A 576716-nucleotide genomic window follows, 5' to 3' on the forward strand; every position below is an offset into this window, starting at 1 on the left:
CAGCATGGGCATTTGTTGACATCCCGGCGTTGGGGCTTTTGTTGTCTAAACATAACCACGTGCAGCATAATCCCACCATGAGCTTGAGACATCACGGCAGTAGCATACCGCAGTATGATGAGTTGGGATGAGAACATGTTGGGTGAAAATGTGTCCAGCAGTGCACAATTCAATATATCCTTATACAGTGATGAACTAATGAAACAATCTTAGCTTTGGGATATAGATCAGCATAAGCAAGACAATGCACATCAAGGTAAATGCTTCTCTAACTTAACCCAAAATGAAACTGATTTGTGCAAACATGTTCTGAAGCACAATTAAAGCATTTCAGATCACTCATTGCTCTACCTAGAAATTTTTTTACGTGATGAAGAACACACTGGAACACAGTAGCCAGCTCACTCTTTTTGGAGAGTTAGTAGAAGTGTTTTAAAACCTGAACAAGCCACATTCCCATCTACATAACTGCTGAAAGAGAAGATGAGTTCTCATAAAATTACTCAAGCACATTAAGAACATTTGAAGAAAATCAGTGGCACATTTACTGAAGTGGGTTGCCTTGAGAGGTTGTAACTACTTACCAGGATTTTTTGGCAATGTGTTTCCATTTTGTGGTTCAGGAATGTTGTCATGCTAAAAAAAAAAATAAATAAAACAAATTCAAAAGTAATGACATTTGTGCTTGAATCTCAAAATGAATACGAATAGTTAAACACATTTTCAAAATGTTGCAAAACTTTTCACTCATTTATGTATATTTCAGGTGGACACAGTGGTTGCGCTTGTATTTAAAAAGAAAGGATTTAAAGCATGCTTTACAGGATAAAGGATGCGCACGGATAAAAGCAAACATTTGTGTCTTTATTGCAGAGGATGTTCTCAGTGTGCCTGTGGTCGATAGTATTGATCAAAAGCAAGACGACTGCTAATGAACCAAAGATGAAACCACAAATGACTATACAATCACCAGAGAATGTACCACATGCATCACAAACCCTGTTATGTGGTCAACAAAAATGATTCAAACTCCACAGGATATACCTTAAATGCATTACTCACCCATACACATGCAGCCAATCGGTATTCAATTGCAATAACTAGTAACTGAGTTACAAGAGCCACAGAGCAAATCATAACTGCATTAAAACCCATGAACAGAGGCACAAACAAACCCCATGGAAGGCGAGTGATTGAATAAGAAGAAACCATTTTAATATTACCTTTATTCCTCTGCTGCTTTGATTCTTCAGACAAAGGGACTATACTCCTACAAAACGCAGGCACTGTGAAGGCTGGTTGTTATTGTCTTTCATATGAACTCCTGGATAAAGAAATGATAAAGGTAGAGGATATAAAAGTTGGCATCGTAATTTACCCTGCCACTCCTAGGGTGAGTCATGGGGCAAGCCCAGGACCATGTAGTTGCAGGTTTTTTAAAAAGAAAGTGGCAATTCAGTGGCAGAGTGTACAGATAATTATATTTTCCTACCAGTCACATTTTACAACCGGGTACTTTGGTTTTAATAATCTAAATTAGATAAATGCAACAAAGAATCAAGACAAAAAGTTGCAGTATTGCATAATTTATATATATATATATATATATATATATATATATATATATATATATATATAAAGTATCATGTATAGTTTGCACACGTTGTACAAACTATACTTACTCATTCACCAGGTAAACATTGTTGCATGCAAGTGTGCTAATGTTTGGAAAAGAAAAACAATATTTGATTTGCATGGAACAAGTAAGGCATGTGTGAGTAAGTATAGTTTGTACAACGTGTGCAAACTATACATGATACTTAACACAACAACTTGTTAGCCAATGGAATAAGCGTATGTGTATGGCCTTCATTTTTTTCCCTTTTTTTAAAAAAATCTTTTAACATAATGATTTAGTGTGATGACTTACCAAGTAGAAATACCTGACAAATGTTTAAGAAAACCCACATTGTTTCTGACCTTACATAACGTAATAATTACATAGCCTCCAGTATCCACTGATTTAATAACAGAAGCTTATATGGCTTTTAACTCAAAGGCACAACCATAGCAAACAATTTGAAATTGAGCTAGTCAGAGAGCAGCTTCAGAATGACTTCACAGAAATGAACACCATACTGCAGGCACTGAAAGCCACATTAGAAAAGAAATTCAAACAAAACACTGATGGCTACAAAATTGAAATGAACAAATTATTGAAATTTCTTTATGCTGAAGCTGGTAGAGTCAAAATTATTTTACAGACTTTATAGATATAATATGAACTAAACTATGCACAGATGTCTTATTATTCAGGAGCATCGCAATTATCGTCATCTCAAGCGCTTTTTGGATAAAAATATCCATTACTCTGGTGGGACTAGTAGATAGAACACAAGGAGCCTGTCCCTCCAAGAAGAGGCTTTCAGCAGCTGAACAAACTTGCGACCGCAGTAACTAGATGTCAGCTGACAGCATCATAGAGCGACAAGTCTGCACATAGAGGGGTTTGAGGTGGATGGGTGGGTCAATAAAACATTGAACTTAATATTGATTTTTTTTTAAAGCTCAATCATTACCCAACCGTAGTCACATATTTATTATTGTAACCATGATCACAGAGATCCCCACAGCTTAATTATGGGATTGTTGGTAAATCCAATCTGATGCTCCACGCCAAAATGAGACTGTGTTGTTCAAAGAAACAAATTGTTCTGTTTCTACAAGAAATTAATGATAATTCTTTGGAAGAATTTTGCTATGGCAATTTGGGGATCAAAACATCAAAGAACAACAATAAAGAACATCAGACAGGATTGTGTTATTGGAAATCAGGCGATTTATTTATGGAACTAATAAGGCCCATCAAAATGGTTGCAGTGAATACTTTCTCACATATATGCAAATCATACTGAATGCTGTCATAATGCCGCCGCCTGTATGTTTTTCTGTTGTTGCTTTGCAACTCATTGTTGTAGTCTTTGCAACTCATAACAGCTTGTGTTACAGGAATAATTTATTACTACAAACAACACATACAATTAAGAAGCAACAGTCAAAGTCATTAAAAATTAACAGAAGCTCCCTGAGTTTCATATCCTTTATTGATCAAACTACTCACAGGCACAGCAGCATACTGACAACATCAGCTGTTCACGCAGTTTCTCTCACGCATTAACAGAAACCTACTTGACTTATTAGTTTTAGATTTGTGATATTTCACTGGTAAAATCAACTCAAGGCGATATAAGACAGCCATCATTTACAAAAACTCCAGCGGTGCATTCTCTCCAGTATCTCCAGTCAGTACATTTATTTTGTGTGAAAGCTTTAGAGAACCCCCTGCTGTTTTCTCTGATATCTCAGTACTATTCTGTCAGCATTTTTCATCCACCAGTAGCAGCTTTTCTGTGAATCATCATTTTAGTAACAGGCTCACATGAGCTGAAAGCGGTAACTACTGACTTGTAAAAAAGTTTTGGTGTGACAGTGATAAAATATAGTGCACAAAATTGTTCATAGAATAATATTACCTATGCTGTGAAGCACTTTTGACTGCTTCTTTGCATGAAAGGTGCCTCTCAAAGTCCTTAATATAGGATAATAACATTATTTTTTAGCAACTATATGACTGAAGTTTCAAACTGAGGCAGGTACGTTTCTTACAAAACTATAACCAGAATCTAGACAACAAGACGGCAACTTATTATTATTACTGTCATAATAGGTTGCATAATAGGTTGAACTGTTTCTTCATATTTGTGTATCTAGTAGATCATGTTTTCATGCTATAATGTTCTTAAAAAAAACATCTCATACAGTCTGTGCTGGAAAACCTTTATTCATTCTCTGGCTGAATGCTCTGTTTACGTGCCTTAAGCCCCTCTCCCAAAAAAGTCCAGTCTTCAATGATTGGTCTGTGTTTCTGGGGTCTCCCGAATCGTGCTCTTGGCACACACAAATTTGGTGGGATAAATTAACAAAATAGGCAACAAAGTTTAAATGTTTCCCTGACGTTAGCATTTAGCTACATAAAGCAATGTTGGCTATATTTAGAATGATTTGATGCCTTGTGTTATTACTCACAGAGGTTACTTTTACATACATTTACTTCTTTATTTGAAACTTCAGTCATGTTTAAACATCCGATATTGTCACATATATGACAGAAAATATGGAGGAGAATGATGGGCAGACATACATCGCTTATCATGTTCTCTTATTATAAGGACGTCTCTCAGTAATTATTATTATTATTATTATTAAAGCCAACTCATTACATTTCATTATTAATGCAGGATTAAGTGAAACTGGGTACTCAATTTCCATCAGAATCACACAAAAATACATTAGGTTTACACTGCACAATGGGAAACAACTGACAATGACTTGCTTGCGTTTCTTTAACAACACAATCTGCAGGCACAAGGAAGTGCACACTTGTATATTATGTATCATCATAGATCTACAGTGTAAATTTCTGACTGGGTGTGGTGCTGCTTCAGTCTATGTAAACACACTGTCTCGAGGAATAACAGCCACATGGGGGAATCCGCACCTCACAATTTACGTTGATGCCAAAGGTCAGCACCAAAGCAGGAAGTAGTTCACCATTTGTATGATGAGGCAGAAAGTAAAGATGTGGAGGTCAAAGTGGTGGATGGATGTGTAGGGTGTTATCATCCAGTCTACCCTCCAAACTGCAACACTACTTACAAACACTGCACTGCGTAAAACCACGGCTTGTTTCTAGTCATGTCTCTCATGTAAGCCTTCCCTTTACTGCACAGAGTATGTTATTTGAATTTCAAACACGGTGTTCATTTCACAAAGATGCCTGAGACCAGGCAGTTAATTTTATGCCAGTTCAATGAGTCAAAGACATACATGAGCAACTCAAAAACTCTCCATTACTACTCCAGACACCTGGAAGCTAAGCAGTGCCCACCACAGACATCTCTCTGTGTTATCATTATCTTGCTCCACAGAAGGTGAGTTTAAAGTGCCATATTATCATGAGAGAGAAGGTGCACAGGGGCACGCTTCACCTTAGCTGGAGTTGAAGGAAACCCCATTTGGGCTGATAATAACAGGATTTCAACTTGAAGAAAAGATTGAGGGAGTGATGTGTTTTCATGATGTCAATTTGCAGATTTCAGGAGCTGCTTGTGCGTGCCAGAGAGACCCATTGTGTGAAATGTATAATTGGCTAATGGGTTTGCAGTATCAAGGGTGGCAAGGAAAGGTAATTGGATGATATGACTTTAGAAGTAGCTGTAATTGGCTAACATCAGAAATGCTACTCAGGTCTTCTGGATTGTAATTGTTAGCTTTGACTTTAGAGGCATGGGCAGGGGGTAAAAACTAATAAGCCTAAGTCACTTCAGAGCCCTAGGTGTGCTCGTAACCTGGTCAATTTGATTTCAGAAGAGAGATGGGAAAGGAGATTGGAAAGGTTTTTAATTGGCTAAAGTCCTGTTCCATTCCAATTATAATATGACAATATCGACCATTCCTGATGAATGTAGGTAGGAACCTTTCTTGTCCATTATTACATTGATAGTGTGTCCCATTAGGCTCAGTAGGCCTGCCACTTTCAGAAGAGGGTTGTTTTTTAACTAAACTTGGTTTCAAGTGTTCACTAAAGTACAAAAACAATGCCAGTATAATAGCTGGATGAAAGATAAAATGCATTGCTCAACCTGATTAAACAGTAAATGTAGAGTCATTTTGTTTAGTTTACTTTAATAAATTTGTAAGTGATGTATTTTTTTCGCATATTTGTAAAGCAATCTAATTAATTTGCCTGAACTTAAAGAGCTTTAGTTTATTACAACTGGGAGATTAATTCTGCAACAATGAACATCAGTTCTGTTAGTTATGATAGCTATACATCAAGCAACCCAATTGCTACAAACATTTTGCCATTTAACATTTCTGTAAACCATGGATACATTACATTTGTACTCTGTTAAGTAGCGGATACATTCAATCTTTGTGTTGTTTGTGTTACAGTGTAAACAACACTGTGGTTAATTTGTGGTAAGTGGTGGTGGGCTGTAAGGAAAAATTAAAAAAATTAATTTTGGCAAAAAATACCCCATATCTTGGTAAAAAAAGAAAAAACAACTATTTTCCCTGCTTAAAAAACAGCTGGATAAAACCATGACAGGTCATGGTCAAAGCACCCAAATTTGGTTCACAGTAAGCTGCTGGGAATGCAGCAATGACTTGCTATAATTGTTTTGTTTTTTTTTTCTTTTTAGGTCTTGAACAGTGGTCTGCAGAAGTCTGCGGCTTGGCAGGCATTTCACCCACAAAGTTGGCTTATATTACATCAGTTTACAAATGGTGATATGATGTGACATTTTTGTGGTTTGCAGAAATGTACAATGCTAACATTTCCCTCTGCCAATTGTGTTGTGCTGAGATCTCAGAACATGGCAACATTTCTAAAAAATAAGCTCAGCAGGGCAAGAAATTCAAGTGATCAGATGTGCATGAAAACAAGCCAATGGTTCAGTGAGATTATCTAAACCAATGTTTGGAGGTAAAACCAAAAATGAGCACATTCATAATGAGACTCAAAATGCTTTATTGGACAGGAGCAGTGAGTGTGCACAAATTATCAAATTATCCAGGAAGTTGGTTGCTATTGTGAAAAATTTCTTACAGTTCATTGAGTTTGTTTGGTTTGGTTGTTTGTTGACAACCTCAATGACACACATGATCTGGTACCCCAATTATTACCTTGGTTAATACATTATAATCATTGGCGACAGCACTGATAGCTGAGGCTCTGACATTTAAACCTAAAATAAACTGCAGTTTTCCTTGTGTGCCAGTGCCAGTCAACTTTGCAACCAAACTGAACTATGTCACCTCCCTGGCCAATGTTTTTTACAACTTAAGATTGATGTATTTTGTGTATATTTTTATATTTTTTGGAACATTTTTGATGGAATAGACTATGTTACCAGTATCCTGTGAGGATAGGATTGAATTCTTACTCGCTCTATTCAGGGAAATATGGAAAAGTTATAATATAAAGTGGGTGCATGTAAGGTTAATGTTGTTAAAGTCCCTATAGCACTTTGTGGCTCAAATCCATGGAGATTGCCTGCATTAAAAGATACATACACCTACAGAGCAAGAGTGCTAACACTCCATATATTTAAGACTGTTAAACAAACTTTCCCCGCAGAGTTGTGAAGTGTTTGAGTTAGGAGGATCTTAATACTCGACCTGACTCTAAATTCCACACTGTGCTCCATCGTAAAAGCTATGGCCTCCTGATGATCACAATGATCGCCCTTAGGCTGTGTATCAAATGGCTATCTGTGTTTATGTTTTGAAGTGTTTCTGCGTTATTACTTGAGAAAAGCAAGCTGAGAATTCATACTGTGTGATAGGCTTGAAGGGGAGCGACACGCTCAAAATGAGTTGTTCCAATGGATGTTTTCAGACAAATTCTCCTGACACATGCGTAGGAGGTATATGATTTTCAATTAGTGAAACATATATCATTATAAGCTTACAGCAAATGTCTTTTCTAATAACATTTAGGATAGTTGTACTTCTTCACCAGTGCTGTGCTCATGAATATTCATTTTCTCTGCTACTACTAGAGTTCAATAGAAAGACAATAATTTGTTTTCCAATGTGCAATTGCCTCAATATAGCAAACATATGTGCTTCTCCCCAGATACTGTATATGCACTATGGAACTTAGGGATAGTTATTACATTGTAAGAAAACCTAATTTATAAAAAAGGAAAAGTGAAAGTGTGTAGTGACTTGTAAATTAATGAGTCAGGCTGTTCCAAAGTCGAGGAGCAATGACGGCAAAGTCAAGATCACCCCTTAGTTTTAAGCTTGGATATTGGAGTAGCTAATAGTCTCTGCTCTGAGCACTCTGGATTTCTTGTGATGACTAATCCAGCAATGATCCTGGTACTGTATATTCCTCCTCCTCTCTACACAGAAGTTGGCGAGCCCTCAATCCCCATGGTCTAACTAGCTAATGAAAGAACCTGTCAATCACACATCGAACATGCTGCTCAGGGAAGAGCAACATTGAATTTACAGTATAAAGTATTTGACCATCTATGACACTGGAGAGGCACTGACATTTTGAGATGCTGACAGGTACACCAAAACAGTAAAGCATAGGAAACTGGCCATTTAAGCAGAAGCCCCAGTTGCTTTTAGCAGAAAAACAAACAAAAAAAAGTGTTGTTGTAGTGGCACTGGCTAATTTAATAATAATCATAATTCTGGATGAATACATAGCATAAAAAACCCTGGGTTGCTGCAGTTTATAATTGTTCTACAATTCAAAGTCAGTCACTGGATAGAATAGTGCAAATGTTTTTAATTTACACTTCACTCAAGAAGACACTCAGGGATGTCCCTGTTCTTGCAATGTCAAGTACTGCAAGTGTTGGAAACTAACAATGTGGATGCCTCTGGCAATGAAAGCAAATGCCACACATTTAATGTCATGTGTGGCTGATTGCTTGTTGGCCCACTGACATTTGATTGTCAACATTTGCACATAGTTGGCATTGTTCTAAGCCAAACTGCTGGGAGAAATAGTTAGATGTAACACAGAGGTATTCTCCCTGACATAAAATGCTAACTGTAAGCTCGCCAGAGGAGGCACCTGTTGCTTGTATTTTATTCAGAGGAGATGGAACCTTGTCAACAACAGACTCTCAATATCTCAAGCATCTTTCCATGAGGATTACCAAACATGAACACAGCAGAAAGATGCAAAAAAAAAAAAAACTTCCTTGGCAGAGCATGCGTAGCATAGCAACACAAACTGATAGTACATTCAAACGGAAATTGACCAGTATAACTGCAAATTGATGTCATGTCTGGTCAAGTTACCTAGTTTATTTTTTTAACATAAGTCAGTAATAGTTTAGTTGCACTTCCTGTTTCATTTTTATTAGTCACCTCTCCCCACGTTTTCAGATCTCCACTTCTTGCCCTTCTGTGATTGTCTGCTCCGCCCTAATGTGTTTCACCTATGCCCAATTATTCCGGACTCCCTGGTGTATTCAGTCAGTGTGCTCCCTGTTCCCTGTGCCGTATTGTCTTAGTACCTTGTGTCTAGTGTTCCTGTACACTTCCTTCCAGTTTTCCTGGTTATTTAGAGCCTCACTCGTGTTAGCTTAACCTTTTCCCTAGCCTTTTTTGGATTGTGTTCCTGTCTGACTGCCTGTGTACCAAACTATATGTGATAGTTAAGATTTTGGATTCTCCTCTGAACTTGTCTCCTGATTTATGTACTTGAGCTCCCATTGCTGAGAACTAGTCTTGTCATATGAGGAAAACAGGTGCTCACTCAGATTATCACCTGTTGTAAAATGTCAAATATCAAATTGTAAAATTGTTTACTTTCTGCTTAAGCATCTGTCCACAGAAGTTGTTGCCTCTTCATTTTACACCAAATATGCAAAAAGCAGTTTGATCTTTAATTTTTCATACAGCTTCATACAAACAAAGATCAGATTCTTCATTTGTAAAAGTTTAAGGATGGTCACATGCATTCTACAAGCCCTTTATAAACCCATAATTTACCTACACAGGTGTTTCACTTATGTGGTCTGATTAGACCTCTGCTCTGGACTGTGTGGGTGAGTAGATAATCTCTTGTCAGTTTTTCCAGTTACTCGGGGATCATAGTTTTTCCCAGTATAAGCAAATGATGAGCACATGCCAATCAGTGACCATCACTTGCCAGGGCAATATTTATGCTAAATTTGGGCAGTGTCGGATGTTGCGTTGACAGGTGATGTCAAAAACAGTTTAGCTATCTAGCCAAATAAAATAATAAATTAAAAAATACTGCTAAATATGATTTAATTTGTAAATTTACCATTTTTTTTTATGTTTAATTCCTTTCTCCCAACTCTTGCCAGCCAGGCAGCATCTCTCATGTAGGCCAGTATTTTTCATACCCAGTAGCTTAAAATAATTGTTTGGTTAGAAACGGTAACAATCGATGTATTCCCAATCTTGGCTCACTCAGAAGATTATAGTCAATGACAGTCAAGTGAGGTCAGCTGCACATACTTTTCTGCTATCAGTTGAGGCAATGACTTATGACTTTGCTGGTCAAAGTTCACTAAAGTTAAAGTTAAAGATGTGAATTTGCTTTGCCACTGGAAGAAACGTGTTTTATTTGTCCTATCACTCACATTGAATGGCAGTGAACAAAAGGCAAAAATTTGCCAATGTAAATTTCAGTCATGTGTTACCGTGTCCTCACAGAGGCCTAGTAAACTACTATAAGTGAAAACACCCATGAAGGTGTGTGAGACTTTTGACAAAATAAGCCTACTACTACTGTCAGAAATCTGTGCTGTAATCTGTGTGTGTATGGGTGTAAGTGTGAGTTTATGTGTGTGTTCTGAGACCTGAATGAAGTAAAGACCATATGTTCAAAAGGCTGAACTCAGAACATATGCCCACAAGCTGTTTCCATCTCACTCTTTCCATCATCTGCTCAATTTCCCATTTACTTAATTTTTCAACCTCTTTTCCAAAAATGTTCTACAAGCAAAAACAGTGCAGCGAATGTATTTCTGCATGTGTGTGAGAGAGAGAGACAGAGAGGGAGCTGGCTAATCCTTTTCACTTAGCAGCAGAGTGTCATTGACTGTCATTGACAACAGAGCAGATACCCCAGGCCACCATGCTCTTCCCCTGGTGGCTGATGTACACAACAACTTTAACAACAATAACAACGACATCAAGCTGCTCTCACTCTCTGAGCCTGACAAGAACAGCTACTGGAGGGCATTCCCGCTGCCAAGGTGACTTCTGCTGGATGTGTGTGTGTGTGTGTGTGTGTGTGTGTGTGTGTGTGTGTGTGTGTGATGGAGTATGAGTGTGTCAGAACAGTTGTGGGCTGAATAATGTGGTTTCGGGTAAGTGAGTCTTCCTCTGAGTGTTCTGATATAGAAGAAGCTCCATTGCTGATCTACATGATGATGGTACCAAAGGACAGACACACCACAAGTAATAATGGATGGCTGCATCAATTTTCTGTTGAGCCCAGAAACTCATTATCCACTGCCAAGCATGCTTTATAATGCGTTTAGCTTGCACTACTTACTGTGTGTTCATGACAAATTTAAAAAAGGGAATGTGAAAAAAGAGATAGAAAGAGAAAGATATTGACAGAAAAAGAAATAACCTCTATCTACAAGTTACTGTGTTTTTTCCATTACAATTCATTGGTGCAACACTCTTATTTATCTATTTTTTATTACTTATTTTTCTGTCCAGTACTCAGGCCATCAGTCTAATCACCATGCATGCATATTGATAATTTTTGCAGTAGGCCCAGTTGGCAAAATGTGTCACACTGCAAGGTGTAGCAGTAGAACTATTACCGCATTTACTTATAATTAATGTAATAACTATTGGAAGGAATGGCTTTTTGTTCTCTAAATGCACTCTCAAATAAATGATGGTGCTTTAATTTAGCAGGGATATAATGACTTGTGAGTGACATTTCTCAGAAGAATTTAATTATGTTTCAGACTTTTGCTTTATTTTAAGTTACTCAGTGAACCTTGACTAAACTTTATGCTTTAAATGAAAAGAAAAAGAAAAACATTAGGCTTTAACTGTCAAATTTACGTCTGGCTCATTCTAAGAAATTGAAAAAACAACAATTCTTATTTTTAGGTGATTATACACAACAGAAAACATACTATGTTCCATTTCTGCAAATACAGTATATCGCCCTACATCCATCCTGTTCTCATTTCAAAGTCATCAAATACCAATGCTTTTGCAGTGATTTCTGTGTAAGTTCCTGTCATCAAAAATCACCTTTTACGGCTTTATGATACGCTACTGGACAGTGTCAGCTGAAATCTATTTGCAGGATTATGATACACAGCTGGATGGCACCTGCCAAACCAGCCGCTAGACAGTGTCAGGTTGAAATGCCTCTAGTGACGACGTAATATAAGGAGCACAAAGGTCCCTATAGGGCAGCAGGGGTGGTGGATGGATCCCTGGTGTTGGTATCGGCATCACGGAGCACAAAAGGATACCGAGAGCCAAATATGTAGAGACGGAAGTCCACTGACAAAGTGGCGATATGTGATGACATGAGATGAGAACATGTTGCTGTATTCTACATAATTAACCATTTTGAAACCACCTACGGGAGATTTTTGTTTGTTAATTTAGCTATATTTACTTTGCATAACTATATTTTTATAGGTCGGCACAATTTAATTTACATCACAGTTTTAGCTCCAACACACAGAGTTATACCTACAATATGCTGTGGGTAGACTGATGAAAAGATTATGTTTTTGCTTTGTCTTTCCTCTATCTCCTGTTGTCAGGAACATCAGAGAATATTTGGACCTATCCACTTATCTGTCATTTCCAAACATAAATGGTCAGAATGGTTGAGGCAGACAAGGAGGTGTCCTCTGTCCACCAAGCTCAGTCTGGAAAAATGTAGAGCTGCTTCTCATCTTATCCCTACAAGATGTCCCTAACAGCATTTACAAAATTTAATCAAGACATACATGTGCTAAAAACCTTAGTAGGATCCTGTTAACATGTCCTCCTCAGTGAACCACTCTCTTGGTTCAGATTTTTGTCATTTCTAGGCTTGTTAACTGTAACTCCCTGTGTTCAGCCTCCACTCTTATACCCTAAACAGAGCAAAATACCACTGGAGTCTAATATACTCGCTGCAACTCAAGATTTACAAACCATGACAGATGAAGCGAGTCACAGTGAAAGCTGACAGTTACACTAAAACTAGGTCAACTTTGTGGAAGTAAACAAGTTAAAAAGAACCAACGTGACATTCAGCTTACCTGCTAATGTGTAATCAGAGTGATATGTTTTATTCAGTTGTCTAGAATGTATGTTTCTACAGGCTGTGTGCTACGCGAAGTTAACAGTTTCCTGTCTCGTGCTTCAAACTTAACAAAGAGATATGAAAAATGTTATTGATCCTTTCATCTAACACTGAAGAAAGTGAAAAAATCCTTTTTTTCCACAAAATTTTTAATGAATGAATGAAGGAACTTTACATGTAATTCTGTTTTAATATGGGACTGTCAGCATTAGTGATGTTCACAATGTGCATAATACAAAACATGACAGTGGATGACATTAAAAAACTCAGATCAACATAGATTTATTAGAATAAATGTACAACTAAATTAAAAAAATGCAAAGTGTTTCTCAAAAAAAGGGATTAAAAGCAACATTACTGCTTCAGTGACTAAATATAGAAATATGAGCTTTCAAGTGATGCATTACTAAAAGTTTAGATACAAATAACAAAAATAAATAACTTTATATTTACATTAGAATACAAGTGAAACAAGTGGGCTGACAGTGCCTCACATTTGAATAGTAATAGATTTCCATTTAGAGGTCCAGTGTGAGTTGCAAAAGTGGAACAGTTGTGGGCTGCATAATGTGGCTTTGGGGGGGGGCTTCCTCTGAGTATTCTGATATAGAGGAAGCTCCACTGCTTATCTATTTCATACACGATAATAGCAAAGGCAGATGCATCACAACTATTTTGGGATGGCTGTATTTCCTGTTCACCCTAATGAAAGTATTAGCCAGTGTCAAGCATTCATTTTAATGTTTTGGCTTTTTGAGAACTAATCTTTGTTTTAGACCTTGAGAATTAGGACATTTTTGGAAAGTGGGGACATTTTGACCAGTCCTCACACACAAAGGGCCAGCTTGAGGATTCAAAATTGGTTTCAAGGTTCAAGTTAGAAATAGGTTTAGGTTAGATAAAAAGAAGATTAAGATTGGAGTTAGGCTTTTACTAGTAGTGGGTGGGGTTAGGTGTAGGGTTAGGGAAGGCATTATGGCAATGAAGGTGTAGAAGTACAAGGTTTTGTGTGCAAGTAAAAGCAGCTACAGACACATTAAAAAAATAGAAAGAATAAAATATGTGTAACTGTATAATTAGACAGGAATGTAAAGTACTAATGAGGAAGATAATCAGAAAAAGAATTTTCAAGGTCAACTACACAGTGTCTAGGATATTTCATTTCATAAAACAGCTCTTGTATTTATTCAAGCTTTGTACTGCACACTACATCCCCAGCAATGTCACAAGCAGATTTCAGCCTTATGAGCAACATTTCAGTGAGAACGAATCTTTGTGCACTCTTTTGTCTGGGTGCCTGTGGCTAACATGATTCCAATTTCATAAAGTAAATGGAGTTACAAAGCAGACAATGATAATCAGACTTAGTGACATGAGAGAGAGAAGTATTATTGCGTCTGAGTATATAATAGAGGAGAGGCTGGACCATGTGTGCAGATGCTAATTTGTTCCTTGTTTTCTCTTCCCTATCCCTGCTAATCTCATAATACATTTTCACATTACTTTATCTTTAAATTTACATCAAGACAGTTCCTTTCCATCCATTTTGACCATGGTAGCCTCCCTCAGGTTGCCTGTGGTAACTTAGCCAGGGAACAGAACGAGTCATTTTCAATTTCACATTGATTTGACTCAGATTGCCCAGTGGGTTCAATTTGCTCTTTGGGTCGCTGAGCAACAGAGTACACCAAGTCACACTGGGGATCTGGGACTCTGCTGTCTGCACACGCCCCCTTTAAATTGACCCCAGACCTGGAAGCTGAATTTGAAGAATCATCTTTTGAACAGCTCTCAGTTGTTAATTCGGTGTGTTGGTGGCGAAAATAATTAACATACAGACAGCCTGGATCAGTCTGGTCGACACGTCTGATTTCATCATAGTCACCAGCCTTGAAGTAGAAAACAGTGAGAAAAAGCAGTTGTAAGAAACACTGACTGAAACACAGAGTTAAGCAAAACTAAAACAATGTGGCAAGCACACAAAAAGGTCACCAACATTTTGTAACATCATTAATGCCAATGCTCGGCACAGAAAATATGCCACATCTTCTAAAACATAGATGCTGCACACACATATTCAACTCACTAGCAGAGAGGATTTATACAATCACCAGTTTCAAGGTTCTGCTGTCTCTTGGCCAGGTTGCTTTTGAAAAAGAGATTTTATATCTCAATAAGCTTTACCTGGTTAAATAAAGGTTAAATAAAAAAATAAATAAGAATAAAACACAAGACAGGACACAAGACTTATTTCACAAATTCAGTGTCCAATTAAATATCTCACTCAGATATAGCATTGAGCAATGTCCAGAAAAGTTCTTGCACAACATTATGCTGTCACAGTGACCTTTGACCTTTTGGATATAAAATGTAATCACTTCATCATTTCATTCTGGAACATTTCTGTAAAATGTTATCATAATTAACATGTAAAAACAAATTATGTTTTGTAAGGTTGAGGATATCAGGTTCATGGGAATGAGACAGACAGGTCACAGACTGATGGACAGACATGACATATAAAGTTACTTTTTATTGAACAGAATTCCTGATCTTAGAGCCTTCAAAGTAAAAGCACAGCTAACCTATTGATGCTTCCTTCTTACTATTTTCTTATTGATGATCATCCCAAGATTTCTGCTGTTTCTAAAGTGATATCGGAAAATATAGAGACAAGTTTTATTTTGACCCATGTTTCTGCAGTGTCTGGGCTGATACTAAAATCTTCAGATTTGTCTGGATTTAGCTGGCTATTTAAGTGACATCTAGTGTTGAATGTCAGAAAGAGAGTTGTGTGGGTTATCAAAATAGACAGTCTTGCTGAGGTCAATAGAGGGACACAGCAGTGTGTCATTGCCATAGTGATTAAATATTATATGGTGTACAGTTAACAAAGTTGGTCACCACAAAGTTGCCTTGAAATGACAAACAAAGTGCAAACCTGGGCTTCAACATTTACATGCTACTGGAATAAATGTAATTATAGACTGTCATATGCTGAAAACAGACCTGATCCTCTTGATTCTTTGCACATCATTTTTCTGTGCATACTCTGTAGCTATGCAGGCCATGACAATTTCCAAATTATGATTTTCAAAAATGCTGCTGTGTGAACAGAGAATTTAGCTTTGTGTCAGAGTGATGATACAAGCCTTCATCCCACAACATTTAAGGTTCTTCTTTCTTTTGTAATTGAAATGAAAACAATTCAAAAGTTATGTACCATACAAATAGTACAGTAATATTATTGGGTTTGACTTACAAATGTAACAAAATTAATCCAACTCTTTTCCCAATAATGGTCAAATATTACCGTTTTCATCTTTTGACTGTGATATTGAGCAGAATCACAGTGATGGCAAATGGTCGCTGGGGTTGAATAAGAAATGGGACATTAGTTTCAGACCTTAATGGCCTGTCTGGTACTCCCAAATTAACCTAAAAGGTGCACGTAGATCACCCAGCTAAAATGATTTTGTCCAGTATAAGTTTCTGTCTCCATTGCAACTGTAAAAAAACAGAAGTGTTTTTCAAAGATATTCTAAGTGTTCTTTGAGTTCATAAATTGTGAGCTCAGCATTGTAAAGGTGTCCTAAATTGCATTAAAGTAATAAATAAGAAAAGACTACCAGAGCTGTTTGAGAAAAAGGCTGCTTGCACAAGCTGAGGGCTTGTTTTTGTAGGTACTTAGTATCCAGTCAGTTTCTGAGGGAGAGCCAACAGAAACTAACACCCCTTAACATGGTTTCAGAACCAACATAAAGAAAACTCACCTCTCGTGTGTCTTCTTGTGGCTTACCGGCCCTTGACTTAACTTCTGTAAAATCATAGGACAAGATTTGTTAATTTGTCTGGTGGCTTCATTAATGTAGGCACATATTTGCAACGTGTGTAGTGGTTTGTGGGTTTTACTCAGTTGTTTCATCAACTTGTACACAAGCATCAGTAAGACCATCAGCATGGCTGTTATGGCGATCACACCTGCAATCAAATATGGTACATTTCCTGGACAAAGACAAAGAGAAAGACAAATAAAATAGCTTGATTGCACTCCCTTGTCGCATAAAGCACAGCTTTCTCCCCATATACTTTTTGCAATGAATAAATCTTTTAATAATCTAAAGAGACATTTACATTTTTAAAGCAGACAGGACACTATGCCTTTGTTTATTTGCTATAATTGCAATTTATGGGTTAAACAGATTATAATTTCATTCATCAATTAAGCATGCAGGTTTTTTCACAATGTTTAATATCACCACCTTCATGTCTGTGCTTGATGCCATGGGTACATTAAATCAATTAATCAATTGCATCTTTACTCGTATTAAAATGTAAATGTCTACATAGTATAAGTAATATGTATGCAAGTTCAGAAAAGTGCACATACTGGTTCCTTGTGTTGCTGACACATTTGGTAATGTTGTATTAAGGGTCGTGTGTGAAGTAGACATATCAGTAATAAAATCGGAGCTGTCTGAAGACCTGGTGGAGCTGTTTGTAACTGTAAATGAGAGAGTGGAACCAACAATGACTGTTTTTGGAGTTGTCGTGGGACTGGAAGACTCAGCTGAAAATAACAGACACAGAGTTAATGTATCAACATGTGGAACAATTATTATTTTTTTTGCCAAAGAAGAGGTATTTTTCAAATTAAAAAAAAAATGAGGAGCATAAACCTACCATTCGTAACTGTGAGATTCACCGCCAATAATGAATCACCAACATATCTCTTCACTCCACAATAATATGTCTTAGAGTCTGACATCTTGAGATCAGTGAAGGTCACAAATAAAAATTCTCCTGTGTTGTTTAACTCTATTCTGTTTTCATATGTAGTCTTTCCAGGTGCTGCTTGGTTGAGGATGTGTTCCTCTTTTTTGCATGGACTGACACAAAAGTACTTAACATTATGTTTTACATCTGTCCAAACGTTCCAGTCTGAGCATTTGATTGTCACATTTTTCCCAGCACGGCCAGTTATGTTGAGAGGCTTCATAGCCACAACACTCAGAGCTACAAGTGGAAATAAAGGAAACATTTTTGTCATTGTCTGAATGTTAATGCATAACTGACTGCACATTTGTATACTGATTCTTTTAGTTGGCAAAACTCAACAACTCATTTAGCAAAATAAAAGAATAAGCATTTAACAACTACAGCTTTTATACACAACCTACAGAAGATACAAATACAGAATACAGAGAAAAAATAACTTACCAGAAAGAAGACAAAAGTACACTGAAAGTTTAATCATAGTGAAAGTGACAGGCAACAAAGGAGAAAGCAAGTGTGGAGGATCAGGTCAGTCCAACCAGTCCTAACAGTTTCTCCTGACTTCTCCTTTCTCACATCATTTCAAAGGTTTGAAGCCCCCCACCCCCTTTCCTTAGAACAACAGACCACACACACACACACACGCACACACACACACACACACACACACACACACACACACACACACGTGCAAAACAACAAACCACACAGATAAAAAACAGGACAACCCACAGAGTAACCTGAATGTAATTGCAAAATGACCTCAAATCGAGTTAGTAGCTGCAGGCTGGAGGAAAAATAAAAAATAAATTTAAAAAAAAAAAAAAAAAAAAAAAAAATATATATATATATATATATATATATATATATATATATATATATATATATATATATATTATGATGTAGAAGGTTTAGGTGTCCTACTCTTACACCTTAATTCGAATTTTATTTAGTTGAAAGACAATGCATACGTGCAGCATGTCTACAAAAGACCCATTTTTTAACTTTATGGCATTTAAGTGACCTTAAATGCCATAAAGTTAGCACAAGCTATGAGGAAAAAAAGAAATGTAAGGAATAGGAGCATTATACGATAATGATACTTTTGAAAAACAGATGCAACAAGGAGCTTAAATGTCGCTATGAATGCATGTGGGTTTTTGTCCTCTTAAAATTCTAATTTAGATAGTAAAAAAAGGAAGGATGAAATTAGCTATAAATTCCAAAACTATTTGTTTTTATGTATGCTGTAAACATGGATTTCTTGTAAAGTTGCACATTTTAACTTTGTGGTCTATGGGGATTGACTTACTTCCAAAGCCAACCTTGTAAGGCCATTTAAAGAACTGCAGTTTTTTATCTTGGTTAGCTTGTTTTCAGCCTATGACCTTGGAGTTGGGTGCTGAGGTTGATCGATTGGTTCAACACTATGGCCCAGGCTGTTATAATGATCAGCTATTGGAAGGACTGCCATGGCATGTGGTACAGATACAGTATTAATGGACCTTAGAGGATAAAGCCACATGACTTTTGTGATCCTTTGATTTTTCAGGGTGCCACCAGAAAGAAAAGTTTTTGTTTATCCTGCAAAACATATCAATATATCATGTGCAACTTTATTCTACCATGTGGGACTATGAAGCAAAATTTCAAAAAAGCATATCACCAAACTCACCAGAAAAGTTTCAAATCTCTACAAAAGCATGTAGAGATTTGAAACATAGTGGAAATGATGGGCAACAAGCAACAAAGCAAATGTAGAGGTCAAGTCAGTCCACCCATAGTCTGAAGAGTTCCCCTTCACCTCCCCTCTCTCTCACCTCACCCTTTCAAAGCATGCATTTCCTCCCTTTCTTTTGAATACACGAGTGCGTACACACGCACACACGCACACATTTGCAAACAGAGTAAAAGAGCAAACCATTAAAAACAGGAAACAGCAAAGTGCAAAGGTTTATATATGCACAAATTTGACACTTAGAAACCACAAGCCTAAGTATCCTTGGCGACATACAAATAAAGCCTGCATGACAAAAGGCAAAAAAACAGTGGACAAAAGTCCAAGTAGTTGTTTGCCAAAATTTTAAAGAAATTTCCTCAAGTTGTTCTTGAGATGTTGTTTTCACAAGAATGGGATGAACAGACAACCATAATGCTGCCGACCATGTGCAGAAACATAAAAATTTAATAAGTTCCTTTGTGGAGACCATCTCTTTATCTCAAATGTGTGATAAGCCCCCAAATTGTCACAGTTTTATCAGAATTTTGACCATTGCATACATTTTCAATGTTCAAAGTTCAAAACATGTATGCATGCTTATTGATAAATATTGATAATTTGAGTGGATCCAAATTTATGCGCCACTGTTTGTATCCAAGGCTGCTGACTCAAGAGCAGAATTCTGGGAAAACAAAGAAAAGTCTAATGTTGAAGAATACAGAGAGATTACCATGTGGAAATGGAAGCTACACATATAGTGGCATTCATCATATGCACATCATATCAAAAAATGTGGGACAGTTTAGATAACTCAGCAAATAAATAAATCAAAGTTGTGACATAACCCTGTGGATGGGTGGAGAGTTTGATACATTTGGACAAGCACTTACATAACGAGCTGTATGTTATCAGACTAAAATCAAAAATACATTTAACTGACATTTTTGCAACATACTGAATTTACAAAGGTGCCACATACTGTATCTTTGTAAAAGGAACCAAAGTGGAATAAAGTTTAGAAGTTGCCTACCAAAGTGAAAAACGTATATATAATAGAGATATAAGAGCTCCTTCTGCAATCATTATTCCAAGTTGTAAATTAGCTGTGTGGAGTGCCATACCATTTCAATAGGTGTGATAGTGCTGTAAACTTTGTCTTCATCCATTGTCAGGCTTAAAATACTTGTTAGCAGCCATCTTCATTATGGGTATCACAACATCCACCATCCTGTCCTCATTTTGATAAAAAAGCTCAGCTGATACACATGTAGATAGCCAGTAGCTCCTCAAATCTTTGCTATTTGTTTGCCATATTTTTCTATTTTCTTGACTTCATGACTTTTCTACAATAAAGAAGCACTTATCATCACCAGAGAAGTTCTGTGGGCTTTGACTGAACTGAATGCAGCAGACTGCAAGAGGATCCCCACCAAAGGTATATGCCAAGTGGCCAGTCAGACCAGAGGGGAGAGACGAAACTGAAAGTGACGGATGAAGTGAAGGAGGAGAGCCAGCATCAGGGCGAGGCTGACTGGATTTGGACTGAGAGCTGTTCCTCTACCAAGCCTTCTTCTGGCTAATGTCTAGTTGCAGGAGAATAAAGTGGATTAGATGCAATTGGGGCTCACTCAGCAATGGGGAATCAGAGACTGCTCTGTGCACATCTTCACAGAGACACAGTTAACTCCTAACAAACCCTGGATTGCTGTTGCACTGAATGGGTGGCCTTGCTCAGAGCTGACAGGACTCAAGACTCTGATGCAAATTCAAAAAATGCACTGCAGATATTGTATGATGCCATCAGCAGCAACATGCCCAAGCAAAAGAATGGAATAGTAGCTGGTCGTTTTAATTAACTCCAAAGATGTAGCAGGATCAAAGACAAATTGTAATTTCATTTTTTAAACTTTGTTTAAATAATAAATCTACTTTGTACCTTAGAGCTTGTAGTCTAGACTATGTCATACATATGAAATGTACAAATGGAACTTTTCCATGGCTTGCAGAAACGTACAATGACAACATTTTATTCTTATTCTTTTAATGTAGGTGTATTTGATCATTGTTTCAAAAATATTTATGGCATGATTCTTTTCATTCAAAAGCAAAAAAAACCTTTTTCATTGGAGACTTCTAAAACTTTTTTCATTCATCACTTTACTGCATACTTTTCTTTAGGTTATGCCTTTAGAGCTAGATAATCATTAAGTAAGTAACATTGGACACATTATTGATGTTCTGCATCTCAAGTTCAATTAAAAATTAAACTTATAAATACTACAAGGCCAGTTCAGATCAGTGAACTTACAGACTCCATGTGTTGCTGACGCAGAAAGCATTGTTGTATTAAAGGTTGTGATTGATGTAGCAGTAATAATATCTGAGCAGCTTGGAGAAATAGTGATGCTTTTTGTGACTGCATATGAAAGTGAAACCAACAACGACTGTTTTTGCAAAATAGCTTGAAATAACACACACTTTATAGTAATCCATCAACACAGGCATACATGTTTGTCAAAAAAGTGGTATTTTTTTTTAATAAAAACAAAAAAAGCATACTGTAGGTCTGCAATAATTTCTTTTAATATGATCCATGTTATTGTTTGCCAGATAACATGAACACACCAAGCTGACTGAAACTTTTTAAACTTTTTAAGGTAAATAACTATTATGATTTAACAAAACAAACAAAATGCAAATTATGCATCATCTAACAGTTACAGCATTTATAGACAATCAACAGAGCATACATGTTGTGGTATTTATACACACAGAAATTACAGAGAATGCAGAAAAAAAGTAACTTACCAGAAAGAAGATAAGAGTATGCAAAGATTTTTATCATAGTGAAAAAGATGATCAAAGAAAAAAAATAAAATGTACTAGAAACAGGTCAGTCCAGCCAGAGTTTTTGAGTATGTTAAAGTATTTAAATTCCCATTGCATCATTTCAATGTAAAGGTTTAGTCTGACATGTGTCAGCTGAACAGCAAACAGGCTCTGTATCTGACACTTTTAAAACCTCAGTGACCACATTAAAAGCACTTGACAAAGAAAGCAAAGAATGACTGCCAGCATATGAGGAAGAACCGCTTTAGAAAATAATTCAATAATCTATAAAGTAAGTAAAAACAGAGGTCCCATTTTCAAACATTAATGTATTGTCAAAAGGGACATTTTCCATCCACTTTCAATTTTGGTATAAAAAAACATGAGCGTTAATTCCAAATATTATTATTATTGTTGTAGTAATAATAATAATAATAATAATAATAATAATAATAATAATAATAATAATAATAATAATAATAATAAAATAATAATAATAATAATAAAAGATGATTGTGGTTAAGTGTGATGGATTCAGAAAATACATGATGACAGAACATTAACATCGTTGCATAGGCACTGCAAACTTTTCATCATCTCTGGATGACTTTAAACATACTGACATACTATATATGCACATAGAAAATGATATGTTTGTTTGACCTGTGCACTGCTCCTTATGTCTGCTGTGGTCTTTCTCACTCAGTGTACTACATCTGCAGATAGGTTATACCTCATACAGACAATAAGAGTACCTTGTGCATTAACAGTATAAAATGCAGTTTAGAGTGGCAACATTTGTTTATTTGTTGGGATCCCCATCAGCTGTGCCTTAGAGCACAGCTAATCTTCCAAGGGTCCACATTTTAAAACACATATTAAACATTTCAGTACACAAAATAACACATTAAAAAAAGATACATTTGACATGACTATAAACACAAATAGCAAACATAGGATTGAGAAAAAACAATGTGATATGTGATTAATGAATATATACATGTATGAAAAGAAAAAAATTATTAAACTCTCTCAATGTCATGCCTCATCCTTATGGTTTAATTGTCTTTTTTGTTCTCCTTGTGTTTTATTGTTTTTGTACTTCCTGTTTTATTCTGAAACTCACATCTTGTCTCACTTCCTGCTCCTGTGTGATTACCTGCCTAGCCTTAATGTGTTGCACCTGTGTCCAGTTGTCTCCCTCTCCCTTTAGTGTAGTCTCTGTGTCCCCTTCCTTCTGTGCCAGTTCATCTTGATTTTCTGTCAGCGTCCCAGCTGTCCTTGTGTGAGTTTTGTGAGCCTTTTTGACCCGTTTTCTGTTTTTGCAATCTGTCCTTTGCCAGACAATTTTTACCCCTGCCTGAGCTTTGTTTGGATCTTTTGTGTAACAACCTGTTTTCTGGCTATTAAAGGACTAACAGTTTATTCTTTCCACATGGTGTCTGTGTCTCAATTTGGGACCAAGCCTGTGGTGCAGTGTTTGTGACACTCAATATAGTTTGCAGAAAAGAAAAAAAAAAATACACAGACACACAGCATCTTTCAAATTTGATTTTTTTTTTTTAAACGTGTTTCCTTATTTGCTTTTTTAACATCCATTTCTGTGTTAATGTAGTCAGTAATAGAAGTAAAAAATTCCACACTAAATTAAGAATCAACCTTCTGTTGCCTGTCTGGTGGCATTAAATTACACTAAACTGTGTTAAAATGACTGTGCTGATATGATTGTAAAACATTCCATGTCAGAAATGCAGTGTTCATCCTGTCTTAAACTTTTGGCCAGTGAAATTGAGGTGCATGTTATTTATGTTAGTGATATGTGGACAGTGGAAAGCAAGGTGTGCCACTTTGTTTTGCATTAGCTGGAGTTTAATTTGTTTTGGTTTTTTTTGGTTTTTTTTTTTGCTTTTGGTAGTATTCACCCATATTATGCAGCAGTAATCGAAAATAGAAAAGCAGAAAATGGAGCGTTTTAGTTATATCAGCTGTAAAGAATTTTCTTTATCACCTTTTACAGCTAATGCCTTGCCCATTCTTTTTGACAATAGTGCCAATGTGTTCCAGTTTGCTTTTAAGGATCCAGGTATCATCTGCTTGCAGTTGTATACAGGCTACAGTAGGTGTGGGCACAGACACTAAGAAATAACTCACCGAAGAGAAGACAAGAGTAAATAAAAATTTTCTTGCGCTTGGATATGATGCGGATCATCACTTTCTTAAATAGACCAAATATTCTGACAAATTGACTTTTAGTGTATTGAATTCTGAATTGTTTTTTTTCTAACACTCCCCGAAGGAGAAATATTAAGAACAACATCAGTTCGAGGAGAAATTATCCCCCCAGAACTGGAATAGAAAAGAAGTGAGAGAACTCTTCCTTAGGATATACAGTGCTTCACTGACTTGACACATGAATATGAAAGACTAGGCTTTGAGTTGCTATGACCTTTGGAAGGCACGGACATGATATTAAATATTGCCAATGGAACATGCAAGTTATTTTTGGTTATCCTGCTGATGATCCAGTAACCCACCGGGGATCATCAGAGAATGAGTCCACTGCCTTGTGATCTGCCCACTGACTTCCTTAGGCCAGAGCAGCTGATTGTGTTTTCTTTGTTTACTCAGGGTGGTGGCCATAAACAGATTGCCTGGGAACCGGACAAATCTGCAAGCTCCTGTTTATTTTCTCTGGCAGATCTTCAAGTGGCCTGAGATATGCCTAGCCAATCGCAATTGTTAATCTACATGGGGTGTATCTGAGATGAAGACTATGAAGAGGAGCGTCATTGAGTCATTTTCAACTAGATTTAACGCCTTGCAGTTGTATGCCTCTGTGTACCAGTCAAGGGTGCAGTAAACAATTCACATCTGTGTCTGTGAATGAAAACATGGATGCCTGACTCACACATCTTAAGCCCTGGCAGCCCCAAAGATCTGCAAAATCAGCAAAATTTCAAGGTGGGTACATAGGGTTAGTAGCACCAGTTCAGTACTTGACCAAATATCTCCCCATCAGTTTGACTTTTGTATATGAAAATGCCAGAAAAGTGAACAAGTTGCTTTTTTTTTTTTTTTGCAAAAAGTTTATCACAGTTGATCTTTGACCTCTTGGCAGAACTTTCATCAACTATATCCCATAAGATATTTATATAAAAGTGTGTATGAATTCTTGAGGAATCGCCAAAAACATGTAATGTGAGGTCACTGTGACCTAGACCTTTGACCTTTGACCACCACCAGTCATCAGAAGTGTCACACTATAATATATTGTCCAAACTTTTGGGTTAAAAAAAAGTAGTTTTAGTAGTATGTCATCCAAAATATCACAAAAGAGTCATTGTAAGTATGTTGTCCAACTGTAATAGTATGGTATTTAGTCAAAAACATGACAAAAAAAGTAATTGTATATAATATGTCATCCAAAATATGACAAAAAGGTCATAGTATAGTATACCATCTAAAATATAGTAAAATAGTCATAGTATAGTTTTTCTTACCAAAATAAGACAACAACATCATAGTATTGTATGTCATCCAAAAATGACAAAAAAAATACATCATAATGTATACCATCCAACATGGTATGTCATCTAAGGTATGGTAAAGTGAGTATAGTATGTCATCCAAGCCATGACAAAAAGTCATACTACAGTATGTAATCCAAAATATGGCAGACAACATCATACTATAGTATGTCATCCAAAATCTATAACAAAGTCCCACTATAGAATGTCATCAATATGACAAAAAGTCATAACTTTCATATGACATCTAAAATATGACACAAAAATTCAACTTAAACACAAGAAACTTGTGCTCCAGAAAAAGGGATAAGCACTCAACGAAGAACCTAGGATCACTAGCCAGCTATTATGGCCTAAATATAAAGGCCCAGTGAGAGCAGTGATAAACTAACAATTCTTTGGGGTTATCAGGTGGGAATCCTCCTTTCATCTGTGTTTCACCTAGTTAGTCCCACAACACCTCAAGGAGGCTAGGCAGTGAACTCTGGCATCCCAGAGCCACTCCCCTAGTGCCATCCCTCACTGCTCCTATGCAGCCCAAACAGCACTGCCACCTTCAACAGACCCAGGCTCATTTATGCAAGCTCCAGGCAGCGACAGTGCCAATGCTACCTTCCCTAGCAACTGCTACATATCTTACCTTACCTCTCTTACCACATGGCTTATCACAGCCTAAAACAGCATCGCCAGCTGTCCACAGACGCAGGCTCCATTTATGCAAGCCTGAGATAGTTACAATGCCGATACTACTAGACACAAGGCTAAGCTATCACAAGGCTATCACATATACAAGTCTAAGCCACCACATGGCTATCACAGACACAAGCCAAGCTACCACATGGCTATCACAGGTACAAGGCCAAGCTACCACAATGGCTACTCACAGGGACACAGCCAAGCTACCACATGGCTATCACAGATAGAAGGCCGAGCTACCACATGGCTATCACAGATACAACGCTAAACTACCACGGGGCTATCACATATACAAGGCTAAACTACCATGTGGCTATCACAGCCCGAACAGCACTGCCACCTTCAACAGACCCCAAAAAGTCATACTAAAGTATGTTGTCAAAAATATCATTAAACAAGTCATTGTATAGTACGTCATCAAGAATGTGACAAAATGTTATAGTATAGTGTGTAGTCCAAAATATGATAAAAAATTCATTTTGTAGTATTTTGTCCAAAAAAATGAAGAAAAAGTAATAATGTAGTATGTTGTTCAAAATATAACAAAAACGGCATACAATAGTATGATGTCAAAAATATGACAAAAAGCCAAAAAAAAAAAAAAAGCCAAAGCCAAAAAATGTCATAGTATAGTATGTAGTGCAAAATATGATAAACAAAAGTAAATACTATAGAATATTGTTCATTGTATAAAAAATACTTCCAACTATAGTATTACATCAAAAATATGACAAGTATTACTATTATATGTTGTCCAAAAACACGATTAAAAAAAGTAACACGACAGTATGTTGTCCAAAATATGGTAAAGAAGTCATACCATGGTATGTTGTCAAAAACATGACATAATAGTCATACTATAGTATGACATCCAAAGTATGGCAAAGAAATTGTATTAAAGTATGCTGTCAAAAACATGGCAAAAAAGTTTTTGTATGGTATGTCATCCAAAATATGGCAAAAAAGTCATAGTATCATATGTTAACCAAAATATAACAAAGAATCATACTAAAGCATGTCGTTCCAAAATATGACAAAAAAGTCATAATATAGTATGATATCCAAATATATGTCAAAACTCATTGTATAGCATGTCATCCAAAATATGATAATAAAGTCATTTTATAGTATGTTTTCTGAAAAAAAATGAAGAAAAAAAATAGTATGGCATTTTTCAGTCATTTTTTCGACAAGCTAAATTATTGTTTATTTGGCGTTGTTTTTGCAGCATTCTATGCTATTGCTTGTCTCAACATTGCTATTTTAAGCAGTTTTCAGCTGTTTTCAGATGTTTTGGGAAATTGTCATATTTTGACTCTTTTTTTGGGTATGGCATTTACGGTTGTTGACATGCTAACTTATTGTGTTTTTGGCTGTTTTTGCAGCATTCTATGCTATGGCGTGTCTAGGCACACTATTTTATGCAGTTTTCAGCTGTTTTGGAATATGTCATATTTTGACATTTTTTGCCATACTGCATTAATTTGGTCATTTTTTCAACATGCTATATTATGGTGTTTATGGATGTTTTTGAAGCATTCTATGCTATTGCATGTCTCAGCACACTATTTTAGGCAGTTTTCAGCTGTTTTTTGGGACAAATTGAGTATCTGTTGGTGTGTGGATCACCAGTCTCTTTTGTCTCTTCTCCGGCAGAAGGTCAGAGATTTAGGTGCCTTTGATCAAGATGGACGGAATACTTTGCCCCCGCTAACTGCAGCCTTTGACAATGTGGACTCGCCACCTAGTGGGTTTCTGTGGTACTGCACTAGAGTGGTTCAAATCGTATTGGCTGACAGAAGTATGAGAATAAGCCTTGGGAAATCAGAGTCCAACTCTGCTCCATTGCCGTATGGGGTTCCACAGGGGTCGATTTTAGAGCCCCTCCTTTTCTCTTTGTATTTACTGCCCCTGGGCTCCCATCCTGAGAAAGCATGGCATCTCTTTCCACTGTTATGCTGACGACAGTCATATATGTGCCACAGAAAAAGAAAAAATGCTTTCTCTCTCACACTACTTCTCGCATGTCTTAAAGACATCAAAGCCTGGCTGGCTTTGAACTTTTTAAATTTCACTGAGAAAAAAACAGAAGTGATGGTGTTGGTCCCAGAAGCCCTTGTGGACCCCTTCCTGTTGACTTGGGCCCTTTGGCAGATTATTTAAAGCCAACAGTCTAAAACTTGGGTTTTAAGAGGGACAGCTAAAATTACTGTCCATCTTTGTCTTGTCCAATTGGATCGGCAAATTTGTTCTGTAGTGAAGTCCAGCTTTTTTCAAATTAGGCGGGCTGGCAAAGGTGAAGCCTTTCCTCGCACAACAGCACTTTGAAACAGTAAATTTTATACCTTCATCACATGCAAAAAACGCAGCCACGCGCCTATTAACTGGAGTATGTAAGAGGGACTCCCATCCTGGCCTCCCTCCACTGGCTGCCTGTGCTAGGTCTTTAGAGTCCATTTTAAGATTCTTTTATTTGTTTTTAAATCTTTTATATGTCTGGCCCCATCTTACCTCTCTGAGCTCCTTCACCCCTACACCACTGCTTGGTGCCTCAGATAAGCTGATGTGCTGCTCCTGGAGGTACCGAGGTCAAAACGGAAGCTCAGAGGTGATAGACCTTTTTCTGTTGCTGCTCGCTAATTCTGGAATGAGCTTCCCCTTCACATAGACAAGCCTCCTCACTGTCCATTTTTAAAACTCATCTTGAAGCCTATTTTTACTTCTTAGGGCTTTAAAACCCTGGATGAGACTCTGCTTCTGTTTGTGTTTTATGGTTTGTTTTTAGTTATTGTTTTTACTGTCTTTAAATTGTTTTTTAAACAATGAAACAATTCTCTCTATACCTTTATACCTGTTTTATTTCATCCAATTTTTTAAAATTGTTTAATGTCTGCGTTGTTTTCTATTTTTAAGTACAGTAAAGTCCCAAAAAAACAGCGTATAACACTTGGTATAGCATATAAAGGCAGGTTATGGTATACAGTGTTAAAAAACAATCCCAAAAGGCCCCAAAACAATTAAAATAGCATGTTGAAAACAACAGCAAAAAAGTACGGCTACAATATAGCAAAATTTTCAAAAATTGACATATCAAAATAACACTAAGACTAGCATATAGAGGCATGTAAATAGTATAAAGTTTGAGAAAAGACATGCCAAAATTTTTTTTTAAAAAAAAACCAAAACAGAAAATTAGGATGTTGAAAAACAAGACATAAAAAAACAAGACTACAGAGAAATGTCAAAATTTTACATGTCCAAAAAAAACTCAAAACCACTTAAGACAGCATGCAAGGCATGTTATAGTATACAGTGTTTGAAAAAGAACATCCAAAAAACGACCCAAAAACCCATAAAATAGCATGCTGAAAAAATAACTAATAAAAGCAATGAGGCTATAGCATGGCGTCAATGTCAAAAAGTCACTAGGTCAAAAGTCAAAAAACAGCTGAAAACAACTTATTATAAAATGCAGAGGCATGCTATATCATGCATGTTGAAAAAACATCCAAAAAATGGTCGAAAACCACATAAAAAAGCATGTTGAAAAAAAATGACCAAAAAAGCAAGGCCTATAGTATGTGCAAAAAAGTCAAAATTTCAAGCCAAAATTTGACATGCCCCACAAACAAATGAACACACTTTAAAATGTCATAAAATATCGTGCTGAGACACGCCATTGCATTTAACAGTGCAAATATGGTCAAAAACACCCGAATTTAGCATGTGGAAAAAATGACCAAAAACCAAGGCTATAGTATGGCAAAAATTTCAAAATTTGACATGTTTCAAAAACAGCTGAAAAAACTTCAAAACAGCATAAAATATCGTGCTGAGACAAGCCATAGCATTTAAATGTGCAAAAATGATCAAAAACACCATAATTTCGCATGTCAAAGAAAATGACCAAAAAGCAAGGCTATAGTATGGCAAAAAAGTCAAAATTTCACATGTCCCAAAAAGAGCTGAAAACACTTCAAAACAGTATAAAATAGCGTGGTGAGACATGCCATAGCATTTAAATGTGCAAATATGATAAAAAAAAACACCATAATTTCGCATGTCAAAGAAAATGACCAACAAGCAAGGCTATAGTATGGCAAAAAAGTCAAAATTTGACATGTCCCAAAAACAGCTGAAAACACTTTAAAATGTCATAAAATATCGTGCTGAGACACGCCATTGCATTTAAAAGTGCAAATATGGTCAAAAACACCCTAATTTAGCATGTGGAAAAAATGACCAAAAATCAAGGCTATAGTATGGCAAAAATGTCAAAATTTGACATGTTTCAAAAACAGCTGAAAACACTTCAAAACAGTATAAAAAATCGCGTGCTGAGACAAGCCATTTCATTTAAACGTGCAAATTCGGTCAAAAACACTTCAAAACAGCTGAAAACACTTCAAAACAGTAGAAATTAGTGAGCTTAGACACGCCATGGCATTTAAAAGTGCAAATAAGGTCAAAAAGACCATAATTCGGCATGTGGAAAAAATGACTAAAAAAGCAAGGCTATAGTATGGCAAAAAAGTCTAAATTTTTACAGCTGTCAAAAACAGCTGAAAACACTTTAAAATGTCATAAAATATCGTGCTGAGACACACCATAGCATTTAAAAGTGCAAATATGGTCAAAAACCCCATAATTTTGCAAAAATGTCAAAATTTGAAGCCAAAACATCAAAAACTTCATCATTGTCATCTCAAAAATCATCAAATAAGCTAGGCTTTAGTATGGCAAAAAGTCAAAATTTGACATGTCCTTAAAACAGCTGAAAACCCTTCAAAACAGCACAAAATAGTGTGCTGAGACCTGCCATAGCATTAAACCCTGAAAACATGGCCTAAAACACCATGATATAGCATGTGGAAAAAATGACCAAAAAAGCAAGGCTATAGTAAGGCAAAAAAGTCAAAATCTGACATGTCTGAAAAAGAGATGAAAACACCTCAAAATGGCATAAATTATCTTGCTGAGACATGTCATTGCATTTAAAAGTGCAAATCTGATCAAAAACACCCTAATTTAGCATGTGGAAAAAAATGACTGAAAAAGCAAGGCTATATAGCATGGCAAAAATGTCAAAATTTTGCATGTCCCAAAAATAGCTGAAAAGACCTCAGAACAGCATAAAATAGCATGCTGAGACATGTCATACCAATATAACAAACATTATTACAACAGCCCAAAACACCATAACATAGCATCTAAAAAAAAAAAAAAGACTAAAAAAGCAAGGCTATAGTATGGCAAAAATGTCAAAATTTGACATGTCCCAAAAACAGCAGAAAAACACTCAATATAGCACCTAGAGGCGTACTATAGTATACAATATTGAAAAAACATCCAAAAATGGACAAAAAAACATATAATAGCATGTTGAAGAAATGACAGAAAAGGTAAGGCTATAGTAAGGCAAAAATGTCAAAATTTAACATGTCCAAAATACAGCTGCAATCCACTTAGTATAGGACATAGAGGCATGTTATAGCATACAGTGTTGAAAACACATCCAAAAATGCAGTTATCTGCTCTAAAGGCCTCTGAGGGAAACTATGATTTGTGATAATGGGCTTCATAAATAAAATTGACTTGACTTGACTTGAATTGATTGACACACTTGACTTAAGTTATACACTTAACAAAAAGTTACAGTGGTTATCTTCAGGCAAGTAAAGTTACTGAAAAGAATAGCGATGCCTTACCTTAAAATGACTCAAAGTTCGCTCAAAATGTACATGGCTCCAAACACCCATCACATGGGGAAAGTCCTTTGATTTGGATCCTCATACAAGGATTCATAATATACTTTATGAAAATACACACACAACGCTCCATTAATGACAGTTCATGCTTAAATTTAAGTTACAAAGGTTGGGTTTAGGCAAGTAAACTGAAGTTAGGTTTAAGAGGAGGAACGTCTCTTTTTTTTTTTTGTCCCCAGGGGAAATTCTGGAAAGCCCTGTGTTATGTCCTTACAGGGACTGCTTCCTGCCCAAAAATGTCATTCACAAATTACTGGCTCATGTTCTCGATTTTATATCATGGGCAGCTGGTATTGTTTGAGTTTCTTGAAGATGTTTCACCTCTCATTCCGAGAGGCTCTGGTCTTCAAAAAACTGGACCCTTGTAGTAAGATAGCATTTAGAAATACTGTGACATAGATGAGTGAGAATCTTCACCAACATACTCAAGCATGATTATTATGTAAAGATTTTGGTGCATTACTTGTCATAGGGAAATAAACAGTGCATAAGCACAACAAGCCTAAGGGGTTGGACCTGTCACTGGTAGCTCAGCAACATATCACATGTTGATAACCAATGGACAAGGCCCCCTGGAAATCAAAACTGATTTTGGAGGTTCTAGACTAATTCTCATTTTCGCGATTGGTCTGGTGATGTCGGGCTAACCAGCAGATATTCCACACAAATCAATGTTAAGGACACAGACTGTAACATCCTGGGGTTGCAGCAGTAGATCACACAGATTATCCGGACATTTCAAACTTTTATTTCCTCTCCACATCACTGCATTCTCTCCCATATTCCACTTTGTGCTATCCTAATCTACAAGGCCAGATTTCTGGAGATTTTATTTTCAGAACCAAAAAAACAGATTTTTCTGTATAATTAAACAATATCAGTGCCCCAGTCATGTAAACAGAAGTATTTCTGGAGGACATGGGTTTATGTTTTCATAAGTGGATGATTCTTATTAAGTAGCATTATTATACCATTAGTGCATGCTTACTAACATCAAACTTAGTTAAACATTTAACATACACAGAACTGTAACTAAAATAGATTGTTGCATACATTTCTGCATGTCATTACACACAGGGAACACTGTGTTCTAGCTTTTTAAAACTCAGAAGTGTTTTCAAATGAACATAAACAGCCCTTTGGGGCATGCTTGGAAAGCCATACAATCACAGTCTTCTTCTTTGCATTTCCCAGGCCAGTTTGGGACACATTTTCCTTTTACTTTATCTCTTAGGCCCGCCAGTTTGTACTATGCTCTTCTGATGAGTCCGTATGCTGTGCAGGTAGGTATATTTATGAAGGATGAGAGAAGCAGGTTGAAGTGGCCATGACTGACGCCAGCAGTAACAGCACTTACTGATAACTCATTCCTCTTACTTCAGCCCATTTCACAATTGTGCCTCTGGTTATGAAATGGCCCAAAAATGTGTTGGCCATTCATGGAGCACCTTATCTCACCTCTACCTCTCCACTGTCATTCCTCCTCTTTCCATTTCATCTCCCCTTCTTTCTTCTCTCATACGTAGTGATTAAGCAAACCATTCTCCTCTCCTCGGTAATGTGTCTCAACAGGCAAGGAGGAAATGAGAGAATATTATCTCTGTCCTCCACTGGCTTTGACGGCGCTCGTCGTTCAAATACACACTTTCATCATCCACTGACAATGCTGGGCTTTTGCTGTCTGTGCATGTGTGTGTAGTCGGGTCATAGATAAGGAGAGGTTTGTCAGGGCAGCTCATGTGAATGCTGCCATTTGACACTGCTACACAATGAGTCAACCACTGTAATACTGTCATACAAGTAAAGGGACAATGTATCTATCAATAATGTCTCATTTGTACTGTATCCACCCGAAGGACTATTTTTTTTTTTTCAGATAAGAATCAGCGACCACGTGAACAAGTTTACAGATTCTGAAAAGGCAATAGCACGGCCATTTGTGATGATCAGCAGCCAGTCAGGACTCTGAGCTTCCTTATTTATCTGCCTATGCTGTATACCACTAGTGGTAATTTTACCTATCATGTTCATTAAAGATACATGCCTTAATATACTTGCTTCCTTTATTCTATGGATAATCAACTGAACACCTCCTTGTTATCAGCATGGTCTGAAATAATTGACATTAATCAACAATACAATGACCACCTAGAAAAATGCTGAACATATAAGAAGGAAAAGGTAAACTACTTTAACAAGCCATCTCACTTTTTTACTGTTATGCAGCTGAATTCTCACCAGCTACTTTCTCATTACAAACCCTCCTGCTACCCAATAAGCTTTTAAGAAAAGCTTTGCTTCAGAGGGTTTTCAAGTTCTCATATTAGGATTATAGCTTCATTGTATAAGAAATTAGGCCTCATGTTTGCTAACTCACAAGAAAGGTTAGGTCTCATTATTTTGAGCTGCCATGATGGATGAGCCTTCTATGGATTTTGCAGCAAAAACCTTTAAGAAATTACAAATGGATGCTGTTTTTGTTATCCGATTTGCCTATTCATTGGCTTCAAAATTTGTAAGATTGAATGTGCAAATAAGATTTCATAGATAGAATTAGTGTTCCCAGTGTTCTCTGTAATTAGAAGGAATATGGGTTTTACTTTGTCACGTAAATAGACAATACTGACTTTTGATGAGGACTAATAATATTGTAACAACACCACAAAAGCACTGCTGCAAAACAAGAACATGTGGTTGTTAGTCCATGCCCCCAGCCCTCATTCTTTATGTGTGGATATTACATATGCCCACAGGTGTGCTCACCATGTGGAAGTTTGCCTGTATTACCTTTGATTGATTGACCCTGAATATCTCCATGATTCTGCCCCAAATTTCCACAGCTGACAATTTAATTTGTCATGGCAGGGAAAGTTGGGAAAGGTGTTAATAATGATGTAAAGTAAGTAATGGCTCTGTTTTGTATCTCAGTATGTCATGGTGCATTATTTACACCAGTGCAATAGTGTGACATGTAAAATTGTCTTTTCTGGAGGCTTCAGCACATCAGGCATGCGCACCTCAAAAGCAACTTGTACTTTACATGTGTTTCTTCTGACTATCTCTCTGTATCTCAAAGTGCAGCTGCAGTGTGAGAAAAAAGAAAAAAAAAAGAAATTACTCAACCTGGAAATGCATAAAGAGACAACAATTGGCAAAGTATAAGAATAACAACACTATAAAAGAAAATGATGTAAAATGAAATGAGCACGGGTGATGAGGAGGATTCAGGTGGTCTGCATGTTATAGTGAAGGTGAGAATTGCAGCCAGCTCTCACTTTCATAAAGTTATCCCATTACTGTCAACAGGCTCATGGGTCAATGGGCACATCTGAAACGACAATAAAATAAAGTGCTGGCCACTGAGTGCTTTGCATCCTGATAGGAAATCATGCACTTGTGTATTTCAGTTATCTTTGTGTGTGTGTTTCTAAAAGATGTTCCATTTCATGGTTGATTCCTGAACTCGCAATGCTTCAACACATCATTTCATAACTACCACTTAGAAGCAGTGACAGAGAAGAAAGGCAGAGGAGGGAGAAGACAGAGGGAGAAACAAAACAGAGAACTTTATGTTAGAGAAGAATGAGTGGGGGCGAAAGATAAAGATACAATGGAGGAGGAGAAAACATGCCAAATTAACAAACAAAATGATTAAGCGAGATGGATTAATACTTATCTAAACCTCCACCCCTAAAAGAAAATTTAATTACTGTAATGCTGCATACATAAATGTAATTATAAGATCAGTAGTAGATAATAAGAGTATCAAAAGCGGATTGACAATAAAAGGCAAGAAACAAGTAAGGAGGAGATGAACATCTAAACTTATAAGAAAAGAGAAACAGTGAAAGAAAAAGTAGGAGGCTGCATACTGCTGTGAGTCATCTGTTTTTTTTTGTTTTTTGGGTTTTTTTTTTATTAGGTCAAGACTGCTGCACCCCAAAATATCAACATAACCATTTGCTGAGCTGAAGCCGGTTATTAAGAATACCTTGATCGGAATAAACCAGCCTACTCAGAGAGCCATATTACTGTAGAAAGGTGTTGCATAACCCCTGTATAAACTCATCATGTTGACTCTTCTTTAGCCTACTTTTTTAAGAAACCACAATTTTTCCCCCGCCTTTAAAAAAAAAATGCTTTTGTTGTAAAAGCCTAATAATGTGCTGGATTCAAGGAGTTTAAAATGAGGAGAAGCCACAGCATCATATTATGTTATATAAACAGGGCACCACATATTTGCAGTGAATGTGGTCTGTAGTTGCCGAAAGGCTCAATAGCTGGTGCACTATAGTAGAACATAGGGGTGATTCATTTGTCAGCAGTCGGCCTTGGGATGGAATATCTTTGTATAAAAAATACAGATATGGGTGAGGATTACAATTCTGCATTTATTGGAAAAAGTCTGTAACAGTTTGTGATAAGTCTGCTTCCAGTGACAACTTTTTCTTTGCTTGTCAATAAGCCAACTACCTTCCAAAAAACCAAGGTCTATGGCAAATATATAATTAGAATTACTACTGAGCTATCCAGTCAAGTTGCACGCAGAGTTTACACGATGTCACAGTGAAGTTGACCTTTGACTTCTTAGACACAAAATTACATCACTTTGTTTCAGCCCATCAGATGTATTTGCAAAATGTTTTCATATTTACCTTGTGAGTGCATTACTTATCGCGTTTTGAAGGTCAAAGGTCAACATCATTGACATTGGCATTGGCATTTGACCTTCAAACCGCCAAATTCTAATCAGTTCATTATTGAGTCATAGTTGGCGAGAGTACCAAATCTGAAGGAAATCCTTTAAGGCATTCTTGAGACGGACAACCTGAAAATGTAATGCCTCCAGCTGCGGCTATTGCCTGTCAAGAGACACATTTCCTTTCTCTTTGGAGGAAACATAAAAGCTCTGATTACAAATTTCACAGCACTGACCACTCAAGAGATTCTTTTTAAAAACAATACTATTTTATTTTGTATTTTATTGGTATTGTTATATACATGGCATAATTTGTGCTTTTTTTAATATCAAGAATAAAACCATAAGGGAACACATCAGAAAATTAAACTTTAAACCAGGATTGAATCGTTCTTTTTTCCGCTGGATATACTGAGAGTTCTACAAAATCAGGAGAGAAGGGGAGGAAAAAAGACAGGAAACTAAATAGATAGATAGGTAGATTGATAAATATATAGTTTTTTCCAGAGACACTTGCAGATGGTCCACTGAGGGTAGTGTGAACGTTCAGACTGTGATGTGCTTTTACCAACAGCAGCAAAGGCACCTGTGTATCACTTTGTTTTAAAAAAAGAAAGTACGCCTCAGGGCCTTAATCCAGTTGAGTTCATACACATACAACCAAATCCATACACAATTTCTTCCAGGGGGATTTCTGCCACACAAATCTGCTGATACTCAGCAATCATGAAGGTGGGGCACCAGGTTAGCAAGCTCAAGGCCATTCACACTGATCACCCCTTCTGAGACTGATTGAATACATCAAAAATAACCTCTTAAATCATATTTTGGACCTTTTTGACATTTCTTGCTTAGGTTGCAGAACTTTTGGAAAGGGGGTATAGTGTGAGATTGAAGGGACAGTTTTCCTGATATTTGAGTTTGGGATGGCCAAGCGAGATTAAAGAGCTCAGAAATAACAAATAATATGTGGAGAAAACATCAAGACGTCATTTGGTGAGTGATGGGTAGGAGACAAAAGGCAAGCAAAGACAATATTTAGAAATTCAACTGCTGAATAGAAAAGAGAGTGAAAATAGAGGAGTAATGAGAGGTAAAACTACTGCAGCAGAGAGAAGCGTTAGAGGGAACACAAAGGAGAGTGAGACCAAAGAGTAGAACCTTTTTCAATGACACAGAAAAGTGACATGACTGAGAAAGAAGAGAGCTCGGCAAGGAGAGCAGAAAGGTCATGCAAAAAGAGCAAAAAAATTCTGACAGACAAGGAACGCAGGATGATGTATAATGCTCCATAACAAGGACAAAATTGGTCTGGCCGTCGCCCGATTGCTGCCTCTGCCAGACTGGAGGTTTGGCTGGTCTGCTATAGCATCTACCTAAGCCTTAATTTAACGTAAGACTTAACTCACTTTCCTCTTTTTCTATTAGCTTTCTGTCTCTGATGAGAAAACATTGTAAGCCCAGATGACTCCGGAGAGACGGAAACCAGAAGATGTGGAAACATACGATGAGAGGGAGAAACCCTGCATCTGGTACTGATGGATACTAAAAATGGGTATTTAACCAATCCAGCTGAGGAAAGCAGATAGAGCAATGTTTCTGTTTTTTAACCAGACCAGTGGATTAGAGAGGATAGGAAAAATTACGTTTTCTTTACCAGTCCAGTGCATGTAGGCGCATAAACAGAACAAAATAACTAGAGCATGGAGGAAAGATAAAGGAGAGCAGCAACAAAATATGGAAAGATAAAGAATTACAAGGTAGGGAAAACAATAGGGTACATAGCGGTAACAAGTGAAATATTTTAAAATAGATGGGGGGAGAAGATGGTGAATGCAAGGCTAAAGCACAATTATTTGCATTAGTTATCCAATGAAAAGAGGGGTTTAAGAGCATATTCACTATCAGGTGCAGATTAATGCAGATGGGTCACACATCAACATTTGGGTTGAAAGACTAGAGGGGGTGGAGGGGGAAGGCCTTTCTGGTATAGATTGGTCCGTTAGCTAGCCTTAGCTTCCCACTAGACTAAACCGTTGTCTGATTTATTTGTTAGCGACCCGCAGGGCTTGACCACACTGATGTCTCTTAGCCAACTTGAGTCGTTCTCGAAGTCCCTGCTGGCGAGTTTGAAGTCCATCACCATATCTGTATCAGTTTTCCAGCACATTTTGGTCATACAGTGAACACACAACTCACTTTTCTTGTAAGAGAGTTTGCTTTTCACAGGAAACCTCCAAATGTAATCCTTATGACTTTCATAAACCATTGTAGCAACAATTGAACAATGGCAAAGACAGCCAACGAGAGCCTTGGATTAAGAACGTCCATCCATGTCCATGAGTTGTCGTAGCATCATATCCACCAGCTTACCCTGGCTTCAGCTCCGGCCGCATCATCCATCCTCTTGACTAGCATTAGCAACTGACCAATCCATAGTTATTTGGTCGGCAAGCTGGCAATACCTTTTCACCAAGCTCTGGTCCATGTTGGCTCAGTCCTTTTGCTGGCATATTAGCTTCACACCAAGCCACAGTCCTTGTGAATTTGGTCTGTCAGCGAGCACTAGCTTCCTGCCAAGCTGTAATCCATATAATTCCATTGTTTGACAGACATGAAATTCTCGCCATGCTACAGTCCATATTGATTCGGCCCATAAGCAGGCATTAGCTTCCCACCAAGCCGTTATCCGCGGTGTTTCAGTCAGTTGGCTAGCATTAGCTTCAAACTAATAGTTCGTATGTCCTGGGTGTCTGTCAACCTCCCACTTTCAGCTCCAGAGACAAAAGTTACTGGTGGTTTGGCAGGTAGAACCTTTCTCAGCCGGGGACAGGTAGAGCTTGCCGTTAGCGCAGGCACAAAGCTCGTACACAGTCTGTTTAGTGTAGGTGGTACCTGGTGGTGCCCCCTCCAGGGGATCCACAGCACTGCCGAGGGGAATGTTGCCCAGCCTGATGGAGTTGGCGTCTAAAAAGATCTGTGGAGACAAAAGAGAAATAATTTAGAGAATTCTGATTTGGGGACAATGGATGGAGAAGAAAAGAAAGAACAAAGACTACAAAAGGAAAGGATAGAAAAATTATATATAAAACATGGAAAGAGATGCACAAAATGTGATGATACTGCTGCAGGGGACTGAGCTCACATGGACTGTCTTGCTTAAAATACCACATAGAAATATAGAAGGGTAAAAAGTTATGTTTTTAGGAAAAAAAAGAAACTGGGGTTGTGGATACAGAGCAAGAGAGAGCAATTTGCCGTCGGGGATGACTATACTGTCTGTGGTCGACCGGGGTTGTCATCAAGAAAGATCTTTGGAGACAGAGTGGGAATTTCTATTTAGAACGGGTCTCTTTTGATGAAGAGGTAGAGTGGGAGTGAACTAGGCAGAGGGCAAGATACGTGAAGAGAAAGACAAGGGAATCAGTGGGAGAGGAGTGAGGGGAAGACAAAAGAGACGGGGAAAGACAGACACAAGGGAAAGCATGAGTCAAGAAAAAATCCACACTTCAAACAAAGAAAACTTTTACACAAGCTAATTTGCTGCGATATCACATTTACTATTATGTATTTTTCCAAACAAATGAAAAAAACACTGCCAAACAAACAAGATCACTAGACAGATTTGAAAAAGCTGTGCCAGTTTCTTTGGATATTTCCTAAAAACAAGTGGCCGCTTCTAAGAAAAAGACACAAAGAAGACATCGTCCTCCAGATAAAATCAAGTAGCTTATTAGTATTAAAATAAAACAAGTTTAAAGATAAATACACTTGACAGAAGACATGGTTAGTTTATCTGCATTGTCATCGCCTTGGTCATTTCTGCAGTGTTTGGACTTAAATGTCTGAGCTCAGCTTTCAAAGGCTTGGTGCAAAAATATTGGAAAAAAACAAAAACTACAAAGAGGGTTTTTAAATGATTTCCAATGCAAGTAGACCTTGACTTGGAGGAGTTTCAATCAGTTTGTGCTGAAGTGTAGGTCAGGGGGTTTGCTTCTTGGTGGAGGCCAATGGATTTAGCAGATCATGTGCCCTGTCAAGCTTATCTTAAATTATTGCAAGAAAACACCAGCAATAAACAAACAATGAGAAAAGGTCACTCGCTGAAGAAGATACAAAAAGCTGCGCTCACTCTTACTTTGCAGCAATGAGGATAGATTGGAGGATGCAAGGCTACCAAGTGGAGTGGGCAAAGTGGAAAACTGACCTATGCTCCCTGATCTTGATAACTAGTTTACTGTATGTCCGATGGCTCGCGTTAATCTGACCAAATGCAAATTTGTTTGGGAAAAGGTGCCATTAAATGTAAACTCCCACTGAAGGGCATTGAAGTGATTATATTTAGGCAACATATAATGAAGCTGGCATGTGTAGTCTTCTGTGTGCACTGTACTTGCAATGCTTTCTCATACCAGAATACATACAGAAAAGTACACTGCGCACGCGTCACCTTCTGCTGCTGCCAGGAACACTTACACAAGTTGACTTTTTAATCTAGTTTTTAAAAGTTTTAGCCTCTTTATATGTACTATGTTTTAGACATAGGTTGTTTTATGATGTATTTTTTTTAACAGACATTGGACTCGTGAATCTGAAGATTTAGAGAAAGAAGCTGAGCTGCAGCCTCCACACATCACAATTCTGAGATCCTATGGCTATGATAAACAGCTATGGTACACACAACTTTGCTATGGACCATCAACACCCAAACTCCAGTGCCTGGAACTGCCTCAAAACAACTTGAGGTCTGGGGCTCCAAAAGTCCAAAACATCAGGGACCCTCTCCCTCTATCTGGGCACAGCGGAGTCACAGCTTCTCATCAGCTGGGCTGGAGTGAAGGCTCCAGTGGTGTACTTGAGATACTGCATTCAGAGGAATGAGACTGACAAGGTCATAGTGACCTTCGCATTTGACCTTAGACCACCAAAATATAACCAATACATTCCTGAGTCCAAGTGAACATTTGTACTAAATTTGAAGGTGTTCTTGGGAGATATTGCATTCACAAGAATGGGCCAGATGGACAGACAGACGGAAGGATGGACAGCCGTCCATACAAGAAGGGACAGCCATACATACTGTACAACAACAAGCAAACATAAAGCCTCTGGGTAAGGCTATGGCTTTTCTTTTTTTTTGATTTTATATATCCAAGATTTCTCTTGGCTACAATGGCAGAATATAGAGTAGTAACCACATGACTGTTTGGATACACAATGCAAAGAGAGCAGGAAGAGCGGGGGTTCAGTGGGGGCCCACAGCTCATTATCCCTCCTTTGGGTTAATCCAGTCATGAGAAGATGAGACATATTCAGAGGAGAACAAATATGAGAGAAGCACCACCAGCTGTAGCACATCTGTTCCAGAGAGGAAAGAAAGACAACTGTCAATGAGAATAAGAGACTGTCTGATAAAACGATGGACAACTAAATAAAAGAAAGAGAAGAAGAAAGACACGGATGGAGACCCCGAGAGACAGAAGTGATTTTCTTTTTCTGCAAAGACAAGAACTTCTCTTTTCCTCTCACTCACAATCCTCTCTCTTCCTTGCTCCCATCCTCCTCCTTATCCCCCATCGGCTTCCATCCCTCCTGACCCTTACTTCTTTCTGCATTCCTTCAGTCCACTCCTCTTATCTTCAGATTGATACAAGACAAGTTTCAGATGTGAATCATTACACAATCTTGGTTTCTATTGACTGCTACGCCTGCTTATTTATTTACTCTGCAATCTTCGATGTTCAAGGAACCACTGCTCTCTTGCTTTCTTCTCTCTCTCTCTCTCTCTCTCTCTCTCTCTCTCACACACACACACACACACAAACACACACACACACACACACACACACACACGCACACACACACACAAACCAAGGCTAGGGCGATAATCTCAACAGACATCTGCATCCCCATTATTCATATTCTTCATTTTAGAAATGAGGAGAGGAGAAGTGGAAAAAGTGTGCAGAAAATAGCTATGAGTGCAAAAAGACAGAGGGGAAACAGCAAAAGAGGGGGATGAGAGGCAGATGAAAGGATGACAAAGTAAAAATGTCACATCAGAAGTGGCTGGAAGAAGATGGGGGACACAAAGAGAGGGAGATAAGATGAACGAAAGAAAGAAAAAAGGAGAGGAGAGGGATTCGGATATCCCAACAGCTAGGAACCAATTAGTATAACTAATGATTTCACATTGGCTGACAGGGCACATCTCAATCTGTACAAACAACATCCGCACATACAGCACGCACACAAATACACACACACACAAACACCTGCATGATGGAGCAAAGACGAGGTATACTCATGTTGCCTTTGAATATCTGCACGGCTAAAAGCAGTACATCTATTAGCCATTAGCCTGGAGATAGACAGGCATATAGCAGACTGAGGTAAAGATGGTGTCATCCAAAATCGCCTGAAGGTCTTCACTCACTGATGTACTCAAACTCCACAAGATCTCCTGTATCATTAATTTCCATTCTTCCACCTAAAGGTTCCTTGGAGTTTAAAAGCCTCTGGAAATGTGTATATTAAAGTTTAGTGTCTCATTAAATATCTACAAAATCTGAGTAAAAATAAATGTTCCTAACAGTTAGAAAACCGAGTTCAAAACAGCTCATGAAAACAAACAGCTTCGAGGATAATAGCATTTCTCAAGACTGTGTGGGCGTGGCCAGTCACATTTAGATTGACACCTCCTTCAATCCCACCTTGGTCAACTGTCTCTCGTCTCCACAACAGCCATGTGGCAAAGCAGAGTCGGCGGGGTACAGCCCTTATCTGTTCATCCCTCTGACTCTGGCTGCGTTTGTAAATTCAATCTGATGAACTACACAAAAAATGAGAGAGCTGTTGTTCGATGCCACAGAGCGTTCTATTTCTTCATCAATCAACGAACCATTAGGTTCATTACACATTAACTGCATTCGGCGCTTTGCTGCTCCTTCTCCCCAGACAGAGTGCCAGAGTTTGGTTCTCTGGATAACGGAACAGTACATTCCAACAGCGCTCCGAATTTACGTACGGCCCAGTTTGTGCCAGAGTGCACTCTGGCACCCGGAGTGTTTTTGAACGATCTGAATGTCTGATCCACACTTATCTCACCCTGTCAATTAAAAGTATGATGATTTGTACAGTGCAATTGAGGAGGTTGACATGGGGTGTGATATCAGGTGCTAATCCTGTGTTTTGAATGTTGGTGTCTACATATGCTTCCCAGACAGGATTAATGTCACCAAACAGAGCATGCAAAATTGGAATCACTCAACCTCCCAAAGGGAAATAAATCCTACTCAAAGCGTCTTAAAGACACATTACTTCAAATTTCTTGGCACAACAGCTCTAGTGGTAAAAATGATCACCTCATGTTTTTAAGAATTTGGTAAATTTTTAAACATTTTCAACCGGGGCTGCCTCCTGAAAGTCAAAGATTCAAATTATCAGTCTGAGAGCCCTCAGTTGAGTGAGATTCTGTCAAATTAAGCAGTTTTTTTAAAGTCTACTTCTGGGGGATATCTTTGGGTTTAAAGATATAGCTGCAGAGTAAATGCTGATCTCTTTCCCTCACTCTCCATTACAGACAGCTGTGGACCCAGACCCAGGTTTATTTGGGAAGCTTTAGGTGCCACACATCTATTGCAGTGATTTTCCGGGGTCTGCATTTTCAAATCTTATTAGGGAAAAGGTTGTTAGGTGCAAAGGAAACATGATCAGAAGTCTGTTTGGCCACAATTACCAATAAGAGTAAGACCCATATTGACAAAATACTGTAAATTTTCTTTAAGAAAATTAGTCATATATTTTTGGCCATACCTTTAACCCTACAAATTAAAAATTCCTGCCAGGCAAAAAAAAAATCCTTTCGTCATTACAAAAATATAAAAAATGATTGTGGACCTGTCAGCTTATAAGTGTAAACACCATGGAGCTCATGTTACTTTAAATATAAAAAAACCCAAAACAATACAAAACAAAAAAAAAACACTCCCTGTGTATTATCATCATAATTTCCAAAATTTGAAAAAAAGTTAAGTTTTAGTTGTTTTTTTTAAAGAGTTCTTTAATAATAAATAAATAAATTTAAATTCCAAGAGGCAGAATAGTGAGCCTCTTTGAAGCTGCTATGTACAGATATCTCATTAGCCTGCCATGCCTCATTGGTTTTAATAAGACATAGTAACAATGACAACAAGTCTCTTTAGGAGCCAGTGAAAAACGAATATGTGCACTTTCCTCCCCATGTGCTGGACAAAGGAAAATACCACACTACAACTCTAAATGTCAAGGTATGCCGTTAACAGGTCCCTGGTGCACACCTGTCATCTTCCCTTTGACTCCCCAATAAAAGCTGCCAGGGTTCAGTTACAGACTTACAGAGGAAAGGACTCAGTCACGGTTGGCAACATAACCCAAATCTAATTCCAACAGCCTACTTGCCACAGCAATGAAAACCCAAAATGAACTTGGGCATGGAGACGGGGATGGGGGAATGAGGAGAGATGGGCACATGTTTATGTGAGGAAGTGCCAATGAAATTACTGCTTTCCCTTCCATAACATTGGAAACATCACAAAAACAAACTGAGGGAAGGAGTAACAGAGGAAGGAGGGAGGGAGAGTTGAGGAAAGAGTAAAGACAGATGATGAGGATGTGGAGAGTAGGAATGGATGGAGAAATAAACAAGGAGGGAGGGAGAGGATGCTTATGAGATTGAAAAGAGAGGCGATTATTTGAGATGAGAGACTTACAAGGCGGTATGGAGTGAGGAAGAGATCAATAGAAAGGAGCTGAGAGGTGAGGGGTGAGACGAAGGCAGATGGAAAGAGAGATGTGCGGTAGATGGACAGATAGATGGATGGATGGAAAGAGGGAGGGGAAGTAGAGGAAGGGGAGTGGAAGTCATTTGTTGTAGCTTAAGGTCGGATTAGCGCTGACATTCATCCCAAATGAAAGTGTCTGTAAGTATTAGGTTGGCCCGTTGTTAGCAGTCTGTGAGGATATGTACATGTGAATGCATGTGTGAGTCTGGGACATGTGTCTGTGAATATAATACTGTTTGTGAAAAGGTACAAAGGAGTGCTTGTAGTCAAGTGCATTGTGCTACTTATATTCAGTGACATGCCTGCATTTTATGTATGTATAATTAGACTGATTCACCTGCGGTATGTTCCCCTGTGTCTCCCAGTGTATGAGTAAAGGAGTGAAGGAGCTGGCTCTATTGTAGCCTTTTTGTTATGTTTCCTTTATGGTGCTACCAAGCCAAGAGCAAAAGTCCACCAAAAAAGCTCTCTTCTGACGTTTTTCTTACTTTTAAATCATTAGCAGCACTACACACACAGATGTTCTGGACTCTGCCTTCTTCAGCATAAGTGTGTTAAGCAAAAGTCTATTACCAGTTATTGTATTGACCACGACTACGTGCCTCAACCATTGATAAAACCTTAACAAGTAATCATTTAAAAAAATAACAGAAATTTATTTACAAAAACATTTTTTTTTCAAGGTTGATTTGTTGAAATTGTACAAAACGGTGTTGCACAACGAAATGCAGCTGGACTGCATTTATGGTACACAAGAAAAAATGAAAAACAACAATATAAAAACAGTATTGAAATCCTGGAGCCTGACTCTTTTACGATTCCCAAGGTGTGCTTAGCAGGCGTCAACCAAAATGCCTCTGGACACAGCTGTAAAGATTCAGAGCGATAACCAGTGTGACATTATGCTGCATGACACATGCAAGTTGGGGCAGTGCTTGGTTCATTTTCAAGCAGGACAAAAAGCAAGATGAGGTCTGGTCACAACTTTTCTCAAATTACAGCTAAACAGTACACTAAAATATGTTTCTGAAAACATTTGAGGCAGGATACAGGCGGTGCGGAAACGGAATCTTGATTCATATCTGATATCACTCCCTAGTTTGAAAGTTTGATCTCAGTTTCATGACCCTGGTGTAATGCAATAAATGGAGTAGACTGGACACAATTACAGCCACTTACTGCAGTGAAATATATGACACTGAATCTTCCGAATGTGGACCAGTGACTTTCATCTGGCGACCATCGGCCAGCTGCAGAATTCTATGGCTGGATAATATGCACAGCAGCATCCCACATCAGCGAGACAATGTCCATCAACAATGCAAACACAGAGTCTGCCTCCCCTTGTCCCTCTGGACTCCTGTGCTCTGTTGGCTCGGAACACGGCCCGCCCGCAAGGTGCAACACCAACAAAGGAACCAGGTCTCTGCAAAGATGGGGGCAAACAGTATCTCTCAATACTGGGCCAGCCAGTAGTCCTTTTCATTAATTCCACTTTCCTGCAACCGAATAACAGCCAGAAACAGGGTCAGACTAGTTCTTATCCTGCCTCTCTGCCCTTCTCTTGCCTGCCTGGGACACTTGGTTCGGCTTGTTGCTTGTCTTGCTAGGTGGTTAGAAGATTCCTTGAGTATAGATCATCTCAAGGTCCTCAGCACTTAATCCATACCGTGTGCTTCCTTCTTCCAAATGCGAAAAAACAAGTTCAAACAAAAAAGTAGAAAAGTTCATGGAAGGCTGCCAAATCTTCATGCACCATAGCCAAAGTTTAAGGGTCAATATACTCCCTGATATTTGCACCAGAAACCTGGTAAGCACATTTTGAGGAAGGCAAACCGTTAACATCAGATTGCTGCTAATTATTGAATTAAAAGAAGAAACTTTGCCGTTGCAAGATATCTGTCAACCCTTAGAGGACCTAAGAAAAGGAGCGTTGTTTATTGTCATCCTACCATGTTACCACATTTTATCAGATGATTTTTGAAAGAGAAATGTAATATTTTATTTAAAGTGAAACCTAAAAAACATCCTTTTATTGATGATTTTCATTTAATGTGTATGTAAGGCAATGCTCATTTTTTATCCATTGAGTCTGCTAGTCCAAATGTGCACATGCAGCAGCATGTACATTTACAAAGATACTGGCAGTGTTCAAAATATTAGGAACACCGTACAATAGAAAAAAGACACAAACTAGCATGATCACGGAGGTGAATCTAAACCTCACAGTGACACTTAACTGCAAGGCTGTGGGGATGTTCATAATCTATTTTCCACTCCCTGCAAACATATAGAAATGTCTGTGTCTGTCTCTATGTGTATGTGTCCCTCATGCATTTGCATGTCTGTGTGGGTGGCTGGGTATGTGCATGCAGCATGAGTGTATGTGTGTCTGAGCCCATCTCTTTCCGACATCAGTTTAGCAAGCACGTGGCCCTGGCGTCAAGGAGAAGGGAAACATGCGGGAAGCAGCAATTATAGAGGGTCAAAACATTTTTCATGGATGATTTCCTTTGGCACAGCTGAGGAACAGGCAAAACAGGGTGGGAGGCAAATGTGCTGTGAGAGAGGAGGAAAGGCGGCAATGAAAGGACAATTTTTTTGTCTAATGAAAGGGGGTAGGGAGGTGAAGAGAAAGACAGCAGAGGAGATATGAGGGTTAAAGGGTCTTCGGGGGAGTTCAGGAGGAAGAGTGTTGGGAGTGAGCAGATGAGTAGTTTAGGAGGAGGCTGAAGTGTATGAATGTGTTTAGGGGAAGACTGGGACAAAGAAGGAGTCCATTCTGAGTGGACAAGAGAAGAAGAGAGGTGTGAAGGATAAAAAGGGCTCGGAAATGTGGGTGAAAAAGTACAAATAGGGCACAAAACTTTATTTGTGGTTTAGCTTGAGCTTTGACTTTATTGCAGCTCTCTACCTTTCTTTTTTCTACATACATGTGTCAATAGCACTGTATAAACAAATCATGAGCCAGTATGTGTTTGATGATACTAAACTGACATAAAAAATAAAGGATGTACTGGGACTGAAATTCAGCCCGGGGCTTTGAGATGGAGAGGTCTTTTATGCTAGCACAAACAGCACAAACAGAACATTTTTTGGCAGTGATTTTAACAGTAATACAGTTTTCTTGGTATAAAGAGGATCTAATGATGCTGAAGACCTTGAAGACACTTTAGGAGGTCTTGTTGACTTATGCCTCCTCAGTTTGTAAAAGTATATCACCACTGCACTGAATCAAAATAAGACTTGGGGAGGCAGGCCTTTGTGAACTGGAGCACTAAGTCACAATATACTGCCAACTACTGCTAACATCTATACTAAAATGTGTGTAGTCAGACAATAGAACATAAGTCCTTTCCCATTGCCAGTGGACTAGAGCCATGTACACGGCTCTATAGCAGACAAGTTTGCTCTCCTGTTTTTTTTGTTTTTTTTACTGCAGTGTCAAGTTTTTGATCCATGTTTGAGTGCTACTTACATGGAGACAGCCGGTATTTTATGGTGGTGTGTCATTGCATCTCACAGGTAAAGGGACTAAAATTATCATGTTCACACAGGAATTGTATTTCCATCACTGCCATTTACAGCTGGAGCCAGTAAATTCTTATAACTTCTGCTGAGTTATTTGACTGGCGTTTGAATGCCAATTGTGTCCTTTCCCATTACATGCTAAGCCAGATGTAAACTGGTATTATTGGGTTTTTTTTGTGTGTGTGTTTTTCTGCACCACCTTTTTCCTCATCTCCCATCTTCTTTCTTTTTGTCATTTTCAATCATTACATTAATCACAAAACTTCAAATAGCTGCAAATGCTTTGCTTAGATGAAAATTCAGAAAATCAAAAGACACCATGAAGTAACCATTTAATTCAGAAAATTGAAAAAATAAAATCTCTATGACCACTGGCAAGTTTGGAATGGAGTGGAATTAGAGGGTCCCCAGACCACCTGATGGCCAGCCCACCCCTGCTCATCAATAGTATTACTTTTGAAAAGGATAAAGCCGAGGCTGAGTGAAATAATCTAAATCAACTCAAATTTAATGCTCACAAGAGACAATCATAGTCACAAGCACACATCAAACTCTTCTATCAAACTTGAGGCCCACAGCCTTTTATATTATACTGACCTGGAACCAAGTGGACTAGAAAGTGTCAACTTTAAGGCCTATAACTGAGAGGATGGAGGAGTAGAGGAGTGCAGGGAGAGGGGTGTGACAGAGGTTGAAAGGACAATAACAGTACAATCTCACCAGCACACACACACACGCACTCAGTAACACAAAGAACTTTGCACACACAAACACACTCACTTCCACCTCTATGTCCGCCTAGCTTCAACTCACCTTTCCTCCCATTCTTCGTTTCTTTCTCTCTCTTGCTCCCACTGCACTCACACATGGAACACATGCACGTGCGCGCGCACACACACACACACACACACACACACACACACACACACACTCCAACAACACAAATAGGTGGGAGGTTGTGAAGCTATCTGAGTGTATTACACAGACCATTAGGCGTGTTGAATGGACAGACGCTGGAATGGGAGCTGACAATGGACTAAATGACAGAGGCTGGAGAGAGACTGAGAGTGTAGTAACCCAGATGTAGCGGGGACATGAAGCGATATACGTCTGCTCTACTGTACCACACACACACACACAACTGCAGAAACAGACGAATGCATTTACGCAAACATCCACAGGTAGAAAGGAATAGAGAAAGTAGCAGGAACACACTTATACACACAACAACACACAGACACAGCCGCAGAATAAAATGGGCGCAAACACGCGCTGTGATAGACGATGACACAAATAAGAGAGAGAAAAACAGATTAAAAACTCCCACACACATTGAGAGACTGAGGTGGAGTTACATCAGACTGAAGGAATCACAAACAAACACACACACACACACACTATGATGATCGCCTCGGGCAGTGTGAAGTATAGGCTAATGAATTTTCCGACGTTAATCACACCTTTTGAAAAACATCCACTTCTCCCAGATATTGGCAGGTATCTGTTAATCTGTTATCTCTCTTTCAGACACACACACACACACACACACACACACACACACACATGCACGCATGCACACACACGCGCGCGCGTATGGTAGATGCAGACTCTCAAAGAGCGGAGTTGGATGATGAAAACAAGTTTTGGAAGTAAACAGAGAGGCTCTAGAGACTGAGTGAGGATGGGACAGCTGTGGCAGCGTGCTGTGCCTGCACTTTGTGTGTGTATGGATATGTGTTTGAGTTGGTATGTGTGCACATGCGGTTTAATGCTATGTATATGAATGTGTGTGAACATCTAGTGTACTGTATTACATAAATTTGTTTGAGTGTGTGCATTTCTAAGTGATTATTTCGTGTTTTTTTCAAATACGTTTGCATTTATATATTTGCGAGCCTTCCATGGCATCAGTGGGTACGATAGGGAGTTACCCCCTGCCAGCATTCTAATTCACTCGCCATCCTGCCTTACCCGCAGGTAAAACAACAAGCAGTGGAAAAAAAAAAAAAGTCAGTCCCAGTGTACCAGCCCAATAACACCTCCAGGCTACAGCTTCTTAATAAACCCCAGCATTGTGTCAACAAACAATAAAACTCCATGGTAACCTAACTTTGTTAAAAGTTTCTGTAGTTAACCCAATTTCACCTCACTGAAGTCAGCAGCAGTGTGAAGCAAATGATCACTTCTGAGTAAATCATTTACACAAAGATGTGCCATGCAGGGCATTCAAGGTTTCTTTACGTGTCTGAAGAGAGTTAGAGGTAACGCTGATACTTTGCTTAAAAAGCTGTTGAGAACTCACATTGTTCTGAAAAATACTGTAATTCTGCACTGTATTTACACTCACTGCTTTTATTGGCACATTCTGACTGCCATACCATCTATTCTTCTCTTGTGTAGCGATGGGTCTTCTTTGTTATTTGTAAGGCGAGAAAATACTTGCACCTGTATAACCTGCACTTCAAGAAATAATGGATTTATTAACAGAGACTGGTGAGATATAGCTGGAGAGGCTGGCTCTTCAGGTGCATTGTCAAGTGGAATCAAACCCCAAAAAACACCCTTGAGACCATAGCAGCAATCTGTACTATATATAAGATATCACTGTTGATGTGCTGCACTACTTCCTGTTGATGGAAGTGGTGTCAAATGATGGGCACCATTTTCTGAGATTAATATTGACAGTAGTATAAATGTATCATCTCATTTCAAAAACAGGAAACAGGAAATAATCTAATCTTTTCAAAAGATATTTAGTCACACTTTTATGAAAATTGTATTTTCTTTATAGCTGACTTAGCATGCCTGTACTAAGGTGATAAACTTCTTTTTTATAACCTATGCATGTGTAGCCGATGAATATTGACAAAACCCCCTTTTTTTGTCATTGAGTTTTGTGTTCTTTAATTTAAGTTATAATGAGTTTAGTGTCGTGAAGAGAAAGCTAACGCTAGCATGCTAAGTTAGCTTACATAACCTGACATGGTTTTTCGCTTTCGCTGTTTGATGTTGCCATTTTGTTTCTTATCAGGAGGTATGAGCTCCACTGCCATCAATGTACACACACAGCTCATTGATGTCATTCTGTTGTACCACAGTAAAGAGCCAGTTGTTTCCTGAGCCTGTTGCATTGATATACCAACCCAGAACACAGTGCAGAGAGAGAGAAAGAGGGAAAAGTCACATGGGTTACACATGAGCACCTACACCTCTTGTTTTTGTTCAACAGGCCCCTTAACAGCCAAGGGGCCATTTATGTGCATAGTTAGTTATGTGTAAGGACATGAATGGAGGCTTCTGTCTGTACACTCGTCCATATTTGTGCCTGTTTTTTTTTTTTTTAATTTTTTTTGGATCTTATGAATATGAACAGATGCCGCTGGAAAGTGTACTGTATTTCAAGTGAGATGTGACTATAAGAAACAATAAAGACATTCAAAAAAATGGCAAAATGCAACAAAAATTGGTTATATAGTGAAAAGAATTCTCCATCCACGTCACAAATTATTTAATGGCCTCGACAACACAGCCTCCATTAAAAGGTACATTATTCTGACCTCCTCCATAGTTACCCCATTTGTTAGTGTTTTGAGTCTGCCCTATAGTGTCATCTATTAACTGTATCTATGCCAACATTAGAGACGCATAACCGCAATGATGTTTATAACCTTTGAAACTGGCATATCTAATTTTGAATATCAAGGAAGTATAGATGAATCAACACCCAGTACTAGGCTTAGGTAGTATCTATTTTCTTCATACCTTATACCTTCCTGACATTATCTATTTTTTCATTCCTTATACCTTCCTGACATTAATCGAGGTGTATGGTATATGACGAAGATGTCATTGTCTAATCTACAATACTAATATGCCATTACCCTACTTAGTGAAGTCTTTCTGGATTTAAACTCTTATGGTGGATAGAATAATGAATTGATAGGAAATAAGCATCCTTCTTGGAAGAGGGCACAATGACACTTTTTGCCATGGCAGATACCAACACTTCAGTGAGCTGAACTGAGATGATGTGTTGAATAAAATCATGTGGCCAATAAACTGTATTGTTGTTGAAAGAAGTCATCTTAACATAAAGTGATGTGTGGCAATATCCCAAACAGGGACAGAGGCATTTTTTACTAGTCCTTTCTTACCACTAGTGGTGCATGCTGTGTACTACAATACATTGTCTTGATACAGCATCTCTGTATAACTTTCATAGAAAGGGGCGTCTGTGTCGTTGATGGTATTGAAAATCATAACTCTGGGATTTATAAATACCTCTGTATGCCATAATACCACCTTGAGGAAAGCTACCAAAAAATTCTGCACATGTGCATTTGGGGAAAATGCATGTTTTTGACTATATATAGCTCTGTTAGCAGTGGATTTCCCCATCACTGTCAACCAAAGTATTAACTAGTATCCTCCAGACATGTGGTGTCATCAAAAAGTGACAGAATCATCGCTGGCCTGCATAAATACTCATGATTTACAGTTGCACGCAGGAGCTTCCCTTTAAAACCAGAAAAAAATGCCACTTATGTGCCCTACTCGAGGGCATTTAGACAGTATTTGCTGAATGTGTTGTGTATCACTCCCCAGAGAGCATTTCTGTGCTGTCTGCTCCTCAACAAACAGCAAACAAACATCAAAATGTAAGCATTTTGCACGCTAATTGGTGCTCTAGTTTATCCTGCTGCATTGGACCTTTCCACTTGACTGCACATGTAGTCTTTCTGACACTATAAGTGTATTAAGGAGAAGTTTGTTAGATTTCTAACCCTATGACAAGGATCCTGTTTAATAATAAGGCTACAATCCAACAGTTACTCAGAGCTGTCAGTGGAAATAAAAGTTTACTTTAGTGAATTTAGCCAGCCAACTTGAACATGTCTCATGTTTAGTAAATGTAGGTTCCAATGTTTAAGTTTTGCGGGGGCGTCTATTCTCTAAGGAGTTGTCTATTGAAATGAATGGTGAGCTAGGCCAAATGTCTCCAGTATACAAACAGAGAGAGGATGAGAATGAGTGATGCACAAAAAGTTGCTGACTAGAGCTGCGGTTGCATAAAGCGCATATCATGAGACGAGTAGGAGAAGCGATAGATTGATGGAAAGTTAACGTAGAAATAATCAACAAAGGGACGAGTACAGAGGCAAGGGAGAGGGCGAACAAACTTGGAGAGAGAAGAAAATGGATGGACAAGAAAGAAAGATGGTAAATTAATGTAGGATAGAAAGAGAGATGGAGAAAGAGAGGAAGGGAGTTGATAAAAAAAAAAAAGCCAGGAGGACTGCAGGAATCCTGAGAGGATCTGTCAGCTCTCGTTGGCTTTGATTTTAATGGAAGCCAGCGCTCCCCTACCTCTAACCCATTTGGCCCTAATTCCAGCGCTGCTTTCCAAACTTTTTAAACTTTAATGGCCCCTTCTTAAGTGCCAGCTGCTGACAACATTGATTTGGCTTTAAGCCTCGCTGTCCTGCACGCCTTTATTTTCTCCCGCAAAATCGACAGAAACATCTATTTTCTGCCATCCTCCTCCACCTCCTACTCATCCGATCCTCCCTTCATCCGCTCTCCTCTGTTCATTTGATGGTGTCAGCGGTCGGGGGAAAGCTTGTATGAGAATGGATGAAAAGGAGCACTATTTGGCTAAGCTGGCCTTTTTAGGGATGTGGGTAGGTATTTTTGTGCTGTTTATTAACAGGCTGGGTTGGTAGATGGAGATGTGATACTTCCTTGCAGACTGTGGGTGATAAGTTTTACAAGATCACATCATTTTTATGTGTTTATGACCAACCAATTCAATATACTCAATTTCACACTAAATGTTGACTTTGACAGGCAAAAGAAGTATAAACTTGCAGTGGACAGACGGCATATACCCTTGCTGGGAATGGTATGTATCGCCTGGTAATTTTGATGAACATGACAACCATTTAAAGTAATCAGAAGTCGGCAAATCATCAGATATTAAAGATAATAAGAAAATGTTTTGCAATTAGGCAACAACAACACTTACTTTAGAGTTAGCAGTGGTATTTCTGCCCACCTTTGAAGTGTTTGACAAAAGCAAGCACCATTGGATAGCTCCCACAACCTTTATGACCTGGACAGCCATCACAACAAACTTTATAAATCATCTGCTTAAGCTGGAAAAGTTGGCAGGATGATGCTCTAGACTGTATGATGATCAGCCAATAGTTTTAAAATCTTCACCAGCTAAAAATATAATATTAGATGAGAGAAGTTGCTGCTGGACAATTAAACCACAAAATAGTCTTTGACATTGTCTTTGAATTACAAACACAACAACTTGAAACTGAATGTTCACAATTCCCGCCTAAAAAAAAATGTTATTCATTAGAAAGTATAATGAACTGTGCAGGGAAATGAACTAGCATGTGATGCATGCAGATCTGAGCAATAAGTAAACTGTGGGTTCATTTTCCCAGCTCTTCAACATATAGTCTAAACCAGTCTTTAAATTTGCAAGGGGCAAATAATATATAGAAATCTGTAGAAATTTGTCTCAGATTACTATAATATATTTTTTTATAAATGTCAGGAGAAAAATTTGCCTTGGAGTTAAATCCACGAAAATGGCAGCAATCAAATGTGTGTCTCTAAGCTAGCAGATAAAACGTGTCCTCATATAAAATGGACCCTGATAAAATGGACTGCCTGATGACGAGACTGTGCTAGACATTGCGTCATTAGGCACTACTGTCATAAAATGGTTTTGGGGTATATTGAGATTTCTAAAGAAGAGCCAACAAAGAGACAGGGTCTGTAGACGGATGGGAGAAAAAACGAATAAAGTAGAAACATAATTCAAAAGTTTTGACTTTATGTCTGCCAGTTTGTATTTGTTGCACTGATTTACAGTATCTGCCCTTCAAGTTGCTTCTTCTCCTGTCTCTTCATGTCTGTCTGTCTCTTCACCTATCTGACTGTCTTTACCTCCCTAAGAAGTTTCAAAAACAGGTGCTCCGTGGATCCAAGGACAGAAAACGACCCAAAAAGAGTGAGTGGTTAGACTGAAACTTACAGTCTTCATTAGGGCATATAAAAACAAATCTATTCAATTGGTTTAATATAGATATACAGTATATTTAACAGACATAAGCAACAATTTTGATGACAATCATCTGCACATAAAGTGCACAATTACAGCCATAAACATAATATGCAAATAGTGTAACCTGGAGCTGCTGTTTGTGTGGACACAGCATCTTCTTGGTATTTTAGAAATTCTGCTATACCCATAAGTAAGCATATGAATAAGAATGGTTGCAGGGGCAGAAAATCAAGGTCTTGACAAAAAATTGATGAAAAAACAGTTAAAGTTAAATGAGTTTGCAATTTATGGGTGTTTTTTGCATAGAAAAGTGAGAGAGGAAAGTCAAACTCCTGAGAACAACCTTTGAGTCACTTAGTGTTCTTTCAAAAGGTGAGAAGATGTCAATTATTTTAGTTTCTAATGACAAACTGAACAAAATGAGGAATTCTGAAGTGATCTTTAAAGTGCGAGAGAATATGTTCTGGTTGAATTATATGTTTAAATGCAACTCTCAATAAAAGTTTTGAATAGCAGTTCATCCAACTGGCAATGATTTATAACTTAATTTAGAAAACTTTTGTTTCAATATTCATTTGAGGTGGTGCCAAACAAAGTAAATATATTCCTCTTATTATCTCTGCCAGGCGTGAGCCTATGGGATCATGAGTTTGGTAGTGTGTGTGTGCGTTTAAGTGAGTGTGTGTATCTGTCTGTCTGCAGCTGATCAAACATAACTGGGCCAATCACACTAACATTGCATGCATTTATGATTGTTGATATGCTCAAGGCCCTTTTTTGGCTGCAATGATTCACAATTTTTAAAAGTTTTTTAAAATTGTTTTGTACCATCATCCACTGCTGACTCCTGACTCCTCCTAACTGGCCAGAGTTTTCTGGAAATCAGTCTGACTTACAACAACAACCCTTGATGTCCGTGGCAGGCCACATTTTGATCTTTGCTGTTGCTCAAAAACTGACCTCCATGAAAAAGTTTGATCTTTTCAAGAGTTGCAGTTGTGATGTGGTATTGTTCCGTCCACCATGCAGTGTAAAACCACACCAGGAGCATTTCTGCAGTGGATCGTTTTGCTTGGCAAATTTCTAGACTTGCATATTTTGTTGATTTGGTCATTTTACCTTGACATTTGTGCTACTCCTATAAGTAACGGAGGTATGTAGTTAAATGGTTAATTTTTTTTTTTATTTTTTATTTTAGTTGTGTTTATTGACATTTCCTACTAGGGATATAACAATTAATTGACACTCAATTAATCAGTTGTTAAGAATTTAATTGAACATGTGAGATTTAATCAATCAACTGATAAGATATGCAATGCCGTCAAATTGTAAGCAATATGTTGCTGTGAGCTTTGATTTAAGAAAAAAATCCAGTTGGTATTGATCAAAATAAGGAAAGTTTTTATGTTGTTTTTTTTTTTCAAATAATGATTGATCGATTGATAGTTTACCAATAATCAGTCGGGACAGTGCTTACAATTTGCAACCCCATTTCCTACTTTGTTGTGCTGTAGCCTACAGGCAACGAGACAAAGTAATACTATTTAAAGTCCAGTTATAAATGATGTAATCATCAATGATGATTTGGCTTGGAGCATGGAGTTATTAAAAACGTATTCATTCTCATGATTACATTGTATCTATATCTCACATACAGTGCCTGTTAGCAGGAGAACTTGATCGGCTCTGTGCAACGTGCTGCAGCTCAGATTTTTATTAACTTCCGAGATATTTCTGAAAGGTGCTGTGGAACTGAATTGTCTAGAGTGGCCATGATCAGCTCAGGCGGGCGACCGGTGGTTATCTGCACGCTGAGTGCACTTTTTTTTGTTGGGTGTCTTAAAAGGCTTTTATTGGTTGGTGCAGCTTGACAGAGCTTTCACTCTTTGCTGTTTAGGAGAAAGTTTCACATCAAGTCTTAATTGAATCTGCTGGTTTGATTAGTTAATCACATCAATAGAATTCTTGAGCTCACACACTTTTTCTTTCTGGGACATTCTAATTATTTGGAGAATTTGAGCCTTTCTGAACACATTTACACACACTGATAGGGCTTTCTGTGGCACTCACTAAGCTTTACCTCAGTGAGCTGAGTGAGCTGTTTTTATCTGGATATCTGGCAAACGGGTACCATAGTATATACTGACAAGGTTGTTCTTTCATTTTTTCAAGCCTAGCCAAGGACCCACACCACAATCCTTGTTACACCCTGCTTCATGCTATTGTTCACCATCAATAAGGAGACATCTATTTATGCAGGGATGACAGAAAGAGAGAGAGTGAGAGAGGGTAAGAGACAAAGATAATGGATGAACAAATAACAGAAAGAGACAAAAGAATATATGAGTGAGAGAGAAAGAAGAGAAGACAGAAAAGAGGTAAAAATTATAATCCTCCCTCCCCTCCCCTTTCCCAGGGAAGTGACAGCCACAGTGATGTATAACCCTGGCAGTGGAAAGTTAATTAGATAGGCTGGGTTACTTAGAGATGAAGGACTGAGAGGCTGAGAGGGAAAGGAGGGAGGTGGAGGATGAGAAGAAGATGTAGAAGAAGAAAGTAAAAAAAACAACAAAAAAACAAATGAACAAAGAGAAGAATACAAAGGATGATGGTGACAGATGTGAGTGAGTGAGACGAGTCAGGGAAGAAAGTAGAAAATAGGGAAACATGGGAGAGAGATATGACAAGAAGACAGGTAATAGGGGAACGTTGGAGAATGAGGGACATGGTGGGCTAGAGCCTTGAGCCTTGCGCCTTGACACTCAAATACAGCCATAACAATATGACACACACATGCCACAATGTAAGAAGGTTAAAATCCACAACATAAATTATTACAACTGCCTCAGTCCCTCTCTGACAATGGCACCCGGTGTGCTCGGCTCAAGGACACACTCTAACATGTCGTATGCACTGCTGAGCAGGTGACTGCGTGGCTGCCCTCCATCAGGGAAGTGCATGACATCCCCCAAAAGAAGAGGATGTTAAAACAACTGGCATCAGAACAGTCACATCTATCTGCCTTCAAAATTGTTTTACTGGAAGTCAGTGCCCATTCAATGACTAGCCTTGGAATTGTTATACTTTTGAATGCTATTTAACCCTTTGAAACCTGAGAAAATTGGCTTGATTTCCTTTAGAGACATTGGAAAAAGACAACTTGCGAAGAAATGGCCCAAACATTAGCAAGAAATTAGTGATAAGTACAAGGAAATCGCCTATAAATTAGCAAAAAGACAAAGGTTAAAGGGAAAGAAAGAAAAAAAGCAACAACACAAAAACATGGAAATGACCTGAAAAAAGAAAACAAATCTAGAATAACTCAAAAAGCAATTTCCTTTTCATTTCACTCTTATATGTCATGCTTTTCATTATTATAATTATTATTTTTTTTATAGATTTCCCCTAGCTTTTTTTTCTTTTTTCCCATGACACATTCCCCTAGTTTTTTTCTAATAGTAGTTTTATAAATCTACTAATTTCTGGCAATTTGCGGAAAATTTGTTTTCCCTCTTGCTGTGAAAGAAATTACACCAGTTTGCTCAGGATTGAAATATTTGGTCGCACAACAAAAGTGATGTTGATCCAGGTTTTAAAGGGTTAACCACCTAGCCCACTACCAGTAATGAAGCTATGGTTGACACAGAGTCTGTTGCTGTCAGGGGGAAAATTCAATTACTCAGTAATTTGTACCTTTAAATTATAAACTCATCAATTTATTAATTTTCTCCATGGTTTATCTTGTCAATAGCTGCAGTGAGCAGGAGTCTATCCCATTGCACTAGGTTAGAAGATTTGTTGCCTCAATTTAGTAAATTGCCCCCTCAAAATTGCTCTCTCAAATTATTCATTTTATTCCCTTAGTCATAGCCCCGTTGGCAGTCTTTGACGGACTGCTTGTACTGCAGGTATATTTTGATGTTAGACTGAGATATGCTGACCTTTTGGCTATCTTTGACATCCCTCAAACGTATTTACGGGATGAGAGACTGTTGTGCTTTTAAAACCATAAAACTGTGGATATCATCCAGTTAATTAAAAAAAAAAAAACACAGCCTCAAGGTCCTGGAGTACTTCCTTGCAAAAGATGGAAGAAAAAGAAAGATCTTATTACTATTTCAGTGGTGAGTCTTTTTGCTTTTACTCAAATGCTATCACGGTTTTGCATTTAACATTAACCTCACGGTAAAAAATATCTAAATAAGACCTTAAAGTCAAGGTAAACAACAGTATATATATTCTGAGTTTGTCGTACCATTGAAATATGTTTTATAAACTTTCCAGCCAAATTCATATGATTAAAAAAATCCCCAAGTACATAAAATTTGATTTGAAGAAATAAAAAAATAAACTCTGAAACACTGGAAGCAATGTTGAAGTATTGTAGTAACAAGCTGAGGCTGTGCTTGTGACATTCATGTGTGACAAAGTGCCAGAGCAGTGTTTAGAGTAAGTTATTATTAACTTACAGAAACACTGCATGCAATATTCCACCTTCCACCTTCTCTTTCCCTCTTTTCATCTCTCTCAAATATGCACAAGCTGTGGCACTGAGCCGTTGTCTCTGTCCATCTTAGCTGTCTGCCCTGACAATTTTGCTACTATAATGCAAACAATAGGCTGGTTGCTGATGGGGTCTCGTTCAGGTGGTTTAACTCATATTTTTGCAGTTTGGTCCTAGCAGATGAGGTTAGTACGGTATTACTAAGTACTACTAGCTAGCTAGCAAAGTGTAGGATTTGGTACTGTGCGTGTTGTAGCTCTAGTGTTTATAGAAAGTGGGGGAGGTTATGACAAGGATGGCTTCTATTTCCATAGTTCAGTATAGTACTGACCCCAATCTTGTCACGTCTTCTGCAAATAATCTTTTAGCATGTATCATGTGTTAGACTGACTTTACCAAGCATGTGGGTCTAAGGTTTACTAACTCTAAAAAACTCTGACTGATCCCTTGCACCATCTGTTTACCTGACATATTATTTGTATCTGAGCTAGTTTGATATTCAGTAATATGTAATGAAAGCACACTGTAGGCAGAGTAAAAGAAAAATAAACTCTAGTGATTCATCGAACATGAGTTGATATTTTGCACAATAAAAATTGCTTTGACTTGAGGGAGACATTTTTTGTAATCTTTTGAGGTTGGATTTTGTCTAGACATTTGATTTTATTTAAAACAAGAATCTCTATGGATCAAACTTTTCCAAGCTTTCTACAAAACTTTCTGTAATATATTGCCACTGCCACTATGCCTGGCAGCACATATTAATTATATATCTGAAAAGTCCAGCATCTTTGTATATCTGACACTCTGTCTTATTATTTTGTTACCAATATGCCAGACATGCCCCATGAGTTTGGCAACCTCTGTTTGCTTTAACTCAGACCTCCAGTGTCTGGCCATATGGATCAAGTTGTGTACTTTTCAAAAGTGAGGTCCAGTGGACGGGAACAAGATAAGGAAATGAGAGGGAAGAAGAAGGGAGGAGGGAAACAGGGACAGAGAGGAGGGAAAAAAAAAGAATGCGATAAAGGGGAGGAAATGAGAAATTAGTTTAGAAGAGGAGCACCAAACTTTTACTGTTGTTTTCGGAGACCTCTGGTATCTGTGTGTGTATGTGTGTGTGTGTGTGTGTGTATGCATGTTGGGCTTTGTGATAGAAGATGGTGTGTGTGTGTGTTTATGTGTGTGACTGACAATGACAGTGAGATCAACGAACGAGAGGGGGCCATTCTTCTGTTAATTACTGAGTTAATGACACACTATGCTCCAGCGAACATGCAACATGGCAGGCTGATATGCGTGTGTGCACACACATACACACACACACGCAGACACACACACATACACAAACACACACACAAGGATAATGGCTAAGTCTGCTTCTGTGCTCACGCAACGTGGCAGACTGCTATGCAAAGAGCTTGACAGTGAGATAGCAGGCTAACAATGATACACACACACACAAAAACACACACAGCAGCAGCAACTGACAGGGAACCTCATCAAACCTGCTTTAATGAAGTCACTTCTCCCAAATAGAAGAGGGGAAAAAAGGAGGGATGAGAGGAAGAGGAGAGAAAAGGAGGACAAGGTCGCCTGGATTGATGACGCTCATTAGCCTAATAAGGTACTTTAATGAAGCGGGCCCAACACTATAGAGTGCCGTCGAGTCTAAAGACACACACACACACACACACACACACACACACACACACACACACACACACACACACACCTCAGTGGTTTTGCCAGTGTTTGTTGTCCCTTGTATTTACACATAAACATAGCTATTTTTGTCTATTTTTCTCACAAACACATCACAGCACAAACACACACATACATGAATTGTATTTTCAGACATACAAAAACACACCGATCACTTCATCCTCACACACATTTTCACACAGAGACTCTCGGAGACAAAAATGCACTCACCTCTCCCTCTGAGGACTGCAAGAGGAGGTCTTTCCTACAGGACGCTGTAAAGTCTCCCACTCCAGCATTGACCTCCACCCCTCTGGGGGCCTCCAGGGTCAGAGTCCGAGTCGGCGACTCCAGCCTGCGAATGAAAAACACACTTAAGTTATGCTGGAAGCTGTGGAAACACACCTGCAGAGACATACAGTATGAACAAAAAGAGTGGCTTTAGCCTGATGCTTCAGCTACGATTAGACTATTAGCACAGGATCAATAAAGAGTTGAGTATGAGAAAGGTTCTCAATCCCCCAGCTGCTTAATCAAAAGCAGCACAGGACAGTGGTTGTTCTGGTAGAGCTAATAAAACAAAGAAAAAAATAAAGACTCCCTAATTCAATGTTAGTCTTGATTTAAGACCTCTGTGGTGTACAACTCCCTGAAGTTACATGAAGTAAAACATTAAAGGACATGCTGATCCTTGAATACACAACTTATCTCTGAAGAGAGCTGTTTTCTTACATTGTACATCTTGAAATTCCTCAATAAGATTGGTTTTGGACGGTTGATGATGAAGACATCTGTGAACACTGTTTGTCATAATCGCTGCAGCTTTCACAAAAATCAACAAAGGACATGCGTATAATCATGCAGTGAAATGTTGGATAGAAAGCCAGTTTTGGCGGGCTCAGACAACAGGAGTTTTAAAATCCTAACCAATTTTGAAATTGGGTTGCATCACCCACAAAAGAAGAACATCCACAGCTGTTCTTTTCTCAAATCTCAAACACAGACTTGCTACAAGATTTGTAAACAGAGGTGCTCTGCACACAACAGAATATTAGTAGGATTGTCATGCTGGAGGGAGCATGAATGCACCGCCCTGTGTAATCTCGTGATGGTGAAGGAAATGGTCAACAAGGATTTTCTATTCTTCAGTGAGAACTGAAGCTGAGATTTTAACTGTCAGTTTTCGTATCTGTTAAGAGCTGTATGCCAACTAACGTTAGCGAAGGCTTGAATGTTGCTTGACACATCAATCAGCTCTCCGTACTGACTTAATCATAGCCGAAATCATCCAAATTTGGATTCCAAAATATCCAACTGTTGTGAGCAGTTTGGGTGGTTTAAGACTGGATCTGTAAACATTGAGGAATTTAGGATAAACTGTTATCTGTTAAACTGGCTCCTGGTTTGTAAAAACAGAGGGAGCAAGCACTCCACACCTCAGCATTACCATGCTGTAGAGAGGGGTTGATATCAAAACATGTCTCAGCCACATAAAAAATAGCCTTCCTCTAAATACAAAATTTATCTAAGTGGATGCTGTATTGAGAGTGTTTTCAAATTGAAGCTTTGTTTCAGTCGGATGGAGTGACGTTTGCTAACAGCACTGTCTGACTAAAAACAGCTGATTGGCGGCTGATTAGAAGTGTAGTGATAAAGGAAAAGGGTGTGTGATGGTGAGGTAAAGTGGTAAATACGGCATCTATTTGGACTGATGTAGATTTTTTTGGGGAGCCTTTTGAAAGTGGCTAAAATATGTTTTGATATCAACCCATGTGGGGTGCACACCCCATTTGTTTCTGCAAACCTGGAGCACGCCGACCACCAGCTACTGTTCCACTTTCAGAAATAACAAATAAAAAAGTTTTGATCATTTTATTAAACTTTTTGATATTAGACCACAGCTGCGTAAATAATCAGATTCCTGATGTGTTCAGTGACATGGGGGAAGCTTTCAGGGTGTCTGGCTCAGCAATACAAAGTTATTTGGTGAATTCTTTGGTGCACATTAAAAGAAAGCAACACTTCAACTTCCGATCACTGTGTTGCATGTGGAGTGACCTGAAATGCTCACTTTCTTTGAGAATTGCTGAGTTTTTGTTTCACTTCTAACTGTGCGGTAACTCTTTATTTCGTCTTTGAGAAAACCTACAAGACTGAATATGAAGAATAAAGAAGTGTTTTACTGTACCGCTTCAAAGTGCTGTGGCTATGGTTGGTGTCACTCCCCTTGGAGCGTAAGGGGTCAGTAGCTAAGTCTGCGACTCAAAGTTGAAAACAATATGAGATGATTAAACAGCGTGGTGGTGTTAGATAAGCACAGTGCTTCGCTCAAGGGCATGTTGGCAAGTGAAATTAAATAAAGAGCGCTTTCGGCAAAGCAGAGAGAATTACAATTTATGAAGTGCGAGCATAACAAATTAAACAGCACGCTCACAACAAAGATTAAATGAGAAAAAAATGCTTTGCTATGAGGGCACTTTCCCAGGCGAGCTTTGCTCAAGGGCACTTCAGAAGGTTGGTTTCCCAATCCCTACTGAAAGGTTGAAGGGATAAAGCATTTAAGCCAAAGGGTAGATTAACTGAACTTATGACGTGCGTCCAGTCTGTGGCCAAACAACAGAGAGACATAAACAAGCATCAGTGCCTTGGCCAAAGGCACTTTGGCTGGTAGTGATCGTACCAGACTTCCTTTGTAAATGTCCTTCACTTCACTAGAGTCTCCAGGATGGAGAAAATATACAGTCTCCTCACAGGCCTGCTGGTGAGGAATAATTCTACATTTCAGGGTTTTTATTTGAAGGAATAAACATTATCAGACAAAAAAAGCTCCTTTAAGCAGTTGTTTTCTTGCACCCATGTAATGAACATGCCCTTTAAAAGACATTTCTAGCTAAATTTCACTCCTTTTAGCTGTTTTCACTTTCAGGATGTTTACCCTTTATTAGATGGTTGTTTCATTCTATTGCAAAATACGATTCAACTCGAGAAGCCATTTAGTAGTGTTGCATTTTTAAAATGCGTAATTTTAGAGAAAATAAAAACAGCAACTAATTGACTGGGTTAATTCCATTAATTCAAAACGCATTGGATTTTAGCCTATTCTTTCATTTAATTGCAACAAGCTGAAGTGCAGCAGATTACTCGAGTTAATATGTCACTTGGTTTAAAAAATCGCTTCAAGCAGGCTGGTTTACATCAAAATGAAGTCATCTCACCCCGCCAAATTGCTACTCTTATTTCAATGAAAATGGGAGTTTTTGAGTGCGTATCACACTAAATGACATACGATGTGCCACGTGCTTTGTTTGGTGTAATGGAAAGACCTTTACAAATCAAACCATTTCCTCTGTCAGCAAGTCTGGGTTTGCTGTTTGTCAGAGCTAACTGCAGTATTTATTTTAGGTTGAAGGTAAAGGCATTGGCAGTGTAGAGGAATGGTGAGGTGGATTAAAGGTGAGGGAAGGTTCGCCGCTGTGCAGTGCTGAGCATCCGAGTGATATAATAAGTGTTGGAAGCAGGCGCTTCACATTGGGCCTTGACTTATTGATCTGTAAAAACAGAGTGTGTGCTGCAGCAGTCAGAGGTTAAGACCAAGAGAAACAAAGAGAGAGAGAGACAAACAAACAGACAAGAGATTAAAAGAGAGTTTGAGAAAAGGAAAATAGGAAAACGTACCCTGCTATTCTTGCTATTCTTATTCTTTATGCTATTATTTTGCATCTGTAGTAGAGAGAGAGAGAGAAAGAGAGACAGAAAGAGAAAGACCTATAGAAGCAGCGAGATGTGTCAGTGCACAGCCTAAGACAACTGACGTAACAACACACAACAGCTGGAGTTCATCTCCACACAGAACACACTGCCTTTTCATTTATTACTTACTTTACTTACTTTCTTACTGATTTTGAATAAATATATTGTTTTATATTGTTTCTTTGTGGATACATATGAATGTTTGTTATATATATATATATATATATATATATATATATATATATATATATATATAGATAAATAGATAGAGAGATAGAGAGACAGAGAGAATGTATAAAATATCTGGAAATGATTTTTTGTTTGTTTTATGAAATTTTTTGGCAATTATATATATTTTGTCCATGCCAATAAAACAGTTTGAATTGGAAAAAATGTGTGTGTGTGTGTGTGTGTGTGTGTGTGAGAGAGAGAGAGAGAGAGACTAGTCAACAGCGGTGATGTGAGGATCTTTGGCTGGTCTGACAGTTGAGGCAATTACAGTGATGCTGCTGCAGGCTAAAACCAGCTCTTGATGGGCAGGCACACACATACATACTGACTATCTATCACTCTATGTCCCTCGCCCCTCTCGCTCTCTGTTTGCTTTCACGTCTGTTTTAACTCACCTGTCTGTTTCCTTCACAAACATGCCATTCATTACTTTCTTTATCTCTCTTTTTCTCTTTTTTAAATTGCCCATATAGACATAATGTTTCAAAGCTGTACGTTTACCACATGAAAAGCTCATATCTCCAGGATGTCATCCATTCAGTAACACAGTTTGACCAACACAAACTTTTTAAAATTTCAATTTGCCATAAAGTGGCACAGCACTGACACTTAAGGAAAAATGTAATGAAGAGGGAAATGTACAAGTGTCCAAGTGGGAGATTCTGTAACTTGTATGATAATGTGTTCAATTCTTAAACCACAAGAACAAATCAATTATGTCACTGTCAGTGGCTGGCAACAGGAAACCCCTGAAAAAGCTGCTGTGTGATGCATTATAGTGAGTGTGACCAGGATGAATGGGTTCCATAATAAAATTGCCATGAACATCGATTAACAGCTGAAAAATTGGGTTTGAGGTTTCATACAAGTTTCAACTTGATTAACTTTGGATAATTTATGTGTTAGAGGACAGTCTGGAGGCCAGCGTTAATGCTGTGTATTTTATTGCTGTTCTGTGAATGATGATGTTCTTAATTTATGAAAGTGTCTAGTGCTCATGCACTTGAGGTACAGTGTTAGCAATCTCATATGAACCTTAGAGTTACTTGTTAAGTTGTGAATTTGAGGAAATAATATCTTAAAAATGGTTCTGACAAAGCTTCAGCTATAAACATTTTGTGTGTTTTGTGTTTCTAATTTGAAAGCAATGCACACCAACAACACTCAACGAGTTTGAAAATAATATAATATTAAAAGACTACAGTCTGACATCCTCATATCTTAAGATAATGTGAGCTTTAGTCACACACTATAAGCTTTTGCAAAGACAGGGGAACTTGGAGGGTCACTATTCAGAAAACTACAACTTGATTCCTTTTGAGATCTTTTTTTTTTTTAACATGCTCCCAGTGGAAAATATTACATCAAACTCCCTTAAACAAATATGACATATTAATGTGTACACAAAAAAAATCCACTTAACTCCAGAAAAATCTGATAAAATATGCCTTATAATAGTCAATTCTGCATCAAAACAAAACATAAAGATAAACTGTTTTTGCATACAAACTTTAAATTTGGGATTTTTTTTTGCCTCAACTTACTGCTTTGGTCCACTGTGCTTTTTTAGGGGGAAGAGACCGTGGGAATGAGTTTGAAAAACTAAGATTTCTCACAAAGGTGCCATTTGGTGGATCAGACACACTCCACAACTCAACCACACTCTCTTCTTCCTTTTCCACAGTACAAGAGAACCAAGACTTAGCAACAGTGAATACACTTGAAAAGTTGTTTGGTGAAAGGCTGACATAAGGGGGGAAAACCATGCCTGCTGGACATCAGGATGGTATAATTGCCATTGTAAACATGTTGCTATGCTCATATTAGCGCTCAGCTATAAGCGCCTATCAAAGCACAGCTTCACAGAGCCAATGGCATGGCTGTTCACTCTAAGTCTCTACTATACTTTAATGCAACATGATTTACACTAAATACATGAATGTAAACAGTGTAAATGGGGATGCAGACAAAATATGAGGTCAAGTATTATTTTTTTAAAACCTGAGTTTTGTTCTATAAACATTTTAATGCTTTTTTCTCATTCAAAAAAAGGTCTAACCTCTGATTTAAGTGTTTGTTTTTTTCACTGAATGCCCTCCATAAATAAAAAATATTATCTTACACTAAAAAAAAAGCCCTTGTCTATAGTCTTTCCAAGTCCCTCAGATAAATTATTGACTAACATAGTAGACACACACACAGCTCCATAAAGTTTCTGGTCAGGTTTCTGCATGGTTGTGTTTTTTCATGGTGAAGATAGCGGGAGTCTGCAGTTAAGCTGTTATCTTTGCAATTCATTATTAGAGAAAACTGTCTTCCCTCCCTCTCTGCTCCCAATTTGTACATTATTCCTCGCTCTCTCTCTCTCTCTCTCTTTCTCTCTCTCACGCCGAACATCCCTTATGCCCTCCTCTCTCTCATAGATCGGTTTTGACCTTCAGTTGCAACAAGGCCATTTTATGCAGTGCCATATTTGTCCAACCTGACAAGATAAGCAGGACTGAAATACATCAAAATGAAATGGTTCCTAATTCATTTCTGGGGGAAAACAGAGGGTGAAGTGGAGAGTTGGGTCTTAGATATTCAAAAAGAAAGACAGAAAAGATAAAAAGAGACTAATTTATGCATGTTTTAAGAAATATGTTATCTAAGAATCCTCAGATAAGAATCTGTCAGAAATATAAATACGGAGCTACAGAACAATCAGCAATCCCATTTGTATATTTCCATGTTAACATTTATATCTTACTTTAAATCTGTCCAGTCCACCACTGCCTATTAAGTGAATGTATTCCTAATTCCCATTATGTTTATAAAACTGACTGTGTCTTTACTGTGAGAAATGGTATCTTGGGTCCAATAATTGACAGACGCTTGTTGAGGATCCATGTAGAGGCCCTGAAATTGGATCTATTCTGAAGTAAACTTGTTTCAATTTAAGCAGTGACTCCAGACTCAGCATTAATAATGCTTGCTCAAAATGCAATTACCTGAGGATTCTTTTAAAAAAAAGAAAACATATCTCAGAAGTCCATTGTCTGACATCAGCTCACAGAACCAGTTCTCCTAGCTCAAACTACCACAGGCCTTTTTCTAAACAGCGATTAGAAAGGTGTTACTTACAACATTAACAATGACTCCATTATACTCAAGTGTCCCAGTAGACCATGACTGTGTGTCAACAAGCCAGCATGCAACAATATCAGGACCCTGAAAGCCAAGCAGCTAAATAAAATTCACCTGTCATATTTTATTATTTACACCTGTGCTTTTCCCAATGCATACTAAAACACAGTTGTTTAGCTGTTTTCTTGCATCCTGAGCACTCATAACTCATAATCTCACCCAAAATTTGGAGGAACTTTTTTTTCGCAAACTGCATTTCAAGGCTCTTTGTATTTACAGTGTTATTTTCCAGCTTCCTATGTGGCATTTTGGCTGTAAAGGCCAAGCATAAATTTTGAAAATAGTGGCTTGTGACATTCTAAATAAATAGTGCATGACCCAAACATCAGCTTGCTTCTTGTGGTTTCAAAGTCAGCTTAGAATTAGAAGGAAGTATTTGATGCAGTGTCTCCCTTTCACAGTCTGAACTTTCTGCCACATATATATACAAGCAAAATCCTCAGGCTTTTCAAAATACTTTCAATATTCTGTTTCTGATGTCAGATCGTGATGCATTTTTATTGGCCAACTGCTTCAGGCACGCTACTGCAAGTCTTTACATTACATACACCTCTACATGAGCTACATGCTAATATCAGTGATGTATCAGTGTAATCTTAGTTGCCGGTGTTGTTAATTTCTCTAAAATTTTAGAACATATTCCTGCTGGAGCATGTAAGTGTGAAACAATTTTGGTTGCAAAGCTTTTATTGGGGATTTTCAGGGTAGAAAGTGCTGCTATATGCTGACCAATAGAGTAGGGGTTTAAAGAGACAGGTGCTAAAACACAGCATATCACATAGAACATAATGAAAGGTGCTCCAGCACAAAACATTACGTATTTCTTGACCATGTTAACAAGTAGCAGAAACCCAAAATACAAGTATAAAACCTGAAATATAAGTACAATATAAGACCCTTTTCATTTTGAGATTTGTGTGTGTAAGTGTGTGTTTGTGTGTGTGTGTGTGTGTGTGTGTGTGTCTGTGTTTGTACAGTGACTGCCTGAATTACAAGTGAAGCATAGCAGTGAATTTCTCTTGTGTAACACACGGGTGGTAACCTGCACAAATCTCCTCGATAACATTTTCTAGACTTTCAAAGATATCCATGAATGCTGTTATGGGTAAAACTTACACTCATATCAGCATTTCAGTAATATCAGGAATATTCAATTTTGACTTGAGAATTTCTAAATGTCAAAAGGAAGAAACAGAAAATGTGCATATCATTAGCGCATGAAGGCTGACTCGATCGAATTTCCCTTGAGGTCATACATCCTACAAGCTTATTTCTCGTGCTGTAAGATGAAACTGCATTCTTTCAAAAGAAATGATTTCATTCTGAGTATTTCTGAAAGAAGTGTGGGAAGTTGTGCAAAAAATCTATCTGGAAATGTTCAAATTGGCGCTTTTTAGTGTGATTTGTATTTCCCAGAAGACTTGGCTGACATTCATCTTGCCCTTTCCCTCTTCAGAGCCATTGAAAGCCACACCACCTTATCGCCACCTTGCCATTTGGGACGCAAACCTTTAACCTTTTCACACTAAATGCTCCGTCATCTGCCTCAGTGCCCTCTGCCGTCACTGGCCAACCCCATCCAAGAGGCACTTTAACAACTTTTTCAATTTCAAAAAGTGATGCTGAGTGATGCATTAAAATAAGACTGAAGACGGGAGAAGTGACAGCCTTTGACTTTTAGAGAGTTAAATCAAGACAGAATGCAGAAAAATGGCATTTCTCAAGCTTCCTGACTTTTGCGGTGACTGTCTGGGTGAGGGAGGGTGTTTAAATCGCCCCATGAATCCTGCAGGTGTGTAAAAAAAAAAAAAAAGAATAAAAAGAGAAAGCCTTGGGCTGTTTTAAAAAGTTATAAAAGTCCCTACTGAGTTACTGAGGTGGGACAGGAGAGAGTCAAGGTACATTAGAGGTTTGTCTTTGTGGAAAGAACGTGTGTGTATGTTTGTGTGTGCCAGAAAGAGCAAGAGACTTAGGTGTGTGTGTATGTGTATATACGTGTGTATGCAGGTGTTAAAGATGAGGTTATGACCACTGAAGAGTAAATGTTGTACCTCAGCAACTCTGGGTGCTTAAATTTGAATTTCAAACAAGGGATGTGTGTGTGCTTATGTGCTGTATGCATGTGCAAGGATCATAGTGCGCGTGTATATGTGTGTGACTGTGTGTGTGTGTGCATGTGAGTGTATACACAAAGATGTAGCCTTAGATATTAAAATATCAAAGATATAATATTTGAAGTTTTCAGATAGCATAGACAGCATGGTCACAAGCACTACTTTTATCGCACCTTGAAAATCTGTGTGTTTGTGTCTCCCTTTAATGTTCAATGACTGTTCACCTTTACACAACACACTGCTTGACAAATCCTTGAGTTACTCTAAAATGACTTGCGGAGGCTCTCGCTGTCCTCCTCGCTGTGAAATGTAGCCGAGGAAATGGCTAATGGAGGAGCGCGTAAGGAGAAAAAATGTCAAGTAATTTCATGCCTTTGTGCCTCCGATGGGGCGCCAAGCTGATAATTTAATCAGTAGTGAAAGACTAGAAAGCTTCACTCCTCCACAACTTCAGCTACTTCATCCAATGTTCATTGGCTTGTTTTTGCTTGAAAAGAGATAAAGTTGGAGACCACAATTTAGACAGGAAAGAAAGACGAGGGTGGCTAGAGAATGGATGGATAAGAGGGAAAAAAAATGTAAAAGTTTTCAGTATTGTGTCTAGTCCACTGGTATAATGGTGATACACCTTCCTTGGACCAGCGTACTGGGTAACAAATTAACCATCTAGATCTGTTTTCTGCTTATTACAATTTTAAAGGTACATTAAGTGACACACTGAAGAGATCTGACATGAAAAGGTCTATGGTTAACTGTTAAATAAGCCCAAGTACAGCGATTTATTTACTGATGGTCCCCAGAGGTCAAATTTGACCTTCTTCCACATCTGAAAATAAACATTATGTCATGCCCTAACTATGTTAGAAATGTAATGCTTTTCTTAAAAAGTGCATGACTTTTGCAATTTTGGGAGCTTTTCCACTGTACTAATTGGATATATCATATGGTAGCGGCATGAACTGCAGTTCAGAGGCAACAGCTCTGGTGGACATTTCTGCAGTCAGCATGCCAGTGAAATGCTCCCGAAAAACTTGGGATATCTGTGGCAATATGTTGTGTGATCAAACTGAACTTTTTAGAGTGGCCTTTTACTTTGACCATCCCTAAGCACACCTGTGTAGTAATGATGCTGTAAAATCAGCATCCTCGTTTGCCACACCCGCCAAGTGGATTATCTTTGAAAAGAAGTATATGGATCTGTGCTTGTATAGGCTTATTCTGGTTGTGCGACCACTCAAAGCGGTTTCACATTACGAGTCACATTTACCCATAAAGGCTACTACTCAGTTTTTAACCAATCAAACGCATTCTCACAAGAATACTCTGACATGTGGACTAGAGTGGCTGTGGATCAAAATACCAACCTTCTGATTAGAGGATGACCTGCTCTGCCACCTGAGTCACAGCCACCAGGTCATTAACATGGATTTTGACATATTTACAACCCAAATTTGAAAGAATAATTTATTGAATGTGAAAAAAAGTCTTAGATCTTTCACATAAGTCAGTGAAAACAGGTGCAAAAACAAGCGTTGTGTTTAAATTATTTCTCCGTAAACACCTATATTTAACTGTCTGCACACTGATCTCTCACTTCAACTCAACTTTTAACAACTGAAGCAAAACTTTATTTTCTTGTGTAACTGTTACAGTGCTATCCACATATTCTGAAGGCCATAAACTAATTTGCCCCATGAGGAAAAGAGTTATACTACTGAACTGTTTCAACATCAAGACACAGGGTTGCTTGCTGCTTTCAAACAGAAGAGAAAGATGAAGGACCAAAGAAGAAACAAAATTTCTTGTTTTTCTTTGACACATGAAAAAACACAGGCAAACAGAGAAAGGTATATATGTGTGTTTGCTTTCCTCCCAATTGTAGATACAAGGTCAGAAAAACAGCGGGACAGTCTATGCTTTGCTTCATTAACATTGTGTCAGTATTCTATACAGCAGAGCTTGACAGAAAACACATCTGAGCAAAGAAACATTAGAGCTCCGTCACAAAGACAATAAAAAGACTACTGTGTTTAGTCTGTGAAGTGTGCGTTGCCTTTACCCATCTGCGGCTCCCGCCTTTTGTAATGCTACACAGCTTTTTTAATGATGTGATAAGGAGCAGGCAGTCTTCAAACTAAGAAAACTAAGAAACTAACCTTTATCCGGGTGTAAGAAGTCAGATATGAAGATATTAATTCAACAGAAATAATATCCAGCTAACTCAAAAGTATACCTTTGAACAGTTGCTTGCCTAGCGATCAATCACTCTGGCAAACTTGAGTCTCAGTGTGACACCGGAAAGAGACATCATCTTAAGAGGCAGCAACAGGCCCCCACCGCATTAACGACATCTGTATCAACTGTAATACACTCCTTGTCATTTAATATGCCTTGCAAATGCAGTGCTATCTTGTATTTTCGAGAGATTGGATGAAACTTTAATGATCCCTGTGGGGAAGATGGGTATTTGCAGCAGAAGAGAGAAGGAAATAGATAAGAATAGACCAAATTCAGAGTACTGAAGATAATTTGATAAGTAATTTCCACAGCAGAACATACCAGGATTAACATAACAGATAAAAAATAAAAAGACAGCATGTCCTCACAACAGAGATTTACAGGTTCAAAGAACATATCTGCAAGTGTGCAACTTTAGATGTTCCCATTATTGGTTACACAGATGGAAGAACATATGTTGGGAAATGAGATTGTGAATGTCACTATGCTCCCATAAAAACTGATAAAGTACCCCTGGGAAAGGCACCTAACCTCACTATTCCACTTTAATGTATAGAAACCACTGCGTAGACTGCATTTTGTGCTGATTATATGAAAAAAGCTCATTGCACAAAGTGCAAGAAAAAAAGAAAAACAGGCAACATGAATCAACAATAGGAATCATAAAGCAAAGAGAAACAGAGTAAATGTGAAATTTTATTCAGTGCAACTTAAAGATATACTTGGGATTGGCCAAAAATCAGTACTGAATTGAATTTATTGATGATAGTATTGTTATGTTGTGTGTTTTGGCAATATTGTGTCAATACACTGGCACCATGTATTGGTATCATATAATTTATTATTACTGCAAATACAAATTAGATTTCTGTTAGTCTGACAGAACAATACAATTGTTTGTTTCTTCAGTCCAATAGATTCATATTGCTGCAATATAAATAATTGAAGTGAAAAAGACTAAATCTTTAAAACTTTTATATAAAAGATATGTTGATCTACTCTTCTTCTTTGAGGACATAATTTACAGGTAATAGAAGTATAAGTTTTCGAGATACTCATATAGCATATTTCAAAACAATTAAAATCGCAACAATATTGTATCCTGACTAAAGTATTGTGATAATAATGTATCGCTGGATCTCTGGTGATTCCCACCTCTAAGATGTACTATGCAGGATTTTCCTAAAAAACTATGTATGGACTCATACTAATCCCCCTCAATCATCACTTCTGGCCCACAATATGTAAGCCGCTTCCTCTGCAAAAACTCTGCCCTCTGTCTGTATTTTCTTATTTTCTTGTTTTTTCTGTGTTCAGGATGTTAATGGGCGTGTACTCAGGTGAGGTTGGGGCTTTATCAAAAGATAGTGACCTGTTGCAAGATTGTAAGTGGGAGCATCCAAGAGACACAGCACTGTAGAAGCACAAATACAGCAAGGCAAAACACCAAGACTGAATCTGGGATTAGGTTTTAGTTTCACTTATTACACTCGTATTATTTGAGGATTTCCAATTTATTCATTTTTGTAACCAAGACAGATAAAATAGTCTGTGCCAGCCCTTGTTTTTCCATTATTTTCTGACCTTTAATACATGAAACCTCAACTCCTCCTATAACCTACCCCTTTATGACCAACACTGAAATGGTTCCGCTCTGTTTTTTCTTAACCTAAATCGTTTTCGTTTTCAGTCGTTAAACAGTGACAAAATCAATGGGCGCTTCATATTCTACAGGCTGGAAATTGAGGATCGTAAAATGGCCCATGTATGTTTTTGGGGTAAAAACAAATAATACTGCTAGAACAAAATTTTGCAGGCAAACTCTTTAATCTATGATTTTGGTACTACTGTTTGCCTCCATTGTGCATGGTATAATGCCTTCTGTGGCATCTTTGATCACAATGGTTCCATTCAAAATTGGTGGAAACGCAAACTGCCTCACTAGACAGCATCAAGGTTCCAAAAATCCTGAACAGAACCAGTTCAAGAACCAGAACTTATTTTGGTGGAAAATAAGCGTGAGTACCAGTAAGTCATTCCAAATATATATTTCCCATGATATCGAGAGCACTGAAAACACAAAGAAAGAACAAACAATTGCCTGCCTCTGCTCTTTTGGCATTTATGGCACCTTACACAGTAAGTATTTGGGTTAAAAAAAGGCCTTACAATGCAGACATATTTGTGAGCAAAGTAGTTAAATTTCTACTTTCTGGAGGTTGTATGAGTGTGAGCTGAGCATGCAAATGAATAAATCTGTGATTTATTTTTAGGGCAAGTGAGGACAGGCTCAAGTTTAATTAGTGAGGCGAAAAGTGTGTTTCAAGAAACTTCGTCTCCTGCATCTTTCAAACATGAGGTGCAGGCAGATGTGACTATTTAATTCTGAGCTTTAACTGCAGTGGATGTCATTAGAAAAGATGTGTTATACTAACATAATAATAACACGATTCCTTGAAAAACATAATACAGGAGAGGAAGAGCAATACATGTGTAGTAGATACAAAGACAGATAATATAGTTCATACCCTCCCCCTAGTGGACACAAAGAAGAAAAGAAAGAGGAGTTATGAAGTGACGGAACGGAGGATGAGGAGAAAAAGAGGGGAAGCAGAGAGAGTGTGTGTTGAGAATGCGGGAGAAAAGCCTAAGCAGAGACAAACACAATCATAAGATCAACTCTGTGCTTTACTCTCCTTCTCTGTCTCATTGCCTGCCCTCCTGCAGTCATCCTATTAGCGTTTCTCTCGTTCCTCCTCCTCGGCCCTCACCTCCTGGCTGGATTCTGTCTGTGTTGCTCTTTCTCTCTCTCTCTCCTATCTTCCCCTCCTTTTCTTTTACATTTTCTTTTTCACCCCACCTCCCCTCTGCCTCTCTCTCCCCACTCCCTGACATAATTGATTAGAGCTATTTTTTAGTCTAACTCTCTCCATTTCACTCTGTCTTTAGCTTTAGTCTCATCACTTCAAAATGTGACCTTTGACGAGGTTAGCTGAATACTGAGTTCAAAAGATTCCCCTAATGAAGTTTTAAACCTAGCCAAGTTTTAAAACCAAAGCCTTAAAGATCCATTTAAACTCAAATAAGCTCTGTTTTTATTACAAATTTTAAACATAAACTATAATTATTGAGGGGCAACAGGAAATACCCTTTTCTTTATTCTACTTGTGTGACTACAGTCTGTTCAGAAAATGTATTGTTGTGATGTAACAGATCATACATGAGAAAATTTCGTAATGATTAAAACCGATTTAAGTCTAAAATATCAAAAATAATGTAAGTTGGTGTAGAATACAAGTAAACACAGTGAAGCTCATCAAAATCCTGTAAAACCTGGGCCCTATTTCAGAAAGCAGGATAAGTGAAAACTCTGAGTATGTTGAGCCTGAAATGAGGGAAACAGGTAACTCTGAGTTTTCCGTTTCACAAAGCCAGTTCAGCGTCACCCTGAGTCAGTTACTATGGTAACATGTTCAGTGAAGCAAACCTGCTCGCAGGCAGGATTGCCTCCTCTAAGCCTGGGACTGATGACCAGTGAGGAGCAGGAAGTAGAGACACAGCATGTACTTTTCTCAATGAAATTTTGGGTGTTGAGGCACAGATTAATTAAAGGCTGTTGCGTCAGGAGAGGGGGGGTCAGACCCTGTTTGGATGTCACATCCTTCCTGGAGGAGTATGTATATGAAGGATAGCATGTCACTTCACCGTCTGTCATTTATCTGTGCGATCTTCTCCGCCCACATTTATCAAATATTACACATTGTGGATTTGCTTCAGCATAAGAGGATGTAGCAAATTATACTTCCAATATATGAACATTGTTAATATATTAAAAAGTTTCTACATTTTCTGTATATTAAACACAATGCAGTTAGCATTTTTCCATTGATATCAGCATCTATCATAATTTATAGTGCGTACTTCTACTACTACTACTTATACTTCTTTTGGCAGCTGACAGCATGTAGAGCTCTCTTTTAATCACATATTAAGAAACATTACATGTGTTGAAATTATGCTTTTGTGTAGCCTAATAACTGAGGAAATGTCTATACCGGTCAGTATCTTGCTCTCTTTCAACCTTAAATCGAAAGAATCAGCAAAATGATGTTGTGATCGCATTTTGGGTGGTTGAAAAGAGGGTGGATAGAGGTCTATATTCATACTGAATTAATATAGGCCTAGATATACTGAATATTCATTCTTAATATCGGCCACTTTTCAACTAGAAAGTCGTGTCTCGGTTCTTACTGGGAGATTAGACACACATGTCACCGACTTGCGATCATTTTGTGAAAGTGATTGATGAATGAGAGTGGAGTTCATCAACTTATTTAAAAGTTATGCATTAACATGCTCTGCAATCTTTTCCTGCCATCTCACACTGTTTACTTACAGCTTCTGTATTAGATTTTTTTTTTTTTTTGAAAATGTGTTCATATTCCGCATACGTGGTTATTAAAATCTCTAATTTAGTTAGGGTGAAATAAGTAGCTCTGCTCTGAATTCCGCTTCTTGCTATTGTGAATCGTGTTATCTGTGCTCCACTGATGATGGCTTTCTCTGCTTACCGTGAACGCGCCTCCCTCAGGCTGAACATACTCAGAGTTGACTGATCTTATTCTGATTCGCTGTTCTGGAACCGAAAACAACATACAGTGTTCTGTTGTTGTCGTTTTGTTATCATCTGAGCCCTATTTCAGAGAGCAGGCTCAACAAACTCTGAGCCTAATCCCGACCTTGAGCCTGAGCAGAGAAACTGAGGGTTTTCCAGTGACACCTGATCACTAGCAAAAGACAAGGACCAAACAGTTCTGGGGACTCCCTGAGAGGAACTACCCACTGGGGAGCTCCACCTATGTACCAAAAGCTACACACTTCAATACATACATAAAAGTGATGCCACAAGAACTATGATTGTTCCTTTTTCTTGTTGAGCTTATACACTAACAAGAGGGGTTTTACTACTATGGAAAAGTTCCGGTCCGAAGCTGCTTCAAGTCAGCCAAAGAGTGTCTAACCATCATCTATTGAAAACACATCAACGATATTTCCTCTACCTCTCTGTCACTAGAGACATATTTCATTCAAATGATTTCTTTAACTACTGTCAGAAATATGCACTATTTTCATCAAATTATTTCGTAAATAATTTTGATTTTGACAATTACTCTGCTGCTGGGAGAAGTTAAGATTCCATCCTGAAAAAAATATCCAAATTTTGTTCCAAATTATTCTATCTGTCCAAAGAGCAGGGTTTTGTCCTTTTATCAGTTATTTGTTTCATGTTTTGCATATTTCATGCAAAGACATTTTCAAAATGTCAAAGTTCGATAATTTGACAGTAGTTAGTAATAGTTAGAAATGCACACTGGTGCAGCAGGCCATAAAAGGCCTGATCCAAAGTCTTTATGTCCTTATTAGTCAGTCACATTTTTCCCTAGATACAGTATTACCCCAAGTCAGCAGGTGCAAAGCTTTGCAGTATCCTTTGGGAACAGTAGCATACTTTATCACTATTACCACGGCTAGTAACACAATTTATTACCAATAACAAGTTGTGTAACATAGCTACCAGTCAGAGGTACATTTCCTGTTTCCAAATGAAATAAAAGAGTGATGGTGGCTTTTTCGAGTAAAAACCCCGAGGCTAGTCTCAATATGTTTTACTGCATATTCTCCATGTCTCTTTTTACTTCCCTGCTTTGAATTTCTACCATGAAGTCAGATTTTCTCATAATAGTCTGAGACACAATACAGCTGCTTGGCACTGTGTTTGGATTAGGAGCATGTGCGTGCATATATACAAGGTGTTTGGATATTTGCGAGTGTGTCTTAGTATCTATGTGTGTGTGTGTGTGTGTGTGTGTATGAGAGAGCAAGTGAATTCTGTTGTTTTCCTAATGTTATTTATCTGCTGTGATTTCAGTGTCTCGCCAAAACAGCCTCTAGCCATTTGTAATAGTCTTTATCCACAGTGGAACATTTGGCTCTGTCGCAAAATCTGATATTAACAGCCGTCTATCTTTGCAACCCACACACAGATACACCCAACAGCTGAGCTCACACACACACACACACACACACACACACACACACACACACACACAACACACACACACACACACTGACACAGTGCTTACATTCACACAAGGAACAGATGTGTGGCAATATGGCTAGACTGTTGAATATTAACTGGCTGTTGTTGTTTTCACATATTCCCCCTCAAGATGTGTACAACAGCATCCAATGATAAACAGCAGTTGATAAACAATAACTGACAAAGATAAACAACAATCAACAAAGACAAACAGAGATGAAACAACAATACAGTTTACTGAGGCGCAGTTTGAAAGCTCTGTGAACTAATTAAAAAAATCACACACACACACACACACACAAAAAAAAAAAAATCATTGTAATCACCCAATGACTTGTGAGGGCAGTAAGTTAGGACAGGAGACATCAACACTAACATGGTGAGTGCTGTACATATTTACAGCAAGCATTGTGAACAAGGGTTCCCCCACATTTGGATGGACCCAATTTCAAAACTTTTCCATGACTTTTTAAGGACCTATGACAAAATTTCTATTACCATTAATAATGCATAACACAAACTTTGCTCCATCTCAATACAATTTCTTGTAGTGGTGCACATAGATATGGAAACTTTTGATTTATGACCCTACATGTTAATTCCAGCTTGCTGGACTGTGGGGGGGGGGGGGGGGGGGGGGGGGGGGGTTTGAAGATACATTCATGATGGTAAGCAAAATGTTGTCACGCATTGGCGCATGTTAAAGCTACACTTCGTCAACAGCTACAAAAAATTAATTTGCTGTCATGTTACATTACATGGAAGGTTATCCATGGAAGAAACAACTTATTAACAAATTTATTACACAAAATTTCCAATAACTGTACTAATTCAATGACTTTCCAGACCTGAACAACAAGATTGTGACATTCAATGACTTTTTCAGGTTTTCCATGGTCACTGGAACCTTGTTTAACACACCTTATTCTGTTGTTGGTGTTACATCAACATTCAAGAGGATTCCCTCTGCAGGGCATGCTTGAAAACTTAGTACTTGTTAAAGGTTAAGAGAATACTGTGATTTTTGGCTAAATATAAATACATTAACAGTCACATTAAAGCATTAGAGGGGATATGTGTACTTTTTTTTAGCATTAAACCAAAAGCACAATTGCTCAGGAGAAACTAAAAAAAGGTAAATCCCAATTTCTAGCATCAAAGTCATGAGCATTGTGAGCCTACCACCCACCCTGGCCACCTACCTCAGACTTGTTTACTGTACTAAAAGGCAGCACTTCCTACGCTAGAAAAAAAAAAATGCCAGTGAACATAATGCAGTCAACAGTTCTGTTTCCCAAAAACATAATTTGACAAAAACAAATAAGTACTACATACATTGATTTCTAGGAGACAGGGTTGGTTTGTCCTCTGGACAGTTCCATAATTGGAAAAGGCTTCACTAATCTTAATGTTGGAAATTTGCCCAAACTGTAAAAAGCTCCTGCATCTCTTCATCTTACCACTTCAACAATGTGTGGCTTCATCTTTTTCTTCTTTTTGCTCACAAACCAGAACTTAACTGTATGACTAGATAGCTCCTTTGTTGTGTTTTTAATCCAGTTGCTAAAAGTTACTTGCTCATCACAAGATATAATTTAGTTTCAAATGTGCTCTTTCTTGCTTTGTCTGAGATACAATCAGTTTCGACCTTGCAATGTTTTAAACTCAAACGCCCTGCAAAAAGTTCCAGACAGTCATGGTCATTAAAGAAAATATCTAATATCTGCAGGCTATGCAGATATTAAATTGTCAAGTATATCTTACCTCAGTTAAATTGGATTTATTAACGTATATCCCACTGATGTACGGCATAGCTGTATTATATGGGAAAATAAAAATATCAAATAAGAAGTAATAACCAACCACCATCAGGAAAGGGGACGAGGAATTTGATCAGGATATCCCCAATGGCTGCAACGTTATCACATCAGCTCCCTAAAATGTAGGACACTTATTTCCAAATGTTGACATCTGGGAGAAAAAAGTACTACTTTAAATTTGTAGAACATGGCAATCTAACAAACACACAAAAACACACAGAAATTCAGATACATTATGGATCGTTCCCATAACTGAGCTCGCTTGTTATTCGGCCAGCCTTCCGTCTCTCTTTGTTTTCAATGATTTCCCTGTGTGTCTAATCGATGGGAGACAGAACAGAGCAGGGCCGGGCTGATTGTCCTTGTTGTACCAAGGAAAAAGGGAGGTGTTAGATGCATCCAAAATCCAATCGCAAGACAGCAAATTAGTGGAAAGTTAATGTGTCTTTTTAAGGGGCTCAAATGTGGTTTTGGTTTACCCACCTGTTGACAACTCAAATGTTTTATGGAAAAAGTTGTAAAAAAAAAAAAGTGAATAGGTGGTGAATTTAGCTGTTATGTAAAGATTTTGATCAACTCTCAGCATAATCATTTTGGGAGACCAACAGTCCAAATTTGTAAAACAGCATTGCTTGTGGTGATCCCTGCTGAAAATGTGAAAAGAATGGAGAGAGGTACAAAAGATCAAATCAAAGCCTAAGATTTTTTTTTTCTTCTGCCAAACTTGCAATCGATCCTTGTATCAAGTTGACCCTAAGCATAAAAAAACAGGCATTGTTCAAAAACCATCATGTGTGTGAACTGCTATTCTTTAATGGGAACTCTAGTGTGAAGAGAAGCTTTTCCCAAAGGCACAGTTCAAAGAGAATGTGGCTCTTTCTAAATTTTAATGATTTCCAATTACTTTGACACAAACCCCAACTTTTTAATCAAAAAACAGCTAGGGGCGGGCTTACTCTCTGAGTTTTTGTGGAGCTAATTAGGTGCTGTACTTTGCCATCCCACACCATGCCCCTCCATCTGGCTGCTTCAGAGAAGAAAACCTGGTTAAATCAACTCTGCTCTGAGACTCCCTCAAAATGTTGCATGGGAAGAGAGCCTAATTCATATCACATTGTTGTTTCTACCAGGCACTTGAGGACTGTAACCTCAATCAAGACACAAATGTGAAGTATACTTCTGTAATGTGAAGGTTCAAGGCACTGTGGGCTATTTGTTAAACCTCTGACTTTGGCCCATTTAAATATTCAAGATAATGAACATGCTGTGTGCTTAGAATCACATATTTTTTTTATTCTTCTTGTCTGTATCCACTGGTTTTAGTCTTTTTTTCTTGATGGCAAGATTATTTTTTCAAAGCCAGATGTGTACAAAAACAACGGAAAGCGACAAAAGATAATGCAGGGACCAAAAAGATTTTCTATATATCTACTGAATTAGGGCAAACAAAGCCATACAAAAACTACATTTTGCTTACTTTTCCACCTGTGAACAGCAACTTCAAAATGCACACGAACGTTGTATTGTCCTGGAACGCACACAGAGACACGTTTGATCTTTGTGAATGAAAATGTCATAGAAACTGCAGATTCAGAGCAGGAAATCACACAATTATGTAATCTTGATGACAAATAAGACTGGCCAAATTGTTGAGCAAAATATTGCAGTGAAATAAACATGGTTGGACTTATAAACACCATGCTTTTCCCAGTTACACATTGTGGGTGGACAAACAGTCACTTCCTTTATTCCATCCATGTAATTTGCATTTTGTTTGAAGAATTCTCACACAGCCTGCTACCATACAATAATACAACACACATTTTAAAATATAGCCAGTGTAATAAGCAAACAAAGACACTGAACTACAAGTTACTCACCTGTTCTAAAAATCAATGGAAAAAGCGAAATGCAATCAATGCACTTAAAATTACTGCAGACGCCATACAAGTTTGAGCAGAAGAGTCCATTAAGTTATCATATATATATGATAACTTAATGGACTCTTCTGCTATATATATATATATATATATATATATATATATATATATATATATATATATATATAGTTCAGTGGTCTCCCTGACCCTGAAAAAAAAAAAAAAAGCAAAAATCCACACTTTAGGACACAAATGCATGAGGACACTCACTAGAAATAGGTGATAGATTGCTTTCCCATTAGACCAGAACTTATTTACTGCTGTTTAGTAGACGAGTTTGCCTTCTTGTCAATTTTTTTTTACTGGTGTGTTAAGTACAACATTGGTTGGGAAACAGGTTAGTGAACAATTAAGCAGCATGGATACCAGTCAAAATGTTTTAGTGATTATTCCTCTACTCACTGCCAATTTAATTTGAATTCGTGTTCGAGCACTGCATGGTGGCCCGTCATTGCATCTCGCCGCTAAAAGGGCTAAAATCAGTGTGTAAAATCAACAAAACCTGATTGTTGTATTTCCATTATGGTTGATCAGAGCCGAACAGAGTTGGAAACAATGGATACTCACAAATACAGAGACAGTGATCTAGGTGTTAGGGCTGATTGTATCCTTGCTTCCATTACATATAAAAGCTACATGTTAGCGGGTGTTAGTGGTGTCAGTGTGGGAAAGTGGTTAAAATGATACAATGCATTTTCTGACCAAACATCAACTTTAGTTGTTTGGAACCGTATTCAGATTTGAGTGAACTGTTGCATGCATGGGTGAGAAAGGAGAGGAAATGGAGGCCATAGGGTGAATCATTTCCACAATTCAAGGACTCTAAAACTTTATAGTCTGTAATTGGGTTAAATTGGACATACCCCTAGAACTCAGAGTAATTAAGCCACATTAGCACCCATGTCATTTAGGGACCTACTACAGAGAAACATGTAAAACAACTTTTGGCCCCAACTAAGAATTAGCAAACTACAGCTGTGCATTCATGATATGGAAGGCTAGGAAGAAAAAGACATAGAGTAAACTGGAGGAAGTGGAGGAAACAGAGATTCTTCTCTCTAAATTTTTTCATCGACACGTAGAGGTCAGTATCTTACTTGCTGGGATGGAGAGATGAATGGCAGACATGAGGGCAGAGTACCTTATTTTGTTTGAAACAATGGATCTCTCTTGGTGTTCAGGACTCAGAGCCCTGCTGGCTATCATTCTTGTTATTCAATCAGCTGCAGTTTTACACCAGGTTAATGCAATTGACAGCAGTAACCTGCCCACTAAGAGAAACCAGCAGCTCTCCCGAGAACCGGGATTAAAAACCACTGGATTAGACAATGAGAAGGACAGAACAAAGGGACCAACCGACTCCACCAAGCTACTTTCAGGGGTTGACCTCACTGTGGGATCTGGCTTAATTTAGACAGAAACATACTGTAGAGGGATTGATAGAGAACAAGAACAAATCCACCTTTGACTCTGTGAGGGTTTGATCTCCCAACGCAAAGCTTACTGAGCACAGTTGGTTTGGGATATAAAAAATAAAAAATATAACCTCCAAGAGTATGAAATAAAAATCAGAAGGGTGAAAGAAACATTCTCATTAAGAGTAACACCCTCGGGGAGTAGTTGTGGAGGGGAGGGTTAAACAAAATCCTAGTCTCATAAATTGCTCTGTTTTGGGGGTTTCCCACTTGGGAAATGATGGATGAATAAAGCAGTCAGCTATGGGGCTTGAAGTAGTGGTGGTCACACTGGAGTTTAGGTATCATCATTGCTTGAACTGTGGATTTCTAAACCCCAAAGAAATTAGACACTCCTCCATTTCACTGATATTTTAAACGAAAGAAGGTTGACTAAAATGCTGTATAGACCAGATATTAGGCACCAGTGGTCAGGGTAATGATTTGCACCCAAAGTGCAAAAATTACACACAGAACCCTAATGTGCTAATAGTGTAACCTAGAATTGAAGTATACCTAAGAATAAGAATACAATTAAGAATTCCAGGGGAAATAAATAAATGGATACAAGTTGTTATGCTAAAAATTAATAATAATATATATTTTTTAAAAAAACAGCGTTGAAAACTAAGGCAAAGCGTGACATATGGAAGTGAAGTGTTTGTTATTTGAGGGTGTGTGTTTGCAGAGAGAAGTGAGAGAGGAAAGTGTGTCAAAAGAGCGTGTTACCCTCCTGAGGACGGTTAATTATAAAAGGAAGAAGTAAATTTATTTGCTATACAAATAATCTAGTATTATGGCATCGGATATCAACTATTTTAGTTTTCTAATAGCAAACTGATAAACTTGTGAAGTGATCTTCAAAGTGTAAAATAAGATGCTCCTTTTGAATAAGATGTTTTAAATGCACATCTTAAAGTATGAGTGTAGCCTATGGCTCCCAAAACAAGGGAAAATGTAATTGTCAGCTGTTTATGCTCTGGGATGTGGTTACCATGATGTCAACAAATGCACATGGTGGGATGATGCAGCACAGTCCTTATGTTTACACAACAGCACAAGGAAACCAACAATGGTTAGTATTAGGTACCAAAGTAACGGATGGTTAGGTTTAGGCAAAAGAGGCACAAGGGAAGGTGTCCAAAAAAACTCAAATCCACACGAATCATCAGTCAGAGACGCTCAGTCGGCTAAGATTGCTTAAAGTCGTGCAGTCATTTTCCTGTGTAGTGTACTTCTGGTCCACAGACATTTTGGTCCACTGATGTTGCCTCAGAGTAAGCGCTCTTGACTTTCACGCTATTTTATATATATATTACGCTACTTTGCAGTTGCAGATGTGCAGACAGGGGCAGGGAGGGAGAGAGAGACCGCCGTGATCGCAAAAATGTGTGATCCGTCATTAGTCCTATTAGCTCGTTTACTATATGATGCTGAGCCCTGTTCAAACTTTAAAACTTTATATGGAAAACAATATCTGAATATCTGTATTGGCATAATTCTGAATTGGGTACAGCCCTAGTAAACACTTTATGAGTGCAGCGCAGAGCGTTTTGCTAGTCAGTAGAATACACACACATGGACTGACAGGGGCTCACATGGACTGACAGGGTCTCACATGGACTCACAGGGGCTCACATGCACGCACAGCCAGACCAGCTACCACAACAAAGAATAGAGAAACTTGGATAACGGCATACATAGCATGACTTCATTCTCTGCTTGGGACGGCATTAATCCATTAAATCTTAACATAGCAATAGCTGTTTGCTGCTATTTTAAGGCTCCGTATGTCCTAGCCAGCAGCTTCAACCTTGCCTTGATATATGTGAACCATCAATGATTGTGTGGCCAGAATCAGGAGTGGACAGGAAATAGCACTGGCAGGGTTGTGAGCATAAAATGCAGAAGATAGCATGGTGTGTTAACACCAGCAGTCCACAAAGCTGTAACTGCTATAGTCACTTTCTTACACTCACTGTATCCAAGCAGCATCCTCTCTACTCTGATTGGATTATTTTGTAGTGCAGTTATAAAAGAAGAAGATAAACAATCAATATTTCCTGCATGAGGTATCAATCCCACCCCCTCTCTCTACTGGACACTGGGGAGCGTCACGATTCCGTGCGTCCAAGTTCAATCTGATTGAACTTTGGAGCAAAGCAAAGGAGGTGGGTCAATTTAGAAGGCAAATGTGTCTTTCGCTGTCCCACATAGAAATAAATGAGAAGCAAATTTGTATCAGTAACATCCTCTAACATCTTCAGCATCAGAATGGCCGCTGATTTTTATTAAACTCTTTTCAGACTTAGTATGAAACTAAAGTGGATAACAAAGATTGATGCTGCAGATAAAAGGTCAAGTAAGTTGAGATTTTCCTTTTCTTTGCCACATCACGAACACCAATCTGTAGTGTAAATCATGTAAAGAAGTTTTTAATAACTGTCTTTTGTGTGGAAAATGGTGTGTGTGTGTGTGTGTGTGTGTGTGTGTGTGTGCGTGTGCTCTTTCTATAAAGACAAATTATTTTATATCTGGCTCTGTATCTAAGGAACTTATTGTCCCGAGCCCACTTTTCAAACCATTACCCCAAAGTATTCAGCCCATTCTTAATAAAATCCTTTCCCATGCCCCTGATTCTGATAGGGCTCCGAGTTCTTCCGCAGTCCTCTTTAACTTTCTCGGATGGAAGGATAGATAGATGCATGGAAATAGAGCGAGGCATGTGGGGGAAGGGGCACACAGCACAAATCCTCCTCCGATGCCCTTGCCTGTGTTGGGGCTAACTCTCCCCAGGGAGCCTTCTCATGACCCCAGGACTTGGATAGAGGAGAAGAAGGCACCAAGGGAGGGATAAGAGGATGAAAGAGTGGATAGAAACAGGGAGATATTGACTGTGCGGCAGCTTGTTTCTCTCTGCTGTGGAGCCAAGCATCAGATGAAGTTAGAGACCTGAGGTAACCCACTGTCACGAGCATCAGGGCAGCGATGCTGCTGGGTGAGAGTCCTCAAACCTTTCGGGTCAGTTAATTGTTGATTGATTTTTGTGTTTCTGTCAAAGTAGTTCTCTTCCATGCGGTTGTGTTTTGCTGTGGTGCTGCCCCGATGGGAGTCATCCACTGGATTATGCTTTGTTACGCATGTTGTTGTCAAGGTGACCGCTGCACTATAAACTCGAAGATTAGTTGAGGTCGGTGTTCTATTTCCCCCTTATTTTGAGTCAATACCTGTGCAAGGTTTCCCACAAAATAAGAATGAAATGTGTGTCCCTTTTTTATCATATTGCCTCCCCTCTCTCGACTTTAAACTGACAATGTTGCAGGTCTGGGTGCGCAGAGCAGGTGGAATTCCTCATGAGTTCTTTTTTTTTTCCTCAGCAGCAGTTTTTGAAGTTTGAGTCACGAGATGGATAATTGATCTGGTGATTCAGTCAGAGCTGGTCAGATCCGATAACTGGATGAGATGAGCAGCTGCTGCATAGGCAAAGGGAATGCAAACATTTCTTTGAGTTTCACTTCATGTGCGCCTAGTATTCTGCTGTTCCATTTGTGCCCAGAATATGCTCTGCGCTCTGGTAAATGTGATGCAATGCATAACTGAATGGTGTATATATATATATATATATATATATATATATATATATATATATATATATATATATATATATATATATATATATATATATATATATATATATATATATATATATATATATATATATATATATATATATATATATATATATATATATATATATATATATATATATATATATATATATATATATATATATATATATATATATATATATATATATATATAGTGACCGCTCTTCTGGAACGCTGTACCTATAACATGCTGAAATAGGATTAGTTGAGGGTATGGTAGTTCATATATTCACCCTGTATGGGTACTGTAGTCTCCAATTACCTAGAGTTGCTAAACATGATTTTCCCACAATATAAGCCAAATGACAAATGTGTGTCATCTTTTTGTATCAGTTTGAGTCCCTCTCTCATACTTTTAAATGACAACAATGTTGCTGAACCTGGTTGCGTAGAGCAGGTGGTAGAATCCTCATGCAGTTCTTTTTTTGGCCACTCTATAGCAGCAGTTTTTGGACAAGTTTGGAGTACTGCGTGGTATATTGATTGGTGTTCAGATCAGAAGATGGTACAGATCGTTAACTGGATGAGATGAGCAGCTAGCGTGCATAGGCAAAAGGGAATGAAAAAATTTCTCTTTGAGTTTAACATTAAAATGTGCAGATAAGAGCTCCATCAAGTATGTCTGCTGTTCCCTTTGTGCCAGAATATGCTATGCGCTTCTGGTAAATGTGACAATGCTTAACTGAATGGTATATATATTACTATATATATTTACTATATAGATTATACTATATATATATATATCTGTTGATGACCTGTTGATGACCTAAACATGCTGTAAGATTGTCCACCTATCTAGTCTATATGTCCATGTATGGGTACTGTAGGCTCAATAGTAGTTTCTGAACATATTTTTAACAATAATGCCATATGTACAAATATTGTCATTTTTGCCAGTTACAGCTTTTTCTCAGGAAAAGACAACAATATCCAGAACCTAAAATTTCACCATCAAAAATTCTTAAGAGAAATATGTTGTGGCCACCTATACTGCTTTTTGGACAAGTGATCACTGGGGAATGTGGTACCAAAAACCACAGCTTAACACCAAAAATAGGTATTGAAAAAAAAAAAGAAAAAACTAAAATAGGATTTAAATTAAAATATGCAGATTACAGCTCCATCAAGGCTGTCTGCCTGCCGAGTTGTCAATCTAGCTTTCCAGCCACTCATCTGTCTGTTTAGCTGTCCTTCATTTTTTTACAGACTGATTAAAGTCCTTCCCTCTTTACCTTAATCTCTGTCTACACCTTTGCAACTTGCTGTCAGTGTTTATTGAGTGATTTCATGGCTCATGTCATTCACTTTTCCATAAATATTGCTTGAATTTTTCAAATGCTAACACTTCCTCCTTTTCTAACCACATCACAAGTGTATTACATAGAGTGACATACACCCCAACAACAACGAGTACAACACTCTCAGGTTTGATGTTGTCATCGCTATAAAATAGTCACATGCAAGTAAAATATTGTTAGCAGAGCATATGATATGAAGGAAAAGGGAGCTATACGGTAGTTGACCAACAGATACTGTAGTTTATCAAAAAAGTGAAAAATGTTTAAAATATTGTTTTTTTTATTTTAATCAATCAATGTCATGAGTTAGTTGCATCATGAGCAAGTTACATCATAGGTGGTTCAAATGCAAATATGTTAGGAGAGGGAGAGAGAGAGAGAAAAAAAGGGTTAAAGAAAACAACAATTGTGAGAAAATGCAGGAAACAACAGAAACTGGGGTATATTTGTGAGTTAAGACTAAATATTGAAGAAAGCCTGAAGTTGAAGCCTTAAATCACAGTCGATACACACACACACACACACACACACACACTCAATCATGGAAACACTTAAGATAACAGGAAACTTGTTTGAAAGTCTATTTATGACTTGATTTGTCTTTGATTTGCTCAAAATGCACCATAAAGATGACTTGGGATTTGACTGATGTCACTCAGGGCTGAAGTATGGTTTGATTAAGGTCATGAAAATAGTACAGCATGGAAAAACACTTATGACTAATTCATTTCAAACAACAACAACTGTGTTGCCACTGTGGAAGCTCAAATGAGTACACACTCCCATGTTTGCATCTGATTAACACTAAATTCCTTGGTTTTTATTCCATGCTTTCACCAGCATCCTGATGCCAGATGCCCTTAGCATTGTTGTTGTTGATGCAATAGGCATCTTCTGTGGATGGTAATGCAATATCAGTAACTGAGAAGAAGTTAGGCTGGAGATAAACGTAAGCATGATGGCTGTCACGTGTCCCCCTGCGTCGCTTGGCCGCATTGGCTGTGCGCACATGAGATGCAGTATGTATGGTATGTATAAACTGCAGGGACAGTGAATAGGCACAGCCGATGTAACTGTGTAGACACAATACAAGAGACATGTACTCCCCATTGTCCTGACAGGCTTGATTTAGAGACCTTACGTCCGACCAAATTGTTGCCACTGTCGCCTTTTCTGCCTTGATCTCAGCATTACCATGATAGTAACCTCCTCGAGTGTTGCCATGACTGTTGTTGACATCCCACACATCCAATGGTTGTATATGGCCTGAGCTCTCTTGTGTGCCCTCTAGAGATATCCTCCAGTAACATGCATCGCCTAAAGGCAAGTATGTATACAAGAACGCTCATGATACAGCTGGATGCACCTGGACTCGTACATGAATGCAAGTATATCTCCGGCCCAACAGACATTACTGATATGTGATATAACAGGATTTGTAAGGTAAATTGTGCTGACGTAGGTCTTAGTCTAAACGTAGTTGGTCTTTCTGTTAGGACAGCAGTTCTGAAATGATTTGCAGCCAAAAAGAATAAATATATTTAAGAAATGGCAACTAACCAATAAATTAAGGGAAAGTAATGTTCTAAAAGAGGTCTAGGGTCAGGTTTCTTTCCCATTTCTACACAAGTGATGGTTAGGAAGTAGGTCAGGTTAAGGTCAAATATCCATAACAACTGACTATTCCCAAGGGATCTAAAACCTTCACAGGCACTCTTATTCACCAATTTTTATCTTATAAATTCTGGCTCTCAATCTGATATGTTTTATGTATCAACATGCTGAGTTTATCAAAGCTAGAAAAGGGACAGAGAGTGAAAAGGAATGTGGCACTGAAACGATGGAGGGGTTATGAGTGTTGGCAAAATATTGAACTTGGGAAGAGAGGATCATGGGAGCAAAGATACACTCCCGTAGCAAATGTGTCAATGTTGAATCCAGTGAACTTTCTTGACACTGATTGATCTTTTTAGCCAGTAATCAAAACATACTGTCAATACATGGATGTTTGCACTGAGGCAAACGTGTGGGTGACATTATGAAAAGTAAAAAAAAGGTATTTGTATATGTATTTAAATGCACAAGCCAATCTGACTGAGCATCCATGGGGTGTGCTGGTGCCCAACCTAAAAACCTAAAAACCATGGGACTCACATGATCTGCCATCAACAACCTGGTGCCAGACACCACAGGACACCCTCCAGAGGTCCCGTGTCCATGCTTTGACATGTCAGAGCCAATCCAAGCAGGCCCCACCATAGATCCAGGGTACCAGCATGTCCCACCAATGCTCGATCAGGTTGACATCTGGGGAATTTAGAGACTAGGACAAGGACCATTCCTTGAGCTCTTTGTCACATTGCCCGGCCATTTCTGAGCAGTTTTTAAATTGTGGCATGGTGCATAGTCCAACTTCGCACTGTCTGTTTTTTTAGCAATTCAGTCATGTATCCAAAGCTCACAGAAAAAAGAGTGATCATTTATCATCTGAGATGAGTTGTGTCAAGTTATTCCAGTTATATAGTATGTCCAGTAAGTATTGTTACCTTTGCATGTGGGAACTTTTCTCGGCTATCTAAGGCTGCATTCAGCCACAAGTTGTACTGATAATGAAAAGCACATTTTGTTATCACAGAGACTCTCTGGAGTCACTGCCTCTATCAGTAAAATGTACCAGCTACAACAGCCAATGTGCTCTAGTCAGAGAAACATCCACTAGCAACTTTTCCAGAGCTACTTCCTCCATTTTCAGTCTGTTTGGTGTTGTTGTTGTTGTTGTTGGCTGCCTGCGATTTGTCGATCCGCGTGTCTTTTTTCATGTTATTTAGTCAGTCACTATCGTGAATGCTTCTTTAAGGTTTTGAACTGTGCTGCTTTAAAAAGATGCCAGGCACAGCATTTTTCTCCAAAGCGACTGCTTTCTGTCTGCCTCCCGGCCGCTCCCAGTTCACTTTAAAGTGGAAAAAGCAGTTTGGAAAAAAAGAAAGAAAAAAAAAGCACAATAGTGTGAACACGACTCACAGTGGCGATCACACTGTAGGCTTTTAGAACGCACGACATCGTGTTCCTGGAGTGTTCTCTGGAAAGCCAGCTGCTGAGCATTTTGTTTCTGTGCTGCTAGCATAACCCAGTTCCAGTGCTGTGTTGTGCATTCATGCCTCTTTAGTTTTACTCACATCTGCTAGCCACGACAAGACTCCTGTAGCTTTTTAACCAACAACAATCGAAGTCTTAACTGCATACCTCTTTGGTCACTTTGATTGGCATATTGGATGACTTCAAGCCTTACTTCTACTCTGACTCAATCACAAAGGCAAAAACAAATGCTTAAATGTGTGTTTTTGCTGAAAGTTTGTTTTAGCGCAAGTGCTTTTATTCTTATAGGATTGTGGCATTGACCTAACACAACACTGGAGTAGTGTTTGATTCTCAGCTTGTCAAGTGCTTGTTCAACTTGCCATCAGGTTTTTGTTTGCCTAAATATAACTTGACGTAAAGTGTCTGATCCAATCTTTCATCCACTCCTTTCAGCCTGTTGCATTGGTCATTCTTTTCCCAGCCTACAATAAAACCAAATTACTTACAAATGACTGTGCAACACTAAAGAAATATGCAGTGTAGTATGCAAGATGCAGATTGACCCAGACTTTATCTTTCCTGATTTGGATTTCTTGACCTATATAAGTTATCATGTAAAGTGTGCGCCATCTATCTTTCTGTTTCCCTCTTTTCTTCTCCCCCCCTCGCTCACTGTTAAACTGTAAGATAGATCATTAGCTTTAAATGGACTTCAATCCGCTCATTACATGTCCCATTTACCTTCACTGCATAACGCTCTACTTTTCATAAAGAGACAGAAAAAGAGGGGGAGATGGTGGCAGAAAGAAGGGAATGCACACGTGGGAAGATCTAGACAGAATGAGAACGACAAAGACAAAAGTGGTGTAAGAGAGTTAGTCAACAAGAGAGAGTTAGGAAGCAGAGAGATGAGGACAAAGATACCATGAAGAAAAAGGCAGATAGAAAGATAGAACGTTTCAAACAGAGAGGGATTAAAATCTTGAGTGTACAAAAAAGGCCTGTGAATCAGAAAAAGAGAAGAGAACCTGCACTTTCTATTTTGTGCTGATACAATCTCTACTAGTGGCGTGAAATATCTATTCATATATACCTCAATTAAAAAACGAAAATAATTTTCATTCTAATAACTACGCTTGAGTCTGTTGTTTCTTTCCTTACCATTTAACAGCTAATGACTGACGACAGAGAGGGGGGAGTATGTGAAGCATGTAATCACCTTTTTATCAGTGTTATTTTTCTATGGTTTTCATTAACCCTGCAGTAGGTGATGCAGTAGAGAGGTCAACCCAATGTGTGTGTGTGTTTGTGTGTGTGTGAATGTTTCACTTTATGCACATCACTTGCTGTTCTTGATATATTCATACAGTTACACTAGCAGAGCTGTGTGTGGGGTGATTAGTGGTTTCACCTCATGCATGCCATAAATTTGTGTCTTAATGTGGGTTTTAATCCACGATTCTTTGTGTGTCAGCTTGTGCCACTTAATTGGTTGGTTGAACTTCATGTGCACAAGGTGCGATAGTACATTTATGTTGTGTTTTCAATAGATGGTTTGCATTTGTTTCATTAACGTGTGTCTTTATTTTTTTTATGCGTGCGTGGTTAATTTTATGTTAATATATGTATATGTCAATGTTGTTAAAGGGGAATATCACCTAAATTGAGAATTCCATTATGTTATTTCCATGGCAGAGGAATGTTCAGTCAATATTTGTGAACATGAGCTACTCCCTCTCAAAGCCAAAAAAACAGACGAGTCTCAAACTTGATAAACATGATATCATCTGGTATAAAGGTTGCTACATGCACGATGAATGGGAGATTTATTTTGTGGACCCTCAGGATGTTTGCATTCAGTTTTATTCCCAAAATAGGTTTATTCTATGGGAATGGGAATGTATTACCATCATCGGCGAGTCGGCCATTTTGAAAAGGTAAGGGTACGAGTGCCATTAGCTGGTTGTTTACTGTAAATATAGAAAAGAACTGCTAAACTAACACGAAACATAAACTATATATAGCCAGACACAAAGGCAGGCTAACATTGAGTTTCATTTTGCTAGATACTGGAAGGTTAATGTTTAGCCTTTGGTTTGTAGCCTTTAGTTAGCATAGCATTGGCTAGCTAATCTTTCTACATGTGATTGTGTATATGGTATCTGGCTGTAGTTCTGAGGGTCTTGTACCTATGCGTTTGCAAATTAGATGTGGGCCTTAAAATATTTTAAGGTTTTGCATTACTCACAGCTGGGGGCGCTAATGTCAAACACCAGAAAGGGACCACAACGCTAATGTTAATGTAACAAGTGATATAATTAAATAACTCAAGTTTCTACTAATTTACTCCTTTGCCTTTTTTTCTTTTTAATGGCCATGCTTTTTTTGCACAAACTTGTACATTTCAGATGTTTAATCATTAAAATAAGGTTTTGAGCAGCAGCTATGATAGCTACAGATGTTTATCCTTCCAAGATGGCAGCACCCAGAAGGCTTCATAATTACCATTCCTTACTGTAGTGTTGTCAGTTATGAAACGGAAAATGAATCCTTAAAGTCAGAAGATCCCCCTGGATGCTCTTGGTGTCATCTATAACATGTTTCTCATTTATTGTCTGTGGAGCAGCTACAGACTGTATACCCTATGACATTAGAACTCTTTTTTGTGGATTTCTGGTAGACTTGTTCATGTTTACTAAAACATTTAAACTGTTTTAGACCATAGGAATTACATGTATGAACACTGACAGTGGGTGTAGTTCTCTTTAAATGGTGCCATTCTTGTTTGGCTTGACACTGTTGATGACAAGGGCAATTCAGGCAAAACCGATCCACTGAGTTCTTTTGAACTGCATAATTTCTTTCATGTAACTCCATAGGAGCATTAATTTCATAAAAATAGTTAAACCTAATGAAAAATATAACAGCCCATATGTTTACAACCACACTCACTGGAGATATTTCTTTCTTCTTTCTTTACCTTCACCGCAGATTTCAACGGCTTGCTTATCTGCACTGACCTGTACATTGACCCAATGTTCTTGCTCCTCCTCCTCTCTGTATGTTTTCCATCCTCACCTAACTCCACACCTCCCCTCTTGCTCTTCTCAGTTCCCTTCACCTAATCTAACTCTGTCTAGTTTACCCACCCCTTGAAAAGCCTCCTTCCTCTCCTCTCCTTTGATCCCTCAGCACGTATGGGGTCCTATTTCCTACCCTACCCATTTTGCTTTGCTTCATTCTTTTGTCTCTCTCTGTCCACCCAAATACCTCTGTGTCAAATCATTCAATTTCTTTCTGTTTCTGAATCTATTTCATGTCTGACGGGTTTTCATTTTTTTTTTTTTACTTTTTTTAAGGTTATTTGAATTATACTGTGAGTACAGAAAGGGGAATATTATGGTAAGAGAAAGAATGAGAATACTAGACTGCAGTAACAGTTTCGGTTAATCTTGCATATGTGATTTGGTAATCACATATCTAAGATCTATGAGCATCCGAGGCACTGCTTAGTCTTACTATCCATACTCATCTTGTACACTTCATTAAGTCAACTACATACAAAACAAGGAAATAAGGTCCAGGGCAGAGTGAGAATACATGCAAACTAGAAGTACAACATAAAGGGAGGTAGATAGTCTTGGTTCAGGCAATGCTAACAAAGCTTGACTGAGCTGAAATTCAACATCTACTTGAGCAGGCAATTTACTCAGTGCTATAAAGTGAAAAAGAATATTAGCTTCAACAGAGACTCCATTAAGGTGCCTGTAAATGTTTTAGAGAGGGATAAGCCATTGATGGTGCTGCTGCCAAGCTCAATGCAAGCTGATTAAATGCTTGATTGAATAAAGAAATGAAATGCTTTAGGAGAGTATCAAGCAACTGGCATTGTCCTACAATTCCTCACATTTAAAAATTCATAACGGCTGGCATGTCTTGTGGTGTCATCAGCCTACCCGAACATCGCCTTGCCAAATTCTCTGCTTCTTTTAAAAGCAAGCCGATGAAAAACACACTAATCATGCAACTTTTTCAGTTGACAAGTCGTTTTATACTCTGGCTCAATATCTCAAACATCTCCATTTTTTTCCACAAAGAAAGGCGATTTTGGAGACCCTGAATGCCATCATATTTTTTGTTATTTCCCATTATGTGCTGCTGCAGCTACGACTCAATCTCCCTGCAGGAGCCAGTTCGATTTAATCTATTCCACTATACACCAACTTCCATCCCCTTCTCCTGAACCCTTTCCCCCTGTCACCCTCATCTGCCCTCTGTCTTATTTTTCTTCTATCTTTTGATTGTCCTCTTCATCACCCCTACTCCAGCCCTGCTTCCTCTCTCTATGTCCAGTCAATTATATCGCACCCTCCCCTTTTCACCTTTTCCTTGTACAAAGCATTCTATGCATCTTGGTTTCCACCATTGCTTTTTTCCCTTCTTTCCCTGCTGTTTGTATTTTCCTCCCTGGCTTAAAGCCACTCCAGCTAAATCTTGTCTGACACTGCCCAAATGAAGCTGAGACATCTGTAATGAAGGAACCTCATATGTGCCTGAAAGACACAAAACACACTTCAGGAGAGGGGATGCAGATACACAATACCACAATAGAAACATAAAAGATAGTAAACATGCAGAAATAGTAAAATACCTATGAATAATAAAAGTACCAACCGATTCATTCACCTCTGTACTTCTGAGAGCTTTAAAATTAGGCAGATGGACCAATTCTCTTATTTCAGTTTTTTTTTGGAGGCTATACCAAGTGAGAGCAGTAGAGCATATAACGGCTTCCCAGCTTGTGCACTAAGAACAGACAACAACACGCAATCTTGAGATTGTAGACTATAACTACAGGAAGATGTCTGTTCTCAGTTCTGGATTTATATGTGAATGAACTGAAATTACAACCTACATGTATACTGTGACTGGACAGGGGTTTCTCTGAATGTGTGATGTCTATGATGTGAATGTGTTTCTCACATAACAGTGTTTGTTGGAGGGGCATATGGTCGCTTATTGTATAGTCTTATGGATGACTGCTGGAGGGCAACCCTACAGATGTTTTTTTTTTTTTTAATGTTTTTTATTGTCTTTTATGCTATTTGTAGAAACAAAAGATAAACAAGATCTAGCCCTCATTAGCTCACATCAGTTTGAGATGAGTCTGATGCAAACTGTGTCTTCATAGAATTCAAGCACCACCTAAAAAGCTCATAAACTATCCTAGTAAGAAACTGAGCACAAACCTTGTACGACATGTGTTCAAGTGCATGTATCAGTGGACGGCTCCACTCGTTGACAGCCTGACCCTTGAACACTGCAGCCCAGAGGACTTTTGTTCCCTCTGTCGGGCCTGTCAGACTGCCACTCAGCAGCACACCTCTCTCTGCAGAGAGCTGATTAGAAGTCATGAGCACACTGGTGCCACAGGTCTGACTTGTTAGCAAACTCAGCAGCTTAAATTTTTACAGATTTTTCCCAAAATTGTTATTTGTGGTGTTACTATCTCAGTAATTATTCACAAGAACAGACATTTCATAAATATTCAACCACAACTAAAATATTAACGGCAAGGGGAACTTGTAAAATGAGTCAGTGTGCCAGAATGCTTGTCTTACACACACACACACACACACACACACACACACACATCCACATACACACATCTCTATCTATGCATACTTAGAAAATGATTTAGGGGACTTACTTTAGGTCCTGGAAGGGTTCTGCCCTTACATGTGATGTCTCTACAGAATGGCTGAACACCACACCTTCATTCCCTGTAGAGAGGATAAGAGTGGATGAAAGGAGGAATAAGAAAACACATCCATCTTTTGTGTGAAAGCCTGCACTCTATTGCATCACACCTCTGTTCTTGGAGCGGAGGCAGACATTTAAAATGCACGGCACGCTGCAAAGATCTGTGGCATGCAAATCATCTTCAAATATGACAGTATTTCAGTAAAGCAATATATACTAATCCCATATACTAACCCTAATGCCTAACCCATTTCACAGGTAGCAGGTAGTAACAATGTTATGAAGATGAAAAAGATGGGGAGCTAGGTGGTGTTGGACTTCAACATCCTGTCCCACAGGTAATATCTTGTCCCACAATTTAAATCAGTTTTGACTTGACGGGAGACACTAGAGGTGAGAAGGTTAAAAATTTTTTTACTATATCACTATGAAACTTTCCTAATTTATTTTTTACTTTGAGGCAATTATTTTAGTTGTCTGAAACTGTACACTTAAATATGCAAATGAAACAATAGCTAACTAAATATGCAATGGATTGCCCACATTTCCAGTACATAAATCTGAACACTGGATAAAGCCAGGCTAAAAAAAAATCGTGTTTCATCTTGTTGACATATTGGAGGCATTTTTACAGAGGGAAATATCTTTTTATTACTCAATAAATCAGAAAATACTGTCAACAACCATAAAACATCAATTTCACCATGTTTTTAGGAATAAAATATTAAATAAATCAGGCTTTGAATGACTTATGAGCAAACCCCTCTTTGAAAACCATCAGAATATAGAAAGGAATAAAAGTGGAAAGTTTGTTGTATATAAGTGCTATCAGAGATTTCTGGCTCTGAATATGAGAAGAACCCCCCCCCCCCCCTTTTAAATCTTTAAATCTCTACTGACAGATATTACCATATAAAAAATGCAATTCTCTTTTTGTATTACAAGTTTCCTGAAATGTTATGTTTAAATATGCAACATGAGGCTTATTGTAAAGTATGCACTTTTTTGCCAACATTTCTCGAACAGAAATCTGAACACTGGATAAAGCCACGTTCAAAAATATTGTTTCATTTGGTTGACATATTAGAGTCAAACATTTTCACAGAAGAAATTTGGGAAATCTCTTTTTGTCACTCCGTCAATCAGAAAATCTTGTCAAAAGTAATTCAACATTAATTTTTACTATGTTTTTTAGGAATACAATTCTAAGTCATTTAGGCTATGAATTATATGTGAAAAATATGTGAGTCTGAAAAGAAGACATGTTATGGAAGCAAAATAGTCCATAGTTTTCATCTGTAGTGTCTCCTCTTGATTTTTAAAATAATACATCAAAGGTATAATCTTTCCCTAATGTTAAAAAAGTTCTTTTTAAGTACTCAAACACACTTCAGTCATAATTTTTTGCTAATTCTGTTTGATTTTTCCTCAGTGGTATTACATTTCACACAAAACATATTTTAGTAATGCCAGTTGCGTGCAGTATGGACATAATTATTGGTAGAAAAGGTTGGCTCTGACATAATGCAGTGTTTAACCCCCCGTGTGCAGCAAGCACCTCTGCTTTGGCCTGCAGCCCCTGAACAGATGCTTGGGGGGAGCACTGGCCACAGCTCCTGCTGAGGCTATAGGAAGCATGTTGGAAATTCTGCGCTGCTACAAATCTTCTACCACACAAGGCAACTTTACCCAGGCCCACCGATAACAAAAGGCTACTTGAAACGTTGTTTCAAACTGAGGACCACATCTCCATAAAGGTGCAGCTGTACCTATAAAGGGACCAAAAACTTGGAGGGAACGGTTGCTTTTGTTTCAGTTGAGACACATGTTTTCTGAGGTTTATTCCAAGGCCCACTGAACACCACACAAACGTCTGTTTGTGCAACTGCCAACAGGAGGAAACAAGAAAAGAGAAAACGCTCCCAGTTCTCTAAACAATGGTCAAAATAGCAGTTAAAGGTTTGCGTGTTATGTTTGATTGCTACTCTATACAATGACGTTTCTCACTTTGTCAACCACAAGCCATGTCTGTTCCAGTTTCTGACTGTGTTACTTTTTGGTTCACCTCTATATTTACATTTGCGTGAAATACTCTCCTGAGTGCTCTGCTGTGTACTTCAAATGTTCATGAGCTTCTCATAGCCTTTTTGGGTGCCACCTGTCGTGGTACACAACACCCATGAAGAGTTTTCAAAGCCAGTACATTGGAACCAACACAATTCACACTGGGTTTGTATTTTTACAAATGGAAATCAAGCATAAGCCCACCAGCATCTCACCTCACAAGCTGCTGCCATGGCACTGGCTTGCATTGGCTGGTTCTCACAAACAATAGGCTTACATGCAGCCTTCCACATAAGCTATGTGGTCTTTGCTGTATGCTTCCTGCCACTGCAGAGGGCAGCAATGTATGGAAACACTGTTAATCTTAAATATTAAAATCATAACTACATAATAAATAAACAGTGTCAGAGCATGGCTCCACTGGACCTCAGTGCATATGCTGAAAGGATGTGTTAATATTTGTATTCTGTCCACTGTTTAGTTGTTTTTTTTATCTCTGACCTCCATCAAACAGTGAATTATGGCAGCATTCTTTCAGAGCGCCTCTAATGGACACATCTTCCCAATTACCCGGGCTTTTGTATTTGTGTAGTTCACCTTGAAAGTTGAAATTGTGCTTTTATGGAAATGCATATTATGTATGTTCCTGGAAAATAAATTGAATTACTGACATATTCAAACACACCAGCAAATATAGCTGCGTGCGCGCACACACATACACACAACACACACACTTCCAATGGATTTCCTCGCTCACATTTAATGAGAGACAATGAGTAAATGAAAGAAAAATAGATACTGGATTGCACTAAAATGCTATTTCCCTCTCACTCTTCTCTTCTTTCTTTACATCTCATATAAATTGCTTTTTTTCTGCAATTCAGCGCACCTGGCTTTGCTTGGACTGCTCATCCATTCGTATCTTCTTCCCTTCCTTTCTCTTTCTCTGTGTTCCTACTGTATCTCTCTTTTGTTCTGGCCTCTTTTTTTCAATTCTGCATAAAATTGCTCTGCTTGCTGACCCAAGTCATGTTTGGCTGCACTCATCAAGAGCACTCTGTTTAACAGCTTACAGTGTGTGTATGCACTGTAAACCTTGTGTGTCCTCAAGTAACCTTGTTACACAAATTAGTCTGAGGCCACTCTTCGTCCACCGCTGTGTCTGCCCCCTCATGAATCATGAAAAATATTCGCATGAGTCCCTCATGAGTGCAGGAAATAAGTGTGGGAGCTAGGCAGAACTGTGACCTCTGCAGTGATATATACAGTACATGTATATAGCATGATTTGCATTTGTTTATAGCTTTACCTTGTACTGATGTGATTGATAGTGCCCTTTTAATTACAGTTCAGACAGCAACAAGTCAAGATGATGATGTTATGATTATGTGTCAGATATCTGGATGCAAAATTAATTTCCATTTGGTAGAGCATTCTGGGTGTCAGACAATGGACCTGTCTCACTCTGTTTTATGGAATTCCAAAGCAATTAATCTGTACTGCACAAAATTTAGGGAACATGGAAATTGCCTGAATTAAAAGATATCAAATACTGAAGGTGCCCTGTGGAGGTTTTTTTTTTGTTGTTGTAAACAAACAAAAGGTATGTCTATATTCAGTGTGGCTCACCAAAATGCATTGAGTGTGTTCTTAAACAAATATCCTAAATGCATTTCCTAAGCAAAGACTGAAAACATTTAACAAAAATGCTTCACAGCGTTACTAGTTATTGAAAACTCCACAAGGCACGTTACAAAAAAAAAAAAAAAAATAGAATTGGGGCACCCAGCTGCTCAGTTAGTGGAATGGACACCCCGAGTGCAGAGGCTGCATCCTCGCTGCAGCGGCTGCAGGTTCGGTTATGGGCTCAGCCCTTTGTTGTGTGAACTTTTTGTGTGTGCCCATACCTGTGACTCTAAGTTTCTCGGTGCCGATGCTGATCTCCTCTTCATCTGCAGAGAACAGAACTCTCTCTCCGTCTGTACCTCTCACCTCAAATCTCTGACACTGAGCCTCTACCATTTCTGAACCTGAGAGAAAGAGAAAGAAAGAGAGAGGTTAAAATTTCAGAATATTCAAGGCACATAAAACAGGCCATCCAGTAGATGTTTTTATCCAAAGCTCCTTACAGAACCATTGGTGCATGGGAGGTTTTTCTTGAACAACAACAGAGGGATTTGAACTCTGAACTCCAGCATCTCTAAGTGTTGTCTTGCTGTGACAAGACAACATCAGAGCAGACACACGGGACACTAACATGATCCAAGTTGTTGTGATATAAAACGAGTAGGAGCATATAGACAAATACTGGAACAATGTCCTACCTAAATCTGGATAAACTACAGAACAAGCTGTATACTGGTAACAGAACTACTTTCTACTAAAGGCACAGTCAAAAAACTGTTGACAGTATGATCTGGGGATTATTCAAAGTAAAATGGGGACTCTGTCTGGAGAGATATATTTCCAATGCTTTGGGTGCCAAACACTGAATTCCATTTATTGCAGTTGTGCTGGGGTGGGAGCATACATAATAGAGGGAACATCTAAAAACCTTAGCACCAACACCTTAATCTATGTGGCTAGATACTACTACTGGTGAGACAGTTTTTTAAATTTGTTTATTACTTAGGTGTAGCCACCCTCAAAACAACTTTAAAATAATATAAAAAAACATTAAATATTATTATTCCATAGATAACTGTAAATTACTCTTATTTATGGAAGCAAAGTAGTGAATATGGAAGTGGTATTGTACCCACACTGTCACAGTGAGGATGAATTGCAAGCTGGGACCTCAGAGGTGAAGTGTTAAAAACAAAAATCAGCAGTCAGACACGACTGCCTTGTGTTTGGAGTTCGTAAAGTCCCTGTAAAACTTGAGAAATGTAATTTTAACACAAAATAGCATTTCGCTTTATGATTTTGCCTTTAGGACAAAATATACCATTTGAAGGGATAGGCAGGGTGTGAAAAGCAAATTTAGAAAATGGTGAAGACAATATTTTGACAAATTATACAGTTTCCACCTCATGTGGAAGTGTGCACTCTGAACGAACATTAAGAAAGTTGTATTTTGGTTGCCAAGTTTCTGTCGAAAAGAAGTGAATAGTGATCAATTTGAAAAGCGTTTGTTCTACAAACGGGGGTGTGGGGTTGACAGTAGAAAAAGGAAAAAAAGGAAAATAAAGGGTAATTTTAAAACCCTACTCCTTAAAAAAAGTTCTCCACTATAACTTGAGTGATAATGATTTAATGGATAGTTAAGTCCACAACAAAGGTAATTTCTTTCTAGAATTTTTGCCCGTTTAAAAAGTTGCTTCTATGTTGTTGATGCCTTTTTAGACCAAATGAAACAAAAACACTGTTTTGGTTACCAAGCAATTGCCTTCTAACACAGGACACACAGAGCAAAACTACCATCCAAGCCATGTTTCATCAACACATGATGAAATAAAACCTGGTTCAAATGTTATCAGCCCTTGAAATGGCCAGTGTCAGTTGTCACCAGGAGCATAGATTTATGACTCTACAGCTTATGTTCAGGTTTATAGGTTGCAAAGTCTAGTGGCTGTACTAATTGTAAATGGAGCAAAGGAGGAAGCCAGGTGACTTACTATAAAGAATGACAAAGTCCACTCAGGTTGGGTTAGATGGATGGGTCAAACACAGGACTTTCTCCAAGGAGATGGCTGTTTGTGTCCCATGTGAAACCAAAATTCGACTTATTTTCAGTTACAAAATGCACGTAACCTAATTTAAGTTACATACCGTACTTATTTTGATCTTTTTTTCTTTAAATCTAACCAAGTATTTCTGGCACTGAAACCTAACAAAAATGAAACCTATAGAAAATGAAACCATCTCACAACATTGGATGTGCACCTTCTGGCCAACTTGTAGGTGCAGTTTGCCCCATCTGAAGCATTCAAATGGTTGTAACATGATATTCGATAACAGCCATTGAATAGGCTGATGATATTCAAAATGGGTAAAAAACCTGAACATGGATTCAGACCACTTTTAGTCATGCTTCTCTTTGGGAAGCAACTATGTATGTCAGAATGGTTAAATTACCAGAATTTGCACATGGTTGTATTTGCTATTATTTCCATTCTTAGGGGTAGTATTGTCTATGGTTATCTAAAAGCAAAGTCACCTATTATTTGTTGCCAATTGCTGCAACCGACAAAACACGTAGCTGGTGCCTTGTCAAGAAAACATTGGCAGTGAAATTGATAAAAGTTGATAAATCTGCTGAGAAATCTGCCAAATTACCAACAGTGGTCACAGTGGCAGTTTTCCTTTTGTTCATCTTGTTCATCCATGTTTCCCTTCATTTTGTGATTTGGACTGTGATGTACTTCCATGCCAACCCCGCTGAGCCTAAATAAAAAGTCTTGCTCTCCCTCTCTTTCTATCCCCTTTTCTCCACTGTCTGGTCTCCCAGGCTATTACAAGTGTCAATTAGAAACCCAGAGTGCCTTGTCAGTAATAATCAAACTTTATTAGCAGCCATCAATCTGGGATTAAGCTCTTTTTCTCATCTCTCTCACACTGTCTTTATCCTGTCTATCTATCCCTCCTTAAGCCTCTCACTCCTCCACTGACTGTGTGAAAAAGCAATTGAGATTTGTGTTGTGAAAGGCTTGCCCTAAAGCACAGCGTGTGTATGTGTGTTACAAATGTATGCAAAGACTTAGGGGGTAGGTGGGGGTTTGACAGTTAGAGACGGAGAGGGGAATGAAAGAAAGAAAAAATAAGGGGTTTAAGTTTGAGAGGGAGCAATAAAGAGAAAGTGAAGCTGGTTTAAATTGGAGATGTGCTGTGCTAGTTGCTGTCTCAGACATCTAGCTGGTTCTCTTTGACTGTTCAGCTCTCGTCCTATAATATAGCTCGTAGTGCAGATTTCCAACATGGGTGCAGGTCAGCATATTTCCAAAGATTTGTGGTTTATTCACAAAATTTCTGCTTCTTGTCTTCCCAATACGGGTGTATAAAAGATACGGAAACAGCAGAAGATGGAGAGCTTCACTGATGTGAGAACTTGGGAAACAAAGCTTTCCTAAATATTAGGCACATTTACACACCAACTATAGACGAAGAGCAGCAACATCAGACAAATGGGTTATAAAAGGCAATATTTAACTGTTCATTATTTCTTGCTTATTTACAGATAGGAGACAACCACCAGTAAAATGATCTGGTCTCTAACTCAAGTATTACGACTCTATCTTGTCTTTGCAAAAGGGCCGTAAAGTGTGCATACATACAAATTGTGCCAATGGCTTTAACACTAAATGGAAATGAACCTGTGAAGGAGAAAAAAAAAGGATTATGTGATGAACAAATAGCAATTTGGTGCCATATATGTGTGCGCTCACACCAGCAGCAGCTAGATGAGACAACGTAGCTGGAAGTGATTTTTCTCAAATGATCGCTTCGAGACAGAGACTGACAGATAGTGGAGCAATGGCAGGTGGAAATGTCTCTGCTGAGTCGTTTTTTCTTTAGGCAAAGGAACATTGATGAGGTGTAGCAATGAAGGAAAAAATAAACAGTGGATGTGTTCATTTTATGTAGTTTTTTTTAAAAAAAATGCTCTTAAACTTTTTTTGAGTTTAGTTTTAATTGATGTGTCAGTCAGTAACCCCTTTAAAACTGTGAAATGGAAGAAAGGTTTATTATTGCTGTAGTCACTTTTGAAATGTTTGTTCTGAATGTCTGTTAACACTGACAACATTGAAAAGAATAAAGAACACAAAGCATGGAAAATCAAGTCTCTCTGCAGCAAACCGGATGAAATTTAGACACTTTGAAAAGACGTGACTCTGTTGCGTTATATGTCTCCTGTCACTGTACACAATTTATACATTAAGTTATCGACATCACGAGAAGAGGTTAGTCCAGTAATAATATTTGATCTTTTTGGCTTTATCTTGTTAGCAATCTGAAAGTAGCTAATGTTAATTCTGTGTAAATTAAGAGGTTTTGGTCAATTAATTTGCTCCTGCAAATGTCTCATCCGCTGATAACACTAAAGTAATTCTGCTGTCACCAATAACAACAGGACTCCTCGTTAGGCAGACATGTTAATTGATGCACTGATTTAAATAATCACTTCCTGACAGGATCTCCTCTGTTGTCACAAGAGCCTCCCTCAGCAGGATCCTTCAGTTATAATAAAGCTTTTCGAATATCTCACTGATGAAGAGAGGTGCTCGAGAATGAAGCATTACAGTACAGTGCATGTGGCTGAGGTCTTGAGTCAGATCTGAACTGAGCATCTCGAGCGTGCGACATGAGCTCCAGTCTACTGAGCCATTAGGGTGCCCTGCAGATATCACAGGCATTTTAATGTTTTAACCATGGTGCTAGAGCCCCGTGCTCTGTTTATCATCCCTTTCAAATACAAACACTGCATTTAATTCGGGATAATGAATGCATGCTCCACTCACTTTTGCCTATTCATACCAGCCTGCTGTCACATGTTAATTTCTGGTTGTCATGGTTCACACGAAACCCCTGCTGGCATCTACGACTCCACACACATCCCTGCTTAACAATGCGGTTAAACCAGAACTTGTTGAAACAAACATTTGTCGATGCTGGGGTCATGAGTAACAGTTTGGTCGACATTTGCACTGAAGTATAACATTGTGTGAAACTTATTATATTCTACAATCTGCTTAAATCTAGAATATGAAGCTGACAGTGAAGGATACTGCTTTCACAAGTGGTGGAAAGTTGAATATTCTCAGCAAAACAGTTGCATTTGTCTCATTTGTGTGTGATTTAAAAAAAAAATAAAAATCCTATGATGTGAGAAGCAGCTGGCCCCCAAGCACACAATATCTTATCTGGCCCCTGTTCAAAAAAGTTTGGACACTTGTGCTGTAGATCCTTCTCTCATCCTAGCAACCCAAGTTCTGAACATGGTGAAACAAAAGAAAAAAATGAATAAACTTTTCATGTACTTCTATGGGATTCTAAGTTCCCTAATTTGTATTCTGTAATTAATGAAAAAGAGGGCATTAAAATGGCGCCTGTGTAACTTTTTTACTACTTCCCATTAAAGCTTTGAGGCCATAATAAAATTATATGGGTTTGCTATCCTGGAGTTTTAATTCAAGGCTTTAAATTAGGGCTTCTAGCAATGATGGGATATGACGCAAGAAGACACTGTAAAAGGATTGGGGGATAGGTACAAAGAAGACTGTGGCTAAGCCAAGTAAACACCGCATGCATGGTTGATTTTCCCAAACAGGTCAAGATGAATTTTAATTAAAATCAGCTTCAATGCGCTTTGTGATTATGCCTTCCTACCCCTCCCCCCCCCCCCTTTCTTTCCCCTCAGCATCCTTCTCTCACACTTCTGGAGATGAGAGATCAGACGAGTGGGTGAAACAGTTTGTGACATTCATGTAAATATTTGTTCTCTATGTGTGTGTCCGGCCTTGCAAAGTTTTCCTGTACATCCATGGCCACGTGTATTTGCATAATGTAAATGCTAATATATTCTCCAGCTTAGAAACACTTCTAAAATTAGGCCGCTTTTTGTCCTTTGGCTATGTAGAGAAAGTCGACCATATTTTGTCTCATTTAAATCACTCTATAGTTTTCCTTAGGTCAAAACTCTGGCAATATGCTAAATGTAGCATTAAGGCTTTTATGTGAAAGATAGGGTTATATAACTCAAACTTTGGGTGTCCTTGCTCTGTTAGATGTGGATTTTATGGCTTTTTTAAAGATTTCTCTGGCTGCTTTTAATGCTTGGCTGGGTCTGGCCATTGGCTAAATCACTTTTCACCTTTTATGAATTGGAGTAGAGCCTGGGATCTCCGGGCAGGGCCAATTCATGAGCTATACAGTCTAGACAAAAAAGGTTAGGGGGACTTCAGGCCTCTCAGCAGGAGCAACAGCAAAATCTACTTTCTACAACTGGAGTCATATTATCTGGCCTGACAGGATTTCTCCAATAAAAGAGGGTGCTAGGGCATCTTTATAACTTTACTGTGACTTACTCTGTCCTACTCAGTGCTGTAGTGGAGGGTACACTCATGTTTATGGAGCATACCCACTTCTTTTTTCTTTTTTTTCTTTTTTTTAACAATATACACACCTATTAGTCAAAAATCCATTGGGATAGAAAGGAAAGTATACCCACTTTCCTCCTTCTAACCTACTCATCTACCTAGTAGTCCACCCACCTCACTGGCTACCGCAACACCACTGCCCATCTGTATGACTATAGCGATATTACATGGTAGCAGTTATGTTGGGCACTTCTCCATTTACCGTCTTGTGGTTGTATACCTCTGTCAACAAGTCAAATTGCAGTTAAAGTTTTGGCCCATGTCTGTGAAAACATGGATTCTTCAAACACATCTTTGCCCTGACATTTCTGCCAAATTTAGAGCATTTGAGATATCACATTCCGGAGAATGGGTGGGATGGACAGACAGACGATCCGAAAACACAACGCTCCAGGCAATGGCTATTGCCAGCACAGAGAAACAAACAGAAACAGAGAATTAATTACTTTTTCATTATCTGTTCATGTATATGGGTGTTACTGTGTGTGCTTCTGAGAGTTAGACTGCAAAATGTGTTGAGCGCTGTTGGGCATAAATTAATAATCAACAAGTTTAACAGACAATATGCTACAGCATCCAGAAATGCAGCCTAGGGTGCAAGTGTCTGGGTGTCTGTGCTCACACATTCATGCTAGCATGCAAACACACACATTTAAAGCTGAAGATATAGTATTAGCTCTTAGAAACTTCCCTCTGACATGCACTAACCAAAATCTTTCCTGACACCAAAATCCACCGACACTGAAAGACTTCTGGCAGGCACGAACATGTGTTTGCTGCCTTGAAAAGAAACTTTGTTAGCTGTGTTTTTGAATGTTGTCTCTTAACACAAGCAGCAAACTCTCCCCTTAGATACTATTGGCATTAAGCCCCTCTCTGGCTATGCTCCAATGATCATCAACTCGCGCATGCACAAACTGCCCAAACATACTTGCCAAACTCACGCTACTCTTTAGAGATGTGACCACAAAGACAGCTCCTATTCATGTATGCAAACAAATTAAATGTGGATGAGCATATTATCTGTATGTTTATTAGTAATCACAGAGACAGAGAAATGAACCAGATGAAGCAGAAACATTAATACAGCTATTGCATGTTTCACTGTATTTCCAAGCTGACCAAGCTGTGTCATATATGATAATAATTTGACATAGTTTTATCAGAAATAGTAATTGCAACATACAACAAAATATATAGCGTGAATATTGGAGAAAACACATTTTTGTGTTTTTGTTTAATATCTACAGTTAAAACATACAAAACATTGCCAAATAACTTTCTAAGTCAGGTGAATAATTTTGTCTTTGACTGGATTTCACTCTCTAAACTTCCTGATTAGTTATTCAAACATGACGGGGCTTATCAGTGGATTAAGATGAGCATTCTACTGAGCGAGTCAGGCTGATATGCTTGTCAGTTTCCGTCCTGTCTAGAATGTCAAATTTAATGAATATTCAAAGCCCGCTTGGCTCTTTGTATGTTCTGCGAGGGAAAATGTTCCTAAGAGGAATTTGTACAAAACACCATTATGCAACGAACTGCACATGTGTAGAAATATTTAATGACATGTTGAGTAAAATGCTCCCCTGTCCTTTTTAGAAAAAAAACAAAACAAAAAAAAACGCAAAAATGCTTAATTTCCACTGAGCAAATGATTGGGTGCATTTAGTTCCACATTAGCAAGTGAGTCCTTGTGGTTCTTAGCGTGGATATAAGGGCAAGGGATCGATAATTAACAATTAAAGTGTTGTGCTATCAATGTTAAAAAAAAAATGTGCAGAAGGAAAGACGTAATGCGGAATGTCTAAAATGCTCAATGAATTTATTATGTGAACTCTTATGAAACAGTTCCCCTTTGCTAGATGCATAAATGCACCTTTGCGTTTTATTGTATTGGTGCTTTACTTGTTATGGGCCCCTGAATGTAAATAAATGCTACACATAAACAGAAATGTATACTGTTATCTCTAAATGTTCCAGACAGCAACAGTCAGCAGTTTTTACTTACTCCACATAGGCCGTGTTTAGTACCAGAGCTTTGAGTTTGCCCAACTGTGAGACTTCATTATTTCCAAAACATCTGGTTACTACCATCATAGACTTCTACACTTAAGTCCTATCAGCAGGGGAGGAGAGTCAACTGAACTAGAGATATGGTATTCAATTGCTGTTAACTTGAGCAAAGATTGCTTTTTTAGTCACATCTCATGTTGTTAAAAGTGTTGCAATGTAATTTTTTGTCTTCATTTGATAGATGCCAGTGTACAGATAGACAGGAAACACGGGGAAAAACTGAGATGTCATACACAAAGGTCTCTGGCTCTGGTGAAATAAGTTATTTTGTGCTAATATAGCATGCTGGTTTTATTTAAAATCATCAACATGTGCCATTTGGGCATTGTTGGACATTGTTGGCTTTCCAGAAACTCCTATGTAACCTTATCTGTATCATAATTAGATGTCAATGGACGTGATTGAAACAACATGAAAAATTGCTTTGGCAAGAAGAGAGGTGGATAGGTCGTAGATTCCCGACAAATTCATTTATTCATGGTGGTCTGCCATGATGGAAACATCAACTGCCACATATTGATTTTCTTTTTTGTAGTTGAAGTATCATTAGGAGAACTAAGGATATTTTTTATTGTTGAGTTATTCATTGTACCACACTCTCGAAGCCAAAGGCATACTCTGGAGAAAGATGGAGGAGCAGAACATAGTGGAAGCAAAACTCAACCACTGATTGAGCTAAGTGAAAAAGTATGCTTTTATTTACCTTTTCGGCAGCTGCTCCCCTCCCCTTGACCCAGGAGACTTGTGTTCAAAATCAAAAACCAGCATCAATTGTGATGTTTGTGCCAAGTGTTTTTTTCTCAACACACTGCTGCCTTTAGCACATGTGCAATCCTTTCCTGATCATAAACAAGTAATGTTTTTTGGCCTTAACATAACCACCTAGCACTTAGGTGAGTCAACTTGTGTGGATAACAGATACAGATAGCTGTATATTTACTGAGTAGTGGCCCTGCACTATTACCATATTTGTTACAACATGACATCTCTAAATGCTGATATAGGCTATGCTTATCTCTCGGACTTGTTTTATATAAAATCACTTCAGATCACTTGATGAGCCACACTGCAGTTTCCTCAAAGTGTCTTTGCTGGCAATTTCATCAATTAAATTCTGTCTATTGGTGCTATTCAGCTGAGAGGTGAGAAACACATCTCTTGCTCTTAATGACACTACAAAAGTGCCAGAACATGTCTGTTTTTTATGTCTTTACAAGGGAAGTTGACTTTTATTTTACAATGTGTTCTTTTCTTCAATAAATTTGTTGGAATGTTTTTTTGAATGAGTTTCCAGTTATTAGTTCTTATTTGTTAAATGCTCACTCTGTGATCATGCATTCACAGGGGTATCTATACAATCATAGTAAGGAATGTCCCACAGTCCCTGTTGGAAGTCTTAGCCACTCAACAATTGTCCTTCCTTTAGCATAAAGAATCACAACGGGCCTTCGTTAAGGGTCAAGTTATGAGCTAACCTTGTGCAAAAAGAGTTGACTAGAGTTAAAAGTGAGCCACTGTAACTTTGAGAGGAAAGTGCTACCCGGCAGTGTTCAAGGAGCAAAAGAATAAAAGAGGGAGAGAGGAGGATGAAGGGAGAAAGCAACTGTATTATTTTGGCCCTTTGAAAGTAAACAGCATGCAATGTGGCCATGATGCAACAGCAGGAAACAAGAGGGTCACCGTGTTGTTGTGTTTCCACCCGTCAAAGAGAGAGACAGGCCCTCTGCTGCGCCACAGCACACCTTTAATCTCCTCAAGGTGTCTCTCAAAAGAACCAGACAAAGATAAATGAGGGAAAAGATGGGAAAAGGAAGGAGAGTGGAATAAAAACTGCACTGCAACGCACTTTTGAATTCAACTTTTTGAATTTGCCACAGGTGGGAGGGTGAGATTCATGCACTGAGGGACACAAATTATTTATTTAGAGTTGATTACAGTCATTAATATAGTAAGGGAGGAGAGAAAGAGACAGAGGGAGAGATAAATGAGTGCTGTTTGTCATCTACATTAATCAAGCTGATCTCTGGAGTCATGGCTGTGGGATGGAGGGAAGATGAAATGGTGGGAGGTGGAGATGAAAAGACAGGCAAAGGTTGTTCCGTGCAGCTCTACATATTCCTATGAAATCTAAAAGCCCCAAACACAACCAAACTTCTACTGTCAGCATCAACACAATTGAAAATATTGCTAGCTTTGGGCCTACTTTCACTGAAAACTGTATTCGGTGAAGTAAATGTAATTTAATTTAATTTTCTTTCCGTCTTTACAATTTAATGCTCAAGATCAAAGGATGTTTTTCCTTTAAAAGGAAATCTTAATAAAATGGTTGGTTACTCAAATCAGTCTTGTTTTGTGCATCCTGTACATAATTAGCCTGTCGCGATTCTTTGCCTTGCATGTGTCCTTTGTATAGACAATGATGATGTGAGGCGTAGCCATCCCAGTGAATATGTCTGCATGCACATAATTGTGATCAGTTGTTTGATGTTTTCTGTTTACGTGCTTGCTGAAGTAATTGTCATATCCTATGAGAAAGCAAGAAAAGCCTTATTCTACTTTTGAGACATTTTTGTACAAGTGAAAAAAAGAGTTTTACTTGTAATTTCTTTTTTATAAGTAAAAAGTGTCATAACAATATTACAATTGCTTGAAAGATTGATCTTTGTATCAAAAAGGTCAAAGCTCTCTGTGGTCCCTCTCACCCCATAAAGGGACACTTCACCAATTTTCAGACAGCTTTATATGACTTTATGCCATTTGAAATTTTAGTTGGTTTTGGTTTCCATTTTGGTTTCCCTGGATCTTGGGCTTGTTGGTTGAATTACAGACTGTACCTCTGTATTTTCATATTGCCTGCCAATGCTGACACCAACAGAATTTGGTGCTATACACCTGTCTGCAGCTGTTCAATTCGGACAAATCGGAGCTATTGTCATTTCAACTAGGAAAGACATAATTGAGATATGACAATACTTTATTACAAAGCGCAGGAAAAAGATTAATGATGAAAAGTTCTCTTGCAATTAGACCCCATGGAGATGTGAATATTTATGGGGTAGACATGTCATGGTTAGTTAAGAATATTCCCCAGATGAAGTTAGACTAATGGTGGAAGTGAATGGAGTTGGCTGATGGTCTGGATGCTGGGATGTGAAGGAGGACTGAACACTGGTTGTGATGTAGACTGGAGGTGAATGGGGTGAAGTAAGGTTGCATCTGTTTGCCCTGAAATGTCAACTGACAGCAGCAGCAGAGAGGAGAACTGTTTTAAAATTTAACAGCGATGACATGATCGGCTTAGAGAGACCACTGAAGAGTGAGACAGAGAGATTTGTGAATGAATGTGAGTGTAAAGAGAGTCTTCCTGAGTAAACCTCCAAGTGTCATTAGATTAAATTTAGTCTGATCTATTAATGATCTGATCTATCAATTCACCGTGAATAAAATAATGAATAAGAGAGGTAAGATGTTCATGGGTACAGAGCAGCACATACTTAACGTATAGAATGAAGAAGAAAACATCAAACTAAAGCTCAACAAAACATAAGCAGAAGCAAGGAGAACCTTCGGCAGTACATTAGAGATCTCCAGTGAGAATATAGTAGACTCAGTTCAACACAGGAAGAGTTGATCTCCAATGCTGCTGAAATCCCCTGCCGCATGTATCTCAGGTTTTTGCAGTTCTCACCTTGAAATTGTGTCATCGTGGGTTAAAGCACACGGTGAATAATACACTCAAGTGGCCCATAGCAAGAGGATGCATTTTTCTAGCACATTTAAAAGCAGAGATGTTGACTTCTGTGAATACTGAGCACACACTGTACTTCAGCCCAGTGCAGTTCTGAGTCCTGTATTTTAGCAAGGAATAACTGCAACTCACATTGATAAATCTGACATGAGTTGCAGTTGCAGAGACCATTTTTTTTAAATTGGTCCAGTATTGAGAAAAAGTACTACAGCCAGCAGCTGCCAAACAGGCTACAATATCACAGCTTTGGGAAATGGCGTACTGTCATGTAAGTCCAAATAAAAGTGCTCGTTTTTGCCACTGACATGCTCAGATTGTTAGTATATTTATCTGACAATGTTGTGGAAAGTATTTCTACAGACAGATGAAATGCTTGGGGCATTATGACAAAAAAGGAAAAAAAAAAATGATTTAGAACCCAACACGTTGGATCCCTGCTGAAACCAAAAAATAATAGGTTTTCTCTGATCTGTAGTCTGAACCATGGCAACACAGATGGACATGTCATGTGCTACAGGTTGGAAAGAGAGGATGGTGTCTTGCACATAATAGTCTTCAACTACAACAAGCAGCAGAAGTTTGTAACACTGCCAGATGTCGTCAGTTTAAAACGGTGCCAGTAACAACATATAAGGATGTTTCTTTTTCTTTCTTTTATTTCTAAACCTAACAACATGCTTTTGTTGCCTAAACATAACCATGTGCTTTTGTTACTGTGAGAAATTGACGTAAATGCAAGGTGTTTAACCAATGTGGTACTTTTATTTGCACAAAGATGCATGTAATAGTAATAGAATAAATAAATGTAAACAGTTGCTGGGTGGGTAACGGTGCAAGAAAGAATGTTCCTCAATCACTTTTCCAGTTAATCTCTGTGCCACTCAATCCTTTAGGTAAGACCCAGTCCCAGACTCAATCATCTTCTAGTAAAACACCTGAGTTAAGAATAAGACATCAAAGAAAAAAAAGTTTCACATGCACGGTAGAGAATCTGGAGTTGTTTCCCTTGTTGGAAAAGTTGATAACTTGTAGCCTTGAGTATATCTGATGCTTTGTAGTGACTTACATGCCTCCGTGAACATAATTACATTAATATCCTGAAGTCATGGCAAATGCAAGCTGCAAGAGATAATACTCTTGCATTTAAATATGAGTTAGTGAGCCCTAACAGACAATTTATTAATTGACCTTTTACATTTGCAATAAAAGCCTAGTGCCAACTTACAGTACCTGCTTTTAGGCAGCGCGGTGCTCACATTAAATGATTTTTGCAGAGCATAGATGATGTCTGACTTAACTCACTACATGAACGTCCCTTGCACTCTTTTATTACTCTGCAACTTGCAATTACAAAGATTGATTTAACATATTCCACTATTTGCAGTTATTGAAAGCCCCCCTGGATATCAGCCTTGTGCCTACAATGTAAATGTGACATGGCAATGGTGCCTAAGGGGCCGTGGTGGTGTGCAAAATTGAATGCAAGTCTAGAAGGGAGCTTGGGCATTCAATCCTTTTATCTAAAATGCACACAGTTATAAATGTTTGCTTTCAAACCATGCCTAAAGGAATACTGAGTCATTGCTCTGACCTTGTGGCAGATTCTTCAACCACAGTGCTCTGCATTATTCATGTTTTAACACAGACAATGCAGAAAAATAAAATGCTATTCCACATTATTAGTATTTTCCCCTGAAAATCTCTTGCCAGCTTGCAACATTGTTGTTATACGCTGTTAATTTCTGTTTGGTAATCAAGCTTGACTTTAACACTTGGCCTCTGGGGCAAGTTGGTTGGGGTAGTTGGATGGTTGAGCATTTAGCTATATGGACAGAACATGTTTCTCACTCCCTGACAGTGTAATTTTGTGCAGATGTGAGGCTGGACAGTAAGAGAGACTGACAGTACATTGTTGCTTTATGACAAACAATAAACGTGACGTTTTCTGCTATGCTTGCAATAAACATTCCACTCTCATAAAGACACATAAAGTCTTCCTTATTGCCTGAAGGCGACAGTGTTCTTATTTGCCCTGCGTCACCGAGCAGCATTTTCTGAAGTTTTAATGTCCTTTTATTAAACACAGAAAAAACAGATGGTTATTGTTCACGGTCATATAACTCCCTCCATTGCATAAACAGTAAAATAATCTTGTAGCTTTTACAGTGTTCTATTCAAGACATGCTTTATCAACAGATAAAACATTTTCCAGTACCCATAATGTAATGCAGACACAGACCTTAGACAAAATACAATACAATAAAAACAAAACCACAAACAACACCATGCAATATTGAATCAACGCCTGTAGGACAAAAACTCAATCCCGATACACCCCTCGCCCATTAGCCCTAACCCCTCTGGTTTGCACGTTAATGACTAGTGGTAGGGTGTTGAATTCTTGTTGTACAGGGGTAGGGCAAAGTGTTATGGCTACATGGTCCTCCAAAAGAGGTTTTCAGAGGTAGAGGTAGAGTGAGAATCATCCACAAACTGGCTTGACAAGCAACAAAAGAAACCCTTAAATGTACTTTCTTTGGTAATAAAGATTTAGAAATGATAATACCTATCATCTAATCTGGTTTAATGTTGAATCAATGTATTATGGTCCTTTTCTTTATAACAAGCATGACAAAACAGCTAATGTTACATTGTTATTGCTGATTTTTGCACGATAGTCTTGCATTTTCACACAAGAGACATCACAACAGCTGAAGACGGCATATACCAAATGTCCGTCAACAAACTCGTTGTTGTCGTCTCTTTATCGAATGCCATCCACAACTACTGATGATTTATCAGCCAGCATCCTGACTAACTCTGTGCCAACGGGCAAAGGGGCACTTGAAAATGATGTGTAGGGGTTAGAATAAGACCTGGGATTGGGGCGCAATCTAGGGAAGCCAAACATTATGAGCTACGGTATTCATTTAAACCTTGTTGTATCGTCTGTTATTTCGTTCATGCCTCAATCTTGTGCCATCAAGTGTGTGAACATATAAAACAGAGAGTAAGTGAGGTATCTTTAGTGCACTTCAACTAATGGATACTTGTAATGCAGTATAAAGTGGTTTTGAGTACGAAGCTGCTTTATTTAAAAGGAAAAAAAAAAGTCTCTACTTTATTACAATGAAATCCATCACAACCTATGCCAAACATCCTTTCTTGTAAATGCCTACAATACCAGAGGCAAGGAGAGGGCTCTCATGCTTGAAGTACTACATATCTGTCATTTTATTATTGTGTCCAACCACCAGCAAACAGTATGAAGCTTATTGTTCACTGGTGCAGAAGGATGACTTCATATGGTCCGTTAAATCTGCTCCTTACCGCAAACATACCCACACATATGAACAAAGCAATGAAAACAATGTTTGCCATATTGCAGCCAAAACAGTATGAAGACAATTAGCCTTTGTGTAATTAAAGTGCAATCATAAGGATAACTGACAACAATGGCAGTAAATCTATGCCTTTATTGAGTCCTTGATGGCCCCTTAAGTGTATCCCAGTTTGTTAATGCTTAGCTCTATGTATTTTTAATTGCCTCATTAAAAGCATTGATTTGATCATAGAGAGGCAGTATAAAATGAGGAAGACGTGCAGTCTGAACTCCGCTGATTGGATAAGGGAGGAGATAAAATTAGACTACTTAGTGTCTGTGTTTCTCAGCCAGCCAAATCAAGCCAGAAAGATCTCGCTCTAGCTGAAAATGTGATCACGGCGAAATATGATTGTTATGTACATCATTTGTTTCTCAGAGGGGGATTTGCAAAGATGTAGATTCATAATTAGGCTGTGTGTAATGGAACAATTGAATTTTATGCAAGGCTTTGCGAGTGCTCACTCTGCACACTAATCAGAAACCAATTTTAGCAGACATTCAGCTGTTTAACTGCCAGAGTGACGCCATGTTTCCGAGAATGAGTGAAAACAAAATATGATTCAATTCTGTATATTCTTACATTCCCGCAGCTATAGGTCCCCAAATCCAGCCAAAAACAGTTTTAACTAGAAGGACACATGACAGACTTCCTCTTGAGAAATTCCACCACAAATCATTAACCATCTTTTACTCTTCATGGCCTTTCCCTTCAGTCCCCTAATGTCGCAGCTTTTGATAACCCACTTTTTGAGCTACATCAGCTCAATGCCACAGAAATGAGGTGACTGATTCCACTAAGATAAAAGGGAACGTAATTAGTGTAAGAAGGTAAAGATAATGAAGTGATAAATGTAATCCTGAGTTTAGGAGAAGGTAACAAGGTCAACGGGGAATTCACTGGTTTAATAAGAGATGAGGTCCATGCATGATTAAAAAAGGGGGAGTTAAAGGTAAAAATGACACAACAGAATAAAGGAAGAAAGGATGAGAAAGACAGCAAAGACAAAAAATATAACGTAAAGGGCAAGAGAAAGTGCGTTGAATGACAGATGAAAAAGGGAGAACTTTGAGTGCTGAAAGTCACTTTTAAAGTTGGTGGGGTTGTTTTAATGACAGGTACTGGATAAGTGAATGACCCTTTGTTTCTCACTTCCCCAAAATCCAACTTTTCAAACACACATGCATAGGCGGACACACCCACAAGCACTTTCCCTCACTCTTCCAAAAGTGCATTTGGCTTCTGCGGTAACACTTTTATTTTTTAGAAATAACCCCATAAAATAACACACACCCGTACACAAGGGTAATGAGTGCTACCAATATTTCTCTTGCTTGGGGAGAAAGAGCATTCATTATCAGCACCATGCACTTAGAAAAATGAAAAGTCAATAAGACAGCCAGAACATAAACACACACTCGCACAGGCTGTAATGACTGCCAGCTTTCACCAAGAGACAGATGCACAGGTGAGGAGACTGGGAATGGGAAACAAACAGTGAGCAGTAATTGAGCTGGCCAGTTTAAGCACTTGTCAATATTATACTCTGTGGTATTCTGAGTGCACAGCTTTATTCCTGTTCAAACATCAAACATAAAACTATCTTCACCTGTTATAACTGCACTTTTGCTTTCTTTTTTTTTTTTTTTTGCTTTAAGTGAAAGCAGGCATTTATAACTTTACTAAGACAAATTTCAGCCCAGTCACAAGGAGAGAATGTTGGCTTTGTGTTTTTCTGCAAACCACGGATACTTGCACAGTCTTAGTGTTTATTTAAGTGATGTAGCATTAACTGACTTAATCATCTGGAGGTGAAGGTTCTGGTAGATGGCATGACACCTACGCGATACACATGCCAAGCTGCAGACAACAGTTTGAGAACAACACATAAGAAAACCCATTGTTTTAATAGTAAGTCATGTTTAGTGACCCATCATCATGTTAACACCAAGGATAGTGCCATGGAAAGTGGTCCTTTTTTAACAGACATTGCTGCTGTTCCTGCCAGGATAGCGCCATGTAAAGTGTCTATGTTTTACAGAGACATCGATGCATCTACAGGCAGGATTGTGCCATCAAAACCAAATATTCTGAGCCAAAATTTGGTCTTTTTGAAACCACAACCAAGGACTTGTTTGTGCCTAAACCTAACCATGTGTTAACCACAGCGCTGTTGTTTCAAAACATAAAGTTTCAGCATATCCGAAATTAATGTACAAATGTAATATATCTGTGGTTTCAAGAATTTCAGCAGTTGAACTGAAGATTAGTTGCTAGTCTAACACATAGCTGTACTATAGCTTGCATAATGTAGCAGTAGGTTCTTTAACAACTTTTTCAAAGTGAGGTAACAGAAAAGGACAACTATAATTAGCACTTTGACTTGTGAACAAGGTTCGTGTTAACTAACATCAGTATTTTAGTTTTTAGTTTTTAAAGTTTGCTCTGCCATTCAGAGCTGAATGAGGAACATCTCTGGTCCTGTCATGATAATAGTCCCAATGCATGCTGCGTTCTCCTCTGGCAGATGCAAATTCACCACCACTGCACTGCCTCTAATGCTGAGACATCATCACCTAGGCGGGTGAAAGGGTATGGCTTCAAAACTCCCAAGTTCACTCATCATCTTTATAGTGGGCCATTCAGAAGACAAAGATGACAGGTTCTCACTCACTTTAATGAGCTGACGGCGACAGAGGATGGAGAGGAAGAGAAGGGATGGGGGGAATGAAAGAAAGAGAGAGAGAGAGCAATAAAACGGAGATAGGAGGCCCAAGGCTAACACATGTACTCTATGGAAAGATGGGCCGTCAGGAGGACACCGGGTAAATATAGAGGAGTATATGTGTGTTTAATTCTGTCTGTCTTATGACATTCAATTGAGTGTAGAAAGATGTGAAACATACCCTGAACAAGTAATTTTAACGGTCACAATGAAGAGCATCACCCTGCACTAACTACAATTACAGCCTTGCAGTGGTGTGCCTCCACACACCGGTCGAGTTGCACTTACAATTTACATCCACATCTGTGAAAACATGGAAGAGCTACATATATAATCAGCACATTTTTTAAGATGGGTACCCAAGATTACCGTCACCAAATCAGTATCTGATCAAATATCCCCTTCTGTTCCCCAGTTAGTGTGTTTAATGGCAAAAACACCAGGAAGCATTTTTGAAGAACATTTCACAGTGAAGGTGACCTTTGACCTTTTGGATATGAAATGTCATCACTTCATATTTAGAAATTTGTAGGAAATTTTGTCATAATTACATGTGAATTCTTCATTTTGTCCAAAAACATGTTTTGTAAGGTCACAGTGACTTTGACCTCGGACCACTAAATTCTAATTCATTCTTCAGTCTAAGTGGATGTTTGTGTCAAATTTGAGGACACTCCCTTAAGGCTTTCTTGAGATATCACGTCCATGAGAATGAGACAGACAGTGTCACAATGACCCTGACCTTTGACCACGAAATTAAAATCAGTTCATTATTCAGTCAAAGTGGACACCTGTGCCAAATTTGAAGACATTTCCTCAAGATGCTCTTGAGATATTGCATTTACAAGAACGGGATGGACAGATAGACGGATGGATAAATGGAAGGACAGACGGACAAACGGAAGGACGGACGAACAACCCGAAAAACATAAAACCTCTGGCAATGGCTGTCACCAGCAGAGGCATAAAAATTCCACTTTAATCTGTTCCCTTTTGATGCTGTCATGTAAAAGAAATGTCAAGCACCTAACAAAAAAGATCAATTAGAACCAATCTTCCCTCCAAGCTGATATTTTGATGACCTATTTCTTATCATTTATATTGATCAATAAATCTCACTGACCTCATGAAAAACTTAAGGATAGTATCATCTCTTTATTTTGTCCCTTGATGCGCAGCAATTTGGTCCTTCTCTCCTTCCTCTGCTTCATTTATATGCACTTAAATTCATACCTATATTACAGTCCAGTGTGTAATTAGGTGTCAGTACACCTGTGTCTCGGTATTCTACGTTAACGTAGTAGTCCAAACGTTGGCGGGCATTTCACCTTTCCATACCACTGACTGTGATGATCCTGTACCTCTTGTACAAGCTACAAGCTGAACGAGCTGTTCCTCTGGTGAGTTCCAGTGGTGAATACTAATGACGGGTTTACTGAAGTGGAACTTTTCTGCTTCCGATGTGGCAAGTGTCTGGTGAGGAGAAATAACCGTCTTACTTTCAGGATTTCAGAGTATTCCCATGAGGATACTGAAGAAAGAGAGTGAAGAGAGTGTGTGTGTGTTTTTCTTTGGGTGTGTGTGTGTTAAATGTGCTGCTGAGTCAGCGCAGAGGCAACAAGAAGCAGCGGCACGGAGAGACCAAGGGATTTCCGGAGCCCAATAGAAGAATCTCCTCAGGAGGATTCATTCTGTCCCATTCCATCCCATCACCCAGCCCCTCAGGTCTTTAGTGTGTGTGTGTTTGTGTGTTTGTATGTCACAAAGTGGTTATTGATGGAGCTCCTACTTGCTTGGCAGGTTTCCCTGTGTCTGGGGAATTTCGGCCCAAAGTTGTAGCTGCTGTGTGAGAGTTTATGACAGAATAAGTGTTTGTGTGTAATTTGTGTTTATGTGCCAGTGTGACAGGAAGGGAATATCAGTGAGAGAATTTGGTATTTATGTGCGAGAGCAACTTTAACATGCGTGCAGTCACTAGAGCATGACTTGTCAGACTGCACAAGCGAGTTCACACAGCACTCTTCGTGTCATCCTGTAGGAGCCTGACTAAGTTGGCTGCAGTTCGCTGTCTGGCTGTCGACTTTTAAAACAGACTGATTCAGCTGACTGCGAGATAGGCAGGCAGAAACACACTCATCCAGACAAACGTAAGCATTAAAGTGCTTTTCTTGGTGAGGAAAGCGGCTTTAGGGAGTTTTAATGGCAGGAGGTGAGCTGTCAGGGATTTCCAACCTTCAAAGTGTCAGAAAGGGAGAGACTGCGTGTGCGTATAAAGACACTACAAGTGCCTGGCCAGCCTACAGGTGATGAATATCTAGATGCTGCATTCGCATCAAACGAGATAGACAGTGAAGAGAAGCCTTCTACCTGAAAATATCATTTGCCTCACCTGCCAGGTTGTAAATGCTACTTGGCAATGATCTTCTGTCTCTGAAAAACATCCTGAAAGCTGACGTCAGCCACCAAGCACATAAAGTCTGGCCTAGGGAATGAGATAGTCGTTTCTACCAAAGCCAAAATTAGTTTGCTCATTTAATGATGGCAATTTACAAAAGATCAAATGACTGACACAAGTCAATTTGCCCTGTCTCCATGAAATCATTTTTATACTGCATTGATATTTGCATTGTGGTGACACTGTAATTGCTGCCAGGGTTAGCTAATGTTACTTTGAGTTAATGAAACACTGCAGTTATGTACCATGATGGATTCACATGACGGTGGTTTGGGGTGGATGGCGTATAAACAGAGTGCAAGAATGTGACTTCAGAACCCAATACTTGTGTCCAGACTCCTATCTGTGGTTAGGTTCAGGCCTTGGTAAAGGTTTAGTAAGATTTCTCTGCTATTTATCAATCTAGATTCTGGGTAAGGGGATCGATTCCAAGGGGGTCCCCACAATTACTGCAGAGGGGGCCACCAAATTATAGTTTGATTATTTGTTTATTTATATATCAATTTATTTATTTATGCAAAAATGCAAAAAGTTACATGAATCCAACATGTCATTAGCAGATAAGCTCAGACAAAAAAACTGTGCAACACCTATCCATAACAGCGAGGTGAAGGTTGGCTAACATTTATGTACTCCTAAAACATATTCTTTCACTTTGAGGTAAGGAGTTCTTGACTTGAGAAGTAATGAAGACCCCTGATCTGTTTTGGTGCAAGTTGCCGAGTATTGGGAAGATGAGGCATAGAGATGCCTGTTGTCTTGATGGAACACAACTTGTTGTGTCCAAAGAGCCCAAAAAAGGCATTTTTAAAAAAACTCAACAGCAATGTCTCTTTCTAGAAATAATGACCCAGTTACTCACGATAATCCACAGACCTTGTTGTGAGCAGCTTCACGTATTTTCTTTCTACCTGACACCAGCAAACTGCATCACCAGGGCTGTACATGACTCAGAATTATGTCAGTCCAATCAGATTCGGCCGTTAAATATGATTATTTGGCGATTCTTTTTTCTCTCACTCTCTCTGAATAAAGTTTTAACGTTTGAATGGGGCTTAACAGGACGTTAAGTGTGACAGTGGTATTCATGTAATATAGTAAACAAGCTAACAGTGCTAATGACAGATCAGCAATGTGTGACAACATTTTTTTGCCAATGCTTAGATATCAAACAAAAGTCAGACACTATCGTATTAAGTTGCTGTGAGCTGTAAATTTGCCACTTCTAAGCAGAAGGGAGAAGATAACGCTTTCTCAAGGCCTTATAGTTCAGAGTCTCTTCCTCCTCTGTGCCGCTGCAGCACGTCCCCAGCATAAAAGAAATAATACTGCTCGACTTGTAGCAGCCTCAGTCGTATGAGCGGTCTCTAACTGTTGATTTGAATCTGCGGCGGCCCTGTATCACTGCACAGAAGGAAGCGTGCATCTTGTACTAATAGGCTTGAGCCCGTGACAGTGCAAGATAAGTACAAATAATTGTGTCCTTTTTGGCTGAGGTATAAAACATTAAGTATCAGTATATTCACAATGTGTAGATGAGTAGGAAGGTTACTATGTTAATAGAGAATGTAATCACCCATTATTATATTTTCCTTGAAAACATATCTGCTGTTTCAAATCAGTTTTATATAAACAAAATTTCTAGGAGACAGGGCTGGATCCACCAACAATAATGGATATGGTTTTCATTTATGATTTAAAGTCTTTTACTTTTGTAAAACAATTATTCAGGGAGTAAAATGGGAAGCAAATACTCATTGCTAAATATGCAGTTTTTTTCAATAAGAAAGTAGGGAAAGGCTGAAATACACTGAGAGGTAATGTGATGCATGTCATTTTTATTTCCCTAATGCAACCACACATTCCAGCAGCCAGTCACACATTGGTAACATTTCATGCCTTGTCAAACCATGCCTGAAAATTTTTCTGACAACATTGATAAGCATCCAAAGCTCAACAGCATCCAAACTTAAGAGACCTAATCATAGACAAAAGAGAAATATAACTAACCATTTGATTTATTGTTATTGGATAAAATCACCAGTAGGAAGGGTAAACTTCTTTTTAAGTCACAGTGACAATAACCATCTTTGAAGTCTGCAAATACCTCATGACATAATTAAAGTACTGGGCAGTTATGTGACAAGCACTTATGAGCAAGATTATGATTATGAAAGAAGATAACAGCAGGAATTCCAACTATGTCAGACTGGCCTTTAAAAGTGGATCTTTCACTTCTGACATTACAGTGTCTGGTTTCCTTGAACTACTTTAATGTATTACCAAGTGAAATTGTGAGTCCCATGCACAAGTCCAGTCATATTCTGAGGGAGTTAATGAAATCACAGCCTGGCTGCTACAAGTCGTCACTGTGATACATAAGAGAAAATCCAAATCTTTTTGTTCCAACCCCGGGGAAACGTTCAGAGGGCTTTTTAGTGCTGACCGGTGGCTACTGAACTGTAATAAAGATGTGAAAAAAGAGAAAATATGAAATCCCAACAAGACAGGGACAAAAGTTCACAGCTAACTCCATTTTATATTTAACCTGCTCTGAACTCTAACCATTGCCATCGTAATCTTAGTGCCTGGGTCACTAACCCTTTATCTCTGCAACTTGCCTCACTGAGAGGCACTAAATGCCACAGTTTTTAGTACACACTATCCCTACGTCTGTAGCTGTCCTCTGTGTTTGGCACTTAAATTTAGTTTTATCAGAATTAATTAAGCATGGGTTTTGTGTTTTTTGGCTTTGTGAATGCAGCAAAAATAATAAATGCTTTCATGTTCAGTTGTATTATGATTTAACTTTAACTGTCTTGATTTAACTATGGCTTTACTATCTTTTCAAGTCCACCATCTCTAAATGAGCACTCAGTCATCCTGTTATTAGTAAAATTAAGTTATTATCTTGTTTCGCATGACAACTACACCGGCATACATATTACTACCGCCATCATTTCTCTCCCTGAGCAACTGCTGGTAAGTCTTTCCACTCTTACTGGTTATATCTGCACACTTGATACCCTTAATAACGTTAATATTGTGTTCAGCACAACTGACGACTTCTCTACAACAATCTCTGCCATGGTTGTGGAAGACTCAAACACAAATGGCACACACCTGCATTAAAGTCTTTATAAGGTATGAAAAAAATAAAGAGAGAGCGAGAGATAGACACATTGTGATGTTTACAATGATAACTTAGAGTTTATACTCTAAAAAGCTGGAAGTATGACCCCAACACATTTCCTGTTGTTATTTGCTGTCATCCTACTAATGAATTCCAGGATGACAATATTTTTATTGCTACTGAGTCTGATCTTTATTATCTATTCCTCTTTGATCACAGTGACAGATTCGTTGATCAGTCTGTGTAAAACAATACAATGTGGCACAACTCTCCAGTGCGGTGTTCATCAAGGTACTATTGTGGGTACGGTTCTCCTCTTCTTAAGAGCATTAACATGCACTTTAGTAACCATACTACAGCCAGCTTTTTTCCAGTGAGCTGCTTTCATGTAAATGAATTCTCAGACAACCTGTGTCACCTGTTTTCTCTGAGTACGGTGGGTACTTAAGTACATGGAAAGGCACTGCATATTTGTCGCATTCGCTAAAAACCTAAAACTGGATGACAACACTGCTGCTATAATCATAAGTAGAACCGATAGATTTCAACACATCACACTGACCCAGACCCCTCTTCACTGGTTAACCATAGACACGACAGAGAAAAAGTAATAAAGCCATACTGTACACCCTATTTTTCTGCACGTACATTTCACTAAGGATTTCCTTGTGCAAATTTTACACTATTTGATTTGTAAGAAATCTTTTCACTCATGTTTTTAAACTTGTTTTTTTTCTAGCTCATGCATCCTATAAGAGTATGTAATGTTGCATAAGTCATATGTCCTCTAAATGATGTCTTCTGTGAGACACTGGGCCCTCACTAATCCAATAAGAGCCTGGAAAAAAATGATTTTGTCAAAAAAACTGCACGGCTATCAGCTTCAGTGAGATACACTAATGGAAAAAGATAGCATTTAGTTTGGTAAACAGAAGGAGGTAAAATGCATTATGGAATTCAAGCACAAACAAAGCAATATGACTGACTGTCTTGGAAAAAAAATGATCTGGTTTGGGTGTTTTTGTAAAAGAAAATGTTTACTGTCAATGTAGTTTATGTGGATGTGTCTTTGTAGTGTGTGTGTGTGTGTGTGTGTGTGTGTGTGTGTGTGTGTCTTACCAACGGTTAGCTGACCGGTCAGTTGCCCCTGATCATTTCTTGCATTGACAGTCACATTTCGGTCCGACTGGAGGATCAATGGACTGTCCTGAAGAGACATGAAAAGGAGGAAAGATGATAAAGATTACAGGAAGTTGTCCATTTATTACATACTCACAACCTACACTATGCATACTGATATACTCACACACATGCCTACTGCTTTCTTTATCTTCCCTGTAACCCCTACACTCAGCCCTCTGGGCATTTAGGAGCTAGTTCTGATTTTTGAGGTGGGGTTATATGGAATACTTATCAATAGTTAGTCAGTGTATTACATACAGTAAATATCAGTCAGCATGCCCCAGGTTTGGAGAAGCAGGCTGGGGTCCAACATGAAAGCTTAGCAGTGTACCGCTATGGATGGGTGTCAGCAACAAAACATATTTTAGCCACCTAAAAAAAAAAAATCACACATAAAAAGATCTATAGTATGCCACCAGACCTCAGTGACAAAAAACAGTAATCTTAGTTTGCCAAACATGGGAGTTGCTAGTCTACCATTGCCTCTATCAGTGAGTTTGTGATCATGTGTGACTTTGGTGAAAATAAACTAACCCTTTAAATGCCAAAGTCACACAAAAACACTAACAAAATACCAGATCCAGGCAGTGGTAAATCAATGGCTCCTGTATTTGTGATGCTTAATCACTTTTTCTCAGTGGAATCTAGCTTTGAAGACAGTGATAGAAATGATTAGTGTTCCCATTGGAAATCACTGTCTGACATTATGATAAAGCAGTGAAAATACCCTCAATATAGAGTACACATAATTTGATGTTAATGTTTTAATGGGACTTTTTTAGGTTGCTAAAATACATTTTGTTGCTGACCCCACCACAGCAGTACACTGCTTAGCTTACATGTAGGACTCCACTGTGCCTCTCTAAACTGGTGGCATGCCGACTGACATCTACTGTATGTCATATATCATCAGTGGGTAAGTACCCAAGACAACCCCACTTCAAAAAATATCCTTTTTATCTGTATAACCAATGTTGCTCTACCCTTTATCAACTTTCACTTTGAACTTAACTCTCTATCTTCTGCCAGCCTAACAAATACTACATCTAGTTTGCATAATCTATTTCAGACAGCATCCTGGCTGTGGGAGTGTTTGCTTGTTTCCAGTTGTGTGTCTGTGTGCACAAAAGGGCAATTATTCCCAACATAAATTAGCTAAATGCAACTGTGACCCTGACCTCTGCTCTCCTCTTTAGTCTGATTGAGCCACACGCTGACCGCATCGGCTAACACTCTGTGGATGTGTGTTGCTGTGAATGCTAACCCGGTGTCTGCCATTTTCATTAAGTTCCAAACTCAATCTAACATCTCACTGTGTCTGTCTCTGTTCCACCATGCTCCGACTGAGGTACATTATCCTGCTCACAGTCTTAACCAACTTTCCTTCCCTCTTTCATTATACGTCTACTCTTACATCTTTTTTTTTCTCTCTTTCCCTTCAGTTCTCTCCCTCTCTCTTTTAAATTGCTTATTTGTTTTTGCGGCGTGAAATGAATGGCTCACAGGTGACCCAATTTCTCTGTTGATTTCCCCAAATTAATATCTTGCTGCATTCCAGTCTGAATTCCAAATGAGAATTGTGTTAAAATTGGAAAGTCGTTGATCCGTTGAAATGGAAAAATCCTCTTTTTTTCCACCCCCCTTCCTCCCTCCTTCCCCTCACTCTCTCATACCACTCTCTCTCCTTTGCTATTTGTAATGGATGGATGTTCATTGTTTTGTGGTCTGGTTGCACGAGTCGTGACCAAATTTCTAATATGTCACACCTGTCTGTGCTCTATTTGGGAGCATCCAGGACTCCCGGGGACAAGCTGATCAAAAACACAAACACGAATCGGTGCACAAACATGAGGGACGCACAGAAAACATACAAAAAAAAAACAGATACAAACAAAAGCTGTGATAACCAACTTTAGAACCCGGACTCTGTAACTACATGTGGGTAATGTAAATACAGACACATATTCCAAATGAGTGCTCAGGTGCAAAGTCATATACACGCCAGCCTCTGTGCATGGACACACACACACACCACCCACTCAAACCATCAGGTAACAAATTTACCAAACAACAAATGAGTTCTCCACATGAGTTTATTGTGCATTGCCTCTCTCATCTGCTTCCTAACGCATGTATACTGGATGAATCCTTGTCAAAGGGGCGTGTGATAGGCTTCACTATATTATCTTTCCAGTCTGTTTAAAGCGATGGGCGCTCTGTAAGGCATGGCGGATGTAATGTGCTTCGCATCATTCCAGCTCAATGGGCAGCATACATGAACAGGCCTGATCCCATTCATTTAGTGCAGGACTCTGTCATTTAGAAGTGCAGCCATAGATGGGAAAAATCATATTTGATTAAGCACTCATATGCAAATGCATGGAAATAAGCACTGTAAATAAGTGCTGCATATTAAAAAGCAGCTAATGTCTTTTTATACAACAGCTGATTGAAGACAAACAATCTGACTGGTGGTGCTTCAGTGAAATGTAGGAGCAGGTACCCATAATAGCTTGTCCTTTTTGATGAGGAAATTGTTGTTCCTTCCCCGTGGCCTCCCTTCACTACGGTTACCATTTTTAACATAAGCAACATATACAATACACTGCTGTCAGAGGTAACTATGTCATTGCATACATATGCTGAAGAATGGACGGCTTCTGTGTTTGTTTACTGGCACACAATACCCTGATGAAATCCATTCAGACATTGCACATACTGTTGGTAACTCAGTTGTAAAATCCATCATTCTCAAGTGTGCAGTCTTCAGTGTGATTGTGGAAAATAAAGACATGGAGAGCTTTTGTGAAGCTTACTCTGCTTCAATCAACAGGCACTGTGCACAGATAAGATGGTTGCTACTGTGCAATTAGTTATAAGGACTCATTCACACTGTTTGAAGAATCAGCCCTAGGAAATAGCTTCATCATATCAAAAATGTACTCTGACAATGTATAGATACATATTTGTGAAAACTGACTTGTCAAAGAGCAACTGTTTATAAATAACTATACCATTAGTTTTCTGTGACATTAAAGGATCATTTCCATCCATGAGCTCTCTGATCTTCAGTGAGGTTTGCATGATGTTTGATGATGGTTTGATGTTTTCTCATTTTAATATTAGTTTGATGTTCACCCTTTTGGAGTTTTACTGAAAAAGTTTTTGCACTGCAGTATGGTACTGTAATCATTTCATGTCTTTGACATGAATCCATCAGGTGAGGCACACATCATCTAACATTGTTTGATGTTCAAAATCCAATCTGTGATAGAATAACACAACACTGTGAAGTGTTTGAACGTAGGCAAAGTTTTCACTGCGTGTTTAATTTTCTTGCTCATTTGCACTGAAATTGACATATCCTGCTGATAAATGACAATGTGGCACTGTTACTTATGCCAGTTGCAGATTACAGCTGTAGTCGGCCCTCCATGCCAGTGATGAACACATACACACACGCTTATACTGACTGCCAAAAAATCTTTCTGTGGCCAATTTGTGGCAGGCTAACAATAATTACAGATAAGTCAGAAAAGCCTCAACACCATCCAACACCATACTCACATACAATAAGTATGCATAAGAGCAGTCATTAAATAGTACAATGTGAAAGCACCCTACAGCATTAAACACATCACACATTTCTACACCAGCTATATGCATCATATAATTTATATTATGTAAACAGACAGAGCTAGGGACCATCTGGTAATGGGATCACACCACCACCACGTCTTAAACTGGATATGAGCCAGCAGCATGAAGTCTTTGTGTATGTGTGTGTTTGTAGGGAGGTACTTCTTACTCCCCTACCTTTGTCCCTCTTGCTCAGACGAGACCCATTTTCCAAGTCGGCTTTCATTGTGATCTTAACCGCACCCCATTTAAAGTTTGTAACTGCATCTTACATGTTTGCAACACTACTGTGATGATAAAAGCTGTTTGACAGACAGACAGACAAAAAGACATACCTATAAAGCTGGCAAAGTACTCAAAGTCACTTCTGTGGCCGTTCCTGCTATAAAAGGTGTCCTCAGGATCACATTTTACCATGATGACACACACACTAACACACGCACACACACACAGACACGCGCAGACACACACACAAACACACACACGTTTATCATGTTCAAGGAGGAAAACACTGTCATTGTAGATGATGTCACATGGTTCATAAAAGCTGTTACATAGTCACAGTAAGATAAATACCATTAGGGAAAAGGCAAATAACCTTCCAAATTATGGCTTTACTTCTGGCCTACTGGCAGTTATAGGCTATATAGGCTGCACAATGCATGCAATTAGAGAAACAGAAATAGAGGAGGCCCTTTCTTAAACCTTGTTATATTTGACCAGTTATAGCTCATTTATATTTGTAATCTATAAGTATTAATTTTAACCCATTGTAGTGCTGACTGGGTGCAGGGGCCAGATGGCCAAAACATGCATATGCCTTCCCCAGTTCAGTTTATGTACTTTTCAGCAATAAAGTCGGAGTTTACATCTAAACCCCACCCCCTATCCCAACTGATTGCTCTCATTTCATAGCTAGACAGTACACAAAAAAATGTTTCAGAAAACAGAAACTGTGAAAATATGATTTCCATGAAGTTGTGATGCCACAACAATACAGACCATTTAAAACTTGAGACATACACATTTGCATTTGAAAATGAAAATTTCTGTATTTGTTTTCATAGTGATTTAGATAACTTATTTGTGTTTTGTATTGGGCATTTAATTTAAAAACAATGTTCAAGTTTCAAACAAATTCAAATTCTAAATGGGTCGATTTGTACTTCCTGTTAGAATGTTTTGCAGTGACCTCATGATATCACCTGACAGGAAGTAAAGATGTCCCAAACGGTTGCTTAGCAACCCTCTCTTTGGAATGTGTTGTCATAGAAAAAAATGTTTATGCTTTATGACATCACAAAGAATGGAACCTAGAAGGCTCTAGAAGGCTGCTTATCTGATCTTGTCTAGTCACTGATTTTAATCATCCAGACAAGTGTTGTGTCCGAGCTAGGAAAGAGACGATCACCAACGAATAACTCTACAGACAACTTCTGTCTACGTTATTCTACACACAGTACTAGTCTAGTGCAGTCAGTGCCATGGAAAGAAGGAGCAACCAGGGAAACAGGGGAAGATCAGCTGCTGGTCCTCAGGGCTATCAAGTACCTGCACCCAGCTACCGCCAACTCCAGAATGCTCTATCACTCGCTTGCGAGCAGATTGACGGCTTAAACAAAGAGATGCGCAGCCTGACGGACTTCAAAAAAGAAGCCACGAAAGAGCAGATCAGGCTAAGAGAGGTCAACGCTCAACAGTCTAAGACCATCTCAAAGTATGAGGCAGAAATCTCTTTTCTCAAAAGAGGTCTTCAACTCCAGTTGCGACAGAAAACTATAAATGAGACCACCGAGAACATGGAGGATGTGCAGGCTGAACTTGAGAAAAAGTTCAAAATGGACCTGGCTGTAGAAAAACAGAGCTGGGTGGAAAAAGTACAACTGGTAGAGAATGAGAAAAGGGAACTGGAGGAGAAGTTGGAGAGCCAACAGAAGAGGATGGACCAGATGTTCAAAGAAATTCAGCAGAAGGACGATGTGATTTCTCATACAACCAGAAAGAATGACACTCTCTCCCTAATGCTGACAATGACCTCAAGCCAGCTGTCCAATAAAACAGCCAAACTCCTCCAGAACGAGACAAACTTCAGCGCTCTGGAGAAGAGGCTCAAAAATGACCTGGCTATGGAAAAACAGAGCTGGGGGGAAAAAGTAGAAATGATAGAGAATGAGAAAAGGGAACTGGAAGAGAAGTTGGAGAAGCAACAGAAGAGGATGGACCAGATGCACCAGAGGGAGGCCAACTTTAGCGCTCTGGAGGAGAGGCTCAAAAATGACCTGGCCAACAAACAACAGAGCTGGGAAGTGCTGCAAACAGAATACCAGGATAAGTGCCACCAGATGGAAGAACAGGTCTCCCAGAAGGATACTGTGATCCTGGAGCTCTCCAAAGAAAATGAAGGTCTCTCTCGGATGATGGAAGAGACTAGAAACCGTCTGGAGAGCAAAATAGCTTCCGAACTCCACAACAAGGAACAACGGCAGGCGGAACACAATGATCTGCAGGAGGAGTTTAGAAATCTGTCAGAGGAACACCAGAGCTTAGAGACCCAAGTCAAACAGATGGAGAACGAGATATCGGAGCTGGAGGACCTCTGTCTATACATGAAGAAGAAGAGGAGAGGTTTCTGCTTTTTCACTAGGCCGATGGAGGATAGAGAGACAGAGCTCCAAAAAATGAAAGCCAAGATGTGTAAAAAGCAGAAGAAAAAGAGAGGGGAGGAGGAGAAATTGGAGAACAATGAGGAGGAGAAGACGGAGACAGAAAAGGTTTTTTTCTGTCGCCGAATTCAGAAGAAAAACACTTCTGACAGCAACAACAAGGTGGAAGAGGCTCCTTGTTGTTCAGCCCAGGTTGAACAACAGTAAGTCCCTCTTCCTCCACCTCTCTATCCTCCATCCCCTCTTTCATCAACCTCCAGCCCATTCTCATTTTGATGTTGTCATATACTGCCGCTTTGACTGCGTTCGGCACTCAATTATCATGTGCCATGTGCTTTTGTTGCCTTAATATAACCAAGTGCAGCGTTTAACCACCATGTGCTTGTGTTGACATCATGGCATCTCGGAACGCATGTAGACGTGGAAGTCCACTGCAAAGCGGCAATATGTGACAACTTGGGATGAGAACGTGTTGCTACCTCAGCCCCTCCTATTCACCTTCCTCCCTCTCCCTCCCCCCCTTTTTCCCCCAGCCTCACCCTCAACCCTGCCACCCTTTACCTTTCCTGACAAATGAAGGGCAGCACAGTGGCTCAGTGATTAGCACTGTAGCCTCACAGAGAGACCCTCACTGGTCTTACTGTGTCGAGTTTGTATATTCTCCCTGTGTCTGCGTGGGTTTTCTCCTGGTGCTCAGGTTTCCTCCCACAATCCCAAAAATATGCACTTTAGGCTAATTGGAAACTCTAAATTATCCACATAAAATCATATTCCTGGAGGGTTTTCTCCTGGTGATCAGGTTCCCTCATATTCAATTAGATTTCTTTTATATATATTCTCCTGGTGATCAGGTTTTCTCCCATAATTTAATATAAATATATATATATTTTTTGTACGGGTATTCTCTGGTGATCAGGTTCACCCGATCAAAAAAAAAAAAAATAAAAAAAAAAAATAAATAAATAAATAAATAATTAAATAAATAAATATTTAAAAAAATCAAATAAACAATCAAATATATGTTCAGTGTTCTCACCTCTGGATAAAAATATACAGTATGAATACAATTCTATGTCATAGTGGTGGCTAAAAAGCTGAAAAGCTGGTATTAGGTTTTGGTTTAAACAACACTAAAGCTGATCAATTAAATGATCAGTGATTTAAGATGTTCAAAATTTTTTTGGTGTTGGAAAAAAAACCAAGAGCTGGCTCTGTATTAAACAATAATTTTATGCAAGAAAAATCATGTGACCCTTAACACTGATGAGTTTAGGATTATTTTTAATATTAGCATTATTTTGGAGATCAGAGACAACTGTGACACTGTTCTAATATCATGGAAGACTAACAGTGTTGATCTTTCCCTTGATAAGATGTGTGACAGGGTTAGGGTAAACACAATTACAACCAGTAATAATATTCACTATAGTAACAAAAATACTTAAGAACTATTACAGACATTGACATTAAGTCAATCACAATATACAGCCCCAATTCCAGAAAAAAAAGTTGTTATGCTGTGTTTAACCTTAACAATATTTAATTTCTAAACTGATAAACTGTAGTATTTTGTAGATATACTCTCATTCAGAATTTGATGCCTGCAACACCTCAAGAAATCTGGCAAAGGAGCATGTTTCCCACTGTGACATGACAGATGATCTCAGGTCCCGAGAAGTCAGCTGTGTTATTGGATTTTGTTGATATCTGGCTTTCACTTTGCATGGTAGAAACTTAACATATAGATGCAGTGATGACTTGTGCATACTGTCAGTGGTTTTCAGTGTCCCGAAGCTCATTTTGTAATATCCTACAGTCATGTTGGTATTTAATGCAATGCAGCTTTATGGGTCAAAGGTTGTGGCCATTCATTTTTGTTTTTTTGCCTTGTTCTTTTCAAGTAGAGATTCCTCAAGATTCTCTGAATCTTTTGATGCTATTATTGTAGATAGTTAATGGGTCTGAACACCAAACATCTTGTTTTTGGAATGTATTCCATTGTATTCACAATGAATAGTTTTTCAGTGATGAATGAAACAGCTGTGTTTGTAAGTGTATTTTAGAATGATCTAATCTAGACCCCATTCAAAGAAGTGTGGGCATCCCAGAACTTAGCTTTCATTATTTTTATTCATTTATTTATTTTTTTGGTTGTTTTTGCCATGCCATGCCATCTACATTAACATTACTGAAGCCTGTTTAACAGCCCATCTACAGTCTGAAAGGCTGCTGGGGACTGCAAGCCATTCAACCTGGAGAGGAATGTTAAAAGCCAGTGTGTGAATGGGTCATTCAAATACCTGCTCCAGCCAGCAGGGACATCACTGAGTATAGATATTAACACTCACACACGTTTAGGTCCCCTCTTGGCAAATATTGAAAAATTTCATCAGAAGCCTTAGCACACGATTTTCTGATGATATAGAGCACGACCAAGTGGGGACCTAAAAAATGTCCCCTGTTAGTTTTTCCATCCCCTGTTGGTGACTGTGTAACGACAGGGAGGTCCACTGTTATGTATATTTGCAAGTGCTAACACACACACACACACACACACACACACAGACAAACTCACAAGGTGAAAACAACACAGGCCCTGCTGCAGCTGGTAAACATCCCCGGGCAGCCACAGGGAAATGATTAAAACAAGCCCATTTACAAATTTAGAGAAAACAATTAAAGTTTAACAATGGAATAACAATGAGCAACAATAAACTATATTCAAAACTATATTCAAATCACATTCAGAACTATTTATTTTGGGTTCATTTGTCAAGATTAGTGATACAATTAGATTAGATCAGGCCAGCAGTTTAATTGGCTGCAGGACAGTCAAGCACAATTGAGAGAAAATTTTAAGGTTTTAAGTTCATATGACATTAGAAGAGAAAATTAGTGCAAGTTGTTCCAAAAGCCCTCATTTAAAGATGGGGTGAAAAGCTTGGCCGTTATTGAAAGGGGCGAAAAGCTCTGAAACTTCTGAATACAGTGATTTCCCCTTTCCTAGATTTTCCCAGTGTTGCACTCAGTTGTGCACATGAAAAGTGACAGAAAAAGGAGTTAAACAACGAATAATCAGAGCCTGAAAAAGAATTTTGAACCCTGGCTTCTTTCACAGAAGAACTATACAATCTGCACAGTTTCAGGTCTAAGCAGCCTCGATTAGTGTTACCAATTTGGTATCAGATAGTCTCCCCTTTGATTTCTAAGTGATGGTGTTGAATAATTGCAGCTTAAGCGTTTTTGTGGAACATTCTGATGACATAGTGAAGTTGACCTTTGACCTTTTGGATTTACATTTGTGTGAAATTTTGTCAAGGTTTGCCTTAGAATTCTTGAGTTATGGTGTGAAGTCACATTGAGCTTTAACCTTCAATCACCATGTTCTAATCAGTTCATTGTTAGTTTGAGTTGACATTGGTGCCAAATTGAGAAAACTCCCTCAAGGCCTACTCTTACCTCGACCTTCTACCACCAAAATTTTTACAGTTTATTCTCAAGTCCATGTAAACACACCAAATTTGAAGAAATTCTTTTAAGGTGTTCTTGAAATATTGGGTTCACAAGAATGAACGAGATGAAGTCACAGTGACCTTGACCTTTGACCTATGATCACCAAACTCTAATCAGTTCATTGTTGAGTCCACGTGAAAGTTTGTGCCAAATTTGAAGAAATTCCTTTAAGGTCTCTTGAGATACCGCCTTCACAAGAATGCGATGGACAGGCAGACAGACTGATAGACAACCTGAAAACATAATGCCTCCGGCCATGGCTATTGCGTGTGCGGAGGCATTAAAAAAATGTCAAAATATGGCTTGGTGAGCACATGTAGCATTTCCTCACATGTATAATATATCAAAGCTGATGTTTACTTTGTGCTCAGTTCACTTCTCTCTTTATCTCCTGCTCCCCCTCTCTGCATTGTCCCTCTGGCTTTTGTGTTTAGAGTCTTGCTCATAAATCTCCCCTCATCATTTGAAATGTGCAGAGAGGCACAAATAAATACACGAAAGGCTCACGCATCATGCTCTCTCTTGTGAGCTGACACAACATACACCACAGTGCCATTAAATCAGTTAATAATTTAATTTCACTTTGATTATAAATACAGGCACAGGGCTGCCAGCCTGAGGTAGCCAGTGTAATTAGTCAGGTAATAATAAGCTGTGGACTGGTAGCTCATCATCACAGCCTCTAGCCACCAGTACAGATGGGTCCTAATAACAGCTTACAGCTCGCCTGTCTCACTGGCTGTCTCACTTTGCTGACCGCCTGTCTGTCAGCCTAAACAGATCTGGACTGGTGGTTCATATGTGATCTGATTGGTTATTTGTGTTTAGTCATCATTCTAATAACAGCTTTCAGCTCTCCTGTCTATATCACTAGCTGTCTAACTTCATACCCATCTTGACAGCAAAGTACCCAAGCCTCATACAAGATACATTTGGTTGATTCATTTTCGCCATCAGCCTAATAATTGCTTTTACTTCACCTGACTATATCGCTGCGTTTGCATGTCTTACTGACTGTCTATCTAAAGGCATCTGCAGTTGATATCAATTTAAAAAAAAAAAAAGCTTTCAACTCTCCTTGTCTGTCTTATCCCCCGCTTGTCTCACTGACTGTCCAAAAATCCACCACCTCTTCAGCCAGTTTATCTGTCTGTCAGCTCTGCCAGCCTAACTCTCTCTGGTTACAGTCAGTTCAAAAATCAAACATGACATCAGGGCCAGCTCAAGCATTTTTGGAGTGCTATAGGCAAGATCTGTTCTGGTTCAAAGTCTTGTGCTGTCACTCAATGGATCTGCAGCACCTCAGGGGGCAGTATACCACAGGATGGGGTCACCTGTTATTAAAAAAAAAAAAAAGTTCATATCAAAATGATTTTTTTCATTCTTTTTTGTCATCTTTCTCTCTCAGCAGTGGGTACCCCTCCACTCTACATGACTACCTATCAGACAAAGACCAAGAGACACCCTGTATGTCACTGTGTACAATTATGTTTGGGTTTGGTGTGGCTGTTAATGCTGAAAAACAGTTGTCCCTTCTAAACAATGGCATTTATACAGCACATTGGTTTTTAAATCCTGTAACACATACAATCTTCGAACCTCCTCTCAGGCATGTGAACACGCCCAAACAAATGAAGATAACTGGTATCGCTCCTTGGTTACAGCTTTTTTTTTCTTGAAAAAAAACAAAACAAAAAAAAACAAAGGCAGAAATTAAGGTGTTTACACATTCTCTGTGATTGATTACTTATCCCTAATTCCTTATGTAACAGTTTGTTTTTGGGCGACTTGGAGGCAGCCTTTTAAGATGACAAACTTTTAGCAACCTGTTCCGAATTTATCAGCCATTTGGAGTTGTGTTTCTGGCCACCATCTCTAATGGTGCCAGTCTACTGTTTGGGCAGATAGTTTTTATCCGATTTTTTTCACTGACATTATGAAAGCGATGAGATTGAACCAAAAACAGTGAAGAAGAATGTGAAAATAAGTGAATTTGCATTGGACATGATCTGAAACACAACAAACAATGCTCTGTAAAGCTGAGAGGAGCTGGTGATTAAAGTTAGAATCCTCTGTAGGTTGTAGTGACCCATTTCATACTGTCACATTGCTTTCACATGGTCATTTGATACATTATTATAAATATATTGATTATAGCTACTTTAAGTCTCCACAACGTGATTTTCATAACATACAAATATTGAAAAGTATGACTAGCTACTTCAAAAGAGGGAAACCTTGGCTTCGTAGCCCGAAGCTTTTATAAAACCATGACGCACAGACTTCGATAAAAGGCCAGTGTCGTGACTCAACTGACATTTAAACTGGAGGCTGTTTAAGAGGGGATTAAAATCTTATTTAAAGTGAACAGCAGAACTTCAGATACCTAAGAAAGTCTCTGGAGGGGAAATCTTTTCACTCTGTTGTTATTTTAACACATTATAAACACAGCTATCCAAACAGCTCTGAAACACATGCATTTAATGCACAGATGACAGAGTTAGAGGTTTGGGGTTCAGTGCATTGCTGAAGGGCACCTCAGCAGTGCCCCGGAGGCAAACTGGCACCTTCTCCAGCTACCATTGTACAGTCTGTTCTTGATGTATATAAGGTCTTGGACACGTGAGCCCCAGGTTCCCAAGCCAAGAGCCCACAGACTGATCTGCTGCCACTATAACTATAGACTGCATAAGATTATGTTTGTCAGTCTATTTGTCTATCTATTTTAATCTGTGAAGAATCCCATCATAGTGATAGGCATCTAGTACTCAAAGGGTGCTCTGAACAACATTGGAAAGACAGCGATAATGGAGCGACAGTGATAAGAAATGTACAAAAAAGTAGTGAATGAGTCAGTAAAACAGACAGGGAAAGTTGTTTTAATTAATCAATAAGGGGCCAGTTCATAGTATATGGTCCAAGCTAAAACAGAATACCAATCAAACAGTGTGTGATAAAGTGCCTGTGGTGTCCCTCCATTCCTCTTTCGACTTTAATTCAGCTAATTAGCAAGGACTATTAAATAAGTGATGTGTTTGTTGGTGTGCGGTACTAATTTGTTGTTTTCAGTCCCTACGGCCATGTAACAACAGAAAATAAACTAGAGTTTCTCACAATCTTACTCTCTGGGTACTTGAATTTAATATGTTCAAGGGTCTTACTGTGCACTTATGGGCATTATCATCTATTTAACATGTCACCCGTGCCCTGTACAAGCCTTGAGTCAACAATTCTGAGATACATTTTAATCCATTTAAGTATCAAAGTGACAGCTGGCATGAGACGGAGCTGGTCAAGACATATCAGATCATTGTTTATCTGCATAAGTGTCTGTGTGTGTGAGAGAGAGAGAGTGTTTGAGGGGATTTGCATATTTCAAATTTTCCAGGCCCAAGCATAAGATTGAAGGTCATGGCCCTATGTAAATTACTGCAATTACTGTGGACCTCTATGTCAAAAACAATAAACACCAGTCATGGTAGTGCCTGATTGAACTACTGAATATAAAGTCAATTCATGCTTTCTTCACAAAACTACACGAAACTAAGTTATATGGATCCGTCATGTTAAATTGTGCAATTGATATAATATGTAATCCAGCATTAATTAGTATTCCATGGCCAAATTGTCTAATATTGTTGTCTCCAGTGTCACAGTATGATTTTATCTAAAATTGAATTAATTAATCTCGTTCAGCAACTAGACTGGCTCCAACTGGCTCATCTCAAAGCTCCTGCTGGAAACTGTGGTTACAGCCTTAAAAGTGGTCAGCAAGGCAGATGGCTGGCTTAATTCAGAGTTGCTGGGGACTTGTCATGCATATTGCTAGCTAAAAAAAAAAAAAAAAAAAAAAAAAAAAAGAATGAGCTGAGCTAATTCTGGGACCCTTCTACACCTGGGGCCCTCCAGGACTGCAGTGTTATGTGTTGAGCAATTATGAGTCACTATCTTATAAGTAACATTACAGTGGTTCTGGTGGGGAATTCTTCTATAAACTCTTTTTGGTTCATTTGGGGATGAGTGATTATATAAATAACAAGACTCCATTTCACCTTGAATCAAATAGTTGGGCAGACATAAAAGGAAATGAGATAAGCGTAGCACTGCAGAAAGATTTTCTGAACCGTCAAGGTGATTGTGTAATTAACCACGTCAATGGCTGCATTACAGCCAAGAATATTTAGGTCAGAAGGTTTGGTACTTTGGGTGGTGCTGTCTCGGGATTGCCAAGGTCTAAATCCAGAACTCAACACATACTGAGAGGTGATAAGCCTTCCTTGTTGTATATCCAAATTAAGGCCGGACAATATGAATACGATCAAATATCACAACTTTTTCCCCAACCTCGGTATTGGTATTGCAATGATATTGTAGGTTTGACTAATAGAGCTTTCACAAAATATTTACACAATGAGATCTTTGATTAATAACCATTAGTAATGGTGAAACAATGGTTAAGTGGGTAAAGGTAAAGGCAAATAATATAACAGCTAGAACAGTCTGCCACAGGATGTTCTCATAAACCTTTCATATATTTTTCTAACAGAAAGTAATGCTTCCAAATCCATACATATCCCACATATTTTTTAAAGGTTGTGATCATGTGACCAATGTGTTGACAGTTGTTAACAAGGAAGCAGCTCCAAGTGGTCTGTTAGGAGGCAGGCTAGAGTGGTGGATAGGTCACAAAACTTGTGACTTTCACGACCTTCCCCTGGAGTCATGTGTTCAGAACTGTGTGAACTTTGAGTCATTTTAAGGTAAGTCCTCGCCATGTTTCTTTTCCTAAACATAACAACAGTGACCATACTTGCCAAACCTTAAGACACCCAACCATGTTTCTTTTCCTAAACCTAACCATAGTAACTTTTACAACCTAAACCTAACCTCCATAACCATATGTTAATTACGTGACTGTGCATTTAGGACATAACGTCATTTGCAGGGTGACCAATTCATATTATATCAACTGTTGTGTTCATTTTTGTAGAATATCATACAACCTGTTCTATGACAACACATTGTCTGGTGAGTTAAAAAAAAATGTAATGACTTTATTGGAGAAATCAGGACAAGACAACACATAGGATTTTATATCGGAAATATATAGGATGATAGCTAATGTCTTTTCCCAATATTGACGTATCATCTAAATATTGCCCTTTCCAAATTCAACTACAATATTGGTCACATTCATTTCATAGTTACACTGTTGTCTCATTGACACAGTTGTGAGTTATTACTGTTAAACTATAAAGTCTAAACCCTGAGGTAGACCACCAACAGTGCTCCACATTTAAAGAAATAAGGCACCACAAAATGTTACAAAAGGTGTGTCTAGTGCATTCAGAAACCATTTTGGTGGAAAGCTAACCCCCTGAAATACCTTTTTTTGTGAAAACATGTCAGAAATAAACTAACACTGTACTTTGTGTACTTCAGCATCTTGCTTTTTTATGAGGACATAGTTTGTTGGAGTTTAACAGCATCTTCAAACAAACACTCATTAACTTGCGTGTGTGGTGTACATTTCTGCCAACACATGCTTCTGCTTTTTATATTTACATATACAGCACAGTAAGCTTCTATTTCGCCACAACAAGCACAGGTGTGTGCTATTTGCAACTCTCCAGACGCCAACATAAAACAATTGAAACCATTAATCCCGCTCTCCAGCTAGATGATAAATAATTTCCTGTCTTTTCATAGGTTTCAGGCGATCTCCTCATGATTTATCTAAATATTCATAGACTTGCACTAAAATCCTGCAGAAACACTTTTTTTTTTTACTATAATCCAACAGTATGTCCAACAAAGATAGCAGAAATTGCTGCTTTTGAAAAGTTTACTAAGCAGACATATGGGTTTTTGGCAAGACACTGACAAATCAATTTAATGGGTCAACTAGCAGTGTTTTTTTTTTTTTTTTTTTGGGGGGGGGGGGGCATTGCTCTTTCTGCCAGACCAATACCCAAAGAATAGATTGTTCTTTACCAGAGAGGGGTGGGGGTGGAAATGGATACAGAAAGATAGAAAGAGTGATAGAGATGGAGTGGAGAGGAAGAATGTAGAAAAAGAGGTACATAAAGAGAGAGTTGGAGGGTGGGAAAGAAAAGCGTAGGTATAAGCAGGGACCTCCCGGCTTCAGGATTGCAGAGCGATAAATCTTGAAATGAGGAGAGAGGAAAAAAGCAGGGGAGAGCAAGATAGAGATAGAAGGCAGAGGAGGGTAAACCGCAGAACATTTGTTTTAGAGATAGACACACCAAATAGATCTATAAACAGAAGCCGCTACGTCAGCCCTCTACTTTCTGCTTCTCCACGATAATGTATGGTGCTTAGGGGAGCAGTCAACAAAGTCACACAGCTCGAGGAAAAAATGCCAGCTGGAAAGAAATACTCGAGGAGATTGAAGTTAGATACACCGCCTTTGTTCTATCGCACCACAAATTGGAGGTTATTTGTGTCAAATATTTATTACTATGGATAATTCAGCTGCCCTTGCTAAATCTGTGATTTGTGCATGGTTACCTAATACAGGGTGTGGCTGCTCTTACCAAATGATCTGAATAAAATTATATCTAAATACATTAATTAAATTCTATAAATCCTCTGAGAACCAAAATCACAAAAAAAACTTCCATAATACGTAATTTAGGGTCTTAAAAGCATAATAAAAAGCTCAGAATATTATTAGACATTACCTTCAATCCAAATTTGAAATACTGACAGTTTCCTGAAGCTGGGTTGATTTGGGCATTATATTATGTAATATGGATAAAGCCAAGTCAGTTGATGTTACTTAAACATGCCAAATTGAAATCCCTTAAAGTTCCTTTCAATGCTGTAGATGTAATGTTACCAGAAAAGGCAAGTGAGGCGAGTGAAAAATCTTATGACTCTGAAGGTTCAGAGAGTGCGTTCAGAAACACTTACTCTGAGTGCCTGTGGCATGCTTGTTGGAATGTGACCTTCGGGTATCCAGAGCACTGAACTCTGGGAGTGTCAAAGCGTACTCTGTCTGGGGAGAAGGAGCAGGCAAAGTGCTAAATGGAGTGAAGGTGTCATGAACTCAACTGTTCGTTAAGTCATAAAAAATAGTGAGCCCCATGACTTCGAACAAAAACAAAACAAAAAACAAAAAACAAAAACATTTTAGTGTAGAGTGTCAGATTGGATTTACGTATGCAGCCAGAGTCAGAGAGCTGGAACAGATAGGGCTGCCCCATGCCAATTCTGTTTTGCCACATGGCTGTTGTGGAGACAAAAGACAGTTGACCAAGGTGGGATCCAAGGAGGTGTCAATCAAAACATTATCTGCCACGCCCACACAGTGTTGAGAAATGCTATTATCCTCAAAATTAGCTGTTCTGAACCAGGTTTTCTAATAGTTGGGAACATTTTTTTTCTGTAGATACTTAATGAGACACTCACCTTACATATGATATGTTCATCCTTAGCATTTCAAGCCACGTTCCCAGAGGTTTTAAATGCAGTACATCTAATCTGTGGTGAAAGCAGTATTCCGCTGTAGCCTCTGGTAAAAGCGCTTACAGACTTTCTACCCATGTATTTTATATTCCAGAGCTTTGCAAAAACTATCCTGCAAGTGAGGTTTTATAAATGATACCTTCCAACCTGAGGGCTTAGAGATAAAATACATCTGAGGGATTTTTACATAACATTTCAGATGAGCGCTCAGGGAAACATCTCCATACAATGGTCTTAAGCACACAATCTAAGGATACTGTTAGTCCCGTTGTGGCATTACTCAAATATTTTTGTGAATTTCTGTCGAGGCTGAACAAAACCTGTCAGGACAGGATATGATAAGAGTAGGCAAAAAAAGGACAGATTTATATGCACACTAGCAAATGTATTCAACTTAGGTAGTGTTTGTTCTTTTTGTTTACTGCCCTTCCTTCTTGGATTCACTTCTTAATGCATTGTTTGGTGTTCTGCTATCCACTATACACATGGATGAGATGTTTGTGTGTAGTGCTAAACCCAAAATGTATTTCAAATCAAGTAACAACCTCCAGGGCTGAAAAATGAATCCATGCAGAAACACCACAAACTGCATTTCCTCTAATGGCCACTTAAAGCTGGCTCTAGAAGTGAGTCAATGTACACAGACAGTCATGTTAAAAAGCCCAACTTTTCAGCAGAATTAAACATGTTTATAGCCTGGTAATAACACAGTTTTTGTCTAATTTCAACATTTATGACACGTATGTTGACTCCCTTGTTTCCATTTTATTCAAAAGAGGAGTCCATACACCAATGGGTGACTTCACAGAAGCTACATTCACTACTTTACACAGTCTTTGCTCCTAAACTTAAGGATTTTTTTAGTCTTGTGAATATTAATACGATAAAATTAAATAATTAGCAATTTAAAACAATTTTTGTTTTTAAAAATGACATTCAAGAGTCAGGTATATCTTAAAAATCTTAATGAACAACCAAATATCCATTCAGTTTACTTATCCTCATTCAGTGCCGGTGCTGGTTTGACAAGTCAGCGGTTGATCACAGGGTTAAAGTCATACACTGTAAAATAATGGAGATAGCCTCAATGACATCACCTGTTGGTTTGTGGACTTCTGTTTTGAAGCCTCAAGTTAGCATTTTGGCTGTCACCATCTTGCATTTTTGGAACCAGTAGTGACCTGACTTGACCACATTTGGACACATTTAAATGGTTGATTCTACAAAAAAAAATGACCACCCCAGTTGTTTGAGATGGGGAAATAAGTTACAGAGACAGAAAGTGTTCTTTGTACCAGGATGTAAATATGTTTATTTCTGCTGTAAAGTTTGTCACTTTAACTTGGGGTTCTATGGGGATTGACTTGCTTTTGAAGCCAGCCTCAAGTGGCCTCTCATAGAGCTTCAGTTTTTGGCACTGCCACGTTGGCTTCATTTTTCAGCCCTAGAGGTTGTATCTTAATTATTTAAAAACAACCTTTTATGGGTAGTTCTGCAAGATGAAGAAACCCCAAAGACAGCCTAAGGGGGAAGCATGCACACTTAGCACAGAAAGGATCCAGCTGACTAGCAGGTTCGAACCTTTCGCATTCTTCATGCTGTAAGGCAATCGAGGCTCACAACTGAAATGCTGAACCACCATCTCAACAAACATATTACAACAAAACTGTGTTACTCTGCATTTCGGCAATCCGTTTTTTATTCTGTAAAAGCTACATATCAGTGGAACACTGCCTGACGACTTGAGGAGCTGCAGCTCTATCAGTACTTTCAAAACCACCATGAAAAGGGTTAAAAGCTGCTCGGCACTGTACTCACTGTCCTAGCAATCTGGACTTTATGACTTGTTTTTAATTTGACAAGCATTCACTTGTGATGCGCAGTTGTGTGCAGCATTTTATTGTGTGTTCTGTGTGATGTAGTTTTATGTTGTATTGTCTGTCTCGTGTCTTCTTTTTTGTATCACTTTATAACATACTATAGTGTGTGTTGTTTGTCTTGTGTGTTTTCTTTTCTTTTTAGTCTTTTTTTGTGTACAACTTTCTATTATGTTATTGTTTTGTGTCTTTTTTTCTGACCTGCCAAGGCATTACAGATGCAAATTAGCTTTAAGCTATAATCTGGTGCATCAAATTGTAATATTTATATTTTAAACTGCACATGGTCCCTTTTAAATAAAATTTTAAAAAAAAAACAAAAACAAAACAAAACACAGTAACGTGATTCCTTTTTCAGCAAAGATAGGTTGCTTGCCTAAGGGGACTTACATCAGCAGCTTACATACTTTGCTGAAGCCGATGTTTTTGCGTGCATTAACCCCTGCACACACACAGCAGATCCAGCCATTAAAGTGGCAGCACATGTATGTGACTCATTGTACACGCTATAAATCCTTGCATGGAGGCAAAGTGAGCTCAACTCTGTTGTTATGGCAATGTAGCAGTGAGGTGTTGAATATTGATCCTGCACTGTGGGGCTGCAGTAAAAACCAGCAGAACTTATCCGTCATGTGAAAAATATATGCATGCATGTACGCTCACACACAAGAAAGTGCAGCCACTAACATGCAGAGCAGACTCAAGGCCATTAAACATACAACATTATTAAGTATGCAGTTTGTGTTCGACAGAAATCTAATCAAGGCACAAACACAGAAGAGCAACATCAACATGGAAAAACATCTACGGCTACATGATGGTCGTATTTGTCTCTATAGGAGCACATTTTCCCTCAAGTCCTGTGTCCTGTGGCATGCTTGAGGAGAGGAGAAGAGACAAGATAAGTGGAGAGGACGGAGGAGGAGAGCAGAGCGGAGTAGATAAAGTTGCAATGCTCCATTTGCCATGAAATATTCCCCCGTGGTACAAATACTTGAGGTGAAAGAGGAATAAGTTAACTTCGGAGAAGTTTGTGTATGTGTGAATGAGAGAGAGTTTGTGTGGGTAAGTGTGCAACGATGGAAGAAGACTGCCCTTTGTCTGAGACAATACGTGCAGGTAATGTATGTGTACATTACAAATGAGACAATAGTTGACCTTGTTCACCTGTGTGTGTTTTAATGTGCGTGTGCAGGTGTTATGCGTGTGTATTTATGCCTGCCCAAGCAGACATGCCTTGCTGTTAATAGATTATTGACCAGGGTCAGTATCCCAGACCCTGTGCTGGCTGACTGACACACACACACACACACACACACACACACGCACACACACACACACACACACACACACAGGGTGCAGTCTCATAAATACCATTATTGAAAACAACTTTAGACAACTACTTCTAAAATGACTTCATGTTTCTTTCTTTCTTCCTTATCTCTCTTACATGAGTGGCACATCAGCTTTGAGACAGGTGCTGCAGTGTCATTGCCAAATAACAATCTTTGGAATGATTTCTTGTATTTCAAAATTCATTTTAAACCTGATACATTCTTACATGTGTTGTACTGCTCTGGTATCCCTCTTCTGTCCTGTAGTTTCCTTCCTGTCTCTGTTCTATCCAATTCTCTAGGGGATCATGACACATCCTTTTTCATTTGTACTAAACCCAGCCGTATATGGGCACTAGTGTGTGTATATGTGTGTGTTTATGGCCCCTTTTTTTCCTTTAATGGCGATACAGACTTTTCTCTTTAACCCTGTCACCTCTACAAAGTCAGGACAATCAAAGCAAGACAGATCAAAAAACTATCATAGCGAGCAGAGATAAATAACACATTACTGGTCTATTACGAGCCTAAATGCTGCAGGTTCCAGAGCTAATCTAGATCACACTTATCATGGCTACGGGAAATATAACACAGAGATGCACTGGCTTATCTTTTGCCTCAAGGTTATCGGATTCAAACCTGATCTATGACATAGACAGTGCAGCTATGGTAAAAGGAAAACAAATAGAAGAGAAGAAAAAAACAGACAAGGACATGGCTTTCAACACGTTTTACCAGTTATTGATGCATAGAGTAGAGAGGGTATGTCGTGTCGAGTACCTAAATGTACCAAAATATGCTCCGTAAGTGACCAGTCAATTAAAAAGATCTCTCTCTCTCTCTCTCTCTCGACACTTACTTATGTGTCTTTTATCCAGCTCAGCCTCACCAGCTTGTTATCCCATAGTCATAGCTATTGAATAATGTATGCTGGGCCTCTCTCTCCCCACCCCAAAGGAGCACTGTTGGAAGGGATGCGGCTGCTTCAAACTGAATACTGTGATTCACTGGGGGCTTGAGGCTGGTGGGAGTTTTCACGTTCTTATTTTCTATTAAGACCCAATCTTGTTAAATAGTACAAGAAAAAAACGCTACACAATTCTTTGTCTACTTAGAAACACTTTGAAGAGGAAATTGGGCAGATTTTCCACAACTTTTTCAGATGGACTAAAAGTTTTAGAGTGTTTGTCGTTCAGGATCCTTGAGAATTCATGCCAAAAGCCAATCAAGTGTAACAATTAGCTCGTTTGCTGTGAGATGATAAATCACTAAGCTTGTTTAGCCGTGCAAATTTCATGCAATTTTATCACCATTTGCATGAAGACAATCAAGGTGGTGGTGGTGGGGGGTAATTATTTGAGGGTTTGTTTTTATTTTTTGGGTTGTTTTTTTTTTTCTTCAAACCTCATCTCTAACATTCTTTAGCAGGGGAACCTTTGTGTTTGCATTTGGATTTCCGAACTGGGGCTTTAATCAAAGGTCCTCTGGGTCTTTTAGCTCATTTTCTAGCAGTTCAGTATGTCTTGCGGTCTGTTAGTGTCTCATTGCTGTGACAGGGATTTCCTGATGTTGGCATCTCTGCAGAGCTCTCAGGCATGTGATGAAATCCCCAGTCGAGTAGCTTGCCTCCATAATTACTGGGAATGGTTTACAAGGACGGGACGTGAGAGAGATGAAGTGGGTTCTCTTGATGGGGAAACGTTGCATAAAATGGGACATGGGAATGGTTGACAGAGATGAGAGGAGAGTGTGGGAAAGACAGCTGGGAATCGATGTGAGAGATAAGACATGATGGAGATAGAAGGGACAGAGAGTGGTTCCAACCCATGGAGCTAAACGGAAGTGTTGAAATGTATTCATTTTCTATGCAGTGACTATGGTGTCATCGTTTGTCAGCATGAAAAGGTTAGCCGCAACTGAGTTTCTGTTTGACAACACAAAACAGCAGCTGAGGGACTAGAGACACAAGAGAGATGACTTTGTCACCATTCATCCATGGTGATAGGTTTGAGTGGTACAGTACGATGTTAAAGACACTGAAATGATAAAGTCTAGGGGTCAGATGCATAAACCATGTTTACACCTTCTCCCTCAAACTGTTTTGTTCATAAATAATGTGCGGTGAGAATGCGCGCACCTCAGCATTCTTCAGGCCAGGCCTTAACGGTTTAAGCTGAGATAGCTGTGGGTGAGATGATAGGGAGAGGATTAAATATAAGATGAGTTGAGAGACAAATAACATTGTTCAATTCCACTGATTGTGTTATGATTTAGATTTGTAAAACAGAATAAGGCATATGCAATGCTTTATAAATCTATTGAAAACAATGCATTTTTCTGTCTTTGTGCATACAGTTTTACTCATGAATCTACACCAATTCTGATGCATCTGGCCCCAGATTCTCTGTCTGCATATGTACAAAACATCAACTAAAGTATTCATTTGCAAGATTTACATTTTGATTCCAAATAGAAAGGTTCAACTTGTTGTAAACAATCTGAAAAAAAAACATGGGGCAAAGGCCAAGAAGAGGTCTTGGAATTACTTCTTAAAATGGTCCTTGAGAAACTGAGTAGAATAATGCAAAAAAAGAGAGACACATAAGTGAGCTAGAAATGGTTTTCAAGCATCAAAGATAATACACCTTGGAAACACACCATTTTTCTATGAAAAGAAAAAAAAAAAGAACTGATGGAATTTGAGGTCATCAGCAGACTTACGGCAAGAACCACAAGAGGCCATATACTTATTTTTGTCGACTTGCTACGAATACAAAAGCAAAGGATTTAAAACTGATCACTCGTGACCAAAAACCTGCAATAACTGATCTTTTGGCCACCTATGCCAACTCCTAAAGCCAGTATCTCCTTTTAGCTGCTAAATGATCCACTTTATGAAGTGTAGAGTGGGTTTTACAGCTTAATTTGCTGAAAAAACAAATGCCTGCTGCAGCGGACAATGATGCTGTGAGAGTGGTGAGAATGAACCACATGAGTTAAGTTGTGGGTCATGCAGCTAAACAATGATCGCCAGATCAAGCAGCAATCTTCAGGCCTGAAAAATGAAGCACACATGGAAGAGAGCATGTTAACAAGGCAATAGGGCTGCCACACTGCAGGCCACCGTCGAAGACCAAAGAACAACATAAGTTGTTCATTATTGAGATATTGAGATGTCTCTAGTGGTCTCTCTGCACCCTTTTTTTTTTTGTAGTGAGCTGTTGCAGGTTTCCAGCAATGTTTGTGCCACGAAACGTAACACAAAAGTTTTGCCAACAACGGCTTAATAATATGACAGTGCCAACCTGCACATACTCATCTGAGTAGCAGGAGCCTTCTAACTTATATGTATTGCATCATAACCACCACTAACGCCTATATGATAGAGTGATAGTTAAACACAGGTGCCAGTTCTACAGGAAGTAAAAAGTGTCCAAAGATGGGACCAGGATGGGACAGGAAAAGCATGTGAGATTTTCTCTCAGGATGAAGTGCAAAATCACTTCTTTCATCTCTCTTTTAAGTCACTTTTTCTTTTTACTTTTTCCTTGATGTATCTTTTGACTGTCTTCAATTAATTTCCAACGCTGAAGTTTCCAGGCAACTGAAGACCCCCTGCTTATTTACATTCTTGTTATATCTTCCTTTGATCTCGATCCAGCGCTTAGTCCTTAATCTTCGTTCCCTCTGCTGTGTTACTTACCTTCTTGTACTTTTCTTTTACATATTTGCACTCCCCTTGAGAGATCTGCCAGTCAGTCACTTTTTCTTAAAGTAGGATCTTGGACACCAAAAGCATCTCAAAGTGATGCCCTCTGTATAAACATTAATGTAGATCATATTTGCTGTCTGAAGTACATTGTCAGACTTTTTGGGATGTCAGGGTAGTGGCTATTTGTGAGAATTTAGTTTTTATGTGCTTCTCAATTATAGAGAACTCCAACTTGGGGACTCCTTTGCAGCAATTTGTTTTAGCTGTGAATAGTTGGACGGCCTGTTGTCTTGGGATTTCAAGTCCTCCCTCTCCCTCTATCCCCTTTTCACTTTCTCTGCTCTTTTTTCTCAGGACTGCCCCTCTGTCTTGGTTCTTGGTTTCTGTCTATGTTTCATCTACTGTCCTTTGATCTCTAAGTCTTTATCCTCCTCAAGACTCAGCCAGCGTTTGCTCTTTTTGGTCTTTCTCCGTGGCTGTTTTTGCATTGTGTGTTGTTAACGACAAACTGCCGCATCCACTCTTAGCACCTATTGTCTCTTTGTTCTCCCTCAATGTGAACAATATATCATTGAGTTTACCTCTTATATGTGTTTTGTGTCATTCCTCTGTCCATTCCTATGTGTAATGTAGCTATTTATGTATTCATAGTTACACAAGCTTTATGAAGTGCCAGCATAAGCAGCACTACCATACAAATTCTTCACATCATAGACAAGTACATATCGTATGCAACTTCATACACTTAAAAGTTTGCAGTGATATATATATTATGGATGTATTACTTTCTTAGTACTATATTGAATGGATGTTTTTCATTGCATCTTGTAATTCTGTATCTTTACATTGCATTCTTCTCTGAGCACTTCTGTTCATGGACATCATCTTGAAAGGTCTTCTGGACTATGCATACCGAAAAGGCCTTTGGAACAGATTTGTGATTTGGGGCTAAATAACTAAACTTAAAAGATCTGTATATGGCATTCAGAGGATTAATAAAGCAGCAACATCCATTTGCCATACGAAGATATAGTGGATTAACAGGTTCCTGCTTGTGAATGAAGATTCTTCTTGTGTGTGTTTTAATCCAAGTTTCTGTTTGTGGTGGACGGTCCATCAGCCTGAGGGTGTTAGTGCATGTAACCCCATGTGTGTATCCTATTGGCTTCCTAATCAATAGCAATTACAGCTAATAACATAGCCCCGACCCCTGGTCATTACATGAAATCAGAAAGGTACTCCACTTAGTTGTGATCCCATCATCTCCATCGACGTGTGCATTGCAGTTTAGTCCTTTTTGCTGCATTTTAGATACTGTTTTCTAATTGTCTTTGCTCTCAATGTCATATACATCTCCTAACTTTTGAGCTGGCAAGAAAACCATTCGTGCGTTTGACCGAATGGTGCATTTAACTTAATTGATAATACCCAAATCAACCAATGACTTAAATTTGCCATTTGACTTGCAGAGTTTGACAGGATGCATTTGATCATCAAGGATTGCCACAAATGGGCAACCTATGGGGCTGAAAAATGAAGCCAAAAATCCCCAACGTTACAGCAGAAAAAAAAACACGTTTACAGCCTGATGCAAAAAATGGTTTTGGTCTCTAAAGACAAGTGCCACCCTCATGAAAACTGTAAGGGTAACTTTGTGTGTACCCATTTACATTTAATTAAGTTACAAATAATTAAGGGTGAGACGTTAAGGGACAGGCTGCGTATAGTGTCCTCAGTTCTTAGTCAGATCCACTCATCATTCCTCACAGTGCCAGCTTTACTCCCAAGTATGGTCACTTCTGGGTCCAAAAAAAACAAGATTGCAACAACCATAATGCCCAGCTCAAGGCTTTAAAATTCACAAACCAATTAGTGATGTAGCTACATACATTATTTTTTACAGTCTATGGTTGCGACATCTCTGGCTTTAGATTTACAGTTTCAAGAGATGTTTTCAATTATTTCCTTGTGTTCCCTGATTTCCCCGATACACTGGTTTAAAAATGTGTATGCTGATGCATATGGAAGGACCAATGCCCAAAGCAACTGCTTGCCAGTTTCAATTCGGGCCGGAGCCTTTTGGGTGGAATGCCAGATTTCCCAGGCATCATCTTTGAGCAAGGCATCATGGAAGCTTCCCAATGTTTTGGAATAATACTTCTACAATTGCGCCAGACTCCAACATCTTAAGGGACAAGGGGACCTTCAGTTTTCACCTGAGCTGTGCCAGGCTGATATTTGAGTACAGCCTTGGGATTCTCCCAGTGGCAGATCTATTGCTATGTTATTGTTCCAGCCCCGGAGAAGGTGGGCCTCTAACTCAAGGCAACCTTAAGCCTCTATTATTTTACCAGAAACAGCACCTCATAAAAGACATCAAGGGGGGAAACATGTCTGGATATTGCTGTACTTAGTGCTTTAAGAAGAAAAAAGAGGCTGTCTGAGTCCTGGAGGCATTTTTTTCATACAAGTACCTTCATGCAAAGAGAGCCATGCCTTGACAACATATGTCTTCAGTCTGCCAAACTGTATGCTATATTAAGAGCCATTCATTACGAAGAAGAAACAAAAATCAGTGACCCACTTCACATGAATACAAAACCAAATGCCTGACTTCATTTCACATATTCAAAACCATTAACCAATTAAAAAAAAATATTAACACACACACACACACACACACACACACACACACACACACACATATATATATATATATACATATATATATGTAGTTGTATTGATGAATAAGAATAAAACAAATAGTTTAATTAAAACTACAACAGAGAAAAACCTACTCAGTAACTCTCTTCCAGTTTTTAATAAAGGGCAGAAGCTTCTTGAATTCTAGCGAATCATGTTAAGAAATTCACCCTCATCTAAGAGTACTGGGGCTGGCAGGGTGGAAGAGCACGACCGTTGCCTCTCCAGGGATTGCATGAACCTTGCTCATGCATATCTGCCTGGTCTATCATTTTCCCATCCACTGCTCAACCCACTTTTTTTTTTTCTCCTCTTTGGTTGTGTCTCTGGAGCTCCAATAAGTTTTGCAGATTTCTTCTAATAAATGAAGAGAAAAGTAATGGTTGAATGCATCAAGACTATTGCTAAAGCTTTTATGGACAGTATGGTTAGATACGTGTCCACAGACTACAAGCCAAGTGAGCTGCGCAGACACACACACACTGCTTCATCTGCCCACTGTTTGTAGAGAAAAATGGCCACAACCCAACACTCCAGAAACAGCAGTTTCACCGTTTTGGCAGGTTCAGTAGGAAGAAGCCACATGTGAGCCACCACCAGAGCGGAAAAGTGTTCTACTTGATTTACAAATCTAGTGCACTGCTGTCACAGTACTTTACTCAAATTATTCACCAGACCTGGAGCACTAACCACTGGGTGTTGTCCCTTCAATTTACTACAGGAGTTCTGCTCTGGGATTAAAATGCAGATTATAAATGCACAAGGATACTCATCCTAAGGTTATATTTTTTACCAATGCAGACTGTACTCTGAACAAGGGCTCATCAAAATCGTATCATATACTTCCTGCCCTACACTAAGCTATAAAATGACAGACAATTGCTTTTTAGTTGTGACCTAGCTCTTTAGCTGTGGCACTGTAGCTTGCTCTATTGTTTGGTTGATTGATTGGTCTACAAATTGTCCCTCAATTTGGTGGCCTAAAGGCTCAAATAGGCTTGGAGATCAAGAGCTGGGTATGTGAAGGTGTGTGTTTGTGTCCCATGCCAACTGGATTTAGGGGAACTGACAATGGAAATGTCAGTAAAATATCACAAAAAGTTGCAAAACTTCCGAATGGATTTACGGACTTGCCCAGTATTGAGGAAAAAATGGCAATAAGCCAAAGGACAGCTAATTAACTGTTCATGCCATTTGGCAATAGGGGTAACACATGGATGCACTCAAAATCCAAGGTTGCAGCTATTGTATATTTGCACTTGTTAAAGTGATACTTTACCGATTGTCAACCAGCACCCAGATCTCCCTAATCAAATCTGTCGGAGGATGCATTTTTATTCTGTGAATTGTCACTGGCTCTGTTGGTTAATTGCGCTTCCTCACTTTTGTATGCCTGCTGCCACCACAGACACAAATGTAGACACTGTCACTCTCAAACTCAGACAAAACTCAGATCAAACAAGAAAACTAAGCAGCGCTGATCAAATATGAAATAAGGTTCAGTTACTGCAATGCCTATTTCTTACATAAAATGTTTTCAGAAACATATTTTAGCTTACCATTTAACTGCAATACAAGATTGTTTGTTACTAGCTGGCCACCATAATGATTTTTGGACAATCAACTCGCAACACGTCACCCACCAGCAGGAGTAGGTTTTTCTTCATTTTGAGCAAAAGCAAATGCCACAACCTTTTTTTCATTGTTATCTCTGGTTGTTCCTTCTATCTATTGGAGTATATACAACTAGTTCAAGTTTGCAAACTACTAACTGTATCGCTCTGACATTGTCATGTTGTCTCATTAACTGCTGCATGTGGCAAATGGTGATTCAGTTTGATTATCAAGCGATGTGTTTTGAGCAATCCAAGTGGAAGTGGATTATAGTGGGTAATGCTACAGAAGTGGCTGAGAGATTTCTATGTACATTTAGATACATGTTTTGGCTGTGAAACTAGCTCACAATATCCATGTATTGTAACTGCTGTGAATCCCAATGGACTCCAGCTGCCATCCTTTGTGAAGCAGCAAACTACCAACTTTTTTAGTGCCACCTTTTAAGCCTACAGGGGGTGAGAGTATTCCTCTCAAAACACAGGTGTTTGGTAGAATATCCCCTTAGGGAATTTGTAAGGTTCAGTAGAGACCAGCATTGCAATTGTGAAGGCTCGCCTTTCCAGCTGAGTTAGCATAAGAAGTAACAATTGCCAGTACGTTGATGTTACACTGGAGCAGCAGAAAAATGAAGCTTGCTTACTTTGCATTCAAGTTCATGTAACTGAAATGCAACTGATCCACTTTTTGTCTCTATTTTGTCAGGCACATCCTCTCCTCTCATACACACACACATAGAGAGGGTAACAGTACAATATGTAATTAAGGCTGAACCACATTGTACCAATGAGCTACACACTGGTAATTAAATCTAATCTGTGTGTCTTCCCTGGTGCAGACGTGTGTGTCTTTGCATGGGTGTGTGTATGAGTGTGTGTTTAATGTCACAAGGTCAGAGAAGTGTAATGCCACACTCCCGTCCAGTTAATTAATTCAAATGTCCACCCTTAATTAATTTCACACAGAGGATTGTGACCGTTCCCCTGGAAACAACCTGTGAATACATAATACAGGCAGGGACGAGGTGTGAGCCAGGGTGTGTAAAAATGCACTGTCAATGTCAGTTTGGTGTATTTTTGCATGTAAGTGAGAGTGTGTTTTTAGCAACAACATAATTCATCAGTTTCATGCATTTAAATAAAAAAATGTATATGTTTCTTCAATGCATAAGGGGTTTATTTCTGTATTAATGTGTGTATTAAAAAAAGGACAGAATTCACTGTATGTGTGCAGTACAAGGAGTGGGTGCATCTTGTCATGTCAATTGTGTGTGTAGGCAGACATTTGTCTATAAATATGTCTGTAACTATGTGAAAAATGGGTATTAATAGAATAAGCTCTTACAGGTATTATATTGATTTACATATTACTTTGTACTGTCATCCAGAGCTGTGTCTGTATAAGTGTATGTCTGTGAAACGGACAGGACAGAAAGAGGGATATACGCAAATGAGAGGTTACGCTAGACCGGCTTTGGTCATACAACACTTTTTCTAAAGCGTATCTTCAATTATGCTGGGATTCATGTTATGGTTATAAGCCAAAGTAGTAAACATGAATCCCTTTCTGTTAGAGCATACATTCTACACACTTAATTTGACACAGTGATTACACTGAACAAATGCTTTAACGCACTTCACCATAGCTCTGGCTGTGGAATGAAACATCTCTGTCTTGACTGTCCCTTTACCTAATATAGGCCCTCATTTTCCCACTGATGCTATTACTGAAACTAGCTGTGGGCTAAAAGATAAATTTGTCTGTACAAAGCTATCTGCTCGCCTGATCATTATGCCAATTACTGCACAGAAACCAGGATTTGGGGGGGTGTTCAAACTTGAATATACAGAGGAGACTCAGCCCTGCACGCTTTAAAGTGAAGCATCACAATCCTTTTTGCTTTAAATGGTGGCTGTCATATTAATGCTGAAGCCAGCTTTGCTACAGAAGAATAGCGCAAACACGGTGCTATTTAGAGCTAAAAGTATAGGGTAACTTTGGGTTAAGGTAATAAAGTCTAAAATAAAACTGCACTCAAGCAGAAACCCAGCCAACTATCAACGACCCTGAGTGTGTGTAGTTCACTAAATCAAATGTTAAATGGAGTGTTGGCACACAGCTGATGGCCTTGTGCTCAATGGTTACTACTGTCTTTATGCCAGCAATGCAGCATTTATGGATGTGGAGGGATATATACTGCCTAGAGCCAGGATTAGTTACGGATAAGGTAAGGTTTTCAAGAACAGGTACTGCTTTTTCTAAAAACTAGTTTATTAAAGAAGACATATCGTTTCATGGGCTTCCCTCGCGGGGTGGTGTAAGCACGGAGGAGAAAAATGTTTGAAAAATAAATGATTACACATTTTATTTCTTTTAGTACAGATTTAAAAAAAAGAAGCTGAATGACATAAAGCAAAGAAACTTTACTTTACAAGTGTTAAGTAATGAATTATGTACCAGTATTTTCTTTCAGATGAAATTCGTCCTGACAGCTTCTGTGGTTGAGAAAATAGCTCAAGTGTAACATATTACCTCCTGTTAAAAAGAAGTACAGTGCACTATTTTGGAGAAACTTCGAAGAAAAGTTACATCACATGGGTTGATGGGGTTTAATCTATTCTAAGGTTGTCCACCCAAGAATATACAGAAAACGGAGGTAGGACCAAGCCATTGTTTAGCAAATCATGAGTGTGTCTTAAGTCTTTGCACTCAAGTCCCAAATCATGTCCCAAGTCAAGACAGGCAAGTCCTGAGTCAAGTTCCAGATCAAGACAGACAAGTCCCACGTCCTAAACTTTCAAGTCCTAAAGAAGACATATTGCTCTTTACTATTATGTCATTGTAAGAAACAATAAATAATACAGCAAATTTACAAAAAAAGACTGCTTTTTAAAAATGTGTATACATTTAATAACCATTTGAAACCTGGATCGACATCAGTTTTCCTTTTGCTGCATTCAGATGTCTTTCAAGCATATAAACCTTTGAAACCTGCAAAAAAGGGTTGATTTCTTTAGAAAAAATGATAGAAAAAAGGTAGTGAGCAACTTGGCAAGGCATGTCCCAAAAACTGCAAGAAGTAAGTAAAGGGGGAAATAAAATAACCTGAAATTTTGCTTAAAATAAAGACAGAATGTTGAGAAAACTATAAAGATAATTTAATACATTTAAATACAAGTTATTTCATTTGATTTAAATTTTAAAACTTTACATGGTTATTTTCCTGTTTGTTTGTTTGTTGTTTCCCTTATTTTTCTTCTCCTTTTTTTTATTATAAGGTAATTTACTTTTTACTTTTTAGTTCTTTTTTGGGCTATTTCTTAAGTTGCTCATTGTTGCCTTCCCATGTTTTCAAGCCACTTTGCTAAGGTTTAGGGTTGAAACCACTTGGCTGGTGTTGTTTCTTAGCTGTCTGTAACTTTTAACCCACATGTTCTCAATACTGCATTTTGCTTTTTGTTGACTAACACTTACATTTGTTTGCAAACAATATTAGTTTGGGTGTCATTTTTTTTCCTAATTGGTGCTCAGGAATGCAACATTAGTTCATTATGGTTCTCATTTGCAACTTGATTGGATACCGTCAGATAGCAAGCAAGCAAGGCAAGGCAAATTTATTTAAAGAGCACATTTCATACCCAAGGGCAACCAAAGGTGCTTTACAGATTAGTCGAGTCAAAGTTCATCATAGACCAGTCTCAAAGCATGCCTCAAAGGGCTGTGCAAATAGTGATTTCAATTTCAATTTGATCTATAAAGTACAATATCACAAATCACAATTGGCCTCGAGGGCTTTACGGCATAAGCCATCCTTTTGTCCTTGGACCCTCACAGCAGATAAGGAAAAACTCACCTAATTCTACTAGCGTTAATATTTGTTGATTCAGGAGAGGAGGTGAAAAAGAAGAGAGTCGTGACACTTTATAATAATAACATTATTTTTAATCTTTGGCCTTGGGCTTTGAAGGTCTCAATTATTTTCAAGTCAAAAGTCCAGGTGAAGTCATGAGTCACTGGTATTTAAGTCCAAATTGAGTTGCAAGTCTTTTTTTGATTTTGTCAAGTCGAGTCTAATTTGTGACATTTGTGACTTGGACTCAAGTCCATACTTTTTGACAGAGACATACTCAGCAGCATAGTTGGTCTGTGACTGTACTTTTAGTTTGGTGCCTGAAACTCTCAAAGGCAGAGATGCAATTTGGCTTCACAAGGAAGCAGCAATATCCATTTTAGTGACAGAATTATCAAAAGTCTTACATTTAACACAGTGCTGCATGATGTGCCCTTTTTCCCCAGTCAAGTTTTGTGATGAGGGGATTTGTTGTGGCTTTTTGGATGACGTGACCTCCGAGACAGCAGCTGGAGGGAGGGATGGAATGATCTTTTGGAACAAGGGATTAATATTCTCATTCATTTTGTCTTGTTTCCTATCTCCCTCCCAGGGCCAGTGTGACTTTCATTCTCCTGACATTCTGAAAAATGTTGTTAAATGTTAATGGAGACTATTTTTACATGGGTCACGACCATGTCTGGAACACACACCCACATGTCCGGACACTCCAAAACTGGATGCACAGTAATTTTGGACATTTGCCCACGCAGACAGACAAATATGCAGTGGTCGCACACTCATGCAGGTACACACCCACATGCTCAACTACCCACCATTCTCGAGCTTAATCTTTAATAAAAAAAAAAAAAAATATGACTGTATTTTTTCCTCTGGAAAAATGATCAAATAACCAGCTCTTCCCCTGGCCCTGCTCATCTCTGCAAACCTCTCTCAGTCAAACTTTTCTTTCTTCTTTTTTTCTATTACCTTCAATTTAACTTCACTGGCAGCGGTGACTTCTTATTTGATATCTTGTTTAATGTTGTGGGGGACAAGGAAAAAGCGTCATCTGACAAGCCCTCTGCATGTGTCTGCTTGGTGGAGCTCTCATCTTCTGACGTCGACACTTATTATCATCGACAGCGTGTCTAAGTCATTCCTTTCCGCGGGCTGAAGGCTGGAGAAATTCTCATGTAGTGAGCACCACCCACCAAAGGTGACATGCTGTTTAAATCAATACACTTTACATTTGCTGGACGCGGATGTGCCACACATTGAATGTTCTTTTATGGTAGACTGGTGAGTTACACTTTCTGAGCAATAGGGTAGGGGAATAATAAAATATAGTGAAAGAAAGCAGCAGCTCAAATTATCTTAAAGCACTGTAAGCTGGTGAATAGAAGCTGGGTGAGCATGTAAATGGTCAAGGGTAACTTTCTGAAAAAGAAGAACAAAAAAGAGACGACTGGAGGAAAAATCAACAGTTGCAGCTATGTCACATTACAGCTCACAAAGGACTAAGCCATTACTAATTATTTGGTGTCAGCAATATGTGGATAACCTGTGACATTTATGTGTTTTTAAAGTGCTATAATGGATTGTTGTACAATGAGCATATATTCCCCACAGCCTATAACCAATGGAACATAATGTCATATTAAACTGAAAAAAAAAGCTTCAAGAGGTTAAAACTCAGTGTTTGAAAGCTTGAAATTAAAAGAAATTTTTATTGTGTTTCCCTAATAAATATTCTAAGTTTTTGTTAGTTTTGTTTTTCAGATTTGAAACCTTATAAATGGTGATGTAAAAACTGCATATGTTTGGAAAAAAAGAAGTTTTGAAATGTGTAAAAAAAAAAAAAAACAGGTCTCTGAAAGATCTCTGAAAGTGGCTGCTGTAAACTCTAAAAGAGCAGTCTGCAAGTTGAGTGCAAATTTACATTTGCAAATTTTTAAAATTAAAAACTGCACTGTCAAAACTCAAGTTTCGATGTTGCTAAACTTTTCTTTCTTGTCATTTTACGAATGGACGCACAGCAGTCTGCTCACCATTTGCAATGTATCAACCATGGATAACAAACTAAATACAATAGCTGACCAGTGACAAATGTGAAACTATAAACAGTGTAAAAAAGAGTTCTGTAGTTGTGGTGAAGGAAAACTCAAATACAAAACAATATTTGCCGATTTTATTATTTTTTTTCTTGAGCCTACCAAAACATTAAATCTTCGAAACTTACTTTCAATCGGCAGACCCTTTAAAAAATAAATTTCAACTGGAGTTTTAACCTTAACATCCCTTTTTTCAGTTTTGAAATATGACATTAAATTTATCCCATAGAAATTCACTGCATTACATCAGATCTATTTGTATTAAGTGTAGTCTTAGAGAAATCTGTGGCAGAGTACAACTAACTAACGCAGGCAAATGATGTTCACAAGAGATGCAAAAGAAAAACATCAAGGCATGCTGTGAAATGTGTTACTGTGACTTTGCCAGCCTTGCTTTGATCAGACTTCATTGGCATTATTACCCCGATCAAGTGCTGCCAAACGCACCAAGCAGCATTTCTCTTTATACATCTCAATAAAGCAGTGTCTTCATTTGTGTACGATAATTCACTACACAAACTGATACACACAATATGTAATATCAATTAAACTGCATCCAAGTCCATCACCACTAGAGACTCTTCATGTGGCAAATCACACCCGCAGAGGGTGACATGTGATTCCAATCAAACGCTTCCAGCGATTGGACCTCCTGTTGACAGTATGTCCCAAAAATAGCTTGGAATTTCTTTACATGAAAGGTATCGCCTTCACAAAGATGAGAAAGTGCCGTGGACATAAAAACATGCCACTCTACCCGAGACACATCCCACAAACAAAAGAAAATAACATAAAAAAAAAATATATTCTGAGAAGAAACCCACCAGCATCACGCACCCCAGGTGACACACAATTAAAATCAAGTGTGCTTGACAGTTGGACTTTGAGGCATCCTTTTCTTTATCACAAACAAAAGGCCTGAGTGGAGAGTCAAACAAACAAAAATTATCTGCTATTCTTCTTGAGAGAAAGTCGCAGTCGCAAAGCCACCCCGGGTAACATGCTATTATAGTAAAACAAAAGCACACTGTAACAGTTACTTGCCACAGCGCAACAGTTCCACAGCAATAGCCCTGGAATTATAGCCTATACCAAGGTCTGCATCCGTTCAGTTACATTTACCCCGGATTGTTTACAATGCTGCAAAGTCAAAATCAATAGGGCCTGCCAAGACGGGAACAGCCTAATGTTCCATTAGAACTCTCTGCTATTCAATTACAGCTCCAGAGTTGGAGAAGTTTCAGCTAGCTCAGGTCCCCAGAGGAGAAACACAGAGAAAGTATGAGGCAGACAGAGAAAGCAATAAATCTAAAACTGACAAACAGCAAAAATAAAGTTATGGCATCCTCCCACCTGCACCCACCCCCCTGTATTTTTCCGTCTTTAAGCTGCGGTATGGATGAGAGTTCTTCAATTATTGTTGCCTTTCACTTTTTCATTGCATCTCCTACATCCGCTATTGCGTTTCAATCTCACTCTTTTTTGCAGTTTTAATTATTCTTTTGCGGGGCTTCACAACCTAAGACATGTCTTATTTTATACATCAACTCTCTCCCTTTACATGCATACATTTACCCCATCTCCTCTGTGTGTGCCACTGATTTTATTTTCTCTCCCCAGGAAGTGAAACCCTTATCCAGGCAGTCTACTGCACATAACTAGGCCTGTCTCCAGGGAGCCAGTATCACTACAGGGGTGAGAGAGAAAGACGGAACAAAAACAACGCAGAATAAAGGCAATACAGAGTGTGAGAAAAAAAATGTCATAGACAGGGGGTAGAGGAAGAAAAGGCCTAATAAAAGGGAAAAAAGCCACATAAAAAGAAAAGTCAAATCAAAAAAGATGGAGAGAGACAGCAAGAGAGCGGAATAAATGAAGTTTTCTTTGCGCCTCCTGCTGTGGTGATAGGTCGTCATGGGGTCCCTATGGGGACAATTACAGGGCCTAGTGGCAAGAGTCAGTGTTTGTGTGTGTGTGTGTGTCACTAAAGACAGCCCTTTGTGGGAAAAGAGCAGCAAGGGCGAGACACAGAAAAAACATTGCATTCATAGTGTGCTTAAAAAAAAAAAAAAAAAACATAGTTTGAAATACCCTACAAAAACTACTGCTCTGAAGATAATCCCAGTCTTTTACAGTGGAATCATGTTCCAAGTAAATGCATACTTTTACATACGGTACATATACTATATAAACCCCTTATATATACCAACTACAAAAATCTAGAATTATCGCCTTGCAGTTGTATGCCTCTGCAAACCAGTCAAGCTGCAGTTACAGTTTACATCCGTGTTTGTTAAGACTCATATGTAGCCATGACAGCTGATGCTGCATGATGCTGCAAACATGCTACAATTTCATATACATCTTCAACCCCGCAGTACAGCAGATCTATACAAACACCACAGTTTTAAGGTGGACACCCAAAATTAGTATTACCAGTTTAGTATCCAACCAAATGTCTCCCCTTGAGTTCCTGTTGAGTCCAAGTGGAGGTTTGTGCCAAATTTGAGGAAATTCCCTAAAGGTGTTTTTACGATATTACATTCAAAAGAACGAAATGAACACAAGGTCACGGTGACCTTTGACCACTAAAGGCTTATCAGTTTTTAAGAACTGTCTTGTCGCATTCAGGATAAAGGGACAGATGAACTTGACCAATGACCATCACAATCTAATAAGTTTATCCTTCAGTCCTACTGGCCATTTGTGCCAAATTGAAGAATTTTCCTTAAGGCATTCCTGAGATATTGTGTTAACAAGTATGAATCAGACGCAAGGCCACAATAACCTTTTTACCAAACGCTAATCAGTTTTTCCTTGAGTCATAGTGAATGTTTGCATCAAATTTTAAAAATTTTTCCTCAAGGCCGTCTTGGGGTATTGTGTTAGATTCCTACATTTCACACCCTTCTTGACAGGTCGCAGACGTACAGATGCAACGAACGAAGAAAACACATTGCCCATGGCCAAGGTCGCTGCTGCATGGACGTATAAAAAAAACAAACAAAAAAATCTACCTACAGTTTGGGATCCCAAAAATGCCCAGCTTATTTTTAATATTTGGCAGATTTGTTGTGTTGTCTTTCTGCCAAAGGAAAATGTCCTCCTAAGAAAACAACAGCATCAGTCATTTTGGCAAGTGCCCCTGAATGACATATGTTTACATTCAAGTCACTAAGCCTTTTAGCGGGCTTATGAGTTATGACAGGATCAAAAGAGGAAGTCAGGGAATGTTGTCATACAATGAAAAAAGTCCACACAGGAGGTCAGGATGAATGGATGGGTCAACATCTATTCATCTTGACTTTAATACGGAAGATCGTTTCTCATTTTCAACCATCAGTCTTTGTCTTAATCAAAGCACGATAACAACCAACCCCTAACCTTAAACATATTTATTACTGTAAACATGATGAACTGAACTAAGTAGTAATAATTACCTAAAAATGATATCTGTAAGGTCTATCAGTAAAGCATCTTTCACCCAGCCTTTTATGCCTACAGCCACACCTTTGTTGTTGATCCGTCCACACTGTGTACCCTGGATTTTCCATAGTGAATGTGACTGATCTTGTCCAGTGCCACACGAATTGTCAGAACGCATGTAGTGTGCTGTGTATGGTATCCTCCAAGCAGTGGCTTGTGATGTTTCCTCCAGGGCTGGCAGAGATTTTTGGCTTGGCTTTACTCTGTGACCACACAGTCATAGCTCCAGGTCCTGTATCTATCAAAGCCTCCCTGGTGCCTCCAAATGCCTGCTGAGTACTTTGCTGTGCTTCTCCACTACCTTCCTGTCCCTGCCCAGTGGCTAGCAGTAGTTCCTTGCCATATCATATATGTTGCCTCGCCGCCAAGAGCACAAGCTATACTCCTGCTTGCTACCTGTTATGTGTTTGTTTGATGCTTGCCTGAAAAATGTCACTTCCTATCTTTTGCTGATGTCCTGCCTGTTGACTGATTTTGTTCTTGCTCATCTGACTCAGATCTGCTTCCTATTTTTGACACAATAAGTCCAAATCAAATGATCAAATAAATATTCTGTGGTGTTTTCTTCTTTTTTTCTCTCTCTTTGTTTTTAAATAGCATGTGTCAGGTACACTGGGATGTGTGGAGATTGTTCCAGTTCCTGGATATTTAACAAACTGCTGCATCTGCTGTGTTTGTCTACACAGGGAGGCTATTTATCTGTCATCCGTGCCTCCTGAAAAATCAAGAGAAATCTGTGTTGATTATGAATCGCAAGCAGCAGAGTACATGCATTCACAGATACTACGCATTGAATACAAATAAAATAAAAAATAAAAAATCAGAGCACATTTTTAGAGCTTGTTTCAAAAACAAATCCAAACAGTTGTGTGGTAAGGTTTACTAGCAAATGTTGATGTAATTGACCTCACTTGCACACTTCACAGTAATATCTACATACCTGCAAGGCAGGTAAAGGTAAACAAAACAAAACAAGGCCATAATTAAACCATATGACCCATCCAGCAGATAAGGTAATTAAGGCCACCACGAAAATAAAAAAAAGAGAAACAAACTGACTAGAAGAACATAAAAATGCCCATATTGGCAGGGCACACTGGGGTGTTAAACCTGTCAGTTTTTCTATATCTTTGCTTTTCATCCCTCTTGTTTTCCTTCGTTTCTCTTTTCGCTCTCACTTATCAGGTATTCAGACCTTTTCTCCACCTTTTTCAGGTCTGTTTGCCTCCCTCTGATACTTTTACTTCCTTCTGCCCTCCTTCGCTTTTCTTTTTTCCTTCCCTTCGTCTCCACAGTAATCTTCCTCTCTCCTGCACCCTGTCTTTTTGCCTCCCACCCAGCCAATCTAATTTCTCAGTGTGTCGTTGTTGTTGTTAGTGTGTGGTTTGTGTGCAGAGTTCTGTATTTAGCTCTCTCTGGGAGTCACAATGTTCCATTTACCTCTACCACAATGTACTGCTGGGGGATGGCCCCGATTATGCAAAATGTGAACGTGTATGTATGTGATATTTTTGAATAAGGCATAATACAGCTGCGTGGGAGGGATGTCATCTTCATCTTCTCCTCCGCTCTCCTACATCTCAATATTTTTTTTCTCAAAATTTTGATTAAAGAGAGCTTAAATCTTTTTTTGCACCCTGATGTTTGTGATTTTTAAAGTGCACTCTTGCTACTGGTGACAGCAACCCATCATCCCAAATAAGCAGGTTTATGGCAAGGACCCTGGTCAGGTAGGTAAACCAATCTAACTCATGCTCAGCGCCCTTTCCATCTGCATAACAATGTTTACCGTCTTTTGGAAATCTTAACAGCTTTCAATCATAGTAAGCAGCATGGAACTGAGGAAAGCTCCATTGCAGGTGGGATCTTTTCAGATAGCAGGAAATAGCAAATGTCCACCACTACTCTTTCCCGTCCTACTCAGATTTTCCCACTCATTATACATCACTGTCATGGATGGGTTTACATTTGAGTTAGTTTAAAGCCTGGTATGTCTCATTCAAGCGCTCAAGGGTGCCTTGTGTGAAGGAATCAGACCCAGACGTCACTGATCAAGCGTATTTGATGCCCTGGGAATGAGAACAGGCTGATAGGAGATTTTAGAAGCTGCATATAATGTTAAGTAGCCCAGTTTGATACTCACCTGCATGGGGGGACAGTCCCATAAGGCCCCATAAAAAAGCATTTCATCCCCCTTGTTGTGCCTCAGTTTGACCAGTAAGTGAAGTGCAAACTGCTATGCATGTCTGAACTGATGCCTCAAATGTGTATCAACATAATGTGTATTTCCTCTTCTCTCTATTCATTCTGATAGTCTGTCCCTTGTTGCTTCTTGCTGTTGTAGATTTCTCTTCCTCTTGCAATGTTCTGTCACCATCACTCTCCATGCTGAAGTACTCTTATCTTCTCCAGTTACCTAGGCCCAAGATTTCGTTTTTAGATTGGTGAGTATGTTTGAGTCTCTTTTTTTTCAGCTCTGTCTTGGCTAATGACATGGTATCATTTCAATGGGTTCTTGGTGTGTGTGTGTGTGTGTGTGTGTGTGTGTGTGTGTGCGTGTGCGTGTGTGTGTGTGTGTGTGTGCGCGCGCGCATGTGTGTGACTTCATGCAGCTAGGTTTCTGGTTAAACTGTAAGTCTTTAACAACCACAGACCAGGACACTTTGCCGCAAGCTCTTGGAAGCAACATGCAGTTTTTTTTAATCATATGTCCCTATTTCTGTTTGTTTTTTTCCTATGAACATCACTAATACTTGTAGATCTTGTTACTGTAAGCACAACAAGCACATGCATCATTTAAAAACAAGACAGGGTTCGAGGATAAATTCAAGCCAAAACCAAAGGCATAAATATGTTTTCTTTGCATTGATCTTGATTGCCATTCAGTAGCTTTGCAACCAGTGTCGTGGTCAACTAAGCCAAGGCAGAATTAAGAGGTGCTATGTATGACATTCAGAGTTTGGGCCAGGATTGCCCGCACATTGCTCTCATCTCTGAAAACAGTGCTTGCAGTATAAACAACGACAACAAAGCAGAGCTAACAGTGAGAACCAAAGAGTTGGCGTTATCCACCACAAGGCTGTCTCGCCACTGTGGGTTGGACAACATTATTAGCAGTAACTGCCATATATGCGGACTGCAGAGCAGCTTTCAGCTAGCTGGTGGAACATGAAGGGAGGGACTCACATGCACTAACATGCATGTTTGGATTACAACACATACAGAGCGAGTGGGACTTTATTATCTTCTCACAAAGGAATTACAAAGGCATTATATTTTTACATTGTAATTATTTTTTAGCTGCTATGTTAATGTTCAAAATGTCATGGGGCTCAGCAAACTCTCCTTTTGTGTGTGTGTCCCTGTGCTCCCTCTTTAAATCCAGAGGCTTTCGCAGGTCCATGAATGCAGTGCAGGCAGAATTCTTCATGAACTACTTTTTCCTCTACAGCAGTTTGTATAGTTGGACACAAGGGGGTTGAGTAGATCCAATCAATGCTGATCTGATCAGATTAGCTCGATGGACGTAAGAAGCAGCTAATGCAGATGCTAGTAAATGCAGACTTGTAGACCAAAGGCAATAAATGGTTATGTTTCACTTTCAGTCTAACTGGTGTTCTGCTGCTCTGTGCCCAGAGACGGCTATGCCCTGTGGTCTGAGAGTGTGCTACAATGAATCTCCAAATGGTTCACATATTCCAACAGCACTTCAAAAAACCAGTCCAGCTCCAAAAATACAAAAACAATACGTGGTGGCAGACTTTGCTGAGAAACTTTAAGGAGCATAAAATATGGAAAAGGGTGCTTCACTCAAGCAGCCATCCAGGAGCATGAGACACTGGCCCTGATCATGACTAACTGCAGCTGTAACTTTGGCCAGGTGCAGAGTTATTGCTCTGTGCTCCCTATGTTCCTGTGAGAGCCCTCGCTGTGCTTAGGTTGGTGCTCTAAATTGTGATAAATAAAATTACATGTCTTGTCCACTAGGTAGCACAGACATTTGTATTTGAGTGAATCAACCCAGCTCTGTCTGATTTTCCATTACACATCCCTACTTTTTCTACATCATCCTCTTGCACCATTTCCTTTGTTCCCCCCTCATCCACTGTATGGCTCTGTCTTTTGTCGCTCCATCTCTCTACAGTATGTCTACTCACAAAATAAGCTGTAGACTGCTGTGTCCTCGAGGAGTTCAGTGGATACTTCTGATTCTGCATGCTCCCACCCCAATTCAACCACACTTCACAGTAAAAGCGCAGCAACTGTCAATATCAAAATAAGAGCACGCCTGCTGTTTAGAAAATGTGAGGGCGACCTGCTGTTTGCTTTCATGTAAGAAGATACTCTCTGCCTCTCACACACACTCAAATACACTCATGCATGCACATATACAAATATGCACTGGCTGCCAAACAGGCACAAAACATCAATATATGCTCAAAATAAAGTTAAAAAAAAGTTTTGAGAGACTAAAATATCAATTGATACTCAGACAGGAGCATACAACCCTCACGTACATTATTGCACACAGTCATAAACACAATGGTTGACAATCACTCACTTGCTAAATACACACATACGGTACACAAAGATAGGCAGGCACACATAAGAAAACTGTTATCATACAATGTAAAAGCACATGAGTGCAGTAGTTTCTCACCATTTTGTGTGTCACTGTCTCATTTCTTTATTTTTCTTGTATTGGCTCTAACATTTAGTTCAAACATTACTATTACTGCTATCAAGAACACAGGTTTTATTAATCACAGCTTAATTAGAAAAATGATTTATGGTTGATCTTAATTGATACTCACTTCTATCTTATATTTAATAGGCTTTGGCTATTTTAAGTTGTTTGAAGCAATGGTTTCATTCTGTCAGTTTGCTTTTTCAGATGAGCTGGGCAGAGACAATTCACATGACAAAAACCAAAACTTCTGAAGACAGCTCTCAGTGATCAGATCTGATGCACATTCACACAACCCAGCTGCTTTGTCATTTTCTCAGTTAAATAATTCAAGGTTCAAAGTCAGGCAGTACCATATAATTCACTGTAATCGGAGAAGAAATTCACTGTGATGCAACTGATTCATGTTTAATCATGCTGATTTGAGTGTGATTCTGCATTTATGTCCCCCTGGAAATACCTGTAAAGTGATGGGCACCTCCTTCATGGGAATACCATTAAAGTCCACTTTCAGATGATGGATAGTAAGATGGAAACAAGGGTATTGACTCCAATTTCACTGACATGAAAATATCTTTCAATCACTGTAACCTGTTATTGCAGGATAGATTAGGGCTGCACAATTAATCGAATATTAATCACAATTTCACTTCCCACAATTAAATGAACATGGTGGACTGCAATGCTGATGTTTAAAATGCGTGCTCTGGTTATGGAACAATCTTCTGCATATCAAATCAAGCACTTCAAAGAGCCAACCTCTGCAGCAAGTGAAAAACGTTACTGAATGTCACCACGGCAGACAGGCAAAATGAAAATCCTCTGTTCATCAACAATCATCACTCATTGTTTGCAAATATTTCAGATTTAGGAGAACAACACACATAAATGTAACATTTCAATAAAATTATAGTGTACCTAATATCATTTAATATTTAGAAAAAAAATGAGATCCCATTATTGATCAAAACAATCATGATTATAATTTTTGCTCGAATTGTGAAGCCCTCAGATAGATTCAAATTCATTTATTAGTTTAGTTTTAAGGATAGAAGGTGTCATATGCTGCTCAGACTGTTCTAGCCTTTGAGAATAGTTTGTGATTTTGGGTTGCGTAAATGAAACTAACTTGGCTTTTAGGTTGAAATTGACATTTTATTATTACAACAGTATAATTTGCAGTATGCATGACATCTGCAAATGTAGGAACTATAAATTTGGCAAAGTCTAAAGTCATGGCGGTGTAAGGGCTCATCTATTCTTAATGTTAGATTTTTTTCCCACACAGAACCGTTATTTACTTATGATACTTATGATTTGTGAGGCTGTTTACAGGAACTTGACTCATACATCCTTGGAGACAAATGCACAAAATGTGGCAAAAGTAAACCAAACAGTGGGTGGAAATAATAAAGCAGCAACAGCTGAAAAAGTGAAAACCTGATTTATGATATACTTGAAAAACAGAAAGAGCTGAGCTACAGTATTACTCTAAATAGGTTGTCTTGATAGCTCTCAGGGTTATCATGCTATACATTTGCAACATTTTGCTGAAAATGTATGCTGAAAACCAACATCTAAGCCTTTTTCATTGCTTTGCACTGTCCAGTAAAGAAGAAATACTTGATAGTGACATCTTAGACATCTGAGTTTGAAGCACTTATCTATTCCACTCATAAGTGTGTCTAAACAGGTGTTTGCGATCATCCTCTCCCCTCTTCCATCTCTTTCCCAATTACTTGTTTCTCCTCATCAGCCTTCACTCATTCTATATCTCTTGTTTCACTTCATTCCATCTCCTCATCGTCACTCATCATTGCTCATCATCTCTCTCCATTCGTATCCTTAATTCTCTCATATCATTTATATCCACCATCCTTTCTTTCTCCTGGTTTGTCTTAATCTTCACAAGCCTCGTGTCCTTCTATGCTTGAGTATGTTCTTCCATCCTCTGAAACATGCCCATGTAGATACAAGTACATCCTTACCCTATGTTAGGCATTATGTAAAATACTGGTCTACCGCACATTCATTTATTTGTGGCTGCCTGCTATGTTTGAAACATCTGCCGCTACTTATAGATTTTCTATTCTTTGAGCTGAACTGTTCTGAACCAATGAAGTGTTGGAGTATAAATATCATTTTCCACCACGGTGGAATATAGAGCAGAAGAACACCAGGCGCAGTTTAAGTGAAAGTAGCCGTTAATTGCTGGGTCTAAAAGTTTGCTTTCACTTGCTTCTGCAGCAGCTGCTCCTCTCATCCATCTGTCAGCTCTGACTAGATTGACAGATGAACTACCCCTCCCCACTACTCAAACTTCTCAAACTACTTCTGAGGGAAAAAAGGACTCATGATGAGTTCTGCCTGTGCTTCTCAACCCCGCACAAAAATGCCAGAATTTGGAGAGGGGACACAGAATGATAAAAAGGTACACACACAAAATAAAAAGGGAATTTTCCTGATAGTGTAGTGAAAGTATATTGCATACTATGTCACTACTAACTTCAACGCATGACTTTTCATGTCATTAGCACATGATTGACATGACTTCTGTTGTGAAATGATTGAAATCCACTCAAAGAAAGAACATTAAGCTCACAGCAACAATATGGTATGTTTTAAGTTTAAAGCTGTGGGTAATGCTTTTGTGCACTTCTTACTGAATTAATCTGCTGTGAAAAACACAAACATCAGTGCAAATGGTGTTTTGGGTCTCTCTATGTGCCTCATAAAAACATAAAGTGCAAGAGGAAGAACGTGCTATTAAGTAAACTATCTAAACAGCATCGCCCAAAAGGCAGAGACTTTTCCAAGCAATGTCAGATTTAGAATTAGACGCATTTATCTTCACTTTTTTCTTTGTTTTAGAGTAATGAAAAAATAAACCACGCCTGTTTTACGAGTTTAACACCTTCCATAAATTCGCTGTCTGTCTATATCTTTTTTCCTGCTCTATCACACCATTCATCTCTTGCTGTGCAATTGAAATTCCACTCCCCACCTCCATACACACACACACACAGACACAGACACACATACAGTGTGTGAGAGCATGATATTAGTACAGTCAATTCCCTCCTGCTTACTGCTTATACATATGAACACACACATGCACATGCTCGGGTGCACAACCACACAGAGTCACAAGGATTGTCCTATATAGAGTGACATAGTGTCTATGCTGCCTCAGCTGACAGGATCGATGATGCTTCTGTGTGATGAATGGAGATATGGAAGTGTGCTGGATCATTTGCAGGGTTATAATGTGTCACATACATGAAAAATAGACCCTGAATGATGGGGACGTCATCTGATTTCTGCTCATTATAAGGATTGGAACATAAGGGCGTGCACACACACACATATACACAAACACATGCACACACACACACACACACACACACACACACATGCACACACAACTTAATAGAAGACATGCAATACACAATATAACATATCCTGAGATATAATTATGACAGCAGTTGAACCTGAAGGATGACTATAATTGTGTCAAAAAACACATATCAAACACACAAACTCACAGTGAATAGTCACATAATGCATGGGCTTTTGTTCTATATTTCAGTTGTACACACACGCTGATCATCTTACCCTGCGAGACTGGATCTCTTTGACATATAGAGGCAATAAGAATTCGGACACTCCCTCCAATCTGACACCTTCCTTGGTCACCCGCAGATTCCCCATTCCATCCTAAAAAGGCAGAGCCACATACAGACAAAGAGACAGAGAGAAAATTTGCGGTTATTCAGAGAATAAATCATAGGTCGAGTGAAAGCAATTATTTCGATCATGAATAGTTTTGTCATTTCCACAGTCAGAGAACGCACTGATTTGCTTTGCTCATCTAGCCTACAGTATGATGAGTTTTCAGTGAGTCATATTTATAAATGATGCAAAAATATATTAAAGGAGCAGATTTAGAAAGATTTGGTGGCATCTAGTGGTAGATAATACACATTGCAACCAGCTGAAACTTCTGGTTAGGATTCCTTCACTGTTCACTGTTCAGAAGTTTTGACTGGAAGCTGAAATATCCAAAGGTGTCTCCTCATCTCCTAAATAAATGAAAGAGATGATTAAACGTGGTAAAATCACTGAATAACGCTGTTTCGCATTACAGATTGGTGTTTCTCATATGCTGTTAGGCATGTTGGAGAGGGCTGCTAGACCAGCACAATATGTGCTCACATTTTTCCCCTTAAGATCCAGGCATTCAGGAGGTTTTTACTGGAAGCGAAATTATCTGCATAGGTTGATTAATCTTCAAAACAAATGAACCTCAGGATATAAACCAGTAAAAACACAGTTATGTTTAAGTACATATGCCAGATAAATGCTAAACATAAATACCCCTCTTTATCCATCTTATCCCCTCTTGATCTGATATATATATATATATATATAGCTGTTTACATTTCACGTTTCTCAAGAATGGGATGGGGCCTAATTTACTGATTTACTACATGTGATTGAAGTCCCTCACAGCTCTGTATCTCAGCTGTGACTTTACGACTTCAAGTTGTCAGAGCTTGTATCAAAAAGTGAATAACCAGAGTAAACTCACAAACTTGTCAAAACTCAGTGGTATTCACCCTTCAAAGTGGCTTTGTTTCAGAACATTTAATTCAGGAACAATTGTATTGCTTTCTGTCCTTGATATCTTACATACATTTGTAGACTTATGACAGTTATAGTCTTCCTCTTGTTTCATTTGATTTATCTTGCAAATTTGCCTTGACAAAACATCACCAAAAATGTCAGTATTTAAGACATCTACACTATTTAATGTATTAGGTTCAGACAATTTAAGCTGTGTTCAGAGCTTTTAAGGATCTCCAGATACCCAGCAGTACTTAAAATTAGTCATTGATGAGCAGTGTATTATTGATGAGAGATGGGAGTATCATGTATTCACACAGGTCTGCTTCATGCACAGTCAGATCCTGTTTTACAGAGAACATTTTTAACAGTCTACTAATATATGTTTAATGTACGCATGTGATTATTAATATATATGTTCAACATCAAAGAGCATCATACAACAACCATTACATCCAAAAAACACTCAAAGGGTGGGCAACAGGAGGGGAAATTATAAGTTACACTTGGTACATGTTGCGCTTGCTTTGTTAGCTACATGTTCCCGAGTCTTAGCCATTGGCGCACTCTCAAAGCGCTGTCGTTTTGAAATGTTAACAAAATTATTGGGTTTTTTTTCTTTGTCAAAATGAAAAGGCGCTGAAATTTTAGATAACCACTAAGCTTACCATGCAGACAGAAAACCCCAAGAACAAAATTCAGCTTGTTAGAAAGACAGATGTGAGACACCCCGTTGAGTTACAGAAGAGAGGGGAACAGGGTTGGTAAGGAATTTTGGGGTGAAAGTTACATCAGAAAAAAAAAAAATCAGAAGCTCTTACAGGTTTACATAAGAATACATTTGGCTTTATTTCTTGAAGCTTTGGTTTCACTTTGCATGACTTTTAATTATTAAAAAAAAACTTGTATCTTTTTATTTATTGACAGTACAAGTAACTCAAATAAAAAAAAGTGTGATACTGAGGACTTAAATAGATTTAATCTCTAACTTCCCCTAACTTTTATTTAATAATGTAACTGTCATGGGACAGACTTGAGGTCAGAGTGACAAAAATATAAGTTTATCCCATAAACTATAACAATAATGTCAGCTATTCGTTTGTGGACTCCTGTTTTGACGACTCGATTTCAGCGAGAGGGTGGCGCTGTGGAGGAGCGAGGGGTGGATCTGACTGAGAAGCAGAGGACACTATTGGCAGACAGCCTATCTCTAAAAGTAGGCACACCCTTAAAGAGGGGAAATGTAAGAGTCTGATTTAAAGACCAAAATTGTTTTTTGTTTTAGGCTGTAATCATATTTATTTCTGCTGCTATGTTGGGCATTTAATATGGGGGTCTATGGGGATTGACTGGCTTTCGTAGGCAGCCTCAAGTGGCCGTGCAAAGAACTGCACTTTTTGGCGCTTCTATGTTTCTTTAGCCCATGAGGTTGCTTTATGGTTCATCCTCGAGTCCAAGTGGACCCAAGTGGACGTTTGTGCTAAATTCAAAGACATTATGTCAAGATTCAGTTATCAGTGGAAAAATGAAAGGGCAGATAACCCAAAAACATAATGCCTCAGTCCATGGCTATCCCCACCATGGCCTAAAACTGCCAGCATGAGACAGTGAGCCCTGTAAACACATTTACATTGTGTGTTTTACATCACAGCACCGTTTCCTATGCAGCTAAAAATGGCTTTGTGCCGGTTTGTGATCAATTATGTCGCATTTTTCAGATTCCACATGAGTGGATGCTTGAAAGATGGTTGGATCAGACTTACATGGTAAGATAAAATTCCTCTCAAACAGCCATGCAGGGTATTAGGATAGTGGGGGCTTTTACAGAGCAAAGAGGCAGCTACTGTACCATGTCAAATCTGTGCTTAGGAGAGTGACGGTGGAGGCAGCAGTGCAACAGCTGCTCTGATCATGTGCTTGGTCAGAGCTTGATGAGGCTTATGGGAAAGAAGACATATGTCTGTTGATAAAGCAAATTCTTCAACATACGTTTCCATAGACACTGATATTATTGCCTTGTTTGTATAATTAGCCGGGCAGATAAGAGATTAGTGTGAGCTGGACAGTTAACGTCCAAGGGAAAAGCAAGCCATGACAGTAAGCCAGTTTTATGTTTCATTTTACAAAAAAAAAGTGCTGGAATATAGGTCACAACATTGCACAATGTCAGGATAATATTGACAATATCGATATATACATATATATATATATATATAATTTTTTCCTTTAATTATTTAATTTTTTTCCTTTTTATTTAATATTGAGATATTAATAAAAACAAGCACTACAGGTGTATTCCTGGTCATTCTGAAATAACTTTCCTCTGGCCAAACATTTGCCTGGCTCACCATTGTGGAATAAAGTTTTTCTGGGGGGCAAAACCTCAAACAAACTATGTGGATTGAACCAATTCGGTTTTCAATTGGAGTAACTCTCCCACAGAATGCGTTGCTCGATGACAGCAAATTAGTCTTGCTTCCCTGCTCCCCAGCTTTCTTTTCATGTTCGCAAATATTGATGAAACTGTCCATGAAGATAGGAATTCTGTTCGAAGCGCTGCAGCGGATTATCATTAATTGTTAGGTGCAACAAACCAACAAAGCCTTTCAAATTAGAAATGTACTCAAGGAACGAGAGGGGAGAGATGGGGAGGGAGAGAAAGACAATGTGGTGAGCAGAGGAGGAGATGGAGGATAAGAGAGAAGAAGTACAGCTAAAGAAACTCAAAGAGGAGCAAATTGCAACTCTCACACCAACAACAGTGCTAAATTCCTCTACTCTTATGCCTCCTTTGCAGAGGCATTATGCCATAAAAACATCATCTTGTAAAGGGTCTAAGTCCAAAATGAGAAAGCAGGAACAAGATAAACACAACACTAAAAAGTAAGCTGATGCATTTTCCTTCTGCTGCTCTTGATATTACATTGCACTTGGATGATTTGTGATGTGTCACTTTTGTATTTCCCTTTTTTTTTGGAGAAATGTAACAATAAAAAATATTTTTAAAAAATACTTCAGCTACTGTAAATAATGTCTTTCTATTTCCTGGTTTCTTTCATGAATATCAATCTTGAGATTGATTGCTCATCTCATTTTATGAGTCTTATCAATTATTGATGGGACTCATACTGTGTCACAGTTGCTTGTAATTTCACTCCTGTATGATTGACGGTCGCAGCCTGAGGCTTTAATATAGAGATGTATTTTAGATTGCCATTCTAATACTATACTAATGATCTCTGGCAGTATGCAGGAGTTTACTACTTGAATTTGAATAAATCCAAAACAGAACAGCTTCATTTGTCTGGATTAATTGCACACAACAAACACATTATCGCTATAAATGTTTAGTATATAATACTATAAGCTACACTTGATGAATCCAAAACTAATAGCTGTTTCTAAAGGTAAACCAGAGGTTCAGACCTTAACATTAACAATAACAACAAACGTCTGAATTCTAAGACAAGAATGTTAAAGGTAGTTCTACTCTAAATCTTCAGTCGCTCTGTCAAATTAGGCAACACTTCAAATATGAATCAAAATAATGCAGCTGCATTGCCTATTCTTCCCTCAAATGTTCCAGAAACTAATTTCAGTGCACTGTTTAGCTGCAAAATAAGAAAGTTTGTAACCAGACCCCCATGCAGTTAAGCACCATCCAGACCAACTTTCTGATTTTACAGCTCAACAGTACACTAAAATATGTTTCTGAATACACTTGAGGCACGACATAGGCAACACATTAGCAGAATCTTCAGTCATATTTGATCACTGCTGCCTAGTTTAACAGTGTTTATCCACAGTACAAAAGCAATGATATACAACTACGTGTAAGACTCTTTGGCTCTGATTTAGGCAGAGGAATGTGATTTCTTTTTTACTTAAAGTTACCCACTGCAGCTTTAATGGGAAAAAAAAATAATTCTCATTTATGGGCATTTATGGGAAATCAGATAAAAGTTTGAGTTACACTCTCTTCAGGGTGATGGTTTCCCCACATGTGGTCAGCATTGATCCATTTTATGTAAGTCTGTAATCATACAAACGTCATGTGGTGGGCACCCTTGACATTTATTTATGATTTCTAACAAAAGACCAATCCTAACATCATATATTTGCCCATATGTAATCCACTCACACCTCAAATGTACAAATGGGAGCATAGCAAAGCGATAAGAGTGTTAGATCGATAAGTTAAACCAGCCAGAGGTTTCCTGCGTTGTCATTGGATCTATAGTCATTACACTGAATATACAGTGGAGCGTGGAGCTTATTCAATAAGCCATAACACAGCAGGCCTTAGGAATCACAAACTCATTCTCTCACTGGAATATAAAAATACACATTTCAGTACATACAATTTACACACAAACACCAATATATATTCCTTCATATATAGAAACACAGATACTATTAAGGAAACACACACACACACAGATGGACAATGGCGTACATTCAGAATCAGTGCCGTTTTGAAATCACACCCACTACATTCCCTGCAATGTCTTTCTAAACCCTCCCTCTCTACGTCACACTCTCTGTCTCTCAATTCCAAAAACACGAAGACGCTGATGTTAAAATTAATCAGGTGGTTTTATTCCACCTCACTGCTCCACTGTCCAACGCTGAAGCCACATTCTGATAGAACATGACAGCTCTCCCTCTTTCTCTGCATCTCACACACTGCTCATCTTTTTGTTTCATTTTCAATCCAGTAATGCATCATTGGCATGAATGGTACATGAACATTATTGCCAAAGCCTAGAATACAATGGGAATTCATCAACAAACAGAAGAAAATGAGGAAATCTTTCCATTCATTGTTCACATTCTCTCTCTCTCTCTCTCTCTCCTTGAATCTGTTTGTTGAGGCTTTTCTTTTTCCTGCTTCCCTCCACCCATCTCTTCAGCTCTCTTTATCAATGTTAAATTTGTTTTGGAAAACAGATTGAGGGTTGTAATGCACCTTTTAGTGAGGCTGCGCTCTTTTTGAATTAAAAGCACACTCTGGTAATCATGTGGAAAGACATTTCTAATTGGTAATAAACCTTTTGATTAGTCTTTATTAAAAGTTACAAACACTGACTTTAATTCATTTCAGCCATCTGGAATTCAGGGCAAGCGCAGGATAAAATAAATACAGCAACATTTAAAAGGTGATTGAATTTTAATATTTTCAAACTGTAGTTACAAGGTGGGAAGATTGGAAGCCAGCTGGCCCTTTGAACATCACACTGAGCATGCCGCTGCAAAAGACTTGACCCAGACAAAGATGATCTCATCATTTTTGGGACTGTCAACTCTGTGGTGATATTTAAAAAAAATGCCTCAATAAAATGCTTAATATTGTTGAATATCTATAAGTGCATTCATATTATAACATCGGGCCCATTTTCACGTCTGAAAATTAGTTAGTTCATTTATTTTCTTTGAAAGCACGTTTAGAGTGTTTTTACTTTTGTCTGTTTTTCTTCTTATAAATATCGACTACCGTTCCTAAGTGACAGACTTACTGTCTATTTCCTCCCCAGGTTTTTCCCATTTAAATGTCAGCACATGTTTTATCTTACTTAGATCACTAGAGGCTGTTCTACTTCCTGCTAAACTACTGCAGCCTGGTGGGCTTGTGGTCAGTCCACATTTGTGCCTGTATCACACTACTCGGTTTGCTGTCGTTAGTACCTGTCTCGCCTTATAATATTGTCTTTGGGAGACTGGCTGTGGTGGGTTATTTTTGGACACGTACTGTGATGTGGCTATTTTTTGCAAAAAGATGTCCCATGCTATCTTTGTAGATATATATACAGTCCATTGTACTGAACAGTTATTATATTTTCACATATTTATAGTGTCAATCATCAAATTTGAGAAAGGCCCTGAATTAAAATACTCACAATTTATTCAGTGCTCCCACCATGTAGACTCAAATATACAAAGATAACAGTTATAAGCTTTATCAGTACTTTAACATTCATTTCATTGACTCTATTTCCTTGTTTGAGTGATTTAGCTTTTCCACTTTAACCAGCCCAACCATCAGCCATGTTCCCTTATTACTATTTTGCAGCCTTTAATTTAGTAGTGTTACAGCCCTGAAGGTACAAAAAGCACTTATGCTTTTAGACTCTGGCAAACTGGCGAGTCTTTACAATCCTTAACCTTACTTATTAAATTAGCAGGTTATGTTGCACCTCCACTGGCATATCATTTTTAATTCATATTCAGCCTCAAATGACATCCCTCTTATCTGGAAGTCTGTTTTTGTCCCGCCATTACTAAAAGCTGGAGACTCCACATTGTTAAAACATAATAGGCCCATTTTCAAACTGTCATCCCTGTCTTAAATCTCAAATCCTTTGTGAGCAGCTAAAAGCATTTTCTATTCACTATATTATTTTTATTTTATTTTATTTTTTATCTGGTTATCAATCGGTTTTAGGAGGGGGAAAACACAACTAGTACAGCTGCCTTTAAAGTAGTTAATGATTAGGTTCAGCATTTAGATGTTGGGCTTCACTGAGCAGCTTTTAACTTGTGAGTCAATAACTATACAATTATGAAATATACACTGCTCAGTACTGGTTTGTGACAAAAATAAGTTTCAGTTTCAAATATCAAGCAGAGTGCATACAAACCGACAGCATAAACCATTCCCTGATACTATCATTGGTGTGCTGCTGGGATCAGTCGTAAGACCTCTTCTAAACTGTCAAGGTCAAAATGTAACTGATGATGTTTTTTTTATAACAAACTCTGCTGTTAAGTTGAGTGTGATTTTTTCATTAGTGGTCAGGGCTGCTCTTTCTTGTGAGCCTGAAGTTGAGTTGGTGTATGAGAAACAAGGCTTGCATTTTGGCAAAAAAGAGGCTTGCCTGTGCCTGGCGGGGCTTTATGGTGATATATTGTCTGACTGTACATGCAACAGTGTGTGTACCAAAAACAAACAAACAGGGGGCTGTGTTGATGGGCCTTGTTAGATGAGAAGATGAAATACAACACAGAAAGTCTGCACACAACACACACAAACACACACACACACACACACACACACACACAAACACTATTCCTATTTTTTTCCTGTGCTGTTCTTACACCATTTTGGCTCCACTGGCACTGGATACAGTTTTACATACTTTTGGTGATAAATCAAAATCAACAAATAAAAATAATCAGCATAATGCTGGCAAATCAGTCAGTTTGGCAACTATAACAACAACTAATCAGAGAACAAACAATCTTCTGCTTGGCTTTGTCTGCACAGTATGTCTGTTTCTCTTCCTCTGCCAACTGAAATGGGCCTCACTGCTACAACATCTAAAGTGTTTGCAAAAGAAAAATCAACGACTTGCAGCACAGTGAGACTTAAACTGTGCAGTTTTACATACTACAACCTTCTGCATAATTATTTAACGGTGCATATGTTGCTTTGATTTTGTACGTCCATAGTTGAACAAGTAAGATATACAATATTTTGTGTTTATGGCACTTATTACTTGTTTAACTTTGTGGACCTGTACGTCACGGTAAGTGTCAAAGTCTTCTCCCATAGAACACTGGTCCCCCATTTATCAGCACTGAAGCAAATAATGTAAAAACAAACACAAAGGAAAAAACAATTAGAAACTGTCAAATCTGAATTGGGATGATCAAGACGGGCATTTCTGCAAACACTTGATGAATTGGATACAGAACTTGCCTTCTAGAGAGTTTGGAAGTGGGTCAAAAGAGTCATAATTTTTGGCTGGTAGATCGCCCTGTTTCACAAAGTTTTAATAACCATTATTTTGTCTTTTCTGTAAGCCAATAAAATTACTGTAATGGTTTGTTCCTCATTTGTTCCACTTTGTGATGCGTGTACATTGGGTCTGAGTTGTACTTAAACTGACAGTGTATTAAAAGTGTAATACAATTTACAGTCTTAATAAGTTGATATTTGTACACAATATTAAAAATAAAGAAAGAAAGGAAGAAAGGCCAGTCTGGTGCACTGGATGCAGGCACACATAAAACTGCATCTAAGAGAAAACTCAGATGCATACAGAAACGCATACACACCTCTCTAATGTGAACACTGAGCATGCAGATACATTGTGAACCCTCCCCCTCACACACAACGGGACACCTACAGAGACCTGTTCTAGTACCTGTAGACAGATGTAGAACAAACTAATTAACGGGAACAAATTCCATGCAGCCTAAATTATTGACCATGTTCATTTTTCTCCATAGGTAGTAGCCATTTTTTCTTTAACCTTCTGTCATTAGCCTCACTCACATCTCTCAACCCATATTTTCAGAAACAATAAACCCTGACATACAAAGGACCTCAGGGTTGAGTTTGAGCACACTTATACCACTAAGTACAGAGCAAGAGAGGGAACGATGACAGGCAAATAGAAGGATATTAAAAGGAATACTACCGCATAAAAATTTAACCCTACAGATCACATTTATTCACATTTTCTTGACACTGCATTAGCTGTTTGAAATTCACAAAAGAATTGATTTTAAAAGACAACTGTTGGTTTTGAATGGTTTAGGACCAAAAAACAAGCCAATGACAAATATGAAGAGAGCAGCACGTTTTTTACCCAGTGGCAAAGTATGTTTCCAGAAAGAAATTCTGGAGAAACAAGAGAAACAAGCATGATGAGGTATTTCAAGTATTGTAAAAAAAAAAAAAAAAAAAAAAGACCAGGATTTGACCTGCATGGTGAGTTAAATACCATATCATGCCCACCGAAGAATTGTTAATGTAGCTCATATCTAGACTGTTCCAAACAAAAACATATGAATGGCAGCTAGGGCTGGAAAATATAAAGATATAATATAAAGATATTATATCGTGTTCAGATATGAGACTATAGATATGAGCCTTAGATATTGGTTATTTTTATGTCATGTTATGGAATAAACAGTGTTTTTCTGATTTTAAAGGTTGCAATACAGTAAAGTTATGTACTTTTCTCAACTTATCAGGCAGTTGTAGTTTTCATACTTGCCTTTACCCAAAACACAAAAAATTGAATTGTGTTCATATTTTTTCAAAATACCAACAGTCATTTCTATAATACTATCACATCAAAGAGGGGATTTTGTAAAAAAAAAAAAAGTCCTCTTTGATGCAGTAGTGGTAGAGATAACAACAGATTTCTGCATTATGGCGAGGTCAACTGGTAAACTGTTAAATTATGTGAAAGCATAACATATGAAAATGTGCATACAGAGAAAACACACACCAGTCATACACAAAATACCAGTCGCCATGACTTCTAGGTGTCCACATGCATACACACAGATGTACATAAACACACGCGCACACACACACACACACACACACACACACACACACACACGTATGCACGCACGCACGCACGCACACACACACACACACACACACACAATAAACCCATGTGTCCCTGTGGTGATGGATTGGCTGGGAAAGTATTTTGCAGGCATTTCTAATATTCAGGACTGTTGTAATTTTTCACACAACCTTTAATGTCAGCCAGCAAAAGAGAGAGAGGAAAGAAAGAAAAAAAAAAAAGAGAGAGAGAGAGAGTGGAGAGAGAGAGAGAGAGAGAGAGAGAGAGAGAGAGAGAGAGAGAGAGAGAGAGAGCAGTGTCACCTTTGTCTGGGGAAAACAGGTGAGGGAATGGCTGAGGGGATGCACAAATTAGAAAACTCAAAAAGTGCTTTGGTCGTCCTTTGCCTTTCTGACCATTTGGAGACACTGGTTGAGAAAATGACTTTGGGCATCTTTTTACAACTTTGCTTTAAGATTGTATATTTAACTTTGTCCTTGAAGCCAATCTCATGTTATATTATTAGTGGATGAAGTTGTACACAACTGAACGAACACTTTACCCCCAAAATGGCCATTTGTATAGGAACTACTCACCCTGTGCTATTTGGAATTTTAGTGTCTCATGCATTTGATGAACGAAGAATCTAAAAACTATAAGAAAGGTTTAATAACTTAATGTAATTTGGGTCTGTGTGGGTCAGCAAAACTATGTCAAAACATCCTATTACAAACTCTCACACAAGTCGTGCAGTATAATCCAAGTCTCATTTATCCAGTCATATTTTCAGTATTTCCCAAACAGACAGCCCTTCTGATGGGGAATTGTACTGAAAGTGAGACTTATCTATGGTTTCTTTAAAGCTAGACTCCATTGACAAAAATTGTAATTTTGCATCACTGAACACTGGAGCTGCTGGTCTATCACCACTATCTGTTTGTCTTATTGTGTGTATATGGTGAGTTGGAACAAACCTTTTAAAACACTAAAGTCACACATTTAGACATAAAAAAAACAACCCTAACAAATCAATGTAGTGGTAGACTGGAAGCTCCTGCGTTCAGCAATGAAGTCAGCTTTAAGGAGAGCTTAGATAAGTCTCACTTTCATTTTAGTTTAGGGTTTTAGCAATAATTCATGTGTCTGAGTGGTAATGAGCATACACTTGATAATGAAACTTGGATTATAGTGCGCAAGTTGTGTGAGAGTTCTTTTGCGTGTACAAAGGTAAGACAAAATCTACAGCACACTAAACCAACCTTCTCTTTATGATTTTTTTCATGCTTCATTAACCTTTAGTTTGTCTTTGTTATAAAAAATGTTTAGTTATTTGTCATAATACAGGCTCTATTTTGAAGTATTTGCTGTATCACTTACTAAAGAGAATGTAATTTGATGTATGTAGGATGGACCTCCTACTGCAAGTCCCCCAAATCCATTTTAGAGGAAACCCCTTTATTGAAATTATTGACTGCTTCACAGGAGGCAGTTTGCTCAGAAAGTCAAGCTACCTTAACCGTTCCCTCAGGGCTATATGCCAACAGCCAGTGCATGTATAGCATCTTTTTCTTTATCTTTCTCCTCTCCACCTCTCTCCCTCTGCAACTTCACCTCTTATCTTTCCTCCTTGCTCTTTCCTCAAATTGCTCAACTTTCTCGATCTTCTGGTGCTTTGGCATGGCACTGATGCTGTGAGAGTTGGATTAAGGAATGGATTCTAACTCTGCTAAACCATGTTAAAAATTAAAGTAAGTGTGGTATGCTGTGGCATGTCATGTAGCCAAAGTCATCTCCTGTACTGAGAGTTTAAGGTAAGTAAAAAAATAAAAATAAAAAAAAATCTGATCTCGAAGTGAGCAGGAGTAAACCTGTTATACCTTAAATTTTATACATAGAGAGTGGGCCTGAATTTGTGAGAGACTGGCCTTCAATTCTAGTTCTCTCCGTTTTAATTTAAAAGTAGACATTGTTGATCTGCTCGTATAAGCTGTGTTAATTTGCTTTTGCTGCCATTTGCTGTTAAAGCAAACTCAGCACTTCCTCCATCTGTTTCACATTAAAACACTTCCAGCAGTTCAGGGGGTAGAAATCCTCCACCTCCCTGTGAGGCCTTTTTTTAAGAAACATCAACAAGGAAGTTTTCAGGTATATTAACCGCAGCTTAAAGAGATGAGATCAATAGCCCTGTTTTAAGAAGACAGAAAAGAAAACTAGCACTGATGTGCACTCATGCTGTAGGACTACACATTTATTTTGCATGTTTTGTTTTTTTGTTTTTTTTTCCCCCATTCATTCATGTAAGAGGAACTGCAGCTCTATCAGTACTTTCAAAACCACCTTGAAAAGAAAAGCTAAAAGCTGATTGTGTTTGTACACGGTCCCTTTAAAATAAAAAATAAATGTTCATGTATGCCTTAATCCTTATTTTGACATGTTAAGTATATAATATAGATGTAGGTGTGTTATACTGATTGGACCAGCATTGAAATACTAATGACTAAATAGATTAAGGTAGTTGCCTTAAGCAGGAACGATAGCAGCAACAGTAGAGAGTAGACAAAAAAGAGAATAAGATGGCAAAATTATATTCCCAATAATCAACACAAGTCAAAAACAGAGCCAACAGCAGTTAAGAGGTCTGCTGTGACAACAGACTGTTTTTTTTTTTGGTATCACATGGTATCATATAAGGTAGATGTCTCATTGAGATGACTGGAAAGTGCTGAGGGGAAAACTTGACCTACTGAGTGGGAGCAGGGCAGGACTGTCAGCACATTTCCTGCGTAGAAGACTACATGTGCATGTTCAAGCTTTGAATACAGTGTAATACACTGTGAAGACACCTATTTCATATCACATTGAGTTTATTCATTAATGTTGCAATTATATAGTCTTTTCAACAGAAAGTTGTGTGTGAGAAATCTCGACCTTTGCAACATTAACTGACTACAACAGCATACACTTATGTACCAGCAGCATAGACTAATGTACCATGTCGCTGATGCTTTGTTATAGCAAGGATACCAATTTTTGTGTGTGTGTCTTTTTGTGTGTGATGAGTGTTGCCACTGTTCACAGTTGTTTGCATAGTATCTGCACTAAAAAATACTTAATGACTTGTTTTGCCTTGGGTTTGCACATATTGAGGGTTATTTTCTATATGTTTTTCTTTCCCCGTCATTTAAAAATATGCTCTTATAATTATAGCAAAAGTAAAAACAGTGAGGAAACTATATGGTTTTTTTTATAACAGTCACTTTTCTGTACACATGGTATGTCCATCTGGAGCTTTTTATGAAAGGACAGCTAAAGTAGCAAAAGCAGACAAATAACCAGATAAGGTTAACAGTAATTTGACAGACATTCTGTACACTAAGGCAGACAATGTGAAAACACTGGAAAAATTTCTTGTCATATTAAGTGAATACAATTTCTACTTATCCTCTAAGTTAAGTAGGTTAAATAAATTGGGAATGAGAAAATACTATGGATTAAGTTAAAACTAAATCATCTGTAACAAGCATTATCCAAGATGCCGATCCCATCCCCTTAGATATGTGCTGATTACACGCTGCTATTCTTGCAAGCTCTCAACATAATCTACGAGGCACTTGAGTTATCAGAAATGTAGTTGATGTATTCAGATGTTTTAATGGTGAATATAAAAAATGTCATTCTTACAATATAGGGTTGGTAGCAAAGGATGGAGCTGGACTGAATCTGACTGATCACTGAGAAAGATATTTTAAATAGGCAGTACTGATTTTTTTCACCTACACTAAAAAGTTCCTCATTATAGCTCAAGGGTCCAGATCAATTCTACCACAAAGGCAAAGTACCTTCACTCGCCTGAAATAGAGAAGAATGAGTCCATCTACATGAACTGGAAACATAATAATGAAAAAGTAGCAACTCCTAGTTTTTAACCTACATGTAATGAGTTAAAATTTAACCTTCGACCCTTATTTGGTAGTTAGTTGCTCTGCCATTGCATGCCAAGGCCAAATACATTAACTTCAATTTGATTTCTCATTTTGATGTTGAGGCAAATACAACCCACTATTTAAAAAAAATAAAAAATAAAAAAAAACAGAGACATGGGATTTGTATTCACATCAAAGAGCAGGTCTGCATTATTCCAAAACTTAATTTTGACCAAAATAAAGTAAAGGCCCTTTGCCTTTGGACAGTAGAATACTGAGCAAATAAAACAGAAAGTGCTAACAATTTGTGTCGCCAAAAGCCATCTATATTGTGGCAGTATGATGCCCTGCCAGTTGTTGTCAGTTAATAACACTGCGAGACGGAAACTTTCATAGTGTTATGATATGCGACCGGTGGGCTGAACAGCACCTGGCGCTGCAGTACGACACACCTACAGGTGCTGTAAGTTGATAATATGGCTGGGCAGAACTTGTTGCAGCCATATGATACATGGCTGGACGGTGCCAGGTTGAGATGCTGCTAGTGCAATATATTCCAAGGAGCCGGCAGGAGTGGGTGTTGGATGGGTCACACAAACCCTGGACTTTCACCTGTGAACCTGGTGTTTGCTTCCCATATGAACATAGAGCTAAACCATGCTGTCTTATTGTTTGTTTTTTTTTCCTCTCTTTTGTTGCCTAAACCGAACCATATGCTTTTTGTTAACATCCTAGCACTGGTTGCTACATCCCAGAATGTCAGATGCAGGAGGATATCTAGAGAATAATATGTAGATGCAAAAGTCCACTGAAAAAGCAGTGAAATGTGATGATGTGGGATGAGAACACCTTGGCACGGGCCAGCAATGAGGACTTTTGTTAAAACACTGAATTGCAATATGTGTACATTAACATGTAACATCTTTTATGTAACTAATGGGCTCATTTAGGATCTCTAATCTAAACCCAATTTTGATGTACAGCTAAAAGGATATGATTTTCTCACTGATGTCTCTATTTCCAGTTCCAGTGAAAATGATGTAGCTACAGGGGAGAGACTACATGATGCGTCAGCTCTCCCAGGAGGACGGATATTAACCTTTCTAAAGCACTCTGCTGTGCTTTGTGTTTGACCGTTGCTACACATGAACAGACAGTCCTCAGTGTCCACAAACACACACTTGTCTGCGATGTGCGAGACCTGCACCTGCGTCCCGCATCACCTCTGACTGACAAATGACAGCAGAGAGATTCCCGCTGCTTTGCTCTTTCTCCACAAACCTCTCAACCACACAAATCGTGCACAAAATCACAAAGGAACAAGTTGACAAGTGCAGTTAACATCACCTTGCTTTCACCAACAGCTGCGTCCCACTTCACCTCTACAACCGCACAGACAGTCTGAGTGACAAATGACAGCAAAGGTCTAATGTCTCTTCACACTGGTGTTTGTCTGCTTCCCTCAGTGCTGTCACCCCTCTACCTTTCTCTTGTCGTAAAAAACATAAAATAAATCTAAAATGTTAGATCATTCGGGAGAGTAAGGAAGTAATCCTGCTCGGCTCAGTGGTTGGATGAGGGTTTCCACACTGGTGTGCTGATAATTCAGAACCTTTAAAATATTGGGAGAACATATTAAAGCACAAACTGGTACTAATTTTATCACAGAGTAATCCTTATATTTTCCGAAAGATATCTTTAGAATTACATCACTGATTCAGGTTTAAGTGTTATGATAGTATACTATTCCTATTTGAACTGATACTGATATCTTCAATTTGGCACCAGTACCCACTGGTACCTTTGACCTGTAGTTTACACCCTTTGTAATAACAAAAATGTTATTTCAATTATTAAAAAAATAAGTCCAAACTTCTGAATTTCAAAATTGCTATTTATGCAGAACATTTTATTCTGGTTAGACATGTTGTACTGGCCAGCTTTTTGTATTACAAATGTCGCAGCGAGCTTTGTCTTTGGCAAGTTTTAAAAAGGTGTAACCACAATTGTGAGCTCCGTCGGATCGCCACTGAATTCTTTTGTCAGGAATGGAGGCATATCAGACGTGTTGTTCACTCGCACATTTTACACAGGCAAGACTGACGCATAGCTAATTCTTGTCTTGCTGGAAATCTGAAAATACAAATGATGCCAGCATACTTGACTTCCACATCGCAAACGTTCCTCTCAGCTGGTGTGAGTGAGCTGCTGAGAGTGCCAACTGCTGACACTTTTTTGACCTTTTTTCACAATATAAGTGTCAGTGAGGTTGATGCTCAATGAGGGATGTTAAATCCAGTTAGTTTTGCTTTCAGTAGGCCAACTTTAACAAGTAACTCACCAGTTAACTAGTAAGAAAAAAAAAGTAAAATACAAGGTCTTTCCTTTAGTACAGTGCTCCATTGCGTCAGTGAGCTTTAGCGCTGCATTTCAAAGAACTATGTAATCAGAGGTGGTAAAATCTTAATGTTTTGTGATGTAAATGTACTGACTTTTATTTCATTTTCAGTTGGCTTTGCTGGCCAGCGACAATAACGTGGAAACTTGCCCGCCTCTGTTCCTTTGCAGCTCTGCACTGCAAACCATGTGGGTCAGGTGGCGGTTAGGTTAGCTAGCTAGTAGTGAAACTCATTCGGCTATTACAGCTGGTAAAGCCGCAGTGGTGGTGAAACACATTGTTGTAAAATCATTGTTCCCACCCTCCAGTCTCTTCATTTCTTCATTTTGAGCTCCAAAACCCCTTTAGCTTTGCTACATTACAAGCACCACTAGCTGTACTCACGCTGCTTATATTACTAGAGCTAACACTGATGACACAGACAACAATGCTAATGGGGTTTTACACTTTACATTAACTGCTGCTAGACAACTTCACTGCAAACCTTTCCCCTGCTCCAGTGCCAACATCTGTCCGCCTTGAGCGCAGCCACTATCATTCTCTTTCGCGCGCACAAACACACACAAGGTACCACACACACATTACACACTACTCTCTCAGGTACATAAATTTGGCATTGATGGATATAATGTGAATCAATATTTAGTCGTGCGGAAGTAATGTGGCACCCTTGAATGTACTGAGTTCACTACCCAACCCTACAAGTAACCTTTAATTTGGTTTTATTTCAGATGTCTGAAACATGCAAACATACAAATTTTAATTTGTGACTAATAAATTTACCTTGTACCTTATATATCTACCCTTGATAGCCATTGTTCACTCACTGAGAAAACATTGCTGCCTGTAGTAGCTTGATGACATAAATCTTTCCAAAGATAGAGAAAGAGCTTGGATGTCCTCGGCCTATCCCTGCTGTAAGTGAATTTAAGACTGACATGGCCATGCTCAGGAAACAGTGACAGGTTCTCTGTCAGTATCTGTCTGTCTTCTCGCCTCAGCGCTTCCTCTTCAGCCCATCTGAGCTACGAAAAAAAAAAATTGGAAACAGGTTGAAACACTGTCAGAAGGAGAGACAGAACAGTTTAATGTCTCTTGGATCAAACTTGATTAATCAGTAATTGCTCATTTTTGAAAGTGACATATCTGTGGATGGACACCTCTATAATGTAAACAAAACAAAACAAAAAAAATACATTAAGGTGAAAGGAGTGATACATTTTAAAATAGACAAATATATAGGGAGCTAGAGTTAGAGTTAGATTTAAGGTTTAAGGCACAAACTGAGTGATGCCAGAATGAAAAGAATATGATTACTTTGTCTTACTATGAAGCCAGTTTATTTATTTATTCAATGGCAAGCAAAACAAGTGTCAGAGGCACCTACTGTCTGAACCCATAGCAACTCTTTCAAAGTTTCAAGGGTAGAAATTATGAAAGCAACACACAAATCCCAACAGCAATTCAGCCCACACAGTCATGTTCAGCATTATCTAAACAGTCTGAACAGGGACTATTTAAAAGGTGATAAGTGAGAGCGCTAATATTGACTTGTTGATATTCAGTTCCGCTGCAGTCATTTATATGCCTTCCCAACACAAGGATCACATTAAATCCATAATGCATTCATGTCACAGAAAATTGCGTGCAATGTGCTACACAGTGATTCTGCAGCACAGGCGTATTAATACTCAACTCACATGTAACATTTCCGCAGTTTAACAATATAGAATCTCACTGGGGTCAAATGTTTTCACTACAAACATGTCATTCAAATCAGGTGATGCTACTATAATTATGTATTTTCAATGCACTGCAACATGGAAAGCCAACTGTAACTGTATACTACATCACAACAATACATTAATGACAAAACAATAGAACAGTAATGCTTTTGTCATTGGAAAAAAAATATTGCATTTTTCAGAGAGTGATATATTCAACTGTGATCCAATGCTAGCAGCTGGACGTCTCTGATTTTTATCAACAGTTTCAGGAACCATAATTGTTACACTGTAACTGCTTTCTGACAGCTTTTTTCTGTGTTGTTCTGTCTTTAAACCAAACGACTGGATGCTGATTATTTTTTCTCTGTCACAGTCAAGAGAGCAAGCTTCAATGATTGGGCCAGGCGGGGGCAAAGTCTACTCCCAAATCTGTTGCCATGACCTTAATCCCTCTCCACCATCACCTGTGGAGACTAATAATACAGATCAATATAGAGTCAGTGTTGGCTAGGGAACAGGTGACTATGTGCTGGCTTGCTAACACCCCTGTGTGATGCTTTGCTACATGCCATGCATTTTAACAATCCCTCTGGTGCTGCAAAGACTTCCTCTACTCAACCCCTGTGTCATCCCCAATCAAGTCTCTTACATACTTGCTGTTGAAAATGCAGAACAACACTGTGGTTTGTTTCTGTGGCTGAAGGCCAATTTATAGTATCAGCAGCCGTGTGTCCACAAGGGTTTGTTTTGGACGGTGTGACATGAATGTCATCATCCACACATATCCTTTGTGGACATCCACGTGCAGCCACATTTTTGTGATTGTTCATACTGCGCATGCTCAAATCTCTCCCTCCAAACTCAGGGCCAAAACACTGCTGTTAAGCTCGCCACAGCCACCTCATTATGGTGAAGTAAGTTTTAAGGTGGAAATTTGATAAGACATTGCCTCCAGACCCAACAGTTTTTTTTCCACTTTCACCGATTGTCCGCAGTAAGGGAACGGTAAGCTCACCTCTCTGCCATCCCATTCACTGCCGGAGGCTTATACGGACCGTCAGTTGTACTATGAATAGAACTGTGTATGCGTCCATGTGACTGTAGCTGTCCACGGACATTCATTGTGGAAAGTATGTCTGAGCCTTTACACTAAAATGTTTCTGAATGAAATATTAGTCTTGGAGAAAACAGATTTCAGATATTTATTGCACCATTTGTCTGGAATAATTTACAGAGTATACAGAACATGCTGATGTTGATATGGCAATTCAAATATTTGGTTCTGATTTCAGGTTTGACTGTTATATAATAGTCTTGCGTTTTATCCCACTTTATTCCTACCTCAAGCATATTTTAGAAGGCAGTTATTTATAATATGTCATTCTTGTTTTCCTTAAGAATATATATTTTTTTTCAAATGGACATTTTTTTAAATTATATGCTCATATTTTAGATGATTTTCAGACCTACGCTTAGGATATTTTGGAGTGTATTTTCAAATCTTTATTCTCATCTTGTTAATATGAGATCTCTTTTTTTAACGATACTACATAGGTCTCACTTGTAAATAAGATCTCCACCTCAATGTGACTTTCTGATTAAATAAAGTGTAATAATAATATGATATGACAATATGATAATATTAGTCATAATATTGTGAGAAGCATTGCAAGCGCACAACCACAACAGGGCAAATAGAAATACAACAAAAATCCTTTTGTGCATTTGATATTATGACATAACTTTAAATATTTTTACCACATTTTAATTGTGTTCGTATACTGCTGCATTTTATCTGCCCTAACACATTGGGTATATCATTAGAAACTGACATGTCATGATACCTGACTTATGCACCCTGAGCCCGTGTGTGTCTGTCTGCATCGCTCATGCACAGAGCAGAAAAATAAACCAGGTGACCCAGCACCCATCGTGTCCCTGCTACCAGATGACTAGTATAATGGGTTGTGGGTGACAGGATCATCACTGCTGGATTCTGTGGCCACCAGCTCCCCTGGCTGCCAATCACTCGCATCCAAAGAGCACCCACACAGAGAGCATGTCTTCTTCCACCACTGGGGCTGTTTCTGAGTGACAAGCATAACAAAAATACATCTGCTTTCATCTATAGGGTCTATATTGATCCATCCCCAGAAAACAGGGAGAAAATAAAGGAGCTGCATTAACTATCTTAAGTGTCTGTGATGTTTCAAAATTTTTGAGTGACACACTGAGTAACAAGTGACAAAACGTGTCTGGCTTCATCCACCATGTATTTATTTCTGCCAGTCATTTCTGCACACTGTTTGGTACTGCCAAAAATGTGATTTTTTTTCCTGTCTGTCTAAGCTGAAATTGCACACGAATGCTACATACATAAGAGGTATTAAGAAGATGAGAAACTGTTAACAGAAGAACATGTTATATATATATATACATATACACATATGTAATCACATAAGAATTAATGATAAATTCTGTAATTGCATGAACGTCTATGTGTTCCATATATGCTAAATAATGCTAGCTTTTGCTATTACCCTAAAGGTAATACATTATAACAAGCATATTTTGTGACAGTGGCCCTCTTAAAGGACAAGTGACTGCTTCTGTTTTTTAAATCCAATGCCAACTACTTGGTCACTTGTCTGCTTGGAACTGATACGACCTGAATATCAAACAGAGTGGAAAATATCATGACTGGCTACACTGCTGACGGACAAGTTACGGTAGATGTTCTGGTGTGCCTGTCCATGTTAATATCAGGGCGCATAATTTTTCTGTGCATGTGTCCTTCATTGTGTGTCATCAACGGATGAGAACACACGAAAACTGACATTTTGTGGATGAAGGTCCTTTGATAGGGATACAGATATGGTGATGAGATGGCCAGTCCTGTCTGTCAGAAATTACATTTATATTTAACTAAATTGCATATGTTTTGAAGGAATATAAAGATAAAATTGGGAACTGGGGAATGTTTAAATATCTGGCAATAGACTTGTGAAGATGTGTGATCAGAGACTAACTAAAATTCTAAATGATTGGGACATTTTTAATGGTCATCCTTGAGCCGATGAGTTGAGATATAACAATTTGACATTCATCTTCCAGAACAGGTTACTTGATGATATTCAAGATGAAAAACAATATTCCATGCATAAAGAACAATAGTATATTGATATATGGTATAAACCAAAATTACAAACTTACTGTCTGTTAAAATATAACTACACTGTAGAATGTTATGTAAAGTAAAATCTACACAAAAGACAAAGATTGTTATGGGTACAGTTATACTCAGAAACATTACCATTAGCCTTAGAGATGAGTATGTTGACTTTTTTTTTCTTAAGCAGATGACCATGAAAAAAAATGAGCTGTGATTCATAAAGGAAACCTTTTTGTATTTTGTTAGGGACTGATCAGCAAGATAGCATGTGGTTTGAATTGATAACTGCAACAATACTTTTATGGTGTCTTATAAATCTATTAGGGTTGGGTACATGTCTCCATGCATGACACAAAAGTAAAGAAATCAACATTATCAACCTGGTAAGTTTTGAAAAATGTTTAGACTGAATTTGTTAGAGTAAAGTGTCCACTAATGAAATTATTTGTCAGTTGGTTTGAGATTTTGTGACCATGTAAGCCAGACCACTATTTTCATGATCAACAAATCACTTGGTGATGCCACGTGCCCTTTATGGATGCATGTGGTTGTTTTGTTTAGTGTTGACTTGTGTTGTGTTGTGTTGTGTTGTGTTGTGTTGTGTTGTGTTGTGTTGTGTTGTGTTGTGTTGTGTTGTGTTGTGTTGTGTTGTGTTAGTATCCTTGGGGAAGATACTAAAACCCCAAATTGCTCCTGATGGCTGTTTCACTGGTGTGTGAATGTGTGTGATTGGTTACTGAGTAGCAGGTGGCACCATGTATGGTAGCCTTGGCCATCAGTGTATGTATGAGTGTAAATGGGTGAATGTGACATGTAGTGTAAAAGCACAATATAAACACAGTTCATTACCATTTACCCTTAATTTGAGGGTCCGAGGCTGAATTAAAAAGATTTTATACAGAATCAAAGTAAGATCTGGGCCTTTCAATTCTTTTTTTTTTTTCTGTTTGTGAGACATTTAAAATAGACTTCAATAATGAATTGAAGCATGTGAATGTCAGTCATAACATTGGATTAGATCTTCAAGTCTTCTATCACAGTGTGGTTGGGATGTCGTTTTGAATGAGCACTTCTCTGAAGCAAAAACAAATTAACTACAATGACCTCTTAAGCATGTTAAAACTGTTGGTACAAGATAAGCTGAGTTGTTAGACATGCAATACAAAGGGTTAACTATAAGAGGGCAGACTAGCAAGTGAAAAGGAATTTCTCTGTAGTGTAGTGAAGTAGAGTGTATGTGTAAAAAACCATGAGTTGAGTGACATCAGGTGATGAGGGTATCAGATCCATGTCTATCCATCAGCGGAAGTCTATGTGGCAGCAGTATGTGCAGATAGGGAGAGTATGTATGTGTGTGATGTGTGTGTGTATGTGTGTGCTTGTCTAAATACAAAAAGTGTTTATGTGACTTATGTATGAGTGGTGGCTCTTTTAGGTTTTTTTACGTTTGTTTTGTTTTGTGAGTGTGTGTTGGTGGCAATTTTTTGGGAGTGTGTGTGTTTACGTGTGTGTGTGTGTGTGTGTGTGTGCCTCTGGGCAATCCATCAGTGCAGTGTGTACATGGCAGTGTGTAGACAGATGGGGAAATGTGTATGCGGTGTACGTGTGTGTGTGTGTGTGTGTGTGTGTGTGTGTGTGTGTGTGTGTGTGTGTGTGAAAGAGCATTTGCCAATGCACGGCCCCAACGTGGCAGGTGTACTAAATTCCCCTTGTGAATTTAAGTGCGTGTGAGTGCCTTTGTGTGTTCAAATTTCCTATATGACTTGTATAATCATCTTTGTAAGCGAGACTAAGTGAGTGTGTGTGTGTGTGTGTGTGTGTGTGTGTGTGTGTGTGTGTGTGTGTATTTGTGTATATGTGTACGCCTCTAGCCTACAACCCAAGAGTCTTGTTTGTATGCTGTCAGTCACTGCAGACAGCCATTGGCTAAACAACAGGAGAGAGAAGTATTGAGAGATGGAGAGAGAAGTGGTAGGAAGGAAGAGGAGATGAAAGAAAGCAGGGAGATATACACTTGGGAGAAAGGAGGAAGAAAAAAAACTGAGACAAAGGAAGTTGGAGACAGATAGAGAGAGCTGCAAGAGACAGAAAGAGAGGAAGAAAGGGCAACAATGGCAGGAACTTAAAAAAGAGAGAGAGAGACATGGTGCGTGTGTGTGTGTGTGTGTGTGTGTGTCGGAGGTGGGGGTGGGGGGTTTCTCAAGGGTGCAGGCTCCGTACATTATGAAGGATGAGTCATGAGTAGTGAAGACCCATGCACATACACACACGCTTATATAGAGTCACCTTGGCGCTATAAGCCTCTATCCCCAAGGTCTACTTGTCTCTTTACAAGAGGTGTGCTTCAGTGTAAAGCTGTCACATAAGCTCGTACAAGTCAGCCAGTAGCCGAAAAAAAATTGTACCTAACTCAAGGCTTTTTGCAGAATATACAATAACTGAATAAAATGCCATCTGCATCTGAGTACAGCACATGAATACAGAGCAACCATACGCCAACAACGAAAGGAATGTCAGAGAGCAGATTGGTTGATGCTGATTTTTTTTTTTTTTTATAACAAAAAAGTCAAGATAACCACTGACTTGGTTAACTGTAATTTAGCAATAATTAAGAGAGCCATACCTCATTAAGTCGTGATGCACTTAAAGCCCAACCTCACAAATATATTGCCCAAAATGTCATCAATAAATTGTCAACTAATCATTAGCAGTTCAACATATCGATATGTCCCTCTGGTTTCTGTTTAATGCTGTTTATATCGGCTTGTAACTTTATGACCTTTTATGTTATGCCACTGAAATAAGGGAACTGCATGCTTAAAGCTGACAACTCTTCTTGTAGACTCTCATGTTACTATAAAACTATACTATATACTACTTTAAAAAACTCAGAGGTGGAATTGCAGCTTAAATGGCAAAAATAAAGCACTGTTTTTTTTCATTATTTCAAGAAGTATAAAACCTATGTTGTTGTCACAAAGGAAAACAGTACACACCATTAATGTTCCCCAGAAGTTAACCTCTTTGCAATAAGTTGAAGACATATTTTTTCCTCTGTTTGCATTCATTTATCCTCTCATCCATTGTAAAACAAACAGGTTTTAACCTATTATTGTAAGGCCGTGACTGACAAATCAGATTTTTTTAGCCTGCTAATTTGCATTTTTGGCAAAGACTGCACAAATATATTGGTCTTTGGTCTGCACAAGTTGTGGCGTGCACTTCCCCTGAAGTCTGTATGTAGTTGTGGTGCACATATTCCCAGGTATGGACTGGTATATTTCTTCTTAATTTAGGAAAAAAAAGAAGAAGATATCGCTGGCTGAGCTGTTACTGCCACAGTAGCTCATAACAAGAAAGCCCTGGTTCATAGATTTCATGTTAACTATATTTTTGTTTGTTTTTTTTCCCAGCACTGTTATGCATGCAAGGATCACACTGTACTGCCATTGCCCTTGAACAAACTGCTGGCCTTACATCAAAAGCTGATTCCCAAGACAGATTAACAGTGGATATGAGTCTCTACTTAATTTCACTTGTAACAACAGCTTGAGACGACAGACATATTCCAACAAAACACTCATCACACTGAGGAAATGGCATATTATAAAGTATGTCACCTCCCTAAAAGGCACAGAAGTTTTTTTCACAGCTGGACTCTTGTCTTACTTTCAAATAAATACAGATCAAACACCTCTCATATCCCATAACACACAATGTCTACTTGCTGAAAACTAAAATCAATTGCATTACTTGTCACAGAGAAAACAAAACTCATTTTTTCCTCCGCTCGTTAGGCCCAGATGGCAATAAAAGGAATTCTGTAGAATGGGCAAATCTATTGGAAGGCACAGTCTTGTGGACACTTAAAAGAGATTCATCCGACAAATGGAAAACAATTGGAGGCTGGTATTAAATTTCTAGCTGTATCTATTTTGTCCCCTCAGTTTGATTGTATAACAAAACAGTGGCGGCATGTAATTTTCCTCTTGGAGGCGGTGGGTGGTGTAATCCAGCCTGGAGTCTGTTTCTGTGACAATGAACCAAAAAAAAACAACCAGGAGGACCTTTAGAGCAATAATGAGGAGGTTGTTCATAGAGGAGGTAAGACATGTCACATTTCTCTTTCTTTCTCTCTCTTTCTCTCTCTCGCTCTCTCTTTATCACTTTATCTCTGTCCTTCACACACACACAAGCTTGCATACACATGCAGATTGAGTGATGACTGTTATCAGCAAACTTTGGGCAGACGTATAAGCTTCATCTGACCTTAACATGTTCAATTAACCTGCAGTAATCCCTCTAGACTGATGGAACACGCTGAAGGCTGGATGTCTATTACTGCAAATTGAGAGATTACTTTTGCAGTCTTTTGATGTTTGAGTGAAAAAGAAATAGATTCACGTGTCCTGTGACTCAGCAGTAAAAAAAAAAATATACGCGGACGAACAAAATAATGTTTCCACTGCAAAGAAAGTAATTGCACCTTTAAAGTACCATCATCACAATATTTTTTCTACCTTGGATGCCAATTTGCAACCTTTTTGCATTTTATTTATCTATTCAGATAGCTATGTAGCTACAGGTTATCCGTCAAAAATTATATTTACCTATAGAGTCCAATAGGCAAATTTGTAAATCCTAGGCTAGTGAAGAAATGGCACATCTTACTCTGCCTCTAAATGGCTTACACTGACATTCTTACCCTAAATCTCTCCACTTCTCTTTCCTCTTCCCAATCAATGGTGGAAATGAGCACTAGCTAATAATAACAATAACAATAATAATAATAATAAATAATAATAATAATAATAATAATAATAATAATGATAACTCATTTTATTTATAAAGCTTTTTTCAAAATACTCAAAGACACTTTACAAGTACAGACAAGCAACAAATTAAAAGGAATAAAACATAATTTAATAACAGACAGAATAGAGCTTGTTATTCATTTGCTATCCTCGGATTCACATATTTGCATACAGCTCTACCAAGGAGGAAGCCATTCATGTTTACATCCTGCACTGTCACATGCACACGCCTCTTGTCTGTTTTTAGATGCACACTTCCTTCTGTGCAGTGATATGGTTGGGGTATGTAGTTTGGTAGCAAGAAAATAGTTCCTGCATGAAGCTGCTCACAACAAGGCCTGTGCATTATTGAGTAAGCTGGGTCATGATTTCTGGCAGGAGACATTACTGTTGAGTTTTTTCAAATGTCTTCTTTTGCCACTTTAAGCACCACGAACTGAGTGCCATCTGAGAGAAGGCAGACATCTCTACAGCCAATAACGCAAACACTTGGCATCTCTCACCAAAACAATCTAGACTGATAAAAGGCATTGCAGGTACAAGTAAAAATGTAAATTTTTGGTTCAGGTGTGAACTGTCTCTTTAAGTTAATAGCTACTGCAAGGCATGTGCTTTTGAATTATTATGTTATTTTGAGACATCATTTGCTTCAGAAATATGACAAAAAAGTTGGCTACATTAAGACAAAAGGATGAGTAAAGTAAGGTAAGATGAAATGGCAATTCAGCCTGATTATAAGGATATGATTTAGCAGTAACCTAAAAAAAAAAGAGTTAAAAGTTAGGCTCATTATAGGTGTGTTTTTTACGACAGTTTGGGAAGCTTCATGAAAGGGCTCAAAATAAGTCAAATGCATTATCCGATGTTATGCTATGTGCTTACTCATAAAATATTTCATAAGCTAACCTTTGATTTTTCAGGCTGGAGCATAAAATTGCGGCCAGGAAATCAAGAAATATTTACTTTCAATTTTATATCAGAGTAAAATGATACTGACTGCAGAAGATAAGGGGGCTGCATGTTCTGCTAGTAAAATATGTTTCCGGTGCCCCACCTCTGATATGTCTCTATTAAAACCCAGCTCTTCGTTTAAAAAAATGTGCTATCTCTTTGACTGCAGCTGTCTGACAATTTAAGAAAATATCTTTGACATAATAATGTAGTGTAATCTTTAACTTCCAGAGCAGTCTTATGATGGCTATAAGAAAACTAATAATCATACTGAATTAAAGCAATGCTGGTTAAAATGTGTGCTGTGTAAAAATGTGCAGCCTTGCAGGCTTAGCAGAATGTGATGCCAGACTGAGCAGGATGGCTTCTCTTTTTTTTCCAATTCTGCTGCTGTGACTTCCCTAAAAGGCACATAATACAGATTGATGACACCAAAGTTTATAAAGCAGTTCATGACTTCTGCAGCATAACATCCCTCTTTTCCCACTTTCCCTGTCACTCTTCACTGGCTACTGAAGAATGGCTGTGAAAATAAAATGATACCAAGAAGATTCATATTCAAACCCGGCATAAAGAACTATGTGGTCGATGGAGATATCTAGTCTCTCCTCTTGTGGGCCAACAATAGCATTTTCTTTCTTTTACCATGGGAATTTCTGCCCTTCGTGTTGAAAAGACAATCTAAAGCTGTTAACTGTTCTCAGTCGAGATTCTCTCTGATGGTATTCAGCTGTGACTCGGTCCACACAGGCAAACAACAGGTGTCTGACATATAAATACCAAACGGGAGGTGTCTGTAACACAGGTGTTCAGAACAGCAACTTCTATCGAGAGACACAGAATAAGTTAATAATGCTGTCAATCTGGAAAGAAAGGCAACGTATGCACAACTAATTTTACTTTTATTATTGAATTAACTTTAATAGCAACCTATTAAAACATCCCCATCTATCACTTCAAGGTTTTCCCACACATTAATCTATTTGTGGTGAGCAGACCTGACCATTAAAACATCGGCCGCTGCTCCTCTGTAGGGGTGCAGAACACACTATAGGCACAGATGGAGCAGCAGAACCTGAGGCACAGTGAAAGTGACACTTAACCATTCATTGCTGGGTCTAAAAGTTCGCTTTCCGTCGTCTACAGAAGCTGCTCCTGACGAGTTTCAACTTTGCTGCGTTCATGTTCCCACAAAAACAATTTTAGAGTTACAAAAAGCGCCACACAAATGATACGATAAAAACAGATTTTTAAAAAACAGGAAGTTTGTTGCCAGCTCCTGTCATGAATTGATTTTAATTCTGATGGAAAAACTGTATTTAACTGTCTTATTGTAATTTCAATTTTGCTACACACCCATTGACTTTATCAGATCTAACTGATTTTAAAGACATTTATAAAAGTTTAACTCTGAATTTTAGTCATGAAGTACACATGAATAATCCTTGTAGTTTATCTCAGCACTATTGGTCCTCTGACATAGTCAAAGTCAGCTCCCTAACTCAGGAACTCCGTCAGCAATGGATCCATGTACAAAGCCCTCCTGCTGTGTCTGTTGCAAAGCTGTTTTTTTTGGGTTTCTTTTTTGTGTGACCTTGCAAAGTTTGTGTCGATTCCCATCTTTTTTTCCCCCGTAACCTCCATCAATCCCTTACTCTGACAGTATCCCTCTCTATCTGACATAAAAGAAAATAAATATGATGCCAGCAGGTGTCAAGAGGCATCCTCCTTCCTCTCTCTCTCTGTCTGAAATGGTAAGAAATTGGATGGCAAGTTGCTCCCTGTTGGGCATCAGAGGGGAGTATTTTTATCATCTGTATCTGTCAAATGAAAATGTCTGGTCTCCAAGGTCCTTTCCAAATGGCGAATATGCTGTTTGCCCTATACTGTATTGTTTTGCAGCAAAGTCAGACCGGTGCAGGCTATTTTAGAAGCAGGGACAGTTTAAAAACTTTAGTCACTGGAAGCTACCTGTTGGAGACTCCTGAGTCAGTGGGGCTGAACTGCTGAAACCTCAACAGTCATTCAGGCTTTATGGTGATATTTCTGTCTGGTTTTCAGTAATGGACGAAGCAGAACTACCCTTTGTTTGGTCCACACAAGCAAGACAAGCATGCATCTTTTCCAAAGTAGATACAAATAGAACTAGCCTGGCTTCCACACAGGTTGAGCCTGCTTTTCATTACGGTGTTTCTACACCCAGTTGTCTGTAACCATTGGACTGTGTAGCCCTAAATTTAGTCTGATGTGTAAGAACATGGCTGGAGCGAAAGAGCAGGACAGGTGTCACTTGAGGACAGAGTTAACAAGTGCTGCGCTGCAGAATTAAACAGGGCTACTCATTGTCTGGTTTCCACAGAAGATGAAAAGGGTCTCATCTTTTTCCAATACAGGACCATACTAGAATAGATTGGTTCCCAATAACAGATCAAAAATAAAGACTACTCATTAGGCTGGTTTATATTTCCCATTTCCATTTCAAAGAGGGCCATTTGGCCTCATTATCCTGATTTCCCCTGTATTGTCTCCGCTTTGCTTTCAAAGTTTGCTGTACTAAGTTTGCATTGTAAAGGTTAGAGCAATTTTACCTTGAAATTTGCCACCCATTCTCTGTGGCAATGTGAAAATAAGATGAATTAGAGACAGAGAAATGGATTCTCATATTAATGACACGAGCTGCTCCTTGGTAAACAGTCATTTCCATTTTAACCCTCTGCATCCTTTACCACATCATACATTTCGCGGTAGATCTTTAAAAAAGCATCTAACTTGTGTTCTAAATCAGGTAGTTCGACACAAGCCATCTGATTGGTGATACATGTTCCAATAACTAATAATTTATAGTTTGCTGTGGTTTTTTTTTGTTGCTATGGAATTCAGTGATCAGTTATGTTTTCCTTTTTGAATGGAAATGTCACTAAAAACATTAGAAAACGTATGCATCATGTCACAACCATATCCATAAACTCAGACTGCACAATGTCTTTATTGGTATTGCTGCAACTTGATTAAGCTCACCTAGGGCGTGATGGCTTTAAAATAATATAGCGATATTTTAAGGCTATATTGTCATACAGGATATATATATTATTATTTTTAAATGTTCTTTAAACTAATATTAACTCCTAAAACACAACATTATTGAATGAATTGTAGTTACAATAAAGTTACATAAATAAGCTACTGTCGTATAATTAACTGAATATTTTGAATGGTATTTACAAACTGCAGTAGTGCTCAGTGGTAGCAAAATGTGACTAAACAGTCACGGTCTGGAGCCTTGCAAAAGCCACGCTTTGTGTGTATGTCTGTGAGAGGCAGAGAGCCATAGAAGAGAGCCAGAGAATTGAAACACTGGTGGCTTATGAAAACGACATAACAATTTTACTCAATGTTTGCGACAAAGTCATTTTATACATCGCTCCTGGAACAAGCCACAATGCAGAGCGGCAGCAATTACCTAGCTAATGTGATAGGCTACACACATAGGGACTCACATGCAATAACACACACATGCTGCCGGACAGACTACCACAAGAAAGACCAAAGATGCTCCAATCTCAACACACAAAGGAGTATGACTTAATTCTCTGCTCAAGCAAAAATGAGCATTTCCTGGGATAGAAAAGGAACAGCCCGCCTTACACTGCCTTACTCTGCCTCTGTTTGGCTTACGCTGACACTCACCAGTCCCACTACTCTTGCCTAAACACAACCAATTCAATGCTATATCTTTACATAACAAATAGTGGTTTACTGCTGTGTTAATGCTCTGAATGTCACATGCAGCTCTTTACTGTGACAGTAATTCTGCTGTTGTGTAAGGATATGTGAGGAGCATGTCCTCAAAACTTAAATATGCAGGATTGGAGACTGAGTAAACCTAAAATGGAATAAATCATAAGGAGATTGGAAGATTAATGTGCTCACATACGGTCCATGGGGCATAACCTCCCTTCCCTTTATGCCACAGCGACTGTGATTGAATACAGCTTCCCAACAAATGAAGGGTATCCCCATTAGACAGCAATAGACAATAAATGTCAACCTACTATCCTATAAGAAGACAAAAGAAGAAGAGGAATTCCCCTCGATAACACCATGCCTTAATTCTTCTCAGCATCTATCATCATTTATCTGTATCAAGAAATATCCTGTCTTCTGCAATTATGTTGTTTTTCCTTTTTCTTCCTTTTAAATGTCAAGTAAATATATTTGTCCACCACCTCTACAAAAGTGTTTTATACAACCACCACATCTAATCGAAAAACATTAAACATGCCTTGTAAAATGTCACAATCTACAAATAAATCAGTGGTAACTTCTAGACCACGGTAAAGTCCCTGCATCTGTCTATTTTTTTACTATAGAACAAATTTACACTGTCATGCTGAAGATCAACTCACTGATAATTTAAGTATTATTTTTGTTTTGTTAGTGGGCCTAATGGCTTAATGCATTTCTCCCCCTCTACTTTCTACCCTTTGTGTGTCCTTACATCATATAACAACCTCACCAACCGTTTCTGTGATATCTAATAATGTTTATATTACTTTAATGAGTTATGCCAATGGAAAGATGTGAATGAAAATGAACTTAGCTCCTGTTTTGTGTTAATGTGTTGATTCCACTTCTGACACTCATTTACCACTTGTTCTTTCACCTATCGCTAATTGTTTACATGCAGACATTGTGCTAAATTATTTGTGAAACCTGTCAGCTCAAGGCTGAAGTGTAAATTACTTAACATTCATATGCACCAAGCATCAAAATGTTAAAAAAAGACAAGCTCTGTGCTTTTCTGGTGGGCTATATTTTGGGGAATTTCTACATGTTAGTTGGTCTTTCAATATATTCAAAAGCAACGTGATGAACAGGTAGCTCTCAAGTGAAGATGTTAAAGAGATTTTGTTAAAATTTAGAATAACCTACAGCTTATCAGTCAGTTATGCTGGGCAATTAATTATAAATTGGGACCTACCAAAAAAAGTGTCCTCTAAACTCGAAACTGGGCTAGAGAAGCCTAAAGCAAACTTTAAAGGTGGACTTTGCGGGACGAAATTCTGAACAGCACTTCATCATCATTCCCTTTATCCTTTCTACCCAACCCTTAATCTGTCTCATGTCTGTCTCTAGGTCTCTGTCTGTTTTTTGTCTTTAATAAACATAATATAATGTTTGGGATTGTTTGAAATGGCCAATGACCAGAACTAAGAAAAGGCAAACAAGGAAAGGAATTTAAGAAAAAAAGAAAATTAAATATTAAATTGCCAATATTGAAAGTGGAGGTCAGTGTTTGTGTCTGCGTGTAAGCGTCAGTGTACCGGCTTGTTCCCCAAAGGCTCTCTGGTTTCATCAAATTGTAATTGCAGGCAAAATACAGTTCATACTCTTGTTTTCAAAGAAACACATTTATAATCAAAGACAAACACACAGGAGAACCTCTTAATAAGAATAATTTAAATTGTGTACAGGCTGTTGTTTTGCCTCTTTTCTAAAGCTTCAGCTTTTTTAAAGCTTTTTCAGCTTTGTACAAAAATTGCCATGTAAAACGGGGCCCTGCACCACGATCAATTCTTTATTGGATTTACACAGTAGCCAACACAGGACAACTTCCCTTTTAAAAATTAATGTCACGCAATGTGGGGAACATAATAATGGCAATAATATGCTGCTGATCAGCAATAATGGGGACCTGAGAGAGTGTGTGTGTTGTATGTGTGTGTGTGTGTGTGTTTTGTGAGCAAAACAAAGGAAGCTGGGAGGAAATTGACTACAGAGATGTTTGAAATCAAAATGCTCTGTAATCCTCTCACCGGGTTTGTTCCATTGATACAATAGATGCAATCAGATCATCACATTTAGAACTTTTTTTACTCTTCCCTTATCACTTCATCTTATACACTGTATCATCATCTTCTCTCTTTTCCCCTCATCCACAATCATCATTTGTTCTCTCCGCTTCCTGCATGCTCCATTCTGTCTGTATCATCTTCTGCTGCCTTTCGTCCTCTCTTTCTCATCTCACCTCCAATCATGTTTTTTCTTCTATTCCATCACTCTCTCCACCTACTTTCTCTTTAGCAAAACCCTGCTTCTTTCTCTTTTCCTCATTCCCCTCTCATACATCACCCCCTCACCTTTATGTCCCCCTCACTTTCAGTCTTCTCCTCCACCAGAAGAGGGCATCTCACTGGGAAACACTCTTGTCTCCTCCTCTTCTACCACGTAGAGAATGGAGGAGGAAAACCAGGAGGAGGACCGGGAAATCAAACTGATCTATTTTGATCCCCTCTGTTCTCAGGCAGGAAGTCTGGCAATCTATCACATACACACACACACACACACACACACTCACTCTCACACAGATTTTCCACAGAGGCTGGGTAGCCTCCAAAGACAAGAATGTAGTGGGGAGAAAAAGCGAAGGGATACAGGATAAAAGACAAGAAAAGATTAAGCATGAAAGGAAGATGAGGGAAATCTGCCATGAGGGCCCTGGAGGGGAAGGAAGCAGGAGAAGAAGAGAAATAGGGAAGAGAAGAGGCAGAAGGAGAGGAGGACAAATGAGGGGGTGAGATGAGGCAAAAGAGCGGGAGTAAAGTTTCCAAGTGCAATAGGATGATAGAAGAGACAAAGGACAGTGAAAGCGTGTAATCATACACAATACAAAGTGATCATGACCACAGCAGATGCTTTTGTCTTACACACAAAAGGGAGAAAACATCTTTGTTCAAGCGTTTGTGTGTATTTCTCTATATACTTTTATGAATATATAAATGGTTGTTATCCCACGCATGGCAACAGCACATTTTCTTCCAGTTTAATATGCTACAGCAACAATGTCAAAGCAGGCCCTATTGTGCAAAGCTAGATTAACTATTATGTGTTCTGTGTTGAAAATCACTACCGTGCATCTTTACAACCAAGTCACCCTACTTAGCCATGCTTCTAATTATATTTTTCAATAGAAAGGTTTTGTGAGGGGACAAATAAAACTGTTGTCAGTGTTGTGGATGTCACAATGTTTTTCTTTTTTTTCTGTTTTTTCACTTAATTGTTGTCGTGCCTCCCTCAAACTATAAAACCTAAAGTACAATAATGAAAAAACACTTTTGTTTGCCTCTTGAAGGTCCCTCAAAAGTAATGAATCTTCTTTTTTTTAATGAAAGTAAACAAATGCTTTAAAGTTGACTGGGATTACCTATTTTTTGTTTATTTGGAAATTAAAAGCCTAGTGAAAGCAAAATTTGAATGAATGAATGGTGAGAACTAAAAATTGTCATATTTTAATCAACATTTTGGATTTGTGACTGTAGAAAAACAACTGATAAACCGTACAGTGAACTCCAATGCCTAACTGCAGGAAGTTGATTTTAGATTAGCAATTATGATGCATTCACAGCTGATTATTTCCTGTGAATATTGCATCAGAGATGAGTTTTCCTGATTTTGGTTGACACTTATTATAGGATTCTATATACCTACAATCATACATTCTTTAAAGGCTTCTCTTTTGAAAAATTCCTTTTGCTTGAGCATCTTTTCTATGATGATAGTATTCTAGGACGAGGCTGTTTAGCAGAGAGTAAAGGCTCTGTGAATACAGCTTGTGTTCAGGTCCTCACTGTGTCTTGTGAGAAAAAAAAAACAACTTTATTTTAAAAACTTAGTACAAAAAATACAATTGCATTTAGTTATCTGTGCATGAAATATGTTGTTGTGGACCAGCCCATAATTTATTTGTGTAGCCTAAATACATGTTTAAATGGAAAACAGTACACCTAATGTTAAACACTGTCACACAGCAGAGAAGCTGCTTCAACAGTCGCCTAATTCATGTCAAACACTGCTTCAGAGGGTTTTCCACCCTGAGTGAAAAACCTGTTCTCTGAAAAGGCAATGAACACTTACTGTGGTCATATTTAAATACATTAAGCACTGTTGTCAATCAGAAGCTTCAGTGCAAAACACTCAAAATCAGACTTCTACCTTAAAACAATATTTGAGGAACACTATCGCTAAGGCCCTGCCCAAACTTTTGATGTGTAAATTGTCTATAAGGAAGGCGATAACTTAATCTGCCTTCTCAATAGCTTCCAGTTAAGTCTGGTGTTGTGATGGGAGCAGAGAAAATGCATGGAAAATATACATGAAGTCACACTGAGCAGAAAAACTGATACATATTGGTAAAATTGCACTTTTCTTAGGAAATCACAGACTGCTGATCTGTTGTTGGTTTTTTTCAAAAGAATGAACATTTGCAGAATATATATGCACTTATTCACACTGAAAGAAAGGAAAACATTTGGGGGTGTTGTTATATTTAAGTTATTATGCATTGGCCTTCCTGGTCCAGCCCACTAGAGATCAAACAGGGCTGTATGTGGCCCATGAACTAAAATGAGTTTGACACTCCTGCTGTATAGTATCTGTGCTCAGATATTGGAATGTGACAGAGTGCAAGCTGTCAGAAAACACTCTGAGGAAAAGTGTTAAGTTATTTTCTTTCTTAAGACCCTTGCTCTGTAATGACTTTTGGAGGAATGCAATTACTCACCTCGATGAAATATTGGGAATGAAAATCAGGCAATATTCTTTTTTCAAAAATGAATGCACAGCTTTTTGAATGAAATTTTTCAATTGCTCCTGACATAAAGATTACTGGACTCAGAAGAACATCACTGCTGCATGAAGGGTGGCGAGTTCAGTGCTACACACACCTACACACACAAACACACACACTCACACTAACACACTAACCCATGTTCCTCCTTCCCAAACATTTCACAGCAGTGGGGTGTGAATCAAAACCAGTTCAGATTATGAGGCCTGAGATTGCACTGGACCAAAAGGTCCATTGCGCACAGACACCACTCCTCTTTGTGTGGCTAGGGAATATATCGATACTATATCAATATCACGATGACACAAGCTATTGTCTTGGATTTAGGATATCTTGGTATCATGACATTGTCTTCTGTTTTTTTTTTTTTAAGTTACAGTAAAGTGATGACATTTTCTGAATATACCAGACTGTTCCAGATGTTCTATTGTTTGAGGTTATTTATAGCGGTGTTTGGTCCAAACTTTGTGATATTTGATTTCCACCATATCGCCCAGCCCCAGTGTTTGTTTGAAAGCAGAATGACTCCTGTGTGAATAAAAAGAGAGGCTAAAGAAGACACTCTACTTCTCAAATTTAATGGAGATTTCTGTGCGCGTGTGTGAGTTGTGATGAACATGACTACTACATCTCCTTGAGGTTAATCATTAGTTGAGGATGAAAAAGAAAGAGCCTCTTTATATCTTATATTAACCCAAATTTTGGTGATCTAAACAAAAGTGGACAGACAAGACAAAAATCAGTGTTTCCATTTGTGACTTGTATGTTTTTCCCGCTGACCACTTGCGTTCAGGTTTCATTGCTGCCTACATCACTTACGCCACAAGGTCAAACGGCCCCAGATGCAGTTATCACATCCAGATTCTCCCTAGCATGCTTGCTAGTCACGTTTTCAGTTGTGTCTGCACAGCTGGAGACATCGCTGTTAGCATAATTCAACACGTCTCCTTCAATAGGTCAAAATGACGGCTGGTCATGCAACACTTTGTCTAACTGGTTGTAATACGAGAAAGTTATAGTTAGCCGCCATGTCACCAAAAGAACCACAATGTCCGGCATTAATGACATAATCTTTGCTATGGACACATCAGAACAAATTAGCATTTTTACAACAAAAACATATGTGGTCATATGCGTCCCAGACCAGCGTGGCAAGTGGTTTAAGTGATTAGATCACAAAGCGACTTTGTGGTGGTTTACACTTGTATATATTGCTGTCCACTTGTGGCTGAATAACTCAAGAGGCATGTTAATTCTGGGTGTAAACAGGGCCATAGATTGATCGTGAGATCCAAAGCCAGCAGCAATTTTTCCTGCAATATTTCTCAACAAACTGCTGAACACTACATTACATTTATGCCATTCCATGAAACCATTTCTTGGTGTTATCTACGTATTCTGCAAAACCTGTTAAAACCTGCGCAAACAATGTCTTTCCTTCCCCTAATTTGCCCATGAAAACAAAAATAAAAAATGTATTAAAAAGTCAGATTGGTAACTGAGTTGCATAAGAGCAGATGTGATCTTAAGTCTTCTCTACAAAATTAAAACATTTTATCTATTTTTCTTAAGGAAGTGTCAGCATTTTCCTTTTATCCAACTCAGTAGCACAACAATGGCACATTAGGGTTGCATTTTGTTTTAGAACTTTTAAACTCATAAAACTACACTGTAGGCCTTTATGGTTTCTAAAACTTTCACATGGTACTTTTAAATAGAAGTGTCCTTTAAAACACAGCAGAGGGATCTGGACGGTACAGTATTACTAAGACAAACAGGACTGTTGGGTGTATTTGCCAACTTGGCTCGACACATTCGGTAAGGATAGCCTTCATGTATCACGGCATTATGACACCACCCAAGGTGCAAAGACGCAAACCTCTTATTTTCCTAAATCAAAGAAAATGGGAAGAAAGAAGGAAAATATTACAGTTAGTCATAAACTTGTTAAAAGTCCAACCTTTTTTTCCCAAGGATCAGCCTGTAAGTCCCCTTACAGGTCTGCAAGTGTGTTGACGCAGTCACTGATCTTACTAACCCCTAAGTCCCAAATTTGCAGCTGTACCAACACCACAGAGAGTACAACAAAGCACATTTCAAAGTTTAAAACAGTTTTCCAGACTTTCAGCACTGGAGAATCACAATGGTTCCTGATATTACTGATGAAAATGTTCACTTGAAACAAACAACAACATTGGTTACATTTATTGCTTTTATGAGCCTCAGGGTCAACAAGTAATTAATCCTATCACAGCTCAATTTTAGCAACAAGCTTTTTATGCTACAGGTGAACTCCCAAATAGATTATAGAGAAGAGAAAATGAATACTCTTCATGACATAATGAAAAATTAAAGAAAATGCTGTGCTGGATCTTTCGAAAGTAAAATGCCGTTTTCAGAATATGCCTCTTTCTATGCTTCATATGAACCATTGTTTTTGCATTTTTTTAAAGATATTACATGAAACTCTGCATGACGATAGGTTTGGCTGTAACATTTATTAGCTTAACTGATTGATATGAAGGAAAATTAAACTGGGAAAAATGTAAATCCTGAAATTGATGCAATAGAAAAAAAGACGTATCACTCTTTTGTTTGAGAAGTACAGCAGCACTTAATCCAATTCAGTAAGAGTATAGACACACACAGGTGTTATGTTGAGGTCTGTCCACCCCCAAACAGAGTTTCCATTAAATCAGAATTCATGTTTCTCATAGTGCCACCCTCCACAGTCAGGGTTGGGGCTTAGGTTAGATTATGGCTGGCCATAGCAGAGCTAACTGGTTGGGGTTACAATAATTTTAGGTTAAGCATCTGGTTGGGGTTAGAGTGCAGAAACACAAATTGTATGCAGTCTATAGGCTGGCACTCAGTATGCATAATGCATACATAATGTAAATGACATGACACTGATTTCACATTGCCAATTTCATAAATAATTTACACTTAAGACTGGAAGAAAAAAAATCATGCTGCTCCCATAAAATAGAGCAAGCGTCAGTGTCTCTGCTTTAAACGCCTTTATTACAGTACTGCATGCACAGCTGACTTTAAAATATGTACTATGACATCTAAAATAGTCACCTCAGGGCCCATACACTAGTCTTACAACACAACTAAAGAATATGTTGTTTTTTTTTGACTATGCAAGCAATTCAGTAGACGGGATGAAGGCTATTACAGTGGAAAAGCACTGATTTGTAACATTAAAGCTTGGTCCATTACTGTTGCTGAATTCTTTCATCCCTTCAGCACAAATTGATTCATGTATTTTAGAGGATCTGCAGCCTTGCATTTGTTTATTATGTATGTATTCTCTAAATTCAAGCTACTTGCCTGATGCATACTGTACAGGGGATACCATGATGTTTCTTTCCTACTCCATTTTTTTTTCATATATTTCAATAAAGTGTTATTAATTTTCTTTGCATTATGCTGTTATGTTACACACATCCCATGATACATTTGACTGCACTGAATATGTTGGAGTGTTGCAACTGTCTGCTTTGTTATGTCTGATATTACCTCATTCACTCTATTTTTTTTATAACCTGGTCTTTTTCTTCGCTGTATCTTATTTGCCGCTGCAACGATCCAATTTCCCCACGGGGATCATTAGAGTTTCATCTCCACTAGAAATCATTTAATGCACAATGGAACAGAGAATGGATCTTTTAACTCTTTGTGGAATACATCTGATGTGTAATGGCTGTCCAAACAATAAAAGGACTTGAGCTCACTGTGGCTTCCAGCTGGCTTAATCTAAAGCCGTAGGGGCTAACCACTTTTCCAGCATTTATATGCTGCTAATGTGTAGAGAAAGACATACAATGTTGGAGTGGACTCGTGGTTGAAGAGTTTACTGCCAAGAGAGAACCAGGCTGCAGCTTACTTGTCAGGTAGCATCCAGTCTGCTGTTGTGCCCTTGTGCAAAATGTAGACATCTGTGAAAGTACCATACCAGTGACTTTGGACAGCCAAGTAAATCCCATGTGCTTACAGCTTGCATTACTAACAACCATTTCCCAATTCATGCAAATGATGCTGTAATTTTTGGATACATTTCCCTACATTCCAGGGGCCCACTGGTTTCAATTAACTTTAGTTCCCTATTAAAATCCACTCACAGAGCCTTTCAACTTGCGCGTATCACTAAGATATTATAATGGAACACACGTCTCGACTGTTTTTCATTAAAGTGACTTAATTTTAGAGTTCAAATTGTGTTAAAATCGCAGGGTGGTCAGTAAATTCTTATATGTGGCTCATTCATATGCTGAAGTGAAGGTCTGACAACAGAGATCTGCCAATCAGGTTTGGAAACTCAACAGGTAATACAAATATTTATCAGACATGGAAAACATCAAGACTCTGACAATGCGCTGTATCAAATTTATTATAAAAGTAATTTTGTGTACTCCAGAGTGAAGGAAAGGCAGGTTTATTGAACATATTTCAGTACATTTCCAAGGAGGAACAGTTCTAGCTTCATAAGAGTAAATAAATGCACAGATCACTTACATCAGCGCAATTTTCTGCTATCACTGGATAATGGAAGACCCATGTAATACTTAGTAAAAAACAATACGTTAGTAAAGAAGTAAGTCTGCAAAGTAGTGACACAATTGCAAGAAGATGTCAGACATCTTGACGTGGAACAATCATTACATAACCAATGACTGATAATATGATAACAATAACCAAAATGCCGTTATTGAACAACTCATTTTTGGCCAGTTGCTAATGCTGATGACAATATATGCACATATTTTTTCCACCTATGCAGAGAACAACAAGCCTCTTCTCCGCCTATTGTGACTTGTTAAAGTTGCATGGTGAGAGTATCTCATTGGCCTGTCAGATCAGCAGAAATGTTGCTCCTGGGCCAATGGGACATTTCATTTTAAGGTCTTTATCAGCCAATACCGATGAGGTGCAGATACTACAGTGCATAGGGGACACTGCCACTATATCATCAGATCAACCAAAACACAGCAGACAACCAACAGACAGCAGCAGGTGGCTGAGTTGTAACACATGCAACAGTTTTGCCACTGTGAACGGGACATTTTGAAAGTGCTGTTGGAGCCAAACACACACAGTTAAGAGCCCTCTGTTCAAATTGTCTCTATTCTTTTCTCAGTCTTGAAAATTATGCTGCTGCAATGCATAAAATGAACAGTTTACAGGTTGGGATTGGCTCAGGTGGGTGACTAACACAAATTTTTGAAATGCCTCCATAGTAGGCATCGGCCAATTCAACCTGAAAATTTCATTATGATAACGACTGCCAAAATATTACACAAACCAAGAGATGGCAGTATGCTTTGGGAAATGGCAGTAACTGAATGTGTAAATAGATAGTAGTACCCTGAAACTGTTATTTTGATTAAATATAAACACAGCATTTTATCACCACTTAAAGGTTATGTAAAAAAAAAGAAAAACCTGATAAACAGTCCTGGTATGTCAATTAAAAAAAAAAAAAACTTCAATTTCGACCTTCAAAGTCCATTAGCAAACTCACATAAAGACAGTCTTCACTGTAAGTTTGTGTATGTGAAAGCTTTTCATGCTTTCCCATTATACTTGAACACGACATGTAAGAGTCACTAATTTGTAGGTTGTAGCAGAATGGAAGCTTAACGAAGTTCAAGACAAGGGTTTCTCTAGCTGAACTACTCACATGGGCATAGGAGCAGAATAAGAGCAACAGATAAATGCTTTAAACTATGGGTCATCATGTGTAAAAACATATGGTCGCTTCTCTCTGTACAACGTCAGTCAAAAGGCCAATAGAGCATGTATGTAGTTGTGTGTTCAGGCAGCCCTAGTCCTAATTGCAATCATTATCCACATCAATACTACAATAAATGCAGAGAGATTGCTTGTGTGAGAGAGATAAGTTCAGCACAAGATCATCTCATCCACTTTTCTCCTCTAATGCGTGACCGCCCTTGCTTCATTTGCACCAGCAAACACTCTTTCAGTCCTTTTTATTTCAAAAGAAGCGAGCAAACATGGAATTTGTAATGTGTGTAATGAACAAGACTTATGCAAAAATGTTAACATGTAATGTAAATGTGGGTAATCATGCAAAGATACCCACGCAGCAGGGATTGGGTTTGGTTTGTAAGTAAGTTTCTTTAAAGCTTCATGTCTCATGAAACCTCAGAACATACATGGACCAACACACACACATACACATGTACAAAAGCGAGCATGAGAATCACAGCAAAAACACACCCCCATATCCCTGAGGGCACAGAGGAATGTCCCATTTGATTGTCTAAGCACATACAGCATATACTCTCTATCCAACAGGCACACACACACACACACACACACACACTGACTCCATTAAGATGAGTGTGTGTTCATTATTTATCATTGTTTATATCTTTGATAGAGTGCCAGCGGAGATAACAAGGCTAAAACTGCTGACTGATGGATATTTTACCTTCACACATATACAGTGCAGACACACTTACATGCTCCATAGAACACCCCCTTACACACACACACACACGCGCAAACACACACAAACGCACATGTGCACCGAGCTTATAGAGCTGTACAAACAGGCAAAGGGTCAGCTGTGTGTGTGTCTGTGTGTGTGTGTGTGTTCCTTATTTATCATTGTCTGACATATTGCCACTGGAAATAATGGGACTAAAGTGCTGACTGATTCAGATTTAGGTCTCACATATTAATCCAGACACTATTTGGTTGTGTTTTACACACACACACACACACACACACACACACACAAAAATGCCTTTGGGTTGATGCATGAAAGTACACATCAAAGTTTTTAAGTGTTAAAATTCTTGCCTCTCTTTGTGAGTTTAAACTAAAAAAGCTGCTCATTCTATAAACAGACATATTTGTTCTGTGCAGACAGAGATTTAAAGCAGTGATTGCAGGGCTTTTTTTTCCTTTTGTTCTCCTTTTTTCATGTTGACTTTTGTTGATGTACGTTCATCATTGAGGTGGATTAGGCCTGGCTTGGAGGACGTTTAAGCTTTTAGGTAAACCTTGGGTTTTTCACTGAAAACAATTCGGTTTTATTAACATTTCAAACATTACATCTCTTAACAAAAATGGGGATTTACAAAAATGTAAGCCGACCGCTGCACTCTGCAGACAGTAAAAATGCCTATTTCGTCGCCTTCATGCTTCTGGCACGTATATGTGTGACAAAATACAAACAATATGCCCGGGCCACACTCCCTGCCTCAGCAGCACTTGCACATTGAATACCCTTTGGGTATTTTTGTTGTTTTTTTCTACGTCTTTGTCAACACGTTAGAGTCACCACACTGCTTGTGTGAGCGGAGCAGCTCAGCTTCAGAACATCTAGAGATTCGGAATTAAGCCTGTTCTGTTTTTTTTTTTTGTTGTTGTTGTTGTTGTTCTCTGCAAATAGATAAATCATGCTGATATCATATAACCTTTCACTTTCACTAGGCTTGGGTATTGGTGTTTCTTTTTTTGTTATACTGGTGCTAAAAGAATACTTTTAAAATGGATACGGTGCCTAAACGATGCCTGAACCAATACTTTAAAAAAAAAAAACTAAAGCACAAAACTGTTAATGACACTAAAGAAGCTTTTTTTTCATTTTTTGCAAAGGCAAATTTAAACTTGAAACTGTCACAGTATACTATACAGTTTTAAATATACTTAAACATATAAATATGGATAAATACAAATCATTATTTACAAATTCACCTATATAAATAAAACCGACTCCAACCACAATCATTCAAAACTTAAAAACAGTTACAGGACTAACAGCAAAATACATTTTCGAGGGTTCTGTAATTGCTTTAGTAAATAAGGGGAAACATTTTTCCATTATCTGTCTGGGAGCAGCTGAGACTGTCACTACAAAAACAACAGCTGGTCCACCTTAACAGTCCCCCTTAAGGGAGCCTGGGAGGCTAACTTAGCCTGCTAACTTCTGTGCAAAAACTCTACATTTTAATCAGCAGGTGACAAGTAAAAATTGAGAGCTTGGCTCAGATCCTGAAGAATTGTAGAATTTATGCTGCTTCGTTTAACTTCATTCTCTCTGCTCCTGCTGCTGCAGCCTCATCATCACCAGCACACACACATGCTCGTTCACTTGCTCACTCTATCTGTATCGCTCACTGTCTGTCTTGCATCTCACACATCTGGCGCCAAAATAAGGCACCGAAGTCTGCGTTATGATTCTGTCCAGTAGGTACAGGTTATACAGGTTTTAGTACCCAACCCTACCTTTCACTACAGTTTAAATGTCTAAACCTGTCACAGAAATGAAATACATTTTTATTTACAATGTAACACTGTCTGTGTGAACACTGCACATGTGTGAGATGCAGCAGTTCAAGTGAGGTAGCCGTTACATGCTGCTCATGCAGGCAGTGTGGCTGGGACTTAGTTTAACTCAATAAAACAATGCTCTTTAGCTCAACTCTTAAGCTCCAGGGGTTAATGCTTTAACAGCAGAAGGAAAGCAGTGACACTGTGCATATCAATATCAAGATGCTCACCACATCTGCCTCATGCCAAAATTATCACAGTTTTTGGCCACAATAATAATAATATTATTCTTCCCAGGTCACAACTTCATCTGAAACCCACTAACAAGACAGGATAGATATTCAGTTTCAAAATGTAATACCTCTCATTTGTCCAACACCATTGCAGGGATGGTAATAATTACAGCCACACCAGGGTCAGAGTCCGTTGAGGAGTGAAAGAACATGTTAATTATTCAACCTGTCAAGCAAATTACATTAAACACGCTTACTCCTTCAGGAGGTAAGGGGAAATTCACTGAGCTCAGTGGTTTAATGTATGGGACAGTGGGCATTGGGTGAAAATCTAATGCTCCCATGGGTTGCATAAAGCGAACTGTACTGTCTTGTAAAAACACAATCAATTACCTACAGTATAAGAATCAGTAAAACCCACATGACCATCCAGCATGTGGTCTGACATATTAGTATGTTAATCTGTTTCAAATTGAATCTTATAGTCACCCCCTATAGTGAGATAGTTGACATTTAATTGAAATATAAGCAGCTTAAGAGATCTGTAACATGTTTAATGACTTGCATTTCCATCTATCATCTCTAAGGTATCATAATACTTTGCCTATAATAATATAATCCAGGCATCATAAAGCCAGCAACTAAACTAAGAAAATTGGCATTTTGTTACATTTCCCCTGTCTATATGGGTGAGAAAATAAAGCTTTATTCATGAGAAAGAGATAAACTCAATCAGGTATTACTTTCATTCACACCAAAAAACAATATTCCAAATTCTGAAAACATTTTCTTTTTTTCTATTGTCTTTTTATTCTGTGTGTGTGTGTGTGTCTTTGTGTGTGCGTATGTGCATGCACACGTAAGTGTATGTGTATGTGTGTATGTGTGTGTGTGTGTGTGTGTGTGTGTGTGTGTGTGTGTGCAATGACCATTCAAGCGATTAACATCAGGTGTGTCAGCACTCTAAGTCTGATGGATACGTCACATTAACCCATCTCCACTGTGTTGCGTGTGTGTGTGTGTGTGTTTGAGCGTGTGTGGGGGTGCGTGTGTGACACAGGAGGACAGAGTATTTCACGCTGGACTCTCCCATTACCTGAGGTCAGCACTGTTACTGACAAAGTGAGAAAAATGTGTGTGTGTGTGTGTGTGTGTGTGTGTGTGTGTGTGTGTGTGTGTGTGAGAGGGATAAATTACACAGTGCAGGTGTGAACAGCCATAATGACGGTGGCTGGTCTAGACGAGGAGCTGAGTACAGCAGGTTTGGGAGCTCATACTGTCTTCAACAGCACATTTTACCCTCTCACACACACCACTCTTGCACACCAGCATACACACACACACAAACAAACAAACACATACGCTCTGAAAAATCAGTGACTGTGACCTGTCACATTATTACCGTCATGCCCTTTAACCAGATGCAAGCAGCGGTCACATGCTTGGCTTTATGGGATCTGTTATCCTGATGGATTCTATTTTAACACAAACAGTGAGTTGCTGTAAAATACACTTTAAAGCCTTTAGATTACAACAGCGTTTTTTGTCGTTTTTTTATTCTCTCGCACTTTTGGTCAATACCCTAAAATTAATCACTGACCTCACACTTACATTAATTTTTGGATAGTCAGAGGTCAGATTGACTAAACGAACTAAAATTTATAATCTTTGTTGTTCATCTTTAAAAAAAAAAATAAAACAAATGCAGTGTTTCCCTCAGAATGAAAGTGTATGTGTGTTAGAGTTCGGCGAAACCTGCTTTGTCGAACCTGTCATGCATGAGATGACAGTCTAACAGAAGGAAGAGAAGAAGGAGAACTGGTGCGAAGAAACACACAAGCCCTTAGCTTGTTAAAGATGTTTTAATATTAAAAAATATATATATATATATATTTTACAATATATAAAATGGAATATACTACCTATACGACTTATACGGGCCTGATTTTTTGCGCTCGATCAGAGCTCTAATGTATGGCTGTAGCTTTTAAATGCACATGTCCCTTTAAATCACTCTGCGTCCTGAGGTGGAGTTCTCCATGACTTATTTTTCTTCCTCCCCAGCAGTTTGTCACTGTGGATAATTGATCTGCACTCCATTCACAGCTGATAAGATCACATCGATAAATGAGAGGAGCGGGTTGTTTGTAAGTGAAAATAAACTTTTAGAACCAGCAGAATGTAACTGTTAAATTTCACTTTCAGTACACCTGGTATTCTGCTGCACCATCTCTTCCCCAAATGCACTACAACCAGACAGTAAGTATATTCCATCAGCACTCCTAATGAATGATCCAGTTCCAAAAACTCTATTTGTGGCAGCAGATGTCTAAATTATGGTGTCCTTCTACACAAATAAATGAATGTGTGGGAAGCCTTAAAATTTGTTTTAAATGGTTGATAAATTATGGTTCAAAGTTAAAATGAGACAATTTCAAACATACGTAAACCAATGTATGGCCACAATAGAAAATGAGCTCACAGATCTTAGTTTGAAGGGGCCCTGAACTAGAAGATAGTGGAGGTGACGGTACCTTGATGAACACTATAACACTCTGCCGCACATCAAACTCCACACTCCGCCTGTCTCTGCCAGCCCTTAATCCACTCACTTCCACTCCATGAGGCAGTGAAACAGACACCTCTCCAAGTCCCTAAGGACCCCAGAGGCAGAGGACAGGAGGGAGAAGCTGAGCATGGATGATGGGACACTCTATTTAAACACACACACACACACACACACACACACACAGACACACACACACACACACACACACACACACTTGCTCCCATCACTCCCTCCTTTTTCCTATCTGTCTTCTTCCATGCATCATTCACCATCCTGCCAGCACGCCTACACTCGCCTTCACTCCACTCTCTCTGTTTTCCGATCTCACCTTCTCTCTTTAACACACTGATCTCTCAGATTAGCTCATTTGTAAAAAAAAAAAAAAAAAAAAAAAAAAAAAAGCTATACCAGGCAGGGCTTTTAAGAGAAAAAAAAACCAAAAACACATGCACACACATATCTTTTAAAAATAAATCACAAGAAAAGCAGTGACAGCAAAGAGCACCCCGTCTGCTAATTGAGATCATGTACCTATTGCCCTGTTTGCCTGAAGGAAATGACAAATTTTAAATTGTCTGCTAAACAGCAGTGAGTAAATGCTAAACGCAGGAAAAGCGGGGTCTCTCTCCCCTCTCGCTTCCCTTTAAAATCCTTTGGCATAAAACATCACAGTACTTTTATTAACATTCATTTTTCTGGTAGGAAACGTAATTAATGAAATCACGTTGACATTTTTATTTGGTGACATTTTCAGATATGTTTGCCAGTAACAGACTTTCAAATGCACATAAAGTTTATTATGAATGAATGTAATAACATGTTGAAGTTTTGGTGAATTTGCAGCGAGTTACCTGCAGTATTGTATGATTCAACATAAATTATTTCTACAATAACTTGCTTCTCTGCAGATTTTCATAATGCACATTTTATTCCTGTGGAATGCTTATTTCTGTTTACTGTACAATTCAATTCAAACCCATAAATATTAAGTCAAACAAAAGGCACACATGGGGGCAAACATGCAAATTTGATGGCAAAGACAAAAAGTTGGGCAGCTGAGAAGACGACAAAAAGTTAGGCCTGATTTCTATGTAAAAGTCTATGAAGGACTGTGTTATTGGCAACCATAGGCTTGAGCTCATGTACACATCTCCCTCAGCTCAACAAGGTACCGGAGGGAGCTGAGCATCAAGAAGGCTACTTGGTTCATCCAACTGCTGTTAGTAGGTGGGTATGAAACATAGAAAACAAGAATAAAAAGGAAAGGTTGTACTCAAAGCACAAAACCCAAAAGTATTAAAGTAACAGCCACATGAAGATTCCCACGTATGTTCACCTGCATGAAAACACGTTCCACTTTGTAGGCTGGCTGGCAGCAGAATCTTAAAACAGAGTACTGACAGGAAATGGAGCCAGCAAAGTTAAGCAGAGAATCTAGCAAATTATCCAAGAAAACTGGGTATTCATACATAAAGATGAGCTCGTAGGAGCAGGCAGGCGGCTGGGTGAAGGTGCTGTCCTTGTTCAATCTGACTGAATTATATATTTACCTTTACCTTTACCAAGGAGGTTATGCCTTCAGGAAGGGTTTGTTTGTCTGTTTGTTGGTCAGCAGGATTATGGAAGAAATGCTGGCCCAATATTCAGAAAAACCTGGTGGAAGGGTGAAGCATGGGCCGCTACAATTTGGAGTTAATCCAAATCAGAAGCCACATATACACATTATTTTTCACTTTCATTAACATTGCGAGATAGGGCATTTGGCCCTGTAAAGAAATCTAATACATCTTAAAATCCAGTATGGTAGTACAGTTAAATAGCGACAAAACAGTCAATTGTAGAAATATGATGATTCTATGTCAAAATCCACATTCATACATATATAGCGGTCACGCTTGCAGATCTGCATAGTACAGAATCCTGGACTTCTGGCCTTGGTCGAGGTCTACGCTCTCCGAGTGCTCTTCTACTCATTCATGTAACTGTGTGGTGAAATACTAAACACAGGAGAGAGAGAACTGTTTCTTGGGTGCAGTGAGAGTAAGAACAGAAAGAGAGGTTAATGAAAGTAGAGTGTTTGATAAGAGGCTGTATAATTTGAAGCTTGAAGTATATTGATGTTAGCCTGCGAGCATGCTTACAATCCTACTCACTCTGTGTCTTGTCTTCCCTTCTTCCCACAGCAATCAAGTACACGTTTGCACATATTTATGCTATATCTCAATAAACCTATATGACTCCAGCATGTGAGGCTTAAAGGTTCTGTTTGTGACATTCAGAGCTTTAATACAGCAGCAAATCACTTTGTAAAGATATAGTGGAGAAATGGCATCCTGAGAATGAAGAATGAAGGCATATTTCCTCTGTGTATGTTTTAATCCAAGTTTTTCTGTGGTTTGTTGTGGTATGCATGTGCATGCTAATACATGCGTGTATCCTACTGACTAGCACCCGCCGCTTTGCACCACGCTATTGCTGCAGTCACCACTGATATCGGCTTTCTCCATGGTTAACACTGTATATATAGGAGCTGTCTGTGTTGATCATAGCTGTTTTTGGAATTAGCACTGTTTGCTGCTACCCGCCAGCTCAGTAATGTAAGAATTTTTGGCACACAGTAAGTTTGAGATTGTTTTAAATTACTGTAGGTGTGGTATGAAGCCCATAAAAAGTTAATTATATATATACATATATACATATATACATACATACATACATATATATATATATATATATATTCTAAAATTCAAAGTGGATTAGTGGATTAAAGAGCTTTTGCTCATTTTTATAGAAACCTATGAGAAACCACAAGAAAACACTGACCTGTAGTAATTAGCACAAACTCTAAGTGTTTGTCTTGCCTCTGTTTTATGAGCTACTCATAAGCTGTTTTGTTTTTATTCCTGTTGCATTCCCCTGTTGCAACCCTATTTTATGCAGCCATAACCCCATCTCTAATTAATGTCGGTCATTTTTATTGATTTTCTGATTGCTGTTTTAACAACATCTCAAAAGTACCAAAAAATAAAGCTTTACTTTATGCCCCCTCTGATTGGCAGCCAATCAGGACTGAAAAATTAAAGAAAGCACAATCACTGACTGCCAGTAAAAGTTTATAGTCGTCATCTTTGTGTGCGAATGCTGAGGACAAATGGCAGCTTTATTGTTGTTCTTCTACCATTAATCTCTTTGATGTGGTATTTATCAGTTTGATGTGGTTAAAAATTAAAAGTGTGCAAAGTTAAACACGTCTCCTCATCGGAGTTTTTAAATAGTGCTATAAAGACTGAAACTGCTTTTTTACCATCATAAGCACTGAGGACATTTTGACACCCATATTGTGTTCGTGAAGGCAGAGTTCATTGTGGTGGAAATAAAATTCTGAATGTTGATAAATCACATCTGGTTTATGACTTCAGTGTACAAGAGCAGCTTTCAAAAAATGTTATGCAAATTTTGGAAGAGGCCATTATGCCGGCATGCAGAGCAGCGCACTACAAACCGTGTTATGAAGAGACACAACCTTGCGGATTACGCAGGTACTGAGATGAGAAACACACATTGAACAAATTGCACACTATGACACACACACACACACACACACACGTACCCACACACCAGAGTCTAGTCCAGACCAGGAATTAGGCAGGCTGATTGGTGAGTGACAACTGAAATTGAATTTCTCTGCAGTGAAAGCCCAAAGGACTCACGGGAGGGGGCACGCACACAAAAACACAAATGTGGGTACACACAAGTTGGAAAGGTACACACATCGGAACACACACACACACACGAATCAGCATGAACAATTGCTGAATAATTGCTGGCACATACTGTACAGGTATACTTTCTCTCTGTTTCCCTCTATTTTTGTCTGTCACACACACGTAAACTCCTATCCCCACAAGTCCCTCCTCTCCAATTTACTGCCAAAGCTGTCGCTTCAAAAGCAAATCTCTTTTTCTCCCCACACCATCACAATGAGAATCGCATCTGGCAACTCCAAACAAAACAAAAAGTTTGAGAAAGGCCTTCATTATGCTGCAGCCACTTCGACGTGATTTGAATGACGATAAATGGAAATGACAATCTTGGAGCCGCAGAAGCTACAACTCCCTATCACCAGATTTGAAATGAGAAAATGATGAAGAAGTGTGTGTTTGTAGGAGTGAGAGATTCTCTTTTTTGATGCTTTTTGCCTTCAAGTTAAGACTGATAACAATGAGATATAGTTGTGTTCACGTGTACGTTTCTGATGGAAATGTACAATGCAAGGCCCGTGCATCAGTGGCGTGAGGATGCAAAGCGGCACAAGCAGCACAGCAACAGGAAATTGAGAAGACTAACACCTCAGATTAAACAAATATACTTGCGTTGATTGCAGCGCAAAACAAACGTGCAGCGAAGTGCAAATGAGAGCCCAATTGTGCAATTTGATCTGAATATGTTAATTATGTGCTGAGCACAAACATGCCCAAAAGATGCAGATAGTGAGAGTGAAAGGCGAGAGACAGCCTGCCTTTTTTGTATTCGTGTGTGAATGCTCAATTAGATGTCTCCAAGGAACTTCGGTCAATTAATCATGATGTTCAATACATGATAACAAGACTGATGCTTTCAGTCTGCAGTAGTTTGCTCTGCACTGTGCACATCACAAGTCTCCAGATAAAAGTATGCTTTGCCCCTTCTCATCTTAAAAGATACAGAATCATAATGTAACGAGGGAAAAGGACAACGGGGCCAAGTTGAATATTGCAATAATGTTATCCCGAACATGATCACTCTTCGGGTTCTGCTGTTTAAATGACAAACACAAGCCTTCTTTATATTTCGGATTTAACTGACGTGCTTGATGAGCATCACCTGTTTTGTTTTGTTTTTTTATCGGATTGTTTTATTTGTTGCTGCTTGTCAAAATCCACCAATCTTCTGCTTTTCATGTTGTTTTGCCTTCAGGATAAATCTTACCAACCTGAATTTTGATAACTTTGCTATCATCAGAGCACACAGTTGGAACTAATAAAAATGAATGTTGGCTCTGTTCCAGCAATTATTTTGCCTGATATCAGAGTGAGAATTGTCGACTTGTTTCACTCTGCTTCCATCTACAGTCTGACATTGCCTCCACCCTGACTGATTTCTGTGGCGGAGGGAAATTTGATTTTCCCCAACCAATCACTAGCGATCAACGTATCTGCCTGAGTGGGTTCGAACCATTAGCACGCCGGCATACGCCTGTGGTGCACCAGAAAAAAGCGCAGTCTGCAAACCATTTGACAGTTATTGTAGCCGGCAGATATGCCTGATCCGCTGCTAGATTTCAGCATCAAGAGAGGTGTATACATCACCATGATCACACGGGACATACAAACGCAAACAAGCCGAGGGAGATTGATAAAACAGAGAACTGATGAATGTCATTCAGGCTTGAATGAAATCACATTGTGAACGTTCCTGTCCATGCAACTGTTTGTCAACCAGGAAAGCTACCATGACATTTGGTCTTAAGGCCGACGTTACTGTTTGTTTTGTTAGCTGATGGTTATGTGGCTAACAGATTACACGCCAATGAAGCCACAATTTTTAAGATTTAATTTTCAAGATTAGATCACCACGGTTTCATTGCTTACTATCCACCAGAAATCCTAATTATGTCAGCTGCTGAATTATTAGGAAAAACTCTGTAATGGGAGTATTTTAAGCAACACCGCTATTCTCAATCTTGTGATCTTTTCTTCGTTTTTCTCAGTTTTAATGCAGTCAAACACAAACTGTAAACACTCTTTGAAATGCTAATATAGGTGCTATGTGACATTTTCGATGAAGTTTCCATCAAAAATCACCATATGTGTATACTGAAAAAGTACTGCATGCCTGTTTAACATGTGTAGCAGCCAGTGTGGGGTCAAAGTGGGTTCAAAAACTCTGATAGAAGCTTAAATGACCACTTGCATCACTGTCGTATGACATACAGAGCACCTAACAGTGTTTTCCACTTTTATTTTTACTTTGGGTATTTGGGACACTTACTCTGAGCTATAAAGGGATAGTGTTGCTCTCGTAAATACTGTATATTTTCTATCTCATGTTGCCTACAAATGCAGTCTACAGGTTTTTTTGTAGAGGAAACTTTTTTTTTTTTTGGTGATAGGCACTCACACAACTACAACTACATCTACTGACTCCCCCTCCATGAGACGGTGAAATAGCCACCTCTTCAGGTCTCTGAGGACCTAATCGGTGGAGGACAGGAGGGAGAAGCTCAGCATGGATGTTCAGATACTATCTAAAACTCATATAGACCCACACTTACTCAACACTGTCAACCCTCTCTGATCTTTCCTAAACTCATTACTCTCTTCTTCAACACATCATCCCCACCCCATGTCGTTCCTTTTTCCAGGCCTCCCTGGCAATTCAGACTTTCTTAATCCTTCTCTGCTCATCCTGCTGCTTTTTTAGTAGTAGTTTTACTTTGTTTTTCCCCTCTATGTCGACCATACTGATCTCTGCTCCACCAGCTACTCTCTATCGGACATCGCCATGTGCCGCTGCTGGGAACTAGATTAAGCTGGGCGACAGAAGAGAAGGTGTTGCAGGATAACACACAGGATATTAATCTGTGCAAAACTTATTTCAAGTTTCCAGTTTAAAGTCTGTGAGCTGACAAGAGAGCCAAGAGAGAGGTCATTTTGCATTGTTTTCAATATTTTCTTCAGCATCACAAACAGTGCCTTTTATCGTGCATTGTGTTTTCTGTATTTCTGTTTTTTTTGTAGATTGTAGTCCACTGATTGGACAGTTTTTGCGCTCAGCATGCCTTTTGTTGTCATTATCTATTTTTTTTTTTTCAAAATTATGTCAGTTTATTATTATTTTTATATTACTCTTTTTTATTGTTTGTTTTTTTTCCCCTCAAGTTTAGGGGAGGTCTACTTTATTAGCCCAAGGCTCCTCTACCTGCCCTGACACATTTCTTTTTTTCCCTTTTCCCTTTCCCTTTGGACTTTATGTTGTTCTATATGTGTGTCAAAAAAACTACAACATCACGACTCTGCTCTTTTTGCCATTGCAGAAGTCAATTTTCACATTTGCAGGCTTAATGGATACTATCGTTATTTGATTCTTTTTCACACGCTCATATCTCACTTATTGCAACTAAAATGAACAAACGTGTGTATTTCCATGGAAATACAGTACTTCTCATATTTTGTTACTCATTAAATAATCAACCAGCTCTCACTGCTTTATTATTATACCTTAAGTCCTTCCTGCATTTGAAATCATTTTTCATGTGATAAAAACCACTTTATTCAGATTAGAAAAAGATGTTTTCAAGATTAAATCATAGAAATATTAAAGATGATTACCAGTATGAGATGGGATGCGCACACTTATAAACCCATCAATCACTCTGGCCTCCACTCCCTTACTTTTCACCGACGATGAATTCTGATGAATCCAAGGAAGAGACAGAAGTGCTTATCATTAAATTCTTCATCTAGCAAAGTTTATGTTTTTTGAGATTGCAAGATTGGTGCATTTATGAAAAGGAATTTCCACCTTGTGGTTTTATGCCCCTGCAAACCGGTAAAGCTGCACTAACAGTTTACAATTATGTCTGTGAAAACACGGATGCTTCACACACAACTCTCCCCTGGCAGCACAGAAGATCTATACAATCAGCACAGTTTCAAGCGGAGCACCCAAGATTAGTGTCACCAATTCAGTATCTGATCAAATGTCCCCCCTCTGTTCCTGAATTATGAGGCTGAATAACGGCCAGAAAAGTGTTTTTGCAGAATAAAACTATGTTACAGGGAAGGTGATGTTTTATAGATGTATTAGATATATAATATTATCAATTCATCATATTACCCTATTAGTTATTTGTGTGAAATTTTGTAACAATTAGTGTATGAATTCTAGAGTTGTGGCCAAAAAATGTTTTGTGATTTCACAGTGACCTTAGTTTTTGACCTTTGACCTCCAAATTCTAATCAGTCCATTCCTGACAAATGTAGACATGTGGGTGAAATTTGAGGAAACTCCCTTCTCAAGATACTACGTCTACAAAAATGAGAATGACACACAGTCACAGTAACCTTGACTTTTGACTAGGGACGGGAATCGTTCATTTTTATAGATACTGATACCATTATCGAGACTCCTTAACAATCCGATTCATTATCGATACCACTATCGATACTTTTCTATTATTTGGTGGAAAGACGAGGCAACAATACGTTTCTAACAGAACTGATTTTACAGTCACTTTCAGTCATGTTTTTAGTGATTAGGAAATAAATTATTTTATTATTTTATTTTAATTTTAATATTTACTTTGAAAAATATTGAATTCAGTAGTTTAATTATGTATTATAAAATGATTAGAGCTCATGACAGGACATTAAAATAGGTCGTAATTCCATCTCTATTATCCCTTTTTTTTTTTTTTTTTTTTTTTTTTTTACTGAGAAACAAATTTCTCAAACAAACAACTGTATTATTCAAGTTTCTTGCTAAAAACTAAATTATCTGTACAGGGGCATAATAATGCATGGGCCTTATTCTTTTTGGTAGCTTTTAATTATTTCTGTTTCATGTATCACACATACTCACTTAAAACAAAAACAGTTTACTTTAATACGGTACTTCTATGCACTTTTATATTTTTTTAACTCCATCCCTGCCTTTATAACTCATCCTGTCTCCTGGTCCCTCACACAGTCTCTGCTTTTCACACACAGTATAAAGCCTTTGAAATATCTTCTGCTCTTTCATGCTCAGTGCTGGCTGCCTCCCCTCAGGCATATTTAGCTGTCTTCCTCCTCCTTTCCCCCCACCTCTCTCTATATATTGTGAAGCCCCTTATTGAAACATAAGGCATGATGTGGGGAGGCTTTACCAGAGGTTCGCTGGGGTCAGATTCTGTCTCATTTGCATATATACTATCACAGTGTAGTTCCTTCAGCCCCAAGGCAATATGGGATATTGGACGATCGGCGCTGTTACCCCTGGATGACATGCTCAGAATGTCTAGGTTGAAAAGAGACGTATAAACACATACAGAGGCTAGCACTTACTAGACATATTTTGGCCCAAACGTGCCTGTTGTTTCTATTTTGTTCTAGTGTTCAGTATGACTATCACAACACCTATTTAGTATTTCCTACAGTGGCTCTTGCTGCTTCACTGGCTGTACCCCCAATCAGTCATGTCAAATGTACTTAATTGGCATGCTGAAAGCTCAAAATCACTGTATCTCAAAGTGCTTCCCAAAAAGCTGCTGGCACAGAGAGGGGAGGCACAGCCTGGACATCAAAAGCAATAGCAAAACATAATGAAAATAAGGACACAGTTAAAATCACAAAATTAGAGCACTAGAGCATAAAAACCCATGTCAGCCACATTAAAGGCCAAAGAATTAAGAGAGGTTTGAGTTAAGTTTGGAATATTTGGAGTGATTCAGCTCATTTTAGTGCCACCGCAAATGTCCTTTATCCACCTGTCTGAGCCAAGACCATCAAACTACACAACCAATATGTCCTTTATCTGCCTTTCAAAGCAACACATACTGTGTGATACACATTGTTACAAAAGTTAATTGTATGACATAATACCAAAAAAAAAGAAAAAGAGTCTGATGCTTTGTCACTGCCGGCACTGCAGATGTTGAAGTTCAATTATGTTGAATAGACAAAAGATGTCACTTAATTAAAAACAAATGTTTTAAAAAGACAAATTCTCAACTGTCAGTAGGAAACAGAAAATCAACAGCTACCGTCTGAAGTTATGAGGCTCTAATATATGTTACATTATTTCTACGTTTTTCCTCTTGACAGAAAGGGGAATAATTCACACATCCGCTCAAGGTTCTTATCATTTAAACCTAAACAAAATGACCTTTAGTGGTGGGGCAAAGAGGCGTGGCAGTATCAACTGCAACCTCACCTTGTTGAACAAATAACTTTAGACAAATCTTGTCATGGAAGTCAAGTCCTAAATCGGACAAGATTCACAACATTATAGAGAGGGTTTATGTTAAAAAACGTAAGCATTAAATATAAAAGGGAAACTTTGCTCTGTGTCAACCAGCTCTGTCATCGCAGTGTGGTGTTACAGCTCAGAGCTCCCCGCCCAGTCTTTGGAAAAAATCTACTGAATGACGCATCAGTGTACTGACAGTACTACTGCAAACATGCAAATGGATAAATCACTATTCCAATGAAACTGTTTTAAATAAAAAGGTCAACCACTTGATATATTAGTTCAACTATAGTATACACACATGCATATGTGTATTGTAGGTGTGTGATGACGCACACACATGCACTTTGGTTGAACCTTTGTTGATTTTATCGTCCCTCTCATGTTGCATTACATTACAGCCATCCTTTTAAACCACCTCTTATAGCTTTCATATAAAACTCCCACATAAACAGAAAAACCATATAACACTGTGACATTTCAATAACATACACACACACACACACACACGCAAACATGGCTCTTACCGGAGTGAAGTTCATGACTTTGAGGATCCAGATGGTCAGTGCCAGGTTGACGATCATGGTGACGAGGAGGAGGAGAATGAAGAAGTACAAGCATCTCTTCCTCCAACCATAGATTCCCACCGCTGGGTAAACCTGGGCACCGCACACTGACGCCCCCCGCTGGTGGAGTGGGTTGGGCTGTGCTGCAAGGATATACTGCTCCTGGGTCATCTGAAAAGGACACAAATATGAAGAATATATGTTGGTTTCAACTTTTTATTTCTCATAGAATTTTATCTGTACTTAAGTTTTAAGGGAATACTTTTGCTGAAATAATTGATTGATTCGGAAAACAGAGGCTGGAGTCATCTGAATTGTTGCCACTTGTCAAATGAAGCTACACAGTGGCTTCAACCAAAAACATCTCTTCTCTCTTTTCATTTCTCACTTGATACTTGAGCGAAAATCTGCTGGGTGCAGATACTAGACAAGCATCACATGATTTCGAGGCCTAAAAGAGAGAAAGAAGATAGAAATGCCATGTTTATTCCTCCCCTTTTTCATCCGAGCAGTGCAGACAACGATAAGGCAGAGAGAGCAGAGAGTGAACTTTTTGGGCTTTTGGTCATGGTGGTGGGGCAGATGGAAGCAGCATTAACCAGGTGAAAATATACAGGTAAAAATAAAGAGGGGGAGCACAACAACATAGAAAAGAGAGGGAAAGAGACAGAGTTTGGAAGTAAGAGAGCAGGGCAGAGCGTAAAAGAGAGAAAGACCGAAGCATGATAAAAATGAGATAGTGGTGGAACGGTAAAGTGCAGAGATAGCACAGCATCGAGTAGTAAGAGATAGAATGGGAGGATGGAGAGCGAGAGAGAGAGAAAGAGTGAGAAGGGGCAGATAAGACAGCAGAGGAGGACAGAGTCCATTAGTTGTAGTGCAGCAGGAGGAGTCATTGGTGGCAAGAGATATGGACACTAGCTGCAAGGCACTACTATCTCTGTCCATCTCTGACTTTCTAACTCTCTCTCAGTCTCTTCAGCTTGCTCTCTCTACCTCAAATTCTCCCTCTCTCTCTCCCTAATTCACTTCCTATCTTGCTTCTGCACCTCTCTCCCTTTTTATCAGTCTCTCTCTCACACACACATTATGTCTTTATTTGCTGAGGCTGCATGACCTTAACACCTCACTGACTGTTGATTTTTTTTCCCTCCTGCAATGCTTTTTTTCTCCATATAGTCTCACATGATGATACCAACAAGCCTTGATGGGAAACAAAAATGCTGACTCCTGCTTTGCCTGCAGAAAAAAAAAAAGAAAAGAAAATGCAGACTTGGCCTGTTCAACTTTTGTTGGCTTTTCAGTGGAAGAGTCTCAGAAGCAAATATCAATCTGTAATCTCTGCCTCCACATGGGTCCTGTTTCTCATACACAGAACGCAAAGCCAAAGGTCTTATTGAGATATTGATGTTATGACAACACATAAACACCTTCAAAACCTTGAAAAATTCACTGATGTAAGGAGTTTTGAGATTGATGTATATAGAGATTGTGGTAATATACACTGAACAAAAATTTAAAACACAATACTTTTGTTTTGGCACCCATTTTTCAGATAGATTTCTCTCCGAGCTACTCTTAAATGCGCAGTTTGATCACACAACACAATGCCTGAGATGTCCAAAGTTTTGAGGGAGAATGCCATTGGCATGCTAACCGCAGGAATGTCCACTACAGCTGTTACACATGAACTTGATTGAACTCTGATTATTTCACTACCATAATATGTCTCTAATGTCATTTCTGTTAATTTGGCAGTACATCCAACCAGCCTCACAACTGCACAAGTCGATTATGATGATGAATTGATGTCACATCATGACCCCGGTGAGGACAATGAGCATTTAGATGAGCTTTGCTGAGACAGTTTGTGCAGAAATTCTTCAGCTGTACAAACCAATTGTTGTCTCAGCTCTGAAAGTTACTGGTCTCAACTGATCTTAAAGGTAAAGATGCTAGATGTGGAGGTCCAGAGCTGGTGTGGCTACATGTCGTCTGTGGCTGTGAGGTTGGTTGGATGTACTGCCAAATTCAAGGGCACAACATGGGAGATGGCTTAGGGTAGTGAAATGAACATTCAGTTCATGGGCAACAGCTTTGGTGGACATTTTGCAGCCAGCATGCCAATGGCATGCTCCCTCAAAACTTTAAACATATTTAGCCTTGTGTTGTGTGATGTGACCTCTGTAGTAATGACGCTGTTTAATCAGCATCTTGATTTGCCACACTTCTGAGGTAAATGGATTATTTGAGAAAAGGAGAACAGCTCATATTTTAACAACTTTGCAATCAAAATTTGAGGATTATATCTGTTGAGTGCATGAAAAAAGTCTGTGAAAATGGGAGAAAAAAACAAGTGTGTTGTGTTTTTTGTTCAGTATGTAACATGAGAGCAGATACTAAAGTTTTGCCCATCTTGAAGTGACATTATAAATGTATCACTTTGACTCACTTCATGGCCCTATCTTAAAAAACAACAAGTAAAAACTCAATATCTTTGATTACATTAACAGCATTTTACTTTGCAAAAAACTTTTTAGGCAAACTGAGACCAAGAATAATTAACTAAAAGCTTGTGTTCTCACTACATTAACAGCAGTCTCAGTGGTGTGTTTTCTTTTACACTTCAGGAGCCATTTTCCACCTGAATCAACAAGAGATACTGCGTGACTGAACTTTGATAAGACAGAGCAAAAACACATTAAAATCCAAGGGAAAATCCACCCAGGATGCAATGAAGACTCAATCAGCCAAAACATCTCTGCATATACACAGAAACACGTTTGGCTGCATTAACTTTGAAGAGTGGATTCAATGAGTCTATGTGGAGCATTTGTTCAAACTTTTAAAGTGCTGGAGGACAAGACAGCATTTCATATTGAATCTGAAGGAGGTGATGAAAGGATATGATGGATATATCGCAATCTGCTTTTTTGGCAAAGAAAAGATGAAGCTGCTTTTAATGTGCATACTAAATATGTATTTCATATTTGGTCTCAATGCAATCCAATTAATTTTATCGAGGCAAAAGCTGGATATGACACCCATATTAATGCCAACTGGAAAGGGCTTAATGTGGGAAAATGTATTGATGTTGTTTTCGCTTTTAACACAGAAAATCCGTCTGCAATATTCTCAGCTGGTTCATCTGTTGCACTTTTTGGGTGCATCTGTTCAGTCTGTGCAGATACAATGCATATGAATCAATAGTATTGCCTAGGCATAGAGCATTGGAATGGGCTGGTGATAATTGTATCTCAGCATTCAGCGTGAATCAATAGGAGAGTGTGTGTGTGTGTGTGTGTGTGTGTACCTGTGTGCTGTCATGTTTGCGGTGCGTCCTGGAGTTTTCTGTGGTGCCCCAGAATGCTAATCATTTTTTTCCTGCATGTATTAACAGCATGAATCAATAGGTGTATGCATATGTCTGTGTGTGTGTGTGTGTGTGTGTGTGTGTGTGTGGTTTCTCAAGGACAAGAATGTGAAACAGCCAAGGAACCAATGTACACAAAAACCTATACGTTGTTGTTTCATTTAATTTTTCTCCCGAGAATAAGAATGATCAAAACCAGGCAAAGAAGCTGGAAAATGCAATGAGCAGACATAATTTGGCAACTTTCTTGCTACGTTTACAGAATTTTCAGATGCTCTCATCAACCTAATTTTTCAAAAGCAACGAGGGACAAATGTAGCAACGTATTCATATCATTGGGGTAAAAGAGAGAATTATATTGTAATATATTCCCCACTCAGAGTTACCGCAGTGCACGGCTCTTCCTCCCTCAAGCCCAGGGTCTCTCTCCTCCTGTCCCCTGTGCAGACGGTGTGACAGGCAGGAGGAGTTCATTCGTAGTGAATTTCTATGGTTGTGTTGAAAATATGAATTGATATCTGAATGTATGATTCCTGCAAGCTTCCAAAAAAACACAAAGATATGTTGATATGCAAAGTTTGTAAAAAAAAAAAAAAAGCCATTGCTTATGGGCTATTGTAATGGTTGTGATGCCCCCTAACATTTTGGGGAATGTTCCACAACACTTTCAACAGAACATCAGTTTCATTATTACTGTTGTCATTTCTATACAATTAAAGTTGACATAAGGAAGTGAGAGACAAACTAAGTATAAAATCGATTTTGTGCTTGAAAATGACTGTTTTTGACACAAATGCATTTTTCTTAGCTTTTTGTCCAAGATTTTTTTCCAGGAAAATGCACAAATTCAAGTGGTAAAAAAAAAGAATGGAAGAGCCCAAAAATATATATATGTGTGTGTGTGTAAAAACAGAAAATGTGTTCTTTATTTTGATATATTCATTGTTTACATATTCCAAGAACAAAATATTTCTGGAGGTCTGAGGGGAACGATTTGTGAATATGGTAAAAAATGCTGGCGGTGGCTGACAACTTAAAAATAATACCCTGGTAGGGAAATTGTTAAATATTAATAAATATCTACAAATTTAACTGGATTACATAATTCAGTGTGACTTCTAGAATTTGGTCACTTTTGTGACTTTTTCAATAACTCAATTACTCAGTGATTTGCAGCTCCACTCATGCTGTCACTGACTCATTCATTGCTGCCTAGCGTGTATATTTGTGCCTTGTGTCTCATTTCACTCACAGCTATGCATGGTTATCAATCCAACTCAGCGTCTTGACAAAATAGAATTTTTTCCACCCCCATAGTTCCCCAATCGTGTGTTCGTCATACTTTTTCACAGCCTTTTGTCACAGAAAATGCCCCACTTCATGCCCTCTGTCACCCTTTGCTTGTATAGCACTCTTTCCCTGGCCTTTATCCTTTCACTCTTCCTTTCCCTTCATTCTTCTTTTCTTCAAACTTTGACATTTCTCAAACTCTTCAGTCATTTCCCTCCCTCTTAATTCAGATCTAAAGCATCTTTCTGTCCTTGCCCTCTCCCCGGTACCCATTAACCATCCATCGTTTTTCTCTATCTTAACTTCTCTCCTTTTTCTCTCATTTCTTCTGCTCCTGCTTCCCTCGCTCGCCTTATGTCTTTCCTTCTTTCTGCTCTCTTTTCTTTAGCCATTTTGTTGTCCTCCTTTCCCTCCCTCCCTACTCTGTCCTACCGCCCCCCCCCCCAATGCATTTCTTAGATTGAACTGACAAAAGAGTCATCAATCAATCCCATGGCGCACCACAGCCTGGAGGCCCTGCACAGCATGACCCAACTTTATTAACATCATAATGTCTTGACGGCCGTAAAAACAACAGCTTCGACAGCCACACCACCATGGTAACCTCTACAGCACACCATCGGCCGTGGTCAAATTATATACAGGTGGCATGAGTTCTCTTTTTTGGTGATACGTAGAGGTTGGTAAACTGTGACCTCCAGATCAAACGACAAATAACCACAAATACAAAATAATAACTTACGGTATTTTTTTTTTTTTTACCCCCCACAATAATTTGCCTGTCTATGTGAAACTCTAAAATGTTAGGGTTAGGGTTTGGGTTAGCACATACAAAAAAGCCCCTGAAATCACATTTAAGACCAAAATGTCTTCCAACGTGAGGAAGTGAACATGCATCTGTACGACAAACCCAGATAAGTACACGCTATCACGCTCGCACACGGTATCCCCACATCACACCACACTGAAGCTCAGCCCTTTACTTTGAGGATCAGATGGCGAGAAGATGAGAGGAGAAGAAGAAGTGCAGGGGGAAGACGGAAGAGGCAAATGGGAAATGGGGAGAAAAGATGTGAAGGGAGAAAAATAAATATGATAAAAGCTTGCATGTTGTCTTTTACTTATCCACTCAAATTCAAATTGGGAGAAATCAATCACACATTTCCTCTAATATGTTGAGTCAGATGGATTCTTTGCAATGGATAAGAGATGGTGATTTGGTTCGAGCTGGAAGCAATATGACTCTGGACATCATTATAGTGAGGGCAATGTAAAACTTCATAATAAATAGTGTTTCAGCCACCTGCTGTGATTTCATTTCCATGGTCATTTCCGTCTTTTGATAGACAGACATAGACATAGACATTTCATAAAGATCACACACCGATGCAGTGTCATCCTCCCAAATTATGTAACTAAATGACTGTTAATGCATGTGGGATGTGAAGTATGTGTCAAGTCAGATTCAGCTCAGAGGACGCTGCAAATAAAGGCGGGAGGCGAGAAGAGTGGGAACAGAGATAGTCTACACTTGCGCTGCTGGATAATCTATGTGAAAGCCTGAAAAAATGACAGACGGGTGGATGTGGATGAATTTGACATGGACGCATGGGTGGATAATGAATAACAGGAGGGATGGACGGACCTGTAGACATAAAGTCAGACAGTTTAAGATTGCACTTCATAGCTGAAATGCGTATCAAAGTGTAATCAGTATGCGCGCACGGCCGATTGGTGCTGCTGCTATATGTGCAGCGCTGGGGGCGATCCAATGTATCTGTCAGCCAGCATCACACGGTCCGGCTCTCCTCTCATCTGCTTATACTCAATCAATACCACCACTTCAATATCGCTCCACGTCTGATGGCCTTGACATTCTCTCTGTGTTTCTCTTTCTATCGCCCTCTTTAATGCGAGCTCCCAAGGAGAGCATTTACTATACATAGCTGAGTGGTAAAGATCAACCACAGTGGGTTTTTTTAAGAGTTAACATGATATTTGCAGATTTAAGGTGGAGGAAGCTAGCACTTTGCATCGATATTCGATACTTTCTTCAAATCTGACCTTTTTTTTCAGCATATTATAGAAAATGCAGGTAATATTAAGTGAATCCTGCGGTTTTATTCACTCAGGCTGTTATGTGACACTACTTCCAAACGTGGGACAGATAGGATATATTATATTAAACAGACAGGGAGCAATCACAGCAGAGAAATCAGTCTTACATTTTTAAGGGCAAACAGAATGTAGACAAAAAATTTAGCAATTGAAAAAGCAATGTAATAAATGATGTGACAAATCACTGCACCTTGGGAGCACTGGTTCTAAAGAAAGCAATGTTGCTTATTTTCTTTTGAGTAATGAGTGTTGGATGTTCCCTTTATATACTTATTAACTGGTTGGAAATAGTTTGGTGAAAAATCCACAGGCTCAAAGGCCCAGCTTCTTTTTTTATCTCCACATATTTGTTAAAAACATTATTGTGTTGAAATATTACCTAAAGATCAAGGACTCTCCCAGATATTCAAAGAAACAACCGGTGTTCTCTTTCTCGCACTCATCTCTATTCCATAAATTTCACGTAATTCTCCTGCTGTGCTCCGATTATAACAAATGAAAAACTAAATGCTCAACAACAAACCTAAATTACAACGGTTTTCCCATCATTTCAGTACATAATTAAATGCTACTTAAGGCTCCTAAAATATTTTCAAGATAATTAGGTTTTGCTTTTTTTTTTTAGATATACCTCCACTCAACTTCATAAACTTTCGAAAACTCCACTACAACTTTAAGAAATAGCTGTTGCTGTATTATTATATTTAGTAATGTCCTCCCTTTACAAAATAACAAATCGCCTACTGCACATTGGTTTGCAAAGGGACAAAACTGATGCTGCTGCAAAGTGTGAGCTTTGCACAGGGGAAAGTTGTGAGTCCACCTGGCCACACACACAAGGACAGGACTAACTGTTTGTATCACACTGCTTTTTCATTAACAACACAGTCAGGCTGTTATGGTATGATGGTATGGTGTGAGTTTGTTGGCATGGTGTTGGATGTGAGCTGCTGCTGCTGCTGTGTAGCTAGCTCGGTAGCGGCTCAGGTTGGGATGGACCACGATCAGCCTCCAGACGCAAAGAGGATCGAATGCAGGTATTGTTTGACTGGAGAAATTTCCATTTGGTACCAAGTTGTTCCCCATCGATACATTAAAAGTACAGAGTACTCAGAACACTAACAAAACTGGACTCTTCCAAAGTGGCCGGCAATAAGTCCAGATCTGAATTTAGTTGAACACATGTGAAGCAATCTGAAAACAGCAGTTGAAAAAAAAAAAAAGCAAGTCTGAGAGAAGTGCTTGCAAAAGAAAAGTTCAGCAAATTGCCAGCAGAGAGGTGTAAAAATCTCACCAATCTTCAGAGCAGGCTGTGACATAACAATCACCTCAGTGTTTCTCAGAGACAAATACCCCTTCATGACCCTATATTCCATTGCTTTAAAAATCATATTTCAGGAAGTTCCACATTAAAATGTGTCATACCATATATTTCTATGTTCAGAAAGTCTATTCCTTGGTCAGATAAATGTTAAGGTACGCAAAGAAAAACAACATTCAAAACACAGGCAGGTGTGCGTCTGCGTGACGGGAAACTCAACAAGGGATTTCATGTCAAATACTTACACATGCCGCAAAGTGCTGGTGTTTCCACACATGTACATTTGTTTTTCATGTGTGTGCATGCTTGTGTGAGTGCTTGTGTGTGTGTGTGTGTGTGTGTGTGTGTATGCCAGTGTGATAAAACACTAAGCCAACCGAAATGGGAGAGCTCTGTATTGGCTGTAGGTTGTTGGTTTGGACAGCATGCCATCCCTCTCTGTCACTGTGGGCACTCAGGTGTTCAGCCAGTGGATGGATCACACACACTCACACACTTACACTCATACTCATGCACACAGTCCGAGAAATTTGAACGCATATGAACACAAAAAAAAAAAAAAAAAACACACAAGCAACAAGCAAACTCACGTATATACAGGAAAAATCACACTGCAGCTACATGCACCAGCAAACACACACAGGAACATCGACAAACAAAGCAAGTGTACACACTTGAACACACACGGGTGCACGCACACACAAACAGGGCTCCTGTGCGGTGAGGCGTTCACTATTCCAACAGATTTACGAGGTTCTGCTGCAGGCCTAGTGTAAAAAGAGAAGACTTAAAAGGATAACTCTTGCTCACTCTCTCTCTCCTCTTGCTCTCTCTCTCACACACACACACACACACACACACACACACACACACACACACACACACACACACACACACACACACACACACACACACACACACACACACTACACACACACAACACACAGGCCAAAACTATAACTAAGCCAAAAATACAACAGCTGTTACCTGCAACCTGCAACAAACAGACAGTGAGAACAAAAGGATAGCAGCATTAGAGGAGACGGTAAACAAAGAAACACAGGGATTCTTTTTTAAAAAGTGAAGAAAGGTATGATAATTGATGAAGGAAAAGTCTACTTGTGACCTGTGGCGCTGTATTTTGGGATGGGGTGTGGTGGCTTTTGTGCCTAAAAGACCTTCAGCAGGACAACAAACACTACAGAGACAGCCACTGGCCAAACACCACAGTTACAAGGGTTGCTGTAAATCCTTCTGAGGCAAATTGTGATTTGTGATAATAGGCTTTATGAATAAAATTGACTTGAAAATCAACTTGACTTAATACTTATCCCAATACTAAAAGGATTAACAGGCTAGTAAAATAACAGACAGACAGTTTTTTTAGACTACTATAACTATAAAATATATTAATAAATATCAAAAATAAAAGCAGTAATTAGTAGGGTTTTTTTACATGCCAGTTTTATTATGTCTTTATGTCTTTTATGACTTTTCATGAGAAGCATTTGGTACATGTAATGTCTTTCTATCATTATTATATTGTTATTATTATTATTATTATTATTATTATTATTATTATTATTATTATTATTTTATTATTATTCATTCCTATCACACGTTTTGGTGACAATTACTATTATTATTATTACTATTATTATCATTATATCTTTATTATTGGTATTATTATTATTATTATTGTTGTTGTTATCTATTCCTATCACATGTTCCATATTTCATATAATTTTTGTTTTGTTTTGCTTTTATAAGGGGCTCTATTTAAAATTCAGAACAAATGAATTGTCTGCACATGGCTCTCAACATGAAGGTGGCTGAGTTGACAGCTAGCAGCTAGAGGTGCTAACTCCATAAACAGTGATAACAAGGCGAGAAGTGAAGGGTGGGTGTTATGCTTCCACATCCTAGCCGACCCGATATCAGTAGTTATCGCCATATGAACGCAGTGAGCTATCCAGTGGGATTAACACATGCACGCATGCGTAGGCTCCACTGCCAGACCAGCTTAACACAACAAACTGCAAAGAAAATCACATAACACCACCACTAACAGAGCGAGCATAACTTCCCTTCTGGTCATACGCCATAATTTGACTATAATTTTCACACAGGCCATTAATGCTCCTTATAATAAAACTTAAAATCCAATTTCTAGAAAAAGCAGATACAGTAAGCTTATAATAATAATAAAAAAGAATACATTTTGTGTGCCTTTCTCAACACTCAAGGACACTTTACAAAGATGAGTTACTGGTGAGTCGTGGCAGCAAACCGCTCCAGCGTCCACTCAACACAGGAAGTATAAAGATGCTGGTGCTTCTTTGTTAAGGCCAGTGACGACTGCTTTCATGTTTCAAGTAAAGCAAGTTGCCTGTTGGTGAGTTGCAAGGAGGCCCTGAGTTCTCCTGAAGTTTGATGCTTTGTACAGCCATTCATCCACCCCTACTTCCACACACTTTTGGCTTCATGCTTTGGCACCTGACTAAAGACAGGATGTTTTTAAGCTGTTTAACAAACAAGCTACACTGCGGTCTTTCTAAAGAGTGCAGTCTCCTTCATCAGTGTGCTCTCCTGTTCATCTCATTTGTTGGAAGTCTGCTATGGTGCTGCGTTCTACTACTGCCTCTATTTATAGAGGCTCGTGAGTGAAAAGTTGTTCTCATTTGTCTTCATCAAGATTTATCTCCGTCCAATGATGTCTTTCGTTTTTCCAGGACCCACGAGACTAATTAGTGGATGATGGAAATGGAGAGGGAAGACAGGAGAGGCCAGACGAGAGACAGATACACAATAAAGACTGGGGGGAAGTAGGTAGAGCAAAGGAAAAATAGAAGCATGATGCTGATGTTTGATTGGCAGGTTCGCTGCACGCACTGGTCCCAGATGTGGTGAGCAGGGAAGCTTCCCCACCATGGGCAAGTTGTCATTTCATGGCATTATCCAATCACATGCTGTTGTAAATGACATTTGGCTTTGTAGGTGGCTGAAGGATGAAAGGGCTTTTGAATTGCTCGGTTGCTCAAAATTGGTTGAAAATTGATGGTTGAAAACTGCTATCTTTTGCCACTTTCTAGCAGCAGGTCTGGCTGCATTTTGGCAAGCACATGCTTACACCTACTGTCAGTTTAGTCTCAGTATAGTGGTAAATCTAACCTAAAAACACATCCCTACCCGCAAATCTGTGTAGGCTTTGAGCGATAGTGTTCTTAAAAACTGAGGTACCCGCTAACTCATCATCACATTTGAAAGTACATCTTTTTTTAAATATTTGAAAGGATATAAAGTACATTGTCTCTACCTGCCTGTCAAAATGATGATATCACTACACCTACAGCCTACAATCCCAGTTTATACAGTCTGTTCTGCAATATCTGCTGCCACCTGCCTGTAAATTATTAAGGAATGACAGTTTTGTAATGCTAGCAGGAACAAAGTGAGACTGATGGCTGGACTCAGCAGTACAGTACCTGGATGAGCCGTAGCTATGAATTCTAGTTACGGTGGCTTGACATTCATCATGCTTCTCTCTTGTTCATTTGTAGTTGGAAAAGACTTACTGGTTCCCCACATGCTATGGCCTATTCATCATGACATACTGTGACATTTCAACAGCTGAACATTCATAATATTATTTTCTGTTTGTATGTCGTCTATTTTTGTAACCAAATATACTGAAATATACTGCTGGTAAAAAGGGGGGTAAGGTGGTGTGGTTGATTGTAAATAAAATAGGCAGAAAATATTTTAACATTATGTCTTTTTTCAAAAACTTAAACTAAATGTTCATTATGGATACTTTGCTTTGGTTAATATTAAATTGCAGTACTAGTTTGAATGGTGCACTAAGTCAAAATGATAAATTCTGTATGTAACCATAACCAGTGCTGGTTTGTAGCAGTGTTTCAGGACCATGGACAGCTCTATTGTAACACAGTGCTAGACGGTAAGGAGCTCTCCATGGTGCTGAAGCAGCAACTGTTGGTCTTATATTGTGAGAATGTGGTTGTCAACACTGTTTCTCAAGTTGACAGAAAATGCACACCATAACCTGTAAATGTGCTTCTTAGATGTGCACTGGTGTATTGTGGTCCAGCCTCTGTTTACTGCAGCTATGTAGTTTGGAACAGTCACACTGAGACTGTGTTTTGATACAAACACACTGCCTACTACATACTCAACTTGTCCTGCATACTGCCAACTAAATGAACCATCATTAATAGATCACACTAAATCATACTCAAGCAGCCTAACTGTATCATTTGTTGACAGCCAGCCAGCGGCTGTTACATCTCCAAAAAGGTTGTAGCAAATTTACAAACTGACCACATATTGGAAATCTAGATAGTTACTTTCTTAACTGAAAAAAACTTAAAAACCTAATAAAGTGGCATATTCACAACTTTTTGCCTGAATTAACATCTCCACTGTGGCAAGCCGGTGCACAATCTGAAGAGATACAGTTCACCGTGGGGCAATTCAGTATGTCTACTAAGCTCTCATCTCACACTCAGAAGTTCTTGCTAATTTAGCAGCTTTTGCATCCAGATATTTCTTGTGTACACAAAATACGCACACTATAGGTGTGAAAACCTTACATAATTGTGTCGTACTTCAGGGTTTCCCACAGATTCATTAATCTGTGGCTGCCTGCCACAAATATTGATTTTATATTTCTGGAGCTGGACCATTCATTCAGAGTGGTATGGGGACATATATATGTTGTTTGGTTAATTAATTACACCACACTCTCAGAGCCCAGAGGGCGCAGACAGAGTAGCTGAACATAAGCGACAGTGACATAACAATCCAAGTCTCCTGTTGCTACCATATACTAATTCATGCTGTATTACACTTAGGCATGAAACAACACAATGGTTGAAATGTTTTAGCACAGTATCTGCAGAGTCATATACATTCATGTATGCAGTGCAGTGAGACTCTATAAAATAAAAAGGCAAACTGATAATAGATTGCTTGTCATCATGTGTGGCTCTGTGTGAGTAAGATCTGCAAAGTAACACTGCTGTTTAGTGCTGCCTCAAATAGATGTAAAACCTTCCTGGGGTTAGCAGTTTCTTTCTCTCCTCTCTCTGTCTCTCCCTCCGTCATTATGTTTGTTTCTCTCTCTCCCCTTGAATTCAGATTCAGTCCCATTCTTGTTCTTCCAATATCATTGACTTCTTTTTCCTAGCAACCCTCCCTGCCTCTCCTTCTCTCTGGCATGCTGCCTCCCGCTGAGTCAGTATCTGTCAATCAAAAAGCCGCCACTGTTTAACACAGCCAACAACAACAACAGAAGACTCGAGCATGGGTTTTTTCTCCTCCTGAAGAGATAGATGGAAAGCATTGTGGAAAGAGAGTTTGCTGGCGATGCAGCCTTCCTTGTTTTTACAGCTCTTTGAAACTCACAACAAAAGCTGATGAGTGAGTGTGCCGTTTCCTGGTGTGGCATGTAGGTGGTATTGCATAATATTACACAACATAAAGGGGATTCATCATTCATGAAATACATATTTCCCAATTAAACATCAATGCTTGATTCAATAAACAATTGGAAGTTTTCAGTTGAGTGCATATAATAGTTCCCAATTATAGTAAATGGGAAAAAAGGAAGAGTTAATTTCATTATCACTGTGGGAGTCAGTTAACGCTGATTAACATAACAGTCCCTCTCACGTTATTGTAAAGGTGACGTAGAACCTCAAAAACAACAGAAATAAATCACATTAAATAAATTCATCTTTTGAGGGCTGACGTATGCTGTCATCTACTACTTTATTTACACGTAACCTGCTTGGAAAGATCCTTGAGAAATACGGGCCTTTAAGTTATGCAACCCATTTTCAACCACAAAAACATGTCAACTCCTATCTCCACTGTCACACGCAGTCAACTCTTGTATTGAAAGCCTATTACAAAATGTTTGGCGCACAGAGGAAGTCTTCACTCTGCTAAATCACTGTGTAAATAAAGCTAGTGATGTGGTGACACTGATTCAACAAGGGACGTCATACTTCAGTTACAGACCTGAGAACAAGAAGATCGGCAGAAAGGACGGAAAGTGAGAGCGGGAACAGAAGTTATACTGAGGAATTTTTGTGTGTGTGTGTGTGCGTGTGTGTGTGTGAGGGTTGTTACAGTAGAGACGATAAGCGCTGTGACTTTGAAAAAAGGACGAGAAAATATCTGTCTCTCTCTCCTACTGTGTTATTTCTTAGAGGGGGTGGAACAATGGTATAGACGCCTGTGTTTATGTGTGTGTAGGAGATAGTGACACTTAAGAGAGGGAAATGCAGCAAGGAATCACATGGAGGGGGGGGACGATTTCCAAGGGCAGACACGCTGTGAGAAATGTGATGGACGCCTGCTGTAAGTGCGTCACATGCTCGTGTGTGTATGTATGTGTGTGTGCGTGTGTGTGTGTGTGTGTAAATCTTTCCTGGTGACAGAATCAGCACACAGGCTTTATGACCCTGCTCAGTGAGCTGGCCTCCTCCATCATCACCACCACCCCCCAGCACACATTAACACACACGCGCACACACACACACACCCCACACCCACGCATACAGTGCATTTGCCTTATTTTTCCATGTCTTTTTTTGTGCTTACTCTTTCAACATCTTTCACTCTTGAAATATATTAACTTTAAAAGTTTGTTTTACAGTATCTTCTTATCTTTAACACCAAACAGAACATAAATACTGGATGAACTTTATCTGAGTATTCCACCATGTTTTCATATGCACCCACGCTTGCTAAAAACATGACTACTACTACAACTACTACTACTTCTTTAACACTGGCAGTTAAAGGAAGTCTACCTGGTGTCATAGTGGTTAAAACACCTGTCATATATACTGGATTATGGCAATAGAACTCATGCACCTATCTCTCCTCCATTATTCATGTCCTTGTATCTACTGCCACCATCAAGTAAAAGAAAAAATACCCCAAATTATCTTATCAAAATGAGTTAACAATACAAAAAAGCCTGTGTGTTAAAAATGAACCTCACTTGCAGCTGCCCTCCACAAACGGTTGACACAAAGACACCCACAAACATGCAACATTTCTAAAATTTTGCACCATATCATGCCACTTTAATCTATTCTTTTTTAATATTATTATTTTTCATGATGCTGCTTAATTTTGTAGTCTTCTCATGCCTTTACCTTTACTGTTGTTTACCTTACTTACCACATAAACTCACTACACTCATAGTCTGGTACCAAAATGGACTCATGGACTCACCCATGAGTCCATGAGTCCATGGTACCCACCCTACCCCTCTAATGGTTCTCTAACTTAATTTAAGCCTTTTTCTAGTTTTTCAAGTTTTTGTGAAATTACTCAATATAACGGCCTTCACATACTATTTAAAACAGATCTCATACCCGTGTTGTATGTAGATATGAATTACTCTGATTAGATTTACACCTGGTGCTTCTGCTGTGTCCAAAGTGAGAGCTGATTGACAATTAACTGCTCTGTTATTCTCAAACAATAGTTGTTGCTGTTCTCCCCCATTTAAATAGTCATTGCTTAAAAAAAAGGCTCAGTTGCAATATGAATTTCCAAGTTTTGCTTGTATACTTTTATCTGACCAAATAAAAGCAGACTCTTGGTTTCATTAATGTCTTGAATATCCATAAGCTCTCTTACAAGCAGCTTAGCTTACTAAATGGCTAAAGGCTGCTACCTTGCTAGTTTGGAACAGTTGAGCTATTATATCTTTCCGCCCACGTAGTTGTTGTATGTGGATTGAAAACTCACATTTACATTTGTTTTAACTGTGGTCACAGTGTGAGTCTGACCACCTTCAGCACTGGTTTGGCAGATCAAATCACAATCTGTCCTCAATGCATTTTGGGTGCATTTACACCTGTGCTTTAATGTGACTGCAGTCTGATCACACAGAACACAGTTTAAGTGAGGTCTGAGAAGCCCAGCCATTACTAAACTACACTACTGCACTGAAATGTACAGTACAGTGTTAAGTTATGCATACTGCCCACAACAGCAACATTTGCACTAAAAGTCAGTGCAAAGGCATGAGTCACTTTCTACAATAGATCGCTAGCACAGAGCCTATATTTCAACACGCAGTATTCTCAAGTGTTAACAGTAGACACCCACCATCCTACACCGCGCTTCTAATTTATCCATCTTTAGTATTACCTACACCTCTCCCTTCCTCTCACTCACTTTCTCCTCCCCTCCCTCCTCCCTTTATCTCTGTTGGCATCACTCACTCTACTTGCATTTCTTTCTGACTTCTAATTGAGTTGTGTGTTGTCAGCCCAGCAGCCCTACTCAAAGCTCCCTTTCATGGCTTTGACTAAAGAGTGTATGTGTGAGTGATGTGTGTGATGTATGTCCAGCAGTCGCTCATGTCCAAGTCCCTCTATGGAGCACTCATATATCAACCCCTGAGCCCTGCACAATGTAATGGAATGAGCAGAGGCTGGCTGACAAAGAAGGGATGAAAGAGAGAAAGGGGGAAAGTGCTGGGAGATAAGGAAATTAGTGACAGTGAGACAGCCAAATGATTGCATGTGACTCGAGGTATTCACGTCCTCCTCTACTTCATTCATCTTTCTCTCTGCAGTTGTAATCTCCCTCATGCCATCCAAAAAGGAACGCCCAGCTCCTTTCTGAAATGCTTTTGTCCCCTGAAATGGCTTTTCCAACCACTTTTGTCTAATGCAGTTCTCGCCATTATGACAATTACGTCCTTCCATTCAGAGAAAAACCCTCGATACATACAAACTTAAAATTCTTCTCACTCATAGAACCTTTAGAATGATCTGACGCTTTGACTGTGGCTGAACTCCAATTTTTTTAACTTGCTGTTTACCTTTTCAATCCCGCACTGACTTGCTTTTGAAAATGGTCTCTCTTCCTCTACCTCTCTCTTTTTCACTCTCCTTTCTACGGGAATCTAATTTTAAATCTGAGGCTTTTCATCGAGCTTTAATGACAGTTCGAATAAAAATTAATGACCAGTTTACCTTCAAAATTAGGGCCAAAACAAACACAGTAGTAGTATGTGCTTTGCAAATTGAAATATTTTCCTCTAGGAGAGTTATGCATCAAACTAATCAAAATGCTCAGTACTAAAATGCAACATTAAACTCTAAAAAAATTCTAGCTTACAGCACAGGTTGTCTCCTATCCAATCTCCAACCAACAACACAGACAGACACTGTAATTCTTCATCAACATGTAAATATAAATCTATGTTAAAGCAAACAACAATAAAATCTTAGCACAGGGTTCCAACACATTTTTATGGACAAAACTGTCAAACTTTTCAATGCATTTTCAAGGACCCATATCAAAATGTCATTGACCATTTACAATGTCTACCACAATCAATGCTCCGTGTCACTAATGGAATGCAAGCAGTTGTGGGAACAAGTGGCAGCCTCCAAGGCAGAAAAATGAAGCCAATGCAGTAATGCCAAAAATTGCAGTTCATCAACTGGCCATTTGAGGCTGACTCAAAAATGGAGCTGATGCCCGTAGACCCCCATGTTAAAAACATCCAACTTTACAGCAGAAATAAACTGAAAAAAATGTTTGGTGCCTGGTACAAAAAATGCTTTGGTTTCTGTAGCTAATGTCAAGATTCATGATAACTGTACAGGGGGGTGAATGTTTTTATAACTCACCTATTTACATGTTATTAAGACTTAAAGTTGCATATATTTTAGGTTGGGGGCATTTGAGTGAGAGGCTGTCTGCAAGTAGACCCTATTTGTCACTACAGTTAGATGTGCACCAGGTAGAATCAGAATCACAATGATTCTGATCAGAATTTGATCACCTTGGGTTCCAAAAAATCCAACATAGATACAACCAAAATGCTGAACTCTAGTCCCCAAAATGGCAATCCACAAACCCAATGTTTGATTTTAAAGTAGCTACATCCATTACTTATACAGTCTATGGTGGGGCTAAAATAGTCTAAAATAAAGAAATGTAAGTGACAATAAACAAAAGATAGTCACACATTGGCTTATATTAGAGATAGATCATGTCAACAGCTATAGAAAAAAAAGCTCTTATGTAGGGCTGGGTAATATGGCTTCAAAATAATATTGCGATTTTTTTAGGCTATATCACGATACACAATATATATCTCTATATTGTTAATGCCCTTTAAACTAATGTTAACTGCTAAAATAAAATAAAAAATATATTGAATGTACTGCAGTTACAATATAGTTAAATAAATTAGCTACTGTCCTATACTAAAGTTGAATACACTACTGTAATAATAAAATGTCAGAAAATACAGTAATAAGGGAGTTTAATTAAGTACTTTTATGGTAAAAAAAAAAAATTTAAAGTCACTGTCTGGAGCCCTGCAAAAGCACTGCTCTGTGTGTGTGAAGGTCTGTGAGAGGCAGAGAGCCATAGAAGAAAGCAAGAGAACTGAAATCCTGGTGGGTTATGAAAACGACATGACAGTTTACTGGATGTTCGTGATATAGTCAATTTTATATACTGCACATGGAAAAGCCGTGATACCTTGTTTATATTCGACATATTGCTCACTATACAGCAACAATTACTGTCATTATGCAAAGCAAAATTCCATGACCTTTCCAAAGCTTTCAACAACCTTACGAATTCCCTGATTAGATAATAGGCCTAACAAATGAGGATGTAAAAGTACATGAATCTTCCAGCTTTTCCACGACCAAGGCAACCCTACAAATGTGGATACACAGTAAAGATTAAATTATTAATTGTCTCTGTTGGACGCTCGCTCTCTCCACATCTTTCCCCTTTTTTATCAGTTCAGTTGGTTCTGTGAAGGTGTGGAAATGCAAAAAATTGTTGGTGTTCAGAAGCCGTTCCCTCATTTTATCACTCATCTTCCCCGTTCTGTCTGATGTAATTTCTCTTTCTTTATTTCTTTCTGTCTTTGAAATAAGAAGGAGCACACACACATGTTGTGGCATGTGCGCAGCTTTGAGTATGTGTGTTTTTGTCAACAACATGTGTGTAACCACCCCATATATACTGTCTTCTTCAAGGACACCCTGGCCTCTACCGCTGTATTGGCTTTCAGCCACTTGACTTAAAGCTTTTTTCGTTCCGCTGCATCTTGCATACTGACAGTGTATAGGAATAGTACATCAGGTGAGAAGGACATGGGTGTTACATACACACATGCACACACACATATACTGATGAATGGCATTGCTGAAAACTCAATTGCAGCATGCACACATTACATGGGTTGCTAGTGTGTGTGTCAGCAAAGCAGTCAGAGCTGAGTTGCTGGTTTAAAAGCTGACATGGGCGTATGGCCAGATGGACGGAAATAAATTAGCTAAAACAGAGGTCAGGAGAAAGCAAGTGTAGATAGAAGCTTGTGTACTGTGCCATTTCCTTCGTTATAAGGTTATAAACATATTCAGACACACACCTTCAGAGTCCAGTGATTACTAGGTAATTGCACTATAAAGAGCAGAAGCATTTAGCACAATATTCAACTTTAAATTCGGGGGACAATAATATCCTCACAGATTGTTGTCAATGTGCCATACCAGTTCTTTAGTGTGTGCAATGTAGGAAAAAACTTACTGGAATTACAAGATTGAATGTATTCTGTGCCTTTTTGTCAAAAATCCCAAAATATTAAGAGAGGCACATACTCAGGGTTCTGAAACTTGGACCATCAAACTTTGGGCCTTTTCCAGTGAAAATTACTTAAATGATGAATTAATTATGAGCATATTTGCCGATTGTTAGAGCCCATCATTACTTATCTAATTGCAATTTGTAGCACAAGGGCCATAAATGACATATAATTTGTTTTTGGTAACTCCACTGTACACTACAGGTGATACCAGGGCAACGTCCCAAAAACTGTATTTAAATAACATATTTTGGGTCTCTATTTTCACCTACAATAAATACCCAAAAAGATACACACACACCACACACACGTGTACACAAATACACCTGTTTCTAAAAACAACACACAGATGCCTCTTTCTCAGCATGCAGCGTTGACCTGTGCCTGCTGTTACTGTGGTGATATGATTTATTAATTAGTCTGTTGTTTGATTGGCTTGTTAAAGGACAAATCTAATGAGGTACTTGTAGATGAGAGAGGTGGAAGTGATTTATCACTGCAACCAGTAACCCCACAAATACACACAAAGATTAGGGTACCCGTGTATGAATAAACACACACATACACACACACGCGCGCACCAACACGCAACACTGATTTAATATTCCAGTCAAACACTGTTGACCCTGAACCAGGCCAAGATGTTTCCATTTCAGCTGTGGGGTCGCAGCAGGCCCCAGGTATGTATCTACAACATGATTTGGCCCAGTCAGACAAACAGTTTAGAAATAATTAAACAGCAACAGTTGGCTGAGGAAGATGGTTAACTGCACTGTAGCATAAACAATGATACCTTTTTTTATGCAAAAACTGACTTTTTTAAGGCATTGCAGTCTCTTTCTTGGGAATTTTAAGCATTAAAAATAGAGAGAGTAGCATCAAGGAAAATGCTGATTTGTTATGTTGCAGCTATAGTGACTGGAAAAATCAAATAAATGCACAATGCAGCCTTTAGTGTACCAGGCTTTCAGCTAACTCTAATCTTAATACACCCGTAGCACTATGAAATGCTCAGGATGGATGGGTCAAACAAGCATAGGACTTTCAACCAGGAGCGTGCTGTTTGTGTAGCATGTGAAACCAGAAGTCAACATCACTTTAACCCAAGCCATGTCCTTTTATTCTAAACCTTACAGAGAACACAGAATTAAATTTTACATTTTGCATGGTTTATTTTGCTTAAGAAGTAGGGTGGTTTTCTTCAGCCACAAAGGAACATGTACTACTCTAGTCCAGTCCAGTATTTCCAAAAGAATGAATCTCCAATTTTTTATTCACATAGTTTACACTGGATAGCAAAAATATGCAGTGAGAATTTGGGATTTTAGTGACATTGTGTGTATAGCATGCATATCAAACTGGTGTTACTGTTGTTTCTTAATCTTAATCATCTGTGTTATAGAAGGGTCGTAAATTGCCGTGTTTGAACAAAGGAATCTGTGGTGGTTGACAATGACTTCTGTTCAAAACTGAGCAAAGGCACTGGAAGTGATTCACGTCACACCACATTTGCAATTTCAGATATCAAAATCAAGTCCATGGGGCATTTGAAAGGGCTGAAAGATATGCACCCCAAATCAGTCCATTTCATTTTGTTGATAGCTGATATGATTAGATCATCCTATTTCTATAAAGTGTCAAAAATCCTTTATCTTCTTATACTGTTTTTTCTCATTCTTATGGTGTTTGAATACAAAGTTGGAGATGAGCAATGAGGTGAAGGTTAGGCTCCTCTATTCATCATCACCCATTTACTTCCCTCTCTTTGACCTCCTCAAACAGCATAAAGACTTATATTTTTCTTCATTGCCTGATACATACAAAAGCATTCTCTTTGCCTCATACACATGCATTATACATAAAAAAATACATACAGACACTCAAAATGTGAATCCCCTCGCTGCCCTTTGAGTATCAAACAGCCTAAGAAATGGTGATTTCATTGAATGGCTGTTGAATCTTAATAGATTTTTTTTTCTTGGAGTTTTTTTTTTATTTTGCTTTTTGCCTCTTTCTCTAGTGGCCATAAAGACATTTTGGGATTTGTCAAAAACAAACAAATAAATAAATAAATAAAAAACAACCTCTGACATGTTTTTTTTTCTCCCAGGCTCCCACTGTGAGAATGTGTGGTTTGTGTGTAGGCGAGTGTAAATAAACTTTATGTGTGCCAGCCATTGACCAGATACAATGGCTCGGTGTACGTGTTAGGGTACACAAATAACCTTTCGAGGGTGTATTTGTGCATTTTTGTGCATCTCTCTTTGAATGTGTGCAGCCCAGGAGGTTGTGTGAATGTGTTGCAGAATAAATAATAAATAAATAAATAATAATGTGCATGAGAGTTATATCTGGCAAGGCTTATTGTCAGGTCTTTTAATTAAAGTGGTCCCCAACTGAGAGGAGAAAGCGAGAAGGAGGAAGAGACAAGGCAAGAACAGTTGAGGGTAAAACAAAAGCAGGGAGGAAAGAGGCACAATGAGAAAAGAAGAAGAGACAGAAGAAGTTGTGATACGCTGAAGAGAAATGGAAAAACAAAGGATAAGGAACAGGGGAAGTAAGTGGCGGGTAGGGGATGAACTATAAGGGGGCAAAGTACCAAGGATGTATGGAGATAAGGATAGAGAAGGTAGGAAAGGAAAGAAGTCAAGTTGGAAGGAGAAGACTAAAGGAGAGTACACAAGAGGAAAGAACATACCGGAGCTAAGGAGCTGGAGGAGAAAACAAAATGGGAAAAACAAAAAAAAGGAAGATTGAGGAGTGAAAACAGCCTGCGAGTTGAAAGATGAGCACTAACTTCATCTCTACCTCTGCACTGTTAGGGCACAAACTGTGTGTGTGTGTCTATGTGTGTGCGTAACAGCAATGTGATCTGAGGTCTTCAGTGTCACTACACTGCCTGTGCTGTGATAGCAACCCATTCATCATCTGAGCATCTGGTGCCCTTGTAACAACACACACGCATGCACGCACACACACATGCAATCACACGCATGCATGCACAGACAAACACACACAAACTACATCCTGAATGTGTCGGCTCCTCACTACCTTTGTGCCCTCTGTCCCTCCAACCAGCCTTTGATAATTGTTTTTGTTTGTTTGTCTTGTTTCACTTCCTGTCCCTCCCGTCTCTTATTTTGATTCTCTCTGGTCTCCTTTACTCCATCAAGCTCAATCCATTCAATAATCAATAATCTCATGACAGAGCACAACATACATTACCGCATGAGCAAATTCATACACTGCACAAGCACGACACACATTGCTTTCTGGCCAACATAAAATGTAATAAATTACTATGTAGGGCTGCGCAATATGGCTTAAAATATGGCACCATATTTTTAGGCTATATAGTCTTTCATAATATATTTCTTGATATTTTTAAATCTTTAAACTACTGTCGACTACTGCAATACAAACTGATTAAAATTACCTACACTACAATAAAACTAAATAAAGTAGCTGGCGTTATGATAAGGTTAAATAAAGTACATTTATGCTAAAGTTCAATGAAAAGTTTCAATTACATAAATCAAAGAAGAAGCACTGGTGCTCTTTTTTTGAAGCACCCAGCTCATCTCAGGCAGGAAGTGTTGATGTTTTTATTGTAAACTTGAAGTCAACATTTAGCTGTTAGCAGTTAGCAAAAAGTTAATCTGTTACTGCAGCGCCTTTAAACTTGAAGATTTATTCACTGTGAGCAGGAAATAAACAAGCAGCTCTCCTGTTAAATTATTAACAGTAATTGCAAGTTGCGCTGGTGCTTCATGGACGCAATAAGCAACAAAATAGCAGCGTTAGTGCTCTGGACCCCTGCAGATACAAAAATGATATTTTCACCTGCTCAAACACCATCACTCAAGAGGAGGAAGTGGTCCGCATGGGCAAAGGTGTGTGTGACCTGTCATCTATGAGAGGGAGAGAGCCATTAGGGAGCGAGAGAGCAGAAACGCAGAAGTGAATCTCATGCTGGTGACTTAAAAAAAAACAACACAACAGTTTTGGTACAAGCTGCAACACATCTAGTAAATTCAATATATCGCCCATCCCAAGTGCAAAGTAAATATCTCCAAGAAAGTCAACAACAAGTAACCACAAATAGTGTTTTCTCCTTAGACACTATTGCGGGAAAAGGGAAGACTCCTCCATGGCTTTGACCTGATTTAAGTGGGGGAAAGCAAGTCCCTTGTCTACAGCACAAGAGAAATGGTGTACAGTGACAGTGAGCTTGTCTCAAACACCACATATGCAGCACTGCATGTGTGAAAAGAAGACAAAGATCACTGTTTCCCTGGGAAAGACTGCTAAGCTGTAAGTGAGCATGAAGCCAGAGTTGAAATTCGGGAAAGTCCACACCTCTCAGAGCACTAACAGGGAAATCAAGAGTGTGATCAACATGTCAATATGAACCACCACGTAGGGTACTGCCTGAACCTGCACCGATCTCAGAGGAAGCCAAAGTGAGAGTAGGTATCCAAAGGGGAGCTGGTATTAGAGGAAGAGAAAAAGAGGAGCTCCGAGTTGGCCGAGGTGAAAGGAACTTGACCCTGGCGAATGAGAAGCTGAAGCTACTGTAAAGAGAAGCTCCACTGGGTTTGTCCTGTTACCTCTACTTCGAAACCTGACGGAAGTAACGAGTAGAAAACTCAAGTGTCAGCTCTCAGATGATACAGCCACTTGCAGAAGGGTACAACTGCACTCAGCCCTTAACTTAACCACCACAGCCTGATCCTACAGGGGAGGAAATGGAAAAGAAAGGAAATGTTCGGTAGGGGTCGACAGATTATCGGCCTGGCCAATTATAGGGGCTGACATTTGGTACTTTGCAGATTATCTGTATCGGCGTTTTATTTTAATGATTGCAAGTAAAATAAATTGATAAAGAAGTGTGTATTACCTCCACCGACACAGAGGAAGGCAGTCTGCAATACAAGCAAAGAAAGTGTCAATATGGGAGTAACTTTTACTTTGTGAAACCTCAGGGAGCTATGTTAATTCATTCATTTTTTAATTGAAATTTCCACTGAACTTTATAGTAAAAGTTGCTGGGAACTTGCTGTTCGTGATGTTGAAAGTTTCTGTTTTTGTGGGATTTTGTTGTACGACAAATTCTACATTTTGAAAGAAATATTTTCATTTTTATTGTAAATGCTTATCGGTTCCAAATATCTGTTATCGGTCTCATTAAGTATTAAAAATCAATACTGACCTTGATCGTTTGACCCTTCATGTTAAGCTGTGGTGGGTAACTCTGTCATTAAAAGCTGCTACTTTTATTACTGCTACACAATAAGACTACAACACAGATAGCTCTATTAAATCAGGGTTAGGGTGTTATGAGTTTGTTAGGGTAAAATCTTTAAATTGTAGCAGAACAAAGGATCTTTAAACTTTTTTTGCATGTGTTAAAAAAAGGACTCAGTTGTCAGAGCTAGAGTAAATAAATTGCTAAATAGATCTCCTCTTATGTGCAGGTCACTCTAGTTCAGTCCAAACACCGGTTATGCAAACCCATTTGAAGCGCTCTCAATAACGCAAAGATCACCACCTTTTAATTAAAAGCAGGACCCTTTTACAATGTTTAAGGCAGGTAAAAAAAACTGGAGAGAACTCATGAACCTGGTGAGCTTTACGTGCATTATAAAATGTTTAGGAGACTAATAATTGGAACACATTGGTCTTTGGATGATTAAGGATGCAGCAACCCCACAATTTTAAGGACCTTTGAGTACCACAGGTCACATTGAGATAATTACATGTTCCCAGTGCACAATGTGGACGGATATAGCAGCTTCCTGTGTCCTCATGGTAACAGGCTTTTATCCAAACGAGCATTTCTGTGGAAAACATTTATTAGAATAGAAGTATCTGTCTGAGTAATGGTTTCACAGGTTTGGCCTCTTTTCATTTATCCACATAAAACTGTTGTTTATCATGTCGTTGACAATTAAGAGCGATAGCTTTAGCTTTTTAGTTAAGTTCAAATTTTAATTCTCAAGTGCATCTGAGGCTTTTGTTTTCCAGCACTGATGCTACCCTCAGGTCATATTGGTAAAACTGTCAGAATTACTTTTCAGTAAAAAAAAAAAAAAAGAGCATACATTTTGTTAAGATTTTGAGCTTAATTTTAGGTTACCCAAAATGACTACTACAAATGAGTAGTTTTGAGATTCGGGGTTAGATGTGCAGTTACACAGTTTAGAGATATCTGCTTAGTGAGACATTCTGTACAGAAAACCAAATGTTACAGCTTTTAACAAATGAAAAATCCAGTATGTAGCTTCTACGCTATTACATTGCGAGATCTGAGACAGCAAAATTAATTTAAATGTTATAATTTATTTGGGGGATTTTAATTAGATATAACTTTTGTTATCATCTGTATTCATTCATTCGTTCATTTATTGTCTGTAACCGCTTGTCCTCGCAAGGGTCGCGGTTATTTGTTGTCACTTTGAATTCTAGGATACAGAATCAGACAATTTCACCCTGGGAAAAAATTTAGTTGTTAAAGTCAATTCAAAACACAGCAGACTGCAGCGAGCTCTACCACTAAATAGAACATTTCCTGTAAGTGCTATTTTCATGAGCAAATGCACTGCAACAAGTCAGTGCAGAGAAAATAATGTGACTAAATGTGATCCAACACAAAATCTGCTGTTTTGCCTCAGTGTGCATCTGTTATGATTGTGTTAATTATGTCCCTTTCATGTTCATGTTATTTAGTGAAAACAAATATGCCTCCATCAGTGTGCATTCATGAGTGCTTTTCCATAAGTATATGCTTTAGTGTTCTTGCATGTGTGAGGCGGTTAGAATGCGTTTTGAGATATCTGTTCCCAAAGCAGCAGCAATTATCAACAAATCTGGGTTAGACAAAAAGAATAAAAAACTGAGAGAGCGCTGGTAAGGACCAACAACATTCATACGTACAGTAAACACACAAACACAGAACTGATTGAGTGCTGAGAGGGCTGTTGGCACAACACTAGAGACAAGAACAGAGCGACGGAGAAACCAAAGGGAGGAAGCAGGGATTCTCTGTCCTTAGAAGGGGCATTTATCACACAACTTACACACACAAGCACACACGCACAAAACCAAATTTAATCCTGATACTGTGTGTATTACACAGCTACAGTGGAGGAGCTATCAAAATTTAGATATTCTTTGCAATCAAAATTATACCAAAGTTAAGTTCTTGGAAGAAAGACAGAGGTATGTTGGTATGTTTGAAGATATAATTAGAGTTGTCCCTTCAGCTGCTGGGCCTCTGAAGGCATCAGGCTGGTGTATGTGTTTGACTGACAGCTGAGCCAGCAGGGGAATGGACATACAACATAAAGACACTCACTCTAAGTGGGGTTTACAAGACAAGGAACAGACAGCGTGATGTTAGCAGTACTACTGAAAAGACCACATCCATTTTGCAATAGATCTGTGCAATCTATCTGTGCAGGCTATTTCAGCTCTTCACAGCTGCAGACTGTCTGACCTGCAAACCGGCTGCCAACGTTACATTAGTCAGAATATTTTCCCTGGTGGACATTTCTGACTGTGTCTATTCAACAATGCCAGAACAAAGGATGTGTGTCCATGTTTACAGCTATAACAAGAATGAAGCTGTTCTTAATATATTGCATTTAGAAGAATGTGACAGATGGGGTCCTGACCTCTGACCAGCAAATTCTAATAATTTCATCCTTGACTCAAAGTGGACATTTGTGCCAAATTGAAAGAGATCTCTTCTAGGTGTTCTTGAGATAACATTATCAATTTATTGTTGAGTCCAGGTCAACGTCTGTGCTAAATTTGAAGAAATCCCCTCATGGCGTTCTTGAAATATTACGTTCACAAGAATGAGACAGATGCAAGGTCACGGTGACTTTGACATACAGCAGTGTTTTTTTTGGTGAAAGAATCAGCAAGGAAGCTAGCTTTTTGCAACAACATCAACAACAACATGACAAATGCTATGTGGAGGTCCAGTATCCAGAGCTAATAATACAATGCCACATTTACACTCCATGGTCAACTTTTCCTCTTCTAGTTTGACTAAACCCACATCACAGAGACTTGCTATGTATCTTTTCTTTCTAAATAATTTCATGATGAGTCATAGGGATTTTCACTAATAAAAACTAATGCACTGATAATGATTATGAAGATTACTAGTTCAGTCCCCTTATAATTTTATGGCAGCAGGGAACCTTCAGGCATGCCCTCGCTGATTAGAGATATTGATGTTAAGAGTCTGACACTGAATATTACCTTGTGTTACATTAACATTATTACAATATTTATTTTTGCCCTCCTAATGACTACCAACGTATGTAATTATAAGGTGTGTTTATTTGGTATGTTGACCAAATGCAGCATAACAAGCTCCATGAGATACCTTTACTGGACGGACAGGTTTACTTAAAGGTTCATAATACGCAGGGCTCAGCAGCATGCCGCCTAAAGGCCATAATCACCCAAGTTATTGGCTTAATTAACATGGGTGAGATGGCTGTAATGAAAATAATTTTCCCTGCCAGTCCCTGAGATCCCTGAAGTGCCAAACTTATTCTGACGAGCACTTTAAAAAAAATAAAATATCAGAATCAGACAATGTGCTGATTTCTGTCTGATATCACAAACTGATTTTTTGTTTTCATTGACAAAGTGAACATGCGCAAAACATCAACTCAACAATAAAGTCTTTTCTTATTTCGCACAATGAATAAATATTACATACACTGAAAAGCATTGTATTTTATATCTCCATCTGCTAGTGGGCCATCATGATAAGAGTATGCATAATTTTACTACAGTAGAGACTTGATGATCACTAAAATTAGATGGCGAAAAAGTGGATATATATCAATATCAATGTCGGTTCGCAGCCAAATGAGTTGTTTATATATATATATATCATTGTTATAAACTTATCATATCAGATATTGAAAAAAAAAATCCAGTACCATGCATCCCCAATTTGAGCAAAGACGGAGCAGCAGAATGGCTGACACAGTCAAAGTTGGGCTGAGACTAAAAGTCGGCTCTGACTCACCTCTACAGAGGCTGCTGCTCTCATCCATCGACCTGATCAGCTCTGACCCGATCAACAGATCAATTATCGACCCCATGATTTCTCAAACTGCTGCTGAGCGGAAAAAGAACTCATAAAGAGCTCTGTACACGAACCCACAAAAACATCTACACGTAAATTAGATTCTAACTCTGTGAGAAACACTGTACTGGATTGCACTGCTATCACTGTAGACCAGCTTTGCTTTGAGACACCTGACTAAACAGAAATACCCTCATATAATTACTCACAAGCAACAGCAGCTTCTTGGCTGTGAATAAGAAAGATAATGTCCAGTCCCACTGCCCGCGTGCCCTGATCCACATAAACATTGTAATTAATGAGGTTAAACATGGCGCCATTGTCCTGGCGTCTATTTGCCTTGAAACACCCTCTCTTTAACTCAAAATGAATTATTACTTTGGAGGCAAAATGGCTGCTTTCCCAAACAAAGTGACATGCTGGGGGACAGTGTCAGCCCATTTTAGCTGGTCTCTCTCGCGTCAGACACAAGCATGGCACAGGGAAGGCTACACTGCAATAGATGGTTATTGCAGTGCAGAACAACAAGGAGGGCTTTGAAAGATATGAGAATATAAAATGAAGGCTGGGAGGGGAAGGGATGAGGGCTGGATCAGGACAGAGACGTAGAATGCATGGCAAACACACACACACACACAAACACAAACATACACACACACACAAAGTAGTCCAATGTTCCAGCTCATTTCAGCACAACATCATCCGACAACAGAGAAGCTTCAGAAGTGTCTGGTCTCATACTGGTTTCACAGCCATGGGAAACAAAATCAAAAAGCCAATTTTCTTGCAACTCTGGCCCCAAACACAAACTTTCCTCTGTGTGCAAAGGAGAGAACGAGACAGCCGGGCCATAATCAAAGCAATGACCTCTTACCCGGTCAGCGGAGACATGCATGGTCCATCAGCTCTAATTTTCCTCTAATGTATTTTTTGTGTATGCACATAATTTGGCACACATAATTTTACGGATGCATTTATCCAAAGAAATTTCATGAGTGCCAATTTTCAGCGAGTGCATCTACAGAAGGGACTGCAACTGGAAGTGACATTAAAGTTTCAGCATTTTTTTTTGCAAAGAGTCTGTCTACTTAATTAATAGTTTTGAAACCTTACTGCATATGTGGTTTTTTTTTTCAGCTGCATATTCTTTAACCCCATGGCTAGCAAACTGCCTCCACAATCCAAATTCACTCATACGGGATTCTACTGTTGGATTTTTTTCCTTGTGCCACAGCTAAAACCTTGTTTACCATGTTAAAATTCCTTTTTTTTTTCAGATTTGCTGGAGTACTCTGCCCCTAAGGCTGCTCCTCTACATCATTAAATGTTTGTTTTCAGGAGCAACAATGTTTTGGTCTGTCACCCAGGGGTCCTTATCAGTAACAGTAATAGCATAAAGCATAAAGCATAATGCTTTTGTAGGAATGTAACTTGTGTTCAGTCAGAATTGTTCTCGCTGTTGTTTACATTGTTGACTTCCACTGTTGATTTTGGCGTGATGGATCAGTTCTCAGCTACTTGGTGCTTATCAAAAAGCCAGATCCTCTGTGGACATGGATCTGTTCAGTGTTGTCTGCTCCTCTGACAACGTTCTTTAAAGTTAAAATTGACTTACAAATTTCTGCTGTATCACACATTAATATGACAATTAACAGTCAATGAATCAGCATAGAGCTGTGAGAATTAGGGGTGGGGGAAATAATGATTCACATAAGAATACGGATTCGTAATCCATTAAAAAATCCTGAACATCGATTATAGACTATATTTACTAAATAGAGTCTATTCTCAACCCTCTTAAATGTTTACCATTTAGAAGAGTCTTAATGATTTTGAGACCGTTTGTCGGATCGTCTTACTTGTTTCTCCCGGTGAAAGCTGCCGGCTGTGCCGTTCAGAAGGATCCGCATCGTAGCTCTTTCAGAAGCCTCAGTATCCAGCCTGGGAATTCGGGTGTTTTTAAGGGAGCTTGTTCAATAGATCCATAATGACAGATCCGATATTGGGTGTCTTCCGTATATATTTTTATCCATATTTCGATGATAAAAGTACATTAGCATCGATGCTAAACGCCATATTGATTTCCCATAGTTCCTTTAGAGCGAGGTCAGAGGTTTGTTTCGGTCTTGTCCACCAATCGGAAGACGGCCCTGCGCTTTGTATCCGCTTACGTAGCCATACGTCATCTGGAGCAAACTGCACTGTGATTGGCCTAATCCTACCGTATCTATCGCTCTGTGTTATTGGTAGCGCCTCGTGCATTAGAATAAACACTGGTAACCCCCATAATAATAATAATAATAATAATAATAATAATAATAATAATAATAATAATAATAATAATAATAATAATAATAATGATGATGATGATGATGATGATGATACTACTACTACTACTACTAATAATAATAATCATAATAATCATAATAATAATCATCATAATAATCATCATAATAATCATCATAATAATAATATTATTATTACACTAATAATAATGAGACAAGGGTAAATCAGGAGACAGTCTAACAAGCAGCAGGGCCTCATATGGATGTAAACTCTGTGTTCACTGCAGGCAGAGCAGGCAGGAAAACCAGCCCCTCTCTGAAGTGTCAGGAGTGTGATGTGGCCCTCTGCAGCATCACAGATAGGAGCTGCTTTGGAGAATAGCACAGAAAATGGGATGATGGGACTTTTTTTGGAAAAGTGTGTCCATTTTTTAAACTATATTAATTACAATGTTTATTTTTTACTTTCTGATTCCTAACACTTAGGAGAAAGGTTCTACAACAAAAAAGCTTGTACATAATAAAACCTCCATAATTTCGTGCACACTTTGCTTTCATAACATAATATGCCACTGGCAAAACAGACTGGAGTACATCCTAAAAATTACACCTCCTGTATTTTGAATCGGGAATCGATTTTGAATTGGAAATCGTTTTGAATAGAAAATCGATTCTGAATTGAATCATGACACCCAGAATCGAAATCGAATCGAATCGTTAGATAATGAAAGATTTACACCCCTAGTGAAAATGTGAAAAGTGGGAGTGTAAAGGGTTATTGTTTCAAAAATGAATTGAGCATTTTAATGTCAACAACATTCTACATATTTCCTGCCTACAAGTGTAGCCTCCCGCTGTGACTGCCTCAGTTAAATCACAAACACAACACTCTCTGATAAATAGAAATACTTTGTAGTGAGAGTGCAATTAGTAGCCTAATCACATATGATGCATTAATATAGTATATTGTTATCTGTCTGTGGTAGCTATACAAGGCATATGTTGTAAACTGAAATTGTAGAGACTACAGTGGGATTCAAAACTTAATAACATATATAGTGTCTTTTAAGAAAGGACTTCAGCTATCTTTGTGTGTGTTTTGTTCCATTGTGTCGCCCCCTAGTTTTGCATTAATTTGATAGAATAGGCTAAGGCTATCTTTCTTAGGAAACCTTATTTTGATCAGGCTGAAATTCGTGTTCATAGAGTAGACAGTCAACCTGAGCCAAACAGCAACCTAATACACACCAGAGCAAAAGACTCTAGACAACAACCACTCCCTGCTCAAATCTCTAATCAAGTCTCGCGTACCAGTTTGTCCAACAAGTCACCAAACAAACATGAAAAGTGCGCTGCAGTTTGTAGGCTGAATAGCTCGTTAGCTGCTCAGCTGCAGTACAGTAAATCACATTTAAACATAACTGAGAGTGTCACTGTGGTTACATGCTGGAGCAGTTCTTGCAGTACACCTTCCCATGCCATGACAGCTACTGTGTAATTTCACTTACTCGGCCTGTCACTCACTGTGGGGCAGCACCTCGTGCAGCCTCCCAGCTGTCAATTAAACACAGACACACGCCCCCCCGGCCAGATGAGACAAAAAAAAGTACTATTTCTGATATTTCCCCCAAAGACCCCTTTTCTTCCTTTTAAGAATAAAACTAGGCTATTAAAACACACTAAAATTGTCATATTTTTAATATAAAAAATGAAGGTATGATTCAATATAATTCCAGTAGGACTAGGCTATATCACAGACATTTGAATTTCTTCACCATGTTTCTTTCTTCACCATGTCACTGATATCTTCATGGTATATATGCAGAAAACTTATCTCCACATCAGCCTTTCGTTAGATTTTTTTTTTTTTTTTTACACTTCACACTGCTGCACAATGCTGCAATTCTTTTGCAGTCTTGTATCATATTGATCTTCTGATTTTATGATTTATGCTTTTGCTCTTATTGATCTATGATGCTGTCTACATTCTCTATTCATTACCTCACTACATATACTAAATAAAATGTATACTTTTGCTCCACTACATTGACCTACACATCTTAGTTACTTACAACAAAAGAGAGAAGGAAGGAGGGAAGAAGAGTGTAAGAAAGGGACAGACAAATGAAGCAATAGAAGTGAAGGAAAACCTGGATTTGGTTATTTTAATCCTTCAAGTTGTAAATAAATAAATATATAAATAATACAAATAAAAAAAAAAAAAAATTTTTTTCTTCAAGTGAATTATAAGCTATGTTTTTAAAGTTGTGAACATTTACCGAAAAGATAAACTTCTCAACATTTGGACCAACTGCTTTTTGTCAACAGCATTGCTTGCACTTTTACTTTCAATACTTATGTACATTTAATGTTGCAAAATTAGTTTTGACATATACGGTGCTATAAAAATAAAGTTGTTATTGATAAAAGGTAGCAAGCAGGTAAGTTTAGCAAGTAAAACCATTCTCACTCCATGTGTTGGTAAAACAGTATGCTATGCCCTTTTGTCCCTTTTTATTCAAATGAACATAGTTTTTGTCATCTCCCTTTATCACTCCTGCATTTTTTCAGTTCTCAGTTCTCAAGAGTACAGACAGAGCAGACAGGTATTTGAATCATAACTCCAAATCACAATTCGACTACTGCTTGTTCCCCCTAGTGTGACCACAGAGATTTTCAAACAGTATTTGGTGTCGCCAAATGGAAATGTGATCTTTGATTCATTTGCCTCCTCTCCTCTTTCAGCCATCCCTCCTCTCTTCCTGCTGTTCCATCTCTCGTTAGAAAAAGGACCCAAAGCTTGGCAGAGGGGAGAGGAGGTAGGGCTGCAGGGGTCGCAGCTGGTACCCTGGATGAGGACCTGGCATGAAACAAAAAAAGAGCAGAGAAAAGGGGAGATTGAGAAAGAACAGAAAATAGGAGATGGACAGATGGAGGGTAAAATGAAATACAGGGCTGGAGGGAGGAAGAGAAAGGGATAACGATGATGAGACTTCAGCTGGGCAGAATGAAGCTATTGGCTGGATAAAAGTGAAAGTGATTGGGCTGAAAGAGTTATGGAGGGTGAAAAGAGGGAGAGAGAAAGAGAGATGGATAGAGGGGATGGGCAGCAGATGGGTACACCCCTGTTACTCTCTGCTGACCACTCGTTTTTTTTTTTATCAAAGAAGGAGTCTTAGGCACAAAAGATGCAAAGATGGACAAAGTCAGGAGGCAGAAGGCAATAATTGTGCACCTTTGTTATCTCTCATTCTCTCTGATTCTTTTGGAACCATTCAAAACTAAACAGCCTGTCTCACCCCACCGTCCAGCCCCCGACTGTCTCTACCCTGTCCTCATCTAACAATCACATGAAACAATATGGTGGAACATTTGGGGACAGTTTCTCAGATAAGACTTGTGTTGTCGCTTTTGAGACTTTTTACAATTGCATCATAGCTTAAACCTGTATTACTTGAATTTTTGGCCACTTGGGAGCAGCACAACAAGTGCTGAACACTATATTAACATATTATCACCTCATTAAGTTGTTTTGGTAAATATTTAAGTATGTCGATTGAAGTGTGTCGAGTGGTGTAATGTAACGAGGTAATAACACTGTGTTACAGTTCTTAAGTTTTTTTGTTTTGTTTTGTTTTGTTTTGTTTTGTTTTTGTGCAGTATCTATACTTCACTTAACTTTTTATATTACTGTCAGTTTTCACTTTTACTCCATTATATTTCCTAAATAAAATGTATCAAGGGACAGTTGTGAGAAAGACCACTTTTTTTGTCTTCAAGTGTAATGGACGCTTCATTTTTCAGGTGAACATTTTACTTTCAATACTGAAGTTTATTTAATATCATAATATTACTTTTGATACATGAGTTTAGTAAATATCAGATACTTTAAGACCTTTACTTAAGTAATAATCTATTAGTTGACTTTAACCTCTTCCAAAGTCATTTTCTGGAAACATATCTGTACTTTTACTCAAGTAGCTTTCAGGTATTTAATTTACCACTGGTCATGAATGAAATGGCAGAGAATCTCTGGTCATGTCTCTGGCCAGGGAGAGGATTCACTCTCCCTTTAATGAGCTAAACATCTGGCTCTTTAGCTGATAATGGCTAAACTATGTACATCAACTGAATTCATCGAGAAATTTCCCCTATTAAAATGCAACAATAGATGAATTTGTTGCGTATAAACAGGTTGTACCATGTTTTATATTTCTGACAGTAACTGTGTTTACATCCTTTAAATATACTGTGATAAAGGGGCACTGTTTGGTTAACTCATAAATTCATAGAAGTGTAAAATTATCCAAGTAAATAATGACTTTGTTTTGCTGTGTCTCACGAATAGGAGAGGCCTTGGAATCAATGCTTTCAATTATTAAGATAAAGAATGCAACCACACTAAAAAGAAAGTTTTCACAATAATCACTTGCTGGATGTGCATTACCGAGAAAACTGAGAGTCTCTCTTTCTTTTTTTGTATTGTCACTCACAATCTCTGTCAATACCGCAGCCCTGACATGTAGTTAAATCATCGAGGAGGTGTATGTGAGCTATGAGCCCCGACTATAGGTGCTGCATAGCGGTATAACGCAGGAGTATTTGCACTCACCTTGAGAGTGAAAACAGTGAACTTGCTTGCTGTAAAAGCAAAGGGGTGAGCTGAAAGATGCTGAGACACTCTGCAGAGCTGAGGAGAACTGCAGAGTCAGACCATATTCTCTGTGGTTTCAACATTGCCTGTGCTATTTAATCCATTGCTTATGTGAAACTATTGAATACAGCGGCTTTATTTTGTGTGATTTTTGAAGTGGGATTTTGGTTGCGAGATCAGTCCTAGTCACTACAAAGGCACTCTTTGTCAGAAGTTCCTTATTTCATGCAGTGCTGTATTACGAGTATGATGGTAGTTGTAGTACATTTATTCCAAGCAAAAAAAGTGAACATTAAACTTTCGGTCCAGCAGAGGATTTTTCTCAGGTAAGACCTTGCCTGTCTACACCTCAGTCTCCCTTCACATTTCACACACACACGCACACACACAAACTCTCCTATCAGATGTACGTAGTTGGCAGTCATCCCAGACATCTGTCTTTCTGTGGTCAAAATGTGCCAGACTGGACCAGCTCAGCTCAGCCCAGGGTCAGCAACATACAATACATCATAAACCTCTCTCTGTCTCTCTCTCTGTGCTCCACCAGCCCTCGCTCTTCCTCCATCTGTCTTTCCCAGCCACTGTCTCCTCCTTTCTGTATCTCTGACTACAAATGCAGCCCAGCTCAGGGTCAGCTGCATGCTCTCCTCCCTGTCTGTCTCTCTGACTCACTTCTCTCCTGCTCTCCATCTCTTATCTTTATTTATTTATTTATTTTTTTTGTTTTGCACTATCATCCCTTATGGTTTGCCATGTGTTTCTTGCCCTCTTGTTCTTTCCCTCACTCTACCTGTATTGGCTTCCCTCTCCCCTTCTCTTGCTTTACTCCATCTCTCTCTCCCTCTCCTTCTGTTCTGTCTACTCGCCAGCAGAGCCCCAGGGTTAAAACATGCTGGCATCTACTCGTCTGGCAGGTGTGTGTGTGTGTGTGTGTGTGTGTGTGTGTGTGTGTGTGTGTGTGTGTGTGTGTGTGTGCAGTGTGGAGGCGGTTGCTTCATTACACAGTTGACATCTGTACTATATGTGTATGCAATTCCTGTATCAGTTTTATATAAAAATGTCACATAACATATGAGAGATGCCAGTTAACCAGCTGTGGGGGCACTGCATGTGTGTGTGTGTGTGTGTGTGTGTGTGTGTGTGTGTGTGTGTGTGTGTGTGTGTGTGTGTTGGTGTATTGTGTATTGCTTCTGTGTGCGCAATACTGTATACTGTAAATGTGTATACGAGGACTACATTTTTCCTATTTGCTTGACCCCTTCAATATACCTTGTGGTTTTTTTTAGTAGAGCCATGGAGCGAGGTTTATTTTCTGCAGGTTAAAAATGATTCCCAAAATGAGGAGGGATATGCATTCAAAGTATTGGCATCTGGTTGTATTTATAATCTACCACTGCAAATAGTGTATGATATTATACAACAGATTGTATGATATCTTACAAATTAGCACCTCTGCCAGTTAGGATAGGGTTTGGGAAAAGAATCATGGTTGGGCATTTGTCACATTATGTACTTGTAACCTAAAGTTAACCCCTTTTGTTGTTATGTAGGTTAGGTGTAGGAAAGTACATTTAGGTAAGTTAGGTGTAGGGAACTAAATTTACATAGGCTAGGCTTGGGTTTGATTTAGAAAAGCTTTTAACCTTTTTACTTAAGTGGATTTTTGCTCTTTATACTACTTCCTTCTTTACTCCAAACAGCACATTAGTCATGTGATCACAACCTTCACAATAACATATAAACAAAAGTTTGGTTCAAATTTTGTAGCATCCCTTTTGGTAGATGAAAACAAAAGGAGACAGGATCTTATTTGGGATATGTCTTTTCGGGGTTGTGCACTTAAAAGAGGGGACAGAGGAGGTAAAGCACAAATCTTTTACCACAAATCTTTTAACAGTATTAAAATTAAAATAAAACATTTTACTGTCATTGTTTGTACATTTGGCTGGACAGGTACAAGTACATGACTATATTAAAGTGTTTTTTTTTTTTTAAGGCTGATACTTTCTGGGACTTTGTAATAAGTTGTAAAATATTTACTTTTGCCTACACTCCTGAAATCTCACAGAACATGGTAGGCCATACTTGTTTCCCACATCTGACTGTTCTCATATTTGACTCATTGTGTGTTAGTACCACTGTCATTATCACGCGCTTCAGTATTTCTATTGACTTCCACGGACAATGGTCCATTAGTACATCATTCACTGGCATTATATTGCCCTTGAGCATGCATCTGATAAAGCACAATATAAGTTGCTTATTTTTCCATGTCTTTATTGTGCATTGCTGGTATTCCGACCATGACAATCACAACAGACCAGGAACACTCCCACTACCACGGTGACCGTAACAGTCCAGACACAATCAAACACACGTTAAACCACTAAATGGTTAGGAGAGTCAAACCAATAAAATACAGCTGTTAACACTTTTAATCTAACTCCCAGTTTTGAACCCAACCCTGAATTTATTTATTTTTATTTTTTTAAAGCAGAACCGTGTTAACAGCTCCATTGGTACCATTACTGTTGAGAAAGGATTCTTTTACGTCCTAAATGAAAACAACATAAAACCATGCCCTGACACACAAACACATGCTCGTAATTAGCACCATGGTAAGACACACACACATTCAGATACTGAGATGCATCAGGCACACTCTTGCACTTCTCTACCTAACACACACACACACACACACACACACACAGTGATTAAAGACCAAGGCCATCTGGCGCTGTAAAGACAGCGAGGGGAAATCACCCTCATGGATGCTGATGCAAGCCTTGAGACATGTCCTTCCTTCCTTCCTTCCTTCACCGCTTCCTGATGGCATGATGGCATACACGTCGTATCTTACCTCCCTTGCTTGTCCTTCCTTGTGAAACACCACATTAAATCAATATTTTCCATATTTCCTCATGTTTTGAGATGGTTGTGGTAGATAACCATAACCAGAGTTTGTTGCCAAGCAGGTTTTCACACACAGGGAATTTGCTTTGGTGTATTGGTGCATAACCTGTGTACCCACCAGGTAAGTCTTTTCAGCCAGCAGCACTAAACAGATGCTCAGGGAGATTGCAGGTACAGCAGTATTCCCTGCTATTGCTATGAGACTCATGACAACGTGTATGAAGCACAGTAGTTAAAAGTTATTAGTATTATTCATGCTAAACACTGAATCTGTTGGGATTTAACATTTAAAACAAAAGGAAGTAGAAGTCATTCCAAAAAAGGGAGATTCCCAGAAGGAGGCTGAAACTGCAAAGGTGTGTAAGAATCAGACTTTATAAATAGGCTTCAAAAGTATAATGGGTAGCAATTATTATTGTTTTTACCAAGGGCGTCAGTTCTCTAAACTCTAAGGTATGAAAAATTTACTCCACTTTTTTTTTGGAAGTGATTTGTGAAGGTCTCCTCATAGCTTTTTGTGTTGCATTGCAATTATAAAAACTACTCCTTCAACATTGGACCTTTTGTGGTCTATGAGAAAAATGACAAGATGTGCTAAATTATCTCTCCCTTCATTTAATGAAGACTGAGCTGAGAATTAATTTTTGTTGTTATAGGAATGAAAAGGCTGAAAGTCACTGCTCAGCTCGGCTCGCCAAGGCTAAAACTCAACATAAAAAACTTTGCGCAGTTGTAGATTTTGAACTTTAAAAAAGTTGTAGCAGCAGAATAATAATAAGAAAACAAGCCTGCTGCTGTTGTACAGTATTGCAAAACTGTAGAATTCGTGCCAATAAAAAACATAAGAAAGAACATGTCTTTTTAGGCTAAAGTGATGCAATTCTCAAGACCCTTTACAAAAGCGGACAGAAAGCTGTAGCTCATTCAAAAAGCTTTTTCTTTTTTTTTTTTTTTAACCTTGTAAACATGTTTATTTTTGTAGAGTTGGGTATTTTAATATAGGGGTCTTTGGGGATTGACTCTGTTTTAGAGCCAGCCTCAAATGGCCATTCGATGAACGGCAGTTTTTGGCACTTCCGCATCGGCTTCATTTTTCAGCCTCAGAGGTTGCCGCTTGCTTGACACTCATCTTTTTTTCTGTTTTTTTTTTTTTTTTCCAGATTACCCACACTGAATTGGTACATGGTTTGTTGCTGGAAAAATGATAATTACATGAAGACCTTTCTGCCAAATGTTTGGGTGGTGGGACAGGTTGTAGCACAAAGCATCAAAACCATGAATTGAGGCAAAGAGGGCAACATGCCCAGCCACCATAAGGATTTAGCTTTATTCTGTCCTCACAGAAGAGAGACAGAGACATTGTTGCCAAATGCTCACTTAGCAGAGAAGGGAGAGAGGATGAAATTACTACTTTCTTCTCGAAAATGACAAATGTGACAACAAATGTGGCACAATATGAGTGTGTCATGCTGTACAATAGCAAATGAATGAAATGGCAGAGAATCTCTCTTAAGTTGGCAGCAGCGATAAAACTACAAAAGCATATTTAAAGTGAGATAAATGCAGATATTTGTGGAGTGATTTGTTTGGTGAATCCTTGGATTGAAAAGATTTCTGATACTGATGGTTTTGTTGCAAGACGTGAACTTTGATGAAAGGCTGGATGAAAGCAAGCTTGAGGATGAATATGTCAATTTAAGTGAAAAAGAGCAGTAATCATTTTCTGTCAAGAAATGTTTGGAGGCCGTAAAGTTCAAAAATCATTTCATCATCTTTACAAACCTGTGTGAACATATTCAAAGTGGTGCACTGTAAACAAAATGTTGTATGACTCCCTGCCATATGTTCACTTCCATATGTTCACAGTTTTGATGGAAGACATTTCAGGCCAAAAAAAAAATGCAGTGTGGTCACCACCTTGGGATTTTAGCAAGAAACAGAACAGAATTGGTGTTTAATTATTTCCCCCTGACTAATGCCTATAATCTATTTCCATGAGGGCAAAAATGCTATGTTTTCATAAGAAAAATGTGTTCTCTGTATAGTCTTGCTGTTTAGTACTCTGTTTGCATCCTTAGCTTCCCCAGTTCATTCCACCCTCCTACACTGAAACTCTCACTAGTCATACTTTTTCTCCCCCCCAAGGTGAAAACATCATTGCGCAGTTAAACTAACCTATGCTTGACTAATCTAGGATATACTGGATTTTAATATGCCAAGCTATATGCTAATCACCAGGAAAGCAATGCTGAACACCTACTTAAATGCAAACATAGGACCCTCCATATGTCCCTGGGGTGAGCGAGGAGGAGGTAATTTACATGATTAATTACCTATACCTAACAAGCACTGGTGGTGTTCAGGGCTCCCGGGGTTTCTCACATAGCATGTTGATGTACGTGTGTGTGTGTGTGTGTGTGTGTGTGTGTGTGAGAGAGAGAGAGAGAGAGAGAGAGAAAGAGAGAGAGAGAGAAAGAGAGAGAGAGAGAAAGAGTACAGCTTTGTATCCCTATTGCAGAGTCTAGTCAGGTAATGATCTATAATTAATGATGCAGTCTAATTTTGCAGTCTTGTCATTTTATCAAGGTAAAGGAAAAATTGTTTCCAATTTAATGTTCAACATTTTAACAAAACTCTCCAAGTAAAACTTTACAAACTAGAAAGCAAAGTTCAATTAACTCTCACTTTATTTCTGCCTTTATTCAGTAAGTGCTTCTAAATTTAGTCTTGGGGCTCTTATACTTGTGTTCAAGTCCAGTAAACTTTATCACATTTTGCTAATGCATCATTGAGAGATATGTATTGGATATGTGTGATTTTCTGAAAATGTGATTTTTGTTTTTGTGGGTGGTTGCTCAACTTAAACACTGCTGTTCATAAAATGTCCACTTGTGACAGGCTCAAAAAAAAGATGAATCCCCATGTTAAAATGCCCACATTTCTTTAAGGCCCAACTTAGGCCTATGGCGGGGCCACTTGAGTGATAGGCTTTCTGTGAGGCATTGCTACGGTCTGTCAGATTCTGCTCTAACCCTCACTCCTCTGCAGTTCCAACCTCTTGTCTAAGTATGTTCATTTCTGGCTCCAAAAAACCAAGATGGCAATGGGCTGAAATGCTGGACTCAGGCTTCAGAACAGCAATACACAAACAATGGGTGATGCCACGGTAGCTACCTCCATTATTTATACAGTCTATCACCCAAATACTCAGAACACTCCTCTGGGTGCTCTCAGTGTCATTTTTAACATCCTGGGGCAGTTCCAGACTTTATGCCCCATGACATCACAAATTTGAGTTTTAGCACTCTATGGATTTCAGAAAGAGTTGTTCATGATTACTTATACTTTTGGACTGTCTCAAACCTTAGGAATAACATGTATGAATTTTGAAAATGGGTGCAGTACCCCTTTAAGAACACACAGCCTTAGGCCATAGATTACATATTTAATGATGGTGAAAAAAAAAAGAAAAAATGCTTTGAAGACAGGACAGTCCCAAATTCCTTAATACAGCAAGTTGCTGCATAAGATTAAAAAAAATGAAAAAAATGGATGTATAAGCAGACAAAGTAGTACAGCCTCAGCAGAGCAGCAGCAATGCTGCAGTACTCTCTCTCTCTCGCTCTCTTGCTCCTTCTCGCTTGCTCACTTTCAAACTGACTGGAGACATATGGACTGGTTCATTACCTGTAATATGGCATAATGGCAGCTTCCACATGAGGCATATGAGTGTGAGGAAGTGGATGAGTGAGCAACTGTGTCTATGTAAGTGCATGCAGCTGCCTATGTGTATGTGAGACCCGCTGTGTGCATGTGAGTGTGTGTATGTTTCTTCCATCAGCATGTCTTTGTGCATGTGTGTGTGTTTGTGTGTAGGTAATATGCTGCACCACAATGTCAGTGTTGAGATTAGGTAGCAATCAGAGGCTAACAAGCCTTAGATTGCAGACATCAACACACACTCCCTGGAGAGCTTGCTGTCATACATCCTCATCGAGATGGAATAACATGTATGTGCACACGCAGTGGATTCAATCTCTGTAAGTCATGCTTATTCATTAACAAACACAATGATGCATACAGACACTGACATACATATCTGGCACATATAAGAAATGATCATCTGTGTCTCATCAGTTAATGTCAAAATTACAGCAGAAAATACTAATAAAACATTATAAAATATTGCGCAGGAAATCAATTCTAACTTATTAATCCACTGAGGTCTGCTGGGAAAAGCAAAACACAAGGATCCATATTTAGTTATGATTATAATATATACTTATTCCATAGGAGAGGAAGGAGGAGGATGTTGAAGAGGAAAACACTCAATTCAATTCATTAAAGAGACACAGTGCAGTCACAAATAAAAATTCAGAGAGTGAGATACAAGAAAGATGAAAAATGTAGAAATGCATTTTCGGTAGATTTAGAAATAACTCAAATCCTTAGCATGTCTCATATGTTAAATCTGCATTAAAGGCAGTCGACACATCATGTAACAATGTTCAATTGGAGTATATTTTTTGAAGAAACACACTCTGTAAATGGCATACATACTACCACTCACACTTATTAGATTGGTATTTAAATAGCTAATCTACCAACTTGCTTAGATAAGACCTAAAGATGGGAATTAAATGAAAAAAAAAATTAGAAAAATATTTATAATACTGTAAATAGCCTAAAAACTTCTGCAGTCGTTGAACTGGCATACTGTTAAATAAACTTGAAGTGAACATGATTTTCAAGAGTATCAGTACTGGTGTTACAGGAAAATCGTATAGAAATAGAAACGGCAAAACATTTGTGGTGGACTAAATGCTGAATCAGACTCAGTAGAGGAATATACAGTAACTGAAACTCAAGCATAAATGATTTTAAAAGCAGTGCTCTGAAATGGCTCAGTACTTTTTCATCCATCTCATCAAATAGATCTGTATGATCTCCAGAAGCATAAGGCCTTGACGGCCAGAGCAGGAGCAGCAGATAAACAGCTCAGAAGCTAAACCAATGCAATGTCACCCAAAGAGTTTCTAGATTCCTAACTTTGATCAATGAAATGGATCATCAGTGTAATGGATACTTTTAATTACTCTAAAATATGATATAAAAATATGATAATTTAAACGTAATCATATGATATTCATGATTTTTTTGACTGCTCTCTTATCCTGGTAAGAGTGCTGTCGACCACTAGTAAAAATGTTCTCTTACCTAAAAAAGAGCAAAAACAAGAAAACACTGGTGAATCCCAGAAATCAGGGGTAGAAAAAAAAGAACAAATTGTGAATAAGAAAAGAAAAAAAAAGTGAGTCAAGTTTTGGTACATAACCAATGAGGTAATGTCCCCAAAGCACTTGACCTGCCTGAGTATACAAAATGCGCATACACTGCACTGTCTTTTGATAAGACAAGAGATCATTAACTGACGGACAGCAATTTAACTTAGTCATTCAGCCATTTTAACGACCGACATAATAACCACTCCAGTGCGAAACAACAACAAATATAATGTGTGACTGATATTGTAATCATGTCATCTCTCATTATTTCACCACAATAAAAAGGCAGAGGGACAGAGGGAGAATAAATAGGAATCTCAAGTTGCTGTGTGGGAGTGTGTGAGAGAAGCTCAGGCCCATACATCACAGGAAATGCACAGGTAAGACAAACCTAATGCTGCCCCAGTGCTACAAGGAGATTTATAGTCATGCTCTGACAAAATATACAAACAGGAACATCGCAAAATGAGTTAAGAGTGCAGACATGTTTTAATAATGAAATCACACTAAAATGTTGCCACAAATAATATGAAGTATATTCAGTCCACAGTCTTATATAAGAATCAAAAATCAGATCCTTATGACACAGCCTCTGCCGACCTGAACAATGTGTGTGGGCACAGCTCTGGCAGTGTTTAAGAGCGTGTACTTACAAGTAGGCATGTTGTGCATGCGAGTGTGTATTTTAAAAAATGGGCCGAGCAGCAGTGCATCAATGAGCATGTGTAAACCAGTGTGTGTGTGCGTGTGTGTGCGCGTGCGTGTGTGTGTGTGTGTGTGTGTGTGTGTGTGTGTGTTTTAAGAGCATGGCGGGTGTATTTGGTACAGAATTCCTGCCAACTGTTAAACCTTGTTTTTCTGCCAGTGCCTGCTGTCAACTCCACCTGTGCCATGAAAAGACACACACAGGCAACACACAGCTTTGCAGCTGTCTCACCTCAGTGCGAGCACAGAGGGAAAGGACACGCTTCAGGTTTTAAAAAAGGACCAAGTTCGGCAAGAAGAAAGTGTATAACAAGGTGAATGTGGAGAGGCAAAAACAGAGGAACTAAAATTAGAGCGTGGCTGAACGAATGATAGAACAGTAACCATCAGCAGGTTCAGAGGAGCAACAGAAACTTTTCGATTAAGGTCTTTAAACTTACTTACTGAGCTTGTGTTGTTCTAAAGGACAAAATAACTTATTTGAATCACTTTAAATGCACACTAACCTCTCTTATCTCTCTTTGTTTCTCTCTCCCCCTTTCCAGCTTACTCTCCATCTGCCTAAGTCTATTTCTCTTCGCCTGTAAAGAGCCCAGATATGCAGATACGTTTCAGTAACTGTGAACTGCAGCAAAAAAAATGTACAGCCCTGAACATTTTTCAGCACTATCTCACTTACTTACTGACTTTCTGTCTCATTCTCTGCCTCCCCATTTCTCTTGCAAACACAACAGCACTTTACTTTTCTCCTCTTAATATTCTACCTCTCTATATCATGTAGGTATGAATGAGGGTGAGCAGGCAGCAGTATGAATGACCTCTTTATTTAGACAGCCCTCTCAAGGACCATGCAGGAATTTAATGCTGCCAGAGTGTACCAGAACGATGCTTGGCCACTTTTATTCCCCTTCCAAGTCAGGATAAAGGAATATCCAGAGTTGCATAAATTGATCGAAATTCATATAAATGTTGTAAGTGCTTGAAGATCCAATTATCACTCAAGCATATGCCATGCAAGAGAGACAATAAAAAAATTAATGGTCAAAGCTATCATTGACATATTGACATTAAGGGTATATTGATTGATTCACCGTAGGCATTGAGTAACATGCAACAAATCATTTCACCATAAAAGCTGTGTGTAGCTGCTGGTAGCCTTTGAGGAGTAAAGTCAATTTTTTTTTTTATCCACAGTCTGTAGCTCACTAACCATTAACTAGTAAAGATGTAAAGGCAGCAAAATATCTTTTCATTTTAAAGTTAAAGCTGACTTATGTATGTAAGAAACAGTGGTTATGTAACCTTTTAAACAAGCCACAACTTAACCATGCATGTGAATTTAAGTTGGCACAAACAAATAATAATACACTGCTGGGCATATATAACACAATCAGATGCAATTACACAATTGCATCTGATTCATGCTTGTGTCCTGTATAATGTTTTACATTACATAAAAGATATTAGCTTACTTTTAACGAATTCATAAATTGATCTGAGCCTCAGAAACGTCCCCTTGAAACTGTTACACCATGTGTATACCCAAGCGGCAACATCTAAAACTGAAAAATAAAGCCAATACAGAAGTGCCAAAAACTGCCGTTAATCAACTAAACATTAGAGGCTGGCTCCAAAACAGAGTAAATCACCATAGACAGTCATGTTAAAATGCCCAACTTAACAGCAGAAATAAACATGTTTCTAGCTTGGCACAAAAACAATTTTGGTCTCTATAGCTCATTTAAATATTCATTACAACTGTATAGGGGCGGGGGATATTTTCTTTTAACTCACCTGTTTTCATTTTATTAAGGGCCCAAACTTTCACACGTTTAAGGGCGGGGCTGCTTGAGTGACAGGCCATTTGGGAGTCGTCCTTACTGAGCACTGCAGTCTGTGAGTCTGATCCAACCCTTCCTCCTCCACAGTGCCAGCCCTTCATCTAAATGGTCACTTCTGGTTCCAAAAAACCTCAACATTGCGATGGCCTAAATGCTAAACTCGAGGCTTCAAAACAGCAGTCTACAAACCAATGAGTGACAAAAGTGTTATATGTCCATTATTTATACAGTATATGCTTTAACCCCAAATACAGTGACCATTATGGACACTGAGTTAATTTATACTAGACCTTACCAGATAGGAATGTAATTTGTCCCAAACAACACATGTACAAATCACATACTAAAGCAAAGGTAACAACAACAGAGCTTTGCCTCACCGGGGGATTTGGTTCAGCCATGAACTGTATGATTTGTATTTGTATTTCCAATATGTAATGTGGCTTACAGGCAGTTGGACACATTTAGGAACATCAGCCCCACCACAGTCAATGTTAAGATGCTCTTAACTCTTGTGCACACACTCTCAGTTTAAGCGCCGTTTTGGGAAAGCAGTATAAAAATTTAGGAGCATTTGCCCAAACATCTTTAGAAACCACTTGGCTTCTATGATTGGTTCTTTTCAGGAAACTGTGCCCAGATCCATTACCATGATGACTCATCACCTGAATCATCAGGACTGGACGGTAAACAAACTACAACAACAGTATTATTTTTAAAAGACCATTTAGGACTGAACAGCATTAAAAATGAGGGGGACGGAGAGAGAAATAACATACCTGTCTATATATACTGTATGTGGGTGGTTGGTGTGTGGATGGGTGTGTTTTTTAGCCGGCAAAAATCTGGAGCATACTTGATGAATAATAGTGCCCGTTCCCTGGAGAGGTTGAGTCAAGATGGCTGACTACAGCTGACCTGTTTTGGGGTTCACCAGAGTTTAACATGCCAGCTGAAAGAGAAAATCCCATGGGAGGATGAGCAAATAAACACTGGTCTGGCTTTCATCGTGACCGTAAGAAAAACAACCCCAAAAAGAGAGTTCATTCATCAGCATCACTTACTAACCAGTAGGCATCCTTCATACAAATGACCATTTCAGTTTTCTGTTTTTTCTTTCTCTTGGTCTGGTATTGATCACAGACAAGATTTCACATTATTATACTGAAGTGCACTTAAAGCTTATGATGTGGAAAGGAGAGGAAAAAGGAAAAGGGAAAGAGAGAGAGAGAGAGAGAAAGGAAGAAAAATAGGGCAGAGAAAATCCCAGTGCAGGAACTAAAGTTATGAAAAAAAAGGGATGATGGGGAGAGAATAGAAACAGAAGACAGGCAAAGAGATCAAAACAAGACGAATGACGTAAGGGAAATTTATATAATTAAAAAGTAGGAGATAGAAAGAGTGAATGAAAGGAAACGACTAGTAAAATGTTCAGTTTCTGTTCTCTATATGACTGACCAATGTCTGACTGTTAATTCCTAGTTTCATAAAGGTTTGATACAAGATTTTACAATACAGAATTATTTGCGGTTCCACTATATGCATCTCAAACACATGCAACATGCAGTCAAGAGTAATGAAATAAAATACTGTATGTGTCAAAAGGATCACATCTATTAGAGACTGCACTTCATGCAGAAATAAGTGTAATTGAGCGTATAATTGTTAATTGTAGTCATGGTCATAAGGTGATTAAATTAGCCAAAATCACCTTGGCAACAAGAAGATTTTCACAGTTAGCTGGACAACAAAGTAAAGATAGCTCAGAGTCGGAGATAGTATAAAAGTCCCTTCAAATGTTTCTTGGCAACAAGATGCAATCAAATGAAAATGCATGGGCTGTCTTAGGAAAATGTTGGACAGAAGACTTTAACTAGAAGTTTAACTTGGTATGATTTTAAATTAGTCCAATATGCTGGGTGATGGAAAGGAACGTATCCAGGAAATTTGAATAATTCAGCAAAGTCTGGTCTGATGGTTAAGTCTCTGGACCAAAGAGTGTATAAAAAAGATGGCTGACATGCCAATTTGATAAAAGTAAAGCTAAAACATCTTAATTTCCTCCTGGTGTCTGGCTGCAGTGCAGGTTGTAAAGCCATGGTGATGTTTATTCAAGTGTTATTTTTCCTAATGAGTTTGGTTTTAATCAGTTATTTGATGCTACAGAGAAAGGGTGCAAAGTCATGATTGACAGCTCTGTGTGCCAATTAGTGTTGCTCACGATCAGTGGCGCTGCTAACAATTGGTCAGACAGATAGTGACAAATCACATCACCAGCATAATATGGCAGTGGCTGTGTCCAAGATGTTTTTGCTTCATTTTTGTGGGGAAGGAATTTAGTGGAGATGCATCTTCCATCTTTATATACAGTCTCTGTTATGAACTTGAATTAATCAGCTTAGTTTTGGTTTTATTCACTTGTTTTGAAGAAAAAAAATGTTTTTTTGATCCACCCTTTTTGATCCATTTGATTTTACTGCATTTAAACTAAAGCAGTAGTTTCAATTCTGAAATTTGCAAAACTTCAACTTGTGACTTGCATTTGCAAATCAGCGACCAAATTCCGGAGTAGTATCAGAAAAGTTGATCATCACACTGGAAACAGACTTCCCGTTTGCCATGCACCACATAATACAACATAAAAGCTTCAGAGAAAAAGCTTTTAAAGAAAAATAAGAGAAACTGGCCCAATGAGTTGGAAAAAAGGTAAAAATGGACTGAATGTACTGTTCAGGAATCAAAAGCTCAAGCAGAAAGAAAGAAGGCCGACAGAAAGAAGGATGAACACATAATCGGGTAGCCATGGCAGCTGGTATTTGGACATATGCTTCTTTGTACTTTTTGATCCTGTCTGTAAACATTCTGAAGATCTGTGTACACACTTAATGTGACAGCATGAGGCAGAGACAACCGGGAATATCCTGAAGTTTTCTTTTCAAAGTTGCACAACTTTCAAACAAGTTTCTGGAGTAAAGCATTGGACCTGAATTTCATTTGTGAAAACACCAACTGGCAAAAAAAAGTATGAACCCATCCTTCATTAAACAGAAAGAGGCATAGTGAGCAGTTACTCCTGATGAAGACTGCTTTCAACAGACTCTAAGTGTAAATCTGAGCTGTTTTTTTTTTTTAATGTTTTCATGAACAAAAAAAAAAAAAAAAGAAGTTACTAAAGCACAAAGCAAGGACACCCTTGTATCCTCTCTAAGCTTTCTTGTGTTACCACACCTAAGGCATCCCACTGTTTTCATAGAAACAGAGTGAATATATTTACACAGTATATTGCTAAAAACAACAAATACATGTTCTGCCCATCATCTTTGCCTGGGCTCTGATTGAAAAATGACTGAGAATGCTTTGATCAATAGCTCGCTTGTCACCCTTTTGGTTGGTGCATGGCAACAAGTAACCCAAACCCCTGACCTGACCCAAACCCAACAAGGACCCAAATGGATACTTAATTCTAAAGTTTCAAACTAACCCATGAAAAGCATAACATGGCCAAGTGCCGACAATAAAATAAGGCAAAAGAATTCACATGACTGAGGCAGGCAGGTAATCAGTCTGCCGGTTGGATGTTGGCAACCAGTAGATAAACAGGAAACAGATCACAGGCAGGAAACAGGCAAACAGCTGAAGGTAACAAAAAGTCTTGAACAATACAATACTTTGCAACAAACAATAGGCAAGCTGGTAAACTATTGGTGAAAACTGTCCAGAATAGAAGGCTGGAAGAAGGAATGAGAGACGGCTGAGCGGGCAGGTGATCAGGTCAGGTGAATTCCAGAGGACAGAAACTCTCCGAGGGCAACATGATGGCAAATGAGCCACGACTGGTCCCACAACACACACTAGAGAATTCCTTTGCAAGAAAAATGAGCTTATCTTCTCCCGAAAAGCAACATCTTGTGATTGTGTGAATAATGACTGCCCAGTCTGAGTTGCAAAGGTGGGAGTGACATGACTTGAGGAGGTGGTTGGGGGTGAATGTTGGATTGTGTAAAGCATGTCACCTAAACCTGACTGTGGTTTGAAGCCTGTCTCCTACTGTCAACATTGGTTCCTTTAAAGTCTATAATCAATATTTTTATAATTATGATGTATCAAATGTGGCAATGTGAAAGGGGTCACTCATAACAATTAACCTACACACAATCATCACTTGAATGTGCAGCTCCCTCTGGCTTTACAGAGCTTTGACCGAGTATCAGCACACTTTGAAATCAAATCTAATTAGACCCCTTTAAAGGAGATCAATTATGCTTTTCTGTATTTTGTGTCTTACATAAAGTGTTTCTATGAAGGGAGATCATATGAAACAAAGTTTCAAATAATACAGTTAACTTATGCAGAAGTAATTCCTTTGAGCAAAAACTTCACGCTTCCTAATATTCTGAACATTACGTTTCCAACACCCTTCTCTGCTTTGGGTAAATATAATGCCACAGCGGATTCCCTTATATGGTCATCTTCTCCAGGCACACAACTGCACCACTGTTACATGAAGCTACATGTTAATGTCAGGAAAACACTTAAACTTTGTTGCCTATTTTGTACATCTCTCCACAATTTTTGTCATATTCCTATTGGAATATGTCTGGTTGTGTTTTGAAATGTACCTGTTAATTGTGGTGAATCTAAAAGTTTGCATTCACTCACTTTGCACTTCGCTTCTCCTCTCATCCATTAATCTGATCAGCTCTGACTGGATCAACGGAGCAGTTATCCGAATCGTAACTCAAACTGCTGCTGATGGATAAAAAATAACAAAGTTTAGCAAGTTTTACTAACTGCAAATACGTGACAAAACCACCCAAGACCTAACTATGACAAATAAAAGAGTCCAAGTAAGCAGTTTATGAAATCACAAATACGGCCAATATAATTATTTTCCAAGAATAAGCTTTAACCAGCGAACAAAACTTTTCAAATTTCAGAGTAAACATGACAGAACCTCAAGAATTACTAAAGACAATACACTGATTAAAACATTTAGGAGAAGGAGATCATCACTTGTCTTTCCTGCAGTGGGCTACTAAACATTTTTATCATATTACTCTGCTCGCAAACATCATCTGGTAAATTTACTTCAAATCCAGCTGACCATGTGGTACATATACTTCCTCTGACTACAGTAACAGCAAGGTCTGCTGAATACCCAGGACTTTTAACTTATCTAATGAAAACACGGCAATAAGAGTGACTGTATCTAAATGCATAGAGAGCACAGAGTTTGTCTATACTAATCTTGTCAGTAGAATCTCATGACACTAAAATGTCCCATTAATCTGAAGCCCCTCTCTCCTATTATCCATAGCCGTCCTCTCTGATGCCAGATGATTTTTCTCCCTCTCCAAAGTGCTGATTACAGTCAGACACTTCACAGGACACCTCATCATCCATAAATGGAGGCCCTATTTTTAGGCTAATTTTTTCTCCTTTCTTTTTTTTGATTCCATAGTCACCCTTTTTACTCAGGCAGTTTCTGACAATGGAGTAACCCAGCGTGGGGTGAGGGGGAGTGAGAGAGAGAGGGAGGATGAAGACAGCTGGGTAGAAAGAGACTGTATGGTCAGGATGACACATGCAGAGTTAAGCAGATGATTACAAGTAAATGTCACCTAATATGTGATAAATTTTTTAACACAGAATGTTAAGTTAGCAAGAATAGACTCACAAAAAATGCACTCACACATGTAGGTTCAGAGGAAGAAATAATTGTGAATGGTTTTAACATGTGGAAAGGTAACACAGATACCTAAAAGCACACCTGTGGCCCTGGCCTCTATCCACCACACCTATTTGTTAGATGATTATTGAAACCCCCTTGGAGAGAGTTAATCTGGTCAGAGAGAGGAGGAAAGACAGGGAGGGAGTAAATGAGCAAGAGAGGATTAATGGCAACTCCCTATTGCTAACTTGCTCTTTATCTCCTTTCATTGTTGCTTTGAGGGGAGCTCAAAGCACACAGACACGTAACGCCTGCGGACGCTAACACATATCCACTCACACACACCTGTCAAAGGAGACCATTGAGGATGGTAAGTGAGTCGGCTGCTGCCAAAATGGCTGCCTTTTGTTTACAAATCTCATTATCCTCTTCAGTTCACGGTGAGCACGATGAGTAATTACTCCACCAGTGTACAAGTCACACGGCTGGTGTAAAATTCACACTCTAGTAGGGTGGATAATAGCTCTTGGTAAATACACACCACTTGCTTGATGATGAGGCCATTGCTCACAATAGAAAGTAATAAGGGTGTAAGGATCCATAATATTCAGCTGAATACGGAAACATATGCAGAAGATAATCTTCAGCGCCGGCATTAACATCACTTTGTGATAGCATCTTGCAAGTAAGTAAACTATACATAGCATCATTCAAAGCACAGGCAGAGAATATTAGTGAATTTAATTTAGCCTAGGAGATTTACTAAGGTTGGTGTTTGTAGGAAAGCCCTGCCTCATATGCACACTGTTACACACATCTGCAATTGCAGTTCAGAACACTTTTCCACAGCTGCTCCAGTATAATCAGTCCAGTTGCCAGAAAAAAACATTGGCATTGTATTTTCCTGAAAACTACAGATGCCTTACATTCTGAGTTTCACGCAGATCATATCAAGGTTTCCAAAGTGACGTTGTATATGAGCTGACTTTGTCAGTTGGAGTTGGAGAAGAAGGTGGATGGCATGACACAAGGCAAGACGCCTGCCAAACTATAGACCACTGTCCAAGACCAACAAAAAACTATATTTGCCGCCTTGGGGTTGTATACCTCCGAAGATCAGTCAGATTGTAATTACCATCTATATAACCAGTACAGTTACCAAGTGGACACCCAATATTTGTGTTTGCAATTCAGTATCTGACCAAATATTTTTCCTGCGCTTCCTGAATTCTGATGTTGAGTAATGGCAAGAAATGTGTTCTCTGTGTAGCATTATGATATCACAGTTGACTTCTGACTTTTTGGAAATAAAATATCATTATCCTATCATTTTATCCTATTAGACATTTGTGTAAAATTTCAAACAATTCTTGAGTTACGGCCAAAAACTTGTTTTGTCAGGTCATAAAGACCTTGTCTGCTAATTATTGACCTTTGACCCCTGACCATCAACTTCTAATGAGTTCATCCTTGAATCCAGATGGATGTTGGTGCTAAATCTGAAGAAATTTTCTCAAGGCACTCTTGAGATTGCATTCTCAAGAATGAACATATAAATGGATGGAAAACCCTATGAATGTCAAGCTAGGGCTGTTGCTGGAAAGGGAACATAATAAAACCAGTTGTTTTTTAGTCACTGCTGCATCTTCCAGCAGCTTTTAAGGCAATCATGGGTATTTTTTAGTAACTGGTTACTATGTTTCCACCAGGTATAATGCTACAAAAAGAAGTTGCTTTGAACTGAGACATTGTTGCGTTTCCTACTGGTACAGTGCTAGAAATACTTTTTTTTTTTTTACATTTCCAGACATCACTGTATTTCCATACAGGGTTGTTTGCACTAAAATCAGGAATTCTTAGCAGAATGCGTTTTTTTCCCTAACCATATTCAAGTGTTTTTTGTTACTAAACTTGACCACATGTTAACCACAGCACTGTTATAATGTAAGATTTCACCATATCTGCCATATAGTAATGTACAAATGTATTGTATCTGTGGTTTGCTCAAATGTACAATACCAACATTTAATCTGGGAATTGGAATGTTACAGCTGCCAGCACTTAAAAAGAGTATTTTGAGAGAAGAGACTGATACTTATTCCTTCTTCACAATTGCATTTTCCCAGCTGGTCTAAAAAATGGAAACCTTGTACAGAAGTATCAATTTACTGGTCATTTGTATTCAAATAAAGCATATGTTTCAATATGGTTGGCTCCCAGTGGAAGCTGACCTTCTAACACTGGCAGTGTTAATACTTTGTTTTACTCTGAGCAATAAATGCATTAAAAGAATACAAAATTGGACGTATCCACATTTGTTCATCACCCATTGGCAGAGTAATAATGCTGCACGGTAGATGTCGAGCTCTCTGTAAACATACTCTGATCAATGTCAAAGCTTTAGCATTAACCCTAACCTTTAGACACACAAAGTCAATTTACAGCATTGTAACAAAGCATATGCAGTCAAGTGTACGGTATCTGTCTGACAGTGAATCTATAAACAAAAATATCACGTATGCTTTCTGTTAATCTGAGTCCTGTCAAAAACAATAACCAAAGGCATGTGTCGGCATGAGTTAACGTGAAAGAGCGAATGACTGCCTCAGTGCGCAAAGACAGGGTGTAACAGGCTGTGTGTGAGTGTGTGTCGTGACAGCTTGCGTACAGAGCAAAGGTAATGTGACAGTGTGTGTTTGTGAAGTGTCAGAAAAAAACAACACTGCATCAGCATACATACAAATAATGTTTACAGCACAATCGGCTCATCTTTGTGCTCCTCGGGAGGCATAAAAAGAGGTCCCTCAGTTGATGTTTGACTGTATAATGTGCTGATCTTCTTACACGCTGAAACTCATGCATACAGTGTTTTCATCTGGGCGTATGCTGGATCCATTACTTTTTACTTTGTGCAGTCACTGTGTGACTCTAATGGGTGAAAAATGGTGTTTGAGGCTTTGAAGACATCAAAACCTGTTTGCCAGATTCTAGTTTGCCACTTCAACTGTTGTATGAATGAGAATTTCTCATACAATTTAAAATATAAGATGGCCTGAAAACCAAACCAGATTACAGATTGTTAATTCTACACTTTATTGTGAACTGAGCATATCAAAAATACATGGGTTAATGTAAGGTTCATTCAGTTCAATCACTGACATGACAGAAACATCAAGGCAGTGACTATGACAGTGACTTTAGAGATTCACAGCAAGACACAAAGCATACAAAGCACGTTTTTATCTGTAGTTGGTCTGAGGGAAAGTGAAAGGCAAAAGGAATGACTGATAGAATAAACAGGTCTCATTGGATTTTGATTCAGGACACACTTTCTCTGCTATCAGATGGAAATCTCGCTCATCCAAAGGAATATTTTTCAGAAGAACTAGGTGCAACTCTCATCTCAGGCTGTCGAGAATGCATTTTCAACTTGCAGTAAAGTTTAAACGGGGTCTTGAAAAGTACAATTTACACACAGAAATGTGCATGAACAAATGAGTTTGACCCAAAGAGCACTTTCATTTTGTTTGATCTGAAACATCACTAAAGCACTTGGAGATTATCTTGTCATCTTCTCAGAGCTCTCTGTGGAAGTCACTCTCATTGTTCTGGAACATCTGATGACTCTGTCGTATGAGCTTCATGTTACTGTATGTTCATGATAAAATTAAAGCTCTTGTTTGCTCACTGTATTTTCATTAAATTGGAGCTATTTCTCATGATGTGACCCACAGTTACAATTTTTAAGCTAGCACATTCCCCCTTTTTTCAAAAACATTTGCATGTCCCTTTTTTTTATCATTCTGTGTCCCTTCTCTAAATTTAGACATTTTTGTGGGTCCATGCACAGGCAGAACTCATCATGAGATCCATCAGAGCTGATCAGATTGATAAATGAGAAGAGTGGCTGCTACAGTGGCGAGTGCTTTTAGACTCAGTGAAATGGACGGTTGAGTTACACTTTAACCTCGCCTGATGCTCTGCTGCTCTGTCTGTGCTCAGAGTAGCCTACGCTCTACGCTCCGCAAGTGTAGTGCACATGAATAATGAATGGTATATATATTCCATCTGCATTTCAAATGAACGGTCCACCTCTAGATATATAAAAAAAGTGTTGGCAAAGTGGATTTAAAATAAATTCTTTCCTTTTTTACAGGCTTCTGTGGCTTTTTGTCAGGTTCCTTTTTTTTGTACTATAAGATGGCCTTCAATAAAAAATAATTTGCGATTCCGTTGTGAATACCAACTTTAATAAAACAATATGACACAATTGCAAAAATTTGCATTCATTTGAAAAAAGGCAACTGTGAAGATGTTGACCTTAAAAGTCCTGCAGTATCCCACTGCCAATAAAAAAAGGAAATGACAACAGCACTGTGAAGAAGCAGAGTGTTGAAATGAACTGAGGTGAATCCGTAATTGAAGAGAGTAAAAGTAAGAGGCAGCAGAGGCAACTGACAGAATGTACATGTCTTATTGTCAAACTGTCAGGGGAAGTAATTAAAAACGTATCTGCTATCAATTCTGAGATGAGGAGGGAGAGGAAGAGGAGTTAGGAGGAAAGATAGTAAGGAATACCAAAGAGGTCACGCTTAGGGGACATTATTAAGTGTATTTGGAACATGCTTTGATGCACTTCACATACTAAAAGCATGAGCGTGTGTGTGTGTGTGTCTGTGAGAATCTCATTAGGTTTTGTCTATACACTGTATGTGTGTTCATTAATCCGTGTGTGTGTCCATGTGCGTATCAGTGTGTTTGTGTATGTGTCCCTGCCTGTTCCCCATGGGTGCGTTCACCAACGCCCTATACCGGGTTGCATTATTGTATTGATTAATTGTCATTGATAAGTGATGGCTGCAATGAGTTGTTTTCTTGTTCTGTGTAGCAAGTGGAGATCTACTAGAAAATGAAATATGGCTTCAGTAATTGGTTTTAAATGGAAATGCTGACTTGGGTGGTTTGAGAAGTTTACTGCATTAGTGCAGAGGTTATTGTGTGTGTAGACATTCCTGTGTGATTAGTGTATGTGTGTTTACACTTGTTTGTGTGTGTGTGTGTGGGGGTGTGTTTGGTATGTCTCCATCTTAGAGTTAAGACACTCATTAATTGCCCAAGGACTCCATTAGCCAGGCTGATCACCCCTGCATCAAACTGACAGCTTACCAGCATGCACACATACATTTAAACACAAACACACAAACGCACAAACTCACACCTGTGACAATTTTATGTGTAAAAAAAACATCACAGAAAGCTGTTTTGAGTTCTGATTGAAAGCCAAATTAAATGCACTGGGATTCAACCATATGCACTGCACCTGGTGGTTCATGCAAAAAGCAAAATTAGTTCTGGGAGCTGCCAGAACTTGATACAATCAAAAAGTCAAACCTTTCCCGCAGGTGCCCCATAAAATGCTGAGAATATCATTAATGTCCACATATGGACAGTGTCAGCAAGTGTGAGAAAGAACAATGTGAGGATGAGTCAATCCAAGATTTCGGCTCTCAGAAACTCAGCCAATTGTTCCAACACTTCTCTTGCCGTCCTTCAGGACCTCCTGAGTCCTCACCTCTCTCTCACTATCTCTTTCTCTCTCCCTTGCCAGTTCCTTTCCTCACCTCCCACCTTATCACCCTTTATCCCCAGGCAGCTGGACTTCGGGGGGCTCTTTTTAAGTTCCCTCCTGCACCTTTCTCACCTCAAAGATGACAAGCTTTTATTCACAAAAAGACAGTGAAGCATTTGGGGGTTGAAAGGCTGAGAAAGATTGGTAGATTGTGGCAGAAAGTGATGAAGAGGGACACACACAAGCAGGGGAGGATGGAGGCAGGAAAAAGAGTTCTGAGGAGAAGATTGATATGAAGAGTACAGTAAGACATAGAGAGTTCTGCCAGTGAGATAAAAGGATTGTCTCGGTTTAACTTTTTAAGGCGAATAGCAGCAATTTTATGTGTCAGTGATCCAGTCAGAGGATCTCATGCCAGACAAAAAGTGATTCACATCTTGGTCGACTGTTATTTTCTTAATCACTATCTCCTGGCAAGGCCCGGTCTCTCCAGTTTCAATTTACTGCTTTCTCTTTCTTCTATTGCTATTTTTGTCTTTACAGATTTCTTTACTGTATAAAGACAGAATATAGTCCACTCAGTAAGTCAATTTGTCTTTTTCTCTGCAAGGAAATCAGAGGAGCCCAGCTTATAGTATTTTTACAATAATAGAATTTCTAACTTTGATACAGTACCATGAAAAACATCAATTTTTTTCAGTGTCACAGGGAAAATGTGACACTCCTGACCAACATTTGTATGTGGGACCTATGCGGGTACTAAATGGGGTGAAAAATATGCCATTTATGGAATTGTCTGGGGGTTTCATAATGGCCCCAATGCCAAATGCTTACATGGGTGGGTTTACCAAAATGGGCCCCAAATTAGATGCTGATTTAAAACCCATACCTACTTTTTTTGTATGTGTGCATCATTCTGTGTCCCCTCTCGAAATTCAGACATTTTCACTGGTCCATGAATGGAGCACAGGTGGATATGCTCATAAGTTCTTTTTTATTCCTCTGCAGCTGTTTGTGGAGATTGAGTTGTGAATACTTGATCAGTCAATCCAATTACAGCTGATCAGATTGATGGATGAGGGTAGCAGCTGCTACAGAGACGAGGGAATGCAAACTTTTAGGCCCAGTTCAATCAATAATTAAGTTTCATTTTTACTGCCCCAGGCATTCTGCTGCTCTGTCTGTGCCCAGAGTACGCTCTGCGCCCTGTCAGAGTGGTGCAATAAATAGCCGAATGATATATATATCCCAAGCAGCTCCTTAGGAATGGTCTAACTTCAAAAATATAAAATCAATACATGGCAGCAATGTTTTAATCAATGCTGCCACAAATAAATGAATGTGTTGGAAACCCTGCAGCTCATGTCCCATTGCAAATGATATGTATAAAATGGACAAATATAACACGTTAGTGATTTGCAGAAAAAAAAGAAGCAGTGAATGTGTCCTCATGTCTGGTTTTCCGTTTAAAAGTGCATGTATGCTCAACCAACCAAGCTATGGCTACTGTAACTGTGTGTATAACTACCATTTAATTTCTTTAAGATATGATGTTGTGGTCATTATCTGAAGTAAACTAGAAAAATAGATCATAAAAGCTTGTGGTAAAGTCTGGAATAAATGAGTTAAACTCCATTTTCAGCTTTGCTCTTAACCTCTCTGCTGCTCTTTTAGAATCTACAGGAGGGAGCGAGTCACAGGGGAGAAGTAAGATCCAATTCACATTATTCTGCATTTATGTTTGAAGCATAGTGCAGCTAAACAATACCGGCTTGTTCACATATTTCTCTTTTTTTTGGCAAATGAAAACTGCCTGGATGTTATTACGAGGAACTACCATAAAAAAGTAAGTAATAAAACAGACTTTTTTTTCTGGTGCTACTGCGAGGCAGTTTTCTTTAAATTGTCAGACACAAGTAAGATATAAACTGACAGTTTATTCACATATTGCCTTCTGCATGTTTGGGCTTTTTGAAAAGGAGAAGAGTGTCTGTATAGCATCAGACTTCCTCTGTGATATGAAAGAATGAGCCATGACAATGATCTATATAACATGAGCACCTCTCTAAAAAGCTACACTCTCAACTGCCCAAACAGTTGCCAGGTGGAACATCTTTCCAAACAGTGCCACTCTATCTATTCATCCCTCAACCTTCAAAGTAAAGAGAATTCAGAGCAGCTGCAATTTCCTTCTATCTTTGTCTACCCATCTGTTTCTGAGAGAAAGACAGAGTGGAAGTCTTGGTTAGCTTCCTGACCCCCTCCTGCCCTTTGGAGGAAACCCTCCCTCCATCTTCTACAGAGAAGAGAAGGAGAGAAAGAGGGAACTACTGAGAGCTGGAGATCATTAACTGCATGCTAATTAGCCATTAGATACAGCCTGAGAAATAACTGCCAATCAGCCTAAAACCGTGCTGACACCAGCTGTGTGTGTGTGTGTGTGTGTGTGTGTGTGTGTGTGTGTGTGTGTGTGTGTACACTGCAGAGCGGCAGAATGAATGAGTGAGTGAATGTGGTAGTGTGTTTGAAAATGAGAGTGGCACAAGTGAATCATGCATGTGTGTGTGTGTGCATCTGCCAACTACCAGCTATGGATGACACATGAGGGATCAGCATCAACCATTCAGATAAAGCCCCTCTCTCTCTCTTTCTCTCTCTCTCTCTCTCGCTCACTCTCTCTCTCTCCCCTGCGACTCTTAACTTTTCCCCTACCGTGCTTGCCCTGTCCTCTCTTGCCACAGGAGTTCATCTGCTGCTAATGGGCATTGTCAGTACAACTGCCAGTGTGTGTGTGCACTGACCCTGGAGACTAAACTCACCTGTGGAGTTGTTAAGTACTAGCCTGTGTGTGTGTGTGTGTGTGTGTGTGTGTGTGTGTGTGTGTCACATTTATGTGTTTATGCAGCTTCTAATACTCCTCTATGTATGTGTATAGTGCTGCTACAAAGTAAGTACCTGATGTTCAAAGCCAGATCTATATCATATTTTATAGCATTCGTGACAGCTGAGTTATTCCCATGACGGCTGAGCAAACTCCATCTGCTGAAGTAAACAGCAAGATGTGGTTGAAACTGGAATTACTGCCTCATGGTCGTATGCCTCTGTGAACCACTCCAGTGTCACCAACACTTTACGTTTAAGTCTGTGAAAACATGGATGCTTTACACACATCTCCCCCCCGGCAGCACAGAAGATTTACACAATCAGCACAGTTTCAAGGCAGGCATATAGGATTTTTGTCACCAATTTAGCATCCGACCAAATGTCTTCCTGAGTTATGATGCTGAATAACGGCCACTAAATTGTTTCCACTGAACATTATGATTTCACAGTGAGTTTTAACTTAGACCTTTTAGATATAAAATGTTATCCCTGTATCCTTACCAAAAAAAAAACAAAAAACATTTGTGTGGTATTTTGTCATAATTATCACATTCATTCTTGAGTTATGGCCATAAAAGGGTTTTGTGAGGTCACAGTGACCTTAACTCTCCACCATATTTTAATCAGTTAATTCTTAGGTCTAAGTGGATGTTTTTGTCAAATTTGCAGAAAATTCCTCAAGGTGTTCTTGAGATAGCTCATTCATGAGAAGGTAATGAATGAAGGTGCACAGTGACCTTTGACCACCAAAATCAAATCAATTCACCATTGAATCCCAGTAAATGTTTGTACCAAATTCTAGAATATTCCCTTGAGTTGCTCTTGAGATATTGTGTTTACAAGGATGAGACAGACAAGGTCACAATGATATTGATCTTTGACCTTTGACCACCAAAATCTAAACAGTTGTTTGTTTGTTGTTTTCCAGTGGACGTTTGTGCCAAATTTTAATAAATTCATACAAGTTGTTCTTGAGATATTATATTCACATGAATGGTATGGACAGAGGGACGTATGGACAGACAATATGAAAGAAAACAAATAAGGCCTCTGGCCATGGCTATTGCCGATGTAGATGTATAAAGATACAGCAAAAGCTAGTGGAAAGTTGTATTTTTTTTTAAGAATGTATGTTATCTCAGTATATAGCTGAGCTGATATCCAAAGATGTACAGAATTTAACACTAACACAAATGTAAAGTGTATAAAGTACCCAGGGTTTAAGAAAAGAAAATAGAAATGGTAAGTGAAGAAGGTGATCAAGTGAGAAAGTTATCTCTACAGGGCACTTCTCTTTTCATGAAAAATGTAAAATGGAACTGCAGAATTTCACACATAAAAGAGGACATTGAGAGGTCAGGGGCAAGGAATCTAACCAACCCTTGAAAATCTTCAGCCGTTATTGAAGTGAATGTAAAATTCATTGAGCCTTTGACTTATTAATTCACAAAGGTTAGCCTACTATATAGAGTACAGTCATGAAAACATAAAGTAGATGCTTTCACCGCACTGAAGACAGTCATGCTTATTTCTCTAACTGAATACAAAGCTGAAATGTTTGCTGCCTTCACTTCTTTTTCTTTTCTTTAAAATTCCTGTTTGTCCAATTAACTGCGCCCACTTTAAAACCAAATCACCAGACCACAAAGGCATTCTTTTAAGTCATACTAGAATAATTATTACTCATAACAGCTCCTCCTTATTGATTTATTGAGGCTAATTTGACTCAAGATGTGTTTTTCAGGGAGAATAACAAACAGTCCACTGGTGAGAAGTCAAATCCACTGCCACAGTCACACCTTGATCCTCGCTCAATTATTGCATCCCATGAAAGTGCAAAGGCAATCAAAACATGCTCAGACTCTGAATGCAAGTAAAAGAAGATAGATTGCATTGAGGTCATTTAAGCTACCCCATAACAGCTGTAACTGCAACATCAGACCAGGGATTTGTTGCAGCAACACAAGTGCTCTTTCGATTTTATTATCTCTGGGCCTTGGCCACTCTGCCTCCAGAGCTCAAATGAGGTGAAATGAAGACTGGTTTTGTAATAGTGGGTTCTTTAATAAGACATGTAACCCTACTCAAACAAGATGATGCGAAGAACAGCACAATCTCAAATTCTGTCCTTCAAAAGTAAACTGGCTCCACTCCGCCTCTTGTTTATCCTGTGTTTGTAAAGCACAATTTGCAAAGCAGTTGAGGCTACACCTTGTATCCATCAGACCACTGAGAGCAGAGAACAAATCATGAATGCCCAAAACCTTGTAAAGCCATTTGTTGTTGTGTACACTTCTAAATGAGATATGTGCATACAAAGTCAGTGTATCTGATGGATACAAAGACAGACGTGGAGACAAGAGTAAAAAGTCAGCAAGGATGGAGAAGAAAAAAAGACAGATGAAGAGGGAAGAAGGTGCAATTTGAAGTGCATGCCTAAAGGCACTGGCTGCAATTAGCAGGTTAAGTTCATCAATTTTTCAATTCTAAGGCCTGTCTCCAAATACCACACAAACACACACTTTCTCCCTCTGATACTGCAACACAGCAACACACAGCTGCACTTGTCTCTTCATTAGTCTCCGAAACCATATACTGTACATGCTGATCCAGCTAACTACAATGAGGACGTAATAGATTGATTAATGTTTTATTAATCCTTTTATGTGTGTGTGCTTGCTAGTTTGTCTGAGTGTGTAGCAACTCATGTTATGTTTTATTCATCGATGCGCAAGAGGTGCTAAAGTGCTGAGGAGCCGTGACATCCCCTCATTCTCCCAGTTACTGCAATCTATCTAACAACCATCCACGTGTAACAGCATAAAAAACCAATGCATGTCAAGTCTGTCTGCATGCATATTTAATGTATGAGTGATGTGTGTGTGGGTGTACACATATGCATGTTTGCACACGAAGATGACAATATTAAAAAAAGTCAGAACAAATGGATGGCTCAGAGATCAGTCTGCAGTAACAATAATGTAAGTTGCATTTAATAATCCTTAACAAAGGCACATTATGATAAAACATAAATCCTTCTTAAATAACTGTGTGTCCATGCATTTATTTGGATTTGTATTACTGTGATTGTGTTTAAACTTTGCAATTAGAATGGGAGGCATTTTATGGAAGGGTTCTGGTTTTGGATATAGGTGAAATTTCCACACATATTTTTCCTCTTGCCTGTAGTGCTACCTATCAATCTAGATTGCTTTGATGTGAGTTGACAAGTGATCCCTTCTCCAAAAGTAGACATGCCAACAGTCTCACTGCGCAGAAAGAAGCTTCGACATGAAGCTGCACATATAGAAGTGTGGATCTACTTATAAATGAGAGGCTCATGCTCATGATAGCTGGAGATGTAAACATTACTGTCATTCATCCTGGTTATAGCAGTGCTTTTAGCTAGCTTGGTGGTGCTAGGTGAGTTAGAAATACATTCACATTTCTTTTGCATAATGAAACGATTGGTTGTACTTCAGTAGAAAGAAAATAGTTCCTACATGAAACTGCAGAAGGAAGTGTGCATCTGCTCATGGATGAGAGGCTCGTGCTCATGACAGCTAAAGATGTACAGATTAATGGCGTCCTCTTCGGCTGAGCAGTTATGTTGGCTAGTTTGGTGATGCTAGGTGAACTAACAGTAGATGCATGGCTTCTTCTGTGCAATGATATGATTGGTGGGTTTCATTTGGTAGAAGGAAAATACTTCTAACATGAAACTGCTCACAACAAGGTCGGTGGATTATCTTGAGTAACGGGGTTGTGATTTTTGGAAAGAGACATTGCTGTTGAGTTTTTCAAATGTATTTTAGGCACTTTGAGAACCTGACGACAAATTCCATCTAGTTCCATTCCATTCAAGAGACAGCCGCAAAGTCTACAGCCAATATCTCCAACACTCTGCAACTCATACCAAAGTATTCTTGATTGAATATAGTACTACAGATAAGAAGATGTGTATTTTTGATTTTGGGGCAAGCACATTCAGACTAAGGCTTGTATAACTGGTGAGAATACTGTAGTGCATGTACAAGCTTCAGAGTTCAAAGGTTTTAAAGTTTTTTCTTTTTTTTCAAACATATATAATTTTTTAGCATCTGTGAAACATTTGGTGAGACTTTTGCTTCAGTATAAATGTTTTAGATTATTTTCAATAATTCAAAGGAAAGAACATGAGCCACTGCTCTCATTAGTTGACTGTGTTGGGGGTCCATGGCCCTTGCAGCATCTTCAGTGTTAAAGCAGTGTTGATTTCACCTCTGTTTTTTTCCAGTACATATGGTGACACTGAAACTAAATTTTAATGTGTGGTCATTTTCTGGATGTAACCTTCTTTAAAACAACTATGCAAATGATTTAGAACCTTTAAAATTGTTGTCACTACAGTGTACAACAGAGTACACAAATGTGTGTACTGCTGAATGGTAACTGCATATTAAGATTTAGTACCTTTGAGTGTTAAGTACTTCATCGTAGTGAGCACAGAAGGGTGAGAGCATTCATACATTATGTAGACATGTGTATACCCGCAACACTATGCCATGCATGACTGTGTATGAGTGAGTATTCTGGGAAGATGCAAAAATCATTAAAACAGAGTCATTCCTCTGAGAAATCCCCCCTTCTCCCAATTCTGTACCCGAGCCAAATCCCCAAAATACTTCAAACATTCACTCTCTCTTTATTGGCACTGTTTCAGGCAAGAGAGAAATGTTTTGGAATATATTTATGCTAATTCTCCACAGCTGGAGTCACAGGAATTACGATCAATAGGAATATGTGAAAAACCTGATGGAGAACAAGCAGTCCCATCCTGAATTTAGGCACCGCTGCCAACTGTCTTGCTAAAGAATTGAACTGACAAAGCACAGTGCCAAAGGGTCGGAAGAGGAAGTTTAACTGTGTGGATCCATACTGATGAGGACTGGTCATGGGGTGATTTGTTCCAGTTTAACAAGGATAAAGCTGTTTGCCCTTCTGTTTAAAGGATAGGCAACAGCAAAAGAAGTGATCTGCCTCTCACAACAGCTTACATTAAGCAGGTGTGTGCACTGGTTATGAGCTGCGGAGTGTGTGTATTGGTTTGAGACAGTAATGTGGCATCATCTGATATGATCTGCAGTATTTGACGTCAGCAAACTGCAACTGCCACTGCTTTTGGAGATCCTATTTTTATTATGGATATATATTTCTTTCTGCCAACTGTCTTTGGACTGTTTTAGTAGCTGGTGTCTGCTCTGCTCGCCTAACAGGACTGTTCGTTAATGCCATCTTGCATCCTCATAGGAATCAGACTGAATCGCTTCAGAGAAAGATACAAAATACACAAGGCAAAAGTGATTTCAATAGGCAACACAGCACTGCAAATGACAACAGATCCTGGCAATGTTTACCTTCCAACAAGAGCGACAGTCTCTGCAGCCAAATATTGGTACGGGATGGCTGGTGAATTTGTTTTCTCTAACCGCTAATTAAGAAAGACAGCTGCTGTTTTGGAGGTGATCTATGGGTTTACCAGCCATGATGCTCAGTTGCAGGGAAATACAAAAAGGCACTAATTGTCTTGTGTACCATGACTTACTTGGCTTTACAACTTTAAGACTGATTGAGACAGAAACAGGGGTAGACAAAAAAGACTGATTGCCCATCTGGTTATCAGCCCAGTTTACTGATAGGCGCACTGATAGCTTAAAGAGTGACATTTAGAGAAATTGTCAGAGATGTGTGAGATGCCTGTGCAGACAGCTGGTAATGGAGACTGGCATATTTTAGAGTTTAAACTGCTTCACAGTGCAAGCTTTAGAAGTAAGGCTTACATTTTACGTCTGGGGACTATTTATACTGTTTCCTTTTTGAGCAATGGCATCCAGCCTGACGCGCGTGAGCATGTGGCTTGTCAAATTGGCAATAGTTAAGTTGTATCATTCAAACATGTAAGCCTATGTTTATCTAAACATATATATGTCAGTAGGTGAATAATAAAGTTGGGAAATAACAGTGAGCAGCGTGAAAAGCGGAGTCAAGGTTACTGCGGCAATGAATGGTTATTATGATCCTGCCAGCTATCTGTTTGCTGGATATTGTTTGAAATGGCCTTGGGTGGAAGCTCGAAGCCCCAGTGAACCACTGACACCATAAAACTGTTCTTTTTTAAATGCATGAACTGCTTGTCAAAACCAGTTTAAGTGTATTTAAATGCATGAACTATTTAAATGCATATAACTGCTGAACAGCTCCAAAGTCTATACGGTATCTTTTAAATCCAGCTGGGGATTTTCCACTGCAGAATAAGTAAACATAGGGTTATATACAAAAAAAGTAAAGAATCAGCTTCTGTGAAATACACAGAGAATCATGAGAGAATGAAATGAAACAATAGACATCAAAATATAAAGCACAATAAAGGGACCTATAGAGATGCATAGAACTTTTGCAAGCATTCAGAATCCCACTAAAAAATCCCACTTTTTACCTCCCTCTCTCTAAAACAGAATTCTATGCATTTTTATCAATTAAAACTGTTCGTATCTGATGGCTTTTGGATGCTTTAACTTGTATTTAACTCTAAGCAATATCAGACTGCTGAGTTAAAGACTTAACATGGTTGTTTAAGTAGATCAGAAGCACACTGTGTGTCACAGTATAATAAATCCTCTCCCTGAATTAATGTCACATGTCATAATTCTGTGTGCATGTGTGTATTAGTGTATTTTATATATATATATCCAAAAGCATATTTCATTAATATTTTTCTTTTAAACATATAAACTTGACTTGTTTATCCATCACTGCTTTCCGTTCCCAGAATACAGACATGCACATACTGAATATACTGTGTGTGTTAAAAAATGAACAGACAAGAGGAAGGGCTGTGATAAAGCTCTCCATCACATGCTGAATAATCCCATTTAAATGGCTTTGTCTGACTGTGTTGATCTCTCTCTTTCACACCTACACACATGCAGAATAATGAGATGGCTTTAAGATTATAGATTTATTTTTCGAAGTAGCTTTGTTGGTGCAGCCTCTAAGGTGTTTGTTTACACCTGAAAAAAAACAAAAACAGAAATCTCATAATTATTCCATAATGTCATCATTATGTCCTTATTATTGTTTTAACCCATTCTGCCTTATAACCAAGAGTCTGATACGGTAAACAAAATATATTGTAGGCATGGTGAACATTGCAGACAAAGCACATTAAAGGGAGATGTACCAATCTGGAAACACACACGAACTTTCACTTTTAATCTTTTTCCCTATGATGTGTTTTATAGAATTGAAATTGTGTAAGTGTTTGTGCAGAATTCATCTATTCATCTAGTATAGTCTGCACCTCAGGATTTGCATTGCTCTCAACTAAACCTACAAATAATTTACTTCAGGTTAAAATAAGTAAGGCTGATGTAGGGGTCACAGTTTGGGTCAAGACCTGAAAATAAAGTGAATAATGTTGTTAAAAACTCTGTCTCGATGCCTCTTAATCCTGTTGCAACAATACAAATGTGTTATGTCTTCAATGTGACAGCACAGTTTCAAAAGCAAATCTCAAGTGGTTTCACATCCATCTATTTGCCCCTCTCTCTCCTTCCCCTGCTTTTCCATCAGCACCCTAATAATCATAAAATCGACAACTTAGGGAATAGGAGCACAGCCCTGCCTGCTTTCACTGCTGTGTTAAAGTTATGATAGAGATGTGTTTACAGGTGTGTAAAATCCTGTGTTCATTGATCTGTCCGTGTGCTCCAAGCTGTCTTTGGCAGTTATTTATAGTGAAGTAGCAGACACACACATACAGAAAAACACACAAGCTCACGCACAGTAGTTTAACAACACTTTGTGCTAATCCTTATGAAAGTTATGATGGGAGGAGTCATATTACAAGTTGGTTAGCATATAAATTGGCTGTTTCTGTGTGTGTGTGTGTGTGTGTGTGTGTGTGTGTGTGTGTGTGTGTGTGTGTGTGCGTGCGCATTACTGGATACCCAGCACATAGCCAGCCTTGGGAAATGGCAGACATGATACATTCATCTATTTTGCGCTGTCCACACTGATTGTTAAACTTAATCAATGCCTTACTTAAATGATTTAGGTGTGTGTCCTATGTGCCTGTTTTAGCCCCAGGCGTAGCATGATGAGAAACCAGTTTAAAATCTAAGGTAAGGGGTACGAATATTAAAGTGAGTCAAGAGGCAGAGGCAGAATAAGGTGGGTGATGTTTTTATATCCTCGGAAATGCAAATTGCATTTGGGGCAGGCAATGTAGCAAATCAGGGCTGTATTTTTGTGTGATCTTGTGATTTTTGTGTGATCAAGTGATCTCAAGAATTCAGCTGCCTTGCAAGGTATTGTGCTTTGGGCAGACACTAGGGGGAGAGTAAAGTTGTAACTACAGAAACCTCTGACACTTACAATTCTTTTTTCTCAGTAAATCTGAATTCTATCAAACCATTTTGAATGAATGTCAGTTTTAGTGTTTTAAGTCTTTTGTTTTAGTTTTGCCTCATGTGAGGCAATTGTTCTTTGTTTGAATAGAAGCCTCAAATAGAAGAATAAAAAAATCAAATGTGATCATGTTTGGTGTGGTTATTTTAACCCATTTCTTAATTGCATTTGCAAAACAATCACTCTGTTATGAAATATAGGAACTACCATTATGGTGATTTAAAATTTGACCTACTGCAATAGAAGATTTCAGCCCTATCCTCCAACCCTACATCAAACTTATTCCAGATGGTTGGAGGGCTGTTATTCTTAATGGGTATTTGTTGGTTACACTTTTATTCATGTGTTTATTTCTCTAGTTTTCAATACAGTACTACACAGACAAATACTTCGCAAATGGGGGTGTTGATCACAAGTGTAATCACAAAACAGTACTTATTGATTTTTTGGACCATGATGTAATATTTTTTGATATCACAAAGTCTGTCACAATTTTTTTTTGATTGCCACTAGTGCTGTTTGAATGTTTTGGGACTAGGTGTGCTTTGACGGAAACTGATGATGATATTATCATATCAATCCAGACTGATGTATCGTCGCAACTCGAACACTAATTTACAGTACAATATCATGACAGACCTAAATCCAAAAACTTGATAAAGATGATGCCTTAACTGACAAACCTCCTACAGTCAGCTTGATCGATCAGGCCCCAACAAAAGCTGATCTTGTTTCTTGTTCTTGTCTTGATGGAAAAGCTGTAGCTGCTCTTTTACACTAAAAAAACATTGCCTGAGAGTTTAGGCAGCTGCTGTTATTTTGTCCACCACCTGTAAATAATACATACAATACAGTCATTAAGTGCCGTCCACACTACATCTGCTGAGACCAACCACTGTGTCTGTCTCCAGCTGTGATTCATTTTTGCCCAGACACAGCTACAGTTCACTGACAGTCGCACTGCATCACTTCATGTCAACACTTTGATAACAAAGTCATCTGCATTTTGACATTGCCATCCCACTGTGCGACTGTGCCTGGTTAGACGGGACAAATTATGCTGTGCACGTCTGCCTTGTTTCTGTTCAAACTGGTGGCAGTTCAACAAACAACTCAGTGTTACCAGCTTCTTTTTTTAGTCATAATCCTATGCTGAACACTACCTGCAACTTTCTTAAATTATATAAAGTTACCTGCCCACTGACCCTGAAGGTTGCAGTCTCCATTTATTTGGACTCTGGCTGTGTTGCGCCTAAACTTTTGGTGCAGTTCATGCACAGCTTGACACATTATTACTGTGTGGTCCATTTTGTTTAAGTTGTCCAGAATATTGTCTTTTCAAAGTCAGATGTGGACAAAACAACCACCTGAATGCTGCCTACAGAAAGAGAAATCCAGCCTGAGTGTAACCAGTTGCTGATGTCTGTTCCAGTTATCAAAATCAGCATTTGTTTATAGACTTGGACGTTTTCAAGGTATTGCAGAAGACCAAGATAATTAGACTTTCAGACAGTATGAATTTAAGTATGATCAAAAACAGAGATGCTCATCTTTCTATCAAACCTATACAGAGGAGCTTAATTCGGGATATAATGTATATAATGCAAACCAGAGACCACCAGAGGTCAGTCTCACTGAGCTGACAGATGGTAGCTTTGAGTGATGTGGATTAAGTTACAGGACTGTGAACAGCAAGGGGAGAAAGCATATTTTCAAATCTAACTTTTTAAATTAATGCGTTATTTTGACCAAAGCAGACTTGGCGATTGTTGGAACATTGGTCGAACTACTATCTACTTGTAGTAAATCATCTTTTTAGACATTTTTGGAGATTATATCGTTTATTTTTTTAAACTTAAAATTCGAAGAGAACTTGCAAAACCAGTAAGGGTAGGTAGCTTCGCGCACAAATAACATCCCAAACCGTAATCCTCTGTGAAATATCAGGATGGTATTGAAAAAAACTGCCCAATCCTATCTGGTAACAAATGAGGGGCCTTATAATACTTTTTCATCTAAATTCTCTTGCCTAGAATTTCAAAGACTCATTTTTAAATAATCACTTCACACCACGGGATCACTACTTTGCTCCAATTGCTTCAAACATCTTTGAAACACAGGACTTTATATAATTTCTCTTCTTCAGAAAGTGAAACAAAGCAATACATGGATATAAAAGTTTCTAAAGGACACTTACACCAGGGTGCATAAGTCTGATGTGTTGAACAATGAAGTGTCTTTTTGTCCTGGCAAACATTAACATTTTACAACACCTCAGCATATTCCCAACTTCTCTCATGTCCAATAGTAATCCAATATTCACTCTGTACCTCCAGCAAGTTAATAATGTATGCTTTGTCTTTGGCAGCCACTGCTGTAGCTTTGATACATGAATTGATTTTAAATGTACAGTACATTAAAAAGCACAAAGATTACCCTACTTATGATCATGTGGGTTTCTTTTTTTTCTGTGATTGCTTTGTCTGGTCTCATATTACATGCTTTTAGACATGTTAGACAGTGTCTGCTATCAAATACAATTAAAACACAAAACTGGAAATCCAGTGTTTTTTTCTTGAGGCACTGACAATACACAGGGAGTGAGCTCTCAGAGTTTTTCGCTTACAAGTCATAAATAAAGTTGTTCATGCAGGAAAATTGGCATTCCAACGTCTGAGCAGCTTTTGTAATTTAGTATATCACTTTGTTGTGGCTTTCTATGACATTTCAATGTGTTAGCGCATCACTTTATATCACTGTCACCATATCCGCAGAAATCCCTCATCACAGATCCTTGGCTCCGCAGATCTGTCTATCTGCATGACTGTCTGTCCCGCTCAAACAGACAACCCATCCAGATGAACACTTCAATATTTTATCACGCCCCCTGTCATATCAAGAATGTACTGTTTTGTGAAATTCAACTGAGAACCTGATGCATAAAAAAGTCAGTGGCTGTCCATACTTGTCAGTCTTCATGAAAAATAGATTGCAGCATTTCATCACTTTGTTTTTCTCTATACAGTAGATGGACATTGATGTATGTTACATTTTAAATTGCTTTTCTGGCATTCTCCAGAAAACAACACACCTACCTGTATGATTTGATTTCCCTAGCAATTCACGCAAAGGTCTTATTTATAGCTCTTTGATCAAGTGAAGGATTTATACTACATTCAGGACTCCCAGTTATTATCAATGACAAAATCTTTTAAAGGACTTAAAGGACACATGATGAAATTTCTAACAGAAAATAAATTTGCAGTTTTGATTCTTTACATGGAAGGTTATCCCAGGAACAAATAATTTCAATATACACAAAATAAACCAAATGTCGTGACTTCCAGGCTTTCCATTGCCTGTATATTTCTATTTTCTATTTATGTGTTGATTGATTTATGCAGAAATTAATATTTTAAATGTTGTGTCAGAAATCTGCAGCATAGTCTTCCTGCACACACACAAAAAAGTACATTGCAACCTTTACTGGTGTAGAGATAGAATAAGCTAATGTCAGCAACAGAAAATAGCAACTACTAGTTCAGGGGACTGCACTTTGGAAATGCTGAATTTCTAGAAATTTGGAAGTACTCAATTAACTGGAATTAATGTCAGAAGCCATGGGTAAACTAATGGGTCCTGGGAATAAAAGCAAACCAAAAGGATCAATTTTATTAAAGCCTTATTTTGTTATCTGGACCTCTTTGGGTTTATAAGACCAGAGTTGCTGTATAGCTATAGCTTTGTGAAGCTTTTGGAGGCTTGTGGAGGATACGCTGCATCTTTTCTCATCTGGTATCTGCTAGAGAACAAAGCACAAAGCGCTAATATAATTTATGCAACAACAGAGTGAGCAAAAGACAGATAAGATAAGACAGGTGAAACAAGAAAGGAACACAAAGAGACAAACAGGCAGTGACTCAGAGACAGAGTAACCTCCAAGTAGCAAATGCAAAAATTAAAAAAGAATGGATATAAAAAAAAAATAATCAGTGTCCTTGGGGAATCAAACGATAAACATGATCAATTTTGTCTCTGTCTCCATTTCTAAAAGGTCATTAATAGACCTCATTAATTGGGCTGTTCGTCTTATGCTGCCTTTTGAGCTCATTTTTACATAATCTGGTGTTATTTGTGTGTGTGTTTAAGATCAAAAAAGTGAGTAAGGCACAAACACATTATGCATATACTCCCACGCAAACTGCAACTCCAGATCATTATTTGGCAGCCTGTTGTTCTGTAGGATGAGGCATTAACACAACTTATATAACTACTGAATGTGTTCGCCTGTATTGTGACTTACTTATCAAGTTCAAATTGTGAACACGACACTTTTTTCCCAGCAGATTTTACCAACATACTGTGAAACTGGTGGTGGCAAGATCGCCAAGGCAAGACCAAAATGTGAAAATGTGTGTTGAGAAGAGCGAAAGTGAGACTATCCATTTTTAAAAACTAGAATCACCACATTGTGTTTGTATGCCCCTAAAAACAACTCAAGTTGCACTTACAGTTTACATCCATGTCTGTGAAAACCTGGATGCTTCACATACGTCTATCCTCCAGGTAGCACAGCAGATCTATACACTCAGTGAAGTGTCAAGGTGGGAACTCAAGATTAGTGTCACCAATTCAGTAAGTGACCAATATCTTCCCCTCTGTTCCTGAGATATGATGTTTAGTAATGGGAAGAAAAGAGTTTTTGCAGAATATTACAATATCACAGTGAAGTTGACCTTTGACATTATTGATAGAAATTGTTATTGCTGCATCATAATGTATAATAACACATTTACCTTAAGATTTGTTGGGATATTGCCAAAAACATGTTTTATGCAGTCACAGTGACCTTGACCTTTGACCTCCATCCATCAAATTTATTCAGTTCATTATTGAGTCCAACATTATTGAGTCCAAGTGGACATTCTGCCAATTTTGAGGAAACTCCCTCAAGGTTCTTGATATTTTGCATTCACAAGAATGAGATGGATGCAAGGTCACAGTCAGCCTTGACCTTTGAACACCAAATTCTAATCAATTCATTGTTGAGTCTGAGGGAATGATTGTGCCACAATTAAAAATATTCCCTCAAGGTGTGACACGAATGGGAAAAGCTAATGAACACACATGGACATTCAACCCAGAAACATAATGTCTCGGGCCACTGCTGTTGCTGGTGTGGAGGCATAAAAAAGAAAGAGATCACTACAGATACCAAGTGTGAATGTGTTTAAATGTGAAACAGCAGGAAGTGTTCTGAGACAAAGTGCACTCAGTTGACTTTCCCTGGATAACCTAAAAGTTTAACAAGCATCATCTACTTCAACCTCAAAGGAATCTTTGAAGAATTTCAATTTTGCATAACCTTACACAAACATGAAAAAAATGTCCCAAGGCAAACCTAGTGAAGACCAGCAATGGATTCAATACTTCAGCTGTATCATTAAAGCTCTCAAACCTCATACCACACCCTCATAAAGTATCCAGGGCAATTACAGGAAGCTATTATTTCACGCCTATGCAGTGTAAAGTGGCAAGTGCTTCATCTAGACTTTTTGGGACCCCCTCCAGCTTTTCATTACAGCCTCTCTAGCCACTAATGGCTACCCTGGGAGTGTTTCCCAGCTGCAGTCAAAAGTTAAAGAATTGGGACAGGGGGCTCAACACAGTCCCTGAAGTTGACTCACTGAAATATGGCTGTAACAAATGATTATGAAGCGCAAGTAACGTGTGGCAGGCATCTGATCTTGGTGACTCATTGTCTTTATGTCAAGCTATCTAAATTATTTAACCTGACAAAGCACAACAGCACATTTGCTTGAGCTCACTGATCCCAGTCATGCTATAACGTGGGAATACACAAATGTCTGCTGGAGCGAGATTGGAAATGCAATGGTACATGCATGATTTAAATGGTTTAAATTTAAAGCTGGTCAGATATGAGGAACGCTTCATCAGACCCACTCTGACACACATATCAGAACTGTTTATTCTATTGGGGGGACATCTTGGATGTTTTGAAATGGGGTTATCCATTGTTACATACAGTTGATGTCTGTTGGCATGCCCACAGTTTGGAGGTGCTGGCAGGAATGTAAGGAATGTACTGCTGTGGACAGGTCAGCAACTAAACCACAAACCAAAATGTATTTCAGCAACCTAATAATGTCTCAACTTAAAAAAAGTCACCCGCTGCCTCAAATAGTCTGTTTGTGTTATTGTGTGACTTTGACGGTTGAAAGGGTGAGTTTGGATTACCCAAAGTCACACAATAACACAAGCAAACTAACTAATCAAAGCACTGGTGGAGCAGCAGCTCTCGTGCTCAGTGAGCTAAAATTACTGTTATTTTAAATGATGTCTGGTGGCTTTGGGGAGTATTGATGGGGAACTGAAGCCGTTAACAGCTTCCCCTACAGAACAGGCTGCCCAGGTTGGTTAAATCAGTGAAAATACTCTCACTATAGCATACACTTAAACTGATATTGATTTTAGCAGTACATTGCTTAGATTCCATGGTGGTAATGCCTACACACCCAAACTGAGGGCGAGCCAACAACCTACTGTGTGTAATAAACCATCCATCCATTTTCTTCCACTTATCCGGGGTAGGGTCGCAGGTCCATAGTCATAAACTGACTATGGATAAGTGCCTCATACAACCCCAATTGAAAAGATCTGAAAAAAAATCTCTGAGGTGTAGACCACACACACAGACACACATACACACATACACACATGCACACACACACACACAAGCAGCATTCTACAGTTATCTTTCAGTGTTTAATTAGTGCATGATTGAGACAAGAGGAAATTTCATTATCTGCACTCTGCTTTTGTAATCAGAATTGCAGGAGTAGCCATCTTCACCCTCATATACACTTGCACACACATGCAAATTCATGCGTGCATATACAGTATACACATACCGTATATTTTAACCTATACATATGAATAGGAAATCAAACAAAAAAAACAACATAAACAACATAAAATGTCATGGTGAGGTGTTGGGCCACTAGAACAGCCTCAATGTGCTATGGTACTGAATTTACAACTCTACAGGAGGGATTGACACCATTTTTCCAAATTATATTGGATACTGGGTTGAGATCAGGTGATTGTGAAAGCCATAGTATTTGCTTGACATCATTTTCATACTCATGAAACCATTTAGTGATCCCCTGAACCCTACGGATGGGGCCATTGTCATCCTAGAAGAGACTACTCCCATCAGGATAGAAATATTCCATCATGATAAATAGGTGATCACTCAGAACATCGTTGCATTGATTTGCAGTGACCCTTCAGGGACAAGTGGACCCAAACTGTGTCAGCAAAATGCCCCCACATCACAAAAGAGCCACTTTAGTCACTGTTCCTATTAAAGGGATTGAAAAGTTTTTTCCTTTTTTGTCACTCGTCTGTACATGCACAGTCTATGCACAATGGTAGAAAAACATAATCATGCACATGTCAGTCCAATCATTCAGCCACCTACACACTGCACAGTAAAGTGCATATACTTGCAGACACAGTACACCAGTAAGTCGATACACATACACACAGTTATTTATGATGTACACCCTTCCTCCCGGCATCTGGGTTAAAATTTGATAGCGTGTGTATGTGTGTAACTCTCTGTGCATGTGTGAGTGTGTGTGTCTCCTAATCAGTGTAGCCCCATAAACCTCTCAGCATCTCAGTGGGTGTATTCTAACACCAGATGTGCTTCCCTCTTTCGTATCCCATCAACCATTCTGTCCCTCCCCCAGTGAACTCTGGGATATTACCAGTAGATGCTTTGTTGAAATTTAATAAGGAGGACAGGGAGGAGGTTAATTATCATTTCTTAACACATTTTGGCTTCAAAGGTCTTGAGTTAACAAGGAGCTGCACGTCTCTCTTTTTTATTTTTTTACATTGAAAGAGATACCATTCCCCTCATACCCTAAATCATTCACAGCAGTGGATGAAATTTGTTTTACTCCTCAAGTTCTTAATATGCTTTCACAATTGCAATAACTCTTGAACTTGAAAATTAGCTCTAAGTACTATTAACCATGGGAGGCTTTATTGGCGCACAGTACTGCAGAAGCAGACAAATAGCTGTCAAGATCGAGGGTTGCACATACATTAGGTGACAAATTAAAGACAAAAACGTAAACAAATTACAGAAGGGTTAAGGGAATGGTTTGATTAAAAATGATATGAATTACATGCTATGGTCTAGAGCTCTGATGATTAGTCCAGGGTTTTCCAGACATTAATTTAGTATATATGGTGGCCTGCCATGATTAAAACATATTTTTTGATCTCAACCATTAATTAGTTGTACTGTTGGATATACAGTTGGATATACAGTTTGGTTAGTCATTCACTACTCTTACTGAACGCAGAACATATTCTGGGCATGGATGGAGAAGCAGAATGCCAAATCTGATCAGCTTTGACTGTATCAACAAATCAATTATCCACCCTGCGACTAAAACTCCTCAAACTGCTGCTGAGGAAAAAAATGTTTTTTAGACCCACAAGAATGTTCAATGCAGTACAGGACACAGAATGATAAAAAAGGGACACAATCAAAAATCAGAAAACACAAGCGTTAAACCTAGCCCCAAAAACCCCCAAAACTGCTCACTTGCATACTCACTGGAAGAATCTGAATCAGAAAGGGCTGCTATAGTACAATTCTTAACACACCCTGATCAGTATTTACTGCCAATATACTGTACTATTTACCAAGATACATTATTTGCAAACTATTGCCGTATTTCCAACAAATAAAACAATGGTGGGTAAAACTGGCAGGCTAGAACTCACAGAAGTGCTGCAAAGGCTCATGAAAATTAGTTTCACATTTCCCATAAATCCTGTTACATCCTGAAGCAAACAGGATGTTCCTACTGACATCTCCGGGTGCATTCATTTTCTGTGTCTTGAAGGATTAGGATAAATACTCTCAATTCACCTCCACCATCTGCCATCAACAACATCTCTAAAAACTTAAGCTATGTTTATGCTGAAAAGGGCACATTCCATAGTTTTGCACCATAAAATAATCTCTATTTCTTTCATAAAGACAATTTGCAGATTTTGGCCTTTGCCTAAATTACTGTCTGTTCAAAATTTGACATTTTGCATAAATTTGCCAGACCATGCTTTTTTACACTGTAGATATTATTAGACTGTACTGCTAGACTAGATTATAACATGTGACACTGCACGGTAGTAAAATATGTTATTATTATAAAGGAAAGTCTAGCCACAGATGTTTCTATATAACAGTTATTTATTGTTATTTTATCATCCAACCACTCTTTTCCATGGATCTCATCTCTCTCTGTCATTCCAGCTCTATAGAGTCCTCTCATCGCTCTGTCATCATCCACTCCTCCTATTTACTAACACAAAAAACTGTCAACATCCCCCACAAATTTAAGCATTAGTTGAAGGCAAATGGCATCATTGACAAATCCCCAACCATCCTCTGTCTCTCTTTCATTCACCCATCAGGCAAAGAGTGGCAAGTAGTAGTGATGCCTCTCAAAATAGTATACAACCAACAATGATGTATTATTGTGTCTGCTCCATAGAGATAGAATAAGGATAGAACAGACATTAGCATTCAAATCAGCATAGCAAGATGGTCAGAGTGGCAGTCATTTTCATGTTTAACATGGGCTCTGCGTCTGTTGTAGTGGGCTGACTGATGTATAAATAAACCAACTTGCAGCAAATCAAGAACTCACTAAGTTGAGGTTTTGCAGTCACAATGAAATCAGAAAAATCACACCTGTTTAAATATGCATTCCATTACTTTTAAAATATCACCATATTTCCCTGTTTTGTTTGTTGCCAATGGTTGCATGTCTGTTGAAACATGATGTAATATTATTGTAGCTGCCTCCGGAGAATAAGTGAAAGCCTGCGGGGATAAACTTTGTGTAGATCTAGCATATTTTCACACCCAGCTTGTTGAATCATGGGTGTATTTTTACAAAGCCAGAATGGTGATTGTTGTCTAACATTAACCGAAATAGTTTTGGCAAGTTTTATTTTGTTTCTGTTGGGTTTGACTAAAGTGTATTTTTACAATGAGTTATTAAGTCAATTAGGCAAATGTTACAAACCTGGATTGGTGAACTATCATATATTTCTGATTAACAAGGAAAACAGGTGTAAGAACAGGACTTTGTAGAGTTCTAAAAATAGCGAGTGTGACACACTCAGTTCTATTAATGTGTTGACTCTGTAACAACTTATAATAATCCTAATTTTCTTTTGAAGGAGTCAAATGTCAAAAAACAGACATTTTGTCCTGTCTATTCATTCTGTTTTCATAGTCTGCCTATTTTCTCTATGCACTCACAAATATCCAAAGCATTGCATGCTTATTTCTTCCTCAGTGCATGACAGTTGGTCTTTAATGCTAAATCCGGTCGACTAGCAGCTGCTGTTTCTCCTCATTATCTGGTCATATTGGCTTACAGTACTGTGGAATTTTAGCCTGAATCTGTTGGGATTTTACTGACATACTGGTATATAGATTGACTAATAATGTCAAACTCCCCAAATAAACATTAGGCAAAAGAAGAACCAAAAGTAATTCATGAATTCAGTTGCTCTTCTTGCCTTTTCTGATTCAGGCTCACAAGGATTTGGAGTGTATTCAAGCATGCCCTGAGTAGAAGACACAAATACACTCAGGACAGGTCGCCTGTCTACTGTCACAGGTAACACCAATGGACAGAAAAGCACTCTCGCTCCCAGTCACACCTATGGGCAATTCATTTCCTCAAATCCTTTTTCACTTGAAAGTCTTTGGGCTGTGCGTGGAATCCAGATCACCCAAAGGAAAGCCACGTGAACATGGGGAGAATATAGCAACCCACTGAACCACAGGCCTTCTAGCTATAGCGGGAGGTGAGCCACAAGTGCCAAATTATTCTGTTCAAAAGCCAAATGTGGAGCCGTCGGTGCAAAGAACAAGATTAGCAATGAAACACTCAGTTAAATTTGCTCAAGTTCCCAAGCAACCGCAATTTATGTGAAATCGGTATCAGAACGCACATACAGACTGCAAACAGATGGCAGCTGCAACATGCAAATTAGATTCCCATCACTGAATTACTGTTCTACAAGGACATACGATACTGTACATTGCCCAGGGCTGGACTAAGGCTGAGCCATTTGTAAAAGCACTGGTGAGATGGTGGCAAAAACAGCACTCACTCTCTGAGCATTTCTTCATTCCTCTCTCTCATGTCATTGTTTTTTTGTTCATTTAACCACCAGTGATGAAGAGGGCTAAGTACAGTCATAAGAGCAGGGAAGAGGATAGGTTTTGTGGTGCCTTGTCCCAGTTCTGTATTTAAACATTAAATGCACACTGGGGTCCATTTATACTAATGCAAACTGTGGAATAGGGATGTATAGTGAGGACATAATAAGCTGCCTCTGTGTGTTTATGCATCTACATTTCGTGCACTTACACTTTTAACTGTTTCTGCCTGTGTGTGTCTGTGCTTTATCATCTCTAGTAAGGGTCCCTATGCTGCCCTGAGCCCAGTGTTTAGAATGAATGGATGACTGCACTGATGTCAACTGGGCCTGATAGTGTGTCTGGACTCATGTGTGCATTTCATGCCAAAGCACATAACTTGGAAACATCTATTTACGTAGAAAGCACACACACACTGGCACACTGTTGTGGGGAGCAACAAGGGTGGAGAAACAGTTTAGGACACACACAAGGAAACATGGACGCACACAAGCAGTAAGAAATAACAATTAACACAAGACTTGTGTCTGTTAATTGTTATAATATCATTATAACTATAAACAGTTGTAAGATCATAGTGTTTTTTTTAGCCACACACGCACGCACACACACACACACACACACACACACACACACACACACACACACACACACACACACACACGCACAAACCAAAGTGCGAGTAGTCATTAACGTGCACATGCATTTAGACACACCGAAGGACAATGCACACATGGTAAAGACACAAACAAACAAACAACAGGACTTAAATATGTTTTCCTCTCTCTCTTTCACACACATGCAGACACACACACCATCTGTGTTCAGCCCCTAACCAGCTCTTAAGTATCCGTGTCTTTCTAGGAGCACAACCCATTAGTTTCCGGAGAGACACAGCTTTAGTGTGTAGTGTATGTGTGTGTGTGTGAGAGAGAGAGTGAGAGAACAAGTAAGCGAGAGCATTAGCACTGTGTTACAGTGATAATGGCATTGTGTTAAGGCCATAACAGTGTCTCGGTTGCATACCCAGTCATGCTATGTGCCAGCCACTGTTGGAAACTGTATTTGGTTCTGGGACACGGGGAGAAGCCATTACTGAATCCCCTTAGTCAAATATGGACAAGAAGCAGCACAGCAGAATGGCGGAAAATGCCCCCAAGGCTCAATTTATTGTCTCAGACACATTCAGGAATTGGTCAAAAATAAGTTGTCGCTTTACAAACAGCCCAGAGAAATAGACAGAAATAGAGTGAGCCCATATATTTAAGAAGAACGTACCTTGTGGCTTTGGATTAAACTATTTATGCAAGTATAGAAATGGACTGCAATAACTTTAGGCTTCTCAGTGCAAAGGCTCCCTGTGTCAAAGTGAAAATATCGTAACACAATGTTAAAGTGGTTGTTTTAGTTTTGGTTTTTTTTTTTTGTTTGTTTGTTTGTCTTTGGTGCAAACACTTATTACTGTTTTTTGCACCTTCCCAGACATCTCTTGTCAATCAAATGAAGTGGCTGGTGCTGCCAAATATTTTCCCTTTAAGGAGCAGATGGGGTTTTAAACTTGAATACACTGAACTTTGCGGCAACATTACATTGCACTGCACTGGCCAGTCAAATACGATAACTAGGTGTACTGTAATTTACATGCATAGCTTAGCAATGTGGATGTGAGACTACGATCAAATCTCATGTCAGGTCTCAACACGGGTATGAAAGTTTTAGTCTGTATGGACTTTTGGTGCAGCAGAGTAAATCTGACTGAGTCCGAGAATTGTTATAAGACCACATTCTGACTGACATCTGAGAACACATACTGCCACATATCGATCACTAAAAAGTGTATAACCTCAACATGCTTGTTACCTGGCTTTGTGGGACTGACTCCAGGCTGACCGAAGGCTAGACAACACTGGTGCCCAGCTCTAATCTGAAATTTTAATCCGACAAACACAAAGCGTTTGCATAGCATTTATTATTAATTATTGGAAATAAGTATATATAACCCATGCAACAGTTTAATTATTTAAATAGTATTAGCCTAAGCAATTATATTTTTACCCTTGTCCGGCTCAGACAGTGATGTTAAATCTGTGTCTCCTCCACCACTTGTTTTGCCTGAAATAGAGGCAGACAAGCAGCCATACACTGCACAGTCTGGGTCAGTTATTGGCTTTTTTATAACAATTATAACAATATCAATATTAAATAATATTAAGGATAAAATGATTTGTATATTAATGCTTTAAGTCAGAACATTTCATGGATGTACAGTTTAAATATTCCAGCCTCATGTTCATTTGTCCATTGTCCATTTGTTGACTGCAGCAGTGATTCCTTTGTATACTGTGTTTTTTATGACTTCCTTTGATTCCACTTTTTAGGCTTCCAACTGGTACAAAGTGGCTAAATTGCACCTGCGATGTCAGTGTTTCTATGTCTGATGCAGAAACGTTTATCTTCTTTGCCATATTCATGTCGTAAACTCAAGGGGCCTGTAAACATAGAATGTTTTGTATGGCGGGATATGTAAATGACAATTGTTTTCAGCAGCCACATGTATCAACAGCCAGTCATTTGTGCGCTGTGATTGGCTAGATAAGACAATTTCATGAATCACATGACTCCTATCATAAGATGATTTCTGTGCTTAGATCTGAACTGGTTTATACAGTAGATCCACTAGTTTTCTTGAAACACAGTCAGTCTTATTTGGACAAGATTCTGAGTGGAAAACATGTTCAGGGTAACAAAGTTGATTTCACCCAATGAGCTACAGAGAACTGTAACTATATAATTCATTTTAAAGTGCATATAACCTGTGTCAGAGCTTCTGTTCTGGTCTACTGAGTTTCTAACTTGTCTGTCATTCACTCCTCACTTGTCTAATGAAGAATAATAAGAGCAACTCTGTCAGTCAGGGTCAAACGCCATCATCCTTGGATCTGTTATCAAATGTCAGCGCATTTTGATCTCACTCTATATCTGCCCTCAGACTTTCTGGTTTATCTTCCAAACTGTATCCTGTTTAACTCTTGGTCAGTCCGCTTGTCTGTTGGGGCTTTTGCCTCTCAAAACACACACACACACACACACACACACACACACACACACACACACATTTTTCCTAGTATTTTTCTTTCCATTATGCTGACACATGGCCCTCAGAAGATAGCAGCAAAAATGACACGCATGAAACTAGATTCTGCACTTCACCTTACAAACTCTCTTTGGGATTTGTAGACACTTGGAGAAGCAGGGAAAAAGAAATATAACATTGTTTGACAAAGTTAGAGGTAACAGATGACAAATGTGTCCCAAGACTGGGGCCAAAGAACAATGTATATTGACTCCACAAAGGATGGGGACCACAAAGCTAATATTTCTTCCTCAGTGTCCTTGCTCTGGCCTGCCTGTTGCTGTTTACTTGAGTGTGTGGCTGTGTTGATATGACAGAAAGGCAAAGCAAAAGAGAATGAGTAGATGTGCTCTACAGTTTACCCACTTCCTAGCCATTTCTTGTGAAATGGCTTGGAAGTGCGTGAAAGTGTTGCCTTTAATTCAAATAGTTAATTTAGTTGCTACAACTATTGTGTTTGTTATTCACAGGTTTATTAATGACACTGAGCTATGCATGCATACAAAAAAACCACTGACATGGTCTGCTCACAAATTAAATGTTTCAACCTTGGCTATTCATACCTTAATTTTTCAAAACGTAGCAATTACCTTCAAGGTTTAAAAGCAAAAGTGAGCTGGGGTGGGTGTTTGTGCATGGCCTTTGCTTCTCTGATCTGTTCAATCACCAACTGATGTGAAGGACAGCTTGTCATATTTTTCATTCTTTCTCTCTTTGATTATGTTTCACCTCTTTTTTTCCACTCCCTTCATCCTTTCTCTGTTTAGACAGGTCTGATGTGACAGGTTTAATCAACTGGAGCTGATTTGAATAATGTGTGTGTGTGTGTGTGTGTGTGTGTGTGTGTGTTTGTGTGTGTGTGTGTGTGTGTGTGTGTCTGTGTGTGCGCGTACGTGCATTTGTATATCTTATGCACTAAGGGCATATGCATGTGTGTTGGTTTGTCAGTATGCACAGGGTTGTAAGACATCAGTGTGTGTGTGTTTGTGTGTGTGCGCGTGCGTGCGTGCGCGCGCATGTCTGTTTGATTTGATATCTGCAACTTAGCTCCACTAAAAACATGGGAAAACTAGAATTGCCATATCGTGGTTGCATGCCTCATTGCACATGTTGAGTTACACTGACAGTCTACATAAATGTCTATGAAAACACGGATGCGTCACACAAATCTTATGCTGACAAGTAAGTTGAGGTGGAAATGTGTGCCTAATTTAAGGAAATTCTCTCAAGGCATTCTTGTAATATCAATTTCACAAGAATCGGATGTACAACCCAAAAACAATAATACAATAATATAATAATATAACATAATGCCTTAAGCCATGGCTATCACCAGCATTGGAGGCATAAAACGTGAGGTTGTTGTTTTATCAAACTGTAGTCTCTTTCTTTTTTCCATCTCTTCTGAGCATCAATTACCTGGCACAACATAAATCCATACAATAAATACAACACATATTATTATTTGATGAAAAAGTCAATTTGTGATCATGGCTTTGTCATGAAAAAAATGAAAACCTTTTATTTTTATCCACAGAATGTTACAGCAACATAAGCAAACCTCGGTCGACTGTATTCTCAGATTTAATGGCAATATACAAGGAGCTCTGATCCTATCACTGTGTTATATGTAGGGCTAAAAAAACAAACATAAAAGCCTTTTCCTGTCCTTAAGTGCTGATAGTACAGCCTTAGGCACATTGTGTAGAAGGCCCTTTTTCTGCTGAACAATGGCAAAGAAAAACAGAAGAAAACATAGAGCTTAAAATGAAGGACAAAAAAAGTGTTCTGGTGGATTTGTGTGTGTACAGGAGGGGGAGGGGTTGTCGTGGGCTCAATTTACAAAATGGACTGATGGACTGACACAATTCTGAGTTTGGTATAACCTTAGCTGCAGCCCCAATGATATATAACATCATAATAAGCCAGTCTGTGCATCCTGTGCAGATTCTCTCAAAAAGGTAAAGTATTTTTAGTTCAAGTAAATTATCAAAGGTGCTTATCTGAAATGTGGGATTGAAAACTGCAGGTACAATATTCAAAATGCACCCACATCAGCATTGCCACAACCAGCCCAGGCACATGCAAATGCAGAATTTTGGGTCCCTACCACCTGTTTACAGGTGTGAATGTAGAGACTGTGGTCTAAATAATTCTGATCTTAGAATCAGTTTCCCATCAAATGATTAAGCCCTAATCCAGTCCATTTGATGGTTGTTGACATGTGACAAGAAAGTTAAGTATCTAAAATATTTAACACTAAAGTGGATAAAAGTTTTGTTGGAAAACTGTATATTCATTTTGAGTTAAACTTAGTTGAGATGAAGAAAAAAAACTCTATCAAGTCGCTGAACTCCATTCGTCCCTTTTTTACACGAGTGATCAGACACAAAACAGAGCAACACCCTCAGCACATTAGTATATAAGACGTGGAACAGAGAAAAGAGACAAGGGAATGAAAGAATAAGAATATTTTAAAGGGGTGGAAAGGAAAAGGAGTAAATGCAGTGGAGGGAAGAATTCAAAATCCCCATTAAACTGTAAGAAAATGGGCGGGTTGCCACACAGCACATGGGATGTTACTGTCACATTAAAAATGCTATCTGTAGATATTCCTCATTTATAAATCACTGTGAAATTACGACGAGTGACACATTAAAGTAGTGGCAAACTGTCTGTGTTTGCAACTCTAGCCCCGAAGATTCTCATTTGGGACTTTTCTAGGTTGAATTAGGCTGTTAAGTGACTGGGAATTTCTTTATCACAAGCAACAATGAAAAAATATATATATATTGAAAGCTCTAAACAATTCAGTAATAAAATGACCACAATAGAGTCAAAGGAGGAAAGGGAACCTCCAGGCACTATGACTGAGAAAGAGAGAAACACAGTGAGGGGCCCATGAGAAAAAAAGTGAATGAATGAGTCAGAGGGGTGAAGAGGAAGAGAAGTAAATCCTGGTTGAAAGATTCAAACCTGCACATTATCTTCCATATTGTAAGGGTGAGTAGCCACAACTCTGAGAGTACTACCCTGTCACATAAATACACAACAATTAGATGACAAGAGGGAGAGAATATGAAAGGAAACGATGAAAATGTCAGGTAGGAGGAAGGCAACAGCAATGAAAGAGGAAGTTAATTTTAGGAGATGGAACTAAAGCCATACATTAGCCTTTCTAGTGGAAGGGTGAGTGAGCTGAGACAGGCGATGAATGGGAATCACAATAATTGTGCAATTGTGTTAGTACATATCGGCTGAGAGATGTACTCAGAGCAAGCATGAGTAAGAGGAGGGAGAAAAGGGTCACTTGTGACTGTGTCAGAGGTGTTGTTACGCAAACATCTCTCTAAAACACAGCTAGTTCAGGGGCACCGGTGTTTGAAGTCACATGTGACTTCTGTGACTGATGTCTTAGATTTTGGATATCATAAGATCATAAGTGCCTTTTCCTGGTTTAAAAGGCTGTATTACAATAAAGTGATGTAATTTTCTGAACTTCCCAGAATGCTTTAGCTGTTTTACTACTTTTACTATAGCCAGGTGTTTCGCGAGCAAAAGAGGTGTGATGTGTAAGACGACAGTTTTGGCCTCTAGTGACTTATGAAACTCATGGTAAGCATCACTTTTTAAAAAAGTAACAAGGATGTTAGATGGCAATAACAATCATGTATCATTCTTGCTGTATGGCGACTGATTCTGTCTGATTTATTGCTGCTGTCCTTCTTTGGGTTAGCTAACTTTGGTTAAAACTTCCGTGTTGGGTTGTACATATAACACTTTAAACATCACACCCTTTGGGTCCAAGGTCCCCTCCTGCCAGTTCCTTTTACACAAATGTTGATTGAATCCCCTAGACGGCTTACACCTCACTTATGGGAGGGTTTGCTGTTTGTTTTATATTATTGTAAATTTAATATCTTTGTACTGTTAAACAGAGGAAAGAAGCAATAACAAAAGATCCCTTTGTCCTCAGTGCATATGTGACTTTTTGTGATGTTTTATAGGCTGGACAGTTTGCCGATTACCTGAAAAATAAACACATTAATCCATAATACAAATCACTATAAACTGCATCCCAAATGAATGTATTCACTCTATTTCTGCTTTGATTTCTTATTGCAGCACTGTTTACAGTGAGGTCATTTGGTAATTTTTTACACATGCTGATGTGTAGGATGCAGAAAATTGCCATCCATGTGTCATCATCTCAAGAGAGAGATAAAGAGGGAAGAGAGTGCTCAGATAAAACACTTTATTTCAGGCTGAGTTGTTGTAATAATAACCAAACAGGAGGTCAAAGGAGCTGCGCTGCTATAAATTATTTTGAATGTGGCTCATTTTCTGCATCAAGACCCATTTTCACATTAGGGTGTAAAGAATGATTTCAGGTGAAGTAGTTTGCGACAAGTTGTTTTCAAACGCAAACAAAAGGTCGGGGGGAGGCAGCCCCTTAAATAAATGATGATGTTCTCACTGGTTCACTTCCTGTGTCAAGACCGATCATAACTTCCCAGACATTAATTGTCCACTCAGGAGATATGAAAAGCAATGAAAGGGAAAGGAAACAACACAAAGTGCTGTTTTACTGTGTAACAGATAAAAACACAGCAAGTGGTTTAGGCAGTGGAAAGGGAGAGTGTGTGTGTGGTGGGGATGTGTGAGTGGAAGAGGAGGAGGGTGTAGGAATTTGAGAGTGATGAGGGGATCAAAAAGAAAGCTGGAGAGAAAAAGAGAGAGATTTCTGGTCAGCTGCTGTCATGAGATGCAGCCTAAAAGGGATTATAGGAAGTTTGACAACAAAGTGTGCCTTAAAACCAGAGTATAGAAAAAAACACAGCCGCTTAATTGGGCAGACAGACAGCGAGCCAGGCAGAGAGAAACACACATTCACGCACACGCACACACACACACACACACACACACACACACACACACACACAAACACAAGCACACAGGCACACAGGCACACATGCATATGGCACCTTAAAATGCTACTGCTGTTAAAGCGATTTTTTTCTTCATTCATCTCAAAAAAGTAACACATTAAGCTGACATTCAGCTGACTTTTCAACAAAAGACACTGACAAGGGCTGTGAAATCACTGAGCACAAGTTTTCAGAAGACTAAAAAATCATCTTTGAAGGAGTTTCAGCAACAAGCACAAAGACACACACAGCACAACTTTCCTCTTTTGAAGAATGATATCAATTCTAAAGATTCTTACATATAAATGATCAGTCAAGCACTATCGGGCTATGTATAAAAAAACAACAATGGATTCTTATTAATGCAAAGAGGACAAGGTGTTCTTTCTGATTTGAAGTGATCAATAGTGCTCTCCTTCAGCTGACTGATAAAAGAGAGGACAAATTGTTCTTTCAAGTTATTGTTACTAATGTTAACTCTTTCTTTTTTATTTTATTCTTTTATTTCTGTTCTGCCTCCTGTCCTCTACCTTCTTCATTCCCTGCACATCATCCCTCCTACTGTCCAACACCTTTCACCTCTGCACCCCTTCTCCTCTTTGTTTTTCTTCTACTCTATAGATTCCTCACCCTTTGTCACTTTCTTCCACCTTATTTTTCTCCTTTTGCAGCTAGCCTTCTACCTCTTTCTTCCTCTGTTTCCTAACTTTGGAAGTGATCATTTTATCATCTTTGTCTCCCACCTCCTCTCTCTCGTCCTCTCCTCCTCCTTCATTACCCCTGGATCCCCATCCATCTTATTTATGACTCTCACCAGTGTTTCGTTGACATTGTGTTTGTAGATAGTGGAAAGTTTACCTGATGCTCACCGTTGTCAGCAGCAGAGGTGCAGTAAATCAATCAGTGCTGCTGTAAAGTGACGCCTACTGCATCTGCAAACGCTAAAAATTAGTTTTTTCTAACTTTGCTTTCAATTTTCAATTTCATCTTGGCGCTGCTCCTTCATTAAAGTTAAGGACAAAATGAGGAATGAGCATCTGACTCTATGAATGAGCACTGGGGTCTGGGAGAGCATAAGTTACTAAAAAATTCTGATTTGATTTTAAATATTTGCTTCCTCCTAAAATACTGTATAACCTGTAATAGACATGTTGAAGCCACCATAAAAATAATATTTGTTATGAATGACCTGGTCAGTCTTCTCGTTTATCCAAACTATTAGTTTGTTATTGCAGTTCAGTCACAATCTAGCAGCATATTGCAGGCCACCTCCCTCTAGAATACCTCCCTCATAAGTCCTCTTCTTTTCTTTTTGTCTTTCCTGCCAAAATACTTCCTGCTCTTCTTACTGATTACCCCTCTGTTATTTCCTTCCCTTTCTGCCTCTTGTTTCATGTATCTCCCTTGCCCCCCTAATTCTGTCCGTCTTCCTTCCCCAGCCACTCATACTGGCAGAGCAGCACAGGTTTTTTTAGATGTTTTAGCTCTTATATAAGACTGCAGCTCAACCTGACTCTGCATATTGTACGAGTTCTGGTGTGCATGTGTGCAACAGCTGATTTGAATATAGACACTCTTGCAACTAGCTAACACTAAATATAAGGTTATTGTTGCATGAAATTATTACCTATAAAGGTACCACATCTTTTCTTGAACCAGGCCATATGACTGTGGTAAATTGTGTTTAATGTTTTAATTTTTATCAAACCCCATTTCTGAATTTATGACAGGCAATTTTCATCATCAGAAATTAAATATGTATGTATTCCGTATTAGTTATTAGTTTAACCCTAACCTTGTTACCAAAGTCTGCAATAAACCCTGTGTGAAACTAACTAAATATAATTTACAGATCATTTTTATTCTTTTAATTATGGTTCATATTTATCATGGTTTTATGAAATGATAATTAAATATGATGATTAGCCGCTGAAAATCAGTGCATGAATGTACTGCATGGAATCAGAGGAGTCACATATTATATTAATGGTTTATTTATTTACTTATTTTTCGCTGTAGTTTATAAAGCACTTCTTAAATATAAGACTCTTCTAATAGCCTATTTTCACCATCATGGATGTATAAAGAGAGCAGGATATAGCACTGGAGGCAGGAGTTTGATGAAGCCAAAAAGTTTGACATCCTAGCCATACAATTACCTGGATTTTCTACATCATAGGGCCGATAATGCAAGTACACTGACGACTTTGCCAGCTTGAAAGGCTAACTTGTAGTTTAGCCCTCCAACAACTTAAACTGGAATAAAATGAATTAAGGCACTTCTAAACTTTTTAAAGGTTCTTTATTTTGCTTGGGGTTGAAATGTGTAAAATAATTTAGACATTGATTTACAGACCTCTGCCTTACAATGTAAGTCTGTGGGAAAAGTCTTTTTGGGCCCCATGGCATCACGTGACAGGGACGGATGTTGTAATTTCATGGTTTGGCCAATACATTAAACTGGCTTCCAAGACCGCCACACTTCATGGGGGCTTAGGTTACATTCAATACCAAAGCAGGAAATAGTCATAGCCCAAATGCAACCCTTGGAAATGTTCATATAGTGTTTATCCAGTTTACTGACTTATACCTTTTATTTATGTGCTTATTTAAGAACTTTTTGTAATGCTGTGCTTACATTATGAGTGACAAAGCAACATTAGAAGCCAGTGACATGAAGCTACTAACTGCCCGCCGATCCTGTCACTGCTGATGAGTATGACGCACTATAAACCAAAGTTGACCTCGCCCCAACCTTTTTGATGCAGTGAAGAATCAACCACTCATATGTTTTTGTTTCTAGCTGTGAAAATGTTATGGTGTTATTTAGCATAGTTAACTGACTCTAAGCTAGCTTTTAGAATATCGCCGTGCACTTTGGGATGCAATGGGACAGTGAAATGTGGTGTTTAGATGAGGGTCAGACATTGAACAAAAGCATAGAAGTTTAGATTACATTGACTGATTTATTGTCACAATAAGACTTGTCCTTTTTTATGCTTGCCGAGGTCACTAGAGTTAAGTATGTTATATACATAAATTCCCATACTGTATAATTGACCAGATACTGTATGTAGTAGAAGTATTGTGACCAAGACTGAGCAAGAAAATGAGAAAAGAGAGAGCATCTGATTGAAAAAGTGAGTTCAGATAATGTAGGCTGTTGCATAACGTGCTGCAGTAAAATCTGAAAATGGCTCACTTGAGGCGAGGCTTAATGACACGCACACAAAAACTAGAACAATGTGAAGTTATGGTGTAGTTACTGTCAGATAAGGCTGTTCAGTGACTAAACTTGTGAAATCTTTGCATTTCCTCTAACAAAATACATATGAAATGATACTAAGCAGTAAGTTAACGATGAAAGCGAGATGCAGCATGGACTTGTATGCAACTACATCTGCACGTTTATGTCATTTTATGTTAATTTCAGCCTTTTAGTGAATATTTGATGATAAGCTGTGTTAGAAGTCGGGAGTTTGCTGCCTGTGTGCAGCAGCAAGTGGGAGATCAAGTGAACACAGTAAGAAGGAATAATCATCATTCTGAACGCAGCTCACATCCACACAGATCATGACATGGCAGGCATTAATGATTCAGAGGGAGAGGGATGAAAAGAGTAAAGAAGGCAGATAGAGAGAAAAGATGCCAGGTGGGAGGCAAAGGAGGAGACAAAGATAGGGGGACAAGAAAAGGGGGGTAGATAGAGAGCAGAGGGGAGGAATGGAAAGATGAATAAGTAGAGGGAGAGACGCTGATGGGGAATAAAGTGGCAGAGGAAAAGAGGAAGCCTTACAGTTTTTTTTTTCCTTCTTCTTAGCTCCAAGCAATTTTGGTTGGTTCACTCCTTGTGCTATATTTTAGGAAAGCGTGACGAGACAGAATGTGAGAGCAGAGAAAATGCAGTTTGACATTACAGCAGTGTGAATACCAGCTCCGGCATTTAACACCTCATTTTCCAATATTTTCTGCTGCTGTGCCTCTATTTTTTAGGCATTTAGAACAATTGCGGTAATTTCTGCTGTGAGAGTGTTGAAATTGGTCGACTATAGTATGAAGACTGCTAAACAATAAAGTAAACTGAGGTGAGGCTGACACTGCATCACCAGTGTATTGAGCAAGAGTCGGCAGTTTATCGAAAATCTCATTACCAGAATACCATGTGATGTAATTTTGTGAATAATTACACATTTATTAAAAAATTAGGGTCACAGACAGATACACAGATATATGGACAGATAGGCAGATAGATAAATCAGTCTTTATATTAAATTCAGATTCATCAAATGCAGCCTGATAATAATACTCCGAAAAAGGCTGAGCCACACTGGCATGTAGACAAGGTGGCAAGGGCCTACTGCCAACCCTGTCAACCGGATTACACACACACTACACTCACACACATAGACACACACACACACACACACTTCTGATGTTTCCTTAGTCCGGAGGGCACACACATACACACAAACACACGCACTGGCACATCATCAAGGTGGCATGGCAAGGCACTGCTAGTGGCCTTGTCAACTCAAGTAACCTCCCACAGGAAACACACAGACACACAGCCTCAAAAGCACAGATCATATGCAAGAGAGGGAGAAGAAAGAAGAGGCAGCCTGAATTTTGTGGTGGGAATGAGAGACATAGAGACTGAGGAAGTAAAAGAGAAGCAGGGAGTAAGTAGACAAGAGCAACAAAGCGAGAGGACGGGCAAGGGAGAAGGACAGCAAAAAGACTGGTAGAGAGAGCAATATAGCAACAGATGGACAGAGAGAGGAAAGCAGAGAGGGAGAAAGACAGGAAAGAGATTGGGTGAGTGAGCAACAGAGAGACCTAGAGAGAGAAAGATGGTGGAGCAAAAAGACCATCTGCCATTATTGGGAGACTCGAAGCAGATCTTTGTATGATGCTGAGTATGTGTGTCTGTGGGTGGGTGAATCAGTCTCTCACTGTCTCTGCACATATACGTGTGGGTGTACTGTATGCTAACAAGCATGTGTTTGTCATTGTCTCAGACTCCACACAATCACACACACACGCGCACACACACACACACACACACACACACACATAAACACACACAGACCACAAATAGATGCAGGCTCATTACAGACATCAATACATCAATACCTCAAAATGTGTATTTAATATCACTCTTTGTTTCTTTTTAAGCCAGTGGTTTTCAACCTGGGGGTGGTGATCATTTTCGGGGGTTGCCAGGGGAAAAAATAAAATTACACATTTTAGACTGGGGAATATTTTTTACATGACATCACCTGTGCCAGTTATACACTTTGCCTTGAAGAAGACTGTAACTGTGTCTGTGAGAATCAAAGTGTGCATGCACATGAATTCCTGATTGAGCACATAAACTCTTTCTTTCTCTCTCTCTCTCACACACACACAACACACACACACACACACACACAACACTACAGCACTACAACAAAACAAACTAATTTCATTTTGGTGCTTCATTTGTCCCACACTGTCATGTTTAACCAAGCATTGACAGTCAGTTTTGCTAGCTATCACATGGAATGACTATGGAGTGATTGCCTTCCAAAAAAGTAATTTAGCAAAAGCAAGTGTCTTAAGTACCCAATTTCCACCAAATCAGTGGTGGTTCTGTTAAAGATTCTTGGAACCTTGGTGCTATGTAGCAAACCACCCTGCATTTCCACCAGTTTTGTGTGAAGCCATCTTAATCAAGGATGTCTCATCAACAGAAGGTGTTACACAAGAGAAGTAAACATTCTTGGCAGAATTGCAGATTTCATGGATTACCTGCTGACTTTTGTTCTGTTAATATTTGTTCATACTTAAAAACCAAGCATGAACCAATCAACTAACCAATGGGAACACTGCACACTCTTTATTGTCTAATAATTTTTACACTTGACTTCTCCATTGTTGTTTTCTCCAACCACTTGCTCCAACCTGTAGAATATCACATGCCTGCTGATGTCGCCAGGTTCAATAGATTACATGCACATCCACTAATGCACAAACAGTCACTTGAATGTGATTCTGAGGGGTCACGACTCAAAAAGGTTCTGCTCTCCACATAGTCTAACCTAAATTATAGTGAGCTGACATGTTTTACCACGTTTTTTAAGACTACTTTGCAACTCACCAATTAGGATTGTATTGAAGGCCTGCAAAAACGCAATATACAGACTAGTTCCCAAAAGCTTAAAAGTAGTATAGTTTTGAAGTTTTAATCTTTATATTTGTCAGTAATTATCCCAAAGCCGGGACCAAAGCTCCTTCTTTCATTGTACAACATTAACATGCACACACTACATTGCCAAACAATCTGCTGTATTACTTTACAGATGCTTCATGTGGAATTTTAAAATCAAGCAATCGTTGCAACATTCATTCTGAGACATTTGTTTGATGACAATAATAAAATGACTGGGGAACCTGATTGCTTTACACCACAACATAGGAACAGAGTGCTGTCCTCAAGGCACTAACAGAGCTTTAAGAGTTTCTGTTAATGGCAGATGGTTGAGCAAGTGGAGAACGGATGGAAATAATTATTCCCAGTATGTGAAGTCTGCTAAATAATGTCAAAGATAAAAGCAAATAGACATCAATGTCAGAGACAAGCCAAGAACATGCTACATGGTTAGTGGACACATTTGAAATGATCAAAGCACTAACAGGAGATAAAAGCTGGCTGTGTTGACTGTGCTCATGTGTAATAACATAGATAAGACCAATGGTACAGGTGGGACCACTGGGATCAGTCAGTGAACAAAAAACATATTGTTACTTTTATTCAGAGTATAATTGCCTTTCTTATTACATAATGAGGTGATAGTTACTTTACTTTTGCATTATATCCTTGGACAATTGTTTTAGTCAGTACGCTAGGAGGAAATCAGATATTTCAAATTTCAAATGCTTGTGCCAATATGTCTGCCAGTTTAAGCTCCTAAACAACAAATTATAGTAGATGATATATTTATATATAAAAGGAAAATCACTCACTGGTTAATGCTTTAGTGGTATAATTCATCACTGTAAACATCAAGGTTACAAGAATTATTGTCCATCTTACCTAACACATATTGTGTAGTATGGAGACTGGTGTGCAGCAGAGGAACTCAAAGTATTTTTTTTGTGTGTGTGTTTTTTTATTGAGACCATGACTGACCATAAATGATAATCCTCATCTGTGAAGTATTTGGTTTAGTTTCCATCAGTGTCTATTGGTTGACATAAATGAACTAGACCCAACACCAAGCTCAGTGCAAAGTTGTTGACGGGGAAAGAGGATGAGAGTGGCCCAGCCAGACCACCAAGTCAAGAGATCAACATGCAGGAAACGAGTGGTGGAAAGCTAGTTGAGTCCACTTCAGGTATACCCTGTATCCTGTTTTTTGCTGCAGGCAACCAAAGGGACTCAAAGTATGTTGTAGCCTCTTAGTAGCTGGTGTGGCAATAAGGCTTTGTGGTGATTAAATCCCTAGACTTAGTAACAAAACAATAAAAGAGTGTCATCATCAGGGTAAATCATTGTTTTTTAAGCATTACCATTAATAGTTTGATATTGAATCATTTTGCATCCAGCTGCTTGAGGTCCCATCCCACCCCTTGAACATCTGTATTTCTTTAATTCTTCATCCATGCTCAGTAATAGGCACACTGAAGTATGGCCTCTGCGATGAGGAGTCATTGATCTTAACCCGTTGACTTTAATTGCCACGGTCATTACTTAACCACTTGCCAAGTAGATAACTCACCTCCATGCTCATTGAATATAATCAATACAGTGTAATCAGAAATAGTCATCATTGTCAGCTTAAATGCTTGTAGTTGGATGCCATAGAGCTCGTAAGCTGCAGTGACCACAGTCATTACTGAATATCTACAAGCCAAAACTAGGGTGATCCTGCTTAAATATTCAAATCACAGTCAGTGAATTCAAAACCTTGCTTAGCGTAGGGCTGTGAATCCCTTGACCACTTTTTCTTAAGTCAGTCTGCAGGTTCACCTGGCCAGCAAACCAGAGACAAACACAACCTCCCTAAACTTTAGGGTGTAGCCATGTCCTAAAAATAGGCAACCTTGGTTTCTCACAGTAATGATTTGGACAAGGCCTCCGGAGTGCTAGATTGCTCTGTAAGCTCAATTGATCTGGCTTTATTGGCTATTGATTAGCAGTGCTGCACCCACACAACTGAATTGTTGAAGAAGCCATAATGGCTTACATAACAGGATGATAAGCCAGACCCAGGAGAACAATTTAAAGAGAGAAGTTATCAATAAGGAATGCTGTGTAACCAGCGATTAAGAAGTAACTGCAGACCCTCTGTATTTGCCCTCTAAAAAAGCTGCCTTGTAATGTGTTTCTTAAATGGAACCGGACCACAAAATAAGAAGCTGGATTGGAGTTTGGGTTTTTTTTTTTTAATTCCTAAAGTACACTGAAGTTCAGTGCGTCATCATCAAAACATTCTGAACTACTTGCCTCCCTCTATTATCAAATTCAGCACATAGTTTAATAGAACTTAACTAAGCAGAGGCTTTTTTCTGATGGGTATCCACTTGACAAAAGGTATTAACATGATTTAAAGTGTGTGGGTCTCAGGAGAGGATTAATTTGCTCAATTCCTTTCCCCAAGCTGAAAAAAAGAGAGCATTTTAAGTGCTCCAGTTCAAATGTAGAATGAGATTAAATTCCTTGTGATGGTGACTTATTGGGTTTTTGTTATTTCTTTCTATGATACAACATAGCTGAAGCCCATTTCCAAAAGGGAAAATAAAGTATAATTCACTTATACTGAGTGTATAATGCAATTTATGTTATTGTCTGAGGTCTGTAACACAATATAGTACAATAACTTTGATAAACATTAAAAGCTCATTATACATCACGCAGTGAAAAACAAACTCTGGTTGAATTTGTGGCATTGAAAGTCCAGCATATCATTATGCTCTGTTAAATTCACAACTCAAAGTAATATTATTGCAGAATATACTGTGCACAAAGATTTAACTGGGACTTGTCGGCTTAAACTATGTTGTTGCTTCTGTCAGGGGAGTATTTTTTTTATAGAATTATTGGGATAATTGTTGTTTGTAGTGGTTGTAGTATAAGAACTAATGAAAATGTAACTGATTTGAAAGGAGAAAACAAAAACAGCACAGTCTGCCCAACACTAGCACTTTAAATTTAGCTCAGGTTTTTGGTCAAAATCATCACAGTTTTATATTAAACAAGGTGATCAATTTACATAATCTAAGATGACCAAAGAGAAGATGTTAATTTTACAAGAAAACAATACGACATCTCTTGATGAGATGAGTTATCCACTGAGTAAACACAAATCTACACTGACCAGTAGATCATCACAATATATTTATATTTTTGATGCTGATGTCTTTGATGATTTCTTCAACAACAGAGGATTATATCACAAGTCAAATCTCTTGGGACAAGCAAAGAAACACAGCTACTGTAAAACATCAGTATTAGGTAAGAGGAGACAATAGCAGCTGTCTTATACTGTGTCATAATTGTGATGTGAGTTGTTGTCAGCAACAAAATCTATTTGACTACATTGTTATTCTATACAAATGTCCTAATTGGCCACAAGTAATGCAGCCCCGTACAGCACGACACATGTCGCCATTTTGAGGGGAACTTTTGTCGGACACTCTGTTTCTACTCACTCCTGTCACTCACAATGAAAGTGCTGCAATGGACAAGGAGCAGCTGATTTGTGAAGCTGAAATGAAGAGTGATACATAAAATACCTCCTCATTCCACAACAAAATTTTAAATAAAGTGGCACCTGGCTGGAGGGTGATCGCCAGGGAGCTGAAAGTTTCTATTGATGGTTGTTAATGGAACTGCCGTTGGCTATACTTTGTCATTTTCAGTAAACATTGAATGTAAAATGTGTTTTTTGTTTTAAAAGTACAAATGTTTGAAGATAGCAAGCTGCCTGTCTGTTCAGGGATCAAATTATTTTCACTACTGTTGGTGTTTCCCATTAATAACCAAGACTATGGTGGGCTGCCATAGTCAAATTTGTCCCACCATAGTCTCAATGAATGGAGCTGGACTGTTAATTAGGCATGGTGGTAAAACACTGTTGGGTTATTTATAGCACAGTAGCAGCAAAGAGGAGCAACAGAATGTAAGGTGCATTAAAAGTGAAACTAAACTGTTCATTCCACTGGGCCTCAAACTTTCACTTACAAAATTCTGCATAATCTTCTTTTATCTATCAATCTGATCAGCTGTGAATGTATCTACAGGTCAATTTTCCACCCCACGAGTGACATTCAGCTGCGAAGGAGATAAAAAGAACTCTACATGCTGCACTGCATTCATGGACCTGCAAAAAACCACATAAGACCACAGAATGCCTCTTGCCCCCCCAACCCCATTGCCTGCTATCACCACAGATACACAGCCAATCTGTGGGAAATACTGACTGTCCAAGTAGTCGTGATTAATGGAAGGTTATATCGTGTCAATTACAAAGGTGTCCCAACTAACCCAGCTCTCCACTACTCACCCATCTTTTCAATACTTTTGTCTCCAATCTGATCTTTAGCACACAGCAGAAAGTTACATGGTTTGTTAACATGATGTAGAATAAATGCATTTTTAACTTATTCTGTGTGGACAGTCCGATGTTATGTAATGTGATAGTCTAAGCTTGCTGTTGGGTACTACGGAACAACAACATCAACAATATTCCTCACAGTCAATTCACAGACACATAGACACACTGCAAAATATGTCCTCATCATGTGCAGGATTTGTAGTTTATATTAATAAGAAAGGCATTTGTTTCCATAACGTGCACCCCCTCCAAATGCACTGCAGATGCTGCAAACAAAGGCAGGACTTCTGTAACCATAGAAACAATGGTCAGTATCAACAGCACTTAACTGTGGTAAATGAGAAGAGAACTGACACATTGTAGGAAAGCTGAAGTTTCCACTCAAATACACCAGACAGACACATCTAGGTCCCATATAATGGTTAAAACACTCCCTGTTTAGAAATTAAGTCAAGGAAAATGAGGAGAAGGTTTGCTCCTTTTAGAAGTAACTTTGTTGTCAGATAAAAGAAAAAGCACAAGAGAAGAGAAGAAAAAAAACACAACATTGGAGTTCTGTTAGTTAGGGACCAAAATGTCTGTATGAGTTGTTCTTTTGGTAGAGACAGACCGAGACATTAGATAAGAGATCATTTGGGCAATTTTCACTTTAGTGACACACGGTTGGTTTGAATAATGTGCAATATATTGATCCCTGTAGAGGTCAAGGTCAACAGCAGATCAATGCAGCCAATGTAAGAAAGCAGTGTTTTGGTAAAAGACACTTCCATATATCCCCACTTTCCATGAAAGTTTTTCACAAATGCCCAAAGTCTTAAATTATTAGAGGAGAAAACTCCATCTTCCTGGCCCCAGCTGGTGGTACTGCCTTAAACTAACTAAACATAAAAAGTCTATTTAACTGGCATATAGTCCATATAATTGATTTGTTAAACAAAAGACAGCATTTATATTCCATTCAGTCTAAACAAAAAGGTAGTTAAAATTCACATCTAAAGTCGCCCTAGCCCATTTCTAGGGACAATTGCATTAAGACCCACATGCAGTCTATAGTTTGCTTGGTGTGAAAGAGTATTATTATGCTCCTATTAGGCCCAAAGATCCGCATTAAGAGAACATTTCAGGTCAGGATAAGGAAAGATAAGATCTAGAGCACACGGTTATAGGATGAGCATTTAATAAGGGGCAGCAAAATTTAATTTCAAGTCATTCCAAATGTCTTATAGTATGCTCAATTATACCTCCATGGTATCCTATCCAGATTGTCACAGGGAGGAAATTAATTGCATTGCTGTCTCATTTTTACCCCCTTCCTCTGTTAACATCTGCAGAACAGCAGGATGACCCAGGGGAAACTTACTTCCTCATTTATGAAGTTCGTTCTTGCACTTTTTGAGATTTTGACACACCGTCTCCGCTGCTTTGATAAAGGCCCAAAAAATGTGTATACACCCTCTTTTCCCCGTCAGCAGCCAAAATGCATTGAGCATCATAGGAGTTCAGAAACATGGGCTCTTGATGATATTACTTGGAGAGCGTTCTTACTTACTTAAGGAGCACTCTCTCCAGGAATGCGCCTCCCTCCCTTACCTCTGGGAAACCCTAAAAGCAGGAGTTGTTTCTCTAGATTTTTCTGGTCAGCTCATCTAATATCAGTGTTCAGAGCACAAGCACTTAATTTTTAGTCACTAACATATACTGTATGATGGACGACGCTCATCCACTTACTTCCACTGTACAAAAGTGAGGCCAAAATATCCTGGAGCAGCTGCCAATTCTATTTGGAACAAGAGTCTAGGCACAAGAAATCTCCGGAGTGTTGAGTTTTTGTCCGTTCCCCTCTTCAAAGCAATCGCAGACAGCACCATAGATCCCAAGCACATTGATTGACACACACAGCTGTCAATCATGATGTCAAACCCCCTTTTATTAGCATCAAGTAACTACTTAAAACCAAAGTTGTCAAAAAAGAAAAAGAAAAACAACACTTGAGCAAACATCAGCATGATAAGACCTTCCTAAAATGACAGAAACCATCTTTTGAAAAACGGGTGGTGATGTCCTGGCTTTACCTTTGGGGAGCTGTTATGTGTTCCATCTTTATATAGTGGCAAATAGATTCACTTTTGCATCCTCAGTATTTTGTTCTGGAATTATTTCCCTGAGAGAATTTTAAATTGTGCCTTTTTGACAACATAAGAGTAACTAAAAGAAGTAATCTGAAAGATCCTAAAAGTATCTTGAAAACAAAATCGGCTCAAACAAATGAATAGTAACTATTTTGTTTTGTCCAACAGAGCAGAGTGCTTTCTTTCTTCTTTTTTCTTTCTTTTCATCTGTTCTACACATTTCTTAATGAACTCTATCATACTAAAAAATGGAAGAAGTAAACCAATGCTGAGAAGCTGTGAAGCAGACGAATCACCTCCCATCTCGCCCTCTGAAAAAAAGGGGGTATTCAAGTATTAGCTTTTCATTATATCAACCACCAACGATTCTCACTTAATTTCTGCATTATTATGTATATGTGTGGGTGACAGTCATTTATTCCAACCTGGCCATGTTGCCTGTAGCCAGAATGAAATTTAAACAGAGGAAAATGAGGTATTATTAACTTGACAATGATAATCAGACCTCTCCAAGTCTATACTCTCTCACACACACACACACACACACACACACACACACACACACACACACACACACATATACACACACACAGACAAAGCCATTATCCCGACTCACATCTTATCTGTCGTTTTCTTCCACTCAAGAACACATTGCTCTCACAGCCTTTCTCTCTCTGTCTCTCTTTGGCTTCCTCCTGATCAACCTGCAAGTCAATTAACCCGCTCATGTGCCTGTTTACAGCCATTGAAATAAAATAGAGCTCCCGCTGGTGACCAGCACGCATGCACACAAATGCACCCCATACAGTGTAACCTCGTTTCTAAACATTAGCATGCCAGTGATGAGGCAGCGAGGCATAACACTCAGAGACCCTGATCCACAATGTCTTGGTAACGCCTCTGCAACGTTTAGAGGAGCTTTCGCAAACCCTCATACATATGCATGGCCTGATTACCACTTCTTCTTTAGGTAAACATGCAGCTCCACAGTCAGAGACTGACACACTGCAGATGCACACTTGCATAGGATCTGCTACACACATAGACACAACAGACAGTTGCATACAGAAAAACTTAAAAATTAGAAAAACAGGAATTCACGCATACACGTGTTTGCACACACACTCTTTTAAATATAATTGACAAGCTGGCTGGATGCTGCATGACTATCAGTAAGCTGAATCACAATGATAACTAATGAACTCAGCATAAATAGTGTCCTCCATGAATGAATGACTGAGCACATTAATAAACAAATGAAATAATAAATTACACAATGAATGGTTCTGATTAATCATACGGGTGTTTGGGTGGGAACTCCACGCCACTGAGATTGCTACTGCGCAGAATGATTTAGACAGTAAAAACTGGCAGCGGCCATATCCTGGATATTTTGGCTTTATTTTTGTATAGTGGGGGTAAGTGGAGATGAGTCGTCCAGCTTTATATACAGTCTATGGTTTTAAAGTTACAATTTTGGCTAACATTAGACATGATGTTAACCGTAAGGTAAAACCTAATAATAACAACTCAGTAGCAAAATTTTCATTTACAGTAAGTGAGCTGACAATATTGTTAGTGTTACATTAACTATGAGGAGTCAAAATTCTGCAACAAATCATCTATTAAGATTTACCACTGACTTACTTACATGAATCTTAAATGGTACTTAAGGCTGCAATGAAATCTCTCCATCAACTTTTGTCAATGGCAGCATGCTGCATCTCTCCCAATAGTAAGTGCATCTTGTCCAGTAGCCACACCAGCGAGCAGGGAGATGTCTTACTTTTTAGGGGCCCTTACAAAATCTTATTTTGACCTCCTATTTTAATTATTCATAGAGACACCCAAATCTGCACCATATTCCACCTCCATATGAGAGCAAATGCTACTTTTTACAAATAAAACAGAAAAATTTAACTAAGCTGCTTTGTCAACTTCCAAATCAAAATAAAGTCTGTTGCTGGCCCCCATCAAAAACAACATCTGTCCCTGCGCCATCAGCCCCATAAAAAGATACCTGCCACCTGGTGGAGCAACTTCTTTGGCGGAAACCCTCAACATCTGACTGACAGGAATGTAGGCCTGCATCACAATACTTTAGCAATACAAAGCTCAAAGTCAAATGACTGTTGTGCATTATGAGTACATGACTGCACTTCACTGCAAAAGCATTTCTCATTCAGCAAAAACATCTTGCTTTCTGTCTGTCAGCATTGCACCCCTCCCCCTTGTCTGCAACAGAGGGTGGTTGCGGAGATACAGACTTTACTACCTGTGCTTCATGCTCATCTGCACACACACACACACACACAGCTCTCTTTCTAATTTTACAGTTTCACACAGCCACATACACATATAAACAAAGACATAATCTTCAACACATACAACTGCAGCTAACTGCCCGAGTGCACAAACAAATAAAGCCACCTTCTGTTTCCCATACACACAAAGAGCCCACCCTCCATTCACATGCAGACTCAAACCTTCTCCATCAACCCCTACTATTATTTTTGAAGTACGTTTACAGTGCTCATAAACGCGTTTTATATAGTCAATATGGCTGACTGTGTCTGGTACACTGTGTCCTCTACTCACAACTCCAGATTGTCAATATGATTGTAAAATCTCTGTAAACACCCTCTCCTCATACTACTCTGAAGCAACTGTGAAGTGCGCTTTAGGTATTTTCATCATAAGGTGCTTTGTATCTACAAGTATTTGGGCAATGAGCAAAATGCATGAAGATGAAAATAAGGCTCTGTCACAATATCACAATATCGAGCGTACTTTGGGCACAGGTAGAGCAGCAGAACACCAAATACAATGAAAGTAAAGCGTTTATTATGCTGGTTCTAAAAATAAACTCATGAAGAGCTCTACCTGCTCTGTGTTTACACACCCTCAAAACCCCCATATTTAGAGAGGGGAAACAAAATAATAATAACAATAATAATAATGAAAATAAAAATAATAATCATTATAGGAACACATACGCAGGAAAAAAAAGAAACGTAAAGTTTGAGATGGAGGTGGCGGAGAAGGTGAGATTGAGCAGCAGAGCGGATAGGTAAAGTAGAGACAAGTGTGTAAATGGGTGGGGCTGACAGGTGATGGGGAAAGGAGGGAGAGTTGGAGGGTTTCTGGTGGTCTGCATTTTGATCTTTTCATGGGATTAATTGACTATTAGAAAAGTATAGAAAATCACCACCCTTATCCCTTCATGCAGACTCACTTCATCTCTCTCTCTCTCTCTCTCTCTCTCTCTCTCTCTCTCTCCCGACATGATCTTAAACAACAGCCCTGAATGGGAACTTTCAACTTATAATTGCCTCAGCTGCCCTGTCCAGACACCGATTCAGAACAAGACCCACACAGACACATGCGCACATACACACAAAGCTTCTCATGCTGGTCTTCGAGTGGTCCCTAAGGAGAATCCACTGTTAGTAGATAATTGGTTTCCAACCTTCACAATACTACTTCCCTCCCATCCCTTTCTCTCCGGCAGTCTTGCAATCTTAGCCTCCCTTGGTCTCTCTCTTTACACATGTCTGACTCTGCATTTTGGAGTAGATACACTAATTGTATGCATTGTGTTTTACTCGCTGTGTAAACAGAGATATAAAACATTATTTTAGCACAGTTTACTGCTATACAAGTTTACAGCTTTGCCTGAGAGCATTTACATGCTTTGTCATTAGTGCTTATTTAACATGCATGCTAATAAAGGAGAGTGATTTGAGAAAAGAGCCTTGACAGTCCATCTGCTCTGCCCCTGTAGCCCTGGCCCAGTTTCTGCACTGTTTTTACAGTATGGAGGAGAGAAAGAGAGAATCAGCAGACCTGCAGTTTATACACAGTTCTCCTTTAAAAACACATCAAACACACACCAAACACACACACACACACAAAATGCACTGTGTTCACATGACGCAACAATACTAAAATACCAAAATGTCAGCACAAACCCATACTATTCCAACATGAACTCAGGTGCATTTATGCATGGTGAACAGACGTAGAAGTACACACACACACACACACACACACACCTAGGAGTTGCTCAGTGGTCCCATCAATTTCTCAGTCACCCGCTACAGCAGACAAAAATGTCTGGCTCGCAACTCTAAATATGGCATCCAGTTTCCAACATCCCATATGGGTCAGTAACCATGACAACCACTGTATGCCCGTCCAAGCAGCCTAATATTTACTCAGCAGATACATGTTTGCTGTCTGCCTCTGAGGTAGGTAATGATACCGGCCCACCTGGTGTTTTCTATATAACAGATTCGATCTATAATACATGAAGTGAATACGGGCCTTCACAGAATTCATCATACGGCTGGTTTGACTGATTTTAAATCTTAACTTGTTTATCTTTTTCCAACATCTTCTCCTCCTCTGGCATAATGGTAAATATAAAAGTAGACAAAGTATAACCACCAATTATCTCAGAGAAGGCTGTTTCTATGTAACCACTTCATAGTATACTCAAAATAAAAGCCTGTGGACATATTTTCATAAAGCTAAGCTGTAATTATGGCTGTGCCCCACTTAATACCAGAACCAAGTAGTTTTGAAACTACTCCAGTCAAATGATACCTGCATTCCATACTTTTTGTACTCAAATCTAGAAAATATTGACTACTTGTATGGCTTTGCTCAAAACCAATCACCACAAGCATTCTTCCACATAAATATATATGATTAGCCCTCTACCGCATCAGCTGTGGTGTGGTGAAGTCAAGCGTGATGTATTTGTTGGAGTTGGCAGTTTAGCAAGCTGAGATGCCGCAAAAACGTTCCTAAGTATGGTTATATTACCTGTGCCGTCTGGCGGCATTTTATATATTTGAATGCTTCAGTTCATATGAGAGGTATTATTCAAATGAAGTACAAAAAAGCTATCAAATTATTAACTCTATCTGAATTGGAATCACTTCAAGGTTACTGGTATTGGTACTGGTATTATTAATTCAGTTAACCACTTCTGACTTCATCTGCTGAAGGAGCTTGTGTCAAAAAGATTGTAGACACTCCTCAACTTTCTTATACTGAGCATAATAAGTCTAATTTAAAGGATAAATTAAAAATTTTCAGCTCTTTTATTGGTGGCTATGAAGGGTTAATACAATGCCATTTTACCATTCATCGGTTAACAGGTTAACCGCATAAGATATTTTTGTCTTTGATTTTGCTGCTCTTCAGTTTACTGCACTGCTTCTCACCTGAGTCGGTAGGAGCTAACTAGATAGCAGAGATGCTCATTCAGCATTTAGGATGGCGTTTTCATCTGTATTCACCAAGAACTGCGCAGCTAGCTGGCAAACATTATCGCCCACCCAATCCGGATGGCACGCAATGCAGAGCAGCCGAGGAACCAGTGGAGAGTGGAGGTTGGGCGGTGGGCATATTTTAACAAGTTAACATAGCTGACCGACTGTCTGGTCAGCAAAGGCAACAGAAAATAAAATATGAGGCAAGAAGTTTACATGGCAAAACATTACAATTTCAACACCTTTAAGTAGATAGCACTTTGACGATATCCAGTGAAACACAGAAGGGTGAGTTAGTGAAAAAAACTAAGTATGGGATCAGAGAGAGGAGGAGGAGGAGGAGGAAGGACACACAGATAGGACGAAGGAGACGGTGTAAACACGTTCCAAGAAGGTGTGAAGATAAAACTGCCTCCTTTTACAAGCACTAGATGGTACTATAAAATCTTACCTTGTACTAAACACTCATACACACTCATACACACCCTCATGCACACAAGCAGGGTGGTCCATAAAACCTTGTAACTCCTTCAAGCCATGTTCAAACCATTTGCAATGTCTAGACTCTTTGCCATGGAGGGCAGCAGGGGAGGCTGTTTATCAGCTTTTCCCTTCTGCCCTGGTCCAAACCCCCTAACCCCCCCATATCCCACATGTGTGTTAGCCTATTGGATCTGTAGCATGAAGCAACTGGGGCAAAGCAACACTCAGGCTCTCTTATTTGGGACAGCTCACCATTTGTTGTTTGCTAAACACTCTTATACTATAATACATCCGCAAGAATACGCAGACAAAAGTAAACAGGTATATTCAGTGATGGCAAGTGTGTAAGGATGAATCAACAGATACCTGAACACAGATGATAAATGTTCTGAAACATCAAGTTACACACGCTCAGAGATGTTCACTTTACACAGCTCAGCAGTATTGCAGAGGAAGAGAATAAATAATCCTGGTCATCTGTTGTCTTTTCTACAGTCTAACTGTGAGTGAGTATGCTAAATGATTAATTGAATGGATATGTTCTGCCACCAGCAGTTTTCTGCCACGAGCAACCCCTATTGACACAGATCCACAGCAGTAGCCGTTTAACTAACATCCAATCATTTGACAGATCTATGATCAGGAAAAAAATGACGACTATCTTTTGTCTGCTCAGTTATTCAATTGCATGTACAAAAGATCTCTTGATCCCTTTATTATAACGGTGTTGCTATTGTTGATTTTTACAGAAGCATAATGAACGTCACTGAGAAAAATAAACTGCCCATTTTTTTTCTAATTATCTTAAAATTCTGTTAAAAGTATTACAAGAAGAAAATATTTCCATTTTTCGGATCAGTACTTATCTTAAATTGTTGAGTTAATAATCTTGTTATTTCAGAAAAACTGAGTCTTTTTTTAATAGATATACTTCTGTGATCAGTTTATTGCTAACCAAGACAGAGAGAAGCCTCATAATAATAATAATAATAACAAATGAAGTTACTGTAGTTTTACCTTATTACTTTTCCCTTGTGGACTCTGTTTATGTTTATGAGACAAATCACTGTGTCACCCTTCTTATGGTGACTCGAGGCTATCTTTTAACCTATAATTCATTTGTTTTTCATGGTAAGAACAATGTAACTAATTAGACAGCTAATCTATACTCACTTTTGTGTTTACAGTTTTGTTGTTACTGCATTAGGTATTTTTAATGATATTTGCGGTCTAACTGTTGTTCAAGGAGCTTTATATTGTCTGTGATCACTGTCATTAAATTCGGTGTGTTTCATCTAATTCAGTTTCACAACTGCTTTCTGTAAAGCCAACTATCATTTCAAGGGTTTTTAGCTCACTGCATCACTAAGCACATACACCACTGAGCATCTACTGTATGTTGTACATAAAAATAAGGACAAAGGAAATTACAAAGGAAAATACATTTTGTTCAATTACATGAACACAGAGGCAATGAACACAAAACCTGGTCTGTACAAACTGAAATCTGAATCTGACTAAGGGGATGAAATTGACACAGATAAAAAGATTATGTGCAGGAAAAGAAAAAAGACACAGATATGAGATGAAGGATCAGTACTAAATTGCTACAGTTACAACTGACTGTATAGGATTACTATAGCAACCATTTCCATCAAAGGCATAATATCACAGGGACCAAATGAAAAAAGACTGCATTGATGCAAAACACAGGAAACACAGTGATTTGTCTGGTTCAGTGGATGACATCCTTCTTTCAACTCTGTGTGCATCTTTTTAAATCCTCTGAGAGCATGTCCAAATTTTACCTGACCGGGAGCTAATAGGTGGATTTGCAGATGGGAGTGTTTTTGAATATGGTATGAAATTTTTGGACACTACAAAAATGTTCAATTCTGTGTCTCATAAGAATTCTTAATTAGTGCATTACCGTGTAGTTGACCTCAGTCAATCGTGGTCACCCTTGCTGATGCTCCCAAGTAACACACACACATTTTGTCTGACTCTTGTCTGGAGACGTCATAATACAAGGATCTGAATGACGTGAGACAAACACTGTAAGTTGTGGTATATCCCTATCCATACACATGGGCATATCCAAGCAAGAAAAACTGAGGTTCATTAAGTTTATTTCATTATTCATCAAAATAAAGATTTACAATAGTAACAGTTTTTCCACCTAATGTAGCAGTTACAGTAGTTGTTAACGTGATCCTGTGTATGTGTACGTACATACACTGATATAGATTCAATGACTGTTTGCCTCAGTGGTAGGAAGGTAGGTGGAAAAAGACTGATACTGCTGTCTGGACAAACCAAAGAGAGAGATAAAGGAAGACAGAGGTCAGAATTGATAGACAGAGAGAGAGAGAAAGAGAGTGATACTGACAGATTGAATGGGGGAGAGTGGGAGAGAGAGACAGGAAGATAAAGTTATTTGAAAGCAGCTATACCAAGAAGCTCGGGGTCAACAGGTCAGCACTTAACTGCAAGCGTCAAGTAGTTAGCTATCACCACCTGCACCTTCCTGGGTAATTGTTTTGCATGTGTGTGTGTGTGTGTCTGAGTGTAAAATGAAGCAATTTGGAACCATTGTGGCCGATCCTCTGCCATAAGTTTTAAAGGGCTATTGACAATATTTAGCTTTTCGACAGCCAGCAGTGGCTGGAGATAAATGCATACTTAACGATGGTAGAGGAAAGAGTGAGAGGGATGGGGAAAGAAATGGAGAAGATGATTTTGTAAAGGAGAAGAGTGAGGATGGGTGTTAAGAGGCGGCCATAGAATTACAAACTATTGACTTGACAATGAAGCAAGGAGTATGGAGGAAGGCTGGCTACCTAAATCAAAGAGAGGGAGAGATTGACAGAGTGAAAAGGGGGAGGGTGAGACATGAGGAAGATATAGAGGGAGGAAGGTAAGAGAAGCTAAGACATGGACAGAGAGAGAGAGACAGAATAGAGAATATATATAGAAAGAGAGAACAAAAGAGTTGGATGCTTTTAGAGCCCACATTAAAATCCATCATATGACAACTATTGATTTTCCATTGACTCTAATGGACATTATGGGCCCTATATATTAATCTATAACCATTAAACCATTAGCTACTGGGCGTCACACACACACACACACACACCCCAGCATTCAAAGTTAACTCAGTGAGAAGCAGAATAAAATACTGTTGTTATTTTGCATCAGTTTGTATCCCATTCAGTCCGTTCTGAGTGTACTTGCAGCAGCATCTGCACAAACAGGAAGGTCCAAATCACTCACACTCTAAATGCACAAGCATACCATGTGCATATACAAAGGCAGCAAACATTCACAAAGACACTCACACACCATGCTTTCCCTCCTTGCCTATCAAATACACAAACACATCCATTCTGCTCTTGTCAAGTGTAATAGAAGACATGGGGGAAAGACAACAGGATAATAGGATTATTATTCTCCTCTAATCTCAATGAGTCAGCACCACACCGCCTGTGTGTATGTGTGTCTTCATTTAAGTAGTGTCTGTGTATATTTCTGTGCACTCATGCCTGTTTATTTTGTGATTATATTCTGTTTTCACCTTGAAAGACTATGAAACATTAAATAGAGAAGACATAAACAATGGGAGTATTTTTAGGTAAAGGATGAGCCTTCTCAGCTTTGAATAACGGATGTTTGTCAGCATGAGAAGTTAGAAATAACTGAAGACACTGAAATGAGTAATTGTGGTCATGGTTATTATGGGATATAAGGTTTAAAACTAGCAATACAGGGACATTTACTTTTGACCACTTTGACTACCTAAGTTTAATCAGTTTATTGTTGACCCCAAGTGAATTTTTGTGCCAAATTTAAAGGAATTACCCCAAGTTGATCCTGATATATCAGTTTCATAAGAATGAGACAGATGAGGTCACTGTGACCTTGATCTTTGACCCATGACCACCAAAATCAAAACAGTTCATCGTTGAGTCTAAAAAAATGTTTGGGGCAAATCTGAAAAAAAATAAATAAATAAAAATCCTTCAAGGTATTCCCGAAATATTGCCTTCACAAGAATAAGACAGATAAGGTCACAGTGACCTTGAACTTTGACCTAATCTAACCAGGGCGAACATAAACTCAGAAGACACCATTTAATAACTGTCTGAAATCATACATAGTTTAAATTTGGCCATGCTTCTTTTATAATAGAAAGATGCAGTAGATATAAATGTTTTCTTCTTGCTAAAAGCGGGCTGTTCACCCTATCTTTCCTAAGTATTTAGTGGCTATATTAATGAATTTGAAGTTTCAAATGAAGCCTTTACTTGAGCCACCATTAGTAGCAATTTAATTTATTTTTATTGCACTAAAACAGCTTGGCTCCAGCTATGTTGTCATAAATCAGTGCCACTTCATTCCAACAAAAGACAGATCTTGGAACTATTGAAATCTTAATGAATAAGTAGCATTTTAATTGAAGAAATAATACCCCTTTGGTCAAGGGAACACTCTCAAGTCTGAACAAATTTGTCTCATTTTATCACAAGGAAGCCACTAGCCAGGGGACTATTGAAGTCCTAATGAGTTGCACTATTTTATCTTGAGAAGACCAAGGGACTGTTGAACTCCTAACAAATTAGCACTATTCTAAGAAAGCCCAGGTTTACCTTAGCCAAGGGACTATTGACTTGCTGATTAATTATTCTCACTTCACTTTAAGAAAACCCAGAGTACCTTTAGAAGGGGGACTGTTGCACAAGGTCAAAAGAAGTTAGTAATGTTTGAAGGTGAGGAGCAACTTGTGCTCGTGGAGTATATGTGTGAGTCAGCATGGCAGAGTTGGCGTTAGAATGAGTCACACAATGGATAATACTTTTATTAATAGAGCTAGTGTAGGAGGCAGTTGGTAACATACATATGCACACACATGCATACACAGCAGTGCAAATGCAATTAAAGTATATTTGATTGCCGTATCATTTCAGCATTGTTAGCAATTTTGTACATTTTACATAATTGAGCACTAGAATGCTTCCAGCTGTGTACAGCACAGCACTGATGTAACACTGCAGTGAATGTGATAACCTATTTAGACACTCCACAGTGGAGGACAACGGGCATGAAGAAATTTAATTCCAAATGTCTTTCCAACAAGAATGCAACAGTGCTAGAGACCTGCAGTAAAGTATGCATCACAAACACTGCATGCTGCTCCAGGGCCTTGCTCAAGGACACACTGACTTTTAATCAGGACATACTGTACTTTACACTAATGTGCTATCATCGGGGCTGGCAAAAACATGGCTGTGGGATCTCTCCAACAATGATGAATAGAGCAGAAGGTAAAAAGCCAAGGGTTGCTCATGGCATTAGCCTAGAGAGGACAAAGAGAGGACATACACCTTGTGGGAACTTTTTTATGTATCATGGATAACAGTCAGTGGGCAAGTTAAATTTTATCACTCTGGACTGGTTATGGCTTGAAATCATTTAACGATATTGCCAATCAATAAAAAAAATTACAATATCTGAGATACAACCAATATTTTTCTATTAAAACAGTCTTTTAGACTTACAATAAAAGTAAAATGTATTTAGGGTTTCCCTCATATTCATTAACTGTGGCAGCCTGCCATGATTAAAACATCTGCAGCCATGCACTGATTTTTTGCATTTTTGAGCTGGGTCATTCATTAATTGCACAATGGCATATAAATGCTGTTTAGTGATTCATATCACCACACTCTCGGAGCGCAGCACACACCTTGGACACAGACTGGGCAGCAGACCACCTGGCACAGGGAAGTATAAACTTAACAGTTAATACTTTTGGGTCTTAAAGTTGGCTTTCACTCGCCTCTGCATCAGCTGCTGCTCATATCCATCGATCTGATCAGCTCTAATCGGTTTGACAGATCAGTTATCCACACTGTCCTCAAACTGATGCTGACAAAAAAAAAAAAAACACAACAAAAAAAACAGGGAAAAAAAAACAGTCTCACAAGGAATGCAGCAATCGCAGAAGCCAAGATGACTTTCACAGCCCACTGCCACCCATCATTCACACTCCTTACCTGCACTTTATGATTTAGGTATTTTGTTAAAAATTCTTAGCTCTTAAACCTAAAATGATACCATCAGTGTTATTTTTTTCCAACTTTGAAAAACTGCCTCCAGAACCACAGAAAATATAATACAACTTTTTTTTTCCAATGCTGAGTAATACTCCTTGTGGCTGAACTTTAAGTGTAAAATTGTGGTGCTTTAAATCTGACCCATCAAAGAATAAGTAAACAGGATTATGAATCTGACCAGTCATGCGATGTCAGCTTCCCATATTTGACTGCTTTTGATAGTCATCGCTATGGGCACATTCCTATTGATACCAGTGATAGTGAGATTGGACACCCAGCCCTGCTATGGATTTTTCCCATTTTATGCTTACGTGACCTCACAAGGAAACACACACAAATGCACACAAGACACATGCACACACTTGATTTTGATCTGTGAGTTTCCTTCAGCAAATGAACAAATGTAGGACACACTCAGCAGCACATCAGTTTTGCCTGTCTCTCTATCTATTATTTGGGAATATTATCTATTATTCAGACCCGTCTCTGTTTCATTCCTCTATCACCCCTCTTCTCTCGCTCTCTTGCTATGACCTCTCTCATTCCTCCCTCTTCATTTCTCTCTCTCTCTCATGCTCTCTCTCTCACACACACACATACACACACATTCCATATCTCCTCGTCTTTTTCAATCTCTCTCTTCCCTTCTCTCTCGCGTGTGCTCGCTGTTATCTTCTGTAAAGTAGATAAACATCGGTTTCCAGCAGCAGCCGGGAAGGGGGAATAATACACAACATGTTCATGAGAGGTGGAGGGTAGCAGCCAAAGTCAAGGTCGAACTGCGTGTGGTGTCTGTGTGTAAGTGTATGTGTCTGTGTGATTTACAACCCCATCTCCCCTGTCTTTATCTGTATCCTTATCCAAACCTTGGCACCATTTTCCTCAGAGAGTTGACACAATATAAAGTGTGTGCACACTCTCACAAACACACACACAGACACACACACACACATGTATACACACTTGTCTAAGGCAGTGGTAGATTATGAGCCGGTGAATACAGGATGATGCAGAGTAGCCCGACTGACATGAATCACAGCCTCTCTTTTCTTAGCTATTCCCTGTCGTTTGTCTCTCCCCTTTCTACTCCTGTCCTCCTGCTCATCCCTTTCCGGCTCCTCTTCCTCCTCTCCTCAGCTCTCCTACTTTTCCTTATTACTCTAATATCCACTCCTCTATCAGCCTCTGTCCTTCTTTCCTTTTGTTGTTTATCTTTATTCATCTTGATCCTTTCTCTCTTATAGTTCCTCTGTTCCTTCTTACTATTTACTCGTCAATGACTAATATCCTCCTTTTACTTAGCCTATTAAGACTTTTACACTTTTATGTAATATTTATGTGTTAGGTGTGTTATGTGTTAGGCGAGCTGGATATGTTGTAGCAAAAAGCCCATCAACTGACTGAAACACAACTTCTTCCCTTACCACAGATTGTTCCCTCTGTGTTTTTCTCTTTCTATTTGGCCACATCCTCTTTTTTTCCCCTATAGGATTCTTTAATACAGAAGATGTGTTGGGTGGTTGTGACTGCTTTGGGGAAGTTTAAGAGTAACTTTGAGTTGGGCTATCATTGCCTCTGTTGAATTATTTACCGTAAAATGAAAATACAACCCCAGAGAGTGCCTACACAATCTAAATACCAACAGTCCTTTGAAACACAAATAACTGCAACTGCTTGAATATATACATGGCAAGAAATATGAATAATTTTGATGCAATATAAACATGTGAAAAATATGTTTTCACTCACGACTATTGACTATCACAGACACAGAGAAAAACACAAGATCCAGCTTCTACTTTCACTTCTTCCCAGCATTGTTTATCGCTGAGTTAGATATGATTGCCATCAACCACAGATTAAGAGTTTCCTGTGGGTCAACAAAAAGTGCAGACCACCAAGAAAAAAATTCATGCCGTTTACTGACAAGAAAACATAACTATCAAATGTCTAGATGACTTTGTTGTATATATGAAAAGCTTTAAAAGGATGCTTTGCTGATTTTCAACCAGCTTTGTAGCAAAACAATGGGGGTAGTATGTATAGTTAAACTGTAGTAAACGTTCCTCAATCTAACCTAGATCAAAACACTTTAACTCAGACCAAAATCCAGCCAAACCTTTAAACTATGCAGTGCTGACCAAATATAAATCAAGATTATGCTGTACTGCCAATTTCTCTCTTAATATGTTTTTAGAAAAACATTTTTTGAACAGGAATTCATACTGCTTTCTGCACAGTGAAAATGAAGGCTAAAAATACTGAAATCTAAAATAAGCATGGCTGATCAAAAATCAGCCAAGATTCTGTCTCTGCATTAATTGTTTTTTTTTTTTTAAAAGTGTTTAGCTTACCGTTTAACTGTGATTTCACATGGACCAGTCCACATTATGTCACCCATCAGTGGGAGTATTTATTGGTCTGGTACAGTGTAATGCTGGTAGTTGTAGGTTTTCTTGAGCAAAAATGTCCTTTTTTCAGATTTCTCTGGTCATGTAGTATCAATTTCATCTTTCTACTGCACTGATAGCTTTGTTTTATGTTCTTTGTATCAGTGAAATACTTCTTAAATGTCGATCACCTGTATGCTCCATATTACTAATTAGTAAAATTACCGGCAACTGTTACATAATAAAAGACCTGCTCCATCCTCACCAGTGAATCCCTCACAGTAGATGTGTTGGTGCTGTTCTCTAATAAATCATGACAAAATAATATATTTTCCATCAAAATCCATCCATATGCAAACAACATTATCACACCTGAGTTAGCTAACCGCATTAAATGTTAAAAAAGCAATAGTGTTGAATATATGCACACAAAGTGAGCAGTCTTACCTTGAACAGGGTGTGTTTTTGTAGCTTTGTGTGCAGAGGCTTGGAAAAAGCTAGCTGGGTTGCTAAGGTCAGTTGAGGTGCAGCTGCTGTCAAAGGCAGGGCGAATGTTAGCTTAAAACTGGAATTACCGCGTGCCTTGTAGATGTAAACCTTCGCCAACCGGTCAAGTTGCAGTTTGCATCCATGTCTGTCCATGACGACTGAAGAATTTAATAAAAGTGAAATGAATGTTTCTCAAATTGTTTTTTAAAAATATACCGCATTCACAAGTTGCACAGACAACCAGAGCACACATAGCCTCCAGTTACAGCATAAAACCGCATAAATGTCAGAGTTGTAGAGTACACAACTTCACTCCAAGTGCCTTGTAGTTTTCCCAAAAGTATGTCTTTCCACCAAACTCCAGTTTATCGCCGTTGTTTCAATAGTCCATTTCTTCATTTACCTCTGTTTTACTGTACATTTGTCAAATCTGTAGCATGCTATCATCAACTCAGGTTTTGTTAGCCCCCTGTCTGAAATCCTCATGGCAACAGGGTCTGTGCTAATTACTGAGTTATTGAGTGCAGCTGTGCCGCTCAGTGCCTTAAGTACAGTAAGGGAACGTGGAGTGCATAATAAAATAGGCCAGATAATACAAATGGATTCATTTAAAAATAATAAAGTAGACTGCATGTGCTTGTATGGAAAACAGTATATCAACCATTTTAACATTTTGAGCTTTTTGTTATCTCCTAATATAGGCTATGTTTATTTATTTATGTAGGCCTATGTGAATTGAAAATTGTCAGTCAAATTACCTCAGGCTCTTAAAAGAGAATTATCATTCATTTAGACTTTAAAAGCTACCATTTTAAATGAAAATCACTGTTTAGATATCTAGCCAGCCAATAATATTAAATATAGCTACAAGGTTATATGTAAGTGTGTTTGAAGAGAAAGATAAAGTGTAAAAGCTTTTTTTTTCTCAATGCAGCTGCCCAACCTTATCTCTCAATTGCTTGACATTTATTCAGACTGTGGAATTTTCAATAAATGTCACTCATAAAGAGTAAATCCCTTCAAGTGTCACATCTTACAGGTACTTTACAAGACAAATATACTGTACTTACGGCAGCAACACTTCAGACTATTCAGACAAATGTACTAAATGTCACCCGACTAAAAGCAAAGTGTAGTGTTTTTTCTCCCCATTCACACATCTGTCTCTGCTCATTACTTCTACCCACCAGGTTGCTTGGTGAAACTGCTTGATTTGTTTTAACAGGAAAATCGGTGTACCAGTATCACAATAGGTGAAAACAAGTAAGACACTATTTATCTCTCTTTTGCAGGCATTCATTGTGGAGCTGATGACCCAAATCTAAGTCCCTGTAGTTCAGAGGCATTGCAGCGCTTTGTGTGTGTGTGTGTGCGTGTGTGTGTGTGTGTGTGTGTGTGTGTGTGTGTGTGTGTGTGAGAGAGAGAGCGCGCTTTAGAATGCGAGTGTGTGAGTGTGACAACACACACACACACACACACACACACACACACACACACATACACACACAGTATCGAGGAGCTACTTATTCAGTGATAAAAGGCGAGCCAGAGGGAACCCAGTAATTGAACTCCAGTGAGCGGAGCTTGGAAGCACCGTGCCGTATCCAGGGTAATAAGAAAAAAGTTATTATTCACCTCAAAGACACACACACATACATATGCACACACCACAACAGAGCACATATACTGGAACGCATACAAAAAGACACACTTGGGCAAGAACCACAACAACATAACATTCACACAACAAAACGTACAGGCCCGCAGTCTGTAGGTTTCCTACTGAACCAAGTTTGAAGGATGATGAAGATCAGAGTGTGGAGCTGTTGAATGAGCAAATAAACTTTGAAATTATTGACTTTCACACTCCCAACCTCCTGCTGTTCCACTGAATAAATCAGCTCTCTCTCTCTCTCTCTCTCTGTCTCTCTCTCTCTCTCCCTCAGTTTGGATGTATTCAGTATGTTCGCACACACACACAAAGCAAAACAGAGAACAAGCCCTTGCTCAGACTCAGATTGCATACATGTGCAGCATGCAGGCTCGTGTGGTGAATGAATGTTCTTGTGTATATACAAACTGTAACTGCACATGTCACATTATTAATAAATCAGACAAAAATGTTAAAAGATGCACTTTTCCCCCACTCAGTTGCCAATTATGTGATGTTCCTTTATTTTGTTCTTGTTTATACTATTATTATCTATTATACCATTATTATCGAATATTATAGACCTGGACATGCATGCATGTATCTAGATACTCCCAGTACTCATCTATACAATTTGAAAGAAGCACCTTGCCATATTGGTATGTGACGATATGCAGTTTTTTCTGTACTTTTCTGTACTGTACAGTACAGAATATCACTGGGCACACATTTTGTACGCATTCATGTGTGGTCCTTGGTTTTTGTTGAAGTTCAGTTTCTTGTCAAAAGGTTTGTTGTTTATTTTTATTATTCAGTTTTTCTATTTATGTCTTTAGTCCATCCATTCATAAATATACAATATACACATATACAGAGCTATAAAAAAACACAGGCCTGCAGATATCTGTCAGTGAAATCGGCATTTCAGGCTGATGTAAAACTTCAGTGTTACTCACAGTGTGCACCATAGTAGAATGAGCATGACATATAAAGATATTTAAATGAAAAACGTAATTGACTTCCATAGAGATAATGGATTTTTCTTTATACTGATAGAGCATTGGTCCATTAACGATCTCTCCTAAAGGTCAGTGTGCATCCAAAGAAGTGGGTGGACATATTCGAAATGGCCCAACAAAGTCAGAAAATCAGAATTACAAGTTTATCTTTTATAAAAAGTGATATCGTTTTTCTGGCTTTGTATATTCTTATTTGCCAGGGCTTTTTGATAGTAAGTATTATTATTTTTTTCAATTAAAGCTTTTTAGTCATCAAACTACTTCTATTTAATGCTGTCCAGTGATATTTCCTTAGTCACCCACAAAAAAATATCTTTTAACATTGGCAAAGGAAGGTGGGTGCTGAGGGTGCAGCAGCAACCCCTATTGACAAGGGGTGGAACAACATAGTATGTTAATAGTTGGTTATTCTACCAAAGCTCATGGGCTATCTGACGATCTCTGCTAAATGGTGAATTGCAAATAGTAAGGTGCTTGATAGAAAATATATTAAAGAAAAAAAGTTGAAAATGTGTGAATTTAAATCATTCCACCAATCTCACAACGTACAACCTAATCATGTCAGCTCAAAGTCGAAAGGTTGGGGTCAGCATAACTTGGGGAGGGATTTATTTTAAGAGTCAATCAATAGTGCAGATAGGCTGACTAGGCTGAGACTAGGCTCAGTTTTGGAGCTGCTTTTTAGATCCATAAAATTCCTTGGACGCAAGGGACTTCCACTGCGGGAACATAGCCATTGGGATGGAGTTTTATAGCCAGTATTAATGGAGCAGACAATGAGCAGGCATATAATTTACCCAGGGCACGTGAGTGGCTTCAGCAAAAAGACAACATGATGTCCAGCACCATTTAAATTAAACGTTAGAGATTTTGTCACATGCAGTCCTGAGAGACATTGTGTCAGAGGCGAGGGAGCACACATTCTTTGGACTGATGAAACCAGAAATGTAAGTGCATGTGAGGAATTTTTTTTGAAGCTCCTGTGTAAGTGCTTGCACTGTATACATGCCTGCACATTTTTACTATGTGTACCCTCCAGCGAAAAGATGTTCCTACACACATGTCCAGAGTAAAGTAGGCAAAAGAGAGGGATAAGTAAAAGAGGAGAAAGAAGGGAAGACAGGAGAGAAGAGCAGGTTTTCGATTTTTTAATCTACAACCTCTCTGCTCCCCTGAATTCATTATTCACACCTGCCTTTCCATGGAACCCAACTGAACCATGTGCTCAACACTCACACACTCACACTCACACACACACACACACACACACACACACACACACACACACACACACACACACACACACACTCACATACCCACACAGACATGTAACATCCCAATTGGAGCAAAACATAATCTTCTTCCTAAAATGCAACCATCCATAGTCCCCTTCAATCTCAATCCACCCCAACACACCAATACATAACAACCCCAGCTGTGATTATCTGTAGACTTATTGACCCCTGTTACTGACACCCTATTGATCTATTCCCCAAGCACGCTTGTGTGTGTGTCTGCAAAATAATAAAAGCAAGGCAGTTATCTGTCCTCGCTACCTGCTGTGTATGCTGTCTTTTATCATGGAAGGAGTCACAAACCTTCATCAGTCAACTGTGAGCTGTGTTTATGAATCAAAGTGTACTGCATATCAGGTCAGTTTAGGTTTAGTTTTCATGGTGATTTATCAACATGCACTATCTAACAGCCAGCTAATCACATTTGATAGCCAATGCAAATACGCACACCCGCATGCACGGACACCACACACACACACACACACACACACACACACACAGATCTACACGTGTCATCATGCACACAATTATTCATTCAGGTCAGGAAGGATACATATGGCATGGTAATATATCAATGTGTGTGTGTATTTGAGTAAAAGCACCCTTGATTGGGATTCAGAGGCTTTGTGGGGTTATCAGATTTCCAATCAATAGGCAGTGGGACACTTAACATGGAAGGGGCTGGAATTTTGACATGACTTGCTTCTTAAATGTTAATTATCATACAATAATTACCAAATGAGGTAATGGTGTTAGCAGGCTTATCACAATCTTAATGACAGAACCAGCACTGGTGTAATTGTACGAATGCAGAATGTGTTCAACCACCAGACAATATTTGTACCCATGCCATCTTCTCACCAACTCGAGAGCAGAGATTTTTTATGGGGAAACCATCTGAAACTGAAAAACCGAAAGACGAGCCTTGAAGGGACCTCACTGATACGAAACAAAGCCTGCGGCTATTAATAGAATGTGAGACAGTTAGAAAACAGGGATCCATATAAACACATTTCTGTTGGTTACACTGGATGTCCTTCAGTACAACATAGGAACAACATAATATAGCAAACAAACAGCAACCCAGTATTTTAAAGGAACGAGCATTACAGGGATAAAGACCTTTAATGTAATTAGAAAATCACCTTGAGAGTGCAGACCTCTGCCAAGGCCAAACACCTTATCTCACAATGTTAACTAAAGTGGAGAACTAATTTGTGAATCCACCCAGTGATTCAGATACACCCCAAAATTTATTGGGTTCTTCCCTAGGTCATGCTACACCCCTCCAACGAGTTTCATGAAAATCAGGCCAATAGTTTTTTGTGTAATTTCTGCTGACAAACAGATAAACAAACCTAGCCTGGTATTTATTACATTTCCCATTGTAATCCCTGACTCTGTTCATTACTGAGAAAAACTACATACTTAAGCGTTACTCTCTTAAGCGTTATGTTGTATTTTAACACAGAAAGTCTACCACTCATTCAAGATTTTTTTCTTTTATTCATTCATGTTCAGGAATCAAAGGTAATTTAAATGGTAATGGTAATTGTTATTTTTTTGGACTATGTGGCCTGTGCTGCAAAGCAATTCAGTTGCTTTGCAAGAATATATTTGTTTTGGGTTTTTTTTCTCAAAAAAGAAGACAAAATAAAACAGCATGTGTCACACCAACACTCACAAAAGCATAACTACCTGGATTCTTTAAATGGTAATTCAAAGGTAATTTAAATGGTAATGGTAATTGTTATTTTTTTGGACTATGTGGCCTGTGCTGCAAAGCAATTCAGTTGCTTTGCAAGAAAGCTTGAGTATGTACTTCATAATGTAAACTTCTATTACAGCAAATGTACTAGAGTTTATGAGATAATCATTCATTTTTTTTTGTCTCCATGGAACACCTCCAATGGTTATTACTCCTTTATGGGAGTTAATCTGCTTTCCTTCACTAAAAGGTCAGAGATCATTGTCAGCTACAGACCAGAGCTCTCAGTCTTGTTGACAAAGACTACAAAGCGGTTGATGTCCTTTAGCACAGGACCTTGACCACAAATCCTTTAAAGACAATCTCCCTCATCACTGGGCCACCCAGCCTCTTGTAGCAACGGGGACATCAAATCCCATTTAACACTAAAAATCCAATTTAATTATATTCAGATTTAATTAAATGTGCTTAAAATCATATTTTCCCATAATTTCAGCCTTATCCATCAACCCTTTGTGTTTGCCGACCCTCTTGGATGATCCCACAGGGGTTTTTTTTCCTTGTCCTTTTTTTCTGTGACACTTCAGAGCAATTAAAAATTTGGCTTACCTTAGTATTTTACAACTTAGCACACCGTCACTGCTGTGAGCACATCAGACAGGCTGATTGCTGCTGTGAATAGTGTGAGTGTGCATACTAAGGTATTCAAGTGAAACGTGAAAAGGCTGAGCAATTAAGGCGAGATTGAAATGACTGCATATCATGAAAAGAGAATTTGTTTTAATAGATGGGTATGGGGTCTTGGACTGACTCATCGTTGACTATGAGTTAAGGATAAAATCATAGAACATGGAATTTTCTCGGTGACAGCACCAGAGAAAGGCCACACACAGCCAAATCAATAGAAGAGAGTTAGATTAAATGAAACTGCATGCTGACAGCACAAAATGACAGAGACATTAAGAGAGCCAGGCATAAAAAGGGATGACTTGAAAATTAAATCAATAGTGAGATTTTTGGATGGGTGGCTGGATGATTGGAGGGTTTCACATGCTGACAGTCAAACTGCCGGTAAGATTGAAAAGGACATTTCTGATGGAGGAAACATGACATGATTGAGCTATTTAGAGGAAATGTGTAAAAATGTGAGGACACAAACAGGGATTTAAAAGTATTTATTGTGTTTGGAGTTGTCGGAATGGACTACCCAGGAAACAGCCTTTGTTCTTCTGCAACCCTTTAATTGTGTTCTGTTTGTATTCATAAAGGATACATGTTTTAGATAAAGCAGTGATTATCATCCAAGACTTGACAAAGTGAAATTACAGATGAATGTGGATGAAAGGATGGAAATTGAGACAAGCAGCTGTGTTTTGAGGATAATATTGCTGTTAAGATCTGCAGTACTTTGTTTGTTTCCTCTGTCTGTATGTGTGTGTTTGTATCTCAGGCCGGGCGTGGCTGACCTACATTATGCTCTCCAGCTGAACGCCTCATACACCTGCTGCTCCACACACACCTGCTGATCTTTGCCAGATACCTAATTTAGGCCCGGCCTTCCTCTCCACACATTGCCAGTTCGTTGTGAACCCTTCTGTGATCCAAACTCACCAGCCACCATCCAGCCCTGTCTAGCCTCATAACCAGTCGAGCTCACTGTGTTTGCAGTAAAATAGAGCTCTTTGTCTTGTGCTTCTCCAAGTTCTCTTGTCTTGTCAACTTATTCAACATGCCCCACAGGCTGCCAGAAGCTGATTGTACGGAAAAGCTCAAGGCTAATCATTCTTTTTCACACTCATCCCCGGTGAAAGAGTCACCTCTGTTCAAAGACTGTGGTTGCACAATGTAGCCTTGATGTGTGACTGTCCAAATTATTTATGACAAAGAATATAGTCAAGCAAACTTTCGTCAGTGTCAAGTATTTTCAAACTCAGATAGGGAAAAAAAGAATATTGCAACTTTAGCAAAAGGATCTCAGCTCTAGTTGCCATCCAGCCGCAAGTAGGGATGACTTTAGTGAGCCGTTAAGTGCTGTCAGCACTGAGAAAGCGTGAAAAAAGGTAGCCCATATGGTCAGTTTCAGAAAGCTGTGCGCAAAGCAAAATAAAATGGACTGTAAAGTCACCTTCGAAAGCGCTTCTGAAAGAAGTCAAGTGCATAATGCGAAAAGTACTGTGTGTGTGTGTATCTTGACATCTCTCGCTGTGTCAGGGGCCTCTGCTCTGATCCCTCTCCTCCTCCTTCGAGGGAGCGAGGGAAGGATCATTCCTTCTTCAAAGTCTGTCTTTCATCTCCACCCCATCACACCATCCTCTGGGGGGAGGGCAAAGGGGAGCGGCACAAGCAGACAGGACTGGCTTTTTATACATCCATCTCCTCCCTTGTTCCTCTCCTCCTTCTCATTTTCCTTTCCTATGCAAGTTTCCGTTAGCACCGTTAGCCCTTTTTGACCTGAAAACTTAAAATATTTTTTTTACTTCATCTTTCTTTGGTTTCCCCCCCCCAAGTTATCCATTTGCATTAACTTTGCTCTCCTTTTCCCCTCCTCCTTTTTATTCTCATTTCAGTTTCTTATCATTTTATCCAAGTCCTAGTCAGCTTGAGAGAAGAAAGGTACAATGTATTTACTTACTGTATGTGCTGTATTTTTTTTTAACATGATTGGTTGCTATAAATACTTTTTTATTTTATTATTAACAGCTTATTAGTATCACTCCTTAAAATCAGAAAATGAGATAGCCTTATAGCACTCCCAGGTCACTTGGGATTTTTGGTTAGAGGCCTGAAAAAATGTCTTTGGTTAACACACATTTTAGAGATTGTCATGCTTTGTTGTACCACATAAAACATGTAAGTACTTACCCCACTTGTGTCTTGAAAAAGGCAGTTGCTGACAGGTTGCTAATTGAGACTACAGAACGTCATCATGCCAAACACACCTTTGCAGCCTTGTTGTGGTGGCAACATTAAGTCATTGGACTGTGATGTAGTTTTTACTTGTGGCAATTGCATTTGGGCTTCAAACTTCCTAAAAGTGGTGCTAATTTGAGATTATTATCTTGCTGAACCGTAGACTACAAATAATGGATGTAGCCACCGTGACATCAACCACTGGTTTGTGGACTGCCATTTTAAAGCCTTGTGTTCGTCATTTGGTTGTCGTTTTTTTGGACCCAGAAGTGATCATATTTGGACAAATAGTTGCGGAGCTGTGGAGGAGCACAAAAAAAGGCTGTTCATTCCTATGAGAGCTGCTTTTAATATTTTGGCTCTTTTAGACTTTCCAAATGTTATAGAACTGGATGGCTTAAATCTAGAAAATGAAATGAGTTGTTTTGTGGGGTTTTAACGTTCACAAAAAATTATTGACCGATTTACAAACATCAGTAAGCGTCACTTGACCGACCTGGAGAGTGAAATCCCACTTGTGGCCACTATGTAAACTTTGTATCATTTTCTGTGTTTTGGAGCTAGCTTCAAGCAACCATTGAAGGAATTGTAGTTTTTGGCACTTATTTGTTGGCTTCGTTCCTATCCTGGTAGTTTGCTGCTGGTGCTGAACAAAACCTGTTAGAATCATAATCATTTGTTTGCCACAGACCTTTTTTTTCTGCAGTAATGCAAAGTCAATTGAAGGATTTTTTGACAAAGGAACCAGGTTGACGTTAACTTCCGTGTCTGCCTATAGAAAAACGTTATCCCTGGAGCACTCTATTTGTTGCTTCAACAGTGTTTTTGGCGATAGCATCTATTTCATCCCTCAGTTTTTAGAACCTGTCATGTCTGTTGAGAATCTTGCTGATGTATCCAGAAATAAGCACACATACTGTATGTTTTCAGACCAGATTAAATTACCCATATTTTGCTCCACTTTGCTCTCAGGCTAAAAGGGTTGTTCGAGACACCCTGTTCCAAAATGGCTCAGCGCCGATGAAGTGTGTGTGGCAGGCTATTTTCTAGTGTCTCCTCACTTCACAATTGAGCTGTATGCTTTCAGAGGCTCACAAACCCCCGCCACCACATGCTCCTCCCCTCCCTCACCTTCCTTGTTCATCACCCCTGGGGACAGACTAAATTTACTGCTTTTGGTTCCCAGGAGTTTGAGAAATGCTGTTCCAACAGACTAACACAACCTCGGGGATGGTTAACACTCAACTCCGGGATTTACACTCTGCATGATCACTTTGACGCTTTATCCCACACAGACACACACAAACACACACATGCATGGCTGTGTGATGGTGCCAGTCTCATAGCTTTCCAAGGGGATTTGCCTGGGATTAGTGTGTAAAAGCCAGTATCCACTTGATAATGGCGTATGCTTGTTTATGGTTCTAGTCCTGTTACAGTGTGTGTGCGTGTGCATGTGTGTGTGCATGTGTGTGTGTGCATGTGTGTGTGTGCCTGTGTGTGCATGTGTGTGTGTGTGTGTGTGTGTGTGTGTGTGTGTCAGAGAGTGTGTACATGTGCTTTTGTGTCCCTTTTTATTTTGGCCACTGGTCAAAGAGGGCACTTCATTATCTGCAAGCTGCCTTTCATCCCATGGAAATCTCATTTAAATCTCTCTCTGACTCTCTCTACTCCAGTATATCGATGTAATTTTTTTCCTTTCTTCGACTCAGTAAGTATCGCATTCTCTCTGTCTGTGATTCTCACTCAACCCATTTCTGATTTCCCCCTGGTCTCTCTATCATAAGCAGAACACACAGTATGCTTTTAGATTTAAAGTAGGATAAATGCAGCAAAGTTATTGCAGTTTTAGCTAATTAATCAGCAAATTAACTAACAATTTCCTGGAAATTCCAGGCCAGAGTTGCGACAATTCACTTCTCTGTACCTTATATTACTTGGAGCACTCAAAACATTATTCTACAAATCATGTCTATTCTTCACAGAGCTGAATCAAACTAATTAAAGGTAGTAAAAGTTGAGCTATGAGGAAATAACTTTTTGTTACATCTTAAAATATTCGCCCTCATCCACAATTCTCTTCCGTAATTTATTCTGAAAAAATAGGCTGCATACATTAAAAAATGTCACTGCTGTTGTAGTACGAGCAGAGTTTTTTCTGCACAACCATTTGACAGAGGTTGAAATAACATCAGCAGCTTAGTGAAATCTCAGTGGACGGAACCTTTCGAACTTACCTAATGAAAAAAACAAACAAAAACACAAACAATCATCAACCAGTGAGTTTTTGACCAAAAGTAAAAGAGTAACCAGAACTGTTTCACTAGAATTGCATTGCTAGTCAAAAGCTTGGGTCCATGTTTACATCTTTTTAACTGATGTCATTCACATCTACTGGAAACATTCAGACTGAAAATACAATGGTCCCAGTTAGAATGTGTGTCTCGTCAAGTTTGAAAGTCTATTCCTATCTCTTTTACATTTGCTACTGCAAAATATGTTAGCATTAGGTGACTTAATTTAAGCTACTTCTCATGAGACTCCCGATTTGACTTAAGCTCCTCTTAGGCTATCCAATGTTCATAAAAATGAAAAAAAGTCATTAAAAAGGGTAGACTCATTGTATAAGGAACTCTTACCAACGACTGACTGTCATCGATGTGATATTAACTACTTAGAGCGGGATAGTAGATGTGTTGTAGTCTCTCAATCCTCAGCTAATATTTGGCTTTGAGGTGGATGGGGAGCTATTGATAACCAATCATTCATTAGACTCTTGACCTGGAGGGTGATTTAATTCTCAAACCAGCTACAATGGACCATACTTTTCACTGACCATACTTTTCACCATCCTTTTCACCATCCATCATGAAGCAGCTGCTTATCATAGAAATATGTGAAATAGAATCAAACTCTTAACAAAATATTATGTGGTGGTGGATACAAATTTGTCATAAATTGACATGTTGGCAACACAAAAACAATGTTGATGCAATGTAAATAAGAATCCTTTGTTGTGGTGACTGACTTAATATGAAGAGCGAGAAAGTTCATGTTGTGTGGGTTGGTCCAAGAAGCATGGACTCTCAACTGGAAGACTTCTGCTTGTGTCCTGTGTGAAACCAAAAGTCATTGTAGTTGCATGACTTTATGGACTTGAATAAACCTTAAAAAGAATTATATGCAGCTGCTTAAGGTAACTATGCAAATGATGTGAGTTTCTGCCTTGCATGTCCCATAGGTAACCCAAACCACAATCTTCTCCTAAACTACTTAATACTTAAGCATTTTTATTTATTTTTATAATCTTTAAATCTAAACTAAACTACATTCTCCACATTATATGTGCTTGAAACTGTAAACATTGGCAATAATCTTTGCATTGGATTGTTTTTGGCATCCCAAATAATTTTAACCCATTCTGTGCCCACCACCACATTAATTGTTGTGAAGAGGTCCATTCCATGTATTTCTGTGAGATGCATGAAGTGGCTGCCAACAATGATGGAGTGGTTGTGCTGTTTTAAAGTAAATGAATGTGCAAATACTATGGCTAATCATGGCTAGTACTTCCTACACCCAGTTGCATTTTATTAATGTCCTCCCTCTACAGTAGCAGGCAGCTTCATTACACAATCTGTACTAATGCTCACTCATTTACCAAATACACACGCCTACTGGGAGGTATTTATTACTCTCATCCATTGTCTTTAAAAAAAGACCTATATTAGGGGATTAGGTTCACTCTTTCCCCAATGATCAGTTAGTTTAGATGCCATGACGTGTTTGATAAATTAATTACTAGCCATTTAAGATCCAGTTATAAAATCCTAGGTAAACCGAGGGTTGGAACAGCCTCTTGTTGTTGATGCTAAGACGCAGCTGTTGTTAATAATCATTTGTTCTCAGCTGACACACTTGGTTGAATTAAGATTCATTAAATCAGAGAGAAAATATCCTCTAACTCCAACAGTGCTTGGGCAAATGCTAAAGAAATGTGTTGCTTTTTGTGTGAAGTATTTTCTTGGTTTTAAATATTTAGAGGCAGCCAAATATGCACAACAACACAATGATTGGGGTGTAAAGCGGATCACACCTGCATGTTGCTGACCTGGATACAAAAGTTAATGCTCTTCCTGAAGAAAAAAAATGAAAAATAATGCTGTACAAGTGCAACATAAATAACAGAAGGGGATTTAAAAGCTTGCAAGTAGTCATGATTGAAATTGCTGGTCAAGGCTGTGCACAGAGTCACAAACCCCATGCAATCACAATCATCATAATAGCACATTAAATAAACAGTTAGACTTTCATTTGCATAAGTTACAGTGTATTGCTGCCTGTGTGCTGATTTTTAGAAATTTTCATTATATTGGTCACCACTGCCCTACTCACATCTTTCCATTCTCTGAAGTACAATTTGATAAACTTATTGCATTTCACTGGCTCTTCATTGAGACTGTGCCTTGTCAACACATTTCTGCAAAAGTCAAATATAAAGCTGTAAGTGTTTCCATTTCTCTTGTAGTGTAATTGACTGCTGATTTTGTCTCACATATGAAAAGCTTTGTGACCGAACCAAGCCAAATAACTGAATCTCATTGGAGATTGTCAAAACACACACATGCTGGATGGAAAAGTCAACCAGATATTGTGTTTTCTAACCGAGCTGTCATTTCACAGATTCCAGGTTGCTGCAGGACAACACTGAAAGGCAAATCTCATTCATTCCTTGGAGCACTTTGCAACGGAGAAAAGGCTGCCTTTTATGAAACCTGCCAATTTACCCTCACACCAGCACAAGTTATTTTCATTTCCGCTATGATGTCTTGCCAAGGCACATAGTGTCTGTCTGCCTCTTTCATCGTCTGGGATTGTGCTTTTCCACAGGTATGCCAAAGCCAAGGGCCGTGCTTTAAATTCATTATCAGCTGTCTTAAAGATGAGAAGCCAATCTGTCTGAGAGGTGTCTGGAAGGCTCCGTAACGCCGTCATGACAGAATGAGCTGTAGTGAAATGCCAACACACTCCCTGGAGAGTGTGTGTGTGTGTGTGAGTGTGTTTACGAGTATGAGACAGAGACAGCAGAATGAGTAAGAGGGCAAGTGCTTTTTGTGTGACAATGCCTGTGTGTGTAAAATGGGTTTTTAATGCCAATGTTATGGCTTTAGCAATGCAGAGAAAAGCAACATTTTGGCTGCCAATAAACAATAAATTGAATAAAATGAGGTAGCTAAGCGCTGGATTACAGCTATTGTACTTCCTGACTTATACACACACTCATTAATATACAGGCTGGATATAAAAAGAAGACGGCTTCCCCATTACTCTTTGGAAAGGTGTTTACATTTGGAAAACAACCAAACCAATACTGGTAATTTATTACTAATTGGATGTGATTAAGGAAGTCTTTACCTCTCACATGGTGGAGGTTCTTCTCAGAGTTCACCTAGTTAGTGATTGTTACATCTTTGAGGGAGTATGACAAATACTTTTACATTATCAATTCACATATATATAGCTGAAAAAGGGGCTGCATGTTTTCATCTACAGCAGGCAGCTGTTTTTGAAAACGTCTTAAAGGAATACTTCACCCGCAAAATGATAATTTGCACAAAGTTCTTGATGAACTGGAGCAAAGAGGGGTCACATTTAACAACAGCACATCAAATATCCTTAATTAGGTATCCTTAATCGTATTATTCAAAACACTTCAAGTACCTGACATGTTCTCATCCCAAATTGTCACATATTTCTGCTTTGTCATTGGACTTCCCTGTCTACATCCTATGCTCTAAGTATCTTTCTGCGTCTGCTGTTGACATTCTGGGATGCCGCTACTGATGCTGGAATGTCAATAAATGCACAAGGTGGGATTAGTCTACAAAAGCATGGATGGTTAGGTTTAGGCAAAAAGGGCACATGGTAAGGTGTAGGAAATTAAACATGACATTCAGACAGTAAGCAAACACCATACTCCTGCATGAAAGTCTGGGATTTCTTTGTTGAACTCTGCTCATGCATTTTATTGGGTAGAGTTCAAACACACGTGCTTGCCCAGGTGCGCTACTCATCCATCAGTGAGAGGGTTTGCCTGTAAGTGTTTAAGGTTTTCGTAAAAATGCATGTGTTTGAAAAGTATTGTGCATATGACTGAATACATGAGACCAGTGCACTGAGTTAAGTGAGACTCAAATTAAATATGGACCCCATTATTAATTTTTAATATGTTTTTGAGTTCTTAGTTCACTGCAGAGGCATGCAAGAAAAAACAAAGTTTTTTGGTCAAATTCAATGAAACACGGTTGAGGGACTGATACTGAAATGATCATTTTGTGGGTGAAGCATTTCTTTAAAATCTATGGTGCATTATCTGGCCAGCACCAGACTGCAAGATGCATCGTATGCGACTTATTGGCAAACATAGTGAAGCATTTAGCAGCCAGAGAAACAGTTATTTTTTCTCAGGGGTTGGTGGAGACCAAAATTAGAACTAAAACCTGAGTTAATGTTGAATTTACATCCATCACAGTGGTGGAAAAAACAACTCCAAATGAATGCTACTGTTACTCCATGTCTGCCAAAACCTGCCAAAATGAGCAAGAGATGATGGTCTAGCTCCTCTAATTGTAATGTTTTTTTCATACCTTACTCATTTTGGCTTTCATTTTCATTCAATTCATCTTTCAGCAACTTCCCTCCTTCGGTCCCTGTTCACAGCTTACCTCTGCTTACCCTCTCTCTCCCGTTTTAACCTTCCATCGCTCTGCATGCAGTCACTCATTAGTCTTTCAGTGGGGTTGCAAAAAGAGAAAGAGGGCGAGACAGAGGCAGCAGGCAGAAATGACAACTGGATGACAAAATGATATTCAACTGGGACAAAGGGAGGAGGGGGGGTTGAGACAAGTAAAGAATGACAGGCAAGGTGTAATAAGAGACTGACGGGGCACAGAGAGAAGAGTAAGAGTACAGGGTGAAACAGTGAAGGTTAGAGAGAAAGAGGGATAGAGATAAAGAAACAGAGGCCTTGTCAGCTAAGTAGTGTTTTCATTCTGCATCATGTGCAGAGATACAAACAGCATTATGACACTAACAACACCTTGACAACAGCCTTTCACAGCGTGATAGCTGTGCGTCTCTGCTTCATACTGTGTGTGTGTGTGTGTGTGTGTGTGTGTGTGTGTGTGTGTGTGTGCATGTGTTTTACAGTTTCTGCGTGTTCATGCAATCAAGTTTGTCTTTCACTTCCATGACTACACACTGAACACACAAAATATTAACATCATTTTTTGGAGGTTTTTTTTTGAAGAAGATGCCTGCAGGGATGTTTTTTCATATGTCTGTGTGTTATAGAGTGTCTTTCTTTTCTACAATATATTCTGAGGGAGAAGAGAGACTATTAGTATTGAGAGGGTTGAGAAATTGGAAAATATAGTCAATGTAAAAGAACTGCAGTAGTCTGCTATCATAAGATATACTAATCCAGAAACATCACATGATTGTGTTTCATTATTTCTCTGAAATCTTATTATGTAAGTATATATATATATATATATATATATATATTACTGTACCCGGAACAAGAGATGAGTATGATAAAATTAGAATCTAGAAGACAGTATCCAGATTCGACAAAACTGAATTAAAAACCTGTCCAATAGTAACAACTGCATATCTTCTCTATTTTAAGTCATAGTCATAGGTAAGTCATCTGTAAAGACAAAAATGGGTGTGAAGTGAACTACAATTCCCATGGTGCAAGGTCCAAGGTGTTTCTGCAAGAAACATCAGACTGGTTTTACAGTTTAAATTGGTTCACTTTTGCAACTGTGGCACCTCATTTTGTTAAAAACTTTCTCAGCAAAGTGTTTAAATTTGCTACTGATCTAATTCTTGCCTCTAAATGTTTTCTGCTCCATGGCAACAGTGGATGATCTTTTTTTTTTTTTGTAGTATTATTGTAGTAAGTATATAATAAGAACCATCTGCCATGGCTTAATGAAGAAAACATATCTCATACACTGAGTAAAAATAATTAAAAAGAGTGGTCCAAATGTAAACATATATGACTGTTTTATTAAACTGAGCCCAGTGTTATTAGATAGCATATTGTGTAAAGAAAAAAAGAAGAAGAAAGAAATACAGACAGGAGAAAAACCACTTCCAGGACTAGTAGCCCCTCTTACCTTGTAACTGTTACGGGATGCCATAAAAGACTGGTATCAGAACCAACAGAAGAAGCCATATTTCAACTGATGTGTGTGAGAGTGATCAAATTATGATCCTTTTCTAGATTTATTTCATCCCATTGTCTTCAGTTAGTTCTAGCTGTCATGCGTGTTATAAAAAACTGACAGTGTTCATGCAACACTTAGACATGTGTTTTTGAAAGTTAATAAGCTGCTAAATTCCACACTGGTCTCTGCAGCATGGAATTGGTCTAATTTGGAAAATTAAATCAGCCTAAATAGCCACCTGCAACGTCTGCGATGCCACTGCCAAAGGCATTAACAGATGGCTTTCGATACAACCAATTCATAAAGCTATTTTTGAGATTCTATTTGCCTCATACTTTGTAAGGATATCATTTGTAAAAGAGATTAATAAATATATATATAATATATATATATATATATATATATATATATATATATATATATATATATATATATATATATATTGAAAACTGCAGAGATTCAAAGTATTCAATAATCAAGCAAATCTCACACAAAATACACTTTCACCAAATATAATTGGTTTTTATAAATGGGATGTATGTGATGCATGTAGGTTCCTTTGGGGAGCAGAATAATATACATATTGTATTGGGACTTCTCATTGGCAGATTACTCAGTACTCAGTCCAAGTATTAGATTGGAGCTCCCAAAGTCTAACACATTAACCAATTACCATAAAGCTGGGCGGAGTTTTTATTGGTCCTGTATGTTGTATTTCTTCACACGACACATTTTAATCAGCCTTTCTGCACAGCCATAACTGCTTTTATGCTCACAGTGTGCAGATCAATTAACCTGCCACCAGTGGCTGCTCACACTGAGCAAAAGTACAGAACCCTTGGTCGGATTTGATTTCAATAAAATTCATAAAACATGCTGCTTCCTCACCAATGTAAAAAGAAAAAAAAGAAAAGCAAAATGTTTTATACTAAGCATAATGAAGACCACAGGTGTATTTATACTGAGGTCATTATACTATTCAAACCTCCTCCCCCTTGCATTTACTGGTTACATACTTCATTGCTCCCTGTTGGGAAATTCTTTTTTTTTTTCTCAGCCATGTCCACATGGAGTTCAGAGGTCAGTATCATTTCCTGAATAGCACCACTGCAGCTGGCAGCGTTTCAATGTCAAACTAACAGACATTAAAGAAAGGTGGATGGCTGCTGACATGGGGACTTAAAGCTGTGTCCTTTGGTGAAAAGGCAATTTCTGAATCACTACACTGAGAGAGAGGTTTCATGTCAGGGCCCTTTTATTTCTGAAGGAAAACACAAGCATCCTCCCAAGCTACTGCTAATGAAGCAGCTCGATGGCTGCATATTCAGCTCTGCAGAACAATTCTCTGCTCTGTTGCATATGCTACCTTGTATTTATCTTGTCCAACTGATATAAGAGCCCCAGCACACTAAGCAATTACTATAATAATGAGGAGCTGTTTACAAATGTCGGTTTCACTCCATTGTTAAGGAATTTCAAGGTTACAGTTTTGCGTTCTAACTCTTCCTTCTCAGAAAAGGTTAGGAGACTATTTTTTTCTTTTCCTGGTGAGTCACCTGAATTTCCTTGAATTTCACTAAGCCTCCATCATCATAAGATTAGACAATCAGCAATGGAATCAGATTAATTACTATAACTACTGATAACACACATCCAGTACAAATGCACACACACAATTGCAAAGTGGCTGTAATGACTGCAAAGAGCAATCACACGCAAGACACACGCCGATGCATGCCCTACCTTTACTAATGTAGGTTGTGTGAAGAAGGAGGGAATATGTACTTTACTCCTACTCACCTTAAGGTGGAGAGGACACAGTTATTTATCTCTCTGCTTAGCTTTGAAACACACACACACACACACACATGCGGTCAACTACACTTAAGACTTCAAATGGAGCAAGAGAAGAGTAGAGAGAGACCCTGTAATGTCAGGTTTCTTTGCTGAGAAGATGAAAGGGGGAAGATCAAACAAGCGGTGGTACGTGATACAGGAAATGTCACCCCCCCACACACACGCGCGCACACACACACACACACACACACACATATACACACACATACACACACACACACACAGATAAATGAACATACAAACATCCACAGGAAAAGAATGATGATGGAACGTGTGTGTCCACTTGAGAGCCAACATGGACAAGTGGCAGCATGTTTTTGTGTGTGCACATGTTTGAGCGTGTGTAATTTGCACAATGCCATCCATGTTGTCTTTGGTGTAATTAATCACCAGCAGCAGCTCTGACCAGCTAAACAGAACAGCATCAGCATACTTTTTTCAAAAATGTATATATTTACCACCAGTCTGCACTGGGACCTAAAGCAAGGTCACTGCAATATTAAAATGAGCTCATTAATTACAGTCACAACATTTCACCATAATAAACTACTTAAGAAAAGCGGCTAGTAAAGTTGACCCACTCTTATGCAAAGTTTAAATATAATCCACTATACTTTACATTTTTAGAATGAAAGAAATATTATCCTATTGCACTTTGGCACCACTCGGCTTTTCAAACAGTGGATCAAAACCATAAGGTGAGAAACCACAGAAGTCACTTTTGATGTCACGTGGCTGGTGTCACAGCTCTAGTAGTAGTACTAGAGTGAAGATTTTTCACATGTAGGGAATGAACACTCAGCCTTGCAGCTACTCTTACCAGCCACTCACAAGCTTAAGCATATACTAAGTGCTATTCCTTTCAGTCCGAAGAAGAATAAAGTGTTTGAATCTTACCTGAGGGAAAAGGAGATGCATTAAATGCCCTCTGCGGTTTCTAAAACAGATCAGCATTTTACTCTCTGAGATAAGACCACCCTTCTTTACTTTCAGCAAGCATGACAAGCATATCACTGTGAAAGGAAGGTATACACCAGAGCTAGAGTGAGTTCATCATCACAGCATTTACACAGTTTCAAACGCCGTCATACAAATAGCTATGAAATCTGAAAAAAGCTAAAGCAAGTTGCAACTGGGGCTGAAAAATGAAGTCAACATGGCAGTGCCAAAAACTGTAGTTCCTAAGATGGCCAATTGAGGCTGGCTCCCAAAGCAAGTCTATGCCCACAGACCCCGATGTTTAAATGCTCAACTTTACACCAGAAATACACTTGAATTTTCACAGGCATTTCCGCTTGTTACATGTATATGGTCTTTTACAAAATACTTACAGCCTAGGTAAAACATGTCTTACGTATATTTCCTAACGCAACAAAAGCACAGAGATAGGTTAAGAAAAAAACACAAAAAAAAAACATTATGGTTTGGCTTAATATTCAGCCATGAAGTAAAAAATGGGAGTCCATAAACCAGTAGGTAACGTCATGGTGGCCAGGTCTATTGTTTTTATACAGTCTGTGGCTTTAACCCTGTTATGAACTGGCAACTTATCAAACATGTATCCCTAACTACCAGCCCCACAAAGACTGAGAAGCTATGGAATACGAATGGATGGGTGTTGTTTATCAAGACTTGTAATATATACTTGGTTCTGGAAACTATAACTCTTGTAGTAATAGCCTCTATTGTGATGATGAAATTAGCCCTTAAATCATCCAGGTGTTTTTGTTTGCCCACAAGTACTTTTTTGATGGCTAAACTGTTATCGATGTAACCAAACACAATTTATATTCCTTCGTTCAAACAGCTTAAGGTGCATTACCATCAACCCATTAGGCTGGGATGCAACTTAACCTGGCTCAGGAAGACCCAAGACAGATTGCAATCTAGAAGTGTGATGTGGAGACACATACACAATATGTGGCTAAGTGTAAATAAATGTGTAGTAAAACACATTTGCATTTCGCATAGATACTGGACACTTGAAATGACAAGTGTAAATGGGGTCTATGAGTATTCCTTGCGTCTCATTTTCACTTGCACTTCATGAACATCACACAGCAATCTTGTTTGTTAAAGACAATACAAGCATCCTTTTTAATAAATGTGGCACACCTGTCTCTTTAGTGAATGCAACCCGCTCATCCCATTGCTGAATCTTACCCAAAGGCTTTGTTAAGTGAATGTCACCCGCCTACTTTATTTGATGAGTGAATCACATCTGCTTTGTTTCGTGAATGTAACCTGTCTGCCTTGTTTGGTGAATGTCTGGAATCTAGACATGCCCATCACCAAGTAGTCTCCACTGGGTAATCACAAGATCACACACAGGAATCCGTGATGAATGGCCTGGGTTGGAAGCAGCAAAGGCGGGGTGTCGGGGTGCTGCATTTGAGCTCCCATAATCCCCTTTAATCTGACTCTGCGCGTCAACATACGGTGGGGTTAACGGCTATGGTAACACAACCATGCACACATCTCTCCACAGAATCCAGGCACTCTCTCAAGGTCACATGCACAGAGAGAAGCACTCAGAAACTCACACAGACACTCCCTGCTCAATAAAATACATCTTCTATTCAGTGCGTGTACATTTGTGTGTGTGCATATGGGTTTGTGTGTGTACAAATTGGATTGGCCTGACAGGTCTCCATTTACAGGGTCAAGCAAACCCATTCAGCATATTCAATTTGTTGTCCCTGATGACAGAAAGAGAGTGAAAGAGAGAAAGAGAGAGAGAGAGAGAGAGAGAGAGAGAGAGCAAGAGATGGTAGACAAGAGGTATAAAGTCTAGACTTTAGCATTATCATGGAATGGGTGTAGTGTGGACCAATGTGTAGGATTTAAGTGGATATATTGGCAATAGGTTGTTTTCTTTAGGGTATAATCACCTGAAAATAAGAATCCTTGTGTTTTTCTCACTTTAGAATGAGCTGTTTATATCTACGTGGAAAGTGGGTCTCTGTCTACAGAGTCCACCATGTTGCACCGCCATGATTCTACAGTAGCCAAAAACCAACAAACCAAACAATGGCTTTGGACAGGGCCATTTGCATATTGGCATCAGTCAGTGTAGCTAGCAGCCCCACCGCCATGAGCCGAACAGCATTGGAGAAACACTGATTTTTAACTTTAATCAGTGTTTTCATGGGTGTAAAACACTAGGTCCAAGGCCATGCAGAATTCGTCTCCCAGCAAATTATCTATGTAGTTATTAAAGAAACCAATGCAGCACTCATTAAGTTATCAGGAAAAAAAAGGAAATTAGCACACATTTACACTTGCTAGGCAAGCAGCCCGACTGTGATGAGCCAAACAATACTGGAGGAATTCAATGTAATTTGTCATATAAAACTGCTTTATACAGTGTTCTTATTGGTTTTAGTTACCAGGCGTATTGGAGAAGAAAAGACGTCTATGGAAAATTCAGACACCGGTAAAAACTTTCAGAACGTCATACGTTTCAAGTCATACGATGATCTGAATGACGTTGGAGAAACAATTTGTAAAGTGAAACTGCTTCATTCATTTCATTACATTTGTTCTGTTCATGTTAATGCACAACAATTTTCTTATTTTACCTGCCCCTTCTCAAATCATAAATAAACAGAAAAAAAGATTACAGTTACAATTCTGTGTTTTTACTGGTTTTAATCACGTTTGTTGCTTTGAAGAGGGTGAGAACTCTGCAGATAATCTGGCTCCTGATAAAAGCCTCCTGAACAATGAACACAAAATGTTGGTGAAGATCTCACTCATCCAGGTCATGGTACTTCTAAATGTTATATTGTAGGCAACTGGATTGAAGTAGGTCCCCTTGCCATCTGCAATCCTCAATGCTAGATGCCACTAAATCCTGCACATGGCTCCTTTAAAGGACAATTTCGCCAAACATAAGTTTGTTTCCTACTTTACTATGATGAGTTTTCATTGGAACTACTTGCTACTGAAGAAATAGACTCCACATAAAAGTCTTGTTTTTGTTACACGGTAACAGGGGCAATTGCAAAAAAAAATGTGAGTGAGGCACCCCTTTTGAAGTGCAGTAATAAGTGGATAAGAATCAAGATGAAAAAGCCCTACACATACAAACTGTCTGAGAGCAGAATAGTAAGACATTACAAATGTGAAACTCAGCGGTACCCTTTCCCAGCCTGATGCTGATCCGTGTCATTTCAAAGTAGAGTCAGCAAAGTATGACAAATGAGCATTCAATGGCAGCGGAGTCACAGCGGTTTGAAAAGGTCGCCCCGTCTCATCTACCTCAAGTACAGGGCTGCTTCGCTCGTCTCCTGCTTGTGAATTCTGTATCATCTGTCATTTGAATACCAAAGCCTCCGCCGTCTTCCATAACGTCTGCACCAGACGTACAGGCCGACCGCGTCGTTCGCTCTCTGCATTAACAAGGTCGGCTCCTTACGTAACTGTGCAAAACGTTAGATGAAAGCTACGGATGATGTTGGCTCATTTGCTCAAATCATTAGTGGGTCGTATTGACATTTGGTCCGTGTCGATCGTCACATGTGTCACAAGAAACACACAAATGCTGTGCTGTTTACTTTTCAGGGTCTCTGTCACTCTTATTCTCTTTGTGCATGTGCATATGTTTGCAAGTGTATGTTGGAGAGATAAGACTTGCTGGTGTTTCTTAAATCTAATTACTCCATAGGTTACACACACACACACACACACACACACACACACACACTCCCATTCCTTTATTACAAGAGTATAAAGTGTCAACTGCTTCTGCTGTACATGACTAATGAGGCGAAGAACTAGGCACAGAGTAGTTATTGTATGTGTGTGTGTGTGTGTGTGTGGGTGTGCATGATTGTCTGGAGGTGTGCACCTTCCTGTCACGACAGGGTGTGGCTACTGCAATTTTCCATCCGATTTCTGTGGATATGTGTTTTTGAATATGAGATAGCATTAATATACTGTGTGTGCACTTTTCTGCCTGATTGTTGCTGTATATAATATTTTTGTCATGATTCATGATAAACTATTGAGAAAAGCCAACATTAGAAGACCTTTGTTTCCCACAACAGACATCTTAGCATGTCATAGCAGGAAAAAGAGGACTGATTGACACATTAAAAATGACTGCATTCTATTCATGTGAACTGGTTTTAGGCTCCTGGTATTGTCCACACTGGCTCGCTGTCATATTTTAGTGGGACACTTGATGGAGGTGAGTTATCATTAACAAAATTGGTTTCACCTGTGTTTCTCCGGCTATGACAAGTGAAATGTCTGCGGTGAAAAAGGTCTGTCGCCTGCGGGAGATGGGACACAAAACCTGACCAAACAGTTTCCTCTGTTGATACTTAACTTTAGCACCTTTCCCTTTTGAGGACTGGTCCAATTTTAGTTGAACGTTTTTCAGGTGCGTATTTGGTGGCGTATGCCGCAGATTTTGTTATGATACAGACTCACTAAAAATTGGTCCTTCCAGATGCAGGTGTAATTATAGTGCAATCAACTGAAACCCCATTGAAAGTACAAACAGGTGATCTCTATTTAAGTAATTATGTGACTTCTACAACCATTTAGCTGCACCAGTGATGATGGGGTGAACACTTGTACAAACATGTGTTTAATATTATATCGATGTAATACATTTAGATAACTGCAGAGATTTGTTTTTAGTTGCGCCCCCAGAAACCCCAGTCAGAGGTGTGGCCAGACGGGGCCACTGAAAAACCTGAACGAAAAGCCATTAATGGATTTGAGGAATTTGATTAAGCTATTGAACTATTTGAAATCTTTGTCAATATGAAGCGTTAAAGATTGCATACTAATATACCTTTTATTTCTCTTGTTTCTGATGTGCTTCAGCTAATATGCATGGGACTGGCAGCTCATAGTCGACCTAGGGAAGACAGCTCAAGATCCAAGGAAACATCACAACCATGTCACTCCACCCAGACATGGCGTTACCATCAGAGTCGACAAAGCAAGTGGAACCTGCTGGAACTCACTGTCTTCTGGGAGGACCAGTTGGGAGAAGCCAGCAAGCAAAAAAGGGCCAAGTACAAAAAAGAGCTTATTGTAGAGTGCAGGAGCCATGGCTGGGGAGCCCAGTGTAAAACAGTCAAGGAGCTTTTGCTAGGCTGTCATGTTACGAACCCTCAAACTCCTTGGAGTGAATGGACTGAAGTATAGAAGAGCCACCAAAATCATTCTGGAGGCTGCTAAAAATCCCTCCTGGTGGCTGTGGTTTCGAAGGGGTGATCTGTGGAGTAGTGCACCACATGTACATGAGTCAGGGACTGATCAGCTCCGGCTGGGTGAGAATGTCTGATGATTTAAGACCCAAAACACCTGATGACCTAAGTTCATCACTGAAGATGCATCCAAGTGGCACCAGTAGGTGCATTATAGTACCAAATACCATTATGGTTACCATATTGAGTTCTGCAACAATCCTGTTTTAACATGTTATGTATACATATTGCTCCATTTTTCATAAAATAGGGTGGTTTTCCTTTTTTTAACAAATATAAATTTACAGCTTTGATTCAAAGGAGAACATTGGTTATGGGGAACAATGCATTGACTTAGAGCAAATCATCTGAAGTTTAAAGGAGACTTGTTGCAGATAGAACCCGTGTTCATTCAGATATCTCTAGGTGAGAGTTGAGGCGACTTTTAAAAATGCCAGTTGCTCTCTTGCCAAATTTTAGCCTAAACTGAGTAAACTGAGTATTATTTAGCCCCTTTACCATCAAGCAATGCCCACATGGTTGGTACCAATAGATGCCTTATTGTCTAGTTTCCGAGCTTAAAAAAATAAGCACCCCAGTAATGTCAGCCTCAAATTATTTATGGCCAAAGGTAGGCAGCAACGTCCTTAGCTCCTTCCTGGAGGTGCAACTGTCTTTTTCACTTTGACTTTACTGTTTCTTTTTCTGTTCATCAGTACCCCAAAAGACACATTCAATCTCCCATTGATTCAGTGTTGCAAACTGATGAAAACTATACAAGGAAACATTAACAACAGAGGATTGGGGCACTTTTTGTTATAGAGAAACAACAATAGCCCTGACTTTTCTTTCAGAATTTTTTTTCAGCAGAGTACAGCCTTAACACAACATTGTGCCACTAAAACTTCAGCTGCAGTGAAGCAGGGGCTGTTGGGAAATCCTTTGCCTGTTTAGCAACATTGTTCACTTCTTCTTAGATTACATTCATTTTCTTTTTCATTGTGTCCCTGCAGGAGACCTTAGAGCCTCATCCAATTAACTGTCATTTTTGATTACTTATTACAATCACTGTATAATTTTACTATTTCACCCCCCCTTTATAAGCTCTCATTGTTATTTGTGTCTTTGAAGGAGCCCCATGTTGACAAATACGCTGATGGAGGCCAGAGTTAAAATAAGGACATAGCTGTAGTGTCATTACATCACAGCTGGCACCCACTTCTACCAGCCATCCATCATTTGACATTGAGGCAGAGAGAGGAAGGGGAAGGAGAGGGTGGAGAAAGGAGGGAGGAGGGAGAGTTTATAGCTGTGTTTTATTAATTCTTCAGGCTGGTGGCTAAAAGGATTGCAGTGGTTGAAAAAAAAAAAAACCCAACAACTGAGAAGCGGCTGTGTGATGAGGTAGATTTATTCCAATGTAAATAGGCAGACTTGGCTCGGTGGCAAGGACTTCTGGTAAGGAGGAAGAAAGGAAGAGAAGGGAGGGAAAAGAGAGAAGAATGGAGGAGGAGAAGGGTAAATGAAGGGAGGGCATAGAAGAAGAAGAGGAGACGGTGTAGATAGATGTGGGGGTGACAAGGGGAGTGGGAAGCAGAAGGGCTGACATTGAGAGAATGAAGAAATCAATGAACGAAAGACGAAAGGAGGGATCGGGACAGTGGGAGCAAGGGGGGGGAGGAGGGGGGGCATGGGGGGGGGGGTGGGGGGTGGGGGGGTTGACATTGTGAAACGAGCAAACAGAGAACTGCAAGGAGAGAGTGCAGGTACGAATGCTTCCATCTAGGAAGGATGGATGAATTGAGAGAAAGTAAGAGGCATGGAGCTTTAACTATTCTGTATCTATGTGTTAGACCATATGGGGCTGGAAAGAATGACAAAACATGTCTGTATGAAGGGGAGGAAGGAGACAGTGAAGGAAGGAGTGAAGGAATAAGCTGTAAAGCTTCACCTGTCAAAGATAATGGGGAGAAAAGAGGACTGCAGAGAGGTGGGAGAGAGAAAAAAGGAAGGAAGGAATAACAGAAGGAAGTATAATACGGGTGCCTCAAGGATGTAGAGGTTGAGAAAATAAGCAAAGAAGGAGCTCAGTGGGATGATATAATGCAAAGACAAAAGAAATAATGGAAGAAGAAGGGGTGGCAGGAAAGACGGATAGAGGGATTGAAGTAAGAGGAGGAAAGAAAAGGATGAATCAGCAGTGTCCATACTAAGTAATAAAACAATCAATCAATCATTTCTTTGTCACTCTAATTTAGTCAGTTCCTTGGGTCACAATGGGATGCTCATCCCCTTTGTCAAACCAGGAGAGAAACTGCAGAAGTCAACTGCAGGAAAATCAACATCTCTGAGCACACCTGAAAAAGAAGGAGAAATGCGCAGTGACCTGGGCAAGCAGTTAGTCTTACCAACTGAGATCACACAGACAACACTCAGACCAGATGTTGTAATGTGGTCAACAGTTGCCAACGGGGTCCTTATCATTGAATTCACTGTCCCCTTGAAGGAGGAAATACAGGTGGCACATGAGATCAAGCAGCTCAGGTATACTGAATTGGCAGCAAAATAAAGAGGTGGGCTGGGTCACAACCATCCACTCAGTGGAAGTTGGGTACAGGGGATTCGTTGGAAGATTGGCTATCGAGCTCCTCTACGTGGCTATGTCAGCTCTTTGATAGCCCTCATCAGCTTTGCCCCTGCTGTCAGAGGAGGCAGAGTAAGTATGCTACTAGTTGTGGTTCTGGAGGAGGGACAGTTCCTGGGATTTAACACCCCAATGAAGGCAACTGCAGGGGGTGATGTCCCCATGTAGCCACCGCCTACCCATCTGAAGATTGGGAAGGGGGTGAAACATCAGTTTAGTTGGCTCCAGCTGACAACCGTCCAGCTGACCCTAATGCACTCCTCTCCTTCTCTTGTCAGAGTCTCTGAACTGTTGGATCGGCATATAAAGAAAGAGCCTCCTGGCTGAATGGTGCTGTCCAGGTCAAGTTTATTTCCAACGAGCCGGATGCGAGTTCAGCTGTTGTTCATTCTTCTCTATCTTTTACGTTATGTTTACACTTGAAAACCTCAATCTTAATCTGTTTACTACAAACTAGCTGCTAACTAACTAGAAGTCTACAGAGGAAGAGTTTACAGAATGGTGAGATTATTTCCTCATTCCGATGAATGACTTGCAGCCACATGCAGAAAACAGCCAATGCCAACCACAAAATGCACCGCCAAGACTTGCAAAATTGACACAAGAGCCTAAATTTAGCACAAATTTAGTGGCGCTCACAGAGACATTTGTAAGTGGACAGAGAAACAGGAACACAAAATCACAAAACACTGGGACTTGCAAACAGAAATTGGTTTACCTTTAACAGTGTGAAAACAGGCGCCATGTCCTCAGACACTAAATCCCAGTCTAGTAGAAAAGGGGATTATCATGATCATCATTAATAAGCAAAATGCCAGCAACCCTAAGCCTTCTTCTATCTAATAAATCCTCCCTGATCCACACGGGAGCATAATTAATACAGACGGCAGGGGGTAGGAGGTTAGCGTCGACCAAGCATGAGTTAATAAGTAGGGAGTGAAAGAGGTGTGAAACTGTCCTAACTCCAAAATGTGTCTTTTCCATTTTTGGTGATTAAACATAGAAATCCTTAAATACTGCCATTAAGAAAAAAAAGAAGAATACATAAATACATATAAGGGTGAATTGGAAAATGTAACTTTCGAAAGCTTATTTTTAGGTGACAGGTCCAACACGAAGTCCAAGGGAATAGCAACTTGTCTCCTCGTGCAGCCGACTGGGATGAACCAGAGCGTGGAACGGGGCCATCTCAAAATGTTAATTGCACAAAACCAAAGTGGTTAAAAAAATAGCACAGCTTGCAAATTATTCCTCTTGGCAAAGATGATGGAGAAATAATTGTATTTTGTGTATGTGTGTGCATATGTTTGGAGAGTTCTGCTCGTGTATGCCCAAGTGCATGAGAATTTTAAAAAAAAAGTAATTTGTGTTAACTGGCATTTGATGCCATTTAACCGACCATGCTGTTGATTTTGCATTTTTAGCCTTTTGAATACAAATGGAATATTCTGCAGTTAAGTTGTTGCCAATTGTTAACTGACATACACACGTTTTAAATTGATCTCTAACCTTGAAAGAAGCGTTAGAATATTTTATTTTAGTTTTGATCAATAGTAAGCAGAGATTTGAGATATTTTGATCCTTTATTCATTTATATAATTATTTATATTTTTTGTCAAGCTCCATTGTTGTTTAGCTGTAAAGCAGCAGTAAGAAGAGACCTTCAAGGACTCTCTAACATCCACAGTTTGAAAGTCAACTGTCACGTCATTGTGAACTGATGATTAAATCATAAAGAAAAGCAAGGAGCTCCTTATATCAGTACCCTCTTTCTTTAAAACCATGGTTTTGTGTGTTTTGTCAGTCCTCTCCGCTTTCTTTGGACACACTGGTGTGATGTAAACTTTGACTTGATGAGCACTACATTGTAAGACTCGAAGCCCTTGAGTAAAAGCACTGTGCTCTTCACTCCCCAGAGAGAGATTAAAAAGGACTAAAATAAATCTGATAAGTAGAGAAAAAAACCCTTCCCAGTAGTGTTGACCTTGACACATTCTTCAATGACGATGGCTGACATCTCTACTTCAGTGAGTTGGCCCACATCAGCTAAGAGTCAGATAAAAGATGCTACAGAGCACAAAAGTCAAGGTGAGAGCATTTTATTGGAGCTGAATGGAAAAGGACATGAAACACCAGGATGTGCTCTCTGTATTCTAATGCAAAAAAGTGGTATCCTCAGATCTATATGAAAGTAATCGTAAGGAGTGTAAAGGCTAGTACATCTTTAAACATGGCTGGATACTGAGTGAAGCTTTGGCCTCTGTATCATCTTTTTCTCAAGTGCAGTGGGGATTTCTACAGTAGCAACCAGTGGTTATTCCTATAGGTAACACAGATCATAAATAATGAAAAATAGAAATTAAAATTTTCAAAAAATATATAAAAAGTTTAAAATACAAAAATAATAAGTATTTGTACATTAAAAAATCTCTTACATCAATCAAACAATCAGTCTGTAGCAGGTACCAACTGTAGTTAATATAGTTCATCAGTTAGAGATCATCACAGTCAATACATGCTAAACCATGTATTGTATGTTAGCATGGTATATTGGGAAAGCACTGAAGTAAGACAGACTGACATGACAAAAAAATACACAAATAAAAGAAAAAAGAAAAGAAAAGGAAGAAAGTGAAAAGGCTTTTAATATGTTACTAATTGTTTGTTAGACTATTTGTGTTGATTTCCTGTTAGCTCTTGTATCTAATAATAATAATGATGATAAGAATAATATTTTTATTCTTATTTCAGGGGAGTGGGGGCTGGGGGACAGGTTGCCTAGGGCCTCAAATGTGCTAGGTTTGGCACTGGTATTAGTAAACTTACTAGTTCCTTACTAAAACTAGCTAGACCCTAACATTACTTTGGCCAACAGAATATGAATGTGTCTCCTCATGTAACCTGCATGACTGTTTGACCTCAAGAAAGCCAATTTCTTTACACACTTCCCCCAATGTTTTCTTGAAGTGATTCCTAAGTTAGTTAAAAAAACAAAAAAACTATAATCTTAAATAACTAAATCCTGTAAAAGATAAGTATCCCTTTAAAAATCAATAATGTAAGAGTCAGAGCCAGTGTGCCCTGACAAGATTCCTGTTAAATTGAGAGTTTTTTGAAAAGGAAAAGGAGAATTAAAAGCACCCTGGGAGAGGTGACAGGATTTTATCGCAAGGTTAGAGAGAGCTTGTCAAACTAAAATTCGAATGTGATCCACTGTGGTGGTCATGGCAGAAGTCCCCCAATGTGCATATATATCTTGTAACTACTATAACTGAGCTAGAGTCTATTCTTTATTTTAACAAGAAGTCACTCTGGGGTCACAATGGACTATTTGCTTCTTTATCATTGGTGGGAGTAGTCCTAATGTTTCATCACAATACCCCAGACACAATTTCCAATATACTTCCGCCCACCCACCCCCACACACACACACACATACTCACCTCTACTGGCCCACCAGGCTCGCTGAGAGCCTTGATTAAAATTTCCTCCATGTTCTGCTTCAGCTGGTGGCACGATGAATGATGTGTGTCCGCACACAGATGGAGCCCCGTCACAGAGACGCACACACATATACACACACAAACGCAAACACACGCAATCATACACACACCTGTCAGAAATCTTCAGGTGTGTCAAATTCCTCATCTGCATGAGAAAATGGGAAAACACCTCCAATATAAATGCCTTTCCTCTTGTCCACTGGACTGTAGAGACTATGGAAATCAGATTCTTTCTTTCTTTTCAGGCCGGCTGAACGGATAAAAGAAAGATGACTTTTGTCTTCTACATGTATGGATGAGGTCAGGGAGGCATCATGGTAGACTAGAGAGCATGGCCGTGAAAACAAAAAAAAAAACCAAGCACACACACACACGCACACACACATTCCTTCCGCAGTCACTCTGAATAAAAGCACCACCACAATGCATGCACAGTGTTTGCATTAAATGAATGCAATAGAAAACGATATGACATTGATTAAACGAGACATTTTGTTGTTGCTACAGAGTCAAACCTCAGCATGTCACTGATAAAAATTACCCTCCTACAGTAAACATTACTGGCTGAGTGTCATTACTCAACACACCAGACAGTTCCACCAAGGGCTTCCTATACTTCTCACTGTGTGTGAGAAGGCAGGGCCCTAGCTATTTAGAGACTGCAGGGGTGTAGCAAAACATTCTGGACCCTGTACCCAGGCATTCTCTATGGCCCCCTTGCTGCATGCATGACTATTTAAGATCTTTGCCTTCCATACAGGTGTGCCCTGTGTATCCCTGCTTTTAACATATTTCATTCAACAAGAAGCCAAATGAAATGCCTAAAAAGTGCTAACACTAATATGTCTGTGGCCATACAAGAGAAGCTGTGCTGATGGACTGCCAAAACGACATCGGCAGGGAGGGAAACCGCTGACTATGAGTTCATTAAATGAAATTTTAACAAGTTAAATGAAATAACTAAATGAGAGCCACCAATCTCACTTTTATAATTAATTATCAATGTCCAATCACTTGAGCCTTTGGTGGAAACAAAAAAAATGTGAACAGTCTCTGGAGAAGTGGAATCAGCAGATCAGACACCCTGAGCTGGATTTTAATAGAATTTATTGACAATAAAAAGAGAGAGAGAGAGAGAGAAAAAAAAGATCAGCTGCGCGGGAATACTGCAAAGTTACGGATGAGTTTCTCTCCCTTCAGTGTGTGTGTGTCTCTGTCTCTCCATCCGTCAGTCTCTCTCCCCATAGGGAATACTTCTTTTGAAATGAATGGCGGCCGCTTCAGTGCCCGTGTTGCATATGCGTTGTTGTACGTTCATTCATTTTCTGAATGTGTGCAATTTCAGCTCACTTCAGCACAGAATTTTAGTCTAAAAACTAGTGGAAATGCAATTACAGTGTATGATTAACACACTGAAGTGATATTGTAATATTATCAACAGCTAGGGGAAGTTAGTCAGATAATGTTCACTGCAGTAGATTCAACACCTTATATGAATAATATGCAGGAAGAGAGAGCACAGATATTGGATAATATGTCTTTTAACAAATTTTACTGTTTCTCCCCTTTCTCTGCCTTTGTCTGTTACTAAGGGCCAGCGTCAAACTATTCTCATCCCTCTGTCCCCTCACTCTGCCTTTTGCCTCAAGGACTATTACTATTCAAGTCACACCCTGAAGCTTCTGTGTGCTTCTGATCTTTGTGCAGCAATTCCTTTTCTACTTTTTATTTTGGTTTTATTACTTTCTATTTCCTTTTGCTCCTCTGAATCATAGCTTTAACACTATCGGCCATCCTCATCAGTGTTCGACCTTTGTCACGTCTGTTTTTTCAACATGCAGGTGGACTAATGGCATTGTTTTATGAATCTTACATTTAAAGCATAGTCATTTTGATTAAGTGGTTCAAAGAAATACCTCTAAATCCTACATTTAGTCATCATGCATTGACTGTGCTGTAAACTCACAAAATAACCTACAGAGAGGGAAAAAATATAAGCATGATAAATTATGAAACATACCAAAAAAGTGAGTCAAAAACTGCAAATAAAATAAGAATGTTATAACTAGTGTTATGCAGCACTGACTGGAACCATACTGTAGGATTAAGCAATGCAGTTTTATTGGAAGCAGTCTCCAAATTTTAATTTTTTTTTTACATTCAGTATTTTACATTATCCATCTGTCTTATTCCTTTCTCGCACCAGTTATGTGAGAACTTTTTCTATAGGGCCAGCCATGATGTAAGTGTGAAATTCAGATGGAGGTTTGAGGTGAGAAATCCACATACTGCATAAATTGAAGACGACAGAACGTGTTGGATTGATAGGGTTGAATGAACCTGCAGGCAGCAAGTATCATCGGAAAACTGCAAATCATGTTGAATATGTGACCCGCCACCAGAAAACCAGCAAGTCGTGCAAACAAAGAAAACTTGTTTTTTTTTTTTTTTGCAGAATATGTGAACTAAAATCACAAGGAAGCCAATCCATGTTTCAAATAACAGCATTGGGGGCCTTAAAACCATAAAACTTGTATTTGAATTTGGGTTGTTTCATAGTAAAAACCAGCTCCTAGTTCTGGGTGTGGTGATACCATAGTAAATTAGTATACTGGTTTTCTTTGGCTATTCATGTGCCTTTGTTCCTTTTTTCAGCCAATCAGCTGCACATTAAAGAGGAACCACATGGCTACTTGAGCAGCCGCTCCTGCATTTAAAGTAGGCTAGTAACTGTTACTGCTAGTTCTGGAAGCTGTGTGTGTTTTCATCTTTGAATGAAGATGGAGCAGGAAAAACGCTTTTCAGAAGAACTAAATCAGGGCTGTTACAGTGCAGATCTTTGGCAGTACTTCTTCAAGAAGCCAGATGCTTCTGGTCATACTGACACTGATCTCACTTCTGATTCTGAACCCAAACTGGAAGATGAAACTGAAGAAATCGACAACAGCAAAATGCTACGGAAGAAGAAAGGAGAATTCTCTCCTCGGGATACAGTCGTGTAGCAGCAAACTTTCTCCAGAGCTTATGTACAACATACGGATGGATTCTTTAGCGGCCGAAAGAGAGTGACAGGACATGAGAATAAATAGACACTTTGAGGCAAACAGGTGTACAGCAGTTACTTCTGAGAAGACTACATCCACCAAGAAGCCTGTGATGAAAAGAAAGCACCCCTGAATTTGTTATCTGATTGGAGGCAATGAAGTCTGCAGGAATACTTTTCAGTTTCACTTTGAGTTCCATTAATGTCCAAGTTATCTACTTAACTAGCTCAGTATTATCGTTTTAAAATGCAATGATACACACATCAAAACTGTGAGCATCTGTTATTAATTTGAAAAACACACCAACCTGATAATGTGCTTGAATTTTGTGTGAATAACATACCCATGGGTGCATGAATAAAGTATTGGCTGTCCTGTGGGCTAACAGATGTCACTGATAGCTAGACCAGTAGGAGGTTGGATTTATGTAAATGTGATGCAAATCAGCAGTCGCTGTTACCTGGCTCCCTAGGTAGGTGAGCATCTTTCAGAAACTTTGAGGATGTGTTGGAAAAGCTACAACTTCAGAATATATATATATAACTCAAAATGCCCCTCTGGCGACTTGTTCCTGGTTTTTCCATGGCTGGACACATATGATCCATACTGATTTGCATGGTAAGGACATAATTGTTCTTACAAATGAACTTGTTTTTCAACACTCAATTGAACTACAACGTATTTGTGAAAGATCGGGTCTACGACTAAAATGGCTTCCATCTTGTTTTGGTTGGGTGAGTAAATGTGCTTGAGTATAACTTTCATCTTCGTATATCTATCACTGCTGTTAGGCTGTTGATGTTACTAGTTACAGTATTAGCTAATGTAAGTTAATTTTAGCTATTTCTACCTACTGGGTTAATCATTCCCAGAGGTCTGAATAAATGCCTTTTAAAATCTAGGCTGTGGCTAAATACATGGCGCATGCATTACATTCTCATCCCAACTCGTCAAATATTGGCATTTGGTCAGTAGACTTTCACATTTATTTATGACCTACGAGGTATCCTCGCGTGCATCTGTTGCTGATGTTCCAGTGTGCCATCTCGATTTACATCTCTTAAATGCATTGTGTCTTTTCAAAATACACTTCTATTTTTTACAGGAAACGTACAGTTTCTGCTGATTGGATGCGTGCAATCTTTTTCAAAAAGACCAAAGGACATGGTTAGGTTTAAATAACAAAAGCACACAGTTGGGTATTTAAAAAAAATCATGGTTTGGCTCATTATTTTTACAGGAGGCAGACAACGGGCTCTTAAGTGAAAGTCTGGTGTTTGTTGGATCCATCCGCCTCCACAACTGACACTGTCTGTTGTTTTTCAGTTAGGTTTTTTAAATGTATTTCTCTCCTTTATGTCCTACTATTTTCAGAAATTAAAGTGGTCCTTGTTTTTTTCCAATTTGATCAGTTAGAACAGTTGAAATAAGTGCAAATCATAGGCATTTGTGTAATCTTTTGTGAGTCTTTGCTCCTGAGATGCATGTTCTCCGTCTGGACAGCGCACCAACATCACATCTTCCGTTTAATTGATCCTATCACCCTCTTTGCCTTTCTGCAGCTCGTTTGCTTCCTTTGCATATTTATCTTTGGATACTAAAGAAGTCAACTGGTAATTTCTTGTTGCTTTAATCCATTATGTTTCCCACTGTCCCACCTTCCCTCATTCAATCCATTCCACTCTATTCTCTTACTTCATCATCTCTGTTTCTTTTATCTGTTTATACGGAGGTGGAGGTCAAGACTCTTTGTTCGCAGGTTTTATTCTTTCTGCTGGCAAGATAAAATCACAGTTTATTTCTGAACCTTCAAATATGTGTGATGATAACATTCATCAGCCCACATGTATTGAACTTTATGCACGCTATTGTGTCTGATTATAGAGCCTCTTTAATGTTGATTAAGGACAAATAATTAAAGGTAGAAGATGAGCAAGCTTGTGTAAGAAGATATCCAGCTCAAATTCTCAACAGAGAAATTTAAGGAACTCACTTATTCCTTATAAAAACTGCGTGGGTGCCCTTGAGCAAGACCACCCAGCAACAGAGGCCAACAAATACAGACCTGCTGTTGTGTTGGGCGGCTTCAAGGTGAGTGGGTGTTTGGTTGTTTGAATTTGAAGCAGCACTGTTTAAAAAAATGCAGGCATAGTTGACTATCCCTTGATAATAAGAAACACAAGCATGGTAAAAATAATACATTTTTATCTTGCTCTCTCTTGTGTTTTTACATCACTTACCAAACCAAACCGCACTGACATATTTGGTCTGACAGATACACACTGTAGTAGCGCTAGCAGGAACATGTGCAAATGATGGATACATGGAGCTAAATATATGTTTCTGCCAACTAGAATGACATGTTCACTAAATGAAGATGGAAGTTTGGAAAAATGCTATAAACAACGTAACATCATCAACAATAGTAGAAAAGCAGAGCTACCATTTCATTACTGTTGTCATTGCTCCACACTTTATCACCCTCCAGTGAGCATTTAGGCACACACATAAGTGATAAGAGATAAGTTTACCTTAACACAAGCTGCTGCTTTATTGTTTATCTCACGACACACGCGTGCACACACACAGTGTGAGTCATGGATTACAGCCTTACTGAGGCGTAGAAGAACACATCTCTATCCTCCCACCCAGCTAGCTGGCATACTGTTACACATCACAAGAGCCCATGTCAAAACCATAGAAAGGCCTCGAGCTGCCTCGTAGCGTGTGGATGTGTGTGCATGTTTGCTGCTTACTGAGTTTGTTTTAACGGCTAGCACGAAAGATATCAGTGCTATCTCAGTGTACAACCTGTGCTCTTTGTGAGAAACGCAGTAATTGCACTTAAACTGAATGCTAGATTGGGGCCGATCTGACTGGGGCTTCTGTCACCAAACCTAAATTAAGTTAATTTGGATTGGTTCCTCTTTTGTCGCATGATATGGCTTACGGATTACTGGACAAACCGACTGGGTGCAAGCCCAGGATCCCAAAGTGTCTGGTACCTGCCTGGCCTTCACCTGCAAAACATCACTCAAAGAGATACAATAAAACTCATGAAAGTGAGTACGAAAAGAGGCAAAAGAAACTCAAAGAGACACAAAATGACTACAAAGGGATGCAAAGAAGCTGCAAAGAGACACAAAAAGATTTACAACTACCATGAAAAGCAGCAAAACAAGCACAAAGAGACACCAAATAACTACAATGAAACAAAAAGTAAATCAACAAAAAGTGGATAAACCACCACAAAGTCTGTGTGTAGGAGAGGTGGTGGGGCCTTTGGTGGGGCCCACTATGTCATAAGGATCGACGCCACTGAAAAACACCTCACAGTGCTTGTATATGTTTGTGCATCAGGCAGGTTCAAGAGGATCCAGATTCAATCTCATTTTTAGCAAGCATGCACTCATCAAGTACAACACTGAGCAAGTTGGTACTGCTCTGTAGTCCAGCTCAACCTTTGACCTTCTTGCTGAGGAATGTAAGTGAAAACAGTATATGCTTAATAAATGACTTATAGGGCATCTTAAAGAATCAAATTCATTGCGCAGTCTCAATGTCGAATGGTGTCAGCACTAAGTATTTCAATCTTTATAATCCCCATTAGCAAATTAGTTAACAATAAAACCGACACACATGTTCTCCTCTCTGTGCGCAGGTGTTGCAGTTTAATGGGTGCAACTTTTTATTGCACCCAGTGTATGCAGCAATAAATTTGGGCACCATTTGAGGACTTTTATTTAATTTTTATTGCCGTCTTTTTAAACTTTTCAAGGACACACGTGGAACAGTTTAACAATCAGAGGACTGAAACACAACATGCAATTTATTTAGAAGGATGTGATTCAGTTGACTGAATGGTGAATCACTGAATCATCAAGTTTGTTTGACAATTACAGCACATTCCTTTCTGTTTCATTTTCAAGCTCCATTTGTGGTGATGACACACCGTATTATGAAATCTGAGCTTACAATTTTAGTATTTGAACAACTGCAGCTATGGTATTTGTTAACAACTTTATCCTTTTTTGAAAAATAAACACATGTGGACACACAAAAATGACTATTGGAAAATAATAATACAATACAAAACAATTAAGAAATAACAAACGTGCAACTATTTCATGCTGTAAGAACAAAAAGCAGATAATTATATAATACTACAGATCCAATTAAGCTATTATGCAATCACCTGCATCATCAAGATATCCACGGCTGAAGACAGCTATGACAGTTATTTGAAGATCACACAATCAATGAGTCATGTAACTAAGTGGCAGAAAAGGTGTCACAAAATATCTGATGATAGAAGATTGCAAACCCAAAGACACAGTCTTAAAATGCTACAAGAGAAAATTAGCTTTCAAAAAGCTTTAAAGAGGAGCATTTGAAGTGACCAGTAACCTCATAAGAATGTCCATTAGTCAGACTGTTAAAATGCTAAATGCCTTGGAAAATGGCAGTTAGTTGAGTTTACTTGTGTCTCCCTGTGAGATGGTAGACACATATAAGAACAGGGTCCCTACAGTTTAAAGCAAGTTTGATTTAAAACTTTTAAGGACCTTTTATTGCCAATTAGAATTGAATTCAAGACCAATGCTGTATCTTGTAAAATTCAAGAAAAAAAAAAACAGAAGCTGGCGTTAATTACTTAGGGTTAGGGACAGTATGTCCTTGCATTGTTTATTATGACAAAAAGCAATGTTTTTGTCTCGTAGCAGATATTTAAAACAAAAGATAGAAATACTTGGCATCGGTTGGTGGGTTTCTTGGTGATTTTGTGTTTTTCTCTCTGCATCAAATTTCTGCACTTTTAATGTCGTCTAAGGTACTTTGACAATTTAGCAGACAGTGGATCCCCTGCTCTGAGCCTTCGTCCGGAGACCAAATATGAGGGTTGCTGGTTTGGTTATCTGCATGACATTATTGCAAGAGGCATTCATTATCTATTTATTTTTATTTATTTATTTATTATTTATCTTTAATAGATGTTACTCATTATTTTGAGATTTTACGCCCTCATGTTGGAAGAAAATTTGAAAAAAAAAAAGATCTGGCAACATTCCTAAATGATGGCAGGGCTCAAAGATGGCTCATCCCATGTTAGCCAACAAGTTGCGCCTGCAGATAAAGACTCAGTCAAATAGTTCATGGACCTTTCAGCCCACCCTGCTGACAGTCGAGCCACCCCACAGCGTCCATGTTGTCAGTGATTAGCATTGGCCATGTTTGTTGCCAGCTATGACGGCTGGTTACTACGGTGTCCAACAGAGACAGACATCTGGAGCTGGGTCGCTGGGGCAACATGGCAGTACGGGTCAGGATTGCGAGGGCAATGGCCTTGAACATAGACCTCAGAAAGAAGATGTGTTCGGCCAGTGTGATGCTAAAGGGCAGTCCATGTAAAGCTGTGATGGCAACACAAGCAGTGATGCCACCCTCTTCTTTCATCACCACTAGATACCCAGAACCACAACATTAGGTGAATGCTCTTGGTCTAGCATGTGGAGAATGCTCATTAGTGCGTTCATCAAAACATCACTCGAGCTGAGTAATGCTAATTGGTACTTGGGCCTTTTCATGGGCAAATAGCATCCTTTGGGTGTATTTTAGGAGGAGAAAGAAAAAAAGAGAGAAATTCAAGTGGGAGAAGGAGCAGCCGAAGAGACAGAGAATGATAATGACAAATTTACGACACCTACTGCAGAAAAGAACTGTACATTTACTGCCCACAAATGGCCCATCCACCATTTACACCTCACCACATAAACTTCAGGCGCCACATTAAGACATCTGAACTCGCTTCTGGGAAGCTATATCTTAAGCTCCCTTCCAGTAAGTCTTGACGTATTGAAACCAGCACGAGCACTTTCTGGAAGGCAAACCTGGAGGACAGTCAGAACATTAACCACAAATTCCTCTACAGCCACTGAGGACATGCTCACTGTGAAATCCATAAAAGCTGTTGCACTGCCCATTGCACCGTGTCCGATGGAAGCGTCCAAGCTCAAATTTTGCCAGGTTTGAATTCCCGATGGTTGACACAGATGCTCTTTCTCATGTAGTGCATTTAATTAGTGTGAAATTAGAAGTGCTCAGAGAACACAAACCTCAGTAAACAGACCAGCAAATAGTTCTCCAAGTTGGTGCATTCAAGAAAACTAGATTTTAACATACATTTTATTCCCTCCACTGACAATATAGCTCAAATATTTACTACAAAGTTGCTATCTCATTAGATTCATAATCTCTAATAAAAGTTGATGATGGTAAAATCCCAAATCCATATCAGCATTAAAATGTAATCAGTTGTGTTTTGGCCTGCACAAGAGAGGGTTTGGAAATCCATTAATACCCACAGACAGAAATATTAATAAAGGTTATTTGAAAACATAACCTCTTTGGTAGAAATAATTAAGTTGATATTGTTTTTTTCTCAAGTGCATTGGTTCGCACAATCAATATGAACCTGAGAGAAAACAAATGTCGTTTAATTAAAAAATCAGAACATATTTTTTTTAACATTTTCAAGCATTTTCCAAAATGTAGATGATTATAACAGACAGCTCTGGAGTGTGTCTGTAGATTGTGGTGTGCTGAAGTCTGTTTGAGTTAAGCTTTTTCCTTACATTTGCTCAGACTGAAAAGGATTACCTTATTAGACCGAGGAATATATTCTGGACATATTTTCATGCAATTTATCTTTTAGAGGTCCATTGTGTAAGATGTAGGGGGATATATTGGCAGAAACTGAATAAAAGATAATTGGTAAGTATGTTCTTTTTTTAAATGTATAATCACCAGAAAATAAGGACTGTTTTGGTTGTCTGAGAATGAGTCATTTATATGTACATATTTAGTGGGTCCTCTTCCATGACGTCCACCATGTTGTTCATACAGTAGCCAAGAATGGACAAACAAAACACTGGCTGTAGAAATGGCTATTCATGTTTTTATATTAGCTACCATAGTTCTCCTAAATTCTTGGTACACAGTAGGAGTTTGTGTTGCAACCTCAGCCGCTAGGTGCAACTAAGTCCTACGTACTAAACCTTTAATGCTATATTGCTGTGGTACAGTGTAACATTGACTCAACACTAAAAACAACACAATCTATTTATTGAAATGTGAAGGGCTTTTTGCATCAAGGTATTGATGCCCTATTGTAATAAATGTTTGTTCCTCACTGCGTAGATTGATTGTTTCGGCACAAAAAGTGGACACCAATGCAGTTTCTACATCAGGTTCTCTCCTTTGTGAGCATACAAATGTAGTTTGAAGAGAGAACTCTGTCTGGACATTTCTGTTTGAAAATAGCCCAAGGTGAAAAGGTCCAAAAACAAATGAGATTTTTTTTCAGGGCCTTTAACAGTTACAAGTGTCAAAAAAAGAATGCTTTTCGTTATTGCTTATTAGCCATCAAATTAACTACCTATAATGCAAACTTAAACACTCTTCATGTGTTTGTTTCTTATGCTATGTTCTTGCCATTGCTGCAATAACACTCCTCTCCCACTGGAATCCTGTAAGTACCATCAGATTAGTGTCAGTCCTAGGAGGGAACCTAATGAGGCCCATATGGAATGATGAATTACAGGCTTATTTTCTTAAAAGAGGCTCGTAATGACATGCTTTACTCTTTGTCCTGGGAACACCTATAGTAGTTCTTAATAAATGAACCACTTGTGATGCACTTGAATTGCCTATCCAGACACAAAAGGAGCCTCAAAGGAGGACGTAGGTCTCTCAACACAGGATAAAGCCGTCTCTGGTACTTTGCATTTGACATCTGCAGGAGGTCAGACGTGGAGAGAGGTACAAGAGAAGGGAGTACGGGGAGTAGAGTAAGAGCAAGGAGGATGGCGACGAGAGAAGAGGAGGAAGATGAGAGTGAGGAGAGGAGGAGATTAGACAGCTTAAGGTCTTAAGACTGGAGTCTGAGGAGGTGAGGTCATCTCAAGAGTTGCATGGTGAGAGAGGGGAGATGGAAAAAAAAGTGTGTGTGAGAAAGAGTAAGGGGGAGGGAGAGTGTGAACAGGAATCCATTATGGCATCCAGTAAGCTTACTCTCTTTACTCCTGCCTCCTGGACTCAATACCATGTCTTCGGATACACGCACACACGCACACACGCACACACACTCACACACACACACCTAGAAATACTCCCATATTGTAACTTTTCCCAGAGGATTCAGGAGACCAATTCTCTGTATTGATTTTGATGGAGACCTGAGCAGCTGCTGAGAAAGACTCACTTTAGACCAAGTGGACCTAAGCTTTAACAGAGAGAGACATGCTGAGCCTCGCCGTATGTGTGTGTGTGTGTGTCAAGAAAAAGACAAAAGGAGAGAAAAAGAAAAAAAAATGAGGCTATCAGTGGCTCCTGTCGTATATGTGCGTGTCAGTACATTTGAGCATGTGTGTGCTTTCCTTCCGACACACAGCACCAATCGTATTAAAGTAGAAGTGGGACCCAGCAGTGTCTCTGTGTTAAGTGAAGTCAGTGCCATTTAAACAGGCAGATGTGACATTTGATACAGGGGGGATCGAGGGGAGTGCATGTGTCTGCAGGCAAACAGACACACACTTGCAATCTTACTGCAACACATACTGCAGACAAGTATTTGCACATTTACAAATGTGATATTTGAGCTGGAGGTGAGAACTAAATGGAAATACCTCAAAACTACAAGTGAAATATTTCTTCCACACAGGCAGCATAAAATTAACCACCACACAATCTGGGATTTTTAATAGATTAGTGTCTATTTTGGGACGTTTATAAAAGAAGAAACAAAAGCATTACATTAAGTGGCTGAAGACAGCAGCGATTTCATCCATCACTTTCCACGGCTGTGATGTGCTTAGACATGTGAGGTTTCTAACTAATGGGCTGGTAAATAATGCAAATGCAGAGTGTGTTCATTGGTTTCCACGACATACACCCAGAATTGGTGAACTCTTTCATGTGTAAAACAAAGCATTTCCAAGGAGGACATCATTGAAATTCAAAGTTGCATTAGCAGCAGCGTCTGCGGCTCGTGAAAGTAGAGCGAGGTTGTCCCTTGATTGCAGGGTCGACCATTAAATCCTTACCTTATGCTGTCCGTTTGTCCAAGAATCCTTGAGCAAGGACAAGACACTGAACAGGTTGCTCCTGACTGGCAAAATCTTGCATGTGTGTGAATGAGATTTAATTTACTATTATGAATGAGAAATTATGATGAATGAAAATAGGCTCATTCAGAATAAGGATAAACTGTACATCATCAAAAGACTTCACTCGTTCAGTGAGCATGGTGTCACCTTGGGTCACCCACATTAACAAAGCATCCTCGGCCATCTGGTCCGCTTCAGTCCGCTCATCCCTAAGTCTTTAAATGCGGCATCCTGTCCTCGACATTCAAATAAAGCACCCTTTATTGCCTGATGCGCTAGGCTTTTAATTAACTGTAATATAGTGCCGATGTTACACGTGGTATAAAGAGATTGCATAAGAGGGCAGTCAGGGTGGCTAAAACAAAAATAGGACTTTCACCTAGAAGACCGCACTTTGTGTCTCATGTGAAACCAAATGTTAGTGACATTTAACCCCAACAGGCTTTTATTATGTACTACTTTTCCTTTTCCTATGCAATACTTTTCCTATACCTATGAAAAGTATTGCACCACGATTTGTATATAACTTACGTAATCATGAGAATCCATGTCATTAGGGAGGATAATTGGAGTTATGTAACTTTACATTGAGTATGTCACTTTTTATTAAGTGTGTAATGTCATTCATGGGGCACAAATTCGTTAGATATCATACAAGCTGTTGTATGATACACTGACCTAAACCATGACCTTTTTCTAAACCTAACCAAGTAGATGTTGTTGTCAAAAACTAAAGTATTTATGTTGATGAAACCTAAGTTTGGTATGAACACAGAAGTTTATTTTGAAAAGATTCTGTATGCATATAATGAGCGGAAACTGATACTTCCAAAAATGATCCTATAGTTGTACCTTGAGTGTCATGGTTATAATCGTAGGGCCACTGACAATGCTGCATGTACATGACGAGTTGGGAGGGAGAACATTATGTTAGGAGACGACACATAAAAGGAACAACAACAGTGAAAGAGTACTTACTTTGTTTAAAAATAATTCTTTTTCTCCAAGCTGCTGGAGACAGAAGATAAAATCTGCATGGGTGTACTGGCCCTCATACTTTCCTCCTCAGGGCCCAGCTGAGTCACACAGCACTAACCCTGAGATTTCAACAAATTTGCTGCTTGACAAAACACTGCAGCTTACCTTCTCTCTATGGGCAAGGCTGCCTCTTTACCTCATATGCCAAAGTGATAGTGTAGAAATGGATTCATGTCTGCTTTAACAGATTTCTTCACACGCAAACCAGCTCCCCTGACCTTTTCTCCAGACTTCACTCTGAGCACTGTTCCAAACAAACACAGGAAGTAAGTTTGTAGCCAGCCACAGGGTCACAACAGCTAAAAGACCAAGAAAATTCTAATACTTACTTACTGTTATGAGTCATACTCAGTTAGCTGCACACATTTAGTTTTGGCAAAAGTGAAAATTTCATTACGTCACTTACACACACACACACACACGCACACACACACACCTGAGTGCCATATGGTGGCACAGTGAAGTCAGTGGTTACAATGAGTTACATCATACAGGTAAGCCAAACCAAGTGCGCCAGCTGGACTGAAAACAAACGCTGACTTCATACTGTGGTACTCTGCCAAATGATAAACTGAATTATACAACACATTTCAAGCTCAGGAAGTGAATGGATTAAACAGTCACCATTTAAGAAGCAGTGGAGACATTCACACTATGCTTGGTCATATTTGGTCATATGCCTATTACATAAGAAAAAAGACAAACATGTTCAGTGTAGTACTGAACATAGTGATTTGAGGTAACAATGGCAAAAACAGGAACGTGTTTTGCAGTTTTTTGACATTGTCATTTGGTCCTTTGAAACTTGAGGCTCAAACTGGGGACACAAAAGAAGAAGATACCCCCTCTCAGCATGGCTCCATAATGATACCTATTTTCTTTTTATTTTAAATTACCTCAGCAGATCAAAACACTTTCTCCTTGCACAATATCAGACATTTGTCCAGTAACCTTTACATGTCCTGCCACACTGCAGAGCCTCAAGTCACCAAAGAAAGACAGCAGTTTCCCCTGTTACAAGACTGGCCTGACTCTAGCAGTGGCAGTAATCCAGTCCAATAAACCTGCAATATGAGGCCACTGTTAAAGATGACAAATGATCAGAATGGAAGCAGTTGTATTAATATAACATTAAAGACAATATGCTAAACTAAAGTGGAGCTGCCAGCAGCTGGTTGTCATTAGCCATTTTAATCATTCAAAAAGATAGTTTGGTAAAAAAGAATTTCGTGTCAGCCTAAAATAATAACACACTCGCTTACAGTCATTTAATAAAGCAACTCAGTGAGCAGAGAATGAATTCAGTAATCAGTGTGGTATAATGTTATGTTTATGTACTGTGTGAGGCAGCACATACTATAGACTGGTGGTTCCCAAACTATTTTAAACCACGGCATCCCTTCACAGGAATTTGTTTCACTGCGCTGTCTGATTTCAGTTCTTTTGGCTGATTCACATTCGCAAAGCCTGTTGCGTTACTATGACAACTGGCAACCGTGAGCTGTCAGGTTGTAACTGGGGTATAACTGCACATTTAACAGGGTTTTTAATTCAGTGGTTTTGATATGTAGGATATGTATGCAGTTAATGCGAATATCACTTTGTTTTTTAAAGTGGTGAAACACTTTTAGGAATGTAAAATTAATGAACAGAGCAAATCTTGCGGCACTTTCTGCTTGTCCTCAAGGCATCAAAGGGTGTCATAGCACCCTATTTGAGAACCACTGCTAGATGAGAGGTTTTTAAGCTATAAGGCCCGCATCCCCAGGGATGCGTGGGAGAGTTGATGGGTGAGGAAGAGATAGATGAGAAGCAAAGATATTGTGAGAGGTTGAACTGACAGGGGCACATTGGTTTTTTAAAATCAATGCATCATTAGTGATTGTAGTTTAGACAACTAATTTGGCTCATTTACCAACACAGTCAGCAGTGAAAGCAGCAGCAGTGACTGTGGCACACAACTAATAGTGGAATTTATGGTACTTTTACTCCTTAAGCTCCCAAATGCCACAGTACATGTACATTCTGAGTCATAACACGTCCATAAAGTCCTTAAAAATCATACTTGTGACCAGCAGTTTTCGGTGATACAAAATTTGTAATCAAATTTTGTCCAAAAATCTGATGTTTAAAAGTTCTCTTTTAAATTTATTCAGTGAAAGTATTTGTACAGCCATGGATTCAAATTCAGAATTTCAATTGCCATTAAACAAACATCGGCTAAAAAATGGATTGAATGGATTGCCCAGACCGCACTGAATGAAAAGCAACACCACACTTCTGATTAACATCCCCCTGAGCATTTTGGCAATTGCTGTCCTAAAACTTTGAACATAATTGTCCACCATAGAGGTAAGACAAGATCGCTAACAGGAGAGAAAGAGATATTTTAATATTTTAAGGAGAAATTTAAAATGTCTAACCTAATAGCAGAAATAAACATGTTCACAGCCTGGTACAAAAAGGTTTAGGTCTCTATAGCTAATTTTCCCATCCATTAATTTTAATTATTTATTAGGGCCTAAAGTTACACATAATTTAGGGCGTGAGTGCTTTGAGTAATAGTTCTCACCTTTTAGACAGATCCTCTCCCTCCTACACAGCTCCCCACTCTCATCCAAATATGGTCACTTTTGGCTCCAACAATCCAAAATTGTCACCATCAAAATGTCGAACTTAAAGCTTCAAAACATGAGTCCACAAACCAATGGGTGGCGTCACGGTGGCTACATCCATTATTATCATGCAGTCTGTGGTTTGCACCACGTGAACCGAAGCATTACTATAAGTGCAAACCACTCCCAACTGGTATGTCACGTTTTCAGCAGGTGCTTCAAAACAAGTGAGCAAGAGTGATTTGACAGGTGAGGGCAGTCATTCATTTTTGGAGACACCCTGCATTGATCATGGCAGCCAATGGATGTCCACCTTCACCTCTGGGACAACCAATCATATGTTCTCCTCTCAGTCACAAAGGGGGGGCAATGGGCTTCTGAAGAGCCAGGCATCAATAAAGTCCCGGGGTGGGGGGCTCTGGGCAAATGAGTTTAGCTGTGATTAATGAGATAGCCCCTTAATGGTTATGCCGGCACGTCATTGGCTGAGTGTCAGACAGGAAACCACCAATCGCAGCACAGGATTGTGGGTACTCAGTCTCAACTCCTCCCCTGATAAGACGCGGGTGAGTCAGAAAGATAGAGTGGGGGAGATAGGAAGAACAAAACTGAGGCATTTTTGGGAGAAAATAAGAGAAAGAGACAGAAACAATAAGAGCTTGAGCTGTGAGTGTGGCACCAAATAATAGCGAGAAATGCTGGAAATGAAACAATTCAAATGCACACAAGCTGATGAGAGACGTCCTCTCCGCTGCTTCACTTCATCTCTCAATAATGCACACGCATGCACACACACACACACACACACACACACTCACTGACAGCTGATATAAGCGTTACTACTCTGAATATCAACAATCTGCATTCTCTTGCATTTCCTTTCCTTATGCAAGTCTGTGCATATTTGTGTGTGTGTGTGTGTTTGCGTGTTTGCTTCATGTTTTTTGTGCATTTCATTTTATGTATGTGTGTAATTCTAAATTTTGTGTGTTGTACAGTATGTGCGTCTGTGTGTAATGTGCGTGTCCATAGTCCCAGTGTAACCAGCTGTGGTGTTTTATTCCATTTGAAGCTGTTTATGCTGCCTGGTTAAAGTTTGATGAGACCTCTGCTAGTAAATGAACACAGTTAGGAATTTGGAGAGAGACGCAATGCGGAAAATACATCAAGTCTGTGTGTATGTGTGTGTGTGTGTGTCTCCCATGCTGTCAAAATTTGCTCCTACCAAAAAAACTCACTGAATGCTATTTGTTGGTTAGTGTGGATTGAGTGCATGTTTGTTACATGCCGCCGTGGCTGTCTGGGATCAGCGTACATGTGCACGTGCTTCATCTGTGAATCCAGGCCTACATGGTGCGTTTGTGCATGTTTGTGTGTGTCGATGGCGGAAATGAGAGTGTGTGAGATTGGCATGTAATTATCAGAGTGTCAGCTCAGTGATACTCCGCTGGGTCATTCATCCTCTGACTGTCATCGCTCTACACCCTCTAGGACTCCACTACCCTGAGGGTTAGTCTAAGTGCATGTGCAAGAATGAGTGTGAGCATGTCTGTGTGATACATGCATCCACTCTCAAATCTGAAGTAAAAGAGAAAAAGTGCAGAAATCCTTGGGTGAAGTCCAGTATTACTTCAAAGCTGTCTGAATTCTCAGTGAAATCTAATATTTGCTGTGGTGGCTTTTAAGTTTCTCTTAAAGAAACATTCCGCAAGATTTGGTGTTTTTGCAATTCTACACCCCCACAGTTTCAGAGTGGTACATCACTGTCGTGAATACAAACTGTACCTGCAGGTTGCAGTCTGGATATATTGTCCTGACTTAAGCTGTGGTGATCTGTCTCACAGCTAACAGGAAAACAATAACAGTCTCATAGCAGAGTGTACATTTCTGCCAATTTTACACATGAAAGATTGCAATGTAGGCTGTAACCTTATCTGTGTCAGTACAGAAATATTACAGGGATTTGCACATATATGACTGCACAGTTTTATTTATTGTGACATCGGAGATTGACTCCAAATGGGGAAAAAAATAATGATAACAGTACGTTTTATTTTAGTTTTATTTTATTTTTGCTGAAAGGCTTCTAGCATTTTCAGCACGTATACACATTTGAATCTGACTTTTGGCATCCAGATAAACTGCACAACTTCTTGTGACGGGGATGACACTATTAAAGTTACATCCTACGTTGCTCTCTTTCATGAAAAAAAAAAAAACATTGGCATGAACATACACTGTGTTGACAGCTTGATGTTGTTTTCTTGTTAGGCAGGTGACATCTTTGGTCAGGACAGTAAACAGTTTGCAACTCTGCAATACTTAACACAATGTATAGGCCTAATTCATGCATTCTTGAGAGTGTATGAGGTTTGGATTTTCACAGCAATGGTTCTTTCATCAATGACCTCTTTGGTCTCTTTGCCTCAGCCAAGATGTCCGTACTTATGTCAAGCTGATTGAGTTAACGTTAGCTTCTTTAATCAATTTTATTGAGACAATTATAGAGCAACATTACAACACTTTGTGCATACAACTGGAGTCTACAGTGATAAACATGATAGGGAGTCTAATGAAAAAGAAAAAACTGAGCTAGCTCCATAAAGCTAGCTGATTGTGTGGGTTAAAAAAGCTGCATGATAATGCTTTCAAAGACTTTGACAAAGTCTGTGAAATCACATCACACTGAATAAAAGAAAAAGTAAAATCCTAAAGTAAACAAGGCAAACAAAAAAGACAATTACAGTTACAGAAAAGCATAGCATTATGTTTCTGTTTCATAGAAAATCCATATTTTTACATAACTTATATTTTATTCAATGTGGAATTATGAAGGCAGAAAGGTTATGGAACTCTTAATTTGCTTATGAAGAGGAGGGTAAACTAAATTTTGATGGTTCCCATGCATCCATGTGAAGTTCTACATCTATTAAAGGTAGACTTTGTCCTTGACTCTAGTCATATTTATTATTATCAAGAAAAGAGGACTTTTAAGTCCATAGGCTGCAGACCATCCCCATAAATCGTAAAACTAAAGTGGATGAAACTGGATGTAACCCAAAGCTTCCAACATTTTAGACAAATGAAACCAAAAATGGCTGCCAGAATGAATACCACCTTATTAGTAGTTTGATGCAGTGCCTTGACTTCCAAGAGCTTCCATTATTACTACTCGCTTCCTAAAAGCAATCATTATTGCTGTTATAATCAGGTCAAAAGGACATGCAGTCAGATTCAATGGTACTCAGTTGTAGTTATGTAGTTTCATTGGTTGAGGTTCTGCACCTCAAAGGATGTGTTTCGCTGCATTTATAAGTACTTTAAGTGGATTCTCAGTAGACGCACTACCCGACTATTCCTTCCCATCTCGTTCTCTTGTTCTCAATCTAATTGTCATGCATTCAATATTACAATTCAAGACTTTGATTTCTGCATTTTTAACTTAATGTCTGATGTCTGAGTCAAAAGACCTGAGCTCTATGTATTTACTTCATAACTGATGTTGAAGACTTTAAGCATCCTAATGTGCTGAGAATCAACCCAAATCTTTATCTAGACGATGTGCTTGTCAGTCATAAAGAGGGAATTTATGCCCTGAAAACATATGTTCCTGCAGTCTTCCCAGTAATAAAAATGTCACAACTGGCCCCAAGTGACTCCTGTGTATCTTTGTGAGTGCGATTTTTGTTTATTTTTTCCACTCACTCTCCCCCCACCCCTGGTCTGCACTCCTTTGCTCTACACACCTGATGGCACTCGTCAGTCTACACACCTGCCTACAATCAAGCCTACAAAGGAACTAGCTCAACAATCATTCACTGCTGGACTGTTGCTGATCATGGTTTGTTTTGCCCACTTGCCTGAATTTTTTTTTCTGCGACCTATTTTGTGATCTCTGCCAGGATCCCCTGCCAGTCATCTTGTCCCCACCTACACCCAACAAAAGCCACAGGTACATGCATCAGCCCTCACCTCAGCGGATCAACTTGCCCATCATTCTGCTGCACCGTTCACTTATTGTAATAAAGAACTTTAAAAAAATAAATAAAAGGCTTTAGTCTGTCTGCATTTTGCGTCCTTAGTCCCAATCGTGACAAAAATCTGTGCTGTTGCTGTTCAGTGCAATGCTACCTGAAGCACCCCACAACAAGCTGCATTAATAATTAAAATGTATCAAGAAACATTAGATGGAATTATGTCTTCTGTTGCTAACAGATGTGCAATAATGACAAAGTAATCACAATGAGTGTGACTGCTGGATAATGAATACAGCCATGTAGGAGATGATCAGCAAGAACGCTGAAGGAACAGAAGAAAGGACGTGGGTATTTAATTTACATCTGCATATTAATCATTACCGTTTTCTTGTCTACAAACAGCTAGTAATTGTTCATAAGAAATGTGACACACTTCAGACTCAAGTAATAGAACAGTAAAGGTCATGAATGGTATCAATCAGCCAGCTTGTGTATCAGGCTTTGTGAACCATGAAGAACAAGTAATTACATAAAACAAAAAAAAAAACAAAAAAAAAAAAATCAGAATCTTTACTGTTGAGTCTGAAGCATCCCTGTGGTCACACTGGAAAGACAGATGTGTTAATTAATGTGTCAAAAAAAGTGTTATTAGATCAGTAGGGGCCCCATCAGGCATCATGAAAAATAAATACCAAGCAATTAAGCGGAGATGAAACGTGACTTTCTCGTGACGACGTCACAGCAACATATCTACTACGCCTTTACAGCAGCTAGTGAGGCTTGTGTTTGTTTTTAAGTGAATGCACTGTCACGCTTTGTGAACAATCAAGTAGAATTAAGCTGAGATGAAAAAAATATATTTGTTATTTTATATGAACTACAGCAGCAATACAAATATGATGGCTTTGCTGAATAGCTTCATTTGCATATGTAGAAAAAAAAATCAACAAAAATGCTGCTGTGCTTATTGAACAATAAGTGTACAATTACACAAAAATGAAAAGCAATCAGCTTTCTTTTCTTGTACGTCATCGTTTTTTGGAGCTGATGTATTAACCGGGGTTTCAAACATCTATTAGTCACACAAAGCAAGATTGCTATCATGCTTGATGAACAGTAAAACACAACTAAGCAGAAACGCAGCAAAGGAAAGAGTCAGTTATTTTACTTTATGCTCCTGCAGCCTGATTAGCCTTTGTTGGGATTTCGTCTTTCAAATGTGGCAATTATGAGAAAAGAAACAAACACACAGACAGCTGTGGTTGTGACAACTTCATCAAAAACACATGGGCAAGGTTTTTGTCAACATTCAAACTTTGGAAAACATTATGGGGAACAAAAGTTATTATTTGTAGAAGTTGGTCAATCTACATTTCCTGAAACAGTTCAATACATTTCATTTATGATTTGACAGCATTTTAATGGTGGAAGTGCAGTGCTCCATCTAGTATGTTTTGGTTAAAAATAAATAAATACATAAATAATAATAATTCATTTTTAGCAAGGACAGACAAGTTCTAGAAACACTCCTAATTTGGAGGACTTTGTTGGCAACCAAGTGTCCATTATTACTGTATGGTAGATCTTTGTTTTTTGTTACTATCATCACAGATTGTGTATGAACAGAACTCAACCTGTTAAGTGTTATCCCTTTTCCACCATATTAGCTCTGGTTCTTGAACTGGTTCCATTTAGGAATCTTGGAAACATAGTGCTATCTAGTGAACCAGCCTTTGTTTCCCCTACCTTTGTGCAGTGCCATTATAATCAAGGATGTGTCATGAACAGAGTGCATCACACAATCCACGATATAAGTAAACAGTCAAGCAAGATCCGACAGATTACCTGAACACTTTAGTTGTGTATTTAAAGATATTATTCAAAAACAAGCACAGACCAACTATTAACACTGCAAACAGCATGCTCTTTCTTTCCTGATGATCTCTTACCACATGTTGCCATTAATGTCTTCGTTCTTGGTTTTCAACCTGAAGAATATGAGGTGCCCACCACTGCTTTTTTATTCTCAACTCCCCAAATGACTAAAATTAGGTCTGGAAACCTAAATGAAACTTTTCCATGTTGGTAAAAAAGGAAGGTACATTATATCTGTATTCCTATGATGTCTTCATATGTATGAATTGCCAGTTGTAGAGTACTACATGGAATTTACTGTATAGAAATTTCCTCTTAGAGGACAGAGTGATCATACCTCAAACTTGAATGAACATTCTTGACTTGAAACAAGAGCTTGACAGGGAAACTTCTGAAGCATTTAGCCATCTCACGGCCAGCCTTGGCAGATAGAGTAGCTCAGTTATCATGTTGATGGTTTCATTGTTATCACGTGATCTATGTATGGACTTCCATTTAATAAAAAAAAATCATGTGTGATTGATTCTGATATGCTCATACAATCCCAATTCTTTTCATTAATTGACCTTCTAGTTGGTCATTTATCTCGTGTTTTTAAGTCCATCCATTTGATTCACTGATTTTAACCCAAACAAAGTTGTTTTTGTGACTTAATCCAACTGAACAGATGTTTAGAAATTTTGGAAGGCACAGACAAATGATGTAATTCTACTAATAGGTTGCATCAAATAAGGAAACCCATTTATGTGTTGTTCTGGTGTGCATAGACAAACACGTTTTTGCCACTTCAATTTGTTAGGCAACCTACATCTTACTTATTCCTCCCATTATTTGTTCTTTAAATGTGTCCTGGTGTAGCAGGAAAACAAACTGATTACTTTTGCTTGTCTCTGCTGGCTGGGAGAGTCTACCCATAGACTTATTTGTGATAGAGTGTGACAGGTTTGCGCGGGCGATTTAAATACAGTAGAAAACTGATATGATGCTCATGTACATGAAAATTAATGTAAAGAGGAGGTTGAAGCATAAACAGATATTGCAGATCAACTGCAAAGCATTTCAATCAGTCATTTTCTCATAATTAAAACAATTGGAGACTGCAAAAAAGCTGATATATGAGTCCAGTAAGATTTAAATGACTTGCAATCAGATCTAAGAAGATTTGAGTTTCTGTGACTTCTTGTACAGACTCAACGCTGCTGGAAACTGTCCAACTTGACCAGAGCATTTTGCCACCATCCCCTACTTCTGCTGCCTGATCTTGTCCACTTTTCATACACCTTTTAAATGAAATCAATAAAGGCAATTTATTTACAGATCAGGTCAAGCTCCTAACACTGTTTACTAATAAGTCCGCTGGTTGAGAATGAACAAAGCGTTTCCAGCTTTTCATTACAATGGATTAATGTGTGAATAAAGGTTTTACAGTGACATTGAGTTTTTAATCAACAATCAGGCAACCATCACTCTATGACTTCATTGCTATTGGAAACAGCCTTGAAATATCACCACAAGGAAATGTTTGCCTTGTATGTTTCCATTAAGCATGAAGACTTTTTTTTTTTAATAGATTGTTTTTTGGGGCTTTTATTGCCTTCAATGGACAGGACAGTTTAAGTGTGAATGGGGGAAAGAGGGGGTGACATGCAGCAAAGGGTTGAAGCCAGAATCGAACCTGCGGTGAGGATACAACCTCTGTATGTGGGGCGCTACTCTATCCACTGAGCCACCAGGCGCGCCAGAATACTTTACATTTTTATTCAAGACCAACAAACAGTAACACCGGATGACATATGTGTCATCAAACATTCTCTTTCCTAAACATACCATATTAGTAGCACTAAGCCGCATATTAACCACAGCGTTGTTGAAAGTCAGACATTTTAATCCACTACATAATAAAGTACAAATGTCATATATCTCTGGTTTGCAGAAACATACGATGCAACATTTACTTAGGCAACTGTGTTGTTTGAAGAGCTCTAAACCTAATCACTTGCAAGAACAGGAGGAAGAGAACCACAAAGCACGCTCATTTAAATTTTGCAAATTTGTCAATTATCTCTGCTGCAGCAATGCTAATGCTTTTGAGAGAAGCTACATATTGTCTTCGCAGTGGTCTCATTTGTTGGAAGTAATTATACCAAGGTATCACAGTTAACTAGACAATGTAATGTTCAGAAAATCTGGTGAATGTTCCCTGCAGTGCTACATTTCTGGCATCCACAATACATTACTGATGATTTGTCTCGGTCTCCCAGGGTGCTGAAGAATTCTGCAGACATGACAGATGATGTCAGTTGCAAATTATATGAGATACATAGCAAATTCACCAAATAAACAAAAAAAAATAAGATACATAATGGACAGCAGCAGCATTATGAATAGACCCCGAATAGTCAGAGTAAGGTCTCTGACTGCACAATCATAATTTCATAATACTGTTATGAAGGCCAGTGAGTGGAAGCAAGTTAATAAGAGATATATACTGTATCTCAAGGATTACACACACACACGCACACAAACACACACACACACACACACACACACACACACACACAATACATACAGTGTATTCACATAAACAACATGATACAACGATATAGGCTGGTAGCTCTATTGTTTTAGTGGTCTTTGAGGATGTACTTCAGTATAAAGACCTCAGAGGGAGAAGAGGCTAGTGATCCCCACAAGTATTTGTTGTTGCTGTTTTTATTTCTAACTTTTACTTGGTCAGCCTTAAAGTACACTTCCAAAATGAGAGTAGGAGTTTATTATTTTCATTTTCAAGAGTTATGGTGTAAGCCAGGGAGACAACTTTTCTTACTCCTCATATGTCTTTATCTTTGTTCTTGAGAGATAATCATGTTTTGGATCTACAGTTCCCATTATGCTTTGGGGGACATAAACAAGCAGAATAATTCTGCCATAGATTTAGATAGTTAGCCTTGGGCCTTAACTTGAGACCTGTATTTTGTAGCCTATATTTGTTAAAATATTTTGAAAACTGGCACCATTAGACATATTTTACCCATGGGGATAGACAACTAAAACGGGATTTCTTTAACACTGGAAAAAAAGAAAATGTTTTGATACTCAGGCAAGTTCTGAAGTTATACAGAGCATTTTTGGGGTAAGTTTAGATTTGACTGACTTATAATTCAGAGAGGAGTTCTATTTTTGACTCAAATTGAGAAATTCACCTCATGCAGAATCTTTGTCTCGCATCTCTGTCTCTGTGCCTCACTTCCAACTCTCCTGCACTACCCTAAGGAGGTAGGTCTCACAGTGTTAAAACCTATAGTCTAAGCCTTGCAAAAAAAAGTTTTTACTTTACATTTATTTGGAATGAATCACCTTTAAGTGTAAACCTAGCATGCAAATAAATAAACAAGATTTATTGTGAATAGATTTACTAGCTGGCTCGGCTCTTATCCAGCTATTAAATGGGAGTTTTTAATGCTTAGGAGATTCATAGACATGGTTTAAGATGGGAAACCCTTATATTGGGTTCAGAAGGCCATTATCAGGATCTATTCAATGGCTAGTTACATTTATTGTTAGACGATGACCTCTTCTAGTCGTAATAATTATGACTGGAGCAAAAGAGGAGGTCAGGAGAAGCTGTATAAGGAGTCCACGTCAGGCAGGCCAAAAGTCAACTTTGACTTTTTGTAACCAGTGACAGCTGTTTCACAACACTGGATATGCAAGTGTCCATTTAACAGGCTGAAAACTGCCTCTAAACCCAACAGCAGGTGTGGCAAGCTCCTTTTTACTCTAATCTAAGAGGCTAAAAACTACAGATAGCAGCCATTTAATGGGCTGATAACATCTGATAACAGATGCATATACAGTCTCGGTGCAAAATAAATCCCTTGTCATTCTTTAGTCTTGTATCCTCACCCTTCTTGTCATCTTATCGCCCACCCCTTCCTCTCCCTTCTTCCCATTCCTTCTCCCCCTCCCTCTGATCTTACGTCCTCCTCCCATCTCGTTTTTTTTGTCTCTTCATCACGTGTTCTCCTCTCTCCTCATTTACTTTAATTAAAGGACAGCGAAAAAGGCAAAATCCTGGATGGCCTTTGATGTACTTGGCCAGGTCTGTCTTCCCCTCTCAAAATAAAAAATGGAAGGGAGGACAGGGAGTGACAACTAGAGGGAGTGGAGTTATTACTTGGTCGCTGCTCTCTTCAGAGAAGTCGAGCTTTGAGCTCTGCCAGCCTCAGACTGCCCTCCTGTCTCTTTCCTTCTCTGTCTAACCGCTTCCCTCCATCATTGCTCTTGTTCAGCAACCCTCTCATCCAGGCGGTATAATCGATAGAAGAGTTCTTACTGGAGATCTTATTGACGTACTAAGACTCACTTCGCTCATCAATAGAAACAATGATAGTGAGAAGAGAGAGAGAGAGAAACTCTCTCTACAAGCTCCATGTTTACTTCAGCACATTCAGTACTTGGTTTCAATAAAATAGCTTAACAAACTGTCTGCAGTACCCTGAGTTACATTTTTATACACTATTGACTGAAAACGATACTGCACAGAGGCCAGGATGAAAGTTTCTAATTGGCTGCAAGAGTCAGAAGAGGCAAATATAGTGCACTCATGTGTCTCTGACGCTGGACTAATGGAGATGATGTAGAAAGATGACGGCCAAAGAGCCCAGTAACATTAAGTCAGTGATAGAAATCAAATGGATAGAAATGTTGTATAATCCTAATTAAGCAGATTGATAGGTCTACCATTTACATTATAGTCACTATCCTGGCAGGCTGCATGAACCTTAAAGGGACATTACATTTACATTTTCACAGTTGCACTTAAAAAAACAGTTTCATGACCCCTTGACTGTAGGGCAGCCTAATACATGAACAGATGAGGCTGCATTGGGGTGCATCGGCTGGACACTTGTTAAGGCAAAGGCGTGTTTTAAGTGTGCACTTGAGCAATACTTGAAAGAGCTGAATTAGGTCAACAGTTAAAAACAGTTGGTCCAGAGTGGGATCAAGCCAACATTTGTATGTGGGGCCCATGTGGACAGTCGATGGGCTGAAAAATGGGCCCTATATGGGATTGTTCATGGGACCCGTACTGGCCCAATGCTAGTTGCCCATATGGGTTAGTTTACCCAAGTGGACTCCACATGGTTTATGCTGGAGCTACCTGGGTACCAAGAGGGTATGGGCCTAAAATGGACATTTTTATCTGGGGTCGCTTGGGTAAGCCCACCCATGTAGACCATTGGCATGGAGCCATTATGGTACCCCTGGATGATCCCATAAAGGGCCAATTTTTCCACCAATTTACTCCCCGCATGGGCCCCACATACAAGTGTTGGCTAGGTACGGCTGATCTAGTGCAGCTTGTAGTCAGGGTTTAGACACTAGTTACCATATTTGTATAATCTGGTTTTGACTTCACTTCCTGTCAGTTACTCTCCAACAACTGGGATAGTTGACTTCAGCTTCAACAAGCTAACACATTCACACATTTACCTGTTAATTCAATAATTAACATTACTTGACACCAAAACATTCTACTTCATGGCAAGACAAGCACATTTGGATCTGTTAAATAGGCACCATGTTTAAGCTAACGCTATTAAAATAGAGAAGTGTGCAACCTCAAAATATTGAGATATGACTGTATGCTGGCCAGTTCAAATTTTAAAATCAAGCCCAGGGATTTTTTTAAGGGCACTAACACAAGTACATCTTACCACAGAGACAAAAACACAACAAATGCTGCTATTCTTATTCTTTATTACAGTAAGCAGACAGTAATGAGATGAGATAATGAGAGCATGGATATGAATGACCACATTAAGCAGTCATGGCAAGATACTGTAATTTGACTGTAAAGGAGGAGATCTGCTGCTTAAAAGATGAGGGCATAGCCATAGTTTTTTATGGAATAATTTGAGGAGTAAAGGATTGACAAGATATTGATATGGCACACTGCTTAACAGTAACATTTAAAAATGGCACTTTGTGTCAAAAAGGTCGCCGAAGGCTGTTTGAATCCTGTTCAGGGAATTACATTAAATTCAAAGAGACATGAGTTGCTCCTTGCTTAGATAATGACAGCTGCATTGCTTCATAACAAGTCACTAGCCCTGAACATCTCCCGGTGGAGCTACTATCATCACTTGTGTAATGTGTGTGCATATAGCTTGTTTTGATCCACTAAAGTAAGCATGAAACATACAGTGGAAAAAGCAGGGCTTCAAAAGGCACCACGCAGAACATAATCAAAGGGAACACTGGAAGTAAATTGCTTAAGAAAATGAAAAATATCTATTAGAGCCCTTCGTGCAGAAATCAATAGAAAAACATCCATTTCTCCCTGCATGTTCACTGTTTACTTGGAGTGTTTTGTTCTTTTCTTTTCTCCAATATATATTGTAATTTTTCAAGCAACATTTTTCCAGTGTTCTTTACAGTAATCCACTTACATAAGTCATAATCTATTTTAAAATACTAAGCGGGTTCAACAGGTTTCATATGCTTGTGGGCACACGCGCGCGCACACACACACACATTCACAACAAACTAATCCATACAGTAGAGACAAACAGCTTAGCTTCTACACACACACATACACACACACATGTACTGTGATATAAGCCCAACCCCAACCCTACCCTTACCCTCCACCTTAACCTCCGTAACTGTAAGTTAAGGACAAGGGTTAGTAATATCATTTGTGGGGCGCTAATTTGTATGATATCATATTAACTGTTGTGCATGCACGCACACACACACACACACACACACACACACACACACAGCTCTGTGTGTTTGTAAGGAAAAGTTTTTAACCAAGAGCACTTTCCTCAGTCTCTGGTGTAGAAAGAGATAGAAATCTTATATCAATACTCCTAGAGTCATAGAGTCAAGATGCTGAGTGCCACATCACACACACACACACACACACACACACACTCTAGATCTGTATACAGTGTAGCGAGCTGTCACCAGCAGACTGTAAATAATAGGCTGGAGATGAAACCGTTTCCAAAAAATGTACGGCTGTGTGTGTGGGTGCGTGTTTGCCCGTGTGTGTGTTTGTGTACTGTACTTTTGAATACCCTCTAGAAGCTGAGGCATTTGCCCAGTCCACTGCTCTTTCTTCCAGTCTGGCAGGCAGACAAGGGGAAGCGAAAAGATAAGTTGAAAAGAGAAGTTCCTGGAGTCAGCGTTAGGGCAGAATATGGTCTGATTGAGATAGACACTGACTGATTGCTATTTGGACCCCTGCTTACATCATCAAGTCAGTGTCTGTCTCCACCAGGTCTGGAGGTCAATTCAATCAATTTAAAAATGAAAATCAATTTAAAGTGCAACCAGAAACTGATTACATTCATAAACAAATGTGTCTTGATATTATATTATGCTGGGTATGACTGTAATTTATCAAGTCATGTATTTGAGTTTTGTTAAACATCACCTTAGACTGGTCCTACCTCCTCGTTTAGTGTATGCTGTGTGTGTGCATGTGTGTGTGTGTGTGTGTGTGTGTGTGTGAGGCTTCAGGTCCCCTCTTGGCAATTTCTTTAAAAAATTATAAAAATCACATTTGCAGTGATATTGTGAAAGAAGACCTCAAAAGTAAATTTTCAATTCTAGTTTTGTATTTTTAAAATGACTGCTAATAAAGGTTCCCACTTGTATAGTAAAGAATTATAGTCCCCCATTATTTATGTTTGCATATATGTGTACGTGTATGTGTGTGTGTGTGTGTTTGTGTGTGTGTTTCAACTCACAAAGACCTTTTAACAAATGACTCCACAGCCTTCTCTGATGTCTTTGAATTGCCTGATATGGAGTCTAATAAACGCAAATAGGATACACCGGGCTTGAATGTTCATTCTTGACCTTGGAAACATCAGCTTGACAAAGGAACTCTCAACAACATATTGTCATTTCTGAAACAATAAGCCATATCTCACTGCCTTCCTCAATGGATGGAGTTGTTCAGTCATCAAGGTGATAGTTTCATTGTTATCATATGATCTATGTATGGAGTTTCATCCAATTTATTCTGCTTAAAAATGGTTTGATTGGGATATTAACTCAAATAATCTTAATTTGTTCGATTGATTGACCTTTTAGTTGGGCATTTTCGTCCAACTATTTGCTTTATTGACTTTAACACAAACCTAACCAAGGCATTTTTGTGCCTCAACACAACCAAACTGATTTATTTTTCATGTTCAGCATTTTTAGTTTTGAAAGGGACAACAAATTATGTCATTCTACTGATAGGGTTGTGTTAAATCAGTAAACATCCTATTTGTTGTTCTGAAGTGCATGGACAGACAACATATTATGACATTTTATTTGGAGGACTTAGTCTGGCAACCTTATTTTTGCCTTTTTTTTTATTCCTCCCACCTCTTGTTCTTTAAATGTGTCCAGATGTAATGTGAAGACAACCATGCCGATCACCCTAATGTGTCTGATAGAGGGGAGAGTCTACCATTTGCAAACTGATCTTACAGACATATGAGAAATCAACACAACCTCTTAACAAGCATTACATGGTGTTGGCATGCCATGTTTTAAATTACATGAAGGTGGTATAGTTGGGTTTAGGTCACTATACTGCATGGTTAAGTTAAAATCATGGTTTCGGATAAAGAACATTTGCCATGTATTGGATTTGGTAAGTCTTTCACGTTATGTGATTCAACTACGTAAAGGACATAATTACATAAAGTTAAAAAGCTCACCTTTGACCTTTGGTTTCACATGGGGCACAAACACGTGTCTCCTGGGAGGAAGTACAATGTTTGTTTAACCCATCTGCCTCAAGGTCCTTCCTACGCAGACTTTCTCACCTTTTAGGAGCCCTTTATACTATAAAGGGCTCCTAACATTAACCACTGCTCATTGCATGACCTCGTTAGAAAATCACGTCCACCATGACAAAGGATCCTAACTGACTTTCCAAAGGCATTATTTCTGAGGTTCCAGCACATAATTCCAACACATTACCTACCATCACCACCTAATGGGGTGTGAAGAGGTCATGGTCACCTCACGTATTTCTGTGAAACAAGGCTGACCTTTTGATGTTATTGTTTTAGATGCTTTAATGTTAGAATGTTTACCCGTTAAATTAGATCAACAAAGGCAACTTAATGAGTTGCTCTGTATGTACTGTGAACTGGTGATTCAGGTTATGAATTTGGGCACTACATTCACACATTTAATGGGCATTTGTTGAAATGAGAATAATTTACTGTAATGAAGTCATTTCAGCATACATTAGAACACAAACTCAGCTTTGTTGATGCTTGTTGTGTCACACAAGTGACTGAGATTAAATGGTCTGACACAAAATGTATTCTAATAAGTTTATATATTCTAGACAGATTTATTGAACAGCAGCTCATTTATGCTGCCATTTTCAGTAAAATGAAAGACAGTTAAAACACATATTAGTTTTTATAAGCTGTATTCGCATAAGAGTCATTAACAATCAGCTTTTGTTTGCCATATATTATAACTGGAAATATGTTCTGCTTCAAAACTATAAGATTTTTTTTTTTTTTTACAAATAATAAGGCAGTTGTCTAGTGTTTGAGATGTATGCCAGGATTTGATCCTGTGTTTTAAACTCTGGAGGTCAGGGAATTTAAATTGTAACATGACAAACCTCTGTGAGCTCTTTAATGCACCTAAATAGCTACTGTTGGTCACAGAGCTGCACAAAGCCGGTAACACTATGTCTGAGGAATGTATTTTTGAATTGACAAGATTACTATCACATTTGTATATTCAGCTTATGGGTTGTAGATTCTGCACCTGAGACTGGAAACTGACTCACAGCCAAAATAGGACGCAATCCTGAGTGTGTTGTAATGAAAAAGAAAGAACAATTTATGTGGCAACATTTGTGAGAGATAGGAATGAGTGTGTGTGATTGGCAGGTTTTACTACTGTAAGATAAGTATTGACAGAACTGGCAACTGTGGTGCGTTACCAGCTAAACTGGGGAAAGAACCAGGATGAGTAACTGCGCCCACGGGTACAGTGTTCTCAGAGATGGGTGAAAAACTATTATCTGCCACACTCACACACACGCACACATACATAATTTTAGTAACACTCACATTTGTGCACACAATATTTAAGTGCACACATGAACAATCTCAAACCTAAAACGCTCACATCAGACAACAACATGATTTATGGTCCTCTCTAGCCCGCTCCTCATCCCTGCTTAAGGCTAGAGGCTCAAGGCTACATTAGTGTTACTACTACCATAGCACACTCAAACCTTCAAACAAACCGATGCATTGTGGGTAGGCACCAGGTTTTGACAAAAACAAATAATGCATTAAACAAGCATTAAAAAGGATGATAGCACTGGTTCAGCTGTATCTATTTTGATTTTTTTTAAATGTCAATTGTGAGTCCAATATTGTTATTTGCATGAGATGTTAGTAAATGGGGGAGTGCATAAATGTGAATTAGCCTGGCAGGTCTTGACAGCCTTTACAGTTACAGGTGATTGAAACCCATTTGGCTTTAAAATACATTTTTTTAATGACTGTTTTGTAGGGCCTGGCCAATATGGATTTTTAAAAGATGACACCAATACTGGAAAATATCTACTATATCACCAATTTAAGATCTAAAAGAAAAGATGATGCTGTCGGAGGCATCACTGTGGTGCGATGGTGGCACTACTGCGTTATAGCAAGAGAGCCCTGGGTTTGAGCCCAGCTCCCGACTTGGGTTAGGGTTAGGGTAACAATGTTAGGGCAAGTCAGTCAGAGATGGAGTAAGGCAGAGTAAGTCAGGCCATTCCTTTGCTATGAGGCATGACGAATGCGCAATGTACCTGGAGCTTCGATTTTGGAGGGTTAGAGTACACAGTACTAGAAATAAAGGGGTGGTCTCTGCTCTTTGGCTGCCTTTTTTAGCCTTGAATGTGCTGGACCTGCGGAACTTTATGGGTACGTTCAAAAGGATGGCAGCTGATATACTGTAAATTTAATGTTTGTTTTCACAAAGAAAGTATTTATGGTCTTTTATTAAAAATCTTTTCAATAGTTGCAGCATTGTAATTCTCACCCAAATCTTTCTATCGATTTTACCTTGCATGTGTTATGTGTGTTACATGCCAGGGCACACAAAATATACAATGTCTTTGGTGTTTCTGAACTGCAATTTCTTGTTACTGTCCATCCAATAATATCAACCATGCAGATGTATCATGTCATATTCAACTGCTTTTCACAACCCTAAGTGAACATTTTGCCTCACTTTTTGTAAACACACAATACCATGCTTGCATAAATATTTCCTCAAATCCCCCAAAATCAACCCAAAACATTATTTCTGTTTCAGCCAGAACTGTAAGTTGACTGGTCCTCTCGACGCAACACCTTTCCATTACTGAGAAGTGCCTCGTGTCTGGGAGTCGAGTATGAAGGTAGTGATGTGTTTCTATTTTTTGGTTTGTTTGGAATGAATAAAAGAAGAGCTGGGTATTCAGCGGCGACGCTCATCATGGCTGAACAGACAAAGAAAAGAGGGCCACCTGCGGCAACTCAGATACCATCCACAGATAAACACTATAAAAAGACATCACAGCACTAAAATGTGATTTGATTGACAGGTGATGGAAACTGCAAAACTTTATCTACCTGTGCAGATACATAAAGCTGTGCTGCCTCTTCACAATTCCCTTTCTTCATTTTCATTTCTCTCTTCCTCTTCTCTCTCCAAAGGAACATATGTGTGAGTGAAAGAGTGTGTGGGAGGAAGGCCTTGCTACTGTTTTCACAGGGAGATGGCGAGAGGGACTGTAAACCAGGCCAGAGAGTGGGAGGGATGGAGGGATGGAGAGATGGAAGATGGAGATAGCAATGGAGGGACAGAGGGTGCTTTACAAATAGGGGGAAACAAATCTAAGGGAGCTAAGGAACAGCAGTGTGAGTTTTGTGATTGATTTTAATCCAGCCAAGCTTTACTGCATGTTTCCCCCAATCCCAACCGTCTATGAAGTGTGAGAGAGACTACTTCCTTCCAGTATAGAGAGATGCCATTTTAACGAGAGGACGATTCGCTTTATCATCGGAGGTCGAAGCCTTCTTCATTACCCCAAAAAAAGCACCCTGCTGACAGCGGTGAGCCAATTCTCACAAACAAGTTGATCCTTTTTGTCATCAAATGCTTGAAATTATTTTGACAATGCAAAAAAAAGAAAGAAAGAAAGAAAAAAGCGACAGGGTCGTTGCCTGGCTTCCATTTTCTGTGACAAAACAGGACAAAGCTCGGGCGGCACTTGATAAGCTATAGCAACCGGAAACAAAGGCATGCTGACGCGCAGTTTGTACAGCTAATTAAAAAGAAAGCATTTCATTATAAATGTACTCACCTCCTCATGAACTACAGCTGAAGGAGTCTGAATTAATGTGTCTTCTAAAAGAGCTCCTTTGTATCCGAAGACCTTAGTCAGCAGCTGAGTTACACTGTTCCCTCGTGTCCCTTTTTTACACCACAGACTCAGCTGTCTTAATCGGGTGAAGGCCAGAGAGGATGCAACATCTGCCATGTCAACTTAGGCTCCCTAATGAACATCAAGTTGGAGTACATTCTGCTGTTGGTACAAAGTAGTTCAACATATCAAAATGAATATATCTTTCGTAGCATTTGTTTTAAACATGCATGTCCTACTTCAGAATTAGCAGTGAGACACAGATTCTCAGTATGAGGCCCAGGTTAATCTAGAAATGGTCCAATCACATCTACCTGTGCTGCTGAGTTACTGGCTGCCTGAACACCTGCCATGTAGACCCACATACAGATCTCTTCCAGAAGAATGAAAACCTCATTAAAATTCACAGTGGCATGTATAATTACACACATGACTAAACATCCTGCCATGGAACTAGCCTCGCTCATGCCTTTCATTTAATTTGTCTAGACAATGGTGATATCTATAGTAGAAACCACTTACAGTGATTACAGTTACAGTGATCAAATGCTTATATGGATCAAAAAGCTTAGAACAGAATCATTCCTGTACAATTTCTGTTTAAACAAATCACAAATATAGTAATCAATTTGTCAATTTACATTCATTTTCAGTACTTTTATACATGACAACATATGGAAAAATAAATAAAAACAATTTTTATTCCATTTTTTTCTCCACTCCCATGATACTTTGCCTCGCGGAAACCCATCTGCTTCCAACTGGCTACCTGAGGCTGGTGCTGTGTGCACATTCAAATCATGACAGGAAAAGGAAAGTCATTTTCTCTCAATGAAAAACACATTGTACTTGAAATGTATGAAAAACTGCCAAAAATGGGTCAATGAGACAGAGCAGTTTAACTTCTTCTCTACTTCTGGTTACCTTGTGTAGTCTACTCATGCATCAAGAAACACTTGTCAATGATTTGATAATGCTGGTCACATAATGAAACAACTGTACTGTATTTTGAAAGAGTTAATAAACTTATGTAAATAGCAAAGCTGTATAATTATTTTATATACATGTTATAAATATAGAAATGTCAATTATATGGTAATCTGCATGAGAAAGAGGCCATATATATATATATATATATATATATATATATATATATATATATATATATATATATATATATATAGGAGTTTAGTCAGCCTGTGGCTAGTTTAGTCATGGATGGAACAAAAGCAGGACAGATAGAGCACAGTAAAAGTTGAAAAAAATTACAATTTCATCTTTTGCTAGCATGTGCTGTAACACATGCTCATTCATTTTAGAATACAGAAAGTAAAAGAGAAAGGAAGATCATTCTAATGTGAAACTCACAGAAGCTAGTAGTTTAGCAGCTAGCCCAGATAAACCAGACAGGATCTTTCTGTGGGGTGTATGCTGTGCAGCCAACTAGCTGATCTTGTTGGTATTTGGAGCATCTATGCTGTGAGTGGAGGCTACTGTGTGTGTTTTCATAGCTGAAGTGAGCAGAATAGTAATCGGAATGGAGGACTGGAGACAAGACCAAGATGACGGATAGACCTGGATTTATTACTTCTTTCTGTTGCTTTTTAACATAGAGCCCAAAGGACAGAAATCCACACAAGACCTCAAGATGTTCATGTATATATATATATATATATATATATATATATATATATATATATATATATATATATGGTGGAAATGTGATTTTCAAAAGGCAAACACATACATACATTAAAAATGACATAAAAATTAATTTTTTAAAATCAAAACCAAACTAAAAATATATATTGAAGAAAAGTATGTCTCTTTAAGGGACACTTGTCTTCGTGTTACATGTCAGAAAGAGTAATTAATTCAGAAAACATTGCTCGGGGCATACTGGAATTAAAAAAGCATAAGCAGCTTCGTCCTTGGGAACAAAAGAAGCGAGAGAGGAGAAAAAGCAAGAGGGGGGAAAAAGCCGAAAAAAAAAAAGATGAGTCTAGTCCCAGAGATGCCAGATCTCAGACTGCATGATCATATAGTGTCATATGACATATATACTCACACTGCATCTCAAGGAATGTGTGTGTGTTTGTGAGCACGTTTATGAGTCACAGATGTGAGTGTCAGATTCTCAGAGCAGGGAATTAAATAATAACTATCTTAGTCTCAGAGAGTGAGACAGGACGAGAAAGAGAGAGAGGACTAGAGGCTAGGGGTATTGAAGGAGAGAAAGTGCCTCGGGCGAATCTTTGAATCTTCTTCCAACAAAAAAAGAGAGAATGTGAAACGTGAAAGTGTATGTGGGTGCATTACACTTGTTCATATGCACCTGGCTCTTGTGTGCATGCACCAATCATTAGTGATTTGGGTTGTCATGTCTTATCCAAAATATTCCTTTGATCAAACATATTTTCTTTTTCACTCTTTCCTCAAAAGCACTTTAAACTGAAGGACTGCAGCAAAGGGAAGAGTGAGGAGTGAAGGAGGGATAGAGAGAGAGAATGAGGTGAAAATAACAGTGGGAATATTAGTTGAGGTATGTGAGGTTTTTGTACGATGCAAAGCCAGTCTTGTTGAAGGCTATGAATGTACCAAGATGTCACAACACATACATTTCAGTCACATATGTGTTTATATTTAATTATATATTTCTGCCACTTTGTATTCTATTGCATTTTGGTAATTTCTTCAAGATCAAAGAAATTTTCAAATTCATTTCCCTAGAGTGACCATGTTCTTATTATTTCCCCTAAAGTCAGACATGCCTAGTTTTCATGGTGCCAAAGGAAAGAGTCATTGGTTTTTGGGTTGTTTGTTTTTTTCTCTTTCTCCTCCCCTTCCTTATTTTAACGTATTTCGTTTTCATTGAATTATGTTTTTCCAATAGTTTATTACTATTATCACTAAATTGTATTTATTTATTTATTTATTTTTATTTGGGAAAGTCCACTGTACATTCGCTTCTCAACCTCTCCTATCAAGTTAGGTTAAAATAACTACTTTGTTGAGATTTGGCCATCTTAAAAAAAAACAAGCAAAAAAAACACAAGAGCAACGCTTACTATTTATAACAAGAAAATAACAGTGGTTTCTTGAAGCAAGTTAAAAAAAACCCACACATAGGCCTCAAATTATTTGCGATTAGTGGGGATTGTAGAGTGATGGTATCGTGGTGGCCATGCCCGCCCCCACCTCCCCGTGTCAAGGTTAAAGGCTTTTATTGTTAACCTCTTTAACATATTGAATTGGCTTTAGGGCAATGTACCATTATGGCACATTCTTCTGGCACACAGCAGTCATATTTCTAACAGCCATAACAGTACTTTATCAGGTGTGCCCTTGTAAGGTCGTGCTTTACTAGGAGGAGATAAACTATGCCATAGTGATCATAGCTTACCATGAGAACCAAAGACACACCTGAAGTCCCATAAGAGACATTTTAGAAATTCTGTAGTGACATTGTTGAATCAGTTTAATGAAGATGAGAGAGAGAGAGAAGATGAGCAGAGATTTGCATTTTGTACTCAGCTTAACAGTAGTGCCAATGAAGTTACAAAAGTGAAATAAGAGACAGAAAAAGAGAGAGAGAGAGAGAAGTAGGATATGTCTTTTTGTCGGAGGACAGCAATGACAGATTGGTAATGCACAGAAATAGACTCACGCCTTCGAAGGAGAGAGAGAGCGAGGAGGAAAGACGGAGGCTGGCTATGCTCAGAAGAAAGAAGGAGAGATGGAGGATGGCGAGAGGTGATGAAGACAGTGATTTAGAGTGAGATAAATAGATTTATGGAATGGCAAGTGGCCATGGGAGAGGAATGTGGGGAAGGAAGCTGGCACCAGAGAAAGATAAGTAAAAGGGGGGGAAAGGAAGGAGGGGAGTGATTTACAGACGGACAGCAGGATTTGAAAAATGAAAGGAGGGAGGAGGAGTAGAAAGAAATAAGAGTGAAAGGATTTAAATGAGGGAATAGGTAGGATGCGGAGAAAGAAAAGATGGCGATGGCGATAGAGAAGGAGAAGGGAAAGTCGTACTGAGGCAGACATGACGGAAAGAAGGAGAGAGGCAACAACTGTGCACTGCTGACATATCGATCCATATAGTGACCACCCTCCCACTTCTTCCTCCAGCCCTCGGCATGGATTACTGTTACAGGCCTCAAACCACATAGGTCACTGGTCACACAAACACACACAAACATATGGGCACAAACACACTAAAAGAACCACAATGGCAATTCTAACTACAGCAGTGTTGACAGGAAATATGTTAGATATACTTGTTTGGGGAGTTCAATCCAAACAAGAAGCAAGCGTGCGTGCACACCCACACACATACACACAGATTCCTAGGGGCAGTGGGACACCATTCTTTGTGTTCATTGATCCACAGCAAGAAAAGTCAGACCACTCAAGCTGTGACAGAATCTTGGCTCACACACGCTTATACACACACGCACACACACACGCACGCTTGGCCTTCTCGTCACATCCATGTGTGTGTGTATGTGTGTGTGCACAGTAAGTGTAAGAAGATAGATGGACGACAGGGTGGCAGAAAGGTGGTGGAAGGGGAGAAGAAAAGATTAGATGGAAAAAGGAAGAAGTGGAAGGGAGGGAGAGAAGGTGAAGATGGCGTGGGTGCAAAGGAGTCACAAGGGTGAGCCAGGCAAGAGAGGAAGTGAAAAAAAATCAGTGAAAGATGGAGGGAGAGAGGAATGTGAGGTGGAGAGCAAGAATGGACAGAAAAGTAAATGAGAGAAAGGGAGGAGAGAGAAGTGCCAGCTGACATATTTACAGGACAAGACAAAATCGTCTGTCTCGTCTAAATGCATGCTAGATTAAAGCGGGACCTTCTGTGTGTGCGTGCATGTGTGTGTGTGTGTGTACAGTCTAACCAGACAGCAATCCCCGCTCAAGGCCAAACCTATATAGATCATATCCCAATCATCATATTATTGCCTTCAGCTCGAGATGAAAGAGAGAGGGAGATATGAACATAACAGTTTAACTCCCTCTCTCTCCCTCTCTCTCTCCCCCAAGTACAACCACGCGCACACACACATGCACGCATGCATGCACACTCTCTCTGCCTTAAATCCTGAAATTCACTTCCCATTTACTTGCTGTCTCCTTCTCCCTCCTCCCATCTCGTCTTTTCTCTGCTTTCATAATTTTGTCTCCCCATCCAACTTTTCTCTGCTTTCTTTTTTTTTATCGCCCACTTTAAATTTGAACTTTTATTATCAGTCCCTTCAAGAATTTGAACTCATATTCAACCCACCCACTTCAGACATTCATAAGAACTACAGTATCAACAACTGATGACAGCGGGGCTCGACAGAGCAGGAGGTGGGTGGCGCATGGTTGAGAAGAACAAGGGACTGGCTCCCATGTTTGTCTTATTTCTTGTTGGTTATATTAAAAAAACAGAGTGACTTTAGTGAGCTTTACTGGAATATAATCATGAAAACATAATTGATTTCATTTGTAATACTATGATCAGTACACAATTAAACGCACTAATTTATCAGTTATGTATCATAGACTGTATACATTTTTTTTTTTTTAAATGACGTAGCCACTGTGATGTCACCTAGTACTTTGTGGACAGCCCTCTGTTTGGCATTTTAGCCGTTGCCATCCTCAATTTCTGGAGGCAGAAGTGACCATATTTGGACAACAGAGGGGAGCTAACCCTAACACTAGCTGCTAGCTTGATTTGCATGTGGATAACTGGGATAATGCTAATGCAAACCATAAAAAAACAAAAACCAAACAAAACCCAAAAAACTGAACATCTAATATTCTTATAGAGTATTTTAGTACAACCAAACACTAAATAAAACATTTTTAGCTGACCAACATATTTTAATTAACTTTCATAAAAGCAAATTAAAATAGCAAGTGCCACAGCTGAATCTAGGGTTATGCCATGATTGCATTACCTAACCAACACTGTCACTGTGGTAGCAAATTGTGAAACCAAACCCCAAGTACACTTTCAATTATGTGTAACTTAAAACTTAAAATAATAATAATAATAATAATAATAATAATAATAATAATAATAATAATAATAAATAAAATAAAAAACATTGAAACAAATTTTGTTAGGAAAATTAATTCAAGAGACTGAAACTGCTTTTGCACCATCTGCTGACATGTTTATCTCTACTGTAAAGTTGGACATTTTAACATGGGGATCTATGGAGACTGACTCACTTTAGGAGCCAGCCTCAAGGAACTGCAGTTTTTGGCACTTCTATGTTGGCTCCATTTTTCAGCACTATAGGTTATTATCATTGTATTTGATAGATAGTCGCCCATCAATGCATCATAATAAGTTAATGCCAAATGCTTTTGTTGATGCATGGTGCCTGCAAATGATCAAATCGCATCCATCTTTATCACATTACCTTGTGACGCGTAATTTAACATTCATTTTCTAAAACTTTGTTGTGTGAAATCTCAATCCTTTCTGCTGCGTTGACGAGAAAAAATAGTATTTGGGTCATAGCACTAAGTTATGAAACATATACAGTATATGCCACTGAGAATATATATTGGAGTTTTAAAAAAAGCTGGCAGTGACTGTGACAGAAAGAAAAAAATGACACATTTGTGTCAGAGCACTGCAGCAAATATGACAGTCAGGTTTCAAATGTGCCTGTTTGTTCTCTAAATCTGTCATTGTACAAACAGAATGCTTTAAACACCATGTTTACTGTTTGGTAATTGTTAAGTTCTAACCCAAAGTTAGCCTCCAAAGAAAATCATGCTCAGGGGCTCTAAAAGTGTACAGCTGGTCCTGCCAAACCTCCCTCTCTCTCCCTGCTATTGTTTCTCTTGCTATCTCTCACTCTCTCTCTCTCGCCCCCTCTGGTGAGACCAGCTGTCTCATAGCAACAGGATGACACTGTTCATGACTGCCTGACCACCTCCACACACACACACACACGCACGCACGCACGCACGCACACACACACACACACACACATATACACTTTATGTATATCCCACAGAAATGTGTCACTGTTTCATGTCTCACATACACCCCTCCCTTGCTCCCATACTGGGCTTTTTCTTCCTCCCTCTTCTCGTCTTAACCTGTACCTGCCCTCCTCTAGCTCTCCATCTTTGCTTCTTCCCTGGCATTGTTGTTTCTGTGTGTTTTCGCATGAATTTCTGTGTCAGTGTAATATGCTCCAAACTTAGCGTCTTGTGCATGTGTTTGCATGTGTATGCTTAATACGGAAGTCTCATTGCATCAAAGTAATGTACAAATAGGAGACTGCCCATTGTTCCTACAACCCAAAAATCTGAAGCCCAGTTAGTCCAAATGATATCCAATTACACCAAAAGCCCATTTCTCTGACAGCCCATTATCCCCAAAACAAATGGCCATTACTCCAAAGTTCTGTTTCTCTGAAAGTACACACTCCCAGCAGTTAGACAACCCAGTACCCAGACTAAATTTTTGCATTGTACCATTTTTGAAAACCACAGAAAAAAATACTTTGTAGTGGACATATTCAAATTTAACATTTCACAACAAAGCTTTGGTTAATGTGTGGTTAGGTCTAGGCACCAAAACCACATGGTTAGAGTTAGGGAAAAGAACCCCTTTTTTGGCTTAAAATACCCTCTTTTGGTGGAACAAAAGCATTTAGAATAGTAGGGATGGTTGATGAAAAACACCTGGGTCCGGTGCTTCAAACACCGCTGGGAGATGCCACAAAGGGTTAGTAAAAACACACGGGATTGGTGGCTCAAACATCACAAGGAGACTGAAACTAACTGTGGAGAGTATGTATTTTCAGAGCAATGGGTTTCTTTCGGGAATAACAGGCTGTTGGAGAAATGGGCTTTGGTCCAGTGGGACATGTTTCAGATTAATTGGGCTTTGGAATTTTGGACCATATGAATAATGGCATGCCACCTCCAAATATTCATACATGATTGTGTGAGGTGTAGTTTTCATTTATATGAATGCTACCTGTTTTGAAATAATAGCTTACACGCTACTTAGGATCCTTGAACAACTGAGAGAAATAGGTCTGTATGAACAGGATGGTGTGTCTGGTTTGTACATATCTTTGTGTTTGTGCTTGTGGTTTTTGTGTGTGAGCTTTGCTTCTACAAAGACAGATCGATAGACAGCAGAAATCACAAGTTCCTTTTCAACCAATACAAGCAGGGCAGACCACTCCAATATGCTGCTTTTATTTTGTTCTGAGGCAGCCCCCCTCCACTATTCACCCAGACACATCTTAAGTCATCAGCACTATTTTGTTCCCAAACCTCGGCCTCAGAGAGGCGAGTAAAAGTGTACTGCTGAATGAATGGCCCTTCATGACTGCAAAGGTTAAAAAAAGGGAAAACTCTTTAGGCTTTTTCAAAGAAGCCACTTCCTTTCTTGTAGCATCACTTTCAAATGGAAGGAAGACAGTAAAGACTGCCTCTTCTTGGTAAAATTACAAACGTTGTATGCATAATGCCCTTGAAAAGAAACTGGCAGAAGTGTAGGGATGCAAGACACACATACACACAGATGTAAAGTGAAAGTCAAACACACACACACGTATAGGCACACACACACATCAAACCCATCCAATACAGACGCTATCTGCACCGCTTTCATGTCTGAGGAAAAATCAATACAGACAAAAAGTATGCAAGAGGATAGAAGGACAGAAAGAAAGAACGGAAGGAAGGAAGAATGAAAAAAGCCCCATTTCTAAGGAGCTGCCCCTCAAAAGGAATAGTAGAGTATCTATTACACATCAAAGCCATTTCACCATCTTTTCTCTCTCTTTGCTCTGTTTGCCTCCAATAAAGAGAATAGGTTTGAAACTGGCAATGAAAGGAATAAAAGGAGGGGGGGGGGGGGGGGAGAGTCATGGTGGGAACAGACACACAGTGATGCACTTACAACTCTGATGGATTCTCTCTCTGGCATGTTAAGTCTAGCATGGACATAAATAGGCTTGAACACATGCAGCTCTGGGGGCATGAACACAGACATATAAGCATAATATAATCAACCTTACATGCTCTTTCCTTAAGAAAAAACCTTGGGAACTGTGTCGTATTGCAGACTTTAAATAAGGATTTAGACATAGGCGCAGACACATTCAGTTGCCTCCCTGTCAGATCCGATAAATGTGTGCTAAATTTAGGCTCTTGTGTAGGTCTATTTTGCAAGTCTGGTTGGTGCTTTTTGTGGGTGGTGTTGGACGGTTGGGGCATGTGGCTGTGGGTCTGTTTTCAGGATGAGGACATCAGCTCACCAGTCTGTAAAATCTCCTCCTGGTGACTTGTAGCTAGCTGATAGCTTGCCAGGTGGAGGCTTTCAAATGTAAATGTCAGTAAACATTGAGAAAAAGCTGGAGAGAAATGGGTACCAGCTGAACTAGCAGCCTGCTAGCCTTTCTACAGGCATTGGAAATAAACTGGACAACCTCCTTGCTGCATAAGTTTCCAATGGGATATCAGGAGATTTAATATCCTTTGATTCATTGAAACTTGGCTAAATGCTGAGCAGTGCCATTCAACCAGGAGTCTTTTTCTCTACATGCCAATCCGACATAGCAGAGGACTCTGGTAAGAGAAGGAAAGGAGGCATGTGGATTACCAAAAATAAGAGCTGGTGTGTTGGTGGGAATGTGAGTTGCTGCCCTGTTCCTCCTGTAGATCACTGCAGTACAAAGTTCAGAAGCAGCTGCAAAGCCGCATTGCCTGTGTTCGTGAGGAGCAATCACGCAGTCGTCTTGTTGAGGTCAGAATGTACAGTAGACAGTTAAATAATTCTAGAACAGAAACATGGATTACCAGAACCATCCTGAAACATGAACAATATAAAGCAGCAGCCAACACAGCAAGAGGATGCTGTCCTTTCAAACTATGTGTGTCTGTTTCGCCACTTTCTTTCTTTCTCTCTCAGCATGATAGACAGACTGAGCCCACATTTACTAACAGATTCTGTACGGATTTTTTTTTTTCCAGTCCAGCCTTTTAGAAAATCATTATTATCCACATTTGGAATCCAGTGTTATAAGGAAGATGGAAACTGACACTTGGCTAATGTGTGAAATCCATAAGCGCCATCCCACACTCATGTCTATGTGATGGCTTGTAATTGGAAGGAAAATAGGAGAAAGATATGTATAAATATATATTTATGCTTTTTTCTGCAATGGTGCCGTTTGTCAGCACAATCCCAACCTGCAAGAGGAGGTATTGTTCAGCTGTAAATCTTGATCGAGCCTTGTTATTCCAAGTGGTGGTTGTTTGCCGCTGAGAGGGAACAATCCTCTTGTTAAGGAGCTTTCTTTGTAGAGAAGTCGGGGGTGACTTTGGGACAGAGAGGTAGGCTGCAGTGCTTTACACTCAAAGATGATTGGAGATTTTGATTTGAGAACGCCTGCAGTCTTTACAAGTTCACATTTGTTTGCAGCATGCTGGGAAGGGATGGAAAGGGTTGAAGGGATAGAAAAAGCTCAACCCATACAAACAGAACACACAACTGACATCAAACCATTCAAATACAGGCATATACCCGCAAATACATAAACACACACACACACTGAGCAGACAAATGCACACAAAGCATCAAAAGCAGGTATGAGGACAAGATCAAGAGAATCTCAGCATAAAAAAATAACTTCAACAACACAATATCAAAATAAGTCTCTTTCATGTCAAGAAGAAAAGGGAATAAGTTATTTTCCCACAATGCACTTTTCAATTTCAAGAATGAAAGGCGCATGAGCTGCCCAACCTCTTTTGTGGCACTAACAATATGTAGAGCTATTTTAGAGCAAACAAGTGCAGAAGTAATAAGATGGAGCAGCAGCACACGGATCAAACTCAAATCTAACACCACGATCACAATGATGGTTCCTTGGTTCTTTATGTGTAAGTGCTGTGTTATTTTTTTACATTACACAATTGATCTCCAAAGGGAAGATTAATCCTCCAACTCCTTGGAACACACACACCAAATGCTCAGATATTGCACACACAGTGACACAATGGGAGCAGCATGAAAGCATCTCTGGGGCTGGGTGGGCACTGCTGCTTTTAGGGTTATGCAGGACATCAAACATGGGAGCTTCTTCATGTGAACATCACATCATTAGTAATAGTCTTTTCATCATATACTTTTATGGGCTAAGAGTCCAGTTATTAACAAAGATGCTTGGGGTTCTTTTTTCCTCACTATACATTTATTTTGTAGCTGGGGTGGAGTCAGACATTTTAGAAATTCAAGCCCAAACCCTGAGGGGTCAAGGGGCAAGCCCCTGATTTTCTTCCCTATTTACAGTAACTGTATACACTTTTTTTCAAACCATTTGAGAGAACAGAATCATCCTGTAGAGCCTATATTCTGTTTTGTAACTAATTGTTTACCAGCTGTCTTCATCTTCATCCATCTTTCTTTAACAACCTTAACACACCAAATGTTGAGGATGACTAATTTTCACATGGTGGCAAAAATTGTCTGATGGTACTATTATAAGTAAACAGCATTACTAATCTCGAAAGCTATTTTTTGTTATACTATGCTGGCGTAGAGTTCACAGAATGAATGTTTAGCTGACAATCTGCTACATTTGAATCCATGCCATAATAATCTGGGCTGCTCTAATTGCAAATCAGCAATGCCAAGTAAATGTGGTCCTCAATACTCTGAATTGAATTTTAGGCCAACAGAGGAACATTTACTCAATTATATTTGATTTCTTTAGGGAATTACATGACAGAATAAACAACATGGGCATCTGAATTACAAGCTGAAGGTTTTTTAAAAGCCTAAAACTTTCAGGGCTCTTGAGAAAACATTTGGGTCTGGAGACCCACACTTTGCACTAAGCTTCTTCATCTTTTCATTTTTTTTTTTAAATTAAAAATACTGTAAATATGAAAAACAATTAAAAATACATATATCAACCCAAAACAAAAATGCTGTTATTGACAGTGGTGGAACATAACTGTTAAATTAATTTGCTCATGCACTGGCGATTCCATTCCATTTATACTTTATACTCTACTGCATGTGAGATGGAAATATTGTACATTTAACTCCACTTCATTGACTGTAATAACCACAGGTACTGGTTACTTTAGATTTTACAAACAAAACACACATTAAACAAATAATCTACTAATTAATCAGTTTATAAATTATACAAAATTTACTCCATCTGGATCCAACTACAACTTTAAAATACTACATACATATAATGCATCTTTACTATTAATGAATAATGTAACTCTTATATGGGACATTTTTCTGCATTACGTACTTTTACTTTGACATCTATTTGGTGATAACACTAGGTAATTTTTGAATGCAGGTATATTATTTGTCATGGACTTTTTTTGTTGGTATTTTGGTACCTCTTTTTTTTAGCTTTTACAAGCTAATCATTGCAGTTGTTAGGCTGTTGTGGGATTAAATAAGATGTTTAAATTTGTAAAAATTAAAAAGTTAGGAAAAAATAAATATGTTCATGTAAATCCATCCACAATACTAAACACGCTATATAAATATGCAGCAAATGTATCTGGTTATCTAAACTTGATAAAGAAGAACACACACACACACACACACACACACACACACACACACACACACACACACACACACACACACACAGCTCCATCCACAATCAACATGTGAAGGGATGTGATGCCAGACCACCTCTGTGGGTGGTCAGATCTCAGCCAGGAGCGTGTGCACTCAGTACTCGATGTTCTCATTTGCGAGAGAGTCCTGCCCTCTGGGTAGAAGCCTCACTCTGAAGTTTGCCAGCCACTCACTGAAGAGCTCCTGCACGATCTGTTCCCATCAGTCATTACTCATTTCAGTCATCCTCAATGGGGAAAGTGTAGCTGTGTTCATCATTTCTGTTGCCTCCTTCAAAAGAGTGATAAAACATGACTCTGACCATTTCAAATGAAGATTTAATCCAGGCTTTAATCTGCTGTCTCTGCACCCTACACCAGCCGTGTTCATTACTGATCAAAGGGCCTTCATTCAACCTAATTCCTCACCAGAATAAAATGTTTGCATTGTATGTTTCTGCAAACAAGGACTTTGTTACATTTGTGTATTTCATATCACAGTTTTGAAAGTGAAATAGTTTAAACAAAATGTATATAAACTAAGTTTCTCATCAGGATGAAGAGATGATGGTGGATGGCATAAGATGTAAGCCAGACAGCCAGGGGTGTAGCACCTTCAAGGGGTGAGAGGGGCCAGGAGAGCAATCCACATTTTTTTTAGTTCAGTCTTTAAACCGAAATATTCAGCCAGTTTTAGTTATTCTACTTATCAATCTAAAAAAAGCACACAAAACTAAATGTATTCCAGGCTTTTTGAGGGACCCTCTCTCATTGGGGCCCTTTGTGATCAAATCAAACAAGCACACCTCTCCTGCTCCTTCAGAGGCTCCATTTTGCTGTCCCTCTCACTACCACTGCCTTTCTCTTCATAAATCCATGACCTTTACTCTGTTTTGCTCACCAGCACAGCACAGCACAGCACAATAGTGTTATCTGGATCGGTCCGCGTCACTTTGTTTGTTGTGTATGAACACTGCATTTTATTCTTTAGTGCACGAACAGAACAGAGAGCTGGCAGCCGGTGAGGAGATGTTTGCTGAATTTGACAAAAAGTATATCAGGCTAGAATCACAAACTCACATCACTCATTCACAGTGAAATAATGCAAATAAACATCAGCTTCCAGTGCAAAGGTAAAGACTGGACTGATCATTATCCAAAATAACTGATATCAAATTAGATATGAGACAAATGCTTGTGCAAGTCAGTCTCCAATGTCTCTGTCAATTTGCTGATACATTTGATACAGTCAGGCTTAAATTTGGCAAGCAACACAGTACGTTTTTCCAAATATTCATTGATTATTGTGATACCTGTGATTTTTTATGTTTGTGTGTGTTTCACTTTTACAGGTTCTTTTGTCTTTGTTCTGTTTCACAGTTTTGGACTTCTGCTCTTTCTATTCATTCTGGCCTTGACTTTTTCACTTACCTTGAACTTAACTCTGTCTCTATCGGCACGATCTAAGCCTTTGCACGCTCACCTTTTTCTTTTCGTCTTCCCCCTTCTGCTCACCCCTCTCTCCTCTTCTCTCTGTCCTCTGTCTATTGCTGCAATATCATCACTCTCCATCTGTGGCTCTCTGAGGCGCAACACTGCCCTGTCCTCCTCTCCATCACTCCATCTCTCTCAATCCTTCACTCTCTTTTTTCTAAATGATGGGGACAGGCGGTGACAAGGACCTTGTCTCATTCTGCTTCACTTCTCTTGCACATTTACTTTGCCTCTTTTTAGGGATTTTTGTCTTTTTGCTCTTCATTTTGACAATTTACATTTTCAGTTACACCTCTGTGTCTCCCTTTTTCATTATATAAGCTCTGGGAAATCAAAGTGTCATCACCCGAAATGCAAATATAAATGCTTCTAAAATGTATTTAAGATCCAAACATTTGGCTGTAATTACAAGTCCATTTCGCCACATTAAAAACCCACTCCGCGTCTAGACTGTGTGTGAAAAATATCAATCTTTATGCACATATTCAATCAAATCACTAATGCAATTCAGACAGGCGTCCGGCAGCCCACTTGTCAGAATGGATTGTCAGGATATTGGTACGTGCACGAACAGAATGAGATGTGCTTATAATCACTTTTACATGATGGGAAATACTATAAAGGAAGTGACATCTGCATTTTAGTGAAGGAAATAGAAATTCCAATTCATTGTGTATACAAGAAGCATATTTTAATGTCAGGTGTGAATGTAATCCAAGTAAATTAAAGGAGAAGCATGCTGTGGAAAGTATGTTAATGTGAGCTGAAGAGAGACCAGCCTATATTTTTCTCCTCTCACAGTCTGGTTGTCTGGCAAACACACATATGAAATGATTTTATCCTCTATTTTCTTTTTCTTTTTTTTCTTTTTTACCCTCTTTCTTGATTAAAGTCAACTATAGTTTGCCAGCATGAAATCTACTTGAATCACTGTAAAAAAAAAAACAAAAAACAAACAAACAAACAAACGACAGATGATTAAACTAGATAGTCGGCAACTTTGACAGTATCACGATAAAAGCAGAACGGTTCAGAAATGTCACACTAGATGAGCACTTAATAAATTAATTTTCAGTGAAAGAGACAACAGTGCATCTTGCTTCATGTTATTTATACCCAACAAAGAGGTTGGGGTTGATACTTTGGCCTGTATTTTTAAGCATCTGCAACCCTATTAGAATATACTTAAATGATGGCAGGTTAACAATTGCCTACTACATTTGAGGAAAGGTATAATTAGTTTACTATAATTCACATTTTACAAAGGGTTTTCATTCTTCACTTTTCACCACGATACATCGCCCGCCCCTCCCAGCGCTCCACCCTCACATCCTCTTGCCTCCTTCATGTCTGTCCCTCCATGTCTTCCAGAGCCTATTTCATGCCCCTGAAATCTGCCGCCTGGCGCCAGTCGCCTCGCCGGCATATAGCTCCACTCATCCCTCCTCCATATTGCTCTGTCGTTCCGCTCCATCCATCCCTCCATCTCTCCTCTTCTCCTCCTCCTCTCCTTGCCACTCTTGCTTCATTTGGCTCATGATGAGGTGTCACCGCTCTGCCCTTGAGTGGGCGAGAATCCCCTCTGACGAAAAAGTGTTTGTGTGTGCATGCGAAAGCTGGCGTGTGTGTAAAAGTGATTGCCTGTTCCTGTGCGGCGCTGTATATGTGTATGTTCAGTATGTGTGTGGCCCAGCCTGGCTGGTGGAAGTGACAGACATCAGGATTGTGCTGTCACAGCAGGAGAAGAGATGATTTACTTGTCAGGGGGCTGAGGGACAGAAAGGCAGATACAGCGTACAGATAAATGCACTGCACTGCTGGTTGGATAATGTAAAGATGCCAGGTACACTGCAGGGACATATACGGTATAGCGTGACGGACCATTGATGTAGAGTGAACTCGGGCACGTTTGTTTTATTAGGACTCACATGTCACCCCCCCCTGTCTCTCAGGTATTTCTGACTGTATTTCACTCTCCTCCCTGGAGAGGTTTTCTCAAGCGATCATGTGGTATGATACTTGGCTTAAAGTACCCATTGAACAATGTTAAATAAAGCTGAAGCACTATTAAAACTAAACTGGACTGGACTACTATGATGACCTATATGGCTTGGCCTGATCTAACCTTGCCTCGACTGGACTGTAGTGAATAAACTGGATGGATTTAGCAGAAATGCATGTAAGCATCATGCATTCATTTGAGAGAATATTTGCCTTGTTTTTCTAAAATCAGTGAGATTATTATTACAGTCATTTTGAAAAGCAAGAGTGGAATTTTTACCATGAAAATATTTCTCTTAATTCTGAGATGAAAATTTTTATTTCAGAAAAACAGATCTTTTTTTTTTTTTTCAAGGGAACTCATTACAATTCCTTTGAAATGAAACTAAACTAGATGAAATGTGAGTGAAAAAGCCAGCCTGTTTCACATCCATCATGTAAAATACCACTGTTGTGTCAGTTATCTCTGCATCGGATATACCGCACAAAAAGGCAACTTTCGCAGCAGGCAACAGCCCAACTCCTCAATTACCGCCAATTTGTCAGTGGATGTCAGCATCAGGAAAGACACACAGAGGCACCCTTAGTGACAGTATGATATGCACCAGCCAGCGGCAGTTTGTGACACTGCCGGCTACTATCATTTCGAGAAAGTCAATATAGAGCAGGTGAAAGTGATGGTGGTCAAACAAACTCTGGACATTCACCAAGGAGCCCTCTGTTCATTCCAAAAGTCAATGGACCAATGTCACTTGATTCAAGATTTAAGATTCCCTTAATTCTTGGATTACTGTTATGATGTGATTAAAGACCATACTAATTCAAAGCCAAGTCCTGATATTTCTTTCTAAACCTATACCACTGACTTTTGTTGCATAAACTTAAGGAAGTAAACCAGAAAAGGAAGTGTTTTACATCGGTTCCCCCTCCAAGGGAATGTTTGCCAAAAGGGTGCCAAATGAGCTCGGTCCAGCACTGAGTGAATCCATCTGAATATGTGCTGTAGTGGAGTTTTGTTCTGAAATGAACACTACTGCACTGAACTAGATTGGATTGGCTTCTCCCCCTCGTTGACAGTGGAATCATGGTAAATTATCACCAAGGCAAAAAAAATTTACTCCCACCTAATATTTCCTTTGACTGTGATCTTGAGCTGACTTCATGTCATGAGTGGCAGCAGAGGCTGCGGCTTGCATAGTGACAGACAGGACAAGATGGCGGCTGAAAAGACGAATATTAGCCTGTCATTCCAGTGTCACTTCCACAGTCTCTGTAACTGATAGCCGGGCTGGGGGCACATGATAGCTGGCTTGCTGCAGGGAAATGACAAACTAAATGTTATTGGGGGAATAAAGTGCCACATGTGTGAGTTGGAGGTTGAGGAAACAGGGGGGTGAAAATGGTTCGACACTGCCTTGAGTTATGTGTATATCACATGTCATTAACATAGATTAAGGGTGAACTCTTTGGACTTTTCCTTCAAAATCTTTGGTTGGAAATAAGTAAAATAGTGTGCTTAGTCAGATTACAACAACGCAAAATTATTCTAATTTAATTTGGTTTATAATAAAACTTCCCAAATTCAATATTACACTACAGTCATTAAATATATTTCAGTTTATAGACTATACATATCAATGGAAAGGAAGGTAAATGTGCCCCTGCAGCTAAAAACATTCAGCTTCATTTATAATCCGTGTTTTAAATAACCCTGCTTAATCAGCCTCTGTTTGCAATATAGCCACAATAAGGAGGCATTGATTTGTGTAAGTGACAAAAACACAGGTGATCATTAACCTGTCATCGCAGGATCAGGTAATAATTACAACATCATGATTACCTTGTCATTATAGCATAATTCAATTTCAAACTATAATGTTGTTGACAAATTGAGTCATATTGCAATAATCTCCAAATGATCATGGCAATTTGAGGAGAGTTAAATGACTGAGATTAATAATGGATGTAAGTCCCTGTTTAGCCCCGGGGCAAAGCAGTCTATTAACTTGTCATTGCTGGACAGGGGGACATAGCCTGCGGCAGTGCACATAATGACAAATGTAAATGTCCCTTCATGGTGGGATACACCGCATATTAAAGTCTAATACTCCATATATAGTGAAAAGGCTTGTGGCAGGGGCATGGATTTGGGCTGCGAATGAAATGAAGTCTTATGGTCAGGGACAAAATTATTACCTTGTCTCAAAGGGACTTAGAGGAAAAGCAGAAGGAAAGGCTCATATAGATGAAACCCAAAAGTTGCAGCTGCAATCTTTCAAGGAACTGTCATACAGAAGGTATAGATTGACTGCTAGCAAATATAGTTTGAAGTTGCAATATTTACAATTTATGCAGCATGTCAGCAGGCCAGCTGATATAAGCATTTGATTGTCAGACACGGTGCAATAGATAATACCGTTGTTACATGCAAGCAATCAACCAATTTGAAAAATCGAGGATGATTGTAGCCATGAGCCTTGATCACGAATATTGAAATCAAGTTCATGCACCATTCCAATGCAGATGTCCTGAATTGGCACAAAAATATTGAAATATCTCACCCACTGATGAGCAATGACCATTTTCTATGGTCACATTTGTTCATGACAACCTGTTGCTACACCTTATCAGTATCACCATATATGATCACATTTACAGCTGTATCGATTCTTGTAGATAAGGTTTTTTTAGCCAACCTAGGGGCATGTCATTAGAGTTGGCAGTGTCGGGTTGGTCTGTCCACCACTTTGGTCCAGACTGAAATGACTCAACAGCTATTGGATGGATTGACATTGACAATGACAAGTTTGCACAGACATCCATGTTCCCAGTGGGATACTGACTTTTGTAATCCTTTCACTTGGATGGATGTTGCGTGACACAGCAGTACACACTTCAGCAAGCTATGTGACTATCCCAGCCAAGAATGCATGTTCATACTTTATATCATAACCTCTCTGCACCTTTTTTGGAAAGCAGAACAAAACTCCTAAATTATTTGGTTGGAGGAAAATGAGAAGTTGGACTGAGTGGCAACATATGGACTAATTTTACTTCTAAAGTTGGGGAAATTAGGCAAACTGGAGTGAATAATGCACACAAACAACAGATCAATATATGTGATGCATGTCTAGTGTGAAGGCATACAGAATATATTGCTGATGTTGTGCTACACTTCATATATTTTCTCACCTAAGGACATGGATAACGATAGTATGCCTTGTAAGTGTTTCTTCAGAAACTGAATGTGGTAGGTTGAATCTTGGGGTTAAGGCAAAGATTAGGCAAATAAGCAACCTTTGCTAGTGAAAAACTGATGAGACGACCCAGTGTGAGCCGATAAGGATCCACAATGGCCACACAACGCCAGACGTAAGGCAATGCTCCCAGCTGAAAAATCTTTTTTTTTTGGGAGTCCCAGATCTCCACAAAGCCCAGGGAATGAGTCCTATTGACTTAAGTGGTACCCTAACTTTACTTCTAGCCCCACCATGAGGTTGTGGTTTTGGATGAAATACCTCAACAACTGGATGACTTGCCATGAAATGTACAGACTTTCATGCAACCTTCAGGATGAAAAATTTATGACATTCACATTCCATGCTGTCATGCTGATGTTAGCATTTAGTAGCCAAGCATTCCTGTAGACTCATAGAGAAATACTGACATCTAAGATGGCATTTAATATGATTCTGGTGATAAATTTTTTTATAAGCAGTCCAACAGATTTAGCACATACATTACTTCTTCTTGTGACAAGATAAAGTGATGTGCAGGAAAAGTGACAGATGAATGATACTGTCTGCATACTCTATCTGGATTTTAACTGGATAACTTAAAGCTCCAAATGGCGGTCTAACTATACCTAGGATTGCTGTATGATTTAGGTTAACTTCACCAAACCCAGAATACCAAATAATTGAGAAAACAGATATAGTGCTGCTGAGCCACCCTTCCTCTGTTTGGAGAGCTCGCTCACTGCTGTGAGCACTGTGACGGCTTGTATTTTACTCTCAAGTTTTTATTCATTCAGCTATTCTCCGCTGCAGCACTACGTTGTGATTTAGGCGAGCAGGGTGGCTGTAATTGCATATCAAAATCTTGCCTACCGCAGCTGTAACCATAGGCCAACTTAATCCACATTTCCTCCAAATGCCAAGCTGAAATGACAGATTTGGGTAACTGGTTTATTAAAGCAATAATACACACACCTCCAGCCAGCACTTCAGCAAACATTTCAACCAGGTCACAAAAGGAAACTCATATCCTCTCCAAAAGTGTACAGTGGTTTATTATTATTGTTGTAGTTGTAGCTATTTTGCTTCTGCTGGGACAGAGAGTATGGAGATGCCACTTAAAGGGCTGGAGCTGAGCCCACCCACATACACTGTCGGAACTGGAAAAACTAGCATACTGAGTGACAGCAGGGAAACTCAAACCAAGACTGTGGGGATAACAAGTAGAACAATCATAATGTGAAAATGCAGCAGGAGCATACTCTGCAACACTGGATGCATTATATAGGCTCTAATTTGCCATAAAGACAGTATAGTGCTATATGATTTGCTACTGAATTACTGTATATATAAGTGGAGTTACTCATACAGTAGCTCTGGAAACACATTTGCTTGCTCTCACCGACTATATGCATCAAAATGACATCAGTGCAAGAGGGACTATGGAGCTGCAACTGTATGTCAGAATGGACAAAGCATTTCTTCGAGTCAAGGTTGGCTAACATGGGAAATGAAAGGCTAACATGCATAAAAAACACATGAACACTGGTCACACACACCCTGAGGCTTACAGAGGAAATGTTGAGTGGCAGGTAGAGAGGTGAAGCATCAGTCAATGCGAAGACTGGGAACGTGTGTGTGTGTGTATGTGTGTGTGTGCGCGCGTGCATGTGTGTGCGATTACTGCCATGAGTGGCAATCTGGGGCCAAGGTGCAAAGTAAATATGCCTGAAGCAAACATGTGTTTGTGCTTTTTCCTCTATCTGTGTGTGGACGCAGAGGGTTATATGTTAATGCATCCACACATATTTTTCCCCGCAAGGTATTATTAGCATTTAGTGATGGTCTGCAGGACTATGTGTGTGTATGTAACTATAACCACTGTACAGTGATGTGGACCCTGAAGCTCCCCCAGGGCCAAGTTCAACACCATCCTGTTTTCTCTCCGCTTACAAAACACCTCTACAGTCCACTCTGCCTCCACGTCCCCAGGTACTGTGGACCAGTGCACCCACACGCACTCACACACACACACACACACACACACACACACACACACACGCACCTTCCCTTGCTATAATTTAATAATAAAGGTCTCTATATTAGTAATAGTGACTCAGAGGATTCTGCCCCTGTCCCTGAAACATCTCAGATGCATGATTAAATTCTACTTAAATGTAGCCAGTGTCCACCATGTAATTTCATGCAAAGTGTGTTTATCTTCCAACACCATTTACTTGCAGAGCACACAGCCTAACTGGCAGCACTCGCTGGTTTCTGTAAAACATCGGCCTGGCAGTGCCAGTATTCCTTGAAAATAATTCAATTTGCCCTATTCAGCCCGCAGCTCATTAACCTTCGCTTTGACTCCCCAAGTCTTTTAGACATTATACTAATAATGGTAATAGATGGCATGTAGGTTAGTGGTCTGCACAGGCCTGTTTTCTCAACATCACAACCCCCTCTCACACCTGCTGCTTAATGCACCACCTGCCTGCGCCCATAGGATTTTCACGGCACCCATCTGGTATATAATCCATTCGACCAAGTTAGCTGGGAATCTGCATTTTTTTGCCAGTCACCATCAAATTTCACCAAATAAATTTTGACCTTTATGATTTAAAGAGTTGTAAATCCACTAGTAATGGATGATACATGCTGTTATATTGTTTTAAAGACTAAACCAGCTGATGTCACATTAGGCATCTGTTCTGTGGGTGCTGACTTATGCCAAACTAACTGTAGGCTATCCAGCCCCCAATAATAACATGATTGCCCACCTAGTTCTTCAAGGACCTGGGTTGATAAGCATCACATGCCAATCTCTATTTTTGCAAAAGTCTGTATAAAAACAAAATTCAGGACGGTACTTACCCTTTGCAAATTATATCGAAATGTCCATCAAGATCACCACCACCCACGTTCCTTTCTAAAGTAATTAGAAAGTAAACCAATTAAAGACAACCACTATCAGTTGTGGGAAAAAAACAAACGCTGCACAATACGGATACCACATATAAAATATTCAGTGCATCTCTAACACACACACTCTTAGACTCACATTTAATATTGTAAGTAGCCTACAGCAAGTTTCAAGAAATTAATTTCATGGATGCGGAGGTCCTAAAAACAAAGAGCAATAATTGAAAATGCTCTTTGTTGGATTGCACATTTTTTTGTAAATTAATGACTGACATATGGAAGGATGTTAATGCATCCTTCTAACAATTAACTGTTTTCTAATTTACTGTCATTATCATTTTAGTTCTGCCATGTGTGCTTGTCAAAAATTATTAAAAGCCATCTGTTGTTTTTCCAGAGTCATCAAATACGGACTCTTTGTCGTACCCCTTGGCATCTTGTAGTGACGCACAGAGCAATCAATGCACCTCTCCTCCCTTCCAACTTCCGTAGACTTTCTCGCTCTTTATTCCAAGTCAGTTGCTCTCAGCGTTCGTTAAAAGTCTAGTGCGTCTCATTAAGAGGTCTGATAGAGCATTGGTATTTGACACCCTGGGAATGAGAACAAGCTGCTTGTGTGCATGTGTGCTTGTGTGCATGTTTGTCTGTTTGTCTGTCACAAGCCTTTACCGGCTATTTGGAACATTTTGGGAAATACACCTTACCAAGAGTTGGATGACTGACTTGAGTTGGATGACTGACTTGCTCTTTCAGTACACAGAGAGTTTACAGCAGGTCAAGGCCATATTTTAGTTTACTTCAGTTTGGAAATGGAGAAAAATAATAGCCTCTGCCACAAAACACAAGGTTTCAAACAGGTCCAAAATGTACTTGTTACATGATATAGCTTGTTAGTCAGCAAGCCAGCAAAAACATCTTAGCTGGGTTAAGTTATAAAATGGGAAAATGGGAAAAACTGGTGACTGCAAAACCAGGACAGGACTTCTTAGATGCTACATTAGGTCACCAGGCCCATCTGTTGTTTGTTGGTGAATACTTAAGTGAAATTATGATAATTTTTCATTTTTAAGGCACTTAAAGGTCTCACTTGTATTGCTACATGTTTTAACGCATACATGGTGAAGTTGTTAGCGGGCTCTTTTGATGGAGCCAGGCTGGCATTTTCCCTCTGTTTCTATTCTTTAGGCTAAACTAAGCTAAACATGTCACAGAGAAACTCACAGAGCCAACACACAGAGAGTAAACTGATCCGAAACTTTCCATCTAACTCCACGAAGAGAGCAAATGATATTAATTCCCAAAATGTTGTGGTTAGATTTACCTTTAGCTACTTCATTATTTGGAGTGGTAGGGAGCTCACACACAGACAGAAAACACACTCTTTCAAGCAGTGCGGAGGTGAGGGGTCCCACAGTGTGAATTACTTCATTCTGTTGCTCAGCAAACATGACAAAATTGCTATCACACACATATTTATGCATGCACACACACAGTCTAAATACTGTAAGTTAACCTTTAGAAGGCCAACAGTAGCCCGCTAGCTATTAGACCTTTCAACAATGCTACTTGACACACACGCACACACAAAACACACACACATAAATACAGGATATATTTTAAAGAAGGAAACTTACGCTTGTTTTTCTCATTTAATACAAGCATGCGCGTGTGTGCACACGTACACACACACATATACTAACTGTGTAATGGAGGTGGCCTTTCTGCAAGGAGCAGCTAATTACCTGAAAAATGGACTGATGTGGACAAAGAAGGTGACTGACTACTGGACTTGGCAACTTACCTTGAGTATTATATGCACATGCTCCAGGCTGTGTGCCTGTGCGTGTGTGTGTGTGTGTGTGTGTATAAGACAGAGTGAATCAAAGGGTTGAGCGATTAAAGAAAGTGTAAGAAAGCCTAGAGGAAAGGACAGCTTCCCATTCAACCTTGCCCTTACTATAAGGGCATTTTGTCTGACCACTTCAACTCAAAGTTTCAAGACTGCACAGACTGTCCTTAACTTGTTCAAAATTGGGTTCAGGCTGTTCTGCAGCTCTTAAGGGGGTATGATCAACACAAGATCAAACATTCTCAGTGTCTTGCCGTGCTCCTTCAGCATAGTAAACCCCCTGAATGTTACATTTGTTCAGTCTCACCATCTGGACAAGGATGCACTTCTGCATGACAAATCGAAGGACCAGCTTTCAGAGTTACAGATGCCTGCCACTAGTGCCCATGATAAATACAGTTGTGGCAGTAACAAGTGCTGCTTGGGAAGGAATATGTTAAGTCTCTTCATTTTTCTTTTCTTTGGAGAACAGCAACCAAAAGATTTTCAATTTGAATGATCAATATAAATGAAAAAGAGGGTATCAGCTGAAAGCTGTTGAAAGGAAAGGAAGAACATTTATCAGTCTGAAATGTTTGTTTCATTGTAAGTATGTAGATAAATAACAAACTAAATCACCCTTATATTGCAACCATAGCTGGTGACTAATGCTTAGTTCACACCTCACAACTTAAGCCCTGATATTCGACAAGATGCATGATTTTCCTCATGCATCACATGACAAACTGGTCCGGGATTCCTCCTAGTGAAAGATGTTGTAGTGGGTGACCAGACCTCCGGTCAGTCAAGTAGTGTGAAACCTGCAAAGACTTTAAGACTACAGATTACAGTATGTTGTGTGAACACAATCTGTTGACTATGAAAGTTGTGCATTGTGAACTAAGCTTAACAGTTCCTCCTGTGCTACAACTGCTACTGCAATAGCATTGTCACCTTGAATGAAAACATATTGTAACTTTATACACTGGCCAGGAGCCTGTATCACACTGATCTTCAGATTGCTGTGGACTGCTGTATATGTCAATGAACCACATTAGGCATGATGTTGGTCTAAGATAGCTTATTAAGTTCCAATATTGTCCTGACCACGGCAATACATATTTGGTTCTTAAAATGCCATTACTTTGAAATGGCATTATTTATTCAACATTTTGCAATTAGTATTGAGGGACATCCAAAAGATTTATTAAGGTAGATCGTATCCAACCTGTTCAATCTATTCATTTTAAATAATAATCAACACAGATATACATTATATAAATATATGAGTCTTAAAGTTTTCTACGGTTTATCTGCATATTAGGTAAACCCATATGGTGTCGCATCCCAAAGGCTGAGAAACTGCCAAGTAGTTAAACTCATGTGGCTGTCTATCAAAAGACAGCTGTGCAATCATTTGGCACTGTAAAGGCTTTGTTATTAATGAGACATCACCCTGGGTAAACCTAATACATCATAGCCTATCTGCTATGGTTTTCACATGCAGATGTTTGGGAAGGTGCCACTGTAACAGAAATGGAGTCTGTTTGGCTTGGAGCGAGGTGGCCACTTTTCAATTTGTGCAGCTGCCACACTGGAAGCTTTAACAAACATAACTGTCACCAAAATATAATGTATTTAACACTGCAGCTCACTAAGTCATCAGTTCATGCATGGTTTATGTTCGTGCGTGAGATGGTTAAACTGAACTGGTGCCTGCTAATACACAGATGAGGAATTGTGCTTGCCTGAAGGTTAGAGATGCAGGCTTGGGGGCTGGCTGGCTTAAATGAATGAGTAATGTTCTCCCATCCCTCAGCAGCTACTGTTGAAGTGCCCTTGGAAGAGGCACTGAACCCCCAATTGCTCCAATTGAGCTGCTCAGTGGCCAGAAATGCAAAACTGTGGCTGCACTGGGTGGTTACCAAATGGGGTTGTGTGAAAGAGTGCAACCAGGGTGGGAAAGCAGCCACCATGCAAATGCTGGTTCATTCTGGCTGAAGCTAGTACCATAAGTTGGTTTACTTTGCCAGCCACTTTGGCAGGTAACTAACCATCAATCGGAGGTTGTGCTCTATTTTGAAAATCTAGTTGGCTCATGAATAAGTGAAAGGATCTGAAAAATATGTCTGGACTAGCTGCCACATTGTCAGCCAGCCAACCACAATTTAGAGGACTTATTCTATTTATGGGTCTTTAATTTTTATTTGGCTAGAAAATTGTCAAAGGACCTTAAATGTTGTGAGGTTTTTGCCTATCAAGGTGACCAGTCAACTCAATATCTTGTGTCTTGCTATGGCACGATAATGCCATAAAGTATGGATTTCTTCTGCTTGGTCTTGTCTGTTTACATCAGGGTTAAATTATACTTTTGATGTAGCACTCCCAAAATTGAACTACTCCAGGCTTTTCAGTACCCGTTCCTGTTACAAGTTGAGAGCCTCTGATCTAGTGGGTCAAATTCAATCTGACTGCCTTTATTATACTGCATATAATTTATGGTGCAGCTATTACTAAAGATCAATAGCACTTAAACTGCTCCATTGATATTGAAACCTGCACTGATTTACAAGCAGATAGGTCTTTGGTCAAATCGAGAGACACACACACACACACACTCACACTCACACACACACACACACACACACACACTTATACCACTTGTATATTTGATATAATGCAGTGACTTCCCAATGTCCCAGTGTTGTCCTTGTTCGCTGTTCATTTCCTGTGATTGCTCTTGGAGGCACACACACTCAGACGCATACACTTGACTAACTGAAAAAAACCTTGGCTTTCCATTAGATTGGATTGCTGTGTGTGTGTGTGTCTGTTTGTCTCCAGTTTACTTTCAAAAGTTCGAGAGGCCAGCTGGCCAGCAAACTGGAACCTGTACGCTTTCTCACACACAAACACACAGTTCTGCTATACTTGAGAGGACACTGTATTGATTTACATTAATCCCCACATACAGTGTACTTAAAAGTATGTTGGGTTGTGAAGGACTGACACTTACAAGCATAGATAAACATGGCTATACCAACACAAACAAACACACGCATTTTCAACCTTCACTTCAAATGAAGAGCGCTGAAGGAGACTGTGTGTGTGTGTGTGTGTGTATGTGTGTTTGTGTGTGTGTGTGCACATTTGCGTGCCAACTACCAATGAACTAGGACTCTGGGATCGTCAGCTTTGCCAAGGATTTGACAGCAGCTCTGCAAAAAACAACCAGCAGATGGACAGATAGATGGACTGGTGGAAGTGGATGGAAATTCTTTAAACTCGTTGGTCAAAGTGATGGATTAATACTGCCAAGGTTGAGATCTGACTGTTGGCCACCCAGTGATACTTTGGGGTTGAAAGGCCGTTATTGGGGTCCACAGCTGAGGGTATTTCAACAATAATGTTGACTTTTTACTTGTTCAAAAATGTAGAATGGCAATATTCTTCGAATTTGGAGGTATAACCCAACAACACTTAATGTGCAATCACTCATCAAACCGTAACATGCTTTCATTGTATTTTAAAGCAAAGTTTTTCATCTTGGATGTTAATTAAGTACTTATAGCTGTTATGGCTATGGGGCATCATTTGTTTTCACTCACTGCCTTCATTGTAGGGATTCAGAAAATACAGTTACTACCTGCAGTTAGCATCAATAGCTAAGCCAGGGGCTAATTTGTATGTTTACTTTTATTCGTACTCAAAGGCAAGTGTCTATACTTGGAAGGCTTTAAGAGTCATGTGTTGCTTTCCCTGAACATTTCTTCGAGAGCCTTTCCCAAATCTCTGCAATAGAAGCGACGAGTGCAAAGTTAGCATTGTGGCCACAAATATGAGAACACGAACACAGGTTGAACATTTCTGGAATTTTGCTTTAACATATCATAATGTTGGCGTTGTAAGGTTTTGTTTGGCAATGCATCCTGTTAAACTATACACACAGTGGAAACCACAATGCTCATGGTTACAGTTATCAGCCGCTTATATGATGCAAAAGGCTTTGAAAGAATCATTTAAAACACTGTTTAAATAATCTGCATACAGTTATCAAACAGTCTGCTTACTGTGTTCATTTGGGTCTTTTCATGTATGACAAATTATGGAAAAAAATATTTAAAACTACAGGAATTCTATTTTTATTTTATTTTTTTACATTGCTCCCATAATAGTCTCCTGTGCCCCACAGTTACCTATCTGCTTCCAGCTGGCTACCTGAGGCTGGTGTTGCATGCACATTAAAATCATGACAGGAAATAGACAGTCCCTTTCTGTCAATGAAAAACACATTTTCCTTAAAGCTTATTACAAACTGCCAAAAACAAGCCAAAAAGATACTGCAGCAAAACTTAGTGTTCCTAACGTTTCCTTGTGTAGTCCACTCAAACATGACACAAGCATGAAGAGCTTTTAAAGATGAAAAATGGGTAACTCAACTCTAATTTTGAAAAGGTCCAGAGCCTTATTTTAAACTCACAGTACATTATTAATGACGAGATAAATTATGTTAAACTAAATGCAAGATATGTACTCTATTTACTCTCATTTTGGTGCATGTTAAACTCTTTGATATAATATGCTGCAATTATAAATTTAATCACAAATTTAAACACATACAAACATGACATCAGAAAAGATCAGACAGCTCATACATGGAACAAAACACCAATACTCACAGCTCTACAGGTCAAGTTCATTGGCTTACAGTTAAGGTCATTTTTTAAAATCAGAATGTCAATTTCCATCTTTGAAATCTGTGACCGGCCAGCAGAGTCAAAGTATATTTGGAGCGCTGCATTAGGGCAGTATAGAGGTCTCCCTCTCAGAAATGTGATCACATAAAATGCTACTTGAAATGTCAAACCCCTGGGGAATCTCATCGATTTGCTGATTTATCCAATCGCTGATTATCTGTAACAGCGGCGATACATAGGAAACGGACATTTCCACCCACATTTCCTGTTCCCTGATGAAAGTGTGACATTATTACAGTACAGCATGTGGCATTTAATGTCTGTACTGATAGTGACCTGCACGAACCTTTTGGCTTATTATTGCTAATGGTATCACTAAAATACTTCTACAATGTGTGCTCTTTATTCTTAACAATTCCTTTGAGGGACTCGTGTTTTTTTCTGTTCGTAACAGGTTTTATTACAGTGCTGAAATAAACAACATTATCCAGGCTTTCCGTGGCTTTATGTGGCAATATACTAGAAGTGCACGGACACTAATGCAACCACACATAAATACAAAAACATTCAAACATCTTATATAGCTTTATTCTACAAATAAAATTTGAGTGATGAATGAATGTTTAAGGAATGAGTGATTTGAGTACATTTCCAAACTATTGGTAGAGAGGGAACAGGTGCGGAATGCTCCCCTGGCTCCCCAAATGGATTTTTCAGTGTTCATGCAAGATAACCTATTCCATTATACACACACCTGTATAGGCTATATCTTTATCTGAACATCATTTGCCTGCCTATATCATTGATGCTCAATTTAGCTCTTCCCATTGACATGACATCCACATGATGGAGGTTGGGAGGTTGGGACAAAACTCTTTCCCAGATAGAGAGGGAAGAGCTGTAATAACAGCGACCCAGATCCCCCCCAGTCCACACACACATTCAGGACTAGGCACACTGGCACGTAGCCTGCACACAAGTCCGCCTGCACAAGCGCACAGAGTTCCAATATTTATTTTTGTCTGGACAGTTAGAAAAGAGACTTCACTTTTAAACAGGTAATGCACATTACACTGAAATTGAAATAAATTGAGGAGATATCCAAACAGCGTCAGATGTGCCCCTTCACCCCACTGCTCTGTCTCTTAATTTTCTACCTTCTGCACAAAGATGCAGCCCCGTCGGGAAAATCCTTCCCCGCGTCCCACCGACGCCCACAGCAGCTCCCTGCAACAACTCTCTGTGCAAGCAAAGCATATTGAAATTCACCCCACGCTCCGAATACTGACATACACACTGCCCCTCTCTCCCTCTCTCTTTATTCCCGAACCGACATAGAAATAGTGTGGATGTGTGCATGTGTGTGTGATGAAGAGACAGAGCGCCAGAGATGATCTTGGATCGTGATGCAACAACCCAGAGCCGACAGTGGTAAACCTGTTATTGCACCTCGAGACGTTTAACATCCGGCTCCTATAGCATCTTATAGCTGTTGGGTCACCCAACTAGCCCAAACAGCCACCCGTTCACCCATCCAGCCACCCAGCCAACCAAGGAAAGCAGTTTTACCCTTCATCACCAGGCACTCTGCTGCGGATTAGTCCAACCTGCCACCCAGTGATAACAGCCATCCGACCAGCCACCCATCGTACCCAGTCACCCGACAGGCCACCCAGTCATCCACCCACCACCAAACGGGGACTGCAACTCTCCCCAGGAAATAAGTGCGCGGCGCACCGGCGTCTTACCTTGAGCGCCTCTATATCCAAAGACGTCGACCGGTCCATGATCGAGAAGTGAAGTGCTGCAAATCAGTCACGAAAATAGAAGTCCCACAGGCGAGGAAGATGAGAGGGGTTTTTTTCTGTAAAGAAAAGTTGAAATGCTCTCTAGAGTCCCAAACTCTGCCGCAACATCCCTTGAATTATTGTCAGGATGAGGTTATTAATATTCCACCACGGCGACGGATTTTCTCAGTTTCATTCCTCCCGGTGGGTGGCTTGGTTAAATCAGGACTCCATACCGTGGAAGTCCCCCCCACCCCCCGACCTCCGGTCCCCGATTTGTCCGTGCAGGGGATAGAGAATAAATAAATAGAAAATATTTGTCTGTGCGTAATGTTTCAAGCTGCGGCTTTTGCGCACTTGACGATCCGGTACGGCTTTTTTTTGTTATTGTTGTTGTTACATCTGAGTGAGAAAATATTCCCCCACACTGCAGGAATGAAGCCGGGGTTTTTAGACTCTCCTGTCAGTCGGTCAGCGGATAAATGCAGTTATATCCCGTTGAATCCCAGGAAATGTGAGTGTGATGTTGGTGTCTGCTCGTGCAGTGGTCGGCAACTGGAGAGAAGGAGTCCGGATAAGACAGATGATATTCTGCCGTGCCTGGGCGACTTCCATGCGGCAAACCGCCAGAGATATCAGCTCTCCCCGAAAGAAAAGGGAAAGAGGGTGAGAGAGGGGGGTCAGAGAGAGTGAGAGAGAGAGAGAGATGGTGGGAGAAATGCTGAAGAGAGGAGATGAGGAGAGCTGCGAGAGTTGAGACGAGAGGAGAGAAGGAAGGAAGGTTTATGCTGTATATTATTCCAATGACTGACGCACCAGTGTGGTGTGTGTGTGTGTGTGTGTGTGTGTGTGTGTGTGTGTGTGTGCGTGCGTGCGTGCGTGCGTGCGTGTGTGTATGTGAGACAGAGAGGGAGAGGAGGGCAAGCAAGGGAGAGGTAAAGGCTCCTTCTAATCAAGTAGATGAATCGAAAATGCTGCTTTGCCACTGAAGACAAGAGAGAGATTTAAATGCAGAGGCTGTTGGAAGGCTGTAGCAGAAAGTCTGGCTGGTTGCTGCCTTAGTGTGTGTGTGTGTGTGTGTGTATGTGTGTGTGTACAAACAGAGGCACAGAATACAGTATGTATATGAATATTGCAGAAAAAGCATCATATTGTGACTGTGAGTACAAAAAAATAGATAAGTAGATTATATATATTGGGGTCAGCTGAAAAGAACCTTGTTTTTTTCTTTCTTACTTTCTTTCTTTCCTTCTTTCTTTCTTTCTTTCTTTCTTTCTGTCTTATGGTGCAAATGGTCTTCATCCCTCTCCTGCATAATAAGGTGTCGCCGCCTGCCGACCACTAGGGCTTTTTATTATCTGTCATACACCTTCTGAATAAGGAGAAGAGCAGAGCAGTGGAGAGGAGAGGAGAGGAGAAAAGAGGAGAGGAGAGGAGAGAAAATGAGACAAATGAAGAGAGAGGAGCAGTGGAGAGGAGAAAATTCAAGGTGTGATGTTGGAAGGAGGATTGGAGACAAGTAGGAGAAGGGAGCAGTGGAGATGAGAGAGAAGGAAAAGTGAAAGGATGGTGAAGATGAGAGAAGGAAGAAAGGAAAGAAGAGAAGAAGGAGGAGAGGAGGTGTGCTGCCTAAAGGAGGAAAGTGAGACAAAGGGAAGAGAGCAGGAGAAAGGAGAGAAGGAAAATGCAGGGGGATTAATCCAATGTTATGACAAAAGGGAGAGAAAAGATGCTGATAAACAGGAGAGCAGAGCAGAGGAAAGGAGAGGAAACAAAGAGACATGGTAGGATGAAAAAAACAGGAGAAGAGGGGAGAGGAGAGAGGTTCTCTTAATGTCTATTTACAATATAATTGTCTATTAATTATAAAATGTAAAATTTTGTGTAAAAGAACACGCAGTAAATGATTTCCTTGAATCATTGAGTAACTTACCATTTACATTACATACACTGTGCTAACTTCAGTTACATTTCACTCAAATACAGTTTTACTACTGTCCTATAACCCATAGTATTAGATATGATGACTGCATGCAAGGCAAGACAGGTAGGATATGCTGAATAATGTTCCCTCATAGACTCAGACCTCCTCTGCCAGCCAAGCGGAAAACACCTTGCCACACTGCAACAAGAACGGATATGACTATCATTTCTCCCAATCACTCTGCTGAGGATGTAAACCACACAATTATTATCTATTTTATAATTTATCAATATTCTGAAAGCCTGTGAAGTTTAGACTCAGTGTGTTTAGCTGCATAACCATTTTTACCCCAAAACAATATATATCCAAAACCCATTCCCCAGAGTAAATGTTGGCATTGCACATTTCTGCAAACAACAGATATTGTATAAACACAGATATTGTAAAGTGTATGTTGTGATAATGCTGTGGTTAGCATGTGATTAGGTTTAGACACAAAAACACTTGGTTAGAGAGTTAGGAAAACATGTTTTTTAAAAAACCCAAATTTTTGGCTAGATGATCACATATTGTAAAAAGTATGTCTTTTTATAAAGAAAAGCAGGTACAGGTGCTATATAAATACTGTGAAAGTGTCAAAAACACTCAATCCACAGAGAAATACAAACAAGCCATCAAGATTTTCTATGAATTTGTGATGTCACAAACACCATTCAAGATGGCTTACTTTGCATTTCCTGTTGGATGTTTTGCATTGTAGATAAAAAGAAAGAGGGTAAATCCAGATTCAGGCAGACAGTATGAGAAAAAATAATGTGCTCTTTGATTTAAGCATATGTGAACATGTTCCAGTAGAAACCCAGAATCCAAATATACAAATAAGAACCTGAAAATGAGCATAATATGGGACCTTTAGAATACCTGCTTTGGTCACTATCTGGAAATGTCCCAGTCTGATGTCAAAAATGTGTACATCTGTTGGTTTTGAACAGTGGTCGGCCGCTGTCTGTTGCTTAATAGCCGTCTCACGTGGGTATCACGTTATCCACCATTCCCTCCTCCTACTGATGCATTGTGCTCTGGCAACTGGACTGGTATACTATATAATTAAAAGAACATAATCAGTACGTCAGCACATGTTTCTTAGTTCAGTGTGAAGTGAATGGACAACAGGATAACCCAAAACACATGGATGTGTGTTTGTAAAATAGACAGAATCAGCATTTAGGGACAATTGTACAGTATTTCTTTAGTTTCAACATTATGTTGTTGATGCACAACCTCAGTGACTCCTTCAAGATTGCATCATCCTTGGCCACATGATATCTGCTCAACTTCAAAGCCTCTATATTAAGGACTGTTTCAAGTCCTTTCCACTTTACATTAGTGGGACAACCTACAGACTCCAAGTGTAATAAGCTGTCTTCAATTTCATAGATTTGCCTATGAGAGTGGTCATGCATGCGTTCACACATTTGTGCTGTACAGAGCTCAGACACTTTCTGAAATACACACACACACACACACACACACAGCTATAGGCCTATTGAATAGCACACTAGAGAACACAGAGGAACATTTGTTGAGGGAGTCGGTCAGAGATAACGAACATCATATTAATGAATGCCTCACTCCTTCTCTCCACTCCTCCCTCTCTGTTTGTCTGACTCTCTTCTTTGCTGCTTTTCTTTCTCCGCTCTCTCTCACTTCCCCTCTTCATCCCCCTCACTGTCTCTCTGTTGCAGCTCTCCCTCCAACCCCACTCTACCTCAGCATATCTCTCTCTCTCTCTCTCTCTCTCTCTCTCTCTCTCTCTCTCTCTCTCTCTCTTTCTCTGTTTCTCTTTTGATGTTGCACTCTTTCAACCTCTCTCTCACTCGAGCTGTTTTGCTATTTTCTGCTCCTCTGTAACTCGGGGACCCCACCCCCACCACCTCCACCTCCCCACCACCATCTCTCTTTCTTTTCTATAACTTTGTGCTGTCGGGCAATTAATCATTTTTCCGAGGACTCGTTATTTTTTATAAGGGAGCGGCTGACATCACATACGGGCACCCAGTCCTGTGCCAGCTGGATATGACATCACCCATCTCTCCACTTAATATATCTGCTGCTTGTTCAAATGCAAATGCACAGAATCCCTCTCACTTACGACTGTATTACCACAACTGCTCATCAAAACCAAAGATAAGTACTAAATGTAATTTACCTTATGAATGAAAAGGCACATGAATGTAGCTCACATGAAACTCCAACTTTCTCATGGGATATTTTTCACTTATGCACGTGTGGTTTTCACATTTCACAGCTGCTCTCCTTTCTGTGTACGTCTCCTGATTTTTCAGTGACTTTATATTGAAGTATCCATCCCGACTACTACGATTTTACCCGCCCTAACACTCTACAGAACCATGATGCAGCTGTGCAGCAGCAGCAACTGACAGGCTTCTGTCTTTCTCTCTGTCACATCTTAAAATAGATGTGCAACATGTATTTGATCAAAGGGTGGTTGGATGAGTGATACAAATCTTTGTGACATCTGTGCATGTCTTCTTATTGTTATCTCTCCATGACAGCAAAATTCTCAAAGCAGTTACGGTTCTGAAAAAATCAATTCTATTACATGATTTGCTGATTAACATACATTCATTCATTCATTCATTTTCTGTAACCGCTTGTCCTCTTGGGGGGTGCTGGAGCCAATCCCAGCTGTCATCGGGTGGAAGGCGAGAAACACCCTGGACAGGTCGCCAGACTATCGTAGGGCCGACACATATAGACAGACAACCTTTCACACTCACAGTCACACCTAAGGGCGATTTAGAGTCACCAATAAACCTGACCTGCATGTTTTTGGACCGTGGGAGGAAGCCGGAGACTGATTAACATACAATTAATCTAAGTCAATTTTAAGGACTGATTCATTTAAGTCATTTCTTCAGCAAAACTTTCAAAACTTCACCAGTCATTTCCTCTTGAATGTTAACAGATACTATTTGATTTAGTCCTTTATGATTGTGAAATTAATACTTTTTGGCTTTGGGGCAAAACAAACTATTTATATTTCCCAAAGAAAATAAAGTGAAAAATAAAGGGAACGTTTTAAAATGCCTAACTAGTGCTGGGCATTTTTTTTTTTTTTATTTTCTCACAAACCAAATTCTTCTTGAGAAAAGGGGAAGAAACTAGTCTGAATAGCCATCCCTCAAACAAAATGTTTACCAGGTGCAATCTGCTGTATAGTTTATTAACTTATGTGACCTTTACATTAAAAAGTTCAGCAATTTCAGTTCTTTGGAATGACCATGTGTGGCAATTTCAAGGGAGTCATTTGACAAATTCTGCAACCAAGCCCAACCAGTCTGGATGTTTCCATGATTGACCTGCTATAGAGCGAGAGCTATAGAACTGTGGTTTAACAAGACTGCAACACGTACTGATTGTTTCACGGTGCATTGGCTTTAATATTCCAACATGCGTTTCATTTCAGCAGTGTGTGTGTGTGTGTGTGTGTGTATGTGTGTGAGAGAGAGAGAGAGAGAGAGAGAGAGAGTTTGAGACTAGACTAGACTTCCTAACTTTCATACATTAAATATTCACCTCATTCCTTGGTAATTGACATTTTTTTCTGTTAATTGGGTGCTTGTCTTATTAATGTGCCATTCAGTTTCACATCAAAATTGTTGCCCTCACTACCATATAGCAGAAGATTCCAGAGCATTGTTTTCCTATAAACCTTGTACGAGCCACTTAGACATCAGGCCACTAACACCTTCCACTTCACCCTTCAAAGAAAGACCTTTTTTGTTCATATGTTTTTCTTTTCATTTAAGATGAAAAGGCCTATCAGCGCATTTTCAACACTGTTCACCAGCTGAAAGTAAAATTATGTGGCTACTTAAGAGCTGGCTTTTGTCAATAGAGGTTGTACCTCCTGAGTAGGCATGCAATCTAAAAGACAGACTGAAAGCTATTTTGCACTACAGAGAGTGAATGAAACAAAGTAAACTAGATTAGCCACTTCCTCTGCCTTGCCTTTGGGTGAGAGCCAGGTAATTACACCGAGTGGCTGGAAAGGTACAGACCTATGTCCAGTGTGGTGCAATCCAAGTACAATATAATTTGTCTTGTATTGTATTTTATATTTTCCCATGTAAGTGTATATCTTTTTTTTTTTTTTTTTACATACCATTACATTTAAATGTCTTTTAATGTTTTTTCTTCAGCACCACTTTTATATATGTTGTTTTATTTAAACAAAAAACAAAACAAAAAACAACAACTATTGTATTGTTTAATTCTAATTTAAACATTTGAAAATCTGTGTTTAGCATGGAGTGGGGATACAACTACATTTCATTGTGCAGTCCTGTATTGCATAATGACAATAAAGCAGAACCTTGAACCTTGTAAGGCCATAAAGACATCTCTGCTGAGAATGTGTCAAGATAATGAATCTTTGGTCTTCTGTAGTGTTGCATTAGTGCATTATATTAAAATGTGTATCTGCATACACCCTCTACCTCCAAGAAAGTCACCACTGCTCTGACTATGAGAAGTTTTACACCGGTAAAAGTAATGTTTATTGTAAGGCTAATGTACTGCATTACATTAGTCACAAAGTGCTGAGGTGTAATTTCATGGCGAGACAGGGAGACACGTCACCCCCAATGATTTCACATTAATCATTTGTCCCCCTCAATTAACTCTATGAGTGTCTGAGACAATCTCACCACTCCCAGAACATATGAAAGAGAAACAGAGAGAGAAATTCTGCGGTCCCTGGTTCAGATGTCACATTCGTTCACAGTTTTGACAAATGGCAAGCCAAGCTACAGACCAGTAAGTTAATTGAGGGGGATGTTCACTCACACATCTGATACATTTCTTGTGTTCTAGGAGTGAAACACAAATTTCCAATGGGGAAATTTAAAGAAGGAAGTAAACTACAGATGACAGTATGTGCATTGAAATAATAACACACACACACACACACACACACACACACACACAAATATATATAATATAATTCTTACTCCAAAAACTGCAGAGCTTTGGAAAGCCATAAAACCCTGGTTGATAAATAGGTTTAGTCAACCTGCAACCTGATTATGCGAGTTTGAATGATTTTAGCACTTTTAATGCAGCCTATAACCTATCTGTGAAATTACTTGTTTTGGTGGAGGCAATGCCTAATTTTATTTTATTTTATTTGATGGTTTATTTATCAAAATCAGTTTAATTAATCATCAATGACAAAACCCTTTTTTCTTTTAATAGATGTCCATTGTCTTTTATTTTTTCTTGTCATCCTGCTACTGCATAAATCAGAATTTATATGCACTGTTCAGATCAGGCTGCCATGTTAAGTGTTAAGTTATATAGGTATATAAACAGTGTATTACAATTAAAATAAGTCTAATTACCAGGCCATACTTAATGTAATTAGTAAATAATTTTACTAATAGATACCTCCGGGAAAGTTGAAATGATAAACATCTCGTGATGTAAATCTAAAGTAGTGTGTTAATAAATCTGTCAGTTTAAAAAAACAACTACAAGACCCAGAAGCCTCCGCGCTTTATACCTCTTTCCGTTGATTGGTTGACTCAACATCCAATCACTTATCGGAGACGTGTCTCGCAGTCAGAGCATCCTTCCGTCATGGCGTCTGTTTGGGCTAAATCCTCCGTTCACCTGCCGGTCCTGTCTGTTTTCTGCCTCTTGCTGCTATGTCTGCCACCCGGGGGAGGACAAAAGAAGAAGGAGGTAATGCCGCACCCGCTTAGATAACAATTTCAGCGAGTACTGTTGTGCTGTTTCATGAAATGAGTGTTCAGGTTGGGTTTGCAGTTGTACGTTAAGCTAGCAGCATAGTGAGGGTATACAGGAAGTTGTGTCGGAGCGACGCTCTGGTTATCTACTCTTTGGAGCGTATAAACATCACACCTTTGATATAAATTGTATAAACACACTAGTTAGAGGTTGTCTTTTTACATTTTGGGGTGGAGTTTTTCTTGTGTGTTAGCTTTCTGCATAATACGTCAAGCGTGCAGTGCTTGTCATAGCAAGCTAAAGTAGCTAGCCAATGTGTAGTGTGCAATAACATACATAAAGTTCATTTTGTTTGGGGACACCACTAAAATACCCTACGTGTTTCCATTGACATATAAATAACATTTTCGCTTTACTGACGCTAATACATATACATTTCTGCATTGTTGCCAACAATTATTTTATTTTGAAATCCGTAAGTGCAGGAAGTGCTATGTTACTTCTCGAGGGCTTGACGTGCTTTTAGACGATGCTGGCAATAATCTCACAGTAACCACACTAGATAGCTTTATGCTAGCTGCATTCGACTGTTGTATTGCACAGGAACAGCACATAACCACTGCTGGTGGACGAGACCTATGTGTTGTTATTTCTCTGAAGTGAGAGTCGTTATCTTTCACTTGAAGGGGAAGTGAGGCGGAAGCTCGTGTCTGCTTTGCATGAGCTGACATTTGTCACTGTGCTGCACGAGCGGCCAGCTAACATACCGTGTCTGTTAACCTGCTTTGTGATGAATCTACTTATAAACATGGCGTTGGTTATCTCAGTATGTTGCTCTTTTATATTACCGTAGTATAGCGCACACATATGTTTCATATTGATGATAGGTTGGCTTCTAGATGTTTTACAGCAACATGAGTGTAAAATGTTGTATTTAAAGCCTAAAAGACAATGAAACCCTGACAGTGGAAGTCCAATTGTGCAACCTATGATTGTTGAGCAGGGTTCTGTATGAATTTTCCTCAAATTTATGCATGTGGTCATGCAAGCTTTTATATTGAAATCAATCCCACTATTTTCTCAAGGTAATACCTTGTGTATGTTTATAGGATGACATAAAGCAGTGTCTATGTTTGTTTAGTTATGTGCTAAGCTTATGCTTTTAGTGATATTTTTCTAAAAACAAAACAAAAGAAACAAACAAAAAAATCATTACCATTACACTTTTATCACCTAGAGTTATGATAGATACTAATCGGTTGACCTTGGGAATTGTCGTCTGAAAATATTCAGTTCCACTTATTAGCTTTTCTGGTGTTTTCAACCATCTCATGTAGACTGTGATATTTGTTTGTCAGACTATATTATTTATGGCCTCTGTCCAATTTCACCACAGTCAAGCTCACCCGCAGGGCACTTTTCTCACACTAAACAGCTTACACATTAAGTCACAGGTTTTATCTGTTTGACTTTCATTTTGTGCCTTTGCTGGCATCTAACATGAGCACCATTTGTGACTTTTACACAGTCAAAAGTAAAAATAAATCAGTTTTCGTCCTCATTATAGATTGGGAATAAAGTCCAAACTGTGGGGCACCTCTTTCACATGGCTCCTGCCAGCACAATTGCTAGGGATTCAGACCAAAAAACAGCCCTCTGATAAAGCAACGCAGGGGACTGTGTTGATGATATATGCAGTTTTGTTGCCGATGAGAAAATGAATTACCCCAGGAAGTCCAGTTGGTGTTACAAAATAATGTGCGTAAAGGCTCATCAGGCTCCAAAACATTGCACAGTATTTTGCAGAATTTTATAACTCTGGGAAGTTATCAGAACTAAACCAAGTCACAGCACTGTTGTAGTATTACTGTTGCACCACATCACCTGCACCTTCCCTGCCGATTGCTTAGCATATGAATAGAAAATTGATTGAGGGGACAAACAGCGGAATTAATAAACGATGGAATGCATGGACAAATACATGATGAGTGAACACATAGTTGAATGAATGAATAAAGAATTGAACATGTCCACAAATGGCTGAAGAAAGAGCTGATGTAATGGAAGAATAAACTGATGAATAAATGGACAGATTAACTACTGAAAACACATTTGAATAAGAGAAAGATTGAATTAATAATTGAGACTGACATATTTGCCCCCCAGTTCGCTGTAAACACTTCATTTCTTTCTGTTGCTAATGTTGATGTCTTGCAAGGTGTATGTATAATGAATGTGCCACGACCACTGGAGTGAAGCTGTGTCAAATTGTGCACACATTTACAACTAATTGTAAAGTTAACATAAGACTAATATGACCTCATCTTATTCATTTTCTCAAGACTGTGTGAGCTATAGAGACAGTATGAATGATAATATGAGCCATGATTCATTTGAATCACTTTAGTTATGAAGATGCAACATGTTTAGGGGAGACCGGGGATGGTTGGCCCTCTTTTCACTCTCTGTTTTATTTCAGATTTATGTTTGAATGTTCTAACCAGCAGGAAATGAAAATAAATGTATTTTAATGTACAAATCTATTTTCTAAAATTAGGTGATTTGCGATTTAAGTCATGTTGTGCATTTGTGCCAGCAAGCCCCATCAGGAGGTTGCTTGGAACATTTTATGGGATTGGTTGGCCCAAGGGCCAGTTGATTAATCTAACTACAAATTTCTTGATTAATATAAGGATTGTCAATCGGTTAATATTATAATTAATTTAAACAAAAATAGTGCCTTGTTAATATTCACACTATTTTAAATGATGTTCTCTAAAAGGTAGAGTAGTAAAAGTTTAGTATAATTTAATTTAGTCTTTTTTCCACGTTACTGCTGTGTTATCATATTAATGATAACATTTGTTATTATTATAGACCCTATTTGTCAGATGCCTGATCAGAAAAATTGTGGACCTCAAACTCAAAAGCATTGCTGTGACACATACATTCATTTAATCACTGTATGTTACAGCAGCCCTTTCCCTGAACTGGAGAATATTTCATCACTTCAGTAATGTGCAGTTAAGATAATAACAGGCAAATGTATTTTTGCATCAGTGTGGGGGTTAGGAAAAGTACTGAAATTATACAGACTGTTACAAACATCACAGACTGTAACAGCGTTGTTTAGCATACATTTAAGCCGTTTCATTGCTCATGCATGGCTGTTAAACTAAACAGAAAACAAAAAATGGCCAAATAATAACGTTGGATACACAGTGGCACATTAGTGGCGGTGCAGAAAGTTTAAGTAACTACTACAAACAGAGACACGTTCCATGTGTTGATAATCCTCATGTATCATGCCTGGGTGCGGACAAACAGTTAACATGACTGTGCTGTCTGCTCCGTCTGGACCTGGACCTGGATAGTTTTGCTTTGTGCAGAGCAGGTGTGCTCCTGTGTACGTCGATGAATCACCCCAGCTGTAGTTGGCACAATGTTAAAATGATATAGTTACAAAAAATTAAGCAACCAATAGAAACAATCTTGACATTTAATTTAAATAAGAACCGGAAAACATAAAAATTTAATTGAATATCGGCCCATTTCAAAAACAGATTTTAATCTTTCAAAATATCCATCAAAATGCAGTTACAGTTACAACTCATAATTTTATGCCAACCAACCCCCAAATCGGTGTGCCAGCCAACGCGCCTTACTTTCGACCCAGCTTTGTAGTGAAATTATGCCAGCCAGCTTTCATACCTCATCACAGACTTTGAAATCCTATATCAAAATGTAGCTGATTCCTTTGTCTATAAACCAGAAGTTGCACTTTTCCTATGTCTTGTTTATAGCACTCTTAGTGCAGAACACATTTTTACTTTTGATACTATAAAACTAAAAAAATGTACCCTCACCAAAAAGTTTTTGACTTTCAGATGTTTAAACACAGTAGATGAGGGCAAGTCTAAAAAGCAAACATTATGATGTCACATTTTGTTTCTGTGACCTTCAAAAGATGACAAAATATGAATGCCAACCAAACCTGGTCTCTGCTATACTGCATATACAGTAACTAATCTGACAAGCTGGGGGAAAAATGGTGCATTATTTTTACAGATGAAGATAATCTCTTTGTTCCATTACTTCACAAACCTTTGAGTGTACTTTAAGACATATTCTTAGTGCGGTATTTGTTTGCGTTTCAACATTGGAGAAAAACTCATCATCAGTTCCTCATTCATTTGAGCAGCATTCTGTCTGTGTGGATGGATAAAACCAAATTATAATATCTTTAGTAGTTGCAATTAAGAGTTGAAAACTTTTACAGTTATTAACGAATATCCCCTATTTTTAACTATTTTACCCAGGGACAGTCTGCTGACGACAGTGCTTATTTTCAGAAATGCCTTGATTCACATTCACAAAATTACACAAGGGAGCTGCCCATTATAGCCACAGTCTGCTGTTAGGCATTGACCGGCTGAAGGACACCTCTGCATTATCTAATGAGCGACAGAGAGAGACCATTTCTCAATCACTTACCTCGCTGAAATGTATCTGGATATTATTAGTTTGCTTCTCTTACCATTGACATTGCTTCTACCTTAAAACCATTGACTTCAGTATTTTGTCCACAAACATTTACCTTTGGTCCGTCCCGTCTGAAAGATCTGAGTGTGACTAGCAGACAGTAGATAGCCACGTGTGCTACACTAGCACGCATGGACGCGCACGCGTACTCACGGACACACACACACACGCACACACAGACACAGACACAGACACAGACACAGACAGAAAAACTTACAATGAGCCACAGGAGAGATATTGAGGGGTTATAATGTGAGAAATGTTCTTTCCCAGTTGCCTGCCTGGGGCCAAGGCAGAGGAGGTGGAGGAAGATTTTCTTTAGCATGAAATGGACAAAATGGTGAAGCAGCTTTTTGTATTCATCCTACCAACTTCTAGTCTCCCTCACTTCATCTCGCCGAGGCCACCACAAGCTTCAGCTCAAAACTGTAGGGCTGGTAAAGGGCTAAATGTTATATTGATTAGGGCTGTCCTGAAACACTCACTCTGCAGCAAAATTTGGGGACCAAAACATCCGAGCTGCACTACACAGAGAAAAAAGACTGCTTGACTTGAAGCTATCTCAGTCAACTGAGGGTCTCCCACTGATGATTTGAGTCTCTGGCTTTCAAGGGGCAGCACTATGTTAATTCATATTTTTTTGTCATACCCAAAAATCAAATGGCACCAGGCCACTGCTGGGAATCTAGTGAAGTCTAACAAAGATATAGAGTAAAGACACAAAAGTAAAAACACACCACTATTAGTCTTATACAGGAAAAACAGGAGATAAAAAAAATTGATTTAGCAACTTGGCATTAACAGTGGGAAGAAGGAATATAGACTTCATTACAACTCTAAAGGCATGGTCGGAGGGGGTGGATCAGAAGCACTGATGTTTCTATCTTTAAAGAGCAGAAATGTAGGAAAGAAAACTCTCAACAACAGATATTACACAGGACGTGCGTAAAGCTTGAGTCATACTCTGAAGCTACACACTACTGTAGGTAACGGACTTCAAAAATGTAACAACACGTTGGGTCTCAGCCAGCTCATGAATGACACAACTTGATGGTGACTGCACGGAAGGTCTCATGTCTGATTCGTGTACGATAACTGTTTAGTGTCGCTGTGGATACATACATGGATACCTCAACGGGGGAATCTGTAAATCAAAACCCGCATCGTAGTTATGTGGAGACTCATCTTAACCCTGCACATTAAGCATAATCTGACTTGCATATCTTTTCCTTGTCTGCATGAAATCTCATCTTTGGCAAATCATTTGACTGACAGCGAGGTTCAGTTGAGGATGGGCACAGGTGCACTTTAGCTCTGTATAGAGGGCACAGTATGCTGGCTTGGTAATCTTGCTGCATAACTTTGCAGTGAAATTTTACATCAGGACAGTACAGCAAAACTCTTTGCAGCAAAGATGTGGTGCATCATACCAATGGAAAAAAGTATTACTGTCAGGACCAAACCCCTGAGCACTGATAGCGGCAGTTTTTGGACATTTTTTTTCATATGCCCTAGAAAGCATAATGTTGAAGAAAGCACAGGACATTTTCCTTATTTTCCTAATCGGTACAAGGTACAGGTGGGTGGATAGATAAAGATAAAAACAGAGTCTGGTTAGAAAAAGGAGAAGTTAAGGGAAAAGTTGAATTGACTGAGATTGTGTCAGACATAGGGGAAAAAATAAATACAATAAGTTTTAAGAAAATTAAATAAAAAATAAGTTAGGGCAGTGCAATTGCGGACCCCTGCCCTTAAAAAAATCCTGCTATATGCCCTTCAGGGAGTGGAAGAAATAGTCATGGAGGGAGAGAGAATATTTATATCCCTTCAATACTCCCTCGTTCATCACCCCAGCTCTGCTAGATATTATATCTAGCTTGTGTTGTGTTTCTGTCTTTAGGCTGACTACAGCACAAAGAAAGGACCAATGTAAGCACTTCCTATACCTAGGCCTATGGAGTCAGGGGAGGTAAAGAGAGAGAAAAAGTCCAGGGCAGCAGGTCTGAGGCAAGGAGAATTATACATCTGGAGAGTTATATATCTACAGAGATAGAGATTTTAAAGTAGTGGGCTTGCTACCACACCCAGGGACCAGTCTAATAAGTGGATCGGAATAATAAGAGCCTGCTACCTGCACACAGAGACGCAATAAACTGCCGGGTAGGCCCTTCAGGGCATAACCCAAGCCACTTGCTGAGTTTAGACTGGGGCTTGTGAAGCTAAACACTGTGTAAGCACTATTGGCTCTTGGTTTTCTCTGACCAGCTCATCAGAGAATAAACCGTAGCTGACAATTTACATGGCCTTTGCACATGGATTTTGTAGTATACCTGTGCTGTGTTAGAAAAGATGGTCCTCCCACTTATTTTTTGCTATTAATTCAAAAGTTTTAAACATGTTGAAATTATCTATTTTATCAGATTAATTTTTTTCCAAAGTAGAAAATAATGACTTACTGTGGGACAAAACAATTATTTGGAGAAAAACATGTGTGTTAGGATACGTGGTGTAACTGGTGCCATATTGTTTGCACATGCACATCCATGTTATCTTCTCCACAACATCTTTTAATTAAGAATTTTAAGTAACTTCCATAATTCAAAACTCCTTTAAATTATTATAGAGTAGTTGAGTACTTGCAAAAATAAACAAACAAATAAACAAACAATAAAGATTCAAATAGCCTGTTAAACTTTCTGTTGCTGTTACATCGGTGAGATGCCGCACTGGAGGCCCGTCTCTAGTGTTTGGGGCTGCTCTCCTCCCACTCAGTTCAACTTCTACACGCTTACCATGAGCTCATACAGCAGCAGCTAACAATCGAAACAGAGCTATTTAAAGTTCCCAACCAATCACACCGAAAGGGCTCAACTCTGTTGTTAAACTTGTAAATAATAACCATAAGGTAATGTTAGCCTAAAAGTTAGCTCTGTCACTGTGTTTGTGTGTATGGGCGGACTCTCAGCAGCTGGACCTAAGTGCAGAGCTCACACTCCTGCAGCTATAGTTCTTCTAGTATGTCATAGTAGCACCAAATGAAGCAATATGCTGCTCCAAAATAAAACTAGAGAAGTCATGTTCACAAGTGGGAGGTTGGGTTTGGTTTACACTATATGTTGAACAAATGCAGACATCCAAATGAAGTACTCGAGTACTCAAGCCCTTTCTTACTGACACCATATATTTGTCCCTGGTCTCTTGTTCTTGGGATAGCCTATTTTAGCATATGCTTATTTGATGTCATGGGAGTGCTGTTTATAGGATGTATTTTCATCAGAGGTAAGTACGGTAACCTCATGGCTAGCTTTTGAGTTTTAACATTCACAAATAGCTCACATAAGCTTAAGTTTGCACCATGTTTGTATTTAGACTAATCCTCTGAGACTGGAGCTAACATAGTATGACTGTTGATCATGCACTAAGTTATACTAACTGCATGATCACCAAACACTCCACTTTAATGTGATTTTAAACAACCAGGCTATCAATGAGTACCTGTTATCATACTGTGTGGGAACCATGGATTGCAGTTTCAATATTGTTCCATGCTGTGTTGGTGCTTTTGTCAGGACGTGGAGTTTGGAGGGAGGAAGTTGTTGACAGTGTGTGGCTGCTTGAGGTGTGAGTGCATGTTAGTTACAGTCATCTGTCCGATGCCAGACACCATACTGGGTTTGATCTAGGCTTAGTGCTACCAAATAGCACTATCTGGGATTGTCTTTCTGTCTACTGCACTCCAGCAGTTTCCACTGTCAATGTTCTCACAGAGATGACAAATTCCCCCTTCATTGCTTGTTTTCCTGTTTTTTCTTTTTCCGCCTACTTTATCACAGTCTTATTTGAAATTTCTTGTTATGGTTTTTTCTTTTTTTCCCAAATTGGTTTTTCCTTTTGGTTTTCCTCTTTTGTGCATGTCAATGTTCAGTCTTGGTTGATTCCCACCGTCCCTTTTTCCTCATGAAAATAAATGCGAATGATTCAGGGGTTCAAGAGAGATGAATATTGTATCCAACCCCCACTCCCTTGTGTGTTGCCAATACAGCCCAAACTGCCGCTATAGTGGTGCCATATTTTGCGCAGTGAAATGTTTCAGTGTTCTCCCAGTGAATTCAGGGGTGATTTGTTTGGATCTCGCTCATTAGCCGTAGTCATCTGAATTATTGATGCAGTAGTGTCAGGCCTGCTTTCGCAATGACTGATGGCCTGTGTTCCCAAGTCATTTTCCTCCTCTGTTATCCCCCCACCCCCCCCAACACTTTTATAACAAATTTTCTGAGTGGCAGAAGGATTTCCATCTCTCGCTTTCCGTCCCCCTGTCCACCCTCCTGTGTCACCTCCCCTGCATTTTTTTCCCTTCTCTGCACTCCTTTGACATTTCAATAATTATGTCATATCATGGAAGGATTTCTCTTTTTTTCTTTTACCTAGTTCCCTACTCTATCAGGGACCTTTCCTTGTTCTCTTTTCTTTCTTTATTTCCTCCCTTTTCTCCTCTCTCCTAACTCTAGCCATTTTCTTGACATTTTGGAGGCTATTTTTTGGGCCAGCCCTATTAAATCTGAGAGGAGTGCAGGGTGTTTCCCTGTTGTTATGAACATTGGGCTCTAAATGCCATTCATCAGAGGTGTAGGCACTTGCTTCTTCTGAAATGTGTTTCTCTCTTTTGCGTAGTTAGCCATTGAGTCAGACCTTCACATACTCAGATATTCAGTTACTTACTCAATAAACCATTCAGTTACGCTATTCAATAAATGATTCATTCACTCGATTAACCACTATTGACGCTGTCTCTATATCACTGTGATAATATCCCTCAGTGTCAGTGTACAGTTTTCTTAGTCATTTGTATATTTGTTAGCAACTGTTGACAAGTAATTAATCTGGTCGCTCACTGTTTTTGTCACAATTTTTTCAATTCAATCGCACTTCTATCATGCTCTTTATTTTTCCTTTTATGTTAATCTACTCTGGCAATGTGCCACCACACACTTGCAGACTCTTTTTTGGTTAGCATTAAGCTCTCCTCTGTAGTACCCAGCTTGATTACCAGTACCAAGATGTAACTATGATCTACAGTGAGGGTCTATCAAAATGCGATGCAATTTCTGATGGTCATATGCTGCATGCTGCCACCAGTGTGCACAACTGATTCAACAAAATGTTTCAATAAACAATAAACTAAAATAGTAATTTAAGCCTATTTAAGCAACCAAATTTTGGTAATATCATCAATGCAAAATATTTTAACCCTCACATGACCCACAACTGTCTTGAGTTGTCAAATCACGTTCACCTGTGCAGGTAAAGTGGGGATCCTTCTAATTTCTACTAGCCATCTCATATTAGTGATGGGCAGACTGAATCTCTTCACAGTATTGGTTCCTTTGAGTTGACACGTGTAAATGTATTGACTGTTCAACCAATATGATTTCCATTATTGTACATGCATGATTAAAAGGTAGTGCAGCCCACCTTAAAAAAACTTCCCTTTAATGCATTAACAATCATCATGTATAAAATTGCATTATTAAAGACAAAATACTCATTTTAATGCATTGGTTCAATAAAATACAGCACATCATATTTGTAGTCAATGCACCATTGGCCTTGGCCCGCGGAGGTGTCGACTTGTGTTCGATGTAAACCGGTCCTTGCTTGTTCATTCAGTGCTGCTACCCTGCGTAACAGTAATAACAACAACTTTATGATTAAAGTTGAGTATCCATGAGCCCACGGACATTCGAGAGACTGACCAGGAACATACCAGACACTAACAACAGTCATTCAAAAAGATTTGTTTGTTCATTTTCGCCGACACAGTCTCATTTGTCATGAACATGTCATAAGTCTCTCAGTCAGTCATTAAATCACTCATTGACTTCTGTGTGACTGAATTAAATCATTCCAAAATCTCAGTGTTGTCTGACAGTTGTATCAGGACAGCAAATGTGGAGATAGTAATTTCTTTTGGGTTTTGGACAATCTGTTTAACAGCTAATGGCTAGAATACCTCTTGTCTGATCTTTCATCCCTGCCTCATTTCATCACCCTTATCTCCAGAAGGAAATGTTGTCATAACAGTAAGCTCTCTCTGCTTTGCCACCCCTTCTGTTTATCTTTCTTTTGTCTGTCATTTCTCTCTTCTTATCCCATTCCAGTTTCCATTTTCTTTCTTTATCCCTCAACTTTACCCCTTCGTCCTCCATGCCTCTACTCCCTTCCCTCTTCACTCCTCTCTGCTCTCTCTCCTCCTAACCCCCCCCCCCCCCCCCCCCCAACACACACACACACACACAGTGACAGACCTAGCTGTATAGCTGATATGAGGTGGCATATTATCCCACTGTGTGTGTGTGTCTGAGAGTGTGTGTCTGTCTGGCTTGTGGCTGATAAGACGTCTCACTCTTATCCTCCCAGACAGACCTGTGTCGCTGTGACGGTTCACAGGCCACACAAAAACTCACATACATACACACAGCTTCCCACAGAGACGCATGCATACAGACACACGCGTTAATATGCACATACATACACAGTCTTGCACTCGTTTATTAGATTGAAAGTCATATAGTGGAGCTGTGTGTACATGTTGCCTGTCACAGATATCTGATGATTCTGTCTTATTAAACCCCTTAGTCTTTCTGCTTCACTGGCAGAAAGCCTGTTAACACTCTGCACAGAGCTGAAGACAGTGAATGTGAGTGTCAGTGTGTGTGTGTGTGTGTGTGTGTGTGTGTGTGTGTGGGTGCGTGCATGCCTGCGTGTTCCTTTGTGTTTCCCTGCATTGTAGAGAGGCTGTCTTAAGATGGCCTTATTGAAAACACTTGTCATGAGAGGGTAAGTACAGACGAGAAAAGGGGGAGAGAGAAAGTGAGAGAAGATTTCCTTTACTCAGAGTTTTGATAGCCCTGTTTGACTCATGGACAGTGGCTACAGTGATTCCTTGTTAGGTAAGCTGCACCTAGAAATATTCAAACTGGTTATGAATTATTGAATTATGTTAACATAACATTTTGAAAGCATTTATTTGTCCAGAAAATGTTAAGTAAACACCGTGGTCTCTCTGGCTCATCACCGGCTTCTTATTCGCTCAGTCAAACACAGTAACAACTGGGAGATGCTGGACCACAGAGCGGTATTATAAATGCAGCTGGAGGAGGGTATGGTGTGGTTGTTGTGAAGGGCTGGCAACTGTACCTCTAGGCTTGGTTGTTTACTAAGGTATACAAATTTTTGCAAAAGTGAAAGTCCTGAAGAAAAAAGTCAGAAAAGTGCTCGTCCAACTCTGCCTGATTACCTTGAGATGTATTTGGAATTGCAACTCTAAGGTTGCCTGTCTAACTGACAAGTTATTTATAGCCCAGAAATAAGTCAATAAGCACACATATGTGTGCACGCACACACACACACACACACACACACACACACACACACACACACACACACACACACACACACACACACACAGAGCAACATGATGAACTGAAGCAGTTTAGCATAAAGCTGTAGTCAGGATAAATGCTAAATGCCATTTTATGTCAGACCTGGTCTTTTTCTCTCTCCCTCTCAATTTCTCACTTTCACTCCCACTCTTTTCTTAATGCCTGTTTTGTCTTTACTGTTTTGGCTCTTTTGGAAAGTGTCTTGGTGTCACTGGCGTTATAGTAACCACAACGGACAGTATAGCATTAGTATTTATTTTGCAAAGGACATATTTGATTTTGTATACATTTTTTAACCTAGGTTGCATGTAAAACATGTCATATTCATTATTATTTGACACATTTTATCCTACCTTAACAGGTGTGCATGATTTTCTCCCTAAGACAGTCCTGACAATAGCCAAAATCATCTTTGGTATCACTGCAAACTTCTGCATAATCAACAGATAAACGTCAGGCACATACTCACATCATCACCTCAGTAAGGATGCTTAAAGTATCAAATGGGGAGGCAAAGTTGTTTTTAACACCTCCAACAAGCCCATCATCACTTCACTCATCATCCAGCGGAGGAGTGGGGGATGTTAAGTAATGAAAGGAAGTGAATCATTCTGTGTTGATGTACAGTTGATCAAACAAATGGATGACTGATTTTAGACATTTCTAATCTTGTGCTTTGGGAATGTCATTTCACATCAAACAAGTGAAATCCAAGTGTATATGATCTGGCATTTGTCATCAATTGAGTCATTAAAAAGGGGGCTCCCACACCATGCAGACAGTTTTAAGAAAAATCACACATAATTAGCCTGGAAGTAGCCCTCTTGCATTTTCCTTCTATTTCTCTCTTAACTTTCTTTTACTTCAGGCATATTCTCAGCAGTCTTTTGGGCTACGCTGTCGTCTTAGAGCCGGAAAGAATACACATTTTGGATATAGAGTGTGGTTATGTAAAATCATTGCTAAATGTGTTTAAATTGAGATTTTTAGTTGACAAGCCTCCAGCTGGAATGCAGTATAAGCCTAGCCTGATTTTTCCTGTGGTTAGAAATAAACAAGGAGAGTAAGTGAAGTCTCTTTGAACTATGGCTGACAGATCATGTCTTTAATGAGGAGCTTGATTTGTGGTGATTGTTGCACCCATTGTTTCAACTGAGCAACTGGTGGTCACTCCCCTTTCCAGCTGTTCAGATTATTGACCAGCCAATTAGTCTCACCAGTCGAGCTCAGAGCACGATATGATTAGTGCAACTAGCTCACCGTTTCCCTTGTGAGACTGACACCACTTTGCTGTTGGCAGTAAGACAGCTGTAGCTTGCCGGGCTAGAAGAAGTTACATTACTGTCATCACAGCCTGTAAGCCTGCATTCAGAGTGCTTGGACAGGGAGGTAGAGCTTTAATGCATGCATTTCTTTCCAGGCAATAAAGCAAGAAAGGTTCTGGACAGCAGCCTTTCTGTAGTCGCTTTATTGCTGGCTCATTCTGGGATGAACTCTTTAGTCAGTGTGCCAGCCCATTCAGGTCTAAATGCTTATCAAACTAAGGTTGTGATAAAATGCCAGTGTCTAGTGGTCATTATGCAAGATGTTTGCAGGATGTTGTTTAGTGGGTTTTCTCAGCTCTCAGGTTTACAAAATGTTTGAACAGAAATCTTAACAAGCAATCAATAGAGATATCCCTCACATGGCAGCATTCATATCCTCTACGCTCAATTTATTACTCAAAGAAAATGTATGCTTGACAGGCCTACTGTCACAAAATGCATACCACTTATATTTTTTAGCAGCACGTAGCTAAGGTAATATTCCATCTATGTGAGTAATAAGTGTTTCTTCTTGGTATTGAAATTAGTAATACTTTCTCTGTGTGTAGGAAAGAAAAACTTAGCTCTGTGAGTCATTGAACTAATCTAGCACTTCGTGTTAGACCAAAAGACGTGGCCACCAAATATTAGTTTGCATGCGAGTAGAATAAATTGTACCATATATTAAATAGAATTTATTCATGCATTCACATATGCTATGAACATTTTTAAGACATAAAGCTTTAGAGAGACACACACAAAAAAGAAAGACACATACTAGACTATGTGAAACAGAAATACTGCCCAAACGTTAAGTAAGATTAGCCTATTATTCATGGTACTTGTCAAAAAGCACATTTTGATCTTGCACTTATGAACAAAACTCTGTAGTTTTTATAGCAGCTGTCCTCAAGTTGTCCTTTTAAACCTAATGTTGTAACATAATTTTTTCATAAGAAATGGCTTATCCCACAAACTGCACTCTGCTCATACTTGTAGGCAGCATATTAATCTGGGTTGAATTTCTATTTTAAGTTTACCCATGTGAGTAATAAGCATTTCCTTTGCACAATAAAGTAAGGTACTGTATACGTCTGATATTTTTGGAGATTCTGCTCAGAAGTGCATTCAAAAGCTGCAATTCTTTAGTGTGTAATAGGTCTAGTGAGACTGAATGCTCACCTAAGCAGAAGCAAATAATAAATGTGAATTGCTTATAACCCTAATTAGGAGCGCATTAAGCTCACAGTTATTAGGCACTAATGCTAGTGTTAGCTTCCAAAGGCTAATGAGGTAGCATACAAGGCCAATTGCACTTGTATTTCTATACTTATATGTGCATTGTGGGCTTGTCGATGACCATTGGAAATGATTACTGCAGGCAGATTGGCACAGTCTTTATGCCAGACAGGTGCACAAAGCTAAAAGACATGGAGAGCGAGGAGTGAAAATGGAGGGTTCAGAGCTAAAGGTCACACACACACACACAGCACACCTGGGAAGCAGAAAAGAGGAAGGCAACTGACCTGGTAGTCAAACAGGCTCTCACTTTCATGACCTTTACTCAACCCAAACCCCTCCCTTGTTTTTTTTTTTTTTTTAACACCAATTTTATTGTTGTTACATTAGTGTGGCAGTCAGTCCAACCTCTGCACCTGGAAACAAGGATGTGACCATATAAAGACTTTTTCAAATGTGTTTATTATTAGACAGTGCTCCCCAGCAGTTAGGCAAGGATGATTGTTTAAAATGAAAAGTGATAGAATTAGTATTGTGTTTGCTTTTGTGATGAAAAATATTTTTACAGGGTAAGCCTCTAATATGTGAAACAGTCTTACGTTTGGATACCTGTGGCATTGTAAGCAAGGGATGATAGGGCAAACGATATACCTAATCTGTGAGACAGATCTCGAAGTCTGATGTTTCCCCTAACATTTGTCATGTCCCCTTTTTTATCTAACAAGCTCACTCAAGGGTGTACCCTTGTATCATTCTGTGTCCCCTCTAAATTCTGGTATTTTTGTGGGTCCATAAATGCAGCACAGGTCAAACTCTTCTTTACTTCTTTTTCCCTCAGCACGGTTTATGGAATTTGAGTTGCGGGGTGGAAAATTCATCAGTTGATCCTAGCAGAGCTGATCAGATCAGATTAATGAGTGAGAGGAGTAGCTGCTGTAGAGGCGAGTAAAAGCAAACTGAGCTTCTATAATGAACAGCGGAATCTTAAGTGGCGGAATCTTGGGATCCCTAATGATTAAATCCTAACAATGACCATGGCTGGTGCAAAGCTTGCAAAGTAGTGACAGGACTTACAATATTTTTACTAACAAAAACCTAACTTAAGGTAAGAGTGAAAATTGACTCTGCTATCTGGTTATTCATAGAGATAAGTGGCTGGATGGTGAGGATTAGATGGGTACAAAGTTTAGCCCTCTAATTAAACTCAAACCTTATTGTGTGTCAATTTACTGCAGCTTTGAGGTAATGCTCACGTCAAAACTGTGCCGTTTTAACAAACTCCTATTAGTCTCTCTATCTTGTCTCCATCTCTCTGTTGTACACTTTAAGGGGGTCATATGCTAATGATATCCCTTAATTGATCAAAAACCTTTTAAACACACCCTTTCAGTTCTTCATACACACACACACTCGCACACACACAGCCTCATCGAAACACTGACATCCTTGACTGAAGTCCTTGAGTATATTTTTCTCTCTAATTTGATGTAAGATGGATTAAAAAGGATGTGGCTGCATATCAAGCTGTGCTTCTTTTTTTCCTTTTTCTCTGCAGTGCTTAATTAAACCCTGAGACCACCCACAGTTGACCCATGCTCCCAAAATCAGCAAGCTGAATGCAAAATTCTATAAAACTCTTTATGCCTGAATGCTTTGCTCACATAACATAAATACATGCATACATAAATACACAAAACATAAATGTCTGAAGCTGAATACTTAATGCAGGCAAATGAACACTTTGCAGACTCAACCACGGTGAAGGTGCGACCCCAAACATACAGGGCCTTGAATTTTTGTAAGCACTCAAGTCGATAAAAGTTGTTTTTTTACTTTATTCAGAGTAGCAGAGGAGTGAGCTGAAGTACAGATATTAAGGCAGGAAAGACTTGATGGAAACTTGTTCCCTACATTGTGATGAATTAGCCATGTTTTGGTGAGATGAAGGAGCTCTCATAATGGCTTTGTATTCTTTCAGATTCAAGAGAATAGCTCTCTGCTGCAACCAACACATCTCCAGGGCTCCATATATGTCCTCTTTTTTTTTTTAAGATCCACATTAGTTTTCCAATTGGTCCTTCCTTTTACTAAGGGCACAGACAGAGAATATTGACTATGCTTTCGGTGCTTTCAAAAGTGTTAGAACTGGGTATCATTTAAAAAAACTATGATACCAATTAGGGATGTGCGATATGGCTTCTAAATTATTATCTCAATATTTTAAGGCTATATCGCGATACACTATATATCAAAATATTTTTCAATGTCATTTAAACTAATGCTAACTAAAAAATAAATAAAAAAATATTGAGTGAACTGCTTTTAAAATAAAGTTAAAGTATCTACTGTCATATAATGAAGTTGAATGCACTGCCGTTATAAGGACATTTAATAGAATACAGTTATAAGGGAGTTAAAGTACATTTATAATGATATTTTGTATTTTTATAATTAAATAAGCCAAAGTGGGACCCATTATGCTTTTATTTTGAAGGACTTTGATTTTGAAGGATGGAGCTAGGAATGGGTATCGTTTGTATTTTATTGTTACAGATACCGGTACTGCTTATCGGTAAGCAGCTTAGGGCAGCTTAAACTTTATGCTCAGCATACTGATCAGCACTTATCAAGCAAACCTAAACTAACTTCACTCCACTGAAGTCTGAATCTGAAGAGCTGTCTTTCAGGACAAACTTGGCAGCAGCCCTTTGACATTGTGCTGTTTTTCTTGTGTCATCTTCCCTCGTTTGTCTGCTTTACTAACACTACTACGAGCAGAGCAGCGAGCCACGGCACAACAATAAACATGAGCTTTATCATCATGAGGGGCAGGTTGCCAGATATGTTAGAATCAAGTTAGAATTAATGAACGTTACCAAGTTTATAGTATATAATGAACATTACCAATAGCAGCGCCATTTGTAGCTTATCTGTACTTAAGTACCGACCCAATCACGTACCGGTACCAACTAATACCGACTCTTGGTATCCATCCCTAGACGGTGCATTTAATACCACGACCTTCTCTGGGTTTGAAGTCTACTAATCCAGTAAATGTGTATCCACAGCGACAGCCTTGTGCAGTAGAAACATGGCTTGCTCAAGGGTATCCAGGATTTTGCTGTATGAGACAGAAAGGCCACTCTTACTTTCCTACCATGCATGGATTTTTCTGCCTAGCCCCTCAAGGAACTTGAATTACTTTTTTAAATCCTGTGATGCACTTTTTTTTTATTAAATTTTTACCTGATGTTGACTGCTGTAAGCTTTCATAAAATCCCCCCAACAAATGTAAATCCTTGAAGAAACTAAATTACAGAGAAATTAGTTTTGCCCTGCATTTTACTATAGTCATGCACTCCCTTTATTACATGCTTTTGGCTACTAAGAAAGGAAAAGTTGAGGCACAATTTTGTTTGTTAGTTAGTTTGGGGATCATAGTGGTTCATACAGTTGTTGGTGCCAAAGCAAACATTCAGTATGTGACAACACTGAGGCTATAGACACACTTCACACCGTGTATTACGTTAATCAGCCCTCAATACAACAAGCATGAAGACCATGTGCATTGGTAACAATGTTTGAAATGCTAGTATGGTGTGGACTGATCTGGAGCTTGGAGCGAGGAAAAGACGTTGAAGTCTTAAACTGTCACACATTAATATCGTATTTGCCCAGGAGCCACTGGCGAAAACTAGCATCAACTCAGTTTTGACATGATTTCTTAAACCTGTTTGCCGCATAATCATGTTTTGCCGCACACAGTGTTACCAGCATAAATTGTAAAATCTCCAACCTGTAACAACAATATCAGCTGTATGTCAGTACTCTGTCACCATATTGTGCTCTTTTAATTTCTGTCTTTCTCTGTCTTGTCCATATCTTTATTTGTTAAAAAACTGCTGTTCCTTTTGTGTCTTTGTTTCTTTCTGTGATGCATTTTTTTTTTATTTCTCCCTCTCTTTCTCTACTTGTTACTTGCCCAGGCAATTTTTCATCTTTCTTTTCCTTCTTAGCCCCGTTTTCCTCCCATTTTGTTTTTGATTTACCTTCCTCTCCTCTCTCCATCCCCCTCATCTCTTGGCTTTATTGTGGGGAATACTATTGTGACCACATGCTCCCTGAGTGCTTGCATTGACTCACTATTGTTTTTTACGGCAGGACTGCCCCCTTGCCCTGTGTGTCCATCCCCAGTTTTTATTGGGATGCCTTTATAACAAAATCAAACTGCACTGATGCCCCATAACCCAATTGGAGCACTGTGCTTCCTCAGAGAAATGATATCTGCAAAGACAGGGAAAAGATAAATAAAGGGGAAAGAAGGAGAGGTCACGCAGAGTGAATAAACATTTACCCATGGTATTCTACTCCGAACTCTGTGACTGATAAATGCAAGTACATATTATGCTCACTAGATTGTTGATGATTCGAGCGACTGGGATCGCTGCTGTGGGTGTAGTTTGGTCACTCCATGAAGTGTTTGTCAGAATATTCTCCCATATGTTTCACTGGGAAAGGTGAATGAGCGATGCCCTTCCCTTCCTCCACAACAACTGTCTTGTTCAGACTTTACAGAAACTTTACTGGAAATAACCAGTAAAAACCTTTAAAAAATTCCAATAGTGAAGAAAAAATCAGCAATCTGCAATCAGATTTGGCTGTTGACTACAAATATTCAACTATTCTGTCCTTTTTTCCATATAGGTTCGAGTTTGGTATTATGTTCATGGTGACAGTGACATTTGCATAATACAATTAACTAGCCAAGTTATGTTGCATTTTAGGGGTGGGCTTAAATCGATTTTATCAATTAATTTGAATTTGTGGTTCCGGATGAATTTTTAAAATGCAAATCTTGATACCTCCCACAGACTTTGTTTGTGGACTTGATTGATTTGTATTATAATGTGATAAATGTCAGAGTTTAACCTAGCAACCCACACCCAAAGAATATTGCATTTATACCATTTTCACATTTTATCTCAGCATTACTGTAACTCTTATATCTTCTTATAACTGGCATTTAAACCATCTAAAAAAGTTAACTTGATGAAACTCGCAGACACCCCAAACCAACAAACACAAAAGACTTAGACAGGCGCCTGAGGGAAAGGAAATGACAGAAGATTTAAAATGTCACACCATGTGCCTGGGAGGTTTAGAGAGAAACTGTAATCTGTAAGGCATAAAAAAAAGGCAGACACATCTTTAGGTATTCTATAAGCATCACGGGAGGAGACACAACCGCTGGCGCTAATGGGTGAAAGATAAAAAATAAAATAAAATCAGCAGAGGGTGACGGAAGGGGAGACGCATGGACAATGGCAGAGGAAAAATGCATTTATTTCAAGTAATTGTTATTAGGCAGATAAGCTGACAAATCCCCACCCCAAACCCCTCCACCCACAAGTCATGATATTTCTGGGAATCGCAGATTATGGGCTGACAAATATGTTGATTTGATTCAATGGAGGTGAGAGATGGAAACAATAGCTCTGACAGGCAAACTGACTCAAACAGACACACTATCCAAATTTGTGATGGTATATGTGCTTACATCAGAGCATATTAACTGCTCTTTTCATCCCTTTCACTTTGTTGCCTCCAGTGTGTGTGTGTGTGTGTGTGTGTGTGTGTGTGGGTGTGGGTGTGGGTGTATGTGTGTGTGGTCTACTAGCAAACAAACAAATTGGGGCAAAAAGCATATTTGTATTGTGATTGTTAGTGTGGAAAGAACTACGTTGCTTATTCTGGTCCTTGTCTCACTTGTTCATCTTCATCACCGCTCTCTGTCATCTTCATTTCCCCTCTCGCTCTTGAACGTCTTCCGTCTCCATACATCTCTCATTTCCTCTTTTCTTCTGCTTCATTTGCTTTCCTTCTCTGATTCCTCAGATCCCTGTCATACAATATGTAAAACAGTTTATTCTTCTACCACTATGGCTCTTCCTTTGACCTCTGGGTTACCTTCTTCCCCTCTGCTTAAAATGTAATCCTTCCCATTTATTTCTGTAAAAAAAACACAAAACGCATCCAGATTCTGAGTAATGTTGCTTTTTTTTCCCCCTCTCATTTGTTCTGCCCTCCTGAGCTCCCTTTGTACATGTGCATATGACTGTGTGTGCACGTGTTTAAAGTGTTTTTAGTTTAACTCAACACAGAAAGTCGTCATAGAGACACTATGATTACCAGAAATTGATGTAATATATGTTTTTGTTGGTTTTTACAAAGGGCAATGTATTTCTGTGTGTGTGTGTGTGTGTGTGTGTGTGTGTGTGTGTGTGTGTGTGTGTGTGAAAGAGAGAGCAGCTGAGAGATAAGTCTTTGTTCCTTGTTATACGAAGCCAATTTCCAGTAATCCTCCTTTCAATAGGAGAATTGGAGGAAACTGTATAGGCGCGTAATGGCCAAAGCCAGGACCCATTCACTTACAATAGACCTCTGTTTGGGCTGTTCAGAGCAAAGGATTGTGGATTGAACAAACACTGTCAGCTTTTCATGAGGAAGGTTCGCAGATCAAACCTCTGGCTGGCTGGGGAAATCATGGCCATCCCCATCCAGTAACTACAAGGCACTTAAAGGTACCCCGTGGGCAGTGGTTTTCAACGCTAATGGCAGCCGTATTACAATAAGAAGGTCTCCAGTTCTTATTGTGTTATGTCACAGTTCATTTTTACAAACACCCTCGTCTGGGGGGGGGGGCAGCGTTAATCTCCCCTCCCCTTGTTGTGCCCTATCATGGGAGAGTGTAACATATAATGATCATGACATGAAACAATATCTTCTGAACTTTTCAGATGGCTCTCTAGGAAATGTTGATATAGTAAATGTCAGTTTCCTCTCCCGTGTGTTGGAGATGACAGAGCATTTCATCTTTTGTATTTTCTTTATACAGTCAGCAGAAGAAAAAATGCAAGGAATTTAAATGGCACAAGAGGGAAAAAGAGAGATTTTCTTGATACCAGTGGTGGTTTCTCTCAAGTGTAGATCACACAGTTTGAACTGAGAGGTCAAACACTCCCATTCAAAGTGACTTGAATTTTCAGAAGTGATTTAACCAGCCTAGTCTTGGTGACCGGCTGCCACAATCACACCATCTCTCTCACCACTACAAGAAATCCCTTCATTTTAAAGTGACTTCTTTCACAGTGGTGTATGAGGTTTTTTTTGGTTATTTTTTTCTGTGTTAAAAGTGTCAATGTAAATGTGTTAGGATGCCAAACTGGGGCATGTTCAGTGATGTTCAAATGCAGCCAGGTCATTCTCAGAGCCCATCGGCTTTTGGTCTGACAACAATAAAGCCTCTTGGGGTGAAGGGCCGGTTTTTAGTGCTGATCTGGTGTAGCCAGCGGATAACCATGACGGGACTTCCGCTTCTGTGGGAAGGTCTTTTAGGCTAATCTCTTGAAGCAGATATCTGGATGTGGTCTATTCTTATAGATATTTGTACCTGACAGAATGACCTATTCCACATTTAATTACATTTATAAAGTAAGTAGTTCATTCTTATAGATATTTGTTCCTGACTTCTCTACCTATCAGAATGACCTATTTAACCACAGTAAAGTTAACTTGTCGTCAGTTGCTAACTTGTCGCTTCTGTGGTTGCATTTTGGCCAATGCTTTCCGTCTCTCCACATGGACCGTTTACCTGCTGTTCAAACGTGATTGGTCAATAGTACTCGGACTACAAATGGACTAAAATTGACACTGGAACACTTCCCATACCAAAAATCTCTTCCTGTCACATACAGATTCTGCATATATATGCAGAATAAAAAGGCTCTAACAATGGTGAGGATTGGAATGTGTCAGTGCCTTTCGTCTCTGCTCCTGCTGCATTGCAGGTCTGCTTTTAAAATACTTAGTTGAGTAATTACTTGGTTGAGCAACTCAGCTGATTGACAGGCTAACTAAGCACTTGACTGCCTGTTGAAATCATTAACTGATTCTTTGATTGACTGCCTGACATTAACTTACTGATTTTATACTGATTTGCTAACTCAATAAATTAACAGACTGATTGGCTCTCTGGCTGGCAGCACGACTGTTGGATTGAAGCACAGGCTTGCTGATAAACTAACCGCCTATCATGCCCTCCATAACCTCTTCCTGTGTGGTCATCAGTGCATGAGTCAGTTCTGCCTCACACTTCATGTGTCATCCTCTTCCTGTCTCCTATTTTCTCTCTCCCCTCACCATTTATTTTCCTCCCTATCTGTTTCTGTTTTTTTTTTCGTTTCCCGTCCTTGCATTATTTTTTCCTCCAGTCGTTAGCTCTCTTTGTATCTTCTCTCCATTTGCAGATGCTCTGAAAGATAATGTTGTTTTTTTTTTTTTTTTTAAAGGAATTTATATCCGTTTCACCTTTTTTTCTTTATTTAGCCATGGTATGCAGTTCTTAGCTTGCCTTAGTGATGTTGCATTACAAGAAATACAGAAAGGACATGGAGCGTCTTGAAATAATTTCATAGGGAAAGAAGGAGTAAAGTAAAATAGACTTTCAAAGAGTAATTAGAAATTGATACAATGAGACAAGAACAGGAAAAGCAGAAAGCGTGGAACTAGAGAGAAATTTAGACCACAGTTCAGTAGAGGTCATGACATTCATTGAGTGAGTAACAGAAAGTCAGATGGATAAAGCAGGGTATCTGCAGACCCTTTCTGCATTTTATTCACACACACAAGCACACACGCCTTAGATGTGATTCATTTTAGTGCCCTCTATGCTCAGTGGGGTAGAAAATAAATGTTTTTAATGGTCCTGGACTGTTTGGAGTGCTTATGTAGTGGACATGTTTGTGTGTGTGGCTCAGGTAAAGCAGGGAGCCATAACACTGATGTGTGGGAGTCATCTGAAGGTCTAACATAAGGTATTTAAATAGCTCTGTGCATGAATTGCTCCTTAGAAGTGTTTTTAACAACTTTGTAGTTTACTGGCATCATTTTGTCTTAATACAGACAATAATTATTACTGTGAGCTCTCAAGGAGCGGCTGTTTACCTCAACCCGAAGAGTGAACCAGACCTTTTATTTCAGACAGTCTATTATTTTTAGTGACAGGTCTTTTATTTCTAATTCCCTCTGTTTGATGAGGTCAGGCTTTTTTTTTGTTCTTTTTTTTGTTTTGTTTTTCTGTTTTCGTGGTTTCTGTTTGCCGTGTTAAATTGCAATTTGCTGGTAATGCAAAGTCTACACTGTTTTCGTGTCTACCTGTTCTCATAGTAAATTCAGCAGAATGTATAAACTGATACAGCTTTTTTCCAATACTGCTATTTTTACCACTTTGTTTCTCACATCAACTAATCAGGCCCAATAGGTTCTATTTTGCCATTCTTTCTCTCCATATGAAGCTACTATTTATTAAACTTATATTTTCTGAATGTGTTTTACATTATAAACCCATCTGTACCAGTCTGTAAGAGATGATTTTAAATCAAAGCATTTCGCTGTTGTCACACGCTGTTTGTACATTGATTGAATGATTTATTGATTTGTTTATTTAAGTGTAATGCACATAATTGTGCCCAGCACACATGGGCTTAAAAGACACTGACGATAACAATTCAAAAAGTAAACAAAGATCTGTGCGTCCATATACTTTACCTACTAAAACTAATACACCAGAATTTGTATGTAACCCATGTAATCATGAGCCCATAATTTGTATACAACCCTAGTAACTGGAAAGGCTACGATCACATGACCAATGCACTGTGAAGAGATTGGGAAGGTGGATGGGTCAAACAATCACAGGACTTTCCCCCAAGGAGACCAGTGTTTATGTCCTTTGGAAATCCAAGTGAACTTTGAGATATTTAAAGTTTCATTTCCCTAAACTTAACCTACATACCTTTACATTATTTATTTAACTTCACATTAAGTACATAACTTTCTAAATGTAACTTTTTTTTTACATTGAACGGTTAACACGACAATGCCCAACTTTTTATTTTCCTAAACCTAACTTATGCAACTTGTTGGACATTATGCATATTTTTATTTGATAGAAAAGTGCTTAAAACAGTTTAAAAGTACTTTGGAAATATTTCCAAATTAAAAAAAAAAGAAAAGAAAAATAGATATGATGCCACACCAACCATATGGCTTATGAGCTCACTCCTTTGACTACACAAGCTGATTCTTGTTAATCGGGAGACAGAACAAGTTTAGGACGTGCCGTTTTTTAAAACAAAGAATACCTGTGGCAAAAATGTTAGTTTGAGCAGTGTTTTTGGTGTTGGCGCTAGTTTAAACAACTCTTCAGAGAGAGATGAAAAAACGGGTTACTGATATTGGTGGTATTACAGCTTCTGTTAAATAATGTAACAGCGGCACTAATGAAACTCAACAGTAGAAGCATTATTACACTTACAAAAAAAAAAGGGTGATAAATGCATACTCTCATGCAGTTTTATATAATGATGTAGCATAATGCAAAATGAAAATCCCAAACTGAGATAAACAATGGTATGTCTAGTGGCTAGTTTTCAATCTCCCGCCCTTTATTTCTTTAATAATGTCATTGCTCCTGATATACTTCCAGAACATGCCCCCTACAAAACTACAGCTCCTAAAACATGCACTACAGAATAAGTATTCTCTCTTTGCAGATGCCCTGCTCTCCATTGTTTTTCAGCACCTTTATCATCTCTTACAATTCCCTCACAAGTTGTCCTCCTGTATGTTTTCAGCACTGTTGTTTCACTCTGTGTGTGTATGTGTGTGTGTGTGTGTGTGTGTGTGTGTGTGTGTGTGTGTGCGTGTGTGTGTGTGCGTGCGTGCGTGTGTGCGTGTGCGTGTGCGTGTGCAGAACATGTGTGAGGCAGTGCATCATTACTGCCAGTATGATTGGCATCCAGGACTGACAGCTCTCCTTTTGGGGCTGAATGCACACGGGCACAAACCTGCCAGATAAATTAAAGAGACAAAAAAGCAAAGGTGTACAAAAAATACTTTGTTTATCCTCTGGACATGCACGCCCATGTGTATGTGTATGCATTTGTGAATTGTTCTCCTTTGTGCTGTTTTTCTTAGCAAATCTTGTGTCTCATTATACATGGCCCGTTAATGCTCTAGTGCGTATTGTCTGAAGTGAGCAAGCTGTACAGCAGAAACATGTTACATACTACTGTGTGTCTTTCTACCTCTGTCTCACTCTTTTCTTTATCTCACACGTGTTTTTTTTTTTTTGTTTGTTTGTCTTTGTCGATCTTGTCTCCAGGCAGTTAGTTTACATGAGAGATTAAGTCTACAGTTATGCTTCATGTCAGAAGCCATGCATTTGACCTGATGTGTGTGTGTGAGTGTTTGTGAGAGAGAGAGAGAGAGAGAGAGAGAGAAAGAAAGAGTGAGAGAGAGAGAGAGGGAGAGAGAGAGATTTTGTGCCCGATTAAGAGTAGGAGTGAGACGCAGTGCTAAATTATTTAGCTACTGTCTACTTGATCCAATACTAGCGAACTACTGGAGGGGGATGGAGAGGCAGATTCAGAAAGTTGCTGTACATGTTGTTGCCCAGGATGCTGCCACCATCATGCGTCATGCCTTATAACCACTGTAAACTGTATACTACTGTAAATTCAGTCCAGATTGAGGAGATATTTTTGAAAGAGTACAGCCACAATAAGCTTCTCTCCTTCTGCTGCACTTTAGCACTGCGTCAAATGCCCCTCTGCCCGAACGAGACTTGCATGCATTATGTTGGCTGGCTGCCGAGAGCGAGACATATAAATTGTGTCGTACTCTTGTTGAGAAAGTCAACACATTTGACTTGCTTAGTCAGCCATACGTTTTAATAATACATTTAGAAGTAAACAATAAAATAGGCTAACAGCAAAGTTATTTACTTGTTGGGCAAACTATAGCAAACCCAGCATCAAGCCTTTTCTATATTTGAAGTAGTATTTTAGCAGAGAAGAACTCCACAAAATGCACATTTTAAAACATTGAGAAAATACATACGCTTTGACATTTAGGCAGCGTCATGCACCATTAGCTAATGTTAAACAGGCAGGAAGGCTTGCTTCATTAATCATTTCACCCCGGATGTTAATCCTTGGTTTCCAAGATGAGCTTCATTTTTGATTGGTTTGGAAAGCTCCTTGGTCAACTAAATTACTTGTAAACTATAAGTAGACTGATAAAAGCAACCTAAAGCATTGAGCTTGAACACCCCAGGTGAAAACACAATTTATATTCCCTGGTAAATTTTGGGTGATTTTGCTTCAATAACATATTTTCTTTCAGACCAGTGAAAAGAAAATGGCCAAAATGCACATTTACGTGTTAATTTTAGTTCAGAGTTCTGTTCTGTATTTTATGCAAAAAGCACATATGTGATTATAAAAACATATATGGAGTTTTACAGTGCATATCTTTAAAGGCTGTTTTCTCAAAATTCTTTTTTTTCTCACACTCTGAGCTAACAATCTCCACTTCAGTAGTACTTACATACACCAAACTCTTTGGATTCTTGCTCTGGAAATGTATGATACATACGTACATATTATATTACCTAATACATCATTTGCATATTTAAACATAATATTAAAAAAAACTTGTAATGTAACACATACTTACGTCTTATTGTAAGTAATTAACTGGGAGAGTTGCATGGTGGTATCTGTAAGTTAAAAATTCATTTACCTAGGGTGTCTTCCCTTAAATGAATATCAGACTACAATGATATTCTTTGAGTCAAAAACAGACCAAAAAAAGCACAAAACAATTAAAACAAACAAACCAAGATATACCCGACATTACCTATTCCTCTTTTAAGTAAGGTAGTTGTTTTGAAGAAATTGGTCAAGAAAAAGGATGTAAAACAATCTATTAGTGTCTCTGTATCTGTTAAAGAGATGGTGGACAGATTACTTTAGTATAAAAAAAAATCATGAAAAACAGCCTAGATTTAGTGCAGTCAAGTAAAAAAAAATTGAACAATAAATATATTTCATAAATTGAAATATGCCTGTCTTACAGATTTCTTGCTGTATAGTTTGATCAGCAGAGGTTGGAAAACAACAAGTGTTTCATCAGCAGTCTCAGTATTTCATCAGTTCAGAGCTCAAGTCTGGTAAAGATGATGTTGGTAGGTACTAAGCAGTGTCCTGCTGAGAACTTACACTGAGTAGATATAGCCACAGACACACACACACACACACACACACACACACAGAATCATTACCATGCCCACCGTATGAGTTTGCTATTATAGGCTTTTCAGCTTTAGAGACCTTACAAAGACACTAGCCGGTGTGTTTGTGTGTGCATGTATGCTGTGTGTTGTTTACCATCAGCGCTGTGTTCCGGCGCAGATTCTGTTGTGACCTTTTAGCGAAGCCGGACCGGATTTAATCAGCAGCAGACTCCTACAAAACACATACAAACACAACCAAGAACTGTGGCTTTTCTACACACACACACACACACACGCACACACACACACACACACACACACACACACACACAAACACACACACACACACACACACTTAGACTGCCAAGTCAGGGCTCCTTTTCTGTAAATAATGGTTAGGTTTGTTGTATTCCATATTCTTTGTGTGGATACCATTAGTCAAAACAGGCCAGGAGTCAAACCTATTAAAATTTAGATTTAGTAACTGGCATTCAGCTACACCTTGCTGTGTATCAGTGTTGGACTTTCAAAGCAGCCAGCATACACAGAGCAGCTCCTGGCTGGCCATTGAATAGTTGGAACGTCATAGAATTTAAGAGACATTGCCTGTTTTTAAGGCAAGAAAACTCAAGGGCTTTTATGTATTCTCTGGGGGAGCTGGGTGATATTAGGGGATTGTACAAATGGGTCATTTTGTTAGAGTATGCCAGAATGACTTTGCAACAAAGTTTTTTTTCCCCCTCTTATGAAAGGAGCAGTGGTAGAAGAATTACTGCAGTCTTTCAATAACGTAAAAGTATGTTTTTAAAAGTTGAAAAGTTATATTTTATTTTTTGTTGTTGATATATTTTTTTGTTGTTGTTGTTGTTTTTTGTTTATCTGACCAGGGAGAACAGTTGCAAATTAGCTGCTAGCTAACTCTGGTGCAATTACTCATAACTGTGCACTGTCCCTGTAAAAATAAACAATTCATTAAATTAATAAAATTAAAAGCAGCAATACGGCAGTATGAAAATACTGTAAAAGTGGTGAATTTAAATAAAAGTATTAGCAGCAAATTCTTCTTAAAGTATTAAAAGTAAAAGTACTCATAATGCCAAAGGGGATCATAAAGAGTGTTATATTTATCTTTAATACTATTGTATTTATTTATTTTTTGTTAATAAAATCTCAATCTGAAAAGTCACTAGTAACTACAATTACCATGTCAGATAAATGTAATGTGTTAAAAAATGTGTTTCCCCTCAGAAAAAAAATAATGTAGTTGAAGTATAAAATAGCATAAAATTGGAATACTTAAGCAATGTATGAAGTACAATGAAGTACCTCCAAATTGCACTGAAGTGCAGTAACTGAATAAATGTACTTAGATACATCTTCTTTTGAAAAGGAATGTTTTAACATTTGACATTTTTAAATGCCTGTAATCTGAATCTGCTTTTGCTTTGTGAGACTCACAGGATTTATGTTCCTGTTTGAATATGAAAAATCCTAACAGGATGCATTGTCCTCATTGTCCTTTTCCTTGTCTGTGTGTCCAGAATCTGCTGTCAGAGAAGGTTGACCAGATGATGGAGTGGTCCTCTCGGCGTTCGGTCGTCCGGATGAATGGGGACAAGTTCCGTCGCTTCGTCAAGGCCCCACCCAGGAACTACTCTGTCATCGTCATGTTCACTGCCCTGCAGCCTCAAAGGCAGTGTTCTGTTTGCAGGTACGTACACACACAGACACAGTCGAGACCAGTGCACTCAGTGTAGGCCACAATCACAATAGCTCCTACCTCAACGTGTCTGTACCGCTGGAAGTTTACTTTGTGCACTGAAGTTCACCTACAGTGGAAGAGACGATGAGCCCTCAAGTCACACACACACACACACAACCACACACACACACACAGCACAAATGTCCTAGAACTCAAATGATATTTCACGTACCCTCCTTCCAGATACACATATAGACTTGGACACCTTGGGAAACACAAAAAACAGCATTATATAACAAAAACCTGTGGGTCAGGTTGACATTTGGATCAAAGGGACCCCAGCCAGCCGTACTACCAAAGGGGAATGAATAAATTTCTCAGAACAAGGCCAACAAGACCTACTTACCCACTTGCGAACTCAACGCATTTAATAAATGAGGAGAATTTCCAAAAATCCCAATAGCAAGCTTTAAATTGGATTTTTTATTTACAAAACCAGAATTGCATCATGTTTGCAGCAGAATTGTAATGCAACGCGGCAGGGTCAAACAATTCCTCTGAATGCGAATACAAGATTAGAGGTTTGATTTTATTTATTAGTTTAGAGCTCAAATGAATTCTCTTTTGAATTAAACCTTTTTAATTTACTGATGACCCAAGTATTTCAGCACCATGGACAGCTCAGCACACAACACTAGTTTTTAATGTCTGGAGGACTCTAGAGCTGTCCGTGGTCCTAAAAGCTCCTAAACGTTTGTCAGTGCAGTGCAGTCATGATAACCACTATCAGGTATACAGGTTCTCTTGGATCATCATGTCTTAAACACCAGATTAATACGTTTATTACACTGTTTTCTTCCTATTCTAAATGAAACCATTGTAAAACCCGCTGGAAAAACAAAACAAAAAGAGGCAGCATGAAAAGACAGCATGATGATGATGTAATAAACAAAGGTGTAAATACAAAATTGTAATTTAGATGTACTTATATTTTATTTTTCATACAATGGTGAAAACTGTATTCTGTATGCTGGTATGCTGTACAGAGAAACTTTATTTGTAATGCTTTTCTCAGGGTCATGTGTATTGCAGTCAGCACTATCTTTTATGGTTTTATTTGTCTGGTCTGCTTTCGTTGTTTTAAATGCATTATTAATGTTAATGTGCTTTTTACAGTCATATTAACTTATGATTGGAAACTAAAACTCGGTTACATATTAGATCAGACACCAAAATGCCAAGTCCCAAGTACCTGTTAAAAAGATTAAATCTTTTTAATTGGTTCTTAAACTGATTTATTCTGGCGTTCCTTGTTGGACTGGAGGATGCTGTGCAAAGTGATAAATTTATTTTTTTTGTTGTCTAACTTCAAAAATATAAAATTAACATGTGAAGGCAGTTCTTTTAGTCATCACGGGGGATCACAAAAGGAATGTTTGGGAAACCCTGGAAGACTAATAAGAGTTGCAGACAAAGACAAAAGAGTCTTACACAGGTTTCCATGGTTTATTCCTGTATCAAAAAATAGTCTGGAAACCAAGCTTGTGACTTACTGTTTACATGTTGCTTAATTGACATTCATCACGTTTGACATGCATAGATATCTTTTCTGCAGTTGGCTCTTGAGAGATTAATGACTGCTTGATGTTGTATGGTAAATCAAGCCACCTTTTGTTTGTATAAACCAGAAAGTTGACCCATGTCCTCGTGTCTCAGTGTACGTCCAGCTAGATGATGAAATCATCTTGACCCTATTATCATCCACTTTTCCTTTTATCAGCCATTCTTCTACTTCATCAGCCACTGATGAAGATACCATTAGATATGTTATTTATCATTCATGTCAGCACCACTCAGCATCCTCCCTCTTTCTCTTTTTTTTTCCTTCATTAAATATCTTTTTTATTGAAGACCGAAAGAACACACATTATCATCACAGTATCACACTCAGACAAAAGTGGTCTCTTTTTTGTTTCTCTGTCATTGCCGTGCTCTACAATTAAAATTAAAATTTGCTTTATTGGTATAACTATAATTACCGACATGACTGCCGAAGCGGGTTGTACAGGTTCACAATGTTACTTACACACGCATTCTTACATCTTTTTACCATATGCTATGAGCTAACCCTTGACACGCACACGCACACGCACACACTCTAAATCATTACCACAACCCTCTGTAGTTTATCCATTTATCTGAGAAGCATTTTTCTCCCTTAACAGTAAACTACGCTGCTTATTTTTATTTAATTGCCAGATGCAGTCATTAATGTCAACCCACCCTCAGTCACCCTTATTCCTTTATTTTTTATTCCTTTTCTACAGTATTCCATCTGTCTGCTTCTACTTCTCATTAAGTCCACCAGTTTGTTTGTTTTTTTTCTTCCTCTCTCTCTTGCCGTGTCCCTCTCCCTCTCTCTCTTTCTGCATCTCCCCAGGCATTCTCTTATTAACATCACAACAGTGTCACATTAATAGAAAAAGAGAGCAAGAGTTAGAGTAAGGGATTGATTGATGTTAGGGGGTGACCTGAGCGTCTGCGTTAAGAGGACTATCATGCAGTGAGAATGACAGCTAATTACTGAGGTCCTCAAATTGACATCACTCTTAAGCTTTGTCGTGGTTGTCCAGTCCCATACCGCATTGCAAATCTAACATGGCAATTTATAAGCATATCATCAATGGACAGTACTTTCACGATGCACCATACATAATCGTCAAGTGACCCAGGGCTGCAAAAAAAAAAAAAAGAAAGAAAGACTTAGACATTATGCAACAGTTCAGAGACACCTTAGGCTTTAACTCCAGTCCAAAAACAGAGAGAGTTCAATGTTGGATGAAACTCAGAAAACTTAGCTTGTCTTTAACAGAGGAAGCTACTGTACATATTCCTTTGCATTCTAGGTTACATTTAGCAGGTATTTTTGGGGTCAAAATGTTTTGACTAATGTGATTTTCTATCATTGTTGCTTAGTAACTGCTAACAAGGAAAGCTAGAGTTGGGGTAGAAACCTTGGTAACACCGAAGAATGTTGACCTCACTCAGATTTTCTTGGTTTTGTTTCTTTGCCTGGGTGTGTTTTCATTTTATGTGTTAAAGGCATGTGGCCGGAGTTGTCTTCCCATCTCCCTTTGCTTGTTTGATTTTTCACTTTCTTTTTTATTTCTCTTTTTTATTTTACGTTGTGTATTCACATCTAAGTTTTGTATTGTTATGTCAAGTGGGCATATCACAGGCATAAAATGTCTTCAAAAAGGGAGAAAAAAGGAAGTCAAGGCAGACCACCTGTTGAGATACAAAAGGTAAAAAGCCTTTGTTATATTGGCTACATGATTAGGGATAAAACCAACAAGTATCGACCATACGCCTAACTACACGCCCACATGTACAAGCTTCAGTCATACACAAGAATTTTCACAGATGCATCCTGCTTCCTCGTTACATGATATGAAATGAATAAACCTGTAATACAACTCTGTTATACACTCTGCACAAAAATACATTACACAAACAGAAAAGAAATACAAAGAGTCAGTAATAAAGTAAAGACAAGAAACACGGTGCTAACAGTATAGCTTCTGTGCAACAATACATATTGTCGATATATTATTTATGGTGGAACAAAAATGTCATACCAAACTATAAAGTATTCATAACGGAGTTCACAGTGTTTTCACTACCAGACTTTGAAAAATAAATAATGGAAAAAAGTTTTTGTAATTTTTAAATAATTCAAGTCCTTAGCTTGTTGTGTTGGTTAATTTATGTTGCCTTGGTGTGACAGATATGGAGGCTAGCATTAGACGTAAATGGTTGGTTGACATGATCATGTACTGTAGATAAGATGGGACACGAACTAACAGACTGACGACTTTTTACATCATTTTATTACATTTTACCATTCCATATGGATGTGAAGATCCATTCAAATATATGAAATTAGAGATGGTTTGAGACCAAGGAATATAAGATAAGAGATAAGCAAAACTAAAAAAAAATGCTGTATTAAGGGGATACTTTGCTGATGGATAGTGTGTGTAAATGAACTGTGGTAAACTTCCTTCCATCTTACCAGCGCCCAGATCTTGCTTCCGTCTCCCACCTCAAATCCATTGAATGATGTGTTTCTAGATTTTCGTTAGCTCTAGGGCTGTTGCTCGAACTACAGATAGTACTAGTACATTTTTGCATGCTCACCACCAGGAGCACAGATAGTTTAGAAGCAGCTCAAGATAGAGACACGCTCCACTCTTGCTCTCACAAACGTAGACCAAGCTGCTGATCAGATAAGAACCGAGATTCTTTAATTCATGGTCATTTGTTTCAGCCAGCTGCCATCTTTGTCTGGTGCGGCGCAGTGCGTTCTGGTTGCTTCTGCCTCTTGAGTAAAATCTTACGGCACAGCCCTTTTCCTGTTTTTGCTGGTCACGTAGCACTAATTTCAAAAGTATTTGCGTCTTTTTACTGCATAGACAGCCTGTTTTTATGAAATGATCTTTCTAGCAGTGAAATACTTCGTTAAATGTAGATTAGTTAAAAGTAAGAGCCTGACATCAGTTTAAGCTCAATTGATGCAGCAGGACTCTTAATGTATGAATTTAAATAAATAAATCAATGTTTACAGTTACCCATATTTTATGTCCTTTGAAATTATCAGCTAATGTCCAATATAAATAATAGAAATAATACCATGGATTACATGGATTTATATGATTAAAGTGCCTCATGCTGAAACATGGATGCAAAATTAATTTAACATTTTATATTCTCACATCAATATTTTGTATCAGATTGTTTAATATTTGCAACATGGCATTTCTGAGTGGAAAAAAATACTTCTGAAACCCCCTTTAGTAAAAATAATCTTTTATTATACGGACAGTTGTCAGATACTAAATAAAGAATGAATAACATGGGCACAGGACAGTTAAACCATATCTTAGTGACACCTTGACAACTCCAGCAATGTGGTGTTTACAGACAGAGCTGAGCTGAGCACCACTGTAATCCCTGACAGGCTGTGAGTTTCAACTTCATCTCTGCTGACTTTTCCAAACCGTAGACACTTCAAAGCGACCATCCTAACATTAGCTGCACAGATAACAATGTAACATCACTGCACATAACGCATCCTGACAGACAATTTCCCACTAATTAAAGCCAACACAAGAGGCAGTTGACATAAGACACAATGTCAAAGTGAAGTTTAGCAGAAGGAAAGAGACATACAGCTAATGTCAGAGACAAGGGAGAGGGAGTGAGAGATAAGAGAAATAGGAGACTCAACGTTTATATGGTCACGTAGGAAGGTGATAGACTGGACTGATCATGGCTGGCTAAAATAACACCTTTATTAGGCTTTATTTGAACAAAAGAAAAATAAAATGGGAAACGAGGGAAGAAAAATGAAAATGTATCTTCACATGAGGACAACTATGGGATGGGAGAGACACACTCCTTTTCTTACTCCCATCATCTCCTCTCTTTTTGTCTCCCCATTGTCTGATCTTTTTAAAGATAGCACCTCTTTGTCCCCCTTGCTTACTTAATTGTTGTCTTCACTTTCTGTTTTTAAGGTCACTTGTGATTTTTCTGGTGATATTGCCCCCCCCCCTTTTTAAACCAGCATTCATGTGGTTTAAAAGGGATAAATGTATTCATTTATCCTTTGTGCATTGTCTGTACCCATGGCTTGACAGAATTTAAGTAGGACCTTAGACAGGATTTTAAAAAAGGGAGGTTAAGAAATGGAAAAGATTGAAAATGCCAAAGTTTAACTAGGTATTTGTTTAAACATACTTAGGGCAGGGTAGTTTTGACAGCAATGTGAACTAGACGTCTTTAGTACACATTTTCTCTTTTTGATGCCACATATTGCCTCCATTCTGATAGCAATACTTCCCCCTCTGCCTCTCGGTTTGCAAAAGACAATTCAACAACAATGTTTGTGAATTAAAAAAATAAATATCGAAATGATGTGTCTCAGAGTGTTAAGCCTGTCCCATTTTGCTTACATGTAATGTGTGTGTTTGGTTTGCCATTTTTCTTAGTTTTGTTTCTCATCCCTTCTGTCTGTCTTGTTGCCATCTCACAGGCAGGCAAATGAGGAGTACCAGGTCCTGGCAAACTCATGGCGTTACTCATCTGCATTTTCCAACAAGCTGTTCTTCACAGTAGTGGACTATGACGAGGGAGCAGATGTTTTCCAACAGGTAACTGGTTATTTAAAGTACTATCAATTCGAAAATGCTTTTTCCTCAGTGAAGGTCCTTGATCATCAACCAACCCATGATTTTAATGCAACACACATGCAGTATTGTGAAAGACCTTTTTTGCCACTTGTTGCTATATTTATTAATAGTTATTTAAAGGGACACTTTAAAAATCACACAGTTAAAAAACAGCAGTTCTTACTTTATGCAACCCATCGAGCAATTTCAAAAAGCCAGCAAGTGAACTGGAACGACAGCAACAACAATGACTAAATTAAATATGTTTTTAAATCAAATAAAGAGGAGGGTTAGTCTTACAGGTCGTAAACTTTTTATCTTACTGTAGCAAGTGGATAGATGTGCATGACTCTAACTACAATGCGTTATTAAAATAAAATATTTTAATTTGGTAACTGTTTCATCTGTTGTCCTCAGGATGTGGTTGCTGAGAAGGGTGACCATATTGAGTTATACTACTCTATGGAGCACTCTAAGTGCATCATCCCAGTCTTAAATGATTGGAGCACTACTGTGCCTCCATTTCCAAAGACAAAAAACAAACAGCAAAAGCTGCAGACATCCACTCTTATGTTGCTGGTAGTATTAAAGTCAAAGAAAAGACCACTGCCACATGTTGCAACTATAGTAGCTTAAGTTTAAAATCTGGTGGCTTCTGATTTTGTAAATCAAAACTTTCTCCCTTTGAGAAGATGCATTTTACATGTTCATGTGGCAAAGCTAAAAGACCCAGAAAAACAATTTTGACACCAAGGGCTAATTGTATTTTCATAGGATCATTTTCAATACAAGATTTACCAAAATTCTGAAGGTAGTGTGCTTTGCTAAATTAATAGCTGCAGACAGTAGGTAGTAAAACTCTATTATGGCTGGGGAAAAAAATGAAACTCATTGTAAAAGGAAAGTGCTATTGTCGGGCAAAGGGGTTACGTTAATACTTGTGAATGTTTGCTGCCACAGATGGCCCACGGCTTTTTTGTACCTCTGCTCCCTCCATCCCTGCCTCCTTACATCTTTGACCCTTCTTTTGTTTCCATTATACAGACCTCCTACCTGCTCTTCACATCTTCTCAAATCCTGTTGCTCTTCCCTTTCCAACCATTCTTTCCCTCACTCCCCTCCTTTGTTCCATATACCCACTCGCTGATTTCTGATAGTATGGGGTCGCCTATGCAGCAGTTTAGCAAATAAATTGAAAGAAAACCTTGGAGAAAGGGAAGGAAACAAACAAGGATTCATACAGTGAAACACAACATACTGCAAAGTCAAAACTGGCAAACAAAGACACATAGAGAAAGGTCAGGTACAAACACAAACTTACATGTAGTATATACCAAAACATACATGTAGTACATAGAGTATTTGTTTTTACAAGCTCTGTTGTACATAGACAGTAGTGGATCTACAGGAGGTTTTGACACGAAGCCACAGTTGTTGTAGATATATATACATTTGCATTTTCCCTGTACTAGTAAAACAAAAAACAGAGACAGTATCTGGGCTCTCCCACAAACCAGAGACAAAAATAAAGGATTTGATAAGAAAGAAAAAAACACTCATGTCTTTGCACTCTGGTATTAAAGCATTATTCACTTTAGAGATATTTTTGTAACAACAAACCTTTGTTCCTCTGTGTTTTTTTCTCTGGTGTGGCTTCTGTGATGTCAGAAATGCCAGATATTTAAAAAGTCTTCAACACTAGCAAATGACTGCTGTCTGCAAGCACTTTTACCTTAATACAGACAACGCTACAAAATACAGAGGTAAATTCCCAGTTGTCCTTTTTTATTCTACACTTTCTTCTTTTATAACTTTAAATAGCTATGCTCAGTTAGAAATAGCCTGGTTTTGCTTCTTTGTCCTTTATCTCGATTTATTTTAGACCAATTCATCCAGTTAAGATAGCACTAAAACATGTTCCTACATGGTCCTTAAAATGTTTTTTTTTCCTTTTCTTCCTACTTGCTATTTTGCTAGTCAGTGAATCTTTTTTCCTTCTTGATTTAATTGTTAATTCATGTCCTCTGGCTTTCTTGCGAGTTCTTTCACACTCTTCCTCCAGAATTTTTGCCCTCCACATCCACATTTGTTCTTCTAATAAAAAATAAAACCTATTGCAGTTTAATTGAAAGTTAATTACATTCACATCCTTTTGCTCTTTCTATTCTATTCTTCTAAGTTTTTGGATGTCTGTTGGTATATATCCTTGCATGAATGCATGCTTTTTTATTTGTGTTCATTGGCATTTGTACATGTATACATGTTCTCTGTATGCATATGGGACATTTATCTAATTCATAATTTAACTGAAACACTTAAAGAGTGAGTGCAATATAACAAAGCTCAAGGCTAACAAAGAGAAACAACCTGCATAGCAATTCTGCGTTTATTTCATCTTCTTCCTTCTCTATTTTCTCTGCTCATTTCCTTCCTTTTCCCCTCCTCTCTATTTTTCTCCAGGTGTCTTGGGGAAAACAGGAGAAAGTAAATCAGTTGACTTATTGTTGCTGATAATTGAAGGGAGTCCTGGGATTTGGAGTTAAATAGGTGTAGAGCATGGAGGAAGGGAGAGAGGAAGAATCAGAACGTTCTTCCAGTTGTCTTTATTTAGCTTTGTGTGCCTTTATTAAGCCGTGTGTGTGTGTGTGTGCGTGCGCGTGCGCGTGCGTGCGTGCGTGCAGGAAAGAGGGAACAGGGTAATGCATGTGTACAGAAAAATATAGTTATGAAAATATTGAATTATTGCATATGTTCTCTGTTTCCAGTTATTAGCTGTGATAGCCAACACACACCCACTCACTGCCTTGCAATTAGGTCAGTAAACAGAAATGCATATAACATGACAGAAATACAATGCACTGTCGAGTTTCTGATATCTAATGATCTTCGAGGGTTATTTTTGTCACTACTCTTGTGCCAAGTCAGTTGTTATTGCGTATCTGCCTAATACAGAGTCAGGACCCAATACCATATTTTCCTACAAAATACATCTGCTTGGCACAACTGTAAAGCAAGTCAGAACGTTCAGAACTCTGCATAATAATTTTTTTTTGTATTAAATTAGGGCTTTCCCCTGAAAGTTGATGATTCAGATCATCAGTAGGAGACCATGCATTCAGCTGAGATTCCTACAAGTCAGCTTATCTTTCCTTATTTTTTTTTCAGTCAGTTGGGTTTTGTGCCTCTCAGAAAATTAAATAATTGACTCCGTTGTACATGACAATAAGCTGAATACTTGTTGGTTTTTGGACTGCTAATCAGATATAAAATACAATTTAAAGACGTTGTTGTATGCAACTAAACTAAACTAAATGTCAACTTGGGCTCTGAGAAATCACCAGGGCCATACCTGACTCAGAACTAAGCCAGGCGAATCAGATTTGGCCGTACAATATGATTTTTTTTTTTTCTATATGGAGATTTAAAGTTTGAATGGGCTCAGTGGGTTCATTCAGTGTGACAGCAGCATTCACTTAATGTAGTAAACAAGCTAACTGCAGTAACAATGGATTGGAAATGGGCAACATATTTTGCAGACACTAGAAATCAAACAAAAGTTACTGCGGGCGGTAAATGCACCACCTCTAAGCAGAAGAGAGAAGATAATGTTTTCTCTTCACTCCTCCCCTGTGCCGCTGTGTGTGTTCACAGTAGTGTTCACTCCCCAGCAAAATTTGGGGACCAAAACATATCCAGAAGTACACAGCACAGTGCATGACTATCAAAATCAACCAAACAAAAACAGAGTTTTCCTGGCACCAAATGGGGATTTTTTTTGATTGGTCATTTTCATAACATTTTAATTTCATGCCAATTAACCTCAAATTCAGATACTTTAGGATAATCGCTTAAGTTTATAACAACTCAAAAATATGGCAAAATGCATCCTTTCAGTAAGTATATTTTATTTAAGTGTGTTCTCGTGATATTTAAATAAATATAACAGAAATAAAAATGTACTAATTGACACTTAAAGTGACACAAATAAGTAAACTATCCCTTTTTAAAGAAAAACAGAAAAAATAGTTCACAGGATACAAATTAAGCCTTTAAACATCACTAAAATGTGGCCCCATTACAGGGTAGTTGCATTAAAGTTTGTTTATGTGAACACAATTCACAACCAGAGGCAGAACATTTCAGCCATCTATTCTTCTCCATTCCCTCCTCATTGTGTCAGAGCCAGAAGCATTTTTCCACCCATTGTGTTTATTCGATCTGGGAAGATGAATAAAAAGTGATGTTAACACTAGAGGGGCCAGAATTCCTTACCTACTATTTTTTTACATTATTTAGGTGGAGGCTCAGAATAAACCTAGTGGGTTTTCTCTTTCCCTGCAGTGCATGTCTTTGTCATTCTTGTTTTTTTTTTTTTTTGTTTTTTTTTTAATATTGCAAGAAATAAAGAAAAAAAGAAAAAAGGTTGTAAACATTGCTATTGTTGGAAACCCCCATCAAAGCACTTGGTGTAAACATTTGATAGCTATAATACACATTTTCACAGTGTTACAACTGTCCCTAGTCTCCCCTACTCTTTGTCCCTCACAGCAGCGCAGCTGAGCAGATCTCACTACAAGCCGGAGCGGATCTAGATTATCCATCTCTGATGAAGGCTGGCATTATTCCTTTCTTTATATGACATATAAATGTGAAAACGGTCGAAATGACCGCCATGACCAAAATCATGGAAAAGTCGGTTTTCAGTTAATACATGCCTAATGACACTGCAGCTGAATCTATTTCTCGCCTGGACTCCTCCTCATTCCTCCCTGCGCTCTGCTGCTCCTCTCTGCCACCAGCCCCTCCCGTTTCTTGAGGTTGAGCAGCATTATTTTTAGACCTGATAAATGTATTTTTATTTATCAGGACAATGCCTGTAACTGACAGTTTTTGGACTTGAAGAAATTTCTCAGAGGAAAATTAAAGTTTATTGGAGGGTAGAAAATGGTGTTTACTTTGTTCCCCTGCTTCCAGTCTGTGATGCGGACATAGCCAGGCACCCTGACAGCGCCGCGATGGACAACTGCGGTCGATGCATTAAAAAAAAAAACAAAAAAAAAACAATGAAAATGTGGAATGATTATATTGCGTTAGCTCTTGCCAACATTGACCATTTTAATTGGTGGCATCCTGGAAATAGGCGATGGCAGCCACCACCAAAATTGCTATGCAGGAAAAACCCTGAAAAAGCACTAAGTGCTTGACTTGAAGCAGTCTTAGTCAACTGAGGGGTCTGACTGATGATGTGAATCTTTCCGGGGGCAGCCCTAAAAATTACATGGGACATCTTGTGCTGTTTTACCAAAAAAATTGTTAATCCATTTATTGAGAAAATACTGTGCAGATTTTAGCCGAAAACAGCTCTTTTGATAGTAATGGTTGTAGACCCCTGTGCTAAGCAGTCAAGAGGTGAACCTGTTATACTAGCCCCAACATCAACTTATAAAACATTATGACTGATGATGTGTCTTTATCTTTTGATATGTTACTTAGTATGCTTGACAAGTCACAGATGACATTAACTTGACACCCCCCCATCCTCATTTTCCTCTTACCCTCTAGTTGAACATGAACAGCGCTCCAACCTTCATGCATTTCCCCGCCAAGGGTAAGCCCAAGAGAGCTGATACATTTGACCTGCAAAGGATTGGCTTTGCTTCAGAGCAGCTGGCCAAGTGGATTGCAGACCGCACAGATGTTCAGGTACTACACACACACACACACACACACACACACACACACACACACACACACACACACACACACACACACACACACACGTGTGAGCACATTTGCAAAAAACGCACAAGTGGTACATGGAACCCCGGTATAGCAGACAATTCAGTGTGGTGTTTTGTTGTTCATAGTTTGTTGTGAGGTCTGACATTTCTGGTTCTGGTAGATGGATTTACCAATAGGTTTTTAAAAGCTTTTTGCTAAATATATTTTAATACTATAACCATAAAAATAAATACTTTTGAAATAGGTTGCTTTGCTTTTACACATCAAATTTTCTTTCTAGGTGGTGTGAGACCAACTTTTTAAGGAGGTCTTGTAGGATTGGATAGTCCATAATAGCCTTGATTGGCAGCTTTCATCACCCTCAAAGAGGAACTTCACCAGTATTATGCGCAAGTCTGTTTATAGGCCATGAAGAGCACTGCTGTATGTGCAATGCTGAATAGGTGGAGCTCACTTTTAACAAACCGATCTGAACAGTGAAACAGCTTTTTTTGCACCAAACAGGTTATGTCTGCCTGTGCATGCTTCGTTTTTGCTAAAGTTGGTTCAGTGTTGACTGTGTCGTTGGAACGGATGTTACACATGCAGTGGGCGTTGGATGCCCTTGGCTTGGAGGCACTTAAGTTGTTGGCACCTAAGAGATCAAATCTCTGACCCTCTGACTACAGTTTCTTCTTCCCTGAACAACCTGTCAGCCAAGTGCCGGAAGACAGAGTCCAAGCAAACTGCTGACATCCTGTTGATGGATCTGGATTCAAAAAGCTGCCTTTCAGTGAAGGCGATGGGGAGCACTTACACTAAGTGCTAGCTTTCAGGCACTTCAATGTGACTTTTTCACATGAATTAAAACAGAACAGAAATGGAAAAAAGCAAGGAAGGGGGTTTTTGTGTTAAAAAAAAAACAAAAAAAAAAGTGAGATCAATACATCTGTGGGATGCAGGAGCTCAAATGAAGTGAGTTAGAGAAGAATGGGGAATGTGGAGGGGCTTATACTGTTGTGCAAACATATCGCATTAGTTCTTGCTGTACTTTTCTGTTCTTTTCAGTTTTATAGAAATAAAACTCTGAAAGACTATATGTATTACATACACTGTCACACTCATTAAAGATTAAAGTTTTTTAAAATATTTTCTCTGCCTTGTTTAAAACATAATAATAACTAAAAGTAGGTAGTGCTGTTATTGATTATTTATAAAACACGCATATTTTTTCTTTGTTTCATCATGTATTTTTTTTCTCTCATACACACATATACTTGGTTGTAGGCTTGGCTGGAGACTCGTGCAGTTTAGCTGAGCCTTGAACTATCTTTCTTTTTTTTTCTCTCGTTCTCCCTGAATTATGCACACGAAGGTTTTAATTCAATAACACTTAGCAGCAGCAGATGGCACCCACATTTTCATTGGTGATATAATCAGAGTTGGTGACACGTACGCGTTCTGTCGATTGGAACATTTTACCCTTGCATCTGTTAATAGCAAACACAGCATGTTGTCATTTTGGCTTTATGGCCACACACACACACACACACACACACACACACACACACACACACACACACACACAAAGAGAGAGAGAGAAAGAGAAAATGAGTGAGAAACATCCAGAAGTAACAGAAGAGTACTGACCTTCATGTACTAACCTGGACTGTGGTTGTTAAAGTTCACACAATTCTGTGTAATCTGAGCTGTTCCTGAGTTTTTATTTTTTACCTTTTGAGAGCAAACCCATTATGCTGCAGCTTACCGCTGATGACACTCATTCCAATTGGGAACTAGTTTACAGTTTGAAAACATTTGACAAATCCTACTTTTGAAAACAGGAAGTGTATGCAACTTCCTAAAAAGGACTATTAAACATGCCTTTCATCATGTCATGTAGTATCTTTTTTTTTCAATAACAATTTGCTTGAAAGTTATAATGACCACTTCCAGGCTTTGGGAGAAGGACATGAACCAAGGAATCTTTTTTTTTTTATTGTTTAAAAATGGAACAGATTTATACTTTTTTTTAACTGTCTTTTGAATATCTTCCTTCCAGAAGAGTGTGGAAAAAATTAAACATGAAAAAAAAAACTTCTCCCACACACTCACACACACAATTTTCACAGAATTTTCCGCTCTGAGGCTGTACTCAAATGTTTGCTATATTTTCCGCTACTACAAGTTATATTTGAAATTATTTCACGAATTCAAGGTTAGGCCTTTTGTTGAACATGAAGGATGAACGTGAATTGGAATTTTAAAACAACTTTGACATTGACATTGACCCACTCAATATGTAATAACAAAACACGTATAAATAGCTTGTGTGTGTTCATTTACAATGTATTTCATAGGTTCAACCCCTCTGCAACCATAAACAGCAATTATAGACATAAAAATGAATGGATGAGTGTATTATTTTATTATATTAATTCACTTGTCTTAAAGCCAAATATGAAGGATGTTTAAAAAACAGTATCACTGCACTGAGATAATCTCAGTATAATTAGACCGTTATACAGTTGCACTAACCTGAGATTGCCAGACCAAATCATGAATGCAAATAAGTCTCTAACGTCTTGTTATCAGTGACACAATCTGATAGACCTACAACCAATCAAAGCAGCAAAACGTGACATAGTGCTGAGCGACATGACTACAGTGTCCAGACACGAGCTGTGATGGTGTAGCTTGAATGTGTCTATGTACAAGTGCTGCAGTCATCTTGGATGTGGGAGCCAAAAATGGCATCATCACATATTTTGCATAAAGTGTGAAGACTCCACAATTTGTCAGTCATTGTCTGAAACAGCTCCATATTAGATAAAACGTTGTGATTGGCCTGACACTGGCCATGTTGACCGGAAGTCTGTTTGATAAGGATTAGGGCTAAACTTATCTGCCAGAGCAAATGAAACATGAGCTCATATACTCATCTGGATTCCAAGCTACAGCTGTACAGTGATGTAAAATCTATGCTTCATCTTTCTCTCTTTCACTCTCTCTCTCTCTCTCTCTCTCACTCTATTACCATCTATCTATCTCTCCAGATTCGTGTCTTCCGTCCTCCTAATTATTCGGGGACTATCGCTCTGGCTCTGTTGGTATCGCTGGTTGGAGGTCTGCTGTATCTGAGGAGGAACAACTTGGAATTCATATACAACAAGACTGGATGGGCTATGGCTGCATTGGTATGACGCACAAATACACACACACACATACGCACATTGGGTTTTAGGTGGGAACCTTTTAATCCACTCTGAGAAGTTAAATATATGCTCAGCCAAAAATATCTGCCTTCATAAGCCAGGAACACACTGTAAGTCAAGTGAAACTGCTCTGGAAATAAATTGAGTGCAGTAATCTCACCTCATTAGTGGAATTTTCTGCCCGTTTTAACAACACTTTAATTTTATGTCTCAGAGTCATATGTTGAGAAGAGAAAATTTCACACAGACTCTTTTAAAATTCATGATAATAATACAAGTATTTCCATGCTAATGATGTTTCATTCACTCTCTCTCCTGTCTGTCTTTGTCCCTCTCTCACTCTTTCTTTCTCTAGTGTGTGGTTTTTGCGATGACATCTGGTCAGATGTGGAATCATATCAGAGGTCCTCCCTACGCCCACAAAAACCCCCAGAATGGACAAGTGGTATGAGTCATTTTTTTTTTCTATCCATCTCATTTAACATTCCATCGTCTTGTTGCCTCTCCTCTTGTTTTCCTTCTTCCTTGCCTTTCTTTGCTTGTACCTTGGTTTCTGCCATGCTTCCTTCTCTTTTGCTATCATTTTTTGTTTTGTCGTGTTTTGAGCAAAAAATGTACAGTAAGGGTTAAGATTAATCAGTTTTATGGCGTGATTAGTGAGGCTGTATTAGATAAACTATAGGAACATCTGTAGGGCTTTTGGCCCCAAGTAAGACGCACTCAGTGCTATTACCACCTGCTAACAGGTCAGCACTGGGACAGTGTGTGTTTTAGTGGACAGCTGGTAGCAGTCATTGTGTGTTAATATCACCTTGGAGGCATGTCAGAGTCAACTTGGACCAAGCAGAAAGAAAGACAGAGGGGGCATAGAAAGTTTTTCCGTTTTTTTCTTTCTAGCATTCTTTCTTTCCAGAGCAAACGAATGAGGTAAATTTGCTTTAAATACATACTTATGTATTTACAATATTATGTTGTCTGCTTCATACACACACATGCACACAAAGCCTTCCACAGTAAGCCAGAACCCAAGAATACAAAGCAGTGTTGTTGTTTTATGAAAAAGTCAATTCAGCTCATGCAGAGACTGAAAGGGATTGGTATTCCCTACAGCAAGCACTCCTAGAGAATACACACAAACACACAACAGAGGGGAGGGCACAAACACACACTCGTAAAGTCAAAAGAAAAGAAAATAACTAAAGAAAAAAAAGTATCACAACTTCCCTCTTGCCCCTTCCCATCTTCTATTCCATACGGTACGCTCCCTTTTCTCTTGTTCAGTGTAAAAGGCACTCTATTTGTCAGGCTCTGTTGGCTCTGTGTCATTTTTCAGTCTGTTTGACAACAAATAGGTTACACCCTCATCCTATGTGTAGCTCTCAACAGTAGCTCCCAGCCGTCACCCCATCTTTCTCATCCCCTGTTATTTCCCTATCTCGCCACTCCACTCTCTTTGCCACTTACTTTGCCTCTGAAGCACTTTTATTCTGCCAGGACAAGCATTTATAGGCAAAGATGCTACTATTATTTGAGATAGAAAGTAAAACTATTGAAATCCTAATTGATTCTAAAAACGATTGGCATTGCACCCATGGCAAGAGGCTTGCAGTTCAAGGATGGACCAATGTATTGGCCACACGTTAGATTCAGCTGATATTTGCCTTGTTGACGGTCATTCTATCAACAAATAAGATGACCTTCAAGTATGGCAGTGGCCCATGTTTTTCTGTTTTGCACATTAGTTGTGCGCAGGTTAAAAGGCAGGGCTAAAGACTGGTGGTATCCAGTCGTCTCGATAATGATAGAAACGTGTTTGGGATGCAAATATCAACACTTTGACAGTGCTTTGGATGTAAGATCCAGACACCAAAAATCAACTTATGTGTCCGCCTGACACGCCTCTGGACGGTGTCAGGTAAAAAACAAGGCCAGACAGTACAGGTCTTGGCGTTTTTATACGGCAGCAGACGACCAGATGGCATTGTGTCGGCATGATACATGGAAGGACAGCGTCACTTGAGAATACAGTCGGACAGAACCTGCCATGTCCTCATGAAACACAACAGGATAGCATCAGGTTGAAGCGCTGCTGGTAACGACGTAATGCAAGGAGTGCGAGGGTGCCTTCAGGGAGGGTGGGAGTGGGAGGGGCGGTCCAACAACCTCAGACTTTCATGTAGGAGTCCGGTGTTTGCTTCCCGTCTGATCATGATAGGTTTTTTTTTCTACACCTTACCATATGCCTCCTTTCCTTACTCCTAACAACCCGTGCCCTTGTAACCATTCGTGACAACATGTTTGTTGACATCCTGTCGTTGCTTGCCATTTGGTTTTGTTTAGAATTAAGATTTATTTGTCTTTTACATGTTTTATTAACAGACATAGTTTGGATTGTAATTGTCTTGAATCTACTTCAGATTAATAAAAACTTTAGCTACTTGGCAAATATTTTTCATGCTCTAAAGAATAAATATTAGTTTAAACAACAGTTAACCATCTGGTCGCTTTCACTCATGAGCAAGAATCAGTTTTAATTGTAAAGAAAATAATAATTTGACACATTTATTGTGATAATTGATTGATATTGATTAAAAGGAAAAATAAACTGTATTTAGTAACATTTTTGGCTATACTGACCAGCTCAGTCACAACCTTTAGTCATCGATGTGTCAATTTAGTACATTTTTTCTGCAATCAGCTGAGGATCTTCTTTAGGACTGGTGCGACTGCAGACGTGCAACATTTTTCCCTTTGTTTTATTCTTTTAAGTCTAAGCTCTCTTCATGCCCTTGAATTTCAGTATTCATAATGACTCCCTTTTCCATTTGCCTCTTTCTCCATTCTCCACTTTTATTTTCACTGTATCTTTCCTCTCTGCTCATCAGTGAAATCTTCTCCCTCTCTCTTTCACATCTCCGTATGTCCTCATACCCTGGCATAGTCTTCATAAGAATGAAGTGCAGTCAGCTACTTTGAAACAGTCCTACCTGCCTGCTGCTGCTGCTGTCCTCTCGTTCTCTTGGCTTTGTATGAGCTGAGCAGAGCGATGAGGGCGCCATTAAAGCTTTTGACGTAGTGAAGTGTTGAAACAGCATTTTAGATAGAGACAGAAATTAATTCCCTAACTGTGGGAAGCAGTAGCCATAGGCACCTGATTCAAATGCAAAGGTGAGCAGGTCATAAAAGATTTATTACTGAGCATGCAGAAAACAAATTATACCAGTTAGGAGCAGAAAGGCTGAAGAGCTGGCGGAGGGCCCATTGTGTGCCCTGCTGGAGATGGGCTACAAGTTTACCAAGAAAGTTCAGGGTTTTATGGTTTGGGATTTTAGCATACTGCAAAGGCAGCTTCTGAAACAATTGAAAAGAGTTAACTGAAAGTGTTCAAAGAATGATGAAAATGTGTAACAATAATTAAGTTAATCTTGCTTTTTCTGTGTGCAACTAACAATGCATGCTGTATTCTTAATGAAAGGGGTTTGCTATCTCAGAGACTAACTTCCAGGGAAGTACTTTCCAAGAATCCCATGACATGAAATGTCATTGTCAAAATAACGAGTTACCACAGTCAGTACTAATCAGCTGCCTATGCAGTATATTTTAAACCCACACCACTTAACACCCGCACCCCCTTTTATATATTCAGTATGTTATTGCTCATTTGAATATTTTTTTGTCCTGATACTATGCAATTTAGGTAAGTGAAAGATAAAAATGGGAATGTAGGTAAAAAGCTAAGTACCTGCCATGACATTCAATGCATTATAATATGTCATACTGTTATTAAACAACAAAATGGATGGTATGAAGAGCCACCTTTGCAACACTGTGTAGTAGAAGCTTTTTAATATGTTATTCACAATCTTGTATTACGGCCGCCTGTGGCTTGTTAGATAGCCAATTCAGCTTTTGGTGTTTGTAGAGGAAACGGCCAAGCTTAACTCCTTAAAAGCTTAGAAATTATTTAGTTTCATGAATTCTACAGTATTAGCAAACATATTAAAAATAAGAAACTTTTTGTTTATTTTTGTAAATTAAATTAACCCAAGGAGGATGCATAATACATCTCAAAGGTCCAGTGTGTAGGATACAGGGACATTTATGGGCAAATACTGATTATTATATTCATAACTATGTTTTCATGAGATTATAATTACCTGAAAACAATCTATGTGCTTAAGTTACCTTAGAATGAGCAGTTTATATCTGCAAAAGAAACGGGTCCTCTTCCACGTTGTTCTACATCAAACGTCAACTTCCAAGCCTGAAAATGAAGCCAATACAGAGGGCCAAAAACTGTAGTTAATCGAATGGCCTCTTGAGGCTGGTTCCAAAACAGAGTAAATCGCTAGAGATGTTGAAAATCATGTTAAAATGCCCAACTTTACAGCAGAACTAAACTTGTTTACAGCCTTGTACGAATAACAGTATTTTTGGCACCTGTGATAAGTTTCAGTTCTGCAAGCATCATGAGATAGCTCTAAATCCTACACACTGGACCGTTAAGTGTGTGCTCATTTTAAGATGATCCTTCCATATTCTTCTCACCAATGCTTATATGAGGTAAACTCCCAAATGCTGCTAAAATATAAGGTGCCGTATAATGGAGTCAAATGCTTACAGTATATTACACTTTTCAAAAATGTTAGCTCTGTCAAGAGCTTTTACTTTGGATTGCATTATATTGCACACAAGTACTTTTTAAAGGGACCATGGAGTGTATCTGAATTTAATGTGAAATTACAGTATGTGAACCTGTTGAAAGGAGGCTCTGCTGTGCTCTAACCTCTCGTTAAGCCCCCCATAGGCCTAGCCTCATAGCCTACCCTTAATCATACTTCTTAAACAGCTCTAGCGTCATTGATAACCCTAGTGACTTGCTTTAACCCAACCACATTTTCTTTGGCTTCTAGGCCAGATTGCTATTTTGGAGCCACCCAATCTAAAGAGCTGCAGAGATAGTGTCATTAGATCTTGTGTAAATGGCCTTTATCTCTCTTTTAATTCCCTCCCCCAGTTTTGCTCTCTTTAAATGCCTCTTTTCTTCTTACCCTGTCTGCCAAAAGTGAACAGCTTGAAATGGGCAGATGATATTGAACTGATACCTGCCTTATCATGCCTGTTCTACTTTCCTTCTCTTTTCGTGTTACTTCCTCACACCTTCCTCTCTAATCTTCCACTCCCCATCCCCCCACCCCCTCCCTAGACAGTGTAATTCCTTTAAAATGATGAGCGAGCAAGGCCAGGTAGACTATATTGAAAGGATTTGTCAACTGACGAATGGCACAACCAAGCAGATGAAATTGTAGTGAGCGTCTCACTGTGCAGCCAAGAAAATACTGCTAGCTCAGACAGACACACACACACACACACACACACGCACACACGCACACACACAGGACATAGACGCAGTTAGGCTTCAACAATTGTATACACACACCTACATGGGGCATAACCAAAGCTCACATACAAACAGGTACTACTGCAGAAATGCACACAAACTCACACAAAGTATAGCAACCCACTCAAAAAAACTACAAACAGTCATGTACATCAAAAAGTCTCACAGCTGAACTGCTTTTGAGCCTTGTGAGAAAGGAGTAGAGGTCAGGAAAAGAAGGAAAGGGTAGAAGTGCCTTATTTGAGTTTTTCATTGTAAAGTTTTGTATTGAAAATTGTCTTGACGAAGTTAAAATATTAACAAACTGTAACCTGTCTCAGCCTTGAAGGAGGGGGGATCTCAGAGAAGCAAAGGGTACATTTGTGAAGCATTTAAGCCAGTGTTTCTTTCTTGATTTTCACTATCACCAACCACTTCATTACTTCCACACTATTGGCTGATGACATTTTCATATTTCCAGCTGATTTCACAGGATTGGTTGATGGCTGTTGGCAGCAGCATTCTCTACATTACTGCTAACCGTTCATATTTTAAAGAAACACTGCCGTCACTTTTATTGGCTCTCTGCAAATAGTTGACTTTTAGCTTGCAGAGGGCATCAAAGTGTGTGTTAGTGAATGAGTGCTGCTTTATTTTTTTATTACCTGCACGTGTGTGTGCGCGTGCGTGTGTGCGTGCATTTGATTGAGTAAGGGAATACTTGTGAGTTTATCTGGGTGTTTTGAGCCGATATGGAGAGAATTGAACAGTGTAGTGAAGCAGTGAAATAAATGGTCCTTTCGGCTGGATATTTGTTCAGACCAGAAGACATTGACCATCTCTCTCTGTCCCCACACTTGGTCGCCTTCACCCAAGAACCTGCACAGCCACACACAAAATGATTGGAGCCATTGTATTTCACAGAAAACTGTAAATAAGAACCATTTATTCAACACAAATGTCCTGAAGGTGAGAGAGAGAGAAGGAAAGAGAAAAGTAGAGAGGAAATTGGTGTACAAGGAAAGATAGAGGACTTGCTGGCGAGCTATCACACCAGACAGCCAGGTTAGCACCAGTCAGTCGCAATAATCCTCAAATCTTCTATTTTCATTGTACTGGACCTTTTTTTAATCTGGCATTTTGTGTTCAGGATTGTACATGTTTTTTTTTAATAAAGAGGTGCTACAGAGAGAGAGAAGCTCTTTGTGTTAGCTGATTTTTGGTAGCAAGCTAGATATCTCTGTTGCTAATTGGGTAATAAGTTCACATTTATTATTAAATAATAAAAAACATGAATCATGACTCTTATGTCATAACTGCCTGTAAACCATCCCTGTTTTGTGGCACATTTATTTACTGGAACAGAGCAGGTTTTAAAGGTCAGCACTGTTAAGACAACTTGCCAACAATGCCAATTTGGGGTTCAGTGTTGACTTTGACGATTCATAATGGAGCAGCAGGTGATTCCTTCATTGCATAGCTGTAGATGAGCAAGGGGTGGATCTGACTCATAGACACTTTCCATATGCTCATAGTGACATATTGCAAACCGCCTGTCACTCACTTTAATTATATGTAAAGGAGTGAGTTATATTGAAATAACCCTCCTTAACTATAGAGACCAACATTGTTTTTTTTTTTTTTTAAATGGCCTTAAAACCGTTTGGTTATTGTCTACAAGTGGGCAATTGAGGAACTCCCGTTTTTTGTTGGCTTCATTTTTCAGCCTCAATGTTTGTTTTCGATGCTAGAGTGACTGAGCCATTACATTGAAAATCATCAGACTCACACTCACTGTCTAACACACCCACACATGGGATGCTTCAGCTATTTGCCACCAAGATAATGCATTGAAGCAGTAGGGGGTTAACTGCCTTGCTCAAGGGCAACTCAGCAGTGGTAAATAGTAAGTGAAAGTGCAAAGTTTTTTTTTCTCTTGTTCAGCTTTATTTGGACAGCCTGTGGATTGAGCCATCAGTTTACTTAGCCGCAAGCCTGCGTTAGTGCTCCTTTTTTTTTTTTTTTTTTTTTTTTTTTTTACAGCTCATTGCCACCAGATGAAATCCCCCCCATATATACCTGAAAAACGAAACACAAATTAAACATAGTCCTTTGAGGAAATAAGAAGTCACCTCATTTTCCTGATTGACATGTTTTTAAAAAAATAAATATATAAAAAAGCAGTTTTTAAATGGCTTTAATTGACTCTTGGGTAATTAAACTGAACTCTCCACGGAGTGTGTAAACATTGAACTGCATAAACAGTGAGTAGATAATGAGATTTTAAAGCATCACCTGAATCCCTAAAATCGACTACCATATTTGTTCAAATGAAGTGTTCAGTGAACCTGCCCACAGTCCCTCAGCTGTACTGGATAAATCCCCCCATATGCTCTCAGATCTGGTTAGTTAGACATTTAATCATTGATGTGCTGCAGCTTGTGTCTTGTTTAATAAGGAAATATTTAAATTCTTACAATCAAACAAAAATCTTGAATTGCTTTTATGCCAACTGTTAAACTTTCTAGGACTTATTTCTATTTTTGAAAAAAAAAAACTTTTTTATTTTTTTTTTTAGTTTACAGGTCTGATTCAGTTCAGGGTTATCATCCTGCAAACAGTCATTTCATTGGGTTTCTCTTTTATGCTCTGGTTTTCATTTTATGTTGCACGTATTTAGCCGGCACTCTTACTCAGTGTACCTCACAAGGTTCACTTCCTTGATTGCCTATCGTTATACCCATTCGCAACAATGCACAGAGTCATACCTATCTTTTGTTTATATAAATGAAGCACATATTTCCACTCCATCTCTCTTCTTCTCTGTTACTTACTCTTTCTCCTCTCTGTTCTTTCTGCTTTGTTGACTTTTCATTTATCCCTCTTCCTGTCTGAGTGCCTCCTGACCTTTACCAAACAAAACACACACACACACTCACACACACTATACACACAAATACATGATACGGGATGAAAAAGGATGAATATAGCTATTTGTAAAGGTTATCTGGCCCACAGCTATTAACAGCTAACACTACAGCAGTTTGGTGTTAGAGAGAGAATGGTCAAGTCAAGAGAAGGCGTTAAACTCATTGCTCATACATTGTGTTATCAGTGTTGACATAACTTGCCACTGATGCCAACTATTACTTTTTTTATTGGTGCTTAGGTTCCTGTCAAGTATATTTTCTATGACATTAAGCACACTAAGATGTGACACATTAAGAAAATTATTGACAGCCTTTTGTGAAAGTCTGTTCTCAACCTTATTTTAATACAACAATAAACATGTGAGATGCATATGGCCTTTCTCTGTGTGTGTGCGGGTATATATGTAAATGCATATTATACGCCTGCATTGGTGCAGACACCTAATTTGCCTCGAAGTCTGACAAATGGGCTGTGTTATGCAGTTCTTATATAAACAAGGCTTTTTAATGTCAATGTATTCAAATGAGTGCATGAACACAGACACACTCAGTGCTGTTCACATCTTGGTGCTTGTATTAGAAAGAACGTAAACACGTATGGACCTGAGATCTTGATCTAAGAGCATGCTAATGTAAAAAAAAAAAAAACATACTTTAGTAAATTATCCTCAGGGGAGGTGGTTGAAAAGGTCTAGACATATTTTAGACTTCTAACGTTGATATAGATTTTTGATTGAGCTAACCTTTTACCATTTATTATCTCGTGACCCTCTGGAGGAATAATCTCATCACTGAGTTTATATTTTGCATAGACCTCTCTTTGTGTTCAAATTATTCAGTGCATTTTAAGTGTTTATTATACCAAAGGATATGGTAAATAAAAAGGTGGGTAGAATACTAATTGTCTTCTCATTTGCCTTAGACAACCTACAATAAACATTGTTTTTCCTAGGCATGCAAAGCAATTACGCAATGATTAATGCTGAAAAATTCACAACATAATAATTAATGTTGGCTTTAACAGATGGGTCAATTAATTGAGTAAACTGTCTTTGACCATTACATCCCAAACTATAGAGGACAATTTTACTCGTTTTACTTGTCAGCCTGATTCTTTCACTTACACTACATTGTTCCATGTTATTTAAAGACAAACAGACTTGATGTTTCGAGCTCATTCGCAGAAGTGGGTCTCTTAAGAAACTAATCCATCAGATTAATTGGAGCAGCAGCAGATTAAAGTTGTACCAGACAGCTCCACAGCGTGAACCTGCCTAATTTTATGAAGGTGAGCCATAGTGAAGCTATTTAAAAAAAATGGTATGTGTCAGCATGCTGTGTGTTAAAACAACAGTTAAAACGACATCGACATGTAACAGCATGTAATAGTTCTGTTACAGAACTAAATGTGAAGATGGCTTGGTTTGGACAACACTGACTACTAAGTGAGAGATTTCAGTGCTGATATTTTATATTTTTCTTATTGCACACAAACTCAATGAGAAGACCAAAAACAATAAATCAGTCCTACTAACAAGTATTGCCTGTATGCAAATCCTAATCTCCATCTCATACTCCTATTGTTTACCAGAAAGTATTATTATATATCAGTGAGCCAAAAAGTATCTCTTGGTGACATGTTTCTCCATTCAGTTGAACCTGATCACTATTTTTAGTAGATCCCCGATACACTGTCATAAGTACTCACTAGTGGGAGTGTAACTGTACACAAATGTCACGATTTGGTTCATACCGCAGTTTTGGAGTCACTGTTCAGTGCAACTTTCAGTTTCACTTTTTTTTAAATTTGTTTTGAACAGGCATTAATACAAGAGTCAAGGACAGACAAAATCCTGACTGGGGAAGCATTTTGACAACTTTGGTAAACTATTCTTATTTTTGAAATAAGAAACATTTCTGCTTTACACAGTACGAACAATGATCAAACCTTATCCACAAATTTAACAAGTCAAAATAGACTATAAAACTGAAAAGCATGTTTCATACTTTTAAATTAAAAAGTTAAAATAGGGTTTTCTTTTCCTTGATTGACACATTCCAGGGGGGATGCTGTCAAATGTGTTTTAGCATGTTTGATGTGTTCCCCTGTACCAGTAGACCCATGCTGACACATGATCCTTATCTGATACATAATTCTCTCTCCATTACTGTTGTACCTGTCCAGGTCTTCCGGCTCCCTCCTTTCATCTGGGCTCGCCATAGTTTTACTGACTCATATGCCAATCATGATATTGTGCTGACCTCAGCACAAATTTCCAATTGCATACAGCTAAAAGAGGAACTTTGGTTCACCATGTTGGTTTGGCACAAATGTTCAAACCATTATAGCCATACTCATTCGTGCACCAGGTGTGCATAAATGCAAAGCTTAGAGTAGTTCACTGCATAAACAATATTTACTCCTGCCTAAGAACCATTTGCTTAAAATCAACAGTGCCCAGCTGTTCTAGGTAATTGCTTTCTTTTTTTAAACATCTTGAAAATGTACTTTTAAGACTGCATGAATAAGTTGTGAAGTACTGAGAAACTTTAAATGGCTGCAATCAGGTGCTTGCCCATGCCCTTGACAGGTGGTCAGGCATTGTGGCTCAGATTAGATGTGAGACAGGCGCTAATAAAATTCAAGCATTGACACATTCTGTTGCATCACTTACAGATAGGGGTGATTTGTATGTTTAAACCTTTATACACTTAACACATAAAAGCTTTTGTTTCTTTTTGATGTACATTGGTGAAGGTTCTTTTTTGATTCTCCAGATAAGCTTTTGTTGAAGGGACTAAGTTCTCTTGCCTTATGCTTTCAACACATATGTAGTAGTAAACTGGTGGCAGAAGCACCTGAAGCTGTCTTCATCTATATGTAATATACTGTAGGTGATTCATTTGTCTCAGTCCATTGTTATTTAAATATATGTAAAACAGGTCATTTTTTGAATAATACCTGGCTATATTCAGCACCAAAACACATTTCAAAGGCTCCATGTTCCAAACAAGTATGTGGCCTGCGTTGGTAACGTGTCTGATTAAGTAAGAGAGAGAATGAACAAGTTAGAGAGCGTGACACTGAAGTAAGCTTTTCTACATCTCCATGTTAGCCCAATGAGCTGTGGCTACTTTTTCTTCCAGACCACCATGTTGTTTTACGTATTTCTAATACACACGGCCACAGGGACTCACACACACACACACACAGACAAATTCTTCCTAAATAGTGTCATTCACAAACCTGCATTTACTCACTGGTTTTCAGTATACACATGCACAGCTACATACACTGAAACACACACACTCTCGGCTCTGCACACTAACGAATGGAACTCCTGCATTCTAATCCATCAGATTAATTGGAAGTGCCTGGCCATGGATTGAGGAATTTTTCATCCCCCGAGCACTGCTCTTGCTCATAGCCACTATCTTCAGTTTCTGTTTATGTTGAGGAGGCAACATGCTGAGAGCGGTGTCTTGAAAAATAGTATGAAGTAATGTTTGTTTAGTTTTGAAGAGATTTTCCACCCCAGGATACTGATGCAGTTGTGTCTCATTAATTTGTTTTTTCCAGGCTTTTCAGTTCTTGCGTGATGTTTTTTGTAATTATTTTGTTCTCTACCCTATTCCCTTTAATCTTTCTCATATACTCACGGTGTACTTGATTTAGCAGTCATTTCCCTGAGTGACTGTTCAACAGTCTCCCAAAAAGGCGACTGAACTTCTCTCATTCAATTAAGGTTTGCAAATGGGATAGTTACTTGGCATTTTATGACATGGCACAGCTGTGCCATTCTCTCAAAGTATCTCTCTTTCAATGCCTCATATTTACTTTACTTTACTTTTCGCTCATGCCCTTGCTCATTGAATCTCTGATAAAATCAAAGGATCAATTTTTTCAATCAATCAAAAAGAGAAACAGCATTTGTTTCTGTAACAGAAACCCAACTTCACCCTGGGCTTTTTTTGTAAGACACTTGTTGTGATGTTGAAAAGACAGATTGTCTTCAAAGAAAAAAAAAACAGGTATTTTTAAGTTGAGACTCGTTCAGTCACCTGATTACATGAAGTAACAATCTGCTTTACATCATCGCCTTTAAAAGCACATCATTTTGGATTTGTCAGGGTTAAGTTCAAGTCTCAATTCACAAATATTACTCTGAACTACATAACAAGCAGATTGCAGCTCCTTAACCACACTTGCTAAAGATGAGGCATAACTATACAAAACAGTGACGTCTGCATAAAAACATAATTTTGTATTGCTAACACTGCAGCACAATTATTTATATAAATAGTGGATAAAATAAGACCCAATATGGACTCTTGTGGGACACCATTTTGTACATTCAAAAAGCTAGAAAACACACCATCAGCTTGGACACTTTGTATTCTACCACTCAAGTAGTTTTCAAACCACTGAACCATTTTGGAAGAGAGTCCTATGTAAACAAGCCTTTGTAACAAAACAGAGAGGTCAACTGTGTCAAGAGCTTTTGTGCTGCTATATTGCAGCACAGTATTCTTTTGTGTCAATTCCATCTATGAAGTTATTTAAAACCTTCATTGTGGAAGTGACTGTGGTGTGTTTTTTTTTTTTTCCTGAAATCAGACTGTAAGTCATGGATAATGCCATGTCTTAATAAAAAAATCCCTTGAACTGATTACATTTAAGTCCTTTCAAGACCTTAGCTAAAACAGAAAGTTTAGATATGGAAATATAGTTGTTAGGATTAGATAGATCTCTGCCCTTCAAAAATGGGACAAAATGTGCCGTCTTCCAAACTTTCTAAAGTCAGGTTAAAAAAGTTAAAGGCTCTCCAATAATATTAGCAGCAATCCTTAAAAAGTAATCATATTTACACTTGTTTTGTACAAAATCTCTGAAGTAAGTGCATTTGTGTGCATGAGATTCCTGCCATAAATCAGTAGTTTGCTACAACATACTGTACACAAATTAAATCTGGTGCAATCCAATGCCTTTATGTTATATTAAATTTAGCTTCACAGAGGAGAGTTTATTCAACTGTGTTTATTTTGCCACACTCTTTCAATGTTGCTCTTGCGTTTAAGTCTTTATGAATAGCTGTAGTTTGTGGTGTTGTCAGTGTCAGTGTTTGTAAGACTGTCTACCCCTATAAAGTTTCATAAAGGTAGGATTTATTGCAGAGCTGTTGTATTTGAGTGTATTGGATGTGGCTCGGTGTACCTTATAAACTGGTAACTGAGTGAATGTATAGGCCCAGATAAAGGAAGGGAAGGCTCTCATTTTAAATGATTGCTGGACCAGAGTATAAAGGAGGACCTGTAAAACACCTGCCATGTTTCATTTTCAAATGTTCAACATACAAGGCAATTTGAGTGCACAACTAGACCACATACACAATAGCATAGTGCTTCACAAGAATGTTGGTTAATCACCTCCCAAGTCAATCTCCTTCATGCTTATCCAAAATCCAAAAGCCACTAAGAATGTTGTGTCAGCAAGATAAAAATAAAAGATGTTTGTGGTTTTCTATACTTGTTTCTTGATTTAATTTAAGAAATTAAAGATAAAGATTTCCTCGTGCAGGACCGAATTGAACTGGCATTCTCTCACATAGTGATTAGGAATGCAAAAAGCAATCTCTCACCAACTTCCAAAAAGTGCAGCGCAACTAAGGCAAACTCTTTTTATGGTAGTAATAAAGAATCCTTGGTTTGTCAGTCAATAAAGAAAGCAGCTTGATAACAATTCAAAACTCCCACTTAATGCAGAACAACAGGTCTGTGTTGAAGACAAAAGGATCCGTTTCAGCCTTGAGCCTTTGTCGTCTTTATGTCTGCTTTCAAGTGCAAAAATTCTTCATTTATCTCCACTGAAGCAAGAAAAAGCTGTCCACCCTTTACTCCTCCTCCTTTGTCATTTTATATTCATCTTCCCATCCTTATTCCTGTCTGATAGGGAAAGAAGTGAACACCAGGGCAGTCAAGTGGAAAAACAGATCCTAGATGTGCCGTAAACCCAGACGCTAATAATCTGCTGGGATTCAAACAATGCGAAACACGCTGAAAGACTTCCTTCCTATCACTCTTCCATTTGTGTCATTTCCACACGACTTCCACATTGTCTTCCTTTGTCTGTTTCTCAGCTTTGCTCCCATCACACACAGACACATGCCAGTCGAATTGGGCCTCTGACATCTTATCAGAGACGCTTGCTTGTGCAGAGTTTCAGCCTTAAGCACTGTGCTGTGTGGGAGACTTTTTTCAATGGTTGAGACAATGGCTGCTGACTGTAACAGGCTGTGATCTATACAGAGAAAAATGACATGTTGAAGTGATGTGTCAGAGTGGTTGGCGAGATGGAATACATTTACATACAAATGCATTGTCAGAGTTAAATAACAATGCTAAATGTAAAGACTTTGCAAAGGCTAAATGAATGTCCTTATGCACGTTCATGGGATTTGATAATCATCAGTCACCATTAAAATTGCCATATAAGGAAATGCGTTCCAGTTCTGTGCCCTATCTGTACATGAGTGGTACAAAAGGGCTTGGCTACTTGTGAATTTCATTTTTACCTAAGAAGAAATGAATTGTCTTCCATTACTTGGATGTGCCTCTAAACAGTAGAAGTTCAGATAAGTTTTTTTTTTTCATCAGAACCATGGCCAATCAGTTTTAACAAAAAATTCAGTTTCAGGACTGCTAATGCAAACACCAATTTGACATAGAATACTGATGACAGTGGACACTGATATTCTCCATTTAGAGTTTGGGCAGTGAATGCAAGTTTATTCAATATTTTGTGTGTCTGTATGTATAAATGTTACTGCACGGTTAGGTTGACCTCTCTGCCAACTCAGTGAAAAGGTAGCACCTCTATTCGCCTACACACTACACGGGAGAATTCTTTATGATTCACACTACACAAACACATAAACACACATGCATTTTCAAATTGTTCTGCAAACACAAACAGAAACACAAATGGTGTTTGTAGGTTTGGCAAAATCATGTATGGTTGCATCATACACACAAAAGCAAATTGCTGCTGTTAAAACCTGCCCTTGGAGGAAAAATTACTTGCCACTTTGTTCTAGATCCCATGTGTCCATCATGATGAGGCAAAACAGGAGCTGGAACTGGGCACCATTTTGGCGACAGCCAAGCCCACTTTACTTATATTGGGGACAGTTATAGTACTCAAAAGATAAAGAGATGTTGGGCATCATTTTAAGCCAGCTTCTTAAGCTATTAGAAGTTTTTCTCTCGGAATGGTAGACTTTTACTCTCTCTGTAACTTAAACATTTTTCACAAAGGTTATGGCCTTTTTTATGAATGATTTTCCAAACTGTCTTTTATTCATTGCTTCCAACTTTTCCGTTTGATTTTGCTTACCGGACAGCCCTGCTTTTCAACATTCATAACTTAACCCTTTATTTATTTACTGCATTTTTATTTATTTTTTCAATTTGAAATTTCACTGAGGATGTAATCCAGTGTGACCTTTTTTCAAGTGTAATGAACAATCTTAAAGTAATCACGTCTTTTATTCTGTGTTTCTCTCCCTGACAGAGTTATATCCATGGCAGCAGTCAGGCTCAGTTTGTGGCCGAGTCTCATATCATCCTTCTACTGAGTATCCTTTCACTAAAGCATTTGGGTTTGTATGTTTCATGTGTTGTATACATTTATTAAATTAAGACACAGGGCTACAAAATCCAAATCATCCATAATAGTTTAGCTCTCTGTGAAATGACCAACAGCTCTGCTCAGCGACAAATTCCTTCAGTTCTCCATTTGCTTAAACAAAGTGCATGGGAAGCTGCTAAGACTGTAAACTTGTGGCCGAACAGTCGATTGGTTAGTCAACAATTGGTTAGATTGGTAGACAATAGTTGTTGTTGTCCAGCACTCATATTTTTTCACTTTGTGATGGTTGGTCTTTGTGGTATTTTTCCAGCCTCTGCTCCACTGTGATTGGACCACTGGTGACAGTGATGAGTGCAGCATTTTACCCAAATTGAAACATTTTGAATTTAGATAAAAAAGACATTCAGTGTCAGATCAGTAATATGGTTTTATTCTACTAAGTCTCCAAGTTCAAGGCTGGGTTACAAAGCTTCTGAGAAGAATACGATCTCACTGCAGCGCTTGTTGGGACAGCAGGAAAGTTAACATTAGCTTCTGGGCTAGAAATTGTAAGTCTCTCTCGAGCATTAAGCGTTACAGAGATATTTAACATAAGCAGCATTGTATAAGACATTGTCAATCCCAGAGTTGCCTTCTATAGTGTTCAGTATGTCAGATTTTTCTTCAGTCCTGTTTAATGCTCAGTGGTAAGGCGGACTTGCACACACAGCTCAGGTGGAAAAGCGATACAGTGCAGCGATATGGTTTATTTTCAGATAATATTACATACGTTTTTCACTTAAGACATTCCACTTGCCTGAAGACAGAGTTAACCTGCAATTTAGCCAATCTGGAGATAACATGCAGATTATTTTCCTTCCATCCATCAATTGTATGATTGAAGAGTTGGTAGAATTTCAGTCTACCGAGATTTTCTTTGGTTGATTACAACCCAGGAAGCTACCGTTCATGTCTAAAAAAAAGCATCCAGTTTCTCTTGCTGCTACATTTATTTTCCCAACACGAATGCTTTGTCATCGGTAGCATTCTCCATAGGGAGGCTGCCTGCTGGACTGAACAAACAGACAATACAGAGACGAGAGATTGTCCTCTTTTAACTTCACCTCCTTGCCTGATTTGTTCCAAATTCAACCCCTGATGATAGGCTGTGCCTGTGTGTGTGTATGTGTGTGTGTGTGTGTGTGTGTGTGTGTGTGTGTGTGTTTGCGTACTTTTGGCAGGATAGCTGTTTCTGTTTGTGTTTGTCTTCTTCTCTGCTTGTATGCCTGTGTGCACTTGCGCCGGTGCTTTTGTATGTGTGTGGGTAATGATACCGTTCATCCCTAGCTGTTGTGTTTGCCCCTCTGGGAAATAGCAGGTCCAAGGTCGCACCTGCTGCAGAGCAATATTTGTTTGTCCACACTAATGCAGTTTATTTTTTTTATTTTCTGCCCATCTGATTACATCTAAATGAAACACACACACACACACACACACACTGCTAAAACACACCTACCCTTGTTATCTGTACAGGTGGTGTAAACACACACAACTGTCATAGATGCAGTTTCCCTACGGATGTAACCTTTTTTAATTCTTCATACACAGCCGTACACATAACCAGGTGCCACATGTAGTTGCATATGAACCATTTTAGGTTGACGTAGAAACAGGGATGTAGCATTTCTCCCATTCTGACATATGGACTGACAGATGCATTCAGACAATCTCGCCAAGTGGGAATGATCTACTGTATGTTTCACAATAATCAGATGGGGCGACATCAATGAATTGTGGTAACGAAACATCAAGCAATGCAATTCATTTGCACCATGGTAAAAATCCCTGCGACCCAACTGGAGAATGCCTAAAGCTTTTATCTGTAACTTGCAGGCCTTCAAACTGTTGTATAAATATTCCAGTTTTGACTTAAATATCAATCAGTTAAGCAGGAATAAAATAATAATAATACATTTTTTTATTGTAATGATATGCATGTGAATGTGTAAATTGAATATTTTCCAGAATGATTAGGGTGCACCATGACAGATACAATAAATGCAGATGGCAGAACTGGCAATAGGAAGGCGAGATTGGACTCTTGCCATGGTGGCAATACACGGCAGTCTATTTAAGCTTCACACATTTCTGATGTTCTGCTGCTGTAGACAGATGTGGGTGAGGATGCCTGCAGGCCCAGGGTAAAAAACTCTGTTTGCAGTTGCATGGTCTTATTCTACATGTTGATATCTATTTGTTATTATGACTTCATTATCACACTGTTGCAAAGCTTCCTACAACCACCCAAACTGCCAGCTTCCATGGTTCAGTTCTATGGCTGTATGTGGAGATATCTCCTGTGTTTGTGTTACGGCAGCATATCATGTCTGTAACCATATCATAAGGAGGAGCCTCAGTTCCGCTTTGTATCTCCCCATGTGGCAGCCTTTGTTTGTGCACCCCATCAGGTTGTCTTATATGTGGATTTGTATGCGGAGCATGCTGAAGACGAGAATCTGTAATTATAAGCCACCTGAGGCTGTGCTTTGCAGTGATTTCAGAACAGCTCAAATGTTTAATGGAGCCCTGCCCTGCATGTAAAATAGAGATGTTCACAATATTGCATGAACTATTCATAATTGAATGTTTAGGTCATTATGTCAACAGGTCATATAAGTTGAACAATAGCTAAATACTACAGTAGAAGTATATAGTACCAATGTAGATCAGTCAGTCTGGAAAAAATGGTGTAATATAAGACATTCAGAACATTTATGTATCAGCAAACTATTATTAATCATGCCTCCAATGGTCAGCTAATTGCTGCCTCTCTGCACTGCACACTACCCGGGCTGGTTGTTCAAGGCACCAACATATTATCACACAGTTAGCTCTGTCAGAACTGTTGCAGTTATTAGTACTGTTGCTAGGCTGTTAGTACCACTGATAATGCGCCCTCACCGTGGAAGCATGACAACAACTACTTCGGAAACCTACCGAGGATGCTCTGTTGTGACTGTGAGCTGACTCCATTAACACTAGCCCCCTTTCGATTGGTAGCAAATAGTGGCTAACTTAAGAAGAACAGCACCAGTAAATGTCCACAAATAAAGGAAACAATGAGGTCCGGGAGCTCCTTATCCTCCTTGCAGAGGACAAGATCAGCCGTTGTACTACAGGAAAAATAAATGATTCTTATTGCAATCTTATGCCTTTGTAACTGCTTATAAAGCCCTGCTGATATATATGGTATATGTCACACTAGAGGCAGACGCAGTTGTGTCACATGTCATGTTCATCACACTTCTAGGATGCGGGCATGCTGTCTCAAATCACACACTTGAGCAGCATGATGCCACATGATGCCAAAAATGCAAAGCAGGCATAAAGAGAGGACTTTGTGGTGGCCCTATAGGGCAATGTCTGTGTAACAACAGCTACTGTTGGCTCTGTCCTCACTGTGTCAGTTGTTAGAGATAGAAGGTAGATTTATTGGTCATTTTTTGAACAAAGTTAGTTGTGGCAGTGCACTGCTACCAGATACCATTTTGGCTCAAACGCCTCCATGTTGGCTTATGACATCTGAGATGAGAGCCATGTGCAGCCCCAGCCCAGACTATGAATGTTGTATATTGCAAAGTGAAAAAAATAATTTGTGTATGTGCCCCATGATTTTAAATTGCTCCAAAATTTAATGGGTTCTTCCCTGGCCCAGTCTTCATCCTTCATCCTTCATCCACCAAGTTTCATGAAAACAAGGTCAGTAGTTTTTTTTTTGTAATCCAACTGACAAACAGACAGACAAAGTCACAAACCAAGCCAAATGCATGATGGCCTTGGCTGAGTTAAATACTAGAAATCTTTGCAGAGGAATCTCAAAATACGACCTCTGCCTCGCCATGGTCAGATGGATCTGTAAAAGACATTGCAGATTGGAAATAGCAATTACAAAATGTAAATAGTATTTGCACAGCAAACAACAGATCCCACCAACACAAAAAGTGACTTACTGTCACAAAATCTTGGCTGATTGGCATCTTTGACCTTTTTACAAGTGTGTGCGATTGTAATGCATCAGTTTCACACCATTTAAGAATACGTGTTCTCTGCTCCTGTAATAGTGTATTATGTTTGTCCAGTTGTCTTCATCACCACCATACTGTGTGGACTCAAAAAAGAATCTGTTGAATTGCGAGTCCAGTGTGTTTTTTTTTCTTTCCTTGGATAAAGCTGTACCACTACAAATTCAATTCAGTTTTAAAAAGCCCTATTTGTTAGTAATATGTTGCCATATGTTGCTTTGTGATCTCTTCACCTCTCTTGGACAAAAATAACACAACCGTGTCTGTGATTAATTCGAAAACATCTTTTTTCCTATTCATAATGACACAGCAAGAGGGTCATAGGTTCTGCTGAGAAAGGCGCGCGGCACGCTCAAAACTCGGCAAGACACCATTTCTGTAGACATGCTGCAGCTGACGCGAAGCTGAGACGCTCCTGACTATCGCTGCTGGATGCTCTCACTTGATAACATGGGCACCGAAATTCAAAACAACATGTTACGCGCTGCTGATGCACAGCTGTGTGAAACTGGCCTAGTTGTCTCCTCATTTCATGGAGTAACGAGTAACGAACCTATTTGTATTTAAGTCATTGTAACGCTGTTACTGAATATCAGAAAGTAATAAATTACCTTACACGTTCTGCCAAAAGTAACAGCATTACTTAGCAACGCTTTACTTAGTGTTACTTAGTAAAACTGTGAATGAGTGAGTATGCTATATTTGGTACACTACTAATAGAGAGAGTGACCTATCAGCAAAGTAGTTTTCTGTTATAGAATAAAATGAAATGCAATACACCATAAACCATTGTCCCCAAAATTAGCAGTTTGATGACCTCATCTCTTAACTGGTCTCAAAAAACTATGATGGTTATGAGCCTTAATTAAATAGTATTTATTGTAGGGCTGTTATATTTGATTCCCTTTATATTATCCATCTTACTCTGTCCACAACCTTTATAAATATACACTGTATATAAAGATGAGCAATATATCGCCACTTCCCATGTTCAAAGATGAAGCCAAAACATCCCACATAGGGCAATGCCATGTTGTGCTGGGGACATGATTTTGAGCTTGGAAGTGGAGCTGCATTATTGCCAACCCAATTACAAGCAGTGCTTTTGATCACAAGCACACTGATTGACGCACACAACTTTCGGTCATGAAGCCACCTCCCCTTTTTGTAGCATTAAATAACTGACTAAAGTCAAACTCATCAGAAATATGACCACTTAAACATACATTAAGAACTACCAAAAACGACAAAAAACATCTTTGGAAAGATATATTTGATGTGTGCTTTGAGGTTTTCATTTGGCCCACGTCCCATCCGTTAACATAGAGGAGGCAGGTTTTATGACCTATACTGCAACCAGCCACCGGGGGGCAATCAAGATGTTTTGGTTTCACTTTTGGGGAGCTGTCATGCCGTCCATCTTTAAATTGAGTCATTGATATATACAGTACGTTGTGCTGTTAAAGTACCAGTGACTGATGTTCTCACCAATCTGTTTGAGTGCTTCTGGGTACATATGAGTATATTTGTCAGTGCATATGCGTGTCCGGCAGTTCTTCCTGGGGCAGTGTGTACTTCCAGCCTCTCCCTCTCCTGTATGCAAGTGTGTTGTTTCCTTGACAACCTTTTCCCAGATGCTGCAATCACCATGGGGATGGTGCTGCTAAATGAGGCTGCCACCTCCAAGGGAGACGTTGGCAAGAGGAGAAGTAAGTAGTGAAGATTTTCAGCTTTTTGTTCATTCTTCTTTTTCTTTTTCTTTCTCTTTCCAAGCTCCAAGCTTCCAGTTAAACAATTGTCAGGGATGTAAGCAAGTTGTGTGTCTGTGTATGTGTTTGTGAGAGTACATGTGTGTGAGTGGCACCTTGTAACTACCAGTAGGTGCTTTATCTAATGTGTATGCCCTGATATCAATGTTACAAGAGGTGGCACTGCTGGAGAGGTTCAGCTTTGTGTATGAAACACATCCTGCAAAACATTATACTTAAGTGTTCTTGATTGAAAAAATATATAGCAACACAGTAAAAAGTTAAACATTTTAATAGGTTACACATACCTATTCACCCGCAGATATTGTTCAGCCATAAGTGTGTAAACTAATGAAACTTTCATATAGCCAAAGGCAAACCACAGGTTCAGTTATTAACAAGAAATTATCCTGGCTGCTGTTCGCAGTTTGGACTGCTTGATCTCTTAGAAAAGGTCATCCCGTTACTGCAACATTAACATCAGGGAAATTCTTTTACCACTCAGAATCTTGTCTGACTTACACTGAGTGCTGAGAGGATTCTCATTCTTTAAAATTGGACATAAACTTGCCAACTTCATAATCAGTTATTTATTTGCAAGGCCTCTTGACACTACTCTCGATAACCGGAAAATAACAGTTCATTACTTGGCTTCCCAACCACTCAAGGCTACACAGAGCAGGACAAATGAGTTTTGAGCCTCCTTATGTTTTTTGCTCACTAGCTTATGTTTTGTTCAAATACAGGTCTTTTTCTTGAGCATTCTGTAATTAACAACTTGACCTTGTTACAGGTAAATTTAAGAACATTACAATGTGCAGTTTCTTTGTGTGTACACAAACTTGTTTAGAAAATATACATGCTTTGCTTCAGTTGTGATAACTGGACTTTGTCCCTCACCTGAGGTCTAAACAAACATATTGAAAGCATGCTTTCTCATAAAACATTTGAAAGGTAATTTTTTCTGCATTGTTTACATCCATGTGTTCTAGCTATCAGTCTTCTTTTTTTACAGCCTCATGCATGAGACACAATATGGTACCACTCCTAGAAAAACTGCTCCAAAGTGCTGTTATAGGTTGAAAATTCTACAGGCTACGTGAAATGTTATTTGGTTTTTATTTGATATTAAACAGCAGATATAACTGTGCAGATACAAGGTTGCTATTGTAAATATAAAGAGTACTTTCTATTAAGGATATTTCTTTCTGATAAAAAAAGACACATTTATGTTGATTATTTTCAAATTAGTTATTTGAGTTATTGTTATATTTATATTAAATTATCATGAGTGAAATCCTGACCAATTCAGCTTTAATGAAGAATTGCCTGCCAGTCAATGTACTGCATATTGTTCTTGAGGTGGTTAATTGATTCTTACAAGAGACAAACTGAATGTTTATATGTGTATATACAAAAATATAAGAATAATTAGAAATTGTTTGACAAAGAAGAGATGACATTTTTTTTTCCATGTGCTATATTTATAACAGCAACTCTGGTGAGTAAGATTGAGACGTACTCACATACTCACACACTCTATGTGTAAATGAACCATTATCGCAGTACTTTCATTAGTGTGCTGTCTATATGCATAACTGTCAATTAGCTGGAGCAGCTCAAAAAATGAGAGGCACTTGTTTCACTTTCCTGTTAATCGCTGAGATGACCCCTCACCTGCCCCAAACCTGCCTCTGAATACACAACCCCAGTATTAAGATATGCCCAGTGAATGCTTGATGGTTGATGCACTTTGAGTAGCAGGTGGATTTATGTGGCATTATCAAAATGAACCTGATTTGGCTTGTCAAAAAAATGATTAAGTTTGCTTGTAATTACTCAAGTTAATCTTTTGACAATTAAAAGTTGGTTATCGCATGCTCTCAAACTGACAGCACCAGCATTTAGAGCAGAGCTTCTCCTTTTTTCACTAATAGATCTAATGCTATTATCTCCACATTCATGTAAGAGTCAAAGTTATTCTTATTCTATACAAATACCACATGCAACAAAATTGCAGTGGGAGTCCAGCTGGATCTGTCTATGATCCATCAAAAAAACAGCAAAAAATGCAAAAACCATATTTGTGAGTGCAAGTCAAACTCAAACTGTGCTCAGAATCTACTTGAAATTAACATTAATTATTAACAATTATCCTTACTGCCCTGTGTGCCTGCTGGCATGTAGGGCAGCAACAAAGGATTTCCTCCTCAGTCTTTTTAGGGAAAACTTTTGGATGGTTTCCCAGGTCTGCCTCAGACTTTGCAGTTCTGCTCAATTTCAGGTTTCCTCGGGTCTTCCTTTTTCACAATTTCTGCATTGAATGTCTGTGGTCACATGGATGTTGACATTGTTCTATTCATGGTACAATTTAGGGTCCCCTGTCAGCCCCCCACAGTAAATGGGAGGACTGGAACTGAAACTTCTAGGTCCTTGGTCTGAATGTCCAACCTAAACCTAACTTCACCATGCAGAGGCAGCTGCAGCTGGCTTGACAGCAGTGTTTTGGACTGGACTGGAGTTTGGAACAAGAGATTGGAGCTTGTGTAGTCAGTGTGCTTGCTATGTGTACAGTGCGGTCGCAAAAAATGGCTTGGCCTTAAAAAAGGGGCAGAACAGCCTGCTTGCAGATGTTCGCATAGGGGTCTGTGCAAACCGTCACAAACGTGGGTGAATGACTAGACTTGCGTCATGCGGACCATAACGAACCTTCTGGGACATTTGGACCAGAAACCATGAATTGGCTTTTACACCTTCCTTCTAGCATCCAGTGGAGGGCTGATCTTGTGATGTCTTCCTGTTAATTTCCACATGATGTGTCCAATCCATTTCCACTGCCTTCTCATGATGATGGTCTCTTTGATCTTCTGATTGCACTGAGCAAGTGATTGTAGGTTGAAGGTGTGAGGCCAGAAGACACAAAGGAGCTTTCTGAGGTTCTTTATGTGGGAGGTTGGAGAGGTTGCTTACTGTCATTCTCTAATATTCTAAAATCACATAGCAGGGTAGAAAGAACACAGGTATGGTACAGTTTTAGCTTGGTTTTGATGCTGTACTGGGCAGAAAGGGTGCTTTCACACTTTGTGTGGCATTCAGAAAATCCTTCTTACCTTGCTAGGTTTGCTTTTGATGTCACTGCCTGCTTCTTAATCATATCTAACAGTACTCCCAAGGTATACAATTTCCCTTTGTCACTTTGGTTGGGGGTTTGATGCAGTGAGGGTCATGTCCCCTGTTTCTTCAGGCTGATTTCCAGTCTTACTTGGTTGGTGAGGGTGCTAAGACAAGATGTTTTTCTTGCATATGGTGGTGTCGTGGGAGACCATTGCGAAGTCATCTGCAAAGCTGACATCTTCAGGTGTGGGAAAAGAGCCACCATCTGTTACTGTCTAGATTGGTCTTTAGTTGTTCTTTGCAATGACAATATGGAAAAAAGTAATGCTAACATCATGCATCCTTTTCTCACTGTCACTTCAAAAAATGTGGTTGATGTTTCCTACTTGGCATTGTGTAAAAACTCTTGCAATGAGGATGATCTGTTGTGAAATCCCTATAGGCATAAAATATGCCATTAAACAGTTCCTGTGAATGCTGTCAAAGACCTTCCTAAAATCCACAAAGTTGATGTTGATTTGTCATTGCCAGTCTGTCAACTGCTTTATGATGTTGTTCAGTGAAAAACTGATCAGCACACCTTCTTCTCTGAAAACCTTATCGTTTTTTCCCTAAATTGTTTGTCTACTGTATCATGCATATAATGGCTATTGCAAAGATTTTGCTTGGCATTGTCCACAGTTGCCACTGTTCCACAAAGCATGCTTTTTCAGCCTCTCCCATATGACTGTGAGGAGTGGCTGAACAGTTTGGCTGAAAGCTCTGAAAGTGTGCCGTGATAAGCTCGGTGTTCAGGTTAGCCTCTTTTGGGGGCTGTTCTACTCTTGAGGAATCTGATAGCCAAAATGATTTCCTCTTAATTTGGTGGTGCAGTATTAACAAAAAAGACAGCCTCTGCTTCTTGTACCTCGGCCTCTGCTGTTGGTGGTCTATTTAAGACCTCACTTAAGTGTTCCACCTATCTCACCTCTATTTCTGCCTCTGATTTACTACAGCAACGACTAATAATGCAGTCACCAACTAGTCACAATTTGAGTGGAGAGCTTTAGAACAGTAAATTTCAGACCAGCAGGCTACTTCTTAATGAAGGAGATTCTGAAGCATTGAAGCATTAACCAAGGCTGCACATCGACTGAAGTCTTAAAAAATAAAGTATGTGACTATTACTCACAAAATTATTAGATTAATTGATTAATGGTAAAATAACCACTGTGGGGAACATTATATTTAAAACATTAACTACTTTAATTATACAGTAAGATGAATCTAATCATAATAGTTTATAAATGGAATGACACAAAATCACACTCAGAACAAATTGAAGGTACAAATCATCTCAACTGGTGGTGGACCACCACAGTAGAGGCAGCAGACCAGCTCATCTGAGTTCAAATACCACTAATACTAGTGCTCAGGGAAGATATAATAAATATGGCTGATACCCCCCCAGATTCCCACAGTACCATCAATCAAGTGTACATTTGTAAATGTCTCGTTAAACCATACTTGTGCATTTGCAGCTCTGTTAACACATTTATCCATGTCTCCTCTCTATTTCATTTGTCATGAAATAATTCTTCTGCTTATTCATTATTTCTTTCTGAAAGGTATGCAGGATTTTCTCAAATAACAGTGTAGTGACTCATACAAAAGTGACCCCTCTCAATCATCACCTGTGACCATAGACTTTAAAAATAATGAGCTTAGTTACAGTGATGTCAACCATTGACCCATGGACTCCCGTTTTGAAGTCTCGAGTTCGGCATCGGTGCCAGAAGTTACAATATTTAAGTGAGAGGCTGGCCCTGTGAGGGAGCGAGAGATGGATTTGACTGAGAAACTGAGGGCACTATGGGCAGACAGCCTGTTAATCAGAGCAGCCAAACCTCAATTATGCATAAGTTAAATGTAAAAATGTAAAATGACTTGATTAAATGTAAGAGGGTGAGTCATATGGAAAGTCTACCCCTGGTATACAGTTGTCATTAGTAGGGAAATTAGTTTAAGAAACGTTTTTTTTTGTACCAGACTGTAAACATGTTTATTTCTGCTATGAAGTTGAGCATTTTAACATGGCTACCTATGGGGATTGCCAGGCTTCTGGAGTCAGCCTCAAGTGGCCATTCAAAGAACTGTTTTTTGCACTTACATTTTGGCTTCATCTTTAAGCCCTGGAGGTTGCCACTTGCTTATGACCCATTAGAAGTGTATCGGGGTTTTTTTTTTTTTTTTTTTGTAGAAACCAGGAGGTGAAGGGCTACGCTGGCAAAGCTCATTCCAGACTGGGAGCAAATCTGGGGTTGGCTCTTACTTTATACTGTCTATACTGTTCACAAACACTCAAAGACAATTCTTGCAATTTTTTTCTTTAAGAAGCAGTTCTTTTTTTAATTTACCTCTCTTTTTTCTATGTCAAAGTCTTGATTAAATTCCTTCCCATCTACTCACAGTATATAGCTCTGTGTATTTCCACCTGCTCTTAAAAAGGCAAAGAATTTTCTATGCAAGCCTGACCCTTTACCAAAGGCTTAGTCAGTCCAGCAAAATGCATAATCAGCCACAGGAACGGCAGGTGGTAGATTTGCACTTCACTGATTACAATGAAGGTGAATCTCAGATGACAATCAGACTTGAAGGCCAGTGTGTCTCTGGGTACAGAATGTATCTGAATGTATCGTGCATGCCAGAGCCCACGCTTTTCCTGTCTTCTAGAGAAAAAGTAGAGTTAGTTAATCAAGATTAAAGGGGCCCCTGAACTGCAGAGATGTTGTTTAATTTCTAGCTGTGGGAGTTGTATGAATATTTTTTTCCCAGTAGCTTTGCAAAATTAAAACCAGATATTCTAGAAACTGTTACCTCAATTACCAAAGAAGATGTTTGTACATGTCCCTAACAGTAGCCCTTGGTTATGCTTTACTGTAACATGCTGTGAAGACTTTTGTCGAGTTTCCTGCTCAAAGCAGTCAAGCAGTTTTCCTCAAAAGTCTGAGCAGGTGGCACACAATGTAAAATACAGCATGGAGGGCACAGAGGGGATGATTAATTGATGTCAAAGCTGTCATGTGGAGTTTCTGTGAAATTCACTCTCTCCAATGCAAAGAGGTTTAAAGTTACTATAAAAAAGGCGAGCTGAGGGAGCCCCCCATTCGTTTTCCTAGTGTGATTGCTAATGGCCTCATGTCGTGGATTTTATTATATATAATTACAATAAAGAAAGTGGAAATAACTGAGCCCAGCTTTTCAATGCTACCTGTAGGACCATTGATGGGCTTTTTTTTTTTGGTCAAAAGGAAATACAAGTGTGTTCTGTTCCAACAAGAAACACCAATGAAAAGAACTGACACATCTTTTGATTGCAGGACAGCTGGTCCACAACACCTCCTCGTGAGTCTTGTATGGGCTTGTTGCGCACAGTTCATCACTTTAATTGGGAGGCGGTCACTTAACTATTCTAATGACATTCTTGCTTTCAACCTTTTCTTTTACTGGCCAAGCAGAGTTTCTGCATAATCTCTAGATTATGAGAAGGGGAGTTAGATATTAGATGGCCCGTACTGATAATTACCTCAAACTCAGAGACACAGCCACACACAAGTGGATTTTAATTAGAGGGAGTGTGATGAAAAAGCAATTCAAGAAGCCTTTCAATTGCCTCTGTGAGGCCATACACTCATGCACACACACAAAAAATCTAAAGATTATCAACTTTTTGTTCCACTTTACCCATGAGTTCCCCTTTAGATGTTAAAGCTTGGCAATTAAAATGATAATGACTTTTTAACTACCTCAAGACTCATTTCTCAGTGTCGGACTGAACAAGAACACTCTCAAGACATCTGCATACATATGTAGACACACATGCTCACCTCACTCTCACCTGTGTAAGGCTGACATGTCACGTGTACAGAGCAGATGACTCTTATCAATTCTTTCTCTGCTCCTTCATTTCCAACAAGTCTGTCTCTTTTTCTCGCTCTTTTTTTCTCTCTTCATTCTTCATCTCACCCAGCCTTTTCTTTCCTTCTCTTCCATGTGCAGAAATGTGTAGTTTCTTTTATTATAACAGCCACTTGAAATTAATCTCTTTCTTTGTATAATCATCACCTGCTAATTTAAATAAACTGAAGCAAACACACACAGATTACATTTTACCGCAACGCAAGCATACTAATGCTGACAGAAACCTGTTACGTAAAGCACACACACACTTGCATAGAATAAACAGTTTTATATCCCACACAGCGCTGTCATTGGGTTGACACACACACGCACAAATTAAATAAGTGCATTATAAAGCAGCATAGCGAATAGTCGTCTGTCAGTAATAGAGAGAGGATTAGGCTTGAATGGTAGTGTAATCACTGGATGGGAGGGTGTTAAATCCCTGGCATATAGCTTCCATACTGCTGAGTGCAGCTACAGGAAGTTATCTGCTGCCTCCATGGGCATCTGCACCAGAAATCACAGCGCACACACTGTTTCCCAGCAAGGGAGTTACTGAACTAGTAAATGGAGTTACAAAATCACTACATATGCAATAGCAGTGGAGGTAGGGGGGAGTGAAACATCAAGGAGGGGGAGGAGGGAATGAGAAAGGAAAATGAAGAGTCAGGAAAAAGTGAGATGGGTCTGTGAAGGAACAGAATACAGTAGAGACAACTTTTAAAGCAGGACTGCAACCCAAAAATTATCACGCCTCTCCCTGGTGAAGTGGCAATGTGCTGTAAAGCAGCACCAGATGTCACGACAATGGAAACTTACAGGAGTCAAACTTGAAATCAAGCCAAATGTAGGACATGACCTCAAAATGCAAAGACTTATCCTCCTTATTTTGTGATAGTGCAGCATCCCTATTCCTCTCGCAGTTCCATGAAGAACCAAGGTATAAAAAGTTGATGTTGACATATGTTTTTTAAAAAGTGAAAATAAAGTAGTAGTAGTTAAAAATGAGTCATTTACCGTTGAGTATTTGCCAAAACCGAGTCCCAATGAAATACTTGTTTTTCCCTGGATAATACAGTTGTACAGTACACACTCACACTTTACAGTTGGATAGGTCTGCAGTGCATTTTCTTAAGAAAGTTCCCTGCTTCCCAGCTGCTCCTTTGTATTTATTCATCTATTTATTTAATTTAACAACAAGGTATAAAAAAGTAACCTTCTCTGTAATCTATATGGCCTTAATGCTGTCTTGAGGGATTTCTTTGTCCCTTCAAGAGAATATGTGCTCCACTGAGTGTTTATTTAGTCATCTATACTTCTTTTGCAAAGATAAGGCTACATTAATCTTTTTTTTTTTTTTTCTTTTTCGCTCACAGCACTCTTGTTGCATTGGCATGGTGAGTGTAATTGTCATTGGTTCTCCAATACTGTCTGTCTGCTCTGAGCAGGGTGGTGAAACACCATGTGCCATTGATGACAGCAAAATGCAACATGCTTTCTTGCACTGAGTTGAAATGAAACAATTCTGCGTTTTGCTATCATTTTTGGTGTGTAATGTTTCCCCACGAAATGAGAGCTCAGTTGAACAGAGGCGAAACGGACAGTGAAGAGTTGACGACAACAATTGTTGTGTTGCTGAAAGCCTCGTGAGCAAAAACATCAGCTGACATAAAACAAATGACTAAATTGGGCTCACAATCTGTTAAAAAATACCTTGATTGGCCCTTATACTGATCTTTAAGAATAGATCCAGACATCCCTTCTCAGCCTTCCATGTACATGCTTCACTTGAAAATCCTACGGGTTGGATAAAAAATCAGCTCAGCATAGTAATGCAATATTATTGTGTAGCAATATTTTATTGTACCATGGACTCCTTGTATATATATATATATATATGGAGCCTATCCCAGCTGTCATCCGGCGGAAGGCAGGGTACACCCTGGACAGGTCGCCAGACTATCACACTCCGACTTTCACACTCACAGTCACACCTAAGGGCAATTTAGAGTCACCAATCAACCTGACCTGCATGTCTTTGGACTGTGGGAGGAAGCCAGAGACCCCGGCTGGAGACCCCGGAGAGAACCCATCTCAGCCTTCCATGTACATGCTTCACTTGAAAATCCTACGGGTTGGATAAAACTAACCAGGACGCCACTGTGCCGCCCTATATATATATATATATATATATATATTATATATATATATATATATATATATATATATATATATTACAAATACAAATAAAACTTCTGGGAGCCAATGGAATAATATAACTAATTGCTTTTTCAATTCACTAGACACATTTTGCTCCAGCAAAAATGACCAAAGTTAGATAAACAGATGAAAAACTTTATTTTACTAGATAGTAAAGATGTTGACAAAGTTTTCCTTTGGGGATAAAATTGGCAGTTAAAGATAGATAATACATCCATCTATAACACAATGTATTTTAATGCAATACTCATCATATCGCAACATTGCTAAAATTGCAGTAATATTGTTTGTGACTTATGTATTGTGATAGCAATAGGATAGGATTTTCTGTTAAACGTTCTGTTAAACGTATCTACAGGCCCTTGTTTACTTGGAAATGGCCAGTGGGAAAGTTAACAATCCAAACATAAAAAAACTGCAAGCTTTTCTGTTACAGTTTGACATAAAAAGAACAGTTCTGGTGGTTGTATCCAGCGTCAGTTAATGTCTCTTGAAGCCGGCTGCTAATCAAAGAATAAACTGTGAAGAACCATTTAGCATCCCAATATCTATTCATATTTGTCCTCCTAATGAGGTAGGCTTAACTTAATATGTTTATTGGCTCCCTCATGCTGGGGAAAGGTACATTTATTTTTACCGTGCCAATATATCATGATTTAAATTGAGCCAAGTCGTACAGTCAAAAGAGGGATTACCACCTTTGTCATTGAGGGAAATCATTCAGCTTAAACAACTTGTCATTTCGCCAAGGTCATAAATCACTTTCATTAGCATGCTTAGTGCGTGTGTGTACCGGAGTGTCATTATCCATGGAAGCATACTAAGATACCTCTCAGTCATAATTGATGAGCTATGGGAAATACATCCCACTATACTTAATGAAGACACACAGACGTTCTGTCGCTCATACAATCGCAGGCGCATAAGTAAATTCAGCAACTCAGGGGACACGGGCCATAGGGGCTCTTCCTGGAGACACGCTCAACTATGCAGTGCTCTCCGTCAAGTCACTCAGTCAATGTCACATACACACAGGTTTGTATTACAGTATTTGTCATCAGTGTAACCTTTATTTAACCTCAGATCTGTCCTCTCACCTCTCAAAAAAAATTTTTCTCAGTTAAAAAATGGCAGTGTTTTAAAAAAATTCACCCTTTTCACTGATGCCCTTTGATCCTCACAAGAATACACTCTCCCAGTGCTGTTTGTTTGTGTATATAAGTGTGTGTGCCTGCGGTAGATGCATTAGGACCTAAATAACATCAATAGCTATCGCTTCCTCTCACACACATAGCATAATACAGCCCCTGCAAATTGTGTGTGTGTGTGTGTGTGTGTGTGTGTGTGTGTGTGCACGCGCGCATGTATGTTCAATGAGTCCTAAGTTGAATTGTTAATGTAAGATTTGTGTACAAAGTGAAAGAAGAAAGGAGATGTTGGAGCTGACACTGAGCAATGACAACAAATATAGTTATACACACACAAGCACTATAGATTAGAGAACACACACACAAAAAACATGCAAACCACTGGAGCCCTGAAGATGAATGACAGCACACACAAATTTACACTGAGAGTCTGTCATACATTTTCCAAGCCAAGTCTTTTGTTCTGACGTACAGCGCCTCTCTGGGGTCACATAGTAGAAAACGATCTTGATGTGTAAATCTGTGCTAACGGATTTGTAAACCGATCCCCCGGATTGCTACAGATTTGTTAACCATGCCCTGGCATTCACAGTCCGAGGGCACAGATCGGTAATCCATGCCCTTGGATTCATAATCTTGGTGAACTGATTTGTAAACCAAGCCCTTAGATTCTCATTCTGTGCATATGGTTTTGTAATACAATTTTATTTCATAATGAAAAATTGATGTTTCCTATATAGAAGTGGATTTTATGGAATATAACCAAGATGTTAGCAGAGTTAGTGTCCTTTTATCATTGTGTCTGTTGAATTCTGATTACTTACCATAAAAATAGGTCCAAATGAAAATGCTTTAAAATCATATTAAAAAATTAAGCTCACCTCTAGCATGTTACTACATTCTCCTATTTTACCTAATGGATAGTAGAATGCTTAAAGCATCACAGTTGGCCTTTTTTTGTTTGTTTTTTTTTTATTAAGCTCACAGTAAACACAGAACTCATAGTTTTGGTGAGGGAGTGGGAAAGGTTCCATTCCAAGAGATCCAGTGACACACATGTTCATCTAAGGGAAATGGGTTGGAAAAAAGACCTTCCCAGAAATACCAAAATATGTGTATTTGATGTTTCTAAAAGGTCCAAAATCCCTGGATGAATTTGGTTTAGATGTCAATGCCTCTTATTATATGTATGTTGCAGTGTTTTGTTTTGTTTTGTTTATATGGACAAATGTCTGTGACACTCACAGGTTCAATGAATGGTTTTGCATGGATATACACGATGAGTTTTTTTTGTTTTGTTTTCTTAATTTTTCACAATGTGACCCCAGAGGGGGTCCATACTGATGTTGCTCTCTTTCACTCACGGTCTCTCTCTCAAACACACACACGCACATATAGAAACATAACTTAAAACACATCTTATTACTTAGTCTCTTGGGGTCTCATTTTTAAACCTTGCGCTGGCACAAAAGAAGGCGTACACTGCTTTCAAAGCAAACTTTGGGATTAATAAAAGACAGACTTGACAGAACATTGCTCTTATCTCCAGGGTAATTCTGACCCATACTTACCTGCATAAACTGGAGAAATGATAAACTGCGACTTCGATAGTAGAAGAATGAAACATGAAAAATTGTATGAATTTAATGATTATGTAAAATTAATTAAAGTATTACCTCTGAGATTTTATAAATATTTTTACAGTTTAATCAGTAGTAATATTTCATTGGATGCAACTACAAAAAAAGGAAATATCTCATTTATTTCTTGTGTAAATAACTTCTTCCAATCCTGTCTCTACCCCACTCAAGAGAGATTCTTCAATTACTGCAGCAAGTCACTCATTGATGGGGTTTAGCTCAGGTGTCCCTTCATCCTCGCCCATGATTTACACTCTGTGTGTGAATAGTTTTGGCCTTTTGGCTTGGACTTTTTGTCGAACCACTTCTGTTTTAATTTTGAGAGGGTCCGACCTTCTGAGCTTGCAGCATCCACTGCCTCTGTCACATGCTGTAAATCTGTAGTCTTGTTGGCATTTATAATACGCACACTGTGTCTACCAAACAATATATTATTTCTTGCCCCTACCTCCGAAAAAAGTAGTTCAAGCTCACACTAAAAGAAATTTATGATTGTAGCCCTTTTCTCTGAATTCCCTATTATTTTCTGCATGTAGTCAGTATCAATCTTTATTTATTACAGGTGTTTCACCGACTGTGTCTAGGCAAGTGTGGGTGTTAAAAGGGTGTGGCAAGATGCTCACCTGCACCAAATTTCAAGTTGATTGTCATAGGTGAAAGAAAATTGGCATACACATTTTGAATATTTTGGGGCGTATGAATTTTGACGTTGCGTACGCCAGCAACCTTTGACGTGAATTCCATACACAGTTTTTTTTTAAATGAGGCCCCTGGAGAGGTCCTCATCCTAATCCCTGATTAACAATATCAGTCGGTGGTGACAGTTTAATTTAACACAGTGCCTCTCAAGGATTAGCCGCTACATGAGGGTGTGTGTGCACACACTCATACACCCACACAGACACTCACAATTCCCCTGCAGATTAAAGATCATGCTTATGTATATTTCACTTTAGAGTAGCCACTGAGGAAATAAGATGATAATGGATTCAGACACAATTTTCTGCAGCACAGCAGAGTTGATGATGAGGAAGAGGCAACCATATATGTGGTTAAGGGATTTTCCAAATAAAGGTAATATTTCAAGGTTTCGGCATGATGAAGAGCCCCAGGTGATGTTTTTAGAGGTCCCATCTACCAGCATATAGCTAATGTTGAATATTAATTTATCTCATTTGGTTGTGTTTAGGTAGGTCTGTGTTGATCCTTTCATATGTGTTGTGTGTTTGAACTACCAACATAAAGACCTAAACCCATAAACCCTGCAAGCACATTCAATTTGAGCGGAGATCAAACAGAGAGTTGCATCAGCGGTTATAATGTGCGTGAAATGAATTAAATGGTTTCCTTAAGCCAAGAATCAAATGTTCTTACATGCCATTGTCTAATAATTATCATGCATGTATCGGAGTGTCTGCAGGACCTGCAGAAATGTGGAAAATACAGAAATTCAAAAGTAAAAAATTTAAATCTATGTGTGTTTTTCTTTCCAGTCATCTGCCTGGTTGGCCTCGGCCTGGTGGTGTTTTTCTTCAGCTTCCTGCTCTCCATTTTCAGGTCCAAGTACCATGGATACCCCTACAGGTAACTATAGCAACAGCACAATACTTCTGTTCAGATGCTCACACAAGTTTCATCTAGCTTACTCAACAGTTATTCAAACACAATATACAATGAATCTTAAAATCACTGAAGTTGACATAAAATCGCTGCAGAGTTATTGCAGACACAATGCAGAAATCCAGGCCAGAAAAGGATCCATCCATTCCCATTATTTCATTGATCCTAAGACAGCTGTTCGATTGGAAACAGTCCCTCCAAAATGTACAAGCCGTAGCATCAATGTTCTTTCTCCAGAGGCCAATCTGACAGCTAAAACTTCAACAGAGATTTGTAATCTGTTGGTTCAGAGCACTCTGATATATATGTAATATTCACACACATTTTCTTCTTTACCCTGAATATTAGAAGTCATGGCTCTATCATGGATGTTGTCTGTAGGTCATTATATGGTAAATGTGTTTGGACACTAAAGCCCTTCAGCTTAGTGAGCCAGAACTGCAGCAATTTGGTCCCACTTTGAGCTAAAGGTGACCACTACATAAAAAAAGATTTAATGTGTGACAGAAAACACTCCACAAGTCCTAGGAGTCTGGGTCCAATCATTGCCTCTGGAGCAGATGATATTACAGCACAACACTAGAACACCTCCAGCTGCAGTCACCTCTGGAGCTAAAAGGGATTCATGATGTGGGGAGCACTTCACCAGGGTGGACAATTTAGTATCATGGGAGCTTGGACCCTGTTGTGACCTGTGATTTGAAATAGGATCAAAGCCAGCTCAGTGGAGGGGTTTAAAGTCCAATGATTGCTGACTTTGATGGAGAGTTTAGTTGTGGTATGGCAGTGGCAATGCTTTATTTCACAGGTCTCTTATTACAGAATATTTCCCCAATTTCCCAGTTTCCTGAAAAAAACTGGTCAAATACTGAATTAATGGCACTAATTTTGGTGTCTCCATTAAAACTTTGCAAATCGTATCAATCATCTGTGCTGCCAGGAAAAGATGTTTTTGAAGCATTCATATTTTTACAGATGTAAACTGTGACTGCAACTCGACTGGTATACAACCAAGCAGTAATTGCAGTCTTAATTCCTAAAGCCTATAGGTCATTTTACTGTATGCTGTTTTATATTACACGTATAAACATTTGGTCTGTTCAGGACAAAAACAAAGTGTATAAAGGAAGTGGTCGGTACTGTCCCACAGGTCTGTAGGCAGATGCATATCCAGCAAGCATTTGAGCAATTTTGCCCGTTAACATGCCTCAACTGCTTGAATCTGCAGTATCTAACAAGATCATCATCAGTAGCCACAGGTTTTTAGTTGTTTTTTTATGTACCCTTTGCTATAAATGTTTTGTGTTGTTGTGCAACACAAGCCAAAAAAACACTTTATTTATAGCCCTTTTCTCCTCTTTCCCTATTCTCTTTTTTGCCTCCCTCTCTACTCTCTTTAATCCTCGGTCTCTCAGCTTCCTTATTAAGTGAAAAGAGACAGAAGAGGAGGTCAGAGGAAGGCGAAGCGGCAGTAGGTGAGAAGAAGAGGTGTCAAGAAGATACTTGAAGAGGAGTAGGCAGCATCACTATTGAGTTGAGAGTGCATAGTGGGGTTTCTTTTGTGTGTCTGTTGTTTTTTTATCAACTCCCTTCTTAAACTCTGCAAACTGAATAGAAAATAAATTATTCCTTCTTACACTGGAAATAAAGGTATTGAGCATGCATTTTTGTCATTTTTTATGGTTCCTTTTAAAGGTTGAATATTCTGTTTAGATATGTTTAGACCTGTGACTGTGGAATTATGTTGTTTTTTTTAAATCCATGTATTGGATCTCATTTTTGAAAATTGTGTTGCAGGTGAAGGGAGAGTAAGAGACATTGAAAGTCACAGAGATGTGAGAGGACGGGAGGTGAAGCAGCAGGTTAGACAGATGGTTAAAGTAGTAGAAGTCAAACACAAAGCCAGAGGACTAACGTTTCTTAATTAGTTACTAGGAAAGCATATTAGCCAGGTGTAAAATCTTTATAAATTCTAACTTTCCAAGTGCTTTTCACATTGTCTTTCTCGTTTTTCACTTTCTCATGGTGGCAACACATGTAGCTGTTGAAGATAAACATGTTAATCCCAAGATGGCTCCTTCAGCCTCTACGGTAGATTTGGAGCTCAGTCAGACTCAGTTTCATGGTGCCACCAGTTTTTAAATGACATAGCTAAAATATGAATGGCTCAAACAATGAATAGTGTGCAGATTTACATAAACACATATGGAATAAATGCATTTATCACAGGTCAGAGGGCTTTTTTTCTCTTACACTGCATGTTTACACCTTCTGGTGCCAGACTCAGTGGTGGTTGCTTTCAGTTTGCTTGGATGAAGACCACAATATATTCTTTTACTCTCCTTCCCTGTAATCTCACAGCATGTTCATAATTATGTGTCTGCGAAATGTCCATTGCCAGTATCTTTCAACTGGATGTATATATTATATTTTCAACTACAGCGTTCAAACAACGACAACAAAAGATAGTTTGTTAGGCATCTAAAACTACTTGGGTGCAGTTATGCAAAGATTGTGGTCATATTAGTAAATAAATAATCCACACTGACCAGTATGATAGGATGTGAGTGTTAAACAAAAACTCCAGTTTTACTTTTTGCTGCACTAAATGAACATTCACTTCTCCCCGCACTGAAGTCGATTTTAAAAATAAAAATGAAAAATAGTAGTACATGAACCTAGTTTACCGAAGGCAGGCTGCGGGTGCTGTAACTTTTCTTGCTCAATGTGAGAAGCATAGGTCATTTAGAGAATACATACATTTCTAATTCTTTTCACTTGCAGACTGCCCACTAAAACACTGAGTGGGCTGGAGCATTGAAACCATTTATGTAACCCCTCTATGCGTGGGCAGACAGAGGAACGGTGCAGCACATGGACCAGTTTTGAAAAATGTAATAAAAATATTCCCTTTCAGACTTCCCATTCTTGTCTATTTTTGTTTCAGATTGTTGGAAGAGTGAACCATTGTGCACGTGTGTGCAGGCTGATCTACCAAAACACAAGCTGTTGAAAGAGCTGAAGACTCTGTAAACTAAGGTGGTCACTGTTTTGGAATTGCATAGCACATTCAGTTTTGCATCATTTCTTTCCCTTTTTTATTTAGTGGAGAACTGCAATATACTGAATTTGCCTCCATCACTTTCAGTTGACTTTGTAAATAGAGTGTTTGAATTTGCCGCCACATGAAGGCAACGGAGGTAACTCAAAGGTTACTTAGAGCTTCCTATTTTCTGCGGAGAGATAATAAGAATGACTGCCTTTAATGAGAAAGTAATTATAGCAAATAACACCTGCCTTCGTAATGCTTGTAAATAACTTTCTTACTTAGACTGAGTAGAGTAATTACCATAATAACCAACGTGAGCTTATTGATGGACCCAGAGTAAGATCATTTTTTTATTTCCAGAATGTATAAGGACCGAGCTGTGACATCAATATTTGAATAAATCAGAGGGACGTCAGGACCGGGAGCAGAATTTCCCATCTGTTGGCCTTTACGGTGTGGAGGAAATAAGCAGAACAAATGTCACCTTCAGGAAGGGATAAGTATTGGCAAATGGAGCGAAATCAATGTGAATGTTAGATAGAGGGCAGCTGTAGAACAAAATACATAATGACATATAGAATAATCTCTCTACTGCTTCGAAAAAGTCACACATTGCATGCTTAAATTAGCCACAGATCTTTTAAAATTACTGTGTGTTAATTGAAGGTTTGAATTAGACTGCTTGTCATCACTAATGTGCAAATTTTAGCCTTTGTAGTCTGGAGCCTTAGAGCAGACTGGAATTGTGGATTAATTTACAGTTGCGTTGATATGGCTTAATTTTGCAGTTAAGAAAAAAATATTGATACTCAAAGAGCAAATGGGTAACATGAATGGAAATATTTTACTTATTGAAGTGATGAAATGGGATGACAGGGTTAAACAGATGCAATCTGAGAAAGCTGATACATGAGAGTAGCATGAACACCAATCACAGCAAATATACTTACTTTTATGTTAGATTTACCCTTGATATTACATTTTCCATTGCTCAGGGTCCCATAGACCCCACTGCTGTTTGTGTAAAAATACAAGAAAAAAATCCCCTAATTTACATTATAGCCCTTCTCTTTGCGACAACCTAAACTTGCACATTTGAAGAGGGTGGTGCTTCTTTTGTGTGTGCTGACTCAGATCACAGAAAGATCAAACTCCCTTTGACCGATGAAAACCACCAATCCACATAGATTTATTTAGGATTTGGGAAACTTGGTGCTATACTAAAACTTAATGTCAAACCCAGTCAGTTTTCTCCAAGTCCATAAAGTGAAGCCAGTAGCCCCTCAACGCTACCTGTTCAACACAGCAATATCAAGCCATTATGCTGCATCGTTGTTCTGTATAAAAGGTACGATTGTGGAATGGGGAAACGGAGCGGATTGGCCTTTAAGCCAGCAAAGGAAGTAGTGACAGCGGCAGTTTGGCATCTGTTTAAAAGGGACAGTCGACAGGATGGGACCATGGGCAGGACGGTTGTGACATTTTGAAGATATTTCATGCGTGCAACCTACTGCATGAGATTTAAATAGCAGCTAGCAGCAGGTAGTTGTCTACTCAAAGAAGAAATTCAGCAGCCGCTGAATATGTCCACAAATTGGGGAAACATTGAGGTTCTTGAGCTCCTTACCCTTTAAGCAGAGGACAAGATCAGCTGCCTCATATCAGAGACCGCAAATGATTATTATTGCCATGTCATTTCATTCTTATTGTTTAGAAAATGCTGCTGACGCTGTGTCGTATGTCACATTAGAGGCAGACACGGTTGTGTTAACCAGCTCTTTTACTTCTGCAGTGCCGACTTGCTGTTTGAAATCGCACACTGGAGCAGAATGATGACGCCGTTGTTTTGTCCTGTCTAAAAATTTACCCCGTGAGGTGTTTTTTTTTGTTTTTGTTTTTTTTTTCATGATTAATCGCAAAATTTCTATAGCTGATATACAGTACAACATCACTGCGACTTTTAACTATGCATGTATCACTCCGCTTTACAGCTGTCCTAAACTGTCGGTGTAAATGGTCGGTAGTTATTGTTATTACCGTAGATTGTAGTGTAACATAGATTGCATTTTGTGTGTCCCTCTTGAGTTGCCGGAGGGCAGGAAAAAAGTTATGGGTGGAATTTTGGGCTCACCAAAATCTGAAGCATTATTCAGCCCCCTAACAGAGAAGATAGCATGATGTTGAATCATCACTCTAGCTTTAATACTAAGCACGGTACAGTCCCTTAAAGAAGGGAATGTCCACCAGCAATTAACACAATTAAAAATATTAATACATTATTTTAGCCCTAGTGATTTTTACTAGTTTGGCTCCAGAATAAATGCAAAGGCAGCATAAAATAAGGAGTTCATAGCAGCCCTACAGTGCAATTTCTGTGTAAAAAAGGTGGAAGTTCCTTAAACCTGCATCTTTTCTAATGACCAATAGGGGACCACTCCACTGAATGCAAAAAAAGGGGGAAAAAAGTGTTATTGTATGGAACTGTAAGAAAATGATTCTAATGTTCACTTGATTTATGACCTCAGCAAAGATTTCCCTAATTGGTTGATAGTCTCAAGTCTTTTCTCATACTGCATGACATTCATTTTGTGAATCATGGTCTCATTTAGAGTAAAATAGACGATAAATTAGGGTGTCCTTTAGTGCGTGGCTACCTAGCGATTGGCAGGCCGTTACCATCGGTATCCTTGGATTCTCAGTCAGATCCACCCCTCGCTCCTCCATAACGCCACCCTCTTTTTGGATATATATATATTTCATATATATAGCTCCAAAAAAATCAAGATGGCAGTGGTTAAAATGCCAAACTTGAGGCTTCAAAATGGTGGCCTTATTCACTTCTTGAATGCAGCCTATTGCTAAACCCAATCTCACATGTAGAACATATGAAAATCTATAGTATTTAACTATGTCTTACAGCCAAGGTCTGAAATCCCAAACGGAAGTAATTTTTCGTTTTCTGCAGTGGACCTATAAAGCATGTCATCAGTTAAAATTGTCTTTATCGAGGCTACATTTGTCAGAAAATTAAGAAAAGTCATGAGGTATCAAACAAAGCATTAGGGCTATGTTTAAAACCACATTCTATAAAGGAGCACACTATTGTCACCATTTATTAAATTAAGTGTAGCAACCTATTCAGTTTGCTTTCAGTCCCATGCATGCTGAGACAAAAGCACATTCATAGATATGATAAAAATCTGTTGCTGTACAATTTAGAAGCATTACCTGTCCCTCGGTATGTGTAAATTAAATCAACAGGGCAAAATAAAAACAAAAAAGGCTTTCAGAACAACAAAAGAACGCATTTTCAGAAGGGAACCTTTCGACAATACATTAGTACTGTATGCCAAGTTGTTATTGCTCCTTTGTACTCGCTAATGTTTATTGCCACGCTTCCATTTAAATAAAGAAAATCAAAGACATGCAATTGGTATTTGGATGGTGACAGCAGGACTGACATTTGTGGTAGTCATGGTGGATATATATTTTTCAGACTACTTTTTCATGTGCAGCTCTCTCATTTCTGATAAACTGTTGAAGAGCTGCTTGTTTACAGTCTGATTTATAGACGGGCGAGACACTCTTCTTGCTATCTGTTCATAGATCTAAAGTTGGCTGCAGATTATTGACAATTCTATATCTTTTACTGTTCTTTTGAATGTTCTATTCGCTTTTCTTTTTCTGTACACCTGTGCTTTCAGCTCAGTTGTAACCTTTGAATAGGCACTCCAGCTGAGGTTGTTTTGCACTGCCACAACACTTAGTCCTCACTCTCTTATATCCTCACTGTAACATGCCATACATAAAGGTGTGTGCTCTGACCACCAGTTTGCGACCTTTACAAGTTCAGTAACCTTTCACTTTCTCAAAGCACTGCCATTCAGGAGTTGCTGTGCAATTAGGTTGTTCGTATCATTGGGCCAATTCTTGTGTAACTTTAGGAAAAAACGAAAAAGCTTAGAGTGACTTTTAAAATGTCTCTTGCAGTTTTATTGAACTTTTCAATTTTCATCCACCTTCTTTAACTTGATATATTACAGTTAATCTTGGATAAATCATAGCTACTGGTGCGTTCTTTCTCAGCAGTGGTGCTGCAACCTGCCGTCTGGTCTGATTCGACTCCAATGTCAGATGTTCCTGTCTTACCCCGCATATGTGTCAGCATCCTGCTGCGCCACCACAAATCTTATAGAAACTCTTCGGCTGTCTGTCTGTTCAGGGCACCTCACTGTGGACCAAACTCTCCTCTCATCTGCAGTCCACAAACACTTTCTCCAGGCATCCACACCACAGCTACAGTAATTATCATCAGAGTGCTGCCTCAGTTGTTGCTGTTTTGTTGCATCAGTGTCTGCATGTGCGTGTGCACATTTGGGCTTCAATGTGTTTGTATATGTGTACACTGATCAAAGTGTGTGCACGTGTCCTTGAGTACATGCATGTTGTTTTGACTTGGTTGTGTAAGTTGGCGTGTGTATGTGATTTTAGAGTTGTAGTCACATTAGATAAGAGAGTAAGACAACATGGTTACAACTCTCTGTCTCATCTTTCTTGAACAACTGTTTCCTATCTTGTTAAAATGAAGATTACTTACTCTTTATGTTTTTTCTCGTTCTCTGATGATCCCTGGCTGCCTCTGTTCAGTTCCTTTTTCAACATATGTGGATGCTGTGTATGATGACCCAGTGTGGGAGAAAATGTGACAAAGTGCCTTCTAGGGTGCCCACCCAGTGGAGAAAACATGATTAAACCCTTTCTAGGGCTCCCTTGCAGTGGAGAAAATGTAATGCAGTAATCCCTTGATGCCTCTGTTCAGCAGTTCCTTTCTCAGATATGTGGTTGCCATCAACTGGTGTTTTTCCCACTAGGGCGCCTCTCTAGTGAAGAGAATGTGATGAAGTGACTTCTAGGGTGCTCTTCCAGTAGAGAAAATGTGATAAAATGCCCTCTAGGGTTCTCCTCCAGTGGAGGAAACATGCTAAAATGCCTTCTAGCGTGCTCTTTCAGTGGTGAAAACACAATGCAGTGATCACTGGGTGCCTCTGTTCAACAGTTCCTCTCCCATTATGTGTGGTTGCCATCTGTTGTGGCCCAGTGTGGAAGAAAATGTGATAAAGTGCCATTGAGCGTACCCTTTCAGTGGAGAAAACTTGCTGAACTGGTCTCTAACACTAACCCCTAACCCTAACCCTTCTAGTGGAGAAAACATGATGCAGTGATCCCTTTTTGCCTATGTTGTGCAGTTTCTTTTACAACATCTGTGGTTCCCATCTTCCCATTTACTGTGGCCAAATGAGAAAGAAGCTGTGATAAAAATGCCCTCCTGGATGCCTCTCCAATGAAGAAAACAGGATACAGTGACCTCTAGAGTACATATCTTGTGGAGAAAATATGATTCATTCATCCTTTGGTGCCTCTGTTCAGATTTTTCTCACAAACTGTCCACACATTTTCCTATGAAAAGGAACGCATCCAAATTCGTACATATCGTAAATTTTGAAAGGCTGCAATCACATGACCAATGTGCAGATGGGAGTAAACAAGGAAGCAGTCCCAAAGAGGCAGGTTGGGGTGATGGATATGTCACAAAAATCTGGAAAATCCCTGGGGACTTTTCCTGGAGCTGCATGTTTGGAACAGTGCCAAGTCGTTTTAGGGTACATCCTTGTCATAGTCCTTTTCTTAAAACTAACCACAGTGATTGTACTTGCTTACACCTGAAGACACCCAACCATGTTTCTTTTCCTAAACCTAACCATAATAACTTTTATTGCCTAAACCTAACCTCCATAACTGTACATTAATTATGTAACAGCACATTAAGGACAAAACGTCATTTATGTGGCACTAATTTGTATAATAAACTGCTGTGCGTGCATTTTTGTCCGATATCATAAAACCAGTTCCATGAAAATAGGTTGCTCTGCTCAGCAGTCCCTTTCTCAACATATGTAGATGTCGTCTACAGGGGCTCAGTGTGAATGAAAACATGATGAAGTGCCCTCAAGGGTACCCCTTCCTATGGAGAAAACATCATGCAGTAATCCCTGGGTGCCTCTGTTGAGCAGTTACTTTCTAAACATATGTGGATGTCATCTATGATGACGCATTGTGGAAGAAAACATGATGAAGAGCCCCTTAGGGTGCTCTTAAAATGGAGTAAATGTGATGCAGGGCCCTCAGGAGCCTTAAAACCCAACAACTTTGTTTAAATGCATGTGAGGCGTTGCATTAACTAATACAAAACAGCAACATATGTCCTGAACAACATCAATCCCCAGTGTGTGTGAGAACTCATTTATTTTCATTTCCAGTCTCTGAAACATCTTCAAGAGCATGCAAACACCCTCTACAACTTCTTACAATAATCACACCACTGATGAGGAAAGGTACTTCAGGTGCCTTATTGCGGAAAGGATGATTCGACAAAGTATTTTCTTGATTCCACCCTCCAACATACCCCCGCCGCTGACGCCACCATCACGATTGCAAACAGATAATGCCTTTGGATAAGTCAGGGTTTGCCCCGAAACATAATCACTTAGATTTACAGCAATCACAGCAGCAAAACCTGAGAGAGGGCTCTGGTAAGGGAAATGACGAAAAAGCAGAAATCAAATGATGAGTTTACTGATTATATGGATAATGCTGTGGGGTGACAGCTTGTGAAGTGCAAGTTTCAGAAGTACCATCCACCACATATGATATTACCACTTCTATTTGCAGGGGAACTCATTTTGAAGAGAGATTTCGGCTCAGATCTATTTTTCTGATGAAAAATACATAATCACAAACAGCAAAGAAAAAATCTTTAGAAAGAATCTGCAAATGTGCATGTGGTTGTGGATGTAAATCGAGGGAAGAGGAGATGTAGTGTTATCAATTTTGTGAAACTTTCATTATCTTTTTTGCACAACATCTGTATATTACATTGAAATTCAATAAAACTTTATACTTCTCGAAAGTTCTTTTAACCCATTTCCACTGTCATCAGGCAACAGGGACCTTTATATTCTGAAATGTACAATATAGCAAGATAAGAACACCAGTGGTTTATTTTTGTTCCTGAAACATAGGATAAGTTCATACGTACCTTTTTGTAAAGTTTTATTTTTATTTTCTAAATATATATTGACCCATCATACAGCATGTATACACTTTGCATAAGAAGAACAAACAAGGGGTGACCTCTAGCTCACTGGGTAGAGTGTGCGCCCTATGTGCCTGCGGCTTCTGCGTCGGCCCGGGTTTGAGTACGGCCCGTGACCCTGTGCTGCGTGTCATTACCCCTTCTCTCTCCCACCTTTCCTGTTTCACTCACACTGTCCTATAAATAAAGGGAAAATGCCCCAAAAACATATTTAAAAAAAAAAAAAGAACAAACAAAATACACAGGACACATCAAACACATATAGGATGAAAAAAATTAATAATGTAAAAAAAATAAATAAAAAACAACCCACCATAACTTCAAAAAATACAACATACTCACTTGATGTTTTTCGACAACTGTTATATTTTAATACACTGCCAAATTTATTAATCTCTTGACTGATTGAATCTAATAACTATGATAATAACTGATAAAAGCATATTTCCTTTCTTCATTGTTGTATTGTTGGAGGGTACATAATCCAACACCTTGGATACTTCAGTGTACCTTGTAATATATCATGATTTATACAAATAAACAATACAATTGAAGTGTATATATAATGAATTTATTCTCATAGAACAGTTTGCATAATATCCTTCAAAAATGCATGCACAACAGGAAATATGATATCATTCGTATTAGTGCCGCACAGATTATGTTACCTCCTTAAATTACAGTCACACAATTAGCATACACTTACGGTGGTTAAGGTGGAGGGTTAGGGTAGGGTTGTGGTTGGGCTTATATCCCAGCACATAAGTCACTGCAAAGTCCTTCTAAGAAAGTGTGTGTGTGTGTGTGTGTGTGTGTGTGTGTGTGTGTGTGTGGTGTGTGTGTGTGTGTGTCAGTCAAGCAGCAGAAGCAAGTCATGCACAGTTCCCTACTCATCAGCATCAAAAACAAATGACAAAGGTGATGTGCAAATCACAAAATATGCAAATGAAGCCCCATGGTTTACCCAGGAGTTCCTGTAACTACGGTAACCTATGAGACAACTTTCTTTTTTAAGCACTGGTCACCAGGCACACATCGGGTGTAAGGCCTCAACCAGATTTGACTTTTTTGGCACGGTGACTATTTTTGCTCAGCATCTCGCTGTAGGTGCACGGCAACTGTCCCAGCACTGTCTCTGCAAACGCAGCTGTCTTGGTTACCAGGGCCTCAGGGGGTTGTTAAGGAAGCGTCTCCAGGGAAACCAGAGGAAGGAGCTGGGAAGGAGGGAGGGTAGGGTCTCTGAGAGTTCAGAGATGCTTTCTAAAAGTGGAATAGACAGGGAGAAGACTCGAGGAAGACACTGGAGAGGCAGAATGGAGACATTGTTTGGTGTTGGTTATAAATAGTTACAGAAGAGTCTAGGAGATCCTGACAATGTGTTAAATATTTCATAGCGATCAGTGTTAAATCTGCTGTGAAATCAGCACCGCAAGCAGAGGTCTTTATTCTAAAGGAACAGCTATGTTCTATCAATTAATTAATCACTTTATATACTAAATCACATTGTTAATGTACCAGTATGGCTGCTATTATTGGCAATGTAGAAAATTGTTTGTGATAACTCTGAAACTGATGAAAGGGGCTGTAGGCAAAATTCAGGGAATATGATAAATCTGTACACGGCTGCCAACATGGAGGTGGCTAAGTCTACAGTTTTAACTAGGGAGGGCAATATCAGCAATAACCGTCACATGAATACAGTGCAAAGTGGCAATGATGAATGAATGATGGAATGATGAGCCAGCTAGTGTGATGCACATGCTGTAAGACAAGCTTACCAAAATAAACCACAGAAAAGCTAAAGGTAGTGTGACATCATTCTCTGCTCAGGATGCCATTACGCCACAATATCCTAGCTGTTTGCTGCTTTATTGATGCTCTCAATGTTGCAAACAGAGCCTTTAAAAAAATCTTAAAAGTCCATTTGTATGTTTTGTCCTATTAAATGCAAATTTCATGTCCCGATCATTAATCACTTTTACAAGTATATCACAAGATCTACTGCCTTTCAGGAAGCCCTTGTTCTGAGTTGTTTTCCCATGCAGCGAAAAACTGATCTTACATACATTTATGTTTTACATGTTCATTTTTAATTGAATAAATAAATATACAGTACTTCAGTAGACAGGTGCGGCTCATTACTACACGGATGTGCTTTGGGATGGTCACAATTACGAGCAACTCCAATAAGTATGTGCAGTTTTATCACACATCACATTGCTTTAGATGTCCCAAGCTTGAGGGAGTGAGAAAGTATACCAGAGCTGTTGCCCATGACCTGAACGTTTATTTCACAACCATAAGCTGTCTCCAATGGCGTTTCCATTACTTTGGCATTACATCCAACCAGCCTCATAACTGTAGACCACATGTAGCCACACCAACTTTTCCTGCAAGAGACCAGCCACCTGAACAGATGATGCAACAACTGGTTTGCAAAACTGAAGAATTTCTGTACAAACTGTCAGAAACCTTCTAAAGGAAGTTTATCTGTATGCTTATCGCCATCACTAGGGTTTTGACCTGACAGCAGTTTGTCAACATAACTGAATTGTGCTGTTGTGAGGCTGGTTGGATACACTGCCAAATTCAGGGAAACAACATTGGAGATGTCTTGGTTCACAAGCAACAACTATGGTGGACATTTCTGCAGTCAACATGCCAGTGGCACGCTCCCTCAAAACCTAGGATGTCCGTGGCTTTGTGTTGTGTGATCAAACTGCATATTTTAGAGCAACCTTTTATTGTGATCATCCCAAGGCACACCTGTGTACTAATAATGCTGTTTAATTAGCATGTTGATATGCCACTCCTGTCAGGTGGATGGATTATGTTGAAAAAAATGAGTCCTCACTAACAGGCATTTTAAAAATGTGTTACCAAAATCGTAGACAAATATATCTATTGAGTGCATGGAAATTCAAAAAATGGGGAAAAAACAAAAGTGTTGCATTTGATTTTTTACTGAGTTTAAATACAGCCATCACCCATCAGAATCAGCTGAATTGCAGCCATTGCATGTGGCTAGTTTTTACGAAGGGTGATTGAACAATGGAGACCGAGACTTGTGTGAGCAACTTGATATATTTAAGTGCCACTATACTTTTTCCGTCTTGTTAGTGAATCTGGCAAGTGTGGAACAAGGAGGTGGTGGCGGGTGACAAGAGATACAGAGTGCTGATATAATTGAAAACTAATTTTGAGGTTTATTGCTTTTTCACCTGATTTCATCTATATCTGGCAGGTTGTTGCTTAGGGAGAGACGGCAAAGCATATATAGAGAGAAGGAGCGAGGGAAAGAGAGATGACAACAGAGACTAAGAGTCTCCATGTAATAATTAAAACCCCCTTTGAAGGCTACCCTTTGAAGGGCTCTTTTCTCAGCACCCAGCCACTGTGCGGCTAAAAAAGCACTTCTCTTTAAAGTCGTAACGTTGATGATGATCTCGGAACCCTCCGGTCGTCGTATGAAATGTGTGTTTTGACAGTTTGTTTGTGAGAAAATTAGCTCGTTGCTCCCTCACAGGACAGCCACTGACTTATCTAATTTCTTCCCTTTGAAGTCATGGGGAGAGGCGTTTGTTTGTGTGCGGGGGGCAGGGTGGGTGGCTTCACTGCTGTCAGCCCCCCTGAGAGACAAAGGGTGGGGTCTGTTTGGTCTCTTCCCAGACACTTTAATCAATTTATCAATTAGCCACAATTATGCAGTTAATTAGGAGCTGATGGTGATTTGATGAGTTGTGATTGTTGTCATCTTCTGCGATTTTTGAGGGAGGCAAAGGGGAAGTGGAGAAAGATTGAGACATGGTGATAGTGTAGTGCCAATGGATCAGTGAGTGAGTTAGGAAGAGGAGTAAGGAGTGACAATTACTGTGTATTACATGTTGCTATGTGACAAGTATACTTCACTGGAAATGAATCAGGTCTTTCAAGAGCCAACAGTTGGAATCCAAACTTTTCTTCCTCAGCTGTTTAGCATTGTGATTGTGTTATTGTGTGACTTGTATTTCTGAGCAATACTTGAGGTATTGCACCAAACGGCAGCCTGACAGGTCCTAAGGCCGTCACTGTAACAGCATGTAATTACAGTCTGCATGGTGCAGCGTGTGTGAGCATACTGAATGTGTAGGTGTGTGTGTGTGTGTGCTTCTATCTGTATGCATGTGCGTTACAAAGTGCAATTAGAAGCCTTAGCGAGAAGCATAACGCCAGAGAGAAATTTTTGACTAACCCTCTGCAAGTCTGAGGCTGCAAAGAAAAATTAGCTGTTAAAAAGATAAAGAAAAAAAAACATGTAGAGAAATCTTGTTTAAACACAACATAATTAAAAGCTGTAAAAGTTATATTTAGCAAACATGAGAGGAAAATGCAAATGGTGTTTTGGTCGGGCAGCTTGTGTAACTGCCTTGTTTATCATCTAACTTTTCCCTGCGTCTCTCACATCACTTAAAGAAGATACAGACACATTTACTCTCACATGCTGTTGCAATGATCTAGTGCACTTCATCTATACTTCGTCTATACTTGTCGCCATGGAGACAATGTTGCGGTGCTATCGGGTGGAAGCCCTCGATTGACAACAGCTCTTCAGATCTCTGCAAGAGGAAAGTTTGATTTGCTGAGGAAGTTGACTGCTGTTTCTTGGCAGGTTTGGGATGTTGTTTGGTGAAGAGCTGAAAAGTAAAGCTGGTTACTTTCTGTATCCTCTGTACATTCTTTAAATTATAAGTGTCCCATACACAGTAGGGATGGAAAACGCAAACTAACAGTGCAAGTTGTCAGTTTCAAAAATGAAAAACTTCTGCAGGTATTCATGTTACAAAAGAATTGTCTTTGCTTAAACTCAACTCCTTAACTGAGTCTTTCTTATGCTTTTTGACCCTTAATTTTGTGATTCTGTCTGAGAAATTTCAGTGTTCATACTTTTTCTTTACTGATTAACATTTATGCAAAGATGCTGTGACGTAAATAAAAGCTTTGTCAGTGAACTTTACTAAATTAATTGATGAGGCTTGTTGTATTCAATATCTTACTTATTTATTTATTTATTGTCAATAGAAGTTTATTTATTGAAATAGAAATGGGGCGTACAACAAAAGAGATGCTCAAAACAGAGCCCTGCCTTGCGCTGTGTTGTTCTGTGTCACTTACGGGCAGTTAAGACAGTCCAATAGGAAATGATGGAATCAAACAGATTTAGCTGCAGAGGCTGGCTCACTTCTGGTCAGGACACAGTGTAAACCTAAAGACACCCAACCATGATTCTTTTAATAAACCTAACCATAGTAAATTTCATTGCCTAAACCCAACCTCTGTTTCTTTCTTGCCTAATGCTTACCCTAATTATAACCCAACCCAGCCTTTAGTCTTTACCCTAAAATGTAATAGTTACCTTTTAGTGGACTAGGGGCCATATTCACGAACATTGAGAATACTCTCAGAGGGCTCCCAACTTAGCCTCGCAAGTAGTCCTAGCTTATTGGCGAATTAGGACAGTTCTCAGAGCAACTCTGAGCAAAGAAGGGACAGAAACTTTTATCTTAGTAAAGAAATGTGACTTACTCCATTGCTACATGTGATGCATTCTTTGAACAGGTGTGTTTGATTGTTTGTGTGCCTGCAAGCTATGGAAATGAAATAAACTGCGGCACAGTACGAGTTTGTGAAAGCGCTTTTTGTGTCATCACACTGCTGCAACACTGTACTGTACTGTAACCTTTCTCCACTTACAAAATGTTTTAGTGTTGTGATCATTTTATTTCCGGCCTTACATCGTTATTGCATGCGCCTGGAGACAAGAGGGCCTGTGTCCACCCAACAGTTTTCCTCAGCAAAAAAAAAAAAAAAACGGTGGCACGGCACTGGGAAGCACTTAATTCCAGTGTTTCATAAAAGAGCATTTCCAGCACTTCCAGAAAATGTCACAATTCAAAGCATTTTCTTAAAATCCCATCACTAGGAGTCATTCTTTGTGATAGGAAACTTTGTGAATACGGCCCCAGCAGTACTATCTATTTGGAGTATAATCTGTGTGCTTGGATTCCAGCCCAAGACTTATCGAAAGATGCTTGTATACTGTGTTTTATGAGTGTGTTCAGCATGAATGAGTGTGTTTGTGCCATTTGTGCTACTTAAAAGCTGATTACATATGCAGCCCACCTTGTTATCTGCTTTCTATAGTGACAAACAATCTCACCATGGTAGCTGTCACTCAAAATAAATGACTAACATTCAAGGAAAAAAAAAGTGTAAAAAAAATAAAAGTAGACTGCAGTGGAGAAAATCTGACATTTTGTTTTAATCATGTGGTGATTTGTGTTTGTGTGATTCATTGTAACTCCTCATTGAGTGAGCATTAACAGCACACAGTGCATGCATGATTAGAGAGCAACATTAATAGACAGGAATGGCCAGGCTGCTGTCTGTCTGTGTTTGTTTGAAAGACAGATGCCATGAATGCTAGCCATGACATTAAAATTACACATAAAAATAAGAGAAACAACAAGAAACCTGAGGGATACAATCTCAGTTTACGCTGCTTTAAGAACTGTCCACCCACACACAAGCATACACAGTTATATACAAAGGCCAAGAACATCCAGCTCAAACTAAAGGATATATATTAAATATTAAATAAATAAATAAAAACTTTTGATATGATAATCTTGACACCGGCCCACAAATACATAAAGATACATACATACACTCAGAAACGTCCAAACCCACACACATTTCACACACACAAAGCATATACATGCAGACTCATTACAGAGCGAATACTGTCTCATCGTCTGACTTTATATCCTTCTCATTAGTTCAAATATCAGTTCAGCGAACAGAATGGTAATGGAGGATCGAGCAAGGAGGTGAATGTCAGATGAGAGGAAAGCGGGAAGGTAAAGGGTGAAGGGGCCTCGAGAGGGAAGACGAAGTGAAGAAAATGGCCCCTGCTGGTGATTTAACACCTGTTGGCAGCCGTATTCCTGGACAAGGATGGCTGAGAAAGGGCTTGTTGCATTGCTAAACATCGCCAATTAATTGGATGTCCTCACAAAAACTTCAATTAATGTAGACATGGTGGACATGAGTGCTGTGCTGTATTTATTAACAAGGACCTCATATCTTACAAGTGATTCTGTGTTGAGGAAATGTCAGGTCGTACCTGGATAGGTAATGTTTCGCTGATATATTTAATGCAATTTCTTACAGTGTATTCTCAATGCCTAATAACTCAGTTCACGCAATATTGGACAATTTCACAATTACCCACAGGCAGCAGAGGGCCTGTTTCCTAAAACCTGCCATTTCATGTTAGTGGAAAAAAATGGAAAAACAAAAGCACACTTTGATCTATCAGTCAGTCTGTCTGTCCGTGTGTCTATCTATTCAAATACCTACCTACAACTACCAATTACCCAACTACCTACCTACTATTCTCTATATGCAGGTATCTGTATATGTCTGCAGAATCTGTAGACAAAAGGAAAAGATTTGGTATCAGAAATGTTTTGGTTTCCATTTTTAGTCCACTGGCTATTGTCAGATGATGTGTCAGCTTTAAAGGCGCTTTTCCTAAAATGTATCTGCATCCATATGTAGATATTTTATTTATAGAGATAAGCTGAAATGACCAGCACAAGTAGGAACAAGTCTTGCCAAAAATATTGGCCCTCGCCCTCAGAGGCCTAATCGTTGTCAGATTGATAGCCGATGGTTACCAGATTGCCCACCTAGCTACTGACCCATCCACTTTTATAGCGTACACTTACTTCTTTCATGCATTGATGAAGTCAGTGCAAGATAAATGCAAAAAATATAGATCTTAGGAAGTTACACACAGAACTGTATACCTTCTTGGAAAGCTTCAGGAGTTCTGTACACCCACTTAAAAATGCTCAAGGATAAATGACAACAACGTTTTGTGACAGCACCTTTACTTCAGCTATTTGTTTCTGCAAATAGGCCATGCGGTCAAGAGATGTGACAGCAAATTGAACAGTCACTGTAGTTCATGCAGAGAGACTCTTGTTGTCTTTCCTCTCCCCCACCTCATTGAGCTCAGTGTGTAGTGTGTGCATAGTAAGTGTGTGGGAGGGTGCAAGAGAGAGAGAGACAGTGATGCTATGCACTAATAGCAGACAGGTGCTGACGGTCAGAAAGAAGATAACAGTGCAGTTGTCAAGTGGTAAATGCATAATATAGGTTTTAGTTTGTCCGTGAATAAATGCTACAGCACCTGAAGACCTAAGTAAAGTTATCGCATCTTGTAGTCTCAACTGCTGGATAAAGTAAAGCTGGTTAGCATCAACCCCATCGACCTGTTGGCAGAACAAACAGTGGCACCACAGAAATTTTGGGATGGAACATCAAAACCAAAATCCATAGCTGAATTTCAGGAATCCTCTTTTGCTGCCTAAGTGTATAGGCAGGATGAAAAAACTATATCAGTGTGAGAGTTATGGAATTGCAAACATCGGTTTCTCATTTTACAATTAATGTTAATGTTAAACTTGGTGAACAGATAGCCTATTTGTTGTTGGTGCAGAGCCATTGAAACTTGAACATTTCAACACATGATTCACTGTTCTCTAGCCAACATAAGTAGTATAGTGCAAACACTACGTAGTGCAAATACTGCAGTAGGTACAACTATAGATAGCAATCATGTTTTGAACATGGCTCCAACTACACAATATCTAAAAATGTAAAGACTTTTTACCTTGGGGTGACATGTTTACTGCGCGGTAAACCCTATTTTCCAGAAAGTGCCTAATTATTGGAATGGAGTCTCATTAAGTTTTCCTAAATTGGTGTATTTTGTTTTGAGTGCATTTGTTGCCTCAAAAAGATTTTCTGAAGCTGTGGTGAATTTCTTTGAAATGCTCTTTGGGAGCCTAAAGCATGCTACACTGCCTGGCATTTAAACGAGTAATGGGATTTTCTGGTATAATCAGGTTTAGCAGGTATTCTCTCTGGTGTACTTGGATAACACTGTTAATTTGGGACTGAGATTAAGAGTTTTTACACACATTGCTGTTATGACACCATCATTTGCTCTGCCTTACACAAAGTAAAGTTACACCTAGCAACTGCCTTTTCATGAAGGATTACTTCACCTCCCAGAGAAGGAAAAGATACTGGAGGAAACTTCTAGATGCAACCAACCTCAAATAATCTAAGAGATGACACACTTGTCTTTGTGTTCTCACTGAGCCCATTTATAGCACCTTTTAAGGTTGAGGAAATTTGTTAAATGACTCACTCTTTCCGCTACACCTTCAGTGTTTTAGTTAAAGGGTATCCACAGGGGGTTTAAATAAATGTCCCTCAGGAGGAAATCATTTCCATGATCTTTGATAGTGACATTTGATTAAAAGATAAAATTGTGAAGTTGGTGCTTTAATTAAATGATTAAAAGTAAACTCACTTGCTTGTCAGTAGCTTTGTTTAAACCAGATCCTTGCTGCCACATAAGGCCTGGCGAAAGTGCATTTGGGAGTACATTTTATGCTCCCGTTCATTCTCTCTCTCTCAATCAGCTGATAATGGGTGTTCCCTCATTCAGTTACACCAATCAGATTTTAATACATTGCCCTGAATCAATCATATTGTTGCTGTCAGATTTTAATCTCTCTCTGCTGCTGTCAGTTGTCATTTAGGTACCATTCAATGATACCCTCCTTTATTAACCTCCAGTTCACATCACTTCACATCACATCACATCACATCACATTCAACTCAGTTCAATTCAATTCAATTCAATTCAATTCAATTCAATTCAATTCAATTCAATTCAATTCAATTCAATTCGATTCGATTTGATTGATTTGATTCGATTCAACTCAGCTCAATTCAATTCAATTCAATTCAATTCAATTCAATTCAATTCAATTCAATTCAATTCAATTCAGTATTATTTGTCCCAAAAGGGCAATTTGTGTTTCAGCAAGTGTTAATTAAGCATAATAATGAAAACAAATAAAGCACAAATAATATGACATAAAAACATACAACCAATGACATTAATCTGTACACAGGGTGACTTGCACCTGTGCACATTAAAGCTCCATGGGAGCAGATTCAGGGTTTCTTTCAGAGGTTCTGCTCCACATCCTATCCATTCAGATCTTTTAGCTCACCTCTTAACCACCACCAGGGTGTAGACTCTGTCAGGTGATATGTTCCTGTACTATTCATAGTATCACTACCCCTGTCAAGATTCATGTGGGTTTAGGTCATGTTTTTGTTACTGCACATTTTTGTCTTCCTGTTTTATTTTGTGTGTGCTTACCTTCTCATCTCGTTTTAGGTGTCTTGACTTCCTGCCCTCTTGTTCTCCTCTGTGTGCTGATTACAGCAGCCCTGCCCTGATTGTTTTCACCTGTGTCTCTTTGTTGCTTTGTGTATTTAAGTCTTGTGCTTAGTGTTAGTCTTTGCCTTTTCGTCTTGTGCTTCACGTCAAGAGTTCCAGCCTTTTCCCTTGTGAGTTATTGTCCTAGTGTTTTTTTTTGTCCTAGCCTGATTTTTGACTTGCCTTTGCCTAAGCCCTTCTGGCACCTTTGCTACTGTGACTGTCTTCCTGGTATTTTGACCCTGGCCTGCCTGACTCCGAGTTTGGACTGTCATAATAAATATTTGTTGTTTTTGGAACTTCGCTCTGAGCTGAGACATGCATCTGAGTCCTATGTCTCTGCGTCGTGTCAACCCCCCTAAAATGATGATATCATGATGGTGTCTAATAGCCAAAGACTCTTAAGATTCCTAAGCTTTATTTTGCACTTTGTCAATTGATTTATTTGATCGCTCTTAAAGTCACTCCTGATTGAAATCTCATTGTCTCGTTGTCTGACCTTCAAGAAGTTGGCATGATGCAGGAAAGACCATAGGCATACTTCCTTCCAAATGTAGTGCAGACGTCAACATTTTTAAAAACCTGGCAAAGGAAAACATAAACAGATTCATATTTCTATGAAGTTTAACTACTATTTTTCTTACCTCCCAGAGCATGTTATGCTATTAGTTCAGTGATTTATTGCAGACATTTTTGACAGTGAGGGAACTAATTATGGGGACTCTAACCATACCATCAAAAACATATCATAGATTAAAAAAAAAAAAACTAAGTCTGTAAATCTGAATCTAAACCACAAATATCAGCCCCAAACCATAAATAAGTTTGGCAAATGAAAATCATCGGCAGTATACACAGAAACTGTTTGTTTGTTTTTTTTGTTCAAACTTATTTTAGGTGGCTAAAATCTCTGTGCTGCTGCACCAACCCACAGCATTATTTTACCTAGCTTCCATGTTGGGTCTGTGTCAACATTAACTATATGTACAATAAATAGAGATAAGTACCTCATACAACCCCTCTTCCTAAAGTACAAGCTATGCCTTTGACAGACTTAAATTTGACTCAGTTCAATTTGATGCCACAGCCAACCTTTCCCACCACCTCTGAGCTATGATAATAATGGACCTCCTATTTTGTCAGTGTCAGTGTTTTTTTTTCTCTAACTTTTTCCTCTTTGAATTTTTTTCAAACATTCACTTTTTCTCCCATTTGGTTTTCCTCACCTTTCCTCCAGCCCTATGGCCTCTCATTGTGGTCTCTCTTTGTTAATATTCTGAAGATCAGGTTGTCAGGTTTGACCTCAGGGCAAGCCTCGGAAAATATCTCATTTTGACTAGGAGGTACCAATAATGCCCTCATAAGGTTGTAAAGCAGGGCCGGTAATAAAAAAAAACTATTGCAGGCACACCCACCATACACATACAACAAAATACAAGCAAACATGTTAACACATACACACATATTCATCATCTTTAACCACATGGAGCCTTAGCCTGTAAATGAATATGGTAAATCCCTTTAACATCAAAGGCAATAAACTGATCTCTTTACACAGAAAATGCAATGCATGGTTGCTGGCACTTGATAGAATTTATTAAACAATAAAAGAGGGAGTATTGCAGGAGATGATTTTTAAGAAAGCTATTATCCATTACTTTGTCCTGCTGGGTCGGGTTGGCCTATATGAGGAATAAAAAACAATGACTTCAGACAAGATGAATGTTTCCCTCTGAGTTTCTGTCGTCACAGTTCTCCTTAAGACATCCATTCCTGCATACAAATGTGTTTTCTCTCTATACGCTGTATGCTGACTATGCTCTCAGTATGTACTTGTTTAAAATCCAATATGTGTAAATTGTAATTGTATAATTATAACAACAATATACATATATAACACCTTTTCTATTGAATTAACATGTGAAGTGTAAGTTTCCTTGGTTATCGCTCTTGATGAGCAGTTAATCAACAGTATGGTAGCCTCTGCCACTGGTGTATGAATGTGACAGGGTGAATGATGCACGTTGAGTGGTTGTTAAGATTTAAAAAACACTTTATAAATGCAGTCTGTTCATCACTTACAATCAATAAAATGCATGTGCTTGTCAGTACGTTTCTACGATGACACAGGAAGCATAGGTGTTGCTGTTGAAGGCTGTTGCAAGAAATTACTGGCCTAGATTAAAGCAGTGTTTTTTGATAGCTCTCAATTATCAGGCTGTGGTGTTGCCAGGTTACTAAGCCAGTTTAGCCTGCGGGATTCATAATTCCCAAACTAAACATGAAGGGATAATTCAATCATCAATATCTACATGACCATATTATCATATCATACTATATATATATATACTTACAATAATTTAACTTTACATGGCTCATGAAGATTTCAAAACTAGTGTAATGTGTTTTGTATTTTGTGAAGTAGTGAATAAGATGGATCAAATGTGTGTGCATTTTGGTCATTTATCTTTAGCCTTTTTAAATAGAGAGTAGGCCAAACTCTATGAACTGCACTCAGTCAGGCAGTGACCCACCACATCAACCTGGGACGTTCTAAGTATCCTTACCATGACAAGCTGTGACGTTCCGAGTTCGGAGTGAGATCGGGTAACCATGTAATGAAAGAAGTGCGAGTGCACATATAAGGCGGGCAGGTGGGGAGTTGGATGGGTCCAACCACGGCGAGAATACCTAAAACGTCATAGGTTGATGTGGAAGGTCACTGTCCAAGCATCACCATGTGACGAGTTTGGAGTGGAGTGAGAATGTTTTGTACATACAGCTACAGTTAGTAACTTCTATGAAAATAATTCTGTGTTATATTTGCTAAAACTAACACTATATTTTGAATGAAGTACATGAGAGAGACAGTCTGTGAAAATCATGTCCCTCCTCCTTTTCCTACTGCTTCAAATGGCATTCACTAGAATCAGATGGAAGCAACAACCAATCAGAGCTGAGGAGTCTCTAAAGCCTTATTCCCATTGCACAAAAAAATCTGGTAACACCTGCTATTTCTGGCTTTTGAAAGCAATGGAAATGTTTGTGATCGGCATTCAGACCTGGGTCAATGACTCTGCAGTAGACAAGGGTGTTTATTGCCACCGGCTCCGATCAGCATTGATGTGAACACAACTGATAAACGCGGTATTTTCAGCTCCTTAACTGGCGAGGTGCAATGACGTCCCATCACTAATTACCGCCCATCTCTTCCTAAACTGCGGTGGTTTTGGCTTTTGGAGTTTTTTGGTGGATTACTTTTTTGGGTGGAATTCTTGGGACTGTGTTTTTTGTGTGTGCAGCGCTGGTTTGTTCTCTTTTGTGGTTGTGTTGCAGGGGCTGGGCGTGGCTTCTGGGTGCTGGAGCTCACGGGCACTTCCTCACCTGCACCTCGTCAGTAATCAACCCCAGCATAAAGCCTGCTGCTCCACTCGACTCATGGGCCAGATTGTTATCTGCTACCCATGGTTAGATCGACCGCTTTACTCTTTGTGATCCTTATCATAACTAGTGTTGGTTCTTTGAATTTTTGGATATCTCTTGTGCTCGTGGTTTTTTCGTGTGTGTTTCTCTAGTGTCTCTACCAGCCTCGCCAGCCCCACCGGCTCTCTTCATCTGCTCGGCTTCTTGGACTTCCCTTCCCCACATTCCCCAACCCTTCCCTATCTACGACCATTAAAACCTTTTTTTCATTCATCTCCTCTGTCTGCGTGTTCGCTCCTGGGTCCTTCAACCCCCCTGGGTTTTCAGACCATAACATAAACAGCGCTATAACATGGATAATATTAGTCTGTACCAAATTTGACAGAGACTTAATGAGTAATTAAGTAATATTGTCTACCTGGCCAGCCTGTCAGTGACATTGCACGAACACACCAACAAAACAGTTATTATTATTGTTAAAATTACCACTTGTAGCTTTAACTAAAATCTATAGCTAATAAATAGAATTAAATAAAATAATTAACGTAAAGCTAATATATCAGCAAGAACTTAAGAATCTCAAAAATCAATTACATCATATGTCAAGCACTATGGAGTCATCAGAGCCAGTGAAAATTACCAAAGGTCTTGCTGAGATTAGAATTTAGATAATAATGGATACTGACCAACCTGGCTGCTAGCTGCTGAGATAATCAGCTTGTCTCATCTGCCTGGTGGGTCCCGAGATATAACAACCAAAAAATATTGACCACATGATTCAAATTTAAAGGGCTTCTTTATTTATGTATCTTGTCAGTATCCTTTGTAAAAAGCAGCTGTATGATAAGCTCTAACTGCTATGGTTACAAGAATAAAGGAAGATACGTGATGCAACAGATGACTGGTGGGCTTTAGTGGATTGCATGGAAGAGTGATTTTTCATGGTAAACTGATAGATGATGATTCTTTTTAGCCACTTGTAATATAGTGTGTATGGTGAATATGATAGCTAACTTACTGCTTACAAATTGGAGTCATGTTTCAAGCCATTGAGTATTTTGGTCCATCCGAGAAATGTTAGTCTAATGCCAGATTCACGTTGGATACAGAATTGCCCCAATATGTTAACTGTTGTGCAGCAGTCACCTGGCTGGTCACAACGCTAATTCTTAAAGCTTTGACACTAGATATTATTTGACCCAGTGTTGATATAGAAATATCAATTAGTGCATCTTAAAGTGGACCATTTCTTTTTGCCACCAGTGATTACCAGATAACAAATTCATTCAAATGAAAAACATAATAATTCACACCATCCATCTTGTGCTAATCCTAAAAAATAGCTATTTTTTCCACGCTTTTCATGATGCATGGTCTGAGAAACTGACTGACAGTCAATTATAGCTACTCTTTGACAAAGAAAACCAAAATGGAAAGAGAGAACACAAAAGCCTCAGTCACATCTAAGAGGATATACCCTTCAAGTCTTGCAGTTTAAGGCTCGCAGATGTAGTGGGTAGAGAGAGCGTGTGTGCATCTGTGTGTGTGTATGTGGGCGTTGAGATGGGTATCACTGTAGGCCATGAAGGCCTGGGCCGTTTATTTAAAGAGCCACTATAAACGTTGCAGCAGTGATAATGGCTGTGGGGCCAGGGGATGACACTTTGACAAACACAGCTTATTATAGAAATGGTTTTATCAATGTGTTTATAGCGCCATCTCAGTTGCAGGTCTTGTGTGAGCACGCACGTGCCGATGTGTATGAAAGGGTGCGGTTATGTGAAGAAGTATGTGCTGGAGTGTGACGGAGCATCTCTGCTTGTGTGTGTGTGTGTATCTTGCCACTAGCCCGTTGAATTGCTTGAAGTGGAGAATGAGAAAGACAATAACCACTAAATGTGCTTGTTTTCCCTCATTTATTTTCTGAAGTGGGAAGATGGCGGGGGAGGAGATGGTGAGAATAATCCAACGGCTAAAAACTAAAACTAAAGGGAGGGAGGGGTGGAGGAATAAAGGAGGAGGGACAGCCAATTGAAGTGTAATAACTTTTATACATCTTGTTTTTCTTTCTGTCAGCAACTTTTCCACTCTTGGTTTCTGGAACTGGGAGGCGATCGATTGTTCAGACAGTCCCCACATTCACAGCTTCACACACACTAAGATAGACATGCAGGCATTCGCACATACACATGGATCTGTCAATAACTGCTATGGCAACGTAACTACAGAGACATCGCTGCCAGCTCCGTTAGCAGGAGTGTCATGTCATTTTAATGTCTTCTCGAGTGTGTTTGTGTTTATAGGAGGTGAGGCAGCATTAGTATTATTATAGTCACATTACCAAAGCATCATTACCAATTATGACACTGCCATGTCAGGGCTTTGCATTGTGTTTGTGTGTTTGTGTGTGTGTGTGTGTGTGTGTGTGTATGTGCGCACACATGAATTAGTCTCCCACTTCTGTGGAATAGCTGATCAGTCATTTGTGTTGTGACTGTCATGATTTCCCCTGTTGGGCTGTCAAATGATGTCAGACACAGTCAGTCACAGGTGTTTGGGTTCCTTTTGCTGACAGTGTTTTGTGTTGGGCTTTTGTGGGCCATTAATCTGTCTACATCTCAGTCTATTTGCTCATTTCTACCTGTCACTGCCGCTGCTCCACCTGCATTCACTCCCTCCGCATATTCAAAAAAAGAATTGTGTCATCCTCAGTAAACACTCATTAGGTTGGTTAATTTTCAGATCAGTGGTGGCACATAGATCCATTTCAGCATTGCAGAAGTGACCATTCTGCAGTGTCTTGGGTTAAATTAGAATAATTCAGACATAGAAGCAGCCCTGAAGACCAACATGCATCTCCGGCAGAGGTCAGAAGAGAATGGAGAGACTTGTTTGATGAAAAAGTGTTCTGCAATTATTCAAACAACAGCTCTATACAAAAGTGATGCTCTGAAGGTCTTCTCAAAGCACACAACTCACTCTGTGTTGAACGGAAAGCAAAACAGCAGTCTGAGATCTGTTCTTTTCAGCTATAAAAAATAATATATTAATAAATAGACATGCATTTGTATGCTGCTTTTCTAGTCTTCACTCAAAGCACTTTTACTTGAAGTGACACATTCACTTATCCACACATAATTATAGATTAGTAGCCAAGGCTACCACAAAAGGTGCCACTTGCTACTTAGCTTAACCGTTTACACGTACACACACACACCAATGGAACATGTCCAGTATCTTTCCCAAGGATACTCGCCCTCACCTAGACTAAGTTTCCTTTGTGTTGAGCTGAATGAGCAGTTGGTATAAACATGAATTTATAGATCCATCCTATCTGGTGTAATGAATATTTTAATGACACACAATAGGTCTACAGATGCTTCCACAGTGTGCCATACAACAAAACCTATTATATCAGGCTAATTTGATAAAAACAATAAACTAATATTATTTCCTCTCCTCCCCTTTTATTGTGTTCCCATGACCTTTCCCGTGCACTGCTCTTTACAATGTAATTGCACATCAAATTGTGTGGATATGACATCTCATTACCAAGAAAAATTAAATAGGGCAGCTTGACCGCCCACTACATCAATTTAAGCTTGTCCGGCCTGTGAGATAAGGCTCTTAGACTGTAAGGAGAATGTGGCAACAAATTGTTGGAGTTTAAAGGCCAACACACAGATAATAAGTGAGGTTGTTTATCGCAGCCAGCAAAGACAGACATATTAAGGAAGGGGAAACCAGACTAAACCAGGCTGTTGGTCACAGAGGCTGGAATCCTTTGATCACCTTACAAAGGGGTTGGCTGTGGAAAAACGACTTCTTCTCTTCTTCTGTTTCTATGTTAAACAGGAAATGTTGGCCTGGTAGTGTAAAGCCCTGTAGTGGTGCTAAGGGAAAGATCAGATATCATCAAAACCTTTTGGACATGCGTGATCCTATAAAGATCATGAATATCAATCATCACCCTTTTTATTTTAAGGATTTTATTTATTTATTTATTTATTTATTTTTTTTTTTTTTTTGAGACTGCAACTTGTGTTCATCGAGGAAAACATTTGACCTAACAATAACTTTAGAGAAAATCTTAAGTGGACATAACTGTCACCTAACCTTTTGACAAACAGGGGAACAACGTTGCAAATCTTTCAGCTCCAATGCTAACATTGCAAAAACAGATAGGTGTATACACAGCGAGCAACACCAGATATGAAACTAGATAGCCAGATCACTTCTTTAATTTAGTCCCGCAGCTAATAGTAATGAGCAATGTTTTCTCATGCAACAGTATGTATGATATCCTGCAAAATTACACTCAGAAGAATTTGTATAATATCATACCTGTTAACGCCCTGGAGTTCCAGGTGTGGTTAAGGCAATTAAAGTTAGATAAGGTTTGGGGGAAAAGAAATGTGGTAATATGATACCTTAAAATGACTTCCAAACACCTGTGTCATGAAGAAAAGTACTATGTTTTGTAACCCATCCACTGCCCCATGCCCAAAAGTACAGATTGTCCAAATCTGTGTAATGAAAAAAAAGGTTTCTGGCACTTTTTTTGTGTGTTCTCCTGAATTGTTGTTTCTTTCAGTTAAAGTGCAAATAAAGAAGCCAGACAAAATTAAAATTCAAAGTTAGTCTGGAACCTCTCAAATTATTATGATTTCCAATTGGCATTATTAATGGCCATAGGCAATTGGACAACTGATCCAAGCAACAAAATGTGTCGTAGCGCCAAGCGATGTTTAAAGATAAACAGACTGCAGCTTGCAGAGATGAGCTGTGGTGGTGTAACATCAATATGTCTGTATTGGATTCTTGCATTTTTTGCCATCAGAATTAGAAAACAGTAATTAAGCAGAAAGTTTCCGCATCAGCTTCAGCCATCTTGATGTTTTTCGAAAATGTCTCAACAACACTCCTCTTTACTATGCTAGGTTTATGCTCACCATTGTGTCCCCGGCTTGAGGGTGCACAAGCCAAAAATGACATTGTCACGTATTTTTGCATACAGCAAGAGGGTGGGACAGGGGCCTATAGAAGTTTATTGTCACCGTTGGGATGAAAAAGATCCTGTAAGTAATTGCACAAACTTTCTTAAAATGATTACTTAGTACCTCAAAAGTTTTTCAAAGTTTCTCATTAAAATGACTTACAGGATCTCTTTTTCATAACTCTGGTGGAAATGGAATTCAAGAAGGACCAGATGCATCTTCCAAAATTGGTATTGGACACAAACTAAACCAACACCTGACACAACACATAGTTAAAAAATACCTCACCATTTTTACTGAAATTGCATACATTTTTTTATGTGTGGTTCTGAAAATATTGCTCTCTGCCTCTTTCTTTCCAACTTTTATCCTCTTCTTTGTCGTACGTACAAAGACATGTGGCATGTACACACTGCAGAAGCACAATTAGCTGTCAATTCTTTTTTCTCCCATAAGATTAGCAGAAATGAATTTTCCTCTCTCTGCAGGCCACTTCCTGTCACAAAGTCCCAAAACAGTGGCCGGGCAGGGGTTTGATTTGGATCTGATGTACTTCAATAGCTCTTTTGTGTTTGTGCTCAGTGCTTTTGTTTGACGTGTTTTTTGGACGTCTGCTTTCTGGCGGGGTCTCACCTCATCAACACACTTGTGGTTCTCAATTGTCTTTGCCAGATGCTGCAGGTAAATATATCCCCCAGTGGAGCAAATCATGGATTTATACATTTGTCGCTGCTGGAGGCACAAATGTTGTTAGACTGGCAACTAGAAATAGGTCAGGGGGAAATATGCACCTTTCAATGCAATCACAAAAACAAATGATATCTTCTTTTCATACAAACGCAAAGAAACATGGTATTTGACCGTATGACTTTATGATAGAAATCATCATTAATGATGGCACAATTTTGGTTTATTTTGTACATAAATTTGCCTATAAGGCACCGATATTTATGAGGAAGAAAACATGACTGACTATATGCTGCCACATTTGACTTTAGGATCAATTAAAGAATAGTTTGAACTGCAAGAGGTTCAATTCTAAAAAGCAACATCATGCTGTGTTCACTACTGCAGAATATTGCTGATAACAGGATTAATTCTGCAGATGGACTGCATGCTCTCTTTCCACCAACACACATTTCCACGTGCCTCCAATCACAAATACCATGTTGACTCAGTGATTGAACACGGGTTTAAGAGCTGTTGAGAATTACAGAAAATCCATTGACAAAATATATTTAATTAGAGAAAACAAGGTTGTGTTATGAATTTATTGAACCAATTATGATCAAAGAGAAAAAAAAAAACATTTGGTTGTTTCAGGATTTAATGATGTGCAAAACTAGCTTATGGACCACAGGGAAGCTATAAGCTTTTAATAAGTATGTGGGCTTTTATGATTACTTCTAGGTTGCAGTGCCAGTTGGTTAGTTGCACAAACAACCTGGACGAGGTTTGGGTATCTGTAGTTGTGACCCAGCTAAAGAAGCAAAATAACAGCACAAAGCTTAAAAGCTTGAGAATGCAATGGCATGTCATTATGTGAATGCAAATCATGGATCAGCCTCTATGCTGTAATTCTGGGGAACTGAAAAGATTTCTTCATCTCTTGGGGGAGGGAAATAGTTGCTGTTCCACAGAGAGAAAGCTACTGGATTTAAACACTGAACACAGCTGAGCCATATGGACTAAATGAGGGCATAAAATGATCATGTTTTCTATGAATGTTCTGAGAAATTACCCTACTATGTGTTTTACAATTATTCAGTCATGTTTCCTAAAATGTCTGATTGTTTTTAGGATAATTGTGTTACATCCATTCCCATCAAACATTGTTCAAACACCAATGTCGTGTCCCAGGCCAAAAATGGCCCTGGTTCAATGCCAAAAACTGAAACAGGGTTATGAGGCAGAAGGCCAGATGGTGATGTTGTTTCTACGTTCAGTAATGGTCCATTCAGACCCTATCTTACAATCCAAGAAATATTGATCATATGATTACTGTGTTGTTTTTTTTTTTTTTTTTGTTGTTGTTGTTATTTCTAATTTACAAATTTTTACTTGGTTGTGATCAGATGGCCACAGTGTGAAGCCTACTACATGTCCAAAGACAAGTACGAGTAGTATGCCAACTTTTTCGAAAATATAGAAAAGATGTTTATGCCATTCATGTATATTTCTTGATGAAAATGATATCCATTTCTCATTGTGTTAATACTATTATCCAAGCTATCTTTGACTGCACATGGGTAAAAGTAGAATTTGGGGCTTTTTGTAAGAAAGTCATTTGGCGAAGTATAAAGAGCAACAGAGGTCACAGCAATAAGATGTTGTGGTGGATGAACTGACACAGCCCAGGCCTTTCACTCTGGAGACTGAGGCTCAATTCCTATGTAATTGAATGTCCGAATGTTGATGTTGTATTTGAAGGACATCAGCTGATAGCCCTGTAATGATGCCACAACTTGGAACTATTTTTGGACCATTTTCTTGATTGGATGTCCAATCAATAGTTATTTAATGTCTCAGTGTTTGCTGGGTTTATACTGTACAATATGGCATTGCTGCTACTTATTTAAAACTCTTACTATAACCATGTGATTCAGATCTCATCTTTTCATATGTTTCTGTTGAGTTGTCTTATGTGCAGTGACTATTTCACCTTTAGACCACATAGCTCTATCATAGTAATCTGCTTGGATGAAACTAAGACATCAGTATCCAGGTTTCCAATCCTTTATTGAACTTTCAAGCAAGCAAAAGCCTTTGGAGGTTAAAATGTTGCTATCAAAAATTTGGTGTTGACTGTGAGCATTTTTTTAATCTGCATTTCTTGTAGTGATCCTTCCTGTAGCCCATCTGTTTGATTTAAAGCATGGAGGATTTGATAACTCATTCGTCTTGTATAAATGTATCTGTTTTAAGCTGCACTAGTGGTCTGCATGGAGCCCCTCTTGGGTAAACCAGTGCAAACAGATTTGTAAATTGTTCATTCAGATTCAAAAGCCATGCACGCAGGTTTGTAAACTGGTATTATGTCATATTGCAATTTGATGTTGCCCATGAAGTAGCCTGCTTACATTAGCATTTAACTCAAAGCAGCACTGTGCCTCACAGAACTCTTACCATGGCTGTAGACTAGAGGACTGCATTGCGATGCTGGAGGTCAGGAAACTTTAAATAGGTGCCGGAGGGAGTGTGTAGTCAAAAAATATGGTTCCTGTGCACAATAAAATACAATAAATACGATAAAAGTAGGAGCCCTATCCTGATCAGTGCATTAAAAGTCTATCCGTTTACCAGCCCTGACTGTCTGCATGTCATTGGGAGCACACATGAGACTCAGCCTCACTGGCCAATCACAAGCAAGTAAAGTAAACTTTGCTAAGGTTTTACATAAAAGAAAAGACAATGAGTAACAATGACAATTTGTGGAGTGTTATTTACCCTAAAATGTGACACAAAATGTAATAAACTTTGCATTTTTTATGTCGGTTATGTTCGACATTGTAACAAAGTGTTATACATGTGTAATCAGCCTTCACCAACCACCTCTTCACCCCAAACCTCCTTCGGGCCGTGCAAACACACAAACTGTGGGAGCAGGCGTTAATGATCAGAAATACAGCAGGAATGGGATTAAGAAAACAGTCCCCCATAGATCTTTACTGCAGACTTGCAGACTTGCCTCGACAACCACTATGCCATGTAAATGAACAATACTCACCTTGAATCTAACATAATACACTCAAATTTTCAATTCAGCTGCAGCTAGAAAATGGAGCCAAATTATACCTTCCTTTCAGCTTTTTACTATTTTTTTTTTTTTAGTCTCAAGCACCAAATTCATGTCAATTACCATATTGAGACTATCAAACCAGACAAATATGATCCCCATCCAAAGAACACTAACTGCTACATCAAATTTTAATCCAGTGTAGCTGGCAGTCGAATTTTCTGTCAAAAGATGCATTTGAATTCAACAATGACAGTAATACTAAAAAAAAAAGGACCAATGCAGTGTGTGTTTGTTTGCTTGCTGGGAGTGCCATAAACACCTACTGAACCTATGCACCCTAATCTCAGACAAGGCAATGGATCACTGTTTTTTTGTGGGGTTTTTTTTAGCAAATAGCAGCAAGGTGGAGAACCAGAGAGAGAGAAAGTGTCTGTTTTGCTTCACGGGTGACTGCAATTCCCCTTTTGTTTCCTGCTCAAAGCCTGGTGGATTGGAAACGCATTTTCACCCAAAGTCTGCACCTCATCCCTGAAGGCTCACACATACCCACACACACACAAGCACGGGCTGAGATCCACACATATGAGCACAAAGCAAAACACACACAGGCACACACCCATATTCACTTGACTCCCTTCTTTACTCACACTCTTCCTACTTTTGTTCCACACAAACAGCCCAAAGGCCAGTGGTAAACAGCCATTTGCATTGGCCCGCCGTCCTGATAATCAACCTCTAATCAAGGGCTTATAGGATCGTTAAGGCTTGTTAGGGCTCGTTAAGTGCTGATTTATACACTGTGTATGGATGGTTCCAACCCACTGCCTCAAATTCATGGGGACATTTAGGAGATGGACATTGGCATTTGCATTGATATATTGCACTTACATCCTCTAACTCCTTCATTTGGCCTGTTTGTATATGTGTGTGTGTTACCATCGTTTCCCTCAACAGCTGTGTGTGGAATAGTAATCCTGATCTTATCCTGTAATTTACTAATTATCATAATCACGCATGACGTCGTGAGAGCAATCACACACACACAGGCAAGACATACTCAAACACACTTATCTAAGGACACACACACACACACACACACACACACACACACACACACACGAACACTTTTATTGAGGTGTAATTGCCTCTGGACAGTTGATCGGAGTCATCCCAGCTCAATATCTTTTTATCTAAGATCACACACTCATGATGTTTCTTAGATGCATAATAGCTCTTTGTGAGTCAGTTGTGTGGTTGTGTATGTGATGTTCATACTTCAGCATGTGATTACACTTGGTTTATGTTGTGTTCAGTTAAAAGTGGATGACACATCAGAGTCAAAGGTAGGCTTTTCTTCTGACAATCTGTTAGTTTTGTTTTTGTCTTTACCAACATTTGAGGAAAATATCTGCCTCATAGCTGCTAAATGCACTACTTTGTTCATGTAGTCGCTGGCTGTCTGTCTGCCATTTGGTGCTAGACTGGTATGGTACAATGGGTTTATTAGAGCCTTTTCACTGCCTGCTGCACCTCAAAATGATGAGAGCACTGAGACTGAAGAAAAACAATGAAGTTGTGTGCCATAAAAACAAAAGATTGAGTTAAAAAGCTTCTGCATAATACCAGTCAGAATTCTCACAACAGTCAAACACTTAACACTTAAGGATTTATTAGTTATTGTGCTCAGTGAAAAAAATAACCTTACAGTATGTCAGGATGAACTAACAGAAGTGTTTATATGCATTCTAAAGACACCATACACATAAATGATTATATTATGTGCTTATGCAAAGAAGTGTTACCCAAGGCTAGTACATGCAAACATGCTTTAAAAGTAGTCAACCAAGTGCAGTTCTTCATTCACTCACAGTATTGTGCAGCACCTGGACCTGAACAAGGTAAACTTGTGTTCTCAGCTTACACCATTTGCACTGAAATAACTGCCATCACGCAAACTCTTTCTCAATTAACGAGGCAGTGATTGCTTTGAGTCACAAAAAAATGTTTTGCTACTCTGAACAGTGTGCAGAAGCCAGTGAATAAAAGCATTATGCTAAATACAAATGTATATTTAAAATCAACTGTATGTCTCCAGTGTGTGTGAAGGACAAAAAACAGACCATGAAAAAAATCCATATTTAAGCTTATAGAACAAGAAAGTACATCTGTCAGATCCAACAGTTATACATTAGAAAAATATGTAGAGAAAAGGTGCGATGAAGCCAGGTCTCCGTCCCAGAGCGTCACAATACACTGCTTGGATAGTGTCACCAGAATTGCTATAATGATGCCATGGACAGACATAATATAATGTCCACTCCAGCAGGTTGTTCTCATGCACCTTTCTTATTTTTCCCCACAAAAAGTAATGCAGAAAAATGTGTACATATCCTATGTAATCTTGACCCAGTTATGTGTGTTGAACCCAAATTCGCCAACCCAAGTTGCGTTGTCACGATATGTACAGATTTGAACTTTTAGAAAATAAAAAACGCAGTCAGATCCAACAAACAGTTATATCTTAACTGTATATCTAATCATTTAGAGATATAAAAAACACCAGTTTTATATATCCCACAAATGTGCTTTTATAAATCTCCTATACTTACAAATCGGAATGATTGACCTGATTATGAAACAGCACTGAAATGACTAACTGATTATTGAATAAACATTTATAGATTGAAAACAACACTTTGTCATTTTTAGTTTGACCTTAACATTATGCCAACTGTTTTTTTTGTGATCTTTGTGGAAATTCATGTTGATTTTTTTACAAAAAGTAAGCAACCCAAACTTAATGCCAACTGATGTGTATCGCATCAAGGCCCAGCCAGTGCACTCAAGGGTGCTCTACTAATGGCCTTTTAAGCTTAATGACCTAAGCTGAGCATAACTGAATGTTTATAAACCTCTCATTCATCAGTGGAGCTTATTCAAGCGATCCTAATGGATGTCTTCTAAAGGCATGCTAAATGAGGTGGTTGTTCTTTAAATCTGCTGGTTAAATAGTATTCAAATCTCCGCTTAAATGCAAAGTGAGGGAGAATAAGTTTTACTCATTTCCTCTGTTTGTTGTTTCTCCCATTAGTTTATCAGCAAGAAGTTTCTCAGAGTAATGAGGTTTTAGAGGCAAGTAAGGAAAGTGCAAGAAAGGTAAATGGGAGATAGGAACACTCCTGTGAGCTGACCACCTTAAATCTACAATGAGAAATAAACTTTTCAGGAGTGAAATAAAACCAGCCGAGCGCACTTGCAATCCTAACATCGTTTGTGGGCGTCACAAGGGTCCTGGGGTCATAGACCGTACCCAGCGCCACTTCACTCTCCGAGGACTACATAACCTTTTACTTTATCAAGAAAAAATAAAACACAGTGCTTTTACCCAGCAAAAGGGGGAATAAGAGAGATGTATGTCTGAGAGAATGTAGAAAGCCTCCTAAGCTTCATGGTGAGAGACTAAACAGGACTGCATTGATTTTAAGCCACTCTCTGCAAGGCGCAGTCATGGCAATGAGCTACAAACAGGTTACTTTTTTTCCCGCTTTCCTTTTAATGGAGTTTCAAAGGGTAAACAGGTAAATCAAAGGGGGGAAACGTTGGTAAGAAAAAAAACATTATAGATTAAATAAAGCTTTAGGGGAAAAAAATAGCAAGCTTAATTGGCTAGATCATTCATTGTTGTTCTCAGTGCTAGATATTTCACTTTTTGTTTCTCTCTGTTTCTGTCTATCTCCCAAACAAGATACACATAAACAGAGCAACAGAAACATGGATGGGGAGTTACATAAGAAACTCCAGGACTCCAGTCTGTAATGAGCTGTAAAAGATCCCCGCCTGTGTCGTCTCTGTCTCCATCTCTGTTGCTGTCTGAGCGTTCCAGTCAATCAGTCGCTGTATGATTTTGCTCTCCTTTCTTTATACAAGGGGTCAGACAAAGAGGACATGAGCAACTCACAACCAAGAAAACAATTTAGCTTCTATTGCACAGTAATAGACAGAAGCAGTTTTAAGACAACGTTCTTTTTATTGCTTGAAGTACTGTTTAAGTGGGCTTTTCTGGCCATTTTCTATAATAGATTTATAGTTGCCTCCACAGCCCTGAAAAACAGAGTACAGAGTTGATGTGTCATGCTGATGTTAATGGCAGATATAGGATATGGGGAGAGTGCCAAGTCAATAAATGGCATGAAACAACAGCAGCAGTGCCATCAGATCTTATGTCATTAACCACTGAGGTACTGGAGGGTGGGCGTGACCCTTCCACAACAATGCCATGCCAATATCAGCATAACCACCAAATGAGTGCAGTGCTAAACAGCAGCGATGCGCTCGCCATGATACAGACATGCTCTAACATGCACATGTGGCCAGACCAGTTTACCACAATAAATGACAGAGAAGCTCCAATTACAACACACAGAGATGAAGCGTGACTTCAGTCTCTGCTCAGGACAGTGTTACATCATTATTGTTACATAGAAAATACTGGTTTGCTCCTATATTAATGCTCTGAATGTTGCATACACAACCTTTCACAAATAATATGTGTTGCCCCTGTTTAACTTGTCAGCATGGAAAACCTTCTCTAACAGCCTTTAAACTGTTATAAGACACTGAAATAAATACATGAATGTATTAATGGATGTTAAATGTAATGGTTGTAGTGTTGGTGTGTGATGCCTAGGTACTTCAAAGCCTCAGCTTGTTTCGCTGGCTCTCCTCTGATGTTGACTGGGTAGTCTGCTCTCTATAGGTGCACTAATGATGAGGTTTTGAGGTCAAGTTTGGGCTGCCCCCACATATGAAGTGGGTAATGGTGGAAGTCTTATTTACTATCAAGCAGAGCTGGAGTTGCAGTGCTTCTGCGAAATATGTCAGGCTCCAACAGTGATTAGTATTGAGTATGAACAGGTTGTTTATATAGTCATATATAAAATTATGGACTCCCTGTGGGTGGCTTCGGAGAGTGCTCACTGTCTGGGTAACCCAAAACTATGCACATACCTGTGTTTCCATCTCTTTTGGCTTGTAACTCTTTAACATAAAGCAAATCAAGTTGTGACCCATCATATTTGGTTCCATATGTCTATAGGCTATGAAGTCTTGAGGAGGTAATGTAAAAATTCCCATATAAAGCCCCTTTTTCACTGAAACAAAAACAAACAAAAATGCTAACACAGATGCAATCATCTGTTTTCTTAATGTTATAGGAAAGGTGACAATCAGCATTCACACTCGCGTCAGATGACTCCACAGTAGTAAAAGTCACCTCCAGCGCTGATCAGCATTGATGCAAACACAACACCTGAGTGAATTTGTTTGACTTTGCTTCTTAACTGGTGAGATGCAATCATGTGTTACCACTAAATACTGTCCGTCTCTATCCAAGAAAAATAAAGTAACCACCTTTAAGTTTTCATGTGCCTCTATCCAATCTGTTTTTACTGTTTGCTAACCTGTTTTTTGGTCTCTTAAACAAAGGCATTCTTTTTCTGCTGGCAACCGGAAAGGTGTTTATAGCCTATTTTTAGCAGGTTGTACTTGTGTACACCACGCTAATGTTGGTGAAAAAATAGGTCGTAGACATCTAAGAAAAAAGTACATAGTACATTATCTTGCAGCATAACTGTTTCTATTTTTCATTATTTATTTATTTATTTATTGCTTTAGCTACAATCCTGTTAATCATCTTGCAGCAGCACCAGGATGGCCTGCTGTCCACACCACAAGACCAATCAGTCATTAATTTATACACACAATGTTAAGTCATACACTTATTAATGCATGTTCTCTATACAGCATTTTCAGTTATTTAAATAATCTCATTTGTTTTGACTCACTGGCCTATCAGTATTAATATAACAGTACTATTACTACTTTGTATTGCTCTCATGTTATTGCAATAAACATGTTAAGTGAAAATATAGCACGTTGTGTTCCACATTGATTGCAATTTATTTGCTACTGTTTGAACAACAACAGTGTCTGCAGGCAAATTCATATTCACATTGCCGTCAAAATCTAATTTCAGTGAATCACAACGAACAAAAAAAATTAGCTTCTTTGGCAAGGGAAGTAAGGTGCCACAGGTACTTTAGCGTAATTGACAAGTATAACTTAATAAAGTCAGGTTTGTTTCTATTTTGGTACTTTAAATTCCAGTAGCAATGGTGGCACAGTGAGAACATGCACAGCATACCAGAGAGATTTTCAGCAAAGCTGCTTTTTCAAACACAAGGACTTTTACAAATGTGAGTGCACAATTGAAACCGGTTCTAGTTCACTGATCCAACACACCTTTTATAAAATCTGTTTTTTTCATGTTGGCACTAACTTTGTAAACACAAGTCTGCAATGCCAGTCTTATATGTGTTAGTGTCCTCAGGTCTCTGGAAAAGGTCCTTGAGGCACCAGAAAGTTTCAAATTGACTGACCTTACCTCTGTTTGTATTGCAGTCTGAGACTTGCAACATCCAATACACTGAATAGCTTAACATGTCTCCAAATTTCATCTCTCTGGCTATCTAACAAATATTTAACAAAGTGCAAGGAGTGCCCCCCCAAATCAAACAAAATTTAGCTCAGCTCACCCAACCCAGACTTTTCTTCTGATGTGGCCATAAGAAGAGTTCTTACTAGAGTCAGGTTTATACTTTAAATGTATCACCACATCAAGATAGTGTGCAAACTAATGTCATCCAAAAAAGCTGTAATGATTGAATGACAGAGACACTGTATATAATATAATATTATATACCATTGAATACTGAAGGAATTCTAATAGGGAGAAGTTTCAGATGGTTGCCATCTGTAATTCTCATTGCTAGACGCCAATAAATTGTACACAGTGTTCCATTAAAAGAATGTTGTAGGATTCCTTTTTTTTTTTATTTTGACAGACATCTGATATCTATGAATAAAAGTGCTTGCATTTTAAAAGCAATTCAGTGCTGCGATTAACCTGTTACCTTTGTCACTGTTGCTCAGTCATTTCTCATATCCCCTGCTATTACCAGGTTTTATAGTGCCCTCTAGTATTAAATTCTTTCAGAACAGCCACTTGGTCGGAGCAAATTAAGCAAATCAGGCACCGACCTTTTCATCAAATAGAATCAAGGCCAACCTTACATTCTCACCTCCTTTCTAGGGTTTTGTTGGGTTTATTGTGAGCAAATCATTTATCTGCAGAAAAAAAAGAAACAGATATACACTGAGCCATGGTGACGAACGTATAGGTGTACTTTACTCACCTGCCTGCTGGCTCAAACAAATCTGGTAAGCCACATCTGTTTTGTGTCTCGAACATGGAAAAGATGGTCCAACATAAATAAACAACTGTATTTAGTTCTCTCCAATTTCCACTGCCTCCTTGTTCTTTTATGTGATAAAAAATGTCTGGGATAAATGCATCAAGAATCCCCTAACTGTCCTGTGTGACTGAGTGTAGGTCTTTAAATAACACCGTTGTTAATATGATTAGTGCTAATGACTGCAGGAAACATGGCCAAGGCAAGGATTCTGGACCCTTGGGAACAGAGGACTTGTCCCTGACTGTAAGCCTGAGGGGAAAAGTGGGCTGAAATGAGGGGCAAGGCTGATGAACACATGCATAAGATATTTTTTGTTCACCCTGGATAGCCTTTTCTGCTTGCACACACTGTATCTCTGCGCCCTCTTTTACCCTAACCAAGAAAAAAATCTATTAAATCAGGAGGTGTAATGTCCCAGCACTCTAGATAATACTGCAAAAATGATCTACATGGCTTACCATCACCCCAGGCATCAGCCACGGACCAGCTCCGAACTCTCCCTTCACAGCATAAGGTTTTAGGTAGACAATGAACGGGGTTGTCTTCCAGAAGGATTTGTCATCATTCATCTGCTTGACAGCCTGGAATCCCATCACTGTAATAGCAACGTGTATGCGAGCATGTGTGTGACTGTGTGAAATGTTGTCAAGCATTGATGTGGAGCTTTTTGACAAATGCAAACGTGTGTTTGTGTGTGCGTGTGCTTGTGAATATGTGCGTGTGCATGTGGGTGTGTGTGTGTATGTGTAAAACAGCTGCAAAGACCTAATCTATGCTTCAGGAGAGAAGATCAAAATGGGTTTGAATTACCTTGCGCCTGATCACTGATTTCTCTGCATTTCTGGATGCACACACACACACACACACCCACACACACACACACTGTAATACTGGAAAGCAAACAGTATGATGCAATATCTTCTAAAAGGCAGTGGTTGTGTTTTCATGTACAGGTTTATGTCAACGCTGAATTCCCTCAGCAGGTTGAAGTGGGATCTGGCCTCTGAAGTGCAGTGCTCACCTGACACAGTCTGACACTTTATAGTCTCTGTTCTGGTTTTGTGGAATTTTTATGTGTAACGTTAAAGCTGCAACAGTGCATATTTCTGTATAAATAATGGATTAAAGATAGTGTGTAGTGTGTAACTTCCTAGTCCTATGCTCTACCCTAACCCTAGCCTCTTTTTAGCTCCTCCTTGAACTTGATGGATGCAGTACTTTTGTATTTTGTACTCTGTTTTCTCTTGGTGTGATCTTTGTGCATTGGGTTTGGCACTTGGATATTGACAACAGCAGCTCTCACTTTTGGATCCAGTATTCAATAGGTTTGAAATCCTTTTCAACCAATTATCCAATGCAAATAACTCATCAGTTGTGTATTGATTTATGTGTTTGCCTTTTTTTTCTTAATTGTCTTTGAATCTGATGAAACAAATTAAATCCTTTTTTTGAGGACAAAAAAACAAACCAAACCAAAAAACAAAATTAAGGAAATAACAAAAACCTTAGTTACAAAGGATTTAACTTGACTCATCATAACCAACCTTATATAAAGTTAATAGTAAGAGGCTAACTGAGGAGTAATATATTGTAAGTCTTTAAATCTCACACATTACAAGGTCAGGTTGGTAAATCTCATACGTAATCAGACACTTCAAATTCAAGCACAGGATAGGACAAAATAAATACTTCCCCCACACTGACAGTAGTTCACCATAAGTTTGGCAATCAGAAACTCAATTGAGCATCACATGAAGCTTACTCACCTCTGTAAGTCCGCAGTTGGTTATTGTAACTGATTATTATTATTATTATTATTATCAATAGGCTCTTGGTTATTATTATCAATAGGCTCTTGGTCAGACTAAGATGTCCTCACTGTCATTAAACAATCATATATGTTACATAGGGGGGAAAAAATCTGATTCAGGCCACTTGGGTTCACAGTGTAAACAAAGTCACAGAGGACTGGCCAACACCTAGGTACAGTGAGTTGGGGTCTAGTTTTTAGGAGATAAATACGGCTTTGTTCATGCCCTAGAGAGGCTGGCCTTCAGTTTTGCATTGTTACTTAGCTGAAGATAGTAGCATTTTACCACAGAATTAATGTTTTTGCCAAGTTTCAGTGCCAAGTCAAAGATGACACTGAGATTCCTGGCATGGGCCTGAGGGTTCGATGTCAGTGGCTGGCTATGCTCCCTGTGGTGTTGGGGGGATCAAAGACAATGACTTCTTTCTTCTTATTGCTCAAAGTTTTTGGCATTCAGCAGAATGAATGGTATGGAGTCTGAAATCCCTGGATTTATGGAAGGTATATTTGAATGTTATATGAGCTATTGTGCTCGTATAAGACAGAGCCTAAACTTAGCATATACATAACAAATAAAGCTGGCCCTGAGATGGAACCTTGAGGTTCTCCAAAAGTAATAGGGGCAGTAGGGGAGGAGAGTCTATTAATCTTAACAGAGTAGTACTTGTTAGCTAAGTAGGATGCAGGTGGCCCAGTGGTGTTGAAAAATTAGCACAATTAAGGGCTGCAAATCAGTGTGCTCCAGTCCTTTCTGCCCCCTTGGAAACCCGAATATTGTTCTGTCTTCTGAATATCTTTTTACTTGTTGAGATCACCATTAATATTGAGAATGTGAGAAACAAGTTATACAAACTGCTTTTAGAAGGAGAGCTACTCTGAAAGCTGAAATTGTGTTGTTTGGGGAGTTGGTTTGAGTCAGAAGAGCTAGTTAGCCTAGCTGGCTTGACAGGTTCACATCTACCATACAAATGTGCCAGTGAGCTAGCTAGCCTGCAGACACGCTGAGATTGTGTATCCCTTGATCTTCTGTGGATGAAAAATAGATGTCGCTGGCTTCTGAAACCTCAGAATACTCCAGTTCTATAGGTAGGTTAATGATACAGTGAACTCCATTTCCCATTTACAGCATGTCAGTGCTATTAAAAAAAGGTGTCTTTTTCTCCACCCATTGAGGTTAAATCCAATGACTGATATTAATGCTTTCTCTAAAGCAGTTGTGCCTCCAAAAGTGAAAGAAGAATATGAGGCAGCGAAACAGAACACTGACACTTCTTTTGCCCTTGTGTGGCAGACTAGAGTCAGCATTAAATCTCAAATCAAAGTTGCTCTGAAGCACCCCCAGCAGAATGTATCTGCCATAACCAGAGAAAAATGGGGATGTGATATTGTTGTCAGGGGATGTGAATGAGGGTTTGATATTAGAGAAACCCTAAAGGAGAATGGACAAGTAGAGGGATGCAGCAGGCATTAAAAAATCAGGAACAGAGAAGTGTCTGGTTGGTGATATGTGAAGAGAAATGATGAGATGATTGGATGTTACATGCCAGGAGGAAGAAAATGGTTCGAGAGGTATGTGTTAAAATGAGCGCCGCACCCAAATTTTTTGATACAGAGGTTCAGTAGGGGAAAAGACTACACAACAGAGGTGGAATGAGGGGTTGGTTTCTGGTGCTCCAGCCGTGAATGCTTTCAAAAAAGGAATGATTTGTCATCTAAACCTTTATTCTGTGAACCAAAGTAGATTTTATGGTTAGTTCTGTAATTTTAAAATAGTAATTTCAGACAATCTTTGCCTCTTTTTAGACCTCAACGTGTTGTATAATGGTTTCAGAATGCTACAAAGAACATTTTGATACAAAACAGGATGTAGACTGTTTTTTTTTCTCTTGCAACTGTTATGATTTTCCCAAATGATATACAGTTTGTAGGCATTCAATTATCTTAAATGGCTCGAAGAATAGCTCACATAGCTGCCACAAGTGGGAAAAAATATCCCCACGGGAACATGCCCCTGGACACCCCCAATGTGTACAATGTCTTGCTCCGCCTTGTCAGCATGCACACACTAATTCACATGATTCACATGATTCACACATTGACACAAATGCAGAATTTGCCCCAAAAGCCCCATCATGATATTTTCATTCCGGAGGAAACACTTTCTATTCCATTTTCATTTCTGTAAATCTGATAAATTATAATGAAACCTTAACAACAATGGGCCTGACGCAATCAATGACTATCTGTACATCCAATACATAGCCACACTTACTGTTATGCACGTATACATACGTTATGCATGAATGTGCTGGAATGCACACCCACATATGCTTTAGAAGCTTCAGCAGAAGTCTCTGAGCTAAAGTCAAATAAAGATGGATTTGTTGTGAAACCTTGCAAATGTGAATATTTGTCTATGCATTCATGCGCAAACAAACACACCACAAACATGAAAACTATGCCGCATACACATTGCAATCAATCACCATATTGTGGCACACCACTCTGCAAACTAATATTACAAATCACATGGTCTTGAATGGAAGGCTCTGATTGGTAACTGGTGTTATTTCTCTGGGTGCCATTTATTTCATGCAGAGATATGACCTTGGGCCCTTGCAGTGTTTGCATTATCACAAAGTCATTCACTTTCTCCCTAAGCCAGGACTGGAGAACATAAAGATGCCTATGCTGAAGCGTCTCAGAAAAATGTGATTTAAGGGGGTGAAAGAGCTGACATTTGCTCAAGTAAACATTAATTAGAGAATACACTGGCCATGGTAACAGAGAATTTAGAGGAAAAAATCTGAGAGAAATCACCTGCACTTCATTTCAGATGCTACATGTGAACAAATTGCCCATTGAGTATGAATGATAGAGCCATTTGGATACTGATGAGCATATTTTAAGCCTCATTAAAGGCTGAGCAGGGTGGCCCAGTGTTTAAAGATACCAACCGTCGACCTTAAGACCTGCATGTATCAGCCAACATCCACCCTCTTTAAGCACTGCCAGATCATTGTCACAGATGGGGGGTGTGACATCAAGTTATTGTAAATTGGTAAAGCAGGTTGGAGTGTCACAAGAGCGGCATGATTTTTATAAGAATAATTCATCCCCCAACGGACTCTGACAAGCCAAAGACTGGAAACAGCCCACTGATGAAAGAGGCAAAAGGAAGCTGGCACAAATTTTGCCAAGCAACAGATGTCAGCTGGCAGACCAGCACAACATTGGTTATAAAACAGCCATGAAGGAATCTGCAGCTTGTCGTGCCCTGACAGAAATATGGTAAGCAGCCAAGATTCTTGCAGAAATTCCACTTCACTCAGCAGAAACCCAGGACTACACTAGGCAAAGGAGTAAAACACCAAGTAATAGAGGACTGTTGTGAAATTGTCTATCCAAGGTTTCCCTATTTTATTTGTGGTATGAAGGGGGTATGGTATAGG

General features: G+C 38.9%; 3 protein-coding genes and 1 long non-coding RNA gene across 7 annotated transcripts; 2 read left to right on the forward strand and 2 right to left on the reverse strand.

The window, feature by feature from the left end:
- Window positions 1-13061: 13061 nt before the first annotated feature.
- Window positions 13062-18245, reverse strand: LOC121942390 (CMRF35-like molecule 3). 2 transcript variants are annotated; one of them, XM_042485583.1, is made up of 6 exons: window positions 18134-18245; window positions 17597-17929; window positions 17304-17417; window positions 16826-16918; window positions 16687-16730; window positions 13062-14802 (listed from the first exon to the last, which is right to left on the reverse strand). In XM_042485583.1, the coding sequence occupies exons 1-6, from the start codon at window positions 18168-18170 to the stop codon at window positions 14479-14481; spliced, it is 945 nt and encodes a 314-aa protein (XP_042341517.1). In that variant the 5' UTR covers window positions 18171-18245; the 3' UTR covers window positions 13062-14478. The 2 variants fall into 2 exon arrangements, with proteins under 2 accessions (XP_042341517.1, XP_042341516.1); XM_042485582.1 differs by having other exon boundaries at window positions 17304-17483.
- Window positions 18246-25117: 6872 nt separating this feature from the next.
- LOC121941857 lies at window positions 25118-34278 on the forward strand. Its single transcript, XR_006105781.1, has 2 exons — window positions 25118-25199; window positions 34106-34278. It is a non-coding gene; the product is annotated as an uncharacterized LOC121941857 (long non-coding RNA).
- A 5045-nt stretch (window positions 34279-39323) lies between these two features.
- LOC121942392 (zeta-sarcoglycan) lies at window positions 39324-443859 on the reverse strand. Of its 2 annotated transcripts, none has more exons than XM_042485586.1 (8): window positions 443705-443859; window positions 231912-232121; window positions 174353-174454; window positions 128013-128100; window positions 103185-103307; window positions 99161-99233; window positions 62805-62928; window positions 39324-39905 (listed from the first exon to the last, which is right to left on the reverse strand). In XM_042485586.1, exons 1-8 carry the CDS (start codon window positions 443741-443743, stop codon window positions 39699-39701), a joined length of 966 nt encoding a protein of 321 aa, XP_042341520.1. In that variant the 5' UTR covers window positions 443744-443859; the 3' UTR covers window positions 39324-39698. The 2 variants fall into 2 exon arrangements, with proteins under 2 accessions (XP_042341520.1, XP_042341519.1); XM_042485585.1 differs by lacking the exon at window positions 443705-443859 and adding an exon at window positions 262707-262812.
- Window positions 443860-451314: 7455 nt separating this feature from the next.
- tusc3 (tumor suppressor candidate 3) lies at window positions 451315-534347 on the forward strand. 2 transcript variants are annotated; one of them, XM_042485169.1, is made up of 10 exons: window positions 451315-451436; window positions 480649-480818; window positions 486907-487024; window positions 492605-492745; window positions 495820-495960; window positions 496334-496423; window positions 511859-511922; window positions 517632-517706; window positions 531303-531393; window positions 532845-534347. In XM_042485169.1, the coding sequence occupies exons 1-10, from the start codon at window positions 451332-451334 to the stop codon at window positions 532858-532860; spliced, it is 1011 nt and encodes a 336-aa protein (XP_042341103.1). In that variant the 5' UTR covers window positions 451315-451331; the 3' UTR covers window positions 532861-534347. The 2 variants fall into 2 exon arrangements, with proteins under 2 accessions (XP_042341103.1, XP_042341104.1); XM_042485170.1 differs by lacking the exons at window positions 511859-511922; window positions 517632-517706.
- Window positions 534348-576716: the final 42369 nt, after the last annotated feature.

This window comes from Plectropomus leopardus, chromosome 4, assembly GCF_008729295.1.
Source record: "Plectropomus leopardus isolate mb chromosome 4, YSFRI_Pleo_2.0, whole genome shotgun sequence".
NCBI classification, from domain to species: Eukaryota; Metazoa; Chordata; class Actinopteri; order Perciformes; family Serranidae; genus Plectropomus; species Plectropomus leopardus.

Excerpts from the sequence above, each read along its gene's own strand:
- LOC121942390 (XM_042485582.1), bottom strand. The coding sequence starts at position 18,170 with ATGATTAAACTTTCAGTGTACTTTTGTCTTCTTTCTG. Across the intron at positions 17,484-17,596 it reads GAATCTCACAGTTACGAATG|CTGAGTCTTCCAGTCCCACG; the intron begins GTAGGTTTATGC and ends TGTTATTTTCAG. Across the intron at positions 14,803-16,686 it reads CACAAGAAGACACACGAGAG|GCTGGTGACTATGATGAAAT; the intron begins GTGAGTTTTCTT and ends TTCTACTTCAAG.
- LOC121942392 (XM_042485585.1), bottom strand. The coding sequence starts at position 262,757 with ATGCGGATCCTTCTGAACGGCACAGCCGGCAGCTTTCACCGGGAGAAA. Across the intron at positions 232,122-262,706 it reads GCTTTCACCGGGAGAAACAA|ATGACCCAGGAGCAGTATAT; the intron begins GTAAGACGATCC and ends TGTCCTTTTCAG. Across the intron at positions 103,308-128,012 it reads GACCGGTCAGCTAACCGTTG|GTTCAGAAATGGTAGAGGCT; the intron begins GTAAGACACACA and ends TCTTTCTCTCAG.
- tusc3 (XM_042485169.1), top strand. The coding sequence starts at position 451,332 with ATGGCGTCTGTTTGGGCTAAATCCTCCGTTCACCTGCCGGTCCTGTCT. Across the intron at positions 480,819-486,906 it reads AGGCAGTGTTCTGTTTGCAG|GCAGGCAAATGAGGAGTACC; the intron begins GTACGTACACAC and ends GCCATCTCACAG. Across the intron at positions 487,025-492,604 it reads GAGCAGATGTTTTCCAACAG|TTGAACATGAACAGCGCTCC; the intron begins GTAACTGGTTAT and ends CTTACCCTCTAG.